The sequence below is a fragment of the Sphaerodactylus townsendi genome, linkage group LG10, assembly GCF_021028975.2.
Source record: "Sphaerodactylus townsendi isolate TG3544 linkage group LG10, MPM_Stown_v2.3, whole genome shotgun sequence".
NCBI classification, from domain to species: domain Eukaryota; kingdom Metazoa; phylum Chordata; class Lepidosauria; order Squamata; family Sphaerodactylidae; genus Sphaerodactylus; species Sphaerodactylus townsendi.
In genome coordinates, this window is record NC_059434.1 from 75,689,282 (window position 1) to 76,265,997 (window position 576,716).

Sequence of the window (576,716 nt, forward strand, 5' to 3'; positions counted from 1 at the left end):
CCAGTATTTAAAAACACCAGGATCAAAGGACAAGGGCATGCTAAGTTCATGGACAATTGACTCCACCCAGACACAAGATTTGCATTCACCAATACTGCTGCTGCTGCAGGCAATTCAATGCGACTACAAATGTAAATGGACTGATAACCCCACCCGCAATACAATGCACTCAACCACTCCTTTGCATAGCAAGTTCCACCCAAACACTTACTGATTGGATCCCCACCCTGGGACATGGACAACATATACCCCACTGAACACTCCCATTTCACTAGACACAGTGTGTAACAGACTTCTCTCTGTGAAACACCTCTGAAGATGCCAGCCACAGATGCAGGCAAAATGTTAGGAACAAGATCTACCAGACCACAGCCACACAGCCCGGAAAACCCACAACAACCAATCAGACAGCTCTTAACTTTCCCAGCTAAATTCAGGGTCCCGAGTCCAGGAAACCCCCAATAAGTGAGAGCTGAAAGAACTCAATTCTGAGCTCATCAAGTTGAAAAAAAACTAACCTTCTAAGATACATGATGTGGTAGCTCCATATATGCAACAGCATTTCCCACAGCAATTTTATGGAATGGAAGCTTCATGCATCTCATTGAGCTCTGCACACACAGCCAGCAAAGGGAGTTTCATTCACACATGGTCTTGATCATCGCTAAATTAAAGCTATATTTTGTTATTCTGAGAAAGGACCGTGCAAGCACAACATGTCAAACTGGGAACAGAATTCAGAGACTCAACTGTTGCTAAAATGAAAAGGCACATTTCACACACACGGTTATCAAAGTCATGTGGATATAAAAGTCAGGCTTCAGAACCAGGGAACATTTAATTTGGGAGGTGCTCAGTAGCAGAGAATCAATTTAGCATGCAGAAGATCCCAGGGGGAAACAGCTGATTATACTAGAATTCAAAGTCTATGGTATCAATTGTCTATGGTATTAAGAAGGATATTGACAAGCTGGAACGTGTCCAGAAGAGGGCAACCAAAATGGTAAAAGGTCTGGAATCCATGCCCCACAAAGAGAGGCTTAGGGAGCTGGGGATGTTTAGTCTGGAGAAACAAAGGTTAAGGGGTGACATGATAGCTATGTTTAAATATTTGAAGGGATGCCATGTTGAAGAGGGAGCAAGCTTGTTTTCTGCTGCCTCAGAGTCTAGGCCACGGAGCAATGGATTCAAGGGGCAGGAAAGGAGATTCCACCTAAACATTAGGAAGAACTTCCTGACCGTCAGGGCTGTTCAACAGTGGAATTCACTGCCTCGGAGAGTGGTGGAGTTTCCTTCTTTGGAGGTTTCTAAACAGAGGCTGGATGAACATATGTCGGAGTGCTTTGATTGTGTGTTCCTGCATGGCAGGGGTTGGACTTGATGGCCCTTGGGGTCTCTTCCAACTGTATGATTCTATGAACCCCGGGAATCTCCAGTTCAGGCTCAGGTCACAGGTGATATGAAAGATCTCGGCTTGAGGACCCGGAGAGCTGCTGCCCACCTGAATAGAAAATTCAGATTCTGAGCAACCGAAGGTCTGTGTCTGTACGCAGCAGTTACCTGCGTTCATTTGGCTGCGATTTCAAAAGACAGAAAGAGAAAGGAGAATGTTCTGGGATGGATTTTTGGTGTTAGGCACATCTCACCACTCATTTCTCATGGTTCAGATAAAAACCGCCTTTGGTTTGGTGCAGAGATCACACAGCACAAAAATCCCTAATTGTCCAGGAAGGCCACTAAAATGCCAGAAGAGTATGTTTCTCTTTCCTGCCTGACTTCTTGGGTCAAAGAGTAGGTCCGGATCCACTTAATGCATTTTGGTGGAATGCCACTTTGCAGTGGGAAAGTAGGTAAACAGGAATAGCTATGTAATTTGCCAATCATGTGAGTACTTCCCCTATTACCAATCTTGGGCAAAAATAACCTTCCATCCAGGTAGCTCACATAGATAATGTTTGCAGTTATGATTTCAATTTAGCGCAAGTTTTTGGCGGCAATCGGGTATATCAACTGCGGCAGAGCTCAAATTTCAAATCAATTCTCTTCCAACTTCCTTTGGAAAGGAGTTCAACTGGGGTATGACTGGAATTGCATTTCAGAAGTGGTCCGTAGCTCAAGCTGCACAACATGTGACTACTCCTTAAACAACCACGACAACCTACATTGGGGGAAACAGCAGATTATACTAGAATCCAAAGTCTATGGTATCAGCAGGTGCTAATAGTTCACATATTTTTAAAGGGTACATTCACCACAAAACAAAGCTCTAATCATGCTAACTTCTGTAACCGTTCTTTAAATGCCCAGAAAAATAAAGTTTAGCTACTTACGATGTTCCTTGCTGAGAAACAGACAAAGCTTTAGAAGGTGCATCATACTGTTCTGTAAGGAAGACAGAAGGAGTAATTGTTTCAGGCTTTACATTCAAATCTCCCGTCAAGACATTTTGTACTGCACTGATTCTCTCTATCTCTGGTAATTTTATGCATATAATTTTATGCATATAAAACACTGGATGAAAATCATGGTAACCAGCTAAGACACTGCTAAGAACAACAGTGGAGGCTAGAGAACGAACCACATCTTTCCTGCTTCTAAATCCTTACGGTCCCTCTAAATATCTTTTTCTATTTACAGAATATAATCTCCAGTTCAGGCAATTGTGTTTGTTTTCAAAATCTTATCATGAGTTTACCGAGTCAATTAAAAATCTGTACATGTGGGGAAAACTCATATTTTGATTTTATAAGATACTATAAGATATGCACATGCATCTCTGCAGACATTAAAAAGAAGTTCTCTTCCTCTTTTTCTCTGTTTCTCTCACATTTGGGATTTCCCATCTGTAGTGTTCAATAGGTACTTACATTAAAAACCATTAATTAAACATCAGCTAGCTGACTAAACTTGGAAGCCCAAAACATTATTCAGCTACATGTTGCAGGCTTCTGATTTAATACTGTGTTTCCCCGAATATAAGACAGTGTCTTATATTAATTTTTGCTCCCAAAGATGCGCTATGTCTTATTTTCAGGGATGTCTTATTTTTCTGTGTTCTGTTCGTCGGGCATGCTTCCAAACAAAAACTTTGCTACGTCTTACTTTCGGGGGAATGCCTTATATTTCGCACTTCAGCAAAACCTCTAGTATGTCTTATTTTTCGGGGATGTCTTATATGAGGGGAAAAAGGGTAGTTACTCCATTAGATTTCCAAGCGTTGGGCCCTGTGCAGATAGTCACACCTTCACAACAGGCAAACTGCAAAGAGAGAAATCCCCAGGAATGCAACAAAATGCATCTTATTCTCTTAAATCCCAAACTCTCCCACTCCCCAATTTTAAAAAAAGGGATTACTGCGGTCTGCAGTGTGTCTGGGTCGCGTATAAAGTTGTGAAGGCAACGGAAAACCACCTGATGTTTAACACAAGGCTTCGGGTACCATTTGGGGCTGGTCTTATCAACCTGGCTGGACACCTCCTGCCACGCTGTGGACTGCCGATGCTATCTGTCAAGGATCTGGTGTCAGCTGGAATGCTAAGGGTGCTGTACTCTGCAGCAGCACAAGAACAACTGCATACCTCAGCATCTGCCAAGTTGCCATAGCCAACCAAAATGGCATCCGAAGCCTCAGAAGGTCATTGTGCAAGACTTGGGAGTGATTTTAGGTTGCCACGGCAACCCAGTGGGGTACTGAGGCCTCCTCCCAGCTCAAGCTGATGAGAATAGTGAGGGAAAGAGGGGGAAGCAGGACAGAAACAGGAAGGGATGATGACCCCTTGTGATTTTTCATAGGGCAACTGCCTTTAAAGTACAATTTGCAACAGATATCACGTACCCCAGGCTCAAGCCCACCAGACAAGACCACTGTGAAGTCTTGCCCTTTTGAGTTTTTGGGATTTCTCCCCAATTCCCACTGGGAATAATCACAGTGCAGTAGAATACAGAAGATTTGATCCATTCACCCATTGTTTTTAAGTCATTTTACTTACTCTGGCTCTGTATTACTGATCCAGCATGCTGGGATTCCTAGAAAGAAGGAAAGTTTTTTAGCAGCGTATGAACCGAGGAGTTGTCTGTGCAAATCTTGGCTCTGACATGAACTTTCGACATTCCTGCCTGCAATATGGGGATAATTATCTTGCAGGGCTGATGTGAATCACATTGAGATAATGTACGGAAAAATACAGCGCACACTTCAAAGTGCAACAACTGTTCAGTCAATGTGTGTAGTTGTTAAAAAGCGGTGTACTCTAATCTGGAGAACCAGGTTTGATTCCCTACTCTTCCACATGAGTGGCGGATTCTGATCTGGTGAACTGGGTTTGTTTTTCCTGCACTTCCACAAGAGGCCAGCTGGGTGACCTTGAGATAGTCACAGCTTTCTTCTCAGTCTTCTCCATCCTACCTACCTCACAAGGTACCTGTTGAAGGGAGAGGAGGAGGAGGAGGAGGAGGAGGAGGAGGAGGAGGAGCAGAAGAGTAGTAGTAGTTTGGATTTATATCCCCCCTTTCTCTCATGTAGGAGACCCAAAGGGGCTTACAATCTCCTTGCCCTTCCCTCCTCACAACAAACACCCTGTGAGGTAGGTGGGGCTGAGAGAGCTCCGAGAAGCTGTGACTAGCCCAAGTTCACCCAGCTGGCGTGTGTGGGAGTGTACAGGCTAATCTGAATTCCCCAGATAAGCCTCCACATCTCAGGCGGCAGAGCTGGGAATCAAACCCGGTTCCTCCAGATTAGATACACGAGCTCTTAACCTCCTACCCCACTACTGAATGTGAATGTAAGCTGCTTTGAGACTCTTTACAGGAGAGAAAAGTGGGGTATAAAATCAACTCCTTCTCCTCTAAGTTATTATGATTTTCAGAAGATGTGCTCAAAGAAGAATTCCAGTTCTATGATCTGCCCAAACAACTGGGAAGTTTTCAAATAATTCCTCCACGATAAAATGCCAGTCGTTTTATGAAATCCATTGCTATATAGCCTAAAACTGCACAAGTTTATACCCAGGAAAGAACAAGAGGTGATCACAGACGCACGAGTTTGAAACTGGATGCTAAACCAGACAGGCGAGCAGGGCTCTTCTTACAAAACCCATGCAAGTCAAATTGAGGGGAAAGTAAACATTGGTTCAATTTTCATGCAAATGATGCACTTCAAAGCGTTCATGTAACCTTTACCACTTCAAAATTCTAGCCAAGTACTGGAAAGAAGCTGAAAAGCTGTACGAGCAAGATTTGAGTCCAGTTGTGGATATACACTTTCGCAGATATACACGATAGCAGCGTCAATGCTATCTGATGAAAGGAGGATTGATTCCCACAAGCTTATACTCTGGAAAATTTTGTTGATATTTAAAATACAGGTGGGTCTAAATCTTCTACTGCAGACCAAAAGGCTGTCCAGCTCAAAAGTGAAACATATATTTTAATCAGTCATAGGCAGGAGTGTGAATGAGTGTTTTTACCTTTGCAGGAAAAGGAAACTTAGAAGGCTCAGCTGTGCTAGGAGTATGGATAGCTGTCAAAGGAGGCGGCCATGAATGGGTCATTTCCTGGGGGAACGTTGAGAAATAAAATCAGACTTTAAGCACTAATTTATCTTCCTGTCCTACCCTCTACCTTCAGGGCCTTGGGAATCCCCAAGCACTGGAATACGGCAGGGACACAGTAGAGACAAGTCACAATCAGATTCTATTTCCTGGCTCTTCAGGTCCTCCTCTCTGTAAGTGAAAGGGACAGAGGAACCACCCACGCCCCGGGCCATATTAGGCAGGGCAGGGAGGCAGCTCTAAATCTTAACAGAGAGCTGCAGCTAATCATGGGATCACTGATGGGTTTATCTGGAGATATTTGCAGATGTGAACTTACAGGACTTCTGGGAGAAGATCAGCTATCTATATGTACCTCTCCAGATAATTCCCACTAAAGGCGGGCTGTTCTCAGCTCCTTTAATAGCCAACATTGATTTTTGTTTTGAAGAGTAGGCATGTTTACCAGATTAAGCATGGTACACAGTTAACTTCACCCATCACTGGGACAGTGAAGGCTCCTTTTCCCATAAAACATATACCTATTTTACGGAATTAATGACCACACGAAATAGTGAGGGCAACTTACTTAGCATTTGTTTGCAAAAAAAGAGATCAATTTGCAAAAGATCTGCAACAGCAGCTGCGCACCCTAACTAAACTGAGCCTCCATGTACAGCTGCAGTATACCCTTATGCATCAGATGATGATCGGAAGAATCCATCTGGCATCGGCTGGGACAGAATGCAAAGAGTTTATCCGTCTTGGCCTGACCCAGAATCAGTCCACAACCATTTTGTTTGGGGAGCGGAATTATGCTTCTTGCCTGTGGAGTTAGCAATTTACACACACCAAAAAAATCTAACACAAGGTTTTGCCTTAAATCTTGTAGCAAAGATTATGCAAAACTTTCAGGTTGCATCACCTGCGCTGTTTCATTGGAATGTATTACTGTTTCTCATCCTGCTTTGCCCAGAGAAACACTCTCTGGATTTGCACCTGGGTGGTGACAACAGGGGCAAATGCAGGAAACAATCCCTTCCTTTTTAGCAGGAACAGGTATGTCCCCAAGAATCTCTTTCCAAGTACATGTCGACCACCAGCGATGCACTCACCTTTAAAATTTCTTCAACACAATGAACTTCATTGGAGAAGGATTGCTGAAATACACCAAGAAAAAAAATACGTGTGGTTAATCTGTGGATGGGTAGCAGATTCAAGAGCAGAAATACAAACAAAAGAAAGCTGCTGAAATAGCTATTTCATGTGCCCTGTATGATTTTTTTCAAAAAAAAATCCCCATGAACACCTGGCCTTTTCCCCTTGTGTGCATTCGAAGGAGAAACCCTTCTCAGATAAACCACATCCCCTATCCACTGGAAGTCTGCAGTGGGTGAATCTACACGTATCCATCATCCAAAAATGAAGGATGCTGTTTGGCTAGATGAGGTCCTGAATGTTTGAATATTCACCCCACCCCTCCAACGCTTCCAGCATCGGGCAAGTGATCATTTTCAAGCCATGCAAGCAAGTATAGTCCTAGACCTGTGTCCTATAAGTCCAGCATTGTGCCTTTTCTGTAATAAGTTCTTTTTGCTGCCTGTAAGGAGGCACACGAAGTAACCGGCACCTCAGGAGGCCGCCCCTCCAAGGAATACCGGTGCCCGCCCGGGCACCTCCAAGGAATACCGGCTGGTGTGAACACAGCTAAAGTCTCTCTCCTGTTCTCTTTCAGATCTTGTTGCCACACCCACTTCTTTGTTACAGAAACACTCAGAAATGTACCTTTGTCCACCACACCCACGCACAAAGCTTAAACGCTTTCTTGCAGGCAGAGTTATTCTCACTCCCCGGTCGGGGAGGAGAAGGCAAGTCTCAGCTAGGATTTGGCATGTTCGCCCAACGTTTAGCAAGCATTTTAACACGCAGCGGTAACCTATTATGATTTGGAAGATCAGTGCTTGGGATGAAAAGGGATAAAGGAAGTGTCCCCCAATCAAACTTAAGAGAAGAAACAGCAAGTCACTGATGAGGCGCAAGTTGACCCTATTCAGAGAGCTCCATTTAACATCACCCAGAGATTCTGTGAATCAGCAAGCAAAATTGAGACATCTCCTCACAAGTTTAGCTTCTCTGGTTTTCTCTCAACACTTCCAAGCAATCATTACACAGTCCCTTCTCTGCACAAGTGAGGTTTCCTTGCTGTTTAGAAGAGTAGAAGAATTTGGATTAATACCCCACCTTCCTCTCCTGAAAGCAGACTCAAAGTGGCTTACAAACTCATTTCCCTTCCTCTCCCCACAACAGACACCTTGTGAGGTGGGTGGGGCTGAGAGAGTTCCAAAAAACTGTGACTAGCCCAAGGTCACCCAGCAGGAATGAAGGAGTGTGGAAACACATGTGGTTCACCAGATAAGCCTCTGCCTCTCAGGTGGAGGAGTGGGGAATCAAACCCGGTTCTCCAGATTAGAATCCACCTGCTCTTAACCACTATACCATGCTGGCTCATTCTGGGTCCTTCCCTCAACTTCTTTTTCCTTTTCTCCACGGGTCCTTTCCCCCCCAATCTGGTGTTCCTGTTCTTCCCCTTCCAACTTTCCTAAATTAAGTGAGCATCTAACTGCAATTCCTTCACATTTGGTATGTTGTCAAATACGTCTGCAAAATTTTAAACACAGGTTATTAAACGTTCGCACATTTGTCCCTTGCAACCTTCATTTTATCTTTATGAGATTTTAAGCTCCTTGAGGGCAGGGTCTGGAACAGAACATACATTCAGTGGTTTCACAGACATACGAACGGATGGTGCTATATATGTATTAAATAAACATTTAAATTAATTAAAGCTGTTCATGGCATTTGCAAGTCAATGAAAAGCAAATGAAAACAAGTCTCCCAAGATGTGAGCTGCTAAGACCAGCATTCCATACAAGCCTTAGAGCTCCTTTGCAACTTGGGGATATAACTTGCTGTTGCCAAATTTAGTCAACACATCCTACGAGCGTAACTTGGCTTTGTCCAAAAAAGACACTGGGAAAAGAATTTGCAGACAGCACACAAGAAAGACTTGAACTCTGTTGTTCATCCTTGAAGTACAGGCACCAGAAAACATTCAGGTAGCTTTTAGCATACATTCAGCAGAGATAAAGTCTAACCAAAGGCAAATATTGAAATGTATACTTTGAAACAGAGCCAAGCTACCCCATCACAGGTCAAACAGCACGGGCAGAGAGAAAGCAGGGGGTTTGCATGGCATAGCCTTGCGGCCCTCTTTTCAATTTTCAACCGTTGACAGATTTGCTTACATCACATTAAATTATTCATGCATTTTTAAGAGAACTGAGTCTAGAATGCTCAGTAAAGCAGGTAGAATTATGTTCATGGTTGTGGCGGAGATCCAAAAGTGTATCTTCTAGATTACTATTTAACATTCAAAAGTTAGTGTGAATTAAAATGGGTAAAGTGGAGAAGGATCAAACAAGGAAACCCAAAATTTATCTGAATTGATACAATACTTCCTCTAAGAGCTCAGAGCCCTGAGTTTGCCTGAGGCCACACACAGAGCTCTTGGCCACACTCTGGGTGCGATACATGGTTCCCTGGACCTCCATTCTCAACAAAAAGTACATAAACAAACGAGACAACTCTGTCCTAAAAACAACAGAACTTTCTCCACAGTGTGTCATTTACAACGCCTATAAACCAATAAACCCTCCTAGATTCAAAATACTTTACATTTTAAGGGGGAGGGGGAAAGCATCTGTTTTGAGCTAAGGCCTGCTTGAGACCATCTTCTCCAAAATTCCCAGTTAAAGCCAGTTCTGCCTCCCCTTTCCAAGACTCAATTTCTTCTCTTTTTATTAACTTTCACAATGAGTTAGTTTACATAATATTTGAATAGCGGGGGAAAGTGGCAACTCTTAGTAGATCACCTCAAGATCAGTGTAAGAGCATATAAGCTTTTACGTTTTGCAGAACTCTTCATCAGGCAAAACATAAAGCTAATAGGATTGCAAATATATAAGTGACAATATCTCAACTGGCTGTTGTGGGCTTTCCGGGCTGTGTGGCCGAGGTCTGGTAGCTCTTGTTCTTAATGTTTCACCTGCATCTTCAGAGGTGTCTCACAGAGGTGTATCACAAAGGCTGGCATCAGTGGTGGGATCCAAAAATTTTAGTAACAGGTTCCCATGGTGGTGGGATTCAAACTGTGGCGTAGTGCCAATGGGGCTGGGTGGGGCACGACGGGGGCGTGGCTGGGCATTCCGGGGGCGGGGCTGTGGCAAGGAAGCAGCCGCTGTGCCGGTCCTTGGGCAGGAAACGAATGCATGCAGGCACAGGCTGCCACGCATACCGGTCCACCTCCTGCTAGACTGCTTCAAGTTCTGCATGCCAATGCTGAGAGGAGGGGCGTAACTAAGGCAAAAATCACGTGGCTTAAAATCACCAAGTGGTAACCCCCGCTCGGCCAAAATGAGTAATTAACCTACTCTCGAGGAACCTGTTGAGGTACTGCTGGATCCCACCTAGCCCAGCATCTTCAGAGGTGTATCCGCGAAAGAAGGTCCCAACCACAGATACAGAAGCTGGCTGTGGGAACAAGATCTACCAGACTACTGACCCGCACTGACCAAGAAAAGCCCAAAACAACCATATGAAGGTATTTCAGAAGGTGACACAGATATCACCCCTCAGGGTTTTAGGAGCACAGCAGACAAAGGCTATTGTTTCTTACAGGAAATCTGGCTTGTGAAGGTCCACTTTATGTTAAAAGGCTGGTTGTGTTGTTTAATCCAATTTTGGTTCCAAGTACATGCGATCTTAAAATCACACTAGGGGACTTCTAAGAAAAATGGTTCTTGGGGAATGGCTAATTGCTATGACGATTAATCATTTACAGAGCAGTGTTATTGTCTGAACAGCTTTAAAGCTGTTGTCGTTTTAATTTGTCAGTCCTGTGCAGGTTACTGCATGTTCTTATTTTATAGACTGGGAATGGAACTGCAGAGATAGTAGCCACCCAGAGAGTGCATGGCTGAGTTGACAGTGCCCAGGGTCGAAGTCTAAGACTCTGTTCCAGTGGACCACACATGCAACTAAAATACTTTCCAGCCTGATGCAAATATTGGAACTGTACAGCATAACCGTTATCGCTACATGTGGGCCGAAGCACCTGACCAAGAGAGTGTAACTTTTGTCAATTATACTATAAAGCAGAGAAACCCACAGAATCAAGAGAGAACCATCCTCACCATTTCCCCTTCTTTTTATTTTCCTTCCTTGCTAGCTCCACTTTTCTACACACACAATCCTCACGCCTGCCCTATTTTCTCCCTGCACTGAACATCTTTCAATTTCTGAGTGGACCCAACAACCACCAACCTCTCTCCCTTGCTTACCTCATAAAAACCTGGCAGCCATTTTGGATTAACTAAATAATAATAAAAGCGGAACTAGTCAGTCTCAGTGCTCAGTTTGATCCTGGCCTCTGCAAGGCTTGGATCGAGCTTTAAACTGCAGACTGAACGTTCCAGAAGAGTGGGGAATTAAAAGAGTTGCAAGGGTAAATTGAGAATCCTGCTGTACGCCCCAAAGCAAATAAATATAGGAGTCTCTAATTCTTCCCCCCAGTGCCTCCTCACTACGCCACTGCATTTGCCAAATCCATATCAGGCCTCGCTATGTGGATTTTTTGACCCGCAAATTGTGGGCTAGATTTGGAATTTTGTTCAAGATGGAAAAAATGAGGTGTGTGTAAAGGAGGGTATTTTTTAAAGGATGGGGAGAAAGTAACATGCAGTGGGTTAGAGTAGTATCTATGCATCCTTATAAGCAACAGGGACATAGAACAGTGCCACGTTATAGCTAACGGTGTTGGATAAAGGTCTCAAATCCTGCTCAGCTCACTGGGTGATACTTGGGCAAGTCACTCTCCTAACTTAACCTGCTTCACAGGGCTTTGCAAAGATGAGACAACGACGAGACATAAGTATGCATGACACCCTCATTTTCTAACAGGAAATATGGGATAAAATGTGTGAGACAGAAAGCAGCTCCTTCAGGTGAGAGACGAATGGGTAAGAACACAGGATGGGTTTGGGGACAAGTTATGACCTGCCATTAAAACGGGGTGGGTGAGTGTTGAGTTGGTTTATAAAGCACTGAAGGCATCCCTAATAAACAAGATATGGAGAAACTGATGTGAAGGGGGGAGGCGGGCATTCCTTTGAACCACCGCACTTAGTAGCCATGAAACAAAATAGAAAACAAATTACCTTTAATGCTTATGCTGGCAGCAACAATCTACGAGTTTAATTTTATTTCTCCTTTCATCCAGCTTCCATTTCTCACTTTTTGCTGGAACGACTTACTCTCTCTGGATTATTATTTACTTGGACCAGGGAGAGAAACTGTGAGCCTGAAATTTGTCCCTGCAATGACAGCTGTCTTTTCTACCCAGGTGATCTAAACAGCTATGCTTGCTTAATTCGGGTCAGTTTTAAAGTCAGCAGCGGTCAAGACATCTGCATTTGGTTTTTTTTACTAAATTCCATTCTCGGTAGGATTAGGATTTTGTTTTTATTTTAAAAATGGGAATGATTTGCCACGTTGTCTTTTGTTTTTGGCTGGGCCTACTTGATTACTGCGAAAAGGAAAATGAAGTTCAGGGCTGCCAGCAGTGTCTTTATTTCACTCCTATGTGCCCAGCTGACGTTAGCAGAAGCCTTACAACAGCAGAGAATATTGAAATAGACAACAGAAGAGGCTTAATCCAAGGAGGAGGAGGAGGAGGAGGAGGAGGAGGAGTTTGGATTTATACCCCACCTTTCTCTCCTGTAAGGAGACTCAAGGTGGCTTACAATCTCCTTTCCCTTCCTCTCCCCACAACAGACACCTTGTGAGGTGGGTGGGGCTGAGAGAGTTCCGAAGGACTGTGACTAGCCCAAGGTCACCCAGCAGGAATGTAGGAATGCGGAAACACATCTGGTTCACCAGATAAGCCTCTCCAATCAAACCCAGTTCTCCAGATTAGAATCTACCTGCTCTTAACCACTATACCACGCTGGACTAGAACTTCACTTAGTCCAAAATCCCCTTTCTCCATATACATTTATTCACAAAAGAACTTGGCTCAGCTACATGAGAAGGAGCAAACAGCAGTCTGAACACATGGTGAATTGAGTTTTGATCACCACAACCAGCTCGTATCTGCAATTAGAATACAGGCTGTCCCAGATCGTTTAGAAATTAATCACGACAAGAAATGGATGATGATCTCCCCCCCCCCCCCCCCCGAAGAAGTGATAAACCAGGAGTTAGGAGAAGGGATAGTATAGTAGCTAAAGACATTCAGCTATGAAACATCAAGTCCCCAATTCTTGGGCAAGCCCCTCTTCTTAAACTGTAGGGCCCCACCTGAGGTACAGGAATAACAACAATGACCTACTTTTCCGGCTTTACATGAGGATTACAGCAAGATAATTAGCCCTTAACATTGTTTGGACATGAGGTACAATGGCTACGTCTTGGCCAGAACATTGGAGATGAACTTGCAGATGGACTTACAACTACCCCTGGCTGATTCTCACTGTTGAACTTACATGATGTGTGAGGCAGTGTGGGGCAGGATATGGTAAGATGGGGCAAGAAGATCAGAAGTGAACCGAGATAAGGTTTCTACATTGTGAACTGAGCTTTCTAATGGAAGGGCACACCATTGCTTCAAGAGAGCAGCATTCCATCTGTCCGATGAACGTGTTTAGCTCAGATTATCAGTACTAGAGACCAATGTGGGCAGCCAAAACTTTCTACAGAGAGTTTTCTTCAGATAATTTAAGATTCTGATCTTCCTTGTCCACAGCCCAAGAAAATAATTATCTTTTCAATCAGGCATCTTCTATGAGGTTCAGAGGGGGCTATTTAGTTACTTCCCTCAGACAGCAAAAGATTATTGATGCAGCCAGTGGTGGGATTCAAATAATTTAACTGGTTGTTTATAAGCACAATTTTAACAACTGGTTCTGCCGAAGTGGTGCAAACATGCTGAATCCCACCACTGGATGCTGCACTCTAAGGTAAAGTTTCATTTCAGGAAGATCTGCAAGGTGCAATTGACCCATAAGACTGTTGGCATCCAGAACACAGTAAAATGTGTGAAGATGCATGTTTTAAGTCTTGGCGCGACTCTTTCTGAGAATTTCATCTTTTTTAAAAAAAAAACCTTTCACAATTCTTAGGCTGATTCCGCATGGGCCAAAAACAGCGGTGTGAAAACGGTGTGAAAACAGTATAAACCCTTTTACACCCTTTTAAACCTTTTTACACCATTTTCACACCGTTTTCACACTGCTGTTTTTGGCCCATGCAGAATCAACCGATGTAAAAGGGTTTATACTGTTTTCACACCACTTTTTTTGGCCCATGCGGAATCAGCCTTAGAGATGGCTGAATAAATGAAGGTGGCTTCAATCTTGCCTCTCCCTGCAAACTATTACATAAATTTGTTCAACCATCTCTGCTTATGCAGGTCACAGAACTCTTCGTTCGGAACTGGGATCAGTGGACACGTAGGATTTTGAATTTTTACTTAGAATTGGGGAGCATTTTACATTTTTAATTAGGGCATTTTACATCAGCTGGCAAGACCCTCTGGGGGTGAGGGATCCTCTGTCCTTCTGCTCAAAGCGGCACAAGAAAACATACTTTAAGGACATAGCCATTGGTCTGACAGTATGCCATTCCTTCATGGAAAAACCAGGACGTGACATTAGTTGTCTCCAGGAATCCCCAAAGCTCTATGATTTCTTCTTAAGGGTTTTAAGGCGGTTTTACGGAACCTGTCAGGCTGAGGATGGTTTATGGCACAGGTGTCAAACTTGCGGCCCTCCAGATGTAATGGACTACAGTTCCCATCATCCCCCGCCAGCATCATGCTGGCAGGGGATGATGGGAACTGTAGTCCATAACATCTGGAGGCCCCCCCCCCCCCCACCCCCCCTCGACGCCCCCCCCCCCCCACTCCCCCCCCCCCCCCTACCCTCCCCCCCTCCCAAACCCCCCCCCCCCCCCCCCCCCCCCACCCTCCCCCCCCCCCACCCCCCCCCCCCCCCACCCCCCCCCCCCCCCACCCCCCCCCCCCCCCACCCCCCCCCCCCCCCACCCCCCCCCCCCCCCACCCCCCCCCCCCCCCACCCCCCCCCCCCCCCACCCCCCCCCCCCCCCACCCCCCCCCCCCCCCACCCCCCCCCCCCCCCACCCCCCCCCCCCCCCACCCCCCCCCCCCCCCACCCCCCCCCCCCCCCACCCCCCCCCCCCCCCACCCCCCCCCCCCCCCACCCCCCCCCCCCCCCACCCCCCCCCCCCCCCACCCCCCCCCCCCCCCACCCCCCCCCCCCCCCACCCCCCCCCCCCCCCACCCCCCCCCCCCCCCACCCCCCCCCCCCCCCACCCCCCCCCCCCCCCACCCCCCCCCCCCCCCACCCCCCCCCCCCCCCACCCCCCCCCCCCCCCACCCCCCCCCCCCCCCACCCCCCCCCCCCCCCACCCCCCCCCCCCCCCACCCCCCCCCCCCCCCACCCCCCCCCCCCCCCACCCCCCCCCCCCCCCACCCCCCCCCCCCCCCACCCCCCCCCCCCCCCACCCCCCCCCCCCCCCACCCCCCCCCCCCCCCACCCCCCCCCCCCCCCACCCCCCCCCCCCCCCACCCCCCCCCCCCCCCACCCCCCCCCCCCCCCACCCCCCCCCCCCCCCACCCCCCCCCCCCCCCACCCCCCCCCCCCCCCACCCCCCCCCCCCCCCACCCCCCCCCCCCCCCACCCCCCCCCCCCCCCACCCCCCCCCCCCCCCACCCCCCCCCCCCCCCACCCCCCCCCCCCCCCACCCCCCCCCCCCCCCACCCCCCCCCCCCCCCACCCCCCCCCCCCCCCACCCCCCCCCCCCCCCACCCCCCCCCCCCCCCACCCCCCCCCCCCCCCACCCCCCCCCCCCCCCACCCCCCCCCCCCCCCACCCCCCCCCCCCCCCACCCCCCCCCCCCCCCACCCCCCCCCCCCCCCACCCCCCCCCCCCCCCACCCCCCCCCCCCCCCACCCCCCCCCCCCCCCACCCCCCCCCCCCCCCACCCCCCCCCCCCCCCACCCCCCCCCCCCCCCACCCCCCCCCCCCCCCACCCCCCCCCCCCCCCACCCCCCCCCCCCCCCACCCCCCCCCCCCCCCACCCCCCCCCCCCCCCACCCCCCCCCCCCCCCACCCCCCCCCCCCCCCACCCCCCCCCCCCCCCACCCCCCCCCCCCCCCACCCCCCCCCCCCCCCACCCCCCCCCCCCCCCACCCCCCCCCCCCCCCACCCCCCCCCCCCCCCACCCCCCCCCCCCCCCACCCCCCCCCCCCCCCACCCCCCCCCCCCCCCACCCCCCCCCCCCCCCACCCCCCCCCCCCCCCACCCCCCCCCCCCCCCACCCCCCCCCCCCCCCACCCCCCCCCCCCCCCACCCCCCCCCCCCCCCACCCCCCCCCCCCCCCACCCCCCCCCCCCCCCACCCCCCCCCCCCCCCACCCCCCCCCCCCCCCACCCCCCCCCCCCCCCACCCCCCCCCCCCCCCACCCCCCCCCCCCCCCACCCCCCCCCCCCCCCACCCCCCCCCCCCCCCACCCCCCCCCCCCCCCACCCCCCCCCCCCCCCACCCCCCCCCCCCCCCACCCCCCCCCCCCCCCACCCCCCCCCCCCCCCACCCCCCCCCCCCCCCACCCCCCCCCCCCCCCACCCCCCCCCCCCCCCACCCCCCCCCCCCCCCACCCCCCCCCCCCCCCACCCCCCCCCCCCCCCACCCCCCCCCCCCCCCACCCCCCCCCCCCCCCACCCCCCCCCCCCCCCACCCCCCCCCCCCCCCACCCCCCCCCCCCCCCACCCCCCCCCCCCCCCACCCCCCCCCCCCCCCACCCCCCCCCCCCCCCACCCCCCCCCCCCCCCACCCCCCCCCCCCCCCACCCCCCCCCCCCCCCACCCCCCCCCCCCCCCACCCCCCCCCCCCCCCACCCCCCCCCCCCCCCACCCCCCCCCCCCCCCACCCCCCCCCCCCCCCACCCCCCCCCCCCCCCACCCCCCCCCCCCCCCACCCCCCCCCCCCCCCACCCCCCCCCCCCCCCACCCCCCCCCCCCCCCACCCCCCCCCCCCCCCACCCCCCCCCCCCCCCACCCCCCCCCCCCCCCACCCCCCCCCCCCCCCACCCCCCCCCCCCCCCACCCCCCCCCCCCCCCACCCCCCCCCCCCCCCACCCCCCCCCCCCCCCACCCCCCCCCCCCCCCACCCCCCCCCCCCCCCACCCCCCCCCCCCCCCACCCCCCCCCCCCCCCACCCCCCCCCCCCCCCACCCCCCCCCCCCCCCACCCCCCCCCCCCCCCACCCCCCCCCCCCCCCACCCCCCCCCCCCCCCACCCCCCCCCCCCCCCACCCCCCCCCCCCCCCACCCCCCCCCCCCCCCACCCCCCCCCCCCCCCACCCCCCCCCCCCCCCACCCCCCCCCCCCCCCACCCCCCCCCCCCCCCACCCCCCCCCCCCCCCACCCCCCCCCCCCCCCACCCCCCCCCCCCCCCACCCCCCCCCCCCCCCACCCCCCCCCCCCCCCACCCCCCCCCCCCCCCACCCCCCCCCCCCCCCACCCCCCCCCCCCCCCACCCCCCCCCCCCCCCACCCCCCCCCCCCCCCACCCCCCCCCCCCCCCACCCCCCCCCCCCCCCACCCCCCCCCCCCCCCACCCCCCCCCCCCCCCACCCCCCCCCCCCCCCACCCCCCCCCCCCCCCACCCCCCCCCCCCCCCACCCCCCCCCCCCCCCACCCCCCCCCCCCCCCACCCCCCCCCCCCCCCACCCCCCCCCCCCCCCACCCCCCCCCCCCCCCACCCCCCCCCCCCCCCACCCCCCCCCCCCCCCACCCCCCCCCCCCCCCACCCCCCCCCCCCCCCACCCCCCCCCCCCCCCACCCCCCCCCCCCCCCACCCCCCCCCCCCCCCACCCCCCCCCCCCCCCACCCCCCCCCCCCCCCACCCCCCCCCCCCCCCACCCCCCCCCCCCCCCACCCCCCCCCCCCCCCACCCCCCCCCCCCCCCACCCCCCCCCCCCCCCACCCCCCCCCCCCCCCACCCCCCCCCCCCCCCACCCCCCCCCCCCCCCACCCCCCCCCCCCCCCACCCCCCCCCCCCCCCACCCCCCCCCCCCCCCACCCCCCCCCCCCCCCACCCCCCCCCCCCCCCACCCCCCCCCCCCCCCACCCCCCCCCCCCCCCACCCCCCCCCCCCCCCACCCCCCCCCCCCCCCACCCCCCCCCCCCCCCACCCCCCCCCCCCCCCACCCCCCCCCCCCCCCACCCCCCCCCCCCCCCACCCCCCCCCCCCCCCACCCCCCCCCCCCCCCACCCCCCCCCCCCCCCACCCCCCCCCCCCCCCACCCCCCCCCCCCCCCACCCCCCCCCCCCCCCACCCCCCCCCCCCCCCACCCCCCCCCCCCCCCACCCCCCCCCCCCCCCACCCCCCCCCCCCCCCACCCCCCCCCCCCCCCACCCCCCCCCCCCCCCACCCCCCCCCCCCCCCACCCCCCCCCCCCCCCACCCCCCCCCCCCCCCACCCCCCCCCCCCCCCACCCCCCCCCCCCCCCACCCCCCCCCCCCCCCACCCCCCCCCCCCCCCACCCCCCCCCCCCCCCACCCCCCCCCCCCCCCACCCCCCCCCCCCCCCACCCCCCCCCCCCCCCACCCCCCCCCCCCCCCACCCCCCCCCCCCCCCACCCCCCCCCCCCCCCACCCCCCCCCCCCCCCACCCCCCCCCCCCCCCACCCCCCCCCCCCCCCACCCCCCCCCCCCCCCACCCCCCCCCCCCCCCACCCCCCCCCCCCCCCACCCCCCCCCCCCCCCACCCCCCCCCCCCCCCACCCCCCCCCCCCCCCACCCCCCCCCCCCCCCACCCCCCCCCCCCCCCACCCCCCCCCCCCCCCACCCCCCCCCCCCCCCACCCCCCCCCCCCCCCACCCCCCCCCCCCCCCACCCCCCCCCCCCCCCACCCCCCCCCCCCCCCACCCCCCCCCCCCCCCACCCCCCCCCCCCCCCACCCCCCCCCCCCCCCACCCCCCCCCCCCCCCACCCCCCCCCCCCCCCACCCCCCCCCCCCCCCACCCCCCCCCCCCCCCACCCCCCCCCCCCCCCACCCCCCCCCCCCCCCACCCCCCCCCCCCCCCACCCCCCCCCCCCCCCACCCCCCCCCCCCCCCACCCCCCCCCCCCCCCACCCCCCCCCCCCCCCACCCCCCCCCCCCCCCACCCCCCCCCCCCCCCACCCCCCCCCCCCCCCACCCCCCCCCCCCCCCACCCCCCCCCCCCCCCACCCCCCCCCCCCCCCACCCCCCCCCCCCCCCACCCCCCCCCCCCCCCACCCCCCCCCCCCCCCACCCCCCCCCCCCCCCACCCCCCCCCCCCCCCACCCCCCCCCCCCCCCACCCCCCCCCCCCCCCACCCCCCCCCCCCCCCACCCCCCCCCCCCCCCACCCCCCCCCCCCCCCACCCCCCCCCCCCCCCACCCCCCCCCCCCCCCACCCCCCCCCCCCCCCACCCCCCCCCCCCCCCACCCCCCCCCCCCCCCACCCCCCCCCCCCCCCACCCCCCCCCCCCCCCACCCCCCCCCCCCCCCACCCCCCCCCCCCCCCACCCCCCCCCCCCCCCACCCCCCCCCCCCCCCACCCCCCCCCCCCCCCACCCCCCCCCCCCCCCACCCCCCCCCCCCCCCACCCCCCCCCCCCCCCACCCCCCCCCCCCCCCACCCCCCCCCCCCCCCACCCCCCCCCCCCCCCACCCCCCCCCCCCCCCACCCCCCCCCCCCCCCACCCCCCCCCCCCCCCACCCCCCCCCCCCCCCACCCCCCCCCCCCCCCACCCCCCCCCCCCCCCACCCCCCCCCCCCCCCACCCCCCCCCCCCCCCACCCCCCCCCCCCCCCACCCCCCCCCCCCCCCACCCCCCCCCCCCCCCACCCCCCCCCCCCCCCACCCCCCCCCCCCCCCACCCCCCCCCCCCCCCACCCCCCCCCCCCCCCACCCCCCCCCCCCCCCACCCCCCCCCCCCCCCACCCCCCCCCCCCCCCACCCCCCCCCCCCCCCACCCCCCCCCCCCCCCACCCCCCCCCCCCCCCACCCCCCCCCCCCCCCACCCCCCCCCCCCCCCACCCCCCCCCCCCCCCACCCCCCCCCCCCCCCACCCCCCCCCCCCCCCACCCCCCCCCCCCCCCACCCCCCCCCCCCCCCACCCCCCCCCCCCCCCACCCCCCCCCCCCCCCACCCCCCCCCCCCCCCACCCCCCCCCCCCCCCACCCCCCCCCCCCCCCACCCCCCCCCCCCCCCACCCCCCCCCCCCCCCACCCCCCCCCCCCCCCACCCCCCCCCCCCCCCACCCCCCCCCCCCCCCACCCCCCCCCCCCCCCACCCCCCCCCCCCCCCACCCCCCCCCCCCCCCACCCCCCCCCCCCCCCACCCCCCCCCCCCCCCACCCCCCCCCCCCCCCACCCCCCCCCCCCCCCACCCCCCCCCCCCCCCACCCCCCCCCCCCCCCACCCCCCCCCCCCCCCACCCCCCCCCCCCCCCACCCCCCCCCCCCCCCACCCCCCCCCCCCCCCACCCCCCCCCCCCCCCACCCCCCCCCCCCCCCACCCCCCCCCCCCCCCACCCCCCCCCCCCCCCACCCCCCCCCCCCCCCACCCCCCCCCCCCCCCACCCCCCCCCCCCCCCACCCCCCCCCCCCCCCACCCCCCCCCCCCCCCACCCCCCCCCCCCCCCACCCCCCCCCCCCCCCACCCCCCCCCCCCCCCACCCCCCCCCCCCCCCACCCCCCCCCCCCCCCACCCCCCCCCCCCCCCACCCCCCCCCCCCCCCACCCCCCCCCCCCCCCACCCCCCCCCCCCCCCACCCCCCCCCCCCCCCACCCCCCCCCCCCCCCACCCCCCCCCCCCCCCACCCCCCCCCCCCCCCACCCCCCCCCCCCCCCACCCCCCCCCCCCCCCACCCCCCCCCCCCCCCACCCCCCCCCCCCCCCACCCCCCCCCCCCCCCACCCCCCCCCCCCCCCACCCCCCCCCCCCCCCACCCCCCCCCCCCCCCACCCCCCCCCCCCCCCACCCCCCCCCCCCCCCACCCCCCCCCCCCCCCACCCCCCCCCCCCCCCACCCCCCCCCCCCCCCACCCCCCCCCCCCCCCACCCCCCCCCCCCCCCACCCCCCCCCCCCCCCACCCCCCCCCCCCCCCACCCCCCCCCCCCCCCACCCCCCCCCCCCCCCACCCCCCCCCCCCCCCACCCCCCCCCCCCCCCACCCCCCCCCCCCCCCACCCCCCCCCCCCCCCACCCCCCCCCCCCCCCACCCCCCCCCCCCCCCACCCCCCCCCCCCCCCACCCCCCCCCCCCCCCACCCCCCCCCCCCCCCACCCCCCCCCCCCCCCACCCCCCCCCCCCCCCACCCCCCCCCCCCCCCACCCCCCCCCCCCCCCACCCCCCCCCCCCCCCACCCCCCCCCCCCCCCACCCCCCCCCCCCCCCACCCCCCCCCCCCCCCACCCCCCCCCCCCCCCACCCCCCCCCCCCCCCACCCCCCCCCCCCCCCACCCCCCCCCCCCCCCACCCCCCCCCCCCCCCACCCCCCCCCCCCCCCACCCCCCCCCCCCCCCACCCCCCCCCCCCCCCACCCCCCCCCCCCCCCACCCCCCCCCCCCCCCACCCCCCCCCCCCCCCACCCCCCCCCCCCCCCACCCCCCCCCCCCCCCACCCCCCCCCCCCCCCACCCCCCCCCCCCCCCACCCCCCCCCCCCCCCACCCCCCCCCCCCCCCACCCCCCCCCCCCCCCACCCCCCCCCCCCCCCACCCCCCCCCCCCCCCACCCCCCCCCCCCCCCACCCCCCCCCCCCCCCACCCCCCCCCCCCCCCACCCCCCCCCCCCCCCACCCCCCCCCCCCCCCACCCCCCCCCCCCCCCACCCCCCCCCCCCCCCACCCCCCCCCCCCCCCACCCCCCCCCCCCCCCACCCCCCCCCCCCCCCACCCCCCCCCCCCCCCACCCCCCCCCCCCCCCACCCCCCCCCCCCCCCACCCCCCCCCCCCCCCACCCCCCCCCCCCCCCACCCCCCCCCCCCCCCACCCCCCCCCCCCCCCACCCCCCCCCCCCCCCACCCCCCCCCCCCCCCACCCCCCCCCCCCCCCACCCCCCCCCCCCCCCACCCCCCCCCCCCCCCACCCCCCCCCCCCCCCACCCCCCCCCCCCCCCACCCCCCCCCCCCCCCACCCCCCCCCCCCCCCACCCCCCCCCCCCCCCACCCCCCCCCCCCCCCACCCCCCCCCCCCCCCACCCCCCCCCCCCCCCACCCCCCCCCCCCCCCACCCCCCCCCCCCCCCACCCCCCCCCCCCCCCACCCCCCCCCCCCCCCACCCCCCCCCCCCCCCACCCCCCCCCCCCCCCACCCCCCCCCCCCCCCACCCCCCCCCCCCCCCACCCCCCCCCCCCCCCACCCCCCCCCCCCCCCACCCCCCCCCCCCCCCACCCCCCCCCCCCCCCACCCCCCCCCCCCCCCACCCCCCCCCCCCCCCACCCCCCCCCCCCCCCACCCCCCCCCCCCCCCACCCCCCCCCCCCCCCACCCCCCCCCCCCCCCACCCCCCCCCCCCCCCACCCCCCCCCCCCCCCACCCCCCCCCCCCCCCACCCCCCCCCCCCCCCACCCCCCCCCCCCCCCACCCCCCCCCCCCCCCACCCCCCCCCCCCCCCACCCCCCCCCCCCCCCACCCCCCCCCCCCCCCACCCCCCCCCCCCCCCACCCCCCCCCCCCCCCACCCCCCCCCCCCCCCACCCCCCCCCCCCCCCACCCCCCCCCCCCCCCACCCCCCCCCCCCCCCACCCCCCCCCCCCCCCACCCCCCCCCCCCCCCACCCCCCCCCCCCCCCACCCCCCCCCCCCCCCACCCCCCCCCCCCCCCACCCCCCCCCCCCCCCACCCCCCCCCCCCCCCACCCCCCCCCCCCCCCACCCCCCCCCCCCCCCACCCCCCCCCCCCCCCACCCCCCCCCCCCCCCACCCCCCCCCCCCCCCACCCCCCCCCCCCCCCACCCCCCCCCCCCCCCACCCCCCCCCCCCCCCACCCCCCCCCCCCCCCACCCCCCCCCCCCCCCACCCCCCCCCCCCCCCACCCCCCCCCCCCCCCACCCCCCCCCCCCCCCACCCCCCCCCCCCCCCACCCCCCCCCCCCCCCACCCCCCCCCCCCCCCACCCCCCCCCCCCCCCACCCCCCCCCCCCCCCACCCCCCCCCCCCCCCACCCCCCCCCCCCCCCACCCCCCCCCCCCCCCACCCCCCCCCCCCCCCACCCCCCCCCCCCCCCACCCCCCCCCCCCCCCACCCCCCCCCCCCCCCACCCCCCCCCCCCCCCACCCCCCCCCCCCCCCACCCCCCCCCCCCCCCACCCCCCCCCCCCCCCACCCCCCCCCCCCCCCACCCCCCCCCCCCCCCACCCCCCCCCCCCCCCACCCCCCCCCCCCCCCACCCCCCCCCCCCCCCACCCCCCCCCCCCCCCACCCCCCCCCCCCCCCACCCCCCCCCCCCCCCACCCCCCCCCCCCCCCACCCCCCCCCCCCCCCACCCCCCCCCCCCCCCACCCCCCCCCCCCCCCACCCCCCCCCCCCCCCACCCCCCCCCCCCCCCACCCCCCCCCCCCCCCACCCCCCCCCCCCCCCACCCCCCCCCCCCCCCACCCCCCCCCCCCCCCACCCCCCCCCCCCCCCACCCCCCCCCCCCCCCACCCCCCCCCCCCCCCACCCCCCCCCCCCCCCACCCCCCCCCCCCCCCACCCCCCCCCCCCCCCACCCCCCCCCCCCCCCACCCCCCCCCCCCCCCACCCCCCCCCCCCCCCACCCCCCCCCCCCCCCACCCCCCCCCCCCCCCACCCCCCCCCCCCCCCACCCCCCCCCCCCCCCACCCCCCCCCCCCCCCACCCCCCCCCCCCCCCACCCCCCCCCCCCCCCACCCCCCCCCCCCCCCACCCCCCCCCCCCCCCACCCCCCCCCCCCCCCACCCCCCCCCCCCCCCACCCCCCCCCCCCCCCACCCCCCCCCCCCCCCACCCCCCCCCCCCCCCACCCCCCCCCCCCCCCACCCCCCCCCCCCCCCACCCCCCCCCCCCCCCACCCCCCCCCCCCCCCACCCCCCCCCCCCCCCACCCCCCCCCCCCCCCACCCCCCCCCCCCCCCACCCCCCCCCCCCCCCACCCCCCCCCCCCCCCACCCCCCCCCCCCCCCACCCCCCCCCCCCCCCACCCCCCCCCCCCCCCACCCCCCCCCCCCCCCACCCCCCCCCCCCCCCACCCCCCCCCCCCCCCACCCCCCCCCCCCCCCACCCCCCCCCCCCCCCACCCCCCCCCCCCCCCACCCCCCCCCCCCCCCACCCCCCCCCCCCCCCACCCCCCCCCCCCCCCACCCCCCCCCCCCCCCACCCCCCCCCCCCCCCACCCCCCCCCCCCCCCACCCCCCCCCCCCCCCACCCCCCCCCCCCCCCACCCCCCCCCCCCCCCACCCCCCCCCCCCCCCACCCCCCCCCCCCCCCACCCCCCCCCCCCCCCACCCCCCCCCCCCCCCACCCCCCCCCCCCCCCACCCCCCCCCCCCCCCACCCCCCCCCCCCCCCACCCCCCCCCCCCCCCACCCCCCCCCCCCCCCACCCCCCCCCCCCCCCACCCCCCCCCCCCCCCACCCCCCCCCCCCCCCACCCCCCCCCCCCCCCACCCCCCCCCCCCCCCACCCCCCCCCCCCCCCACCCCCCCCCCCCCCCACCCCCCCCCCCCCCCACCCCCCCCCCCCCCCACCCCCCCCCCCCCCCACCCCCCCCCCCCCCCACCCCCCCCCCCCCCCACCCCCCCCCCCCCCCACCCCCCCCCCCCCCCACCCCCCCCCCCCCCCACCCCCCCCCCCCCCCACCCCCCCCCCCCCCCACCCCCCCCCCCCCCCACCCCCCCCCCCCCCCACCCCCCCCCCCCCCCACCCCCCCCCCCCCCCACCCCCCCCCCCCCCCACCCCCCCCCCCCCCCACCCCCCCCCCCCCCCACCCCCCCCCCCCCCCACCCCCCCCCCCCCCCACCCCCCCCCCCCCCCACCCCCCCCCCCCCCCACCCCCCCCCCCCCCCACCCCCCCCCCCCCCCACCCCCCCCCCCCCCCACCCCCCCCCCCCCCCACCCCCCCCCCCCCCCACCCCCCCCCCCCCCCACCCCCCCCCCCCCCCACCCCCCCCCCCCCCCACCCCCCCCCCCCCCCACCCCCCCCCCCCCCCACCCCCCCCCCCCCCCACCCCCCCCCCCCCCCACCCCCCCCCCCCCCCACCCCCCCCCCCCCCCACCCCCCCCCCCCCCCACCCCCCCCCCCCCCCACCCCCCCCCCCCCCCACCCCCCCCCCCCCCCACCCCCCCCCCCCCCCACCCCCCCCCCCCCCCACCCCCCCCCCCCCCCACCCCCCCCCCCCCCCACCCCCCCCCCCCCCCACCCCCCCCCCCCCCCACCCCCCCCCCCCCCCACCCCCCCCCCCCCCCACCCCCCCCCCCCCCCACCCCCCCCCCCCCCCACCCCCCCCCCCCCCCACCCCCCCCCCCCCCCACCCCCCCCCCCCCCCACCCCCCCCCCCCCCCACCCCCCCCCCCCCCCACCCCCCCCCCCCCCCACCCCCCCCCCCCCCCACCCCCCCCCCCCCCCACCCCCCCCCCCCCCCACCCCCCCCCCCCCCCACCCCCCCCCCCCCCCACCCCCCCCCCCCCCCACCCCCCCCCCCCCCCACCCCCCCCCCCCCCCACCCCCCCCCCCCCCCACCCCCCCCCCCCCCCACCCCCCCCCCCCCCCACCCCCCCCCCCCCCCACCCCCCCCCCCCCCCACCCCCCCCCCCCCCCACCCCCCCCCCCCCCCACCCCCCCCCCCCCCCACCCCCCCCCCCCCCCACCCCCCCCCCCCCCCACCCCCCCCCCCCCCCACCCCCCCCCCCCCCCACCCCCCCCCCCCCCCACCCCCCCCCCCCCCCACCCCCCCCCCCCCCCACCCCCCCCCCCCCCCACCCCCCCCCCCCCCCACCCCCCCCCCCCCCCACCCCCCCCCCCCCCCACCCCCCCCCCCCCCCACCCCCCCCCCCCCCCACCCCCCCCCCCCCCCACCCCCCCCCCCCCCCACCCCCCCCCCCCCCCACCCCCCCCCCCCCCCACCCCCCCCCCCCCCCACCCCCCCCCCCCCCCACCCCCCCCCCCCCCCACCCCCCCCCCCCCCCACCCCCCCCCCCCCCCACCCCCCCCCCCCCCCACCCCCCCCCCCCCCCACCCCCCCCCCCCCCCACCCCCCCCCCCCCCCACCCCCCCCCCCCCCCACCCCCCCCCCCCCCCACCCCCCCCCCCCCCCACCCCCCCCCCCCCCCACCCCCCCCCCCCCCCACCCCCCCCCCCCCCCACCCCCCCCCCCCCCCACCCCCCCCCCCCCCCACCCCCCCCCCCCCCCACCCCCCCCCCCCCCCACCCCCCCCCCCCCCCACCCCCCCCCCCCCCCACCCCCCCCCCCCCCCACCCCCCCCCCCCCCCACCCCCCCCCCCCCCCACCCCCCCCCCCCCCCACCCCCCCCCCCCCCCACCCCCCCCCCCCCCCACCCCCCCCCCCCCCCACCCCCCCCCCCCCCCACCCCCCCCCCCCCCCACCCCCCCCCCCCCCCACCCCCCCCCCCCCCCACCCCCCCCCCCCCCCACCCCCCCCCCCCCCCACCCCCCCCCCCCCCCACCCCCCCCCCCCCCCACCCCCCCCCCCCCCCACCCCCCCCCCCCCCCACCCCCCCCCCCCCCCACCCCCCCCCCCCCCCACCCCCCCCCCCCCCCACCCCCCCCCCCCCCCACCCCCCCCCCCCCCCACCCCCCCCCCCCCCCACCCCCCCCCCCCCCCACCCCCCCCCCCCCCCACCCCCCCCCCCCCCCACCCCCCCCCCCCCCCACCCCCCCCCCCCCCCACCCCCCCCCCCCCCCACCCCCCCCCCCCCCCACCCCCCCCCCCCCCCACCCCCCCCCCCCCCCACCCCCCCCCCCCCCCACCCCCCCCCCCCCCCACCCCCCCCCCCCCCCACCCCCCCCCCCCCCCACCCCCCCCCCCCCCCACCCCCCCCCCCCCCCACCCCCCCCCCCCCCCACCCCCCCCCCCCCCCACCCCCCCCCCCCCCCACCCCCCCCCCCCCCCACCCCCCCCCCCCCCCACCCCCCCCCCCCCCCACCCCCCCCCCCCCCCACCCCCCCCCCCCCCCACCCCCCCCCCCCCCCACCCCCCCCCCCCCCCACCCCCCCCCCCCCCCACCCCCCCCCCCCCCCACCCCCCCCCCCCCCCACCCCCCCCCCCCCCCACCCCCCCCCCCCCCCACCCCCCCCCCCCCCCACCCCCCCCCCCCCCCACCCCCCCCCCCCCCCACCCCCCCCCCCCCCCACCCCCCCCCCCCCCCACCCCCCCCCCCCCCCACCCCCCCCCCCCCCCACCCCCCCCCCCCCCCACCCCCCCCCCCCCCCACCCCCCCCCCCCCCCACCCCCCCCCCCCCCCACCCCCCCCCCCCCCCACCCCCCCCCCCCCCCACCCCCCCCCCCCCCCACCCCCCCCCCCCCCCACCCCCCCCCCCCCCCACCCCCCCCCCCCCCCACCCCCCCCCCCCCCCACCCCCCCCCCCCCCCACCCCCCCCCCCCCCCACCCCCCCCCCCCCCCACCCCCCCCCCCCCCCACCCCCCCCCCCCCCCACCCCCCCCCCCCCCCACCCCCCCCCCCCCCCACCCCCCCCCCCCCCCACCCCCCCCCCCCCCCACCCCCCCCCCCCCCCACCCCCCCCCCCCCCCACCCCCCCCCCCCCCCACCCCCCCCCCCCCCCACCCCCCCCCCCCCCCACCCCCCCCCCCCCCCACCCCCCCCCCCCCCCACCCCCCCCCCCCCCCACCCCCCCCCCCCCCCACCCCCCCCCCCCCCCACCCCCCCCCCCCCCCACCCCCCCCCCCCCCCACCCCCCCCCCCCCCCACCCCCCCCCCCCCCCACCCCCCCCCCCCCCCACCCCCCCCCCCCCCCACCCCCCCCCCCCCCCACCCCCCCCCCCCCCCACCCCCCCCCCCCCCCACCCCCCCCCCCCCCCACCCCCCCCCCCCCCCACCCCCCCCCCCCCCCACCCCCCCCCCCCCCCACCCCCCCCCCCCCCCACCCCCCCCCCCCCCCACCCCCCCCCCCCCCCACCCCCCCCCCCCCCCACCCCCCCCCCCCCCCACCCCCCCCCCCCCCCACCCCCCCCCCCCCCCACCCCCCCCCCCCCCCACCCCCCCCCCCCCCCACCCCCCCCCCCCCCCACCCCCCCCCCCCCCCACCCCCCCCCCCCCCCACCCCCCCCCCCCCCCACCCCCCCCCCCCCCCACCCCCCCCCCCCCCCACCCCCCCCCCCCCCCACCCCCCCCCCCCCCCACCCCCCCCCCCCCCCACCCCCCCCCCCCCCCACCCCCCCCCCCCCCCACCCCCCCCCCCCCCCACCCCCCCCCCCCCCCACCCCCCCCCCCCCCCACCCCCCCCCCCCCCCACCCCCCCCCCCCCCCACCCCCCCCCCCCCCCACCCCCCCCCCCCCCCACCCCCCCCCCCCCCCACCCCCCCCCCCCCCCACCCCCCCCCCCCCCCACCCCCCCCCCCCCCCACCCCCCCCCCCCCCCACCCCCCCCCCCCCCCACCCCCCCCCCCCCCCACCCCCCCCCCCCCCCACCCCCCCCCCCCCCCACCCCCCCCCCCCCCCACCCCCCCCCCCCCCCACCCCCCCCCCCCCCCACCCCCCCCCCCCCCCACCCCCCCCCCCCCCCACCCCCCCCCCCCCCCACCCCCCCCCCCCCCCACCCCCCCCCCCCCCCACCCCCCCCCCCCCCCACCCCCCCCCCCCCCCACCCCCCCCCCCCCCCACCCCCCCCCCCCCCCACCCCCCCCCCCCCCCACCCCCCCCCCCCCCCACCCCCCCCCCCCCCCACCCCCCCCCCCCCCCACCCCCCCCCCCCCCCACCCCCCCCCCCCCCCACCCCCCCCCCCCCCCACCCCCCCCCCCCCCCACCCCCCCCCCCCCCCACCCCCCCCCCCCCCCACCCCCCCCCCCCCCCACCCCCCCCCCCCCCCACCCCCCCCCCCCCCCACCCCCCCCCCCCCCCACCCCCCCCCCCCCCCACCCCCCCCCCCCCCCACCCCCCCCCCCCCCCACCCCCCCCCCCCCCCACCCCCCCCCCCCCCCACCCCCCCCCCCCCCCACCCCCCCCCCCCCCCACCCCCCCCCCCCCCCACCCCCCCCCCCCCCCACCCCCCCCCCCCCCCACCCCCCCCCCCCCCCACCCCCCCCCCCCCCCACCCCCCCCCCCCCCCACCCCCCCCCCCCCCCACCCCCCCCCCCCCCCACCCCCCCCCCCCCCCACCCCCCCCCCCCCCCACCCCCCCCCCCCCCCACCCCCCCCCCCCCCCACCCCCCCCCCCCCCCACCCCCCCCCCCCCCCACCCCCCCCCCCCCCCACCCCCCCCCCCCCCCACCCCCCCCCCCCCCCACCCCCCCCCCCCCCCACCCCCCCCCCCCCCCACCCCCCCCCCCCCCCACCCCCCCCCCCCCCCACCCCCCCCCCCCCCCACCCCCCCCCCCCCCCACCCCCCCCCCCCCCCACCCCCCCCCCCCCCCACCCCCCCCCCCCCCCACCCCCCCCCCCCCCCACCCCCCCCCCCCCCCACCCCCCCCCCCCCCCACCCCCCCCCCCCCCCACCCCCCCCCCCCCCCACCCCCCCCCCCCCCCACCCCCCCCCCCCCCCACCCCCCCCCCCCCCCACCCCCCCCCCCCCCCACCCCCCCCCCCCCCCACCCCCCCCCCCCCCCACCCCCCCCCCCCCCCACCCCCCCCCCCCCCCACCCCCCCCCCCCCCCACCCCCCCCCCCCCCCACCCCCCCCCCCCCCCACCCCCCCCCCCCCCCACCCCCCCCCCCCCCCACCCCCCCCCCCCCCCACCCCCCCCCCCCCCCACCCCCCCCCCCCCCCACCCCCCCCCCCCCCCACCCCCCCCCCCCCCCACCCCCCCCCCCCCCCACCCCCCCCCCCCCCCACCCCCCCCCCCCCCCACCCCCCCCCCCCCCCACCCCCCCCCCCCCCCACCCCCCCCCCCCCCCACCCCCCCCCCCCCCCACCCCCCCCCCCCCCCACCCCCCCCCCCCCCCACCCCCCCCCCCCCCCACCCCCCCCCCCCCCCACCCCCCCCCCCCCCCACCCCCCCCCCCCCCCACCCCCCCCCCCCCCCACCCCCCCCCCCCCCCACCCCCCCCCCCCCCCACCCCCCCCCCCCCCCACCCCCCCCCCCCCCCACCCCCCCCCCCCCCCACCCCCCCCCCCCCCCACCCCCCCCCCCCCCCACCCCCCCCCCCCCCCACCCCCCCCCCCCCCCACCCCCCCCCCCCCCCACCCCCCCCCCCCCCCACCCCCCCCCCCCCCCACCCCCCCCCCCCCCCACCCCCCCCCCCCCCCACCCCCCCCCCCCCCCACCCCCCCCCCCCCCCACCCCCCCCCCCCCCCACCCCCCCCCCCCCCCACCCCCCCCCCCCCCCACCCCCCCCCCCCCCCACCCCCCCCCCCCCCCACCCCCCCCCCCCCCCACCCCCCCCCCCCCCCACCCCCCCCCCCCCCCACCCCCCCCCCCCCCCACCCCCCCCCCCCCCCACCCCCCCCCCCCCCCACCCCCCCCCCCCCCCACCCCCCCCCCCCCCCACCCCCCCCCCCCCCCACCCCCCCCCCCCCCCACCCCCCCCCCCCCCCACCCCCCCCCCCCCCCACCCCCCCCCCCCCCCACCCCCCCCCCCCCCCACCCCCCCCCCCCCCCACCCCCCCCCCCCCCCACCCCCCCCCCCCCCCACCCCCCCCCCCCCCCACCCCCCCCCCCCCCCACCCCCCCCCCCCCCCACCCCCCCCCCCCCCCACCCCCCCCCCCCCCCACCCCCCCCCCCCCCCACCCCCCCCCCCCCCCACCCCCCCCCCCCCCCACCCCCCCCCCCCCCCACCCCCCCCCCCCCCCACCCCCCCCCCCCCCCACCCCCCCCCCCCCCCACCCCCCCCCCCCCCCACCCCCCCCCCCCCCCACCCCCCCCCCCCCCCACCCCCCCCCCCCCCCACCCCCCCCCCCCCCCACCCCCCCCCCCCCCCACCCCCCCCCCCCCCCACCCCCCCCCCCCCCCACCCCCCCCCCCCCCCACCCCCCCCCCCCCCCACCCCCCCCCCCCCCCACCCCCCCCCCCCCCCACCCCCCCCCCCCCCCACCCCCCCCCCCCCCCACCCCCCCCCCCCCCCACCCCCCCCCCCCCCCACCCCCCCCCCCCCCCACCCCCCCCCCCCCCCACCCCCCCCCCCCCCCACCCCCCCCCCCCCCCACCCCCCCCCCCCCCCACCCCCCCCCCCCCCCACCCCCCCCCCCCCCCACCCCCCCCCCCCCCCACCCCCCCCCCCCCCCACCCCCCCCCCCCCCCACCCCCCCCCCCCCCCACCCCCCCCCCCCCCCACCCCCCCCCCCCCCCACCCCCCCCCCCCCCCACCCCCCCCCCCCCCCACCCCCCCCCCCCCCCACCCCCCCCCCCCCCCACCCCCCCCCCCCCCCACCCCCCCCCCCCCCCACCCCCCCCCCCCCCCACCCCCCCCCCCCCCCACCCCCCCCCCCCCCCACCCCCCCCCCCCCCCACCCCCCCCCCCCCCCACCCCCCCCCCCCCCCACCCCCCCCCCCCCCCACCCCCCCCCCCCCCCACCCCCCCCCCCCCCCACCCCCCCCCCCCCCCACCCCCCCCCCCCCCCACCCCCCCCCCCCCCCACCCCCCCCCCCCCCCACCCCCCCCCCCCCCCACCCCCCCCCCCCCCCACCCCCCCCCCCCCCCACCCCCCCCCCCCCCCACCCCCCCCCCCCCCCACCCCCCCCCCCCCCCACCCCCCCCCCCCCCCACCCCCCCCCCCCCCCACCCCCCCCCCCCCCCACCCCCCCCCCCCCCCACCCCCCCCCCCCCCCACCCCCCCCCCCCCCCACCCCCCCCCCCCCCCACCCCCCCCCCCCCCCACCCCCCCCCCCCCCCACCCCCCCCCCCCCCCACCCCCCCCCCCCCCCACCCCCCCCCCCCCCCACCCCCCCCCCCCCCCACCCCCCCCCCCCCCCACCCCCCCCCCCCCCCACCCCCCCCCCCCCCCACCCCCCCCCCCCCCCACCCCCCCCCCCCCCCACCCCCCCCCCCCCCCACCCCCCCCCCCCCCCACCCCCCCCCCCCCCCACCCCCCCCCCCCCCCACCCCCCCCCCCCCCCACCCCCCCCCCCCCCCACCCCCCCCCCCCCCCACCCCCCCCCCCCCCCACCCCCCCCCCCCCCCACCCCCCCCCCCCCCCACCCCCCCCCCCCCCCACCCCCCCCCCCCCCCACCCCCCCCCCCCCCCACCCCCCCCCCCCCCCACCCCCCCCCCCCCCCACCCCCCCCCCCCCCCACCCCCCCCCCCCCCCACCCCCCCCCCCCCCCACCCCCCCCCCCCCCCACCCCCCCCCCCCCCCACCCCCCCCCCCCCCCACCCCCCCCCCCCCCCACCCCCCCCCCCCCCCACCCCCCCCCCCCCCCACCCCCCCCCCCCCCCACCCCCCCCCCCCCCCACCCCCCCCCCCCCCCACCCCCCCCCCCCCCCACCCCCCCCCCCCCCCACCCCCCCCCCCCCCCACCCCCCCCCCCCCCCACCCCCCCCCCCCCCCACCCCCCCCCCCCCCCACCCCCCCCCCCCCCCACCCCCCCCCCCCCCCACCCCCCCCCCCCCCCACCCCCCCCCCCCCCCACCCCCCCCCCCCCCCACCCCCCCCCCCCCCCACCCCCCCCCCCCCCCACCCCCCCCCCCCCCCACCCCCCCCCCCCCCCACCCCCCCCCCCCCCCACCCCCCCCCCCCCCCACCCCCCCCCCCCCCCACCCCCCCCCCCCCCCACCCCCCCCCCCCCCCACCCCCCCCCCCCCCCACCCCCCCCCCCCCCCACCCCCCCCCCCCCCCACCCCCCCCCCCCCCCACCCCCCCCCCCCCCCACCCCCCCCCCCCCCCACCCCCCCCCCCCCCCACCCCCCCCCCCCCCCACCCCCCCCCCCCCCCACCCCCCCCCCCCCCCACCCCCCCCCCCCCCCACCCCCCCCCCCCCCCACCCCCCCCCCCCCCCACCCCCCCCCCCCCCCACCCCCCCCCCCCCCCACCCCCCCCCCCCCCCACCCCCCCCCCCCCCCACCCCCCCCCCCCCCCACCCCCCCCCCCCCCCACCCCCCCCCCCCCCCACCCCCCCCCCCCCCCACCCCCCCCCCCCCCCACCCCCCCCCCCCCCCACCCCCCCCCCCCCCCACCCCCCCCCCCCCCCACCCCCCCCCCCCCCCACCCCCCCCCCCCCCCACCCCCCCCCCCCCCCACCCCCCCCCCCCCCCACCCCCCCCCCCCCCCACCCCCCCCCCCCCCCACCCCCCCCCCCCCCCACCCCCCCCCCCCCCCACCCCCCCCCCCCCCCACCCCCCCCCCCCCCCACCCCCCCCCCCCCCCACCCCCCCCCCCCCCCACCCCCCCCCCCCCCCACCCCCCCCCCCCCCCACCCCCCCCCCCCCCCACCCCCCCCCCCCCCCACCCCCCCCCCCCCCCACCCCCCCCCCCCCCCACCCCCCCCCCCCCCCACCCCCCCCCCCCCCCACCCCCCCCCCCCCCCACCCCCCCCCCCCCCCACCCCCCCCCCCCCCCACCCCCCCCCCCCCCCACCCCCCCCCCCCCCCACCCCCCCCCCCCCCCACCCCCCCCCCCCCCCACCCCCCCCCCCCCCCACCCCCCCCCCCCCCCACCCCCCCCCCCCCCCACCCCCCCCCCCCCCCACCCCCCCCCCCCCCCACCCCCCCCCCCCCCCACCCCCCCCCCCCCCCACCCCCCCCCCCCCCCACCCCCCCCCCCCCCCACCCCCCCCCCCCCCCACCCCCCCCCCCCCCCACCCCCCCCCCCCCCCACCCCCCCCCCCCCCCACCCCCCCCCCCCCCCACCCCCCCCCCCCCCCACCCCCCCCCCCCCCCACCCCCCCCCCCCCCCACCCCCCCCCCCCCCCACCCCCCCCCCCCCCCACCCCCCCCCCCCCCCACCCCCCCCCCCCCCCACCCCCCCCCCCCCCCACCCCCCCCCCCCCCCACCCCCCCCCCCCCCCACCCCCCCCCCCCCCCACCCCCCCCCCCCCCCACCCCCCCCCCCCCCCACCCCCCCCCCCCCCCACCCCCCCCCCCCCCCACCCCCCCCCCCCCCCACCCCCCCCCCCCCCCACCCCCCCCCCCCCCCACCCCCCCCCCCCCCCACCCCCCCCCCCCCCCACCCCCCCCCCCCCCCACCCCCCCCCCCCCCCACCCCCCCCCCCCCCCACCCCCCCCCCCCCCCACCCCCCCCCCCCCCCACCCCCCCCCCCCCCCACCCCCCCCCCCCCCCACCCCCCCCCCCCCCCACCCCCCCCCCCCCCCACCCCCCCCCCCCCCCACCCCCCCCCCCCCCCACCCCCCCCCCCCCCCACCCCCCCCCCCCCCCACCCCCCCCCCCCCCCACCCCCCCCCCCCCCCACCCCCCCCCCCCCCCACCCCCCCCCCCCCCCACCCCCCCCCCCCCCCACCCCCCCCCCCCCCCACCCCCCCCCCCCCCCACCCCCCCCCCCCCCCACCCCCCCCCCCCCCCACCCCCCCCCCCCCCCACCCCCCCCCCCCCCCACCCCCCCCCCCCCCCACCCCCCCCCCCCCCCACCCCCCCCCCCCCCCACCCCCCCCCCCCCCCACCCCCCCCCCCCCCCACCCCCCCCCCCCCCCACCCCCCCCCCCCCCCACCCCCCCCCCCCCCCACCCCCCCCCCCCCCCACCCCCCCCCCCCCCCAACCCCCCCCCCCCCCAACCCTGCCAGCACATTGCTGGCAGGGGATGATGGGAGCTGTAGCCCATAACATCTGGGGGGCCGCGAGTTTGACACCTATGCCTTACATAGAGTCAATCAATTGGTCTAACCCAGGGGTAGGGAACCTTTAAAACTCAAAGAGCCATTTGGACCCGTTTTCCACGGGAAAAGAAAACACTTGGAGCTGCAAATAATTTTTAACATTTAAAATAAAGATAACACTATATATATTGGGTTTTTTTTACCTTTTACTCCGCTCATTCTGAGAAGCACATGGATGGGGCCGGCGGCTCGGCTCGTGGAGCCACAGTGCAAGGGCAGAAGAGCCGCATGCGGCTCTAGAGCTGCAGGTTACCCTACCCCTGGTCTAACCAGATAAATACTATCTACTCTGGGATATTGTGTGGTTTCCTGGCTGTATGGCTGTGTTCTAGTAGCGTTTTCTCCTGACATTATGCCTGCATCTGTGGCTGGCAACTTCAGAGGATCAGAGATTCTGTGATTGAACCACACAACACCCGTGATTCCGGCCGTGAAAGCCTTCGGCAATACATTGACCATCTACACTGCTGGCACCTGCTATCTGCAGGGTCTCAGACAAAGATCATTAAAATCACCTAATTCTAAAGATGTACATTGAACCCTTGCCCTTTCTTATGCAAAGCAAGAACACTACCGCTGAGTCCTTCCAAATAACGTTAAAGTCACCTGCATCTTTCAGATGAAACTTGTGTACAGGAAGTCAGGATTTCAAGTTGCCTCTTAAAACTGCATAACGGGGCATTAGCCCTACAGCGTACAATATATTCAAATAAAATCCATGTGGTGCCATAGATAAGAACATTTAGTACATCTGCATGGAAGGAAATGGTGAGAAGGAGCCATACTCCTACTAAGAGGACTTTTTCAACTCTGCTGACAATATTTTCAAATGCAATCAACAAGGGTGTTTTTAAAAAGCTAATTCTTTCACATCTCTAGTTCACTAGAACAGGGTTTTGAACCATTCCTTTACTCCACCAGATGGGCCTGTATAATTTTTTGCACATACGTTTGTTTGTTTGTTTTAACAACAAATGGATAAAAGAAATACCTCCTGCAGCTGGAGATAAGTTTACAAAAGGAAAAAAAAGAGAGAGAGAAAACAGAAAGAAAAAAAGCCTGCATGCATTATATTTAACTGCTAGTGGAAGACCAAGTACTTAAAGATAGGAAACAAGTGAATAATTTATCAAGCAGCATTTTATTTGCCTAGTAAATGACAGACATAAAAAAAAGGGAAAATGAAAAATTAAGCAGAGCTGAGCAACCCCCAGGGCGGAAATAAATTTCCCATACAAAGGCTGAATATTCTGCCTGTAATGTTATCCCCCAAAGGTCAAAAATACAATGGGCACTAAGGTTTAAGTAAACAGAGGATTAACTGTAACTAATTAGTGCATTAGCCAAGCAATTGCTCTTCAAAGATTTTTTTTTTTTGGGGGGGGGGGGGAATCTATTCACATCCAACTGGTCTTACTGCCCATGGAATCCCTGTTCTTTGCACAGGATTCTGAGCAAACATTTAATCCACATTCACAGGTACCTGCCAGACCTGTTGGATATCACCATTATTCTGTATAGTTTGAAAACCAACGCTGGAACTCACCTTATCTTCCCTCTGCAGCTGCAGGTGGCGAGCCAAGCTCAGTAGGAACAACTGTCAACCAGGGAAATTTGTCCACCATTATAAATCTTCTAATTGAGCAACATTTCGTAAGCTTCTGAGGAACCTCCAGCATGAGCCGCTAGGCTTCTCTAGTTGATAATTAATCCAGCCCAAGGAAAAAATGTAACCCTAACTTAATTTTTCTACAGCATCATACAGCATGGACAGGATTATAGATATGACGTGAAATAAAAGACAAAAAGATTCTGAAAATCAACCACAAAAGTGACTTTCTGGGGCAAACTTATTCACTGTCGAGAGGGCTGGTGTGAACAGCCGCAATGTCACGGAGGGTGCTGTTGTGAGACGTCTCTAACGCAAAATAATTCCCTTTTGGAGTGGTATTGGTACAGAGGTGGGTGCACTGTTCTAAGGCCCTGTTTGGCTGTTATTATTTCTTGAAATTTGGCAGGAATGGAGCGCAAGCAGTCTTCTCTTATCAAGCCTTGGATTGTAGCAACTGAGTGTGCAAAATCCCCCTGACAATTTCCTCTTGTGACTAAAGGGTGGGTGGGCATCATGCATCCACTTAGGGGTCTTAATGGATTGAGACTTCTCCCAGGAAGGTAAAAACTGAACAGGATGTAAGCAACATGCACAGAAAGGCCCCCTTAGCAAACAAAAATCAGTCCAATTTTGCAATGAAATCTTGCCTGTGGTGTCTGACTTTAGTTAATTACAGTAATGGACTAGAAAATTGCACATATAGTAGGGCATCGCCAACCTGTTTTAAAACATTTTCTAGGATTCCCATCAACTCCATCTCTGTCCTATCTGAGGGTGTCACCCCTTGTCTACCAAAGAACAAATCCGAAACAATGCAAAGGCATTCCCAACAACCTGAAATTAACACTGTCTCCCTCTTGCTTTATATCACAAGATAGACCCAATGCTTTCAGAAGAGAGGGCTACTTCAGGAGTCGTACATACCTGGAATGAAATTTAGCATAATCTTATCGCTTTTATGAGTTTGACCAATAGAAAAACATTGTTGCCTTTACTCCCTGACTAGCCGATTCTAAAGTACCTAGCAAAAAAAAAAAAAACTGATGCAAAATTTAAAATACAAACTGTGCCAATCCTTTTATTTCAAAGCTCTGTAAGTCAATCCAGCAAACGAGAAGTATGTAGAACTGCTAAAAAAACACAAAGTTTTCCATGGAGTTCTACAGAATTCTTTTTTCTTCTTTTCAGATGAATAGCTACCTTATCTCCGGCTCCAGGAAGGAGAGCCTTGGAGTCACTTTACCAGGTAGCAGTTCCCTTTTGCCAGAACTAGAGTTATGAGCTTGCAATTTTTTTTTCCTTCCTAGAGCATTTAGGAAATGTTGCTGCTAATAAAATCCAGGCTGACTGACGCCAAAGGAATATGTCACAGCTTGTCAATTATCCGTCAAGCTGCTTTGGCAGGGGAGGGAAGTGGGGGCACGGCTTTGCTTTGGCCGCTGAAGCCATCCTTGTTTACGAGCCACACATGCAGGGGAGTTCACTAGTACCTGTTTGCTTTAGCGAGACAGCCCTCTGAACAAGCAGTCCTTCCATTGGTTATTTATAGCCAGCACGGGAAAGGAGACATCTGGCCCCTCAACTCCCTTTCAATGACCCCCCAGCACCTGCAACCTGTCTTGCTTTCCCAGCCAGGCCCCTCCCCTCCAAGTAAATACCCTGAGCTGCGAAGGCCAAACTGGATTTGGTGTGCGTATGTGTGCGTATGCGCGGAAGCTGGAGGGGGGGACGGACGCCACTTACCTCCGTGAACATGTCTTAGCGCCTCCCTACATGGCAAAAGAGGTTTCCTGTTTTCATACATTCCCCTGTCAGCTGTCAACAAGGTTAGCGTCTTTTGCACTGAAGACTGCGGCGGCGGCCCCGACAGGAAAGAACTTTTTTAATCTCTTTCCTCGCACTGAGCCATGAGAAGCCAGCGAGCGCTCCCAGGCAGAACTCCCTTGGCTGAGCTCCTAAAAAACGCTCCCTCAAGTACATGGTTGCTTAGCAATGTCTGCTGTGCGTCTCCCCCCCACCTCCTTCTCGTACGTTTGGAATTGGCAACATCTGTCCCTTCGGCGATTTTTGACTTGTGCAAAGGACCGTGCAGAGAGTTTGTCGAAAACACAAGAAAACATGCCAGGGGAGATGTTTCATCCAGCCTCTTCTAGTGGCCGGCTTTGTTAATATTTTATTGCCAGTGTGAAAGGGTGGGGGGACCGGCAGCTGTACCCAGAGGAAGAGCAAAGAGAAAAAGCATGCCCAGAGTCCAGTGGGAGTCACCTAGAAAAGCACATACAGCAAAGTAGCTTTTTTTCTCTTCCTTCTGTTTACGTATTTAAAACCTGCACTTCTTTGCCTCTATATATTATTGCTGAGCTATTCTGACACCTCCCTTCCAACACCACATATACACTCTATTCTCAACTTTCATATTAACCTGCCACATAATTAGCTGTGTAAATAAAGGATCGATTATAAACAACAGAATAACGGGCTTTCATTTACAATGTTAAGTCCATAATGCTATTTAAATAGGAGATTCCCACAGGGACTGACAGCTGTTTCTCATAAAAGGTGTTGTGTCAGTGTCTGTTTGCATGCATATGTAAGCGCACACACAAAAAGAGGAACTTTAATTTTATGTGGAGCTCTCTAGGATTGTCGGACAGTGATACATAAAATGTGTTGTTTTCATACATGTGATGATGGAGCCATTTGAGAGATTTTTATAGCTTTGTCACAAAACATTTTTGTCTACAGTGTTTCCCACTAGCCTACACTAACATTAACGCTTTATATTTTTTCATAAAAATGCAGGTAGATCTAGGTGATTGTTCTGATATTTTAAAAGCATATATTTGACAACCATAATTCCTGATATCTTGAAGAAGAAGAAGAAGAAGAAGAAGAAGAAGAAGAAGAAGAAGAAGAAGAAGAAGAATGCACTTTCAATCCACTTTCAATGCACTTGGCAGCTGCACAGAATAGCAACATTCACTTGCAAATAACTGTGAAAGTGGATTGAAAGTGAATTATTCTGCATGTGTGGAAGGGGCCAAAGAGTGTGCACATGCTCTGGATTTCACTCACATTGATTGTATTGTGTGCAGAATTAAAAAAAACCCACTTCTTGATTTATTATTACTACTACTACTACTACTACTACTACTACTAATAATAATAATAATAATAATAATAATAATAATAATAATAATAATAATAATAATTCGATTTGATAGACCACCCTACCCCTGAAGGGCTCAGGGCGGTGTACAACAAAACAACAATATGCACAATGCAGCACGTTTGCTTAGTAACAAATTAAGTAATTCTAGAAATTAAGATGCCTGAAAAAAGGATGGCTGGACACTGTGGCTAAATCAAATGCAAAATAAAATATGAGTAAATCATTGATTTCAGTGGGCTTAAGTGGAATAGTGGAATGGGGCTATTGAACAGCTTTGTACTAAAAGCTTGTAAAAATTGGTCTCTCAGGATATGTTTAAAGTTGTTTAAATATACATTCAAGGCCCTTTTCGCACTAAATGTTCAAGAACAAGTATGCACACAACTGCCATTTAGAAACAGTCTTGTAACTCTTTCAAGACAGACACATTTTAGTATTTGAGACACAAGTAAGTTGCAAAAACTCTTGACTTGTTCACACATTCATCCCCCCATGTGAACTGCACAGAAAAATACAGTGAGAACTATGCATTTAAATCATTACAACATAAACCCCACTCCACCATCTCCCAAGGTATCTTCTGCATATAATCATGGGCACACAGTAGTGGCCTATTGACATTTTGTAAGAATTCAAGCAATAGAGCAGCTGAAATGTAGACTATCATGGCAGCCCACTCTATCAATTTGTGTCCAAGAAGTAGGGATGATTTAAAAAAGGATAAAGCTATTACACACCACCTCAATAGGAAAGATTAATCCAAGAAGAGGTGCTTTCAAGACATATCAGTGGCAATGGCTCTCTTTTATGGACTCATATGCAGCACAAAAGTAATCAAAACCACATTGCACACTGTTGCTGTAATGTCATCAGGCTGATTATGATGAGGAGGAAAGGGGAGGAGAAGTTTGGATTTACATCCTACCTTTCTCTCCTGTAAGGACGCTCAGTGGCCAAAAGCTCCTTTCCCTTCCCCTCCCCACAACAGACACCTTGTGAGGTAGGTGGGGCTGAGAGAGTTCCAAGGAACTGTGATTAGCCGCGGGTCACCCAGCATTTTGCTCTCTGGTACAAAACAAGTCAAGAATTGACATTAGATGTCCTTCAGATATCAAGAACCTTCAGCAGATCACGGAACTGCCTGGGTAATTAAGGTCAAGATGGGATTTGCACAGGGTAGACAGCTGCCAAACACAGTGAATAGATCCATATAAGCATGCATGGAAGGCAAATCAAAGTGATTCATACCTTTGCACTGGGAAAAGTTTGAAACGAATACTTTAATAATAATAAGAAGAGTTTGGATTTATATCCCCCCTTTCTCTCCTGCAGGAGACTCAAAGGGGCTTACAATCTCCTTGCCCTTCCCCCCTCACAACAAACACCCTGTGAGGTAGGTGGGGCTGAGAGAGTTCCAAGGAACTGTGATTAGCCGCGGGTCACCCAGCAGGAATGTAGGAGTGCGGCAACACCTCTAGTTCACCAGATAAGCCTCCGCCACTCAGGTGGAGGAGTGGGAAATCGAACCCAGTTCTCCAGATTAGAATCCACCTGCTCTTAACTCGCACACCACGCTGGCTCTCTACAACAACTTTTCTTTATACAAATAAAAGATCAAATATATAGGAAAACTGATGGAAAAAATCAACAGAGGCACCAATGTCATGGGGAATCACTGCCAGGCTTATTTGGGCATATACACCACAACCAGGAGACTGCCTGCATTATTTTTGTGCCATTCAGTTCAAGCCAATTACCAAGACGAATTACTTCCTAAAGTGTACTGCAATAAGGGAAATAAGCCTTTTTTTCATTTCTTTTACATCTGCCGTCAAGTCCAAGATGACTTTCAAGGCAAGAAACCAGAAGATGGTTTGCTATATTTCTGGGATTATTTGTCACTCACTAAGACTCATACCGGTCCGTCCTCCAACCTTCACGGTTGCTGACATCACTGCTTCATGAAGTGGTTTTCCTGTCATCTCTTCTAAGTGGTGCTCAAGTTCTTTCCTGCTGGTTCTTAAGTCTTTTTCCCCCTTCCTCCTTTCCAGTCAGTGCAAATTTCCTTTTACACATGAAGGATCAACAGCTTCTCACAAAGTATTCTAATCCGCTGCCATGTCAAACTGTGCCCAGTAACAAAAATCAAGGCCAAGTTTTTAAAAAGCTAGATTAAAAAAAAATCTTCCCTTGTTACCTGGGATTGCCAGATGGTCCTAAATTAAAGAAACACCTTTATTCAAGAAAATTACAATTCAGTGGAAAGGAATCCCATGTCTGAGAACAAACGACCACCGAAAGCACTACAAAACTATACTGTGGAACAAGTCTCTCTTTCTTTGCATTTCTATCTGATTCATACTCACAAGCTCAGTTTCCAAGAACAGAAGTATCTCAGCATGACAATCTTTGTAACCAGAAAACACTCTCTATTTCCACTTACCTATAGAGACTCTACTCTATTAACTTGAAATTACAGCCACCCCCCAGCATACATGGAGAGTTTAACCCTTCAACATATGTATGGTTTTACCAACTGAAACGGGCGCACACACACACCGTGCTAGAATCGTTATAATTGACCCTTTAAGAAAAGCAAACCAAAACAACAACTAGAAGGCAGCAAGTTCCAATGAGGGAAAAAAATGTGGGTCTAAACCCCCCCCCCCCCCCCCCGGCTCCAATCTGAAGTTTTAAAAAATCTGGTAGTTTTTAAAAAGATGCTTAGATGACTTCCCAATTCAGAACTCAGCTCAGTTTGATTTGACACTAAAAGTGCAGTCTAGTTTCTTGCCCCAAACTAGGATTTTGTGACCATACGCAGTGGCGTAGGAGGTTAAGAGCTCGTGTATCTAATCTGGGAGAACTGGGTTTGATTCTTATCTGGGGAATTCAGATTAGCCTGTACACTCCCACACACGCCAGCTGGGTGACCTTGGGCTAGTCACAGCTTCTCGGAGCTCTCTCAGCCCCACCTACCTCACAGGGTGTTTATTGTGAGGGGGGAAGGGCAAGGAGATTGTAAGCCCCTTTGAGTCTCCTACAGGAGAGAAAGAGGGTATATAAATCCAAACTCTTCCTCTTCTTCCTCTTCTTCTTCATCATCTTCATATTTTGTCATTTAGGTTATTCTTAGCAAAAGGTACTTCACAGCTTGTTTTGGATCTCGCTATAATCCAACATGCCTATTTACTTTCTATGACAACAGATGCATACAAAGTGGTTCAGCATTTCCACATGAACACATGAAGCTGCCATATACTGAGTTAAGACATTGGCCTAGCAAGGTGTACTATGTGCTCCGACTGGCTATCCACGGTCTCAGGCAGAGGCCTTTCACACCACCACAGACACGATTTTATTTGTTGACTGGAAATGCCATGTATTGAACCCTGGGGCAGCCACAAGCAACTCAGATTATCTCACTGAGCAATGGCCCTACCTCCAAAGAGGTGTGCATGCATGCATGAGCGCATACCCTCTGGACAACACAGGCAGCCGCCAGAAACATTCCGTGAAACCCAACAATAAAAGGCATACACTGTACTCTAGGAACACAGCAAATGTTTTCAAAAGGTCACAGCTGTTATTCTCTTACCAGAATTGGTAATTGAGGAGACCTGAGGTTTACAGTTCTATCAAGACAATAAATCTGAAAGTGCCACATTCTATAATTTGCAAATAAACCCTGCAAGCTCAATTCAAAAGCAAGTTTTTTTTTAAAAAAAAAACACACACACACATTAATTAAAAATGACTATATTTTGTTAAGTGATGTTAAGGGGAAAAAACCTAAAGGTACAACCTAATGGCACAAATCCCAGTTTTCACCTTAGCCCAATATAGAAAAATGTATAAAATACTGGAACAAGCAATAAGGTTGGTTTTTTAAAAGAAAAATACTAAGGCTGATTCCACATGGGCCATAAACAGCAGTGTGAAAACAGTGTGAAAATGGTGTAAAAGGGTTTTAAATGGTGTAAAAAGGTTTATACTGTTTTCACACCGTTTTCACACTGCTGTTTTTGGCCCATGCGGAATCAGCCTTTATATAGAAGAAACATTTAAAATTGTTTGTGTAACACAAAGTAGAGATGCAGCAGAACCACCCAAGAGTTTAACTTTAGCTGGATTCTGTTTTACTAATTGTTTCAGCAACCAATTATGAATGATGGAAGACTCAAAGTTCTGGCTTTGGAGTCCATCACAACAGGAAGTAAAACACAAAAGGTTCCCTGGAGACACACTGAACAAGTCGATAAGCGGCTAGCTAGGAGCCTCTGGTCCAGTAAGTGCTCTCTACACAACTGCCAAGAGCCACTTCCAAATTCAGGAAAAGGAATACATATGCTAAGCAACTCCATTGCGCTGAAGATTTTCAAAAGAAGAAAATGATTTTAAACTGCCACATGGACTCCAGTCACAAGCAGCATAACTCCTCTGCTGACTTCAAACTGGTCTTGCCAAAAGCGTCCCACAGCAAGCACACACACAGAAGCATGGATCTGGGAAATTTCATTCAGATCTGATATAACCACAGATCCCCTCCCCATGAATTTATAAAAGCATACTGTGTTTCTCCGAAAATAAGACAGTGTCTTATATTAATTTTTGCTCCCAAAGATGCGCTATGTCTTATTTTCAGGGGATGTCTTATTTTTCCGCTCCACAGCTGCATGCTCTGGTGTTCTGTTCGACGGTCATGCTTCCAAACAAAAACTTTGCTATGTCTTACTTTCGGGGGATGTTTTATGTTTAGCACTTCAGCAAAACCTCTACTAGGTCTTATTCTCAGGGATGTCTTATTTTAGGAGAAACAGGGTACGGTGGAACCTCGGTTTTCGTTGGTAATCCATCCGAAAGGAATCGATGATAACTGAAACCGATGAAAACCGAGGCAAACTTTTCCATAGGAATCAATGTAAATCCAATTAATCCGTTCTGGGCACCTTGTAAAACATACCAAAAACACATTTTTGGTGAATAAACATAGCGGTGCTTTAATGCTGAAAACAAAGTAAACAAACAATAACATCTAGGACCAGCTTCGGAGCCAGTGGACCAATGTCTCACCAGAAAGCTGTCCAAAGAGGTCTGTTTCTGATGCCTCTTTAAGATTTGTCTGAAATGGGGCAAGACATTGTCATTAAACAAGTTGCAGACACGGCCTGCAACAGCTTTGTCTGGGTGATTTTTCTCCACAAACCCCTGCACCTTACTGCAAATCGATGAAAACCGAGACAAAATTTTCACTGAAAAAATCAATGAAAACCGAAACCGATGAAAACCGAAGGCAATGACAATTGAGGTTCCACTGTATTTAGAAACCTCCATGCTTCTTACTGTGAAGCTGAGAAGAGGAAGAGGAAGAAGAAGAAGAGGAAAAGGAGTAGTTTAGGATTTATACCGCCTTTTTTTCCTCTAAGAAGACTCAAGGTGGCTTACAAGCTCCTTTCCCCACAACGGACATCTTGTGAGGCAGGTGAGGCTGAGAGAGTTCCAAATCCACTCGTGAGTAATATCATTAGTCTGTATCTGTGGCTCTCCAGATAGCGAGCGAACTGGTAATTCCTATCAGCCCCTGCCAGCATGACCAATTGGCCATGCTGGGAGAGGCTGATGGGAATTGTAGTTCATGAACATCTGGAGAGCCGCAGGTTGCAGACTCCTGACTAGCAGGAATGTAGGAGTGTAAAAACACATCTGGTTCACCAGATAAGCTCCAGCCACTCAGGTGGAGGAGTGGGGAATCAAACCTGGTTCTCCAGATTAGAATCCATCAGCTATTAACCACTACACCACATTGGAAAAGGAAGGGACATTTGTCCCAATACACAGAGGAAGTGAATGCACGAATGATAAATTCCATATCTGCAACGCTCGGTTAGGGTCAGGGCCTGTAGCCTTTCCCATACTCCTAGAAATGGCAGCAAACTGTCCTGATGCAAAGTTAAGGCTGTGCAAGATGTCAGCAGCCAAAAAAATAAATAGATCAGGACTCTCAACCCTGCCTTCTCTCATATTTGTACATTTGAAAATGCCAGATCTCTGTTGGCAAAGGCAAACTGGAACAATGCTGCCTGTATCCCAGCAAACCACTGGAGAGATATTGGATCTCTCACTCATTGTAAAAGTATTCCAGAATGACGCAAAACGTGTCTCTCATCCAAATTCAAACGTTGTCCAAAGAAGCAGCTTTGCAACAGGCCTCGTGAGCAACATCTAAATTTGACTAGGGGGTGAGGTGGGGCGTTTCACTCTATGCCAACTAAAACAGTAGAAGTTAAAGACAACAGGATTTGGAACAGTAGAAAGATTTGTACTGATTTACTGGTAGGTAGTCAAAGTGAGTCATTGCATAGTTATCCGCCCCAGATTAATTGGCTCTGGAGTAAAGCCGTTTTTCCGCCGTTCAAATGGAAAGGCTTAACTTGTCAAAGTTGCCATGAGCATAAGCCATCTGCAATTAATTCACAGCTGTAGGTGACACACAAGTATTGCACATTCAATTAGCCAGGAACCATTTGATAGAAGGGCTGATGTCAGGAGCGAGGGAGAGAAAGACTTTTGCTTGCAGCTGTCAAACACAGGGGAGAGAAACACTGCAATGTTTATATCAAGGCTTAACAAACCTCTCAAGCCTCTTGATACACCTCAGACTAACATATTGCCTTGCTAGGATGGGGCTGAGAGGTGGATAATGACTTGTACAAAACGATGGTACACAGAAGGTGCACAGATTTCTCCATGGTTATCTCTGCTCCAGAAATCCCTTCCAAACCTATGGAAAGATAATTTCTGGGAACAGAGCCTAGGTCACAGGTCTGCAACCTGCGGCTCTCCAGATGTTCATGGACTACAATTTCCATCAGCCCCTGCCAGCATGGCCAATTGGCTGATGGAAATTGTAGTCCATGAACATCTGGAGAGCCACAGGTTGCAGACCCCTGGCCTAGGTGGAAGAATGACTCAAAGGTCTGCAGTAAGGAAGGTAACTTTACCCCCTTTCTCGTTGTAGCCTGTTAAACGCCATGGGCTGTTCTCTCCTTATGGTTCCTGCAATTCCAGCTTTTTTTCTGAAGTTGAAAGGGACTGCAAGCAGAGGCGGAGTGCTCACGGGGACATGTGGGGTCACATCAAAGGAGTACAGGGGCAAAATGGTGCCTGCAGGCCGCCCCTCCCCCACTTACATTAGTTTAAAGCAGCCTGGTGGGAACTACACTTCCTGGTGTAGAAAAAGCAGAATGGTGGGAACTACACTTCCCAGGAGACCTTGGGGGCCCGAACTCCTGGGAGTGCGGACCAACAAGCGGAACCCTTTAACCCCCTTTAAGACCTAGGCTCAAAATTTGGATCTAAGACTACATCACGATTTTCAATGACGTCAATAGCCATGAGTGCCTGATTAAAATCTAGGCTGTTTTCCCTAGTTTCCCTGTAGAGGTATGACCTAGCTATGCTCATGCCCTAGTCCCGTGGTGGCGAACCTATGGCACTCCAGATGTTCACGAACTACAATCCCCATCAGCCCCTGACAGCATGGCCAATTGGCTATGCTGGAAAGGACTGATGGGAATTGTAGTCCATGAACATCTGGAGTGCCATAGATGCGCCATTACTGCCCTAGTTACATCTAGACTATTGCAATGCGCTCTGTGTGGGGCTTTCCTTTGTAGAGTCTCCAACAGCAGAAACTGCTGGAGAATGTGGCAGGCTCATTTCCGATACAGGCCAGAGGGATGAAGGATATTATGAAAATCCTTTCCCAACTGCACAAGTTGTCCATGTGAACCCCGATCCAATTAAAAGTCTCAATTCTGATCTCTAGATTCTGTGCCCAGGATGCTTGGAGTAAAGGAAGCTCAGCAGCCCGGCAGAAAGGAATCCAGAAGCAAAGTGCACAAACCCAAGCTGTGTGCTTCTCCCCACGAGGCAGAAAAGGACTGAAGAAAGGGGTATTCCCACGCCGACAGGAAGAGGAAATTTGAGGTCATTTCCTGCCTCCCCTAGTACAGCGTGGGAAACACCCACAAGGTGCTCTCCGGCTCAGGGGAGAAGCTTTCTCAATCATGGCTCAAATGGTTCTGGAGGTGCTCCTTTTTTAACTGTATTCTGTCCACCTTAACAACCTTCAACTGATTTGTTTTAACACTCCATTAAAACATCATCATCCACAACAACAAAAATCACTTCTTGTACAAAACTAGAATGACAAGAAGGGGAGATGTGACCAACCTCAACTGGTTCAGTAGGTATTTTCAGCGTGGGCAACTTGGCCTTGGAGTTTGCTTTGATATCTGCTATTTTCCCATACGATGGTTCATGGTACTCCTCAGGTAGTGGCTTCAGCTCTGGTGACTCATCTGGCGCCTGATCTTGACCATCCATCGGCCTGACGTAGGCAGTCGGTTTTTGCTGTATTGCACTCATTGCTGATGGTAAGGAGGAGGGAAATGTCTGGGGAGGACCCTGGGAAGTGACAGCCACTGGGCCACTCAAGCCGTCGTGGCTTTTGTTTTCATGTGTTCCAGCCGTTAGGTCCTGAGAAGGGGAGCTCTTTGTCCCGTGGCTTCTATAGTTGCTGCTGCTGTGAGACCTGGAACTGACATGCTGGCTGGAATGTAGTGGAGACAGGGGTGCTATCGGGGAAGACAACGTGGACAGCAACGGGGAAAGCTCCGATAGGGAAGCCTGCAGCTCTTTGGCAATTTCCTCGTCAATGCGTTTTTCACTTTTCTTCGGGCACATCCTACTTTGGATCTCTTGAATTTTACGACTCTGCTCAGGAGCTTGCTTCTGGCTGTTGGACAACTCACCACCTTGTGTTTGCAAATCGGAGGTCGCTTCTATCCTTGAGTGAAGTTTCTGGTGGTGAGCAGAGCAACCCACAGAAGGGGCACCTGAAGCAAAGGGTCCCAAGGGCTTGTGGTAGCGGATGCTGCTCTGGAATGAGGAGGGTAACATATCGTTGGTCTTTTCGGGGAAGAGTGGGCAATATGGTTGGCGCTGAGGGATCAGAGGCACGACACTCGTGGGGATCCCTATGAAATCCTGGTGCAATTTGGTGGTGATGAATTCTTTTATCTCTTCATAATTGCCCAACATGTTCTGAATTCGGCTGGACAGCTCATCCGCTTTGTTAATCTAAGAAAAGAGAGAGAAGAGACAGAGAAGCTGAAAAGAGACAGAGAAACTCAAACTGAGACTATCATTTATAAATGCTGACATTGGCTAACGGATCTCACTGATCTAGCAACAAAAATTCTTGACCCAAGTTCTTGAGGAAACAGGGGAACCACCAGATTGGCTGTGGCCTCCTGCACTCTGATTGTCCAAGTAACTGTATAATGCAGGGGGGGAGGGAGCTTAATTCCCTGTAAGAAGAATTTCAGAGGTTTTTTGATCTTGAACATTCCTGCTGTTAAGTTCCATCTGCCTTAAAAGAGTGTGAAAAACTAAACATCTCAGAGGGAATTAGTCAAAGTGTGGGACTTATCAGCCTGAGTGCTGGGTGAAAGCAAACATACACAGACAAAGTATACTGGTGGAAGGGTTTCCCGAGGGCCAAGCTATGGGGCCATAATAAACCAGGATAGGAACATCTTCTAGTGAGAGAGGGATTCCTGTATATTGGGGTATTGGGGTTTGCTTTGGTTTACTTCAGAGAGTTTGTTTTATTTTGAGAGTTTTTCTAACTGTGATGACTGTGTGAGGCAACTATGTACCCTCACCAAGCCACTGTTAGAACCCTGTATCTGAAGAAGCCAAAAGCCAGTGCCATCTGTAAAGTTAAAGGAACTGTACAATCGGTGAAACAACTAAGAAACTGTAACATCTAAGTTGAACTGAAATTTTAAAATCTTGTTAAGTGCTGGTGGAAAAGCAAACCTTTGAACCTTTGTGCCAACCTTTTGTGTAAAGTGTTTATAAATGTATCCTACCTCCTGCCTTACTTGCCTTGTCAAAATCCATCTCCATGTTATTACTCCTCCCTTTACCATCTCCTCTATCTGTTAATAAATCTTTAATCTGTTTAAATTTCAATCTGCATGCAGTATTTATTTTAGAGTAAGGGGTGTGCCTGGAAAGAAATAAAGTCAACAGCGCCTTCACCTTCTGGGTGTGTTACAGAGTTGAGGAGAAATACTTTCAAACAAATGCTACCATTTTCTGAAGCACCTCAGTTCCTGAAGGGGCAAAGGTGGGAAAAACTGAAAGGACAAGTCAGCGAGTGGGTTTCCCGCATGAAGAAGATAAGAAGGTATGCAGCGGCGGAGAGGGATGGTCGCAGTTGGCAACCTTACATCTTCACCTTCAACCTATCATGGGATGATTATGTTTTCAACTGATACCTTATAGGGCTCGCCAAAGAGGGGAACGTTGGCTGGGAGCGACTCTCTCTCCTGGTGAGCTTCTTGACTTCTCCTCTCTTTTTCTTGAATACGGCGCAGATTTCTTTCTTCATTATACAAGCTGTCCAGAGAAGAACGGAACCAAAACAAATTAGTGTGGAGCATTTTGCTCTCTGGTACAAAACAAGTCAAGAATTGACATTAGATGTCCTTCAGATATCAAGAACCTTCAGCAGATCACGGAACTGCCTGGGTAATTAAGGTCAAGATGGGATTTGCACAGGGTAGACAGCTGCCAAACACAGTGAATAGATCCATATAAGCATGCATGGAAGGCAAATCAAAGTGATTCATACCTTTGCACTGGGAAAAGTTTGAAACGAATACTTTAATAATAATAAGAAGAGTTTGGATTTTTATCCCCCCTTTCTCTCCTGCAGGAGACTCAAAGGGCTTACAATCTCCTTGCCCTTCCCCCTCACAACAAACACCCTGTGAGGTGGGTGGGGCTGAGAGAGCTCCGAGAAGCTGTGACTAGCCCAAGGTCACCCAGCTGGCGTGTGTGGGAGTGTACAGGCTAATCTGAATTCCCCAGATAAGCCTCCACAGCTCAGGCGGCAGAGCTGGGAATCAAACCCGGTTCCTCCAGATTACATACATGAGCTCTTAACTTCCTATGCCACTGCTGCTCCTTCTGAATGTAAGAGAAGTATTCTGCAGGCTCCCCATCCTGCTATCCAACATGGTCCAGTAAATATGTGCTTATAGGGTGGCTCATGCAGTCCTGTAACTATGTTCTTTTTTTCACACATGAATTGAACAGATGAGGCACATGCAACTCCCATCCTTGTGTTTCTCAACTTGCAAGAGAGAAAGCCAGAGTAGAGCCAATGTTTCTGGTGACTGAGCCCTTGCTTCATTTCAAAGACAATCTCTGTAAAAGTTAGTCGACAGAACAATAAATTTTGCAAAATCATTATGCAATGGAGGATACTGAAGCTCTTCAGCAAGACAAGTCAGCATCTGGATAGTAAACTTCTTGGGAACCTTGAGTTTCATTTTTAAAAGTTATCTGCCCTGTTAGATATGCCCAAAGCATTGGCCAAACTTTTCAAAGTCACTCTGTGTAGCCTTGAGGACTAGGACCTTGTATTTCTAAAAGCATATGAAGGTAGAGATTGTCAGGATGCTGAATTCTGTGCCTTTTTGATGTTTGTGCAAAATTTGCACTGTGACAACTCAAAAACACCTTGATCAAATGCTGATCCAATTCTTTCTTTGAACACCTCCAAGGAAGATGATTCTGTGATCAACTAAGCGGTTTGTTCCACTGGAGAAGCACACATGTCTAATGTTTAACCCAATCTTTCTCCCCTGCAGGGATCCAGATTTAAAATTTCAGCAGAATCCAAATGACCGTCTCTAGGGCAGGCTCGAGGTTAAATGGAAAAAAAACTGTTTAAGTGCTTCTGATAGTTTTTCCTTAGCTAACTGATAAGAACAATAGTAAGGGCTATCAATGTAGACTAAAACAGTTAATCACCTGGATTGTTTTCGGAGTAAAGGGGTTTGTGCCTTTAGCATGCAAACCCAGGACACATCCATTTAATTGGCAGGCAACAGTAATTGAGTAATGCTAATGAGCTCAACTAAAATACTGATGTATCCCATAATTAGCCAAAATGTTTCCATTCCTCCCCCTTCCTTCTTAAATCTAAGAATTTTTAGATAAATTCTTAGATAAATCCTTGTTTTTGCCAAATCACAGTTATGGCGAATCCTGGTGGGGTATGCAGGGCAAGAGACATTCAGAGGTGGTTTGCCATTGCCTGCCTCCATGTCACACTCCTGGTACTCCTTGAAGGCAGGGGCGGAGCTAGGGGAACTGTGCCCGGGGCACGCCCTGTGCCCCTGCCACGCCCCCTTCCACCTCCGTCCCAGAACACCCCCGGAACGCCCCCTTGGCGCTACGCTACTGCTTGAAGGTCTACCATCCAAATACCTGTCAGGATTGACCCTGCTTTGTTTCTAAGATCTGAAGAGATCAAATCTAGGTAGATCAACCCTACAACGTATCAATTATATTTTTATTCCATTCTTCTGAGAAAAATGCATAATTTCACCTTCCTCCCTACTTTTTCCACCAAGATCCTGCCATAAACACTGCATTAAATCAATTTTCCCAAGAAATGGGGGGGGGGGATTTCACGCCTCCATTGAATTTGTAATATTGCACAGAGTCACACATCAGTAATAATGGAGGGAAAGTCACTGCCCTATTTCTGTGAAAGCACGCTTCAGAAAAGAACCCAGAGAGTTGACTTGTTCCTAACAACGGATACATGTGAACCAGAGCCATTAAACCAACTGTTGTTATTCTTTTATCAACACGGAGACATGCAATGCCAAAGAACTGCAATGTTATATAAGAAATCTGGCACAGCTTCACGGAGCCTTCACCACTAGATGCGCACCCTTCTCTCGATTCATTTATACCAGCAGTTAAAACAATTAAGCAACATAATCCACGTGGAATTGTTCCTGCAACATCGGCAGCAGTTTCAGCAAAGGAAATGGAGAAACTCCTGGTACGCTGTGCACCAATTCTACTCTGTGATTCATCCATCAAGACATTTTATTACAATATTTCATACCCCACCTTTTGATTCTTAAGAGTGGTGTGGCATTAGTTGGACTAAGATGGGGAAGGCCCATCATGTTCAAATCCCCCAGAGTGCCTTGAAGCTCTACCAGGTGACCTTGGGCCTGCTTACTTTGGGCTAACTTACCTCACAGAATTGCCACAGAATAGTGGGTCGGGTTCCTCAAGGGTGGGATACAAATCTATAGTAGGAGTCTACAACATCTGGCAAAACAGAGGACCTACTGAAAGTCTAGTACTGAAGTACTGGAAGGTTTGACCCAGGAACTGGGATGTCTCCTGTTCTGGATAAGGTTGCCCACCCGAGCCTCTTGCCCTCCCCCTAAAGCAGGGGTAGGAAACCTGCGGCTCGAGAGCCGCATGCGGCTCTTTCTGCCCTTGCACTGTGGCTCCACGAGCTGAGCTGCCGGCCCCATCCTTGCCCGCCCTGCAGGCAGCAGGGCGGGCGGGCAAACCAATTGCCCGTGGCTGGCTGGGCCATGCTGCGGGCTTCCCCTCTCACCCGCCCTGTTGGAGAGGGGCGGGCGCTTTCCCGGCAGCCGGCGAGGCTGAGCCGCCGGCTTCAGTCAAATCGCACCCCACTTACCTGCAGGCAGCAGGGTGGGCGAGCCTGTGCCAGCGGCCGGCTGGAGCGCGCATGGGCTTCCCCTCTACGCCCGCCCGTTTGAGCCAGGCGGGCGCTTGAGTGGCCGGGCCAGAGGGCTTCGAGGCTGCTGGCCTCCATCCTTGCGCTAAGCCTCTGCAGACATGGCAGGGGCAGGGCGGACCAGCGATCCATGCGCTTTCTCCAGAATGAGCGGAGTAAAAGGTAAAAAAACCCAATATATACAGTGTTATCTTTATTTTAAATGTCAAAAATTATTTGCGGCTCCAAGTGTTTTCTTTTCCCGTGGAAAACGGGTCCAAATGGCTCTTTGAGTGTTAAAGGTTCCCTACCCCTGCCCTAAAGGAACATACCCAGTGCTACCACACCCAGGTTTCTTGCAGGATAAACAGGTAGCAGCGGTGGCCACAGGAGCCTTTTATCAGATTCGGCTGAGTTAGCTGTGGCCCTTCATGGGCAGCAAAGATGTCGCCACTGTTGTACATGCCCTGGTAACATCTACATTAGATCCCTGCATTGCGCTCTATGTTGGACTGCCCTCGAAGACTGTCAGGAAGTTATAGTTGGTACTGAAAGCTGTGGCTACAATGTCCACTGGAGGAGGTCGTTGGGACCACATAACTTCAGTCTTGTACCATCTATACTGGATCCTAATTTGTTTCCAGGTGTTCACTAAAGCCCTATGCAGCTTGGAGCCAATATACATGAAAGACTGCCCACTCCCATATGAACTTACCTGATCACTCCATTTGCCTTTGGAGTCCCTACTTTGGGTAACCCTGACATCTGAGGTTTGACTGTGGCAGCCCAAGAAAGGGTCTTCTCATATGTAGCACCAAACTTTAGGAACAGTCCAGGGAAATTCATCTGTCTCCCTCAACTGTTGTCTTCCACCAGCCAGCAAAGACTTCTCCATTTATTTGTTGTTACCTGAATTCTCATTCGCCCTCCTCCTGTTGTTACCTGAATTCTTATTCGCCCTCCTCCTGTTTGTTTGTATTTTGCTTAACTGTTTTAAATAGTTTATATATTTTTCCTATTTTAAACACTTTAAGTGTTTGAATTGTTTGCGACTTTGGGCAACCTGGGTTAGATGGAAAGGCACCACAGAAATGCTTTATATTTTTTTTAAGTCAGTAAAGAAAATTTCTTAATTTAAGAGACGTTTAATTAAACACTACTGAAGAGCCAGCAATGCAAAATCCTAGCCAATAAAACCAGCAGAAGCCAAGGAGGCAAAGAATAGCAAACTATTTGCAGAAAGACCATGAGGGAAAAACAAAAGATTCCTTCCCCTGCCCCAAAAGCCACCTTTACCCAAACGACTAGGAGTCATCATTGAAGAATTTCAAAGTTCTGATGTTCTCATTTTGTAGTCGCATGGTTCTATGTGATCATTCATCTCACCTCCAGTGGCAAAGGGAGCATAGAGCAGAGGCTCCAGTGAAGGGCTCAAAACACAAGCTGGTTCAGACAGGAGAAGGTACATGTGCACGGCACAGAACACATTCCATTCCCTCACCATTTGCAGTTCTGGGAAGAGAGTCTGCAACTACACACCCTTTGAATGTGCACCCCAGCATGATTCTCATAATTGAGAAACCACATACCAGTACTTGAAAAACCTACACACGACCACTTTTCTTGTGCAATGTGGTGCCGTCACCTGTGCAAAGAGGGCTACACCATATCAAACAGGCTCTCAAGATACATAGAAAAGCTCAAGGGAGAGACATGCCCTTGCAACAGGGGGGTCATTAATCTTTTCTGGGTTGCTCCAGTTTTATTGTATGTGGAGCCAAAGCAGATGGTTATTCCTACTTAAAGGCTGAAATCCAACTCCTCAAACCAACCGTGGTGTTGATGAAGTGAGATTCCGCTTGAGTTAAGAATGTCAGGAATTTTAAATTAATAACCAAATGAATGGAAATATGGCCTTAGGGAAAGTACATTGCTTGTTTTTGTTGGCGGATTCAGGACTGTAGCTTGCTTCATGGTAGAGACAGTAAAATCAAACAAAAATGTTATTATAGAATGGATAGTTTCTCTGGTGCATGGTGTGGGTTGGTTTAATCCATCAGCTTCTCTTATTGAGCACTCTGAATAGGGCTGTTCATTTTTTTCCATCACTGTGGGGGTTTCGTCTAATGCTAACAGAAAAATACCTAACCCCAGGATACCTTAATAATTAGAAATGTGTCTATTACATTTTTTTATCCTTCTTTCCTTCAAGGAGTACAATTTTACCATTCCCTGTAGGTTATCCTTACAATCTTGTGAGATGCTTTAGCTAAAAAAGAAACCACTAGTATAAGTCGAGATCACTCAGTGAACTGTATGGCTTACCACAGCATCGAACCCAGATCTCGTCAGTCTCAACCCACCACTGTAACCAAAACGGTAGGGTCCCAAACGTGCAAAGATCATATGTCTACTTATTTTAGAAAATGTACATGCTCTCTACAGAGACTTGCTCACGGTAAATAATACGATAACATTTTGAAATGTTCTCTTTTCAGTTTGAAATAAAATGGCATATATTTTCAACATGGCTTTAGGCCAGTGATTTTCAACCAGAATTCCGTGTTACCCTGGGGTACTGTGAACATGTTCCAGGGGTACCGTGGCAATGCTAACCCCACCCCCCTCACTTTTGTGGTGTCTCCTGCCGGCGCCAGCAAGGACATGGAGCTGGCTCAGGGCAGGGCCTGCCACAAGGTCAGCAGCCACCCCCCCCCTGCTACCCTTCACCCTGGGAGGGGAAGGTGGGGTGTGTGGCAAGCAGGGGCAATGGGAGGGGAAGGTGAAGGGTGGCGGCAGGGTTACCGTGAGATATGAAGAGTGAGGTCAAGGGTACCGTGACATCAAAAAGGTTGGTAAACACTGCTTTAGGCAAAAGGCTAAATGGTGCCTTGTTCCAGCATTTAACTAGGGTCTGGGACCCTTGTATCTGTGAGATCGTCTCACCCGATAAACCCCCTAAAAGAGCACTTCACACATCAAGAGACAATGTACTAATGGTCCCTGGCCCCAAAGTTATTCGGCGGTCCTCAATCAGAGTCAGAGCCTTTTTGGTGCTAGGCTTGGCCTGGTAAAAAATCTCTTTCTTCTGATGCAATTCCACAGAGCCTGTAAGACAGAGCTGTTCCTCAGGTCTATGGTTAAAGGCAATCTGTAGGATAAACATTGTTTGATCTTTCTATACTTAAATGTCCTCCACAAGGACTACCATGTGCTAATTCCATCTACTGCAATCTATACATAGGAACCAGAAGTTGTTTTTGAGTTTCCCTCACAAAAGAAAAGTGTCTTCTCATAGATAATATATGTAATGATCTATCAGCTGGTCTTTCTCCTGGTTTCTGGACTTTAAAAACTGGTTTTATGGGCTGCTTCGAACACAGGTTTCAAAGAATTATCACATCTCTGTCCTTGTATAAAACCTGTAATTTGTAACATTTCTGTCTTTTCCAGCCTAAACTCTGAGTTCTGAGTTATACCTGATTCTGTCGCTGTAGAACTGGCTCCTTCCTCCTGAGTTAAAGACTTAGGGCACTTTCGCACATGCAGAATAATGCACTTTAACAATTGTTTGAAAGTGGATTTTGCTATTTCGCACAGTGAAATCCAGCTGCAAAGTGCATTGAAAGTGGATTGAAAGTGCATTATTCTGCATGTGCGAACGTGCCTTCAGTCTTCATGATAACCGGCCTCTTGGCCTGTGTGCAAATGACTACTGGTATGAAGATTTTCGGTCAGGGTTCCATAAATCATCTCATCCCTTATAGCAAATAGGCATTAGGGCTTGAAAAACCTGAAAACAAAGTCCTTGCGCCCAACACAGAACATGATCGATGATGTCCAACCTTTCACAAGTTTGTTCCTCCTACTCACTGCAGACACATGGACTGATAGATGCCTTGAGTCAAGAGGAAAGGTATATAAAATATAAGCACAAGCATCCTAAAATTCTCCCATAAAAATGCTTTCTGTAGGTTCACATTCTGCTTCTCCAGTCACCATCTTAGCACAGCAATTTTGTGTTCGTGTCCAAAAGGTTTCTTCTCCAGGGACCTTCCACTCTTCTCCGTTCCCCCTTTCACCACCAGCCCTTTCCAATTATTCCGTTTTGAAGAAATATGGAAAGAGGAAGAAAAGCAAACTGATTTCCAAGTGATGACATCAATCCCTACAGCTCTGTAAAAAGGGAGAACACACACACAGGCTCTGGAATCAACTTGTTGGAGTGAGCATTCATGCACGTTGAGGGCCTCAAGCAAATTAGTCATGCATTAGTGTTCCATGCCACTCATTGCTGCCATGGCAACTGAAAGTCCAGACGATTGGCTAGACGCAGCTGACTGTCCATTTACCACCTGGAGAGGCCATTTGCTTTACAGTTTCTAAATGAAAATGCTTTGCTAATGAAGAACAGCTCCCCCCACCCGCCCCACCATTCTAACCCATGAACACTGTTTAATTTGAAAGCCAGCAAATCATTTTGGCAGACAAGGCTATTCTAAAGAGAGGCATCATTTGGTTAAGTGCTCTGCTGGCCTAGTAATTGCTGTATCTACTAGGCTTGAACAAAACCAAAAAAAAAAATTCAGTAAAATTTGGGTTCAGGGTTTTTTTTTGCTTTAAAATTATTGGTAAAGCTGAAAAACCCGAATAGTTATGTTGGGAAACCCAAATATATTTGGGTTCATTTTACTCTATGGGGAATTGGGGGGGGTCGGGTCTGTTTTCAAGACAGCGTTATCAAACTGGCAAGGTGGCTTCAGTAGACTCTCTTGAGAAGAGCACCCAAGGTTGGTGAAGTTTGGTTCAGGGGGTCCAATGCTATGGACCCCCAAAGGGAATGCCCCATTTCCCATTAGAAGATAAGTAAACATAGCAGCTTTCTTTCCCCTTCCGCCTCCTCTCTGCAAAGGTCCTAACAATGCAAGGAGCTCAGCTCCCTGCAAAAATTCATGACAGCCATTGGCTGACAGAATCTCCAGAGAACTCTTCCATTTGCCGGTGAGAATGCCTCCCTGTTGCCCTGGAAACCACATGGAGAAGAGGGCAGGAGACAATTCAGCTATGGCCTTCAGCAATGAAGGGGGGGGGGGGGATTTAAACAGTCAGTCCACCAGTTAGCCCACCAGAGACCCAGCCAAGGTAAGCTGAGAGGAAGAGATTGAAAGAGAGTCTCCATTTTTTTTTTACAATTTTGTTCTAGCTTTTTAACAGGGTTTGCCAGAGATTACACGTGGACACACCCTTTAAACTTTAAATAGCTAAAACCCGATAACCCGAATACCTATTCAGGTTGTTGGGTTTTTCACTATTTGACTTGGGAATTTTCCAGTGTTTTGGTGTTTGATTATTCAAGTTTACCAAATCACCAGGTCTAGTATCCACCACCAATGTGTCTGTGACTCTGCTTACTTTTAAATCTTTTTTTTAACTGAATTTTCAGCTGGTTCAAGCCTGGAATGTCAGCATATTAGAAAAAGCACTGTTTCTTTTTCCCACCCAGAAAAACTACAGCTCCCCCATTTTAAGTATGTTAATTGCATACATTTCTTTAAAATTTTAATTTGTATTTGTGTGTGTGTGTGTGTGTACACGTTCCTTGCATACATTTCTTTAAAAATCTAGTGTGTGTGTATAAAGTGCTGTCAAGTTGCAGCCAACCTAAGGCAACTTATAGAGTTTTAAGGAAAGAGATTGAGGTGGTTTGCCAATTCCTTCCTCTGCATGGTGATCCTGGTATTCGTTGGTGGTCTCCCATCCAAGTACTATCCAGGGATGACCCTGTTTAGCTTCTGAGATCTGACTAGATCAGACTAGCCTCGGCCAACAAGGTCAGCACTCACTGAGTGGAGATTTTTGTCAGATCTCAGAAGCTAAGCAGAGTAAGTCCAAGTTAGTATATGGATTGGAAATCACCAAGGAGTAAGCCATGACAAACTACCTCTGAACATCTCTAGCTTTGAAAACCCTACACCTTTAAAGACTGGTGGTGGTTGAAAGTGTCATCAAGTCACCACTGACCTATGGTAACCCTGTAGGGCCTAGGTCAGTGATGACTTGATGACACTTTCTACCACCACTGGTCTTTAAAGGTGCCACTGGTAAAAACCACAGAGCTTCTAGAAATGCCTGGAGCTACCCTTTGTCATTTCCATAACAACTTCGGAAAGAACAAGAGTCTGCATTTTTAAGAAGTTTTCTCCCATGACGCTCCACCTTCGCCACAACTCCTCCAACTGCCGGAGGGAGAAGAGGTGAATGGGTTACAACCCTCAGGGAGAAAATCTGGTTAGTAATAGAGCACCTGCTTTGCATACAAAAGATTCTACTTTCCATTCCTGGCATCTCTGGTTACAGCAAATCAAGCAGCAGGTAAAAGAAAAGATTTATCTCTGCCTGATCCTACGACACCTGTTGCTAATACATAGGGCATTTTCGCACATGCAGAATAATGCACTTTCAATCCACTTCCAATGTACTTTGCAGCTGTATTTCACTGTGCAAAATAGCAAAATTCACTTGCAAACAATTGTTAAAGTGCATTGAGAGTGGATTGAAAGTGGATTATTCTGCATGTGCAAAAGTATACGTAGACGGACTAATAAAATACTTAAAATTGATTGATGCTTTGATTTGGTTTATACTTCATACACTCACATAAACATATGAACGTTTTCATGACCAAAAAGACGTATGGTTATTTGAAATGCTGCAAAAAAAAGGAGCTACCAATAATTTTCCCACTAGAACCGAATACCCAGATTGAAATTTCTGTTCAGGTTTGCCCAGTCCATGGGCCACACAAAAGTTTTAAAATGAATTAACAAGTGGGGAACTTAATGCTCTCCAAACTAAGGGAAAGCTATCAATTTTTTTTGGTCTGGATCAGGACAGACCAGAGGGTGGAAAGAAGCTTGAACAAGAGAGAATAAAGTTTCCCCTCTGGAACATACGGCCCCTCCCTCCCTCCAAAAGATTAAGAGGAGACAATTTCCTTTTAATACAAGAGCAGGAAATCTCCAGCCTTAAGCAAGCTCTGCACACTTTTCCTGCTCCGAGAAGGGAGGGGATCAGGTTTCTGAAGTTCAAGCAAAGGTGGAGCTTTCTCGCTTTATGTCCTCCCCCCCCCTCCGCTTTTCTTTCATGAAAAGCCATTTTTTTAAATTACCATTTGCATTTATCATTTTAGTCATACAGAAGAACCCTGTTCAGCTTCTCATTGAAATCTTGGTGGGAATTTTTTTTTTTAACTAGAAGTCCGCATTCAAAGCTTTGCCTCGTAATCTGACATGAAATATTCTGTAGCGGGTCGGTGAGGAGCACACTCAGTGGTGGGATCCAGCAGGTTCTCACAGGTTCCCGAGAGTAGGTTACTAATTATTTGTGTGTGTCGGGAGGGGGTTACTAATTGGTGATTTTGCCACATGGTTTTTGCCTTAGTTGCGCCCCTCCTCTCAGTAGTAGCGCGCAGAACTTGAAGCAGTCTAGCAGGAGGGGCACCGGCGTGCGTGGCAGCCTGCGCCTGTGTGCATTCGTTTCCCGCCCAAGGACCGGCGCAGCGGCTGCGTCCTTGCCACAGCCCTGCCCAGGAATGCCCGGCTGCGCCCCCGTCGTGCCCCGCCCAGCCCCATTGGCGCTATGCCACAGTTTGAATCCCACCACCATGGGAACCTGTTACTAAAATTTTTGGATCTCACCACTGAGCACACTTCAGCCCTTTTGCACGCACCCACTAATTTGCACGCTTTGCACGCACCCACTAATTTGACCAACAACACACATCACTTCCTGCCCTTAATCCTGGTAGAAGGTGCTTCAATGGAAAGTCTGACAATTTTTACCACAGCAGTTGCATCGCTTCCAAGTACTATATAGCTGACTTTCCTGTTGTTGATTTGTTGTTGTGGTGGTGGTTGTTATTGTTGTTGTTAATTAGACTTTTATACCACTCACCCCCAAAGGGCTCTGGGCGGTGTACAACATAAACAACGTAACATAACTAAACAGAAGAGCACTTTCATAATTTAAATATAAATACAATATAAATATAGGCTCTAAGCATTAAAATAGTTAAGGCCATTTAAAACACAGCGTACAAAATATAGCGTCCAGAGATTCTAAGAAGCCCCTCTGGAGAGGGAGACGGAAAAGCCCAGAGATGGATAAGGGCCGAAGAAGTTAAAAAGCGGGGGAGAGAGGGAGGGCCGTCTCCAAAAGCCCGGTGGAACAGCTCGGATCTTACAGTGTTCATGAACTTTTTTTTTTTAATGATCACTGCAACATTTTGGTTTTACACATATACAAAAAAAAACACAAGCATCCCTTTAAAAAGAATGATACAGAAAGAATAAACAATACAATCACCATATTCCATTAAATAGTGGGAATAAATACTTATAATTAGTTAATACTTATCAAACCTACAAGCCGTCTTAAACCATGAAGGCCAATAAACCTTAAACCTTAAAGGCCAATAAGATTTCAAGGGCATAGATCAAAATTTCCTCCAACTTTGACTGTCAAAAGCTTATATTCGGGAAATCTTGTTGGTATTTAAGGTGCTGTTGGACTGGAATCAAGTGCTTCTACCACAGACCAGTGGACCTGCCCAACTGAAAATTGGTAACTTTCACACACACGGAACAACCAATCTGTAATCCACTGTGCTACTAGTTTTTACTGTGTGAAATGTTGAAATCCACTTCCAAATGAACACAGAAGCATACGGAAGGTAGACAGAAAGTGAGCTATTCAGCGTGTGCATGAAAGTCCCCCTCTATCTGCAAGCATAAAATCAATCTCTTAAAGCTTTCTTTTTCATTAAAGTTATCATTCATTTTTGGTTCCACACTCTGCCACATTCGGCTTTGGAGGCACAGTGGGCGAGCTCCGCTCTGAAGTCCTACGGAAACACCAACTCTTATCACCTTACAAGTTCTCCCTTTTAATTACAAACCGGTAATTGTGCTTAACTTGCAACTGCAGCCGCCTCCACCTTCTCCTCCTCTACAATCAGGAAGCCAAGGAAGATAAAACCTTAAATAATCCAGAGGCTAGCCATCTCTCCGTTTAGGCTTATGCTAATAAAAGTGCTAATGAGAAGCCGTGCAAGAAACAGGAGCATCATGCGCTCCCAGGGAGCTTTTGTTAAGAAGGAAAAGGAAGCTCAGCAGAGCCCATCTCTGTTTTTTAACTCCCTTCTGCGTGTGCTAAATGATTAACACTCAGACGGGCTTGATAAGGGAGTCCAGCAAGGGAGACACCTCAGGGCTCTGCAGCGTTGTTTGGTTACACAAACCACCATCTCCCCAAAACAGGCTTCCAGATATTCCCTTCTGCTGGATCAGTTTGTTGGTTGGAATGGAGAAGCCAAAACAAACACAAACACAAACACAAACACAAACACACACACACACACACACAAACCCACCAGCTCAGCAGGGCTGTTTTTTAAAAAAGAACAGAAAAAAATAAAACATGGAGCACAAAGGCTGGAATGTGCTTACATAGCAGCCAAAATAATTAGCACATCAAAGGTAAGAGACAACAAAGGGGAAAAATCTGCAGCAACACACAGTGAGCTTGATAAGGGAGTCCAGAGAGCAAATATTTACAAGGCTGCTAACTTCTTTTTAGGCCTAGATGGCCCAGGCTAGCCCAAACTTGTCAGATCTCGGAAGCTAAGTAGGGTCAGTTGTGGCCAGTACTTTCATACCACCAAGGAACGACCCATTGGATACTTACCGTGAAGGGGCCCTCTCCTGGGTGGTAGGAGTCCATCTTGGGGCGTTCCCCATGCTCAACAAGATGGACTCCTCCATCCAGAAGAACGACTCATTGGATACTTACTGTGAAGGGGTCTTCTCTTGGGTGGTAGGAGTCCATCTTGGGGTGTTCCCCATGCTCAACAAGATGGACTCCTCCATCCAGGAGAATAACCCATTGGATACTTAACGTGAAGGGGTCTTCTCCTGGGTGGTAGGAGTCCATCTTGTTGAGCGTGGGGAACACCCCAAGATGGACTCCTCCATCCAGGAGAATATGAGGGTTGCTGCACAGAGGAAGGCAACAGCAAAAACCACCTTGGAAAATCTCTTGCCTTGAAAACCCTACCGGGTCACGATAAATCTAGCTGCAACTTGGCGGCACATTTTACCACCACCTTCCTTGGCTGGGCTGCTGTGCTTTTAAGCAGCTGTACGGGCTGGCAAAAAATTCAGAAGAGAAAACTTCCTTCCCTTATCATGCCGGCACACTCTAGGTCAGTGGTTCTCAACCTGGGAGTCGGGACCCCTTCACAGGGGTTGCCTAAGACTCTCTGCATCAGTGTTCTCCATCTGTAAAATGGATAAATGTTAGGGTTGGGGGTCACCACCACACGAGGAACTGTATTAAAGGGTCGCGGCATTAGGAAGGTTGAGAACCACTGCTCTAGGTCACCTGCCAAGCTTGTCTTGCAGCTGTTAAAAGTTGTAGAAACCTGGCAAAGAAAACAGGTAGAACACACACACACACACACACACACACACACACACACACACACACCCTGTCAATCTGGAGTTGGTACTGACTGGACAACAGGCAATTCTCGGGGGGTGGGGGGCAGCCAGGATGCTTAGCCCACCTATGTCAATACAAAACCAGAAAAATAATTAATGCTGTCATAATTCCTCAGGACAGATTTGCAAGAATACCTTCAGTAATCTGTGAGAACTTGGGGGGTGGGATACACAGAAAGAATTCTCCTTCTTTGTCCTCTTCCATTGCGCATTTGTATTAGCTTGTGTGCATGCAGGGAGATGGATGGGTTCCATCTAAGTTTGAACAGCACGTATCTTTTTAAAAACACTATAGAAAAATCCTGTCAATATTGGTGTAGTAGTTACATCGCCAGACTATGATCTGCCACGGAAGCTCACGGGGTGACCCTGGGCCCGCTGCCCACTCGCCATGCTCTTGTGGTTTTAGCCGTGCCGTGAGCCAGGAAAATTTGGAACTGTTTCTATTACGTGAATAATGTTTCACCAACATAATATCTGCTGGTTCAGCAGCTAGGGCGAAAGTAAGAAAGGTAGAAATCAGTCGCAGAGGGCTGCACTGGTCCAAATGAAAAGTCAGGCAGTGGCTTCTATGGGGAACAATCAAAGTAACATAAAGCATGTCCTAGCTCAGTGATGGCGAACCTATGGCACGGGTGCCAGAGGTGGCACTCAGAGCCCTCTCTGTGGGCACGCACAAACAGAGTTCATCATGCGCGGGGGGGGGGAATCGCCCCCCCCCCCCACATCTAGGCATGCCTGGGCTGCTGGGCTCGATTCTTAGCATTAAACCTAAGACCTAGTTTTGGGGAAGCAGTGTAGGTAACCCTGTTAAGTGCTGTTAAACTCCACTGATTTTCATGCAAAGAACTAAAGTGCGATCCTTTACCTGGGAGTAAGCTTGGTTGCTGACAATGGGGCTTGCTTCTGAATAAACCCTCCTAGAGTCGTGATTCACCCATTCAAAGAGTTGCATGGTTGCTTCAAAGCAAAGCTGACAACTACCGCCAAGCTTACTCCCGAGTAACGCACGCCTCGGAGCCAACCATTTTTTCTAAACTAAAACCTCAGTATTCAGGTTAAATTGCCGTGTTGGCACTTTGCGATAAATAAGTGGGTTTTGGGTTGCAGTTTGGGCACCCGGTCTCAAAAAGGTTCGCCATCACTGTCCTAGCTTCTATTATTTTTGGTTAGTCCTAATCGAAGGTATTAAATGACTTTTGTAGTAGGAAAGATACTGCTAGATACAGACATACTTAATGCTGTGAACGGTCCATTGGTAGACTTACCCTGAAGGGGCCTTCTCCTGGACGGCGACGAGGGCATCCTGATTGGGTGATTCCCAACTCATTCTCAGGGAGGCAGGACCAACTTTGTTGTCACTTCCTGTAGAGGGGTTGGGCACCCATTTCGGATCCAGTATTTTGACTAGCATAGTAGTATAAGAGAGTAGCTCCAGACAGAAAGTATATGGAACAAAACATTAGGAAGTAACAACAGAATCTGAGACAAAGAACAGTAACTGGCAACGTGCCTAACAATATAACTAGGTGCGTTTAGGGGGAGAAGTAGCTAACTAAACCAGGTCCCCTAAGACTATAGCTGACTAGACTAGGTGAAGTGTCATTTGGAATTCGGTGATATCTCAGGGAGGGCCAGGATGCCCTCGTCGCCGTCCAGGAGAAGGCCCCTTCAGGGTAAGTCTACCAATGGACCGTTCTCCTGGAGGCGAGGCTCGGGCATCCTGATTGGGACCTCCCCGAGCAGTGTCCCTAACGGGTGGGGTTAATCACCGAAAATGTGTTCTAAGACTCGGCGGCCGAATGCAGTGTCGTTGTCGGCCATGGATTGGAGTCTGTAGTGTCTAATAAATGATGTACTGGAGGACCATGTGGCTGCTTTGCATATGTCCTCTATGGGTATTTGACGTCTGAAGGCTGCGTTGGTGGCAGCGCTTCTGGTGGAGTGTGCAGTGATTCCCGGTGGAATGGGAATGTTGGCTGACCTGTATGCCTCTGAAATGCATGACCTGATGTTGGAACTGATGGCTGCCCTTGACATTTGTGCTCCCAGGTTGGGGGCAGACACATTAATGAACAGGGACTCGGTTTTCCTAATGTCCTCGGTACGGATAATGTACGCCTTGAGAGTTCTCCTGACATCTAGGGTATGCCAAAGTATTTCTTTGGGATGTTTAGGAGAAGGGAAGAATGACGGCAGCACGATGTCTTGTTTTAGGTGAAAGGACGACCCTACCTTTGGTAGGAAGGTGGGGTCCAGTCTCATGACTACCTTGTTTTTGTGAAAAACGCAGAGTTGTGAGTTCACTGAGAGGGCGCGTAGTTCTGAGACTCTTCTGGCGGAAGTGATTGCCACTAAGAATAATAGTTTCATCCGGATCCATCTTAGTGGTGCCGATTGTACTGGTTCAAAAGGCGGTTTAGTAAGAGCGTTTAGCACGATGTTCAGTTTCCACGACGGGAAGCGGTGGATGACTGGGGGCTGAGATTGACGGACTCCTTTAAGGAACCTGAGTATGTCTGGGTGTCTTGAGGCGCGGACGCCCTGGAGTCGGTTCCAGACAGTGGATAGTGCTGCCATTTGTCTCTTCAGTGTTGCGCTCCTGAGGCCTCTGTCTGACCCCTCTTGCAGAAAGGCCAGGACCTGGGAAACCTTAGGGTTGACGGGGTCAACGTGGTGGTGGTTGGCCCACCTGGCGAAGGATCTCCACGAAGAGTCGTAGATGCGGGTGGTAGATGGACGTCGGGAGGCCATGATGGTATTTATCACCTTTTGAGAGTAACCCTTCTTCTCTAGCGACGCGCGTTCAAGTGCCATGCGGTTAGGCAGAGCCACTGGGGGTTGTGGTGTAGGATGGGTCCCTGGGACAGCATGTCTGGGGGAGTAGGAAGTCGAAGAGGAGGAGCGACGGACAGCTGAAGAATGGATGAAAACCACGGTCTTCTCGGCCACCATGGTGCCACCAGGATCACATCTGCTTCCTCCTTCCATATTTTCCTCAGGAGTTTCGGTATGACCGGAACCGGTGGAAAGGCGTATAGTAGGACCGCTGGCCAGGGGGATGTCAGCGCATCGGTGGCCGCCGCTCTGGGATGATGATATCTGGTGAAGAAGGTTGGTAGTTGATGGTTCTTCTCTGATGCGAAGAGGTCTATCTGGGCAGTCCCGAACTGGTGGCTGATCTGAAGGAAGATGGATGGATGAAGTTTCCATTCCGCTTCCAGGATGGTTTGTCTGCTCAACCAGTCGGCCTCTATGTTGAGGTTCCCTTTGATGTGTTCTGCTGACAGAGATTGCAGGTGTAGTTCTGCCCAGGACAGGATGTTGGCGGCCTCCTGGTGTAGCTGGAGGGATCTGGAACCCCCCTGATGGTTGAGATGTGCCTTGGCTGCAATGTTGTCCGTTCTCACCAGTACGTGGCGGTTGTGGATGTGTTCTTGGAATTGTTGGAGTGCTAGACGAATGGCCATCATCTCCAGAAGGTTGATGGGGAGCTGGGTCTGGGCGGGAGTCCAGATGCCTTGGGCGGTTTGGCCCTGGAGGGAGGCTCCCCAGCCCCGAAGACTGGCGTCTGTGAAAATCTGTACTCTTTCGTCGTGAAGGTAGACCTTGCCTGTGGACATGTTCTTGAGGTGCGACCACCATGTGAGGCTCTGTTTGACCGATGTCGGGATGATTACTGTCTTGTCTATTTTTTGCATTATGAGCCATTGGTAGGGTCTCAGAAACCTCTGGAGGATTCGCGCATGGAATCGTCCCCACTGGAGCATGTCTATTATGGAAATGAGGAGGCCCATCAACTTGGCTAACTGCAGAAGGGAAGTCTTCCTGGCTGTTATGAAGGAAGTCGAGAGTCTCTGAATTTTGAGGGCCTTCGCGTGAGGAATGAAGAGTGCGTTGCGCTGAGTGTCTATTATGGCTCCTAGGTGCTCCATGCGCGTGGTGGGTCGCAGTGAGCTTTTTGGCAAATTGATTAAGAAACCATGATAGAGCAGAGTTTTCATCACCGACCGTACATCTTCTCCCGCTTTTTCCTTGGAGGGCGACCTGACCAAAATGTCGTCGAGGTAAGGGTGTACGTGAGTGCCCTGTTCTCGGAGGGCCGTGATGGGTGCTAGGAGCACCTTTGTGAAAACTCTCGGGGCGGTGGCGAGGCCAAATGGAAGCGCCCGGTACTGATAGTGTTCTTTTCCTACTGCAAATCTCAGGAAGCATCGATGCCGTGGATTTATGGGTATGTGCAGATATGCCTCGGTGAGGTCTAGCGACGTGAGATGGTCCCCCGGACGAAGATTTTCCACGATGGATCGTAGGGTTTCCATTTTGAACCGTCGCAGGCGGATGGCTCTGTTCACATACCTTAAATTCAGGATGGCGCGCCACTCTCCGTTCTTTTTGGGTACAGTAAAGAAGTGGGAGTAGACTCCGCAGGAACGCTCCGAGTGCGGCACTGGTTCGATTGCCTTGATCTGGAGAAGATGATGAATGGCCTCCTGAGTTCTCAGTTTCTTTACTGGGTTGCGCAGTGTGGGGAAGGCTTGGAATCGCGGTTTTGGGATTCTGTAGAACTCTATGAGGTAGCCGGTGGTTACCACCTCTCGAGTCCATTGGTCGACGTGGCCGCCTGTCCAGCGCTGGTGGAACCTCTGCAGGCGCCCGCCGACCGGGATGTCGTGATGGTCAGGACCTGGCAGGTCGGTCGGGCTGGAAAGATTTGCCCCCCCTGCCCTGTCTGAAGTTGGAGGTACGAAAGGAAGAATTATTATTGGAGTTGCTGTTGTTGTTGGGGCGTCTGCGGAAGGAGGTAGTGTTGGACCAGCGTCTGCCGTCCCTGGGAGCACGTGTTAATGTGCGCTGTGACCTGAATGTGGTGTAGGGCCTGAAGGATGAGGTTTGGTCTGATCTAACATACCTGGGCATGGTTTTCTTGTTTCCTTTTGACTCCACCAGAACTGCATCTAACTCCTTTCCAAACAGGCGCGACCCATGGTAGTCGTAAGCTGCGACCACTTGCTTAGAATGGAAGTCGGCCTGCCAGGCCTTAAGCCATGCCTGTCTCCTAACCAGGACTCCCAGGCCCATAATGCGGGAGTTAAGGATGAGTGCGTCAAAGGTGGAGTCAGCCCAGAATGAGACGGCCGACAGCATTCTCTCCATTCCCTCTCTAATCCCTATGTGTTCTGGGGGGATGATGGATAAGATCCTTCTGGCCCAGACTATGGCAGCTCTGGCCATGGTGGCGGAAGATGCCAGTGTTCTGACTGAGAGGGCTAGGCGGTCGTGCATTCTTTTAAGAATGACCTCCCCCTTTCGGTCCGAGGGATCTTTTAGGGTGCCCTCTCCATCTTTGGTGACCAGTCCTCCTGACTGAACAGCCACGACCGGGGCGTCGACTAGAGGGGTTTGGATCATGGAGTGGATATGGTCTGGAAGCACGTAGAGCTTCTTAAGTAGCGAAGGGCAGCTTTTGCTAGCATCTAAATTGAGCCATTCTCTCCTAATTCTCCTCTCAAAGTACTCAGGTAGAGGGAAAACTCGAGGGGATTCCTCCGTTCGAGGAAAAATTTCTTTCTTCCCTTTGGGACAGCCTTTTTTAGGCTTTTTGGAGTCTGAGGGGGCCGATGGGTCTTCAGCGTCTGCCTCATCATGCAATTCTAACGCTGATATGGTTTTGAGTAACATGAGGGGCAGTTCCTCTTGCTTAAAGAAACGTTTGCATTGTTCAGCAGGTTCAATGGGGGTTTCCTCATTTTCTGAGAAATGCTCAACAGGTTCTACCATCTCCTCCTCGTTGTGTTCCTCGTCTGAGGAAATAGACTGAATTCTATAGGCGGAGGTGGATGGGGGGGGACTGCGGGACCCTGAGGGAGAACTGGAGCTGTACCTTCTCCTGCGTCTATCCCTACGTCTGGATCTGTTGCGCCCCCTGCTGTGGCTTTTCTGTTTCTGTCTATCATACAGAGAAATCTCCTCCCTCATTCTTTTGGTAAATAAATGCATTAGTTGTGCCGGGGAAGTATTGGCCCATGAGTCTGAGTCAGTTAGGAAGGCGCCTCCCCCCTGCGTTTGCCCGCGATCTTGCCTGGATCTTTGCGGTGCCTCTGTTTCCTCCGCCGCCGAGTTGCTCTGGCTGGAGGGACTGCAGCCTTCCTCGGCGTGGCCCGTGTCTTCCCCGCCCCCTCTCTCGGCAGAGGAACCGTAACGGTCTCTGCAATCCTCCGTCTGGGTGGTTGGGGGGTGCGGGGGCAGTTGCGGAGCTCCGCCAGCCACGTCCTGGGTAAGGACGCTGGTGCTCCGTTCGCCATCGGCGGGCTCCTCCTCCTGGGGTTTTCGGCGCTTGGCCGGGGCCGTTTTCGCGCCTTTTTTCTTGGGCGCGTTTTCCTTGACTGGTTTCGCTTTTGGAGCCGCCGCGGCCGCGGTCGTCGTTACCGCGCTAGAGCTGGGCTGCCCGGAGCGGGTGGCCGCTCTAGTGCTCTCTGCGGCCGATTTTCCAAAGGAGTCGGGCGGGGGAGGTGAAAAAGATCGCAGTGAGGCCATTAAGAGCCTTTGCGAGGGCCTCTAGTTTGGTGGGAAATAGTAGACACGCGGGGGGGGGGGAGACGAGACGAACTAACACTTACTGAAATTTGTAGAAGACAAAGAAGACACAGAGTGAAGAAGTGAAAAGTTTTAGGAATCTATCCAAAGAAGCTTGGAGCTCTGTCCAAGCCCTGCTCTCCCTTAGCTAGGCAGGAACAATACTGGATCCGAAATGGGTGCCCAACCCCTCTACAGGAAGTGACAACAAAGTTGGTCCTGCCTCCCTGAGAATGAGTTGGGAATCACCCAATCAGGATGCCCGAGCCTCGCCTCCAGGAGAAGTATCATACTCCAAATTTTATTTTATTTGCTTAAACACCATCGGTTCTCTTCAGTGGAGGAGAGGTGAACAGTATATCTTCACAACAAACCTGAGAGGTAGGTAAGGCTGAGTTTATGTGACTGGCCCAAGGTTCCAAGGCAAAAAGTCTGGATTCAAACCCGGGTCCCCCAGATCCTAGTCTAACACAGTAACCAGTACAACAAATGAGAACTACACAAAGAGACATTCAGCTGTGGTATTTCATTAACATTCCAGGTAAGTATTGTTGAAGGCTTTCACGGTTGGAATCACTGGGGTGTTGTGTGGTATCCGGTCTGTATGGCCGTGTTCCAGTAGCATTTTCTCCTGACGTTTCGCCAAGGAACTGTGTATTCTAGGGCGTCATCCTGTGCTCAGATGTTCATGGACTACAATTGGCCATATCAGCAGGGGCTGATGGGAAGTGTAGTCCATGAACATCTGAAGCACCAGAGTTGGACATTCCTGGTGTATTCGTTTTGCCAGCCTCAGATGGATGGAAGGCTGACTCAACCTTGAGCTAGTTACCTGAAACAGACTTCTGTCAGGATCATACGCGGGTCATGAGCAGAGCTTGGACTGCAGTAATTGCAGTTTACCCCTGTGTCATGGGCACGTTTAAAATCAAAGAGCATTCACAAATCAGTAAAATTGCAACTGGGACTCACTGTCTTAGGTTTTGCAGCCCCATTTTTGAGTTGGAACTCACATGTTGGGAAATGTTTCTTCAAGCAATTGAATTTAAAAAATTATAATTTATTTGCTAGAAGCTTGTGATGATTTTGTGTCCTCTGGTTGGCCTATTTGAACAGGGACAGAGTGGTGCTGCTTATACCCTTTACTAACCTGGGAGTTCTAGTCCTGCATCTTGGATTTTAATCCTCCTGAGCTGGAAGCAATCGGAATTATATAATGGCTAATTTGTGGGAACAAGTTGTGCATTCATCTTTAGTTTCTAAGTCGTTCACTGTTGGGAAGAGATAAAAACCAGTTTTCTTCAGCAAACGAACAATTGCAAAAGAGTCTTTAGAGTGGGGTTGACAGTACTTGTCTATTCACTATATGCTTCTGTAATTACACCCCTAACTGTCTTGCTTCCCTCTTTAAGCAGAAATTACCATTGGTCATCGGAGACTCTTTACCATTGTGACCCTGACCTGGATGGCCCAGGACAGCTCAGTCTTGTCAGGTCTTGGAAGCTTCTGCAGGGTTGATCCTGGTTAGTATTTGGATAAGAGGCCACAAAGGAAGTCTGGACAGGCAATGGCAAACCATCCCTAAATTTCTCTTGCCTTGAAAAGCCTACAGGGGTTACCCTAAGTCAGTGGTGGTGAACCTTTGGCACTCCAGATGTTATTGACTACAATTCCCACCAGCCCCTGCCAATTGGCCATGCTGGGGCTGATGGGAATTGTAGTCCATAACATCTGGAGTGCCAAAGGTTCGCCACCACGGCCCTAAGTCAACTATGACTTCCATCCCTGGCATAACATCTGCACCTCAGGGAGTCTTGCTGTTTGCTCGTTCCTCTGGTGGTGGCTGTTTCAGTGTGGAAACCAACTTCCAACCACAGGTCTAGGGGACAAGGGTCTTGCTCACTTTCCTGAACTATAGCGCTGGTTCCACCTTGATGAGTGGTACTCAGAAGAACCACATGTGACTCCTGAGTCCACTGAGTGAATATCACTGCTTTATACCTTGCTGATATTACCCATGGACTTGTGGTTACAGATCATGGGTCAATGCATCACTTTCAATGTACTTTTGGTTGTTGTGGTGGTGTCTACAGTCTGTGCTTGTGCACAATTTATTTTGAATTAATATTCAGGAATGGTGTGTATTTTGCTGGCACAATGAGAGGTCTGTCTGTATTGGGAACTAGATCTTGCAACTTTGCTAGTGTGCACTGAATTCTGACAATCCTGTTTTTGGGGAAGGAAGCCAAGTGTTCTGCAGTGACGGTGCTGTGCACATTTGTAGCCCCGCAGTGTTTCTTCTGGATTGGGGGGGAAGTCGCTTAAATGTGCAGTTTCTTTGGCAGAGCATACGAGTGGCTTGTTTCCGGTGCACTGTGAATCAGCTGTGTCCTAATGCAGCTTGACCCCATACAGATTTACTTGGAAGGAAGCCACATCTTATTCCACGAGATTTACATCCAAAAGCTGCTTTGAATGTATAGTGCTAGGGTTGCCAACTCTTGGTTGGGAAATTCCTGGAGATTTGGGAATGGAGCTGGGTGGTTTCCGAGAGGTACCACCGAGGGGAGGTACCACCGAGAGGTACAATGCCATGGAGTCCATCCTCCACACTACAACCATTTTACAGGTGAGAAGAATCGCGTTAGGTAGTGTGGCTTCAGAATTATATTCTGTGGGACCATCAGCTTTCACCAGCATGGCCAATTGGCCATGCTGACAGAGGCTGATGGGAATTGTAGTTCCTGAACATCTGAGAGCTTGCAGGTTCCTACCCCTGATTTAGGGCTGTTCAAAAATGCCAAGGAGGGCTTTGATCCTGGACTGGGTTTATGTTGTAGCTTGGCGCTATGTGCTTCGAGCCCCTCCCCAGTACACCTTTCAAGTACTGGTGAACAGCTACAGGGTGGCCTCTAATGCCAGGCCTGGACCCCAAGACCTCGTGTGAATGGAGAGCCTCACAGGAGATGCTACTTTTTCCTCAGCCTGTGTTGTGTTTGAAGTTTGGGGTAGTGGTTAAGCAGGAAAGTCAGGCTTTTCTTGGGGAAAGACAGGGCTTGGAAGCAAGCCCAAGGAGCAATTCTCATACTTGCCAGTCATTGATCTTCGTGAAAATGTCCCGCTTTACTTTAACGCTTTGGAAAGTAGGTGATACAGTTGGTATGGTAAGCCTTTCTGAAGAACGAAGCTGTGTTCACAGATTACGTGGTTGTGAAACAACTTGTTCGTCAACCAGACTTGAGCAACAAATCCTGGTTTGTTGCATAACCCCTGTGTGTTTGCTGCTTGCCGTCTCTGCACCTTGCTGCTGGAAGGGCATCTTCCTCGTGCCACTGGTACTCCACGGCTAAGCTACGTGGGCAGTATTCAGCAGGTTTGTGAGACCACGTGTCACAGTGAACCATGTGCAGATGGTGATTAACTAATCAGCTACAAACCTAGGTTTGGAATCCCAGTTTGCTGCCAATCAAGAAACCCCGCTTTGATGGCCTTAAAGAAATTAATACACTGGCTAAATCCAATTTGAGATTGACTGCCATTGCACAGTGGATCAAAATGGTCTGAAATCAGTTCCGGCTGGGCTTTAGACTTTTGAAGATCCAGGTTTGAATCCAGAACATAAGATCCTTACAGGATCAGATCCATGGTCTATCTAGATTGGCCACAGAAGGGGGCACAAAGGCTAAAGCTCCAGCCTTCCATCTCTACCTCCTTAACAGCTGGCATCCAGGTCAATTCAAAGCAGCTGTTCTCAGAGTCAGCGTGGTGTAGTGGTTAAGAGAAGGTGGATTCTAATCTGGAGAACTGGGTTTGAGTCCCCACTCCTCCACCTGAGTGGCAGAGGCTTATCTGGTGAAATCCATTGGAGTGTGTTTCCGTGCGACCTCTACTTTCCTATTGGGTGTGACTCTTTGGGCTATAGCTGTGCACAGTTCTCTCTCAACTCTCAGCCCACTCCATCTACCTGCTTAAGGTGTGGGAGAGAGGATGGGAAAGGAGCTTAATAGGTGGCCACCCTTTGAGTCTCCTTATAGGAAAGAAAGGTAGGAATATCAATCCAAACTCCTCTTCTTCATACAGAGTGGTTTTCATGCTTGGTTTGCCCTGAATTTATTTCACAGGGATGTAGAAAGAATAAAATGGAGATGAAGATGAATATTATATTGTGGTCAAGTCTGCATGCAGATGTTGCAGTAAATTAACTGTGGTTTGATTAAACTCTGGTTGAGGGTGATGCCTGGCCAAGCCCTAGAGGTAGGATGGAGCCAAGAGAGATAAATGCCCAGAGCTGTTTTCGGAAAACAAGAAATGCTGATCAGATAAGCGGTTGCCTTACCTAGCAACTTCTTCAAAGCTAAAACAAATATTTGAAGCAGGCTTGCTTGGAATCCAATTTAGATGTAGGCTTTAGGGCGGAGCAAAGATAAGAGGTCTGGGGAAGCTGTCAGGATGAGTGAATCTGATATTCAATCTATAATAATATTTTAGTTTGCTTCTATGACTTCTGTTTATCCTCATTTGCAAAATGCTTTCAGCTCCCCAGAGGTTTCCGTGTTTGGCAATTGAGAAGTAAAATGAAACTTGTATGGGAAACTGTAGGCATCCTTTGCTCAGTTGACATTTCTACAACTTATCAGGGACCCAAAGTCCACTTATTTTTTTTTTGGTAAGCGTGCAGATAACTCCAAAGCGAACGGGAGATGCAGAAGAATTTTTGTCCCCGCCAGTCATTTCTCTGAAGTTTGCTCAGGAGAACTTTCAGATCAGGAAATTTGTGTTCCCGAGCAAGAGGCATTCTGGAAAAAAAAGTGCATGTTGTGATTGGATGAAGATAAGATATTGTGTAGGTGTACCTTCAGGCATCCTGTGTGGATCGGAATTCTTCCTTTTTTAACTTGACTTGCAGAAGGAAAGGAAAAGGCTGGATCTTGCAGTAAATCCAAATTTAAATCCTTCAGGATGTTAAGCGTGATGATCAACTGGCTTAAGTGGTTTTGAAGCGGTATGGTAAAACCCTCCTTTAGGAGTCCGCTATTCCAAGTGGGGTCTGCATACTATACTTATGTTTTCTTGACGCATGTTGGTGTGATTTAATTGCTGCTGTTGCAGTTCTATCAAGATTTAACAAATCACTAGTATGTATGTGGGCAAAGTGCTGCCAGGTTGCAGTTGATTTATGGTGACCCCATAGGGCAGAGGTCTGCAACCTGAAGCTCTCCAGATGTTCATGGACTACAATTCCCATCAGCCCCTTACAGCATGACTGTGTCAACAAATCCTTAATAACTACTGCAACTCAATCACTAGCTCAGGGCATCTTCCTCAACAGTTCAAAGAGGTGATTATCCATTTGTTATTAACAAAAAATCCCTAAAAGAAAATGATGCAGAAAAGCAACTCCAGATCTTCTTGGGTAACTCATTTGCCCTAGGCCAGGGGTGGCCAACCTATGGCACCCCAGATGTTCATGGACTACAATTCCCATCAGTCCCTGCCAGCATGGCCAACTGGACAGCTATGGTAGCCTTAGCTGACAGCCACCATCTAAATGCAAGCAAAGATCGCTCTGCGTAGTTTGCCTTGAATCCCAGCAAGAAAGGTGGACTATAAATAATTTAAATAAATACATTCAGGGTATAAGTTTATGAGAGTCAATGCTTCATTTGCCAGGCAGGAGTAGAGTAGAAATGGATATCGGAGTCCTTTTATCCTAATCAGAAGGTGGAGGCTTTGTAAAGGACGTTTATAAAGGATGCTAAGGTACAATCCATATTGTAATTAGCTTCATTAGAGGTTTGTTGAAGATAATTAACACCTGGAATGAGTAATAAATCCCAAGTCTTTGCTGAAGGAGGGGTAGAATGTTATCTTGCCCAATTTTGTCTTCTGCATAAGGCAGGGTAGGGAACCTCTTGGCTCTCAGATGTTCAGAACTACATCCAGCCCCTTCCCAGCATGGCCAATTGGCCATGCTGACAGAAAAATGATAGGAGTGGACTCCTGGTATCTGGAAAACTCCAACATAGAATACTGAATTTCATGTTTCAGATGTTCAGGACCATATCATCAGCTTTCTTTACCAGCATGGCCAATTGGCCATGCTGACAGAGGCTGATGGGAATTGTAGTTCCTGAACATCTGGAGAGCCGCAGGTTCCCTACCCCTGGCATAGAAGAACTGCCCTTCCTCGAATGGTTTTCTGTGTAAGCACACATTGGGCCTTGCGCAAGCGCAGTCCCCAACGTGGAATTGCGAGAAAGCCAGGAAGAAGTAAAAATGGGGTAGAAAAACAACATACACTTTCTCTCCTTCTCTCTCCCTCTCCTACGTATACTGCAGATATAAAAGTTGCAGACTATCTCAACAACAGCTGAAACTGTCACACCCATGCTGAGGGAACTGATTACTCCTCCAGTTAGATCTTGCTTTGAACCGGCCTCTCTCCACAACACACCTCCCTTTGCTGTGCAGAGAAATCAGGCCTGATCTGGGGCGTAACGACAGAAAATGACGCCCGCAGCAAGCTCTCAAAGTGTACCCCCCGCCCAAACATCTGAGGGGAAGGGAAAACTAAACACAACTGAGCATGACTTGTAATTTGGCTTTTAGATGGATACCACCCTACTGGCCTTTTATCGGAGCAACCCTTTCATTTGGAACGGCTGCCCCATTTGTATATGGTAAGGGCTGCCCCATTTGTATAAGTAACTGTATCTTGCATCTATTGTTATACCTTTTGGCGAAGAGAATAAATTGAAACTGAGCTGGGGGGGAAAGCGGAGTTAGAAGCCAGTGAGAAATCTGGACTCTAGCCCAGACACAAGGGAAACTGTGTTCAGAGAATGCCCAGAACTGTTTTCCTTAAGCAATTTTATCCAAGGACAGATCGATAGCTGAATGTGCCAACCCTCTATTTGGCTTTTCCTGCAGTTTTATGCCTGAGGGGGTAAAAAAGCGAGAATCTCCTGGATTTTATCCTACTGATTCCCTTTTCATCTTCTCCCCAATCCTTTCAGAAGTAGCAAAATGCATTCCTTCAGGCAGTCACTCTGCTTCAGGAGATAAGAGAAATAAATCCTGTGTTTGGTTTTATTGGCTCTTCCAAGCAATTGGGGGGGGGGGGTTGGTGGGACCAAAACCCGCCTTCTTCCCAGCAACCGCAGCTTAATTATTGCATAACTCGGCGACGGAAGAGACAGACTGATCTGTGAACGCAGAAGGGCACACCTGAGAGGGAGCTTAAGAAATTGCATCCCACAAACCAAGCAACTTCTTTGAACAGAAGTATACACAACCACACAGTATGAACAATGTCTTCCCTCCCCCATTCTCTCCCCCCCCCAAATTGCACTACCATTTCTTTGCAGATAAGGAAGAGATAAAAACAGGTTTCTCCTGGATTGAAACCGTACCTGAAGGCCCTCTTCAGTGGACTGCTATTATCTAAGTATTAAGTACAGCTCCCTGGTTGCAGAAACCCTACAAGATTGCACAGTGAACACTCTGTATAAACTTCCTGTTTAAACATGGCCAACACAGGACACCTGGGGTAGTGAAAAACAGCAGCAACTAGGGTAGACTACTGAATTTCTGCAACAAGCTACGGGATCAATAATATTTAAACAAAGATTCCTTACATTAGTGCAGGGGTCTTCAAACTATGGCCCTCCAGATGTTCACAGACTACAATTCCCATGAGCTCTACCACTTGCCCATGCTGGCACGGGCTGATGGGAATTGTAGTTCATGAACATCTGGAGGGCCATAGTTTGAAGACCCCTGCATTAGTGGATCTCAGATTGCTGATTTGCTTCCTTGAAGACACAATTTGGAAAGGGCACATAAAAATTTAAAAAATAAAAAAACTTGAAATGGCTGCCTTATGTGGCTACCCGCATACCTTGTCATTTTTAATCCCGGCTTCCTCCACAGAGCTCAGTCCAGTGTATGCTTGGTTTTCCCTTCCTCATTTTATTATATCAACAACCATGTGAGCAGGGCACTAAGCCCTCAAGTCAGGGCTTGGAGCTACCCTGAACATTTTGCCCACTAGTGCTACAAGTGTGATGCTGTCACTTCCAGGGAAAATCTGAAAGTGATGGTGGGAGCTCCCAGAATTGCAGGAAACTCTATGGTTTTTACCATAGAGTTTCTACAGATCTCTTCAGCTACTGTTGCTACTTTCCCCAAAAGTGCTTGCCTTCTGCTCCCCTCCACTTCCTCACTGCCTAAAAATGTTGCCAGTTACCAGGCAAACTGTGAGGTAAGCTGGGCTGAGAGAGAGAGTGACTCGGTAAAGATTTTCCAGCAAACTTCATAACAAAACCTGAACCTGGTCTCTTTCCTCCTTATCCACTACTCCACAGGTGTCAAACTCAGGCCCTCCAGATGTTCATGGACTCCGATTTCAAGCAGCCCCTGCTAGAATGACCAATTAGCCCTGCTGGTATGGGCTGAGGGGAATCGTAGTCCATGAACACCTGGAGGGCCCATAATAATTCACTCTGGTTTACTTCCAGTGCAATCTTAAAACAGTTACATTCCTGTGAGTCCATTAAAGTCCATGCTGTAACCTTCTACCGCATTACAATGTTAGTGCCACTAACTTTCCAAAAGCTGCAGAATGGCCTAACTACGATTGAAGGAGCAAGAATTCAGGGTAATTAGCACAGCTACAATGCCAATCAGAAGGTGATATTGTTTTAGGAAGATATTGTATTATGGCATCTTCAGATGTGCTTACTAAGCTTGCAAAGGAATAATTTTAGAAGCATTTTGCACCAAAGGGGTATAGCCTGCTTTTGGATAAGCCTTGACACGAGGCCAAGAAAGAGATTTGAACACATACAGTTCCTTAATTCTTCCAGGAAAAGAACTGCAAACAAGATTCCAGGTACAAAGTACAGCTCCTCTGTGCAGTTTAAGCTAAATAATGATCCAGTAAATAATGATCCAGTAAAAACTTCAAATTAACTTCAAAGAAACTTTCTGCCAACTTTTTGTTTTGTTATTTTTAAAAAAAGATCGGGGGGGATAAAAGAAAGAGAAAACAGGACAAAAATATATGGTTCAGAATTACAAGGGACACTGCCTGGCAGATTAGGATCAAAAGACTGAAAACTAACTGCAGCAAATGATGCATTATGAGTTGCAACGATATGGGACACAATTCTACAAATTCACCACTCCTATTCCACAGCCCTATTCCCATGAAAATTATATTCAATAAAATTAATCCAGTTGAGAGAGATCGAAGCACACACGATTGACCTTATAATAACTGAAGGAGGTCACGTTTCAGCTGAAGATGCAGTTTGAATAACCACGTCTTTCCAACACATGGTAAAAACAATCAGCTTAGAAGCCAAAAAAGCATCACGCTTCTATTGAAGTTAGAAGCATACAAAGCAGGCCATCATAGCCAGCAAAAGAAACTCAGCTTGTCCCCAGTTTTCATGATTGTGCTTCAATTAAACCTTCTGAGAATCAGTTTCAGACTTAAATGAAGGCCGTCTTTCCCCTAGACCTTGCTTTCTGCAGCTCGGTCTAAGGTCACCAATCACAGCTCTAATATTACTTCAGTTAAATATGAGTTTAACTTAAAAAGAAACAAAGACCACCTCAGACTGTTCAGTAAAGAAGGGTGTGAGGAGATGCTTAAAGGTTTACAGATATTCAATGCTTCTCAACCAGGTCCAGCATTTACACACCTTGTGTGTATGTGCCATCAAGCTACACCTGACTTGTGGCAACCCCATAGGGTTTTCAAGGAAAGAGGCATTCAGAGGTAGTTTGCCATTACTTGTCTTTGTATGGGCTGAGAGAACTCTGAGAGAACAGAGAACCCTCAAAAATGGAGCGAGAGGAAATCGGGGTGTCTAGAGCCAGAATGGGAAAACTGTAAGAAATTACACCTCCCCATACATTAGCAGACCATTTAGTGTGGCTCCAACCCTTTTCTACTCAGCGTGGTGGCCAAAATGTTCTCTCTCGCCAATGTGGCAGCTACTTGAACAAAATTTGGGAGTGGAAAGGAGGGAGGAGAACCAAGCATTTTTCAGGACTTTTCACCTTATCTAATAGTTAACATCACAAAGGCCTGGTAACACTTGAAGGAGAGAAGGGAAAAGTACCCTTTGACTTTCAAGCCACAAGATCATGCAAATCACAAAAGGCACACCTTTTTCCACATCTAGGCACCTAAAAGATAACATGAAAGGCATTTGGCTACAACACCTTCAGAAGTAGTAGGTGTTTTTAATAGCCTACCTTAGCCTGGGCTAATCAGAGCTTGGGAGCTAAGCAGAGTTGGCCCAGTTATTACCTGGATGAGAGCCACCATGGAAGATTGGAATTGCTAAACAGAGGAAGGCAATAACAAACCCACCTCTGCTCATATTTTGCCCAGAACACCCTGGGGATGGGGTCGCCATGACTCAGTTGTGATTCAACAGACCACTCATTTTCATCTTAATTTTTTTTTCTCAGTGGGCCACAATAATGTAAAGGCCCCCACAATCTCAGCAATAGGCAAGCTGAACACAGACTACTAGAAGGTTATGTAGAACAGCCTACTAGGGCCTCATTACCACCAGCTTTCCGGGCCATTACCACCAGCTTTACCACCAGCTATCCGGGCCCTGCGGGATCTTGGAGAGTTCCGCAGGGCCTGTAAGACCGAATTGTTCCACCAGGCATTTGGAGACGCCTGCCGCTGATGTGCGCCCTCCTCTCCCCCCTCCCCCTTTTACACTCTGGACCCTTAATTTTTATGGGGCCCAACTCTCTGGGTTTGTTCTTTCCAGGGTGGGCCTGTGAAGTTTTATGAAGTTTTATGCTGGATGCTGATATAAATTTGTTTAATCCGCTGTTTTAAATGGGGTTTTAATGTGAATTGTTGAATTGTTGTTATTGTGTTGTCCACCGCCCAGAGCCCTTCGGGGGAGGGGCGGTATATAAAAATGATTATAAATTAATTAATTAATTAAAACTTCTACTTCTGCAGAACACACCAACAGTGGTGCTGAGTACCTTAGAAGACCACCTTCCACAACAATAGACTGTACTCAACAGGTATTAAGCAAGATAGGTCTGCCTGGACATAATACTCCCTAGAACCCTGATCTAGTACAAACGGTCAGACCTGCCCCTCTCAAGTAACAGATAGATGGATGAGGGATAGTAGAGATGTTCCTACCGGGTAATTTGCAGCATGCTTCTTTTAGGCTGAGAAGTCAGTCCTCAACTTGGATGGCTCAAGCTAGCCCAATCTTGTTAGACCTCAAAAGCTAAGTAGGGTTGGTTCTGGTTTCTATTTGGATGGAAGACCACCTAGGAAGTCCAGGGTTGCTACTCGGTTGCTACTGGTTTACAGGGAAAAGCAAACCACTTCTGAATGTCTCATGCCCTCAAATTCCTATAGAGTTGCCAAATGTTATCTGCAACTTGACGGTACATTCCACCACCAATCAGTCCAGTACAGCAGATCAGTTCAGTCACACTTTTTCTGGCTGTGACCGCTTTGGAACACTGTGACAAGCTAACAATACACCGAAACATCAAGTTCTGTTTCCTACTCAAAAGGCACCTGGGCCTTACACAGCCGTTTATACAAATGTGGTTTCCTGCATGAATAGCTTCTCAGAAAACAACGCATTACAAAACTGCACTTGTATTCAGTAACACGTTGAAATTTTAGCCAGGCAGAAAATGAGATCAGGGGGAAAGATCTATGCAGAATCTCCATAGATGCAGCTTTATACTCTCTAATGTTTGCACTCAGCTAAATGGCCATCATGCCTTGAATTACATACAGAGAAACCCAACATTCAGCACCAAAACAACAGATTGCCAGTCAGTTTGAAAAACCATAGTTCTGTAAAAATGACCACAGTAAAAGCAGAACAGAAACATAGGGCACATGGGTGAAGGGTTATGGCAGGGCCCCTCCGCACTGTAGGATTCGATCTTAGTTCGACGTAGGTCCGACCCGGTTACTCCACACAGCCGTAGCGTTGGACTCGTGTCTGTCTCGGCTCACCCCCCTCTCACCGTTAAATTTTTGAGCTCGACTGGGAGGTGCAACTTCCTGGTGAACTCGGGTTGCACTTAAGCCGAAGCCGGCGGAGTGCGGAATCTCCCTTGCCTCGACTCTGCCAGCCAGCCAATCACAGTGCAGTATTTTCGGCCATGCGCAGAACGGGAGACTCATGGCTGCAGCGAGAAGTGCACCTTTAAAAAATCCTCCTACGTAGCTCCTACGTCAGTAAACTAAAAAAAAAGGGACACGCACTCACGTTTCCCGCCATAGAACGGCAGCCAATCAGGAATGAGGAGGGGAAGGCGCGAGGAGGTTATCCCGCCCTCTGAACTCGGCTCCGGAGACACGAGTCAGCTGCTGTGCGGAGAAATGGAGGAGTCGAGCTCAGGTAACGATTTCCGCAGACACGAGTCAAACCTGAGTCACCTTGTGTTTGCGGAGAGGGCCGCAATAGTTCTCAAATGATGAGCTGGGACCCATGGCAGATTGCAACTCTTTTCCAGAACAGTTACCACAACAGGAACGAGGAGACGAAAGAATGGGAAAGGAAACTAGGAAGTACTATCAAAGGCCTTCATGGCCAGAATTAACTGGCTGTTGTGGGTTTTCCGGGCCAGTTTTTACTTTCTCCCAGTTCCAGATTAACAGTCAAATATCAGCTTCTGGCCCCTCCTTGGTTTAAAAAAAATTAAAGAAAAGGCTTCAAATACAAGGTCTTGCAGCAATAATCTGGCATTCTAATTCCATCCCCTTTTCATATTTTGTTGCTGTTGACTGCAAATCCCTGAAAGTGCTATATTTTCCTCACATCCTTATTGTTTGAGTCACTGGAATTAACAGTAACTGGAAACAAGGATGTCCTTTTCAGTATTATGTGTATTATGGAATAAAGATTTTTCCCACGTTTCAAAATTTCTCAGTGATTTCATCCATTCATCTTGGTCCTCCACCACCTCTTCATTCCAGACAGTTTGAAAGAAGGGAGAACCACACAGCTTTTATGCAGGCTTAGCCATGAAAACCTCAAGATTCTCTAGAGGGATATTCATAAGATTATGTCTGGATTAAAATTATAGTGTAATATATCGTGCTCCTTTTAGATCTGACAGGAGATGAAAGGGCGAGGAAGAACGTAGCCAAACTAAGACGACTTTGCAATTTTGCAGCTCAGAAGACAAAGTTAGTAGGGCACGTTTATTTAAAATGGTGAGGCAGTTGGTGTAGCAGTTAAGACTGTTCGGCGAGGAAACCCAGGTCCAAATGTCTTTTTATTCGATCCAACCGTAATGACACAAAATAGTGAGCAAAGCTTCAAAACTGCTAGAACATTTCATCAAGATGGATGATCAGTACAAATTTTTTTAAAAAAAAAAGATTTTAAAAAGAAGTTTCAGGACATTATAAAAGATGCCCCAGTCCACAGACTGAAGAGTCACATGCATAGACTATACCATGAAGAACAGCAAGCACAGAGAAATAACTCCCCACCCCCCAAGCACAATTTTATCATGGGAAAGCTTGGGGGGAGGCAGGAGCCTTTCTCCCTCCCTCTCCCCAATGGTGTTCCAAAGCGAAAGGGGCTCTTTAATTTTTAACAACTGTTGTGAGGCTTTGGGAAACCTGTACATTTATTCTGGTCTTCAGAATGGCGTGCTTCTACTAGGGATGGCATTGTTAACTGGATTAGGTGATGCTGTGTGGAAAACAGACTGCAAGATGTAACCGAGGCCCCTTCCGCACACGCAAAATAATGCGTTTTCAAACCACTTTCACAACTGTTTGCAAGTGGATTTTGCCATTCCGCACAGCTTCAAAGAGCATTGAAAGCAGCTTGAAAGTGCATTATTCTGCATGTGCGGAATCAGCCCAAGGCGACTAGAATAGATTTTAAAATAGTAGCCGTGTTGGTTAGTAGTACAACAGGTAGGTTCAAGCCCAGTAGCACCTTAGAAACAAAGAAGATTTTGGGGGTATAAGCTTTGGAGAGTAAAAAATCTGGCAAAAGGAGCTTTGATTCTCAAAAGCCGACACCCCAAAATCTTGTTGGTCTGCAAGGTCCTATTGGACTCAATTTTAGCTATTTAAAATAGTCACTCTCCCTTTCAGAACCTAACAAGCTGTTTCTAGATTTGACCAGCCATTCCAGCCAAGTCGTTTCTAACCATTCACTATCATTAATCGTCAACATAAAGTTTGAAACCTGTACTTTATTATAACCTCTGGGCAACTAGGTAGCAATGCAGGTCAATAACTAGCTCCTATTTATATATGTTTTAAAATAATTTTTGAAGCAATTACTTTCCCACTTTAAATGGGGTTTAAAAGGTATCTCTTCCAACACTCAAATCAAACCCACATCCAATTTGCTTTTCAAAAAGTCCGAGACATTCAGGTGTCTCGGTCTACAAGATGACCCTAGACATAAAATGCTAGCCCTAATCCACATACAGTTTTAGAACAAGCATCTGTTTCACTGCCACAATTTAACAAGAGGATGAACCATGGATTTTGTATTTAATGAATAAAGACAACTTTCCCTGCCCCCACCCATAATTTCTTAGGTTTAACACAGGAATTTGAAAACAGAAGAAAACTCTCAAGTTCTTCTGTAGATACTGATGCTGTATAAAATAAAAGCTTTCTTTAAAAAAGAAAGAAAAATCAAAACATATAGAAGCCTGAAGAGCTATCATGTTAAATACCCAACACTGGACACAAACCTGAAATTCAACTGCCATGGTAGAGACAGCCTACATCATGAACAAGTTCTAGAGTCTGATGTTTATCAGCATGGAAAAGAATTGCCAGAAACATTAACTGCTATTGCCTTGGGCAAAGCAGATACCTCACAAGCCGAAGAGTTCCCAGACTTCCAGTGTATGAAACCTTTCTAGACAACAACACAAAACTCCAGGAACCGCCACAGAAAATTTTTGAGTTTGCCACCAGCCAGCAATTATTGTCAGGCTGTCTTACAAATGAGTCCACAGAAGTTATTAGCCCAAATAATAATTTTTCCAGGATTCCTGGCTACATATAACTAGACAAGTAATATATGTATTGTCAGAGGCTTTCACGGTCCGATTCAACTGGTTGTGGTGGGTTTTCCGGGCTGTGTGGTCTCCAATGGACTCCACCCAAACACAGAATTTGCATTCACCAATACTGCTGCCGCTGCAGGGCATGAAAATGTGACTGGACTGATAAACCCCACCCACAATACAATACTATCAACCACATCTTTGCATAACAAGTTCCACCCAAACACTGATTTGTTCCCCACCCTGGAACACGGACAATATATACCCCACTAAACATTCCCTTCTCACAGGACACAGTGGCTCCTTCCACACATATAGAATAATGCACTTTCAATCCACTTTCAATGCACTGTGCAGAATAGCAAAATCCACTTGCAAACAATTGTGAAAGTGGATTGAAAGTGCATTATTCTGCATGTGTGGAAGGGGCCAGTGTGTAACAGACTTCTCTCTGTGATACACCTCTGAAGATGCCAGCCACAGATGCAGGAGAAACATTAGGAACAAGATCCACCACACCACGGCAACACAACCTGGGAAACCCACCACAACCAAGTAATATTTGGCCTAATGGAGGTAGGGCAGACCCACAATTTTATAAGAATACGAGTAATTGTATTTTTGTTAAGATAGACCCAGGATAAGGCAACAGTCTTGCTAAAACAAAGTAAGTACAGAAACTCTCAATGAGTGGATGAGAGATATCCCCTTAAGGTCTGTTGTAAAGGAATGAGGAAAAATAAAAGCAATAAATTAACTGGCCTGTCTGGTATCCTGGGGGGAGATTCTTAGTTACTATAGGTAACTAGACTAAGCAAGCCTGCTATTTATAAACCTGCCCCCAGAGCTAATCTAAAAATTGTTATCCATACCCTATCCGTTTCCACACATGTGCCCACACACAGTTAACAGCTAGTGATAGGGTGGAATTATGTGATTTATAATCATAGACTGAACGTTTCACTGCAGTTTTGGATGTTCCTGCCATGCAGGTACAGGCCTGCGGGGAGACCTCTTAACATGACAAGACAGAAGTTCATGGTAGCCGTAAAAAAACTTATGAGGAAGTACTCAAATAAAGAATGGAAGATTCCAGCGAGAAGGATGGAAGAAGTGCAATGTGAAAAGCATAAATAAGCTCTAGAAACAGCACAACATGTGAAAAATCTGCCAGTATATAGTTTGGATACTTGTGGCTTCCTTGACATGTCAACATTCCACCTATTAACTGAAGTTGTCAAGGTGATTTACAGCGTATTTAATACAAAACACAAGCAATCGACACTAAAAATGTCACAACAGCAGAGTCGGCAAGCTTTAATAATTAAAGAGCCTAGCTACGCCAGCCTCCAAAGCAAGAGCCAGTATAAGAAAATCTATTTGCATAACTTAAAACGTACATTATTCCCTGTCCCTCCAACATACCTTCACATGAAGGTTTCACATTTAAAAATCCATGGTTGGTTCTGTACTGAGCCACCTACGGCCCTGGAGCGATAGGCCGCAGACCCCTGCACCTGATAAAAACAGCAACATAAACTGAGCTTTCCATGCAAGTCAGTGTTTTCATCAATGTTTTCAACCTGGCGCCTAAGACTCGAAGCAGGCGTCAGATAATTGGACGTGCGGAGAAACAGCGCCCAACTTCTTCCCGTTTAGGACTAAGGAGCACTGAAAGCTGAAAGCCACAAGAAAGTTTCGGACTCAAAACAGTCAAATAAGCATTGCTTAGACATGTTCAAAAGGGGCTGAAGCTGTTTCCAAGCCAAGCGGTTATGCGCTTCTACAGACGTCAGATTATCTCTAACCCATGCCAGCTCCCAAACAATGACATTTTTACGTCACTACTGAGAGAGGAAAAACATGGTTAGTGTTATTCTTTCCGGTTCAGAAAACAACAAATACAGGTATCATATAAATAGATCAGCCATGCATATAACTACATCAAGAAGCGTTTGATCCCTGCAAACAGCTAAGTGGCAGACTGCGCTAGTTCACCGCCCCATAGTGTTTCATGAACCACTAGACAATGCTCACAGTTTGCTCCTTGTCACAGTACTAGGGCAAATGCAGTCTGGCTTAAAGCCCAAGGATTCCCTAGGCTGGAAAATTGCAAATTCCCCTTCCTATTACAGACTATATTGCTTCTGTACATGCAGAAGCAATATACCCACTTTTTGCCCAGCTTCACTTTTCACCCTTGTGTGAAAAGGGCCCCCGAATTCCACAGGCGAAACACATACAGCTGCCCTGCACTGATTGAGACAACCAATCCATCAAGATGTCAACTCAAATTGGCACCTGCTCTCCAGAACCTTGGATACTGACCATAAAGATTCCTTCTGCTTTAAGAAGGGCATCCAGATCTTGGTTGATTTCCATTGGCTGTTTGAGGAGGCAGGACTAAAAGTGTCATTTCCTGTCTCTCAGGTAGGAATCTCCTAAGCCCAGTGTAGAGACTCTCTTAACTAAGAAGGATGACAGGAAGGAATCTAAGAACATACTTACGATCCAATAAATTATAGAAAATGAAATAATTCAAAGGGGGGAAAATTCTGATGAGCAGTTCAGTGTGATTAGTTCACAATCTGGTGGCTAAGAACTGTACCTTTAGAGAGAAAATATAGATCCAATAAGAACATGGCAACAGCTCCCTACCCCCCTGAATGGCTCCACCCTCAAATGAGATGATTGGCCACTGCCAAGTATAAAGACTGTCATGGCAGCCTGCCGATCTTCATCCAAACTATAGGTTTTATCGACCAGTTTCAAAACGTCACTGACCTCTTGCCTCTACTGAAGCTTTGGGATGGGGCGAGTTCAGAATTCATCCTACAAATAGGTCCCAAGACCAATCCAAAAAAACCTCTCTTTTTCTTCTCCTTTCAAGATTCTTCAGATTTTAACCACCATGCCTCAAGAAGAAAGCAAGCTCCAGGAACATGTTGGCAGGTGCCAAGTTGGATATCATTGGTCTGTTATGTCTGAACTGGCTACTGTCTTGTCTAGAGGAACCTACGTTTCTTGCTAAAACGTCATTCTAATCTTTTGGCAAATGGTACGGCATTGGAACCTACTGTGGCGTGCTGCACTCTGAACGCAATAACTGCCCTGTGGTGTCTAACAAAACATTAATACTTAAATCAGCCCTCAATCTCAATCCCCAACAGCCTGGGATATTCATGTGCAGTGCATAAAGGATACAGAAACCTGTGCATCTGGTACACATTTGCTTCTAAATATGAGGGTTCTAATCTCAAACATTGTGCCTCCAATAAACAAGTTCACATAGGATAACTGTGAACAACAAAGAAAATACAGGAAGAGAGAATCAGGCCGAGGAAAGAATAATTTATGGTGTGGATGGGAGCTCTGCGTACAAGATGTTCTTTTGGAGCTGAGGTTGTATTACATGATCCCTTTAGGCCTTGCCCAATCTGGCAAGTGTATATGCCCATCCTATTTGAAAGCTTTTTTATTACAACTGAGAATTTCTCTTCGGCTGTATACAGAAAAACCAGACAGCACAGCCAGCCTAGAAATATTTACTGTTCCGAGCATGGACTGTACCCGTCATCTGTCAAGCTGAAAAAAAAAATCAACATTTTGTTTTTTTCAAAAGGGGAAAGAAAGCTGGTCTTAATTAATCCACGTTATATTAGTGCGTGAAAGCCACAGAAGGTCTCGTTATCATGTATTCATCAGCATCTACTGATCTCAGATATTTCTTTAACCGAACAATAGGGATCATCTTGTAAAATTTCATAACAAAAACCCTCTAATGAAGCACAAAGGATTAGCAGGACAAACCTCACTCAGTCCGTGACAGGATATCTGCAAGCATTATCTGAAGGCCCATTCCACACAAGGAAGTTCCATTAATTACCCTGAGTCAGAGCCTTGGTCTGTCGAGTCCAGGATTAAATACCGTGACTGGCAAAGGCTTTGCGTGATCTCAGTTAAAGGTCACTCGCATCACCTAATACTAGATCCTTGAAACTGGAAATGTTGCATACTAAGCCTAGGACCTTCTGCGTGTATTTAAACGGAGGAAATAATGATGTAACCGGCTTTGGGAACCTGCTGGGCAGAAATGAAGTAGATCAATACAAAACAGATGCTCTGCCACCAAGCCACAATCTCTCTGAAGTACATTCTAGGGCAGTGGTGGCGAACCTTTGGCACTCCAGATGTTATGGACTACAATTCCCATCAGCCCAATTGGCCATGCTGGCAGGGGCTGATGGGAATTGTAGTCCATAACATCTGGAGTGCCAAAGGTTCGCCACCACGGTTCTAGGAGCAGCAAACCAATAGTTAAAAGTACTCCTGCATCAGCCATTTTACTGGCTAAATCTTTGGCCAGGAGAGATCAGAAAAGACCGCCTCTACTCCCACCTCCCTGCCCTGGCCCCCCATCCCAGAAAAAGATTTGAAAATACATTTCAACAAGTTTTGGGAGGAGTGTTTTTGTAGACTATCATGAACATTATAATGAAAACTAAGAGTAGAATAATGAACTATATTTGTGAGTGCTCAAACTGCAAACTGAGAGACAGCACGGTGTAGTGGTTAAGAGAAGGTGGATTCTAATCTTGAGAACCAGGCTTGATTCCCCGCTCCTCCACCTGGGTGGCAGAGGCTTATCTGGTGAACCAGATATATTTCTGCACTCCTACATTCCTGCTGGGTGACCTTGGGCTAGTCACAGTTCTTCAGAACTCTCGCAGCCTCACCTACCTCACAAGGTGTTGTGGGGAGAGAAAGGGAAAGGAGCTTGAAAGCCACCTTGAGTCTCCTTACAGGAGAGAAAGACAGGGTATAAATCCAAACTCTTCTTCTCTTATCATTCAAGATTTTGAGAATTCAAATGGCTTTATAATTTTTATGTTAATACAACTCTGTGAGGAAAACCACAGCTGTTCTGCCACTTTAAAACTGTGAAGCAATATGGAGGCCTGAGGAGGCTAAGCTGGGAGTGGGTGGATTTCAGCCGTGCCCCCAAGTAATGATTTGCAAGTATGACTTCAGGGTCTACCTGGCTGGGTAGGCAAATCTGTAAACATAAAGGTTCTGCCTATAGGTTAGATATAAGTATGCAGGCCCCAGACTGTTAAAATGAATCAGATGTGCAAAGCTTTTGCAACACCTGGAGCTTAATTCTACACACAGGTAACACACCCACAACAGGCCCTTTGAATTTAACCTTCAAAGCCTTTCCCAATTTACACCTCCGCTTAGACGCTATCCCTGGCTGCCCTCTCAAATGCTCGTTTATCTTAGTTGTGTGAGAACGACCTGCATTTGTCACTAGTCTAAATGCGGAACTGGGCCTGCAATGTTTCATGTCATTGTTATTTGCAATCCAAAAGGATGTTTCACTGGGACAATTAACCCCTACCTGAATCAACAGAACCTGGATCCAAGGAAACGGCAGAAGTCAACCTAGTGCTAACTTTGGACAAGCTACTGCACTGTGTTTCTTCTTTTTTCTCAACCAACCCTGGGCCCGGATCTCTCCTCTTACTCCTGAAGGATACCGAATGGAAAACCAGAGGGTCGAAGGAAACAAACAAGGGGGTGACCTAACCATGGGTAGCATGCCAGACTAGAATCTCGGAGGCCTTGGCTCAAATGCCCACTGTGCCATGACAGATTTCTTAGTGACCCTGAGCAAGTCATACACTGGCAGCCTAACGTCTCTCCCAAGGTTATTGTGAGAATAAAATGGAAGTGAAGAGAACATCATAAGCAGTTTTGGGGTCCTCACTGAGAGAAAGGCAGAGTATAAAAGAATTGTGTTGGGGGGCATTATGGGGGGATGGCTGATTATGTATTTTTAGGAGGGTTGGGGTGGGGGGTCGGGATGGTTTCTAAAGTAGTTTTTATTATGGCTTTAAGGTGTTTAATGATTGTACCCCATCCAGGAACTTCACTGGACAGGAAACAAGTATGCAGATTGATAAATAAATAAAAATAACTTGAATTGTTTGTCTGTGAGCATGTGTGTGTTATGACAGAGAAAGTGAGAGATCAAACTCCCATCATTTCCATATTTGCAATCTCAAGTTTTAATTACAGTCACGTACTAAATTTTTTTTTTTTAAATCAACCTGTCTAAATCTTTATTATAAAGTTTGAGAGTCGATACATTAATAGAACCCCACCACTGCCAATGAGGTAGATTAGGGTGAGCGAGCGAGAATATGAATGAATGAATGAATGAATGAATGAATGAATGAATGAATGAATGAATGAATGAATGAATGAATGAATGAATGAATGGCAGATCCACAGTTACCTAACAAGCACATGAAGCTGCCTTATACTGAATCAGATCATTGGTCTATCAAAATCAGCCAGCTACTCTGATTGGAAGCAGCTCTGCAGTGTCTCTGACATCTTTCATACCACTTACCTTCCTGAACCTTTTACCTGGGGACCAAACCTGGGACTCTGTGAACACAAAGGGGATACTTTACCACTGACCCATGGCCTTTCCCCTACCCAAGGCTTCTAGGAACCATGGGTTTCAGCCTGGGTCTCCTAGATCCTAGTCCCGTGGTGGCGAACCTTTGGCACTCCAGATGTTATGGACTACAATTCCCATCAGCCCCTTCCAGCATGGCCAATTAGCCATGCTGGAAGGGGCTGATGGGAATTGTAGTCCATAACATCTGGAGTGCCAAAGGTTCGCCACCACTGTCCTAGTCCAACTCCCTAACCATAACCCATCACATTGGCTCTGCCATTTATTTCCATCACCCACCCCCACCCTGCACACACACAAGGTAAGTGAAGCAAAGAGACGGCAAGTGATATTTTATTTAATTACTTAATTGTATTATGATCACAGATCATGATTAAACTAGCCGGGCTCTCTCAGCCAGAAACCCTGGAAGTTTTATTTACAGCGCCACATACACACAGTTGTGGTTGACAAAAAAAAAAAAGACATGGGTTTCCCAGAAACAAACTCACTCAGAAATTATCTTAGCTCTTCCCTCCTCCATTCTAGTGGCAACATTAAGAAGCTGGAAGGCCAGGGAGTACTTAGCTGCCTGCTGACACTCTGGGAAATAAGGATTCTTCCTCTCCATACATCACGCAGGTACACAGCAAAGCCAGTTTAAAATAAACACTAACCTATAATACAATACATTTATGTCGCAGTAATCTATTGCAGGCCGTATCTTGGTAATAAGATGGCTCTTCCCTGTTCTCCATGTCTACTGTGATAAATGAACGGTGTGCATTAATGGCACTCTTGAGAACTGCTTCCTTTTAGAATATATTTTACAGGTAATAACGAGAGACTATAGCAGCGCTATTAGCTATCTGGATTCAATCAGGGGAAAAGTGCCATCTGCATTCATTAAGTTTCGCTTGCCTCTTCTTTACGTGGAGGCTTCTATTCACCCAGGCAGGTGTTCCTACCGCCCCCTTCCCCCTTTAGACGCTCTCAAAAATAGTCTCTGCACACAGACAATAAAGAGAAGGAAAATTCCAAATGCACAGAATTAAACGCACTCTGAAGAGAGCACTTGAAGCTTTTACTGGAAGGGGAGGGGTTATATTTTCCCAAATTTATATCTTTGTTCCACAACGCCCAAAGAGTGTAAGAAGAGTCACAAATGTATTCCCATTTTCCAGATGCAATGCTGGAGCTAGGTAGTTCCAACAGAAACCAAGCAAGCAGAGTTCCCAGTGTTTTCTGTGCACAGGAGAGAAAAATCCTTCTAGTGTGCCGAAGATAACCACAACGAGAGGATGAGGGAAGAAGCAGAGTTGAAATGTACTTCCATTCATATGCACCTGGCATGGAAGATGGCCTTCTAGTGTTAACTGGCTATGCGAACAGTAATCTTCTAGACAAAGCAAAACTCCTGTGATTATTTTGAACTTCTTCTCACTGCTTCAAATGCTGTCCACTTAAAAACAACACCATTCTCCACTCTTCCATGTTAGCCTTGAAACAACAATCCCATAAGATAAATTAGCTTTAGCAAGGGTGCCTGGGCTAAGATTACCCAGCGAGCTATTTCAACCTGGGTCTCACCTTTTCTAGTGCAACATCCTATCAACTAGACCAGAGCAGAATGAAGTTAAAAAGCTGGTATGGGCTAGCTTTCTCATAAACACATCTACCAAAGGGATATGATACACATTTTGCCTTCTCTATGATCACCTGGGAGAACCAACAACTGGATTTCAAATGAAACCATACCGCCAGCCAAATAATGCATGCAGCAGAATTACACAACACAGCTTTTCGTGGACTGCATCTCAGGTTTCAGAGTTTCTCCATGAAAACATCTCCCCTAATTTTTCTGTTTTTCCAATGGGAAAAAAGAGGAGAGCCAGTGTGGTGTCGTGGTTAAGAGCAAGTGGATTGTAATCTGGAGAACCAAGTTTGATTCATCATTCCTCCACATGAGCAGCAGACTCGAATCAGGTGAACTGGATTTGTTTCCCCACTCCTACACATGAAGCCTGCTGGGTGACCTTGGGCTAGAGTCTCCAAACTCTCCCTTGTACTTCCCAAGGTGTCTATGGTGGGGAGAGGAAGGGAAAGGAGTTCGTAAGCACCCTTGAGTCGCCTTACAGGACAGAAAGGCGGGGTATAAATCCAAACGCTGCTTCTTCTACTGGTCCAATCCAGTCCAAAATCTACCACTTTGGTGAGAGAATTAGGCTAGAGAGGATCCTTCCACAGATGAAGGGCAAGACTTTCTGCACTGTTTTATAGTCTGAAAATGCTTGATTTAAAGCGTGGGCTTCACTTTTATCATTTTTGTCCAGCTTCCTCCCACAACTGTATCTCTGACCAGGAAATAGAGGAAACACTATCTCTAGGAAGAAGAACTGCCAGTAATAATGTTACAATCTGTGATCTCACCTGACTTGTTTCTACAAGTCTTTTTGAATAAGGAACAATCGCTACAGATAATGGGCCGGTCCTAGAGTGGCTTGGCAGAAGTGTCTGGAAGGATAGTTCAGCACGCTCATCTTGCAAAACTGATTTACACATTCTGCAAGAGTCGATCAATAAACTCATTTCTAGATACAGTCATATTGCACTGCACGTGGGGACTGCATTTGTGAAAGCCTACAGTTGTCAACTTCAATTTGTGAAATTCCTGGAGATCGGTGGGTGGGGGGGGACCTAGGGAGGCTGAGGTTTGAGATGGAGAGGGACCTCAGTAGGATATAAGGCCACAGAGACCATCCTTCAAAGCAATAATTTTCCCCAAGGGCATGCCTTGCTGTCTGAAGTGAAACCCACTAGGCAACACAATACCCCCTAGGCAAAAACTCTGAATGTGTGTATTAGCCTTGTGCCTGTTTGGATGCTACCTCAGAAATCATAACAGACAAGATCAGTGCTTAAGGCCCCACAGAGCCACAGACAGAATCTCAATTTCCAGCCTCAGGCCCAGTTGACTAGATTAAGATGGCCCTCAAATTCCATTTCCATAGGAATCAACTCTTGCAGTCGTTAACCTTTTTCTGAGGTAAAGTCCTGGTCAATAATGTTTATAACTATGTTCCAGAGAACTCTTGAGTTCCTCAGGAGCTTGTGAGGAGATCCTCAACGAGAATTATCAGGAACAATCTGAAACACAACTTGACTGACATCATCAATTGTCTCCTAACACAAGTGTATGCCTGATTTGTTCTAGGTCAGTGGCCTTCAATCTTTCCAGACTTGGGATCCATCTTTAATACACACATGCAAACCCAGGTAGAGACATACAATTCACAGAGTTGCATGCACGTGACAGGACATCACAGTCATATGCCCGGAAGACTCAGAGCCAGATCTATGTCCTCACCATAACATGATCAGGACGACAGGCAGCAGACCAAGAAAGTTCGGAGACAGGCAACACAATCTGAACAGCGGTAAGTATAGCATAGTGAGGAGCCAGACAATGGTCAAAGCCATGGAGGAAGTCTCTCCACCACTGAACAGTTTCATTTTGCCATCAAACTGTTGCTCTCTGTGCATGTACAAAGACAGACATGAAGTGTGGCACCTTTGCTCTCTATGGATGCACAACTAGGTCTTCCCATAAAGCACCCAAAAATCCCACACTGGCTACATAAAAGTTCCAGAACTCCCTTCAGAAGTTCCAGAACTCCCTGATTCAAAGGTTGAAACTCCATATGTGTGCATTCTCTGTTGAAGTTCCCACCTTGTACAATGTCTTCTTGCAGATGAGAAAGGTCTCACACTCCTGTCATTTTGCAGAAATATAGAAAACAGAAATACTCAGGAGGATGAGAACTGTAATATATTGGAACAGTTCAGGAACTTGCCTTTACAAAAGAGTTGTAGTTTGTTGCACATGTCATCCTCTACTGAACTGTCTTCTACCTTTACAATCCACTTCCTTTGTGATGGGATGACATACCTGTCCATATTGTTCCATAATCCTAGTCCTACTGCACAATTCACTATATTTGAGTCAAAGAACAAGATCTTCAGTGTTTAAGCTTTTGAGAGTCAACACTCCCTTTGTCAGAGACCTGTATCCGGCTGGGAGAACTTCTGGGTGGAGCTGACATAACCCCACACACATCCAAACCAGGTCCCTGCAAACAAAGGTATCTGTCAAAGGGTGCTTGGACTCTTGAAAGCTTATGCCCCCAAAATCTTGCTGGTTTCTAAGGTGCAACTGGACTCAAATCTTCCACTATAGATCAACTCAGCTACCCCCTGAAACAATGCTTCACTGGATGTCTTATGCCAGTGGTGGTGAACCTATGGCACGGGTGCCAGAGGTGGCACTCAGAGCCTTCACTGTGGGCACGTGCAAACAGAGCCCCCCCCCCCCCATACACACATCTAGGCTGGCCTGGGCCACTGGGCTTGATTGTTAGCATTAAACCTAAGACCTAGTTTTGGGGAAGCAGTGTAGGTAACCCTGTTAAACACTGTTAAACCCCACTGATTTTCATGCGAAGAACTAAAGCACGATCCTTTACCTGGGAGTAAGCTCGGTTGCTAGAAATGGGGCTTGCTTTTGAGTAAACCCTCCTAGGGTTGTGATTCACCTGTTGGAAGAGCTGCACAGTTGCTTCAAAGCAAAGCCACCAACTACCACCAAGCTTACTCCCGAGTAACGCATGCCTCGGAGCCAACCGTTTTTTCTAAACTAAAACCTCAGTATTCAGGTTAAATTGCTGCATTGGCACTTTGCGATAAATAAGTGGGTTTTGAGTTGCAACTTGGGCACTCGGTCTCGAAAAGGTTCGCCATCTCTGTCTTATGCCATCTGATTGATTTTGCAATCTACCTCTTGTCTCAGCAAGAACGGCAGGTTGTGACAAAAGTAAATAAATAACAACCATTTATAAGATGGATTTAGAACAGGCCCAGTCAGCACCTCCAAGTAAACCATGTACATGTCTTAGACCACTTCCTAGAACCCTCTGCTAGGCAGTGGCTCAGTGGTGCAGAACTTGCCAGACACAAAGGCGGTTCAATATCTGGCATCTCCAGTAAGGGTATCAACTACTAGGAAAGGCCTTTCTCTGCCCGAGACTCTGAAGAGATGCTGCCAACTAGAATTAACAATGCTGAGCCTAGAAGGATCCATAATATGATTAAGGCAGCTTCGTATACACCTTGGCAGACTAATGCTTTTTCTCCTAAAAAGTTTTAAAAGTCACACATGCCTCCTCTGTTCCTAAGACCATGGAATCATTTCATAATCCAGCATTCATAAGTACACTGATTTCTCAATGTCAGGGGGCTGATGGGATAAAAGAACACAGGTGCAACCGAGTTGGACAATCTCTACCAGCCCAGTTCACACGATACAAACCGGTCGAGCAGCTCGGTTCATAGCAGGAGACAAGTCGCTTATTAAACGAAAGTGCTAACAGCGCTGGAAATGGAACGCAAATACACAACAAAAAGAAAACGAAGAGCACATGCCTGCATGCTTTTGCTGATATTACTAGAAACAACCACCTCTAATCCTGAAACTGTTTTGACTCGGCTAGGAAAGCAAAGAATGCTGAGTTCCCGAAGCGACTGCCCAACTTGTTCATGTCCTTTGTAGGATTGACTCTTTTAACGGAACATTTGCCAAAAGAAAGAAGAATTCAGAGATCTCAGTGCTTTCGCCTTTCTGCTCCCTGCAGTTTGAGTTATTATTTTAAGAACTGTGTCCATACGCTTTTGCCACCCGGGGAGAACAACCTTCACAAGCACCATTTAGTGGCAGTGGCCCCCACAAAGACACTGACCACAGGGCTAGGGAAAACCTAAAGTGGTTGGGAATGAAGCAATCCAAAGCAAATATCCCAACTGGATTTTTGCATCCTTGCTTGACTGGGGGAAAAAATTGCAAATTTAAGCATCGTGCTTAAAACCATCTCAAAATTCTGTGCACTAAAGTTACCCAAACTCTAAGAGAGTCCTGTGCATTTCACAAACAAGCCTCACAGGGGCAGAAACAGATAGGGGTGTAGAATCTTAAGAATCAAGGCCTTCCTTTCCGCCTCCGCCATCCACCCCCCACCCTGCAGTGGCCTAAGAGAGGCTGATGGGACCTACCATTGCTGCCAGAAGCCAATTGCTTGAGAGCCAGACAGAAAAGGCACAATCAACAGCTGCGAGTGGAACCAGCTCCTTGTTGAGGAGTTAGGATTGTGGTTGGTTGAGAGCCCCCACCAGTGTAGAGTCCCAGGCAGCTACCCGAGTTGTCCAATGGTTACCCCCAACCTGGCCACAACTCCTTTTCTTGACCCAAAATGAAAAGGTGGGGTGACAGTACAGAAGATGGGCCGAGCCTTGATTTGGAAAAACATAACAGAAGACAAGTGGTATTATGCTATAGCCGTGGTGGCGAACCTTTGGCACTCCAGATGTTATGGACTACAATTTCTGATGTTATTTATTTATTTTTATTTATTAATTTTTTAAACTTTTATACTGCCCCATCCTCTAGGGGCTCTACAGGCTGCTGGCAGGGACTGATGGGAATTGTAGTCCATAACATCTGGAGTGCCAAAGGTTTGCCACCACTGTGCTAAAGCTTTAAGCTTTGCTGATGGGGAGACATGGCTTGAATAAGCTCACTTCTTGATTAAACATGTTCCGAACCTACCACTGAAAAACAGGGTCATCTGCCAGGATTCAGATTAAGATTTACGGCAATTCAATTAGAAGATACGGCTTCAATTTTTACACTTTGTTTGCTGTCGAGTCACAGTTGCCTCGTGATGACCTCGTAGTTGTTTTCAAGGCAAGAGAGGTGGTTTGCCGTTGCCTTCCTCCGCTATGAAGCCCTAGCATTTCTTGGGGGTCTCCCACCAAATTGCTACCCTACTCTGCTTAGCTTCGGACTAGCCCAGAGGCTATGTAGGTCAAGGCACTGCTTTAACTAAACATTTGTTAATCAGGAAGAGCTACCCCACAAACTTACACTGGTTTATGAGCCAGAGCCTTCACCCAAAGAATCCTGGGAAGAGTAGCATGACAATTACTCATGCAACACAGCTCTTCCAGTGACCAGATGAGTTTGATTGGTGTGCAGGCAACACCTCCGGCTGTTGAATCAGTGCAGGGAGGTGAGCCATCTCACAAGCACGCTGGTTCAATTCAAAAGGTTTCTTTCACGGTATCTCCTCCCTTGTACTGAAACTGCAGCTATCTCCATTCCCCACTATACTGACTAAAGTCAACAGAAATGTCAAATTGGAACCCACATATCTTTTCAGCTTGTTCTGTTGACTTCATTTCTCCCAAACAGGCTCCCAAAGCAGTTTACATCCTCTGTTTCATCCTCACAACAGCCATGTGAGGTACATTAGGTAAGAGTGTGTGACTGGATACAAGGCCATCCAGCAAGCTTTCCTAGCAGAGCGGGGATTCAAACTTGGATTTCTGGTTTGATACTCTTAACTGGTTTGATACTCTAACATAGAAGTGTCCAACTCTGGCACTTCAGATGTTCATGGACTACAGCCTGCAGGGGCTGATGGGAATTGTAGTCCATGAACATCTGAAGCACCACAACATCTGAAGCACCACGGACACCTCTGCTTTAACCACTACACAATAGTAGAGGGACTTCCAGCATAAGACGCCAACCCACTGCTTCTACTGGAAGCATATTAGGAATAGCTACAACTGTGTTTTTTTGGGAGAAGGACTCGATTTTGTGGACTTGCAAACCAAAATACAACCTGAGAAGACAGCCACGAATCTACAGAGAGAAAAGAAGTGTTGCGTTTTGTGTTCAGATAACGCAAGAGTTCTAAGCACATTTACTGAGAAGTCAATCCTGCTAGAGTCAAGGTAACAAGCTCTCAGACTTAACCACCTTTCACAGTGCCTCTCTGCAGAAAAGGAAGAGGGCCTATTATACTCTGTGTGCCCTGTCCTCCCCCCACCCCCACAACAAGCCATTAGCGCTTCCAAAGCCGATTACATGTGTTGGGAGCTATGCACAGTGGAACCAAATCCTGCAAGCTGATTTGCACAAGGAAGGCTGCTTACAGAGATAGAAGCAAATTGCCCTTGCTGGTTAAAGCGGTGGTATTTTGAGATAGGAATCAATTAAGAAGCTAAACGCCTTATACTAGTTAAACATTGTTTATAAAAAGTTTCTCCTCTAGGTGAACAGGATCAGTCTGTTTCTTTTCCTTTCTGACCCTGCTTGTCCATTTCCCATCATCTAGAACAGGGGGCTGCAACCTGTGGCTCTCCAGATGTTCATGGACTACAATTCCCATCAGCCCCTTGGCTCTCCAGATGTTCATGGACTACAATTCCCATCAGCCCCTGAACTGTAGTCCATGAACATCTGGAGAGCCGCAGGTTGCAGACCCCTGATCTAGAACAGTGATTCTTAACATTTTTTCACTCATGTACCCTTTGGCAACCCGTTTCCCTAAAACTGTACCCCCATATTAGCAAAACCAATTACAAGCAGAAATAGGACAAGGTTCAAGGCTCCTGATTATGTTACCTACCAAATTACAGCAAGAAAGGTAGCCAAGGGGCTCCCCACCACCACCCCAAAACGCGCTGTCGAAACCCTTAGTTGTTCTAGTGTGCTTTTTGCCAGAAGGTGACGTTGCCATTTTCGAAAACAGCAGAAGACCTGAGAAAATAAACTGGGCATTACAGTTAACCCTTCGACATTGAGACTTTCCCCACCGCTGTTTTGCTATATCGTGGGTCGGTGGCAGAAATTAAATGGGAATGTGAGAGTTTTGCACAAGCCGTAGAAGACATGCGAAGGCCAGCGAATGACACAAAATGGTTCAAAAACTCACAAATGCAAAAAATATATGAATCGTGTTGTATACTATCAACACATTTTGTCTTTTAATACCATAAATACACACAATTTCTTTTCAAAAATTAAAATAAGCAAATTCAGACTTCTTTCCTGGTATGAAAGGGGGCCCACAATTTTTTACGTTGATTTCCAGATCATGGGGGTGCTGCACCCCTAATCCCAGTGATGTGGAAGGGATACCTAGATCAGAATCCCAAATATAAGAACTCAGAGACACGGGGGGGGGGGGGGAGGAAAAAAACAAAAAATATGACACCGACCACTTGTCAAAACCATGCCTCCCATCACAATCCAGAGAAGAACCAACATCGACTGATTCATTAACCTCAACCACTAGTTAGTCATTGTCATTCACTCATTTATACCCTTGGTTCCCAGCAGAAGAAATATAAGAATCAAAATGGCCAGTACCAGTGCAACATTCCATCTGGACACTGGCCAATAGGGGACAGGGGGACTGTTTAAGGGGAACTCTTAAAGGGTGGGAGGGTACATTTGGGACTTTTAAAATGCTGCCTGCACACTTTGAATATAAGGAATCATTTATTTACACCCCGGAAGAACAAAGAAGAAGCTCTGACAGCTGCCAGGGATAAAAAGCCCTCCCTCAAGGAAATAAGGCAACTTTATCAGACGCAAACCGTTTTTAAAATATATGCCTGGATTGCCCTCCCATCCCTCAATTTGACAGTAACTACAGATAATTGGGCTGTTTCATTCACTGGCTCTCCTTTGCACCCCCCGCCCCTGCCTGCTCAGTAGACTCCACTCAAGCACCAGCCAGCTACCATTTTAAAAGGTTAATACATAATCCCTTTGGGGGGAGAGAGAAAAATCTAACAGACACACGAAACAGACAGCATTGAAACATCCTTCTCTCTTCTTACCCCCCACCCCACCCCTGACAACACAAGCTGTTAAGAGAACAGCAGGGCTTGGAGTGGGGGGGGGGGGTCCATCTTCAGTTTTTGGCAAGCAGATCAAACCCCTTCGCAGTCGCAGTTTTGGCCAACAGTTCAAGGGACCTCTTCGGCTAATCCTTTTGAGGGTGGGGGGCGGTGCAGGGGTGCAGTGGAAGACTAACCAGCCCTTGCTTTTTAGCCATTCTAGGAAGTGCTTGCTCGTCTTCCCTTCTTTCCCAAACGCAAAATACAAAACTTTTTGGATGCAAATATATATGGGCATGAAAAAACCTGTCTTACCTTGACTGGGCAGCCATAGTGAAGCTTAGCAAGCCAGGTGCCTTCTGGCCATCAGTCCGCTGCGCCCTCGCCCCTCCGGCCCCCCCAAAACTTCTCTGCCATTTGCTTGGAGGCGCCCGGGCTCCCTCGATTTAAAAAAAAAAAAAAAAGGGAGGGGGGTTTGCAAAGTCAAAGCCGAGGCAGCCTAGCTTGCACCTCCCCGCCCCGCAGCGTCCCGGAGCCCGGGCTGTGCCTTCTCCTCAGCTGAGGCTCCGCACCAATTTTGCTAGACATCCGGGCACCAGGGGGCCTCCTCCAGTCCGCCGGGCCGCATTGCAAACTTGCAGGCGGGCGGAGCGGCTCCCGGGTCCTGCAACTCCACAGGTAAGCCCGGCCCGGCCCTCCTGACAGCTTCCCCCCCTCTCTCTCTTCCAACCGCCCCCCCCCCCCAAGCTGCAGTCGTGCAATTCGGGCAGCTTCCCCCCACCCCAGCGGTGCGGGACGATTGCAAGGGTTTTTGTTGCCTTTTAAAAATATCCTTTTCCTGGACTATAGTCTTTATTTGATGCAAAAAAAATAATAATTTCCTTCTCTCCTCCTCCCCCCCCCCCTAAAGTTTGCTTGGTACAACCCGTCTCCTTAAATGGACATGTTATGCTGTGGAGGCTAGAAAAGTGGAGGATTGGCTCAGAAAAAGGGGGGGGCAAGCTGGAGCGGCTGGCCTATCGCAGAGGAAAGACCCGGGAGGGTTCCCAGACCAGGCGCGGAGGGAGGAGGGCGGAGAGAAACTTGGCCTGTGCCAACAGCTTGAACAATGTACCAACACGCACCAGCCGGTACACGGAGTTCCCAGCCGCCTGGCACTTGGCATGTGCAATTATGTCTGTTGCATAGGAGAGAGATCTGAGGGGAGGAGGGGGTTGCACAGATAAAGAGGCGGTGGAAAGACGCTGCGAATTTGGCCAGAGGATGAAATCCCAGCCAGCTGTTCTGGAAAATTTATTGCAAGCCCGTGAAGGGCAGAAGGGAGGAGGAGGAGGAGGAGGAGTTTGGATTTATACCCCCTTTCTCTCTTGTAGGAGACTCAAAGGGGCTTACAATCTCCTTTCCCTTCCCCCCTCACCCTCGCCCACAACAAACACCCTGGGAAGTGGGTGAGGCTGAGAGAGCTCCAAAGAACTGTGACTAGCCCAAGGTCACCCAGCCGGCATGTGTTCGAGTGCACAAGCTAATCTGGTTCACCAGATAATCCTCCACAGCTCGAGTGGCAGACCAGGGAATCAAACCCGGTTCCCCAGATTAGAGTGCACCTGCTCTTAACCACGACACTATGCCAGGGGCGTAACGAGGCAGCCCTGGGCAAACTGTAGCCCTGGGCAAAACCTGAGTTGGATGCCCCCTCCCCATGGGCGGCCACTCCACCATGACCAATTTTTTTTTTTGCACCAGGACATTGGTGCCTGCAGGGGGTGCATTTTTAGACATATCAGCACCAACATTTCAGCATATCATCAGGAGACTGTCCTTATGCTACTCCCCAAGTTTGGTGAGGTTTGGTTCAAGGAGTCCAAAGTTATGGACTCCCAAAGGGGGTGCCCCATCCCCCATTGTTTCCAGTGGTAGCTAATAGGAGATGGGGGCTACAGTTTTGAGGGTCCATAACTTTGGCCCCCCTGAACCAAACTGCACCAAACTTGGGGGGTGCCATCATCTCCAGATGATACCCTGAAATTTTGGTGCTGATACATCCAAAAATGCACCCCTGCAGGAACATCCTAGAAATTTGCCCAAGAATCTTTGTTCTGCATTGAGTTTTCTGCATTGCTGTCAATGGGGGTTGCAGGCTGTGGGGGGCACATTTCTGAAGGCACAGTCTCAAAGCTTTCAGGGTCTCATCAGGAGACTGCCCTAATGATACCCCCCAAGTTTGGTGCAGTTTGGTTCAGGGGGCCCAAAGTTATGGACCCTCAAAACTGTAGCCCCCATCTCCTATTAGCTCCCATTGGAAACAATGGGGGATAGGGGCACCCCCTTTGGGAGTCCATAACTTTGGACTCCCTGAACCAAACCTCACCAAACTTGGGGGGTAGCATAAGGACAGTCTCCTGATGAAACGCTGAAATGTTGGTGCCGCTAGCCTAAAAACTGCGCCCCCTGCAGGTCAGAAATGGAAAACCACTAAAATACCCAAAAACAAACCCAGCATTTTGATGCCCCCCACAAGGTGATGCCCTGGGCAGCTGCCCACCTTGCCCAATGGGCATTACGCCAGTGCACTATGCTGTCCTTAACCACTACACATCGCTACCTCTTCTCATATGATCTGGTCTGCCTGTTAAAATACTCTGCCCAAGCCCTGTTCTCTGCGTCCACAACATTGGGTTGAAATGAATGGCAGAGAGGACTTTTGTTTTCCAGTGGTGACATCTCACCTTTACAAGGCATTCTCCATAGGGCTTGCCTGGCGCCTATCTTTTTAATTTGAAAATGTTTATACCCGCCCCTCCAGAGACCTTCTGGAGGCCTCCAAAGAAGTGGGGATCTCCCCAATTCTAGACTGATTCTTTAATCCCTTTACTGCCCTGGCTCCTACAATGCAACCTTGTTTTTGAGATTCTCCAAACTTGGCCCATGTGGGAGGCCATGGAAAACACAACTTTATTTATTTACATTATTTGTAGTCCATCTTTCCCACAGGAACTCCAGGTGGAGTCAGCTGAAGTCAATGCAGTTAACAAGATGGGATGTGCGACTTGTACCAAAAAACGCCCCCCTGGAATTAACAGGAATCAACCAGAGATTTGTTGATTTGACATAATGTTGATTTGACATTTCTAGCATTTCTTTTTGGTATTTAAGTAGATGGGCAAAGGAAAAAAACCTGGAAACTCAGGCCAATGCGGCATAGGCAACATGGGTTCATGGAACCCATTTCCATTCCCTGTGGAATCCCAGAGGCAGCAAGGTTAACACGGAAACACTGTGTTTCCATGTGACCGGCACAGCCGAGAATCCCCCCACCCGAAATGATAAAACACAGAAGTGTTTACTCACAAGGAGGATGAATATTTGAAACTTTAAAACAGACCAGGATTTCTGGAAAACACCAGAGACGTTGACCCTTTGATTGGCACACTTGGGTAGAAAAAGTGTCAAAGTATATGACCAGCACAGGTGAGTTTGAATCAGTTGGGCATATCCTGATTTTCTTTCCAATGGGGCACCAAGGCAGCTGGTAACATAATTCTACCCTCCCCCATTTTATCCTCACAACAACCCTGTGTAGTGCATTAGGCTGAGAGACAGTGACTAGGCCAAAGTCATAGAATCATAGAGTTGGAAGGTACCACAAGGGCCATCAAGCCCAACCCCCTGCCATGCCGGAACACACAATCAAAGCACTCCCGACGTATGTTCATCCAGCCTCTGTTTAAAAACCTCCAAAGAAGAAGACTCCACCACTCTCCAAGGCAGTGAATTCCACTGTCAAACAGCCCTGACAGTCAGAAAGTTCTTCCTAATGTTTAGGTGGAATCTCTTTTCCTGTACATTGAATCCAGTACTCCGTGTCCTAGTCTCTGAGGCAGCGGAAAGCAAGCTTGCTCCCTCTTTGGCATGACATGCCTTCAAATTGGTATAATAGCTATCATGTGCCCCCGTAACCTTCATTTCTCTAAACATTCCCAGCTCCCTAAGGTAGTTTCCCCGCTTAACTGCTGCTGCGCGCTATTCTCCCCAAGTAGCGCGGGGTCCCCCGGCACTCCCCACTACAGGGGTGGCGACAACGCAGCCGCCCCGATGCTGCCGCTGTCGCGCCCCCTCAGCGCACGTCATTCCTGGCGCTCCTCGAAACGGTGCCTTTTGATGACCCCGCGCAGAGCGTGGGGTCATGGGGAAGCCCGGGAGCATGCCAGAAATGAGGCGCACTGGGAGTAGCGCGCAGCAACCTTTGGTTGAGGTAAGTGGGGAAACGACCAGAGTCTCTCTTCATAGAACATGGATTCCAGACCTTTTACCATTTTGGTTGCCCTCCTCTGATACGTTCCAGTTTGTCAATATCCTTCTTAAATTACAGTGCCCAGAACTGAACACAGTACTCTAGGTGAGATCTGACCAATGCAGAACAGAGTGGTACAATTATTTTCCTTGAGAAGACACTATACTGTTATTGCATCCCAGAATTGCATTGGCTCACCTAGTAAACTTCCATGACAGAGTGAGGATTCACATCTGGGTCTCCAGATTGTCTTTAAAAACAGGTGCTTTACCTATATTTGAAAAAGTAAGGAGTATGTATCAGCTCCCAGAATGCTGTTGATGAGTCTATGCAACCTATTGCAGAAATTCATGCAGGGATATGTGCATGCCATAAGACTCCACTGCTTACAGATGCAAACATCTGAGGATTGCAGCCAGAATTTCTATAAACTTCTTGCCCTTTCTCTCAGAGTAAATCACAGTAAATTGTGCAGAACAATAAAGTCCAATAGCAGAAGTGAGCACAAGAAGATAAGTTTGCATAATTTATACTAATCGCAAAAAAATTTAGTAAATCATTTAGAAACCTTAAGTTTAGCAGAACATTATACTGACTTGCTTCTACGTTGCATTGTTTTGCTTCTGTGTTAAAAAATATTTCTTCACAATATTTCCAAGCTGCCTTTCTGTTACTAAAATGGTGTCCAAAGTTCTAACAGGATTAAAAATTAATAGAATTTAAACACACACACATAACAAAAACAGCAAATCTAAAACAACCAAGACTCTAGAGCTCTCTCCTCCATCTGTTGCAACCTTCTGCCTGTGGGTGAAGGCTTGTTTTGTTTGGATTCCCTTCAGTGATCACTTTTGCCTAACAATTTTTTTAATGCTTTAACTGTTTTTTAATTGTTTTAGTAATGTGTGTTTGGGAGGGCGGGCTAATTTAAATGGTTTTAAAATGTAATTTTAACATCCATGTTTTAAGTCATTAGCTGCCTCGTGTGCCTTTGTAAGGGAAGAAAGGTGGGATACAAGTTTTGTAAATAAATCAACTTGCAGTCTAAATCAGCAAGCAGCAGCAACCTAAAACAGATTTACATAGTGCTGAAAAATAACACTCTCAATTCAGATCTGATAAATAAAAGCCACCATCAATCATGAAAGAGAACAGACCAGAAATCGAGATTAAACTATCGTCACATCAGGACACAAGAAAACATTGGGACAGTGACGCAATAAAAATATCTCTCCAATTGCAAACATTCAATATTTACAAGGTTTTAAAGATCAGAGCGCAGCGGAGGGGGAACAATTCTGGCGTTTACCTATGGGATGTTGGAAATAGTCTGCAGTGCTTTTATTTCAAAGATAATTTGAAAGGAACCTCTGTCTTGTTAGTGGAGGCATTAGAGAGAGCCAGATAATTTTCAGTGAGAACTTGTCCCGCAACAGACATCTTACATGTCCTTTTGTCAGACAACTCAATGATAATTTCCATTCCAATATCAACTGTGCAGGAGTTTTTGAAAATGGCAAAGATCTGGAAGAAGCAGGAGGAGGGGAGAGTGGTACAGTCCATTGTACAAATTCCAAAAGTCCCTAATAATCCATCTCTTTCCAGGGGTGCTGTGTGGTTTCTGGGCTGCATGGCCATGTTCTAGTAGCATTTTCTCCTGATGTTTTGCCTGCAGGCGATCAGATGCAGGCGAAACACCAGGAGAAAATGCTACTAGAACACGGTCGTACACCCCAGAAATCACACAACACCACAGTGATTCTGGCCGTGAAAGCCTGCAACGATAGATTTCCTTCCACTTTCAAAGTTGCACTGGGTAGTGGAGAGAGCTTTCTCCCAGCTGTGCAAAATGGACTACAAATATTAAATCAAGCATTAAGAACAGGACTTTCTCCTCCTTCATCCTGGCATGCAAAAAGGGGCCAGAAAAAACTGCTGTCAAACTGAAGCAGATTATCCAAAGCCCTAAACAAAGTTGACTGTGTAAAGCGAGACTATAAACCACCTCACACAAACATACAAAACCACATACCATGGCAGGCAGTTTGCAAGGCACTGCTGCAATCCTGCAAACGGACTTCCGCTGTACACAAACTCTGAGATGAATGCGCAGAGCTGACAGCTGATAAAATGAACTCTGATGTGTAAAGTTTATGCTAGAATAAAAGCTAACAATAGGACCCCTCTGGAATTATTGCATGGAGCTGAGAAACCCCCCACGAACAACACATTGATCTCTACCACATGGTAGCAAACGCCCCTTTCATTGTCTTCCAAAAAGAGCTAGAAACCCTCGTACTCTTTTTGCAAGTAAGGTTTGCAGCTAAAGCTGTGTGTAAAAGGGGGGAAACACACACACACACACACACACACACACACGCACGATTATTTGGCATGCACACAGAGTCCCATTAAGCTTTCAGGCAAACAAAGTGGAGGGAAAGCCTATTAATTAACACAGCCCCCATTTACGTCCAGTGGAGATTCTTTAGCAGTGGGAGGTGAAGAAGGTCAGCCGCGTATTGTGATTCCAAGTACTTCAAGCGCGCAGGCAGGCCGCTTTTTCAATTGCAAACAGACCACTTGCCCCACTCCATGAATGTCCCATTGAGGCAGATTTCAATAGCTGGGCCCTCCACGCGGTCTCTACTGTACTGCACAGCCAAAATAAGCAGTTTCCCAACCGAGATTGCAGATGTGCCTTCGCTTCCACAGAGCCAACAAAAATGAACCAGAGAACTTGGGGGTGGGGAACTGGACGTGTGTTCTATAATCCACCAAGCTCTGTCCCCCTCCCCACCTCTGGAATCCACTCTTTTAAGGATCTTTGCTAGCATTCTAGATTCAAGTCTGGCAGCACTGTAGAGACCCCCAAGATTTTCCAGGTGTAAGCTCGGGGTGTGTGTGTATGTCAAATCTCTCTTGTCAGTTACCTGACGAAGGGAGTTTTGACTCTCCAAAGCTTATACCCTGAAGATCTTGAGGGTCTCTACAGTGCTGCCAGACTTGAATCTAGAATGCTAGCAAAGATCCCTGGCCGCGCTAGCACAGCATTTTGCGCTGGTGGACCTGGGTGACTGAGGGTGGTTCCAGGTCGGGCACCACAGTCACATGGTGTGCAGCCGCAAGGATAAATTGCCCCTCCACTGGCACACACATTTGCCCCTTTTTGCTGCCCGAATGGGCAGTGATGCCAGCACAGGGGTTTGTCGGCTCCAGAGGGGGATCCCCCCCCCCCAGGATTGAGCTGTTAGTCTGCAACAGTGTAAATGTGAGATATTCTTATCAACAGCTACAAAAGCTCAACAGTTGTCCTTTCCTAAGCAGAAGCCAGACTTACCCCAGCCAGACTAGCCCATTGACACTTTGGGAAGCCCAGTCCTTTTGTTTAAAGCAGGGTCCACATATATACGTGGCATAGTGGTTAAGTGCTTGCACTGCCACTCACATGGTCAGGAGTTCAAGCCCTCTGTGGGTCAGATATCCTGGCAGCTGGCTCATGGTCAACTCAGCCATCCATCCATTTCTTGGTCGGTAAATGAGTACCTAGCTCATAGCTAGGGGGTAAAGAATAGCCGGGGAAAGCAATGGCAAACTACCCCACAAAAACCGGCTTGCCTATAAAATCACTGCTCGCAGTGGTACCCCAGGGTCGGACACAACTGAAGGGGAAACGTTACTTTTTACAACATATATGTGTTCTGATGAGAGTAACACAGTGAGAAAAGCAGGCTTTTAAAGAGTGATAACATATCTTCATACACCAGTTGAAGAAAAACAATATCCATGGGCAGAACACAATTTACTCCTTGGACTTGCTAGGACTGTCAGATTCATTCTGATGTGATACCTGATCCAGGATAAGAACGAGATACAAGTCAAACTGCTCAAATTAATCTGGAGGATTTATTTAGCTTTTAAAATTTGAGTGTGTTTCTTTCTGCACTGATACAAAGCAATGCTAATTCATCTCAGATCATAAAGGCCTTGACAATATGTAAGTGAGTTGATCAAGTCCAGTTTGGGAGGGATTAAAAAATATCATACAGCAAACCTTTTCATGGATACATAAGGGGAAGGCGGCTTGTCAGTCCATGTAAATAATCTCCCTTTTGATGTATGAAACAGCAAAAATATCAGATGTTTAAATCCAGAAGACAGTAAGTAAACCAGAAAACAAACACTTCAGGAATTGCTGGAGGTCAGGAGGTACCGTTTTTCAGTCCTTTTGCTCTGAACACAACCTACAACATCCAGAAAGCTGCACTGTGTGATTCCTGCTTTTGTCCTTGGGGCTACCATATCTTGTATGCAACCAACAGGCAAGATAATGAGCAGTTTGGGAATATGGTGACCTTGATATATCTCTTGCAACCAGCTCCATTTTATTTTTGTATTGGACACTTCTGCATCAGAAGTTTATTCACTGAGTATCAAAATACCCCTGTGGGCTAACTGAGAATGAAGCTGAAAGTGAAACCTGATTGTCTCTTTTGACTTCCATATAAAATCCACGTAAAAAGGGGAAATTACTGTTTAAAAGTACTTTTAATCAGGAGAGGCAGCTCAGAAGTTTTCAGTTAATGCAGGTCTCCATAATATGGCATTTTGTTTCTTGATTTTGAGTCACAACAATGTTCCTCTGAATCACTGTGCAGGGCCTGGCCACAGGAATTGTCCACGGGCATCTAAGCTTTCTTCACAAATGGTCTATATCAGTGGTTCTCAACCTTCCTAATGCCGTGACCCTTTAATACAGTTCCTCATGTTGTGATGACCCCCAACCCTAACATTTATCCATTTTACAGATGGAGACCACTGATGCGGAGAATCTTAGGCGACCCCTGTGAAAGGGTCGTTCGACCCCCAAAGGGGTTGGCGACCCACAGGCTGAGAACAGCTGGTCTATATTCTCAGAAGCCATTTGGATTTGCAGACAGGGACCGTACAGCAAGAAAGGCATTTTTCTACACAAAATTACTCTCTTTGCAAGTGATCGGGTTTGTGAATAAATAAGGGCTTCCCATTACAGACAACATGCAAATTATATATGCAGATATAATGCTTACCTATTAAATGAGTGTAACTGAAACTCATGATACACAAAACCCCAAAAATAGATGGTAATAGTCAAATGAGAAATAACTCTGCGTCTCTTTTCTTTACAAGCAATATTGAGGGCAAGTTGACAATATTGGAATCAAATCTGACAGAGTTGCCAGGGACCAGATTCCGTGGTCTCTGACCTATCCTACCTGCCAAATGGCTACACCAGTGGTGGCGAACCTATGGCACGGGTGCCAGAGGTGGCACTCAGAGCCCTCTCTGTGGGCACGCACAAACAGAGTCGCCCCCCCACATCTAGGCTGGCCTGGGCCACTGGGCTCGATTATTAGCATTAAACCTAAGACCTAGTTTTGGGGAAGCAGTGTAGATAACCCTGTTAAGCGCTGCTAAACCCCACTGATTTTCATGCGAAGAACTAAAGCGCGATCCTTTACCTGGGAGTAAGCTCGGTTGCTGGCAATGGGGCTTGCTTCTGAGTAAACACTCCTAGGGTCGTGATTCACCCGTTGGAAGAGTTGCATGGTTGCTTTAAAGCAGAGCCACCGAATACCACCAAGCTTACTTCCAAGTAACGCACGCCTTGGAGCCAACCGCTCTTTCTAAACTAAAACCTCAGTATTCAGGTGAAATTGCCGTGTTGGCACTTTGCGATAAATAAGTGGGTTTTGGGTTGCAATCTGGGCTACACCATCAAAACTGACACCCTGAATCACTCTGCATTTGACAAACCCAAAGCTCCATTTCATTCACTAGATGTAAAAAGAAGAAGCTGTAAAGCAAATTTCCATGTACCACAGTGATATAATCCATACTCTATTTGCTTCTATGAGGTGTAAAACAGAATTTGTGAAGGCCATCAACAACCTTTCAAAAGCTGAAAGAGAGAGCGTTACTCCTTAACTTCAAAGATATACCTCCTTAACTTCAAAAAAAAGCACCATTGTGTCCTTAAAACTGTAAGTCAAGGGGGCTTATTTCAGCTGTAAAAGGGTTTACTCTTCTTTATTTAAGTTATAAGCAATATCTTGCCCTCATAATGATAATGAAGCAATGCAAGTCTTCCCTCACTCAAAGCCCCAGAAACTCTTTTGGAGAAAGAAATCAGAGAAGTCACTCTTAAGCTTAAAAGATAAACTTAAACATACATACACACAGAGTGAAAAAAAGTTCAAATTATATCCACTGTGTCATCACCCTGGATTAAAACCTTACTTGTTTATGTTATTTGAAGTTTTTATGGAGGCCATCTTGACAGTGGTGTGCAAATCAGCTCATCTGTAAAAGAAGAAATTATGAACAGCCATCAACTGAAGATAGGGTTGGAAGTAAATAGTCAGTTTATGCTCCTGAAAAATGACACGGTTTAATTTGTTCTTCCTCATAAAGTGGGCTGCTCGTTCCCATCCGAAACATTTTTATTTCTTTAATTTCTCAAGACAGATGACAAAGCGTAAAAGCAAGCAAACAATGCTGCCATACAGAATGAGACATCCAAATAATGCAGTACAACGCAGACTGCAGAATAAGAAAGACTGTACAAACACTGCAGATTACAGAATGAAAAACAAAAGAAAAACCAATGGAGTTATATATTATAAGATAACCAATGCAATAGTAATAGGACTAGAAAATTAGAAAGTAAAACAACTCACTGCCTTCCTATAAACAATGCAGTGCAGTTACAAACCTAAGAATGAAGTAATTTCAAGGCTACTGGGGACGCTTGGTCATTCCAGCTGCCCAGTACACACCATCCATAAGGGTCATCTCTGCATCTGTTCATTTTCTAGCATACAGGGGAGTTGGATTCTCTGATATCTCATCGACTCTCCCTAAATAGGATCTTTAGTCCTAATATATCATCCCCATTCCTGGCTGTAAATACACAGAACAAATTATTTGTCTTACAACGGAAACACACACTAACAACAATCATGAGCCCCCCGCCCCCAAAATGAATTAGCAACCAAATTGACTTGCTTTTCCCAAAATGAAAAAGATATGTCATGTCATGACATGGCTGGGGACAAAGGAGTGCCTCTTGATTTTACCAGCTCTTTCTGCCACTTTTTATCAATCGTGGAATGGTTACATTAATTAGAAAGTGCCAGGATACTGTATACGCATGTGTAACCCCCATGCCCAGAATGGGTTGAACCAGTAAGGGGGTGGAGACTCAGAGCAGCAGAAAGGCTGCAGAGCTCTTTGGAGAAGACAAGGCTACCAGACCTTGGTTGTATAAGCCCTTGACACCTTGTTAAGGTAAACTGCAATATTGTTGGGAACTACTGGAAGGTAGTTTATTTTTGCTATGTTGTAAATGTTGGAGTTTATTGTTTCAGGGTTTCTTTTTGTGGTTGTAATGGGTGAGAGTTCTCCTGGAAACCTTCATCATGTTGAATCCTGTTCATCAAGCCCTTGGAGTCTCCAGCAGCCAACCCACTTGCAAAGAAGAATTGGACTTGGCAGTATCAGTAGACTGTAAATATAAGGACTTGAAAATACAACCTGAACAGGACCTTGAAGTGTGATGTTAAATGTTGATGTTTGATGTTATGTGTTAAGAAAGTAAACCATTTTGTTTTTAAAAAATTGTTGTTGCAAACCCATTCCAGGTTCTGCCCCACAGAACCCACAAGCTGAGGTTACACATGTACACAAACATTTATGCATCTTCTGACTGTAGTAATCTGAAACTTTGGGGTCGGGTATCATCAGTATGCTGACAGCTCCCAGCTTCTATTTTTCTCTTATTTATTTTACTTCGCCTTTCTCCCCAATGGGGGACCCAAATCAACATACGTCATTCTTGTCCCCTCCATTTTATCCTTGCAACAGCCCTATGAGAATAATTTAAGCCGAATGTGTATGACTTGCTCAAGGACACCCACCACCTTCCATGGTGGAGGTGGAGTGCGGATTCAGTCGTGGGTCTCCCAGATCGTAATATGACCCCCCACACACACTGCATCACACTGCCTCCCAGTCTCCAGGTGCAGAAGTCTCTGTCCAAAAAGTGGTGATGATCACATGTGTATGGGTTGGAGGGTGAACACACAAAACCCGTCTGAACAGGATGCTCCAAGGTTGACATGGATGATGTTCAACAGGGAACTTTGTGTTTTGCATGAGCTGAAGTTATTACTGTCTGTTCTGATCGTCTTGGAGCACTCTTTGACCGTCTGTGATGACTTGAAAAACAGGTTCAAGTTGTACTTTCTTCCAATTATATCTCATTGAAAAAAAACACCTGTCTTCCTAGATACACCTAATGTGACCACTACCTAATGTGACCACTACTTCCAGGGGAGATTACTGCAACATAGTGCTGTGTGGACCTGCCCTTGAAGACAACTTGGAAGCTTCAACTGGTAACAAGCGATCATACATTTGGTGATTGGTCACCACAGCTAAAACAACTACATTGGCTGCCTGCAGTTTCTGGGTTCAACCAGCACACTGGTTGTTACCCTTAAAAACCTTTCATAATTAAGGGTCCACATACCTGATTACCTCCTTACCTCTGCCCAGTGCCCTGCTATCAACTCTCACCTGGCATCTATCAAGAGTTTAGCATTTTTCTACGTAGCCTAACCTATTTGCAATAGCCCAGAGGCGGAGCTCCAAGGGGATGGGGGTGCGCAACACACCTGGCACGCATCTCTGTAGGGGGTGTGGCGAGGGCATTCTGGGGCCGTGGTGGGGACGTTCCGGGGCAGACGTTGGCGTGGCAGGTGCAGAGGACGCACCATTGCACCGGGCGCTTTTCCCCCTCGCTCCGTTCCTGCAATAGCCAGCTAGAGTTTGTATGGCAGGCTGCAGCTTTGCACCCTTTAGAAGGGCTTGGAAAATAGCTCTCAATGGTCTTTTGCCAAACAGTGGAAGGTAATTCGTTTTAGATTTGTATTTTATTATACACAGTTACCCCCAAATGTACAATATTTGTTGTAGCTACACTGGTGGGATTTTCTAAAAAAATATATAGGAGTAATTTTATCAGGATTGTCTTTCCTACTATTGGCCATCTTTACCCACTTTGGGGTTTTTTAAAATAAAAACAAATCCATCATGATGGTTGTAAACAAGAGGGATTAACTGACTACATTGGTGGACTTAGTTGATCAAGGGGATCTGGGTTCAAATGTTCAGAGTGACCCTGTGTGAATCTTTACTTCTCAAATTAATTTATCTAATTTGTATAAAATCTGGGGAGGAAGATTATTACTGGGTCCCAAGTGAGGGATAAAATGAAATACCGACAAACACTTTTTGACATGTCTTACACTGTTTGATTACATGGATTTCTAACTTTGTAATCCAATGTTATTACAGTGCATTGCATGTCTACTGTGTGTGTTGTGTGTAAATTGCCAACAAATTACGACCGACTTATGGTAATCTCAGCAAGGAGCTTTCAAGGCAAATGAGAAGCAGCAGTGGTGGTTTGCCATAGTCTTCCTCTGCAGAACCTTCCGTGGAGGTCTCCCTTCCAGGAGTCGACCCTGCTAAGCTTCTGAGATCTGAAGACCTGGCTATACCACACTACTTTCCCTCCCTATTATATGTCTATTAATCAATCAATTAATCAATTAATTACATTTATACCCCGCCTTTTTCGGGAAGACTCCAGACGGCTTACATTAAAATCCATACAATACAATAATTAATAACATTTAAAACATCACAAAATATAATTAAAATCAATTAAAACCCATTTACAATAGTTAACAATAATTTAGGGATAGATACCATCACCACACAAGGAGTACAAAAAAAGATGAATGTACAGCCAAGCCTAGATGGGGATCAGAAACATCTTTTTAATTAGGGGGATACCTGGCAGGAAAGGCCCAGTGGGACACAGCTGTTTTATAGGCCCTGCAGAACTGATACAGGGCCGTGAATCCGGGATGTCAGCAGTAAGAGCGTTCCACCAGGTTGGTACCGTGTTGAAGCCAGCCGTGTTGAAGCCAGCCGGACATCCCTGGGGCCCGGGACCACCAATACATTCCCCTCCAGGGACCAGAGGGGCCTTTGGGGGCAATACGGGCAGAGCAGGTTGCGCAGATATTATACACACACCAACACACAGTGGCTGTTTTGGCTCTTGAAAACTGCTTAAGGGAGAGACAGGAACCACTTATGCCCTGTGCCAGCCTCCTGCCACAAGATCACACCCACACAGTGTTTGCAAAAGTAAAAAAACAACACCAAGATTTAAAATGATGCCAAATTTCTGTGGTAGGCTTGGGGATGAGGCATCATCCTATTGCATTGCTGAATATTGCAATGTGTCTGGAGTGTCAGAGAGGACGGCAGACTATACAGTAAATGGTTCCATCCTTCAGCAGCTTAAAAAAAATTCTTCCCTTCCCTGTCTGCCAGACATAGATGCTCCCCCCGCCTGAACACTTTCCATATTTAAAGTCTTCCAAGGCACCCAATGCTTCCTTTAAATAAAAGTGCAGGAAGTCTGTTCTCTTTGAAGCGGTTGGCTGAAAACAACACCAAGTTCCTTTGGCTCATGCTGCTTTTTATCTATAGTGTATACTGTTATCGGGAGGTAACTCCTTGCAGAGGCTAAATGGCGTGCTGTAGGAGGGAGAGAGAGGAAAGACTGTGCTGGAAACTCTTGAAAGTTCAAGGAGAAAGGTAAACAGCACAAGTCCTAATCACTAAAGAGGCATTTATGGTAGGCTGGGAACAAGAAGATTACAGGCTGCCAAGGGCTGGCCCAACCGCACTAGCGAGTTACCAGCTGTTTCTCAGAGCAGGCAAATGAAGCTGTGTTCAATCTGGGAGGGGCACTCCTGGGACCTATAACAAACCATTCAGAGCTTAAACCCCCCAGGCCACGGTTGGGAACAAACAGAAAAGCAGTAGGCACTGCACAATTTAAATCAGTTCAAAAACCAGCATCCAAGAGAACCAAGAAAGCGATTATGGCCTCTACAAGAATACCACTTTGTGACCTTTTGACTGTTGCCGGCATACCTGCTTCCCCTTGACCTTCCCCTCCACTACACACAATGCCAATTAAAAAGTGTCTGCGGCTGAAATGCATGCATGAACTGGAACTTTGCTCTCACCATTTGAAAATGGGCTACAAAAGTATAAGCAAAACCCCAAAAGAGGGAGGGGAGGATTCTTCACAAAGAGAATTGTAGTTGTCGAACGAAGGCTTTCACGGCTGGAATCACTAGGGTGTTGTGGGTTTTCCGGGTTGTGTGGCCATGTTCCAGTAGCATTTTCTCCTGTCGTTTCGCCTGCATCCATGGCTGGCATCTTCAGACGATCTCATTCCATCCAGTTCTCATTCAGGTCCTCTGAAGATGCCAGCCACAGATGCAGGCGAAATGACAGGAGAAAATGCTACTGGAACATGGTCACACAACCTAGAAAACCCACAACACCCTAGAAATATAGTTGCTGTTATGCTCACTATAGCAAAGCACTGGAAAAATGTCCAATCTTCAGTCCACCCCCTTCTCTACTGATATCGAAGGTTGCACAACCTTCATGGACTCTTATCTCAACCCAGCTGAGATCTTCCTGAACATTAATGCATTTTGGACATGAGAAAACTCCCTGGGAGAAAGGGTTACATATAACGTAGGTGGCACTTTTCAATTAAGAAGGCTTTTTACGATCTTTAATGGCCCACAGATGTTAACAACGGATAAGAATTACAGATTTCATTCTCTCTGGATTACACAGGCTCCATCATAGTGGCCCAAAATGCCTTCCTGCATTCTCATACATTGTGAGTTCCTCACCAGCCAGTTCTCATAAGGATAGCGATCTCCAGCTGTGACAAGGCGGAAGTATGGTGAGAAAGAACCACAGAAGGGCTTGGCTATTACATTAGGCTCCCTGCCCCCGCCCCCATCAAGTCACAGCTGATGTATGGCAATCAGCTGATGTAGGGCCGTGGTGGCGAACCTTTGGCACTCCAGATGTTATGGACTACAATTCCCATCAGCCCCTGCCAGGATGGCAATTGGCCATCCTGGCAGGGGCTGATGGGTATTGTAGTCCATAACATCTGGAGTGCCACTGCTGTAAGGTTTTCAAGGCCAGACGTGTAAGGAGGTGGTTTGCCATTGCCTCTTCCACGTCAAAAACCTGGTATTCATTTGAGGTCTCCTATCCAAATACTAGTCATGGTTAGGGCTGAGAGTGTGTGACTGGCCCGAGGTCACCCAAGTGAGGAGCTGAACTAGGATTTCCAGGGTTCTAGTTCGATACCTTAACCTCTACATCATGCTGGCTCTCGCATTAGGTATAGGCCATGGAAAGGGAACTCTGACTCTCAAAAGCTTCTTCACCAGAAACCTTGTTGCTCTTTAATGGACTACTAGGACTATAACTAGTCAACTGCAGACCAACATGGCTACCTTCTAAAACTATCACCACAGAAATTGATACAACCAAAAACAACAACACTTTAGAAGAAGAAAAACAGTTGGATTTATTTCCCCACTTTCTCTCCTGTAAGGAGACTCAAAGGGGCTTACAAACTCCTTTCTTCCCCCCTCACAACAAACACCCTGTGAGGTAGGTGGGACTGAGAGAGCTCCGAAGAACTTTGACTAGCCCAAGGTCACCCAGCTGGTGTGTTCTGGAGTGTACAGGCTAATCTGAATTCTCCAGATAAGCCTCCACAGCTCAGAAGGCAGAGCAGGGAATCAAACCTGGTTCCTCCAGATTAGAGTACACCTGCTCTTAACCACTACGCCACTGCTGCTTAGCATGAATTTTGATGACTTGCGGTAGAATATGGCCACCTTTCTGAGATCTGGCAGCTGCCCCAATTTGGAGGTCATCAATGTTCTTCTCCACTGTTGTGCACTAAGAGTCTAAATTGTGTGGGTTTCCATAGCTCCGGCAGGGCGCATGGGGACCCAACTCAGACTAGAACCATGGTGGGAGGAGGGAAGAGTTAGCCTTCTCAGTGCACCTGTTTGTTCCACTAAAGAAACTTACCCACATTAGTGAACAGAATACCTAGCATTTTTTACATTTTCATTTTCAGGCACCCTGGGATCAGTTCTGATCGGGACTGCAGTCTGAGTGGAGAATCGGGTTGAGCCTTCCCCACCCCTCCCCATGAACATGATTTGAAAGGGTCCCCCTACTTGGGCAACACAGAGATACCTGTTGGTGTTGCAGAATTTCCCTTTGAGAATCCATGCTGCCATTTCTTCCTTTCTTCACTATGGCCATTCATTCACTTGGGGGTTGCTTTGCATTGGGCATGCATTCCCTTCAGGTTGGATTATCTGTAACACACACATTGTCCCCTCTCCCAAACTCCCCACACCTCAGGTCAGAGAATCTCTAGAGTTTCCAAAACCTATGAAAGAGTGATTTTTCGTCTCACATCCAGAGGCGTAGCTGGGGCATACTGTACCCGGTGCACACTCTGTGTTTTCTCTCACTCTTCGCCAGCCCCTCAATTTCCCCTTACCTTTAGTTCAGACTGGAAAGTGGGAGTCTATTCACTTCAGGTTGAAATAGGTGGAACTACACTTCCCATGAGACCGTGGGGCTCGCAAGGTCTTCTGGGAAGTATAGTTCCCACCATGCCATTTTCAGCCTGAAGGGAACAGGCTGCTTCTCCAGCCTGCACCGTTTCACTAAAGTAACTGTGTGTGGGGGATCTTCCGCCCCCAGGTGTGAACCCAGTGCAACATGTCCCCCGGAAGCTCCGCCTCTGCTCACATCACGGGGAAAGTGAAGGGAGACAGGATGCATTTTGCTTGCATCGGTTTTCTCGCTTCTCCCCCATCCACCCACCAGCAGGTCCTCCCACTCTTCAAAGCAGCAATTCAGAGCGATCAGAAGAGCTTTTTAACAAATTTTAACACTGCCAGTCTATTGCTCAAGCAACAGATTAATGAAATCTACATGAAATTGACATGATCTAGCAAAATAACACTAGATCCAAGATGGCACACAAACACAAAGGCAGCAGAGAGCAACCTTCCCAGCTAGAGGTTGAACTGAGAGAATGGGTGGGTAAAATGGCAGATCGGCTTGGCTGGGGACACTTCCTGGCAGGGGAATCTTGTTCAAACATAAAAAGAACAGGAAAACTCACTGCAAAGCTGATGGCCACGGGGTAGACACTGCATGCATAAATGACCTTTGTGTAACAATTTTCTCTTTAACAACAACTTCTGCCACTTTACCTGGAACACAGATTAGCTGGTCTGTAAAGTGTACTTCAAGACTGTAAAGTATTTAGAGTCATAGAGTTGGAAGAGACCCCAAGGGCCATCTAGTCCAACCCCCTGCAATGCAGGAACACACAATCAAAGCACTCCTGACAGATGGTCATCCAGCCTCTCTTTGCAAAGCAATAAGCCAGGGGTCTTCAAACTATGGCCCTCCAGATGTTCATAGACTACAATTCCCATGAGCCCTACCACTTGGCCATGCTGGCAGGGGCTGATGGGAATTGTAGTCCATGAACATCTGGAGGGCCATAGTTTGAAGACCCCTGCAATAAGCCATCACAGCTTCAGAAAAACAGGCTCTTTCTCTCTTTCTATGTCATGTCATCCTACGCAAGCAGAAATTGGGCTTGTACATGTGATAGAGCAACAAGGGGGAATACACACACACACATATGTAGAGAGAGAGAAGAGAGAATATGTGTTTGAAGCAGAAAGAATCACCATCCATTTGCTTTCAAGGGCAACTTAAAAATTGGCAATGAAGCTCCAAAGCAAAATATCTCATCTTGTAAACTAGATGGATCTTGTTTTGCATATAAAATGCAAAATCCAGGAAGGGTGTGGCGGTGGAGTGCCTGCACTTGCCTAGTGCACATATCATAAGACTCTAGTCCTATACTACACTTTTTTCATAACATAAGATTGAGTGTCAGAAATAAAGCAAAGAGGACCACTTGATGATGAAAAAGAACTACCTAAACTTTTAAAAAGAGGAGTAGCTTAGGAATGAGCCCCTTCATATCCATGGCGATAGTCCCATAAACAACTGTACTGGGTATGTAAGTAATTTACATTCCTTACTGATACTATCTGGATGGGAGACAGCCAGGGAATATCAGGGTTGCTACGAAGAGCAAGCAATCGCAAACCACCTCTGAAAATCTCCTGCCTTGAAAACCCCTGCAGGGGTCATCACAATATGGCTGACACTTGAAGGCAATTCCCACCACTATCTGTCTCAGGGGCATTGAAGGAGAAGATGGGAGATACCGCTACAACCATTTTCTTATCAGGACTCCATAATACCCAGAACCAGTTGACTGTTGTCCTGTGTTGATTGCACACTTCATGTTTGTTTCACTATTATGACCATGTTTCACTATTATTTCACTATTATGACCATGATCATGATTGTTTCACTGTTATGACCATGGGATATTATGACCATGGAATATGCTGCCACAGGAGGTGGTGATGGCTACTAACCTGGATAGCTTCAAAAAGGGCTTGGACAGATTTATGGAGGAGAAGTCGATCTATGGCTACCAATCTTGATCCTCCTTGATCTGAGATTGCAAATGCCTTAGCACACAGGTGTCAAACTCATGGCCCTCCAGATGTTATGGACTACAGTTCCCATCATCCCTTGCCAGCATGATGCTGGCAGGGGATGATGGGAATTGTAGTACATAACATCTGGAGAGCCGCAAGTTTGACACCTATGTCTTAGCAGACCAAGTGCTTGGCGGCAGCAGAAGCAGCAGCAGCAGAAGGCCACTGCTTTCACATCCTGCACGTGAGCTCCCAAAGGCACCTGGTGGGCCACTGCGAGTAGCAGAGTGCTGAACTAGATAGACTCTGGTTTGATCCAGCAAGGCTCTTTCTTATATTCTTACTAATCTCTTGCTTGTCTTGTCCACACCATGCACAGGTTCATTCCTTAAAGATTAACAAGTTTCAATTCTAGCTTAAGTTTCTGTAGAATTATAGCCAGCTTCACCACATATGTTTCACACAAACAACTCGTCTTTATGTGCACAAAGTGCTATCAAATCACGGCTGATTTATAGCAACCCCAAAGGCAATAAAGGCAATATTCAGAGTTGATTTGGCATTGCTGGCCTCACAGCATCCCTGGACTTCCTTGGTGGTCTCCCATCCAACTACTAACCGGGACCAACTCTGCTTAGGCTTCTGAGATCTGGCATCTCCATCTGATAGAGTAGCTGATGTGAAAGACTGCTAAGACCCTGGAGAGCTACTACTCATAACTCTCGGTCATATTGTGGGATAAGTATTCATGCAGCGGCACCCATGTTCTCAGATGCATGATGTGATAACCACAGTAAAGAACATAGCCCGAGTAGAGGGAGAAGGAAGATCATGTTATCAGCTATCTGAGAGACTATTGTACAGATCAGAATTGAAAGGAAGATCCAATCAGAAGACTAGACGGCCTGATGAAAGTAGGTGTGGCACATTCCCAATTGGTGATGAATTGGCAAAGAGAGGAATCAGGTACACCCATTCTCTCATTGGGTTCTCTTTCAGTTTGCTGTCATTTTCACATGTACTGTATGTTATCTGGCCTCTTGGTCTCACTGCTAAAACTATTTCCCCCCATGATTGATTGATTGTGAAGACAGACAGACAGACAGCTACTGATCCACTTAAGGCCCCTTCCACACTTGCAAAATAATGCAATTTCAATCCATTTTCAGTGCACTTTGAAGCTGGATTTTACTGTGTGAAATAGCAAAATCCACTTGCAAACAATTGTGAAAGTTGATTGATAGTGCATTATTCTGCATGTGTGGGAGGGGCTTGAAGTTACTGCGTTGTGCATCTGACCCAGTGATCTTTGATCTGTGAAACATCACCTCACAAAACAATTCCCTGATCTTTAAGAAGACACAAGATTATTTTCCAGAGAATGAAGGTAAAGCTAAAGGCACAGTACCAGTTAGAATTAAAAACAAATCGGGTGGTAAGGGGACATTTTCCTTAAAAATTAATATTGCTTCCAAGTGCAAATGCATCTCCACCACGCAGGCCTCAAGTCCATATTATGAGGAATTATGCAAAGAGTTAAATCAATTAGCAGATTTATTTGAAGAGGAGGACAAAGTGTCTTCTGCTCCACGGAATCACAGGAGCCTTCCTCTCTTGGCAGTCCTGTGATGGCTTCACAATGAGCAATTATGTTTTTAGTGATCACAAAATTCTAGTTTCTGGGATTCAAACACCATAACATTTCCAACTGCGGAGTTAATCAGCTATGCAAGGCTGCCCATAAGAGTGACTGAGCGACCTCCAGTGGGCAGGATTCCACCCAGGTTCCTAAGGCTGAGGAGATCACAGAAGGAATCATTTATTAACATAACCCATAAATACACAACAATAGCAAACACAGCATTATCTGTCACACAATCTGTTTTATAATTCAGTGGATTATTTAAAGTCCATTGTGGCACAAGTATTCATTTTGCCACCACAGTAATAACATGGAGTGTATACAGCGCTTTCAGAATCCAAAGCACCTCACATGTTTTAATGCTCACAACAGCCCTGTAAGGTAGGTCATCATCCCCACATTGCAGATAACAGTGGGGAGAAAGAGACCGCTGAGAAGAAGTGGCATGATGGAAGTCACTTACTGAGTTTGTACCCTGTTTCCCCGAATATAAGACATCCCCAGAAAATAAGACGTAGTAGAGGTTTTGCTGAAGTGATAAATATAAGGCATCCTCCGAAAGTAAGACATAGCAAAGTTTTTGTTTGGAAGCATGCCCGACGAACAGAACACAGAAAAATAAGACATCCCCTGAAAATAAGACATCTTTGGGAGCAAAAATTAATATAAGACACTCTCTTATTTTCAGGGAAACACGGTAGCAACACATTTTAACATGGTAAAATGTGCTTACCACGATGGTTGTAGTGATGTTATTTATCATGTATGCTTTATCTTTTTGTGATTGAGTGTAATAGCCTTTGGCCATAAGCAACGAATGCTGTCCAACTGTAAATCTGTAGCAAAGGCAAAGTTTTCAACCAATCCCCTCAGCCACCATCTTCTCCTCCGTTACTTTAGAGCCACTTCAGACATCCTGGTTTTATTTGATTTATTTAGGAAATGCATATGTGGCCTCCTCAGACTGGCTTGTAATTTGAACACATGTGTAAAACATTTTACAAGATCCATTTCTAGAATACAAGAGGACTATAAATTCCTCGCTTCCCTTCCTAGCACCATCCAGAGAACAACCCCTACCAAGAACAACGTGAGAAAAAGCAACCCTCCCCCCCCCCCCCCCCACCCCCCCCCCCCCCCCCCCCCCCCCCCCCCGACCCCCCCCCCCCCCCCCCCCCCCCCCCCCCCACCCCCCCCCCCCCCCCCCCCCCCCCCCCCCCCCCCCCCCCCCCCCCCCCCCCCCCCCCCCCCCCCCCCCCCCCCCACCCCCCCCCACCCCCCCCCCCCCCCACCCCCCCCCCCCCCCACCCCCCCCCCCCCCCACCCCCCCCCCCCCCCACCCCCCCCCCCCCCCACCCCCCCCCCCCCCCACCCCCCCCCCCCCCCACCCCCCCCCCCCCCCACCCCCCCCCCCCCCCACCCCCCCCCCCCCCCACCCCCCCCCCCCCCCACCCCCCCCCCCCCCCACCCCCCCCCCCCCCCACCCCCCCCCCCCCCCACCCCCCCCCCCCCCCACCCCCCCCCCCCCCCACCCCCCCCCCCCCCCACCCCCCCCCCCCCCCACCCCCCCCCCCCCCCACCCCCCCCCCCCCCCACCCCCCCCCCCCCCCACCCCCCCCCCCCCCCACCCCCCCCCCCCCCCACCCCCCCCCCCCCCCACCCCCCCCCCCCCCCACCCCCCCCCCCCCCCACCCCCCCCCCCCCCCACCCCCCCCCCCCCCCACCCCCCCCCCCCCCCACCCCCCCCCCCCCCCACCCCCCCCCCCCCCCACCCCCCCCCCCCCCCACCCCCCCCCCCCCCCACCCCCCCCCCCCCCCACCCCCCCCCCCCCCCACCCCCCCCCCCCCCCACCCCCCCCCCCCCCCACCCCCCCCCCCCCCCACCCCCCCCCCCCCCCACCCCCCCCCCCCCCCACCCCCCCCCCCCCCCACCCCCCCCCCCCCCCACCCCCCCCCCCCCCCACCCCCCCCCCCCCCCACCCCCCCCCCCCCCCACCCCCCCCCCCCCCCACCCCCCCCCCCCCCCACCCCCCCCCCCCCCCACCCCCCCCCCCCCCCACCCCCCCCCCCCCCCACCCCCCCCCCCCCCCACCCCCCCCCCCCCCCACCCCCCCCCCCCCCCACCCCCCCCCCCCCCCACCCCCCCCCCCCCCCACCCCCCCCCCCCCCCACCCCCCCCCCCCCCCACCCCCCCCCCCCCCCACCCCCCCCCCCCCCCACCCCCCCCCCCCCCCACCCCCCCCCCCCCCCACCCCCCCCCCCCCCCACCCCCCCCCCCCCCCACCCCCCCCCCCCCCCACCCCCCCCCCCCCCCACCCCCCCCCCCCCCCACCCCCCCCCCCCCCCACCCCCCCCCCCCCCCACCCCCCCCCCCCCCCACCCCCCCCCCCCCCCACCCCCCCCCCCCCCCACCCCCCCCCCCCCCCACCCCCCCCCCCCCCCACCCCCCCCCCCCCCCACCCCCCCCCCCCCCCACCCCCCCCCCCCCCCACCCCCCCCCCCCCCCACCCCCCCCCCCCCCCACCCCCCCCCCCCCCCACCCCCCCCCCCCCCCACCCCCCCCCCCCCCCACCCCCCCCCCCCCCCACCCCCCCCCCCCCCCACCCCCCCCCCCCCCCACCCCCCCCCCCCCCCACCCCCCCCCCCCCCCACCCCCCCCCCCCCCCACCCCCCCCCCCCCCCACCCCCCCCCCCCCCCACCCCCCCCCCCCCCCACCCCCCCCCCCCCCCACCCCCCCCCCCCCCCACCCCCCCCCCCCCCCACCCCCCCCCCCCCCCACCCCCCCCCCCCCCCACCCCCCCCCCCCCCCACCCCCCCCCCCCCCCACCCCCCCCCCCCCCCACCCCCCCCCCCCCCCACCCCCCCCCCCCCCCACCCCCCCCCCCCCCCACCCCCCCCCCCCCCCACCCCCCCCCCCCCCCACCCCCCCCCCCCCCCACCCCCCCCCCCCCCCACCCCCCCCCCCCCCCACCCCCCCCCCCCCCCACCCCCCCCCCCCCCCACCCCCCCCCCCCCCCACCCCCCCCCCCCCCCACCCCCCCCCCCCCCCACCCCCCCCCCCCCCCACCCCCCCCCCCCCCCACCCCCCCCCCCCCCCACCCCCCCCCCCCCCCACCCCCCCCCCCCCCCACCCCCCCCCCCCCCCACCCCCCCCCCCCCCCACCCCCCCCCCCCCCCACCCCCCCCCCCCCCCACCCCCCCCCCCCCCCACCCCCCCCCCCCCCCACCCCCCCCCCCCCCCACCCCCCCCCCCCCCCACCCCCCCCCCCCCCCACCCCCCCCCCCCCCCACCCCCCCCCCCCCCCACCCCCCCCCCCCCCCACCCCCCCCCCCCCCCACCCCCCCCCCCCCCCACCCCCCCCCCCCCCCACCCCCCCCCCCCCCCACCCCCCCCCCCCCCCACCCCCCCCCCCCCCCACCCCCCCCCCCCCCCACCCCCCCCCCCCCCCACCCCCCCCCCCCCCCACCCCCCCCCCCCCCCACCCCCCCCCCCCCCCACCCCCCCCCCCCCCCACCCCCCCCCCCCCCCACCCCCCCCCCCCCCCACCCCCCCCCCCCCCCACCCCCCCCCCCCCCCACCCCCCCCCCCCCCCACCCCCCCCCCCCCCCACCCCCCCCCCCCCCCACCCCCCCCCCCCCCCACCCCCCCCCCCCCCCACCCCCCCCCCCCCCCACCCCCCCCCCCCCCCACCCCCCCCCCCCCCCACCCCCCCCCCCCCCCACCCCCCCCCCCCCCCACCCCCCCCCCCCCCCACCCCCCCCCCCCCCCACCCCCCCCCCCCCCCACCCCCCCCCCCCCCCACCCCCCCCCCCCCCCACCCCCCCCCCCCCCCACCCCCCCCCCCCCCCACCCCCCCCCCCCCCCACCCCCCCCCCCCCCCACCCCCCCCCCCCCCCACCCCCCCCCCCCCCCACCCCCCCCCCCCCCCACCCCCCCCCCCCCCCACCCCCCCCCCCCCCCACCCCCCCCCCCCCCCACCCCCCCCCCCCCCCACCCCCCCCCCCCCCCACCCCCCCCCCCCCCCACCCCCCCCCCCCCCCACCCCCCCCCCCCCCCACCCCCCCCCCCCCCCACCCCCCCCCCCCCCCACCCCCCCCCCCCCCCACCCCCCCCCCCCCCCACCCCCCCCCCCCCCCACCCCCCCCCCCCCCCACCCCCCCCCCCCCCCACCCCCCCCCCCCCCCACCCCCCCCCCCCCCCACCCCCCCCCCCCCCCACCCCCCCCCCCCCCCACCCCCCCCCCCCCCCACCCCCCCCCCCCCCCACCCCCCCCCCCCCCCACCCCCCCCCCCCCCCACCCCCCCCCCCCCCCACCCCCCCCCCCCCCCACCCCCCCCCCCCCCCACCCCCCCCCCCCCCCACCCCCCCCCCCCCCCACCCCCCCCCCCCCCCACCCCCCCCCCCCCCCACCCCCCCCCCCCCCCACCCCCCCCCCCCCCCACCCCCCCCCCCCCCCACCCCCCCCCCCCCCCACCCCCCCCCCCCCCCACCCCCCCCCCCCCCCACCCCCCCCCCCCCCCACCCCCCCCCCCCCCCACCCCCCCCCCCCCCCACCCCCCCCCCCCCCCACCCCCCCCCCCCCCCACCCCCCCCCCCCCCCACCCCCCCCCCCCCCCACCCCCCCCCCCCCCCACCCCCCCCCCCCCCCACCCCCCCCCCCCCCCACCCCCCCCCCCCCCCACCCCCCCCCCCCCCCACCCCCCCCCCCCCCCACCCCCCCCCCCCCCCACCCCCCCCCCCCCCCACCCCCCCCCCCCCCCACCCCCCCCCCCCCCCACCCCCCCCCCCCCCCACCCCCCCCCCCCCCCACCCCCCCCCCCCCCCACCCCCCCCCCCCCCCACCCCCCCCCCCCCCCACCCCCCCCCCCCCCCACCCCCCCCCCCCCCCACCCCCCCCCCCCCCCACCCCCCCCCCCCCCCACCCCCCCCCCCCCCCACCCCCCCCCCCCCCCACCCCCCCCCCCCCCCACCCCCCCCCCCCCCCACCCCCCCCCCCCCCCACCCCCCCCCCCCCCCACCCCCCCCCCCCCCCACCCCCCCCCCCCCCCACCCCCCCCCCCCCCCACCCCCCCCCCCCCCCACCCCCCCCCCCCCCCACCCCCCCCCCCCCCCACCCCCCCCCCCCCCCACCCCCCCCCCCCCCCACCCCCCCCCCCCCCCACCCCCCCCCCCCCCCACCCCCCCCCCCCCCCACCCCCCCCCCCCCCCACCCCCCCCCCCCCCCACCCCCCCCCCCCCCCACCCCCCCCCCCCCCCACCCCCCCCCCCCCCCACCCCCCCCCCCCCCCACCCCCCCCCCCCCCCACCCCCCCCCCCCCCCACCCCCCCCCCCCCCCACCCCCCCCCCCCCCCACCCCCCCCCCCCCCCACCCCCCCCCCCCCCCACCCCCCCCCCCCCCCACCCCCCCCCCCCCCCACCCCCCCCCCCCCCCACCCCCCCCCCCCCCCACCCCCCCCCCCCCCCACCCCCCCCCCCCCCCACCCCCCCCCCCCCCCACCCCCCCCCCCCCCCACCCCCCCCCCCCCCCACCCCCCCCCCCCCCCACCCCCCCCCCCCCCCACCCCCCCCCCCCCCCACCCCCCCCCCCCCCCACCCCCCCCCCCCCCCACCCCCCCCCCCCCCCACCCCCCCCCCCCCCCACCCCCCCCCCCCCCCACCCCCCCCCCCCCCCACCCCCCCCCCCCCCCACCCCCCCCCCCCCCCACCCCCCCCCCCCCCCACCCCCCCCCCCCCCCACCCCCCCCCCCCCCCACCCCCCCCCCCCCCCACCCCCCCCCCCCCCCACCCCCCCCCCCCCCCACCCCCCCCCCCCCCCACCCCCCCCCCCCCCCACCCCCCCCCCCCCCCACCCCCCCCCCCCCCCACCCCCCCCCCCCCCCACCCCCCCCCCCCCCCACCCCCCCCCCCCCCCACCCCCCCCCCCCCCCACCCCCCCCCCCCCCCACCCCCCCCCCCCCCCACCCCCCCCCCCCCCCACCCCCCCCCCCCCCCACCCCCCCCCCCCCCCACCCCCCCCCCCCCCCACCCCCCCCCCCCCCCACCCCCCCCCCCCCCCACCCCCCCCCCCCCCCACCCCCCCCCCCCCCCACCCCCCCCCCCCCCCACCCCCCCCCCCCCCCACCCCCCCCCCCCCCCACCCCCCCCCCCCCCCACCCCCCCCCCCCCCCACCCCCCCCCCCCCCCACCCCCCCCCCCCCCCACCCCCCCCCCCCCCCACCCCCCCCCCCCCCCACCCCCCCCCCCCCCCACCCCCCCCCCCCCCCACCCCCCCCCCCCCCCACCCCCCCCCCCCCCCACCCCCCCCCCCCCCCACCCCCCCCCCCCCCCACCCCCCCCCCCCCCCACCCCCCCCCCCCCCCACCCCCCCCCCCCCCCACCCCCCCCCCCCCCCACCCCCCCCCCCCCCCACCCCCCCCCCCCCCCACCCCCCCCCCCCCCCACCCCCCCCCCCCCCCACCCCCCCCCCCCCCCACCCCCCCCCCCCCCCACCCCCCCCCCCCCCCACCCCCCCCCCCCCCCACCCCCCCCCCCCCCCACCCCCCCCCCCCCCCACCCCCCCCCCCCCCCACCCCCCCCCCCCCCCACCCCCCCCCCCCCCCACCCCCCCCCCCCCCCACCCCCCCCCCCCCCCACCCCCCCCCCCCCCCACCCCCCCCCCCCCCCACCCCCCCCCCCCCCCACCCCCCCCCCCCCCCACCCCCCCCCCCCCCCACCCCCCCCCCCCCCCACCCCCCCCCCCCCCCACCCCCCCCCCCCCCCACCCCCCCCCCCCCCCACCCCCCCCCCCCCCCACCCCCCCCCCCCCCCACCCCCCCCCCCCCCCACCCCCCCCCCCCCCCACCCCCCCCCCCCCCCACCCCCCCCCCCCCCCACCCCCCCCCCCCCCCACCCCCCCCCCCCCCCACCCCCCCCCCCCCCCACCCCCCCCCCCCCCCACCCCCCCCCCCCCCCACCCCCCCCCCCCCCCACCCCCCCCCCCCCCCACCCCCCCCCCCCCCCACCCCCCCCCCCCCCCACCCCCCCCCCCCCCCACCCCCCCCCCCCCCCACCCCCCCCCCCCCCCACCCCCCCCCCCCCCCACCCCCCCCCCCCCCCACCCCCCCCCCCCCCCACCCCCCCCCCCCCCCACCCCCCCCCCCCCCCACCCCCCCCCCCCCCCACCCCCCCCCCCCCCCACCCCCCCCCCCCCCCACCCCCCCCCCCCCCCACCCCCCCCCCCCCCCACCCCCCCCCCCCCCCACCCCCCCCCCCCCCCACCCCCCCCCCCCCCCACCCCCCCCCCCCCCCACCCCCCCCCCCCCCCACCCCCCCCCCCCCCCACCCCCCCCCCCCCCCACCCCCCCCCCCCCCCACCCCCCCCCCCCCCCACCCCCCCCCCCCCCCACCCCCCCCCCCCCCCACCCCCCCCCCCCCCCACCCCCCCCCCCCCCCACCCCCCCCCCCCCCCACCCCCCCCCCCCCCCACCCCCCCCCCCCCCCACCCCCCCCCCCCCCCACCCCCCCCCCCCCCCACCCCCCCCCCCCCCCACCCCCCCCCCCCCCCACCCCCCCCCCCCCCCACCCCCCCCCCCCCCCACCCCCCCCCCCCCCCACCCCCCCCCCCCCCCACCCCCCCCCCCCCCCACCCCCCCCCCCCCCCACCCCCCCCCCCCCCCACCCCCCCCCCCCCCCACCCCCCCCCCCCCCCACCCCCCCCCCCCCCCACCCCCCCCCCCCCCCACCCCCCCCCCCCCCCACCCCCCCCCCCCCCCACCCCCCCCCCCCCCCACCCCCCCCCCCCCCCACCCCCCCCCCCCCCCACCCCCCCCCCCCCCCACCCCCCCCCCCCCCCACCCCCCCCCCCCCCCACCCCCCCCCCCCCCCACCCCCCCCCCCCCCCACCCCCCCCCCCCCCCACCCCCCCCCCCCCCCACCCCCCCCCCCCCCCACCCCCCCCCCCCCCCACCCCCCCCCCCCCCCACCCCCCCCCCCCCCCACCCCCCCCCCCCCCCACCCCCCCCCCCCCCCACCCCCCCCCCCCCCCACCCCCCCCCCCCCCCACCCCCCCCCCCCCCCACCCCCCCCCCCCCCCACCCCCCCCCCCCCCCACCCCCCCCCCCCCCCACCCCCCCCCCCCCCCACCCCCCCCCCCCCCCACCCCCCCCCCCCCCCACCCCCCCCCCCCCCCACCCCCCCCCCCCCCCACCCCCCCCCCCCCCCACCCCCCCCCCCCCCCACCCCCCCCCCCCCCCACCCCCCCCCCCCCCCACCCCCCCCCCCCCCCACCCCCCCCCCCCCCCACCCCCCCCCCCCCCCACCCCCCCCCCCCCCCACCCCCCCCCCCCCCCACCCCCCCCCCCCCCCACCCCCCCCCCCCCCCACCCCCCCCCCCCCCCACCCCCCCCCCCCCCCACCCCCCCCCCCCCCCACCCCCCCCCCCCCCCACCCCCCCCCCCCCCCACCCCCCCCCCCCCCCACCCCCCCCCCCCCCCACCCCCCCCCCCCCCCACCCCCCCCCCCCCCCACCCCCCCCCCCCCCCACCCCCCCCCCCCCCCACCCCCCCCCCCCCCCACCCCCCCCCCCCCCCACCCCCCCCCCCCCCCACCCCCCCCCCCCCCCACCCCCCCCCCCCCCCACCCCCCCCCCCCCCCACCCCCCCCCCCCCCCACCCCCCCCCCCCCCCACCCCCCCCCCCCCCCACCCCCCCCCCCCCCCACCCCCCCCCCCCCCCACCCCCCCCCCCCCCCACCCCCCCCCCCCCCCACCCCCCCCCCCCCCCACCCCCCCCCCCCCCCACCCCCCCCCCCCCCCACCCCCCCCCCCCCCCACCCCCCCCCCCCCCCACCCCCCCCCCCCCCCACCCCCCCCCCCCCCCACCCCCCCCCCCCCCCACCCCCCCCCCCCCCCACCCCCCCCCCCCCCCACCCCCCCCCCCCCCCACCCCCCCCCCCCCCCACCCCCCCCCCCCCCCACCCCCCCCCCCCCCCACCCCCCCCCCCCCCCACCCCCCCCCCCCCCCACCCCCCCCCCCCCCCACCCCCCCCCCCCCCCACCCCCCCCCCCCCCCACCCCCCCCCCCCCCCACCCCCCCCCCCCCCCACCCCCCCCCCCCCCCACCCCCCCCCCCCCCCACCCCCCCCCCCCCCCACCCCCCCCCCCCCCCACCCCCCCCCCCCCCCACCCCCCCCCCCCCCCACCCCCCCCCCCCCCCACCCCCCCCCCCCCCCACCCCCCCCCCCCCCCACCCCCCCCCCCCCCCACCCCCCCCCCCCCCCACCCCCCCCCCCCCCCACCCCCCCCCCCCCCCACCCCCCCCCCCCCCCACCCCCCCCCCCCCCCACCCCCCCCCCCCCCCACCCCCCCCCCCCCCCACCCCCCCCCCCCCCCACCCCCCCCCCCCCCCACCCCCCCCCCCCCCCACCCCCCCCCCCCCCCACCCCCCCCCCCCCCCACCCCCCCCCCCCCCCACCCCCCCCCCCCCCCACCCCCCCCCCCCCCCACCCCCCCCCCCCCCCACCCCCCCCCCCCCCCACCCCCCCCCCCCCCCACCCCCCCCCCCCCCCACCCCCCCCCCCCCCCACCCCCCCCCCCCCCCACCCCCCCCCCCCCCCACCCCCCCCCCCCCCCACCCCCCCCCCCCCCCACCCCCCCCCCCCCCCACCCCCCCCCCCCCCCACCCCCCCCCCCCCCCACCCCCCCCCCCCCCCACCCCCCCCCCCCCCCACCCCCCCCCCCCCCCACCCCCCCCCCCCCCCACCCCCCCCCCCCCCCACCCCCCCCCCCCCCCACCCCCCCCCCCCCCCACCCCCCCCCCCCCCCACCCCCCCCCCCCCCCACCCCCCCCCCCCCCCACCCCCCCCCCCCCCCACCCCCCCCCCCCCCCACCCCCCCCCCCCCCCACCCCCCCCCCCCCCCACCCCCCCCCCCCCCCACCCCCCCCCCCCCCCACCCCCCCCCCCCCCCACCCCCCCCCCCCCCCACCCCCCCCCCCCCCCACCCCCCCCCCCCCCCACCCCCCCCCCCCCCCACCCCCCCCCCCCCCCACCCCCCCCCCCCCCCACCCCCCCCCCCCCCCACCCCCCCCCCCCCCCACCCCCCCCCCCCCCCACCCCCCCCCCCCCCCACCCCCCCCCCCCCCCACCCCCCCCCCCCCCCACCCCCCCCCCCCCCCACCCCCCCCCCCCCCCACCCCCCCCCCCCCCCACCCCCCCCCCCCCCCACCCCCCCCCCCCCCCACCCCCCCCCCCCCCCACCCCCCCCCCCCCCCACCCCCCCCCCCCCCCACCCCCCCCCCCCCCCACCCCCCCCCCCCCCCACCCCCCCCCCCCCCCACCCCCCCCCCCCCCCACCCCCCCCCCCCCCCACCCCCCCCCCCCCCCACCCCCCCCCCCCCCCACCCCCCCCCCCCCCCACCCCCCCCCCCCCCCACCCCCCCCCCCCCCCACCCCCCCCCCCCCCCACCCCCCCCCCCCCCCACCCCCCCCCCCCCCCACCCCCCCCCCCCCCCACCCCCCCCCCCCCCCACCCCCCCCCCCCCCCACCCCCCCCCCCCCCCACCCCCCCCCCCCCCCACCCCCCCCCCCCCCCACCCCCCCCCCCCCCCACCCCCCCCCCCCCCCACCCCCCCCCCCCCCCACCCCCCCCCCCCCCCACCCCCCCCCCCCCCCACCCCCCCCCCCCCCCACCCCCCCCCCCCCCCACCCCCCCCCCCCCCCACCCCCCCCCCCCCCCACCCCCCCCCCCCCCCACCCCCCCCCCCCCCCACCCCCCCCCCCCCCCACCCCCCCCCCCCCCCACCCCCCCCCCCCCCCACCCCCCCCCCCCCCCACCCCCCCCCCCCCCCACCCCCCCCCCCCCCCACCCCCCCCCCCCCCCACCCCCCCCCCCCCCCACCCCCCCCCCCCCCCACCCCCCCCCCCCCCCACCCCCCCCCCCCCCCACCCCCCCCCCCCCCCACCCCCCCCCCCCCCCACCCCCCCCCCCCCCCACCCCCCCCCCCCCCCACCCCCCCCCCCCCCCACCCCCCCCCCCCCCCACCCCCCCCCCCCCCCACCCCCCCCCCCCCCCACCCCCCCCCCCCCCCACCCCCCCCCCCCCCCACCCCCCCCCCCCCCCACCCCCCCCCCCCCCCACCCCCCCCCCCCCCCACCCCCCCCCCCCCCCACCCCCCCCCCCCCCCACCCCCCCCCCCCCCCACCCCCCCCCCCCCCCACCCCCCCCCCCCCCCACCCCCCCCCCCCCCCACCCCCCCCCCCCCCCACCCCCCCCCCCCCCCACCCCCCCCCCCCCCCACCCCCCCCCCCCCCCACCCCCCCCCCCCCCCACCCCCCCCCCCCCCCACCCCCCCCCCCCCCCACCCCCCCCCCCCCCCACCCCCCCCCCCCCCCACCCCCCCCCCCCCCCACCCCCCCCCCCCCCCACCCCCCCCCCCCCCCACCCCCCCCCCCCCCCACCCCCCCCCCCCCCCACCCCCCCCCCCCCCCACCCCCCCCCCCCCCCACCCCCCCCCCCCCCCACCCCCCCCCCCCCCCACCCCCCCCCCCCCCCACCCCCCCCCCCCCCCACCCCCCCCCCCCCCCACCCCCCCCCCCCCCCACCCCCCCCCCCCCCCACCCCCCCCCCCCCCCACCCCCCCCCCCCCCCACCCCCCCCCCCCCCCACCCCCCCCCCCCCCCACCCCCCCCCCCCCCCACCCCCCCCCCCCCCCACCCCCCCCCCCCCCCACCCCCCCCCCCCCCCACCCCCCCCCCCCCCCACCCCCCCCCCCCCCCACCCCCCCCCCCCCCCACCCCCCCCCCCCCCCACCCCCCCCCCCCCCCACCCCCCCCCCCCCCCACCCCCCCCCCCCCCCACCCCCCCCCCCCCCCACCCCCCCCCCCCCCCACCCCCCCCCCCCCCCACCCCCCCCCCCCCCCACCCCCCCCCCCCCCCACCCCCCCCCCCCCCCACCCCCCCCCCCCCCCACCCCCCCCCCCCCCCACCCCCCCCCCCCCCCACCCCCCCCCCCCCCCACCCCCCCCCCCCCCCACCCCCCCCCCCCCCCACCCCCCCCCCCCCCCACCCCCCCCCCCCCCCACCCCCCCCCCCCCCCACCCCCCCCCCCCCCCACCCCCCCCCCCCCCCACCCCCCCCCCCCCCCACCCCCCCCCCCCCCCACCCCCCCCCCCCCCCACCCCCCCCCCCCCCCACCCCCCCCCCCCCCCACCCCCCCCCCCCCCCACCCCCCCCCCCCCCCACCCCCCCCCCCCCCCACCCCCCCCCCCCCCCACCCCCCCCCCCCCCCACCCCCCCCCCCCCCCACCCCCCCCCCCCCCCACCCCCCCCCCCCCCCACCCCCCCCCCCCCCCACCCCCCCCCCCCCCCACCCCCCCCCCCCCCCACCCCCCCCCCCCCCCACCCCCCCCCCCCCCCACCCCCCCCCCCCCCCACCCCCCCCCCCCCCCACCCCCCCCCCCCCCCACCCCCCCCCCCCCCCACCCCCCCCCCCCCCCACCCCCCCCCCCCCCCACCCCCCCCCCCCCCCACCCCCCCCCCCCCCCACCCCCCCCCCCCCCCACCCCCCCCCCCCCCCACCCCCCCCCCCCCCCACCCCCCCCCCCCCCCACCCCCCCCCCCCCCCACCCCCCCCCCCCCCCACCCCCCCCCCCCCCCACCCCCCCCCCCCCCCACCCCCCCCCCCCCCCACCCCCCCCCCCCCCCACCCCCCCCCCCCCCCACCCCCCCCCCCCCCCACCCCCCCCCCCCCCCACCCCCCCCCCCCCCCACCCCCCCCCCCCCCCACCCCCCCCCCCCCCCACCCCCCCCCCCCCCCACCCCCCCCCCCCCCCACCCCCCCCCCCCCCCACCCCCCCCCCCCCCCACCCCCCCCCCCCCCCACCCCCCCCCCCCCCCACCCCCCCCCCCCCCCACCCCCCCCCCCCCCCACCCCCCCCCCCCCCCACCCCCCCCCCCCCCCACCCCCCCCCCCCCCCACCCCCCCCCCCCCCCACCCCCCCCCCCCCCCACCCCCCCCCCCCCCCACCCCCCCCCCCCCCCACCCCCCCCCCCCCCCACCCCCCCCCCCCCCCACCCCCCCCCCCCCCCACCCCCCCCCCCCCCCACCCCCCCCCCCCCCCACCCCCCCCCCCCCCCACCCCCCCCCCCCCCCACCCCCCCCCCCCCCCACCCCCCCCCCCCCCCACCCCCCCCCCCCCCCACCCCCCCCCCCCCCCACCCCCCCCCCCCCCCACCCCCCCCCCCCCCCACCCCCCCCCCCCCCCACCCCCCCCCCCCCCCACCCCCCCCCCCCCCCACCCCCCCCCCCCCCCACCCCCCCCCCCCCCCACCCCCCCCCCCCCCCACCCCCCCCCCCCCCCACCCCCCCCCCCCCCCACCCCCCCCCCCCCCCACCCCCCCCCCCCCCCACCCCCCCCCCCCCCCACCCCCCCCCCCCCCCACCCCCCCCCCCCCCCACCCCCCCCCCCCCCCACCCCCCCCCCCCCCCACCCCCCCCCCCCCCCACCCCCCCCCCCCCCCACCCCCCCCCCCCCCCACCCCCCCCCCCCCCCACCCCCCCCCCCCCCCACCCCCCCCCCCCCCCACCCCCCCCCCCCCCCACCCCCCCCCCCCCCCACCCCCCCCCCCCCCCACCCCCCCCCCCCCCCACCCCCCCCCCCCCCCACCCCCCCCCCCCCCCACCCCCCCCCCCCCCCACCCCCCCCCCCCCCCACCCCCCCCCCCCCCCACCCCCCCCCCCCCCCACCCCCCCCCCCCCCCACCCCCCCCCCCCCCCACCCCCCCCCCCCCCCACCCCCCCCCCCCCCCACCCCCCCCCCCCCCCACCCCCCCCCCCCCCCACCCCCCCCCCCCCCCACCCCCCCCCCCCCCCACCCCCCCCCCCCCCCACCCCCCCCCCCCCCCACCCCCCCCCCCCCCCACCCCCCCCCCCCCCCACCCCCCCCCCCCCCCACCCCCCCCCCCCCCCACCCCCCCCCCCCCCCACCCCCCCCCCCCCCCACCCCCCCCCCCCCCCACCCCCCCCCCCCCCCACCCCCCCCCCCCCCCACCCCCCCCCCCCCCCACCCCCCCCCCCCCCCACCCCCCCCCCCCCCCACCCCCCCCCCCCCCCACCCCCCCCCCCCCCCACCCCCCCCCCCCCCCACCCCCCCCCCCCCCCACCCCCCCCCCCCCCCACCCCCCCCCCCCCCCACCCCCCCCCCCCCCCACCCCCCCCCCCCCCCACCCCCCCCCCCCCCCACCCCCCCCCCCCCCCACCCCCCCCCCCCCCCACCCCCCCCCCCCCCCACCCCCCCCCCCCCCCACCCCCCCCCCCCCCCACCCCCCCCCCCCCCCACCCCCCCCCCCCCCCACCCCCCCCCCCCCCCACCCCCCCCCCCCCCCACCCCCCCCCCCCCCCACCCCCCCCCCCCCCCACCCCCCCCCCCCCCCACCCCCCCCCCCCCCCACCCCCCCCCCCCCCCACCCCCCCCCCCCCCCACCCCCCCCCCCCCCCACCCCCCCCCCCCCCCACCCCCCCCCCCCCCCACCCCCCCCCCCCCCCACCCCCCCCCCCCCCCACCCCCCCCCCCCCCCACCCCCCCCCCCCCCCACCCCCCCCCCCCCCCACCCCCCCCCCCCCCCACCCCCCCCCCCCCCCACCCCCCCCCCCCCCCACCCCCCCCCCCCCCCACCCCCCCCCCCCCCCACCCCCCCCCCCCCCCACCCCCCCCCCCCCCCACCCCCCCCCCCCCCCACCCCCCCCCCCCCCCACCCCCCCCCCCCCCCACCCCCCCCCCCCCCCACCCCCCCCCCCCCCCACCCCCCCCCCCCCCCACCCCCCCCCCCCCCCACCCCCCCCCCCCCCCACCCCCCCCCCCCCCCACCCCCCCCCCCCCCCACCCCCCCCCCCCCCCACCCCCCCCCCCCCCCACCCCCCCCCCCCCCCACCCCCCCCCCCCCCCACCCCCCCCCCCCCCCACCCCCCCCCCCCCCCACCCCCCCCCCCCCCCACCCCCCCCCCCCCCCACCCCCCCCCCCCCCCACCCCCCCCCCCCCCCACCCCCCCCCCCCCCCACCCCCCCCCCCCCCCACCCCCCCCCCCCCCCACCCCCCCCCCCCCCCACCCCCCCCCCCCCCCACCCCCCCCCCCCCCCACCCCCCCCCCCCCCCACCCCCCCCCCCCCCCACCCCCCCCCCCCCCCACCCCCCCCCCCCCCCACCCCCCCCCCCCCCCACCCCCCCCCCCCCCCACCCCCCCCCCCCCCCACCCCCCCCCCCCCCCACCCCCCCCCCCCCCCACCCCCCCCCCCCCCCACCCCCCCCCCCCCCCACCCCCCCCCCCCCCCACCCCCCCCCCCCCCCACCCCCCCCCCCCCCCACCCCCCCCCCCCCCCACCCCCCCCCCCCCCCACCCCCCCCCCCCCCCACCCCCCCCCCCCCCCACCCCCCCCCCCCCCCACCCCCCCCCCCCCCCACCCCCCCCCCCCCCCACCCCCCCCCCCCCCCACCCCCCCCCCCCCCCACCCCCCCCCCCCCCCACCCCCCCCCCCCCCCACCCCCCCCCCCCCCCACCCCCCCCCCCCCCCACCCCCCCCCCCCCCCACCCCCCCCCCCCCCCACCCCCCCCCCCCCCCACCCCCCCCCCCCCCCACCCCCCCCCCCCCCCACCCCCCCCCCCCCCCACCCCCCCCCCCCCCCACCCCCCCCCCCCCCCACCCCCCCCCCCCCCCACCCCCCCCCCCCCCCACCCCCCCCCCCCCCCACCCCCCCCCCCCCCCACCCCCCCCCCCCCCCACCCCCCCCCCCCCCCACCCCCCCCCCCCCCCACCCCCCCCCCCCCCCACCCCCCCCCCCCCCCACCCCCCCCCCCCCCCACCCCCCCCCCCCCCCACCCCCCCCCCCCCCCACCCCCCCCCCCCCCCACCCCCCCCCCCCCCCACCCCCCCCCCCCCCCACCCCCCCCCCCCCCCACCCCCCCCCCCCCCCACCCCCCCCCCCCCCCACCCCCCCCCCCCCCCACCCCCCCCCCCCCCCACCCCCCCCCCCCCCCACCCCCCCCCCCCCCCACCCCCCCCCCCCCCCACCCCCCCCCCCCCCCACCCCCCCCCCCCCCCACCCCCCCCCCCCCCCACCCCCCCCCCCCCCCACCCCCCCCCCCCCCCACCCCCCCCCCCCCCCACCCCCCCCCCCCCCCACCCCCCCCCCCCCCCACCCCCCCCCCCCCCCACCCCCCCCCCCCCCCACCCCCCCCCCCCCCCACCCCCCCCCCCCCCCACCCCCCCCCCCCCCCACCCCCCCCCCCCCCCACCCCCCCCCCCCCCCACCCCCCCCCCCCCCCACCCCCCCCCCCCCCCACCCCCCCCCCCCCCCACCCCCCCCCCCCCCCACCCCCCCCCCCCCCCACCCCCCCCCCCCCCCACCCCCCCCCCCCCCCACCCCCCCCCCCCCCCACCCCCCCCCCCCCCCACCCCCCCCCCCCCCCACCCCCCCCCCCCCCCACCCCCCCCCCCCCCCACCCCCCCCCCCCCCCACCCCCCCCCCCCCCCACCCCCCCCCCCCCCCACCCCCCCCCCCCCCCACCCCCCCCCCCCCCCACCCCCCCCCCCCCCCACCCCCCCCCCCCCCCACCCCCCCCCCCCCCCACCCCCCCCCCCCCCCACCCCCCCCCCCCCCCACCCCCCCCCCCCCCCACCCCCCCCCCCCCCCACCCCCCCCCCCCCCCACCCCCCCCCCCCCCCACCCCCCCCCCCCCCCACCCCCCCCCCCCCCCACCCCCCCCCCCCCCCACCCCCCCCCCCCCCCACCCCCCCCCCCCCCCACCCCCCCCCCCCCCCACCCCCCCCCCCCCCCACCCCCCCCCCCCCCCACCCCCCCCCCCCCCCACCCCCCCCCCCCCCCACCCCCCCCCCCCCCCACCCCCCCCCCCCCCCACCCCCCCCCCCCCCCACCCCCCCCCCCCCCCACCCCCCCCCCCCCCCACCCCCCCCCCCCCCCACCCCCCCCCCCCCCCACCCCCCCCCCCCCCCACCCCCCCCCCCCCCCACCCCCCCCCCCCCCCACCCCCCCCCCCCCCCACCCCCCCCCCCCCCCACCCCCCCCCCCCCCCACCCCCCCCCCCCCCCACCCCCCCCCCCCCCCACCCCCCCCCCCCCCCACCCCCCCCCCCCCCCACCCCCCCCCCCCCCCACCCCCCCCCCCCCCCACCCCCCCCCCCCCCCACCCCCCCCCCCCCCCACCCCCCCCCCCCCCCACCCCCCCCCCCCCCCACCCCCCCCCCCCCCCACCCCCCCCCCCCCCCACCCCCCCCCCCCCCCACCCCCCCCCCCCCCCACCCCCCCCCCCCCCCACCCCCCCCCCCCCCCACCCCCCCCCCCCCCCACCCCCCCCCCCCCCCACCCCCCCCCCCCCCCACCCCCCCCCCCCCCCACCCCCCCCCCCCCCCACCCCCCCCCCCCCCCACCCCCCCCCCCCCCCACCCCCCCCCCCCCCCACCCCCCCCCCCCCCCACCCCCCCCCCCCCCCACCCCCCCCCCCCCCCACCCCCCCCCCCCCCCACCCCCCCCCCCCCCCACCCCCCCCCCCCCCCACCCCCCCCCCCCCCCACCCCCCCCCCCCCCCACCCCCCCCCCCCCCCACCCCCCCCCCCCCCCACCCCCCCCCCCCCCCACCCCCCCCCCCCCCCACCCCCCCCCCCCCCCACCCCCCCCCCCCCCCACCCCCCCCCCCCCCCACCCCCCCCCCCCCCCACCCCCCCCCCCCCCCACCCCCCCCCCCCCCCACCCCCCCCCCCCCCCACCCCCCCCCCCCCCCACCCCCCCCCCCCCCCACCCCCCCCCCCCCCCACCCCCCCCCCCCCCCACCCCCCCCCCCCCCCACCCCCCCCCCCCCCCACCCCCCCCCCCCCCCACCCCCCCCCCCCCCCACCCCCCCCCCCCCCCACCCCCCCCCCCCCCCACCCCCCCCCCCCCCCACCCCCCCCCCCCCCCACCCCCCCCCCCCCCCACCCCCCCCCCCCCCCACCCCCCCCCCCCCCCACCCCCCCCCCCCCCCACCCCCCCCCCCCCCCACCCCCCCCCCCCCCCACCCCCCCCCCCCCCCACCCCCCCCCCCCCCCACCCCCCCCCCCCCCCACCCCCCCCCCCCCCCACCCCCCCCCCCCCCCACCCCCCCCCCCCCCCACCCCCCCCCCCCCCCACCCCCCCCCCCCCCCACCCCCCCCCCCCCCCACCCCCCCCCCCCCCCACCCCCCCCCCCCCCCACCCCCCCCCCCCCCCACCCCCCCCCCCCCCCACCCCCCCCCCCCCCCACCCCCCCCCCCCCCCACCCCCCCCCCCCCCCACCCCCCCCCCCCCCCACCCCCCCCCCCCCCCACCCCCCCCCCCCCCCACCCCCCCCCCCCCCCACCCCCCCCCCCCCCCACCCCCCCCCCCCCCCACCCCCCCCCCCCCCCACCCCCCCCCCCCCCCACCCCCCCCCCCCCCCACCCCCCCCCCCCCCCACCCCCCCCCCCCCCCACCCCCCCCCCCCCCCACCCCCCCCCCCCCCCACCCCCCCCCCCCCCCACCCCCCCCCCCCCCCACCCCCCCCCCCCCCCACCCCCCCCCCCCCCCACCCCCCCCCCCCCCCACCCCCCCCCCCCCCCACCCCCCCCCCCCCCCACCCCCCCCCCCCCCCACCCCCCCCCCCCCCCACCCCCCCCCCCCCCCACCCCCCCCCCCCCCCACCCCCCCCCCCCCCCACCCCCCCCCCCCCCCACCCCCCCCCCCCCCCACCCCCCCCCCCCCCCACCCCCCCCCCCCCCCACCCCCCCCCCCCCCCACCCCCCCCCCCCCCCACCCCCCCCCCCCCCCACCCCCCCCCCCCCCCACCCCCCCCCCCCCCCACCCCCCCCCCCCCCCACCCCCCCCCCCCCCCACCCCCCCCCCCCCCCACCCCCCCCCCCCCCCACCCCCCCCCCCCCCCACCCCCCCCCCCCCCCACCCCCCCCCCCCCCCACCCCCCCCCCCCCCCACCCCCCCCCCCCCCCACCCCCCCCCCCCCCCACCCCCCCCCCCCCCCACCCCCCCCCCCCCCCACCCCCCCCCCCCCCCACCCCCCCCCCCCCCCACCCCCCCCCCCCCCCACCCCCCCCCCCCCCCACCCCCCCCCCCCCCCACCCCCCCCCCCCCCCACCCCCCCCCCCCCCCACCCCCCCCCCCCCCCACCCCCCCCCCCCCCCACCCCCCCCCCCCCCCACCCCCCCCCCCCCCCACCCCCCCCCCCCCCCACCCCCCCCCCCCCCCACCCCCCCCCCCCCCCACCCCCCCCCCCCCCCACCCCCCCCCCCCCCCACCCCCCCCCCCCCCCACCCCCCCCCCCCCCCACCCCCCCCCCCCCCCACCCCCCCCCCCCCCCACCCCCCCCCCCCCCCACCCCCCCCCCCCCCCACCCCCCCCCCCCCCCACCCCCCCCCCCCCCCACCCCCCCCCCCCCCCACCCCCCCCCCCCCCCACCCCCCCCCCCCCCCACCCCCCCCCCCCCCCACCCCCCCCCCCCCCCACCCCCCCCCCCCCCCACCCCCCCCCCCCCCCACCCCCCCCCCCCCCCACCCCCCCCCCCCCCCACCCCCCCCCCCCCCCACCCCCCCCCCCCCCCACCCCCCCCCCCCCCCACCCCCCCCCCCCCCCACCCCCCCCCCCCCCCACCCCCCCCCCCCCCCACCCCCCCCCCCCCCCACCCCCCCCCCCCCCCACCCCCCCCCCCCCCCACCCCCCCCCCCCCCCACCCCCCCCCCCCCCCACCCCCCCCCCCCCCCACCCCCCCCCCCCCCCACCCCCCCCCCCCCCCACCCCCCCCCCCCCCCACCCCCCCCCCCCCCCACCCCCCCCCCCCCCCACCCCCCCCCCCCCCCACCCCCCCCCCCCCCCACCCCCCCCCCCCCCCACCCCCCCCCCCCCCCACCCCCCCCCCCCCCCACCCCCCCCCCCCCCCACCCCCCCCCCCCCCCACCCCCCCCCCCCCCCACCCCCCCCCCCCCCCACCCCCCCCCCCCCCCACCCCCCCCCCCCCCCACCCCCCCCCCCCCCCACCCCCCCCCCCCCCCACCCCCCCCCCCCCCCACCCCCCCCCCCCCCCACCCCCCCCCCCCCCCACCCCCCCCCCCCCCCACCCCCCCCCCCCCCCACCCCCCCCCCCCCCCACCCCCCCCCCCCCCCACCCCCCCCCCCCCCCACCCCCCCCCCCCCCCACCCCCCCCCCCCCCCACCCCCCCCCCCCCCCACCCCCCCCCCCCCCCACCCCCCCCCCCCCCCACCCCCCCCCCCCCCCACCCCCCCCCCCCCCCACCCCCCCCCCCCCCCACCCCCCCCCCCCCCCACCCCCCCCCCCCCCCACCCCCCCCCCCCCCCACCCCCCCCCCCCCCCACCCCCCCCCCCCCCCACCCCCCCCCCCCCCCACCCCCCCCCCCCCCCACCCCCCCCCCCCCCCACCCCCCCCCCCCCCCACCCCCCCCCCCCCCCACCCCCCCCCCCCCCCACCCCCCCCCCCCCCCACCCCCCCCCCCCCCCACCCCCCCCCCCCCCCACCCCCCCCCCCCCCCACCCCCCCCCCCCCCCACCCCCCCCCCCCCCCACCCCCCCCCCCCCCCACCCCCCCCCCCCCCCACCCCCCCCCCCCCCCACCCCCCCCCCCCCCCACCCCCCCCCCCCCCCACCCCCCCCCCCCCCCACCCCCCCCCCCCCCCACCCCCCCCCCCCCCCACCCCCCCCCCCCCCCACCCCCCCCCCCCCCCACCCCCCCCCCCCCCCACCCCCCCCCCCCCCCACCCCCCCCCCCCCCCACCCCCCCCCCCCCCCACCCCCCCCCCCCCCCACCCCCCCCCCCCCCCACCCCCCCCCCCCCCCACCCCCCCCCCCCCCCACCCCCCCCTCCCCCCACCCCCCCCCCCCCCCACCCCCCCCCCCCCCCACCCCCCCCCCCCCCCACCCCCCCCCCCCCCCCCCCCCCCCCCCCCCCCCCCCCCCCCCCCCCACCCCCCCCCCCCAACCCCCCCCCCCCCCCAACCCCCCCCCCCCACCCCCCACCCCCCCCACCCCACCCCCCCCCGCCGCCCCCCCCCCCCCCCCCCCCCCCCCCCCCCAACTGAAGGAATATCATCACTCACTGTAGACAGCAGTGGACTAGGTAGGCCAAGCTTCCTATGTTTAAACAAAGCATGGCTTTAAAAAACAACAACTTTTTTTCCAAACACTGCTGCTGTTTGGAGAACAAGGCAGCCTCCTAACAATACAGAAGTTGGCCGGCTCTGTTCTGAATGGTTGAGCTTTTAGGAATATTCCAAATATCGTATTCTCCTTTTGTTTTCGACTTGACAGCACTAGAGTCTGAAAAGATTTTGGGCCGCCAAAGACTGGAGAAGGTGAACTTTCAACGCCAGCTCACACAGCAAATAGAGCTCGACCTGAAACGTGACTCGTTTTTGGCAAGGCGACCTCTGCCGCCATATGTCCCCTGGATGCCCCGCAAAGACTCATTGTGGTATTAATCTTTTATCTTCCAGCAACATAATTCTGGCCAGACCTGCCATTCACTACATCTGTGGGGAAATGGGGATTTCTCCAGCCATAGTATCACCATGTGTAACTGCCACGTCATTTTAATAATTAAATACAGAGTTGGAATGCACTGTGCCCCACACAGCCTTTGACCATCCCACATGGCAACGCCAGTTTTCAGTACAGCAGGGGGAACATTTGCCATATCTTTACAAAACAACGTTCCTCCTCAAAAAGCGCAATTTGTTGGAGGAAGTGCTGAACTGACGGCTGATCATCTTTTGCTGTCTCCACAAATTCTTTTCCATTCATATGCATATTTTTGAAATGGGAAACCTATAAGCATGGAAATGTGTCTAACTAAATTATGAAATGTGGAGACAATTCTTCCCCCTAACCCTCAGTCCAGCGATTCTCAACCAGGGTTCCTTCCAGATAAACAGTCTGTTGTTTCATCAGCATGTCCCAGGGGTACCGCAGCATTGTCAACTGGCCATGCTGATAGAGGCTGATGTGGAATCTGCAGTTCCTGCAACATCTGAGAGCTGGCCCAGGGGGCAGGTTCTACCGCCTGGTCTATACTCTGTTCAGGGCCCTGTGCTTCCGCATTACCTAGGAGGGCCAGGTCGCATTTTCAAACCACTTTCACAAGGTGCGGGGAGGATGTTTGCAAGTGAGATATTCCGCACAGCAGGTCAAAGGTAGCATGACATTGGAAAGCAGCTTGAGAACACTGCATTATTCTGCATGTGCGGAATGGGCCTCAGATAAAGATGTTAGTACAGTCAGTGGAGGTGCAGTGGTTGAGAAAACTGTATGCTTCCACATCAGAAGAAGAAGAAGAGTTTGGATTTATACCCCTGCTTTCCCTCCTGTAAGGAGACTCAAAGGGGCTTGCAATATCTTTTCCCTTCCCCCCCCCCCAACAAACACCCTGTAAGGTAGGTGGGGCTAAGAGAGCTCCGAAGAGCTGTGACTTGCCCAAGGTCACCCAGCTGGTGTGTGTTGGAGCGCACAGGCTAATCCAGTTCCCTAGATAAGCTCCAACAGCTCAAGTGGCAGAGTGGGGAATCACACCCAGTTCTCCAGATTAGAGCGCACCTGCTCTTAACCACTGCTGCTCTTAGAATACAGTCCCAAACAAATATGAGAATTATCATTCATTTTTTATGTGCTGCCTTTGTCGAAACCATTATTTTGTGCATTGTTGAACATGGTACTTTGATACAAGAGCGTTTATGGTTACTTTATTGACTATCATCAAACGTTCAAATGGATGGGGGAGCAGGGCTAGGTAGGCACTGGGACTGTGGTGGTGAACCTTTGGCACTCCAGATGTTATGGACTACAATTCCCATCAGCCCCTTCCAGCATGGCCAATTGGTCTTGCATGTTGTTCTGTGGTGGAGGAATATACAATCTGCTAACATCTTTTTGTCAGACATAGTATAGCTTATGCCATTGCACTCGCTGACCCCATTTACAAAATCATCAAACGGGCAACTGTTTCGGAGAGAATTAGGTGATGGGATTGATTTCCCTCCCTCGCTTCCAAGACAGCTGTTTGAGTCCACATGGACGAAAATGCTGAAAAGGCAAACAAGCTATAAAAATTATGAATGAGTAATAACAACACTGCAACTACATATCATGAGATATATGCTATTTGTAATAAATTAAATACAGCTTTACCATTCCCTTCCCCAGCAACATCTGCCCAGACATTTTACAGAGAAGTTTTATCTTGTTAAGGAAACACAGACTTTCCCATGGAGGAAGAACCTGGAAGTTGATCACAAAACATGGCCAAAAGTTATGAAATCAAAGAATACAATACAAATGGCTCTCCTTCATGCAATTTTTTAGTAGCAGATTGCACAAACAAATGCAGGACTGGATTCACAGGTAGAAAGCTTGTTCGGGGTGGCAAAATGCTAACGGGATGGAGAAAGAGGCAGAACTACTCAACGTCTTTGCCTTGATCTTCTCCTAAAGGGTAAACAGTGCTCAACCAGGGGGAAAGGAACAGAAGGTTTAGTAGGGGGAATTCAGCACAGAATAAATAAAGAGGTAGTACAGGAAAACCTGGTTACTTTAAATGAATTCAAATCTCCAGGACCTGATGAATTACATTCCAGGGTATTAAAAGGACTGTCAGAAGTAATCTCAGAACCACTTGCAGCAATCTTTGAGAATTCTTGGAGAACATGAAAAATCCCAACAGACTGGAGGAGGACTAATGTTTTCCCCATCTTCAAAAAGAGAAGAAAAGAAGACCCAAACAATTACCGCTCAGTCAGCCTGACATCAATACCAGGAAAGATTCTAGAGCAGATCATTAAACAGATAATCTATAAGCACTTAAAAGGGTATCCTGTGATAACTAAAAGTCAAATGGGTTTCTCAAGAACAAGTCACAAAAAGTGAAATGTGCAGCTATAAGATGGGTGACACCTGGCTTGACAACAATACATGGGAAAGGGATCTGGCAGTCGTAGTAGGCCACAAACTGTATATAGGTCAGAAGTGTGATGCAGCAACCGAGAAAGCCAATACAATTCTGTGCTGCTTCAATATGAGTATAATGTCTAGATTGAGTGACATAATAGTACCTCTCTATACTGCATTGGTCAGACCTCACTTGGAATATTGTGTTCAGTTCTGGGCACCACAATTCAAGAAGGATATTGACGAGCTGGAATGGGTCCAGAGGAGGGTGACCAAAATGGTAAAAGATCTGAATTCCATGCCCTATGAGGAGTAGCTTAGGGAGCTGGGTATGTTTAGCCTGGAGAAGAGATTAAGGGGTGGTATGATAGCCATGTTTAAATATTTGAAAAGATGCTATGTTGAAGATGGAGCAAGCTTGTTTTCTACTACTCCAGAGACTAGGGCCGTTTCCGCCACGCCATTAATCCACGGCCTGGGCGGTAAAACGCCGCCTCAGGTCGCTGTTCAAGACAGGCCGCTGCTGCAACGCTATACGGCAGCTTAATTCGAATGCGCTTCCTCCCCAGGGCGTTTCTAAACAACAACCCTTTAAAGGGTTGTTGTTGGGAGGGATCCATGGCGCTGTGCCAACCGGCCACTGGCTGTTCTCTTCCCTTCCACCACGGGCTCGTGCCGTTGCGGGCGTCGGGTGAGTCCGCCACACTGCTCTCCCACCTCCAGGGTCGGAGGGCAGCTTAGGGCAGGGCTGGCGACGCCGCAGGCTAATTTCCAGGAGGACACCGTGAAGTGGGAGGGAGGAGGGGAACAGGCGGCCCGCGGGAGGAGCCGCCTGCCGCCCGCCGGCTCTGCCCCGCTCGCATGCTTGCATGCTTAACGGCTTGCGCCCCACGCCTCGCACTCTTTGGCGGCGTTAAGCAAGGAGGCCGTGCGGAAACGGCCTAGGGCACAGAGTAATGGATTCAAGGAATAGAGATTCCACTTTAAACATTAGGAAGAACTTCTTGTCAGTAAGGGCTGTTCGACAGTGGAATACACTGCCTCCGAGTGCGGTGGACTCTCCTTCTTTAGAGGTTTTTAAACAGAGGCTGAATGACCATCTGTCAGGAGTGCTTTGATTGTGTATTCCTGCATGGCAGGGGGTTGGACTGGATGACCCTTGTGGTCTCTTCCAACTATATGATTCTATGAAACTATGCATTTATTGTGACATTGGAATACCGTGGGATCCCCACTTGGAGTTGTCCTCTCTTATGCTTCAGGGTTTGTACCATCATCTCATTAGCTGGGTTGTATTTCTAACAACTGCATAGATTTCCCCTTCTTGTGCTTTTTGTGATTACAAGGAACTGGGAAAAATACTGGGGGGAAACCTGAAAAATAAACTGGTATCAAACAAATTTGCTAAGCCCCTCCCACAGACTCACATCTTCCAATGATGATTCCCAAATCATGATTGCCTAATCCCTCTAGTAAAGATTGCTGAAGACACCCATAGCAACCGCCATTCCACTCCTTTCCATTATGCAAATCTGTGTTGTGTTAGTGATTAAGGATTTCCAGCATTGCTAACCTGATGGGATGGACTACTGTCATGTAGGACACTGTCAATTCCAGAGCAGATCTGAAGAGAAGCACAGAAGAGAAAGAGGATGGTGAACAACTCCAGCAGCTCCTTGGCCTCATCCAATGGAACAAGCGACTGGCAACTGAAAGAAAGCCCCATTTACCAACTGGTTGCGTCAGTTATGGTGATGCTTGTGATGGTTTTGGTGGTGTTCTCCTTGGGTTGCACCACTGAGGTGAAGAAGTTGTGGGACAATATCAAGAGACCTTGGGGGATCACTGTGGGGATGATTTCCCAATTTGGGCTATTGCCTCTGGTGGCCTATATCCTGGCCATTAGCCTTGTCCCAACGACAGTTCAGAAGGTGGCCATCCTTATTCTTGGCTGTTCTCCTGGAGGATCGCTGTCCAATCTTTTTACTTACTGGGTCGATGGAGACATGAATCTCAGGTAGGACAGCCATAGCACCTGCACTCTATGTCGTTGTCTTTATAAGCAGACATAAGATTGGATTCAGCCATCATTTTCAGGCAGTCTTAACTAGTTCCCCTTCTTGCAGGTGAAACGTCAGGAGAAAATGCTACTGGAACATGGCCATACTAGCAGGAAAACCCACAACATCCTAGTGATTTATACTATTGTTTTAAACGTTGTTTTTAATAGTTCCAGTGTTTTCATGTTCACTGCCTTGGGGAGCCTGATCAGGTAGAAATAATGGTTTAAACAAGCCCTTGCTGCTTCCATGACAGCTGTTCAGCTTTTAATCAAATTCTGTTGAGCACTTATTATTGAGAACCCAGATTAATTTGCAGTCAACTGCACTGCACTGCACTGCACTGCACTGCACTGCACTGCACTGCACTGCACTGCACTGTTTTCCTTATTGTCCTCCCTTCTATTTTCAGACCTGGTTTATGATTATATATATTTGGGTTGGAATAGCATCAACAGTCCTACACCATCCAGTGTGGATGGGCAAAACCCTCTTGATAAATTGGGTAGGAAGGTTGAACAGGGGCACTTTCACACATGCAGAATAATGCACTTTCGATCCACTTTCAATGCACTTTGCAGCTGGATTTTACTGTGCGAAATAGCAAAATACCCTTGCAAACAATTGTGAAAGTGGATTGGAAGTGCATTATTCTGCATGTGCAAAAGTGCCCCAGGTTACTAATGTGGTCGGTGACTATTTTTTAGGTTTGCGGAGGCAGACCAGAGGTGTTTGAGTATGAGATGGAAAAGGAGAGAAGAGATTTGGCATTGAGGAAGGCAGATCTGAGAGTTTCCGGCTGGAGACAGAGAAAACCAAGGATGAAGCCATGGGGAAGAATGCTTTCCAAGTTGCTCTGGCGGGGAATTTTCTGCCTTCTATAGATGCCTTTTTGTTCTGCTTGTACATTTCTAAAGCAAACATTACAAAGTGCTCTCCACCAAAGGAAACTAAACTGAGGCTCATTCCGCACATGCAGAATAATGCACTTTCAAACTGCTTTCAGTGCTCTTTGAAGCTGTGCGGAATGGCAAAACCCACTTGCAAACAGTTGTGAAAGTGGTTTGAAAACGCATTATTTTGCGTGTGCGGAAGAGGCCTGAGCTGTTCTTAGAATTCCTCTTCGTTCAGGGAAGTGGTGAGCTTGAACAATATGCCAGATTCCACAGTACATGGTTATGATACACAGTGTGTTGCAGACAGTTGTATGTTATTGCAGCATTGGAAGGATTTTTTTTAACTGATGGGCATAAATAGAGATTCCACATTGTGTCATGAAATACAGTTTGATACTTGGCACAGTACGTTAATCTCTGGGAAAAATGGGGAAATCTTGTATGCATTTCTTCACAACTGAATGCTGTTGTCTCAGATTCATCACCTAGTGGAAGTTTGATATGAATGGGACTTCCTGCAGCTGTGTAGGGTACCCCCTTGGAACTATGGGTACTGAGGTCAAAGAACAGGGGAGGACTGTAAACTTTGGTCTTTTAGCTACCTAGAGCAGTGGTGGCGAACCTTTGGTACTCCAGATGTTATGGACTACAATTCCCATCAGCCAATTGGCCATGCTGGAAGGGCTGATGGGAATTGTAGTACATAACATCTGGAGTGCCAAAGGTTCGCCACCACAGACCTAGAGGCATCAGGCAGGATACAGCTGGTGAGTCCATGCTGGAACTGAGAGACCCTTGAACTGATATTGCAATCCAGTTAAATGCAGCGAAGCAGACGTCATGCATTTGTCATCTGTGATGAACCATATGTGGAACTGGTGCATTTCTCACCTACATGGACGCTTATGTCTGTGGAGGAAATTTATCAGTCAGCCATGATACAAAAGGCAGGAAGAGAGAAAAGGTCAACCATTGCTCTTTAGGAAGTGATTGTGGGTGATTCCATTGTTGACTTGTATTAAAAAACCCTAATTCTCAGTCATCTCTAATGTCACTTATTTCCAGCATCACTATGACAGCATGTTCTACTGCAGCTGCACTGGGAATGATGCCACTTTGCCTCTACATCTATTCATATTCCTGGGAACTTGAAGATGGTGTTGAAATTCCATACCAGATCATAGGTATCCTTGCTCTAAAACCTGGCACATGTGGGAGGGGGATTTGAATCAGTGGACTGATAAGATGTTCCTTCAGGATATATTTAGGTACCACCTCCTCGCTTACTGCCACACTACAGGTAGCTGACAATTTCAAAATATTGTCTACATCAGGGATCTCCTCCTGTTGAACCTGTGAGCATTTTAGTTGAGAAAGGGCAGCTGGAAGCACCACAGAAAGGCTACCACAGAAGTTGGGACTATTCACAAAATGGCTGCCATGGAAGGCACAATTGCAAAATGTTCTAAGCCAAGTGTCCTCCTATAAGAGGGCAGTTGTTACTTAATGGAGTTCCCTGAAGATACAAAACTTATGCTTCTTGGAGTACCTCCTACTCAGTGCCAGATTTAGATGAAGAGAGGGCCTAAGCTATTCCAATTGTGTGGCCCCTCCCAATCCTCCACCTTCACGACTAGAGGAAGATAGAAGAGTGTTTTAAACAAAATTGGCTAAAGCCGAGGATGATGACGGGTGTTTAAAATTCTGCAATTCACAATTCCTCCTCTGAAGGACACCAGATGTTATTGTCAAGTGCCACAGTGATTGTAAAAAAAAATCATTAATAAAATGCATACACCTATAACAGTGCCAGAGGCCCCCTAGATTTTGAGACCCTAGGCTTCGGCCTGCCAAGCCTAAAGGTAAATCCAGCACTTCTCCTGTTCCAACGAGGAGAGGAAGGTCAAGGTTGGCTTTTTGCTTTAGGGAAAAGGCACTTTTGGCAAGAAGCAAATGGTTGCACCAGGAAACACATCAGAGGGCTCCACTGCACTCATGGGCCCCGACTTGGGGATCACCGATCTATGTTATACTACACATGACACAAAAGGAAAAGAGACCACTAAGGACAAAAAAAGCAAACAAAACGGGAGTGCCAGTAAATAACTTAGATACTAGTTATATAAGCTACCAGGTAGAGTGACCACAGGAGGAGACAGCCGTGTGCACTGAGTGCACGAGTGAGAATGATATCAAAAAGCTGCATTATCCAGTCTGATTTTGATGTGAATTGGATGAACCCCAGTTGACCGAGGTCTGACTCACATGTAATTTAAGCTTTGCCCCCTTCCCCTTTCTAGGAACAAGTCTTCTCATCTTAATCATACCTGTGGCCTGTGGGACTTTTGTAAATTATAGATGGCCCAAGCATTCCAAAATCATTGCCAAGGTAAATATCAAAGCTAATTCCTGTTATTTGAAATGGGGCAAAGGAAATGTTGATTAGCAAAACTACAACCACCCCTGCACAGATTTATTTACAGGCTTTATTTATGTACTGCTTTTCTGCCCATGGATTCAGGGTGGTTTAAGCATTAAAGCGGGGGTGTCCAACGCTGGCCCTCCAGATGTTCATGGACGATTCCCATCAGCCCATGGGAATTGTACTCTATGAACATCTGAAGGGCCAGCGTTGGACACCCCTGCTTTAAAACATGAGCTTACAGTCTAATATTTTCTTTGTTTAACAAATTGCTAGGTGCCAGTTGAGACAATGACAGTAAATGTTTTGGTAAGGGGAGAAATTACTAAAGTTTGGTAGGTGTGAGAGCCCCTTTTATACCTCCTCCAAACTACTTGCTACCAGTAAGAGAAAGGAGAGCACCATTTACACCACAGAAAAGGTTTTGCTGCAAATCATAGAAGCCATGAGTACAAACTATGCAGGACAGCAGCTGTACTGAACAGGGAAAGAAAAGACCGAACAGAAAAGTTGGGAGAGTACAATGTAACTTTTTTTTGTGTGATCTGCAATCAATTCTTTTTCTTTAGCTTCTAATATAATCCCTTGCCAAGAGATATGAAAATAAATGTGAGGCCGGTGAAAACATAGGGTACCCTAGCATCATGTTAAAATGGGTAAACAAATATCAGTGGCTAAGCCCCTTGGGGATAGGGCGGGATATACATTTGACAAAATAAGAATAATTTAAAAATAATAATGAGTTTGGCAGTTTGTCTGTTTATCTTGACATACTCCACCAGGTTACAAATCTGAACCCAATGTAAACCTGCACTTAGAGAGCTAATAAATCCACTGAAGTAGGCAGTTCTTTTTTTTAAATTTTACTTGACTTTGTTGTATGTATTATAAATGGTGTTATTCCTTTTTTTGGGTATAATATGTTTATTCCATAGATTTCCATAATAATTACAATAATTAGTTTAACAAGTGAAATTTCAAAGATAGTGAGTAATTTTATTATCATCATCATTATCATTATCATCATCATCATCATCATCATCATCATCATCATCATCATCATCATCATCATCATCATCATCATCATCATCATCATCATCTCTCCTCAGAGTGCCCCCCCCCCCCCACACATCTAGGCTGGCCTGGGCCCCTGGGCTTGATTATTAGCATTAAACCTAAGACCTAGTTTTGGGAAAGCAAATAATAATAATAATAATAATAATAATAATAATAATAATAATAATAATAAACAATAATTCAATTTATTAGACCGCCCTACCACCGAAGGGCTCAGGGCGGTTTACAAGCAACCAGACACAGTACATTGCAACTAAAACAATAGAATAATCCTGAATTATTATTATCATCATCATCATCATCATCATCATCATCATCATCATCATCATCATCATCATCATCATCATCATCATCATCATCATCATCAATTAAATTTAGAATACCGCCCTATCCCCGAAGGGCTCAAACATAAATACAATAAAAACAGGAGCAGCATTAACCTTCCATAATTGATAAATAAATTAGGTGGATGATTTTCAGATAAGCCGATGACACATAGGGCAACAGGGAGGGGTGGACTCAGTGGCCAGCTTCCCCAAAAGTCTGGTGGAACAGCTTGGTAAGAGATACAGTATTAAGAAGAGAGTATATTAAGGTGTGTAAGGCAGAAAAGGCAGAAAAGTGCTGTTGAAAGTCTTTGGGGACTTCCCCCCATCTATCTAATACATTCATTATTCTAAGCCAGTGGTGGTGAACCTATGGCACGGGTGCCAGAGGTGGCACTCAGAGCCCTCTCCCACACAGAGGTGGCACTCAGAGCCCTCTCTCCTCAGAGTGCCCCCTCCCCCACATCTAGGCTGGCCTGGGCCGCTGGGCTTGATTATTAGCATTAAACCTAAGACCTAGTTTTGGGAAAGCAGTGTAGGTAACCCTGTTAAGCGCTGTTAAACCCCACTGATTTTCATGCAAAGAATGAAAGCGCAATCCTTTACCTGGGAGTAAGCTTGGTTGCTGGCAATGCGGTTTGCTTCTGAGTAAACCCTCCTAGGGTCGTGATTCACCCATTCGAAGCATTGCACAATTGCTTCACCAAGCTTACTCCCGAGTAACATGCGCCTTGGAGCCATGTTGGCACTTTGCAATTTATAAGTGGGTTTTGGGTTGCAATTTGGGCACTCGGTCTCGAAAAGGTTCGCCATCACTGTTCTAAGCAATATAAAGCAGGTAGTTCTTGAAGGTTTGTACAGGAGCTCCAAGGGTCGGTGGTCTTATGCATTTACCTGGAATTGCTTTCGTTGTAGAGTTAGACTGACCAAATTGTTTTAAAATTGAATAAAATATGTCAGTAGAGGGCATGGCCCACCTAGCTGCTGCTGCATCTTCTCTTTCTTCTTTGCATTAGGGTGGAAGCATTTTGGGAATGACTATCCTTGCGGTTATAACAGTAATTGACATATCGTTCCAAGGTTCTTGGGATTTGGACCACTCTACCGTGACGGCTGCTGCAGTTTTATCATTCACTGGGTGTGCAGGCGGCTTTCTGTTGGCTGTTTTCACCTGCCAGACTTGGCCAAGGTATCTGGGAAATGTGTGGTACTCATTAATGCCAAGAAGGATGTGGTGCAAAAAGAAAATGAAAAGGATAACACGTGTTGAGACTAAATGGTTAGGAGTAACATGAAAATGAGGGCTCTCTGTCTTGCTAATTCACAGACTGAGTTCTACTTTATTGTTTTCCTGACTATCCTCTGAAGATGCCAGCCACAGATGCAGGCGAAACGTCAGGAGAGAATGCCGCTAGAACACGGCCATGCAGCCCGGAAACCACACAGCACCCAAATATATTACTATCACTTGCAAAGGTTATATGCTGTGATATATGTATCTCCGGTTCATTTGCAAATAATCATAAATAATAGTTTTTGACATCCAATAATAATTCATAAGTATGACTTGTAATACTATACCAATAACCAAAATCAATAATAGGCAACAGAGGTAATTTACGGCAAAACATACAATAAATGGCAGCAGAGTGAATTTCTGGATAACTTCCGTGTTTCAAAACAGTCCTTTCATCAGTGATGCTTGGACGGATACACACTTTTTTCCTTTAGTTGTCGCCCTTTCAAATTGCCAAAAGGCAAAAAGAAGAAGGTGGTGGCATCTGGTGGAAGATGGAAAGTGGCAGAACCTGGCAGAACCAAGGAAAACAGTATCTCCCCTTGTCTTCTGTGACAAGCATAAGAAAACAAGATGTGTGTGCATGAGATCTAGCAGCCACTGAGAGCAGATGAGAACCTGCCGTTGCTTCCCAAAATTCAATTTGAGAATTTTAGGCAGTCGGTCTTTTTTTTTTTTTTACACCTGAACAGAGTGCCAGTTGAAATAAACCTTTAATCAGAGGTGGGATCCAGCAGGTTCTCACAGGTTCCCGAGAGTAGGTTACTAATTATTTGTGTGTGCTGAGAGGGGGTTACTAATTGGTGATTTTGCCACGTGATTTTTGCCTTAGTTACGCCCCTCCTCTGCTCCTCAGCAGTAGCGCGCAGACCTTGAAGCAGTCAAGCAGGAGGTGCCCCAGCGTGCGTGGCAGCCTGCGCCTGTGTGCATTCGATTCCTGCCCAAGGACCGGCACAGCGACTGCGTCCTTGCCACAGCCCGGCCCAGGAATGCCCCGCCCCGGAATGCCCGGCCACGCCCCCGTCATGCCCCGCCCAGCCCCACTGGCGCTACGCCACAGTTTGAATCCCACCACCATGGGAACCTGTTACTAAACTTTTTGGATCCCACCACTGCCTTTAATGCATCATAAAATGTTGTTTCCAGGTGTCGAACAATTGCTTTGGAGACGGGGACACAGAACTTAGCGTTGTTCGGTGGCATGCTCCGTTTATCTTTGAGCTCTCAACATTTTGCTCAGGTAGTCACTCTTCCGACGTTCTACGCTGCCTTTCAGATGCTGAGTGGATTACTCATAATTGCCAGTAGGTCATTCCATTCAAACATATGTTTTCAGGAGGTGGGAAAACTAGACCAGGAACAAAGGTAGCCATGGGTGATCAGAAAGGATAATTTGCAGCATACTGCCTAATGAGAAACTGTTACTCATCTGCTGGAGTCCACACATTTTTTCTTCTTCTGAGGCCCCTTCTGCACACGCAAAATAATGCGTTTTCAAACCACTTTCACAACTGTTTGCAATTCTGCACAGCTTCAAAGAGCGCTGAAAGCAGTTTGAAAGTGCATTATTCTGCATGTGCGAAATGAGCCTAAGTTTTATGTTAAAAGCTCTCTTAGGATTGATTTAAATGTGATGTTGGCAAGGTAAGGGGACTGTCCCCTGGGGTGGGCATCTCCTTTACACCGGGCTGCTTTGCGTAGTAGAAAAGAGATGTTCTACAAGTGAGAACCCCCACAGAGGAGGGCTACTGCCCCAGCTATTTGGTTGCCAACCTCCTGGTGATGGGTGGAGGGATTCCAATTGACCTCTGGGATTCCAATTGACCTCTAGGCGGCCGTTCCCTTGGGGGAAATGGCTGCCCTGGAAGGTGGACTTTATGGCATTAGAGGCCGCTGAAATCTCTCCCCTACCCAAACTCCCTCCTCATCAAGCTCCACACAGCAAATCTCCAAATATTTTCCAACCTTACCCAGCCAGCATTATGGTTCGATTAGGCCTTTCTTTATCTGGGACTCGTCATTAAACTAAGAAGAAGAGTTTGGATTTATATCCCCCCTTTCTCTCCTGCAGGGGCTTACAAGGGGCTTACAATCTCCTTGCCCTTCCACCCTCACAACAAACACCCTGTGAGGTAGGTGGGGCTGAGAGAGCTCCGAGAAGCTGTGACTAGCCCAAGGTCACCCAGCTGGTGTGTGTTGGGAGTGTACAGGCTAATCTGAATTCTCCAGATAAGCCTCCACAGCTCAGGCGGCAGAGCTGGGAATCAAACCCGGTTCCTCCAGATTAGATACATGAGCTCTTAACCTCCTACACCACTGCTGCTCTCTAAGAGCTTCTTCGGGTATCACATATTAAAGTGCACATTTTTAAAATGAGAATGTAACAACTTGTATATAAGAAATCATGGAGAATCAGAACCGACTGCAGCTCTTTCTGCATTTAGACTGTTTGAGTGTTTTGTTTTTGCCAATTCCCCTTCCCCTACTGAAGATCTCCAAGACGTTCTTCGCTATTCAGGGATAATTTGGTGCAGCAGTTGGGAAGGGAGTGTGAGGAAGTGTGTTCCCCTGACAGGAATTCCTTCAATCAGTGGAGATTTACCAGGGGGTCCAAGACTGAGTCCCCTTCCTCTCTCCCCTCACGATTCCAAATCTGGATTAAACCCCAGTTTAGAATTCTGATTTGTTGGCAGGGAAGGGTGTGTGTGTGGGGGATAGAACTTGGGCACTTGCATTTGTATATTGTACTTAACTATTTCTATTTATTACAAAAAAAATTTAAGCCCATTTTCTACCATGCTAACTGGGTTTAGGAGAGTGTGCAAGTGTGGCAGTAAACTAGAACTATCTACACGTCTTTTCAAAGTGATGTCTCAATGCTCCCTTAGTAACAACACCAGCTTGGAAGCTAAACAGGGTTGGCCAAGGCCAGAACTTGGGAGACCAAGGAAGACCTGGGGTGCTACCGTGTTTCCCCAAATATAAGACAGTGTCTTATATTAATTTTTGCTCCCAAAGATGTGCTATGTCTTATTTTCAGGGGATGTCTTATTTTTCTGTGTTCTGTTCATCGGGCATGCTTCCAAACAAAAACTTTGCTACGTCTTACTTTCAGGGGATGCCTTATATTTCGCACTTCAGCAAAACCTCTACTATGTCTTATTTTTCAGGGATGTCTTATATTAGGGGAAACAGGGTAGGCAGAGGGAGGCAAATCACCTCTGATCATCTCTTGCCTTGAGAATCCCGTGATCATGGGGTCTTCCGTCAGTTGGTTGCGATTTGATGGTGTGCGCACAAATACACCAGGGAGGCACAACTTGTGATCCAGAATATTGTCTGCTGGCCAGGCAAAGCAGACCACTGGGAGATAAATTAGCCACCTGCTTCCTCTCCTGCACTGAGACTGAGGGAATTCCAAGCCACTGGCAAGTCTCATGCGGAAGCCTTTGGATTGGGCTCGTCTTGGTGGGTCCCAAATCTGCTTTAGATGTTAGACGGCTTGCCCAGAGCTATTCAACAGCTTGCAGCATAAGAAAATGACCCTGAGGGACCCTCATGACCTGCTATGTGCTTGTATTGCATACAGCGTACCAGATTTACAAGAAATATCTGGCGAAAAGAGAAGAAGAGAAAGCCCCGGAACCCCACATTCAAACACTGGACGTTTTTGGCAGCAAGCTCAATGCGGGTTTTGAAAAGGAAGAGGATGGCCCTGTACGTTCCAGGATGGAAAACAGTTCCAAAACTGGCCAGTTTCAACAAACAGAGGTGCATGAAATGACTTCCTTTGAATGAATTCTATGAACTCATCCCCAAGGCACAAAAGATGTAATAAACATGAGTAGTCCCTGTTAAGGTCTAGCCTTCTGTGGACAGTTAACCTGATGTCGTGATGGTATTTGCTGCCTCACCACAGAGACAGTTGTGTATTGTTAGGCAGCATAGTATAGGGCACTCATCAAATCTCAGAAAATAAACAGAATTGGTACTTGGAAGGGAGGCTCAGCAGCAGAAGGCCATGGCAAAACACCTCTGCTTCTCACTTGCCTTAAAAGCCCCTTGCTGGGATCACCATAAATTGGTCATAACTTGATGGCACTTTACACACACACACACACACACACACGGACCTGTTCCAAGTCACAGAGAGTAGGATGAGCCCGAACAAAGGTGTATGTCTGAGCCCTTTCATCATAAAATGTTGTAAGGCAAGAAAATAAAATATTTCCTCCAGGAGTTTCGCATGGTTTCCCCCCCAAATGTTTTGGAAACATTTTATTTCTGCCTCAAACCTTTTCATTTCGATTCAGCAAACTAGCTATTTTTATTCCCAAAACGCTTCCAAAATGTTTTCTGCTTGTGCTGACCACTATTTGCTGAAGTTTCCTACTGACAATTTCTCACCTGGTATTGCGGCTGCTTGCCACTTCTGTCATTGCTGTCCATGGATAAATTCATTTTTGCTTCCTGATTATGTGAACATGCCATTTTTCCTTTTAATTTTTTTTAAATGTGACATAGATTTGATGCTACATAAATAAGATGTCTCAATCGGCAAGGATGCACAGATTTCCAGTCTCTGTAGCTTCGAAGATATGTCTGGTGGTTTTTTTTAAAGAACTGTTTTTAACAGAAATGCTTTATTTTTCTGGACTACGTGGACAAAACCTACAAAAAAACATTCTTTTAAAAAAGTTTCCAAAACTTTTTAAATGCTTTGTGTGGAAATGGTCTGAGTCATGTATCAAGTCACTTCCTAAAAACGACGCGTTTCTGAACTGATTTCACAATGCCAATTAGTGCTACTTAAATACAGCCATTTTCATTTCATTCTGACAACCCTTTTCTTTTCTTCAGTCTGCTTCTGTATTTGACTACCTGGATGTCCTTTGTTTTGCCATTAATTCACATCCAATTTGAATCCACAACCTAACTTACGAAGAAGAAAAATGACACAGGCCCTTTCTGCACACACAAAATAATGCGTTTTCAAACCATTTTCACAACTGTTTGCAAGTGGATTTTGCTATTCCGCACAGCTTCAAAGAGCACTGAAAGCAGTTTGAAAGTGCATTATTCTGCATGTGCGGAATGAGCCACAGATTCTACAGAGGAAACAATGTGATTGCATCCCTTTCTGACCATTTCTGAATCATGAAAGATTCACAGCAGGGACAGGAAATTATTTTTACAGTTATGATCATGTGCAAAAATGGAATTGTCTGATTCAACCACATCATCTGAGTTGCTACAGAATTCAGATATTGCTGAGCAGAAGGCAAATAAAAAGGGTCCTTAGATCAGGAAGAAAACAGAATATATGAAACAGACAGAAAAACAAGATTGCCACTCTTCATATTTTAAAAGTGTACTTTTATTTACATTGTGGTGGTGTCTTAGTAGTTATACACTCAGACACCTGATAAGTCACCTTTTTTTTGTAAAAGTATATAAATATATACACAAGTCTCTATAAAGTAAACAATATAACATGGGATACTTACAGTTCAATGGTTGCTACTTTTCCCTATACTAATATGATGTAAAGCTTAAATACTGATTTCAAGTATTTTTCTATAAAAAGCTCTACGGTAGTTTAAAAAATGCTGGAAAAAGACAGCTTTTCTATTAACAAAAATTTAAAAATAGGCTAATACAAATGTCCCTGTAAGAAAGTCCACCGCGATAAAATACTGTTTGTATTTCTCCCCCCCCTCGCCCCCCCCACACCCGGCATGAGAATATACTATAAAATAGCTAGGGAGGAAAAATAAAATTGTAGGAGACATTAATACTTCTTGTAAAAATAGAAAGCTGTTTAACAAGGTCAGTCATTTATCATGGTAGCTGATCTCCATTGGGGGGCCAAACGAGCCGCGGTGAAAATCCAGTATTGTAAAACGGTGTAAAAGCCGCTTAGTAATTGTTTTCACAATCAAGCTTTCATACTAATTCCACCGTTTTTCACCCATGCGGAAACAGCCATGGTGTCAAAACAACTGCAGTGCTTTTCAAGGGGGTGCAAGGCTCTGGACCATAGGTGTCAAACTCGCGGCCCTCCAGATGTTATGGACTACAGTTCCCATCATCCCCTGCCAGCATCATGCAGGGGAAGGAGTAAAAGGGTACTTGGTGCACAACAGCAACTGGGACTATATTGGCAAGAATGCACTCAAGGCACATCTGCATCACAAATGCGTGTTAGCTTTATACCAGTTTAGCTGTCATGGCTTCGCCCAAGGATTTGTGCAAACTTGTGGTTTGCTGAGAATCCCTGGTTAAAAATCCGTCATGGGAGACAGAACAAACGGGAAATCAGTTTTACTGTGTAGTGTAGACGTGCCTGAATTATTCAGGAACCTCCTTTCTCTGTCCAACCTGCCTGCCTCTTTTAAAAAAAGCATACTTGGTTTCCCAATTCAGTTGTTTCTCTGCTGTTCTTCTACTTGAAGACGTGTCAGGACATAGAGAATAACTTGATAGCAGAAAATATATTGGTCCTGGGAACAAAGGAAATTATATGTAAGTTTGCAGGAAAAAAAAAATCCAAACAAAGGAACATAATGGCTGGGATTTGGAAAATTCCATTCAACTGGCACTGCCGTACACATACCTCAGTTTGAAAATTCATCTGCGTCTCTGTATGCATGAGCGCTTACTGGCGTCCGTATGTCAAACTACGAAAAAAGCACAGAGAGAATATCAGTGACAGAGGCATCCGCTGAAACATTATGGAAAAAAGGCATGGTACCAATGCGAAGAGCATCAAATAGTTGGAACTACATGGCAGCAGTCCTAGGTCTTTTCCAAACACTGTAGTGAGGTGAGAGGACCATCTGCACCTGAGAAGGGCACGGGGGTGGGGAGGAGGAGGCTCAGCCCTTTCTCATCCAGCACATTTTCTGTATAAACATGCCTTTATTTTTGCCGAGGCATTGCAATCATGCAGGACAAATAGCTGAGGGGAGACGACAGTAGAGAAAGGCAGCACACTGGGGAAGGATCAAGCGTTCCTCTGCTGCACACGTCTTCACATCCACCCCTTCATCCTGTCACTTTTATGCTGTTCTGTGGAGATCTGAGGATCTGGTCCTGGGTTGGCTGCCTGATGTGCTGTTCTGGGCTCAAACAGATTGGCTGATTACCCACAACAGCTGCTCCCCGTCCCAGTCTGGTGTGAAAAGTTGCAGAAAGTGAAAAGTACGGCCAATAGGCAAGACTTACTTGCCGCCTGCCAGAGGCTGTTCGATAACAGAAAAGGCCAGATCCATATTGGGGTGCTGTCTACTCGGCTGAAAGCGGTCGTGAAACTCTAGCAGCATTCTCTGACGCTTTCGCCTGGTATCTGTGGTGGTAGGCATCTTCAGAGGATCTGATAGATGCCAGCCAGATGGTATGAAATACCTGGGAGAGAATGCTGTTAGAACACGGCCATACAGCCCAGAAACTAGACAGCACCCCAGTGATTCCAGCCGTGAAAGCCTTCGACAATACAGATCCATATTTATCATTTGATAACAAATTCTGAATTAAACAGCAAACTGAATAAACGTGGAGCCACGCACTGAAAAGCCAGCTCAAATGCCCATAACTAGAGCCACCCCAGAAATTTCTCTCACCTCTAGATCTTGGCTGATGAGTCCCAAGACCACGTCAATGCAAATGAGGGTCCCTGATCGTCCAATGCCTGCACTGCAGTGAGTGATGATTGGTCCTGATTTGTGAACGTGCCTCATGTAGGATATAAAAGTGAGCAAATCGTCTGGCATTGAGGCGTGTCGAAGTAGTCGGCCAGGCAGTAAAGTTCAAATGGGTCACATGCCGGAGTTCACCTGTCTAAGGTTTTAAACAGACACAGAAAGAGTCAGCATCAGATCTGCTGAAAAGAGCAGCAGCTAAGCAGATGGTGGTAAAATCCCCAGGGTAATGCATCAGGGGACATATGGGATCAAACTTTATCCCAGGCTACGCGGCACTTAGTCACATATACGCCACCACACCTCCTCCTTTCCCCGGGGCTACATGCACTGATCCCCAACCCCAGTGCAAAATAATGCTGTTTTGGTTGTGGTGGGGAGGGTATGCCGCCCATAACGGGACGGGACCTCAGGGATTTACTGCACCAGGCTACATTTTTTCCCTAAAAGTGTACTGGGGAGGGAGGACAGATTTTTGGCCTGAAAAGGAAGCTGGTTGTATATAAGTCAGAGATTTGAAAAGTGGCTTGATTTTATAAGTCACTGTACACAATTGGAGTTATGGATGGTACACGACCTCCAACCAATGTTGTCCCCCTTCCCAGACTGTTGCCACTGCAAGATGTTATCGTGCCCTATCAACATAAGCTTAGAAAAACTCAAATGGCCTATATGGGGCAGTTACGTCTTATTATGGATTGTTCAGGCTATGCCCCACCTCTTCTCATGTCAGTGGTCATCTCATTTCCCTGCCCCCTTTCTGCTCAAAGGGAACACCCCCCTGCTCTCTCCAAGCCGCTCAAGTGCAAATGTGGAATTAGAATCCGTGACTTCGCTGTGGCACACTGTACAAAATGACCATAGTTTAACCAGGGTTTCACACAAACCTGGGTTCAGGAATCCCGGCTGTCTTGGAAACCAGAATAGCAACACAGTTCCCCTTCTGTTCCCACTGCCCACAAAACCATTATGTGCCTCAGGAAGCCACGCTCACTTACGTGAATATCTTCTAGCTCCATGACTCTTATTACAAAGCCTTTGAGCTGTTGCATCCTCACAAGGGCAAGCCGGAGTCTGTCGTTGACCATTGTGGTCTCTTGCCCTGCTCGTCGGGCCAATAACGCTGGCATTTGCATCCCTCGGTAGCCGACTTCGAACACTCGGGTCATCATGGCCACGACTGTGCAGTTCTGTTCCCAGGCCATTTGCCAGAAGTCCGCCACAGTTGTAGGGAGCGGTCCTTGGCACGCGATGTAAACATATTCTTTACTCCCCACTTGCATCTGGATGAAGCTAGCATTGATGTAGCCCCCTTCGGTCCCCAGAGGCACTCTTGTGGTATCGTCTGCAATCCCAAACACACAACCGGGTTCTCAGAATTGCCAGCCTACCCACTCCTTTTCCAATGCCTTTACAAAATGGTTCCAAACCACTGTTCGAGATTGGTAAATAGTTTGTAAAGCTAAGCAAGATGCTGCATTTACGCATCCTTCGTGTCAAAGGTATAGGCATCTCCCTGACACTGAAATGCAAAGACAGGGTGGGGCTGGGCTAAATAACGTTGCTCACTTCTTCTCAAGCAGTTATACCAAAAGCTCTGCCTTTTCCACATCTCTGCAACATTTGAGGTCCTTAAACTTTCCAGATACAAGTTTATTTTTCAAGGGAGCGAGGTTCAGGGTTCGTTGCAACCTGTGGCTCATTAGATAGTTCATGGACTACAATTCCCATTGGCCATGCTGGCAGGGGCTGATGGGATTTGTAGTCCATGAACATTTGGAGAGCCGCAGGTTGCAGACCCCTGAGCTAACCCAATGCTCTGACTCCAGTAGAGGTCAGCCACGTGCCCCTGGAAACCTCACAAGCAACCATTCTCAGTTGCTTGCCTCCAGCATTTTATTTATTTGTTTAATTTATACCCCACTCTACCTGCCACAGAATTACTGCACTACTCAGTCTCAAAATGCAGTCTTCTGGGAACTGTAGCTGGGAACGGAATTGCAGCTGCAGGATGCGTTCTCAGGATGCGTTAGAAAGAATGCACCAGCCTGCTCTTTACATTTTTTTTTTGTTGTATGCTACTAGCTTCTGCACCAATTTCTTTGTTCTAATAAATAATACAATTTCCTACCAAGCGTCGGTGAAGAACTGAAAGAATGTTGAATAATTTGAAAAAATACACAGAGTTTAAAAAAGCGAAGACAGATGGTTGTTCTACTAATAGACCATAGAAAAACACACTGAACCCAGTGAGCCATAATACTCATTGGACATGCAAATTTTAATATATAGCAAACAAATCAAGGCACCCTCACACTGTGGGTGTTACAGAACAATCCACTTATATGCAGCCACAAACAAATGGTGCCTGCACCATTTCTCAACACCTAGAGATGAGGCTTCAGGTGTAGGAGTGGGGAAACAAATTCAGCTCACCAGATAAGAGTCCGCCGATCACGTGGAAGAGTGGGGAATCAAATCTTATCTGGTTCTCCAGATTAGAATCCACCACCCTTCGTCACTACACCAGGTGCTAAAGACTTTAAAAAAATGAAAGCTGGGAATTCAGAGAACCTGCTTAACCTATCACTGCAACACTATGACCCTCTATTGATATTTTAAGACTGTTTTTTTTAAAAAAAGCATGGAGGGCAGGGCGGTGCTGCAACACGACTGATAACAACACCAATGATGACTCTCTCTCTCTCTCTCTCTCTCTCTCTCTCTCTCTCTCTCTTTCTTTAATATTTCTATCCTGCCCTATCACTGAAGAGCTCTTGAAAATCCACATGCAGAAGAATATAAACCAGTGGTGGCGAACCTATGGCACGGGTGCCAAAGGTGGCACTCAGAGCCCTCCCTGTGGGCACGTGCAAACAGAGGTCCCCCCGCCCCCCAATCTTGGCTAGCCTGGGCTGCTGGAGAAACCGATTATTAGCATTGCGCGTAAGACCTGGTTTGGGAAGCAGTGTAGGTAACCTGATGGCTGTTAAACCCCACTGACTTTCATGTGGCGAAGAACTAAAGCGTGATCCTTTACCTGGGAGTAAGCTCGGTTGCTGGCAATGGGGCTTGCTTCTGAGTAAACTTTCCTAGGGTCGTGATTCACCCATTGGAAGAGTTGCTTCAAAACAGATCCACCAACTACCACGAAGCTTACTCCCGAGTAACGCACGCCTCAGAACCAACTGTTTTTTTCTAAACTAAAACCTCAGTATTCAGGTTAAATTGCCGTGTTGGCACTTTGCGATAAACAAGTGGGTTTTGGGTTGCAATTTGGGCACTCGGTCTCGAAAAGGTCGCCATCACTGATATAAACTGACTCCACAGTTGTAAAAATTCACATGGAGGGAGACAGGCGAAAGACCCCAGCCCAACCCAATTCTTGTGGAATGACTCCCAAGAAAATCAAAAGTAACTCCAGTGTACACAAAAGGTCATTATGAGCATTTTTCCTCCTGAGAAAACACAGGGGTGGTGGTGGAGAGACGTGTCTGGCTGGAGCAAAGGTTAGTACAGGTTTAATGAGCAGCTCACTTTCATGCTAAAACTCCTGGAAGGAGACGACAAATCAGGACAGTGCAATAAACTGCTCACGGATCATTTGGGAAGACAGGTCAGAGTGACCAGTCCTGTGCTTGACACGGGGTGTTTTTATGTTAAGAATCTTGTGGGAACTTTATGTTTCTGCTCTTAGGAAATGTGCAACGCCCGGCTGAGAAGGGGCTCAAGTCACTTTGCGGTCCAACTGGCACTTCTGGAATTCACTTGAATGCAACGGCCATCCAAGACTCATCCAGTCATCCAGGCAAATCATGATTTTTACCAGAGGTCTAGACTGCGTGCTATCTGCACGGCTGCTCCAGTTACTTCCAGTTTGACCCTCTAGAACAGTGGTGGCGAACCTATGGCACGCGGCCAGAGGTGGCACTCAGAGCCTCTGTTCAGGGCAATCTCACGCGACAGATTTCATCATGTGGAGGGCGAGCAGAAATCACCCCCCCCACACACACACATATAGGCTGTGGCCAATGGGCCATGCTGGGCACGCACCATTCAACGACTAGCTGGTTGTTTACCAAGCCTTACCTGAGTAACAGCTACTCGAGCCAAACCGTTTTTTTCTAAACTAAAACCTCAGTATTCAGGTTAAATTGCCATGTTGGCTCTTTGCGATAAATAAGTGGATTTTGGGTTGCAATTTGGGCACTCGGTCTTGAAAAGATTCGCCATCACTGCTCTAGAAACACACAAGGTTAGAACAGCTCAAGTTCCTCTCAAGTTCCACTTTTCAAATGTGATATCACACTTTTGCCCTGACTTACAAGGAAGTAACTGTACTCAGCCTTGATCCTGGATGGGCCAGTCGAGTTCAGTCTCGTCAGATCTTGGAAGCTAAGGAGGGCCAAGCCCTGGTTGGCATTCGGATGGGAGACCACCAAGGAAGTGAAGGGTGTGATGCAGAGGCAGGCAATGGCAAACCACCTTTGAACATCGCTGGGAAACCCTACAGGGTTGCCATATATTGGCTGCAACTTGGAGGCGCTTTCCACCATTACTTTACTTTCAGGGGCCAATGCTACAGAGTAGGAGATCCATTTAATGCTTCTCCAGTCTTAGACCATATCAGCTGCTTAATGCAAACTATTGAAACTCTGCCAAGTGCAGACTGAACCGTGAACAAACTTGCTAAGGGAGCAGCAGTGGTGTAGTGGCTAAGAGTGGCTAAGAGCAGGTGCACTCTGATCTGGAGGAACCGGATTTGATTCCCAGCTCTGCGGCACTTGAGGTTGTGGAGAGCTTACTTGGGGAATTCTAGATTAGCCTGTACACTCCCACAATACAATGCCACTGGGTGACTAGGTGGCTGGAGCTGAAGTCACAGCTTCTCAGAGCTCTCTCAACCTCTACACTCCACCTCACACAGGGTGTTTGTTGTGAGGGCAAGAACTAGAGAGATTGTAAGCCCCTTTGGGTCTCCTACAGGAGAGAAAGGGAGGATATAAATCCAAACTCTTCTTCTAAGCTATCGTATACTCCTGACCCAAGAACGGCACACTTCTTCTATCTGGGATGTTTGTCTTCTTCACTGAGCAAGCCGCTTCGGGAGGGAAGCACATGGAGCGGTGAGGGAGTTGGGGGACACCCGCCTAGCCAATCAAATCAGCCAAAACAACCCTGGCGATCAGACGTCAGAGCCAGATTGCCTTCACGTCCTATTGCTAAGCTTGTTCCAACACTCTAGCAATGATTCTTTTAGCACCACTTCCAAAAAGAAACTGAAACTGCTCATCTTCAAGGTCGGCAGCAGAAGTGGTGATGGTTTGACCACCAGAGTCCTGTCAGGAAAAGTGGGCTGGAAGTGAATGGGGATGGGCAGGGTGAAAAAACAGAGAAGAAATATATTGTCGAAGGCTTTCACGGCCGGAATCACTTGGGTGCTGTGTGGTTTCCGGGCTGTATGGCCGTGTTCTAGCAGCATTCTCTCCTGACGTTTTGCCTGCATCTGTGGCTGGTCCTCTGAAGATGCCAGCCACAGATGCCGAAGCTGTTGTGAGAATGTTCAGGCTAGAATCTACGGGCTCTGTTTCCATACTCGAGCTGAAACCACAACAGTAAGAGCAGAAATATTTTGCACAAGGAAAATGGGGACACGAAATCAGCTTCCAGAAAAAGAATGAGGTGAAAGTGGTTTAAAAAAACAAAATCAGAAAAAGAAGAAGTGTAAACTCAAGGCAAATCAGAAAAAGAAGAAGTGTAAACTCAAGGCCCACAAATGCATGCAAAAATCAAGGGCTAAAATGACGAAAAAACCCTGTGTGGGAAAAGGTCAGGGTGTACTTAGTGTGGTGGGGTCACAATTATACAGCCTGCTATTGGTTCAAGGCTCCCAGGCCATAAAAAGATATCTTCCGCCCTTCTTCAACACAGCCTGTCTCCTCCTGCACCCTTCCAAACTGCATCAACACAGCTATCTCCAGCACAAAGAATTCATGAGTGGCAGTCAATCTTAATTAAACGATCGTTAACAATTAACAAAATCTTCTGGACATTGGGACTTACAGGGCAGGATGTTCTTGTATCTGTTCTTCTTCCTGTTTTCTTTTGTTTGGCCCACCAAACACTGATCCAAGGGCTTCAGGTCTTGAAGATTCTGTAAACAGGCAAATGGATGACGTAAGGCTTGCTGGAAGGGATAACTGTCTAACCAGCAAGATCCAAGATCAAATCCCCAAGCTGACGTTACGCTCACTGGATGACCTTTTTCTGGTCACCACCTGTCAGTGTAATACCTTCAGAGGAAACTTTAGTTAATTGTTTCCTCCAAGAACAACAAAGGCGAATAAAGATGGTGGTGGAGTGAGTGGGAGGAGGTACAATTGTAGCATGAGCTGTGGACCAGGCCTGGGGAGTCCTGGGTTCAGGGAGAAGCAGTGGCGTAGGAGGTTAAGAGCTCGTGTATCTAATCTGGAGGAACCGGGTTTGATTCCCAGCTCTGCCGCCTGAGCTGTGGAGGTTTATCTGGGGAATTCAGATTAGCCTGTACACTCCCACACACGCCAGCTGGGTGACCTTGGACTAGTCACAGCTTCGCGGAGCTCTCTCAGCTCCACCTACCTCACAGGGTGTTTGTTGTGAGGGGGGAAGGGCAAGGAGATTGTAAGCCCCTTTGAGTCTCCTGCAGGAGAGAAAGGAGGGATATAAATCCAAACTCTCCTTCTTCTTCTTCATACCCGTCACTCAGCCATGAAGCCTGCTGGCCAAGTCTCCATCTCTGTCTTGCAGCAAGATTTAAGTATGATTCATGCTGATATGAGAGATATGAGAGTCCATCCCCTTGTGGTGAGGAAGTGAACCGAACCCTCCCTAACCAGCTTTCCGGGAGGAAGTAGAGTGCTTGCTGACCTCAACCTCCTTAGAAGGGACTCCCTGTTCCAACAAGTCTCGCAGCATTTGCACTGTTGACTTCAGCTTCGACCCCGTATAGTTGCCGGAAGGAAGCACTTGGACTACAGGAAGTGCCACAAGCTCTTCGTTCGTTACCAACGGGCGATCTGGCACGGGAAGAAAACAGGTTTATTGGCACCTATAAAAATCCAGGAACAGGGCAGGCTCTCCTGTTGTGCAGGTCTGTGAAGCACGACCAAGTTTTCTTGTACGGCAGCACACCCAGTTTTCGGGTTGTCTACAAGCTAATTAAAACACACAAGAGTTATCGCTTTCCTGAAGGGCTCTTCATCAACAATCTCGAGGGCAAACCGTCCCCCCCTCCCCCCCCTTGCCACATCTCCATCACTTCACATCTGCTCCCTGGAGTGTTTGCATCTCTCTCTCTCCCCCTCTTGCAAATGTCAGTTAATAATCTAATAAATAACTTCATGCATCATTAATTTTGCCGCTAGCTTCTTATGCAAAGGGGAGGAAGTGAGTCATGTTGAACTGGAAAAGGTAGACTGGATGGGGAGAGCGTAAGGCCTGGGATTGTGCTTGCCTGAAAAAGCTGGGTCGGAGAAAACTAGTCGTGTTTAAATCCCAGGGAAATCAAACACAAAAGCTGAGATGCTAACTGCTGAATCAAAGCACCTATAACTGTTTAGGGGAAGTGTTTCTTTGAAGTGCCCTAATACAGTGTCCATGTTAACCTAATATTCTATACCAGGGGTCTGCAACTTGCGGCTCTCCAGTTGTTCATGGACTACAATTCCCATCAGCCCCTGCCAGCATGGCCGTGCCCTAATACAGTGTCCATGTTAACCTAATATTCTATACCAGGGGTCTGCAACTTGCGGCTCTCCAGTTGTTCATGGACTACAATTCCCATCAGCCCCTGCCAGCATGGCCGTGCCCTAATACAGTGTCCATGTTAACCTAATATTCTATACCAGGGGTCTGCAACTTGCAGCTCTCCAGTTGTTCATGGACTACATTTCCCATCACCCCCTGCCAGCATGGCCGTGCCCTAATACAGTGTCCATGTTAACCTAATATTCTATACCAGGGGTTCTGCAACTTGGCGGCTCGAAGTTGTTCATGGACTACAATTCCCATCAGCCCTGCCAGCATGGCTGCAAGCCCTAATACAGTGTCCAGCGTTAACCTAATATTCTATAACACCAGGGGTCTGCAACTCATGCTCTCCAGTTGTTCATGGACTACAATTCCCATCAGCCCCCCGCTGCATGGCCATGCCCTAAATACAGTGTCCATGTTAACCTTAATATTCGAGATTGTTCAACTTAGTGTTTCTAATGGCTGAATGGACTTACTGCTCAGCATGTCACTGGCCATGCTGGCAGGGGCTGATGGGATTTGTAGTCCATGAACAACTGGAGAGCCGCAAGTTGCAGACCCCTGTTCTATACCTGCACTTCTAGTCCGATCTCCCCTCCACCCAACTATGGAGGAATCCTGCTTTTCTATTAACTTTCCTACTTCTTTTACAGTAGCCCAGAGTACAAGATGGGAAGCCCTTGAGTCCATTTGAATGAATAAAGATGGCATACAAATCATATTATTTAATCACAGAATAATGTCCCAGTTCAAACATCTCTTTAGTCATAAACCCGCTAGGTGGTCTTAGGCAAACTGATCTTTCGTCTGCAAGCTCTTCCCCGGCAATATGTGGACAGTGTCTTCAATTACAAGGTTATCGTAAGGAATGCAGGATAATTTATGTGAAGTGCTTTGAATGCTGTCAAACATTGGTCTCCAATCTTTCCAGACCCGGGACTCACATGAACACACACGAAGCTGCCTTACACTGGATTAGACCATTGGTCCAGCAGGGTCAGTACTGTCTGCTCTGATTGGCAGCATCTCTCCAGGGCCTCAGGCAGTGGTCTTTCCCATCAGTGGTTCCTTTTAACTGGAGATGCTGGGGCCTGAACTTGGGACCTTGGGCCTGGCAAGCAGATGCTCTACCATGGAGCCACACTGACCTGCCAGCCCTTGAGATCAGAGTCATGTGTCAGGAAGGGGAAGGGCCAGTTATGACCTCACCGATGTCAAGGCTACAACTGAGAGAGCTGAACGCCAGGAGGTGTAACAGTAGTGAGGAATAAGCCAAGGATTCTGGGACACAGAGGAATCCCCCTGCACTGAAGAGCAGCCTCATCTTGTCAAAAGCTTTCATGGCCAGAATAAACTGATAGTTGTGGGTTTTCCAGGCTGTGAAGCCCTTCTCCTAATGATTAACCCACATCTATGGCTAGCATCTTCAGAGGCAGGTTGGATAAAAAATTGGCAGAGAGGCTAAGGAGGCCTTTCAGCAGCGACAGCTGTAAATACACATCCTGAGTCTGGAGAGGGAAGGGGGCAAACCAACAGTTCATGGCCCAACCACCCGGGGGGGGGGGTAGGGTAGGGCAGCGAAGAGGGTGTTGTTTTTTCTCCTTGGCACAGAGAAAGACGTCTTACCATGTCACACCTCTAAAAATGCCAGCCGCAGAGGAAGGTAAAACACTAGGTGCTAAAACTACCAGATCCCAACCACACAGCCTGGACAACCCACAACTGCCAGCCTCATGATCCTGTTTTGTTGTTCTCTCTTTCTCACAATACTAGAGCCAGGGGGCATGCATTGAAAATGCTGGGGGGAAGAATTAGGACTAATAACAGGAAACACTTCTTCACGCAACATGTGATTGGTGTTTGGAACATGCTGCCACAGGAGGTGGTGATGGCCACTAACCTGGATAGCGTTAAAAAGGGGTTGGACAGATTTATGGAGGAGAAGTCGCTCTATGGCTACCAATCTTGATCCTCCTTGATCTGAGGTTGCAAATGCCTTAGCAGACCAGGTGCTCGGGAGCAGCAGCAGCAGCAGCAGAAGGCCATTGCTTTCACCTCCATGGGAGCTCCCAAAGGCACCTGGTGGGCCACTGCGAGTAGCAGAGTGCTGGACTAGATGGACTCTGGTCTGATCCAGCAGGCTCTTTCTTATGTTTCTTATGTTTCCTCTCAATGCTTATGCAAAGAGAAACAGGAGCTAGGAGCGGAATACATAATGGGCCCTGGTTATGCCACAAAGAATGCCGGGAACCAGGATAGGCAGGTCCAACTTGCTGCTTACCTTCAACAAGTTGCTTCTGGTTGATTGATTCAATTGGGAGCTCCTCACTTCCCCAAGTAATCTCATCCTCATCTTGGTCTGCTGAAGGTTGCCGAGGTAATCTTAAGAGACACAAATAGTTCCTTAGGCAAACAAAAACCTTTAAAAAGACAAGCAGTCCAAACAAGGGAGTCGTTAAAAAGCAAACAGGACCCAGCTTCATAATGAGGATCTTATTTTTAATAAGGCTCCTGTGCAGCAGTAATACAATTTATCGCACATGGCCAAAGGCTGCTACAATTGTTAAGTTAAAATACATAAAATGCAAGGGTTCACAAGAGAACGACATAAACCGATTAGATACACATTAATAAGGAGCAAAATAATAGGCTGGTCCCAAAACACTCATCAGCCTGCAACAAATTCGGCTCCGACTGCAACTTTTTGCATAGATTTTCATAGCAGATAATGCCCACGAAGAAGCCAGAGGGTAGAAGAAAAATAATGTTCTCCACTACTGGACCCAGGTCAAGGCTGGCTAAGACTGACTCAAGAAACTTAGATCTAATAGTGAGGCAGGTCCCCCACTTCTGGGGCACCAGAGGGACACAGGCATTGAGCAACAGGGGTTGGGGGGTAATAAGCTGTTAACATGGCTGTTGGCAATGACAGGGGTGTACTACCCAGGGGGACATATAGGGTCAAATGTCCCCGGGTTGTCGCCATTTAGTCATGTGGGTGGTAGAAAACCGCCCCCACATCCCTCCCCCCCCCCCCCGGGTCCATACACTGACTTCAAGACCTGGTGCAAAAAAAGTTGTTTGGTCATGGCGCGGGAGGGCAGCCGCCCATACCGGGGTGGGGGTGGGGGCTCGGATTTTGCACCTGGCTACATTTTTCTTAGATAAGCCTCTGAGCAATGGCTATGAAAGCTATTCTGTGTTCATGAAAAAAATGATAATAGAAAGGTAACAGGCTTCTGGCTGTTGTGGAATTTCCAGGCTGTGTGGCCGTGGTCTGGTAGCTTTTGCTCCTAACGTTTCCCCTGCATCTATGCAGAAGGCTCATAGTTCAGTCCCAAGCACCTCTAGTGAAGATCTCAGGCAGTAGATTTGGAGAAAGAACTTTCTCTTCCCGAGGCTCTAGAAAGTGACTGCCGGTTGGTAGAAATGATACTCGGCTAGGTGGGCCAAAGGTCTAAGTATATGGCACATGTTTGAATGATCCAAATATCTTGCTTAGAATTTGACTCCATCATTCCATTTTATGATGTCATTGAAAAACTGATCTTGACTTGGGGGAAATCCACAACTGTTTCCACCCTTATGAAAGCAACAGGCTCCCCAATGACACGCTTTCCTTACATATGAGTAAAAGGAACATATTTTTAACATACCATATATACTCGTGTATAAGCCGAGTTTTTCAGCCCTGTTTTAAGGCTGAAAAATGCCCCCTCGGCTTATACACGAGTCACCTCTTAACAGCTGGCTCTTCAGGCCTCTGCCGAGGCTGGTGGCGTGGCCGGGACGACCTCCCTGCGGCTGCACAAGCTGCTTGTTGCTGCCCTCCTTGGAGGGTGAAGGGGAAACCTCAAACCCCGGGAGGCAGAAGGAGCTCCTTATTTGGGCAGTGACATCAGGGGGAGTCACTGCCCAAATAAGGAGCTCCCTCTGCCTCCGGCTGGCTGGGCTCCCCCTGATGTCACTGCCCAAATAAGGAGCTCCTTCTGCCTCCCGGCTTCCCACCCTCGGCTTATACGCGAGTCAATAAATTTTCCCAGGTTTGGTCAGTAAAATTAGGTGCCTCGGCTTATACATGGGTTGGCTTATACACGAGTATATACGGTATACATGCCTTATGTACAGGTTGTCTACACTTTATTTTCATTTATTTGTGGAGCTAGAAACACATTACTGGTGGCAGAGCACATTTCTGTGAAAAGGTCTCACCTTTCAGAAACCCCTTTGTCATTACAGTGCTCTTCACAGCCATTTATTTGTGGTGGGGGCTAAAGAAGAAAAAAACAAGTTAACATAATTTCTGTGAGTTATAAAAGAAAAGGGGGAAAAACTTTAACATAAAATAAATGGTTCCCAATTTTCTGCAGTAGATTAGTTTAAAGAAAATGAGTTTGGACTTATACCCCGCTGTTCTCAGCTGTAAGGAGTCTCAAAGTGGATTACAAACTCCTTCCCTTCCCACAAAAGACCTTGTGAGATAGATGGGGCTGAGAGAGTTCTGAGAGAACTGTGACTAGCCTGAGGTCATCCAGCGTGCTTCGTGTGGAGGAGTGAGGAAACAAACCTGGTTCACCAGATTAGAGTCCACCGCTTAAGTGGAGGGGAATCAAACCCAGTTCTCCAGATTAGAATCTGTCTGCTCGTAACCCAGTACAACATGCTGAGAGGGGCATCTCTCAACTGCAGCTATGGAAGACTGGGAACTCCCAACACGATTAGCCTGCTTCGTGGTCTGCAAAATGCTTATTTTTAATAACAATGTCCCCCCAACCCATCCCTCCTAGCCTCTGCCCAACACAACAATCCTGAAGGGGAATTTTCTATCAGCAGGCAGCATCAGAGTTTGTGGGTAAGAGCAGAAGTGCAGACACTGTTTCTTTTCAAAATAAAATTAGACAGAAAGAAGGAGAGTTTGGATTTATATCCCCCTTTCTCTCCTGTAGGAGACTCAAAGGGGCTTACAATCTCCTTGCCCTTCCCCCCTCACAACAAACACCCTGTGGGGTGGGTGGGGCTGAGAGAGCTCCGAAAAGCTGTGACTAGCCCAAGGTCACCCAGCTGGCGTGTGTGGGAGTGTACAGGCTAATCTGGATTCCCCAGATAATCCTCCACAGCTCAGGCGGCAGAGTGGAGAATCAAACCTGGTTCCTCCAGATCAGAGTGCACCTGCTCTTAGCCATTGCTCTGGGCAGTTGTGTGCCACAGCAAATGGGAAGAACTGGAACATTTCTGAAATTTTGTGCTAAAATGGTTGACATTTGAAAAAATGGCTACTATCAACGTCGCATTTAATTTACCTCTGGAAAATCCTCAGGCAAAGACGATCCATCACAATCTGTGTCTTCTGATTTTTCTTCTGTAAGTTTCCCGTTTGCCTCTACAGGGAGAGAGATACAATAGAAGAAAAGGGGAGAAAATCACAGATTTACCAGGCCCAGCTCTCCAGACAGCGACACAAACGATGGCTTGTGTGGAACAAGGACAGCGCCGACATATGGAAAGGGCTCAAGGTCACACTCAGCTATCAGTAGTTGGACATCCCCTCCTGGCATCCCACCAATGCTGGCTTGGACACGGCTGGTTGTGGAAGTGATGGGTGTGGTTTGCTTGGGGTGACAAATACCTTGAGCTGTCCCTGCCAATCATCACCTCGCAGGGTCTTTAATTTACTCACTCACACAATGCAAGCTTCTGGCACTGTTCTACAGAATGCCACCCATGGAGTAGACTGTGAATATCCTATCGCCCTCACTGAAATAAATGTTAAGTCTTGAAGATGTCACAGGACTTATTTTGGTATGACAGATGGACACAGTTAGTCTAACTAGCCCTCTGCAGTCAAAAATGTAAATGTTACAGAGGAAATTTTTGAACAGAAGACGGGGAGTGTTCTGCCCAGAGTACATCTAGCGGTTCTGTGATGGCAGGAAGGCAGAAGAAAAGGAAACGAAGGACTGCCACCTGTCCTAAAAGAGAAAAAAACCCACCTTGCCCTCTTCTCAAGTTTCAGAGGGGCAGCCAGAGTGGTGGGATCCAAAAATTTTAGTAACAGGTTCCCATGGTGGTGGGATTCAAACTGTGGTCTCTCCAATGGGGCTGCAGTGGGGCAGGTACTGAGGAAAAGGGGCTGGGCATTCGAGGTCCTTGCCCTGCATTCCTCAAAGGGGCTTACAATCTCCTTGCCCTTCCACCCTCATCATGACAAGCGAGAGCCAAGGTGCACACAGGTGGGCCGAGGAGGCTGCCAGAGCTCCGGGTAAATTCCTCCTGCTAGACTGCTTCAAGGTCACCCAGCTGGCTACTGCTGAGAGGAGGGCATAACTAAGGCAAAAATCACGTGGCAAAATCACCAATTAGTAACCCCCTCTTGGCACACACAAATAATTAGTAACCTACTCTTGGGGACCTGTGAGAACCTGCTGGATCCCACCTCTGGGCAGCCATATTAGTACACTGTAACCACATAAGAATATAGTATTAGGGCAATTCCAGATTTATAATGGCAGAAGCTTCAGTGAATCACTCTACCAGATACATGGAGTGTTACGTTCAACTGGAAGAGAGATTTAAAGCCAAAAGGCATGTGGCACTTTGAAGGCACACTGCAGCTATGACGAATGGCATTTTAAAGGTCTGCAGGGGCCGATTACTGCAGCAAGGGAGAAGAAGGACCTTTTGCTGACACCGGCCTCCCACCCCAATCCTAAGCCTAATCAGGCCCCTGGGGACCTCTCAAATGCCAAATCTTACAGCTAGTTTATGGCTGTGGGGAAAATGAGTTGAGTCCCAATTAGTTACAAAAGGCAGAGTTTTAAACAGAAGACGTTGGGGGGTAGGTTTCAGAAATAGGGTATTTTAGAGCCTATGACAATAGAGCCTATTATGACAATAGAGCCAATTTTTCAAGATGTTTTGCATTACAGAGTATGACTGAAAACAAGATCTGGTCAAATTCTGCCATTTTGTCCTATTTTCCATATGTTTTAAACACTTCAGTGGAAAAAATGTTTTAAATAGTTTGTACAAACATTTATTGTACTCTTTAAACATTTCTTGTATTTGAAAAACCTTTTACATTAAGGTGACCAGATGGTCACCGGGTGCTGTGTGGTTTCCCGCCCTGTATGGCGAGTTAGAACACGGCAAGCCATACAGCCCGGAAGAGCAGTCACAGCAGCCTCCCCAAAAGTGGGACAATTGAAATAACCTGCGGGACACGGGACAAATTGTTTGAAGGCGGGACTGTCCCGCCAAAAGCGGGACGTCTGGTCAGCCTGTTTTACATCATACTATCTCCATGGCAAAGAAATCTTTTCCGGTTGAATAGCTGCCTGCACAGAACCAATAAAAGAATACATGCGCTATCAGAAAAAAGGAGGCATCCCTCACTTTGTCTGTGGGACATAAAGCCTGTGGAAAATGTATGGCCTCACATGCTTTCACTGACCAGATGGTTTAAGGTTCAACAGAGAAAGTGGCAGCTGCCAGCAATTAAAATTCAAAACGCTGAGGGGAAAAAAGTTCCTTCAGTAAATTATACACTTGGTGGCAAAACGTACACACTGGATTTCTTCATACCTACGCCTTCTAGCACGATCCCATAAAAATGTCAAGGCCAGCCTGTGTATCTTACCAGTTGAGAAGGTGAATCTGATTCCCACCTAGCCCTCTGTTAAAATGGATGCTCTTAAATGACTCCTCTTTCTTTCTTTGAATTTCTGTTCTACGTGCAAGATTTTTCTGAATTTCTAGTTTGTGGTTTTATAATACAATACTCCGTCAACTGTCGTTATTTTTTCCGTTTACAGTGTGGGCTTTGGCATTTTTGTTTTGTGTAATGGAGAAAATAGAGTGTCCCCAGGTTCGGAGCAGAGTGGGGCCTATCCTTTCCCCCTTCTCTCTGACTACAGTCCTAACCCAAATTTTGCCTGCGTGCATAGGACTGTCAGCTCCAGGTTGGGAAATTCCTGTAGATTTGGGTCTGGAGGCTGGGAAGGGTGGGGTTTGGGAAGGGGAGGGATCTCAACAGTGTATAATGTCATCGAGTCCACCCTCCAAAGCTGCCATTTTCTCTCCAGACAAACCATCTTGGTGATCTGGAGATCTCCAGGGGCCACCTGAAGGTTGGCTACCTCACATATGCACCTGCTGTTCAATGTGGGAGAAACCATGTGAGCAGCTCTGTTCATGGAATTTTCAGTGTCACATTTGATTCTGTCCAATCCCGCCCCCAAATTCAAGACATTTCTGGCAGGGTTTTATTGGAACACAAACTCGGCCATGTTGGCTGCCAGCCTGGAACCATAGAACTATTGCTTGCAAGAAACTCGGTTAGGTTTTAAGAAAAGGAAAAAGAACCCCCAAATCAAATATCTCTGTATCTGCTACAAACAGTTCAAACCATATAGCACAGTGGTTCTCAACCTGTGGGTCACAGGGGTCGCCTAAGACTCTCTGCATCAGTGTTCTCCATCTGTAAAATGGATAAATGTTAGGGTTGGGGGTCACCACAACATGAGGAACTGTATTAAAGGGTTGTGGCATTAGGAAGGTTGAGAACCACTGATATAGCATGTCAGAGTCCATTTTCCAAGATATTATTAAGCCTCCAGTTCTGAATCAGTCAGATGAAATAATGGCAGGCAAAGTTCTGCTACTGATATGGGTCGAGGAATTTCTTTTATTGTACCTGCAAATTAAGTGTGCAAATTGAGGAGACACTAAAATGGCTGATCGGTCATAGAGTAATAAGGAGATTTGGATCAGGGCTCTCTCTCCTACTCCTTCCCTTTTTCCTCTGTTAGCCTCAATCAAGAGAAAAAGATGTATTTTTCTAACAGGGTTAACAGCATCAGGGACAGATTTCTTTTTTTTGGAAATAAGGAGGGGAAAGTTAACCTCTCTCAATCCCAGTTTTCCAGCTCCAATGCAAATCTTTTATCAGGATGGAAAGGAAAATCTCTGGATACCCAGTCATGAATCTCCGATGTCTCCCCGATTCATGCTCCAAGTGACTATGTAACTACCAGCATTGTTCCTAAGTGGGTTTGCCTTGCAGGGTTTTTTTTTTTTTGCATCTTGGCTTTTTAACTGCACTGGTTTTCTGTGTGTAAGCAGGGCGAAGAAGGGAGGACACGAGGCAGTTAAAAGCTGAGCGGAAGCAATGACCCAGTGCAAAACCGCCCCATGTCAGCAATTTCAGAGGCAAAAGTTAATGAAAACATAGGCCAAATCAGCATTTAGAAGCTCTTTGACAGCCCAATTCCAGGCGGACAGCCCACACGAAACCATTCAGGCAGCTGCCACACTGGCGTAACTCCAAGATATGCTGGCATAGCACACTGTTGTTGGGGCGCTGCGGGCTACTGCAGTCCTCATTTTAAAAAATATCTGCCAAACGGCATCAATTCGGGTACAACTTCTAGTAGCTTTTTATGGGGTTTCCCTCGGGTACCTGGCAGGTGATTCCCAGATACGGCATTGCTCCGGTTTAACAAATTCTGGGCTTCTTCATCTACAACGTCCAAAAGGTACTGAATGACTTCATTGTGATCATCTTCATCATAAGAATCGTCGTCCTGCACTTCTCCTATAAAATAATTACGAAGTCCCATTACTGCTTTGGAAAAAGACAATACAAACAATAGAGCTCACAGAACAGTTGCATTCCAAAGACCCCTTTCCCACCTTTCCCTTATTTATTTCCCACCTTTCCCACTACACATTATGTTCTTGCATAAGGCATCACATGCATTGTTGGTGCCTACAGCTTGAAACAGGATGCATGATCACAATAATAATGGCAACAGCCTCGTTCAATTTAACTGGTGGGTGGAGTTGTTCCAAGGCACTCAGTAAAAGCTTTCAAGAGAAAAGTATGTAAATCATTGTCCTTACCAGAGTTGTTATTGTAGCTGGAAAAATCTGAAGTCAGACTAGCAGCATCACTTGGAGATGCCTCTTTAGATACCGTGATATTCCCCAGCCCTTTTTTCTTATGACAATTGTTTAAATCACCATTAACCTAAGGAAACCAAGACATCTGCATTATTTAAGTATAGTTTGCAATGTGAATTTGGCTGTATCAGTGCTGGTCTATGAAATACAGACAGCCACGTCGAACAGGTAGGTCAGATAAGGGTGATAAGGGTCATTTCCACACGGCAAAATTATACCTGTGTACCACCGAATTTTTTTAACCTGTGTCTATTTTAACTGGTTTCTCCCTCCACATGGCTGCACATTTCTTTCCAGGAGCCGAGCCAAGGTCTTCTGTATTTACACCAATGGTGGGATTCAGCAGGTTCGCACCACTTCGGCAGAACCGATTGTTTAAATGGTGCTTGTAAACAACCAGTTAAATTATTTGAATCTCGGAACTGGTTGTTAAATTATTTGAATCCCACCACTGATTTACACCGTAAGTGAATCCCTCTTGATTGGTCGACCCAGAGAGGTGAGGTGGGAAAAATAAACTGGTTCTGCTCCTGTGGTGTTTTTATGGCAGTGGGGTCACCCCGGGATATTTGAAAAGAATCGCAAATTTGGCGATTTTTAAAAATCCTGGGCTAAGGGAAATATTGCGGGGCAACACCGGTGCAGGCCGGCTTTAGCACCAGGAACCGTGCGGAAAACTTGCATGAACCAGGATATTTCACTTGCCCATCCCAGGATATTTGGACCATGCAGAAACGGCCAAGGAGTCTTTTCCAAACTTGTCAGAACCTAACCTACTACCAACAGACTCTCAAACACTATCACCTTTCACACGCTGTTACCTTCTGCTTAGAGGTGACAATATTTATCAGTCAATCCAACAAGTCCAGCTTTGCAAATAAGTACATAAGACTTGGAAGTGGGGGATGCTTTTTATCAGCCATCCTCCCACACCAAGTTATTACTTGTTTATTTAAAACATTTATTAGCTGCCTTTCTTCCTTGCTGAACTCAGGGGGGCTGACAAACATAGATTAAAAACACAGCATGAAAACTAAAACCAGAATTTAAAACCTCTACTCAGGGCTCGACTAATCTTAACCAAATGCAGTCCTAAATAAAACTGTCTTCAACTGCTTCCTAAAGAGTAAAGGCACCTTCCAGACACAGAAAGTCTTTGTCTCCTTAAGGTTACATACAGACATATAAAGCTGTCAGGCTACTAGTCATGACAGATATTTACTAGTCATGACAGATATTTACTAGTCTAGTCATGACAGATATTTACTAGTCTAGTCATGACAGATATTTACTAGTCATGACAGATATTTACTAGTCATGACAGATATTTACTTCCTCCAGTACCAAGGCACTTACCTTGGGCACATGAGCATTAAGTCCTGTTTCTGCTCTGCCATGGGGCTCACTGACGAAATGACCTTAAAGAAAGATGGAGGGAAAGTGAAAGGTGGTTGCTTGCCAATTAATTAATATCAAAGAACCCTTACTAACATTGTGTCTTCCAAGATAAAAAACAGCTGCCATGCACACTACAGCTTGGTAGGGGTAAGGTAAAACATCCCATGTGGAAGGTTGTGGCAAGCAAAATCCACTTGCAACCCAATGCTTGTTTATGTAAAAAGTGCCTACTAAAAGGCTTACTAAACACTATTGCTAGAGACTAATTCCTGTTGAACGTAGGCCCCTTCCGCACGTGCAGAATAATGCACTTTCAATCCACTTTCAGTGCACGTTGCAGCTGGATATTACTGGGCGGAATAGCAAAATTCACTTTCAAACAATTGTAAAAGTGGATTGAAAGTGCATTACTCTGCATGTGCGGAAGGGGCCCTGGTCAGAAATACTTTTGAGAAAATGCAAGTAGTATTTGGATGTTTTTATTTCCTGTTCCTCGTGCTTCTACATCAATAAATTCCTCTCAAGTGGAATAATAAATAATAATATTAATAACAATTAATATTTGTTAATAATGTTAATAAATAATAATATCAATAATAAAATTATTTTTCTTACCATTAGGTTTGACTGACTTTGGACTTGAGTTCGTTGTGCTTTTATTCTTCGGAAACACTGGATGAGCATCTCTGAAACGAGGAGAAATTCTGCATTCAGCTCATTCAAAACTGGACGCAAACTGGATATAGATATAGTACAACATGTCTAGTGAGAGTGATTGCTAAGGCTGGTGGCGCAGGAAGAAGAGATGGAAGAAGACACATGATTTGAACGTTTTTGGCACCTTCCTACCTGAACTTTTCTACAATTCAGTAAGCTCTCAGGGGCTACAGTCAATTCCTATACCTTCTTCTGGATTCTCCCCTGCCTCATGTCTCTCAAGTGCTCCCAACATTCTCTTGTCTCCAAAAGTTTAGTCAAATTAGGCTGTTTTCGGATTTCTAATGCCAAAGGAAAGCCTGCATGGCACAGTGGTTAAGAATGGTGGGCTTTGCTATGGAGAACCAGGTTCTATTTCTTACTCTTCCACATGAAGCCTGCTGGGTGACCTTGGGCCAGTCACAGTTCTCTCAGAACTCTCTCAGTACATGCTGAATTCCAGAGGAATGACAAAGCAGCCCTGAACCTCTCTTGCCTTGATAATCCTTGAGAGTTGCCATGTCAGCTATAACTTGATAACACACACATACATAAGGGAAACTCAGGGAGCAATTCTGAGCAGGTCTATTCAGAAATAACTCCCATTTTAGCCAATGGGTTGGCAGCATAAAAGCATCCTTAGGGTTGCATCCTTAGATATGACTAAACAAAGAACAATACAGCAAGATTCATCTAAAATATTTCTGTGCCATGCTTTCTAATTAAAAAAAAATGGTCTAGGGAGTTTGCAGCTTTGCATAATACAAAAAATATTCAAAAGCACAAAACCAATCAAATTTTAAAAACTCAAAATTTAAAAATTATCGCAGAAAGAATGTATTACTTCAGAAAACAGGAAAGGGAGTCTACTTTTGAGCGTTCCCTTAAATAACAGGAAAGTAGCATTTTTTTTAAAAAAGAGCCTTTCTTTATGTGGAAAGCCAACATGTCAGAAAGTTATGCTTGAAACCAGTTCCCTGAGGCACTACTTTTCTACATGCAGAGCATTTTTCTTTAAAATGAGGAAAGGTGAATACTTGCAAACCCTCCCACCCATCACACATACCTCCATTCTGAAGTTGTACAGTCCCATAAGATTACATTCCGGCTGATCTGTGAACATGTGGCTTAGCTCTCCGAGACCCACATTTTACAAGCCAGTAATTTGTTACCTTGTCTGTGCCTTGCAGGTGCGTAAAACTGAAGGCCAGTTATCACATTTGGCCACACCCAAGACATACCTTGTTGCTTTCAGTACCACCGCAGGAAGTGACGTCTCCAGCGTCCTCTTTGCTTCTTTCAAAGACATTCCCTGAGTGCTGATCCCATTAATGTAATGGATGATGTCCAACATGCGGAGAGTTCCTTCCACAGCTGCGGCAGACTTTGGACTGATATCACTAATGTAGACCGCTTGATAAAGGCTATCATGACCACCTGCGAGAGAGATACCTGGTGCAAAAGAGAAGGGGGAAAAAGATCTGTATACAATTTCACCATCCTGTTCCTTTATGTACCAACTAATGATTCTGCAACCATTGCTGTGTTGAAAATGGGATTTGCATCGAGGATATTTGATTATTTGCTGGCTCAGTTTATTTTGTTCACAGAAGGCAAATATTTAACAGACAGTGTACTGTCGAAGGCTTTCACGGCCGGATTCAACTGGTTGTGGTGGGTTTTCCGGGCTGTGTGGCTGTGGTCTGGTGGATCTTGTTTCTGACATTTTGCCTGAATCTGTGGCTGGCATCTTCAGAGGTGTATCACAGGAACACCTGTGAAACACCTCTGAAGATGCCAGCCACAGATGCAGGTGAAATGTCAGGAACATTTAATCCACAGGCTAACACGTATCCCACATAACCGTGGAAAACCCACCACAACCATTTAACAGACACTTCATCTGCCTCTGAACAACTGAAGTCAACCAGTGCAGAGAAAAGACAATGGTGTACACGCAATTCCATGCTGCTTTCTCACAGCTTCCACTTTCTTACCAATGGTGGAAAGTTTCACATTTTGAGTTCTACTCCTACAATATCTCTATGTGTGCCCTGTTATGGAAGCATTGTTCATTTTCCATTAATAACTACAGAGGCATCCAGACTCACATCAATTTGTACAAGTTCATGGTCTCATTACCTCCTGGGAGTTGTAGTATGTTTTCATTTCCTGCCCCTCAGATGTTAAAAAAGTGGACTTTAAACAATTCCCATCAGCCCCTGCTAGCATGGCCAATTGGCCATGCTGGTAGGGGCTGATGGGAAGCTTGTTGCAACTCAAGTGTTCCTGGCACATGGAGCCTGCACTGACAACTAAAAGGAAAGGAAGCTAAACTTCCCCACAAAAGGATTAATTCATGCAAAGAGGGGGCAAACTGGGAGAGACTCAGTACTTGAAAAGTGGTGGTCACTTTGCAGCCTACTTATGACAACCCCCTAATACAGTTGACCCTTTATGACCCTTTAATACAGTTCCTCATGTTGTGGTGACCCCTAACCCTAACATTTGTCCATTTTACAGATGGAGAACACTGATGCAGAAAGTCTTAGGCAACCCCTGTGAAAGGGTCGCTCGACCCCTAAAGGGGTCGTGACCCACAGGTTGAGAATCACTGCCCTAGGGGTTTTCAAGGCAAGAGATGTTCAGAGGTGGTTTGCCACCGTCTGCATAGCCACCCTGGACTTCTATGGAGGTCTCTCATCCAACTATTAACCCGGGCTGATGCTGCTTAGCTTCTGAAATCGAATGAGATCATTAGATAGCTGAGACCATCCAGGCTCTTGAAAAGCAGGTTATTTTAATAACTCGACTGTGACTCTGGAAGATGTGCTTTTCCAGCAGCGACCGAGAAGACAAAGTTCATTGACTGTTCAAGTGCAGAAGCGGCTGTGAAATGCAAACCCACTGTAAATGGAAGCTATCTTTAAAGGCATGAAAATTCATGACTTTGTAGCATAGGTGGTTATTGTGCAGGCACAAAGGTGCTCGGAATCGGGGGTTTGATTCAGTGGTGAAACCACCAGGGGGCGGGGGGGTGCGCAACGCACCGGGTGCACCGATTCTGGTCACGTGGGGGTGATTCTGGCCCCCGCCCCCAGCGGCCTCCCCGCTGTCCTCCCCACGGCGCCCCCCGCCCTCCTTCCGCAGAGCACTCCCCCACGGCGCACCCCCCACTTACTTTTAGGAATGGAACATCCCAGAGAAGAAGCCTGCCTGCATTGGGGATCCTGGGAAATGTAGTTCCCACCAGGCGCAGGCAGGCTTCTTTGGCCTGCTCCTTTCCTAAAAGTAAGTGGGGTGGGGTTCCACGGGAAGGTGCCGTGGGGGGGGGCAGGGGTGCCGTGGGGGGCTGGGGGGCCGTGGGGGGGGGGAAAGCCAGCGTGTGCACCAGGCGCACTCTGGCCTAGCTACACCTCTGGCTTGATTTGCTTGCAAGAAAGTTTGAGCAAAGTCTAACGTTGGCTGTTAAATGCATCCATGCTCTGAGCAGCCCCGGTTTGCAGGCCAGAGAGTACTTACCCAGTTCTTCTTTATGGCAAGACAGGCTGATGTCGGGCAGCATGTGCGGCAACACGGGTATCTTGGGTAACTCGAGAACACGTCCAAGCACCAGCCTGACCGTCTTTGGAGCCGATCGAAGGAAACTGACTGCATCGGTGTGGCTCATGTTTGTCACGTCTGTGTTGTTAACCTGTTGGAGTTAAACAGGCTGTGAGAAAGGGCTCTTTGGTGCAGTGATGATTCGGACAAGCGAATACATGTTTCCAGGTAGTAAAATATTTGTTGATTCGCAAAATGACTAACACTGGGACCAAAGGGAGGGGAGTGGTGGTCAGACTTATCGGGCCCTGCATCCTTTGCTCCTGAGAATTAGATGATCCCAAACAACCAATCAGCTCATACTGCTGGGGACAAAGCTGATGGATCAGCTGTACCCACTCTACCTGGCCATGAAAATTCACCTACTTATACCTCTACACTGTCTGATTATCTGATCTGACTACCTTCCACCTCCCTGATGGCCTCGGTACTTGCCAGCAGGACTGGATGAGGGCCCAGACTGCAGGGGCCCCAGATGTCCAAACACACACATAAGAACATAAGAACATAAGAACAAGCCAGCTGGATCAGACCAAAGTCCATCTAGTCCAGCTCTCTGCTACTCGCAGTGGCCCACCAGGTGCCTTTGGGAGCTAACATGTAGGATGTGAACGCAATGGCCTTCTGCGGCTGTTGCTCCCGATCACCTGGTTTGTTAAGGCATTTGCAATCTCAGATCAAAGAGGATCAAGATTGGTAGCCATAAATCGACTTCTCCTCCATAAATCTGTCCAAGCCCCTTTTAAAGCTAGTCCTAATTCTTCCCCCCAGCATTTTCAATGAATGCCCCCTGGTTCTAGGTTGTAAAGTATGTAAAGTGACTTCATGTTGCACCCTTGTCTGTGCACATATTTGCCATTTTCATGCTTGAAAGGGTGGGGCTGTTGCATGAGTGAGCGAAGCTGAATCCTCCCCTCTGCCCGACCTCTCTGTGCTCCATGGCTACACTCCCTTTTCTCGCAGCATGGCTCACTTCCAGGGGTAGGGCTGTCAAACTCCAGGTGGTACCCAAAGATCTCCCACTATTGCAGCTGATCTCCAGATGACCAAGAACAGTTTCCCTGAAGAAAATAGCTACTCTGGAAGGTGGACAGTATATTCCCGAGGATCCTCCCCTCCACAGGCCCTGTGCTCCCCAGGCTCCACCCCCAAAATCTCTGGCAACCTATCAAAAAGCAGAATTCAGACGATGGACTACAAAGAAGTAAGGGTGAGCTCTGTACCGCTCGCATGCCCTTCCCCTTTAAATCTGACACCCACTTTATTCATGAATGAGGAGAATGTGGGATCACTTTGGCCCATATTTGAATTCAGTTGCACCTTGATGAGGCGATCTCCGGGTCGTAGCCTCCCATCGCTTTTGGCGGGGTCCTGAAGGACATCGTGGATATAGCAGCCAACGCTGTCATGGCCTTTGGTCACCGTGAAACCGAGGCTACCCTTTTCTGATTTTGTCAGGGTCACGTTGAGTTCCACCTCCTGGGAGAAGAAATGAGCACTTCAGTATGAAACAGTTTAGGAACTGGCAAAGCACAGTCCGTTACACACAAAAGGAGATGCTTCCTGCCCCAACTGATTTTTATGTCATTTTCATGTGGATATCATACAAATAGCTTCTTTCTTTCTTTCTTTCTTTCTTTCTTTCTTTCTTTCTTTCTTTCTTTCTTTCTTTCTTTCTTTCTTTCTTTCTTTCTTTCTTTCTTTCTTTCTTTCTTTCTTTCTTTTCTTTCATTCATTCATTCATTCATTCACGTCACTTATAACTTACCTAACAGGCTTGAATCTGGGTATCCCCAACCTAAATTAGACACATTAATTACTTATACTACATACCATGTTTCCCCGAAAATAAGACAGTGTCTTATATTAATTTTTGTGCTATGTCTTATTTTCAGGGGATGTCTTAATTTTTCTGTGTTCTGTTTGTCGGGCATGCTTCCAAACAAAAACTTTGCTACGTCTTACTTTCGGGGGATGCCTTATATTGCGCACTTCAGCAAAACCTCTACTACGTCTTATTTTCAGGGGATGTCTTATATTCGGGGAAAAAGGGTAGTCTCCAAAAGCCACCTGGGAACATGGCTGACACCATCACTTTGCACAGCCAAAGAAAAAGCAAATGCAACGCCGTGATTAAGAAGAAACCGAAGCAATTACCGGTTCATATTCCTCTGCGTTTTTTTCAAGCTGGTTGAACAGCGCTGCCAGGCCTCCTTGAGGCGCTGTGAGCTCAGTGAGAGAAGGGTGGTTTTCATCTTTTGAGCCAGGTGTGACGGTTCTGCAGCTTGGCACCGCCGGCAAATCCAACAGCAGAGAAGATGGAGGGCTACTACACGGGACAACGGGAAGCAAAATGAGGTGGTGTCCTGAGACAACAGAACTCCTAGCAGACATCTGGCCCGAGTCTGAACTATTTTAAAGACATTTGAAGATGTATTGCCAAAGGTTTTCATGGCCGGAATCAACTGGCTGTTGTGGATTTTCCAGGCTGCGTGGCCGTGGTCTGGTAGTTTTAGCTCCAGTGAGCAGCAGTGGGATGTTGAGGTTAAGAGTTTCATAGGGGTTTTAATCTGAGGGACTGGAGCTTGATTCCGCTTGCTTGAACTGTGGAGGAGCGACCTGGGGAATTCAGATTCGCCTGTACACTCCCACACACGCCAGCTGGGTGACCTTGGGCTAGTCACAGTTCTTCTCAGCTCTCTCAGCCCCCACCTACCACACAGGGTGTTTGTTGTGAGGGGGGAAGGGCAAGGAGATTGTAAGCCCCTTTGAGTCTCCTGCAGGAGAGAAAGGGGGGATATAAATCCAAACTCTTCTTCTTCTTCCTATCATTTAATCCCATGTATGGGTGGCATCTTCAGAGGGATGTCACAGTAAGATGTGTTTCTCTCCATGGCACAGTGTGGAGTGTTTTGTGCAGCTGAAGATATTTATGTGATTGCTGGACAGTTCTTTAATCTATGGCTGTTACTGATCGCCTTACTATCTGTTTGTTTATTTTTTTCAAATTTATTTCCCGCCCTATCCCCGCAGGGCTCAGAGTGGGTTACAACACCGACACTAAGACGATCAATAAACCTTGAAAACAACATATCATCAATAATTAAAACCAACAGAAAGCAATATTGTGCCCCAGCATTAATAAATTAAATCTCAATGGCAAAGAATAGACCTTTCCACCTCCCCACCCTCAGAGGCCGAAGAGATGGTTGATGACATTCAATCCGGCTGGCTAGTTGGACAAGGCCTGGTGGAACAGAAACATCTTACAGGCCCTGTGGAATGGTCACAACTCCCGCAGGGCCCTGACATCACTTGGCAACTTGTTCCACCAGGCCGGAGAAGGCCTGGCTCTCAACAAAGCCAGATGGATATCTCTCAGGCCAGGAATCACGAAGAGGTTCCCCTCTGCCGAACAGAGGGGTAGGGCAATATGGGGAGATGTGGTCCTTTAATACAGCTTTTCTGAACTGTTGGTTTTAATTATTTTGTAAGCCCACTGAGTCCTGTTTTAGGATAAAGACAGAGTAGATGAAGAGTTGGATTTATATCCCCTCTTTCTCTCCTATAGGAGACTCAAAGGGGCTTACAAACTCCTTTCCCTTCCCCACTCACAACAAACACCCCGTGAGGTAGGTGGGGCTGAGAGAGCTCAGAAGAACTGTGACTAGCCCAAGGTTACCCAGCTGGCGTGTGTTGGGAGTGTACAGGCTAATCTGAATTCCCCAGATAAGCCTCCACAGCTAAGTCGGCAGAGCAGAGAATCAAACCAGGTTCCTCCAGATTAGAGTACACCTGCTCTTAACCACTACGCCACTGCTGAAGGTGGCTCACTTCCATTTAAAATACTGTTCCTCAGAACACCCTGGGCACAGCGAGGACAGACATATTCACTTATCTACTCTGTTCACATATAAAGTGTGGGTGAGTCTAATGTTTACTTCCAAAGTGGGAGGTGTGTAAAGTAATCTGAACCCTTCCCCCCACAACTTACTTCCTTTTGCTGTGAGGTTCTTCAAACATGGCTACACTATTACGTTGGCCCCAAGTCTCACAATATGTTTGCTAAGTGGATTAATGAGATTAAATGAATCAAAACAATCAACTGAAAAGAGCTAATCAAAAGCCAACCCGCTGACAGCCCTCGAGGCATCCATGTGCCGTTATCAATGTTCTAAAAATCCCAGTGAATCAATAAAAAGGTCTCTGGAAATCAAACAATACTTATAGCCTTCCAAAACGTTCCTGGGTATATGGGCCTTGGGAGATATACCATTCTGCAAAGATTAGGCTCTAAATTTTGCTCTCCTGTACACTCTGGGCCCATAACAAGTATGGGGCCCTTCGCTCGCCTTCCTCTTTTTCTGGGAGGGTCTCTATGAGTTTTAAGTCGGACACCAATACTTTTGTGCACTTATGCGTAATTTTGATTGTTTGAATGAGGCACTGTTTAATGAGGTTTCAATGGGGTTTTAATGTCATGATTAAGTGGAGCCTATCTTCTTGTAACTTGTATTTATTTATTTGCTCCAACACTGGTCTGTTTTATTTATCTTGTCGTTCACCGCCCAGAGCCCTTCGGGGGCTGGGCAGTATATAAGAATGAAAAATAAATAAATAAAATAGAAACACTTGACCATTCTCTGTTTGTATGCCCTAAATACAATAAGATACGCATGAAATACATTAATTCCATTTTCTTGCAATGTTCTCAGTGGCAAGAGTATTATAAGATACCCAATCTCCTGAACAGCTCTGATGTGCTCTTTTGTGAAACTGTTGCAAATTTTATACTGGAAATTAGTAATTTTAACTGTATTTCTTAAACTTGTTTTGCTTTAAAATATTGTCCTGTTTTGTATGCCAATAAAGGCTTGTGTGTGTGTCATAAATAAAATAAATTCTTATACGAGGGGCAATAAACAAAAAAAAAAGTGTGCCAACCCAGGTGATGCTGTTATCCACGCCCGCACAGGAAACTTACCCTTCCTCATGTTCCAGTTTCCTAGACACCTCATGAGGTGAGTAATATAATGTGCGTATAGCCTCCTCCTGACTGCAGGGAGTCTCGTAAGAACTGTGCACTCGAGCTGTCAATTTGTTTGGCGCCTGGTACAGAGCAGAGCTCCACCTTGCATTCGCGATCTGGGCTGTGTTTGCCACAGGCTCTTCCCCGCCACTCCCGCTGCTATCGCTGTAGCTGTTCCTCCTGGCTGTGGACTTGATCTGCTTCTTGTCCTGGGCGGTAGCTTCGTTTTCATCTGAGCTGTCTCCTTGTTCTCCATTCAAGGGCTGGGAGTTACCTTTACAGCTGTCTGGGAAAATCTGTGATGGGGAATGGATTGGCGTCTGTAACAGAGAGACATATTATATCAGTGGTGACTTTAGGAAGCAAAGAATTAATAGCTACCAACCGTAATCGGTTCACATCTATGGTAATGTGGGAGATGGTAATGGTATAGCCCTGAACCCTGTCAGAACTCAGAAGTTAAAAGCATTAGTCCAGTACTGGGATGGATGACTACCAAGGACGGCTCCGCAGAGGAAGGCAATGGCAAACCACCTCTGTTTCTCGCTTGTCTTGAAAGGCCCTTTGCTAGGAGTTGCTGTTGGTCAATTGCAACTTCATAGAACTCACATACCAACATTCCCATTGTTGTGCAGGGGTCTGCAACCTGCGGCTCTCCAGATGTTCATGGACTACAATTCCCATCAGCCCCTGCCACCATGGCCAATTGGCCATGGGCTATTCAATTGGCCATGGTGGCAGGGGCTGATGGGAATTGTAGTCCATGAACATCTGGAGAGCCGCAGGTTGCAGACCCCTGTAGGGGCTCGGAGGAATTAAACCAGTTCTCCTCTCCTCCATTCAGTGGTGGGATTCAGCAGGTTCCCACCACTTCGGCAGAACCGGTTGTTAAAATGGTGCTTGTAAACAACCAGTTGTTAAATTATTTGAATCCCACCACCAGAACCGGTTGTTAAATTATTTGAATCCCACCACTGCTTCCATTGTACCTCCAAAACAAAGATAAGCAGATTAGGCTCAGAGATCGTGACTGATCCAACCTCACCAAGTTTCATAGCTCAACAAGGCTACGGACTTGGGTCTCTCAATTCTAGTTCAATACTCCAGCCACTATACCATGCTGCCTCACTTTTGAGCCGCGCACTAAAGCTGGGAGAATGTACTGATTGTGCTCAACTCGCAGCCAGCTCATATCGTGAAGTGTGCAAAGGTTTCCATAATCATTCCCGTAGGAAACAAAAGGTACCTGCTCTCAACCAGTTCAAGGTCTGTGCAGGGATGCTCTGGTAATTCAGCTCACATCACGCTCACCAGTCAGAAATGGAAAGATGTTCTAATTTTCTGAGTATCGTTTGAGCGCCATCCCATTTATGGCTGCCCAGCAAGAAGTTTCAATTTGTTCCTTCCTAACCAGGCATTACACCACAATTACACCACAGCGAGTGCATTCCTACACATTTTAACCGAATTCTGCTGCTTCCTGTCTTTGCCAAGCAACTGCTCCACACAAGAGGCAATTCTTTAAAGAAACAATTACATCAGTCACAAATCATATAAACCAGTCAACAATAAATACCGTGTTAACAAAATCTTTCCCTTTGATGTTCATCTAAGTAGCCCTTAGTGACGCTAATGGCTGCCAATTGGATTGAGTTGTTCCCCTTTGCACATGAGCAGTTTTGCAAAAACCTGATGCAAACGTGCCCAGAAGGCATTTGTGGCCGTTTGGCACAAACTAGATCAGCTGAGATGACTGGCTCACATCTGAATGACACCTTTGAACATGGTAAATTCAACTGCTGAACATGCCTGGAGCATAATTTGCAGCATCTCCAGATCTGTGTAATTAGTTAAAAATTTGATTTTAACTGACTGCCATTCAACAGGAGTTTGGATTTATACGCTGCTTTTCTCGACTGCAAGAAGTCTCAAAGCAGCTAACAAATTCCTTCCCTTCCTCTCCCCACAACAGATATCTTGTGAGAGAGGAGGGATAGAGAGAGTTCTGAGATAACTGTGACTGCCCAACAGGCTTCATGAGAAGGAGCGGGGAAACAAACCCTGTTGACCAGATTACAGTCACCCCGCTGGCTCTCCCAATAAATGCACGTCTTACCAAAATCTAAATACAGACTGCTTTTTGAAAATAATGAAGAAAAACTTTCAATTTTAATCATTTTTCCCCACGTCATCCATTTGAGAATCGGAAACACTGCTAAGCATGGCCACGCACCAGAATCAAAACAGCTTTTTTAAAAGATCAAAAAAGTTCACAATCCTCAATATTTCAGAAAATCATGATTTAAAAGGCACACTGGTCTTGATTTCCACTGAGCATTGCTAGATTTTAGCTGCCTGAATTCCTTACTGCTAAGGAAAACCACAGGAAACAATTTACTGGGCTTGAATTTTGATTAGACAGGAGAAGAATACTTAACTGGAAGACTTCAAAATCTCAAAGAGAAAAAAATCCTTTCAGTAAAACCTCTACGTTAACAGTTCGGAAATGAAAAACTTTCCCAAGTCTTCCCAAACGTGCAGCGATTCATAAAAAGCCTTACCAATAAAGAAGGATCAATTTCTGGAAGTATTCCAGGGAGAGGTCTACAGAGGAGAAGGGTGACTTCAGGAGATGTTCCCCTGAGAGCTGAGATGACTTCCTGCAGGCACGAGGGAGAAGATATTATTTGCTTGGATTCAACTGGGCAACATACTGCTAAAATAAATGAAGCCAGGCAGGAAGGAGTGATGCAATAGAGCCGTGGTGGCGAACCTTTGGCATTCCAGATGTTATGGGCTACAATTCCCATTAGCCCCTGCCACCATGGCCAATTGGCCATGGGCTATTCAATTGGCCATGCTGGCAGGGGCTGATGGGAACTGTAGCCCATAACATCTGGAATGCCAAAGGTTCGCCACCACTGCAATAGAAGATCTTATCCCAAGTCACTGCCCTCCACAGCCCTCTGGCCCCCTCCCCCACTTCTTACCATCTTCCCCATCCAGGAGACAAAGCATCTAATGTTTCATTCCTCCTGTTCCCCCACATATGTCTCAATACAGCAGGCCAAGCTGTGAATGCCTCCCAGGACTTTCCAAACTTTTGCATCTTGAAAGAGCTCTAAAAGCTCAATTGAGAATATGCAGTTCACAGTGGTATATTTAAACATACATGTGGAAGAAACAAGGATGGAACACTAGCTGCTCTGGTTGCTAGGTAGGGTGGGTGGGTTGGTGGGTGGGAGGGGATGACTGTTGCCCCCTTCTTTAAATTACCTCCTGAGGCCACCTCTCCACTGCAGAGTTGGCCACACAGAGGAGGACTAACCTGTTGGGACAGTCCTTTCAATGGAGCACTGTTCACTTTCAAGATGACGTCCCCGACATCAATCTGCCCACTTTCTGCTGCAGGTTGTCCAGGGAAGAGTTTTTTAACCCTGACGATGCTGGAACCTGGTTGTTCTGGAGAAACAATGTCTTCGCGGCAAAAACTGAAGCCCAGGCCTGAGCTGTTTTTCAGTAGCTTCACCTCAAATGTGTTGTCTGCAAAAGAAATACTGGAGAATTATCAACCATGGGATTAAAAATTTAAAGCTAAGGTATCAACATGTATCAACTTTGGTTGATACTTTAACCACTGCATCACACTTGTTCTCATAGGCCGTTTCCGCACGGCCAAAATATCCCGGGGTGAACAAGAAAAATATCCCTGTGCAGCCAAGAATTCCACACAGCTCCAGGTGCTAATGCGGGCCTGCCCTGGTGTTGCCCTGTGATATTTACCTTAGCCCGGGATTTTTAAAAATTACCAGTTTGTAGGGTCTTTTTAAAAATCCCAGTGTGACCCGTTACTGTGCAAAAACCAATCAGGAGCAGGACCGGTTTATTTTTCCCATCCAGCTGCCTGATCTCCATGCCTGACGTTCATTCAAGCTGCCACTTGAAAACAACAGCCAATCAGGACACAGGATACCGGGCACGTTCAGAGGCACTTGCAGCTGCCACTCAAATACAACAGTCAATCAGAACACGGGACACTGGGCATACTCAGAGAAGCTTCTGAAGTAAATACAGAAGTTCAGTGCTTGCACAGAGCACTGGACACAGTATGTCCCTCTGTGATACAGCTCTGAAGATGCCAGCCATGGATGCAGGCGAAACTTTAGGACCAAGATCCACCAGCCTGGAAAACCCACCACAACCAAACAGAACAAAGGCCCCTTTCGCACATGCAAAATAATGTGTTTTCAAGCCACTTTCACAACGGTTTGCAAGTGGATTTTGCTATTCCGCACAGCTTCAAAGAGCACTGAAAGCAGTTTGAAAGTGCATTATTCTGCATGTGCGGAATGAGCCAAAGTTTGGCCAGAAAGCTATGCATTAAGAGACGCAGAGAAGGACAGACAGAATGATGCAGTGGTTAAAGCATTGGACTAAGATAAAGGACTCCAAAGTGACAGAAGGCCAGCTGCTCTCTCTTCGCTTTAGCTACCTGACAGGATGGTTGAAAGGCTAAGACCAGGGGTAGGGAACCTGCGGCTCTCCAGATGTTCAGGAACTACAATTCCCATCAGCCTCTACCAGCATGGCCAATTGGCTGATGGGAATTGTAGTTCCTAATTTTATCCTAGGCTGATTCAACTACTAAAGAAGAAAAGAACAATGTGTGGAATCCTGATTTCCTTAGAAGAAGGGTTTGTTGGAAATATGACAGGTAGACCGACAGAAGATTTCTCTTCTATTGAAGTGGTTGAATGTTAAATTTTAGCACCCCAAAAGCAACTGGCATTCCAGAAATAAAACACGAGCAATTCCTTGAAATATCTGGCGGGGTTCAAGCCCACTTTGCTATTCGACAAAACACTCACCATCAGTGACAAAGTTATAATCTCTGGCATTTAAAATCTTCTTTTTGGGTCTCTCTGGAGTGACACCTTGACCAGACTGGACTGGGGGTGTGCACTGGGGAGTCACAGGGGCGTGGACTTTGGTGGCTGGAAGCTGCCCCTTTTCCAGCACAAGGTGAACCTCCTGCAGAAACAAACACCAATTAGTTAAGAGTTGAAATGGTGGGGCAACTGCAACCACCTTGCTGCAAAAAATATCAGAGTTTAATGCATGGGACTGGGGTTCAATGGTACAGCATCTGCTTATGATGCAGGGTACCCCAGATTCAATCTCCATCATGGCATCTCCAGATAAAAAGACCAAGTTGCAGGTGATTGTGAAAGACCTCTACCTAAGGCCCTGACCTTGATGGACCGAGGGATCTAAGGCCCCTTCCACATGTGCAGAGTGATGCATTTTCAATCCACTTTTAATGCACTTTGCAGCGGAATAGCAAAATCCACTTGCAAACAATTGTGAAAATGGATTGAAAGTGCATTATTCTGCATGTGCGGAATGGGCCTGAGTATAAAGCAGCTTCACGGGTGTTTCAAACAAAACTCTCTTAATGAATGTACCTGTGCTCACCTCTGCCTATTCTGGAAAGCCATGTAAGGAGGCAACCTCCAATCCTATAAATAGCTGCTCAAAGCCACCCTGGGGCAGTAGTTAAGAGCGGTGGACTCTAATCTAGAAAACCGGGATTGATTCCCCATTACTTCACATGAGTGGCAGACTAATATCTGGGGAACTGGATTTGTTTCCCCACCTCTATACCTGAAGCCTGCTGGGTGACCTTGGGCTAGTCACAATTCTCTCAGAACTCTCTCACCCTACCTCTGTTGTGGGGAGAGGAAGGGAAGGAGTTTGTGAGCAGCTTTGAGACTGCTTCCAGTTGAGAAAAGCAGAGTATAAACCCAAACTCTTCTCTTCTTTTTCAAAAGGAGTTTACATGAATGTCTTGCCAGACAATTTTGGAGGAAAAGAAGTCACACATTTCCCTGTCCTCATCTCTGGCAACAGCAGCAACAGCTATTCTCTATGTAGAAGACAGGATGTCGTGAGCAGACACAAAGGGAGGCAGGATTCCCCTGGGACCAAGAGCATAGGTTTTCCCTTCACCTATAAGCGTTCCTCCCAATGTGTGCAAAGTGCCTACAAGCATCCGAACTGTTCTGTTCATACTGGATCTACACGAAGATGTGCAATTTGTACGCACAAAAAGTACTGTGTGCCTGTGGCAAGAATATGATGTATGGAAGGTGGGACCAGAGTGTTTGATCATGGGGGGTGGGGGGGCAGAGGAGTGCACTTGCACCTGTTCCTGCTCTACAGAGCCCTTCGGGGATAAGGCGGTATAAAAGCCTCAGAAATAAATAAATAAAGATGTCAGCACATGTCACACATATGTTATGAATGCAGACAGGGAGAGTGTCTTGCTCACTCTGGCAGTGATTGTTTCTGCCTAACAGGGGAGAGCAGCCGCTACCAGAGTAAACAAGGCTGTTCTGCCACTGGTGAGGTTGGTGAATGATGGGATTGGGAGTTTCACTGAGAAAAATGACAGTCAAACTGGCTGAAACGAGAGAAGTAACAGCTGTCACCTCCTACCTGGCCAGTATTCCTCAGGATTTCTACAGCTTGTTTATGGGTAGCGCCTTCTAAAGAAACACCGTTGACAGACAGAACTCGGTCACCTAGAAACCAACAATGGATGGTTAGGAAGGAAAGGGAAGCGTCTATTACGTGGAATAGCTACTAACTGATGATAGCTTGATCCACTGGAAATTTCTCCTATGCAAGCTCCACTAAGCAGCCATCCATTTCAGCACCACGAGTGCAGAAGAAACGTTCAAGTGGAATGACGGAGCAGACACACCAATTACACTGAATCTGATCAAGGGCACCAACAGTAATCAGTCAAATGCTCCCGGAAAGCTCACAAGCTGTGCAGGATGGTTATAGCCAGCCCGATTGTTTGCTGCCTGTACCTGATACAAAGATATACGGCTTTTGAAGATGGAGGTTCTCCACAATTATCAGGATTAACAGGTGTCAACAGACCAATCCTTTGTAAATTTGCCTAACAATATTTATTTAATGCACCTTTTATTAGTAGGTTTATATTTTCAATAGCCTGAATAGCCCTGACTAGCCATTTCTCTTCAGAGCTTGGAAGCGAAGTAGGGTCTGGCCCAGTTATAGCTTACATGGAAGACACCAACGAAAACCATGGTTTTTATACAGAGCAAAACAATGGCAAACCACCTCTTGCCCTGAAAACCCCACGGCCCTGGGGTTGCTCCAAGTCAATTGCAACTTGATTGCGTTTTATTATTTGAAATCACAGTTGGCAGATCTTCAGCCAGAGTTTTCCTTCATACGCAGCGAGTTATTTCCAAGAACCTAGGATATTTAATGTATCAGTGTAGTCCAAGCAATGTGTAATAACGCACTTTCAATCCACTTTCAATGCACTTTGCAGCTGGATTTTACTGTGCGGAATAGCAAAATCCACTTGCAAACAATTGTGAAAGTGGATTGAAAGCGCATTATTCTTCCTGTGCGGAAGGGGCCCAAGCTTAGAGCCTAGTATTGTGAAAAAAAACAGTATTGCACGAAATCCCATGGAACTCTCATGCGAAAAGTAGGAGATGACATGCCTTTCTGAATCCGGCCATCTGCTTCTGCTGCTCCCTTGGGAATAACAGCCTTCACATATAAGCCTCCATGTCTCACGTTGGTATTTATACCTCCCTGTGGATTAAAGGAATTTAAAACGCAGATGTAAGAATAGAAGCCAGACATCTAAATCCAGAATACTAACCCATCTTTATGGAACCTCCCCCCAAAATGTTTAAAGCAGGCCATCAGCAAGTGAAAGCAGAAGCCGCACGCAAAACCACCCCAAACGGTGGTGGTTGAAAGCTGTACCCCAGAGCCCCCGTGCAAACAGCAGCCATTGCAGAGATGAGAGTGGAGACTTCTAGGAAGGGGTGCAAACTGGCCAAGTTCCAGTTGTGAGGACAACACTATGAAAAATATGTGTGAGTGCTACAGCCACCAGTTTGGGGGCCATTGTGCGTTTTTAGCCATGGAGAAAAGAGACACAAGGGGAAAGCCTCCTTTCTTCTTGGCCAGATGGTGGTTTCTTTTAACATCTGAAGCCCCAGAGAAACTGTCATTTTATTTTCCTGGCAAGGTTCTGCTCTCTGTGAACAGCTGTGCAAAAAGCAAAAATTAAACAAGCCATTTCCCCCCCTCTAATTCAACGACAGGAGAATCTTGATTGTTGGATTTCTTCCTGCACTGCAGATCTTAAAGGCAAAGGACCGTTGCCAGGAATTATCTGGCCAGTCTCATTCTGAAGTGGGTAGTGGGTGGGAGCTTCATGCCAGAGCAACTGGGCAGTAAGCAGAAGTTTGTGTGCACTCAAAACCAGCAGCCCAGTCCCACCTTAAAGATACCACCTCCCATCTTCTTGAACTGTGGAAATTGCAGATTTTGTTGTCTATTGTTTTGATGACTATTGTGACTTTATTCATTCATTTTTGCTTGCAGCTTCAAATCAGAAACAATATGCAAAGTATACGTAACATCCTAAAATTATAGTGTGTGTCACCTATGAAATAGCCAACGAGTTTTCTAAATCGGCAGGTTCACGTCTCATTTTAAGAAGAGCGGATCTCTAACTTATGTGGGGAAGAAACAGTACAGCCCCTGGCAAACCATATTTTCTTAATCCCAGTATCTCATCAGATCTTGGAAGCTAAGCCGCACCGGCTACTAAGCTGGGGGAGATTGTACTTTTTCTCATTTCCTTGCACTAAAGTCATTCCTGAGAATTTTCACTATCATAGCTCAACCCAAATGCCTTAATGAGATCCCCCAAGTTTTCGACTCCCTGACAATTGGTCGTAAAAGGGGGGGGGGTGTGCCTATTAAAACAACTAAGTCCTAAAGAAGAAGGAGGAAGAGGAGGAGGAAGAAGAGGATGAGTTTGGATTTATACCCCACCTTTCTCTTCTGTAAGGAGACTCAAGGTGGCTTACAAGCTCCTTTCCCTTCCTCTCCCCACAACAGACACCTTGTGAGGCAGGTGAGGCTGAGAGAGTTCCAAAGAACTGTGACTAGCTCAAGGTCACCCAGCAGGAATGTAAGAGTGTGGAAACACATCTGGTTCACCAGAGAAGCTCCACTCAGGTGGAGGAATGGAAATTAGAATCCATCTGCTCTTAACCACTATACTACGCTGGCTCTTTATTAAAAAAAAATCACTATACACTGCTAAGGAGAACCTTACCATCTAAAGCAGGGGTGTCCAACTCTGACCCTCCAGATGGTCGTGAACTATGATTCCCATCAGCCCCTGCCCAGGGGCAATTGTAGTCCATGGATATCTGGAGGGCCAGAGTTGGACACCTCTGATCTAAGAGTCTCAACTGGAGAAGGGGGTAGAGTTCTCATAGGCCTTGGTTAGTACTTGGATGGGAGGTCACCAGGATAGTCCAAGGTTGCATAGAGATAGGTAACAGCAACCCACCTTTGCTCACGTTATGCCACTGTCATTTACACTCCTCAATGGAATGGATCTCCAACAGTTATGAAATGCAGTAAAATCTTTGGATTGTGAACCAAAGATTGCCCTTTGAACGCCCCCACAAAGAGCAATAAACAGAAAGTGTCAGATCTCCAGGTTGGAATTTGTCTTTAAAGTGACATTGCCAAGCAGCTACAGACCAGAAATACAAGGGATCTTATAAAGCCAGATGGAATTTTCCTACAGTTTAAAACACAGGCCAAAAAAAGAAGGTCTCAGAGTTGCTGGGCTGCGATCTAGAAATGTCACATTTCACTTTAAACGAACTGAGGACCTGGGAGCCAAAGCAGACGTGGCTTTCTTCCCCCATTTGCTCCTCGGGCTCCTCTGCCTGCCCCGTTGCCTAGCTGGCTGCAGAGTGAAACCTGAACATTGCTTGCAATCCAAGGCAGGCTCCATGCAGGAGAGTAAGTGATGGAATCAGAGAAGAAGAGACACAGCTATGCTGTCTCCTATCTCTGGGCACGTATGAAAAGCACATCTGAAAAGCACACTGAATTGACATCTGGTGATCTTGAATGTTTGATGTTTTACCATCTTGGGGGGGGGGGGAGGTAGCACAAAATGTTTTAAATGAATAAAACTAAACTGAAGCACATGCAAACGCCCTGATCTGGATTATCCAGGGCTGCCCTAATCTTGTCAGACCTCGGAAGGTAAGCAGGGTCAGCCCTGGTTAGAGTTTAGATGGGAGACCACCACGGAAGTTAAGTTTGCTATGCAGAGCGAGGCAATAGCAAACTATTTCTGAACGTCTCTTGCCTTGAAAACTCTACACTCACCGTAAGTTGGTTGTAACTAGACAGCAATAGCAAAAAAAAGTACAAATAGTGTTTGGTGGCATTCTGCCTTGCAGCCAGCAGAGGGAGCTCACAAGATTAGAGACCAGAAGAGTTTGGATTTATACTCTCCCTTCCTATCCTATAAGGAGTCTCAAAGCAGTTTACAAAACTCCTTCCCTTCCTCTCCTCCACCTTGTGAAGTAGATGGGGTTGAGAGAGTTCTGAGAGAACTGTGACTAGCCCAAAGTCACCCAGCAGGCTTCATGGTTAGGGGTGGGGTTTATAAATCGAATAATTGAATTAAAAATTAAAACAAATACCCAGCTTGCTGGAGGTAAAATGTAGACAAATGGGGAAGGCAATGGCACACCACCCAGTAAATATAGTCTGCCTAGCAAATGTGATGTGATATCACCTCGTGGGTCAGTGATGACCCAGTACTGCTGCTGGGAGTGGCTGCTGCAAAACCTAAAGGGGAAGGAGGGATGGCAAAAGATGAACCAGGGGGGGGGGGAGGGGGAGGGGAGAGATGCAGAACTAAGTATGTCCTAGGACCCAAGCAAAGTATTCTGTGACAAAGAAAGTCCAGCATGTGGAAGATGAATATAAAACTGTACTTTAATCTTTCAGTGGAAAAGAGTAGTAGGCACCCACCAAACTGGGATCTAAAGGTGGTTTATAGGCTTGGAGATTCGGATGCAACAAACAGAATTGGTAAATACCGTAAAAAATCCGTAAAATTCGGATTCGGATTTATTTGGCCATAAAATTATCTGTATGCCCGAATAAGACAAATAACATATTCAGATAAACCCGAATATTCGGGTATATCTGAAAAATTCGGGTCTGAATTTTCTTGTATTTTTGGGGTGTTTTTATGCCCAAATAAATCTGAATCCAAATGTTACCGATTTTTTAGGGTATTAACCAACCCTTGTGGTTTATCAACTTCAGTCTTAACCATGATTTTGCATGATGTATGATGGTGAATTGCCTGGTTTGTTTGAAGGTGCTTCACTTGTGGGTGCCCCAGCTACAGACATGCCTGGCCATAGTGATGGTGATGAAAATTAGTTGAGGCCAGCCAGAATGTTAAGTGACTATTTGCAAGCTGAATTATGTTTTCACAAACTAATTGCCATTAGAATAAAACAAAGTTTCACATTAGGTCTGAACCACACCAGTGCTGACCTCAGCTCATTGATTTCGGAGAGTTTGCTGCAGGGGAAAGCTGCCCAGCTGGGGAAAAGAGTATTTTAACAGTTCTAATGCAATAATCATTGTGGGCTGTGATCCTATGCTAATTTATGTGTGAACCAGGGGGGCTTTCATTCAGATTGAGAAGAAAAATATTTGTGTTTCCAGTATGGGTATCAAATTGGCATCTGACAACCCGATTAATATTACCAGATGCAGGCGCATAGGTGTTTAAAGCCAATAAAAACAGGCATGTAGGACTGCAGGAAACACTCAACACAGATATTTTCTCACAGCAATTGCAGTGGAAGAGCTGCCCCATGGTATACATAGATCGGTTGAGGGCTGCTTATTACAAGGACTAAGAGATTAACTGCAGAGGTTACTTGGCAATGCCTCTTTAAGGTCCACTGCTATCCTGTAAGCCAGAATTTTTAACAGGTCATCTGGAGTGGAGAAGAAGAGATAACAGCTAAAAACCTTGTCAAACAGTACCGTGACACTTATGCCCAAGCCGTTCTCATTTTTGACTAGTTCGACCTCAAAGATATCTCCTGGTTTAAGAGACGCTGCAGAAAACTTTTTAGAATTCACTGAGCTGGTTGAATTCATGGAAGGAGGCTCCTTTATACGAAAAACAAAAAGGACAAGACAAAAACAAAGGAAGGAAGAAAAAAGAACACCCTGTTAGAGATGGAACCGGTGATTAGGATTACATTGCATCTTTCAAGGAACAGACAGAGGTTTGAGAAAAGATAAAGGAAATTATACATGCGCACGTTTTTAAAAGCGGGAGGCAGAAACTTGTTTCGAAACATAAGCAGATGTATCCCACTGCCATTAGCATTTAGTACGGTGCTTTAAAATAAATCCCGCTCTCTCATGGGTCACTGGATGTGCATTAACTGCTTTCCAGAATGAAGGAATCAATATGCTAATAATTCCATGGGACAAAACGTTTGCTGAAATAGCTCAGTGAGATGCAGCCGCCATGCAGACAGCTGACCTACAGGAACCTCCCGTGACCCAGGCAAAAGTCATCATGTGGTTTTGTCTATTTCTGGGCGCCGCCATTCAAGAAGGATATTGACGAGCTGGAACGGGTCCAGAGAAGGGTGACCAAAATGGCAAAAGGTCTGGATTCCATGCCCTAGGAGGAGTGGCCTAGGGAACTGGGTACCGCCAGTGTGGTGCAGTGGTTAAGAGCAGGTGCACTCTAATCTGGAGAACCGGGTTTGATTCCCCGGTCTGCCACTTGAGCTGTGGAGGTTTATCTGATGAACCAGATTAGCTTGTGCACTCCAACACATGCCAGCTGGGTGACCTTGGGCTAGCCACAGTTCTTTGGAGCTCTCACAGAGTGCTTGTTTTTGTGGGGGAGGGGGGGAAGAAGGGAAAGGAGATTGTAAGCCCCTTTGAGTTTCCTTACAGGAGAGAAAGGGGGGATATAAATCCAAACTCTTCTTCTTCGGCTAGAGATGGAAAGGTTTGAATGGGGCTGCCCTTCACTTCCACGTAGAGAAAGAATGTCATGAAATGGCTTCTTCAGGCAGTTAGGAAAATCTCAGACAGATAAGTCATGAAAAGCACGCTTAAATGACTTCTCAGAGGAAAAACCTGACCAGTTCCTCTCTTAGTCATATGCTGAGACATTAATAGAGAATTTCACCCGAGGAAAACCCGTACCCAAAATGTTAGTATAAAATTGCACGAGCAGTTACAGCAACAGAAGCACTGATGGTCTGACCCCATTCTATCCATTACCCTCTAATGTCTTAATTTCTAAGCAAACAGACAGTAATTAATCAATGACAAATTTCAGACCACAAAATGATAGAAATGGACTGTGCCTTTTTAGCTGGCATTTGCTCCAGGCTGCTGGAATAAGTGGCTTCATCCATGTCAGAATCTCCTCGGTCAGAATACTCTGCATTCTCCACCACCCCGACCTTTCTAGTTTTTGCCTGGTTAGTCTCAGAGGAGGTCCTGTTCTTCTCGTGGCAGCCGGAAAAGACGAGCTGGGATTCGTGGCAGTGCTGCAGTTCCGGCTGTATCCTGTCGTGGACGTGGCTGCCAAAGATGCTGTTGGACTGACTTTGGTAAAGGGTGGCACTCTCTGTCCGGGAATCTTGAGAGCTCAAGCTGCCATCCCGTTTGCCTGAGCGAAGGCCGGGCGGACTCCCAGAAGAGGGCCTCTGGTGGCAGGGAGGCCTGCTGCGCTCTGAAGAGGACTCCGCCTCGTTGTCTTGTGTCCATGATGGCCCCTTTGAATATTCTTTCACGCCACTGAGGAGATTCAATAATTCTAAGGACAAAGGAAAACGTTTAAGTGCTGCTTCTTGTTTTCATCTTTCAGAGCTTGAAAAGCTAGTTATGAAAAGACCCAACTGCTGAGGGGATTTATAGGCCCAAGTTGTATGACGTCTGCACCCCCCACATGAATTCTGAACACACCTGTTCAGGCATTAACCTGATGAGAACCTAATTCCCAGACATATGGGGGAGAGTACTTTCCTGATGTAAAATGGCTCCATGGCAGCTGCTGTTATACCCAGCAGGGAAACTCACATGTATGATACCTACATGTAATTTGGATCCACAAGGATATTTTAGATCAGGAAAATGAAGTGAGTCATTTTCCTCATGCATGATGGTCCTAACCTGAATTGGGCCCAAACACATTTAAGAATTGTTTCCAGCATGACGCTCCAGGCACACATCTGACCCAAAGTGCTCATGGCAACCTTGTGTCCACCATACGATGTGTGAAATGGCCCCAGAACTAGACTTACCGGGCTTCCTGCTTTGATAGGAAGTGACAAATGGTAGCTCTAGGAATAAATGGAAACTCACTCCCCATTTCCCCGGGGCTCAGCTCTTCTGTCAGTTGCCTGGCAACCCTACTCAGATCACAGCCTCTGCCCAAGAAGGGTGGGTGAGAGGATTTTGAAGTTAGCATCTGATTTACTGTACTATATCTGTCTCTCCACACACAATCAGCCAAGACTGTTACCCTACCCGTGGTGGCGAACCTATGGCACTCCAGATGTTCATGGACTACAATTCCCATCAGCCCCTGCCAGCATGGCCAATTGGCCATGCTGGCAGGGGCTGATGGGTGTTGTAGTCCATGAACATCTGGAATGCCATAGGTTCGCCAATAAATTCCTGATTTTATTTAAATTGATATCAATTCCTTGATTGATAAAACAATGCTAGCAGAATATGAACTCAGTTTGTGAGCCTTTTGAATCTCCAAATGCTTAGCCTAGTCCTGCTAAAACCTATTCTCTACGAGGGCCTTATAAGGGTGTTTAAACTACTTTTATAAAACAGTGCATCGAAGGGGGGGGGAGACACTTTTTCTACATTACAGATCATTGGCTTAGAAAAAGTTATAGAATACATCTGTAATGTAATGTATTCTACCCAAAAGACTGGCCTTTTCCACACAACCAAAATAAAACGTTTTGAGGCAGGAAATAAAATGATTCCTCCGAGGAGTTCCACAATGTTTCTAGCATCCTGAATTTTAGCGATTCTTTTGTTGAAATGTTTTCAAAACATTTTGGCTTGCTGTGCATATCTCTTTAAAACATTTCCCACATCTCTTTGCAATCCCCAAACTTGATCCTCAACGGCATTTTTAAGCTCACTCCATCTTGCCTGTTTATTTTGTCAGTTTTTAAAATTTTTTGGGTGATTACATCTTCAAAGCTTCGAGTGCACGACCAAGAGTTGCAGCACGAAGAGTTGCAGCACAAAGCTCTCAAGCGTCAAAGCATCGGCTCCGTGGAGAAATTAAAAAAAAAAGAAAGCACAAAATGGCAGGCAGGAATCGTTTTGTGGGGGTGAGTGCAAATAAACGGGGGATTGAAAATGAACTGCAAATATTTTCATTGACTTGTGTGGGAAAAGTCACTGTCGGGCAATAATAGGGGAGCACCTTTGGCAGGCCTCTCTTTAGGCTGGGAAATGACAAGCGTTACATCGCTGGGTGCTCTCTCGAGAACTTCGAGCGCAGTGTGGTGGCTGACTCCTTCCAGGCTCACGCTGTTCACCGATATCAGGCGATCTCCTATGGAGAGATTGATACAAGAAGAAGAAGAGTAGAAGAGTTTGGATTTATATCCCCCCTTTCTCTCCTGCAGGAGACTCAAAGGGGCTGACAATCTCCTTGCCCTTCCCCCCTCACAACAAATACCCTGTGAGGTGGGTGGGGCTGAGAGAGCTCCGAGAAGCTGTGACTAGCCCAAGGTCACCCAGCTGGCGTGTGTGGGAGTGTACAGGCTAATCTGAATTCCCCAGATAAGCCTCCACAGCTCAGGCGGCAGAGCTGGGAATCAAACCCGGTTCCTCCAGATTAGATACACGAGCTCTTAACCTCCTACGCCACAAGGATCAACAATGTAATATTTATAATGAAGAAGAAGAGTATTAGTATTAGTAGTAGTTTGGATTTATACCCCACCTTTCTCTCCTGTAAGGAGACTCAAGGTGGCTTACAAGCTCCTTTGCCTTCCTCTCCCCACAACCTTGTGCCTCCACATAGTGACACTGAGCCTTCCTTGCAATTCACTCAGCCATGTACTAACCAGGACCAACCTTGTTTAGATTACGAGATCTGCTGAGATCAGGCCAGACTGGGCCATTCATGTCAAGGCTGGGATCTACTGTACTGGTTTCATTGTGTATCTCTGTATCTTATGAACCCTCTGCATCTTCCTATCACTTCTCATCAGGCTGCTGATGGTCTGACCCTCCTCCTGTGTGAGAACCAATTGTGAGTTGCAACTCACTGGCTGAAAACCAGAGCTGTGGGGGCAATTATTATGCCTTCTGTGAAACTGCCTTGACCACGGTCAAAATGGCTAATGGCCAACCCCCAACCATCAGCTACCCAAGTTCAAAAGAACACTGACAACTTGAGATCCAATCGGATGTTCAACATAAAGGCTGCAATCAGTAGCTCAATTCCATGGATGTGTATTTCTCTACAATGAATGTGACCGTTGTTAGGGACAAGGGCAGGCTAGTGAGAACAAGGAAGACTCCTGTTCAGAAGGGACCCTATTTATTCTTGCACTGAAGGAAGCAGCAGAGCCCAGCAGCCCCCTTGGGAACGCTGCTTTGCATTTCCTGTAACATTATGCCCATGACAAAGGCACTGGAGCTTTAGTTTTTTCAAGATGAACTGCTGAGCTTTTAAAAATAAAAGAACTTTTTTAAAAAGGCAGTCACCAATTTTAGATTACAACAATACCACTTCCTTACATTAAACTATTTGCTTGTGTTGTGAATGACAGGTATGTTTATAGTGTTTTGTTTCCTAAGTACACAACCCTACTGTTTCTCAGAGAAATCACTACCAACAAAATTTTTGTCAGCCTCAATGGACAGGGAGGCATTGAATTATTAACTTGAAAACAAAATTCAGAATTTCTTTTTCCTGTTACAACATAGTGCGAATAGTGGGGTGCTAGTACCTGGTTTCGAATTGGGTATGACCGTGTTCTAGCAGATCAGCATGCTCCTCCCTGACGTTTAGCTAGCTGCCTCTGTAAGCTGGCTTATCTTCAGAGGATCCTCTGAAGATGCCAACCAGATACGAAGCAGCTATCAGGAAAGAAGAATGCTAAATTTGCATAACCGCTACTCCCGAAGCTACAACACCAATGATCCCGACAATACATAAGACGCTGAATCTTTCTGGTTTCTATGGCGTTACCAGGAATCATTTGTTCCCAGGTGTTATTGAACAAATAAAAATTCCAAGATCTAATTTTCCAGTCTTCTCTCCACCGGTGATCTGGAAACCTATCGAAAACAGCTGTTTAGTAACTTTAAAGAGTCGTGGAAATGTTCTTTAAGCTGATTTTCAAAGGTGAAGTTTTCACTGTACCATGCCAAAATTTAAAGATCGCTTTTTGAAATTTTGGCTAAGACCAAGTGATTTTCAAAGGCTGACAGCATGGCAAACTGTGGCTTATAAATCATGGCTTGATCAAGTCTCAGTTAATGATGAATCTCAGTGCTGACAGTCCAACAAACCCAAGTTGGGTACCAAGCTAAGATTTTAAGAGTTGTAGCTAATTCATCAACCACAGTCATAACTGTGTTTTGCTGTGGCATCTGAATTCACAAACCACAATTAGTGGATGATTACCATAACTAACGTCCAACAGGCCACAAACACATGGGAAGTATGTCCCCCCTGATAGGAGGAAGGAGAGGAAGTAAGAAGAGGATAAACTGGATTTATGCACAAACCAGGATTTATCAGTTATGGTGCTTTCCACACAGGGACAGGTATGTGTAGTTTCCCCATTGTTGCTAAGGCTTCTAATATAGTGCTGTTTATTCTACAGAACAAAGGCATGTTCTTGGTAGACTCCACTCATCAGACTGAGTGCAGAGGCGTGGCTGGGCCAAACTGGCCCGGTGCGCATTTTATATTTTCCACCACCACCACCCCGCGGTGCCCCCCTTCCCACACTTACCTTAGTTCCTTTCCTTTTTGAGAACTTTTTCAGGTTGCAAAAGGCCTGTTCTCAGTAAAAACGGCCTGATGGGAACTATACTTCCCAGGAGGCCTTGTGAGCCCCAAGGTCTCCTGGGAACTGTAGCTCCTCAGGGCATTTTTATTGCAAACAGGCCTTTTGCAGCCTGAAAAAGTTCTCAAAAAGGAAAGGAACTAAGGTAAGTGTGGGAAGGGGGGACGCTGCGGGAGGGGGGGCACCACGGAGGGGGGAGGGGGAAAGGGGAAAGGGCCTGGAGGTGATTTTTTGTGCCCCAGACTTGTGCCTGGTGCACAGTGCACCCCCCTTCCCCTTGTAGCTTCGCCACTGACTGTTTCATCTCTGTTTTGTTTGTATTTATTTAGGACTTCTAAAAATAACACAAACTTACCTAAACCGTACTGTTCACTCTTTTTCAACTTTACCAAGTTGATCTCCCTCTCAGGCAATGAAATCACATTCTGTTTCGTTTGTACATCTGCTGAGGAGAAAAAAATTGACTCAGATGGGGAGAATTTCTTTTGCACATGCTACAACACGACTCAGAGGCTTTCAAGTCAACTTTTGTTTAGATTCACGATGTAATTAAAAAGAACATTTTCTGTGACTCAAAAGGGCATTAGCGGCAGGCCTAATCACTATTTAGACGTTCTAGCCATTTACTGAGATTGAACACTCTTCTTTTTCCTATGTAAGATAACCACTGCTAGATGCACAACCAGAGAAGGGTTTAAAGCCAATCTGAGAAAAGCACAGGGGGTACTGAATCACATCTATTCTGAAACCGTGCATTGATTTATCAGCCTGAAGTCTAAACAGCGATGCGATTCTTGAAAAAAACGGGTTGTGGGGGAAAATGCAGAGTGGACTTATTTTAGGAGTGGGATCCGTGTGAAGTTCCTCCCTCCCCAACCTGGGTTTTATCCCGCCCTTAGCCCATGTTTATTGGCCTGTGCAGAAAAGGGCTGCGTGAATGCATGATTGTTTACGGGCCCACCCCTTTTCAGACATTTCATGAAGACTATAAGAATGCATGTAGGAAAGGAAGGAAGTGGAGCTGGGGTGGCAAACTTAAAATAAATCCACAGTGAAGCGAGATCTGAACAGAGTACTCACCAACTTACAGTTCATGCCTTTAACTTCTATACTGCAGGAACTGTTGTGGCAGTTATCTAACAGCCTAGGACAGTGGTGGCGAACCTATGGCACGGGTGCCAGAGGTGGCACTCAGAGCCCTCTCTGTGGGCACGTGTGCACAGAGTTCATCATGAGGGAGGGATGGAAAATCACCCCCCCACACACACACATCTAGGCTGGCCTGGGCTGCAGGGCACGACATGCAGGTAACCCTGTTAAACTACACTGTGCTGTTAAACCCCACTGATTTTCATGGGAAGAACTAAAGCGCAATCCTTTACCTGGGAGTAAGCTCGGCTGCTGGCAATGGGGCTTGCTTCTAAACTCTCCTAGGGTCGTGTTTCACCCATTCGAAGCATTGCACAGTTGCTTCAAAGCAAAGCCACCGACTACCACCAAGCTTACTCCCAAGTAATGCGCGCCTTGGAGTCAACCGTTTTTTTCTAAACTTAAACCTCAGTATTCGGGTTAAATTGCCATGTTGGCACTTTGCGATAAATAAGTGGGTTTCGGGTTGCAGTTTGGGCACTCGGCCTCGAAAAGGTTCGCCATGACTGGCCTAGGAGCAGGCTCAAATTCTTTTTACGAAGGCACCCCAAAAGTGCATGTTGTAAAAGCTAATCGCTAATGGTCAGTTGAAAATTCAGGTAGTATTTAGTTTAACTAGGATTTTTTTTTTTAAAAAAAGAAACTGAATCAAACAATGCTGACCTATACCATAGGCTTGGCATGTATCTTCAGCGGAGGATGAGTCAGATTCATTTTTCTTTCTTTCTAGGCTGGCATTTAAACCTGGATGAGACTGTAAACTAAAGAGTGATTGGAGGAAGGATGGAGGGAAAAAAGTGGAGCAGAGAGAGAAAACAGAAGGGGACAAAAGAAAAAAAAAGGATAAACAATGATACAAATGAATACGATGCGTGAATGAAAGCTGGTATGAAAAGGTATGCTGCGCTACACTAGAAATACACCAGTGGAAATGCACGTAATGTGGAGAGGTTCATTCTGTCCACACACAAGCAGAGCACAGGGGAATAAAATGTGAAATAGCTGGTCATAAAGAGATTTTAGTAGGATGGGATGAAAATGAATACTGCAGTTCTACAGAATTACAGCACTTGCTTATACAGAATGGCCCCAGGGGAAATGACTACTGGAACAGTTAGGAGCGTGTGCGCATAAAACGCTCCAGAACCTCTTGCTCTTTGCTAACAAAAAAACCTCGAATGGAATTCTGCTTGCTTTTGGATCAACGATGCCAGCAGTTTCACACTGTCTAACTGCCCGATATCTACTGCAGCACATCAAAAAGCATTTGGAACGTAGAACATGCACACAAAGCTTGAATTGAACTAGGAAACTTACACTTTCAGTGTAATGCTACTCTAAAATGGTATATGCATACATATATATGCCATAACCTTAGTCTGCTATTAATACAAAGATAGGTGCTCGCTATAGCTCCCAGTCTGCCTGCCTGCTGGGATTCCTGTGCTTTTGACCTGGGGCTGTTCGCCCACGCCTGCCTAGCTGACACCTGCCTGCAGCATACACTGGGCATTTCCCCACTCACCATGATCCCCCCTATGCCGCGCGCTGCTCTCAGTGCGCGGCATCCCTGGCACACGCCCGGGCGTCCCCACGACCCCATGCTCTGCGCGGGGTCATCAAAAGGCGCCCTTTGCAAGAGCGCCAGGGATGCCGCGTGCTGAGGGGGAAGTGCCGGGGACCCCGCGCTACTCTCCTCAAGTAGCGCGGGGCTTAAGGTAAGTGGGGAAAGGCCCACTCATTCTCCACAGGGATGTGCTTTTGCGTGGTGTACTCAGGGGCATTGCAACATGGGAACGAGGCTCTAGTCAGGCCATAAGAAAGATTCTTACTTATTCAGCTTTGCTGCTCCAGACACTGATTCGGCATCAGATTTTGGCACTGGTTGGAAGATTTTCCCCATTAATTCTTCCATCCTTCGTGAAGAAGAGTCTACGGCACCGATGACATTTTTCCGAAAAGGGCTGACGGAGATCTGACTCTGGCTCAGGTCGTGAAAGGATTTGCTCATGATCTTGGGCCTTTCTTCCCATGACGGCTTCTCGTTCTTGTCTCTTGAGGAACCCGGATGCGGCTGGAAGAGGGACAGCTCGGAGCAGGACAGTCTTTTCAGGATCTCCGCTTGGACTGACAACGGCCGGACTGCCAGGCGGTTCAGGGTGCTGCTGGCTAGGCTGCCTGTGCTGATGGCCCGGCCCATGTTAAATCCTTTCACAGACTCCGTGTGCAGGTTGAGGCTCCTAAATGATGCTCTTTCTGCAAGCGAAAAAAAAAGGTTTATTTAAATTATAAAGCGAAGTAGTGAAGAGTTTGGATTTATACCTCGCTTTTCTCAACTGTAAGGAGTCTCAGATCTTTGGAATTCTAATACAGAACTGAAGGAGAGGAGTTTGGATTAATGCTTTATATGCTCTTAACACCTTGTTTAAGGTAACTGCCAAGTTGTTGGGAACTAGTGGGAAGGGAGTTGTTTATTTTTGCTATGTTGTAAATGTTAGAATTTATTGTTTCAGGGCTTGCTATGTATGTAGTTGATGGGAGTTCTTTTGGGGACCTTCATCATCTTGGATCCCATTCACCAAGCCTCTGAAGTCTTCATAAGCCAACCACCAGCAGGAAGAATTGGACTTGGCATTATCAGTCGATTGTAAATATAAGAACTTGAAATGCAACCTAAAAGGACTGTAAATTGTTAATGTTAAATGTTAATATTAAAAGTGTTATTTGTTAAGGAAGTAAACCATTTTGTTTTAAATTTAGTTCTTTGCAACTCCTTCCAAGTTCTGCCCCACAGAACCCACAGTTAGAGGTTACAATAGCACCCATGCAATGTGGAGCCATGCAGTTCCCAGCACCAGTGTAAGTTGCCCCCATGGCAGCATAGGTGCCGCCCGGCAGCATGAATTGGCAATGAGGCCAGCATCATGCCAGCGGAGTTTGGATTAATAAACTGCTTTTCTAAACTGTAATGAGTCTCAAAGTGGCTTGCAAATGCCTTCCTCTCCCCTTCCCTCCCCTCCCCACAACAGACACCTTGTGATTCCCCATTCTGATGCATGAAGCCTGCTGGGTTACCTGGGGCCAGTCACAGTCCTCTCAGAACTCTTTTGACCCCACCTACTTGAGAATTCCAAAGATGCCCACAAGCCCAGAAAGTGTGGGCGTCCCTGCCATAGGGCAACAAAGGATGCAGAAGCTGTGACTGTCCACCAGTACTTACCAATCTCCTGAGTGTCCTGGTTACTTTGCCTGGCTCTCATCTGCAGCTGGAATTTATGCTGCGAAGAGCACAGCTGCAGCAAGTATTGACAAGTCTTGCTTGTGTCTGTTTGGAATGCATGTTTTATACCATCGGATGTGTTCTGCAGAGTGACTTTCCTCTTCTGTAATGTGAAATGCACATAAAGAATTTTAGCAAAAAAGAACAGACCTGCTTTCCTGCTTTGAAAACACTCTAATCAATATTCTTAATACGGGGAAACCAAAACAAAACAATGGGTTAGATGGACTTTTTAGCTGTATAGATTGCATTGATGCTCCTAAAATTAAGGCTCAGAAAATGAAACCAGAGCTTGTCAAGTGGCGAGTTATTTTAAACCAAAAGATGACCATTTCCATTCAGCACACAAATTCAGCAAGAGTTTAACACCAATGGATGGTGGAACGTGCCCTCAAGTTATGGTGACTCCTATAGGGTCTTCAAGACAAGAGACAGAAGTGGTTTACCATTGCCTGCCTCTGCATAGCAACCATGAACTTCTTTGGTGGTCCCCCACCAGTACACTAACCAGGGGTGACCCTGCTGACTTTCTGAGATCTAAGAAGACTGGGCTAGCCTGGGCCATGCAGGTCAGGGCTTAGTAAAAATAGCTCGATTCAAAGGTTTGTGTCCCTCTATTCTGCTGCATTCCTCATTCTGCTTTTATAATATTCACAACAGCTTTCCGAGGGCATGCACCCAGGGCATTTATAGATCCACAAATGACAAATGTGGAAATGCATCTGAAAATTAGCACCACAAGAAGACCTGAGGCATAATTTTGCACGGCAAATAGATACAGGATGTGGAATGGAAGGAGACGAGAAGAAAATTATCCAAAGTTATACACTTTCTTAGTCTCGTTGACGGCAGTTAAAGATTTAAGCACATGATTAAATGGTTATTACTGAGACAGCCAATGTACAGCATGACGTTGCTGTGCCATTTTGACATACAAGTTGGGGGCTTTTTCTATAGTCTTACAATATAGAAAAAACTCTTACAAAGTCTTACAATGTAGAAAAGTAGTAAGTCAGGGAGAAGGCCAGGACAGATCCCTGACATGCTAGTCTTCCCTAGGCAAGGAGATTGTGACATGGCCAGTGGATTGGTGTGAATCAGTCATGCAAACCCCCACCTGCCTTTTGAGGTGCAGTGGACCTAACAGAATTGGCCCAGATCTCTTTTCTGGAGGTACAGATCTCTTTATGGTAGATGAAAATTCCCCCCACATTCAGAAACGAAGTTTCTGCTGGCAATTTTGTGATTTCCTCTCTTGGGGGGACATAGATGAAAATTCCCCCCACATTCAGAAACGAAGTTTCTGCTGGCAATTTTGTGATTTCCTCTCTTGGGGGGACATTCCCAGATGTGTCCCCGTGCAGGCCCTTCACTCTGGCTTAAGAGACCTTTGTGAGCTCCAGTGGCCCCAGAAAGGGTGGGAGTAGTGAAAAGTTACTCAGTTCTCAAACCCTGCTTGGCAGGTTCTCTGTACCAGAGAACCTCCCCCCCCCCACCCACCCCGCAACCTATTTCCTCCTTGACCTTGGCTCTGGTCCTTATTTAAAGGGAAGTTGTCCCACCCTCTTTACTCCTTTACCAATGGACCTACTCCTCCTATAATCCTCTCTCCAAAGGCACAACTTCCATCCCACTCATCCAGTCCCTTGCCCTGCCCTACCTGGTTGTCTGCCCTCAATCCCAGGATTCCTGGCTTCTATCTTCCTTTCCAGAACATTCCCCTGATGCTCCATGGAGTTCCTCACGAGGTGCACCTGCCTCCTTGATGGTTTTTACTGCAGGCTACTGGCAGTGTTCTGGCACTTCCTTTCTGTCAGCCTTGGATGAAATGCCTCACCCTTTCCACTGCTGCTGCAAAAGACAGTACCCCAGGGTGTGGGGCTGCCAAGGATTTGCCTGCCAAAGGGTCACGCACCACCTGCCAGGGTGTTGAGGAGCAGATGCTCAGGAGCAGCAGCAGCCGAAGGCCATTGCTTTCACCTCCTGCATGTGAGCTCCCAAAGGCACCTGGTGGGCCACTGCGAGTAGCAGAGTGCTGGACTAGATGGACTCTGGTCTGATCCAGCAGGCTAGTTCTTATGTTCTTATGTTCTTATGTACACTGGGTTGGTGTTGTTTGGGGCATGATGAAGGCACCCTAAGGGGAACAAGGACTCTTGAGTGCCACTCCCAGAGAACTTCAGGAGGCCTGTGCTTTGGGCTTCCCTGGACAACCTCGCTGTCCACTTCTAGTTCTCTTGTATTGCCTAACTACCGTGTTTCTCTGAAAATAAGACAGTGTCTTGTATTAATTTTTGCTCCCAAAGATGCGCTATGTCTTATTTTCAGGGGATGTCTTATTTTTCCGCTCCACGGCTGCATGCTCTGGTGTTCTGTTCGACGGGCATGCTTCCAAACAAAAACTTTGCTACGTCTTACTTTCGGGGGATGTTTTATATTTAGCAATTCAGCAAAACCTCTACTACGTCTTATTCTCAGGGAATGTCTTATTTTCGGAGAAACTGGACTTTCTTTACTAAAGAATTTGCTACATGCACTGGACCACCTCTCCTGTCCTGTCCTTTGCTTCTGCAACAGCACAATTCAAAGCACACAAGTTCCTCAATTTAGAGGACGTGGATGCCAAGTGTGGAAAACACCTGTGCAACCTTTGTCTCTATGGGAAACGTTACCAACATACACTAAACGATATCTTCTTTGTTTCTCTCCATGGGAAACGAAGGACAGGGGTACGGACGCCGTTGTGAACTTCAAAAATAAGAACTCCTTTCGGGCAAACGCCCAGCAGAATTCCAGTCCGAGATTTCTTCTCTGGCAATACGCGGTGAAAGTGAACACCATATTCCGGTAGCCTCTGGCAAATCTAGAGAGAGCGAGAGAGAGAGAGAGAGAGAGATGCATTTGTGAGAAATAGTAAAAACCCAATAAGCACAAAATCTTAAATGACCATGTAAGCATTTATAAAAAGACAAATAATGGACTAAATTTGGATTTATCCCCTATTCACAGACTACCTTTGAGCAGTCTACACCCCCTCCTCCCCACTTCTTTTGAAGGGGGGGGGGATGTAGCAACCTTTGTTCCCTATTCATAGTGGCCTTTGTTCCCTATTTGAGCCATTTAACCTCATACAGTCATGATAATTTTGTTGCTCCAACCCTGCTTCACAAGAGAGCATGCTACCAGTGGCGTAGTGCCCAGGGGATGGGATGGGGGTGTGTGTCTTGCATTGGGCGTATGCCAGTGTGGGGGCGTGACATAGTGGGGGCGGGTGGGGGCATGGTAGGGGCACAGTGCACACACATGCCCCGGGCACAGTTCCCCCTCGCTATGGCTCTGCATGCTACCCTTTATACATTCAGTCCCTATCTTGTATGAACAGGGCAATTAACAAGTTTTTCAGCTTCCACATATGCAAGCACACATGCTTTAAAAAAGTCTGTCTTCCCAATGGTGTGTACCCAAAGCTGGAAAATAAATAACATGCTTATCAAAATAGAGGCCATGCATATCAAGAGGCCTGATCATAGCACAGTCTCCTTTGTGATCTGCTTCAATCACTAAATAAACAAGTGAACAGATCTATTGCAAGGTGTGTGTACCTTCTATTTCTTTATTGCTGTTCTAGTCAATTAACAATGCAATCCTAAATAAATCCCATTGACTCACTTCCTAGCAAGTGTGCTTAGAATTCTATGTGCTCCAGTCTAAGCATAGCCAAGAAGGACAACGTTATGTGGAGTTGCAACCAGCTCACGGCAACCCCATCCACAGGGTATTCCAGGCAAAAGTCAAGCAGAGGGGCTTTGTCATCTACCTTCCTCTGCATAGCAATCCCAGCCTGCCTTGGTGGTTTCCTATCCAAGTACTGACCATGGCCAATCCTGCCTGCTTACCTCTCTGATGCTCTTGGGCCACTGGGACTGCTAGATATAGCCAAAGGCATGTGACTAAATAGTGGGCAGTGATACTTCACTAGAAATAAACTAGGAAACTAAAGGTGAATGTGTTTATTAAGAGTCACTTCAGACAGGTGATTAACCCTCTCCCCCTTTCTCTTAGCATACTGTATATCTTCTACAGCATAGGTGTCAAACTCGCAGCCCTCCAGATGTTATAGACTACAGTTCCCATCACCCCGCCACCATGATGCCAGATGTCCATAACATCTGGAGGGCCGCAAGTTTGACACTTGTGTTCTACAGTGTCTGAAAGGGAGAACTGCATCTGCTTGAAGATTCAACCAATCATGGCCTCTGGCAATCATGGCCTCTGGCATATAGGAAGCGTGTTTCCTATATGTTGCCATGCACATGTCCTCACTGTTAAAAAGTTGTGGTCAGTGTGAAGTCAAAGTGGGGGAATCCAGGTTTCCACAACGAACTCTTTCCAGTTGACCTGGGATTCTTTGCAGGCACTCACTTAGATGGGATGTGATTGGGGAAGATGCACGAATACCGTACAAAACCCTCCATACCGACCTTCAGAAACTCCAACTCGGCTTCTTTTTCAGAACCTCCAGTGTAAGTGCTGTGCAGCTTTGGCAGTTCTTCTTTGATGTGAGAAAGGTCCAGGTTTTCCATCACTCTAGGTGGTAAATAATGCTCCAATCTGAAATAAGACAGGCCGTGCACCTGCAAGGAGAAGCATCAAGCTGAAATAAACGATGTGGACACGATCTATCTCAGTGCAAAGGCAATGCTCATGCGCAAAGAGACTGGTGTGTTGCCCTGCCCAAGTCTATGACTGCACCACTGTGCCTGGACCAAAGAAATGAAGTCAATCAAACGATTAAAGATTCCTGTGAGCCCAAAAGAAACATCCACAAATGAGGCTGCCTGTTGCATCTCTGAACGCTTGAATGTTCGGGTTGTGTTTCTTCACAATTTGTTGGGCATGGGAAATCTGGACACATCTCCAGGCTGCACTAGAAGGGATCAGATTATTCAGTTTCAAAAGAAATGCTGTAGAATCATTTGTCTTCAAAGGAGGATGCCCCTGTGTGTCTGCATGAGTCACTGCTTTGGGGCGAACTCTTTTATTGTCAGATCTTAACACAAATTGTGACTCCAACCAACTCCACAGGAAGTCATACTGGTGTTCTGTCTGCTCTGCTTTAAAACAGCAGACCTGCAGAGCACCCAGAAAGAGTGACTTCGAAAAACAGAACCGGATATCACCCACAGATGAAGAGACACCCTCACCTCAGCTTGGTAATCTCCATATTCTGCCTGGAGAGCCAAGGATGCTAGCAATAAGGCTGTTTCATCGTCACAGTGCATCTTCTCTTCTAAGAGATCTTTCCTTAACTGCAGGTAATACTGATGACATGTCAGAGTATGCCTGCAAAAAGAACAAAGCGCAATACTGAATATTCGGCAAGGAGATAGCAATTATACACGGATTTAGCAAGACGATGGTTCTCTTTTCGCTAAAACTAGCTTCTTGGGCCGATTAATAATACTTGGAACTTACACAGCACTTGTGGCGTTATATGCAGCGCTATGGGAGTTCCACCAAGACGTTACCTCTTTTGTGCCATCTGCGAAACCTCGCACGACAATTTCACTAATCTTGGCAGCTTAGTGAAAAGTTGTGCAATACGGACTTTCTAAAAGAGCACACGGCAAGCATGGACTCTGCGCATTGGCTGCAACGTCACCAATGACATTATGCCCCCATCTCTTCCAGTGTGGACAAGACGGAACCGATTCAAGTAAGTAGGAAACAACATTTCAAAGGGAGGCGTGCGGACAAAAATCATGGAAAACGATTGGATTGGCAATGCCTAAAATATGAGGTAAGTGATGCATGTGGAAAGGGCCAGAGACCTAATATGAGTGGTCAGGCTGTACCCACTGCTAGACAGCAGAAAGCTACCAAGGAAGGGAGAATGCTTCAGAGTCCATTTTTCTTGCTTGCAGTGCTGGTTTTCTGATTTCAGGGAGATTTTTGACAAGAGTGGAGCGCCCCAAAACGTACTCCTTGACTAAGGTCTGAAATAGTGCAGCCCATTTTAACACTCCGTTCCCACCACATTCCCTTGAATGTAGCAAATGAGGCTTAATAATGTATATAATGCTAACAAACGTTCACAGTGTATCCAATATGTTCAGGGCTGTTCAACAGTGGAATTCACTGCCTCGGAGAGTGGTGGAGTCTCCTTCTTTGGAGGATTTTAAACAGAGGCTGGACCAGAGGTGTATCTGCCAGAGGGATATGGGGGGGGGCGCAACTGACCCCAGGCACCACCCATTAGATCATGTGGGGGGCACTTGGCGGGCCGCAGCTGGATGAACATATGTTGGGAGTGCTTTGGTTGTGTGTTCCAGGATGGAAGGGGGTTGGACTTGATAGCCCTTGTGGTCTCTTCCAACTGTATGCCTGTTTTTGCATGGGCGGAATACAGCGACCCAGGGACACTAAAAACAGCGTCCCTGGGGAGCGGTTCATACAGCCGCCACTGCTGCATCGCAGCAGCTGCGGCCTCCCGATATCCAACCCCGAGTCAGGCGTGAAGCTAAAGCTGTTTTCCCAAACCATAAATCGCCCCTGAGCGAGTTTTATTTCGAAACAGCAGCTTCCAACTCCACTGCCGTATGAGATGGCGGTGAGTGGCTGGAAGGCTTATTCCCCTTTCACAAACGCCTTACCATCCCTCCGTTATTCTCCGTTGCGTTGTAGGTTAGGGGGACCGGCTTCCTGTCCCACTCCAGAGCTGCTGCGCAGGGCAGGGCGGGCGAATCTGAAAGCCCTAAACCGTGGCCGATCCGGAAGGTCGGAGGGACGGTAAGGCATTTGGGCTACAGCACAGCCTCTGAGAAGGCTGCGCCGTCTTCGCTGCCCCTACTGGGACCGTTCATGCGAACGGTCCCGGGTGTGTGTGTGTCAGCATCATATACACCAACGCACCCCCCGAGCGTGGCCGTGCAGAAACGGCCTATGATTCTATTAAATAAATCCTTAACCCTTTATGGTAAAGGGGAATTGAGCTGGCACTCCATGACATTCTCGTAGACATGAAGCTACGGCAACTTCCACTACCATTTCCCTTCTAGACAGGGAGATACCACAGAGTATGAGTGGCTTGTGAGGAAAAATATGCACTTAAAGGCTGTATCTGTATAGCTGTTTTGCCCTGCTATAGCTTCCGAACAGGAGTGGTCTTTCCCCCCTGCATCCACACAGCATCCTTGTACGTGTGGGTAACCTTGCAGCTTCCTCCACCCAGGTTCACTGCATTTTTTCCTGCTTTCAGATTTTTTGTCAAAGTCTACAGCTGAAGTGTTTTTGCACCAAGGTGAACTGGAAAATGCAGATTTTTTTTCAGTTCATACCCACAACTAGACATAAGAACAGTTTTTTCCCGAATGCCATCACTCTGTTAAACAAATAGATTTCTCTCAGATGAAATTGTCAACCATTTATTATATATTTATTATACACTGACTGCACTACTTTTCGCCTTCATCATCATTCCCTTATTACCCATCTCCTCCTCCCAATGGCGACTGTGGCGACTATAACCTGCAATGCTGACATTTCATTTATTTTATGATTTTACATTTTATATGTTTTATTACTATTGATTTGTTTCCCTGATTGGCCATTGTGACCTATATGACAATCATTAAGTTGTATATTTTATGATTCTTGCAGGGGCGCATCGAAGCAGAACTGAAGCTCGGGACAAAACTCTGAAGGTTTGAGCTACTCTCCCGCTCGCATGTGGGCTGCCAACACCAACAATCACCCCCCCCCACCCACATGACTAAACAATGATTTTTTTTGTACCGAAGCTCAAAACACCTCCTCCCTCCTTCACAAGTATTGCCACGGCTCTCCCACCAACTCTTTTTCCTATAATTTCCTGACCCACGAAAGCAACCCTATGAAATTTGCAGGTTGTTAACCTGAGAAACAACTCCAAGCCAGTTGCAGAGTGGGTATTAAGCATGTGTAAATCTCTCACAAATCACCCCAGCAAAAAAACATTTACCAACGACAAATGCTCAGTACCAAATCTCTCACAAAGAAATACACTCCAGTTGAATCATTCCACAAACAGCATCACTTTCAATGGTGAATTTAAGAACAGAAGCTAGGGGCTCAGATTCTTCTTTTCAACTCCACCTTAAAGGGAGAATCAAAGGGGTCCCCGGTTAAGAGCTCACAGTTGAAGAAGTGATGCTCGTTTGGGGTTGATTCTCACCTCCTGAAACAGCATCACTTTTGGAGAGTTGGAGATTCCAGATGAAACAAATAGCAGATCTAGCTTGAATCTGGGCAAATTTAGGCACTTTCGGACAAAAAATTGTCCGATTATGTCCTGCCTTCCAAATATGAACAAATGCTAATGCAAGGATTATTTGGAGTTTTGGGGGGTATTTTGAATTAGTTTTTGGCCTGCACCGGGAGACACATTTTGAAGCTAACAGCACCATGATTTCAGGGCATCATCCAGAGACTGCTCTGATGATTACCACCTAGAGTTTAAGCGAAGCTTGTTTCCAGGGGCAGCAAAGTTATGGACACCAAATGGAATGCCCCCCATCCGCATTGTTTCTGTAATGGGCCAACTCCAGGATAGGGGCTACCCATTTGAGGGACTATAACTTTGGTCCCCCTGAACATGACTTCACCAAACTTGGGTAGCATAAGACTTGTTAATAGAATGCTGGACATAAATTTACCTCATGCCCAAGTGCTTCCACCAGCCACCTTCCAGGCACTTGAAACTGCCTCCAAGATTCTTTGAAGTTGCAGTTACTGCTCCACGTAGCTAATGAGCAATTGAGCAATGGGCTGCACATTTTTAAATATAGGAAGTTTCAGACTTTCAAAGTGGCTCCAGGGAGGGTTCCTGGTAATAGCACATCCAAGCTTTTTGAGGAGCTTTGCTTTCCGGAGGGGGGGGGCGGAGCTAGAGATAGTTCTGGGAAGGGAGAACTCCAGAAGGCCTACAGGCTTTCTCACGCAGGAGCCGGGAAACAAAGGGTCATTTCCTTTAGGGGCCCATAAAATTGAACCCCCCAGAAGCTACAAAGGTCTCCCAAACCTGGATGCTATTACCAGGGAGGTCTCCTGGAGCCATCCCTGAAAGTCTGGTGCCCTCTATCTTCCAAAATGTAGCAGCCTGCCCTACACACATCAGAAATTCCCCATTGGCTACAATGGAGCAGAAGTCACTGGCAAAACAAAGAATCTTTAAGCACATTCTTTGGGGTGCCCTGGAAGGAAGTGTATTTTAAAGGCTAAAGTGTTGAGATTACAGGCCTTCAGGGTATCATCCTGTTAACTATTCCATGAGTGCCACCCAAGCTTGGTGAAGTTATGTTCAGGGGCATCTCAATGTTATGAGGCCCCCCAAATTGGGTAGCCCCCCATCTCAGGAGGTTAGCTCTCATTGAAAACAGCTTGTTGGGGTCACCCCCTTTGGGGGGGTCCATATAACTTTTGTTGCCCCTAAACCAAAACATCACGTCAAATTCGGATGAGCTAATCATCAGGACAGTTCCCCTGGGATGGTACCCCTGAAATTTTGGTGTTATGCTAGTTCTAAATGCGCCTCTGCCAAGGCCAGGAACGTTGAAAACACTTCTTTAAAACTTAAAAAAAAAAGGCCCACAAATTCATTCTTTCTGAAATGCTGGCGCCTCTTATGTGACCAAGAGAAGTAAAATGAGGCGCTCGAGGGGACAGAGGGGGTACCCCCCCTGTCCTCATGAGGCAGGAGACTGCCACTGGATTCTTGACAAATGTATTTTCTTTTATGTACACTGAGAGCATATGCACCGGAGACAAATTCCTTGTGTGTCCAATCACACTTGGCCAATAAAGATTCTATTCTATTCTATTCTATTCTATTCTATTCTATTCTATTCTATTCTATTCTATTCTATTCTATATTGGTGCCATTTATCTTGCCCCAGTCTCCTGTGACCCCCATTCCAACACCCCACCTGCCATCAGAGGGTCTTGTTTCTATAGCACTACAGTGATGCAGCAATTACACATTAAAAAAAATGAAAAAGCTCTCTGGTGGCAAGAGATGACAACAGCCAGAGGGAGCTGATGTAAAGAAAGTCTATGGAAAACTGCCTCATCAAAGCTATATTACCAATGTAAATGCCTCTGCATTTGCTGCTGCAGTTAACTCAAGGAGAGTTATACAGAAAACTACCACTCTGTGCAAGCATCCAAGAAGTAAATTTAAGTTCCAACAGACAGTCCTGGATCAAGGAAAGAGGAGGAAAATAAACACGTCAAGCACTCACTGTATTAAACTGCCATCATCCACAAAGAACTTAATGCGGAAGAACAAGGTGAAGTTGATGGTATTTTTGCTCTTTTTCTTTGGTTCTTCTTTCCATCCTTCGGGAGCTATTTTAGTTAGTTTCAATTCTGGATCGATGAAGAAAAATTCATTGTCTACAATTAAGAGAGGGGAAAAAACCCAATAGTTAATAAAGCACCCATCCATCAGATGATTTATTTCACTGAGCTATAGTTGGATTTACTCAACGTTTTTCTCCAACCAGCAACCATTCCCTGTAGTGGACCTTAATTATTCTTACTAAATCAGGGAGACTCACAAAGCAAAAAGCCCTGCAAACCTGAGCAAATGAGTGAAAAAACTACAGAGGGCAGTAACATCAATGGGCTCCCATCGTTCTATTTGGCATCATCGGTTGGAAGAAATAAAAGACTTCTGATGGCTTAATGAACCAATACAGCACAGTGCACTTGTGATAACACAAACTCGTTTTGTTTTACTGCAACTGACTAATATGTCTACCCTTTCAAAATCTGTGTCAGCACAGAACCTTATAGGATACAACAGCTATGTCAAAAACCAACAGCTACATAACAAGCTAGTTTCTCAGACTGGCTTATGTCGCATGAGTCGCTTGGGAGCCTTCCGAAGGGAGCCAGAGGAATCCAACCCGTCTTGAGTTTCAATACAGCCCACCATATTGCTCGACAAAGGTCTCTGACTCCTGGAGGGTTTTCTCCTGCCACTATTTTCAAGCTGACGTTAAACAACAGCTATGGCAAAAACCAAGCAGTTTATAGCCTCTTGAATTTACATGCAAAAGGGTTTATCCCTTGAAAATGAATGACTCTCGAAATGCCTTGGGAATAAGAACATAAGAGCAGCCCTGTTGGATCAGATCAGTGGTTCCTTTGGTCTAGCATCATGTTCCGCAGAGCAGCCAACTAATTGCGCTTGAGGGGTAACAAACAATGAAGGATGTTTTATACAGACATATAATTTGATGGATTTTTATTTGGCCTCTGTATACTAGTAGGATAAAGCTTTATGCACTCATCTCAAAAGTTATTAAGTCAGGCACTCATCTAAAAATGGGCTCAAATTACAAGAAAATTATCCTATTATTTTCTGATTATGTTTTATGTAATAGACGTGGCGGCCTCTCATATGACAATTATTCATATTGTTGTACGGGTTCTGTTTTTCTGTTGTAACTGTGTTCATTTTGCCCTTTTGCATTTCTCAAAATAATAAAAAAATAATGCTGAAAATATCACAAGGGCTGGTTCAGACATGTACACACACCATTTGTCTACCTAATTCTCTGCATTGGAAGCAAGGTAGATGTTCTCTCTGTCATGACTGATTTGAAGCGGTCTCATTCACACCAATTTCTACTGCCACCATTCATTGGTGACTGTTCATAGGTCAATCAAACAGAATTCTTACCTTTCAAGGTAGCCAAGCCAAACAAGTGGTGCTCCACTAAACCAATATGAGCCACCACCATGTCAAACACATCTTTGCATATTGTCCTGGTGTCGCAGGTCACCTCCAGCCTCTGACCACTTAGAAGAATGATGTTTACTTTCCGGCGGCTCTCTTCATTCTTCCCTTTCTTGTCCTGTGTTTCATGAGATGGAACACTGTCTGTTATCACATGAACCTTCCTTATACCGAGCAAAACCACTGGCCTATCAAGTGAACAGCCTCTCTCTTGACTCTCAGAACCCTTCCGCACATGCAGAATAATGCACTTTCAATCCACTTTCAATCCACTTTGCACCTGGATTTCACTGTGCGGAATAGCAAAATCCACTTGCAAACAATTATGAAAGTGCATTGAAAGTGCATTATTCTGCACATGCAGAATAATGCACTTTCAATCCACTTTCAGTGCACTTTTGGAGCTGGATTTTACTGTGCAGAATAGCAAAATCCACTTGCAAACAATTATGAAAGTGCATTTAAAGTGCATTATTCTGCACGTGCGGAAGGGGCCTCAGAGAAGAATCTTTCACATCACCTATTATCTGACACTCTTTAACATACAGTGACAGAACTTGAGATCGTCTGCCTCCAAAGCACGTGACCTACCACTGAGCTACAGTTCATTCCCAAAGCAGCATACTAAAGACTACATACAGCAAGCAGCAAATACTGTCTTGTCCATCTTTTTATCTTTTTTTAATATTTAAGGAGGCTGACTGTCTCTACAAAAAAATGTAGAGACAACTTGACTGTCTACAAAAATGTGAGACAACTTACATGGAATCAAAGCGACTTTTTAAAAAGCTACACAGTAATGTTACAGTCCGTGATCTGAATGGATCAGGCTAGCCTGATCTTGGAATCTAAGCAGGGTCGGCTCAGGTTAGTACCTGGATGGGAGGTCACCAAGGAAGTCCAGGATTGCTACAGAGACGCAGGCAATAACAAGCCACCTTTGAATCTATTGCCCCGAAAACCCTACAGGCTCCAGCATGGCTTGGCAGTTCACAGCAGCAGACTCTGGCTGATTCCACATGGGCCAAAAACAGCAGTGTGAAAACGGTGTGAAAACGGTGTAAACGGGTTTAAAACAGTGTAAAAGGGTTTATACTGTTTTCACACCATTTTCACACTGCTGTTTTTGGCCCATGCGGAATCAGCCTCTGATTTGGAGAGCTGAGTTTGATTTCCCGCTCTGCTCCATGAGCAGCAAACTCTAATCTGAACTACCAGGTTTGATTCCCCACTCTTCCACATGAAGCCACATGGGTGACCTTGGACTAATCACAGTTCTCTCAAGAACTCTCTCAGGCCCGCCCACCTCCCAAAGTGCTTGTTGTAGGGGACGAAAGTCAATTGTAAGCTGCTTTGAGACCCATTATGGTAGAGAAAATCAAGGTATAAAAAACAACTCCTCTTCGTAAGTCAGCTGTCACTTGATGGCCCTTCCCACCACCCAATGTTACAATAAAAATCACTGATAAGATTTTAAAAACCCAAAGAAAACACATAGGATGAGATAGCAGCAGTGGTGGGATTCAGCCAGTTCGCACCACTCTGGCAGAACCAGTTGTTCAAATGGGGCTTGTAAACAACCAGTTGTCAAATTATTTGAATCCCGCAGCAGGTAGATATTATCGTTGGCTGCAAGAGGCATTTTACAACCAGAAGGCCCCACATTCACTTTTTTTGCATTCTGATTAAAAGGATCTTGGGTAGTAGTAATTCAAACCAACTTTTCCCCATTTAAGGGAGCATCTACCTATCAGAGTAGAGCTGGATGGTTCAGTGGCTTGACTCTTGCAGCAGAATAAACCACATGAAGAACTGGAGCCCCCAACCCCACCTACAGGACATGGGTTGACGGGGCTCCCAGTGAAGGAGCCTGAAATGGCACAACTGATTTGTACCAACAAGGTGTCATTCATGAATCTATATCTAAGCATAAGGTTTCATTTAATAAAGGTTGTTCATGGAGGTTATAATTCAAGTCCGGGGACAAAAAACCCTCCAGGCGCCCTCCCCCACCAAATGCGGAGCCCCGCTTTCTCGCAAGTTGGGCTCCAGCCCCTCTTTGCTGCCTAGAAGCCGGGCGAGAGGGAAACTCGCACTCAGCTTGTAGGCAGGGAAGAGGGGCTGCCCGTTTGATCACACGGAAGGACCATCCGGCGCCCTCCATATGACCAAAAGGCATGTGCCCGGGGACATGGGGTACCCCACGTCCCTAGGGCCGTATGCCACTGCTCACAAGACTCTCTGTGCTATTAAAGAAACTAAATCAAAGAGGAACCATCCCTGTTAAATCGCACTGTGACATCACAGCAAGTCAGCCAATGGCATTAAGAGACGTGAGGGATGTAGAGAGGACAGAGGTAGAGAAGGAGACGGCAAGAGAAAACAAAACAGAGGAATTGCACATATAGCCCATCACACATGCTTGGACTAACTGCACATGAGGTAAATCAGTATCTTACCAAAATTGATTTTGGCAGGTCCAGGGAAGTGAATGGCTCTATGGTTGTTTTCACAAATTCAGGACCGAAGAAATTCTGCAAACCACAAATGCTCACATTAGTGTTTAGTGTTCAAGCACACAAGACCAGGACAAATGACGATGATGTTCTCTGGACTGTATCACTGGCTAGAAAAGCTAAGAGGTCCTTTGAAACCACACATATAAAAACTTCAATTATAATGACAAAAATACAAACTGATTCCAACTCTTCCCTCTCCACCACACACCTTTCTTTATTTTACCCTGTAATGTAACTTAATCCAATTATTTGCACCTATGAACAAATGTAATTAATAAGTAGACATCTTCATGTATGTATTTATGTTTTTGATCAGTTTCCAAATACATGGTTAAAAGCCACACCCTTTTCATCAAATTCCTGTTTCAACCTCTCCCAACTGAGCTTGTATTAGTTGCATTAATTTATCGCATACATACACCAATTAATTGATTATATTAATCCAGATGAGAACACTAAACCAGATTAGAACACTAAACAGTGCATCCCTTAAACTTCTGAAACAAAATGAAACCTCCGTGGAAGTCACAGGCCCCTTCCGCACATGCAGAATAATGAACTTTCAATCCACTTTCATTATACTTTGCAGCTGGATTTTACTGTGCAGAATAGCAAAATCTACTTGCAAACAATTGTGCAAGTGGATAGAAAGTGCATTATTCTGCATGTTCGGAAGGGGCCACAGTTTTGCAATTGTTTTGTAAGAAACAACAGTCTTGTAAGAAAAATATTACCAGTTTTCTAGTTACATGCAAAGGATTCTGGGGCATATTCTAGAATGTAGCATCAGTAAACAGTACACAGGCCTCCTCACCTCATCTTTACCCCCCCCCCCATCTTGGAACACACTCAACGCTCACCCTGTGGCAGAAGGTGTCTGGTGAAAATCAGCAGGTAATCTGCCTTTCAGGGAAGCTTGTCTGTCATTACTGTTCACCTTCACTTAAATCCCCTGATTTCCAGGAACAGAGTTTTGAAAACCACAGACACCAGCAATTGTACCTAGTATGCACTGGGAAGCCATTTAAACAGATTTCCCAGCAGCCCTGCAGCGGAGAGAATTCCAAGCAGCAACAGGCAATAAGCTTGAAGGTACTTCACGAAAGAATTAGCTCAGCGGCTCCCCATTTTTCAACATGCTGGACTGCACTACAGAGTGTTTAAATCTAACGTTATCTCCTTCAAGCAGTGTGTGAGAATACTCGAAACTGCCCATCATTGACAGACTAATTGCTGTGATCCCTAAAGTCACACTGAGGTCCAAAAGAGAAAGCCCACTGTCCAAAGGGTGGATAAATTTTCAAGCAGTGGTTGTTATGTATAAAGACCCAAACAGTGTATCTGAAGGACCACCTTCTCCTATAAAATTTGGCCCAGTTTCCAAGGTCTTTTTCCTAGGCTCTGATCTCTGAATGTTTCCGTCTTTAATAACATTCTGCCTCCTTGGTTCTGCCCAACATTTCCGACAGCTTTAGCTTAGGAGGGGCAAGAATCAGTAAGCACTGTGGTGTAGTGGTTAAGAGCAGGTGGATTCTAATCTGGAGAACCGGGTTTGATTCCCCACTCCTCCATCCGAGTGGCAGAAGCTTATCTAGTGAACCAGATGTGTTTTCGCACTCCTGAATTCCTGCTGGGTGACCTTGGGCTACTCACGGTTCTTCGGAACTCTCTCAGCCCCACCTACCTCACAAGGTGTCTGTTGTGGGGAGAGGAAGGGAAAGGAGCTTGTAAGCCACCTTGAGTCTCCTTACAGGAGAGAAAGGGCGGGTATAAACCCAAAGTCGTTGTCTTCTCATCAGCCCCGCACTTGCACAGCCAGGAGCTTCCTTGTAACTCTCTCCTTAGCCCTTTCAAAGAAAATATGGCGTGCCACAAATCCACCCTTGCTACTCCCAACCTTTTGTTTCCCCTCTCATTTTGTTTACCCTCTCATTCATTGAGAATGCTGCGAGGAAGAATTAGGACTAATAAAAGGAAACACTTCTTCACGCAATGTGTGATTGGTGTTTGGAATGTGAGCTCCCAAAGGCACCAGGTGGGCCACTGCGAGTTGCAGAGTGCTGGACTAGATGGACTCTGGTCTGATCTAGCAGGCTAGTTCTTATGTTCTTATGTTCTCTCATGGAAGGTTGACAGCTGTTCCTGCCACCACCACAACTCCACCCCACACCAGCTTCCTGCTGAAGGGCACCAGCGTGCCACCGATCAGCCATTGGGGCTCCAGAAGCTCCCTAAAGGTTCTAAACTGCCTTGTGAACACCATGGGAAAGGTCCCACAATCTTACAAAGAAGAAAGGAAAACAACACCTGTTTGTTCAATGCATCACATTGACAACAAGCATTTCTCACAGGTATAAGTTGCCAAGCGCACTTAAGGGAAGTCTGCCATCTGCTACTGAAATGGCTACAGCTGGCTTGCCTCAAATCAGGCAGCCCCAACCTGTTTGCCTAATTGTTTCTGTTACTGTCGGGGCACGCAGGCCTCCTCCTAAAAGTACAAGACAAGTTGACAGACGTGACATTTGACAGAGACGAGCCCTAGAGCTGCCGATAAGGAAGCTGACCGTTCAGCAGAGCACTTTGAAAACAAGGCACGGGACTCTCCGACATACAGAGCGTCGGTGGGCACACATTGTATTCAGCGCAGAAATTTGTAGACAAGTTAGACACAGCCATAAGTGGGGATGGTCATCAGTCTTCATCAAGAATAAGCAGATGCTCATTCCAACATGTGCAAATTACTACCTTGTTGCCGGACACCTGAAGACAAATGGTTTTTAAACAGGTGTGCTTTAGTGAGCTGGAACGGAGGGGAAGAGATTCTCGTTAATGACAGATTATTGTTCCTGGCAGTAGAGCTGCCTAAATATGTCTGAACGTTACCCTTAATTTCCTCTGAGTCATGGCTGTTTCCAATGCAATTTCTCTTAGTGGGTCTCTGGACATATCCAGAATGGGAGTCTTCACAATGTCTCCGGGATAGAGGCTGAGCCGAGACTGCCGGAGGGCTATTTTGGCCTGCAGCTTCATCATCTCCTCTTCTTGCCGCTTGAGCATCACATCTTGGCTTACGAGGCTGCCGTCAAGCGATGCTTCATAATGCCTGTTGTTGAGAAGGTAAAAGTAGTAATAGTAGTAGTAGTTTCTATCAAGAAATGTGAACTCAGTACTGAGGGTCAACAGGTATATTGGTATATAATCCTGTTTGCAGAGTAATGAGAAGAATGTAGCTTTGTGAGCACCTTTATGATAAGATCAGCTGGTAGTAGTAGTAGTAAAGCCTTTATTGGCATTGTAAATTACAGATGAGAAGATCAGCTATCTTGCTAAAGACCAGCCTTTTTACCTCAGAAATCATAAACAAAAGAGAGCTTTTCTTAAACTGAGAGAGAAATGGACTTTATACATAAACAAAGTATCACTTATAAACATTGATACATTCACAGTTCATCATTTGGTTACAATTTCAAGCGTAGTCTACAATATTCAACATTTAGTCAGAGGCTTTTGGTTAACAGAACACAAAACAACATCTTTCCTCAGCAAGAGTCAGGGAGCAACTGTAACCAACTGTCAGGGGCGTAATGCCCATTGGGCAAAGTGGGCAGTTGCAGGGTTCGTTTGTGGATTTTTTTGGTATGTTAGTGGGTTTTCTGTTTTTGGTCTGCAGGGGGCACAGTTTTTAGGCTAGCAGCACCAAAATTTCAGGGATGTTTCAGGAGACTCTCCTGATGCCATCACCCAGGTTTGCTGAGGTTTGGTTCAGGGAGTCCAAAGTTATGGACTACCAAAGGGGGGGCTCTATCCCCCATTGTTTCCAATGGGAGCTAATAGGAGATGGGGCTACACCTTTGAGGGTCGATAACTTTGGACCCCAGAAACGAAACTTCACCAAACCTGGGAGGTATCATCACGAGAGCCTCTTACTGATACCACCCAGGTTTTGTGAAGTTTGGTCCAAGGGGTCCAAAGCTATGGACTCCCAAAGGGGTTGCCCCAACCCCCATTGTTTCCAATGGGAGCTAATAGAAGATGAGGGCTACACTTTTGAGGGTCCATAACTTTGGACCCCCTGAGCCAAACTTCACCAAACCAGGGTGGTATCATTAGGAGAGTCTCCTAAAGATACCCTGAAAGTTTGGTGCTGCTAGCTTAACAATTGCACCCCTGACAGAAGGCACCCCCCAAATTTCCCCAGATTTTCCTTTTAAACCCCCCCACCCTTTGGAATGGATTTAAAGGGAGAATTTGAGGTCCCCAGTTTAAACATTGGAAGTGATGCTGTTTCAGGATGGGGGAGAATCAACCCCAAAATAGCATCACTATCAATGATGTTTAAACTGGGAACCCCAGTGGATTTAGAAGGAGAATCTGGGTTCCCTAGTTTAAACACCATTGAAAATGATGCTGTTTGGGGGTGGATTCCAGCATCATTTGTTTAAACTAGGGAGCCCAGATTCTTCTTTTAAATCCACTTTAAAGGGAGAATCTGGGGTTCCCAGTTTAAATAACATTGAAAATGATGCTGTTTCCCCCAATTGGGGGACTGGATATAACACCATAAAATGTTTTCATAGCAGTAATAAAACATTTTGAAAGCATTTTGAAAATGTTTTCAAAAAAATGTATTTCTGCTGTGTGGCATGGCCCATTGCTGTGTTCAGATTTTTGAGTTGGGGTACTTTCTATAATGTGATGGTGACTTTGAAACGACCTGGTGTAAAAAAAATCATTGATTGGTCACGGTGGGGGAGGGCCAAACTCCAGTTTGCCTAGATGCGCCACTGGGCATAACTACAAGGGGGCTGGGGGGTGCGCGTTGTATCAGGCATGCGCCTGGGGGGGCATCAAACTCAGGTTTTGCCCAGGGCTCCAGTTTGCCTAGTTACGCCACTGCCAACTGTCACTTTTAGAATGTTCACTGAGATCTCCCAGAATTCCCTGGTACATCTCTACAGTTCTGTCTAATTACCCAGGCAGAACAAACCACTTTTACATTTCCATGCTTCTCTCTGATAGTTTCAATGAAACTACCTTTGAGTTAGTAAGATGGCTCGTGCTATGGCCCGTTCAATCAGGCAGAGTATTGTGGTTCAGTTTTAATCTCAGCATTTTATTTTGTCTTTTAAACATTGTATATTACCTATTTTGAGCATAATACGATCATTGTAGACTATATGAATCACCGCTGTGTTTGTTCTCTGATCTTGGATAGTAACAAAGATTGAGTTGAGTTGAAAAGGCTTAGGTGAGCTGCCACAAACCAAAAGTAATTAGGCACATTATGTGGCAAACACAATACATTCTAGATTGCTTCCATTTGGCAATGATTCCCCACTGAGTACTTGTTGAACCTGCCAATACATAAGTATTTGCAATGGCAACAATGTATATACATGTGGATAGGCTCTGTGCTGTCCCTCAATTTCACCTTTGTTAGGTCTCGGACCTTGAATCAATAAACGAACTCTGTACTGTTGATCAGCAGAGTTTATTGGTAGGCAATGAAGCACCCAGCTTCGTAAAGCCAGTTCTGGAGAACCTGGCTTTTGCTATTCCCTTTATCAGGAAGTAATCCCCCCTCCCATTTCCCCAAAGAATGTGAGAAAGAGTAATTTTGGAGCCAAGGCACCCCAAGGTTAGCGACAGATAGAGACAAAGCCATCTGGCCTCCTGCCCCACAAGACGGAAACATCCCATTTCCCATGACACCAGAAGTTTCAGTGGTAAGCCTAGTTATCTACTAAGTGTGTGAAGCCATAAAGAAAGATCAAGGAAAGAATGTCCCATTACGGCAGTGGTAACATATAGCAGGCTGGTTACATATATCTTGTAGCGATTACACTGAGGTAGGAATGCATTTCAATAAACTAGATATAATCGTTGGCAATGTATTTTGTAACACTACAGGAATGCATCTCAATCAACCAGGTGCAATCCTGGACAACCTTCCACCTGCCATTTCCTCCATCCCTATGCTGCCAGAGAGCCTTTCCTGCTGGCATTATGCTCTGACCTGGCTGGCCCAATCTATTCAGAGATCAGAAGCTAAACAGGATCAGCCTTAGCTAGAACTTGGATGGAGAGTACTAGAGAAGACCAGGGTTGCTTTGCAGAGGCAAGCAATGGCAAACCATCTCTCTCTGTCTCCTGCCTTGAAGAAAACCCAGCGGGGTTACCCTAAGCTGGCTGCAGCTTGACGGGACTTTACTCAATGACACAAAAGCAATGTAGCCATGTGCAATTTAAATACAAAAGCCATTAAAAACCCCAATGGGATGAAAGGCGAAAGGCTGCTGGTGTGGGTGGGGAAGTTTAAAAATCCACACGATCGGCATCCAGATGATGGGCAAACCTGCTTGGAATCTATCCAGAAAGGTTGTACCAAATCAGATCACGGTAGAAGAAACCATGGCAGTGAGGGCTGGGGGAGGGGGGGACACCTTTGTTTCTGGATGCTCTAATAAAGAGGTGCAATCTGAGACTGTAACTGGGGCGCAACATCTGTGAAAAAGTAGCCACAGCAGAGGAAAATGCAAAACCCAAGATCTGGGCACTTTCTGCACTTGGAGAATAATGCACTTTCAATCCACTTTCACAATTGTTTGCAAGCGGCTTTTGCTATTCCGCACAGTAAAATCCAGCTGCAAAGTGCATTGAAAGTAGATTAAAAGTGCATTATTCTGCATGTGCGGAAGGGGCCCTGGTGTCTCTTCAATGACCAAGAGCGGCTTGGGCAGTCTAAAGAAGGAAGGAAAGGAGGTTCAAGTAGGTCAGGGGTGGCGAACCTATGGCATGGGTGCCAGAGGTGGCACTCAGATCCCTCTCTGTGGGCACGCGTGCAGAGTTCGTCAAATGAAAATAGTGTAATTATTTCAGGGAGATTATTAGCATTAAACCTAAGACCTAGTTTTGGGGAAGCAGTGTAGGTAACCCTGTTAAGCGCAGTTAAGCCCCACTGATTTTCATGGGAAGAACGAAAGTGTGATCCTTTACCTGGGAGTAAGCTCGGTTGCTTGGCAATAGGGTCGTCTTGCTTCACTGAGTAAATCTTCCTAGGTTTGTGGATTCACCCGTTTGAAGCTGTTGCACAGTTGCCGTTTCCAAAGCAAAGAGAAACCACTGACTACCACCAAGCTTCCTCCCGAGTAATGCGCGCCTTGGAGCCAACCGTTTTTTTTAATACTAAAACCTCAGTATTCAGGTTAAATTGCCATGTTGGCATTTTGCGATAAATAAGTGGGTTTTGGGTTGCAATTTGGGCACTTGGTCTCGAAAAGGTTCACCATCACTGAAGTAGGTTTTGTTTTCTGTTCCCCTCACTGCCCTCCATTTTGCAGCTGAGCATCTTCCCTTGCCGGAAGATGTGCATGTTCTGCCCATTGGCGAAATGTATTTCCCAACCAAGGGAGGAGTGGCAGTGACACACGGGCTCAGTTTTGAATGGTCTAAAATCAAGCACATGAAGAAATGTCTCAGCATGCTGTGTGAGGCTGGCTTCTGCAAAAACACAACACACTCGTTTTTACGGCATGGTACAAGAAGTATACACGTCCAAGGAAACTGAAACCAATTATGGCTTTCCACCACATGTGCACACATCAAAAAGTAGCAAATGGACCAACCTCAGAGTATATAATCACCATTTGCAATGACTTACGACTGAGTTGCACACGGATAATTACTCACAAACCCCTCCGACCGAGGAATTTTAAAATATATATAAACCTTCTGCCTAAATATACAGTCTTAACTGCAAGGCATATCCATATATTGCCTTTTAGCACGGTCTAAAATCCTGAAGGTCACCTCTAGCCTTGAGCTTCTTGGCTTCCGTTCTTGAGTCAGGCCATAGGAATTACTTATTAACTTAATGCTGCTACAACAACCAGTCAGCTGGAAAATGGACTGGGGCGAAAGCAAGAGCCACGGCAAAGCTTTGTTTGCTAAACTTACCCGAGGGATGCTGCGATCCCAGCGTGGGGAGAAAGAGCCAGGTTAAAGGAACAGGTTTAGAGAATGTAGAATAAGGAGTGAAGCAGACGGTTCAGGAGCAGAAATGATGGGGAAAGGACCACGTACAGTGTATTTTAACCTCTGGAACCAGCAGAGAGGAGTAGCAGCAGAAGAGACTTGGCCAGGAAGAGCAGAGTGACCTGCTGGTGTTCATTTTGGAGGGCTTTTCTCAAAGCCACAGCTTTTAAAACAGTGTATTTTAACCCAGGGATTTATCTCTTTTTTCTCCCTTGTAAGGCTGCCTTACTGGAATCTGGAAGGTGGGAAACTTAACAGGGTTAACAGCTCAGAAGTTCCATCTCTTGTTGTCCCTCTTTGTGCGTGAGAGGAGTGGGGCTTTTGTCCCTGGAGGAGGAATTTGGGGCTTTGAAGTTCAGTCTCTGGAACCAAGCAGAGGAGGCAGTAGCAGCAGAAGAGGACTTAGGCCAGGAAGAGGCAGAGGTGGACTCTGCTGGTGTTCATTTTGAGGGCTTCTTCTCAAAAGCCACAGCTTTTAAAACAGTGTATTTTAATATCAGGGGTTATCTCTTTTTCTCTCCTCTTGTTAAGGCTGCTGAATCTGGAAGGCTGTGGGCTTAACAGGGAGTTAACAGAGTTCATCTCTTTGTTCCTCTTTGTCGCGTGAGAGGTGGGCTTTTGTCCTGAGATGTGGGGCTTTAGTTCAGTCCTCTGGAACTGGTACGCAAGACGCCTTAACGCCGCAGCGCAATTTTAATTCTAATTTTTTTTATTTTTTTAAATTAATAAGGACATATTTCGACAGATAGTATCGTGCCAGGATAGCTCCAGGGGGGCAGTGACGTAAAAGCTTAATATTTAAATATCTAAACAAATCAGATGAATGAAGGCAGAAAAGCCAGCAGGGGATGGGGGCCTTCCAGAAGTGGTTTTGCACTGAGTGTCATACATGTATGACCATCTGCCACTAGGACAGAAGTCGCGGGTGTGCCCTAAAATGCTGCAATGAGCTCCTGGCAACTCAAGGAACATGTTAAATAAATAAATAACTAAAGAATATGCTTGAAGCCAAGGTGGCAGACCTGGAGTGAAGCCCGAGAAAGAGTGCAGAGGGTGACAGACGAGGGCTTTCAGGGACCCTGTAATGACATTTTTCCGGTCCCATCTCCCAAGGTGAGATCTCTCTTCAGATGTCAAGTGGAGAATGAAGGCCTTGGGGATGGAGGGTGCCAGTCCTGAGGTGGGGGAAGATGCTCCCTTTAGATGGGATCCCTTCCTTAACTGCGATGATCAGCTATCCTCTCCAAGCGACTGAGTGATACCCCTCGGGGAGGTGGGGGGCCTCGTGAGTGGGTGATTTGATCATTAGAAATGTAGAGAGTTGGGTTTGTGAGAGTGCTTGATGACCGCGATGGTGACTTGCCCTGGCTGGTGCGAAGATTGGCGGATGTCACGCCACTAGATAGGAGCTTTTAGACAGTGCTGGGAGTGGAGTCAGCAGTTGTGGTCCACATTGGCACCAACGACATTGGGAAATGTAGCCTGGAGGTTCTGGAAGCTAAATTTAGGCTGCTAGGAAACAGGTTGAAGTCCAGGACCTCCAAAGGTGGCATTCTCAGAAATGCTACCAAATTCGTTCCACGCAGGGGCGAAAGCTAGGCAAAGCCGGAGATACAGGTGGTCTCGCAATGTGTGGATGAGAAGGTGGTGTAAAGGCAGAGGGTTTCAGATTTGTCACGTGAACTGGGGAACCTTTTGGGACAAAAGGTGAACGGCCTGTCACAAACGGGACGGGTTTCATCTTAACCAAAGAGGAACCAGAGCTGCTGGCGCGCTCTAACATTAAAAAAGGTGGCAGAACAGCTTTTAAACTGATCCCACTGGGGAAAGCCGACAGGAGCTACAGAGGTGACTTCAGTTCGAATACAATATCTATGGGGATGCAGACAGAGAGGGAGGTTTTTCTAAAATCAACCACATACAATGAGGTAGGAACATAGCAATGTGCATGTGACAAGGGATACAGTGTCTACAAAGACTTGAGGGTAAAGAGCACATAAATCCCAGGTTAAGGACAGAGACAGAGGTATACAGGTGTAAGTTCTCTATGCTAATAGTAGAAGCATTACACCTAAAATCGAGGGAGCTTAGAGTACAGAGGTGTGAAGGAGGAGTTTGAGATAGTGGGCAGTGGAGAGACATGGTGGAATGAGGAGAACCAGTGGGATGCTGTTATACCAGGCTACAGGCTCTATAGGAAGGACAGGACAGGGCACATTGGGGGTGGAGTTGCCCTTTACATCAAAGAGAGCATAGTATCACATAAAATAGACAATGCAAGGGGAGCCGGTTCCCCTACAGAATCACTGTGGATATCAATACCAGGTGTGAAGGACAGTTTAATATTAGGAATATATTATACGTCCCCCCTGACCAAAGAAGTGCACAAGAGGATTCTGAGATGGAAAAAGAAATTGAGAGGCCAACAAAAAGAAACAAAAAATGTAGTGGTAATGAGTAGATTTTAACTATCCCCATATAAACTGGAAAAAATGCGTAATGTTCGAGGTCATAGTAAGGAGCAAGCCTTCCTGGATATGCTAACTGCCTGTGGCTTAGAGCAGATTGTTGTGGAACCAACCAGGGGAGAGGTGTGATCCTAGATCTAATTCTAATGTGGGACCCAGGACCTGGTGCAGGAAGTCAAGTGTTGTTGAGCCGGTGGGGAACAGCCACCACAATGCGGTCAGATTCAGTATCCCAGCATGCCAACAGGTGGCACCTACTAATGTAGTTACATTCGCTTTCTCCAGAGAAAGGAGAAATTTCCTCAAAGATGAGGGGATAGTGCGCAGGAAGCTAGAGAAAGGGAAGAAATCAAGAGAGTCAAAACTGTCCAGGATGCTTGGAGGTTATTTAAAACACAGTAATAAAAGCTCACCATGGTTAACAAGAGAGGTTAGAGGAAATTATCAGAAAAAAGAAAATGTCTTTTAGAAAATGGAAGTCCAGTTTGACTGATGAAGAATATGAGAGGGAACACAAAAGGTGGCAAAAGAGAAGCAAGTTAGCTGTAAGGGAGGCAAAAAAGGATTATGAGGAACGCGATGGCTGCTAACATCAAGACCAGCAACAAACAGTTCTTCAAAGTACATCAAAAGCAGGAAGCCAGCAAGCCAAGGGAAGCCGCAGGGCCCGTTAAGACAATGACAAAGGAACAAAGGGTGTGCTAAAAGATGGCAGGGGAAGATTGCAGAGAAGCTGAATGAATTCTTTGCATCTGTCTTCACCCAAGAGGAGGTGAGAGGGAACATTCCACAAGCACCTGAACCAAGCTTCTTAGGAGGCTTAATCTGAGAAACTAGCCGAAGATAGTGGTAGACAAAGGAAGAAGTTCTGGCAGCCATTGATAAACTAAATGTTACCAAATCCCCTGGCCCAGATTGCATTCAATCACCCCAAGAGTTCTTAAAGAGCTCAAGCATGGAAATTGCTGATCTTCTCACTTAACTTTATCCCTGGGAATCAGGCTCCATCCCTGAAGACTGGAAGATGGCCAATGTCACACCAATCTTTAAGAAAGGATCTAGGGGGACCCGGGAAATTACAGGCCAGTCAGTTTGACATCTGTTCCTGAAGTAATTATTAGTAGAATCTATCATTAAAGATAAAATTATAAAAGCATGTAGAAAAGCACAGACCTGCTGAGAAAGAGTCAAAGCATGGCTTTTGCAGAGGCAAATCCTGTCTTACAAGAGAAGCTTACTAGAGTTCTTTGAGGGTGTAAACAGGGCATGCGTGGACAGGGTGAACCGGGTGGACATTGTCTACTTGGATTTCCAAAAGGCTTTTGACAAAGTTCCTTCACCAGAGACTGTTGAGAAAAACTCAGCCAATGAAGGAATAAATAAGAGGGGAAGTCCCTCCTATGGATTAAAAAACTGGTTGGAGAAACAGGAAACAAAGGGAGTGGAATTATGTAAATGGGAAGGATTCTCACAATGGAGAGATGTCGGGAGTGGTGTCCCCCAAGGATCTGTTTTGGGACCAGTGCTCTTTAACTCTATTCATAAATGACCTGGAAGTAGGTGGGTGAGTGTGGTAGCCAAGTTTAGCATGATGATAAATTAAATTATGTAGGGTAGGTGAGAACCACAAAGGGATTTCATTCATTGAAAGAGCTCCAAGCCGGTGACCTTTGATGGGAATTCAGGGTGAGTGGGCTCCAGAAAATGGCAAAATGCAAGTTCAATGTAGCAAAAAATGTAAAGTGATGCAGTGCATGAGGGCAAAAAAACCAAACTTCAACATACTTAGATCACAGAGGTCAGTGCTTTATCAGTCACAGACCAGGAAAAGGGATTTAGGGCGCCTTTAGTTGCTGATAGTTCCATGGGGAATGTCAACTCAATGCATGGCAGCTGCCAGAAAAGGAGCCAGAACTCTCTATGCTACAAGAGGGATCATTAGAAAAGGAATTGATCATAAAACTGCAAAGATTGTCATGCCCCTATATAAAGCATCGCGGGTGCTAACGCAGACTTGGAGTAATTATTGTGTCCAGCTCTGGTCAGCCGCATCTCAAAAAAGAATATTGGAGTGGATGGGTAGGAAAAGTGTAGAGAAGGGCAACAAGGATGATTGAGGGACTGGAGCACCTTCCTATGAGGAGAGGTCGCAGCGCTTGGGACTCTTTAGTTTGAGAGGAGGCGGCTGAGGGGGGATAATGATTGAAGTCTGGCAAATTATGCATTACGGGGTAGAAAATATTGACAGAGAGAAATTTTCCTCTCTTCTCCTACAATAATTAGAAACCAGGGGCATTCATTGAAAACGCTGGGGAAGAGTTAATGACCTAATAAAAGGAAACACTTCTTTACTGCTAACGCAGGATTGGTGTTTGGAATATGCTGCCACAGGAGGTGGTGATGGCCACTAACCTGGATAGCTTTAAAAGGGGCTTGGACAGATTTATGGAGGAGAAGTCGATTTATAGCTACCAATCTTGATCCTCTTTGATCTGAGATTGCAAATGCCTTAACAGACCAGGGTGGACGGGCCGCTACGCAGCAGCAGAATCGCCATCATAAGGCGTAAGCATCCTACATGTGGAGTCTCCAAAGGCACCTGGGTGGGCCACTTGGCAGTGAGCAGAGAGAGCTGGACTAGATGGACTTTGGTCTGATCCAGCTGGCTTGTTCTTATGTTCTTATGTTCTTACTGTGAAGGGAAGATGTGCACATTTAACCTATTAGATGTTACAGAACTGGGGTGACTCTTCTGCAAAACGGGGATTAAAGTGCTGCCTTTATTGAAGAAGCTGATTCTCCCACCATGCTGCTGCAATCAGGGGTAACGGACCACCATTGAATCTGTGCCTCCTACAGAACTCTCTCTTTTAGAGATCCTGACTTCTGTTACCTAAATTTACTGTTGATCTTGTGGATTTCTTTCCTGAAGGCCACATGACAAACTAACCACACACAGCTCGCTTGCTTATTTGGTATTTGTAAACTTTCATAGCAATAGCGGTGGTGCGTTTTTCAGACTGTGTGGCCAGGGCCTGGAAGTTTTTGCTCCTGAAATCTGTCCATCTATGGTAGCATCTTCAGAGGCCATAGATGCAGGTGAAGTATTAGGAGCAAAAACTACCAGACCATGACTACGCATTCCAGAAAACCCACAACAGCCAGTTGATTCCGGCCATGAAAGCATTTTCCTAGCAATGTCTACAAAACTCTCTGAACTAATTACTGTAAACCAATTCTGGGGATTGATATTAGACATTACTTATCCATCCCTCTCCAGGATCAGGTTTGTCCACACTGTAGAGTCCACACTCTTGCTTACATTATACTCGACTGTCCAAGATATGTGGGCATTAGGAATTTCTCTCCCAGGCTGGCCCTAGACCAGTGATGGCGAACCTTTTTGAGACCGAGTGCCCAAATTACAACCCCAAACCCACTTATTTATCGCAAAGTGCCAACACGGCAATTTAACCTGAATACTGGGGGTTTCGTTTAGAAACACGTCACTCAGGAGTAAGCTTGGTGAAGCAACCGTGCAAAACTTCAAATGGGTGAATCACGACCCTGGGAGGGTTTACTCAGAAGCAAGCCCCATTGACAGCAACCGAGCTTACTCCCAGATAAACTATCGTGCCCAGGCTAGCCTAGATATGTGTGTGTGTGTGTGTGGGGGTGTGTGTGTGTGATTTTCCGCCCCTCCACATGATGGATCTTGTGCATCGCCAAGTAAGTCTACGTAGAAAGGGTTTCTGAGTGCCACCCTCTGGCAACCCGTAAGCCATAGGTGGTTCACCACCACTGCCTCTGTAGACAAATCTGAAAGAGACTCTGACAGCTCTGTTGTGGAGCTTCTGTCAAATAATACAGATGGTCAAGTGCTCTTGGAAAAGTAGCAAAATCTCCCTTTTGTACAAGTGACAGAACTTTCTAAGCAGCAATGCATATAAGCTGCTATATATACAGTCTTTCTGTCTGCGTTTTGAATGTACTCTTGATTTATACTTCATACCCTGTTTCCCCTAATATAAGACATCCCCGAAAAATAAGACATAGTAGAAGTTTTGCTGAAGTGCGAAATATAAGGCATCCCCCGAAAGTAAGACATAGCAAAGTTTTTGTTTGGAAGCATGCCCGACGAACAGAACACAGGAAAAATAAGACATTCCCTGAAAATAAGACATAGCGCATCTTTGGGAGCAAAAATTAATATAAGACACTGTCTTATATTCGGGGAAACACGGTAAATGTCTGGTAATGCTCTAGAGCCTATTTTACATGCCTAATAAAGGTTGTTGTTGTTGTAACTAATTACTGGTGGAGATATAATTAAGCAGGATGGGTCCTGGGGACCGCCACCAAGAACAGCAAGCTTTCCAAAGCACAGGAGTATTGTGCTGGCATTTTGGGGTTACTGATCTTACCTCAGAGATATATCAACTGGAAAAGGAAAAATACATTCTCAAGATTATTCAGCATTGAGCCGGATCAAGCCGCTACCAGCCAAGAAGCTGGGCTCCTGAAGTCAGCGGGGTGAAGAAATGATTAAGAATTGGAGGAAAGGCTGTAGACAGCCGGATAAATTCTTGTGGGAGGATAAAAAGGGAGGGGCTGATTTCAAGCAGAATAAGGCGCAGCCTCTTGAAAAAATTACAGCCCTGCAGTCTATTTTGCTCACAGCTATTTGTGTTGGCAACAAATGTTTAGCAGCTAGAAACTTACTACACTGGTAATTCTGTTATTTGTAAAAAAAGAAAAGTCTGGTTCTTCTTGGGAAAGGAATCGCAGTATTGGAAAATTACAAGGCACGTTCTTACAGACAAGCTTAAGGATAGGTTCACACAAGTGGACATGAAACTGTGTGTTGCGAGTGTTAATAGTGTCTGCTTCCAGGCTGGAGTGTGAAAAAGTGTGTGAAAGCAGGTGGAAAAGGGTGTCCGCTGTCACGCCGCTGCCACTCCCACCCAGCCCCTCCCTCTTTTCTTATCACATCTCTGGAAACTTCCCCCCTCCCCACACCCAGTATGGGAATGGGGCAGGGGGCGGAACTATCCGTTCAAGATACATTGCAGGCTTCGGTACTGATAACTAAGAAACTAGCTGACGACTGGACCCAGCTTAATTACATGCAACTCATCCCTCTAATTTTTAGACACTTATCCCTTTCTCCCCCTGTATATGATACGATCAAGTGTTTGTGCGTTTTAAAACAACACTTCAAATAAAAGAGTCGCATTTTGGTTTAGGCACACCCACGTGTATCTTAAGGAATGAGTCAGAAATACTTCTGCCTCCTATTTCAACCTCAAACTGATGAAACCCAAAGATGTTCAAGTTTGAGCAGAGCAGATTTAGGTGGGATATCAGGAAATTGCAACAGAAACCTTTGCAAGGTTGGGCAACACAACACATTCCTCAACAAGACAGTGGCATCCCCCTATTCTTTTAAAAAACACAACCACACCTACCTCAGTGGAATTATATGGTTATTCTGTAGACACACTGCACTTATATTTTCACTTTTTAAATTCAAGCACTGAATTTATTATTGGTTGGTTTTGTATGTTTAGTGCCATAAGTGTGGTAGGTTCTTTCATTTATTTTCTGCTTGCTGTTCTGCTATGCTTCCCTTTTTGGTTTGTTCTCTGTCTCCTCTATTTCCCCACATAAGATGTATGTATCTTCCCTTCCACAAAGAAATCCACAAACTGTCCCTCTCACTGGGAAATTTGTACAGGAAAAGATTTAAGCATTCTATCACAGACTGTATGGGCAAATTTGCACAGGAAATGCAAGGTATTTGTGTTTCCTATTCCTCTCAACATTCTGCATTTTTCATGATATATATATAAATTACAAGACATTTTGCTACGATACACAGATACATTTTGCCCACAGAGGGGCAAAAAGCAAATTTCAGAGACCGAAAATTAGGATTTATAAGAGAATAGTTGCTCAATTTTTACCTTGATCTTTGTCCCTGGATTTGATTCGATGGAGAAGCATCGTCTGAACTTGGACCACTGGAGTCATCTCTCTTTAAACCTTCTATTCTCTTCCCTGGAACATAAAAAAATAAGATAAAATGGAGTTTTATCCCTGGAACATAAACAAAAATATTGCCAAAGCACCACAGATTTCACTCAACACAGAGAGCTAGCTTTAAAAGAATCAGGACTACAGGATATGATGTTGAGAGGCAAAGACAGGAGTCAAATTCCTTGATGTATTGATACTTCAGATTTAAACTTGCTTAATATTCATTCTCTTTTCCTACAAGATCCTAAAAAAGGCTAATTCTGAACCTTCAAACAGTCTTCAAACCACCACAAAAATGCAACAAATGCTATGATCAGCCAAGGACAAGGAGATCCCCTTACTGCTGCAGGAGTCTATTGAATATCATGCAATGATGGACATAGGAACAGCATAGGAACAGCAATACGTGGCATTCTGACGAGAATAAAAGAACACAAAAGGCACTGCAAACTAAAGCAAGCTGAGAAATCAGCAGCAGCTGAACATAATCTAACCCAAGTCAGACATAAGACCTTATTTGATGACACAGAAATTCTTGACACCTCTGCACATGCAGGATAATGCACATTCAATCCACTTTATTGTTTGAAAGTGGATTTTGCTATTTTGCACAGTAAAATCCGGTTTCAAAGTGGATTGAAAGTGCATTATTCTGCATGTGCGGAAGGGGCCTGAAAGTACTAGATCAGTTTGCACAGGGAAGCCACTGAAATCCACAAACACCGAGACAGTTTCAACAAAAAAGAGCGTCTGAAAATCAACACTTGGTTACTAAAAAAAAACACCAAAAACCAAAACCAGGGGACTTTTCAAACATCATTAAACAATCCACCAAATACTACAAACTGTTTCCCTCTCCTCTTCCCATCACCTCACCTCACCTCACCTCAGGAGCAGCAGTGGCGTAGTGGTTAAGAGCAGGTATACTCTAATGTGGAGGAACCGGGTTTGATTTCCCGCTCTGCCCCCTGAGCTGTGGAGGCTTATCTGGGGAATTCAGATTAGCCTGTACATTCCAACACTTGCCAGCTGGGTGACCTTGGGCTAGTCACAGTTCTTCTGAGCTCTCTCACACCCACCTACCTCACAGGGTGTTTGTTGTGAGGGGGGAAGGGTAAGGAGTTTGTAAGCCCCTTTGAGTCTCCTATAGGAGAGAAAGGGGGGGATATAAATCCAACTCTTCTTCTCCTTCTTGTTTCTGAAACAAGTCACATAAGTTCAAACCACCAGGAGACAAACAAATGACACTGCGAATGAACTTTACCCAGACACTTGCAAATATTCCTCACCCACTAGGACACATATCAAATGCAAATGAGTTCTACCTGGACACTTGCAAGTGCATCTCAGTCCACCCACCTAAGAGGAGGACAAAACAGATACCCATCACACAAATCACTCCACGCTGTGCCATGGAGAGAAACGCATCTTACTGTGACGTGCCTCTGAAGATGCCAGCCACGGATACGGATGAAACGACAAGGAACTAAAACCACAAGACCACACTCCAAAAAACCTACAACAGCCAGTTGATTCCAGCCGTGAAAGCCTTCAACAATACACACATTTTGTATGTTTGAAATTAAAAAAAGCAGTTTATACCTTGTCTAAAATCGACATCAGAAGAAATGAAGGACGGGGCTTCACTGTCCGTATTGTATAGGTCACTGTAGTAAGATCTGTACCTTGGTCCGTGTTCTGCAATTGGTTTAAAGAAAAGAAAAAAGGGAAGGGTTAACCCAAACATCATCAAGAGCAATTAAAGTACCACCTCATTTGCACCATTTTGAGACACAGCAAAAAAACAACTAGTCCCTGCTTGGATCTTTCTGCAAAGTGAGGAACACCATTCATGGAAACCATCCTTTCATACACAGAACACGCTAAGGCACCCAGTTCTGTATTTCTTAATCTAAATTGGCTGGTGACACAGCAGACCCTCTGAATTAAAGTCTGAAGGATGCAGTTAAGTTGCTAAGGACAAAGCAGCTGAAACTGATGGGGTCTAGAGGATTTTTGCTGATTTGGTTAAGAGCCTAGGGATACTTGATCCAGATTTATTGCAGAAGTAGCAAGTTGAGCTGCTAGGAGATTAACCAGCAAGTTGAGCTGCTAGGAGATTAACCAGCTCTCATTCACTGTAACTAGGTTTAGATAGAACTCAAGGAAGTTCTCCACACCGCTCTGGGGTAGCCTTTCACAGCTCTTGTTCACTGTAATGGGGTTTAGAGAGGAGAACTTATTTGCAGGGGTCTTGCAACCAGTGGTAATAATAATCGAACATAGCATTCAAAGCGCTTCATGTACACTGTCTTGTAGATTATGCATCATCACTATGTTTGTTGGTGGACCTTGGATCGTAAAGATCAGTGAACAGTCTTGGAATCCTTACAATAGGCTGACCAGACGTCCCGCTTTTGGTGGGACAGTCCCGCCTTGAAACAACTTGTCCCGCGTCCCGCGGGTTTTGGAAGGCTGCCGCACTGCCTTCTGGGGCGCAAAGCAGTGCGGCAGCCTCCCGCGCGGCCGCAGGAGCGCATGGCCTTCTGGGGCGCTGCCGTTTCCCGCCCTGTGACAGGGTGGGAAACAGGAGTGCCCCAGAAGGCAGTGCGCTCCTGCGGCTGCGCGCACATGTGTGCGTGCGCCCGCCTGTCCCGGTTCGCAAAGGTGACCATCTGGTCACCTTACCTTACAACAGTCCTGTAAGGTAGATATTATCACCATGTTGCACATGGGGGCTGAGAGAAGGTAGATTGCTTAATGTTTACTGAGTTTGTGGCAAACTGAGATTGGAACTCATGTCTCCCTACTTTGCATCTCAGTTTCTTAGCCACTGCACAACAGTATCTTTAAATAATTTTTTTAATTGAAGCTAGTAATGTGTTCAACTGGTCACAAAAAAGGTTTAGATAACCTTTAAAAACATAGACAAATAAAGAATGGAACAGTGAGAGGTTCTCCCTAGAAACCAATTTGCACATAGTGATCTGGGCTGTCGAGTCTATTCACTCAACAAAACAAAGTTCTCACCGTCGCCGCAACACCACACAAACCACATTAAAACCTTATCTGGAGACCAGTGGATTTATACATCCGTACATTTGAAACACAGAGATTATGTCAGGAAACAAAAGCATTGTGTGTGCTCTTGCAAGAAAACCACACATAAGCATATAAAAACCTGAAGCTCCCCTTTTAAAATGACATAGAAAAGCAGCATATTACTAATGGGAAGAAAACAGCTGTGTTTAGGCACAAGGTAAGCAAGCTACAGTTTAACACTTTAGATCAGGAGGGGACTCTAAATACAAAGTTTTTTTTACAAAGGAACAGTAAAATACTATTTGTTTGGTAACGCTACGAGATTTCTTAAACTTGACATTGCTTAAGGCCTTTGTGAGTCTTAATCCCGCCCTGAAAGGAAAGAGAGTTATTGTGGGGAAATGGTAGATTCAGGAGATTGGGCCTGGGGGGGACTTTTATTATTATTATTATTATTATTATTATTATTATTATTATTATTATTATTATTATTATTATTATTATTATTATTATTATTATTATTATTATTATTATTATTATTATTATTAATTGGGTTTATAGACCGCCCTCCCCCGGAGGGCTCAGGGCGGTGAACAACATGTAAATAGAGCACAAATCAAGTTAAATTCCAGTAAATATAAATTCAGTAACGGCTCTAATAAAAATAAACCCTACCCCATTGCAAAATACAGTACATTATTGGGTAAATTGACATTAACACAAGATGGCCATATCAACCCCCCCCCCCAAAACTCCAATGGGGGCGGTAGGATCCGTTAACTTGATGCTGTTGTAAGAGAAAAGTGAGAGGGAGGGGGCTCCCTATCAACGCAAGGCTAGGAGCTCACCAACAAAGCGTCCGGTGGAACAGCTCGCGTCTATGCAGGCCCTGTGGAACTCAGCAAGATCCCTAGAGGCCCGGACGTCGATGGTGGTGAGAGTCTGCCTGATTCTGGCACCAGGCGGGGGCCAGAGCTGTAAAGGCTCTGGCCCGGGTGGAGGCCAGCCGTATCATTGAGGGGCCAGGGATCACCAGTAAGTTGGCCTCTGCTTTGTGCATTGTTGGCTTGAGGTAATTTCCAGAGCAAACCCAGAAGTGATGTCATGCCTTCAATGCAATAGTGAATTTTAAAAAATTCATCTTTCACCCTCCCTACCGAACCCTGGTTTGCATGTTCAGCCTCTGTCATCTACAGCTAAAAGGATCTCTGTAGTCGGAGCTCACGGAAGACCTGTCTGTGTCTGAGACTTCGTAAAGCTACTGCAAGTAAGAGCAAAACGTACTGGAATTAGGCAGATCGAAGTTCTAACTTAGCACAACACAGATTCATACTCTTACTAAAATGAAGTTATAGAAATTGGCTCGGTCGCGGGCCACTTTTGTATGAACGAAGGTGCATACAATAAACAAAGCTCGGTTTTTTTCTCTATGCAGAGGAGCCAAAACCTATCCAAGTTCAAACCAAATCAATGCCCTTCATGGGACCCAGTCTAACATGATTCACTGGGCACCCTTGACTCTCACAACACACTAGAATGCACAAGATATCGTGATACAAAGTCTGCTATAGAAACTGGGATGACACTGGTAGAGTTCCCAGCTCTAGGTGGGGAAATACCTGGAGATTTGGGGGGTGGAGCCTGAAAAGGGCAGGGCTTGGGAAGGAGGCTGACCTACCAGGGTACAATGCCATAGCGTCCACCCTCCAAAGCAGCCATTTTCTCCATGAGAACTGATCTCTGTTGGCTAGACATCAGTTGGAATTCCAGGAGATCTCCAGCCACCACATGGAGGCTACCAACCTTAGAAGACAGCCAAGCGTTGACAGGAGTATCTGATTGTCTAACTCTTCAACCACAGAGAAGCATCCAGCCCAGTGGCGGGGCTACCGGGGAGTGGGGGGCGCCACACACCGGGTGCACGGCTTTGGGTCACGTGGTGGGTAGAAAATTCCCCCTTAGTCAGCTGGCTGCTCAGCTTACACCCCCCCCCCCACACACACACTTACTTTAACAAACACACTTACTTTAACTTTAACAAATGGAGCGGGCTGGAGAAGAGGCCTGCCTGTGTTCCCTTCCAGGCTGCAAATGGTAAGTGTGTGTGTGGGGGCACCATGGGGGGGGGGCGCGTGCGAAAAAGCCAGAGTGTGCACCGGTCGCACTCTGGCTCAGCTACGCCTCTGATCCAGCCAAACACATCCGTGAAAAAGATGCTTCTTGTTTCTGCTACTAGATGTACCCAGACATCACAGCAAGTTCTAAACAAACAAAGGCTCGCGGGCATTGCCACAGTGTTTGCTGTGCTCACAAGGTCCCTTCCCTACCCCTCCTGCCTGCAGAGCTTCACTGGACAGGTCTTAGTTCGATCAAGCTCCAGTTGGCCCTGATATTCAAATGCAGATGTCATAGGACCATCAAGCAGGTCATAGGAACAGACCACATTCTTCAGATGCGCCATTTTTTTTTGCTGTCAAGTCACAGCTGACTTATGGAGACCCCATAGTTTTCAAGGCAGGAGATATTTAGAGGTGGTTTGCCACTGCCTGCCTCCATGTCACACCCCTGATATGTCTCATAAGGTCTCCCATTCAAATACGTTGAGAGTGTGTGACAGGCCCAAGGTCACTCCGTAAGTTTTCACGGCAGTGCGGGGATTCAAACCTGGGTTTTCCAGATCATAAGAACATAAGAACATAAGAACAAGCCAGCTGGATCAGACCAGAGTCCATCTAGTCCAGCTCTCTGCTACTCGCAGTGGCCCACCAGATCCTAGTCCAACGCCTTAAACGCTACACTGCGCCATCTCTCTAGATATGCCAAAAGGCATATGATAGTACTAAATATCATCCCACGTCTTATCCAGTCTGGAAATGGGCACTTAGTCTCCCCCTCTAGTGACTACTCTGGGACAAGGAGGAGATTGGGTAGCCCCCATGATCAAGGAGTCTTCCAAGACGTTACTTCCTCGTCAACTGAGGAGTGGTTAAGGAGAGGGGCTGGGAGACACTGCAGCAGGAATTGCAGGGAGTGAGACTCTGACTTTTTGGCATGGCTTGTTGGGCTGTCTTTAAAAGGGGCAGCATATCAGTGGTTGAGGGAAGTCCACACTGTTCACTCCAAACACAACAGAATTGGGGTCGCCAAAAAAAGGGTGCGGTTGCAGCCATAACGTCACTTACTTCGACAACCACAGAAAGAAGAGCTGGAGGGGTGGGGGTGAAAATCCAAATGGGGGGGCACAGATCCACCCCCTATAAATCTTCAATATATTCCAAGATTAACTTCCAACACATTTTTATCTTTGGGCCATCACCATCTGCCCAAAAATGCATACTAAGGAAGAGAAGGAGGCTTTTGTTCGTATTTCCTCATGGAAAATTGCTTCATTTTAAGAAGCATTGCCTGAAACTAGTCCTTAGTACTAGGATTTTCCGCACTTCCCTCAAAGCAGGGGAAAGTATTTCTAGAGTTATCAAAATTAAAACCATAACAGTGTCTTTTTCCTGTGCCCATCAAGCTTTTCCCTCTCTTTGTAATGCAAGGAGAGGGTACAATCCCTCACAGAGTGACTAATTAAAGAGATTTTCTTTTTTAAAAGGCAGAATGTCAGTTAAATATCTCAGGAACCAGAGTTACAGCTTTAATTGCGGACAATGCAGAATAAATCACATGCTCGCAACAAATTTGTCAATGAGCAGCTCTGGACCGGAAGAGCCAGCAGATCTAGGGATGCTTTCCCTCTGTAGTTCCGGGCACTTGAAAAACAAAAACCAGGAAGGATTTGGGGGCAAATCCTGGCCCCTCTATGATGCGGCTGGCCTCCACGCGGGCCAGGACTTTTACAGCACTGGCCCCGGCCTGGTGGAACACCCTTCCTCCAACTGTCCGGGCCCTGCGGGACCTGGGTGAGTTCCGCAGGGCCTGTAAGACTGTGTTGTTCCACCGGGCCTTTGGAGTGTCTGGCCGCTGATATGGTGCCCCCTACTGCTCCTTATTGCCCTCTGGTTTTCAGGGCTGTTACATCAGGGTCCCCTCATATTGAGGGGCCTACCGTCCCCCCCCCCTTTTTTCTGGGGGTAGGTTTTAAATTTGAGGTTGGACGCCTGCTTTTATGCTTTTATGTATTAATTTGTTTCCGCTGGTTTTAGGTTATTTTAGTGCTGACATGAGATGGAGCTTATGTCTTTATATTGTATATGTGTTTTGCTCCTGTTGTCTCTGAATCCTTGCTGTTCACCGCCCGGAGCCCTTCGGGGATCGGGCGGTATAAAAGCCGAATAAATAAATAAATAAAATAAAATAAATAAATAAAATAAATAAAAGCTGTGACCATGTGTTTTTGGATTTCCAAAACTTGTGTGAATGGGAACAAACAAATTGTTGCTCATCAGCAAGCTGGGCCAAGCCTTTTTGAGTACAGTCACAAGCACAAATCAAACATTTTAAGAATAAAATTATTCTCCTGCCTCGCCCTAAATACCGGGAGTGGTTTTCTACCTGGTTGCACAAATTGCACGTGCACAGAAATACAGGGAAAGTTTAACTTTACAGCCAAGGGTTGGGAAACCTGTGGTAATGCGGCTGCCCTGTGGTACACCTTCCCGGTGCTCTACTGCCGCAATAAAATAGAGAGAGGGAAGCAAAGCGGAAAGTAACCACTGGCCTGGGTCACACTGATTCATGCTCACCTGCCCCAGCTCTCTTGCATTAATGGCTTGGACAGATTTATGGAGGAGAAGTCGATCTCTGGCTACCAATCTTGATCCTCCTTGATCTGAGATTGCAAATGCCTTAGCAGACCAGGTGCTCGGGAGCAGCAGCAGCAGAAGGCCATTGCTTTCACCTCCTGCATGTGAGCTCCCAAAGGCACCTGGTGGGTCACTGCGAGTAGCAGAGTGCTGGACTTAGATGGACTCTGGTCTGATCCAGTAGGCTCTTTCTTATGTTCTTAATGGCAACAGCTTCTGCTCCCAACAGTTATAATTTCTCATTGGAGCAGGCAAGTGAACAGTGGCAAGCAGGAACCCACTACTGCGTGTTTTCTGGCACGGAAGAAAGAAGAAGAAGAGTTTGGATTTATACTCCACCTTCCTCTTCTGTAAGGAGACTCAAGGTGGCTTACAAGCTCCTTTCCCTTCCTATCCCCACAACAGACACCTTGTGAGGTAGGTGGGGCTGAGAGAGTTCTGAGAGAATTGGGACTAGCCCAAGGTCACCCAGCAGGAATGCAGGAGTGTGGCAACACATCCAGTTCACCAGATAAGCCTCTGCCACTCAGGTGGAGGAGGGGGGAATCAAGCCCAGTTCTCCAGATTAGAATCCACCTGCTCTTAACCACTACACCACAATGGAGGGAAGGAATAACAGGAGCCCACGCCTTCTAGCTGTAGTTGCAGATGAATGCTGAAGGAAGTCAAAGGGGTAGGTGGACCCCACCTTTCCAAGGTGGCAATCCTTCTGGAAGGACACGATGCCACTAATCCAGAGAGAGGGTACAATCCTCGCTGTTGCTGTACGGTGGCAGAGCTTCCAAAGGCTGCTTAACAGTGCCAAGGTGGCCCGTTTTACATTTAATTCACAGAATCATTTCGTTTTTAAATTTAACCTACGTAGGTCAATACTCAGTTCCGGAAGGGTTAGTCTACTGTAGCAAAACCAAACAAAAGTCCAGTGGCACTTTAAAGACTAACAGCACTTATTTCTAGCATGAACTTTTGGTAAGTCAGAGCTCGCTTCCTCAGATGCAGTGGAATATAGAAAAACATTTTCTCAATTTTGATGCAGAAAATTACAGAAGAGGAAGAAGGAAAGTGAGGAGCTGAGCAAAGACAAGCCTGGTATCATAAGTTAGAGACTTGAGCAACACTCAGCCTTTTTATAGCACTTTTGCGTATCCAAGATTGCTGTTCCTTCAGTAATCTTTACAACATCCCTGTAAATTCAGTCAATATTGTCTCCTTCATAATGAAGACGGAAAAATACCTACTTGCATTAAATTACCTAGTGAGTTCATACAAAAGGCATGATTTGAACTGAGGACTCCTGACATACACTCCCAGGGTACTTTCAGATATTAGTCTTCGGCCCCTTCTGCATGGGCCAATAAACCCAGGCTGGGGACAGGGAACAGGCTGTTTTTTGGGGGGGATTTTGCACGGCTCCCGCCCCTAAAGCAAGGCTGCCCCGCGTTTCCCCCCTGCAACGGGTTATTTGAGAATCGCGCTATTTGCAATCCTTTCATTTTAATGCATTTTGCAGCCACTCAGGAGCGAACGGCTGCCCCAAGAAGCGCTTTATTTGACTACGCTTCCTGGTTTTTAAACGTCTCCGCCTAGTAGCTTTGTAGCCACGCGGGGTTGCAGGAATGTCTCATGACAGCGCGAGAGGTCAGCATGGCTGTGGGGGCCATGCCTACCCTCCCTCGTGTCAACGCAGTATGGGAGATGAGTTTGTTTTTAAAAAGCCACGCCTCCGTTCAAAGGCACGACACCAGCCCGCATTGCTTTACATGCTTCAGTCGCTGCCTGCATGGAGGCGTGCCAACAGGGCAAGAGGGAGAGCGGCAGAGGTGGGATCCAGCAGGTTCTCACAGGTTCCCGAGAGTAGGTTACTAATTATTTGTGTGTGCCGAGAGGGGGTTACTAATTGGTGATTTTGCCACGTGATTTTTGCCTTCGTTATGCCCCTCCTCTCAGCAGTAGCACGCAGAACTTGAAGCAGTCTAGCAGGAGGTGCACCGGTGTGCATGGCAGACTGCGCCTGCGCGCATTCGTTTCCCGCTCAAGGACCAGCGCAGAGGCTGCGTCCTTGCCACAGCCACGCCCAGGAATGCCCCACCCCCAGAATGCCCGGCCACGCCCACGTCGTGCCCCGCCCAGCCCCATTGACGCTACACCACAATTTGAATCCCACTACCATGGGAACCTGTTACTAAAAATTTTGGATCCCACCACTGGAGAGCGGGTTCCTTTATCCAGCCTGCAACCTACTCCCCAGAGCTATGCGGAAGGGGCCTTACAGGGGTAGGGGTAAATAGCTTTGTAAAGCGAATGTAAAGGCTAAAACGGCCAGACCAAACAAACAGCTAACAATATAGGTATGGCTGCATTTCAAGCTACACACAAAACAACAGCCAGAACGATACTGTGGTTAAAGCACTGGACCAAGGCTGCAGGAACCCTGGAGTTTAACTGGATGACTTTTGGTTCTTTAATTATTTGCCCATTTAATTACCAGGCATTGATGATTTTGGGACTATTTATTATTTATTTATTTATTATTTCATTTTTATACCGCCCTCCCCCGGAGGGCTCAGGGCGGTGCACAACATTAACAGACAAATAAAACAAGAAGTTTAAAAAAATTTTAAAACGCAGCATACAATTTCCAAATCCAAGTAGGTTTAAATATTTAAAATAGATGGCATCCAGCCAGCTATTGAACTCTGTAATTCCGGATTTTTTTTGAAAACACTGTTGTATGCTGTTTTGAAATTTTGAGAACAGGCTAAGGAATTTAAGTGAATGAATGAAATAAATATAACGTATCATCCTATCTTTAGGACTGAACACAGTGTGTAAGAAAACCCACTGACCTTCCGCATCCATGGCTTGCCTCAGTTGATGAAGCTTTTTCTGCCTCTCTCGGATCCTGTCGAAGGCACTTGAAATGGCTGCCGATGTTGAAAATTCTGGCACATGGTGCACCTGATCTAGTTTTTGAGGGCCAAATATATCACGGGCTATGCTCCCATCAGAGTATCTTCCCTCCTTGCTTCGAGCCGCTGCTGAAGTCCGTCCTGCAACCGTCGCTGCGTGATTGTGGTGTTTGTGACAATCCCCAACATGTTCTCTCTCAGTCACTGAGTCAGTTGTGGATAGTAAGTCTGAGGAGGAAGCCCAAACTTTCCGTTTCGGACGGGCGTCGGCTCCGGCGTTACCATTCCTTTCCAAGTCGGCCGCTCTACACCGGTACGGGCAGCAGGTATTTGTGGCATCTTCATGACCAGAGTGACCATGAAAGGGGGAAAGGCCTTGGCAACACTCTTCTTCACCTCGGATAGACAAAACCCCCATCGACTTGCTAAGCCCTTTGTTAAACGAGGCTAGCTGACAGAGCTGCGTTTTGCGAATTTCTGGAGCATCCACCATGGAGCTTCTTCCTGGAATGAGGAAAATTTATCTTGTAGATTTACACATGGCAGATACATCTATTTTATTAGCAGTGTAAAGTGTACAACTTAAAAATGAGCTTTGATTTGGGGAGGGGGGGGCAGGTATTTGCAGACAAATACATTTCTCAGCAGTTGCCCAGCTATGAAAAAACTTGCACCAGGACTCAATTTATCAGTACAAGAAAATTAAAATTCAGTCTGAATGATCAAAATGATAATGTTTGTGTCAGTCTGCTGCAAAATGCTGGGCTTCAGCTTGAGATTTCGTCTTGTGTAAACATCTAATCATCTGGAAGATGTCATAAACGGCAGTCCTAATCCAATTGTGAGGCATGCATAGCCCTCTGAATTTATGCCAGCCCTCTATATGGAAATGATTTTTTATTCAAGTACAAGTACAAGTACAAAGACCTTTATTAGGCATAGTATGCTACAGAAAATTACAACAAGAAAAGGTATAACGTTTGCTATTAATTCCCTCTTAGTGACATGACCTGCAACAAGTAATAAGCTGTTTTCCGTAAAATCAGAGGATCATTGCTATTAAATAGTTTTACCATGCAAACTTTGGAAGAGGCTTTACCCATGATTGATGATAATAAATGATAATTCCCTCTGTGAATTATATTTTGGACAGTAACATAAAATATGCTCCAGTGTTTCCACTGCAGTAGGACAATGTGGGCATACTCTGTTCGATAGGGGGAGCTTCTCAATCCGACCTTGTAAAAGGGCAGGGGAGAAGACATTACATCTGGCTCTAGTCAGAACCCAGCGTTGTTTGGGATCTGAAATTTGTGATAGATAATTGGCCATCTTGTCCATGTCGGGATTGATACCTAGGTGTAATGGGGAGCATGATGTTGTTGCATGGCTGATTAATTGGGAAATGATTCCAGGGGGTACAGATGCCCCGAGAAATGTCAAAGAGAAGGAAAAGTTTTGCCAGAACTGTAACAACATCTTCAGTAAACAGTTTTGTTTATCTCTGTTGTTCAATGTATAGCAAAGGTTGCATTTGGAGGCATGGGTGATCCCAATCATTAAAAACCACACCTGCTTCTATCCAAATTGCCTCACCTCTCCATCTGCTTGCTACATCACCCCGGGTTCTGTTTCTTGGTCATGATGCCGGGAGCAGAGGGATTCCAAAGAAGGTTAGGGAATACTTTCGATTGGATGAGAACCATTTTCCAATCTTCCACCCAGCATAACCAAGAAATAAAACCCAGGAAGGTGTTCAGCAGACAGAATCTGGATTGACACATCATTGAATCGGTGATATCTTCAATCATTCTCATCTCCTGGATCTCGCTTCGGCATTTCACACACACAGAAGAAGTTAATTATGACAGGGTCAGAAATCCTGGCAGCTCTTCAGATGTTCATGGGCTACTATTCCCATCCACCCCTGCCAGGGAATTGTAGCCCATGAACATCTGGAGAGCCGCAGGTTGCAGACCCCTGTGATAGCATCATATCCAGTGGCAGTGGGATTCTCCCAGGATCAGACTTGATTTTTCAGTCCTTGGGGTTATAGAAGTACAACCTATAGCTTCAGGGGAGGAATTCTTATAATTAGGACTGTTAGGATTCTACTTATCAGTTTCTTCCAGCATGGCCAATTGGCCATGCTGGTAGGGGCTGATGGGAATTGTAGTCCATAACATCTGGAGTGCCAAAGGTTCGCCATCACTGACCTATGCCCAGTAAGTCAGAGGCTAGAGTGACCAGCTGTAAAGTGCCCATTCTCCCCCTGCGCCACTTTCCAAAGCCAATATGGCCCCAGGAATTCTCTTTCCCATTTTAGAACTAGATGAACTCTCTGCTGGGGCAGTTGGGCTTTGGAAAATGGCATAGTATGGGGGAGACAAGAGCTCCTCTTTCCCCTACACTGCAGTTCCAAGCAATACCTTCGGGACCGCATCTCCCTGTATTATCCCTTTAGGCCCCTCCGCTCATCGGAGCGGGATCTTTTGGTAATCCCTGACCTGAAAGATGTCCGGCTGGCTTCTACGAGGGCCAGGGCTTTCACTGTCCTGGCCCCAACCTGGTGGAAAAACCTCCCTAATGAGATTAGGGCCCTGCGGGATTTAAATCAATTCCACAGGGTCTGCAAGACTAAGCTATTCCGCCAGGCATTTCCATCGAGCCAGCCAGGCTAGCCTTCATCATAGTTGGCCTCTCTTGCGCATGGGTTTTTGGGTGTTGTTGTTTTACTATACTGTATTTTATCGTATTTATTAGATTTAACTATTTATCTATTCTTGTTTTAAACTATTCTTGTTTTAAAGATATTCTGTTTTTAAGTTTTGTACGCTGCCCTGAGCCCTGTAGGGAATTGGGTGGGATAAGAATGCGAGAATAAATAAATAAAATAAATATTGGGCTCTTGCAAATTTTTAAAACAAACATTAACTGCAGGGATTGTTGGGTCCAGGGAACTATGTATGTCTTGTGGTTTGGTCCTAAGTTCCTTCAGGAGTTTCCTCAGAGAATGGGAATTAGAACCTGGGTCTATTCAGTACCAATCTAAAAACAAAAGTCTTGTCATGACTTCCATTAAGTCCAATCAAAACAACACACAGTGTGCAAAATTTTTTCAAGCTCTTCAGAACTGTTCATCAGGCTGAACACTTAATAGGAAAGCAGGGTTGGGGATGAAAAAAAATCTTGCAGGCCACAGTCTTAAGCCCTCTTTGTCACCATCCTGGGCAACGCAGAATGTTTTTGCTGACTTGAATGGACACAGAACATGACTGTCCGGTATCAGGATGCACCCTTGGGATGCTGGGAACAAGAAGCCAAAAAGGAATCTTCCAGTTGAAAAATAAAACCACCAACATATTATCAAGTGTCTCTCTGAAGCCAAAAGGGATGCAAAAAATCCTTTCCTAAAATGCTCAGATCAACAGAAAAATGTAGGGAAAGTGTGTTGGCCCTTTCCGCACATGCAGCAAAATGCACGTTCAATCCACTTTCAATGCATTTTGAAGTTGGATTTTACTTTGCGGAATGGCAAAATCCACTTTCAAACAATTGTGGAAGTGGACTGAATGTGCATTATTCTCTGTGTGCGGAAGGGGCCAAAGAAAAAATCATCACTACTGAATACGCACTTATCACTATATATCAGTTCTGTAAGAAAGGTACGGATTTCTGAGTACCACACAAATGGGCCATCGAGAGGTACTATATTACTTTCTGTTATCAGAAGCTGATAAACAGCACCTTCTTTTAACTTATATATTTTTTCTGAGAAACCTGTGTTTGCTTTTGAGAAATCAAAACATCCAGTTCAAATTGCTTCTGAAAAGCACATCAACACACAATTGACTCCAAACTGCAACCCACGGGCTGCATCTGTTGTCTCATCTTTAACTCTCTGGAGTTCCTCTCACAGGATTAAAAAACTGCAACATCTCCATAAAATCCCGCCAACGCCCCTCACAAAATGACCTAACAGATTCATCTGTATTAATTCAGCCAAGTAATACTAAAGAGTCTTCAAACATTCCTTGAACTTCGTTCTGATGCAGCGTTCCAATTACGGCTTGCTGAGATGGAAACTTTGAGGGAAGATAATATGCATGAGCATAAAAATGTGATTAGTTTCTATATGGAAAAACAGAGACGAGGGTCAAAGGGGCATTAAAGGGACGGAACTCAATTCTGTCAGGGAGATAAATATAGCTTTTATCCCCAAACTGTCACAGATAAAACACACTGATGGGATGCAGTTACATAACAGCTGATCAATTGCCTTTTGCTGACAAGCAGATACAGCCTCTACAATCAAACCAGTTCCTTCAGAGTAGTTAAAGTGATGTCACTTTAGCAACTCATACTCTCCTCATTTCTGATGCTTCTGTTTTTAAAATATTCTTACCCTTAATTTTCAGATCTTCCGGTTCATTTGTTTCATGACTATGTTTTGAGGGAATTTATTTACGGCACGCCTCACATGATTTTCATAACTGTATATCTGAGCAATTAAATTAAGTGGCATTTACATTATTTGTAGGAATTTTAACAATTGCACTATTTTAGCAATGCTACTCTGTGTACAGCTCCATAATTCAGACATGCAAGTCCTGCTGCAGTGAGCGGGCTATAAATATTCAGCTAAATTGTTTAACATGGCTTGACTTGGGAAGAAAAGAAAAAGAGATAAAATATTCCTAATATTGACTATTCGTCTAAGAAATCTGTCACGAGCCTATAATTGCTTATTATAAGTCTCAACATTTTGAGCATTACACTGTAGTAACAGTTCAACATATCCTGCTTTACTGAATGTTTCATCTTCATGTGGGGTTGTACCCTCAAATATTTGGTTCCAACCAGAACTGGGCCTCAAGCACAGTTTAAATTCATTACCCATCTGGAAGCTCACTTTTAAAAATCCCCAGGACAAACCTGGGAACACCTGTCACTTCTAGATGGGCCCTTGGTACCAACCAGTATAGTAGCTTCACACCTGAGACTAACACCTGTTGGTTATTCCCTCCACTAGTGAAGTTAGGACATTCAAAACTAGATGCAGTGGCTACTCCTGTTTTAGTGGCTACTCCTCCGTGGCTACTCCTGTTTTAGAAAACAGATTTCCTGAAGCTGTTAGGAAGATTTCTATTTTCTTGAAATTTCGTAAATTGTTCAAGACAGATTTATTCGGGAGGACCTTTGGGACTGCCGTTTTGACTTTTAATGACGTAACAATTCGTTAGTTTTTATGCACCGTTGAATCTGATTTCGAAGAAAGGTGGGTTTTAATGCCCTAAATATATACATAATACATTGGAGGCATCGGGTAAAGAAGTAGAATAATCAGCCTTCTGAGGCAAAAACCTGTCAGTCTAGTCAGAAAGTCAGGAGGAGCTCTTACCTCCTTTGCCATATTTATCTGGAAGGCAGAAGATTAAAAAGCAGACGAAATTTCACAAACACGAATACTCCCTTCATTGCCAAACATTTACCTGTGGGAAGACCTTTTCCTCGCAGCCTCTCCCGGATGGCCTGGCTCCTATCAGTCTGCACCTTTCTGTCCCCAACACAGGAAAGCTGATCCACCTGTAGAAAGGGCAGATAAAGCACATCTAGGAGTAAGCCCATCAAATAGGCTTGAGTAGGATCACAAGTAGACCACTTTATGACTGTTCTTCTATTCAAGCCACTACATACGATATTTGGCCAACAGAACTTGTATCATGTTGTTTGGAAGCCAAGGTGAGCCTTAATATTGTGGAGCCAATGACAGAGCTTCGTAGTACGATGACTCATGGCTACGTTAACATGAGCACGACACGCATCTTTGTGCAGATGTCTGCCTGCTTGATAGCCTGGGCCGTAACTGTACTTAGGAGTCTATATTCCCTAATTTAAACAAACAGAACAGTAAGTAGTGCAATTATTTGATCTTATCAGTAGCATGTCTCCACCATGTAATTTCCAAGGCAAGACACTGCAGGCAAAAATTCATTCCAGTTTCTCTTCAGTGAATTGTTGTCAATGTAAGTTTAAGATAGTGATATAGAGTGAGAACAGAACTCTGATGATATCAATTGAAGTATCTGAGTACACTTATTAGATAGAATTCATATAGAAAAAGGATGCGGGTCAAAGTATTGCTCATTATTAATTAATTTGGAAGAACTGTTTCCTACAATTACTGCAGTTGTGAGGTTAAGGCACCGACTTGGTTTGAGGCTGAAGCAACAAAGAAAAAGAAAAGAAGAGGAAAAGGACCTCCTTTAAGGTGAATGTTACAATCCCAGCTTCAATTAATCAAAATAAGCCGCTAACATTATAAGCAGGCACACTTGAAGCCACCTAGAAAGTGGACAAGGGCAATAGAAGGGATAAGAAAACAGTGGACTGTTTAGACAGAAAAATATTTTTGTTAGCTTCCAGTCAGGATTGTCTGAAAGGAAAAGCAAGGGTAGCCCTTGAAAAGCCCAGTTCTACAATACTGGTGGACTAGAAAGAATGAAAACCAGTAATATTGATAGGACTGTAAGTCCAGATGGCAAGCAGAAGATGGAAAAGGCATCAGCCAATGACAACCTAGACCCCATCATTGTGAAAGAGAGGGTCGAATGCATACTGCACGTTGGTCTAACAGAACTTGTCAGTCTGTTCAAAGTAAGTGATGTTTGCCATGATGTTTTGGAGGACTTTAGAGAATCACTGATACAGAAGGGGAAATTCTATGTGTAGAAAGTCCTGGCCTAGCATCAGATAATTAGCAGGTGCTTGAAAAGACATTCCCGAGTCCCTGGAGACCTAAACATTAGGAAAAACTTTCTGTCAGTAAGGGCTGTTCTGTTCAGCAGGAATTCACTACCCCAGAGTGTGGTGGAGTCTCCTTCTTTGGAGGTTTTAAAACAGAGGCCGGATGGCCATCTGTCAAGAGTGCTTTGATTATGTGTCCCTGCATTGCAGGGGGTTGGATTTGATGGCCCTTGTGGTATCTTCCAACTCTATGATTCTACTGCTGTGCCCAACAATCTTGGTACTGAATCTTCTTTTTACTAATTCTCTCTCAGGCAGGATTTCCAAACACAAGATGTGACTTGCATAATTTAAGGAGATGCTACTTGTTGGACTAGGACTGGACAAACTCTGTATACCACCAGATAATTTGAGAACATAGGGACAGTCTTGCTGGATCAGAACAAAAGTTCACCCATCCCAGAAGTTCACAGGCAGCGATGGTCAGCCAGATGCTTCCAGACACCTTCAAGTAAGACGTGAAGACAATACTTCCGCCTCTGGCCTGTTGTCTAGCCTCAACATCTGGTATTTACAGTGTTATATTGCCTCTAAACATGGATTTCTATTCAGTTATCAGGTCTGATAGCCATCAAAGGACCTATCCATCATCAAACTGTCTAATCCAGTTGAGCTAGTGGCCGTCACTATAATCTGTGGCAGGAAATTGCATAAAGTGTTTGCAGAATGTGAGAACCTGTGCCAGCAAGCCTATTGTTGTGCTCAGGTAAACCGGCGACTACAGAATGAAGCAACATTTTTCTCAGTGTTTTGTGCAAAGTGCCGCAGCCCATTTATACACAAAACAAATTTGCTGGTGGGAAGGCAGCAAGACTCAAGTGAGCTATGCAGCAGGATCAAAATTTTAGCACAGTCACTATACAGAAAAGCAGAATTCAGGAACCTGTACGTATAGTGCACATGTGCACAATTTCTTTTATTTTGCTTAATTAAGTCTGCCAGGTTTACTATTTGCATAATTTATTTCAGCTTGGATGGTTATGAGGAGTAAGCAGAAAATAAATAAAAGCAACACACCCTACCACTTCCAGACATTGGCCACCCACATTCTAGAGTATCTTATTTTTTAAAAAAACTTAACTAATTTTATCCATGTAAAAACATACTTAAAAGTGCAGAAAATTATAAAAAATTAAATCACACAGTATAACAAACAAAATAACAATAAAATGGATCTCAATGGTCATATAGATGTAATACAAATTCAAGAATCTTCCATCTTACTTATTTCACCTAACTTTCTGCTATTTATCTATTTATCTATTTATCTATTCATTCATTCATTCATTCATTCATTCAAATTTAATATACCGCCCCATCCCTGAAAGGCTCTTTCAAATAATACCCATTGGTATATATCAAACAATTACTTTCAGCCTTAACTACTTACATATTAGTAGCATATTAACATATTTAGTTCCTCTGAATCTAATTTTAATTGCTATTATTGTTATTTTAATTCTGTTTGATATCACAGCTGCCAGTTCTTTAGCTGGTTTTTGGTTTTTCATTACAGCTCAAATGTCAGGGATGCACCTAGTTGATTGACATGCATTCCTAGCCCGATGTAGTTGTTACAAAATATATTACCAGGGATTATATCTAGTTGATTGAGATACATTCTCTAGTAATATATTTTGTAACAACTATGTCGGGCTAGGAACGCATCTCAATCAACTAGGAGCATCTTTGACACCCAGAGGCCTAGGACATTGTAATGTACTGACTTAGTATTGTGCGGATCCCAGCAGGGCTGCCTTTTTAATATTACAGATGTTGACTGTGTTTTTGGAATGGTGCCAAGAGTGCCAATTACCACTGGGATGACCTCAGCGGGTTTGTGCCAGTTTCTGAATCTCAATTTTCAAATCATGATATTTAGTGACCTTTTCATGTTCTTTTTCATTGACCCTGCTGTCTCCAGGTATTGCTCTGTCAAGGATGGTCACTTTCTTATCCTCAATCACTGTGACGTCCAGTGTGTTAATCGCCAACACTTTGTCCATTTGGATTCGAAAGTCCCACAAAATCGTAACCTTCTTGGGTTCTGTGACTTTCTCTGGGCAATGTTCTCACCAGTCCAGATGTAATCCTTGCATTAATTCCAATGGATCATCTTGGTCACTGAGTTGTGACTCTGTACTCATTCTGGACGATCTTCCTGCAGCAGCTGAGAATGCGGCCTACAGTTACGTCAATCACATGCTCAGCTGCTGCAAAAAGATTATTATTTTTACTAAAGTAATTGATTCAGCAACATAAAAAAATACAATTCCCACTTCTCATCAAACTCATGTTCTGATTGTCAATCTAGAGCCCTGCCAGAAGGATGGGAACTGTAATCCATAACATCTGGAGGGCTGCGAGTTTGACATCTATGATCTAGAGCAGCCATTCTCAACCAGGATTCCCTGGTACCCTGGGATGCCGTGAGCATGTCCCAGGGGTACCGCGGCAACACTACCGCCCCCCCCCCCTCATTTTTGTGATGTCTCCCACCGGCGCCAGCAAGGACATGGAGCTTGCCCATGGGGCAGGGCCAGCCACAAGGTCAGCAGCCCCCCCCCCAGTGCTACCCTTCACCCTGGGAGGGGAAGGTGGGGGTGTGTGGCAAGCAGGGGCGGTGGGAGGGGAAGGTGGAGGGTGGCGGCAGGGGTACCGTGAGATATAACGAGTGAAGTCAAGGGTACCCTGACTTCGAAAAGGTTGGGAAACACTGATCTAGAGTATCATCACTGTCATGTGGGTTACCTTCAAGGTAAGTAATCAAGGTTCGTTCTCGCTCTGACAGGGAGAACATCTTCAAATGGGACACCCAAAAGCTGCGTCTTTCTGAGTGGGTTGGGAGTTCTTATGCATCTACAGCATTCTGTAACACCCCCACCCCCCCCAAATCCAAATGCTGTGTCTGCTGAGGAAATATCTTGTAATGTCTTATGGACATGGAGACTGAAGACCATGTGGCGGAATGGCAAACATCTTCAAATGGGACACCCAAAAGCTGCGTCTTTCTGAGTGGGTTGGGAGTTCTTATGCATCTACAGCATTCTGTAACATCCCCCCCCCCCCATCCAAATGCTGTGTCTGCTGAGGAAATATCTTGTAATGTCTGATGGACATGGAGACTGAAGACCTGAAGATGTGGCGGAATGGCAAATTTCTCCCACTGATGCTTGTCTGTGTACAGCGGCATTGGCAGCGGCACTTCTTACTCAATTTATCATCAAGCCCGTTGGTGCCTGTAAATTGCTGGATCCATATGCTTGCATGATGCACTGTTCTATCGCATCGCCAATGGATGCTCTGGACCTTTTTTCCCTTGGGGTGCACTGGCTTAGGGCAAAAAAGGGAAGGTGGAGTTCCTGTTCCTTGTGAAGTTTGGAGTTGGCCTTGGGAATGGAGGTTGACCTTAGAATGGCCTTAGGGCTATTTTATCTTTGTGAAAAACACACAGCTCCTGTCTGATGGAAAGAACTCCCAGCTCTGATACCTGGCTGAAGTGACCACTATCAGGAAGAGCCCCTTCATCCTTAACCACTTCAAGGGTATTTGTCTTAAGGGCTCAAACAGGGCTTCAGTTAGTGCCAACAGAACCATGTGCAGTCACCAGGATGGAAATCTATGAACTGTGGAAGGAGTGACCTGTGCCCTACCTTTTAGAAAGGCTCAGACATGAGGATATGTTGGTGTGGGCGAGTCAGCTATCTGTGGTAATACTGTGGCAATTGCTGCCACCTGTCTGTACAAGGTGGAGGACCTGAGATTTTGCCTGACTCCTTCCTGAAGGAATCCTAGAACCTGGCTCAGCCCTGGATTGAGTGGATCGATCTTTTTACGAGCACACCACCTGGTGAATGCCTTCCAGGAAGTATGATATATGCAGAGTGGATGGTCTCCAGCAGGCCATGATGCTGTCTATGATCTCCTTGTCACAGCCTAGTTCTATAAGTCTTTGCCTCTCCTTTGCCATGTGGCCAAACAGAACCATTCTAGTCATGGGTCTTACTACATGGCTGGGCCCTAGTAGAGAAGGTAGGAGACTAGAGGTGGTCTCTACAGTTTCTTCACAGTGCCACATTGAGAAACAGTGCTCAGAAGAGCCACCGGGTATGTCAAAGAGGCACATTTGGCTCCTGAGCTGCTGGGGCCCCTTCCACGCATGCAGAATAATGCACTTTCAATCCACTTTCAATGGACTTTGCAGCTGGATTTTACTGTGCGGAATAGAAAAATGCACTTGCAAACCATTGTGAAAGTGGACTGAAAGTGCATTATTCTGCATGTGCAGCAGTGGCTTGAGTTTCACTGGTCTAATCAATCACATATTCTGGCTGATAGTTTCAGAGGGTAGCCATGTTGGTTTGCAGTGGGAGAATAGCACCTTAGAAACCAAGTTCAGTATCACCTTAGAAACCAAAAAGATTTTGGGATATCAGCTTTCACGGATTAAGGAAACTTTAACTCTCAAAAGCTGATACCCCTAAAATCTTGTTGGTCTCTAAAGTACTACTGGACTTGAATCTGGATATTCTGGCTGCGAGTCTGTTCTGTGAGACAGGAACTAGGAAATTCAAATACGTAACCAATCTTCTCTGGAATAACGAATCGGCGGGGAATGCTAAACACAATGGGTTGCTTCTGTAAACAGAACGAGAGAGCTTTCAGGGTCATCATTTGATGCAGTGCGAGAGGCTATAGCCAGAAGGGGGGAAATCAGCAGAAGCCTCACTCCCTCGTGCTCTTATTGTGATTGTGACAGTAAGTGCCACAGTCAGAGTAAAAGCTTACACAAGGAAAAATGTATGTCTCTGATGCCTGTTCCCATCACCTCCCATGATGACCCTCCAGACTTGCTTTTTGGGGGAATACAGAGCTGTAATAGGATGGAGTAAAAAGCCTCTCTGCACATTCAATCCCCAATCTAGAACATAAATTTTAAACTTTTATATGTTTATGTTTATATATGTTTTATATTGTTCACCGCCCTGAGCCCTTTGGGGATAGGGCGGTATATTAAATCAAATAATAAATAAATAAATAAATTTGACATGCTCCTTCTTCAATTTGTGCAAAATGCCCACAATAACAATAACTATGCGGATGATAAAAGGCCACAGTCAAAGAGACCAGGAAAATCTTTCACATACACTCCAAGAGAAACAACCTTCCAGGTGGCAGAAACAACATTTCCTTCGTAGATGTTTCTTTAAGGATGGCTGAGAAGACAGCACAAATTCGTCCGATTCTTCTCAACTGCTTGCCCAATGTGAATTATTGCTCAACTTGTTTTTATACACTTACCCCAGATAAACTTCCCAGAACCAGTTTCACCAAGTGCTTCACATATGAGAAGGAAGGTGCACAGTTACTATTCCGCACATGGGCACTGCAAGCGTCCAGAACAGTTCGGACAGACAAGCGGGCGTAAACGACATCTTCGCACATCCCAAGCAGTATGCTGTTTAAATGGTCTCCAAGTTTGATAGGCTGGTTTTTTCAGAAAAGAAAAGTGCAGAAACATCCAGTTAATATAACAACGTGAGCAGGCATCTTCTTGTACTCCCAATAAAATGTACGAATGGTTGAAAATATGGCAGGAGGCTGACTTCAGGAGTCTAAATGCAGCTCCAGACAGAATAATCAAGAGTATTAACAATTTTTTTTGTTATTGGTTCTAAAACCATCATCCTTTTCCGACATAGTTACAGCATTTGTTTATTTGTTTATTATTATAGTTATAGCATTATTGTTTATATACAAGCAATAAATAATGTTGCTCAAGAGCATAGGTGTCAAACTCGTGTCCCTCCAGATGTTGTGGACTACAGTTCCCATCATCCCCTGCCAGCATCACGCTGGCAGGGGATGATGGGAATTGTAGTCCATAACATCTGGAGGGGCGCGAGTTTGACACCTATGCTCAAGAGGACACACACACAAACACACACAAAATAAGAACAGAAAAACACTCTGAAACTATAAAATCCACAAGAGAATCAACCATAGTAACAGATCAGCAACCACTTGACAGCAAGTATCATCAAGATGCAGTTGAATTACAATGACCTTGTGGGGTTTTCAAAGCAAGTGGTAGTTTGCTGTTACCTGCCTCTGCATACTGGCCCTGGACTTCCTTGGTGGTTTCCCCTCCTTAGCTTCTGAGATCTGACGAGATCGGCCTCGCCTGAGCCAACCAAGTCAGGGTACCTGGTTACATTTAAGTCTTGTTTCGAGTTACCTAAAAATATGTGGGATAAAATAATGTTTCCCCCATTCCCCATTCCTGAGTTTGCAGTACTAAATAGACATAAAGGTCAGGAGCCTGTACTAGAAAAGGGGGAAAGTTCCACTTTGCCAAGAATACAGCTGATCACAGAAATCCAGACAGGGTCTCTGATAAGTAGGTAAACGGAGGCTTTTTTCAATAATACGTTCTTAAGTAGAACCCTCAAGGCCTATTTGCACTTGCATATTAACCACCTGATAACTTTCTGACGAATGCACAAACGTCCGTACTGAAACGAGAGCCAAACTAGATGTGACAGAACCCTCAGGTCCAACACAAGGACTCTGCCGCCATATGAAAGCCTAAAAAGGGCCATTTCCAGCAGGACAAAGCACGCTTGTTTTCCCCGTGCCTGTTGAAGTGCTCCCCCACGGCCATTCTGGCCCGTGAAAAGCTATGTGTGGGGGAACAACAGTGCCTTGTTCGGCCACGCTGCCCCTCGTGGAATTTTTAATTGGCCCATTTCAAGCTTTAAAATGGCAACAGTGCCCCTGTGTTGACATGAGGACACTGTCACATCGAGTTTATCCCAAAGAGAAAAGGGTGGTACAGAAGTCATACCTCTGGCAACTAAACTGTGATGCACACGCACGTCATCACGATAGTTAAAAGGTAATGGATACGTCCATGAGAACAAATCCCATCCACATGAGGTTCTCCGCAACACTACTAGCAAAGAATCAGAACTGAGGTAACAAACTGACCAGATGGCTAGAGCCAGCCTTGTCTTGTAAATATCTGGCAACACCCGTATGGCTGGGAACTTTGCTTTTTTTCCTGTATTACTAGTCAATCATGTTGTATATTCTTCTTGAAAAACACGCACACACTCCAGGGTGTTCACCCTCTGTGGCACTGTTACTTCCCAGTTCCCACAGGCATTTGGATTTCAGCTTGTGTAGTTTATCGTCAACTTTCGTAGTGGGTGGTTATCTTCTGATGACATGTCCTGTCGTGCACTGCTCGCATCTTTTAGCAGTTAAAATATTTTTAAAAACTTTTACTCTGTTTGTTCAACAGCAGCGGCGTAAAAAAAAAGTCAGAAGAAAAGACAACCCAGTCTTTCCAGTGCTGTTGGTTTTTATCCTGTTACCCTACTGATATATTCTCACTTGGCACCGAGTAATATTATACATTATATTAAAAGGTACTGTACGTGGTTCAGATCACTATGTCTCAAAAAGGATATTGTAGTATGGCAAAAGCTGAGGAACAAAGGCAACCAAAGGATCAAGATGCTGAAAGAAATACCTACAAGAAATGGCTAAAGACTTTTGGGGGGGGAGAAGTTTAGAAAAAATAAAACTGAAGCCTAACGGCTCCTTAACTGTGCGATTCAAAAAAGGGGGTGGCGAAACCGCATTGAAAGTAGCGCGACCCCTGTGCTGGCGCCATTGCCGCCATTGCCGTGCAAAGTGGCATGGATGCTGGTACAGAGACACTTACTTCCAGACGTTTGCCTCCATGCCTTCACTTCTGCATTGTAGGGGCCTGCACTGGTGTGGAGGGTGTGTGTGTGTTTTGGGGGTGTTCCTGGGGGCAGAGCCAACTTTAGTTGCCTTCCAGTGGAGTTTCAGCCTGGAAACGCCACCTTTTGTGGCACAGACTTACAACATCAAAAAGTGTGGCATTAAGTAATTCCTGAGGCTGGACTTCCCCAGGAAAGATGAGAATTTTCTCCTTCTCCCCCCAGACCCATGATACCAATTGCCTCTTTGGAGGTGGAACTTCAGCACTGCCTCCAGCTGCTGCTATACTCCCACCCCCCTGTGCATTAGGCTGCTTATAGTAACAAAACTGTCCCAGCATAAGCTTTTCAAGAGTCCATCAGATGCATACAATTATTCTATATGACAAGCAGGTGTGGGGAGATGTTACAATTCAAAACAACAGCCAATCAGAGAGAAACCATCCATACTGAGTTGATTCCTTGTAGAAGATGCGTAGAATAAGATAAACATAATTAACTTTAATCAAGGAAGGTGCAGTTTAACATATGATAAGCAGAACTAATTAACATATATAAAAGGTGGGTCACGCTGAATTCTAATTCAGCACTTTTGCACTGGATTCTCTGAAGTCTTTTTGGTAGAACAACTAAGCTGTAGATGTTGGAAGATTACAATGGTTTGCAGTTTATAGTATCAGATTTCCAGGTAGACATGATAGAGAGTTGTACAATTATGCAGGAAGTAGGTAGAAACACTTTTTATCCTTCCCACATTATACTAGGTCTCATAAACACCCATTGAAGCTGATTGGCAACAGATTCAGAATAGATAGAAAGAAATACTTAAGAAGCAATCCTAAATAGGCCTACATAGAAACCTACACAAAATGTTCTTGGGATGGCCCTATTATTAACTTAACAAGTAATCCCCTTCGGGGATAGGCGGCCTATAAGTTTAATAAAATAAATAATAAATAAATAAATCACTGCCGGAGGATGTAGTAACTGTCTTTAGGTTAACTGCCTTTATTAATTTTTTGACAGAGATATAATTGTTTTATTACAGCTAACAGAATATTTGCAAAATATTCAGCATTAAAAAAAAGCAGAGAAGACATCTTTAACAGAATGTACAAAAACGGTCAACAAAATTACGAAACGTCCATCTGGCAGACAATCTTGAAATTATGTTGATTAAACAATGAACAGATAAAAGGTTTAAACCATTCATCGCCATCCAGCTCAAAAAAGGGCACCGTATAGAATCTACTTTCTTGACATATTTGTCAAGTGATAAGTCTAACCAAACAAATTCCTTTTCAGTATCTTTAAGGGGGAAATAGATAAATTCATGGCAGTCCATCAATAGCTATTAATCACAATGACCTTCTGAATACCAGAGAGACAAGAGAAGGTTTTGACCTTTCTACCTGGCTTGCAAGGTGTTCTGAATTAATCTGCGTGAAACAAGGTGGACCATTGGTCTGATCCATCCTGACTCCACTTACATTATGAAGGTATCTCTCAGCATGTACAGAACACTACTTTCTCATCCGATGTGCACAGTGTCTATCTTCACACTCGTAGAATTTAGACTCGGGGCTTTCTTCCCGGGCAGATATTATATCAGGGCTTGTATGCAAGCCCGAGATCCAGAAACGTTGTTTTTAGAAACTCATTTATTTATTATTTAAGATGAAGAGTTTGGATTTATATCCAACCTTTCTCTCCTGTAAGGAGACTCAAGGTGGCTCACAAGCTCCTTTCCCCTCTTCTCACCACAACAGACACCTTGTGAGGCAGGTGGGGCTGAGAGAGTTTGGAGAGAACTGTGACTAGCCCAAGGTCACCCAGCAGAAATGTAGGAGTGCAGAAGCATAAGCATTTATTGTCATTGTGCACGCACAACGAAAATTTACAGCAGCATTCCTCGATGCACACAATTTCAGACTCATATCCCATCCTCACTGTCCCCTTCCTCCACCCATCCCTATACAGCCCCAAACACATCAACACGAAGCCACGGAGTTCAGCATCGCCACAGCTCTAGAGTAGAAGCTGTCTCTAAGCTTCTTTGTCCTAGTTTTGATAGACCTGTATCGTCTGCCAGATGGTAACAGTTCAAAAAGAGAGTGTGCTGGATGAGATGGATCTCTCAGAATATTTTGGGCTTTCTTTAGGCTTCGGGAATTATAGAGTTCTTCCAAGGAGGGGAGAGGGCAGCCGATAATCCTCTGCGCAGCAGTGATCACCCTTTGGAGCGCCTTCCTATCTGCCACTGTGCAACTGGAGAACCATACACAGTTGCAGTAGGTTAAGACACTCTCTATAGCACAGCGGTAAAAGGACACCAGGAGTTTTCCATTCAGTTGTTGTTTCCTTAACAGTCTCAGATAGTACAGTCTTTGTGGGCCTTCTTAACCACCACGGCAGTCTGTACACCCCAGGTCAAGTCCTCTTTAATCATAACGCCCAGAAACACAATTGGTTCACCAAATAAGCCTCTGCCACTCAGGTGGAGGAGTGGGGAATCAAATCCGGTTCTCCAGATTAGAATCCACCTGCTCTTAACCACTACACCATGCTGGCACTACACTACGCTGGTAAAAATACTGACATCCCAGCTAGCCATAGTCTGCCCAAGGAGGCTTTCAATGGTATCATTACAGGAATTTTATTAAAAGTTTAGTTAAAACCCTTTTATTAAGAGCTTCCCTAAACATCAACAGAGATTAAGCTTTATGTGCATCCTTCGGCAGAGTATCAACCGTTACCTCAAAAAAGTCCCTGTTTCCCTAGACCATAGGTGTCAAACTCACAGCCCCCTGATAGTTATGGACTACAGTTCCCATCATCCCCTGCCACCATCATGCTGGTCCATAACATCTGGAGTTTGACACCTGTGCCCTAGACAATGTTCTGCATCTAAAAGCTTTTTGAACATTTTGAAGTTCATAACATTTGAGATCATTTGTGGACTCATGCTAAACTTTATGCAGGTGTGCTACACCTGACCATGCCCAGGTACTTTCAACATGGTTCCTTGATCTGATCCAAAAGAATCTAATACTTCATGAAGACGGAGGGATTATGGTTTTCCAGGGTCTCAGGCAGAAGTTTTTCACATCATTTACAGTGGATGCTTTCAACGGGAGATGCTGGGGACTGAAGCCGGACCTTGTGTGTGCAAAGTAAATAATCTGCCACGGAGTAGTGACCCCTCCCATATTACAGGTAGGAGGCGGGGTACTCAACCTCCTTATTCTGTGACTTGCAACTGCCATTCCATGAACGGCTGTCTTCCCTATCCAACGCCCCTTCTGCACATGCAGAACAATGCACATTCAATCCACTTTCACAATTGTTTGAAAGTGGATTTTGCTATTCCGCCCAGTAAAATCCAGCTTCAAAATGAACTGAAAGTGGATTGAAAATGCATTATTCTGCATGTGCGGAAGGGGCCTAACTCTCGCTGTGCATTTGCTTTTTTTGTTTTGGTGCGCGTGTGCTTTGCATACCTGAAATCTGAGCTACGAGGGAAGTGTTTTGGGAAGGAAGTTGCTCTCACCACCACGTCTCCTCTACAGTCTGCCTAATGCCCAATACCAAATTGTAAGCAGAGAAGCTGTAACCAATGCAAAGGAATGGTAACATATCGCTCTGGTCCCATCACAGTAATGTAAGCTGGTAACAATCTTTTACTACTTACTTGGCTTTGTGGAACTTCATAGTCGGCTCCCCAATAAAGTGTCATCCCGAGAGAATAAACATGAATCTGCAATGCAACAAGAGACATTTGTGGAGCTGATGGAGTAACAAATCATTTGGAAAGATGTTTATGGCGGCAGGGGGAGTGATACACGATGGAACCCTGCTGGACCCACAGGAATGATCCCAATAAGACTTATGGTCTCCCGAAGACCTTGTTATGGAAAACAGCTGTTGCAGAAAGTGATTTCTTATGTAAACATTTAAGTGAATTGGCAAGTGAATCTCTTCTGAATGAACGCACAGGACTGATCGCTTGGCTCTTAGCTGCTTATTACACTGTTTACGGCTCCTTTCAAAAAATGAGGTGATTTCGCAACTCACAGTTTGTTAAATGAGCCAAAATTGTATTTCGGGCAACATCAAAGTTGATACAGTGACTTTAAAAAGGGAAGTCTGAATTCAGCAAGTAAACAACCAGGCATTGTTTTTATGTGTCCTACTGCGTGACCGGGAATTTATCACTGAATACATCACTTCTTAGGGTTAGGAATGAAGTCATAACCCAGAGTCTCAATGTAACCTGGTCATTGTTCTTTAGGAGGTCATCAAAAAATGAGAATTTGTTTCCATCTCAGGACTTGGCCAGGACACACTTAGCTTTCAGGAGCAGGATCTGAATATGAAAGCAAATTCTCATTCAAAAGACCTCTTGGCGCCTTATGATTAAATAAAAAATACTGACAACCAGAAGAAATTAGCAGGAACACAGCGTACTTGACTGCGAAGTATTAAGCGATGGACTTGCTTTGTAATTACAATACTAATCCTGGCATTGTGTAGTGCATTTATCTTAAATTTGGCAGCTCTTGTAATTTAGAAATGGCTCTTTTCTTTTTTTAAATCTATTTGTCAGCTCTGAACTCCCCATTTGGTCTGAAATCTTTACTCTCAGGAAAAGTTAAGAGGCAACTAAAATATAAGTGATTAGGAAAGCCCTTGAATATGAAAGGGCTCTTTTCTATTCCAGTTCTTCTCTTTTTCTTCAATCAACGGTTGTGTGAACACAAAGCAGGCAGGCAAAACTGAACAGAGTTCTGTTGCCATTCTAAAGTACTCCACACCCTAACAGGATTGATAGAATGGAGATAATAGGAGTGGGCCTGACACAGCTCAGATTGCTCCCTTATGGCCTTTCCGTGGACAGCCAGTGGCTGGGGTGCCTGTCTTCACATGAAGGCGCCTCTTTTTTCTTCCTTGCCTGCCTTTTTCAGTCAGGTAGGACCAACACCCCCCACCCCCGGCCATGATACGGCCCATTTTCCCTGCATGGCTCCGCAGATGGGAGCGGGGGAAGGGTTTTTCGAGAATTGCAATTTTCACGATTCTCTTGTTTTAACGCATCTCACAGCCATGGCCGTTTGCTCAGCCACGGCTGCAAGGCACATTAACACAAAAGAATCACATATAATGCAATTCTTCAAAAGCCCAGATTTGGGAGGGGAACATGGAGCGAATCTGCGTTAGGATCAGGATCCGTGCAAAGTTTCCCCCAAACCCGGGTTTTTTATCGGTGTTATCCCAGTTTAATTGGTCCATGCTGAAAGGGCCAGAGTGAAAACATACAAAATCACATATTTCCATTCCGTATTTCTTAATTAATACAGAACACTTGTCACTCCATGGCTCCATATCAATTCATAGTTGAAGGATGGGGTGGGAGGGAACCCTCAATATCAGCTACTCTGTAGCCATGAAGGAAGGATTGCCAGTAATGGCTAACTGATCCAGGGGTTACCACGCACTAGGTTGGATCCTGTGGAGGGTTTCTGCAAATGGAATGGGAAGGCAATTGTTGCCAATAACCTCTGCCACTGGAGACCCCAGATTTTCCCCTCACGTTGTGAGCTACCCAGTCGCCTAGGAGCAGTATTCAATGTGTGTTGGAGATTCCATGTCTGTTGGGTTAGGGCAATGTACTGTAGTGGTTTTGGACTGGGATCTTGAAAACCCAGTATCAAATCCCACTAGGCCAAGAATATTTGCTGGGGTAACCTTGGGCCAGTTTAATCTACATGACAAAATTGCTGTGGAGATAAAATGGAGAAGAGCTGGGTGTATGATACCTTGGGTTCCCACTGGGAAGGTAAATAGGAAATAAATAAATATGTAAGTAAGTAAGAGACAGGTGTTTAGAGCTGAATGCCCACTGCCCATTTAATGGAGAAACTTCAGAGCAGCTACACAAGAAACTATGGGTAGTTCTAGCTAAATTCAGAGCCCTTCAGAGCCCTTCGGGGACAGGGCAGTATAGAAGCCTAAAGTATAAATAAATAAATAAATAAATAAATAAATAAATAAATGAATGAATGAATGAATGAATGAACGAATGAACGAATGAACGAATGAATGAATTCCAAAGTTTAACAACAGAAGTATTACAGTAATTTTTAGCAGGGGCAAAAGTACATACACACACACACTTCATTTATATCCTTCCTTTCTCCCCAGTAGGGACTCAAAGAAGCTTACATTGTTTGCTTGTCTTCCATTTTAGCCTCACAACAACCCTGTGAGATATGTTCAGCTGAGACTGTATGACTGGGCCAAGGTCACCCAGCAAGGTTCCATGGCAGAGTGGGGATTCGAACCTGTGTTTTCCTGGTCCTAGTCTGCCATTCTAATCACTGTACCACACTGACTCTTCACTGATAGTCCTGTCACAGCAGAAATAAAACAGGGATTTTTCTTGAGTTGGATATATGAGAAGGGATGCAGGATAACACACACATCTTCAGTTTTGCATAAAACTGAAAACACACACAATTATATATTTAAGGAGTATTTCCCTAAGAAAGTGCCGAAGAGGAGAAATTATTATACCTTTTCAACATCAGAGAGAGAGGATAGTGGCTGATTTTGGAGCACTTCTGGCGCTGTGAATGCTCGCAGGTCTTGGTTAGGAACATTTTCATCTGTAAACGATACACTTCCAGATGGAAGCAGCAGTAAAGACCAGGGAGAAATGATGAAGCCCAGCGCAGCGGGGTCAGCTGTAGTTGAGAGGAGGAAAACAGATAAAATAGCAAATCAAAAATTCATGGAATATACTCATTCAACAAAGAAAATAAAATCCGAAAGAGTGAAAAGGACAGTCTCCAATAGAAAGAACATTCACATTTAAAACTCCTTAAATGACTCTCATTTTAATTATCGACAAAAATGAAATGAAAGAGTGGTCAATTGCACAAATGAAAAACTGTAGATTTCTGTCCCTCACTCTTAACAGGAACTTTGGATTTTTAGGTTCCAATATCTGGTGAAAGTACTATGTCCAAATCTGGACTCAGACCACCAGACTCTAGTTCAGCGATTCCCAACCAGGGTTCTGTGGTAACCTGGGATGCTGTGAGCATGTCCCGGGGTTACCGCGGCAATGCTACCGGCCCCCCTCACTTTTGCAGTGTCTCCCACCGGCACCAGCAAGGACATAGAGCTGGCCCAGGGAGCAGGGCCTGCCACAAAGTCAGCAGTCACTCCCCCACCCCCAGGTGCTTCCCTTCACCCTGGGAGGGGAAGGGGAGGGTGGCAAGCAGGGGCACTGGGAGGGGAAGGTGGGGGGATGGCAGGGGTACCCCGGAGCCCCTCGAGGATAGGGCAGTATAAAAATCGAAATAAATAAATAAATAAATAAATAAATAAATAAATAAATAAAGAAATAAAGAAAGAAATAAATAAATAAATAAATAAATAAATAAATAAATATGAAGAGTGAGGCCAAGGGTACCGTGATGTCGAAAAGGTTGGGAAACACTGCTCTAGTTTAAGAAGTCAGTGGCAAAATGACACAGTTCTTAGGCAAGTCTGGAAGAAAAACTGAGATGTGGCTAGAGTAGAAAAAGAAATAGTTTGAGTAGAATATCAGAATACAATTACGGTATACAGTCAGAATAATATCAAATACCCATATAGTACTCAAAATTAGAATGCTCAAATAAAATGCACAATACTCCAACGTTCACACACCCACTTGTGCAGCCTAAGAGAAATGGTCTGCAGCAGGGAAAGCTTAGGATATATTACATGTGTTGGATTGGGAATGGGGGAATATCTGGAGAGGTGCCAAAGCTCTAGACCAGGGGTGACAAACTCATTTGTTTTCAGGGCCAGATGTGATGTAACTGTAAGGTGACCAGATGGTCACCTTTGTGAACCGGGACGGGCGGGTAGGCGCGCGCAGCCGCAGGAGTGCACAGCCTTCTGGGGCGCTCCTGTGACAGGGCGGGAAACGGGAGCACCCCAGAAGGCCGTGCGCTCCTGCGGCTACGCGCGCGGGAGGCTGTCGCATTGTCTTGCGCCCCAGAAAGCAGTGTGGCAGCCTTTCAAAAACCGGGACACTTGAAAAAACCCGTGGGACGTGGGACAAATTGTTTTAAGGCGGGACTGTCCTGCCAAAAGCGAGACGTCTGGTCAGCCTACATAACTGTGACTTAGTGGACCCAGGACCCAAGTAAATGGTGGCTGCCTCGGCTGGCCCCAGAACAGCACTGGGGGGAGGTGTGTGTGTGTGCCTGGACTGGTGAGCCCACAATCGGGTGGGTTGGCTGCCTTGAGAGGGCTTATTAGGCCCATGAGACAGCTGAGGCAACTGAACCCACCAGGTCAGATCAGGAGCAGGGGAAGGTTGCCTCAGCTGGCTCACGGGCCTGATAAACCCCTTCAAGGGGCCGGCCCTCTGGTCACATGTTTGATTCTCCTGCTTTAGACTGTGGTCGTTTCCCCACTTACCTCGATCAAAGGTTGCTGTTGGTTTCCAGCTGCCAGAAACATTTCTGGTGGCCCTAGGGAGCCCTTCCTATGACCAAGCTTCCACGCTGGGTCACCAAAAGGCACCATTTTGAGGAGCCAGGAATGACACTGGCAAGGCTGGGAGGGGCTTAACATGGCAGCCGCCATGGCTGTAATTGTCGCACCCCTGTAGTGGTGAGAGTGTCAGGGGACCCCGCTGCCACTTGGGAGAGAAGCAGAGCAGCAGGTGGGGTGGGGGAAACGACCTGTGGTAAGGCTGCTGTTTCTAGCATTTCATCTACCAACTCAATTCCTATTATTTTAAAAATAGCCCCAAACTAGATTGGCAGGGCTTGTAGTGTGGCATATTTCCACCCACCCTCAATTCCCAACAGCTAAGAAGGCAGTCAGTATACCATGTACATTTTGAACAGATATAATGCCATTTTTCAACGAAGAATTAATGATTTTTTCTGTCATCTTGGTGCAATTACTCCAAACATCAATGGCAAAATATAGCTCTGCAAATTGGAAGGCCTTCCCTTGTTTGGATTCTCTCTTTCTCTTGGGAAAAAAAAGCTATGTTGCTCCTCTGCAAAACCAATTAAGGCAGTCTTATTATCAACAGGAATTCTTACAGAAAACTCGAAAGTTAATTGGTATAGCAGTGGAAATATGTGGCGAGGAAACCATTTGCGTTCTCTATAAGAACCCCCTTTCATGGTCTGTGAATAATATTGCCGCAAAGAAAAGCAAACATTGAGATGATTCAGCCTACATGTGACATTTTAAAACAGGAAATCTCCTACCCATAGAAGACACAAGAAACTTTCTGGAAGTACTATAACAAAACCATCAGTCATACCACAATGAAGTGTTTCACAATGCTGGAATTATCCACCTCTTCTGGGCACAAGATATTGCCCATTGTTGGGGCATGCAATGGACTCTTGATATCTGCTCATCAACTAAACATATATTGTCTACAGATATGTGCAGCAATTGCTCAAACAACCACCATATGTCTACTTTTCTCAGAAAGAGGAGGCGGAGAAGGAGGAGAATTTGAATTTATACCCCACATTTCTCTCCTGTAAGAAGTCACAAAGTGGCTTACAAAGTCCTTCCCTTCCCCAAGATCACCTTCCCTTCCTTTCCCCAAGCTCTTAACCGCTATACCACGCTGGCTTTCTTTTGTGACATTTTGCATTGTGACATTCTGCATTTTCCTGCCACCATCATCACCTTCAGTAGTCAGGTAAAAATGGAACATTAACATATTATCACGAGACAAGGTAAATTCTACACTAATGGGGAGAGGATGGAGGCAAGTCAGATTTGACTTGGCTGTTTTCTGTTGCAATGATATAATTATTGTAACATCTAATTTGACCCTTTACTATGCTTTGAATTTTATCCTGGTTTTTATTAACTGTTTGCCTTATATTTGTCTGATGCAAGGTAGGAATGGTGATTTCGGACAATATTTACATCCATTTTGTAAATGGCTATACATCACCATTTCCCTTTTTAGACTACAGCAGTGTGAATGTGAGCCTTAGACATTTCTTTCCTCACTCCATATTGCTAAAAGGTCAAGGGTTTTCCCCTCAGCCCATTCAGCCTGAAGACCTCGTTTCCATCTCAGGAGACAGACTGCAAGTTCCCCACTGTGACTGGAATTTAGCTGCTGATTAGCCCATTTGTCATTGTGTAGAAAGTTCAGAAGGAGGATAAGACAGGAAAAAGCATGGCAGACTTTTCAGTTGACAGTTTACCACAACAAAGTACCTCAACAGAAAACCACCACCACCACCACCACCACCAAGTTAAACAGGTTTTGTAAATAACAAGGCTTCATTAGCTGGAATAAGGCTTCATGATCTGCAAGAGCACAGTAACTTAGGCCCCTTCCGCACACGCAAAATAATGCGTTTTCAAACCACTTTCACAACTGTTTGCAAGTGGATTTTGCCATTCCGCACAGCTTCAAAGAGCACTGAAAGCAGTTTGAAAGTGCATTATTCTGCATGTGTGGAATGAGCCTTACTGTTATAAAATTTTACCATTACAAAAAACTAGATTTAAATCCAGTAGCAAGATACCTCAGAGGTGCTATTGCCCTTAGATCCAGCTGTTCTACTGCAGACCGACACAGCTACCCTTTGAAACTAACTTTAGGGCAGCCCAATCCAAAAGGGGAAGGAAGTAGAGCAGTGTCCAACTGCAACGCCACCATTTTGCCTCAGAAAAAGCAATCAGTGGTGTGGGCCCCAGGGGACTCGCTTTTTTAATACAACATGAATTCACCTTTAAAATGGCACTGCCATCTGTGGATCTGACCACAATGTCTAGTTTGGCCCAGCTGCTCCTATACTACAATGTCTAGTTTGGTCCAGCTGCTCCTGTACTACAAACAGAAATGCTACAAATTCCGACTGATTGTGCCACGTTGGCTCCTGCCATCTTAAAATATGATCTCTATATTCAAGACAAGGCACTTAAGGCAGTGGTGGGATCCAAAAATTTTAGTAACAGGTTCCCATGGTGGTGGGATTCAAACCGTGTATGAAGCGTACCGGGCTGGGCGGCAATGCATGGGGGCTTGGCCGGGCATCCTGGGTGGGGGCATTCCTGGCGAAGGTGGGTGGGTGACGAGCCGGGCCATGCTCGGGTCCCTGGGTAAAACGCAATGCACGCAGGCGCAGGCTGCCACGCACGCCGGTGCACCTCCTGCTAGACTGCTTCAAGTTCTGCTTGCTACTGCTGAGAGGAGGAGCGTAACTAAGGCAAAAATCACGTGGCAAAATCACCAATTAGTAACCCCCTCTCGGCACACACAAATAATTAGTAACCTACTCTCGGGAACCTGTGAGAACCTGCTGGATCCCACCTCTGACTTAAGGCCACTCCACACAAAATACATTGGAATCTGCCATTTTGAAAATTGAATGAGAACCAAGAAGAATGCCAGGATAGTTTATTTAAATTTCAAAGAGGGGGAGTAGAGAAGCATGTTTGGGGGGCCAGATAAGTCTTAAAAGTGGTACTGTAAATGCTTTTCAGTACTGCAAATTGAAAACAAGTACACAGGCACAATTGTATGCCAAAAGTCTTGAGAAATAAGCAGAGAGAGGGTCGTAACAACAACAGCGTAGGAGGGGGAGTAAAGAAACAACTCTGAAAATCTCTTCTCTTTCATTCACTCACAGATTTTGAAGGGGGGAGGGTATGAATGACTAAAGCTAATCACGAAAGCTAATCACAAACAGCCCATTCCAACATATAGAATATATACTCTATCACTTCTGTGTGTGGTACAGTTCTCCCTGCATACCGGGTTGGGCTCTCTAAAATGGATCTAACATGTTTTGGGGGTGGGTTCTATACGAACCTCTGCCCCCAAAACGGGTTTTTGCCTCCTTATCCCATTTTAGATTGGCTGTGTGGAATCTTCCCTTATGTCTAGATGTACCAGTGCAGACATATGTTGCCATGTTCAGATGCTCCTTTAAAAAAAAAAAAAAAACCACCCTAATTTTAGCAATTTAATATGTGGGGAAAAAACTAGGCTACAGTTTTTCTGATACACTACTTTTCTACATGGAGGGATTTATTCTGTAAGGAGGAATATTCATTCGTGTCTGAAATGGTACAGCCTGGACACAGGTTTGCGCCCTCGAGAAATACATCTGCCCCTGTGTTTGTCAAAGCTATCCCCTGCTGCTCCTTGTTAAGGATGTGGACAGATTGTACTCTGTAACGCAGCTGGACACAACTATATAACACACCCAAAGACACCTCTGCTTTTCCTTCCATGCTTTGCATCCTTAAAAGTAACAGAGGAAAAATAAAATGGGTTTAACATTTAGAACCTCCCACTCAAAGCAGCCTTTCGATGCCCAGACTCAGAGTAACAATATATGTGGATGCTCAGTGGATGCTCCTTGGGAATAATAATCACTTCTGTCTGAGCTCTCATACATTTGCTTTTGAACACCCCACCTCTGTATTTCTCTCCTCCACAATAAATCTTGCCCTTGCTAAACAGGAAAGGCAAAGATCTCCCTCAGCTCTACTCAAAATTTGGCACTGGGGGGGAGGGAGGAGTATTTCCACAAAAAGAGAAGTTTAATCTACTTTCCAGGACTACTCGGATTTTTGGGATGGTCATTTTCAGCAGTTCGCCATCAGATTGGTGAGCTAATTGCAAAACTATGCAGCCTGGTTAAAGCAACCTTGCGATTTCCAACAGCACTGCCAGAAAACGGCCAAGGACTGTGGTTTGTTTTGCTCCTACACAACTTGTTCTTGTGAGGGCAGCACAGCCCCATTGTTCTGGCAAATAGTCTGTATTAAAAAGGAGAGACTTGGTAGTGTGTTAAACAGTTCTGCCATGACGGTAACACTGAAGTATCCAAGACAACCTGTAAGTTCTGTGAACATCTTAAAGCACAGACATTACTGTGGATTACTGCTAGAACATGACCATACAGCCCAGAAACCACACAGCACCCCATTACTGTGGATGCTGCTAAACTTCATTATTGCAACTATCCCATTGATAGCCTTTAGAGAGCTAACGAAGTGTAGTGGTTAAGAGCAAGTGCACTCTAATCTGGAGAACCGGGTTTGATTCCCCGCTCTGCCACTTGAGTTGTGGAGGTTTATCTGGTGAATCAGATTAGCTTGTGCACTCCAACACATGCCAGCTGGGTGACCTTGGGCTAGTCACAGTTCTTCAGAGCTCTCTCAGCCCCACCCACCTCACAGGGTGTTTGTTGTGGGGGGGAGGGAAAGGAGATTGTAAGCCCCTTTGAGTCTCCTTACCGGAGTGAAAGGGTGGATATAAATCCAACTCTTCTTCTTTTCTCTTTAATCTTGAAGTCTCTTTCCTTTCCTGACACAGGAGAATTTTACACCAACCAACTGTCCCTCCCTTTGTGGTAGTTCTGTCATCCTTTCTACAAATTCTGGGAGTTTTCCTCAACCCAGTGCTTTTACCAAACCACATTTTCTTCAGAGAAAATACTACATGCTGATGTCTGGAAGCAAGACATGCTGCTTGCACAATCTGTATGGTGCCACAATTGATTGACTCTGCACTATGGAATGGAGAAGATTTGCAAATTTTATTTATAATTTCAAAATTTCATTCCAAATCAGGAGGCAGTTAACAATCAATTCCTTAAAACTATCATCCTAATACAACTGCACCAGCTGTGAACAAAACTTCGGTCCACTTCCATCAATCCCAAAATTGCTTAACAAAATTGCAACTCGGAAGTTCTTTATGATAATGCTCTCCACCCCCCCACCCCCCAAAAGGGGCGGGGGATGCCGGTTTCCCAAACATTTTCAAGGACAACACTTTCTGACTCATGACTTAAGTTTAATGACAATTCAGTTCAGTATGAAAGAGCCTGCAGAAGTATTTGATGTAGATAGTATTTGATATGGCATTTTAACTTGTTTATAGTGAATGTAATTTATTTACATTTTAATTTAAAGACAAACTTATTATATCAGTTTTAGTGTTTTAATTGTATGCAATATTTACCTTTTAGATTATTTATTTATTCTTTTTTGATGTTATAGCCAATGGCTCAAACAATAAAGACTACTTGGGTGCTGTGTGGTTTCCGGGCTGTATGGCCGTGTTCTAGCAGCATTCTCTCCTGACGTTTCGCCTGCATCTGTGGCTGGCATCTTCAGAGGATCAGATGATCACCACACAGCACCCAAGTGATTCCGGCCGTGAAAGCCTTCGACAATACAATAAAGACTACTACTACTCTCTGAATCAGGCTAGATCCAGAAAAAATTTTTTCCCGTGGCAGAATGGATCTGCCACTCATTGATGTCCATGAAATGTTGTTCCAGGGGATATGAGACTCCAGGAATGACATGAGGGGGTCTGGAACAGGAAGGAGGAATTGTAAAAATTGCCAATTTATTCTGGATCCAACTCTCCTCTGAAGCCCACTCTGTAACAGAGAATGCTCCCAGTAAAAGGAGTGAAGGGCAAAGATAGGAGAAGATTTTCCACAGCCTTAATCAAGCATGCAGGTTTAACCAAGAGAGAAGGTTCTTCAAATATGGCCCTTGGTTCTGAAGAACTTACAACCAAGCCCTGGCGCCTTGAATTGAGACCAAAAACCAATGGGAAAGCAAATGGTTTAAAACTAGCCAAAGGGTTTTCACAGGTGCAAAGATTTCTGCTCACAGGGCATCATTTTCCCACTCCCCCACCCCACCACAATACCCTAAAATACCTTGAAATCTTGTACCTGGGGGGGGGGGTTCCCCTTCTACCAATAACAGAGGATTGTGGGGACATTTTGGGCTGCCACAAGATGGGGAGACAGGAAAGATGTGGAAGAAGGCGAAATCCTTGAATCAATGGAAATGTCTAGTCTGGATGTGTCTATGTGTCTATGCGTCTATGATCACCTATACCTATTAACAAGCAGGCTATAGTGATTTGTACTAAATGAAGTTGCCATGTTGTCTCCAAGGGTAGTCCCACTACACACTGCATGCTACAGTACTCCAACCCTGTACACATGTTTACATTTTGAGTTCTGGAGGCCTACCACTTCATGCAGTGGAAACATGCCCTTGTATTTGTTAGTTTATTTCAATGCAATACCCAGGTCACCTCATTATGCACAAATTGGCTCAGGGTCCATTATTCAAAACTCCAAGTTCTTTACTGGGAAATGGGGGGAGAATGCTGCCTTCCAAGACAAAATATATTTGTCAGTCGGTATTCTGTGATTACTAAATCTCATCTATTGACTTGCACATACGCACGCACAGATGTCCACATACAGCAGCAGAAGCTACTTTGGAATTAGTACAAAAATGAAATAGACAACCCAAGGCAGAGTTAAACCTTTCTAAGTACACTGAAATGAACTTTACTTAGGATAACGCTGTAGAGCTTATATGACCTGAAGGGCAAAGCTTACTTTGCAAAGGATGAACCAATTGTCTTGCATTTCTTTATTATTGCATTCCACAACTAAGATTATTGTTTGTATAAACCCCTCTGGTCCATCAAATGAGAATTGGATTTCCCTAGAAAAATAAGTATCATACCTCTCACGCAACTGTCAAAGTAGGATTGATGCACAATTGCATCTTACCAAAAAATGCTCTTAAAACATTTTAGGTGTAGAGTTGTGAAGGACTGGTTGCACATAAACATACAATATGACTGGCTCTATAACTGCAGCTATTACACACATTGAGCTAATGAGTAAGAGAAGCTTCACCATCTATAAAAAGGGTTATTACCTGTGCATTTTTCAAACAGGGTAACTTCTATCTCATTTTCCCATGTCAAAGGTACTTTAATAGGATTAGACAAATATATGTTTCATCTCCTCTATTACCTGCCTTGGTTTCAAGATACTGGTACGTTTGCTTTCTGCTTTTCTTTTTATGAACTTTAGTGACACACTGCATTGTACTTATCAGAACCCACATATATCATGAAGGCAAGTTGCATGACATACAGAGATGTCTTCTATTTTTAGCTTCCATCGTCTCTGAAAGCTACCCAATTGAAATAGGCAACGCCAGATTTTTTTTTTTTTCTGGAGAATGAAAAGCAAAGATTTACTGTTCTACATGCATGTATGCCCGCACATCACTGGAAAGATTTGTTGCTTCTGACCTCATACAATACAATAATACAAGATACAGCATGCATGAACAGCTGATACACCCTGGGATTGACAAGTGCTAGCGTGAGTAATTAAAGCAGGTGGAATAATAGGACTGGCCTGGGATTGGCACTTCACAATGTACCAAAATTCATCTTTGGTGACATGAAGATTAAACTTCAACACACATAACTCCCTCCCTTTAGGTGCTGGAACCTTTAGGGCTCAGTTCAACCACCAACCTTTTCCTGCCTGTACTAACACAGGGCAATCTTATATTCCAATAGCGAAGTTGGCCTACTCTTTGGATACTTAAATCCAGCGACTGGAGCTGTGAACAGGCAAGACAGGTCTTTCTACAAGCCTGAAAAGGGCCCCATGTTTGCCAAAAAAAGTGAAATCTAAAAAAAAAACACCCCAAAATGATAAAATGAGCGCCTGTAGCTTTAACAAGTGGATTCTCTCAGTGGCTGCTGCTAGGCAACCACAACATTCTAAAAAGGCAGAGAAAGGGGGCATTGATCTTTTCCTGGCCTATTGTTGGCCTTTGAGGGAGGACTCATTGGGGCCAAGCCTGACCAAGGTTGCCAACTCTATGTTGGGAAATTCCTGGAGTTTTTGAGTAGGGCAGGGTTGGGGAGGGAAGAGCCGTCAGCCCAATATAATGCCAGAGTTCATCCCCCCAAAGCCATTTTTTCCAGGGAGAGGAGAACGATATAAGCTGCTTTGATCCGCATTGTGGAGGAAGGTGGGGTATAAATGAAGTAAAGAAAAAATAAATATAGCCGAACAAGGGAGGGAGATAGAAGGTAATGGTTGGTGAATGGATGAGAAGGAGACAATGAGGCAGCAGAAGGGAAGAGGATACGGGGGTAGCCAGGGGGCAGGAAAGAGGAAATAGTGTGGGGAGTGGGATACAGGGGAAAGTGAGGTGCCAACCCACAAGTCATTGAGGTTCCCTATCATCCAAGTGGTCCAGTAGCTGGCCCAGCACAACAGGGCCACGGTTTTCCTAGGTAGAGGTTGCTTGAGATGGGGAAGAGAAAGGGAAGGCAGAGGGGCGGATAAAGGTAGGGTGGCTGTTAGGTGGGAAGAAGATAGGGTCCCCGCTCCAGTTTATGAAACTCCAAGAGATTGGAGGGGGGTAAAGCCTGGAAGGGGCTAAGACAGGGCAGGGTGGGGTTTGAGGAAGGGAGAGACCTCTCAAGGGTATAATGCCAGACTCCACCCTCCAAAGCAACTCTTTCTCCTAGGGAAACCAGTTCACCTTGAGGAAAGTGGCAACTTTGGAATTATAGTATTATAGCATTATATCCAGTGGTGGGATTCAGCAGGTTCGCACCACTTCGGCAGAACCGAAGTGCTTGTAAACAACCAGTTGTTAAATTATTTGAATCCCACCACTGGAACCGGTTGTTAAATTATTTGAATCCCACCACTGATTATATCCCATTGAAGTCCTTCCCCTCCCAAACCCCACCTTCATCAGGTGCCACCCCAAAATCTCCAGGTAATACCCAACCTGGAGTTGGCAACCCTACATTATACCCTGCTGAGGTTGCTTCCCACTCCAAACCTCACCTTCCCTATATTCAGCCTGAAGCTGGTGACTCTAATGCAGAGAAGGAAGCACGAAAAGGGGAGAGACTGCAGGAGCTTCCGGGAAAGGGAAAGAGGCAATAGTGGGAGAGGAGAAAATGAGATGTCTCACACATGTCCTCGCAGGTTCCCACTAGTATCGACTAATACACTTGTAAATTAGAAATGAAAAACCTATCGCCTAGGAGCTGCAGGAATAGGATATTTAATGCCAGAAAAAATGAGGTAATTTTTTTTCCTGAAAAAATCAGAAAAATTAATACAAAATCAATATTGGAATGAAAGCCATGCAGTAACTGCGAACATCGGATACATGTCATGCTATTGTTCAGAGGTGGTGCCTGGGAACGCTGGCAGGCGCAATAAGTGCCTTTGTTCTTATCTCCTAGATCCCAGAATCGAGAATTAAGCAAGTACTTGACTAGCTTGAGGGCACTCTCACATAAAGTTCTAAAGAATTAGCATGATCCTCTCCTTTGTATTGTTCTACTTGCCACTTGAAACTTGCTAGAGAGCTTAAACAGAGATACCCAAAACGTTTTTTTAAATTATACAACAGATTTTAAATTTTCTTTAAAACTGTCTGCTATAGTAAGTTTCTTTTCTAAATTATCTGGATTGAAAATGGAGTTCAAACATCAGAGAAATGGAACTCATTTATGATAGGACAAAATATTTTTCTTTCAAAGAAAGGTGTGGGAAAACTGACAAAAGCCATCATGTAGCATAATAATGTGTGTTGGTGCTTGAATCAGGGACTGGCAAGTTACCACAGGTATTGCCTATTGGTCTATCTGGATCACCTTCTACTTCTGATCAGCCCGTCCTTCTGGTTGACGTGGTCTGTTTTTGTGGAGAAGGTAGCTTATATGTCAAAGTAAATGTCGAAGTAGCTATACTTCATATAATTGAAGAAAGTGCAGACTGAAGAAGAAAGGAATGCTGGGAAGGAGATTCCACAAACACCTACCAAGACTGTAGGTCAGTGGTGGTGAACCTATGGCACGGGTGCCAAAGGTGGCACTCAGAGCCCTCTCTGTGGGCACGCGCAAACAGAGTGCCCCCCCCCACATCTAGGCTGGCCTGGAACCGCTGGGCTCGATTATTAGCATTAAATCTAAGACCTAGTTTTGGGGAAGCAGTGTAGGTAACCCTGTTAAACACTGTTAAACCTCACTGATTTTCATGTGAAGAACTAAAACGCGATCCTTTACCTGGGAGTAAGCTCGGTTGCTGGCAATGGGGCTTGCTTCTGAGTAACCCCTCCTAGGGTCATGATTCACCCATTGGAAGAGCTGCTGCACATTGCTTCCAAAGCAAAGCTACACCAACTAACCACCAAACTTACCTCCTGTGCAACGCACTCAGAGTTTCCAACCATTTTTTCTGAACTAAAACCTCAGTATTCAGGTTAAATTGCTGTATTGGCACTTTGCGATAAATAAGTGGGTTTTGGGTTGCAATTTGGGCACTCGGTCTCGAAAAGGTTCGCCATCACTGCTGTAGGTGGTAAAAACGACCCTATTGGGACATAGGCCTAAACCTACCTAAAAATAAACAGCAGTCTTGTATATTATTTTGTGAAATAGTAAAATATTATGTTAAAATAATTAAGAAATTGAGGGTCAAATCAGACAAAACATTGGGAGTTCTGTGTAAGAAGTTCCCATGTCCCCCTTTTAAATAGCTAGTCCACAAGATGTTGATTTGAAATGTGGCCCTAGCACAGGGGTCAGATAGATCAATATTTCCCTCGCCTATATTTTTCTATGGAGGAGGGAAATTAGCAAAAATATATATAAATGTTTTCAAACAAATGTTGGAAGTGCGAGCACCATGGGGACATTTTATCATCTATGGTGGATTTGTGATAAGGCTAGAGAATTCTGGAGAATAACACATTGAAAAATCCAAAAGGTATTAAAGGTGAATGTACAAATGAGACCAGAAGCTTATTTGTTGGGACTTATGGCTGGAACTTTGGAAAGGAAACATGGATCTGTGTTTTTATATATGACAACAACAGCGAAACTGGAAGAGTCATCACTGTGTCAATACAACAGTCTAGGATTCAACTCTATGGTTTAATCCCTGAAGTTCCTGCTAGCTGGCAACCCTATGACCCAATCCAGCCCCTAGGAGTTGCTTATCAGCTCCTCAGCATAGCCTCTGATTCCAGGGAAACCCTGTATTATCCACTTTCACCAACATGAGCTGAGATCCAGGCAAAGGGCCCTTTAAGCCACTCTTGCTTCATCACTGTGACCAAAGGGAGTGGTACAGCTTGGCCATAAAAGCAGAGGTGGGATCCATGGTTCTCGTTGCGTCCCCAGAGTAGGCTACTAACCATTTCTGTACGAGAGGTGGTTAACAATTTGTAATTTTTCCATGTGATTTTTGCCTTAGTTACGCCCCTCCTTTCAGCAGTAGCGCGCAGACCTTGAAGCAGTCTAGCAGGAGGTGCACCGGCGCGCAAGTGGCAGGTGCCTGCTCCCCAAGGCATCTCGCTTCCCCCCCCAAGGACTGGCACAGCGGCTGCATCCTTGCCACAGCCCCACCCAGGAATGCCCCACCCCGGAATGCCCGGCCACGCCCCCGTCGTGCCCAGCCCAGCCCCATTGGTGCTATGCCACAGTTTGAATCCCACCACCATGGGAACCTGTTACTAAAAATTTTGGATCCCACCACTGCATAAAAGTGAAGCAAAGGAAGAATTATATGCCTATTCTCACAGATGTAGGGGGAGTTTAAGAGCTCTTTGTGTGTGTCTTGAATTGAGTGGTTCTACAAAAGTCTCTTTTACTGTTCATACTGAAGGAGGAGTAGATGACGCTTTGCTCAGTTCAAAATACGGCCCCCACTAAAAATTAGTGGCTGACATCGAGTCCAAGCAAGCAGACCTCTGCGCAGTTTCAGAAACATTTCTGAACCTGGATAACACTCACAGCCGGACAGGCCCCCTAAAGACAACAAAGTTTTATCCCAGGTCCAGCTTTTGGATGCCCTGAACTGGGTAGCCCAAGCTAACCCGATCTTGGCTGCTCAGGCCGCCCCCTCAGCGCCTCGCCTGTCGCTTGCCTCGCGCCCAGCGCGCAGCGCAGAGCAAGGCTCTTCCCTGCCTTCCAGGCAGGAGTTGGCAGTCCCAGGCCCCCCAGGACTGCAAGAAGACATACCCAACGACTGGAGTCGTTTCTCCCCGCACCAGCTTGTTACGCTTATGCGCTCTTCCATCAGGGAGGAGGTTTCCCATCAAATCCCCCCTCCCTTCCAGGCTAGAGAGAGCCATAGGCGTAGAGTTAGGTCCCGATCCAGGTCCCCCAGGCCCAGTCGGCCAGATAGGGATTGGCCAGCCCTCTCTTACGGATCTGACTACAGCGACATTAGTGAGGGGGAGTTGGGCTCCGATTCAGATCACTTCTCTGACAATGACACTCCTGTCCCCGATCTCAACGACCACAGCAATCGGCTCTTTAAGATAGAGCAGCTCCCAGTCCTCCTCGCCAAAACCATCTCCTCATTAGGTTTGCATGATTCCGAAGAGGCAGAGGACCCCAACTCCACACAGCCGTCCAAGCCCATCAAGGGCTGTCCCAAGGGGTTTTCCACCATCTTCCCTGCAGAAGAGGAGGTCTCTCATTTTTTTCCCCTTGCCAGAGTTTTTTGAACGCAAGTTCAAGAAGGAGTGGGTTAATCCCGCCACCAACAAAGGTTTTCCCTCCCTGTTTAAAAAGCTCTATCTTGCCCCAGACCATCTCCACAGTCTCATCAAGACACCGCTGGTGGATGGACCTGTCTCGGCCCTCCATTCAGGGGGCCTGGTCCACAGGGATGGTGAGGGAAACATCAAAGATCCCATAGATAGGAAGGCAGAGTCCAGCTTACGTAGAGTCCACGAGGGTTCTGCCATGGCTGCTAGGATTTTAGCCCCCTCGGCCACGGTGGCCAGGGCCACTCTGGTCTGGCTCCAACGCCTCCTCACCATCATCCCACCACAGGATCAGGGAGTTAGGGAAGGTGTCGAAAGGGTCCTCATGGCTGTTTCCTTCCTAGCTGACTCTACCCTCGACGCATTCCTCACCTCGTCCCGCATTATGGCAGCGGCAGCCGTGACCCGGCGCCTCATCTGGCTCAAACCCTGGCAGGCCGATACCCTGTCCAAGACAGTGGTCGCCAGCTATGACTACCAGGCGGGCATTCTCTTCGGTTCTGAGCTGGAGAAGATCCTGATTGAGACTAAAGACCACAAGAAGGCTATGCCCCGGTCTGTAAGGCCGGAGAAACCCAGATTTTCCCACAGGCCTCCCTTCAAATCCTTTCGCTCCTCCTTCCGCCCCCAGCGGGAGAACAGGCGGCCTTCCTGGCAGGGTCAGAACTCCTTTCAGAATTCCTTTCGGAAGAGACAGGATTTCAGAGGATCGGCTAGAGGGGGAAAATCCTTTCGCACTGACCCTTCCCAGGGCAACAAGGCCTGACTGCTTTGACGTGCCGATCGGGGGCCGGCTTTTACACTTTCAACATCAGTGGCTACCACCCTTTGCCGACCAATGGATCCTAGAGATCGTTTCTTCAGGATACTCCTTAGAGTTCCGCTGCTCGCCACGGGACCGCTTTCTCCCCTCCCCCGTCAGCTCGAACCCGGAAAAGGTAGCAAGGCTGAGGATGGCGATCGAGCACCTGCTGGACATCAGGGCTATAGAGCCGGTGCCAAGGGAACAAGTGGGACTGGGGGTTTACTCCCATTTCTTTACGGTTCCCAAAAAGAACGGAGACACCAGAGCCATCCTCAACCTTCGCCACATGAACAGGTTCCTGCGCAAATTCCGCTTCAGAATGGAAACCCTCCGGTCGACGGTTGCAGCCATCCAACAGGGCGACTTTCTCACATCCCTCGACCTCAAGGATACTTACCTGCACGTCCCCATCAACCCCGCCCACTACCGCTTCCTGCGTTTTGCCCTGGGAAACCTCCACTTCCAGTATGTAGCCCTCCCCTTCGGTTTGGCTACAGCCCCTCGTGTCTTCACGAAGGTTCTTGTGGCCCCCATTGCTTTCATCCGCAGCCAAGGGATTCACGTCCATCCCTACTTGGACGACCTCCTCATCAGGTCGAGGTCCAGGGAGCAGGCGTCCAAGGATATCCGGTCGGTACAGACGATCCTATCGGCACACGGCTTCGTCATCAACCTGGACAAGAGTTCCATCTGTCCTGCACAGAGGATGGAGCACCTAGGTGCCCTGATAGACACCTCCTCGTGCACCCTTTTCGTTCCCCCGACGAAGGTCAGGAAGATCATAGAGGTCTGCCACAAGATTCTTCGGGCACGTTCCACCTCCCTGCTCCAACTGGCGAGTCTGCTGGGCCTTCTCCTGTCTACCATCGACCTCATTCAGTGGGGCAGGGCCCATGCGTGCCCCCTTCAAGCACTTCTGCGCCCCCATGCGAACTCCATCATCCATCGCAGAGACCTACCCTTGCCTCTTTCTCCATCGGTACGGTGCAGCCTTCGATGGTGGACTTCCACCAACAATCTGGGCGGGGGGAAAGTCTTTGCACCTCGGTGCCAGATCCATATTTTTTCGGATGCCAGTCTCAGAGGGTGGGGGGCCAAGCTGGACAAGCACTTTGCCCAGGGTCTCTGGACAACCTCCCAGGCAGCATTACCGATCAACGTACTCGAAGTCAGGGCCATCCTTCTAGCCCTCAAGGCCTTCAGAAACCGGATTCTGCAGCAACATGTCGTGGTTCACACCGACAACGTCTCGGCCAAGTGTTACCTGAACCACCAGGGGGGATCTCGGTCCTCCCAGCTACACAGGGAAGCCTTCCGAGTCCTCTCCTGGGCAGAAGCCAACCTGACATCCCTGAGGGCCAAACATGTGAAAGGTTGCCTGAACACCGAGGCGGATTGGCTCAGCCGCACCAGCCTTTCAAACGCGGAATGGAAACTGAACCCTCAAGTCTTCCACCTGATCACGCTCAGACTAGGGGAACCGGTGATGGATTTGTTCACCTCTCATCTCAACGCTCAGACGGACAGGTTCATGTCCTGTTTTTTCCATCCCCAGGCGACGAACGTAGATGCCCTGTCAGCTCGGTGGCCGTCGGGCCTTCTTTATGCTTTCCCCCCCCTGCCTCTTCTTCACAGGTTTCTCCGCAGAATTCAGGAAGAGAAGAGACAGGTCATCCTGGTGGCCCCGGACTGGCCCAGGCGATCATGGTACTCCGTACTCCAGCAGCTCTCCATCGTGAGCCCGTTCCGTCTACCAGTCTCTCCGGACCTGCTGTCTCAGGGCCCCTTGCTCCACCCGGACCCAGGTTGGCTCAGGCTGACCGCATGGCTCTTGAGCGGAGAGGCCTGATTCGTAAGGGGTACTCGGAGGCGGTGGTAGACACCATGGTGGCGGCCAGGCGCAAGTCGACCATCGGAATATACAACTCCTCCTGGAAGGCCTTCGCCAGGTGGTGTAGGAGAAAGCACATCGATCCAAAAACTCCATCCACTTCATCCATTCTGGCTTTCCTACAGGACGGTTTTGCCTCAGGATTGCGCTGCTCCACTCTACGCCGGCAACTAGCAGCCCTAGCCACTGTTCTCACCCCGGCTGGAAAGGTCCCTATCACCAGGCACCCTGATGTCCTACAGTTCCTGAAAGGGGTGCAACAGTCTCAACCGCCCGTCTCCCACCGTTTCCCGTCCTGGCGGTTGCACGCAGTCTTGGACGCTCTCACCAAGTCCCCTTTTGAGCCAGTCCAGTCGATACACCTACGCTGGCTGCGCATGAAGCTTTTATTTTTGGTGGCAATCACCTCCGCCAGGCGGGTGTCTGAGCTCAGAGCCCTTTCAGTGAACCCCAACCTCTGCCAATTCTTCCCAGACAGGGTAGTGCTGAAGCTTGACCCGTCCTTCCGACCTAAGGTGGCTTCAGGGTTCCACCTGAGACAGGAGGTAGTTTTACCAAACTTCTGTCCCAAGCCTTCTCACCCTAGGGAGAGACTCTGGCACTGCCTCGACGTGCGGCGATTGCTCAAAGCGTTCCTCATATGTACGGAGCAGCTCCGAAAGTCTGAATCTCTCTTCGTCAATGTAGTTCCCCCCCGGCTGGGGGAGGCCATGTCCTCTGCGGCCATAAGTTCCAACATTAGAGCTTGCATAACTGAGGCGCACAAGGCAAATAAATTGCCTGTCCCCACTGGCATCACGGCCCACTCTACCAGAAGTGCAGCGGCCAATGCTGCCTTGGTTAGACAGGTTCCACTAGAACAAATCTGTAGGGCTGCCACGTGGGCTTCCCCTTCCTCTTTTGTTAGACATTACAGACTTACTTCCATAGATGCTGTTCAGGCTTCCTTCGGCAGAAGGGTCCTGGAGCATATTATTGGAGACTAACGGAACCCACCCTGATTGGGGGTACTGCTTGGGGAGTCCCGACAAGATGGCCGAAACCACCCTAGAGAACGACCCATTGGGTACTCACCGTGAAGGGGTCTTCTCTTGGGTGGTGAAGGCCATCTTGGCCCTCCCTGTTCTCGTTCTCCTCCGAAAATATGCTTTCACCCTTCTGCCAGAGACTTTTGGTTTTATAGGTCAGCTTTTTGGTCTTTTCTCGTTACCTGTTGGATTTACAGTTTTTGCCCTTGTTTTGGCATCGTTCTACGAAAGTTTTACTGCAGCGCGTTCAGCTGTCTACACTTCTTTGACTGTTCCTGCTTCGGTAGCTCGGCTTGTCAAGATACTGGGGCGTTTTGGCGCCAACAGGATGTGACCAAAGAGCTCTTCCTGCCTCACTAGCGAGTGGTAAAGAACAACCCGACAAGATGGCCTTCACCACCCAAGAGAAGACCCCTTCACGGTGAGTACCCAATGGGTCAATCTCATCCGATCTTGGCAGCGGAGAATGTTAAGCCTTGTTTAGTACTTGGATAGGAGACCACCAGGGAAATTCAGGGTTCCTACATAAAGGCAGGCAAAGGCAAATCAACTCTGTTAATCTTTTGCCTTGAAAACCCAATGGAGTCATCATACCTCGACTGTGATTTGATGGCAAAAGACTGCATCTGAAGACATGAGTTCTAACCCCACCCCCACCCCCCAGATGATGCTGGAATTAAATTTCTTTCCTTTATCCAGGGAGAAGTGATCTAAAGTCGGGAATGGTTAAGGAGAAGATGAGAAATAATATCCCACTCACAAGTATTACAGTCATTATAACCACTGCTTTTACCATTTGCCATGCATGCCTTGAATTGTACCGCCTGTGGGCCATACATGAAAATAATGGATAAATCAATAAGGTGCAGGTGCACCTGAAACCAGCTTGTTTGTTGATGTGACAGGCTACAGCTAATCATATAAAAGAGCTATCAAGTGCAAACTGGCCTACTTAAATGCATCCAACATGTGGATTCACCCACGCCTAGCGTTACAAAATGTCTGGTCCTTATACTTATGAATATATTTCAAGACGAAGATTAAAGCACCAAGATCATATAAAACAAAATCCATCACACGGTCGAAGGGAAGGGAAGTGGATGGATAGCAATATTTCCTGATCCCATGTTGCTAATACAGATAAACAGCCGTAGGTGTGTGTTTGATGTGGTTTAAAACTCTCCCGAGTGAATAATCAATGCCAACAACGTTTCACAAGATCTGTAATTCTTTTCCAGTACCGCACATGCAGCCCTCCCGCTACATATTACACGTTAAGTTAACTTGATTTGATTTGATTATTTAATAATGAAAACCATATTTATGGGAGAAAGCACAGCACTCTTTCCATATCATAAATGCAGCTATCAAACAACTCCAGAGACATTGCTGAAATCTGAAAACTGGTCTTTATAAGTGGACGTCTGAACTGGCGAGGGGCTTGAGAAGTGAAAAAAATCAAGCTGGTTTGGAGGTAATCATAGACTTCTGGTATGACAAAGCACGCAATTCCCATGTACCTCATACAGTTTCTGAACAGGCATCAATCCTATGCACATTCAGTTGGAACCACTGAGCAAACAGGGACTTACTTTGGAGTATGCAGGTGTAGGGAACAAATTTCCTTTACAGGTTGGTTCAGCGGTAACTTGAAAACGCGATCTGATTAAACTGTGTGTGTAAAGGGTCCCTAAGTTGCAGTCAACTTATGGTGATACCAGCAAGGGGCTTTCAGGGCATGGGAGAAGCAGAAGGGGTTAGCCACTGCCTCTGTAGAGTCTTCCTTGATGGTCTCTGTAGTCTGGAGATCAATTTATGGTGACTCTAAAGGGTTTTCAAGGCAGGAGACATTCAGAGGTGGTTTTCTATTGCCTGCCTCTGCATAACAACCATGGACATCCTTGGTGGTTTCCCAACCAAACACTAACCAAGGCCAACCCTGCTTAGCTTCCAAGATCTGAAGAGATCAATCTAGCCTGATCCACCACGTTCAAGATACAGATCTGCTTACTTAGCTTGAATTGGGCAGGCTATTTTAAGAACCTTGGGCCCTTTCCACACGGGCCAAATACAGCGCCCTGGGGATGGCAAAAACGCCGTCCCCAGGGAGCTATTCGCATGGGGGGTGCAGCTGCTTTGCAGCTGCGCCGCCCTCGCTCCTCCCCAGCGGCGCGAAGCCACTGTTTCCCAACCTCGCTTCCCGAGTGAAGTTTTGGGGAAACAGCGGCTTCCAAATGCTGCCGTGCGAATGGCAGCGGCTGGAAGGCACCATCCCTCCTCCCTTTCCCAATCGACTTACCTTCCCTGCGACCGTCCGGCGCGTTGCCGAGGCCTGGGGACACGCCCCCCAGCCCTGCGACTCTAGAGTGGTCACGCAGGGCAGGGGGGCGTGTCCCCTGGCCTCGGCGACGCGCCGGACGGTCACAGGGCAGGTAAGTCGATCGGGTGACGGCGCAGCGCAGTGCCGTCTTCCCAGTAGTTTCCGGGACCGTTCGTGCAAACGGTCCTGGGGGGGTTGGGTCAGCGTCATGTACACCGACCCAACTTACAGCGTGGCTGTGCGGAAATGGCCTAAGATTTCATTTACTTCCCTGCAATGTTTACATCCTGCTTTTAAAAAAATGTTCAACACTGTCTAGTTCATAAAATTATATTTTAAAAATAGAAGTCATATGTATACAAGCTGTTAAAATTCAGACCAGACCAGAGAGGCAGTGATACAGCAGAGTCAAATAACCATATCTATACATAGATAAGAGAAAACGAGTGCCACAAATTGCACCTAATTTCCATCTTTCAAATGCTTCAAGAGTGATTCACTGTAAACTTTCTAAAATAAATATGGCCCAGATTTTCCCTTCTCCCAAACCTGATGCTAACTGTTGACAGTTAACATAAGGTTTCACCTTTTTGCAGAAAGGGAACCACGAGAATCAATGGCTTTCTGCACAAGTCATTGAAAATGTTTTCCAAACATCTGCAAAACATTTCCAATCCCCTCCCCCTTTTGTTTGCACTCACCTCCTCAAAACAATACCTGCCTGCCATCTTGTGATAATTCTGTTTTTTTTTTAAAGAGCTGTGGATCGGATGCTATGAAGCTTCAAAGCCTTGTGCTGCGATTCTCTAGGGATCATGTCACTGAAGCTACAGAGACATGACCCCCACAAAATCTGTATTTTAAAAAATGACTAAAATACAGTGTGAGATGACTGGTGTTAGCTCAGAAAATGGCACCAATGAGGAAGTCCAGGAGGTGAGGGAAACATTTTAAAGACCTATGCACAGCAAGTGAAAACATTTTCAAAGCGCTTTCAGAAAAAGAATTGCTAGGAAATGGGATGCAAATAAATTGTTTTGAGGCTGGAATTAGAACATTTTGGGCTAAAAGCTACGTAGGACTCTTCAGAGGAAACGCTTCATTTCCTGCCACAAGACATTTTATTGTGCGGAAAGCACCAATCTGTGACCGGCCATTCCAGACTTCTGGAGTAGCATCTGAGAAGGCCCTGTTTCTTGTAGAGGTCAATGGCCTGTAAGTAAGTTGACTGAAGCTAGGACTACCCTGTTTCCCCGAATATAAGACATCCCCGGAAAATAAGACGTAGTAGAGGTTTTGTTGAAGTGCGAAATATAGGGCATCCCCCAATAGTTAAGACGTAGCAAAGTTTTTGTTTGGAAGCATGCCTGACAAACAGAACACAGAAAAATAAGACATCCCCTGAAAATAAGACATAGCACATCTTTGGGAGCAAAAATTAATATAAGACACTGTCTTATTTTCGGGGAAACACGGTAGGACCCTCCTGCTAATGGGGTCCTTATGGAATCAAGACCTGCCTTGCTGGATTAAATCTAAGTTTTGCTTACAGGTCTTTGTGTGGGCTGCCTTCTGCCCAGCGGGGAGCCTCTGCCATCCCTTATCTTAGATTAGAGACTGATTCAATCCAATTAGCTGCTTTGCTGTGGCTGCTGTTTACAGGAGAAGACTCCCAGAGCTAGCAAAAGGAGACAGTTTCTTTTTTTTTTTAATTGGCGATGCTTTCTAATTCCCTGGCAGAGTACAACAGGGTAGTGTGCAAAATACTTTTTCCCTGTCCAAAGGATGGGTGGAGATACAAGAAAAGAAACCTTCAGATGTCTTGCCAGTAAACTATGGTTCAGACCTGGGGCATTGTTCCACCACATTCAATGCAATCCTATGTAGAGTTATTTCACTCTAAGCACATAGAAGTTATGCATAGTGATTTACAATGCAGTCCTCAATAAAGTTTGACCCTTCTAGGTCCACTGAAGTCAGGGAGCTTGGAAGAGCATAACATTGTTTAGGACTGTTTTGTAAGACACCAAGTTATCAAATAGCAGATCCTGGGTTCAGGTCTTGTGTGTGTCATGACCTTGGTTCATACCCCTATATCAGTGGTGAGATCCAAACATTTTAGTAACAGGTTTCCATGGTGGTGGGATTCAAACTGTGGCGTAGCACCAATGGGGCTGAGTGGGGCACGAAGGGGGCGTGGCCGGGCATTCCTGGGCGGGGCATTCCTGGGCGGGGCTGTGACAAGGACGCAGCCGCTGCGCCGGTCCTTGGGCAGGAAACGAATGCACAAGGCGCAGGCTGCCATGCACGCTGGTGCACCTCCTGCTAGACTGCTTCAAGTTCTGTGCGCTACTGCTGAGTGGAGGGGCGTAACTAAGGCAAAAATCACGTGGCAAAATCACCAATTAGTAACCCCCTCTCGGCACACACAAATAATTAGTAACCTACTCTCGGGAACCTGTGAGAACCTGCTGGATCCCACCTCTGCCCTATATACATTATAGAGCATTATCTGACATAATTATACTAGTTCTCTCAGTGCCCAGAACTGCAACTAAGAAAATATTTGGATTTTTTTTTACTATTGCTATTTTTATTATTGTTACTGTCTTTCTACTTCTTTTTTGTTGCTGGGAAATTTAAAAAAAATTATTTTAGAAAGGTTCTATACACCATACTACTATTTCATGGTACCACAGGCACAGACAGCTTTAAAATGGGATTAGACAGATTCGTGGAGGATAAGTCTATAAGTGGCTTCTAGCCAGGGTGACTACAGTGACTTCACGTTCAAAGCAGCCGACCTCTGAAAACCAGGGCCGGGAGGAAACAGCAGGGAAAAGCCTCACCCTTCGTGCCCTGTTGTTGAATTTCCAGAGGAACAAGTTGGTCACCTGGACCAGATGGACCACTAGTCTGATCCAGAAGAGCTCTTCTTATGTTCTTATGTTATGATAATTATTGAGATAATCCTTGTGAAACTTTTTAAATGGAAGTGAACAGAATCCATCAGTCCCACCGGGCTACCCTGTTTCCCCGAATATAAGACATCCTCTGAAAATAAGCTGTAGTAGAGGTTTTGCTGAAGTGTGAAATATAAGGCATCCCCCGAAAGTAAGACGTAGCAAAGTTTTTGTTTGGAAGCATGCCTGACGAACAGAACACATTAAAATAAGACATCCCCTGAAAATAAGACATAGCCCATCTTTGGGAGCAAAAATTAATATAAGACACTGTCTTATTTTCGGGGAAACACGGTATTATTCCATGGATTCTTCTGGGGGTTGGGTTCCTTTCTGGTTTTTAGTGAGCAAGAAAAAAGAAAATTTCAGAAAGCTGATAACTTGTTGATTTTACTGCATATTATAAAATTTATTGTCTTTTATATTATAGTGAGCTGCTCTGAGCCCATATCAGCAAGGGAGAGAGGAGTAAAAATCACACAAACAGATTTCACACAAGACAGAAAGTTTATTCCTATATCCATCTCTTGTCAGTTTTCCTGACAGAAAAAAAATGATTTTGTAGACTTTCTACGGAAGAAGAGTAATGTTTTTTGGTAACCAAAAGGAATATAAAAAGGGACTTCAAACAAAGTCCATGTGGGCTAAATAAACCCCCATTTGTGCTCGTTAGACACATAAAATCAACAGTTAATTAATGGTTTAACTTTAGAATGACTGCTGTGGCAGTCATCTTTTAAAATGATTTTTGCTAGATACACGTGCTTTCCGAAAATATAACTTTGGAAGACCTACAGATTCCACCATCCTGATTTGTCAAAGAAGAATTCCCGAATCTGGGGAAAGTTTCAGCTTGCGATTTTGTAAGCATAACTACTTTTGAATACTCAGCAGTGTAATGTAGAATCATAGAATCATAGAGTTGGAAGAGACCACAAGGGCAATTAAGTCCAACTGCCTGCCATGCAGGAACACACAATCAAAGCACTCCCGACATATGTTCATCCAGCTTGTGTTTAAAAACCTCCAAAGGAGACTCCACCACTCTCTGAGGCAGTGAATTCCACTGTCGAACAGCCCTGACAGTCAGAAAGTTCCTCCTAATATAAAAGCTAAGTAATATTACTAGAGCAGTGAAGAATGATAAACAGTAATATCATGTTGTTGTGGTGGGTTTTCTGGGCTGTGTGGCCGTGGTCTGGTGGATCTTGTTCCTAACGTTTTGCCTGCATCTCTGAGGCAGTGAATTCCACTGTCGAACAGCCCTGACAGTCAGAAAGTTCTTCCTAATATAAAAGCTAAGTAATATTACTAGAGCAGTGAAGAATGATAAACAGTAATATCATGTGGTTGTGGTGCAGGGGTAGGGAACCTGCGGCTCGAGAGCCGCATGCGGCTCTTCTGCCCTTGCACTGTGGCTCCATGAGCCGAGCCGCCGGCCCCATCCTTGCCTCCCCTGCAGGCAGCAGGGCGGGCGCACCAACTGCCCACGGTCGGCCGCGCCACGCCGCGGGCTTCCCCTGTCGCCCGCCCCGTTGGAGCTGGGCGAGTGCTTTCCCGGCGTCCGGCAAGGCCGAGCCGCCGGCTTCATCCTTGCCCGCCCTGCAGGCAGCAGGGCGGGCACATCCATGCGCTTCTCAGAATGAGCGGAGTAAAAGGTTAAAAAAAACCCTATATATATAGTGTTATCTTTATTTTAAATGTCAAAAATTATTTGCGGCTCCAAGTGTTTTCTTTTCCCGTGGAAAACGGGTCCAAATGGCTCTTTGAGTGTTAAAGGTTCCCTACCCCTGTTGTGGTGGGTTTTCTGGGCTGTGTGGCCGTGGTCTGGTGGATCTTGTTCCTAACGTTTTGCTGGCATCTTCAGAGGTGCATCACAGAGGGAAGTCTGTTACACACTTTAGGAATGTTAGGAACAAGATCCACCAGACCATGGCCACACAGCCCGGAAAACCCACCAGAACCAGTTGAATCCATCCGTGAAAGCCTCCGACAATACAGTAATATCATGCATCCTTCCATCTATACAGCCCTTTGCATAGCATATAAAAGCAATCCTAAAGCAGGTGAAAACCCCTCACAGTGTTTTCCTGCCTCTAAGAATGCCATACTGAGTCAGACTACATTAAATTGATTTCAGTGAGAAGGAAAATGTCAGAAGGAAATGAAGAAAGAAAGGAAATAAGAGGAAACAGTAGATATCTTTGTTTCTTAAAGCAAAATGGAAAACCATATATGCACAATTGTGTTTATTCAGATAAATTGCTGTGTCCCCCTCCCTGGTACCTCTGTGTCTGTGCACTCAGGCAGAGAATGGTTTTTGGAACTGCAAAACTGTTTGCTCTTTGAGACTGCTTTTTGTTTTAAGAAGCTTGGAGTGGGAGGAGAAAATGCCCGAGGCCCTACTCCCTAATTCTACACCAAATATGTCATCACAAAGCCAGAGTTCCAAAGGCATTGGATGAGAACTTCCAGTATGACCATTTATTCAGTTCACTTTTTATAATGTTGATAAATCAGACTTATTGATGCAAATGTCAACTTTTATTAACATCATACACTCTTGTAGCTGGAATGGAGGAGGCTGTGGAAACCCGACCCTGTACAGTTATTTCAGATCCTTATATGCTTAGCTTTCCTCACCCCCCACCCCGCTCCCCTGCTTGTGAAGAGATAAAGGAGAAGATGTGCAGGCAGTACTGCTGGTCTCATCATTCTCTGCTAGCCTATTTCATAGGATTGTTGTGAAGATAAAATGTAGGAGAATAGGGCTGTCAAGCCTACTGTTTGGGTGGGGGATCCCCTGTACCGAGCTGCTCACTTGCATCATGAGCGTGATGAGCCATTTCTGAAGAAAACCTAAAAGGGATGGTGGTAGTCCTAGGAATAACTGGAAACTCTACAATAAAACCATAGAGTTCGTGGGAATTCCTAGAATTAGAATCAAAGCTTCTGAAACTGATGTCATCATGCTCACAATGCAACCCGCTGTTAGGTCTCGGACCTTGATGCAATAAACGGACTCTGTATTGTTGATCAGTAGTGTTTATTGATAGGTACTGAAGCACCCAGGTGGCCAAAACCAGTTCAGGAGAACCTAGATTTTGCTATCAATTTTATTCTGATGTTAATCCGCCCTCCCATTTTCCCAAGGAATGTGAGAAAGAGTTAGTTTGGAGCTAAGGTGCCCCAAGGTTGGCGAAAGATAGAGATAAAGGCATCCTGCCCCCACAGGGCAACGGAAAAAATCCCGTTTCCCATGAGACAAAAGTGTCAGGGGAAAGCCTAGTTATCTACTGGCGTGTAAAGGCATAAAGCAAAGATCAAGGAAAGAATGTCCCAGAGCGGCAGTAATAACATATAGCAGGCTGGTTACATATATCTTGTAACAAATACACTGAGCTAGAAATGTATCTTAATTAACTAGATACAATCCCCTGATGCCCTCCTTCCATTTCCTGTCCTCAACCCTGAGCCACTGGGTGAAAGGGTGGGATAAAAATGCAACAGTACTCTACCTAGCAGCCCACCAAGAAATAGTCATCTAGCCAAGAAGAACTGAAATTATCTAAAAACAACAGGCTGTTATTTTTCAACTGCACTGAAATGAAATCTTAATTTTAACAGCTAAGATGCAAAGACTTCCTTCCACCATTGGGTCCTATGATTTCCTTCTGCAATACAGAGAAGTCCTCCTTAAAAGACGACTTAGCATAAAGGGAGTCGATGAATCCCAACCCACAGAAATTACTTAATATTGAATAACTTTCAACATAACAAGACAGTTCTATTAAGACGTTTGTTGTTTTGTATAAACCTATAATAGTACTCTTCCCCCCTCCACAGGTAAACCCTGAGGCTCAACTCACCCTGCATTTCTGGCTACCACCCAACTATTCTGCCAAACCCTTACCTTTACGGAACAACTCTTGAAGGCTTTCGGCACTTTGATTCAATACAGCCCATATTTCTTCTTCGTGAAGTGGTCCTCCCCGAACCTCCAGGGCTTCAGCTAGTGATACATGCATGTTACCTAAGGAAACAAGAAATAGCTTGTTTTAAGAATGTACATGCATACTTTCTTCAGGTTCTTTATTAAGAGCAGTATTTCCACAAAATTCAGGTGAAATTTTGTTCTCCAGGCAAACAAATGCTTGATTGGACTCAGTTTCAACCCACCTTTGAAAAGTAATCCTTCACAGTCCTAAAAACATCACAGTCATACATAAGCATAAGCATAAGCATTTTATTGTCATTGTGCATGCACAACGAAATTTACATCATACAGAGTTGATGGGAAGTTACTACAAGTCAGAACTGACAAAATACAAAGAGAGGGACCAAAGATCTGGTTCAATAGGTATTTTTATTTTTCTATCAAGTCGCTAGCAAATTATGGCAGCCCTGCAGGATTTTCAAGGCAAGATAATTCAGAGGTGGTTTACCATTGCCTGCCCGTCCCTAGCGACCCTGATATTTCTTGGTGATCTCCCATTCAAGAACTAACCAGGGCCAACCCTGCTTGGCTTCTGAGATCTGACAAGACTGAGACATCTTGGGCTACCCACACCAGGGCACCTCAATACAAGATACTGATATTCAATGCTAACTCCATATTACACATAGTAAATAAAATTACATAGCATTTTCAAAGGCCTGTAGTTGTTACTTCACCTCTAGAATATATTGTTTTGTCCTTATATGAATCCCAAAAGCATTTCCTTCAGTTAGGCAAGACATCCAGACCGTACAGTAGCAAGAGGCACTGAAGATGCCAGCCACAGATGCAGGCGAAACATTAGGAACAGGATCCACCAGACCACGGCCACATAGCCCAGAAAACCCACCACAACCAGTTGAATCCGGCCGTGAAAGCCTTCGACAATACAAGGAAGGAATGGTTTGCCATCACTGGCTTCTGTGTAGTGACACTGGACTTTCATGGTGGTCTCCCATCCACATACTAGCAAGGGCTGATCCAGATGAACTTCTGAGATCTGAAGACAGTGGGCTAGCCTGGACCATCCAGGGCATGGCTAAACCTTATTACAAAATACAGTTACATTACTGCAAGAAATTTCATGGACAAGATTTTCTTAAACATTATTCACTGAAGTGTTAATAACTTAAACCTGGATGTTTCAACAGCTGCTTCGCATTATAGCCAGAGTTATGGGCACTCTATAAAAGATCAACATCGTAACAGCGTAAATACTGCAACAACGAAAATTTAAGCCCAGAATAAATTGGGCAAATGAAGCATATTTGCATGGTGAAATTCTATTGAATATATTTTAGTTATGTCACTAAAAAGAGCCATGAAAGGCACCAAAAATTCGCTGCCCCTGACATGTGGAGATGTAATTTAACCACTGCTCTGGCTACAGAGATTTCACCATGCTTCACCACCCACAAAAAAAAACAATAACTCCCCTCCTTGCTCTGCCAACAGTGGAAAATATTATTTCCCCAGTATTACAACGCACCCTCCCCCCCCAACACACACTCTTCTGTATGTGAAAGTAAAGTTCAGATGTGGAAAAAAAACATTCCCAAATGAATATTATTCCTACGGAAAAGATTGGTGGGTGGATGATGTAAAAATGTACTACAGGTGGAAGGAATCTATCCGTGGGTGTCACAAAGAGTTCAAGCAAGTTGCAAGGTGATTGTAAATCCACATTCCTGCAGGACCAGCAATTATTTAAAAATCTGGAATTAAAAACGATTCCTGTTTGGCAATAGTGGGAGAGGGAATATAGCCTGTAGCCAGGAGATTTTAGTCCAAGTCTGGGTTTTCACCTCCTGTCCTGGTATTGCCTGGCAAAAAAGTTTGAACCACTGTTAATAAAGAATTGCAAATGCTCAAGCTTAATGGCCAGAGTTCACTCAAATGCCTGGAGTGGCTTCATAGTTGCTTGTAATCCCATCAGTTTGTGCTGCCAAGAACTGTGTGCAGCAGATGTGTTCTTGGAGAAAGAACTGTGTAGTTGAATAGATGTGATGGAAGACGTGAAAATCAGCAATTTGACAACGAAAGGCCCTCATTCCAGCCACAAAATGACTCTGATAATATTTTTTTCCTTAGGTGGAAGAAAATGTATTTAAAAAATGAGGAGTGAGAAAATGGATTTTTTAAAAAATCAGTGCTGCATATGTTTTAAATCTGTTCTAAATTACCCACATTTTGTTTTGAAGTTGCCTTTATAAAACTGGAAAGCAACACAACTGCCCCCCCCTCGCTCCCCGATTGGCCATTGGTCTGATTCAGTATAAAGTAGATTTATATGTTCATTTGTAGGTGTTTCTCAGACAAGTGAGTCAGTCCATTAATACAGAATCAAATAGACGACAGAAAATGACAATCCTTTCTTAATAATACACCTAAAGTTTTCACCTCTGGAGTCATCCAGGAACCACATAAACCTGTTTCTTTGACATGTCATGTAAATCCAAATGGCACACTTCAATCACAACTTCACACTGCTCTTAAAATGGTCATTTGAATGTTCTTTTTAAATGTGACTGTCTCAAATAAGCCAAAAAGATCACCATAATCATAAAAAAAAATCCAAAACTATTCAGCCATGGTCACAGTTACAACTACAGAGTAAACTTAATCCTGGTCAATTTAAATCGTCCTTCAAAATGTTGACATAATTCTGATATTCACTCCCAATGAAGAACTTGAGGTAAACCCCACCATTAGAATGGTCATCTTTGAGACAGCCTTATTTGAAATGTTGTGTCTTACTAAATGTGTGCTAACCTTCTCACAACTTTCATTTGCCTGAGCAAAGAACTGCCACTGAGGCTTATCCAGTAAAAGAAAGTGACTAACAGCATTTCAGAGAGCTGGTTAGCTCTGGTAACCCAATTTAAATAGGCAGGTGAGCCTATTAGGTCTACTAATTTACTTTCATTAATAAACGAACTGCTAATTTGCTGGCCATATGTGACACCACAAAAAACGAATAAGTATTTTTTTTTAAAAAAGTTGTCAATTATTGTTAATTTATTAAATGTTTTTCCTCAGCAACACGGCATACAATCCTTTTTTTCTTTTTTGGTTGCTCATTCCCAGAATAGCTCTGTGACGTAGGACATTTACAAGAGCTTCAAACAACTGCCCAACTATAAACTCTGGACTGAAACTGAGGTGAAACAGAAATCATAGTTTGTCTGAACTGGGGATAAATGAATAGGGCAACATACTTATTTTCCACCCTTTGTGCACAATCAGATATGCAGAGCCGTTGTGAGTACACATTTGGGTGTGCTGAAGCTAGAGCAGCCATTCTCAACCAGGGTTCCCTGGTACCCTGGGGTGCCGTGAGCATGTCCCAGGGGTACCATGGCAACACTACCGCCCCCCCCCCCTCATTTTTGTGATGTCTCCCACCGATGCCAGCAAGGACATGGAGCTGGCCCATATGGGGCAGGGCCTGCCACAAGGTCAGCAGCCACCCCCCCCCCCCGCGCTACCCTTCACCCTGGGAGGGGAAGGTGGGGTGTGTGGCAAGCAGGGGCAATGGGAGGGGAAGGTGGAGGGTGGCGGCAGGGATACCGTGAGATATGAAGAGTGAGGACGGGGTACCCTGACCTCGAAAAGGTTGGTAAACACTGAGCTAGAGGATTTAGGCTGTAGTATTCACATAAAATAGCAAGTATGAATATTGAGAGATTATGGGTAGCATGCTCTCCTGATATATGAGGTGGGATTGCCAAAGGCTTAATGACTGAAAAGTGCTTCAGACTTTTTATTTATTTATATAACATACACGCTGTTTGTCTCCCTGCAAAAATATGCTGAAGGAAGCTTGCAATTTTCCAAGAAGAAAAAGAATTTAATAATAAAGCTACACACAGAAGAATGGACAATTAGCAGTAGACGAAATTATCAGTAAAATGCTGAAAGCAGAAAAGACTTCCTTAATTACTCTTAAAACATTATGCCAAAGCATAAAAACACTTTTTTCCCTGTATTAATATTAGTTGTGATCATCTTAATTTGCTAGTTGTGATCATCTTAAATAGTTAACTAATTGTACTAGCACTTCTTCTCAATTGTATATATCATTGATGTAATCATAATTATATACATTTGTACACACACATGCACACATGCATATAATTAACTTTCTTTCTGACCCACGACATTTGAAATTCAAAGCCTCGGTGCAGCTGAACAGAAATCAACTTGTGTCTAAAAAGCCGAGTAGGACTCACAACACAAACACACAACCCTCTACAGTTGCTGCATAATATGTTTAATTAAATTTATCAAGTGCTGAAGGGTTTTAATGGGTTTTAAAATCTGATAATGGCAGGAAATACCAGGAAAAGCAAAAGAGCAAGGACTGAATCCAAGGTTTCTGATGAGGTCTCCACAAAATGTTGGATGTGACAGGGTTTGGGGTTTTTTTCTTTTTCCCTTTTTTTTGCCACCAAGATGGTGCTGGATCTGCGAAATTCTTCAACCCTACAAGAATTTTCTACAAGAAAAAGAGAAGAAAGTTTTGGATTTATATCCCCCTCTTTCTCCTGCAAAGAGAAGAAGAGTTTTGATTTATATCCCCTCTCCCGGGCAGGAGACCTGGGCACGGCTTCACAACTTCTTACAATCTCCTGCCCTTCCCCACAACAAACACCCCTGTGAGGTAAAATGGCAGAGCCCGAGAAGCCGCATCCTCGGCATGTGACTAGCCCTGCCAAGGTCACCCAGCTGGCGTGTGTGGGAGTGTACAGGCTAATCTGAATTCCCCAGATAAGCCTCCACAGCTCAGGCGGCAGAGCTGGGAATCAAACCCAGTTCCTCCAGATTAGATACACGAGCTCTTAACCTCCTGCGCCACTGAACAGAGATGATTTGCCTGTCTCTGTGTAGCAACCCTGGACTTCCTTGGTGGCTTCTCAGCCAAGTGCTGACCAGGGCTGACCTTGCTTAGCTTCCAAGACTTCACAAGCTCTTGAGAACTTTCCTCCCTCAAGTCTTCCCAGTGTACATAAAGGACCTTCAGCCCCTTGCTTTGGGCCCAGGTGGGAAATGCTTAGAAACAGCTTAAATCCCGGTTGATACTTCTGAATGCTTCCATAGCATAAGACAAGGTGAATGAATGGCTTTAGACTTTTTGATGTATTCTGGTAGAGGACTTGGGGAGGGCCTGAGTCATTCTTCCCCTTCGCTCTGAATTATGGGAGCTGTCAGAAGTAGCAACAATATCTTCTAATCCTCCATTTTGTTTGTATATTTCGACAGGAAGCAACCTCATGGCAGGCATTAGGTGATAGCCTGAAACAACTTGTCACTGCACCTGACCTCTTTCACAGACCAGAACAAAGTGACAGCATAATTCCTCCAATTCAAGATGTGCTAAAGACTCCAGCAACAAGATGGGACTTAACAGAAATACACATTTCTTATGCAAGTGAAAGAGAAGAAAGAGATTATTTCTGTCTATTTTCCCTCAAGCTGCACTCCACTATAGTGCTTTCCTGCTCTGTTTTCACAGATCCCGTTATCCAAGGAGCAGCTTTGGGAAGATAGAATGGGTGCTGCTACTTCTATTCATAGGATCCAGTACAATGAAACACAGAGAGGGAACTTTAAGTCTTTGGGGCTTTCCCCACTGACAGAGTTGTATTGGTTTCTACCTAGGTTTGCCTCAGTGAATCCCCACTTCCACCGAGCTCAACCTTGTTTTGTCTCAGTTCCCCCCTCCCCCTCAGAACTGCGACATCCCTGTTGCAGTTATGAACTACACTTTTCTGCCGGAACAAGGTTGATACCGCTTCGAAGCTTCGAAGTGGGAAAGCATCGAAACAACACCTCATCCGTTCAACCAATCACAAGCCGCTTTTGTGGCATGCGTAGAACGGGAGAGCATGCGCAGAATGGGCAGAAAGCACGCCTTTTAAAAAATATCTTCCTCAGACGTTTCGAAGCTACAGTCACATGACTGCTACCACCATGACTTTCTCGTTCAGCCAATCACGAGCTGAGTTTGAGGCATGCGTAGAACGGGAGATTCGCGGCGGGACCAATCGCGCCTTTTCTTTTTTTGTTTCCTGCTACTTACTAATCGTGTCAAACATGCACTGAGTGTTGAAAGTTGACACTCAGTGGCTTCTAACTCTGATCACTAAAGGGAACCTTCACATTCAGAGGCAATCAACCTCTGAAGACCAGGGCATGAGGAAACATCATGGAGACTTCAGCTTCTATGCCCTGTTGTTGGACCTTCAGAGGAATTAGTTTGCCACTGTGTGAGATAGGATGCCAGACAAGATGGACCATTGGTCTGATCCAGCAGGGTTTTTCTTATGTTCTCATGAACATGATTGGTAGAAAGTATACTAATTGTCATGATCAAATCTATCACAACAATTGGATCATGTTAAGGGAAGATGAGACTTATAACTGATTCAAGGGATTTCCCACCTTCTCCTTGAATGTAGGACTTGCTAGACATTTCCAACAGAATTTGATTTAAATCGAATACAAAGATATATGCCTGCCCTTTAATCAACTGATCTTTATTTTATTACATACAATCCTTGAAGGAACTATTTGGCAAATCCTATAAGCATTTTTTTTGCTATAATTTTCCATTGTTAAGATGTTTCCACATCTCTACTAAAAGAAGCCACTGATATCCTTTTGGATTAGCCTCAGCATGTGTGAAGGCATTTTCATCCAAACCCAAGATGATATCACACATAGGAAACCCACAGCTGCAATCTTGACACTCTTATTTTTTATGATTATAGTGTGTAATAAAATTTAGCCACTGTATAGATACACAAGAATCCAAGATGGTAGTGGCTGTGAGATAAGCATCTTATTGACCAAGACACGGGAAGAGGAAGAACAATACCACAAGATTTCTCAAGTAGAAAGGGATAAATAAAATCCCTTAGAACAGTGATGGTGAACCTTTTCGAGATCGAGTGCCCAAATTGCAACCCAAAACCCACTTATTTATCGCAAAGTGCCAACATGGCAGTTTAACCTGAATACTGAGTATACCTTTAGTTTGTGCCGCCCCATGTTACTTGGGAGTAAGTTTTTGACTGCAGTAAATCCTTCCAACAGGTGAATGGACGAATTCTAGAGGGTTTACTCAGAAGCAAGCAACCATTGCCAGCAACCGAGCTTACTCTTGTGTAAAGATCAACGTGGTTTTAGTTCTTTTGCATGAAAATCTCAGTGGGGTTCACAGTGCTTAACAGGGTTACTCTTACACTGCTTCCAAACTAGGTCTTAGGTTTAATGCTAATAATCGAGCCCAGTGGCCCAGGCCAGCCTAGATGTGTGTGGGTGGGTTGGGGCGACTCTGTTTGCGTGTGCCCACAGAGAGGGCTCTGAGTGCCACCTCTGGCACCCGTGCCACAGGTTCGTCACCACTGCTTTAGAAACTACAAGCTTTGTTACATTTTCATATACAACACTGTTCCCAGAAAAGCGAATACATATCTATTTCAAATAATCAACCTCTATTCTGTTGGCCTACTTGTGTTTCCTCCATCCCCAACCTTGACCTCGTGCGTGCATTTTCCTATTGAAACCATATTGATTCCCTTGTATCACCGAACAACTGCACCACTGGAAACTGCTTCCACACATGTTGGATAATACACTTTCAACACATTTTAGCAACTGTTTGCAATCAGATTTTCCTGTGTGTATCACCCTTTGAACTCCAGCATGGTCATGCAAAGAACAAAATGCCTAGCCCTGGTTGCCAGAAAGCAAGTTAGACACTTTACAAGGGAAATTCTTGTTTTCTTGAAAAGTCTGAGTTTCTCCTGTAAGTGACCTGTGATAAATCAATAGGCTTGTCAGAACCCTGTATATGCCCCCAAGGAAGATTAACTACATAGGCAAGCACCAACTGGATTGTTCTTGCTCATGCAACGAAAACAGGTACTGCAGACAAGATGCTGATTCTTACGAATCACCTCATAAACTCATTCTTCTTCATCTTTCTTAAAGCAAACTACAGTCCTAATGGGTCTAAGACCTCTCGCTCTACGTTTTTTTTCCCATCTGGTAAGAAAGCCTTTTCTTTCTTCAACTGAATAAGGATAGAGATTTCCTGAAGGACAGGTAGAATTTTAATCTGCCAGGATTGTGCAACTATTTTAGGGCCTGTCAAAGGAAAGGTTTCCACTGCAGGTAAAGGGGATCCTAGAAATCTTATTAAGGGTTTGGAACAAAGACGGATTTACAGCAGGAAACTGCACCTTTTAAAGTGACTTGGAGGTAACACCGTATGGAATAAGGAAGAATGACCCTTCCACTTGCCTGCTTTCTACATTGTGAGTACAATATTCTTTTCCAGACAACATAGTTTTGCAAGTCAGAACCAAGTTATCAGTCACTTCCGCAAAATTCATCATAATGAAAGATCTTCTTGGAAATTAGGGTAGGGGTGAAACAGTGGCAGGACTCACTGATGTCTGACCTAGAAGACTAATTGATCTTGGAGTTTATCGTGCTGGAAACAAGAGGAGAAACCACAATATACAGGCTTCTAGAAGACAAACATTTAAAAGACAAAAAGTTACAAGAGAAAAACTTAAATAGTAGTCTAGGGTCGATTCCGCACTTGCGTTATCGACCTAAGTTAGAGCTGCCTTCGACCTAAGTGCACCGCACAACCACTGGGATCGACGTGGTTTTGTACCAGCTTCGCCCCGTGTAACGGTCAAATTTCCGACTCCATTTGGGAACTACTACTTTTTCAGGGAACCAGCTCGATTCCAGTAAAGTGCGGAATCTCTGGTGCCAGGAGTCCCCTATTCAGCCAATCACAGCTGACTGTTTCGGGCATGCGTACAGCTGGAGAACCGCCACGGTGAAAATTGCGCCTAATTTCCCCCCCCCCCTTCTTTCTTGCGTTCGAAGCGATGGCTGGTCACACAAATGGTGCACAGTTTCCGCGTACCAATGTAAGCGGCCAATCAAAAAACGCCACCTTCGTTCCTCCATTCCTATGGCAGTTTTTTTATAACTGCCATTCCTATGGCAGTTTTTTTATAACAGAACATGGCTGCAAAACAGTAGCCAATCGGAACGGGGTGGCGAAGAGGCACAGGATGATTCCACCCTCCGAGCTGGGATCAAGCTGGTTGCAGTGGGGAACAACAATGGCTTCGACCTAGGTCAGTACCCTTCTCAGGGAACTGGGTCGAACCTATTTTACTTGTGTGCGAAATTGCCCTAGGGGTCCTCAACCTGGTGCCCACAGACACCGTGGGTCTCGTTGACACTTTTTGTGGCTCTCACTAAATGTTTTGAGAAAGTGGGACCGATGGGGCTTTTGTGCTTGCATTTGAAAATATGAAGTGCTGTTCCTGAAGAAGCAAATGGAGAGGGGCCAGTTTAAACTATCAGCTGCACAACAATTCAAGCTGCACAACAATTCAAGGATACAACTGGAATCCTTCAACATGCTTCGCCCATGTTATAATATATTTATTGCATTTTTATTCAACCTGTCTTCCAAGAAGTTTGGGGTAGCCCACATGGTTCACCACTCCTCCGTATTGACTTCTGCCAATTCTATGAGGTAAATTAGGGTAAGAGAGACGGCCTATCCCAAGATCACCCAGTAAGGATGCATCCCTACATCGTTGGACATTGTGCTACACTGAACACTCACAACTGGAGTTATTTTGCCAGACCATGAAAATTGCATGTAGATTTCACCCGTCTATTGCTCCAGCAATAGAAAGGCAGTGTTTTTTTGTAAACCCTTTCCAATCACTCTGAATTGCTGCCCCAAAGTATGGGAGGGATTGCTGTTGGGTGGACAGGGGAAGGTGGGAGAAGCAAGAAAACTCAGTGCAAGCCAAATGTCTTCCTTCGCTTTCCCTGTGAAGCAAGAGAAAAAGTCACACTTTCAGAGGTTTCAGAAATTGAAGAGATTCTCTGATCTGAGGCATGGTGAGTTTGGGGTGGTGGTGGGGGTAGTGTGCGTTATAAGAATCCAACTCAGAGGGGATATATGCTCAATGTGAAGCAGACCACAAGTGCAAACAGGGCCTGTGTCTCCTTAAAAAACATATTGCACAGTTGGGTTCTTTACCAGTTCTGAGAAGAAACTTTTCCTCATAGCAGCAAGGGAAGTCCCTACATATTCTGGAAGAAAAGGCCTGCTCCAGAAAATAGCATCCAATCTGACAACAGCACTTCTTACTACTTCACAGGTGATCATCTCTGGAACTCCTTTTTTACAATAATCCTCACCCCCGCTCAGGGAAAAAAATACCTCAGCTCTTCTTTTCTCTCTTGGAGTTTACACCTCTTTTGTTTTCCTGCTTCCAGGCAACCCCTCACCTAGCCTACACAGAAATCCCCTCCCACAAGAGAGCAATGTTTCCAGACCAGGACCTACTGTGCAGGAAAAACAGATCTCAAACATTCAAATAATCAAGCCATTAAAAGCTTACATACAGATACTACAACACAATTCTATTAATCTCACACTCACTGTGGGCAACTAAAGGGCAAAGATGAGTGAGGATGCTCTACTGTATGTGCACATGATCAGCAGCTTTCTGCAACAAAATCCCAGAATTACTGGCCCTGACCTAGTGGGATCCCAGAATTACTGGATCTGACCTAGATGGCCCAGGCTAACCCAATCTTGCCAGATCTCAGAATATAGTCAGCCTGGGTTAGTACTTGGATAGAAAACACTGAGGAAGTGCAGGCAATGACAAACCTGCCTTGAAAACCCTACACCAGGGATTCCCAACCAGGGTTCCGTGGTACCCTGGGGAGCATGTCCCAGGGGTACCGCGGCAATGCTACTGGCCCCCCTCACTTTTGCGCTGTCTCCTGCCGGCACCAGCAAGGATATGGAGCTGGCCCAGGGGGCAGGGCCTGCCACAAGGTCAGCAGCCCCTTCCCACCCACCCCCACCCACCCGTGCTTCCCTTGACCCTGGGAGGGGAAGGTGAGGGGTTGCAAGCAGGGGAACTGGGAGGGGAAGGTGGGGGGAAGGATGGCAGGGGTACCGTGAGACATTAAGAGTGAGGTCAAGGGTACTGTGATGTCAAAAAGGCTGGAAAACACTGCCCTACACAGTAGCTGTAACTCATTTGTGACTTGAGGGTACTGACCACCAACAGAATTACTGAACCAAAGCATAAGTGGTAAGATTAAGGCGCATCGAAAGACACATTTATACCAACACTAGAGGAACAATAAAACAGCATTGCACAGAGACATATGTGCTGGGCTGCTGGGGTGTAAGTTCATATCTGGCTTCAGTAACATCTCCTAAAGACACAACTGCCTTTATTAGAAGCTTATGTTGTCTAGCTTAAATCTTGCAATTAGGAGGGTTTAACTTCAGATTAGTTGAGAAAGCTACTCGGGAACTCTGCATGACTATGGTAAGGAAGCTGCAGACAACATAAGTAATTTTTTAAAAAGGTTTTGGTTATATTAAATGGAAAGGTTTTGTTTATATTAACTGTACCTTTTAACAAACTGCTTTAAAAATTAAGCAGAATTCATGACCTCTCAGATAACACACTGAATTAAAGTCTGTTTTTCTACCCTGAGTTTTAAGGTTAAGCATTATAAATATAAATGAGCCACCTGCAAAGTCTTGCAGGGGGGCATCTCTTTTTCTTCCTAATGTTTAGGTTGAATCTCCTTACCTGTACCTTTTTTAAAGGTGCAGGTGCTTTTTTAAAGGTGCAGATCCTGTCTTTTGGGAGGAGGTTAATGCCTAGTATTTTTATTTTCAGATTTTATTGCAAACTAGGGCTTTTTCAGATTAACAGAAAGATCTGCCTTGTCTGTTCGTGGATCTAGTTTCCCGAATTACGTACCCACACATCTGGCCATATTGAGAATTAGCTATACAGGTCAATTTATTTAGTGTTGTTTAAATTAGAATATTTAAGACTACCTTCCAAGCATCACAGATGGTCCACTTGCACATCCTATCCTGTTCTATATGTAACTGTAAAGTGGATGGGGCTCTTGTACCAAAAAAAAAATGTTCTCAATTCTTATGTGAAGGGAGCCAAACAGAAATCCATTAACGCTACAATTGCCTGCCTTTTCACTAAAGTGCTGTAGGCACATGTGCTGCATTAGCATAGATTGTGAATTTTGTTCCAAGATACTTATCAAGGCTATATTATGGTGCTTCCCAATATATTTTAATCAATATAGTAATCAATTAACATACAAACTGGTCCAGTCAAAACATGATTTACAAAACAGGAAATCTCATTTAAATCAGTAATTTACCGTATACCAGTCTTTTTTTCTTGATGATTTAGATTGCTTTTAATTTACTTCAAGAAAAGCTTCAATAGAGGCATGATTCCGAATTATGTACCCACATGGGAGTAGCAATGGCGTAGTGGCTAAGAGCAGGTGCACTCTTATCTGGAGGAACCGGTTTTGATTCCCAGCTCTGCCGCCTGAGCTGTGGAGGCTTATCTGGGGAATTCAGATTAGCCTGTACACTCCCACACACGCCAGCTGGGTGACCTTGGGCTTGGGGTCACATACAGCTCTCGGAGCTCCTCTCAGCTCCTGCACCCAATTCTCACAGGGTGTTTGTTGTGAGGGGGGATGGGCAAGGAGATTGTAAGCCCCTTTGAGTCTCCTATAGGAGAGAAAGGGGGGATATAAATCCAAACTCCTCCTCCTCCTCCTCCTCCTCCTCCTCCTCTTCTTCTTCTTCTTCTTCTTCTTCTTCTTCTTCTTCTTCTTCTTCTTCTTCTTCTTCTTCTTCTTCTTCTTCTTCTTCTGTCACATGACTTCCTACAGTTTTTGCAGCTCAATATATCCCCTTGTCTGGAAAGGTTGAAGGCCACAACTATAGATATTATTTATCCACAAGTTCTTATGACCTTCTTGGTTTCCAGGAAAACTGATTTACCAAACTAAGGCTCATTCCACACATGCAGAATAATGTACTTTCAAACTGCTTTCAGTGCTCTTTGAAGCTGTGCGGAATAGCGAAATCCACTTGCAAACAGTTGTGAAAGTGGTTTGAAAATGCATTATTTTGCGTGTGCGGAAGGGGCCTTATATTTCATTTTCCCCCAATGGGTTCAGGCAAGGTTATCCCACTGTATTCTTACAATGACCCACTAATTGAAGATCAAAGCATCACCGCATACCCACTCTTAATTCAGATGAATGACTCATTCACACATTTATCTAAGCACCTGGACATGACAGCAAACTACAAGAGTTGGCCTGTGTCAAAAAACTACAATGTCTGCATTGACACCGAATGAGGAATTAGGTTGTTTCAATGATCAAACGGCTAAATCAAATAACTGAGAAAACAGAAGTGTCCTTTCCAACTACTTGCATGGATTCAGGATATTTTGATACTTCAAAAGCCCAGAATAACAGAATGCCCTTCAAACACTGCATGTCTGGCAAAAAAGAAAGCGTATTGCCAGAGAGTGAGAGGAAAAATAAGACACCAGCGGCTCCTCTCATGATGGAAAGCCAAGTGTTCTGCAGCCAGGAACCAGGGTTCATGGAACTTACACAATGTGCAGACGATAAACTCTTTCATATTATTAGAATTACTGGACAAAGGGACACATTATACCCTTGGCTGAACAGCGGAGACATAAAATAGCACGCTCTTGTTTTAAATGAACTTCCAAACCCTTCGAGAGAGAAATGAACAACTGATCATCTTCTTCCTCTTTCATAAACTTCTCTAGCCAATTATCTGAGAGTTGGGAAGTGGGTATTTAAGTGGAAGAGAAACTGCTGTGGTATAGCCAAATATGCAACAGCCGTGGTCATGGAAAAGCAGAGTCTGTGGCAAGTTTGCTAGCCAGAGGTATTGTGGGCACAGCAGAAGAACTGAAAAGGACCAGTAAATAAGCCAGAGAATGCCGCAAAATATTCTTTCTCAAGAAGAAGTTCCAATCATTTTTAGATATTTGAGTTCTGACGACAACGCAGATGCTGAAGAGCACACAAAACACACCAGTCAAATTTTTTTTTGCAGGTGGCTGCAGTTTACTTATGCAGGAATCTGAATAAACTTTCCTCCTCCAACATTTCTCGACAATGTAAATCTTTCCAAACAATCCTAGGTGAGAATGTCAGATTTCCATCAACTTAGATCAGTGATGGCAAACCTTTTTGAGACCGAGGGCCCAAATTGCAACCCAAACCCCACTTATTTATCGCAAAGTGCCAACCCGGCAATTTAACCTGAATGCTGAGGTTTTAGTTTAGAAAAAAAACGGTTGGCTCCCTCTTCCTCCAATCCCCAAATCGGGCTTGAATAGCCAGCCTGCAGTACCCTCTCCAGGCAAGTCCCATCGCACCCTGGCACTTCCAAACCTCTCTCTAGCATCTCTGCCTCCTCTGTGCCCCCCCCCTGCCCCCCGGTCGGGCAGCAGCTACCCGGAGCACAGGCACCAGGCCCGCCAGCCGAGTCCTCCCTGCTCACTGCAGTGCGCACACAGAGGCCCAGGTTAGCCTAGGGGTGTGTGTGTGTGTGTGGGGGGGTGATTTTCCGCCCCCACATGATGAACTCTGTGTGTGCATGCCCACAGAGAGGGCTCCAAGTGCCACCTCTGGCACCCGTGCCATAGGTTCGCCATCACTGACTTAGATCATTTCAATCCTGCCCTTTCACCAAGGAGCTCAGAGGAGATGTGCAGTTTCCTCCTTCCTGCTTTTATCTTCTGCAGAAGTAGATTAAACTAAGAAGGAAAGACTGGCCCTCAGACATTCAAATAGTTTCATGATAGAGTTGAAAGCTCAACAACCATACAAACTCTCTTTGGTGCTCTTTCTCAGTTCCTTGTATTCCTAGGGCAACTTCTTGTGCCTCTCCACCACTATTCACTTGTTGATCTAAAATACACACACAAGTTTCTTATTTTGATCACAACAGATAAACTCCATGGTAGACCCAATACGTCTCGGACATCTGAGGCTCTCGCTTCCTCAGATAAAGGAGATAATCTTTAAATTCATAATAAAAGATTTTAGTGGCTGTGCAACCCAGCGAGAGAAACCTGAACATCTCTTGCCTTGAAAACCATATGGGTTCGCCATAAGTTAGCTGTGACTTGTTAGTATCAAAAATGTGCATGAAGAGTTTTGAAGAGTTCAATGGTTTCAGTGTTTCAAAATTGATACCGAAACATGCTGCTAGCCCTTTTATGAAGATATGAGACTACTTTTGTTCAAATCATACACTTTCTTACTACAAAATTTTTACCTCAAAAGTGGTATTTCTTTCTCTCCCTCTGAGATGACAAAGACGAAAATGGATGAAATGGCTCTTTCTAATACTGAGCACATTTATAAGGCACTCATACTTCTGAATTTCAAGAATATGCCAAGTAGTAAATAAGTTGGAAATGAGGCATTTAATGTTGTTGAAGTGGTAAAGCAAGTTTAGGGTTGATAAGAAAACAAGTATTGTATGTATTTTTCCCTCCAGTTTTTTCTTTTTCTGGAAAAGGAGGAAAAGACTGTTTTTCCCCCAGGGCTTCAACATTTCTGGAAATTTAAATTTCAACACAAGCACAACTACAGCTATAATAGTTTGAAAAAGTATTCTAGAGGTTTTAAAGGACGCCAAACCACTATATCTCAGCCCTGGCCCCTCCTCCTCCCCAGCAATATCAGAGGTAATAATTATGACACATCTTACAAGGTTCTTTTGACTGTTATAGCAAGAAACCATATAATGCTGGCAGTTAATGTGGTGTAATCGTTAAGAGTGCTGGACTAGAAGGTTCAATTCCCCACTCAACCGTGGAACCTTGCTTGAGCCAGTTATACGCTCTAAGCGTGACCTACCTCACAGGGTAGTCACAAGAATTAAATGGAGAAGAGGAAAAGGAAATGCTGTGAGAGACTTTAGATCCCCAGTGGGGAGAAAGGCAGGGTACCAATGAAGTACGTATGTTCAACAAAAGTGGGTTAAATGAGTACTGAAACACATCACCATGTTACATTTTTATTCAATTATTAAACAAAATCTGACAATGCAATAATCATACCAGCACTTAATGATTATCTACGGAAGAAACATATGGTAGTGAGGATACTCCATAACAAATGGTTAGCTGGAACCTCATCTTGCTAAATTCACTTCTGAAAGTAAGGCTCGTTCTGCACACGCAGAATAATGCACTTTCAAACTGCTTTCAGTGCTCTTTGAAGCTGTGCGGAATAGCAAAATCCACTTGCAAACAGTTGTGAAAGTGGTTTGAAAACACATTATTTGGCGTGTGCGGAAGGGGCCTAACATACAACAGGACCCAGCCAACAAGTAAATATGAACCCCCTTCTTCACAGTTTCTAGACACCATGTCTGAATTACAAGTAGTTTATCATAAGTACAGTATGAATCAGGTTGGCAGCTCCTCTTGTTTCTCCTTCAAACAAAAAGCCTTAACCAAATAACATAAACATGTCACAAATGTACTGTGCTGCAAACAGCAAACCTAATTCCTTGGATCCCTGGTTTGCATTTACTATTCATCACATAACTCTCCACCTGTAACAAGGTGCTGGGAAACACAATAAATTTATCGCTTAATCTTTCTATGCATCAATCACTGCTGTCAATGCTAGCTTGAATAAACTCCAGGGTCTGGGGCAGGCCTCCGTCTATCCTTCTGCCCAGGCAAGAAATTCCCTAATTACATTAAAAAGTGGGGGAGAGAAAACCTCAGAATTTAATGACTGGAACAGGTTCTACCACAAAAAACAAGCAATTGCAAATTAGAATATCTCACAATCTAGACAATAATGAGATAACTTGCGTTCTGCCTGCTCAAGGTAAAACAGTCTCATATTTAAATTCTTTTTCTCAGGCAACATTAAGAGAGTTACCCAATCCTAAACATTAACAGTGTATACCAGGAACTGGCAGCCAGCAGCTTGGGTAATCAGCTGTCCTCCAGGTAATACTAACTGGGTCAATTTGGAATACATCAAAGTCCCCAACTCAAAGGCGGATTCCACATGGGCCAAAAAACAGCAGTGTGAAAATCGTAGAGGAAGATCGTGCAGCCTCGGTTTAAAACCGCTTTCACACCGGGCTTGTTTTGGCCCATGTGGAATCTGGCACGCAAAGTTTTCTACCTACCCATCACTTTATGGCCTCTTTTCGCTGCGTATAATGTTACTGATGCCTGGGGATCAAGTAAACGCCGGGCCCCAGGGAGCCACCGGTACAGGCACAGATGCTTTGAAGTTGCCATTTTTCTCCTCGACTGCCTGTTTAGGGTTTTCAGAAACGGGCGGTTTGGAGCTGCTGCCATGCTGTAATCCGGTAGCGGGGTTCCAAGGCCCTCTCCCCCCCTGCACTTACCTTTGTCTCCGGTCACCAAGCGCGTCACGAGGCCTGGGAACATTCACCCCTGCCCCCCAAGCGACACTGGAGCAAGTCAGCAAGAGGGCTGGGGGGGGGGGTGTCTCCAGGCCTTGGTGACGTGCCAGACGGCCAGAGACATTGTCGGCTCGGGTAATTTATGCGCTCCTGCCTGGCGCTGTCGTCCTGTAGCTGTTTCTTGGGACCGTTTCAAGATCGGGATGCGCCTCGAATCTAACCCCCCCACATGCCACAAGGCGGAAACGGCCAGAGTATCTTAATTACTATCTTCCACATGAGCTGATATATAACGTTCTTTAGCCAACTTTCCCAGGGTAAAGAAGTCTGGACAGAGCAGTCCTCATACTATCCATCTTACATCACCATCCTTTTCTGTGTGTGCATATGTTAAGATCTTTTATTAGTATTTAAAAGCTTGACAACACAGAATAGAATAAAGTCACAAAAAATACATTTAACGAAAGGCTGTTGATTTCATTCGTACCTTGCTCTTTAGTAAAGTAAGATTAGACCTTAATAGGTATCACTAATAAACTTCACATTTTTCTCTATTAAGTCTTATATTTTTATAATCTTCTAACTTTCAAATCCACAAGTCATCAGTTCATTTTTTTCTGCTCTGCCCAAATAGTCTGGCAAGGGATTCCACATCCAAAAATTTACACAAATTCTTTCCTTTTAGTAACAAAGCTTAATTATCTCTGCTAACTCTAACAACTTCCTACCCAACTCATTCCCTCCTCTACTATATAGCAAGTATAGCTTGAAGTTTCTTTTCTGTATTTCCTTGTAATGTATAATGGCCATTCCTTGCTTCTCATGGGCTTGTTAAGTATATATAAAAACAAAATTCCATGTTTTCTTTCCAGAAATCTGTCAATAAATTGCACAAGGAAAACTTCTCATTTCATTTGTATATTAATCTTTAAAATCTTTTGAACTGTTGACTATATTAACCTCCAAAATTCGTTAGGATTTTTACAAGTCCACCATAAATGTCAAAAAGACCCTTTGTGATGACTACATTTCCAACACTTATTCGAACCGTTTTTATGCATCTTTGCCAGTGTCTCCAGCAAGAGAAATTGCCATCTTAGATGGATTGTAAATTAATGGGCTTAGAAATGGATAACTATCCTTAGGACTGCAATGATAGCTGCTTACTCCAAGAAACACCCAAGGGGTGTCATGCACATATTCCTATACTCAAGCTCAGATAAGAGCAAGGGAGAACGAAGAACTAACGATGCATACAGGGACACTATGCCAGAGCCTCTGGTCTTGATAAAATTAGATGAGAGCCAATTAAAAAGGTTATTACCTGGTTTGGGGAGTAAGCAGCTGAAGTCATGGTGGCGCCGAATTTCAGAGTTAAACTCCCTCAGGTCTGGAACTGTGGAGTTATACGCTCTAAATTATGCCGTGGATGACAATGAGTCTATAGCATCATCCCTTCATTACTGGCAAAGGAGAAGGGAAGACACTGGCCAAAGCTAATGTCTTCTGCTAAACTTCTAGATCTCCTGTCAGCAATAGATGTTCTGAGTACACTCAAAGGCACTTCACTGTAGTCAGAAGAAGAAGAAGAAGAGGAGGAGTTTGGATTTATAACCCCCTTTCTCTCCTGTAGGAGACTCTAAGGGGCTTACAATCTCCTTTCCCTTCCCTCCCCCCCACTACAAACACCCTGTGAAGTGGGTGGGACTGAGAGAGCTCTGAAGAACTGTGACTAGCCCAAGGTCACCCAGCTGACATGTGTTGGAGTGCACAAGCTAATCTAGTTCACTAGATAAACCTCCACAGCTCAAGTGGAAGCGGGGAATCAAATCCGATTCTCCAGATTAGAGTGCACCATCTCTTAACCACTATACCATGTCTGGAACTCAGGATAGCTCTGCAAGGCAGAAGTCCTAGCTTTGCAGTCTGGGATTTTTGGTAGCAGGACTCAAGTCGTCGACTATGAAAAGTGATGGTCAGAACAGCCAAAATTCAGCAAGATAGAATAACGGTCTGGCTCAGTAAATGGCAGCTTCCTATGTTCATTCGGCTTCTGGGGGGACACACACACACTACCCAGTAACCAAAAAATCTATGCAATTCTTTTGTGAATTTTATATGGACTAAACGCACCAGCACTCTCACTGATTATATCATGGATTTCTATGCCAAAAGGCAGTTATTGCATTTTTGGTGGTATGAAGGATAGTTTACTGGCAAGGGTTCAATGGTTTCAGGTGGCTTTATACAAGAAAGGAAGAAGCCTACTTTATGCCTCAAAAAAAGAATAACATTTAATTATCAGAAGAAGATCATTCAAAATGTCTTGCTAGCAGCCATAATATATGTTATTCATTAGGTTTCCAGATTTTTGATTTGTGGCTGACTTTTCAATGATGTCATTCAGTTCTTCCTCTGTAATTTTTTCACTCATGCTTTCTTGAAAGTGGCTATTGGATTTTCTTTTTCTTGATGTATACATTACACACACACACACACACACACATTCAAAATAGAAGTTTCATACATTAAAAGATTCTTCAATGTAACTGTGTATGTCCGTGGTGGGATCCAAAAATTTTAGTAACAGGTTCCCATGGTGGTGGGATTCAAACTGTGGCGTAGCGCCAATGGGGCTGTATGGGCAACGACGGGGAAGCGTGAGCGAAGGCATTCCGGGGGTGGGGCATTTCCTGGAGCAGGGCTGTGCCAGTATGATGCAGCCACTCGCCATACCTGTCCTTGGAGTGGGGAAATGAATGCACGCACTCCGGTGCACCTCCTGCTAGACTGCTTCAAGTTCTGCCCGCTACTGCTGAAAGGAGGGGCGTAACTAAGGCAAAAATCACATGGCAAAATCACCTACTAGTAACCTACTCTCGGGAACCTGTGAGAACCTGCTGGATCCCACCTCTGGTGTATGTGTATACTTTTATCCATTTTGCACTGTTAGTTGGTAGTTGCTTTTTTCCCTTTTGTGTGGATGTCCTTTTTTGTAGGTTGTTTTGAGGGATTAGCTTTTATTTTATCCAAGTTCTTAGCCTTCATAAGGTTTCTCTACCAAGTTTCCCTTCCACTTATACTGGATATACTGGATAATGCACTTTTAATCCATTTGGGATTTTATTGTGTGAAACAGCAAAATCCACTCGCAGTGGCAGACTCAATCTGGTGAACCAGTTTTGTTTCCTCACTCCTAAACATTCCTGCTGGGTGACCTTGGGCTAGTCACAGTTCCCTCTGAACTCTCTCAGCACCACCTTGTGTGTTGCGGGGACAGGAGTTTGTAGGCTGCCCCAACGAAGTGGGCAGATCCAGGTAGGGGTTTTGCCCAATAAGGATTCTGACTGGCTGTGCGGATTTTTGAAAGGTTCTTTGCTTTGGTCGCAGTTGCCCCCACAGCACAAGAATCTGTACTGCACTACTGAAGCTAAGCTGTAGCAATCATTTTGTGATTGCCTCTGTCTTCTCCATCAACCTCTTTGCGGCAGCCATTTTGTTGCTCACCATACTGTGTCAGGATTCCAAATGTGCCCCAACCCTATACCATATGCTACAAGAGAAACTTATAAAAGCCTATTCCGTACTCTTCACAGAAGTTCCTACTTACTGAAAGTTACAACTATTTACTTCTCCCTTTACCGTTAAACTTTACATGGGCTTATTTTTTTATATATATATTTAAGAGTGTTCTTCTTAGGAATACAGAAGCCATTTCAGCTTAAAGAAGCGTGGTCATCTTTTTTAGGCAATCTTTTGATCAGCAGAAAACCGAGATGTATTATTGGAGATGCGGGGAGGGAGGGACAGAAAAAGAAAATGTGTGTTTCATATAAACACCAGACCTTTTGGTGGTTGATAAAAAGTGCACAAATGCACCTCATTCTACATTGCACCCATCCCACCTTTTAACAGACCTGGGAAAGAGAATTAACAAGGAGAAAACAGGTGTGTATTCTATTAAAACTGTATTCTATTAAAACTGTGGCATCCCATTTTCAGTTTATAGTATATCATCAGTTCACCCATAATTGTACATAAGCAGCCTAGCTACCCAGAATGTCTTTCAATGCTGGCCATTTATATACAAACACCAAACATGTTTGGACATGCCTTTGTCTCATTCTGTCTCTCCCAGAAGCAGGTACGATGTGCCCACAAGTGAGTCAATTTTCAAAGACCAGGTTAGCAATGACTCAATGCCCCGTTCAAGTTACTGCTACAGAGTCATTGTTCTGATTAATATTAAATTTTTCCCAGTTCCCCAGAAGAAATACTTTGGGGGAGGCGGGCTTTGTCTTTCTTTTGCTTACTGGAAAGTAGCACTTTGCAATTTTTAAGAGGAAGATACCATTTTGATCAGAGATGGTTTCTAATTGGACAAGTTTGGTTTTTGCCTTTTACAAGACAGGGATTATTTAAATTTCACTTCACCCTGGGATTCTCTTGAGGAAGAATAGACAGCTCCAGGATTCTGGCAACACAAGTCAAGATGCCGTAATTCCTTCACCACAATGGAAGAATGTGGAAGCAAATGGTTGGCTTGACCTCTGCCAGATGGTTAAATGGTGGTGCTGCAGCTTCCAGCTCAACATGGATTGAGCAACACAAGAAGATCTCATTTGACCCTATAAAAATGTGGGCATTGGCCTGGCCTCTTAGTTGGAACGACTCATTGTTCAAGGAGGACATGTGAAGTTCCATGTCGGGCCATGCAGAACATAAGAATCTAGCCCCTGCTTCTTTTTTCTTCTTCTTCTGGGATCAGAGACCAGAGTCCATCTTAGTCCAGCATTCTTGCTACACTTTGCAGTGGGTCTCCCACCTAGGTGCCTTTGGGAGCTCAAGCATGGAGGTGGTGAAAAGCTAATGGTCTCTTGCCGCTGCTGTTCTCTGAGCACCTGGTCTGCTAAGGCATTTGCAATCTGAGATCAAGGAGGATCAAGATTGGTAGCCATAGATTGACTTCTCCTCCATAAATCTGTCCAAGCCCCTTTTAAAGCTTGCTATCCTAGGTTAGTGTGGGCTATCACTCACCTCCTGTGGTAGCATATTATCTAAACCACTCAATCACATCGCTATGCGAAGAAGTGTTTCCTGTTATTACTCCTAATTCTTCCCCCCCAGCATTTTCAATGAATGCCCCCTTGGTTCTAGTATTGACAGGAGAAAGAGAGAAAAATTCTCTCTCTGTCAACATTTTCTACCCCATGTATAACTTTTATAGGACTTAAATCATATCCCCTCAGACGTCTCCTCTCCAAACTAAAGAGTCCCAAACGCTGCAGCCTCTCCTCATAAGGAAGGTGCTCCAATCCTTCAATCATCCTCGTTGCCCTTCTCTGCCCTTTTTCTATCTCTTCGATATCCTTTTTGAGATGTGGCGACCAGAACTGAACACAGTACTCCAAAAGGCCACTTTGTGTATCTGCTTGATGACTGGCAGGACAGTCCACTGAGGGATGAAGGGATCCCCTCTCCTCATAAGAACATAAAACAAGCCAGCTGGATCAGACCAGAGTCCATCTTAGTCCAGCTCCTCTGCTACTCACAGTGGTCCCCACCAGGGTGGCTTGACTCTGGGAGACTGGGCACATTTGGATGGGAAAGCAAATGGCCTTCTGCAGTTGTTGCTTGCTCCCCGGAGGCACCTGGACTGTTAGTCTTCTAATTCTCTAATTGGAAAACAGGAGAACATCTTGTGAGTGGATGATTCTTACCCCTTCACTCAGGGAGGCAAGAACATTTTCCCTTCCGCTTCCCATCTCTTCTGGTGGGAGTCACCTTCTCCAGTTCAAATGATATCCAGTAGCAGTTCTACTAACTAACTAGAACAATAACTTCAGCTTTCAACTTGTACAGAATTTAGTGAGCTTGGAACTGTGCAGAACAGGAATCAGACAGACGAATAGATGGCCAAGGAAAAAAGCAACAAGATGGTGACTCCAGGAGGGCAAAGATGTCCTATTCACAAGAATGCCAACCTTGCCAGTGGGATCAAGCCAAAGCCAGTTCATAGGCACGACATCAATAGTGGACACCAGAGCTCTTTGAACTGGCATGTATTCACCATCATTCTCACCATATCATGCTACCTCCTTTGTTTTTTTGCTGCTGTTGCTGTTGGGAGCACAGTTGTCCCCTTCCCAAACAGGCAGATTGTGTGGGGATCAATGGATTAAACAAATTGAAAATGAAAGGGTATATGAGACGAATTTCTGCTTCTTTTTTAAAAAAGTAATTTTATTGCTTTTATCTTTAATACAGCATTAAACATTAAACAAATGGTGTCGTGACTGAGTAATTAACCTTATGTAATTATAATCAACAAACAGTAACATAACAGACATTGTATACTGGTGGATAGTTGATTCCTGAAACATCACAACATACAGAAACAGTTAAACCTATCCACTAACCCTCACCCTAACATTAACAGTAGTATCATCTATCAACAGTAATTTCTGCTTCTGTGCTTATTGCTCCCTGACTTGGATGGCCCAGATGAGCCTGATCTCAGGAGCGAAGCAGAGCCAGCCTTAGTTAGTACTTAGGTGGGAAACCATTAAGGAAAATCAGGGGTGCTCTTAAGAAAAGAGCAATGGCAAACCACCCTGGTTTGTCTCTTGCCTTGAAAACCGTATGGGGTTGCCACAAGTTGGCTGTGACTTGAGCGAACTCTACACGCACATGCTAATTAAATAATTCTGCATCCAAACTCCACCCTGATCCTCAAAGCTGTCTCTTGCTGGAAATAGGAAAGAAGAAGTATGGGCCCCCATGCTTCCCCATGAAGGACTACATCTTCCTCTTTTTGTGGGTGGGAGAGTGATTGCAGCAGAAACCAATGCAGAGATTCTTGAACATGCAATAAAATGACACTCAGTGGGAAGTCCAGATCAGAGAATCTCGGGAAAACAGGGAGGCAGGTTTTCAAAAAGAGAACATGGCCATGGTGACAAATTAGCAGACTGAACAGGTGCCACACAAGCGCATTCACAATGTAGTGATTTAATACATAATTGCTAGATTGCATGCGCAAAACAGCCCTCCAAAAGGGTGAGGGTGGAGTATCCAGCATGATCATCTACAATGTCATGAACGACACGATGCCCCCACCTGTTACAGTGAGGACAAGATAAAACTGATTAAAGCAAACAGAAAGCAACAGTGCAAAGAGAGGTGTGTGGACAAAAATCATGGAAAATGATTGGATCAGCCACGCCGCATCGGGTAAGTGCTACATGAGGAAAAGGCCAGCAATGGAGAAACCACACAAACGCTCCCCATGTCGAAAGCACCCTGGTATCAAAGTAAAATCTGAACAGGTCTGTCAGAAGTAGGATAGTTTTTATGGAGAGATACCCAACCTGCTTTTCACAGATGTGAAAACACGTGACAAGACCTGCCCCGGCACAGCCTCAACTTGGGTGGAATACTATTTACAATGCTAACAATGCTTTGGGGGCCTAAAAGCATCAAACACATGTGAACTTGCATCTCCATCAATGTGACAAGAGAGAAACAACCTTATTAAAAATCACACTCTGTTGCCTTTGAACTATGGAACAACAAACACATCTGAAAAGTTTTAACTTTTTTTTTCCACGGGATGGCTATGTTAATTATTAGTTCTCTCTCTCTCTCTCTCTCTCTCTCTCTCTCTCTCTCTCTCTCTCTCTCTCTCACACACACACACACACACACACACACACACACACACACACACACACACACACACGTTAAATTAGCAAGACCAAACAGATGAGGAAAAACAAACTGCCTGATTGTTTTCATTCTTTTGTTTTCTTTAATTCCACATTTCTATTTCTTTGACTGTTTAGAGTCACCACTCCAGTCCCTTGTCTTCTCCCAATCTGGCAGACGTGGAAAGTGATTATGCCTTGTGTGACAAACCTAAGGAGAAGGCAGAGGCAGAAAAGCCTGAATTTAAAGTGTTAATCCCTCACGCAGCCTAAGGGTGTGAGTGACAGGCAGCGGGTAGGTGGAGTTAAGAAGTCAGAGCTTTTGACAGGATTAGAAGGAGTTCATATCTGAGTTCCTGAGAGAACAGACATGTTTAGTGTCTGTGAAAGAACTGTGGGGTTGGCAGGAAGAGAATACTGTGGAAAGAGAGACCCTACTCTAGCCAGGAAGGGAATTTACTTTCAGGTTCTTAGAAATTCCCAGGTTCTTAGAACAGAGCTAGTTCATCTTCTGGACAGGGTAAGTAAGAAAGTCCAGGGTTGCTACACAGAATGGCAAAGAACGGCAAACTACCCCTGTTCATCTCTTGCCCTGAAAACCCTACAGGGTCGCCATAAGTCAGCTGCAACTTGACAGCAGTCACTACCACTTGGGTTGCCAAACTGGAGCAAATGTTTCATGTGGAAGCAACCTTGGAGAAAACAGATCATACAAAATAGCTATGAAATCTAAGAGGACAATGTTGAACTCCTCTGCAACACAGTGCAGAAATTAGTAGAAGATTTAATTGAGAATGCCAACTTTTAAAAAAAGACACCAAGTTTCTAACCCTCTAGACCAGGGGTAGGGAACCTTTAACACTCAAAGAGCCATTTGGACCCGTTTTGCATGGGAAAAGAAAACACTTGGAGCCACAAATAATTTTTGACATTTTTCAGGGCCAAAGATAACACTATTCTTGCAGGTATGGCAAGGATGCAGCCGGGCGGCTCAGCCCTTCGGCTGGCCACTGTAGCACCCTCACCACCCACAGGGGCTGGGTGAGAGGGGAAGCCTCATGTACAGGCCCAGCCGACTGTGGGAAGTTGCGTGCACTGCAGGGCGGCGCGGGCATGGGTCATGGCGCTCGGCCTCGCGGAGCCACAAATGGCAGCGTTGCAGAAGAGGCTTACATGCGGCTCTCTCGGAAGTCAAGAGGGTTCCCTACCCCTGCTCTAGACTATAGGCTTGAACAGTGTCCGATGAATTGTCAGATTGTTGTATGTGGTGAGAGGGGAGAGAATGAAACAGGATTGTCAGGGGTTGGTTAGAGTGCTAAGCTACATTGCCCCTCATAAGTGGATAGTTCTCCTCTCCTCATGACCAGCAGTAGCAAAAGTTACGCAATATTAATTATATGCAAATTGACTTAATGTAAAGTGGGAACATAAATATGAGAGCTGGGGATGGGTGAGTTCAAGTTACAGCTGTTTTTCCTGTAGAACCACAAAACTGGCCCAAAGCTTGTATATGTCAACAGAGATGAGAAGTTTGCGATCAAAGCTGATTCTGGTTTGATGATTTAAATGGTGTGATTGTGTGCTGTTTTGACTGCCTTGTTTTTGAATATTTTTTGTTCTCAATTTTTTTTGGTTCATTTTATGCTATTCATTATTGCTCTGTCTAAGATGTCAGCACAGGTAGGATGGGTTTTTAAAACTCATATACCTTTCTTTTTATAGTGGCTTTATACTGCTATACTGTTTATAACTTGATATTGTTAAACTCAGCGAGACTCTTAGGGGTGACAGGCAAGGTCAAAGTCTATCAAATAAATGAACAGAAAATCAACAAACAGAAAAATGTTGCTTTTTCTGTTTGTTGATTTTAACAGAAAAAATTCAGCTCAGAAAACATAGTGACCATGAAAAAATAATAATAATAATGGGTTCATCTGTCAGAAGTGAGAAGTGAAAGTGAAGTGGGGATATTCGAACCTGTATTGCAAACATGTAAAATCAGGTTGATTTGCAATACAGGTAAAGTAGGCCTTCCTTCAACAACAAGTGACGTACAGAGTGTCAAGGAGTATAGAAAGTATCTCATAAGAACATGACATAAGTTGTAGTACGTCCATCTAGTCCAACATTCCATTTCACCCTTGCGTCTCAGCAAGGACTATAAAGTAAATTAAAAATAATAAATGAATGAGCAAGGGCCATATGCCTCCAGAAGGCCTGCAAGTAAGACACGGAGGCCGAAGCTTCCTATTGTGCTTCTGGATACCCTCCCTGTAGCAAATTTTGAGCATTTTAGTTAGTTAGTGCTGTCGTTAATAGCTGTTCGATGAGTCTGTTGTCTATAAATGTGTCTAATTAGCTATTAGGAATTAGTCAACTAATTCCTGCAGCAGTGAATTCCACAAGTTAATCACTCTTTCCAGATGCTGCTAAATCCCAGGCCAGAGATTCCACCTAAACATTAGGAAGAACTTCCTGAACATCAGGGCTGTTTGGCAGTGGAATTCACTGCCTCGGAGAGTTGTGGAGTCTCCTTCTTTGGAGGTTTTTAAACAGAGGCTGGATGAACACAGGTCAGGAGTACTTTGATTGTGTGTTCCTGCATTGCAGGGGGTTAGACTTGATGACCCTTGGGGTCTCTTCCAACTCTATCATCCTAGGAATTACTTATTTTTGTCTGTCTTGAACCTACTGCTTACCTATATCGCAGGGTGCCCACAAAAGACCTGTTATGGAAGGAGAAAAGTTCAATTACGTGGTTGGTGTCAGACTAGGATTCGAAAGAGCCAGATTTGAACCCCACTCTGCCACAGAAGCTTGCTAAATGACCCTGGGCTAATCATACACTCTTCAGTCTAACCTACTTCACAAGCTTGCTAAGAGGATAAAATGGAGGAGGAGAGGACGTTCTAAGCTGCTTTGGGGCCCCCATCAGGGAGAAAAGTGGGGTATAAATGAAGTAAACTAATAAATAAATTGGAATTTTGTTGGTTCTGGGGACTGCCCTAACCCAGCCTAGCTGAGGGATCTCTCATCTTCTACGGATTTCTAGCCCTCTTTAACTCTGGCTCCTTTCTCCCCAAACTTGGCTTCAGCTAGCAACAAATGCTACAGTCCCTTGAGTATTCTACCCTTTTCTGAACCTCTTCCAGCACTATTATATCCTTAAAGACCCTGTATGAATGAACACAATTTAAAACCAACATAGCAAATAATTAATACAGGCAGAATGAAAAAAGGTTGAACCCAAAGAATGAAAAAACCACAGAAACGCCTTTAAGAACATAAGAACATAAGAACAAGCCGCAGCCTGGATCGACTAAAGTCCATCTAGTCCAGCTCTCTCATTACCAAGAGGGCTCCACCAGGTGCCTTTGGGAGCTCGTTTCATGTAGGATGTGAACGAATGGTCTCTCAAGTGCTGCTGTCTCCATCACCTGGTTCCAGTTACATTTGGTAATCTCAGATCAAAGAGGATCAAGATTGCAGCCATAGATCTACTCTCCTCCATAAATCTGTCCAAGCCCCTTTTAAAGCTATCCAGGTTAGTGGCCATCAACACCTCCTGGCATATCTAAACACCAATCACACGCTATGCGGAAGAAGCGTTTCCTTTTATTAGTCCTAATTCTCCTTCCAGCATTTCAATGGAATGTCCCCTGGTTCTAGTATTGTGAGAAAGAGAGAAAAATGTCTCTCTCTGTCAACATTTCTACCCCATGCATAATTTTGTAGACTTCCCCAATCATATCCCTCCAGTCAGCCTCCTCAAATCCGTCCCAAACGCTGCAGCCCTCCTCATAGGAAGGTGTTCCAGAACCTCTCAATCATCCTTGTTGCCCTTCTCTGCACTTCTTTTTTTTCTATCTCCCTCAATATCCTTTTGAGATGCGCTTACCAGAACTGGACACAGTACTCCAAGTGCTAAGTCGCATTCACCGTTTTATATGGGCACGACAATCTTGCAGTTTCCATTATCAATTCCTTCTAATGATCCCCAGCATAGAGTTTGCCTTTTACAGCTGCCATGCATTTGTTGACATTCCCATGGAACTATCAACTAAGACTTAAATCCCTTCCTGGTCTGTGACTGATAGCACTGACCCCGTAGCGTATGTGAAGTTTGGATTTTTTGCCCCTATGTGGCATCACTTTACATTTTGCCACATTGAACTGCATTTGCCATTCTGGAGCCCATCATCTAATTTATCAAGGTCCGCTTTGAGCTCTTCAATCCTTTGTGGTTCTCACCACCCTACATAATTTGGTATCATCTGCAACTTGGCCACCACGCCAACCTACCCCTACTCCAGGTCATTTATGAATAGGTTAAAGAGCACTGGTCCCAAAACGGATCCTTGGGGACACCACCACTCCCGACATCTCCATTGTGAGAACTTCCCATTTACACCCAATTTCCTTGTTTCCTATTTCTCAACCAGTTTTTAATCCATAGGAGGACTTACTTAAGAACATAAGAACATAAGAACAAGCCAGCTGACTGTGACCAAAAGTCCTCATCTTAGTCCAGCTTCCCTGGTTACTGTAGTGGCCCACCAGGTGCCTTTGGGAGCTCACATAGGATGTGAACGCAATGGCCTTCATGGCTGTTGCTCCCATCACCTGGTCTGTTAAGTACTTTGGCAATCCTGGTGATCAAAGAGGATCAAGATTGGTAGCCATAGATCGACTTCTCCTCCATAAATCTGTCCAAGCCCCTCTTTAAAGTTATCCAGGTTAGTGGCCATCACCAATTCTGTGGCAGCATATTCCAAACACCAATCACACGTTGCGTTGAAGAAGTGTTTCTATTAGTCCTAATTCTTCCAGCATTTTCAATGAATGCCCCCTGGTTCTAGTATTGTGAGGAAGAGAGAAAAAAAGTCTCTCTGTCAACATTTTCTACCCCATGTATAATTTTTTTTGTAGACTTAATCATATCCTCCTCGTACGCCTTCCAAACTTCAGTCCCAAACGCTGCAGCCTCTCCTCATAGGGAAGGTACCCAGTCCCTCAATCATCCTTTTTTGTTGTCTCTGCACTTCTTTTCTATCTCCTCAATATCCTTTTTGAGATGCGGCTACCTGGAACTGGACACAGTACTCCAGCGGGTCGCATTCATCAGTTTTATATAAGGCACATCTTGCAGTTTTATTATCAATTCCTTCTACGATCCCCAGCATAGAGTTTGCCTTTTTACAGCTGCCATGCATTGAGCTGGGACATTCCCATGGGAATCCGCCCAACAAGACGCTCCAAATCCTCCTGGTCTTGTGACTGATAGCACTACCCCCTGTAGCGTGAAGTTTGGATTTTTTTGCCCTATGCGCATCACTCTTACATTTTACACATTGAACTGCATTTGCCATTTCTGAGCCCACTCATCTATTCTATCAAGGTCCGCTGGAGCTCTGTCCTTTGTGGTTCTCTACCACCCCACATACTTGGTATCATCTGCAAATCCACACCACGCTACCCACCCCCCCACTTCCATAATATTATGAATATTAAAGAGCACTGGTCCCAAACGATCCTTGGGGACACCACTCCCCACATCTTCTCCATTGTGAGAACTTCCCATTTACACCCACCTCTTTTGTTTCCTATTTCTCAACTATTTTAATCCATAGGAGGACTTCTCCTCTAAGTAGGGAGAAGAAGATTGTGGGTCCAAAGCTTCATTATGCGTGAATTTTGGTCAGAGATTTTCTGATGTAAGTGTGTAGCACTTTCAAATTACTAGGTCAATCAGCAAATCATCAGTTCAACAAATTCTACTACCATTTGTTAACCAGGAAATAAAATTCCTCTGTCCACCTTAGGGCAGGAAATTTGATCTTGTAATGTCAAAGAACACTATTTGCTTGGAAAAAAGGCTTAGTTTTCAAAGCAGATATCGGATAACTGGATTGGATTACACACAATGGGATTTCCTCTGGAAATACCCGTGTAAGGGCAGGCTGACCTAGGACGGTCCCCGCTTTTGGCATGGACAGTCCTGCTTTCAAACACTTATCCCAAGGCCATCCCGCAGGTTATTTAAATTGTCTCCGGATTTTTGGGAGGCCGTCAAGACTGACTTCTGGGGCGCATGGCAGCGGTAGGCCTCCCTCGCTACAAGCCAAGACGGCCAGTAGCACGGCCTTCTGGGGCTCTTGCTGTTTCCCGCCTCCCTGCGGACAGGGCGGGGAAACCCGCAGCAACTTCCAGGGAAGGGGCAGTGTGCTCCTGCGGCTGCACGCGCATGGCCGCCTACCCCCTGTCCCGGTTCACAAAGGTGACCATCTGGTCACCTTACTGTAAGGTTATATCTGAAATAATAAATGTGTTATATCTACAACCATAAATGTGGACACCAAGTAAGGATAAATTTGCATTTGCAATGGCACAATGATAACGAAGCCACGTTTGAACCATTTGTCACTTTCAGTGGCAAACCCTGGTTTGCTTCCATACAATGCATGAAAACAGGAAAAGAAGACATGCGAGTGAGAACTGATTTCTGCATGTTTCACAACAAGCAAATGCCATCCCTTAACTTTTTACTCAAGGCCTTATCTTAAAATACATCTTATTTGTAAAAGCTGCAGACTGCTGTCTGGAAGGTGGGGAGGAAATTCCTCATGGAATGCAATTCACTCTAGATAAATTGATGCATTTGCTCGGATGAAAGATAAGTCGGATTGCTCAACGGCATACAAGCAACTGCTAAATGAGTTTTTAATATTTCCTTATCACTTTTTCTTAACTAAGGATGACTGGTTTTGAATACACAGCAAGAGTCAAAAAGCAAAAAGGGGAGGCCGGTTCCCATGTAACTTTTGCTCCATGCAGGAGTTTCTGGATACATTCCCAAGGTGATATATGGATGAAAAGCACCATCGGTACATTTTCCATGAGCCATTTGATTAGGAACTGGGAGACCTGAATTCAAATCCCACAATGGCGCACCTGCCAAAAATGGTGCCTGGGGCAAGCATTGAAATTGCACCCTCCCCACACACACAATTGCACTCCGGGGTTGGGGTGGGGGTTGGGTGGAGGGAAAGGGTGCCCTCAACTCGGCGGGAGAAAAGAATACTGGACAGACAGAAAAAGGAAAATGGAACAAGTTAAAGAGCTGCCCAAACTGTTAACCTGATCTGAAAAGCATCCCCCAGCTGCTATTTAGAAGTGACATATATGCTGGAAAGTAAATCCCAGATATTCTGCATTTCTATTCAGTTCTGTTCAAAAATTTATATCCTCCTTTCTGACCTTACAAGGGTCACCAAGGTAGCTAACAATTTAAAACATACATGATAAAATCATACTTTAAAACTATTAAAATCAATCCCCTCCCAAACACACATTATTAAAACAATTAAAACAGGAAAATTACACACAAAACATAAAAACAGTAATCAAAACATTGTTTAGGAAGACGGAATAATTGAAGGAATGACAACAAAACTGTTTCTTCCAATTAGACTTTTAATGATATATTTTTTTTCTGATTGCCATATTGATCATTATGAAAAATTCTGCTTTGGGCCAAAACAAACTGAGAAAGATCGAGCAAGAAAAAAAATGCAGCTTGTATCTTGGGGCTCAACAAATCCTAGGTGCCACAATTCCTAGAAATGTCACTGTGGTACCTAGTATTTTCATCAGTCATTTATTGTAAGTGCCTCTCGGTGATTCTCAATAGTAGTACAAAGCTTATTTAGGCAAGAGATTATTTCCTTTTCCACACATTTAAAATGTTTCTGGGACTTTAATAAATAGCTTCCTCCATGGCATTCTGCACTTCATTTGTCCCAGAAACATTTCATTCTTTCCACAGAAGGGCTGCCCATTTCAGTCAGTCCTCTCTTCCCATTAAAGCCCTCCGATTTGCTCTTATACTATTCCTGAGAGACCCCGACCCCTCCCAAACAACATGTCAGTGGGCTGTAGAAGATACTAGATACTAGATACAATACTAGAACCAGGGGGCATTCATTGAAAATCCTGGGGGGAAGAATTAGAACTAATAAAAGGAAACACTTCTTCACGCAACTTGTGATTGGTGTTTGGAATATGCTGCCACAGGAGGTGGTGATGGCCACTAACCTGGATAGCTTTAAAAGGGGCTTGGACAGATTGGATGGGAGTGAGAAGCTTCGATCTTATGGCTACCAATCTTGGATCCCTCCTTTGATCCTCACAGATTGCAAAATGCTCTTTAGCAGACCAGGTGCTCGGGAGCAGCAGCAGCATCAGAAGGCCATTGCTTTCACCTCCTGCATGTGAGCTCCCAAAGGCACCTGGTGGGCCACTGCGAGTAGCAGAGTGCTGGACTAGATGGACTCTGGTCTGATCCAGCAGGCTAGTTCTTATGTCCTTAAGGAAGAGTAGGAATGTTCCAGTCCACTTTGGGATCTTATTGGAAACATGCCAACTTGATTCCCCAACATTGTTTCTCTGAGTCCAGAACAGAGGATAACATGAACGCAAGCATGCATAATGTCTCTTCACATGTTCCATTTGCTTGGTTAATGGACGAGATAATCACCATTACTGTGATTTCTTTGTGGAGGTGGAGGGTGGTCTCCTGTTGTCTCTGAAACCACTGAAATTTATAAGCTAAACTGCCTCTTTTTTTGTCTTGTTTTGGATGAAAAACCGCATCATGAAAAGAAACCACCAGTTTGGCAATATGTAAACAGCGTGTTTGTGGTTGAGTAACAGTTGGTTTCGAACAACACGGGATTAAGCCGCAAGTCAAAGAACAGCATGCGAAAGGGGCCAAAGTCAAGGAAGACATTTCTAGATCTTTAAAGGTAGTACTTGCTACCAGCTAGTTCATTTTTCAATTCTTACACCAGGGTCTTGAATGTTGGAAGCTTTTGTTCTTTTCTCATCCAAAGCTTTGCAATGGATAGGAAGACAAGTGAAATCCCATCCATCAACACTATGCAGGCAGAAAATGACCACTAAAATACATGACTGAAATCTTTACATTTTTTTTGTCCATGTGCCAATTCTATAGCAAGGGGCCAAAGACAGATTGGACAGGTAACACAAGGCAGAGCTAGTTACTGGCTCAGTTCAGGGATTCATATGAAACCCATGGTTTATTTTAATTGTGGTTTTGTTAGTGCCGCAACCAGATACGGCTGGATTTTGGGTTATCGCTGCACTACTCTGGCTGTTCACCACTGGACTGCCTTGTCCACATAGGAGTTGTGAACAATAGCTACAGAGCAGCAGTACTACAAAATCCAAAAATGTGGGTTTGCAGGTCGGGGCCAATTCATAGACAGTCACTCAAACCCAAGAGTGCTTCCTGTTTCGTTGCTTTTGTCCTACCCAGGTATCTCATACAGGTGCATATATGGAGGATGCTGGGGAACAAGCTTGGGAGCAACAGCCGCAGAAGGCCATTGCTTTCATCTCCTGCATGTGAGCTCCCAAAGGCACCTGGTGGGCCACTGCGAGTAGCAGAGAGCTGGACTAGATGGACTCTGGTCTGATCCAGCTGGCTTGTTCTTATGTTCTTATGTTCTTAAGCAAGAAGGAAGCCAGGTTTGTCTTTTCAGTAGACAAGGCTCTAGTTAAGATTCAAGACATTTTCAGAGATGGTTTGCCATTGCCTGCCTCTGGGTAGCGACCCTTGAACTCCTTGGTGGTCTCCTATCCAAATACTAACCAGGGCAACCCTGCATAGCTTCCAAGATCTGACCAGGTCCACCTAGTCTGGACAATCCATGGCACAGCACCCAGTATTCAGATAATAATATGAACTATGTTAAAATAAACTGTTTCTGAACTGAGCGAGTATCATAGCTAATGCTTGGCCAACATATGGAATTTGTCAAAGCCGTGGGAGGAGGAGGAGGAGGAGGAGGAGGAGGAGGAGGAGGAGGAGGAGGAGGAGGAGGAGAGGAGTTTGGATTTATACCCCACCTTTCTCTCTTGTAAGGAGACTCAAGGTGGCTTACAAGCTCCTTTCCCTTCCTCTCCCCACAACAGACACCTTGTAAGGTAGGTGGGGCTGAGAGAGTTCTGAGAGGGCTGTGACTAGCCCAAGGTCACCCAGCAGGAATGTAGGAGTGCGGAAACACATCTGGTTCACCAGATAAGCCTCTGCCACTTGGGTGGAGGAGTGGAGAATCAAACTGGGTTCTCCAGATTAGAATCCACCTGCTCTTAACCGCTACCCAACGCTGGGGTGATTAGAGAGGAATACTTCATCCTTTCTAAGATCAGTAATTGTGTCCTGTTAGTAACTCCTACTGGGGCTCCCCCTGCCCCCATTGGGCTTGCTTACTCCATTCCTACAATAACATTAGAAAGGAAGCTTAAGAATCTCTTGTCTCTCACATCTGAAGAAATGAACTGTGACTCATGAAAGCTCATGCCCTGTCTGAAGTGTTGTGTGTCTTTAAGGTGCTACTGGACTCTTGCTCTTTTCTACTGATACAGACAGACTAACATGGCTGCTCATCTTAGATCTACCTCACATTCAGTGTTCAGTTTGACCCACGATTCACTTCTCTTCTGCTAAACGTTTCTGCAACATTAGCTCCTTTCTCAGGAAAAGGACATGCGTTTCACACTGTCTGCAGTTCTTTTGATGTGGGAATTAATCGGCAGCAGTTGCAGCCAGCTAGAGACAAAGTGCTTCTTCACTCAGTGGTGACCTGTTATTGCCACACGAAACACAAGTGCCACGGACAGCCACTAATCACTGCTTGGGACACGACTCTTAGTGAACAACCGAACTCAAGCATCCCCTCCCTTACACACAAACGCACACACAGCCTTCGTTTCAACAGTTTCATATAAATATTTGGAAAGTACAAACTTCTCTTCAGTACAAGTATGCAAATTCAGCAAGATTCCTTGTTGTGAGGACAGGAAATTACCACTGGATGAACTTTTTGTTTTCATTTCGTTTTTGTTTTTAATATCTCAGAGACTGCATTCTCCCCTGTGGCTCAATCCCTGCATGACAACATGCGTTCGGCCATTTGTTTAATGGATAAACAATCCTGTCTCTAGTCACAGTGCGATTGCTCCCTGTCTTGTATATACAAAATCTCCACACACCCCATAAAAAGTTGCTTGCAGAAGTATCATGCTACAGCTATAATGTACTTTCAGTGATTTCAAGAGGCCTAGCTTTAGACAGTGTAAGTCCAAACTAAGGGCCAATTCTCACATAGGTCCATGTGGCCACCACTGAAGGCCGCACATAAGTTTCCATAATGAAGCAAGTCGTGGGTCCCTAGAGTAATCTCAGATCAGAAAAATGGTGTGTGTAGGTGGGGGGGGGGGGAGGTAAGATTTAGTTACTTCTCCCCACAGCCCCAATCTGAATTAGGTCCTTAGGAGCAGCAGTGACGTAGGAGGTTAAGAGCTCGTGGATCTAATCTGGAGGAACCGGGTTTGATTCCCAGCTCTGCCGGCTGAGCTGTGGAGGCTTGCCTGGGGAATTCAAATTAGCCTGTGCACTCCCACACACGCCAGCTGGGTGATCTTGGGCTAGTCACAGCTTCTCGAAGCTCTCTCAGCCCCACCTACCTCACAGGGTGTTTGTTGTGAGGGGGGAAGGGCAAGGAGATTGTAAGCCCCTTTGAGTCTCCTGCAGGAGAGAAAGGGGGGATATAAATCCAAACTCTTCTTCTTCTTATGCGCTTGGGAATGAAGTTCTCAAGAGGAACTCTCCCTACATATCTCATCAAATGCACCCAGGAGCCATAAGGCCTTTATAAGGTGTGAATGGGCCTGATTTGTTTACAAAGGGAAATGCAAGGTTTCCGACCCTGTGTTTCTGCTCAAAATACAGGAGTGAGGTGTCTATGAGGATAATTAGTGAGTGCTTACTTTGCCCACCAGGTAATTTTGTTTTGCATAAATCCTCCATTCCGGAGCCAGCATGGTTTAGTGGTTAAGAGCTGCGGACTCTAATTTAGAGAACCGGATTTGATTCCCTGCTACTCCACATGAAGCTTTTGGGGCAACCTTGGGCCAGTCACAGTTCTCGCAGAACTCTCTCAGCCCCAATTACCTCATAAGGTGCCTGTTGTGGAAAGAGGAAGGGAAGGAGTTTGTAAACCGCTTTGAGGCTCCTTAACGGTAGAGAAAAGCGGGGTATAAAAAGTGACTCTTCTTTTCCAGCTTTTTTAGATTCCTTCCTTCAGTTAGCTCCAAAAACTAAAGAAATGGTTTGGACAGATTGATGGAGGAGAAGTCGATCTATGGCTACCAATCTTGATCCTCCTTGATCTGAGATTGCAAATGCCTTAGCAGACCAGGTGCTTGGGAGCAGCAGCAGCAGCAGAAGGCCATTGCTTTCACATCCTGCATGTGAGCTCCCAAAGGCACCTGGTGGGCCACTGCGAGTAACAGAATGCTGGACTAGATGGACTCTGGTCTGATCCAGCTGACTTGTTCTTATGTTCTTAAATGACCATGGCTCAAAAGTAACAGCCAGGAACCAGGAAAGAACTGAAGAATATGCGAAAAGGAATCTGCAGACAAAATACTTCTCCTGCCCGCCAACCCTCCCTACAAATCCCTCAAATTCCCGTTCCCTTCAGAATGAAGAGTAGGACCCCCCGCCCCTGTATGAAAATATGTTGATGTTCCACAGAAGTAGTGACTAATGTCGACTTTTCCCCACCACAGCATGCTTTTGAGGAAGTGGGAGTGTGCTCAGGGACTAACTCCACACATGAAGTTGTGTTATCCACAATCAGAATACTGGTCCGTTTAGTACTGTCTACTCTTTGACTGCTGACAGGATGAAAACTGACAGGGTGAAAGTAGATTCCTTTGAAATGTGGCGTTGGAAGAGAGTGTTATGATTATCGTGGACCACCAACACCCCCCCCCCCCCAATAAGTGGGTTTTAGATCAAATCAAGCCTGAACTGTCCCCGGTAGCTAAAATGACTAAAGCGAGGCTGTTGTACTCTGGTCACATAATGAGAAGACAAGAGTCACTAGAAAAGACAATAATGCTAGGAAAGGTTGAAGTCAGAATGAAAGAGGAAGACCCAACATGAGATGGATTGTCTCAATTAAGGAAGCCATGGTCCTCACTTTGCAAGACGCGAGAAGGTAAGGCTGCTAATGATAGGATGTTTTGGAGCACATCGATTCATAGGGTCACCGTGAGTTGGAAACAACTTGAAGGCCTTTAACATACACAAACACATACACACTTTTACTGGCAGTGGCTAGCTAGCATTTCAAGCAGAGAAAGGTTTTCTCCAACAATGCTTGCCAAGGATTATACCTGGCTCCTTCTGAATGTAAGACACCTGTTCCACCACTGACCTATCTCTCCTTGACGCACCTAAACACAGCCTGGACAGTTTTCTTTTTTAAAACTTTGGGAGGAGCAGATCTGCAGCAAAGAAACAGCAACTGGGGGAAAATCCTTCCTCACAGCTTCCCTACTCCAAACCTGAAACTGCTGTTCCAAAGCTCAAAACCTCTGTCTAGCAAAGAAAAACACAGACTTTGAACTCTGAAAGGGGAAGATGAGGGCAAAGAAGGACTTTGGAGAAGAAGGTTGAGGCCAAGAGCCGTCAGGTGGGGAATAAATTAAGCACTTCCTGTCCTCATTTTGCTTCTTTACTTCGAGTTTCTCTCTCTAGAAGACACTCGACTTTTCTTTTGAAAGGTGTCAAGGCTGTTGTGTCCTATGTTAGATTCACACACACACACACAGGATAGACCAGGGGTAGGGAACCTTTAACACTCAAAGAGCCATTTGGACCCGTTTTCCACGGGAAAAGAAACACTTGGAGCTGCAAATTATTTTTGACATTTAAAATAAAGATAACTGTATATATTGGGTTTTTTTACCTTTTACTTCGCTCATTCTGAGAAGTGCATGGATGCGTCATGCCCTTAATACACTGCAGGGCAGGCAAGGGATGAAGTCGGGCGGTTTGGTCTCCTCGCTGGTCAGCTGGAAGCACCTCAGCCTCGAAGCTCCAATGGGCGGGCGAGAGGGGAAGCCCGCGGCGCAGCCCAGCCGGCCATGGGCAGCTGGTGCGCCTGCCCTGCTGCCTGCAAGGCGGGCAAGGATGGGGCCGGCGGCTCGGCTTGTGGAGCCGCAGTGCAAGGGCAGAAGAGCCGCATGCGGCTCTCGAGCCGCAGGTTCCCTACCCCTGGGATAGACTGTAAAGCCAGGGGGTGACAGGCAAAGACAGGCTATGAAAGATGAAGGGAACCCTCGTATCAATAACAGAGGATACGTGAGGAATTCAGTGGCCGTGCATGCCAAAGTTTGTTCTGAAAGCTCAGCTCGGCAACAGCTGAAGAAACAACGAATAGGATAATCTTGCTGAGCGTGGGCAAAATGCTTCTGCCACACAATTGATTACCAATGGCCATGAGAGATATCTGGGGACAGGGCTTCGGCCATTGGATTCCAAGAAGTCCAAATTCCTGGCTCATTTGCCCCACGCATCTGGTAGGTACATAAGACAGTTCTGCAGTTACAGAACAACCTCTCCACATACGCCTGGTCCACTCACTTTCCATCTTTAGTTGCCAGCTAAAGACAGTTTTATTCATGAAGGCATTTCATTAGTACTTCTGTCTACTAGTGCTTTAAATCACTGATTTTAACTAATGTATTTTACTGTATTTTAATATTAATAAGCTGCCTTGAATTCCTCATGGTGACTAATAAATGTTCTAAATAAATAAATGTTTCTTTTAAGGCAGTAAATACCTAGAGCTGAAGAAGAAGAAGAAGGAGGAGGAGGAGGAGGAGGAGGAGGCGTTTGAATTTATATCCTGCTTTTCTCAAAGAGGCTTACAAAGTCCTTCCCTTCCTCTCCCCACAACAGGCCCGCTGTGAGGTAGGTGGGGCTGAGAGAGTTCTGAGAGAACTGTGACTGGTCCAAGGCAGAGGTGGGATCCAGCAGGTTCTCACCAGTTCCCGAGAGTGGGTTACTAATTATTTGTGTGTGCCGAGAGGGGGTTACTAATTGGGTCTGCTTTTCTGTTAGAAATTCCATTAGGTCCAAAAATCATAAAGTCCTGTTGTTTGTGGCTGGTTAGCGAAGGTAGAAAACGGGATAATTCTCCCTGTTGGGCTGTTTTAAAAACATGTTTTAGTAATATGGTAAAGTTCCTTGTTTAAGGAAAGTATCCTTCTTTTGATTTCTAGAAACAAAATCAAGTATTTGAAAGTATTAAGTATTTGACAGGCAGTCAATTGGAGGAGAAGTAGTTGTTTCTGTTGGCAGTAGACAATAGGACTTGCTATAATGAGTTTAAATTATGGACAGAAAGATACCAGCTGGAAATTAGGAACTTTTTTTTACAGTAAGAGTTTTTTACAGCAACAGAGAAATTATTAATGCCCTCACTGAAATGCCCGGCCACGCCACAGTCGTTCTCCACTCCAGTTCCCATTACACTACGCCACTGTTTGAATCCCACCACCATGGGAACCTGTTACTAAAATTTTTGGATCCCACCACTGGTCCAAGGTCACCCAGCAATCTTCTTGTGTAGAAGTGGGGAAACAAACCCAGTTCTCCAGATTAGAATCCACCGTTCTTAACCACTACACCACACTGGCTCTCAAAGACATCTGGCCCTGTCCACACCTCTCCCAATGTAGGGGAACACAGCAGTTCTTATGGATCCAAAAAATTCTGAGTTAAATGGCAGAAAGTTATCTCATCCTGATCTGGATGACAATGGCGTGAAAGTGTAGTACGGTGGTTAGAGTGTTGGATTCGGATGTGGATGACTTGAATTCAGATCCCAACATTGTCAAGAAACTCCCTGGGCGATCTCAAGCCAGCCAGACTCTCAGCCTATCCTGCCTCACACAAGGTTGTTGAATGGACAAAACAGGGAAGAACAAAAGATGTACAATGCCCAGAGATGTTTAGAGAAAGGGACAAACCCAAACATGCTTTACTGATTGATCTGAAGACTGCCTCGCTGCCAGAAACGAAAAATACATCCAACTCCCTTGTCAATGAAGTCTGCAAACCCTAAAGAGGGACTGGGGTTTTTCTTCTTTATTTGAAAATATGTCTCAAATTTCTCCAGATGCAAACAGTCAAAACAACAGCAGAGAGTCTGGCACCAATCCGGTGTCTCTCATTAATCCAGTCACGCTGTAGCCACAACCCATAACCATGCCAGGTTCCGACTTCAAGAACTGGGGAAACATTTCCGCTCCAGAAAGATGCTCTGCATCGGCAGCCGCCAACCAGGTCTGGCCCCACAGCTTTGGCTGTCCTACATTTAATTCCAGATCCACCCATCGAAGAAAACCGGTTGCCCCGTATTAAATTCCCAACAAACCAGAGTCGTACAGAGCAGCTCCTGGCGGTTCGCTATGAAGTCACTGCCTTTGTTGTTTCAAACGTGCAATTTAGGGAGGATGACACACTTGCCAGTATGAGAGAGATTACGCTGTGGTTATGTGGAGGTGTTGATCACAGGCAGATAAATATCAAAACGAAACAGGTATAATTTCTCATCACTCGCCAGTAGATTTCTCCTTCGATTTCCCCCCCTTTCTCCCACAATTGTCCCTTTTCTCTTAGCTCTTCACTGACTTCAGTAGAAGAATTAGATTATTTATTTTACAATTGTAATACTATGCAAAGTTACTCCAATCTAACTGGGGTGAGTCCACATAGGATGGCACTGTTCAAACTTCAGATGAAAGTTAGAATGCTGATAACTTCAGAAAAAGGCATGGGAGAAAGTGTTGGGAATTCTAATAATAAGTCTGGGAGTCTTAACTTTCAGATTTAATTATTATTCAAGCAAATCTCGACATTTACTGCTTTGTCAGCCTCAAAACTTCAATTATGAGGTTCTTGGACAGGAAATAGCGGGATACCATAATCGCAACGTCAGTAAAATAGCTTGCATCAAATTGCGCAGTTTTTTTATATATTTCTTCCCTTGCATTCTTCTGCTAAGACACCAGATTTTCCACAATCATTTAAAAAAGAATACACACACACATGCAGGTCTGCTGTCTGAAAGAAACGGAGATACAAAATGGAGCACTGAAAAAAAACCCCAAAGATGAGTCCGATTTTCCCCACTCTCTCCCTCCAGCAGGCACATCTGCACCAAAGTACCTTTACAGTCTGCAAACTTCTCATTTGCAACTTCATCAAAACTCTCAACTCTTTAAGAAAAGACACACACGCCTCTATCACAAAACCCTCGCAAACCAAAGGGGTGTAATTAACATGCAGCATTCCCCTATAGGGCACGTCGATGTGGAAACTGATTTTGCAGAAGTCCAAAATAACTGCCTGGGACACATCTACCTTTTTGACACCTTCCAGATATGGCACTTGTCGCAGTTTGCCCCACCTATCCCTTCTCTTAGTCCTACTTCACCCCAACTGATGCTCCCATGACTCCCTCTCAATTCCTGCTTTGGGGGATTTGCTCCCCATCTCCCCCAGCTGAGTTCTTCATTTCCCCCTCCTTCAGACCTCTACAGAACCAAACACAACCCCCCCCCCCCAAGTTTCCATGAACTGCATCCGTCAGCAATACCAGCGTTGCCACCAAGTATCCTCCTAGCCAGAGGTGGCCACAAACATCCCGGGGGGCAGGAGTCAGCACGGGAGGGGGAGAGACGTCTCCCACTCTCCGGATCCCCAAATTATAATGGTTGGCTACAGAGAAAGGTGCGCGCAAACTCAACCCCTCCCGCGCCCAGGAAGAATTCACTTACCAGCCGCTTCAGTCAGACTCGATCCTGCCTTGCTGGAAAAAGAGGGGCGCTCTCTTTCTCCTCCCTTGCTCCCAACACAGGGTTAACAGGGATCTGCAGAGGAGGTGGGGTCCAGCATCTCCTCCCTGCGGCTAGTTTGCAAGTCCTGGATCTCCCATCGCCCGCCCGCCTGCCTTCCGACGCCGTCTTCTTTTTGTTTGGCCAGGAGGGAGAGGAGGAGGAGGGGGAGAGGCAAGCTCCAAACTCGCTCCAAAGTCGCGCTCTTCTCCTCCTGCGTTGGAAAAGCTGCGCTGCAGTCGATGCGAGCAGGGGGAGGGTCGACGCAAGCAGGGGGCTCGGCGGGGTCCGCGCTCCCTTCCCCGGCGCGCGCTCGCCCTGCCTGCCTCTGCCCAGGCCGGTCCCGGGAGTGCGCGCGCGTCCCTAGCGCTGCCTGTGCGGGGCTGTAACCATTGCAACCAGCGGCGCAGCCTCCCTCGCCTGCCACTCACGCCCCTCTGGCAGCAGGGAAGCTGCTGACACAGGCGGGTTGGGATGCCGGCTCTTCTCTCTCTCTCCCTGTTTCTGTCCCGCCCCGTTGTGGGGCCCTGGCAGGTCTCTGGTTACTAAGCCAACCCTCAGGCCTGCTTGCCGAGCAGCCCTCTCCAGAAACCGTATTGCAAGAGCGCCTGCTGTGGTGGCGCGCTTTGCACGGACGGATCCTGCGTGCTTGGCTGTCGAAACGTGCAGGGCGAAACTCTTCTTTGCACGCAGAAGGAAGGCCCCTCTGAATGTAATAGTGGGGACATCCCTCGGGTTTGTTTGTTTGTTTTTTAAAAGTAAATAAAGGGCTAGGGACAGCCTCCAACTTTACGCGTTTTGTTTTTATTCTGGAAGTAACCTTTTCTGGACTGTCCGGAGCCCACTTCATCAGGTGCAGGCAGTGGGTATTCACTGAACACATTTTAAAAATATGGAGCTCCAGAATTACTCCCAGTCTCCCAGATGAGTATGTATAGCTAGGTTGTGTAGCCCTGATGCTTAACATTGCTCTAAGTCATAGGCGTCAAACTCACGGCCCTCCAGATGTTATAGACTACAGTTCCCATCAGCCCCTGCCAGCATCATGCTGGCAGGGGATGATGGGAGCTATAGTCCATAACATCTGGAGGGCCGCAAGTTTGACACCTGTGCTCTAAGTCCATCGTTTTCATTATTGGTACAGTAGGCCCGTAAGTATGAGTGGGAGTAGGGAAAAGAAACGGGGGGGGGGGGGGGCCTCTATCTTCTGCTTTCATACCCTGAGGGAGACAGGACCCCTGAGAAATGTCAGTTTCTTTCACCCCTGCCTGTCGGGTACCCTAGCATTTGTTATTGTTTTTTAGAAAGTGAATGTATTATTTATTATTATTATTATGTGTTATTATTTATTATTTAGCATCATTATTTCAACAGCTGCGGGGAAAGAAGTATTTGCTTTCCATTGCCACCCTCTACCCTTGAGGTGCAGCTGTGCAGAGACAGAGGATACAGTGGGATACGCAGAAGGACCAGGTTGTGGTGGGGCCATGCATGAGGAACACGGAACGATCAACCATGGGGCTGGCTGAGGGAGCTGAATCCACACATCACTGGATGTGGCAGAATCGTTATGCTTGAACAATTTTTCCTACGTGGACAAGAGAATCCAGGAAGTGAATTATTGCTATCAGATAACAGTAGTGTAGTATTCAGTGTTGTGTGGATTCAGCCTAAGATTGTCAAATTCCTGGGCCGGGTCCACCCTGGGAGCCTACCTTCGGGCACAACAGTAGCAAAGTTGCTTTACACAAGTATCTTATTTGTGTTCTTCTGAATGAGAGTGAAGGAAGTCCAGAGGCAGTCTTTGTCTAGGCTAGGGGCCCTTAGTGGTTGTCAGTACCCTGTTGAATATGGGGTGGTATTAAGGACCCAAGATGAAGATGGGTGATATTAGGGACCCAAGCTCCTGGTGTAGGGCTATAGCAGTGGTGGTGAACCTATGGCATGGGTGCCAGAGGTGGCACTCAGAGCCCTCTCTGTGGGCACGCATGCACAGAGTTCGTCGGGGGGGGGGGGTTTGGAAAATCGCCCCACCACATCTAGGCTGACCTGGGCTGCTGGGCACGACGTGTAGGTAACCCTGTTAAGTGTTATTAAACCCCACTGATTTCATGGGAAGAAATAAAGCGCAATCCTTTATCTGGGAGTAAGCTCGGTTGCTGGCAATGGGGCTTGTTTCTAAACCCTCCTAGGGTCGTGATTCACCCATTCGAAGCGTTGCACGGTTGCTTCAAAGCAAAGCCACCGACTATCACCAAGCTTACTCCAGAGTAATGCGCACCTTGGAGCCAACCGTTTTTTCTAAACGAAAACCTCCAGTATTTAGGGTTTAAATTGCTATCATTAAAGCGCACTTTGCAATAAATAAATGGGTTTTGGGTTGCAGTTCGGGCACTCGGTCTCGAAAAGGTTCACCATCACTAGGCTATAGGAATTGTGGTAAGACGCTTGGGGAAAATGCCTTCAAAGTATAGAGGCGACTGGATGGAAGGCATATGGGATATTACAGGGGACAAAATAATAGAATATTTTCGAAGGCTTTCATGGCTGGACTCAACTGGTTGTGGAGGGTTTTCCGGGCTGTGTGGCCGTGGTCTGGTTGATCTTGTCCCTAACGTTTCGCCTGTATATGTGGCTGTACACACTTAATACCACTTCTGTACACACTTAATACCACTTAGTACACACTTCTCTCTGTGATACACCTCTGAAGATGCCAGCCACAAATGCAGGCAAAACGTTGGGAACAAGATCAACCAGACCATGACCACACAGCCCTGAAAGCCCACAACAATAGCCTTTAGAAAGAGAAAGTGGAATCTTATACTTTTTTTTTTTTTTTTGGCTTTCCAGACCTCTCTGAGTCAACCTTGAGCTGGCTACCTGAAACTGATTTCTGTCAGGCTCAAATTCAGGTTCTGAGGAGAGCTTGGATTATAGTACTACAGCTTACCACTTTGCGCCACCCATTCATACCCTGCAGTATGGTGGTGTGGTTTTGAAAATGCTCATCTCTTCCTGTAGAAAGGTCTTCATTTGTCGTTATTTGCAATTCTTTGGTTACACCTTACATTTTAATTCAGGAAGCAAATGTCTCACTTTGAATTGTCATTGTGTCACAACTTCAATGTTATGTATGACTTTTTTTAAAACAAGGAGGATGCTTGTGTAAGCCATTTTACTGTAAACATAATGCAGGATCTTACAGTGTTTTATAACAACATGGTTACATTAAGAGAACAAATTATTGTGGCCTTCGTTCCCTTCACCTGGAAAATTGCTTTGCTTGTGGCAGAATCTTCCCTGTGGAAAACCTACAACTTGAGTTACCATCTCACAAACTTTTCCTCACGCACCCTAATGAAAAATGTACTGCCAGAATCCTCTCAAAGGCGCGTTTTCAAACATTTGTTGTGTCCTGGAATGAGTCCAACATGTATAAAAAAGTACCATGTGTGAAGCATAAAATTTCAATGTTGGCAAACCTAACTGCATAGGATAACCCAAAGGTGGTTGTATGCAGCTTTTAAACAGTTGTCAACGCAGCTGTTTGGTAGGTAGAGATACTGAATCTGTACCCCTTCCCTGACAGGTAATTGGTGCTGTCAAAATGGCACGTGAGGATCTTTGGATAGAGACCATACTCTGCAGGCCAAGAATATTCAACAGAATAGTCACAGTAGATGAGATTACATCTCTGGAGTCCCTGGAATTTTAAAAACATGGATGAAAGCTGTCTAAATGTGGAAGAATCAGGAACGAAACATCTTGAAATGAGGGAATCAGATGGAAACATCAAATTTTATTTAAGGAACAGGAAGCAAACTATATCTTGCGGATATCTTTGGGGTTCAGAGTGTGAGGGGGACCATCTTTGGAAAGATGGGGAATTTCGACATGTTTTTCCACAAAGCTATAGAGCTAGGAACCTATGATACAAGAGCGTTCTAAAATGTGGTATGTTGACTCACAATTGTTTGGATTTTCATATGCCAGACAGAACTGATTTTGTTTACAAGATACCTATTTGGCAGTAGTTCAGACTTTTTTTGGAACAGTTGGAAGAAAGAAAACATAGTTCAGTAATTAGGAACTTTGGGATGTTTATGAGGGATAGTGTAAAACACCCTGGCATTCTGTCATACACTTGCATTATATTTAAAAATGGAGCCAAGTATAAGGATATACACTAGGGTGCCTCATGCCAAGTCCATCTAGCTAAAGGTCATGATAGACATTCCAACTGGAGATCCATGAATGGGTTCTCTTGCTGATTGTTAAAAAACTATTTAAATAGCAGCCCAATTTGGGAGCAGGGGCAGAATCACATGACTGGGTGAGAAGTAACCATCCCCCCCCCCTTTTGCAAAACTCAGTTCCTCTTCTATTACTGTTTATGGGAGGAGGGGTATGGCATACAGACTCCATAAAGATACATGACCAAGATCTAAAAAAAACTGTAAAGGGGAAAGGTAAGACCAGAGGCGTAGCTAGGGAAAATGGAGCCCGGTGCCCCACCCCCATGTTCGTTTGTGTTTTTTGTATTTTTAGTGCTTTTTGCATTTTCAGCCTGCAGGAGGTGCAGTTTTTAGGCTAGCAGTACCAAATTTCAGGGTACCTTTAGGAGACTCTCCTGATGATACCACCCAGGTTTGGTAAAGTTTGGTTCAGGGGGTCCAAAGTTATGGACTCTCAAATGTGTAACCCCCATCTCCTATTAGCTCCCATTGGAAACAATGGGTGATGGGGCACCCCCTTTGAGAGTCCATAAATTTGGACCCCCTGAACCAAACCTCACCTAACTTGGGTGGTATCATCAGGAGATTCTCCCGAAAAATCCCTGAAATTTTGGTGCTGCTAGCCTAAAAACTGCACCCCCTGCAGGCCAAAAACACTTTAAAATACACAAAACAAACCTGACATTTTTGTGTCCCCCAACACGCCCCCCCAGCCCCCTTGTAGCGCCACCTCTGGGTAAGACCCCTTTCCCTATGTCACAGCACCAACCCAAACCAATGGCTAAACTTTAAAACAAGGGAGGGAAATCAGTTCTTGTAAGCTTAGACAGCACATTTCGTGGCGTTCATATGCACATATTGCCAGTTCTCATATTGTGTCATCGTAGCTTCGAAAACACCTCCCTCAAAACAAAACAGGAAAAGGCAAAATGACATGGGCATTGGATCGCCATTCGGCAGTCCAAACTAACTGGGTTACGAACTGTGGAATTGAAAGTGAAAAGTTACAGAGAGGAGGGGACCATCTTCCTCAGTAGATATTTGAAAGAAACAGGGTCATGAGGCTGAGGAGACATAAGAGCAGCTCTAGTATAAGCCCTGCTGCAGAATAGGCTCTTGTGCCAACAATGCATTGATTGTGCACAAGACAAAATAAGGGTCTAGACAAATACAAAAGGGTGCATAGATAGGACATTTGGACAGCGCTGGAATGCCTCTAGAATCCCATTAGTGAAGAATCTGAAGTTGTACTCCGTTTTGAAAGGGAGGCAGCAGCCCAGTGTTAGCCTTCTAGTTCACAAATTTCAGTGCTCAAAAGGGGAACAATTCTATGCTCTAGTCCAGTATGAGATGGATTTTCTGCCACCAGCGTAATTCCACAGTCTCCTGCTGGTTCCAGTTAAAAACATTGAATCCTGCATGTGTCGCCTAACACCTATTTATGCTCCCATCATGCTTCTGCCTCTTTGTCCTGTGTTAGTCATTTGGCCCTTAGCGTAACTGGGTGTTGCATCTTTTGAACATACTTTCTCATTTTCAGATTTTCCCAGAGTTCTGTGCGCATCTTTTGCATCTTTTGCATCACACTTCTGCCTCTTTGTCCTGTGTTAGTCATTTGGTCCTTAGAGTAGCTGGGTGTTGCATCTTTTGAACATACCTTCTCATTTTTAGATTTTCCCAGAGTTCTGTTTTCTGTGCATTGGGCAAAAGCATGATTGCCACTGAAAGTATAGCTAATGAAGAGCTACACCTGATTGCATATCTGCCCAAAGGTGAATATCTCCTGATGCCAAATGACAGCGAGGACGCCCCCAGAATACCTGGAGGAGAACATTTGAGCAAGACCTGAAGGCACTGAATATTGCATGGGAAGAGGCTGAAACACTCGCCCAAGACCGGAACTACTGAAGAGCACTTGTTGCCCAATATGCTACTCAGCATGGGAGGATCTAACTAATTTGCCTAAAAATGTAATGAGTGAAGTAAGCCCAAATTCTGTATTTCACTGCCTGTCTTTCACATCTGTTCTCTTGGCTTATACAGCCAATATCTAATTCTGAGTCTGTCCTGCATGTGGATGGAAAAACCCAAAGAATGGGGTCAGGTTCAGATAGCATTCTGCAGACCCGGGGAACTCACGGGGAGAGTAATTAGAGCTAATTCTGTGCAGTGATTTTGAAATCATACAAATATGTTGACTGATTTTCCCTCCATTTCACAGCTGTGGCTGTTCTGCTTGACTCAATGTCTCGGGGACAAGAACATTTGCGTGCATCTGTGTAAAACGTTCTGCGCATCACAGACACGATGCTTCTTTAAAAGGAAAATAAATCTCCAGTTCTTAACATTAACGCGACTCACTCATCCTCCAAATTGCTGCTGATAGGTTTGAAAAGCTATAATTGCACAGAAGAATGTTGTGAGCACAATGAACTGATTTGGTTGGCAAATCCTACTGCTGTCAACTCTGAGATTGGAGGCCAAGTCACATATCTCAGTCAGCATGGGGCTGCCTCCAGAAAACATCCTGCGCTGAACCCCATCCACACACACTGAGCGTGACATGCGACTGCCGGCAGCATTCCCTGGTTTCTGGCAGGCCTTGGTTTTCTGCGTATCACCCCTCCACCCAGTTACATCTGCTTGTGCTGTGCTGAAAACTAATTCACCAACAACTGGTGCATATTTGCTTACCCTCAGAGGTGTAGCCTGTGCTATTTCTGCTGCTCAGGTGGTTTCTGTGTTGCGTGACTTGGCTGTACTTTCATTTAGATAAGACAGGGAGTGGATGGGAGAGATGTTATTTTAATTTTTTGAACAGACTACAGCACTGACTACAGCAGTAGTCATTGTCAAAATTGTGATTGGTGGTGACATAAATATGTAAAGCGTCTTCCTGACATCTCCAAATAAAGAATGTTGGTTAGAAGTGCTGGAAAGGGGGAATTCAGATTAGCTTGTACACTCCAACACATGCCGGCTGGGTGACCTTGGGCTAGTCACAGTTCTTTGGAGCTCTCTCAGCCTCACCTATCTAACAGGGTGTCTGTTGTGGGGAAAGGAGTTTGTAAGCCCCTTTGAGTCTCCTTATAGGAGAGAAAGGTGGGGTATGAATCCAAACTCCTCCTCCTGTTCTTCTCCTAGAAGTGCTGGAAGAAAGTTCTGCAGCCAGTCTGAATAGGCAGTACTGGTGTAGATTTGCCAATTCATTATTTATCTGTATGGTAAGTAAGGAGAGGAAGGAATCTGAATGCAAAGAGGTGTGGTGTACCGGAAAGCTAAAACAATATTCCTTGCTGTCAGGCGCCAAATGTTGTGTAACCCATTATCTTCCTTCAACATCTCACTGGCCTGCAGAGCTTGGGATGTTGAAGATTTTCTGTTCCTTGGCTCCATTATCAACCAAAAGGGAGATTGCGGTCAATAAATTAGGAAGAGACTGAGACTGGGAAAGACAGCCATAAAGGAGCTAGAAAAGATTCTTATGTGTAAGGATGTGTCACTAGTGATCAAGATCATTCATTCATTCATTCATTCATTCATTCATTCATTCATACTTTAGTGTTCCTTGCTACTAATGTATGGGTGTGAAAGTTGGACAATGAAGAAAACTGACCAGAAGAAAGTTGATTAATTTGAAATGTGTTGGGGAAATTTAATGGATATTATGGATCTCCAAAAAAGCAAATTAGTGGGTTTTGGATCAACTCTTTGATTAGAAGCAAAAATGTCTAAACTGAGGCTATTGTACTTTGGTTACATTAGAACGTGAGTCTCTGGAAAAGTCAATAGTGCTTGGAAGAGTTGGAGGCAGTAGGAAAAGAGGACCTACTGTGAGATGGATTGACTCTGTAAAGAAAGGCTTAAACAAGTCTATTAACAATAGGACATTTGGGAGGACATTAATTCATAGAGTTAACCACAAGTCAGAGGCAACTTGGCAGCATTTAACACACTCAACACACTGTGAAAGAGCACCTTGAAAAGGTAAGCTACCATCTTGGATCTTCCCATTTCTCTGAGCCGGTTGACGCCAGCAGGACCTACATAGCAGTGACTCTCTCTCCCTTTCACTGTGCTGATGTACAGTTATACTCTATCCCACTAAAAGATCTCAGGAGATTTGTGAATTAATCTGCCATTTTCTGGACTATTTTTGTTCTAGAATGCTCTGCTAGGGTCACAGTGCTTACTTAGTTCTGTCCCCAAGGCACTAGGACCCAAGGACCCATTCTAGAACAAAGATGGTCGAGGAAATGGCAGATTAATGCACAAATCTGAAATCTTTTGGTGGGACAGATTGCAGTGGTACTAGGGAGGAAAAATACACGGTACTTCCTAATACAAATGACAGATGCAGGAGAGTTATCCAATAGGACTGTTATCCTTTTAAAGGCGTCTGAGGGGGGATATGATTGAAGTCTATAAAATTATACATGGGATAGAAAATGTTGACAGAGAGAAATGTTTCTCTCTTTCTCACAATACTAGAACCAGGGGGCATTCATTGAAAATGCTGGGGGGAAGTATTAGGACTAATAAAAGGAAACACTTCTTCACACAACGTGTGATTGGTGTTTGGAATATGCTTCCACAGGAGGTGGCGATGGCCACTAACCTGGATAGCTTTAAAAGGGGCTTGGACAGATTTATGGAGGAGAAGTCGATCTATGGCTACCAATCTTGATCCTCCTTGATCTCAGATTGCAAATGCCTTAGCAGACCAGGTGCTCAGGAGCAGCAGCAGCAGAAGGCCATTGCTTTCACCTCCTGCATGTGAGCTCCCAAAGGCACCTGGTGGGCCACTGTGAGTAGCAGAGTGCTGGACTAGATGGACTCTGGTCTGATCCAGCAGGCTAGTTCTTATGTTCTTATGTTAGCTGGGCCATGGGGGAAGACAGAATGATTGTTGTTGGCCTCATGACTGCTTGTTATTTCAGAACCCGATTATCTATTTCATTATTAAAAGATGGGCTTCCAGTTTCAATCCAGAAAGAAACCGTACCTACGGTAGCAAATGTTTGTGAAATATTATTCTAACATCTCAGGGCCAAATTGATGAGATTGGGGATCTGTGTCTTTATATCTGTTTACATCTAAAGTGTCTTTTTAAAAAAGTCGATAATGCCAGTCAGGGGGACTAAATCATGTAACCTTCTCCTCCTTACTCCAATGTATTCTAATACCAGAAATCAAGCAGGGTAGGTAGGATTGGCAGGAACATCTTAACAACTGTTTGCCATCTTCACTTTCTCTTCCTGTTTCACGTACCCTATAAAGCTTTGGTGCGGCCAGAGGAATGCATGGCTTAGAGCCTGTGTCTTCAACCAAGCCAGCCAGTAACTGCAGCAATTAAATCTAAGTGAAGTCCTTTTTGTTTGCATGTTTATTTTTATGATGCTCATTCTATTGTAAGTCACTTTGGGGCCCTTCAGAAAGATAAGCATGGTATAAATATTTAAATGAACAAATATAAATAAAGTGGACAGGATTAAAAGTCCCTGAAGCAACAGAGCATTGCAGGGTTTATCCGGAGAAGTGTACAATTGAGCTCCCATCTCAATTGTGGAAATGCATGGCCATCATTAAAATCTCCTCCTAGAATGGCTAGATATTGGTTCAAAAAGTAGCTTAAAAGATTGGGTTAAAAAGCTAGGGACTCATAATCTGGTCAATTGGTATCTGCTAGAATCAGGATGGCTTCATTTCACAAACAAGATGAGGTATATTTTATCTAAAGATAATTGCCGGCAACCGAGCTTACTCCCAGGTAAAGGATCGCACTTCAGTTCTTTGCATGAAAATCAGTGGGGTTTAACAGCACTTAACAGGGTTACCTATACTGCTTCCCCAAAACTAGGTCTTAGGTTTAATGCTAATAATCAAGCCCAGCGGCCCAGGCCAGCCTAGATGTGGGGGGGGGGGGATTCCCCCCCACATGATGAACTCTGTTTGTGCGTGCCCACAGAGAGAGCTCTGAGTGCCACCTCTGGCACCCATGTCATAGGTTCGTCATCACTGCCCTAATGTATAGCACTGGGTATTCAGCCCTTCGGGAAGCTGGTTACCTTTAGCACCAGCCCAAGTTATAATGGCAGGTTTTACCACACCCTCAGTCCCTTAGACTTCTCATTTGATATGGATGCATGGCAGAATTATCATTACAATATGTAGGTGAACTCTCCCAGTGTCTCAGAACTCAAGTGGTAAAAATAATCAGGTGGTAAATGATTACTGTGAGGCACACGATCGATTCAGTGTTCAGAATCACATGTGGCAGGATCTTGTGGATTAATAATACCACAACGGCATCGCTTCTTTCCTACCCAGCCTTTTTCAAGCCTCTGGACTTCTTCCTGGCAGATTCAGAGTGACTGACCGTTATCAATTAGGACAAGACTGTGAACAATGATAAAAGGAGCATGTAGGCGGGAAACTGTAAAAACTGCCTAGCATACGCAAGTTGCTGGTTTTATGGTTTTTATATGTTTATATAAATATTGGCACCTGGTTCTGGTTAACATAATAATAGGCTGGTTTTAATACACTGCATCTGGCTATAGTATAAACATTCTCGATAAGTTTGACACAATCTGGCTCCCAGTTTAGAAGCCTGTATAGACTAGTAGTAAAAACTACATGAGATAAATATTGGTTGTTATGTCAATTTCACTCCCCATAGTTATCTTTGTTTCTTCATTTTTTTCCTTCATTGTTTATAATTAATGGAAGTGATATACAGAAGGGCAAGTCAGTGTTTACAATTCTGGATTCCTGCCATCTCCCTGCCAGGAATCCAGGAAGATTTTTCTTGTTGACTTACCTAATACTGTAATCCTAAATGACAATCCAGTAAAAGATAGTTTCTGAATCTGGAAAGGTTATGAGCCATTGCTGTCTACTTTCATCTCTTTCCACCCTCTAAGACTTTATGTGACCTCAGAATGATGCTCTATAACAGCAAAGCATTCAGGCCCCTTCTGCACATGCAAAATAATGCACTTTCAATGCATTTTGCAGCTGTGGGAATAACAAAATCCACTTGCAAACAATTGTGAAAGTGGATTGAAAGTACATTATTCTGTGTGTGTGGAAGGGGCCTAAGTGTTACATAGTGGTTATTGTGTGAAGGAAGAAGAAGAGTTTGGATTTATACCCCCCTTTCTCTCCTGTAAGGAGACTCAAAGGGGTTTACAATCTCCTCCTCCACTACAACAAACCTGTGAGATGGGTGGGGCTGAGAGAGCGCCGTAGAGCTGTGACTAGCCCAAGCTGGCGTATGTTGGAGTGCACAGGCTAATCTCGTTCCCCCGATAAGCCTCCACAGCTCAAGTGGCAGAGTGGGGAATCAAACCTGGTTCTCCAGATTAGAGTACACCCGCTCTTAATCACTACACCACTGAAGGAAAGCTGAGCACTTTAGTCCCAAGCGTGGTGCCTGCAAGTGACATGGTGCCTGCCCAAAGCTTTCTTGGTGCCCACCAAATGTTTTTGTAATCCCCATGCTCAGAATGGGTTGACCCAGTAAGGGGTGGAGACTCAAAGCAGCAAGAGGCTGCAGACCTCATGTAGTTTGGAGGAGACAAGGCTACCAGACTCGGACCTTGGTTTCAATAAGCCCTTAACACTTTGTTTAAGGGTTTCTTTTTGTGGTTGTAATGGGTGAGAGTTCTCCTGGAAACCTTCATCATGTTGAATCCTGTTCATCAAGCCCTTGGAGTCTTCAGGAGCCAACCCACTTGCAAAGAAGAATTGGACTTGGCAGTATCAGCAGACTGTAAATATAAGGACTTGAAAATGCAACCTGAACAGGACCTTGAAGTGTGATGTTAAATGTTGATGTTTGATGTTATATGTTAAGAAAGTAAACCATTTTGTTTTAAAAATTTGTTGTTGCAAACTCATTCCAAGTTCTGCCCCACAGAACCCACAGATAGAGGTTACATTTTCAGAAAGCAAGTGGGGCCAAGTGAGATTTTTGCCCAGCAAGGCTTCTGACTGGCTATGCAGATTTTTAAAATGTTGCTTTGACAACAGCAGCCACCACACCACAAGGAGCTTCATTATTACACTGAAGATAAGCTGCTTGCAGCCATTTTGTCTCTGGTGGCAGCCATTTTGTGGCAAGCCATTTTGTGGCTGTGCCCACCTGCGATGTCCTACAATACGATCGGCTGCACCTGCATAGCTGCATACATGCAACACACAAAATAAAATAAAAAGGGACCTCTCTGCAACAGCAGGGCAATAATGAAAGTATTGCTGTGAATCGGTCACACTTGCTGCCCCGGGGAGAAAAGCTGCTTGGGGGACTTTGTACCCTGCGGGACCCTCAGAGAATCTGCCCACAACCTGCTGGGCGACCCGCAGAGAATGGCAGGCAGGTGGATTCTCCATGGCTGTGGATGGTACAGCAGAAAGCAGGGAAATAAAGCACCTCCCTGTTGGAATAAGCGACTTCTGCATGCCTGGACACTGGGGGGTGTTGTGTATCTCACTCTAACTGTGATGTTGCCTCTCTTGTTTGCCCTCCTTGTCTAGGCCAGGAGACCGCCCACCAACTTCTTTTCTTCCCCATGATGGTTTCACTTCTGTTCTAGCCTTTGACCTGCGCGCATGGTCGATGGCAGCCTGCCACAGTGGGGCTTTCCCACTGTAGCATTCTCCTTACCTGCACACACGTGATGGCGCGTTAGTTGTGCCCACTTGTCGTAGGGAAAGTAATCTCTTTAGACTAGGGTTTCTTTCTATCTACCTTTTTCCTGGAACAAAGCTGTGAACTAGAGATGCTTGAATAAATGTAAGTTATACCTTTTACATCTATCTCTTGGGAAGTTTCTATAAACTGCACTCACACTACTGGGCACTCACACTACTGGGCAGATGCATGACTCTAAACTAAATCTAACACTCCCGCCTGGCTGTTTGCACAGGAGTGGCTCCAACAAGAGATTTTGCAAAATAACTTCTGGTTTAGCACTTTTTGAAAATCCCGGGTTGAGGGAAATGGAGCAAACTCATTTTGGGGGCGGGACCTGTGCAAAGTCCCTCCCACCCGGATGGTTTGTATTGCGCTCTACACCCATTATATTTGCCCTGTGAGAATCCACCTAACACTTTGCACAGAAATGGAAGATTGAAGACTGGCCTGAAATTTTCCAGCATAGTAGGGCTCAGGGCTGGTTTTTTCTAAGCGAGTTTAATTGCCACCATGAGCTGCACAGCTCCTGCTCTCAAGGAAGAATTTCCCACTCCCCTTACCCACTGAGCCAGCCCCCCTCTGGCAGATGAAACTCATCTACTGATTACAAATCAGGAGGATTTAGAAGTGTTTAACTTGGGCTGAGTAATGCTCCCCCCTTTTCCCATGAAGATAAACAAAACATGTTTGAAGTACAACTTCTCTGTGGTTGATATTTGTTATTAAGAAATGGTTTACCACGTAAAATACAGAGAAAGTTTTATTAGAGAGACAAAGGCTCCATATTTCCCCGGCAGTAAGCTCTTCTTTTAAACCAGAGCCAGGGCCATTTGTTAAACTCTTTGGTCATCAGAGGAAGCAATATAGACTCAACAACTTCCTTTGCAGCAGTTAAATGCAATTATTGTCTCTTTGCCTTCGTAGGCAGAGAAGGCAGGAAAACAAATCCTGCTTAAGCCACAGAAACATTCAGTTTGTTTCATCATTCAGACAATCTTTCTCATTTAGAGGTAGGAAATATTGCTTACCCAAGCAACGTGTTCGTTATTCTTTCATTACTTTCCTTCAATATTCTTTTTGCCATTCTAGTACGTTGTGAATGCTGGTATTTATTATGTTAGAGTATCATGATTTCATTTTGAATATTTTCAAGTGTTTTTTTAAACTGGATTAGAAAGACTCCTATCTTTGTTTTCAAAGGCCTGTTTCAAAGGCAACTCTCTCCACATCCGGGGAAGATTAACACGTTTCCTGTATGAATTATGATGGTGAAATCTCCTCATTTGTGTTTTCCCCACTTGCTGAATGGATCTAGGTTCAACCTGGGTTCAACCTTGGTACTCCCCACAGACCGTCCCAGCTTCGCCCCCTCTAACTATCAAATTTCCGACTCCACCAGGGAGGTACAACTTTTTCATTGAACCTAGGTCGAACTCAGGTTGAAGCTGGTAAAGTGGGGAAACATCCTTGCCGCGACTTTCCCGTTCAGTCAATCACAGTTCAGTGTTTTGGGCATGCGCAGAACAGGAAACTCGTGGCGGGGAAAAGCGCGCCTTTTAAAAAACATTTTCATTCTTGTATACGAAGTGACGGCCATGCATATAAACAGCGCACGTTTACATGCTGCTTTTAGCTATGTAGAGCACTGCTTTGTGACTACGTTGCCGTTAGGTAAAAAAACAAAAACAAAAAAAGGGACGCACATTCACGTTTCCCCACTGTAGAACAGCAGCCAATCAGGAACAAGCAGCGAAGAGGCGGAGAGGTGATCCCGCCCTCTGAACTCAGCTCCGGTGGAACGACCTCGGCTGCTGTGGGGAGTAACAATGGAGTCGACCTAGGTCAGCACTTTTCAGGGACCCAGGTTGAACCTAGGTCGATTCTCAAGTGTGGAATCGACCATTGTGCCTTTTCTAGATTCTCAAGTAAGGTGCATGTGTTCAGCAGTTATGTCCCATATTACGGCCGGTGTGGTGCGGTACTTAAAAGAGTATTGGTTTAGGATTTAGGAGAACCAGATTTGAATTCCCACTCTTGCTGGTTGACCTTAGCTTTGAAACTCTTTCCTTCTTTCACCCTCCTCTGCATCACAGGATATTGTTGCAAGGATAACATGGAAGAGCAGAGTCCAACTTATGTCACCTCAAGCTCTTGTTAGGAAGGGCAGGGCAAAAATAAACGGAATAAACAAAATTTCTATCAGTCTGCATTCCGAGGGATGAGAAGATGGTGGATACATTGGCAAGGCAACTATTAGGGGCTGGAAGTTCCTGTTAATGGCAAGAAGAAGAGGATTTTCTTGGATTTATACACCTACTTCCCTCAACCATAAGGAGTCTAAAAGCAGCTTACAAACTCCTTCCCTTCCTCTCCCAACATTAAGCACCTTGTGAGGTGGGTGGGGCTGACAGTGTTCTGAGAGAACTGTGGCTGGCCCAAGATCATCCAGCCGGCGTCAGGTTGTTTCAGATCCCCTACAAATGGATGTAACTACTGTCCCAGTTTTATTATGCCCTAGTAGATCTGCAGAAGTTTAATGCTGTCTTCTTATTGTTGTTTTTGGTCTGATATATTTTATTCTTGGGTGGCATCTTAGATGTCATTTAAGAATGACGAAATAAAATTTGAGAAAACAAAAAAAGAATTATTCAAATAGATGCAGCTATAAACATATACATACAATTTACATAGTCTGTACTTATCCTACACACAATCACAATGTGCCCTGACCTGGATAGTCCAGGCTAGTCCAATCTTGTCAGATCTAGTGCTAAGCAGAGTTGGCCCTGGTTAGTTTTTGTATGGGCAACCTTGAGGAAATACCAGGGTCATTATGTGGAAGCAGGCAATGGCAAACTACCTCTGTTTATCTCCTTCCTAGAAAACCCTATAAGGCAGCTGTGACTTGACAGCAAAAAGAGAAAACAGTGTATTCAGTGGTGGGATCCAAAAATTTTAGTAACAGGTTCCCATGGTGGTGGGATTCAAACAGTGGTGTAGCGCCAATGGGGCTGGGCTGGGCACGACTGGCGCGTGGCCGGGCATTTCGGGGACGGGGCATTAATAATTTCTCTGTTACTGTAAAAAACTCTTACTGTAAAAAAAAAGTTCCTAATTTTCAGCTGGTATCTTTCTGTCCATAATTTAAACTCATTATAGCAAGTCCTATCGTCTACTGCCAACAGAAACAACTATTTCTCCTCTAATTGACTGCCTGTCAAATACTTAATACTTTCAAATACTTAATTTTGTTTCTAGAAATCAAAAGAAGGATACTTTCCTTTAATATTACTAAAACATGTTTTTAAAACAGCCCAACAGGGAGAATGATCTGCTGTGTTCCCCTACATTGGGAGAGGTGTAGACATGGCCAGATGTCTTTGAGAGCCAGTGTGGTGTAGTGGCTAAGAACGGTGGATTCTAATCTGGAGAACTGGGTTTGTTTCCCCACTTCTACACAAGAAGATTGCTGGGTGACCTTGGACCAGTGGTGGGATCCAAAAATTTTAGTAACAGGTTCCCATAGTGGTGGGATTCAAACAGTGGCAATGGGGCTAGGCGGGGCACGACAGGGGCGTGGCCGGGCATTCCGGGGGCAGGGCATTAATAATTTCTCTGGTACTGTAAAAAACTCTTACTGTTAAAAAAAGTTCCTAATTTCCAGCTGGTATCTTTCTGTCCATAATTTAAACTCATTATAGCAAGTCCTATCGTCTACTGCCAACAGAAACAACTACTCCTCTAAATGTCAAATAATACTTTCAAATACTTAATTTTGTTTCTAGAAATCAAAAGAAGGATACTTTCCTTAAACAAAGAACTTTACCATATTTCTAAAACATGTTTTTAAAACAGCCCAACAGGGAGAATTATCCCGTTTTCTACCTTCACTAACCAGCCACATAGGAAACAACAGGACTTTATGATTTTTGGACCTAATGGAATTTCCAACGGAAGAGCAGACCCAATTAGTAACCCGCTCTCGGCACACAAATAATTACTAACCCACTCTCGGGAACTGGTGAGAACCTGCTGGATCCCACCTCTGAATGTATTTAATATAAAATGTTCATCATGTTCGATCTTGCTCCAAAGTAAGATACAAGGCAGCAAATTCTGAAAAATCTTGAGGAGGTGTCCTTGAGTCTGCTCCAGAAGCTCCCACTGGTGCAAAGTGTAGCTGCTCAAGTCTTCTCTGGGACCCCGAGGGAGGCCAACTTTCACAATGGTTTGCAAGTGGATTTTGCTAGTCCGCACAATTGCAAAATGCATTGAAAGTAGATTGAAAGTGCATTATTTCTACATGTGCGGAAGGGGCCTTAAGACAGGGCCTGTAAGACAGAGTTGATCCATCAGGCTTATGGTTGAAAACAGCAGATGTGTCCAACAAAATGCCCTCCCTTTCCCCTTCCCTTTGAGTGTATGATATGACTATGTCTGATTTTACAGGAAATTACTATTCAAATCTTTGACGGTGTTTTATTCCCCCCTCGGCTGATGTTAATGACACTGGGATATGGATGAGCACATTTTGCTTACTATTATTTTATCTAATTCATTGTCGCAAGCCGCCCTCAGCCTGTATGTGGAAGGACAGCCTGTAAGCTGAATAAATAAATAATAATTAAGTACATTTCAAGAACAGCATTTTCTTTCCCAGAGATGCTTACGTATCGTAAGCTTACTTAAAAGCACAATAGGTCTACTGAAGCACAATATGTCTTCACAAAATGTCTACTGAAGGCATTTGGGAGGCCAGAGTTTTTGTTGCTGTTTGCCAGTTATAATTTAACTTCTCTGACCGAATGCCTTAAGAGATACCTGTATTTCTTTTTTCACATTACCTTACATGGACTGTAAAAAGACCAGTATTGGTCAATATGATACTTTATCCCCCAACATATGACTCCTTCCTTTTGGCTGAACACGTATAGTGTTGCAACAGGCATGAGCGCACTGGTCCAACTTTGTGCAGTTGTGCAGCCTGGCACATACAGCATGTCTTCTCCACTGGCCTTGTAGAAGAAGAAGAAGAGTTTGGATTTATACCTCGCCTTTTCTGTCCTGTAAGGGGATTCAAGATGGCTCACAAGCGCCTTTCCCTTCCTCTCCCCACAACAGACAGCTTGTCCGGTAGGTGGGACTGAGAGGGTTCTGAAGAACTATAACTAGCCCAAGATCATCCAGCAGGAATGTAGGAGTGAGGGAACACATCTGGATAAACCTCTGCCACTCAGGTTGAGGAGTGGGGAATCAAACCTGGTTCTCCAGATTAGAATCCACCTGCTGTTAACCACTAAACCACGCTGGCTCTCTGGAGGGGCCTATTTCTCCTCTTCTTATAGTAAAGAAGCTGACATGGCATAGCCTGATCTCATCAGAAGCTAAGCAGGGCTGGTACTTGGATAAAACCCCATCAAAGAAAGCTCTGCAGAGGAAGGTAATGGCAAACCACTCCTGTTTCTCCCTTGCCTCGAAAGCCCCTTGCGGTTGTTGCCATAAGTTGGTTGTGACTTAACAGCACAAATATATATATACATACTACAAAAAGAGATGGGTTTAAAATAAAACCTGCAAAGGAGAATGTGATGAACTTTCAATCTAGAAAGGGACAGATTTGATGAAGTTTCCTGTTCTTTATTTGGAATTAGTCAGCATCGTACAATAATTTTAATGAATTAACTCACTTCTTTGATAATCCTTTATGTGAATTGCTTTCGAACACCCGCAGCAAGTAATTGTCAGGTTATCTGATAATTCACACCGGGCTTTTTGAGCCATGGCAGCTGAATGATATACCACTGTCACTATTTTAATTGGATTATTCGTATTAATTTCAGATGGTTAGCTATGTTAATTTGAGGCAGCAAAATAAAGCAGAAGTCTAGTGGCTTTTGTAAGTCAGGGTTCATTTCCTCAGTGTGCATCCTATAGGTCAAGGCGTTTATATTGTCAATTCCACCTTTCTGTTGGGAATATCAAAGCACTGACGTAATGGGCGTCCACTCCTATGCATTCGACGAAGTGAGCACTGACTCCCAACAGCTGATGCTGGAATAAATTTTGTTAGCTATTCAGTTGCCACAGGACGCCTGCTTTATTATCTGGTGTATTAGTCATGCCAAAGTCCTAACTAAATCCTCCTGCCAGAAGTGAATCTAGTTAGCTGGCAGAATGATCACTGCAATGCTTAGTCCTTAAATTTGAAACCTGTTTTTCTATGTAAAAAAAATACGAAGATTCATTTTGTTCTAATAATCATTTACATCTGGAATTTCCTGTAAACAGCCAGGAAAACCCACCAGAACCAGTTCCTGTAAATAGTTTGCACTGTGTATTGTTGAAGGCTTTCACAGCCAGATTCAACTGGTTGTGGTGGGTTTTCCGGGCTGCGTGGCCGTGGTCCAGTAGATCTTGTTCCTAACATTTCACCTGCATCTATGCCTGGCATCTTCGGAGGTGTATCACAGAAAGAAGTCTGATTTATAGGGTTACATTTTGCTTGTTCAAACAGTATGGTGTAGTACAGTCAGAGGCATTGGCCGGAGTCCTAGTCCTAGCCACAAGCTATGTGCCACTTGGCAGACAGTCAGCCAGTGATTATCAATAAACATTGTCTTTTCAAAAGTCTTACCATGTACTTTTGTTTTAAGTCCTATTGTATTATTTCACACATGCCTATTTTTGCACAACCCCACGGAAGCTGTAATTTCCCCCAGCATAATTTAATTACCTGACCTGAACCTCCATGAGTGTGGCGAACGCTCCATTTCACATACGGAGCAGAAGCAGAAGCAGTTGCAAGGTGTGTCAGAAGGAAATGAGACTCCACTAATGATTGTCACTCCTGGACAGCCACAAAATTGTTGGGCAGCGAGGAAAGGGGATCTGGTGCTCAGATGTAATGAGTGATTGTGACCATCGAAAATGGTTATGTTCACTGACAGACATGTTTGTTGTGAATTTCCTGGCACCATTAGTACTGATATAACCAGTTTGAACAGTATGACCAAAGATTGCTTGACCTCCCATCTGACCAAAATGACCAAAGATTGCTTGACCTCTCATCTAGAAGAACCATCCTTGACTTCTTTGAGTCTGGTAAAATAGCTAATGGGTTGGTCCAATAGGCTGGGACAGACCATCCATTAGGAACACCTAGGCAATAGTCTGGAACCCAGAAGTGAAGGGGTACCCAAACTAACTCTGTTGCCACCCCAACCACCCACAGTATCGGGATCTGCCAGGTCACGCATTAACCCCGGGTAATGCCACCAGCCCCAGCTAGCCTGCTCCTTCCCCCTCCCTCCACTGAGGAAGAGAGGGGCTAGCCTTCTTCCTCCTCCTCTTGCCTCTCTGTCAGGGAGCAGGGTTGTGGGAAGACCAGTGGTATATGACCTTTTTCCAGGGCTTTCTCTGCCCCAGTCAGCGAATTTGCAAAATCTTCTCATTGAAGTATGGTTGGATCTAGTAGTATTGCCCTTGTTTGTTTCACTTGAGTGTTACAGATTTCTTTCTGCATCATGGTATTTGTAGTCTTTGCATTACCTCTTGTTCTTATGTGTGTGTTCTGTGTGTTCTGTGCAGAGGTGGGATCCAGCAGGTTCTCACCAGTTCCCGAGAGTGGGTTACTAATTATTTGTGTGTGCCGAGAGGGGGTTACTAATTGGATCTGCTTTTCCATTAGAAATTCCATTAGGTCCAAAAATCATAAAGTCCTGTTGTTTCCTATGTGGCTGGTTAGCGAAGGTAGAAAACGGGATAATTCTCCCTGTTGGGCTGTTTTAAAAACATGTTTTAGAAATATGGTAAAGTTCCTTGTTTAAGGAAAGTATCCTTCTTTTGATTTCTAGAAACAAAATTAAGTATTTGAAAGTATGAAGTATTTGACAGGCAATCAGAGGAGAAGTAGTTATTTCTGTTGGCAGTAGATGATAGGACTTGCTATAATGAGTTTAAATTATGGACAGAAAGATACCAGCTGGAAATTAGGAACTTTTTTTTAACAGTAAGAGTTTTTTACAGTATCAGAGAAATTATTAATGCCCCGCCCCCGGAATGCCCGGCCATGCCCCCGCCGTGCCCCGCCCAGCCCCATTGGCGCTACGCCATTGTTTGAATCCTACCACAATGGGAACCTGTTACTAAAATTTTCGGATCCCACCACTGATTCTGTGAAGATGGTTTGCTTTAAAAATAATAAAATATCTAAGACATGGTTTGTCACAAATAATGTGTATGTTACAAGAACATATATCACTTGATGTAGAAATAGTGACACATGAGACCGCATAATGTTGGTTTATATCAACCTGGCTTGTAAAGTGGACTCAAAATCACTCAAAAGAATTGTGGATTTCAGAATAGGTGCAGGAACATTCAGATGGGCATGGGTGTTGCAGCCATAATACTCCGAATTCTAGGAGCAGCAGTGGCGTAGGAGGTTAAGAGCTCGTGTATCTAATCTGGAGGAACCGGGTTTGATTCCCAGCTCTGCCGCCTGAGCTGTGGAGGCTTATCTGGGGAATTCAGATTAGCCTGTGCACTCCCACACATGCCAGCTGGGTGACTTTGGGCTAGTCACAGCTTCTCGGAGCTCTCTCAGCCCCACCCACCTCACAGGGTGTTTGTTGTGAGGGGGGAAGGGCAAGGAGATTGTCAGCCCCTTTGAGTCTCCTGCAGGAGAGAAAGGGGGGATATAAATCCAAACTCTTCTTCTTCTTCTTCTTTTCTTCCCCAAATTTCAGTGGCAAGTCTAGGGAACGTACTCTTCATCTGTTCTGGCTCTGGCAAAGCAGGGTAATCGTTTCTGTGCAGGAGAACACACGTACATTTCCACTATCGTAAACCTGCCATTGCCACAATTCGTTGCGATAAGGTGAGACTTCCACAACTTTCCCTCTGAAATACCTCAGCACTTTAAAAAATTGTATACAGAAATGCAAGCTGTTCTTGTCACTTTGGATTGGAAACATATATACATGACGTTTCCAGGTCTGTGGTATTTCTTCTTTCCTTCTAATATGTATATAAATGCTACCAAGGGTGATAAATGACATATGGCAACCCCAGCAAGGTACCTTATAAGGCAAGTAAGAAGCAGAGATGGTTAGCCATTGCTTTCCTCTGCAGTCTTCCTCAGGGGTCTCTTATCCAACCCCTAATCCTGTTTGGCTTCCAAGGTCTGACAAGATCAGGCCTTCTCTCCTTCCTTCTAACAGTAGATGATACATATCTAGTTTTGGACCTAATACATCTGCGTTGTCAGATACTTTCTGACTCTTTCGATTGCTGTAATTCTGAGGTGGAGTCAATTTCGTCTCCCAAGAAACAGAGGGAGACTGCCGTTTCCTCACTTCATGTTTTCTTGCGGATTTGTAGTCCAGTCTTTAAACTGTTCCAATTTTTTTATCACAATCTTATGTGGATATAACCCCACCCCCTCCTGTAAAACATTTGGTACAACCCCACCCTCTCAGTCTTCTTGTCTGATCTTTGTTCCTCTCTGCTCAACTGAGACTGACTTTTATCTGCTGTGACCCACCCAATTCTGCTTGAACTCTTGCCTACCCCACCCCTCATAACTTGAAGAAACCTTTCTAGGCCTGTTTGCTTTAGCACACAGTTTCACTTCTCTCCCTCCCATGTATAGCACATTCTGCAAAAAGGATGGGAGACCTGCATGGACATAAGCAGTAGTAGAAGAAGAAGAGTTTGGATTTATATCCCCCTTTCTCTCCTGTAGGAGACTCAAAGGGGCTTACAATCTCCTTGCCCTGTGAGGTGGGTGGGGCTGAGAGAGCTCCGAGAAACTGTGACATAAGAAGAGCCCTGCTGGGTCAGACCAGTGGCCCATCTAGTCCAGCATCCTGTCTCACACAGTGGCAAACAAGTTCCTCTGGAGGGCCAGCAACAGAGCACAGAGGTGGAAGCCTTAATAAAAACGTAAGAAGAATCCAGCTGTATTAGTGGTTCATCTAGTCCAGCATCCCATCTCACACAGCAGCCAACCAATTCCTTTAGATGTCCAACAATAAGACAGAGAGGTTGAGGCCTTCTCCTCACAAGAATCTAAGAAGAGCCCTCTAGTCTACCAACTTAGATAAGAATCTAAGAAGAGCCCTCTAGTCTACCAACTTGTCTCACACAGTAGAAGACGAAGAAGAGTTTGGATTTATATCCCACCTTTCTCTCCTGCAAGGAGACTCAAGGTGGCTTACAAACTCCTTTCCCTTCCTCTCCATACAACAGACACCTAATGAGGTTGGCTGAGAGGGTTCTGAATGAACTGTGACTAGCCCACAGTCACCCAGCAGGAATGTAGGAGTGCGGATACACATCTGGTTCACCAGATAAGCTTCCGCCACTCAGGTGGGGAATCAAACCCGGTACTCCAGAGGAGAATCCTCTGCTCTTAACCACCACACCATGCTGGATTAGTGGTTCATCTAGTCCAGCATCCCATCTCACGCAGTGGCCAATCAGTTCCTTTAGATGTCCAACAATAAGACGTAGAGGTTGAGGCCTTCTCCTCATAAGAATCTAAGAACCACCCTGCTGGATCAAAACTGGTGGTCAATCTAGTCTACCAGCCTGTCTCACACAGTGACCGACCCATTACTCTAGACAACCAACCACAGGACCTAGAGGCATCTTCAGAGGATCTGATAGTAGGAATGGAAAGCAAGTGGAGTATATATACTGTGAGGTCAAAAGGTGAGGCCATCTGAATAGAGTAGCCTGGCATGTGAGTCACAAAGAAGTCTGTAGCATGTGAGTAACAATGAAGATAGCAAGGTCAATAGGTGAATGCATCTGAATAGAAGTATCCTGGTCTTTGTTCCCTTTGATTGCTATTGTCTATAGTTATCCTGTGTTTGTGTGGAGCTGATTAGTCACTGTCTTGATTCTAGAGTTTTTCAACACTGGCAGCCAAAGTTTGTTTATTTTTATGGTTTGTTTCTTCCTATTGAAATTGTCCGCATTCTTGTGAATTTCAATGGCTTCTCTCTGTGTAGTCTGGCGTAGTGGTTTGTCAGAGTGGTCCAGAATTTCACCTGTGTTTTCAAATAATATTTTCTAGCGTCCAGGTTGGTTTATCATGTGTGCTATCCTTGCTTTGATATTTCTGGCTGAAATAGTCTGCAGTGCCTTTCATGTTCTTTGATTCGTGTCTGAGCGCTGCGTTTGGTGGTTCCTATGTAGACTTGTCCACAGCTACATGGTATACGGTAGACTCCTGCAGTAGTTAGAGGATCCCTCTTATCCTTTGCTGAACGTAGCATTTGTTGAATTTTCTTGGTGGGTCTGTAGGTTATGTTTCTTCATCAGTTGTACTATGCGGACAGCGGTTCCCTTGATGTATGGTAAGAACACTTTCCCTCTAGACGGCTTTTTATCTTTGTTCATGTGGCTTGTTCTTGATCTTGCAGCTCTTCTGATGTCTGTAGTTAGAGTAACCATTAGCCTGTAGAGCCCAGTTTAGGTGATTCAAGTCATCTTGAAGGAGGTGGGGTTCACAGATTCTGTGAGTAAAATAGATTAGACGGGATGCAATAGGTTAGACCGGATGCATTTCTACCTGAAAGGTCCTCTTCAGAGGCCAAATAGACACAGAGACATTATTTATCAAACAGTACCAAATAGTACAAATGTCATGAAGAATCTGGTAGAAAGATTGATTATGAGTCTCCAGTCAAGTGTAGATCATATAATTTATTTAGGAACTCAAATTATGGATGCTAATGAAACTAACCGGATATAAATGTATGCCACTATATTTGTCTAATTCCCTGTATTTGTCTAAGTTCCTTTTAAAACCATCTATGCCTGTGGTCATCATCAAATCCTCTGGCAGTGAATTCCACAGTGTAATCACTCTTTCAGTAAAGCGCTTCCTTTAGTTCATCCTACTACCCTTCAACTTCATCAGGCGTTCCCAAGTTCTAGTTTCTATTACAGCACAGCCTGCTTTCTTTTTGTGATAGTATATTTCCATTAAAATACACATTTTTGCAGTTCTCCGTATTGATTTTCTGTGTGCTTCTGCCATTGGTGGAGAAATGGATAGTCAAGCTGGTGTTTCTGAACGATCCTAAAATTCAAAACAGAGCTGCATGGTGTAATGGTTATAGTGTCACGACTGAACTGTGATGACCTGGATTCAAGTCACCACCTTATTATGAAGCTTTCTGGGTGACCTTGGCCTAGGTGCTTGCTCTGTCTCACCTAATTTACCTCACAGGATAGAAGAGGAAGAGGAACTGTGTGTGCTGCCCTGAAGGAAGGGCAGGATAAAAAATGGATGGATGGACTGATATCTGGGCAGATGCCTAGACAGATAGGTACAGTCTGCGCTGTGGCATGTATCTGAGTCATCCTTGGCTGAAATACCTGCTGCAGGCTTTCCTTGGGATGTAGCCTTAGTTATCCATACTTTGATCTTTTCAAGGATAGAATACTGCAATGTGCTGCCTCCAAGGACTCCTTGAAAGTTTCCGCTTGTATTGAGTCAGTATGCGCAGGACTTTACCTATACTTTTTAGTCATATATTTCAATTATTTTTATCATTTATTCTCACCGAGCTGGGTCTCAAGACAGAAGCAATAAGAACAGAGAATAAGTACGAGAACATAAAAATAAAACTTGAAACCAGTCCATTTAAAAGTATGAAAAATTAGTAAATGAAAAGTAGAAAGATTTTAAAAAGCATATTGTATGTAAGCAGCATTCTAGAAATGTTTTTAAACTAAAAAAAAAAAAACCAGTCCCAATGAGGCTTGCCAAGTCAAGGATCTAGTACATTCCACAAAAGTCCTGGGTAAACGAAAATGTCTTAATTTGGCCCCCAAAACGCAAAGGCTCAGCAACAGTGGAATAAATATGTGGAGGGTGTTCCACAGTGAAGGCACCACCCCGGAGAAGCCCTCTCTTTTGTGGCCACCTACCTTAACCCAAATAGTTACATAAGAAGAAGAAGAAGAGAAGAAGAAGAGTTTGGATTTATATCCCCCCTTTCTCTCCTGCAGGAGACTCAAAGGGGCTGAAAATCTCCTTGCCCTTCCCCCCTCACAACAAACACCCTGTGAGGTAGGTGGGGCTGAGAGAGCTCCGAGAAGCTGTGACTAGCCCAAGGTCACCCAGCTGGCATGTGTGGGAGTGCACAGGCTAATCTGAATTCCCCAGATAAGCCTCCACAGCTCAGGCGGCAGAGCTGGGAATCAAACCCGGTTTCTCCAGATTAGATACACCAGTTCTTAACCTCCTACGCCACTGCTGCTCCTAAGATTGCCAGGCCAAGTGTAGGAACTGGTGTGATGGTTGAGGGCAGAGACATGAAAGAGTGCAATGTCGGCAGTCAACAATAGAGTTCCTACAATTCCTAGAACTACCTTATGTAACTTCCGGGTTTTCTTCAGAAGTGACGATGCAGCCAAGGTCACCTGTTTTAATTATTTTTTTGGAGCTGTGGTGAGCAACTAGCAACCCCATTCAAAGTTTGTGTGTGGGGTGAATCCACTGCAGGAGGAGGCGAGGGGCCACACCAGTGGATTTGCCGTCCCCGGGGAAGTGGCCCTGGCGGAGGGGCAGATTTGTCAGTGAGCATCCACTGTGGCCCTCCACAGTGGTTGAACGTAGTTCAGAGTGTAACCTCTATCTGTGGGTTCTGTGGGGCAGAACTTGGAAGGAGTTGCAAAGAACTAAATTTAAAACAAAATGGTTTACTTCCTTAACAAATAACACTTTTAACATTAACATTTAACATTAACAATTCACAGTCCTTTCAGGTTGCATTTCAAGTCCTTATATTTACAGTCTACTGATAATGCCAAGTCCAATTCTTCCTGCTGGTGGTTGGCTTATGAAGACTTCAGAGGCTTGGTGAACGGGATCCAAGATGATGAAGGTCCCCCCAAAAACTCCCATCAAATACATACATAGCAAGCCCTTAAACAAGGTGTTAAGAGCTTATAAAGAATTAAATCAAGGTCCCAGCCTGGTAGCCTGGCTTCCTCCAACTTCACCAGTTTTTGCAGCCTTCTGCTGCTTTGAGTCTCCACCCCTTTCTGGGTCAACCCATTCTGAACATAGGGGTTACAAGAGCACAGCACCAACTTTCCTGCCCCCCTGGCACCAGTCTTCCAATGGGGGCTTTCTGGCAATAGGTAGGCTTTTGCGGTTGTGTGTGTGTGTGTGTGTGTTTGCCTCTCCACACTGCAGAAAGTCCTCTTGGGAATGGTCGGGTGGAGTAGCTGCGGCACTGCACCCACGCCCCAGGCCCTTTGAATGAGGCTGCTCAGCTGCCAGAAAGAAGCCTCCTGCCATAACAAGAGGCCCATCAGCCTTATAGTTGTGGCACACAGAGTGGTCTTTCTGAAGATGATCTTAATATTGGGATACAGGAACAGACAGTAGTCCCCAGAGGCTGAAATGAAGTCACAACGAAGGCAGGTTTTCTGATCTTGGCTGCCCACCCCTTCTGGGCTACATTTTTATGGAAATTCTCATTTTCTCTGCTTGGTGCTATTTTTGCCAAACAGGATCGTGTGTTATGAATTTTCAAGTTCTGTTTTCCCTAAAATTATGAGGAATGGCTGTTCTTTTTAAAGAAAAAAAACACGGCAATTATTCATTTTCCTAATTGGAAAAGTTTCATTTCCTAGCAGGGTTACAGCATAGGGATGTGACTCACACTTTGAATGAATACAGATGAGTAAAAGCTGGCGCACATCATCGGCCTATTTGAAAAAGCTTCTTTGTTGCTCATGTGCAAAACTGCATCTTCGACTTATATTTGCTGTGAAAAGGCGACTATCACACCAAACCCTCCCCCCTGATAAATGGTCGTTGTGTTGAGCAACATGAACTAGTGCAATGGCTGTAATAATCATGCAGGCCAACTCAAAGGGTTGCTAACTTCTAGGTGATTGGTTTGGAATATGCTGCCGCAGGAGGGGGTGATGGCCACCAACCTGGATAGCTTTAAAAGGGGCTTGGCAGATTTATGGAGGAAAAGTTGATCTATGGCTCCCAATCTTGATCCTCCTTGATCTGAGATTGCAAATGCCTTAGCAGACCAGGTGCTCAGGAGCAGCAGCAGCAGCAGAAGGCCATTGCTTTCACATCCTGCATGTGAGCTCCCAAAGGCATCTGGTGGGCCACTGCGAGTGGCAGAGTGTTGGAATAGATGGACTCTTGTCTGATCCAGCAGGCTCATTCTTATGTTCTCATGTTCTAGGTGGGGCATGAAGATCTCCTGGAATTACAGTGGGTTTCTAGACTATAGATATCAGCTCCCCTGAAGAAAATGGTGGCTTTGGATGGTGGTTTTATGGCATCATACCCCACTGAAGTTCTTATCCTCCTCCCATTCCACACTCCCCAATATCTCCAGAAATTTCACAACCCATAGTTGGCAACCCTACAACCTGTCCATGCTTAGAAGTTCCTCCAATTTCAGTGACACTTGCTCCCATGTTTAGGACTGCATTGTTAGATAGATTACACATCCTTGTTAGGGGCATTTGTTCTATACCTTGAATAGCTGCATGATAAACACAAATCTAACAGCAGAGAGATGAAAGGAGTAGAAGAAGCTATAACGGGCAGGAACTGAGCCTCCATCCATTAAAGAGGTGGTGACCCTAAATTTGGAGGACTTAATATTGTCTAATAACTTGGAATTTCTGTACATTTTATTTCGGCACAAAGACGATTCCACCACCATTCTGAGGCGTTAGGCAATATAGTAGATTAGTGCCATTCTGAATTGGTGGGAATTCTAACCCAGGGTACTGGGTGCAATGACACGGGATTGGGAGGTTGAGTAACATACACACACACACACACACACACACACACACACACACACACACACACACACAGAGAGAGAGAGAGAGAGAGAGAGAGAGAGAGAGAGAGAGGAGGCCAAGTGGAAAAGACAAGAGAAGTAACTTTTGAAAGTACGCTGGGGGAGATTCCGCACACCAGTAAAATAGGTTCGACCCAGTTCCCTGAGAAGGGTACTAACCTAGGTCGAAGCCATTGTTGTTCCCCACTGCAACCAGCTTGATCCCAGCTCGGAGGGCGGAATCATCCTGTGCCTCTTTGCTGCTCCATTCCGATTGGCTACTGTTCTACGGCCATGTTCCGTCTATCCCCACACACGTTATAAAAAAACTGTCACAGGAATGGAGGGACGAAGGTGGTGTTTTTTGATTGGCCAGCTGTACGCATGCCCGAAACACTCAGCTGTGATTGGCTGAATGGGGGACTCCTGGCACCAAAGATTCCGCACTTTACTGGAACTGAGCTGAGTTCGAGCGTGGTTCCCTGAAAAAGTAGTAGTTCCCAACTGGAGTTGGAAATTTGACCATTACATGGGGCGAAGCTGGTACAAAACCACGTCGATCCCAGTGGTTGTGCGGAGCACTTAGGTCGAACGCAGCTCGAACTTAGGTCAATAATGCAAGTGCGGAATTGACCTGGGAAACAGGAGTGAGAGAACAGAACCAACACATTTATGGCAGCTGCTGTCACAGCTGTGTTATTTTAATCTGCATAGCCAATCATATCTCCTGTGGCCTTAAAAAGCACCTGGCCCTGCCCACTTTCTGGAAACTCTTGGCAGCTGCCATTGTGCCCACAGCCACCACGTGGGGGACCCCTGGACTATTTTGACTCTAAGACTGTGATGCAGTGAAAAACTTTTGATTGAAAATAATGGGACACATATATATTAATTAGAAATATAAATTTATTTAATATATATTTATTCACTCATTACATATATATAATGATTTTATTAGCGTTACATCATACATATGTTTAAAGACACACTTTAAATATATGATTCATCCATTCATTCAGCTTGCGAGGGCGTAAGGCAGAGCCAGCATTTGTTCAAGGGCCTCCAGTCACCTGATCCTGCTACAAGGGAACCTGCAGTACACTTTCCAGACTTCTGCTGTGGTGGCGCTGCGGAGCCCTTCTGCTTGCAAGCTGCTGTGAATGCACGGGTTATTATAAGGCGTTTTTGGGCAATGCTTCAGGCAATGACTGTTTGTGCTTCCTAGACCTTTACACGGCTAATAATGCAACTTAAATATGGGAATATTTGATTCCCTGTGCCAAAGTCAGGTAATATATGTCTTGGAAGGCCTATCAAATGCAGCAGCACTTTCATCCCAAACATGTGGCCCACAGATGTGGTCTGTAGTCCATATGCACTATTCCTTTGCCATAATCTAAAATTAAGTATAGTGTGCAGGCTTGCTGGCCTGTGGCTGGGATCCAGAGAATAGCAATACGTTCACAGAAGAATGCTGGTGTTGCTTCTTGAAGTCCTTATATTTGTGAGGAGGGGATGATCCCAGGACATTGCAGAGGACATTTTCGTGTCCTGAGAGTATGGTGAGGAGCTGTGCATGTGGTTTGAGGGGATAAAAATGGTGTGTGGGGGAGTGGGCTGAAGTTGAAGTTGCTTTTCCCCGTGGGTCATAGTCTCAAGCAGGAAAAGGCCAAAGTGTATTTGGGAGTCACAAAATTCCCATTGCATGTGTGATATCAAATCCTTCTGTCACCCTGCAACAAGCACGAGCACTTTTGTCAAGTGTAGATTGGCTCTCAGTTTTTCCACAACAGTTCCCACTGTGGAAAAGATAAGCTGACCATCCGTCCCGCTTTTGGCGGGACATTCACACCTTGAAAGAACTTGTCCCACGTCCCGCGGGTTTTCCCCAATGTCCCGGGTTTTGGAAGGCTGCCGCACTGCCTTCTGGGAAACATGAGCAGTCTGCGGCAACCTCCTGCTTGTGACGCAGGAGACACACTACCTTCTGGGGAGCTGCCATTTCCCATCCTGTCACAGGGGTGGGAAGCGACAGCGCTTAGGCTATGCGCGCGTAATGTAAATCGCGAGTATTATTATTATTTCTTGGTGTGTCTTGCGCGCGAGTGTGTGTGGCTCGGTGTGTGCGTGCGAGGGTGTCGCTCCGTGTGTGCTTGTAGCGAGTGTCAGTGTAGCTCCGTGTGTGTGGTATGCTTGAGGTGTCGCGTTCCGTTATTGTTATTGTCGCGAGTGTGTGTGGCGCCGCACGAGAGTGTGTGTCTTGGCCTTGTCGCGCGCACGGGGGGCCGCCCGCCCGTCCCGGTTCTTGAAGGTGACCATCTGGTCACCTTAGGAAAAGACAAACTGCTATTCAGGTTTTTTTTAAAGTCCTTTTTCGTCAATCGTGGGGCCTTTTGTGGTGAAAAAAGCCAACGCAGTTACATAAGTATATGTCCCTTCTTTGTAATCTGGCCAATAGTTTATTCTGAGATTGACTGATCTAACCACTGTATTAAAGAAGGGCCAAGAGGAAATTTTATTCTTTCATAAAGTGATGGCTGAGGGGAGACAATGTTTACGGCCAGGGCTGATGAATTCCAGCTCCTCCCTCCCATTCTCCCATGTTGCTGAGGCACCACGAACCTCTGCTTGAGACAGATGTAGCTAGGATTGCCGACTCAAAAGTTGCAAAACTTCTGGAAATTTGGGGACGTAGGAATGCCAGCCTCCAGGTGGGCCTGGGGATCCTCCAGAAATAACCTCATCTCCATAATGTAGAGCTCAATTCCCCTGGAGAAAATGGATGCTTTGGAGCGTGGCCTTGCTGGCCTTGCTGGCATTGTACTTCTCTGAGGCGCTATCTCCAAATCTACTGGAGTTTTCCAGTGTGGATCCAGCAACGCTATCCCCTCTTCCATCCCTGGTAGCTGCCCAGAGGGACGTGGAAAACCTATGGGGAAGGCACAGTGAGGAAGGAGATATGGTGCTATTGTAACCTAGGTCCTATGGAGGGGGCGGGGGGCTAAAGAGCTCAGATTTTCCATATAAGGAAGAAAGAGCTCCAATTCCCTCAGGTCTGTTAGAGGCCTGTGACTGGAGCCAGCCTACTTCACAGAGTTCTGTTATTATGAACTATATTTGCATATTTCAGAGCTACCCTTGAAGGTTTGATAACCAAGAGAGAGAGCTCAGCAAAGAACAGCAAAGCTGCAAGTCCACCAACAGTGCCAAAGGACACAGCTAGAGAAAATTGCAAAGGACTGAGACCCTGCTAGTCTGTTTTGCACAACAGGCCAGAACTATTACATGTTGATTATTGTTCTGCATTGGTTTACCACGTTTCATTGTTGTATTGCACATTAGTGTTATAATGAACAGAGCACAGATTTAAAGTCTTCTTTTGTTGCAAGTCTGGTGAATGGTATGGGTCACAAGGTGGGATCACACTGTCAGAGACTTGAACTCCCTTTCCATCAATGATAATAGCCCTCTTAAACCCTAAGTTGGGTTACACTATGGAATCAACCTTCCCAAGCTGCTATTTCTTCCAGGGAAACTCTGTCATCTGGAGGTTAGCTGTAATTCCAGAAGAATTGCAGGCCCCATTTGGGGGTTGGTAATCCTAGATGTAGCTTAGCCGTAGAGCATCTGGTTTGCATGCAGCAAGGCGCAGGTTCAGTCCGTCACATTTCCAGTTAATAGGATCAGGTAGCAGATGATGTGCTTAAGACCCACTGCCCGTCAGAGTAGACAATACTTAGGCCAATAGTCTGACTCAGCATCAAAGCAGCCTCATCAGAGTAAGTTCCAACCTGAGGTAAAAAGGACTGAAACTTCTTGTACAGGAGGAAATTTTTAGTATAGCGTCATGGCTTCTGGATGTGATTTACTGTCAGCCACCTTGAGTCCCAATTAGTGGGGGAAAGGTGACGTTAAAAGCATTTACAAACATTTATCTGTTTTCTATTAAATAGTGGCCTGGCAAAATAGCCAGTCTTTCAGCCTCTGTTGTAATGTGACCTTTCTAGTAATAGTTTCCAAAAGTTTAACTCTGAGAATAACAACTAAAAAACAGATGAGATGAAGATCACTTTTTACCCAGTTCTGCTAGCGGTTTAACAGCCAAATACAAGGTTTGTAGAGGATATATTCCTTTACCTCCCGCCCACACATGCACACACACACACAACGTGCAGGGGAGTCCGTTTCAGTTACTTCAACGGAGTGGTGGCTAAGGATTAAGCCTCCTCTTTCTCCTCTACATGGCCTCAAGGCAAATTGAGGCTGCGCAAACCTGCAGTTAGTATTTTCAAGATAGATTTCATCCGAGCCCATTTTTCTTCTCTGTTTTGAAGGGATTGCTCTCTGGATGGTGGTAGCAGTGGCACATTTTGCAACTTGAGCTACAAAAGAAAGCCAAATGTGAAATCCAGGATGCTTTTTCCAATGCAATCTTGTCTGTACCACGAGTCCGAGCTGCGTTCATTACACATGATGGATTGTCTTCAAACACACATCTGTTCTGCTCTGAAAAATAAACAAAGGAAACCCCTTTTTCACCCCTGGCTCCCTTCCTTTCAATGCTAAACCAAAGAAGAATGAACAAAGTCCTGCAGCTGAAAAATAAAACGGCACACGTACAAAGTATTTTCTCATCCTTTTTGGCACTTCTCTAGGTTTTTGCCAGCTGTATAGCTAGCAGACTGTGCCAGAGATATTGGAGATGAGTTTCTCCGGTTTATGTATGCTTGTGCACTGATAGAAGTGGGTCTAGGTCCGTGGTGGCGAACCTTTGGCACTCCAGATGTTATGGACTACAATTCCCATCAGCCCCTTCCAGCCCCCCCCCCCCCCCCCCCCCCCCCCCCCCCCCCCCCCCCCCCCCCCCCGCCCCCCCCCACCCCCCCCCCCCCCCTCCCCCCCCCCCCCCCACCCCCCCCCCCCCCCACCCCCCCCCCCCCCCACCCCCCCCCCCCCCCACCCCCCCCCCCCCCCACCCCCCCCCCCCCCCACCCCCCCCCCCCCCCACCCCCCCCCCCCCCCACCCCCCCCCCCCCCCACCCCCCCCCCCCCCCACCCCCCCCCCCCCCCACCCCCCCCCCCCCCCACCCCCCCCCCCCCCCACCCCCCCCCCCCCCCACCCCCCCCCCCCCCCACCCCCCCCCCCCCCCACCCCCCCCCCCCCCCACCCCCCCCCCCCCCCACCCCCCCCCCCCCCCACCCCCCCCCCCCCCCACCCCCCCCCCCCCCCACCCCCCCCCCCCCCCACCCCCCCCCCCCCCCACCCCCCCCCCCCCCCACCCCCCCCCCCCCCCACCCCCCCCCCCCCCCACCCCCCCCCCCCCCCACCCCCCCCCCCCCCCACCCCCCCCCCCCCCCACCCCCCCCCCCCCCCACCCCCCCCCCCCCCCACCCCCCCCCCCCCCCACCCCCCCCCCCCCCCACCCCCCCCCCCCCCCACCCCCCCCCCCCCCCACCCCCCCCCCCCCCCACCCCCCCCCCCCCCCACCCCCCCCCCCCCCCACCCCCCCCCCCCCCCACCCCCCCCCCCCCCCACCCCCCCCCCCCCCCACCCCCCCCCCCCCCCACCCCCCCCCCCCCCCACCCCCCCCCCCCCCCACCCCCCCCCCCCCCCACCCCCCCCCCCCCCCACCCCCCCCCCCCCCCACCCCCCCCCCCCCCCACCCCCCCCCCCCCCCACCCCCCCCCCCCCCCACCCCCCCCCCCCCCCACCCCCCCCCCCCCCCACCCCCCCCCCCCCCCACCCCCCCCCCCCCCCACCCCCCCCCCCCCCCACCCCCCCCCCCCCCCACCCCCCCCCCCCCCCACCCCCCCCCCCCCCCACCCCCCCCCCCCCCCACCCCCCCCCCCCCCCACCCCCCCCCCCCCCCACCCCCCCCCCCCCCCACCCCCCCCCCCCCCCACCCCCCCCCCCCCCCACCCCCCCCCCCCCCCACCCCCCCCCCCCCCCACCCCCCCCCCCCCCCACCCCCCCCCCCCCCCACCCCCCCCCCCCCCCACCCCCCCCCCCCCCCACCCCCCCCCCCCCCCACCCCCCCCCCCCCCCACCCCCCCCCCCCCCCACCCCCCCCCCCCCCCACCCCCCCCCCCCCCCACCCCCCCCCCCCCCCACCCCCCCCCCCCCCCACCCCCCCCCCCCCCCACCCCCCCCCCCCCCCACCCCCCCCCCCCCCCACCCCCCCCCCCCCCCACCCCCCCCCCCCCCCACCCCCCCCCCCCCCCACCCCCCCCCCCCCCCACCCCCCCCCCCCCCCACCCCCCCCCCCCCCCACCCCCCCCCCCCCCCACCCCCCCCCCCCCCCACCCCCCCCCCCCCCCACCCCCCCCCCCCCCCACCCCCCCCCCCCCCCACCCCCCCCCCCCCCCACCCCCCCCCCCCCCCACCCCCCCCCCCCCCCACCCCCCCCCCCCCCCACCCCCCCCCCCCCCCACCCCCCCCCCCCCCCACCCCCCCCCCCCCCCACCCCCCCCCCCCCCCACCCCCCCCCCCCCCCACCCCCCCCCCCCCCCACCCCCCCCCCCCCCCACCCCCCCCCCCCCCCACCCCCCCCCCCCCCCACCCCCCCCCCCCCCCACCCCCCCCCCCCCCCACCCCCCCCCCCCCCCACCCCCCCCCCCCCCCACCCCCCCCCCCCCCCACCCCCCCCCCCCCCCACCCCCCCCCCCCCCCACCCCCCCCCCCCCCCACCCCCCCCCCCCCCCACCCCCCCCCCCCCCCACCCCCCCCCCCCCCCACCCCCCCCCCCCCCCACCCCCCCCCCCCCCCACCCCCCCCCCCCCCCACCCCCCCCCCCCCCCACCCCCCCCCCCCCCCACCCCCCCCCCCCCCCACCCCCCCCCCCCCCCACCCCCCCCCCCCCCCACCCCCCCCCCCCCCCACCCCCCCCCCCCCCCACCCCCCCCCCCCCCCACCCCCCCCCCCCCCCACCCCCCCCCCCCCCCACCCCCCCCCCCCCCCACCCCCCCCCCCCCCCACCCCCCCCCCCCCCCACCCCCCCCCCCCCCCACCCCCCCCCCCCCCCACCCCCCCCCCCCCCCACCCCCCCCCCCCCCCACCCCCCCCCCCCCCCACCCCCCCCCCCCCCCACCCCCCCCCCCCCCCACCCCCCCCCCCCCCCACCCCCCCCCCCCCCCACCCCCCCCCCCCCCCACCCCCCCCCCCCCCCACCCCCCCCCCCCCCCACCCCCCCCCCCCCCCACCCCCCCCCCCCCCCACCCCCCCCCCCCCCCACCCCCCCCCCCCCCCACCCCCCCCCCCCCCCACCCCCCCCCCCCCCCACCCCCCCCCCCCCCCACCCCCCCCCCCCCCCACCCCCCCCCCCCCCCACCCCCCCCCCCCCCCACCCCCCCCCCCCCCCACCCCCCCCCCCCCCCACCCCCCCCCCCCCCCACCCCCCCCCCCCCCCACCCCCCCCCCCCCCCACCCCCCCCCCCCCCCACCCCCCCCCCCCCCCACCCCCCCCCCCCCCCACCCCCCCCCCCCCCCACCCCCCCCCCCCCCCACCCCCCCCCCCCCCCACCCCCCCCCCCCCCCACCCCCCCCCCCCCCCACCCCCCCCCCCCCCCACCCCCCCCCCCCCCCACCCCCCCCCCCCCCCACCCCCCCCCCCCCCCACCCCCCCCCCCCCCCACCCCCCCCCCCCCCCACCCCCCCCCCCCCCCACCCCCCCCCCCCCCCACCCCCCCCCCCCCCCACCCCCCCCCCCCCCCACCCCCCCCCCCCCCCACCCCCCCCCCCCCCCACCCCCCCCCCCCCCCACCCCCCCCCCCCCCCACCCCCCCCCCCCCCCACCCCCCCCCCCCCCCACCCCCCCCCCCCCCCACCCCCCCCCCCCCCCACCCCCCCCCCCCCCCACCCCCCCCCCCCCCCACCCCCCCCCCCCCCCACCCCCCCCCCCCCCCACCCCCCCCCCCCCCCACCCCCCCCCCCCCCCACCCCCCCCCCCCCCCACCCCCCCCCCCCCCCACCCCCCCCCCCCCCCACCCCCCCCCCCCCCCACCCCCCCCCCCCCCCACCCCCCCCCCCCCCCACCCCCCCCCCCCCCCACCCCCCCCCCCCCCCACCCCCCCCCCCCCCCACCCCCCCCCCCCCCCACCCCCCCCCCCCCCCACCCCCCCCCCCCCCCACCCCCCCCCCCCCCCACCCCCCCCCCCCCCCACCCCCCCCCCCCCCCACCCCCCCCCCCCCCCACCCCCCCCCCCCCCCACCCCCCCCCCCCCCCACCCCCCCCCCCCCCCACCCCCCCCCCCCCCCACCCCCCCCCCCCCCCACCCCCCCCCCCCCCCACCCCCCCCCCCCCCCACCCCCCCCCCCCCCCACCCCCCCCCCCCCCCACCCCCCCCCCCCCCCACCCCCCCCCCCCCCCACCCCCCCCCCCCCCCACCCCCCCCCCCCCCCACCCCCCCCCCCCCCCACCCCCCCCCCCCCCCACCCCCCCCCCCCCCCACCCCCCCCCCCCCCCACCCCCCCCCCCCCCCACCCCCCCCCCCCCCCACCCCCCCCCCCCCCCACCCCCCCCCCCCCCCACCCCCCCCCCCCCCCACCCCCCCCCCCCCCCACCCCCCCCCCCCCCCACCCCCCCCCCCCCCCACCCCCCCCCCCCCCCACCCCCCCCCCCCCCCACCCCCCCCCCCCCCCACCCCCCCCCCCCCCCACCCCCCCCCCCCCCCACCCCCCCCCCCCCCCACCCCCCCCCCCCCCCACCCCCCCCCCCCCCCACCCCCCCCCCCCCCCACCCCCCCCCCCCCCCACCCCCCCCCCCCCCCACCCCCCCCCCCCCCCACCCCCCCCCCCCCCCACCCCCCCCCCCCCCCACCCCCCCCCCCCCCCACCCCCCCCCCCCCCCACCCCCCCCCCCCCCCACCCCCCCCCCCCCCCACCCCCCCCCCCCCCCACCCCCCCCCCCCCCCACCCCCCCCCCCCCCCACCCCCCCCCCCCCCCACCCCCCCCCCCCCCCACCCCCCCCCCCCCCCACCCCCCCCCCCCCCCACCCCCCCCCCCCCCCACCCCCCCCCCCCCCCACCCCCCCCCCCCCCCACCCCCCCCCCCCCCCACCCCCCCCCCCCCCCACCCCCCCCCCCCCCCACCCCCCCCCCCCCCCACCCCCCCCCCCCCCCACCCCCCCCCCCCCCCACCCCCCCCCCCCCCCACCCCCCCCCCCCCCCACCCCCCCCCCCCCCCACCCCCCCCCCCCCCCACCCCCCCCCCCCCCCACCCCCCCCCCCCCCCACCCCCCCCCCCCCCCACCCCCCCCCCCCCCCACCCCCCCCCCCCCCCACCCCCCCCCCCCCCCACCCCCCCCCCCCCCCACCCCCCCCCCCCCCCACCCCCCCCCCCCCCCACCCCCCCCCCCCCCCACCCCCCCCCCCCCCCACCCCCCCCCCCCCCCACCCCCCCCCCCCCCCACCCCCCCCCCCCCCCACCCCCCCCCCCCCCCACCCCCCCCCCCCCCCACCCCCCCCCCCCCCCACCCCCCCCCCCCCCCACCCCCCCCCCCCCCCACCCCCCCCCCCCCCCACCCCCCCCCCCCCCCACCCCCCCCCCCCCCCACCCCCCCCCCCCCCCACCCCCCCCCCCCCCCACCCCCCCCCCCCCCCACCCCCCCCCCCCCCCACCCCCCCCCCCCCCCACCCCCCCCCCCCCCCACCCCCCCCCCCCCCCACCCCCCCCCCCCCCCACCCCCCCCCCCCCCCACCCCCCCCCCCCCCCACCCCCCCCCCCCCCCACCCCCCCCCCCCCCCACCCCCCCCCCCCCCCACCCCCCCCCCCCCCCACCCCCCCCCCCCCCCACCCCCCCCCCCCCCCACCCCCCCCCCCCCCCACCCCCCCCCCCCCCCACCCCCCCCCCCCCCCACCCCCCCCCCCCCCCACCCCCCCCCCCCCCCACCCCCCCCCCCCCCCACCCCCCCCCCCCCCCACCCCCCCCCCCCCCCACCCCCCCCCCCCCCCACCCCCCCCCCCCCCCACCCCCCCCCCCCCCCACCCCCCCCCCCCCCCACCCCCCCCCCCCCCCACCCCCCCCCCCCCCCACCCCCCCCCCCCCCCACCCCCCCCCCCCCCCACCCCCCCCCCCCCCCACCCCCCCCCCCCCCCACCCCCCCCCCCCCCCACCCCCCCCCCCCCCCACCCCCCCCCCCCCCCACCCCCCCCCCCCCCCACCCCCCCCCCCCCCCACCCCCCCCCCCCCCCACCCCCCCCCCCCCCCACCCCCCCCCCCCCCCACCCCCCCCCCCCCCCACCCCCCCCCCCCCCCACCCCCCCCCCCCCCCACCCCCCCCCCCCCCCACCCCCCCCCCCCCCCACCCCCCCCCCCCCCCACCCCCCCCCCCCCCCACCCCCCCCCCCCCCCACCCCCCCCCCCCCCCACCCCCCCCCCCCCCCACCCCCCCCCCCCCCCACCCCCCCCCCCCCCCACCCCCCCCCCCCCCCACCCCCCCCCCCCCCCACCCCCCCCCCCCCCCACCCCCCCCCCCCCCCACCCCCCCCCCCCCCCACCCCCCCCCCCCCCCACCCCCCCCCCCCCCCACCCCCCCCCCCCCCCACCCCCCCCCCCCCCCACCCCCCCCCCCCCCCACCCCCCCCCCCCCCCACCCCCCCCCCCCCCCACCCCCCCCCCCCCCCACCCCCCCCCCCCCCCACCCCCCCCCCCCCCCACCCCCCCCCCCCCCCACCCCCCCCCCCCCCCACCCCCCCCCCCCCCCACCCCCCCCCCCCCCCACCCCCCCCCCCCCCCACCCCCCCCCCCCCCCACCCCCCCCCCCCCCCACCCCCCCCCCCCCCCACCCCCCCCCCCCCCCACCCCCCCCCCCCCCCACCCCCCCCCCCCCCCACCCCCCCCCCCCCCCACCCCCCCCCCCCCCCACCCCCCCCCCCCCCCACCCCCCCCCCCCCCCACCCCCCCCCCCCCCCACCCCCCCCCCCCCCCACCCCCCCCCCCCCCCACCCCCCCCCCCCCCCACCCCCCCCCCCCCCCACCCCCCCCCCCCCCCACCCCCCCCCCCCCCCACCCCCCCCCCCCCCCACCCCCCCCCCCCCCCACCCCCCCCCCCCCCCACCCCCCCCCCCCCCCACCCCCCCCCCCCCCCACCCCCCCCCCCCCCCACCCCCCCCCCCCCCCACCCCCCCCCCCCCCCACCCCCCCCCCCCCCCACCCCCCCCCCCCCCCACCCCCCCCCCCCCCCACCCCCCCCCCCCCCCACCCCCCCCCCCCCCCACCCCCCCCCCCCCCCACCCCCCCCCCCCCCCACCCCCCCCCCCCCCCACCCCCCCCCCCCCCCACCCCCCCCCCCCCCCACCCCCCCCCCCCCCCACCCCCCCCCCCCCCCACCCCCCCCCCCCCCCACCCCCCCCCCCCCCCACCCCCCCCCCCCCCCACCCCCCCCCCCCCCCACCCCCCCCCCCCCCCACCCCCCCCCCCCCCCACCCCCCCCCCCCCCCACCCCCCCCCCCCCCCACCCCCCCCCCCCCCCACCCCCCCCCCCCCCCACCCCCCCCCCCCCCCACCCCCCCCCCCCCCCACCCCCCCCCCCCCCCACCCCCCCCCCCCCCCACCCCCCCCCCCCCCCACCCCCCCCCCCCCCCACCCCCCCCCCCCCCCACCCCCCCCCCCCCCCACCCCCCCCCCCCCCCACCCCCCCCCCCCCCCACCCCCCCCCCCCCCCACCCCCCCCCCCCCCCACCCCCCCCCCCCCCCACCCCCCCCCCCCCCCACCCCCCCCCCCCCCCACCCCCCCCCCCCCCCACCCCCCCCCCCCCCCACCCCCCCCCCCCCCCACCCCCCCCCCCCCCCACCCCCCCCCCCCCCCACCCCCCCCCCCCCCCACCCCCCCCCCCCCCCACCCCCCCCCCCCCCCACCCCCCCCCCCCCCCACCCCCCCCCCCCCCCACCCCCCCCCCCCCCCACCCCCCCCCCCCCCCACCCCCCCCCCCCCCCACCCCCCCCCCCCCCCACCCCCCCCCCCCCCCACCCCCCCCCCCCCCCACCCCCCCCCCCCCCCACCCCCCCCCCCCCCCACCCCCCCCCCCCCCCACCCCCCCCCCCCCCCACCCCCCCCCCCCCCCACCCCCCCCCCCCCCCACCCCCCCCCCCCCCCACCCCCCCCCCCCCCCACCCCCCCCCCCCCCCACCCCCCCCCCCCCCCACCCCCCCCCCCCCCCACCCCCCCCCCCCCCCACCCCCCCCCCCCCCCACCCCCCCCCCCCCCCACCCCCCCCCCCCCCCACCCCCCCCCCCCCCCACCCCCCCCCCCCCCCACCCCCCCCCCCCCCCACCCCCCCCCCCCCCCACCCCCCCCCCCCCCCACCCCCCCCCCCCCCCACCCCCCCCCCCCCCCACCCCCCCCCCCCCCCACCCCCCCCCCCCCCCACCCCCCCCCCCCCCCACCCCCCCCCCCCCCCACCCCCCCCCCCCCCCACCCCCCCCCCCCCCCACCCCCCCCCCCCCCCACCCCCCCCCCCCCCCACCCCCCCCCCCCCCCACCCCCCCCCCCCCCCACCCCCCCCCCCCCCCACCCCCCCCCCCCCCCACCCCCCCCCCCCCCCACCCCCCCCCCCCCCCACCCCCCCCCCCCCCCACCCCCCCCCCCCCCCACCCCCCCCCCCCCCCACCCCCCCCCCCCCCCACCCCCCCCCCCCCCCACCCCCCCCCCCCCCCACCCCCCCCCCCCCCCACCCCCCCCCCCCCCCACCCCCCCCCCCCCCCACCCCCCCCCCCCCCCACCCCCCCCCCCCCCCACCCCCCCCCCCCCCCACCCCCCCCCCCCCCCACCCCCCCCCCCCCCCACCCCCCCCCCCCCCCACCCCCCCCCCCCCCCACCCCCCCCCCCCCCCACCCCCCCCCCCCCCCACCCCCCCCCCCCCCCACCCCCCCCCCCCCCCACCCCCCCCCCCCCCCACCCCCCCCCCCCCCCACCCCCCCCCCCCCCCACCCCCCCCCCCCCCCACCCCCCCCCCCCCCCACCCCCCCCCCCCCCCACCCCCCCCCCCCCCCACCCCCCCCCCCCCCCACCCCCCCCCCCCCCCACCCCCCCCCCCCCCCACCCCCCCCCCCCCCCACCCCCCCCCCCCCCCACCCCCCCCCCCCCCCACCCCCCCCCCCCCCCACCCCCCCCCCCCCCCACCCCCCCCCCCCCCCACCCCCCCCCCCCCCCACCCCCCCCCCCCCCCACCCCCCCCCCCCCCCACCCCCCCCCCCCCCCACCCCCCCCCCCCCCCACCCCCCCCCCCCCCCACCCCCCCCCCCCCCCACCCCCCCCCCCCCCCACCCCCCCCCCCCCCCACCCCCCCCCCCCCCCACCCCCCCCCCCCCCCACCCCCCCCCCCCCCCACCCCCCCCCCCCCCCACCCCCCCCCCCCCCCACCCCCCCCCCCCCCCACCCCCCCCCCCCCCCACCCCCCCCCCCCCCCACCCCCCCCCCCCCCCACCCCCCCCCCCCCCCACCCCCCCCCCCCCCCACCCCCCCCCCCCCCCACCCCCCCCCCCCCCCACCCCCCCCCCCCCCCACCCCCCCCCCCCCCCACCCCCCCCCCCCCCCACCCCCCCCCCCCCCCACCCCCCCCCCCCCCCACCCCCCCCCCCCCCCACCCCCCCCCCCCCCCACCCCCCCCCCCCCCCACCCCCCCCCCCCCCCACCCCCCCCCCCCCCCACCCCCCCCCCCCCCCACCCCCCCCCCCCCCCACCCCCCCCCCCCCCCACCCCCCCCCCCCCCCACCCCCCCCCCCCCCCACCCCCCCCCCCCCCCACCCCCCCCCCCCCCCACCCCCCCCCCCCCCCACCCCCCCCCCCCCCCACCCCCCCCCCCCCCCACCCCCCCCCCCCCCCACCCCCCCCCCCCCCCACCCCCCCCCCCCCCCACCCCCCCCCCCCCCCACCCCCCCCCCCCCCCACCCCCCCCCCCCCCCACCCCCCCCCCCCCCCACCCCCCCCCCCCCCCACCCCCCCCCCCCCCCACCCCCCCCCCCCCCCACCCCCCCCCCCCCCCACCCCCCCCCCCCCCCACCCCCCCCCCCCCCCACCCCCCCCCCCCCCCACCCCCCCCCCCCCCCACCCCCCCCCCCCCCCACCCCCCCCCCCCCCCACCCCCCCCCCCCCCCACCCCCCCCCCCCCCCACCCCCCCCCCCCCCCACCCCCCCCCCCCCCCACCCCCCCCCCCCCCCACCCCCCCCCCCCCCCACCCCCCCCCCCCCCCACCCCCCCCCCCCCCCACCCCCCCCCCCCCCCACCCCCCCCCCCCCCCACCCCCCCCCCCCCCCACCCCCCCCCCCCCCCACCCCCCCCCCCCCCCACCCCCCCCCCCCCCCACCCCCCCCCCCCCCCACCCCCCCCCCCCCCCACCCCCCCCCCCCCCCACCCCCCCCCCCCCCCACCCCCCCCCCCCCCCACCCCCCCCCCCCCCCACCCCCCCCCCCCCCCACCCCCCCCCCCCCCCACCCCCCCCCCCCCCCACCCCCCCCCCCCCCCACCCCCCCCCCCCCCCACCCCCCCCCCCCCCCACCCCCCCCCCCCCCCACCCCCCCCCCCCCCCACCCCCCCCCCCCCCCACCCCCCCCCCCCCCCACCCCCCCCCCCCCCCACCCCCCCCCCCCCCCACCCCCCCCCCCCCCCACCCCCCCCCCCCCCCACCCCCCCCCCCCCCCACCCCCCCCCCCCCCCACCCCCCCCCCCCCCCACCCCCCCCCCCCCCCACCCCCCCCCCCCCCCACCCCCCCCCCCCCCCACCCCCCCCCCCCCCCACCCCCCCCCCCCCCCACCCCCCCCCCCCCCCACCCCCCCCCCCCCCCACCCCCCCCCCCCCCCACCCCCCCCCCCCCCCACCCCCCCCCCCCCCCACCCCCCCCCCCCCCCACCCCCCCCCCCCCCCACCCCCCCCCCCCCCCACCCCCCCCCCCCCCCACCCCCCCCCCCCCCCACCCCCCCCCCCCCCCACCCCCCCCCCCCCCCACCCCCCCCCCCCCCCACCCCCCCCCCCCCCCACCCCCCCCCCCCCCCACCCCCCCCCCCCCCCACCCCCCCCCCCCCCCACCCCCCCCCCCCCCCACCCCCCCCCCCCCCCACCCCCCCCCCCCCCCACCCCCCCCCCCCCCCACCCCCCCCCCCCCCCACCCCCCCCCCCCCCCACCCCCCCCCCCCCCCACCCCCCCCCCCCCCCACCCCCCCCCCCCCCCACCCCCCCCCCCCCCCACCCCCCCCCCCCCCCACCCCCCCCCCCCCCCACCCCCCCCCCCCCCCACCCCCCCCCCCCCCCACCCCCCCCCCCCCCCACCCCCCCCCCCCCCCACCCCCCCCCCCCCCCACCCCCCCCCCCCCCCACCCCCCCCCCCCCCCACCCCCCCCCCCCCCCACCCCCCCCCCCCCCCACCCCCCCCCCCCCCCACCCCCCCCCCCCCCCACCCCCCCCCCCCCCCACCCCCCCCCCCCCCCACCCCCCCCCCCCCCCACCCCCCCCCCCCCCCACCCCCCCCCCCCCCCACCCCCCCCCCCCCCCACCCCCCCCCCCCCCCACCCCCCCCCCCCCCCACCCCCCCCCCCCCCCACCCCCCCCCCCCCCCACCCCCCCCCCCCCCCACCCCCCCCCCCCCCCACCCCCCCCCCCCCCCACCCCCCCCCCCCCCCACCCCCCCCCCCCCCCACCCCCCCCCCCCCCCACCCCCCCCCCCCCCCACCCCCCCCCCCCCCCACCCCCCCCCCCCCCCACCCCCCCCCCCCCCCACCCCCCCCCCCCCCCACCCCCCCCCCCCCCCACCCCCCCCCCCCCCCACCCCCCCCCCCCCCCACCCCCCCCCCCCCCCACCCCCCCCCCCCCCCACCCCCCCCCCCCCCCACCCCCCCCCCCCCCCACCCCCCCCCCCCCCCACCCCCCCCCCCCCCCACCCCCCCCCCCCCCCACCCCCCCCCCCCCCCACCCCCCCCCCCCCCCACCCCCCCCCCCCCCCACCCCCCCCCCCCCCCACCCCCCCCCCCCCCCACCCCCCCCCCCCCCCACCCCCCCCCCCCCCCACCCCCCCCCCCCCCCACCCCCCCCCCCCCCCACCCCCCCCCCCCCCCACCCCCCCCCCCCCCCACCCCCCCCCCCCCCCACCCCCCCCCCCCCCCACCCCCCCCCCCCCCCACCCCCCCCCCCCCCCACCCCCCCCCCCCCCCACCCCCCCCCCCCCCCACCCCCCCCCCCCCCCACCCCCCCCCCCCCCCACCCCCCCCCCCCCCCACCCCCCCCCCCCCCCACCCCCCCCCCCCCCCACCCCCCCCCCCCCCCACCCCCCCCCCCCCCCACCCCCCCCCCCCCCCACCCCCCCCCCCCCCCACCCCCCCCCCCCCCCACCCCCCCCCCCCCCCACCCCCCCCCCCCCCCACCCCCCCCCCCCCCCACCCCCCCCCCCCCCCACCCCCCCCCCCCCCCACCCCCCCCCCCCCCCACCCCCCCCCCCCCCCACCCCCCCCCCCCCCCACCCCCCCCCCCCCCCACCCCCCCCCCCCCCCACCCCCCCCCCCCCCCACCCCCCCCCCCCCCCACCCCCCCCCCCCCCCACCCCCCCCCCCCCCCACCCCCCCCCCCCCCCACCCCCCCCCCCCCCCACCCCCCCCCCCCCCCACCCCCCCCCCCCCCCACCCCCCCCCCCCCCCACCCCCCCCCCCCCCCACCCCCCCCCCCCCCCACCCCCCCCCCCCCCCACCCCCCCCCCCCCCCACCCCCCCCCCCCCCCACCCCCCCCCCCCCCCACCCCCCCCCCCCCCCACCCCCCCCCCCCCCCACCCCCCCCCCCCCCCACCCCCCCCCCCCCCCACCCCCCCCCCCCCCCACCCCCCCCCCCCCCCACCCCCCCCCCCCCCCACCCCCCCCCCCCCCCACCCCCCCCCCCCCCCACCCCCCCCCCCCCCCACCCCCCCCCCCCCCCACCCCCCCCCCCCCCCACCCCCCCCCCCCCCCACCCCCCCCCCCCCCCACCCCCCCCCCCCCCCACCCCCCCCCCCCCCCACCCCCCCCCCCCCCCACCCCCCCCCCCCCCCACCCCCCCCCCCCCCCACCCCCCCCCCCCCCCACCCCCCCCCCCCCCCACCCCCCCCCCCCCCCACCCCCCCCCCCCCCCACCCCCCCCCCCCCCCACCCCCCCCCCCCCCCACCCCCCCCCCCCCCCACCCCCCCCCCCCCCCACCCCCCCCCCCCCCCACCCCCCCCCCCCCCCACCCCCCCCCCCCCCCACCCCCCCCCCCCCCCACCCCCCCCCCCCCCCACCCCCCCCCCCCCCCACCCCCCCCCCCCCCCACCCCCCCCCCCCCCCACCCCCCCCCCCCCCCACCCCCCCCCCCCCCCACCCCCCCCCCCCCCCACCCCCCCCCCCCCCCACCCCCCCCCCCCCCCACCCCCCCCCCCCCCCACCCCCCCCCCCCCCCACCCCCCCCCCCCCCCACCCCCCCCCCCCCCCACCCCCCCCCCCCCCCACCCCCCCCCCCCCCCACCCCCCCCCCCCCCCACCCCCCCCCCCCCCCACCCCCCCCCCCCCCCACCCCCCCCCCCCCCCACCCCCCCCCCCCCCCACCCCCCCCCCCCCCCACCCCCCCCCCCCCCCACCCCCCCCCCCCCCCACCCCCCCCCCCCCCCACCCCCCCCCCCCCCCACCCCCCCCCCCCCCCACCCCCCCCCCCCCCCACCCCCCCCCCCCCCCACCCCCCCCCCCCCCCACCCCCCCCCCCCCCCACCCCCCCCCCCCCCCACCCCCCCCCCCCCCCACCCCCCCCCCCCCCCACCCCCCCCCCCCCCCACCCCCCCCCCCCCCCACCCCCCCCCCCCCCCACCCCCCCCCCCCCCCACCCCCCCCCCCCCCCACCCCCCCCCCCCCCCACCCCCCCCCCCCCCCACCCCCCCCCCCCCCCACCCCCCCCCCCCCCCACCCCCCCCCCCCCCCACCCCCCCCCCCCCCCACCCCCCCCCCCCCCCACCCCCCCCCCCCCCCACCCCCCCCCCCCCCCACCCCCCCCCCCCCCCACCCCCCCCCCCCCCCACCCCCCCCCCCCCCCACCCCCCCCCCCCCCCACCCCCCCCCCCCCCCACCCCCCCCCCCCCCCACCCCCCCCCCCCCCCACCCCCCCCCCCCCCCACCCCCCCCCCCCCCCACCCCCCCCCCCCCCCACCCCCCCCCCCCCCCACCCCCCCCCCCCCCCACCCCCCCCCCCCCCCACCCCCCCCCCCCCCCACCCCCCCCCCCCCCCACCCCCCCCCCCCCCCACCCCCCCCCCCCCCCACCCCCCCCCCCCCCCACCCCCCCCCCCCCCCACCCCCCCCCCCCCCCACCCCCCCCCCCCCCCACCCCCCCCCCCCCCCACCCCCCCCCCCCCCCACCCCCCCCCCCCCCCACCCCCCCCCCCCCCCACCCCCCCCCCCCCCCACCCCCCCCCCCCCCCACCCCCCCCCCCCCCCACCCCCCCCCCCCCCCACCCCCCCCCCCCCCCACCCCCCCCCCCCCCCACCCCCCCCCCCCCCCACCCCCCCCCCCCCCCACCCCCCCCCCCCCCCACCCCCCCCCCCCCCCACCCCCCCCCCCCCCCACCCCCCCCCCCCCCCACCCCCCCCCCCCCCCACCCCCCCCCCCCCCCACCCCCCCCCCCCCCCACCCCCCCCCCCCCCCACCCCCCCCCCCCCCCACCCCCCCCCCCCCCCACCCCCCCCCCCCCCCACCCCCCCCCCCCCCCACCCCCCCCCCCCCCCACCCCCCCCCCCCCCCACCCCCCCCCCCCCCCACCCCCCCCCCCCCCCACCCCCCCCCCCCCCCACCCCCCCCCCCCCCCACCCCCCCCCCCCCCCACCCCCCCCCCCCCCCACCCCCCCCCCCCCCCACCCCCCCCCCCCCCCACCCCCCCCCCCCCCCACCCCCCCCCCCCCCCACCCCCCCCCCCCCCCACCCCCCCCCCCCCCCACCCCCCCCCCCCCCCACCCCCCCCCCCCCCCACCCCCCCCCCCCCCCACCCCCCCCCCCCCCCACCCCCCCCCCCCCCCACCCCCCCCCCCCCCCACCCCCCCCCCCCCCCACCCCCCCCCCCCCCCACCCCCCCCCCCCCCCACCCCCCCCCCCCCCCACCCCCCCCCCCCCCCACCCCCCCCCCCCCCCACCCCCCCCCCCCCCCACCCCCCCCCCCCCCCACCCCCCCCCCCCCCCACCCCCCCCCCCCCCCACCCCCCCCCCCCCCCACCCCCCCCCCCCCCCACCCCCCCCCCCCCCCACCCCCCCCCCCCCCCACCCCCCCCCCCCCCCACCCCCCCCCCCCCCCACCCCCCCCCCCCCCCACCCCCCCCCCCCCCCACCCCCCCCCCCCCCCACCCCCCCCCCCCCCCACCCCCCCCCCCCCCCACCCCCCCCCCCCCCCACCCCCCCCCCCCCCCACCCCCCCCCCCCCCCACCCCCCCCCCCCCCCACCCCCCCCCCCCCCCACCCCCCCCCCCCCCCACCCCCCCCCCCCCCCACCCCCCCCCCCCCCCACCCCCCCCCCCCCCCACCCCCCCCCCCCCCCACCCCCCCCCCCCCCCACCCCCCCCCCCCCCCACCCCCCCCCCCCCCCACCCCCCCCCCCCCCCACCCCCCCCCCCCCCCACCCCCCCCCCCCCCCACCCCCCCCCCCCCCCACCCCCCCCCCCCCCCACCCCCCCCCCCCCCCACCCCCCCCCCCCCCCACCCCCCCCCCCCCCCACCCCCCCCCCCCCCCACCCCCCCCCCCCCCCACCCCCCCCCCCCCCCACCCCCCCCCCCCCCCACCCCCCCCCCCCCCCACCCCCCCCCCCCCCCACCCCCCCCCCCCCCCACCCCCCCCCCCCCCCACCCCCCCCCCCCCCCACCCCCCCCCCCCCCCACCCCCCCCCCCCCCCACCCCCCCCCCCCCCCACCCCCCCCCCCCCCCACCCCCCCCCCCCCCCACCCCCCCCCCCCCCCACCCCCCCCCCCCCCCACCCCCCCCCCCCCCCACCCCCCCCCCCCCCCACCCCCCCCCCCCCCCACCCCCCCCCCCCCCCACCCCCCCCCCCCCCCACCCCCCCCCCCCCCCACCCCCCCCCCCCCCCACCCCCCCCCCCCCCCACCCCCCCCCCCCCCCACCCCCCCCCCCCCCCACCCCCCCCCCCCCCCACCCCCCCCCCCCCCCACCCCCCCCCCCCCCCACCCCCCCCCCCCCCCACCCCCCCCCCCCCCCACCCCCCCCCCCCCCCACCCCCCCCCCCCCCCACCCCCCCCCCCCCCCACCCCCCCCCCCCCCCACCCCCCCCCCCCCCCACCCCCCCCCCCCCCCACCCCCCCCCCCCCCCACCCCCCCCCCCCCCCACCCCCCCCCCCCCCCACCCCCCCCCCCCCCCACCCCCCCCCCCCCCCACCCCCCCCCCCCCCCACCCCCCCCCCCCCCCACCCCCCCCCCCCCCCACCCCCCCCCCCCCCCACCCCCCCCCCCCCCCACCCCCCCCCCCCCCCACCCCCCCCCCCCCCCACCCCCCCCCCCCCCCACCCCCCCCCCCCCCCACCCCCCCCCCCCCCCACCCCCCCCCCCCCCCACCCCCCCCCCCCCCCACCCCCCCCCCCCCCCACCCCCCCCCCCCCCCACCCCCCCCCCCCCCCACCCCCCCCCCCCCCCACCCCCCCCCCCCCCCACCCCCCCCCCCCCCCACCCCCCCCCCCCCCCACCCCCCCCCCCCCCCACCCCCCCCCCCCCCCACCCCCCCCCCCCCCCACCCCCCCCCCCCCCCACCCCCCCCCCCCCCCACCCCCCCCCCCCCCCACCCCCCCCCCCCCCCACCCCCCCCCCCCCCCACCCCCCCCCCCCCCCACCCCCCCCCCCCCCCACCCCCCCCCCCCCCCACCCCCCCCCCCCCCCACCCCCCCCCCCCCCCACCCCCCCCCCCCCCCACCCCCCCCCCCCCCCACCCCCCCCCCCCCCCACCCCCCCCCCCCCCCACCCCCCCCCCCCCCCACCCCCCCCCCCCCCCACCCCCCCCCCCCCCCACCCCCCCCCCCCCCCACCCCCCCCCCCCCCCACCCCCCCCCCCCCCCACCCCCCCCCCCCCCCACCCCCCCCCCCCCCCACCCCCCCCCCCCCCCACCCCCCCCCCCCCCCACCCCCCCCCCCCCCCACCCCCCCCCCCCCCCACCCCCCCCCCCCCCCACCCCCCCCCCCCCCCACCCCCCCCCCCCCCCACCCCCCCCCCCCCCCACCCCCCCCCCCCCCCACCCCCCCCCCCCCCCACCCCCCCCCCCCCCCACCCCCCCCCCCCCCCACCCCCCCCCCCCCCCACCCCCCCCCCCCCCCACCCCCCCCCCCCCCCACCCCCCCCCCCCCCCACCCCCCCCCCCCCCCACCCCCCCCCCCCCCCACCCCCCCCCCCCCCCACCCCCCCCCCCCCCCACCCCCCCCCCCCCCCACCCCCCCCCCCCCCCACCCCCCCCCCCCCCCACCCCCCCCCCCCCCCACCCCCCCCCCCCCCCACCCCCCCCCCCCCCCACCCCCCCCCCCCCCCACCCCCCCCCCCCCCCACCCCCCCCCCCCCCCACCCCCCCCCCCCCCCACCCCCCCCCCCCCCCACCCCCCCCCCCCCCCACCCCCCCCCCCCCCCACCCCCCCCCCCCCCCACCCCCCCCCCCCCCCACCCCCCCCCCCCCCCACCCCCCCCCCCCCCCACCCCCCCCCCCCCCCACCCCCCCCCCCCCCCACCCCCCCCCCCCCCCACCCCCCCCCCCCCCCACCCCCCCCCCCCCCCACCCCCCCCCCCCCCCACCCCCCCCCCCCCCCACCCCCCCCCCCCCCCACCCCCCCCCCCCCCCACCCCCCCCCCCCCCCACCCCCCCCCCCCCCCACCCCCCCCCCCCCCCACCCCCCCCCCCCCCCACCCCCCCCCCCCCCCACCCCCCCCCCCCCCCACCCCCCCCCCCCCCCACCCCCCCCCCCCCCCACCCCCCCCCCCCCCCACCCCCCCCCCCCCCCACCCCCCCCCCCCCCCACCCCCCCCCCCCCCCACCCCCCCCCCCCCCCACCCCCCCCCCCCCCCACCCCCCCCCCCCCCCACCCCCCCCCCCCCCCACCCCCCCCCCCCCCCACCCCCCCCCCCCCCCACCCCCCCCCCCCCCCACCCCCCCCCCCCCCCACCCCCCCCCCCCCCCACCCCCCCCCCCCCCCACCCCCCCCCCCCCCCACCCCCCCCCCCCCCCACCCCCCCCCCCCCCCACCCCCCCCCCCCCCCACCCCCCCCCCCCCCCACCCCCCCCCCCCCCCACCCCCCCCCCCCCCCACCCCCCCCCCCCCCCACCCCCCCCCCCCCCCACCCCCCCCCCCCCCCACCCCCCCCCCCCCCCACCCCCCCCCCCCCCCACCCCCCCCCCCCCCCACCCCCCCCCCCCCCCACCCCCCCCCCCCCCCACCCCCCCCCCCCCCCACCCCCCCCCCCCCCCACCCCCCCCCCCCCCCACCCCCCCCCCCCCCCACCCCCCCCCCCCCCCACCCCCCCCCCCCCCCACCCCCCCCCCCCCCCACCCCCCCCCCCCCCCACCCCCCCCCCCCCCCACCCCCCCCCCCCCCCACCCCCCCCCCCCCCCACCCCCCCCCCCCCCCACCCCCCCCCCCCCCCACCCCCCCCCCCCCCCACCCCCCCCCCCCCCCACCCCCCCCCCCCCCCACCCCCCCCCCCCCCCACCCCCCCCCCCCCCCACCCCCCCCCCCCCCCACCCCCCCCCCCCCCCACCCCCCCCCCCCCCCACCCCCCCCCCCCCCCACCCCCCCCCCCCCCCACCCCCCCCCCCCCCCACCCCCCCCCCCCCCCACCCCCCCCCCCCCCCACCCCCCCCCCCCCCCACCCCCCCCCCCCCCCACCCCCCCCCCCCCCCACCCCCCCCCCCCCCCACCCCCCCCCCCCCCCACCCCCCCCCCCCCCCACCCCCCCCCCCCCCCACCCCCCCCCCCCCCCACCCCCCCCCCCCCCCACCCCCCCCCCCCCCCACCCCCCCCCCCCCCCACCCCCCCCCCCCCCCACCCCCCCCCCCCCCCACCCCCCCCCCCCCCCACCCCCCCCCCCCCCCACCCCCCCCCCCCCCCACCCCCCCCCCCCCCCACCCCCCCCCCCCCCCACCCCCCCCCCCCCCCACCCCCCCCCCCCCCCACCCCCCCCCCCCCCCACCCCCCCCCCCCCCCACCCCCCCCCCCCCCCACCCCCCCCCCCCCCCACCCCCCCCCCCCCCCACCCCCCCCCCCCCCCACCCCCCCCCCCCCCCACCCCCCCCCCCCCCCACCCCCCCCCCCCCCCACCCCCCCCCCCCCCCACCCCCCCCCCCCCCCACCCCCCCCCCCCCCCACCCCCCCCCCCCCCCACCCCCCCCCCCCCCCACCCCCCCCCCCCCCCACCCCCCCCCCCCCCCACCCCCCCCCCCCCCCACCCCCCCCCCCCCCCACCCCCCCCCCCCCCCACCCCCCCCCCCCCCCACCCCCCCCCCCCCCCACCCCCCCCCCCCCCCACCCCCCCCCCCCCCCACCCCCCCCCCCCCCCACCCCCCCCCCCCCCCACCCCCCCCCCCCCCCACCCCCCCCCCCCCCCACCCCCCCCCCCCCCCACCCCCCCCCCCCCCCACCCCCCCCCCCCCCCACCCCCCCCCCCCCCCACCCCCCCCCCCCCCCACCCCCCCCCCCCCCCACCCCCCCCCCCCCCCACCCCCCCCCCCCCCCACCCCCCCCCCCCCCCACCCCCCCCCCCCCCCACCCCCCCCCCCCCCCACCCCCCCCCCCCCCCACCCCCCCCCCCCCCCACCCCCCCCCCCCCCCACCCCCCCCCCCCCCCACCCCCCCCCCCCCCCACCCCCCCCCCCCCCCACCCCCCCCCCCCCCCACCCCCCCCCCCCCCCACCCCCCCCCCCCCCCACCCCCCCCCCCCCCCACCCCCCCCCCCCCCCACCCCCCCCCCCCCCCACCCCCCCCCCCCCCCACCCCCCCCCCCCCCCACCCCCCCCCCCCCCCACCCCCCCCCCCCCCCACCCCCCCCCCCCCCCACCCCCCCCCCCCCCCACCCCCCCCCCCCCCCACCCCCCCCCCCCCCCACCCCCCCCCCCCCCCACCCCCCCCCCCCCCCACCCCCCCCCCCCCCCACCCCCCCCCCCCCCCACCCCCCCCCCCCCCCACCCCCCCCCCCCCCCACCCCCCCCCCCCCCCACCCCCCCCCCCCCCCACCCCCCCCCCCCCCCACCCCCCCCCCCCCCCACCCCCCCCCCCCCCCACCCCCCCCCCCCCCCACCCCCCCCCCCCCCCACCCCCCCCCCCCCCCACCCCCCCCCCCCCCCACCCCCCCCCCCCCCCACCCCCCCCCCCCCCCACCCCCCCCCCCCCCCACCCCCCCCCCCCCCCACCCCCCCCCCCCCCCACCCCCCCCCCCCCCCACCCCCCCCCCCCCCCACCCCCCCCCCCCCCCACCCCCCCCCCCCCCCACCCCCCCCCCCCCCCACCCCCCCCCCCCCCCACCCCCCCCCCCCCCCACCCCCCCCCCCCCCCACCCCCCCCCCCCCCCACCCCCCCCCCCCCCCACCCCCCCCCCCCCCCACCCCCCCCCCCCCCCACCCCCCCCCCCCCCCACCCCCCCCCCCCCCCACCCCCCCCCCCCCCCCCCCCCCCCCCCCCCCACCCCCCCCCCCCCCCACCCCCCCCCCCCCCCCCCCCCCAACCCCCCCACCCCCCCCCCCCACCACCCCCCCCCCCCCACACCCCCCCCCCCCCCCACCCCCCCCCCCCCCCCCCCCCCCCACCCCCCCCCCGCCCCCCCCCCCCCCCCCCCCCCCCCCCCCCCCCACCCCCCCCCCCCCCCCCCACCCCCACCATCAGCCCCTGCCAGCATGGCCAATTGGTCATGCTGGCAGGGGCTGATGGGAATTGTAGTCCATAACATCTGGAGTGCCAAAGGTTCACCACCATGGCCCTATATGTTCTCCTGGATCACTGAAACTGATCACTCAACTTGGAATGATGGCATAACTTAGACAACCTTTTGCATCGCAGAGCATTTATGCTCGCCAGATTTCACGCCCTTCCTTCTAAAGATCTAGTAAGAAGATATCAAGGAATTCCAGCAGCAGTGCGATACTGCCCATGTTCCAACGAGTCACGTGACACAACCCAACATATTTTACTGGAATGCCATTTTCACACTAAGGCGCGTAGATTACATCTCTCTCCCCCTCTTAGATCAAGGAACTTACTGTCTAATGAAAACACTATACGACTCCTTCTAAGCAATCTTTCACCTGTATAAACTGCCCCAGTTACCTCCTTTTTAGCTGAAGTTGTTTAGATCAAATTTTAACTATTTGAATGTTTTATAAGATTTAACTATTTATACGATTACATTTTATATTGAACAGTTTCAGAGCTATTGTGTAAATGTCTATTTGATCATTGTAAGTGTAATTGTATGCCTAATAAAGGTGCATGTGTGTGATTATTCAGGCTGTGGAGTGAAAGTTGCAGGTAGTGCAGCGGGGTCCTTGTTTCAGACAAAAGGAAGGGAGAGCAGCTGTTGTATAAAAATGATAATCTCTTCCACCTAGAAAACATGATCAACAGGTACTTGCTTCATATCTTGCATGGCCGATGCATGGCAGCCCTGGTTTATGCAGTTTTCCTGCTGAGAATTGTTGTTACAGGGTGAGGTGAGTAGATTTTTCTTAATTTTCTCCAGATGGCCTTTTGTAATGAGAAAGGAACAGTGTATTTTTTAAAATGTCAGGGTGCCATTGTGTCTCTAATACAGGACCCTTTCCATGCAAACCAAATAAATGTTTTGAGGCAGGATAGAAAACATTTCCTCTATGGAGTTCCGTTCCATATGGTTTTTAGCCCAAAATGTTCTATTTCCTGCCTGAAAACATTTTATTTACATGCTGTTCCCAAGAGATTCTTTTTTGAAAATGGTTTTCTGGAAGCAATTATTTTGTGGAAGCGTTTTCACTTGCTGTGCGGGTCTCTTTAAAACATTTCCCACCCTGCTCTGTAGTCCCTAGGCTTCCTTGTTGGCGCCATTTTTTGAGCTCGCGCCAGCCATCTCGTGCTGTATTTACATAAGATTTTTTTTTTATTTCGGGGAGTCGTGTCTATGTAGCTATGCACACACAGCTCCTACAGAATTGCAGCGTGAGGTTTTGCAGCCTTGTAACAGATCTAAGGAGAAGTAAACAACAAATGGAATGACCACAAAATGAAATGACCAGGAAGCAAAATTAGTGAAGATTGCTGTTAATAGAGACCTTGGAAACTTTTCCAAGTGACAATTGTATGGAATATGCAAAAATAATACTCTGTCTATTGTAATAGCAGTGATGGCCGTCTAGCTGAGCAGTTGTTCTTTATTGGGCATGGAATTTTAAAAGACTCAGGCCAGGAATGTTGGGTTGAATTTGTTCTTTCCCTGGCGTGGTTTTTTGCAGGCTGAACGGCACGGCACAGATTTATTGACCTCATTACAATGGCATCCCTAAGCAGGATTTATAAAGAACTCACCCCTTTATATGTAAGGAGCGTCATTAAATCGCCAAGCTGTCCATTTTGGAGGCTGATGTGCAGACCCTCTTTATAACGGTCTTCCATTTGTATTGCTCCCCTTGGAACTGTATAACGCAAATGACCAGGATTTCCAATGTCAGATCCTACATAATAATAACTCTCAGAGTTCTATCACATGTATAATGGGATGGCACCATAATTAGCACAGATTTATGACAAGGTGAAGTATTTGTTTACTTTCTCATTATCCTTGAGATTGAGCACTAATTTGCAAGTGGCAGAAGACAGTCAGGGGCTGTCGGTTTCTTCCCTAGGATATTCAAGCCCTTCAAGACTTTCAGCCTGGTGTATTATTATTATTTTTGTTCTTCTAAAGGTGGCATGAATAGTGCAGTCTAAAATGGATGCCATATCCTGGGCCTGGACTTTGGCGCCAATAGGAAGGATTCTGTCTGGACAAGTCTTTAGGTTCTCTTATCTGTATGTATACCAGCCAGCTACAACTTTCCTGCAGCTTCGAGTATTGCTATTTGAGTGACAAGAGCAGTGGGGTGGCTAGATGGTGCTGCCTTGCTGGGCCAGTTTGTTTTTGGGGTGTGGTGGGAGAAACTCAGAGGCTGTCGGTGGGCCCAGTGGACCAGAGGCCCACAAGGCAGTGCTTGCCCTAGAGGTCCAGCTTGGTTTTTAAGCGCTGCCAGGCTAGCATGGTTTTCGAGCACAATGACAAATTTCCAACCAATGGGCGCTCAGGACCGTTTCTTGCGCACCCATTGGTTGATGGTTCATTGTCTCAATGCTGTCATGCCCTCCCCATTGCTGCTGACAGTTTGTCAGATGAAAACTTGGTCAAGTCTCACAGAGCCACAGCAGCTGCGTCTTCACAGCAGGAAGACTTACGGGCTCCCGGCTTGGAGCTTATCAGGAGTACAGGGCAAGGTGCCAGCAGTTCTGATTCTCCAGATGTGACACAGCATTGCAGGCAAAAGCTGAAATTGGAATTAAAGGAGAACAGATGCTCCGCGTGGTTGCAGAGACAGTGCTGTCCTGAGTCTTTGCAGCAGCCTTCCCAAGCAAGCAGCTCAGATGAATATAATGAACTGTAGTGAAAACTGAGGGTGTAGTTTCCCTGGCTCTGCCTGCTTGCTACTGCTCTGTTTCCAGACTCTACTTTGAGGTTGGACCAGCTTGTAACAACCTTGATTTTCTGCTACTCCCTCCTGGTGTGTATGATTCTTGGCATTTGACTTTCTGCCTTGCTTGACCCTTTTTCCTGGACTCTCCCACTGGCCTGTCCCATCTGTGTTTGGACTTTGCTGACTGTTTACCAGCTTGGACTGCCATAGGGGCGACTCCCAGCCTCTGAGTCTCCTCAGTGCTGGTTTTGCCGTGGCAGCATGCTGGTCCCACCCAGGTAGGTAAAGATATTTCAGACAAGCCCTATTTATGGTTAGATTCGAACTGGTTGCATGGTGGGTAAAGCAAGAGTCTGTATTCTGTACTGGAATGTTTTGGCTGCATCCACTCGTTCACCTGTCCCTTCTAGAGGCTGCACTCTGGACTCTTCTTTTTTTCAGCGACTATGTCCACCAACTTCCGCCCCTTTGACTTCCCATTGTTAGCATTGCCTTGGGAGAAGAGGCTTGTAAAGATCACTTCACAACACCTACAGCCACCGGCCATTTGTCAGCAGTCAAGACAACCACACCAGTGTAACATGGTCCATGACCTACCTCATTAGAGGAGCCAGGAGTGAAGTCTGCTAGCCCAGGATTGCAATGATTATAATTATTATCATACTAAGTTCATATATATTTTTTCCAAGTGCTCAGAGCACATCAGCTATTATCTCAGTAATCTTTCCAGTACCTTCTAAGGTAGCCCAGTGTTATAATCCTCTTATTACAGATAAGGGGCTGGATCCAATGATGCGTGAGCAGGAAGGGAAGTGTACTTAGCAGAGTTCAGTTTGCCCAAGGCATAGTTTCAATTCAATTTCAATTTCAAGTACCTTTAATGGCATATAAATAGTTTAACATTAGCATTGCAAGATAACAACAGCCTCTACAACTTCTGACGAGTCAAAATAACGCCATTTAAAAATTTAGCCACCGCTTCCAACAGCTCGTAGTTGTGGCTGTTTAAAAGATATATAACCTTCTGTTTATCTGTAATGCCTTCACTTCCATGCAGGAAGGGGATTATGTGCTTCTTCCCATCTATCTCATAAAAAGGACAATTCAACAGCATATGAGATACTGTTTCCACAGAACCCATGCCACACGGGCATTTCCTTTCTTTATGTGGAATTTCAAGGTGGCGTCCAAGGCTAAAGGAAGAAGGCAGGGCATTACACCTAGCTAAGGTGATTGCTCTACGCCACTGGGCCTCAACCAGGAGATAAAGGTACTGGGCTACAATTAATCCATCCACGGGTATTCCCAGAGAGATCGGGGAACAGGTTTTACCAAGGCATAGTGCAAAGGTTAGGGCAATTCGTAAGCTTGGATCTGGCCATATACAAATGGAAACATAAATAGACTTAGTGGGGCAGTGGCGTAGGAGGTTAAGAGCTCGTGTATCTAATCTGGAGGAACCGGGTTTGATTCCCAACTCTGCCGCCTGAGCTGTGGAGGCTTATCTGGGGAATTCAGATTAGCCTGCACACTCCCACACACGCCAGCTGGGTGACCTTGGGCTAGTCACAGCTTTTTGGAGCTCTCTCAGCCCCACCCACCTCCCAGGGTGTTTGTTGTGAGGGGGGAAGGGCAAGGAGATTGTCTTCTTCTTCTTCTTCTTCTTCTTCTTCTTCTTCTTCTTCTTCTTCTTCTTCTTCTTCTTCTTCTTCTTCTTCTTCTTCTTCTTCTTCTTCTTCTTCTTCTTCTTCTTCTTCTTCTTCCGCAAGATCTTGTGCCACGCAAGTGCTTTCCTCCCTTGTATGTTGAACTGAGTAGATCTGGTGGTCAGCTCATGATTGGGGTCCAGCTATGTATATTCAGAAATACAGACATAGCACAGATATGCTTGTGCAAGAACTTGCGCAACACCTAGTGCTTTCCACTCTACATTTTACAGTGCCCAGAAATTGGTTGCACAAGATTTTGCCCAAGTGGGAAACAATAAAACTGGCTTGGTGTGAGCTGTTACCGTCATCTGTTTCTTGCATCTCTGCTTGTGCAATAACAGTTCTGTAAGCAGAAATTTTGTGCAGGATCCAACCTGCTGTGCTCCCATCTCAGTACGAACCTTGCTTAGTTTCCAAGATCTGATGAGATTGGGTTCCACACCTTCCCTCTCTGAACTCAGGTATTCATTGGTAAATACAAAATATGCATGTATGGCATAAAGACCATATGTCCAAATGCAGAGGAGTATCTAGGGCAGGGGTAGGGAACCTGCGGCTCTCCAGATGTTCAGGAACTACAATTCCCATCAGCCCCTACCAGCATGGCCAATTGGCCACGCTGACAGAGGCTGATGGGAATTGTAGTTCCTGAACATCTGGAGAGCCGCAGGTTCCCTACCCCTGATCTAGGGGAAATGTAGCCTGGTGCAAAATTTGAGTTTTCCGCCCACCCCCCACCTGGGGGGAAGGAGGGCTAAATGGCCGCAGCCCGGGGACAATTGACCCCATATGTCCCCCTGAGCGGTACGCCCCTGTTCAAATGCAGTTTTTCTAAAATTCACAAGGGAATACGTTCCGTTCTTTCTGACTTGCTCCTTCTGTATATTTCAAAGGGGAATGCCACATTTTGAAATAGCCATGTCTTAACATGTGCACAAGTATCTGTACTAAAGAGCAAAACATTTCAGGAGAAGCCACCTTAGACCATAACACATGAGCCAGACTGATGAGATCACCCTCCATAAACTGAGAAAAGAAAGTACTTCATCATACAACACATCATTAATTGATGGAATCTATGCTTCAAGATGTGGTCACGTCTACTAGCTTATGATAGTTTAAAAGGGAATTAAGACAAATTCAGAGAAGGTATGTCTATCAGTAGCTATTAGCAATGGCGACTCAATGGAGCCAACATGCGGAGGCAGTATGCTGCTGAACACCGGATGCCCGGGTGGGGCTCAACTGTACTGAAGGACTGTTTCTTTCCTACTTTGTTTAGAGATGTCTAGGAGCATCTCCCATAAAGATAGAGGGTAGTCATGTTGTTCTGAGAAGAACAGCTCGATTCAAGTCCAGTAGCACTGTCAACAGCTGGAAACAAGGATTTGAGGGTACTTGGAACTTTTAGGAATTCGTCAAAGCCAGAGGTGCAGCTCCAAGGGTGAGGGGGGGGGGCGATGCACCGGGCACACGCCCCTGTGGGGGTGTGGTGAGGGCGTTCTGGGGGTGTGGCGTGGCGGGGGCATTTAGGTCAGAACGGGGGCATTCCGAGGTGGGACAGGGGCGGAGGACGCACCAGTGCACCGGCACTTCCCCCCCTTGCTACGCCTCTGGTCAAATCTGCCTTTGTATTTGAGGAAGAGAGCTTTGAAAGCTCATACCCTGAAACTGGTTGGTCTCTCAGGTGTTACTGGACATGAATTTAGTGGAAGCTTAATCTCTTTAGCCACTGTGGGAAAGAATTGGTTTGCAGTTCAAAGGAAACCTTTTGAGCTCGTTAGTCGACATAGCATGGTTTAATGTGATTTGATGTAAAATGCACCTGAATTATCGAATAAACACTGTTTATGTATTAAAGATTTTCTGTACACCTGTTGTGTTGTCTTGTTTTCACATTTGCTGTTGCAGCAGCCCACCTGTGCCGTTCTTCAATAAATTGGCCGTTGTGAAAAAACAGGGTTGATGGAACTTTGACCTGATTCAGTAGGACTGCTCTCAGACCAATTCATGAATGTAACTATTTAAGTTGTTGAGTATAGTTCACTATGTGAGAGAGAAGGCCTGTCAAGAATTATATTTACCATGGGGACTCATATTCCATGGTGGATTTCCTGTCAGTTTATATATCATCTGTTAAAGGTTAAGAGGGAAGGGGCATAGCTCAGAGCATACTCATCCTTTGTATTCAGAAGGTCCCTTTCCCCCCCCTTGTAAGGACTCAAAAGTGACTTACAGTATCCTTCTCCCATCTCCCATTTTATCCTTTACAATAACCTCCTGGTGAGATTTGGCTGAAAGACAGTAAGGGCGTTTCCCCACTTACCATTGACCACCCTTGCTGCACGCTACTCTCAGTGTGTGTCATTTCTGGCGCGCTCCTGGGCTTCCCCACGTTCCCGTGCTCTGTGCGGGGTCATCAAAAGGTGCCGTTTTGAGGAGTGCCAGGAATGACGTGCTTGCTTTCGAGGCCTTAGGCGCTGAGCAGCTAGCGATCAGAGGCTGGAAAACCTGGGCGCTTTGTCACCGCCCCTGTAGTGGGGAGTGCCGCGGGACCCCGCACTACTTGGCGAGAGTAGCGAGCAGCAGATGGTAAGTGGGGAATCGACCAACGTGACTGACCCAGAGTCAACCAGCAAGCTCCATCGCAGAGAATTGATTCCTTCCAGATTCTAGTTTAACCACTATTCCACACTAGTTATCAGTCAATCCCGGGCATCTCCAGATAAATGGATTATGTACACAGAGCCTGAAAATACTTTAACTAAGATTTCTGAGTTACACAGCCAGTTGAAGTATGGATCTATTCTAGCCAGACCAATGGACTGAATCTGTATAGGACAGATTGATTCATTTTAGAACCTAGGGAAAACTCATGATGAAAATTGGGCTTGCTGTGATTTTCCTTCAGTTATAAGGTACGTCAATGGTGGTCACTATGGCCGATTAACCACTGGTGCTGGGGAGCGCGGTGGGACCAGAAGCACGTCGGGGCAAGAAATCTAGTCCTGACTTGCTTCCTCTTTGCGACACACCAAGGGAGGAGGCGCATCGGGGCAGGGGCATACCGCTCAGGGGGACATATGGGGTCAGCAGTGGCGTAGGAGAAGCAGTGGCGTAGGAGGTTAAGAGCTCATGTATCTAATCTGGAGGAACCGGGTTTGATTCCCAGCTCTGCCGCCTGAGCTGTGGAGGCTTATCTGGGGAATTCAGATTAGCCTGTACACTCCCACACACGCCAGCTGGGTGATCTTGGGCTAGTCACAGCTTCTCAGAGCTCTCTCAGCCCCACCTACCTCACAGGGTGTTTGTTGCGAGGGGGGAAGGGCAAGGAGATTGTAAGCCCCTTTGAGTCTCCTGCAGGAGAGAAAGGAGGAATATAAATCCAAACTCCTCCTCCTCCTCCTCCTCCTCCTCCTCCTCCTCTTCTTATTCTTCTTCTTCTTCTTCTTCAAATGTCCCCAGGCTGCAGCCATTTAGTGATGTGGGGGGAGGAAAATCCTCCCCACACCTCTCCTCCTTCCCCCCGGTCCATACACTGACTTCAAGACAAGTAATTTTGAGATGACCTGGTGCAAAAAAACCCCATTGTTTGGTTGTGGTGGGGGAGGGAGTCCGCCCATATTGTGGCGGAGTGGAAAACTCAGATTTTCCACCAGGCTGCATTTCCCCTAGATACGCCTCTGCATTGGGGCAAGATTTCTTGTCCCAATTCGCTTCCTCTTGCCCTGTGTGTGCTTCTTGCTTTCATGGGGGAAAGCGAGAATACTTCTGGCGCTACTTTTTGTGCCAGAGTGGGGCGAGGATGGAGGAACTTCCAGCTGCACAGTGGAGTAATCGACCAACAGTAAATTAGGCTGCAGTTCAAAAGGGTGAATTCTGGTGGATAATATGGGTGAGAGGAAGAAATTACCCATGGCAAAATGGATAGATCCTGAAGAATACAGCTGAGGGGATAAAGACGATTTAGATCTGTGGGTGTGGTGATCACTCATCTGAAAGCTCTCACATTCTGCTGATGCATGTTGAAGTAACAATTCACCCCTTAACGTTTTTTTTATCTGAGGTTATGTTTGTGTCACCAAGATATGTACTGTAACATTGACACATATTAGTGATGTGCCAGAGAGTTCAGAGGAGTCAACATCATGCAAAACCACTGCCAAATAAAAACGTCACTGTGTTTAGTTTCACCCCATTGACTATCAACAGGATATGTTGCAAAGCAGAGAGAGAGAGAGAGAGAGAGAGAGAGAGAGAGAGAGAGAGAGAGATGGGAACAAAGTATTGTGCCTGTACATCATATGGGATTCTTCCTACCCTCTCCTCTCCTCTGGCTCTTTCTCTCTTTCAAGTGGTGTATTGCTCTAGTATGTGTGCGGGAGAATTTATCTTCAGAAAGTGAACTGCCATGCCTTAACGCGCACACCTTATCATCGCTCTAACGACTATAAACCCATTGGGGGTACGATTGCTTCTCCGAGGCTTTCTGCAAGGGAATGGGAAGGTGAAGGTGTTGTGTTTATTTGTTAGCCTCGATCGATCATTCGGAGCACTCAAACCCTCACTTTTAATTAAGGATTTATTTATCCTAAGCACACTCGGGGCCAAGATGATAACCGACATAACCAGTTGGGAACAAACAGAGGAAGGAAGAGAGAGACTCTCTCCCACCTCGAATCGGTCATGGAAAGGATATAAATTGCACCTCTGAAGTTTTGAGCAAAATTTACTTTCCTCATCCTCCTCAGGAGGGAAGAATAACCGATATAGCACATCTTACAAAATCATCTCCATGAAACTTACAGAGATAAGGGTATTAGCAAAACAGTAAAGCAAGTATGAACGTCAGCTGTAATTAACCGCCAAGTCCAATATCTCCAACTGACAGTAAGGGCTTACAAAATGAGTCCTTAATGTTTCTTACTTTTGGGAAGGGAGTGGTTATGATCCACTGCATTCATTAGAATTTGTTTACAGATCTTCCAGTGTTATAAATAGGTAAAGTTTCTCCTTCAGTCGTGTTCAACCCTGGGGTACCGCTGCAAGCAGTGATTTCATAGGCAAGCCGTTTTTGTGGGGTAGTTTGCCATTGCTTTCCCCGGCTATTCTTTACCCCCTAACTGTGTGCTAGGTACTCATTTACCGACCAAGGAATGGATGGATGGCTGAGTTGACCATGAGCCAGCTGCCAGGATATCTGACCCACAGGGGGCTCGAACTCCTGATCGTGTGAGTGGCACTGCAAGCACTTAACCGCTACGCCACGTGGCTCCTTCCAACATTATATATGACATCAAATGTTAGCAATGGCCTTCCACTCTCCATATCGGAGAAGTAGATTCATCCCTACGCAAAAGAATAAATGGGCATAAATCCAACATTAAAAACCACAACGCTCAAAACCCAGTGGGAGAACATTTTAATCTCCCAAGTTGTTCGATTGCTGACCTAAGAGTGGCAGTTCTCAGAGAAGCTTTAAGGGGAGATTACAATGTGAGATTGCTAAACTTGAGTCCATTCACAGATTCAGATCAATGGATACCAGAGGCGTAGGGTGGGGAAATGGCGCCCGGGGCACCACCTGCTCCAGTCGCCACCCACCGCCCCCACACTATTTCTGAGGCACCGCTGGCTGAAGAAGAAGAAGAAGAAGAAGAAGAAGAAGAAGAAGAAGAAGAAGAAGAAGAAGAAGAAGAAGAAGAAGAAGAAGAAGAAGAAGAGGAGGAGAAGGAGGAGTTTGGATTTATATCCCCCCTTTCTCTCCTGTAGGAGACTCAAGGGGGCTTACAATCTCCTTGCCCTTCCCCCCTCACAACAAACACCCTGTGAGGTGGGTGGGGCTGAGAGAGCTCCGAGAAGCTGTGACTAGCCCAAGGTCACCCAGCTGGCATGTGTGGGAGTGTACAGGCTAATCTGAATTCCCCAGATAAGCCTCCACAGCTCAGGCGGCAGAGCTGGGAATCAAACCCGGTTCCTCCAGATTAGATACACGAGCTCTTAACCTCCTATGCCACTGCTGCTCCTGGTGGGGCGGTGATGAGGGGAGGGGTGTGTGGAGCAATTCTCCGCCCCACAAAGTGACCAGCTGGTGTGTGCCCAGGGACTTGTGACCTCACATGTTCCGGTGAGCACTCCACCTCTGATGGATACCCTCCTCCTCTCCCCAGGACTGTACAGCAACATAGGATTCTTATCTCACTATTGATGCTAATTTTCTGTCCCTAAGCATTTATCCTTTGCTCTAGTCTAGCTGATGACAGTGTGCATTGTACCTCCGCATCTTGAATCCCTACTTTGCAACATCCCTCCCGCCTTCTGTCTGGTATATAATGACTCAGAGATTCCATTCCAACTTGTATCTGATGAAGGGGAGCTCTGACTCTTGCAAGCTTGTACCTTGAAAATCTTGTTGGTCTCTAAAAGGTTCTCATGGACTTGAATCTAGCTTTTGTTTTATCTAGATCTTTATTTTCCATGCGTGCTTAAGGAGGAGTCTCAAACTGCATGAAAAAATTTTTTAAACTCCAACTGGCCTTTAAGCCACTGGCGTTCCTGCCTAGGGACATGGGGTACCCCTTGTCCCCGGGCGCATCGATTGAGGTCACGTGGGGGGCGCCAAAACATCCTCCTACACAGGGAGGGATTGAGCAAGCCCTAGAAAGCAGGCACTGAAGCAGCGGACTGCTCCCAGTGCCTGTCGTAGCCCCGCCCACTCTATACAGTGGCCTGGAGTGTCCAGGGGGCGGGGGAGAAGTCCCACTGGGCTCCCAGGAGCAGGACTGGGGAGCTCCGCCTCCCCTCCCTCTAACCCAGCATGCCTTATTCACCTTAAATTAAGTGTGGCATTACTCAGAAGCCTTCTCCCCGGCAGCCGGGCGCCGGCAGGCACAGGAAAAGGCAAGCTGAGCAGGGAGCCCAGAAGCAGCAGCAGAACTGAGGATGATGCTGACGTTTGCTTGGTAAACCTTCAGATGGGGGGTGACTTGTGAGAGATTTACATGCTTAAAAGTTAATTCCCACTTGCAGTGGCTTGGAGCTGTTTCTCAGGCTAGCAGCCTACCTCACAGGGTTGGTGTGAGGACACAATTAGGAAAGTGGTGGGGAGGGAGCCATGTATGTTTTGCTGGGAGTAGGATGTGATTTATGAGAGATGATGCTGATGTTTGCTTGGTAAACCTTCAGATGGGGGGTGACTTGTGAGAGATTTACATGCTTAAAAGTTAATTCCCACTTGCACTGGCTTGGAGCTCTTTCTGAGGCTAACAACCTACCTCATAGGGTTGGTGTGAGGACACAATTAGGAAAGAGAGTTGGTGGGGAGAAAACCATGTATGTTTTGCTGGTGGTGGGAGGTGTTTTGTGAGCTGGTGCAAAAAATCATTGTTTGGTCGTTGTGGGGGAGGGTGGTCGTCCATACCTGGGGTGGGGGTGGGGGGGGCACCAAACTCAGATTTTGTCCCCAGGCTCCAGTTTGCCTAGATTCGCCCCTGCTTTAAGCACATTTTAAAAGATGTTTTAGGTACTTGCTGACCTCCGAAAGGAAAACATCTTTCTTAATATTGTCAATTTGGGTGGGGTTTTTTTGTATATAATGCAGAATGTGATAAATAAAAAGGTTAGGTTCATGGCTTGAATCAGGAGTTGCCCCAGAGATGCTATTTCAAGCTTCAGTGGCTTGAGGTGGTAGAAGTTGCAGCAAATCTCAAAGTCTTTAAATATGGTGAAGGTTGAATTGCAAATCCCCCAATGTATTTTACGAAGATGTCTCATAAAAGTCAGAGATAAAACACCCTGAGGAATAAATGGTGTGTGGTCTGAAACACAGAGAACTACAATTGCCGCTTATCTGAAGGCAACCTTTGGATCACCCAGTGGAACTGACCAGTAATAGTTCCAGGACAAAGGAAAGGAATTACACATTTATTCACAGTAATATTACTTAGCCGTATTAAGCAGGAAATGGTAAAAGGTCTGGGATCCATACCCTATGAAGAGAGCCTTAGGGAGCTGGGGATGTTTAGTCTGGAGAAGCAAAGGTTCAAGGGGGGACATAATCGTTATGTTTAAATATTTGAAGGGATGTCATGTTGAAGAGGGAGCAAGCTTGTTTTCTGCTGCCTCAGATACTAGGACACGGAGTATTGGATTCAAGGTGCAGGAAAAGAGATTCCACCTAAACTTTAGGAATAACTTTCTGACCATCAGGGGCTGTTCGACAGTGGAATTCACTGCCTCGGAGAGTGGTGGAGTCTCCTTCTTTGGAGGTTTTTAACAGAGGCTGGATGAACATATGTCGGGAGTGCTTTGATTGTGTGTTCCTGCATGGTAGGGGGTTGGACTTGATGGCCCTTGAGGTCTCTTCCAACTGTGTGATTCTATGATGCCTCACTAGTCTCTGACATAAAATATAAGACCCAGGTGTTTGCAAATGACTCTTGGGCTCATTCTGCACATGCAGAATAATGCACTTTCAAACTGCTTTCAATACTCTTTGAAGCTGTGCGGAATGGCAAAATCCACTTGCAAACAGTTGTGAAAGTGGTTTGAAAACACATTATTTTGCGTGTGCGGAAGGGGCCATGGTGACTCCAAGATCATGGGGCATTCCAGGCAAAAAAGTTGCAATGATTCCTGGTGATCCCAAGACCATAGGGTGTTCCAGGCAAAAAATGAGCACGGATGGGTTGATATTACCTTCATCTGAATAGCCACTCTTATCTACCTTGGGGGTCTTCCATCCAACTCTTATCTAACTGTGGCCAACCTTATTTAGCTTCCAAGCTCTGAGGAGATAAAGCTGGTCAAGTCTATTCAGGCTGCTGTAAATTAATCAAAAGGAAATTTTACATTAATCGAAAGGGGGGGGGGAAAACCCCCAAGAACATGAAGACTGGAAATGCTCAGCTCTCAGTTACCGGGCAGCATGGGTGGGTGGCAATAGTTAACTGGTTGAGCCCCAATCAGAGCAGTAGCAAAGGGGAACTGTGCCCGGGGCACGTGTGCCCCCTGTGCCCCCGCCACGCTCTCGCCCACCACGCCCCGGAACGCCCCCGCCATGCCTCCCACCACACTGGGCTGCCCGGTGCGTCACGTACCTCCTCCCCCTTGGCGCTTCACCACTGGCCCCAGTTGAGCCATCAGGCTTAGATTTGGGTTTGAAATCTAAGGTTGCATCTTGTGCTCTGAAGAGCAACTATAATTTTATATTTGAAGTATTTATTGCCATCTAAATGGACTCCTGCATAAGAAGAAGAAGAGTTTGGATTTATATCCCTCCTTTCTCTCCTGCAGGAGACTCAAAGGGGCTGACAATCTCCTTGCCCTTCCCCCCTCACAACAAACACCCTGTGAGGTAGGTGGGGCTGAGAGAGCTCCGAGAAGCGGTGACTAGCCCAAGGTCACCCAGCTGGCGTGTGTGGGAGTGCACAGGCTGATCTGAATTCCCCAGATAAGCCTCCACAGCTCAGGCGGCAGAGCGGGGAATCAAACCCGGTTCCTCCAGATGAGATACACGAGCTCTTAACCTCCTACGCCACTGCTGCTCCATAACAACGTTATATTCAGAGTCTGAAATTACCTGAAATTACTGGCTCCGAGAATTTAGGGGATCTTGAAGAGGCAGATTTTGTAGGGAAGGCCCCTCTCCCGCTGCCAGTTCCTCAGTTTGCACCTCCAATTAAGAAGGGGTACCAACCTCCACGTGGGGCCGGGAAATCTCCCGACATTACAGCTGCTCTCCAAACAAACGAAGATGGATTCTATGGGAAAAATCTGGGGGGAAATGGAAGTCCTTGAGTCCCCTGCTGAGCTCCCTCCCCACGTACCACACTCAAATCTCCAGTAATTTTCCAAAGGAGAGCTGGCTACTGAAGAGAGACCGGAGACAAAAACCAGAGGGCAGAGACAGAATGTTCAAACAATGCCCAGAGAGCAGCACCCTTCCAGATTAGCATGCGCCAATGTTCCTGCTCAGAGACTTTCACATTACTGCTTAAGATTGAAAATATCCTCAGTTCCAATATTTGCTGACTTTAAAAGATGTACTAACTACTATGTGGAATACAAACGGGATGAAGCTCGGTGTTTTCCTATAAGATTAGGGGAGGTAATTTTTGTCAGTCAACATTTTTAGGGTTCAAGACTTTTTGAGCATAACGTTTAGATTTCTGGAAATAAAAAGTAATTGTCCTCCCACCCTGTACAAATCTCTGCCCTGGGCTTCTCAGAAAGCAGGCAGTCTCACTGGTCTGTTCCACACAGGACAAGGAGGAAGAGGAAGAGGAAGAATAAGAACGAGGAGGAGGAGGAGGAGGAATGGGGAATCAAACCGGGTTCTCCAGATGAGAACCCACCTGCTCTCAACCACTACACCATGCTAGGGATACTAAAAAAGATTCCTGGGAAGGCACTCTGCACAGCTTTATTCCCAGGACGTCCTCAGGATACCTTATTTTAGCTCAAGGCACTTCAAATGTTTAGCTCAAAGCACCTCAAAGTGCACCTTTCCTCCCAAAGCCATCTGTATGACATTTCTGCCCTGGCTGTACGGAATGCAGAGCTCAGGAGCCACCTTATTTTTTCCTGCCTGACCATTTTGCTCTCTGGTCAGTTTCACACTCAGCTCATGCCCGACATTTGTGTGCAACTGAAGGGATTCTCTCCACCGCCATTTGCTGAAGGTTGCTCCCGGATGTTTGCTCTGCAGGCTCCGATCCTGGGAACATTTTCAGCCCCAAAAGGTACATAGTTGTACTCAGCAGATCTAGCTGATTCTGGCAATCTGTAGTGTTTCTTTTTTAAATATTCAAATAGCTATCTCTGTAGATAGCTACACTTACACAAATACGAGGTTGACCAGCCCTCTAAGTCAGTCCACAGAGGGCAGGTCAAACCAGAGCTTCTCAGTGGGAGGTAGATGGGTTTTCTGAGTGGTTAAGATGCCTGTATTTGGGTCTGCATAGGTATGGAAATAGCTCCTCATTTTTTTTTTTTAAAAAAAATAGGAAAGCGATATATTGCTAGAATTGGCAGGACCAGTTGAGCACAACTATATACTTTCGGAGCTGAAAATGAGCCCAGGATCAGAGCCTGCAGAGCAAACATCCTGGGGCAATCTTCAGCTAATGGCAGTGCAGAGAATCCCTTCAGTTGCACACAAAATGTCGGGCATAAGCTGAGGGTGAAACAGAACAGAGAGCAAAATGGTTGGGTGAGAAACAGCCTCTTTCCCCCTCGATGCCTTTGCCATCTGGAATGCCCACCAGAAGTTGCCTCTTTTAAAGTCATTCCCCTGATGTCTTGTTTTGGGTGCGTAGAATGAAAAGTGGAAGTCGCCTCTTTTTAAGACATCCCAGACATCTTTTTTTTGTGTGCTTTGCGGAACGGACCATTGTTTAATGCAGAATAAAAGTCATTTTTCTTTACCACCAGAAGGTGGCAATATTTTGGAGTATTGCAACCATATTCTATGTCATGAGTCTTTAATGTTGAAGGCATTTTTTTCTCCAGTGCATATATTGAAATGTTGTTTTTTAAAAAGCACCTCTCTACATCTTGTTCATCAGTAAATATATTTTCCAATTTTCCGTACAAAATAAAGCATGCATGCCTGTAATTGTCAGGAATCTATAATATATGTATATATCCTTCAGATTTTAATTCATTTTTATTTGTTTATAACACAATTTATCTCCTCTTCCTTTTCCCAGAGGGAAATTCATAACGGCTAACAGTACATATAATAATGTTAAGGAATACTGTATATGACAATAATATAACACAACTTCTTATAGATTCAAAGGCAATTATATAAAATACCTGTTAAAGCATAAATATTCCAGATATTAATGCATAAAAAGGCTTCCATGACAAAAAATATTTAATTTGCCTTCATAAAGCAGATAGCATGGGAGTTTTTTCAATCCTTTGTAGCACACACATTCTACAGTTGGGGTGTCACAAGTGAAAAAAGACATATTAATTGCCTGAGTTCAGGAAGATGGTACACCAAACAGAGTTTCCCCTATCTGTATGTCTTATAGCCATGTTTGCCCCTCCCCTGAGTTGATCAAAAACTTCACACAATGGGGCCACCCAGAACTATGCTGAGTTTTCTGCACACCTTCAGGATTGGGGATATCCATCCATCCATCCATCCATCCATCCATCCATCCATCCATCCATCCATCCATCCATCCATCCATCCATCCATCCATCCATCCATCCATCCATCCATCCATCCATCCATCCATCCATCCATCCATCCATCCATCCATCCATGTGATCCATCCATCCATATCCATCATCCCACCTGTCCGGATCCAGGTCAGATCAGATCCAGATCAGTCTCGGCTCAGTCCGTCCTTCTCTCAGTCCTTCTCTCCACCTCTCTCTCTCTCTCTCTCTCTCTCTCTCTCTCTCTCTCTCTCTCTCTCTCTCTATCTAGTGCAAAGAATGGCCCAGATTACCCAGTGTAATGTAGTGGTTAAACGCTGGTGGACTCTAATTTGGAGAACTGGTTTTGATTCCCCACTCCAACACATGCGGCCTGTTGGATGACCTGGGGCCAGTCTTATTTCTCTCAGAACTCCAGTGGGAGAGATGTAATAATTTTTCCAAAACATCTTGTTATTGTGCTATAAAATTATTTTGGTTACTTATAAGTAAATTGCTATTCTAGTGGGAGACACAAATTTTGAAGGATTTATTGTAACCTGGTTGGTACAAGTGTTCTTCTTTTCACTTAACGGTTCACCCGCATCTATAGATGGCATCTTCAGAGGTTAACAGCAAAGCACTTGGCATTTTAATTGTGCTCAGACATGAATGGGCTGCTAGAAGCAATTAACAGAATACATGAGCTATATGCTATTCGTAATCCAACATCCCCTGCATCTGGATTATGGGTGTCACATCAGCTGCAGCCTGCAGATAGTCTTTAAAGGCAGCCCAATGCAGAACACATGGCAATCATCAGTCTTGGGGCTAATATAGCATGAATGATAATTGACAATTCTTTATTCTTCAGGAAGTGTCCCAGCTGGCAAATCAGATGTGACTGTTAAAAATATGTATATTTTTGTATGTGTATGTACCTGATCTTCCTGTGATCCCGGTCAAAACAATTATATTCACTTCCTGCAGTGCATAATGAAAATGGCCTTCAGATACTGTTTGATGGAAAAACACATAAATGGTTCCTGGGGTCTAGAGGTGTAGCTCCAAGGGGACGAGGGGTGCGCGCCCCCGTTGGTGAGCGCCCCCGTTGAGCTGTGGCGAGGGTGTTCAGGGGGCATTCCAGGGTGGGATGGGGATGTTCCAGGATGGGATTGTGGCAGAGGACACACTGGTGCAAAGGACGCTTCCCCCCCTTGCTATGCCTCTGCTGGGGTCATGGGTAAACAAAAGAGGACTATAGTGGTAGAGGGCATGCAGAAGAGGCTAGGTTCAGTTCCTGGTATGGTTAATGAAAAGGATATCAAGAAGATGTGTGTTCACACGTGCTATCGAGTCACAGCCTACTTATGGTGACCCCAGCAAGGGGCTTTCAAGATAAGTGAGAAGCAGAGGTAGTTTGCCGTGGTCTTCCTCCGCAGAGTCTTCCTTGGAGGTCTTCCATCGAAATACTCACTGGCCATTTCTACACAGCACCATTACACTGGGGTAGACCTGAGATTGTATATACTGGGGCTATTTTATTCCTGATTCTGCCTCTGCACGGAGCCGAGGCAGGACCGGGAAAGTAATACTCCACTTTGTTCCGCACAACCCGTGTCTTTTGTATTTACTCCATTGACAAAAGGCAGAGGGAAACAGCTTTGCCCTCTGCTTTCCCCTGCATGATCCATGCATCACCGGCTCCAAAGGCAAGACGGAACGGGAAAAATATACCGGGTCTGCTCCTGTGGTGTTTGCATGGCAGAGGGCTCACCCCGATCTTTTAAAAGAACTGCCAAACTGGTGATTTTTGAAAGTCATGGGGCAAAAAAAAAAAGCGGGGCAACACCGGAGCAGAAATCGTGAAGCTTCGGGAACTGTGCGGAATTCTCGGTTGCACAGGGATATTTTGTGTGCTCACCCCAGGATATTTTGACCATGCAAAAATGGCCACTGTGCTTTGCTTCCAAGATATGACAAGATCAGGCAATACTATGCCAGCTTCTTATGTTCACTTAGATTCCTCTAAGATAGAGTTGGATGTGTATAGGATCTCTCCAGACTGCACATTCTTAGAAAAAACATGGTGCAGTGGTTAAGAGCGGTGGACTCTAATCTGGATAACTGGGTTTGATTGCTCACTCCGCCACATGAAGTCTTTTGAATGACCTTGGGCCAGTCACAGTTCTTTCTGAACTTTCTCAGACCGACCGACCGACCGACCGACCGACCGACCGACCGACCGACCGACCTACCTACCTACCTACCTACCTACCTACCTACCTACCTACCTCACAAGGTGCTTGTTTGCATTTGTAAACTGCTTTGGCAGAGAAAAACAGTATAAAACCCAACTCTTCTCATTTTTCTAATTATGATTCCAATTATCAAACTTATTTCAGCAAGTTAAATCTTATTCATTTTGGTGGGGTTTGAAGCATTTTGAGGCTCGATGCTGAAGATGGAGTACAGGCAATAAAAAGTTAGCACATCCTAATCATTTTACTCATTTCAGCTTCACGTGAAGCACAGGGGGATTTAAAAAAAATCAATGCCTGAAAAATGAAAAAAGAGCAAATTCCAATAATGTGTATGTAGGGAGAAAAGAAATTCAATTAACTAAAAGGGAAAAAAATGCAGAAAGAGGCAGAAAAAGTACAGCAAAATAAGTAATGAAAACGTAGGGTTTTCTCTGTTAATCCCGTCTATAAATTGCTTCCCTGATCAAGTTATTATAATTCAGTCTGCACTGAGAGGCAATAGTATATCAGGTTCAGAACGGGGAGATCTGTATGTGGATTCCTACTCAGCCATGTTGCTCACTTGGTCAGTCACTGTTTCTCAGTATCACTGGTATCTACATGTATCGTTTCACAATGGTTGGTTACCCACTGCCGGCTGTAACCCACCCTCACCCCATTCTGGCGTGAAAAGTCACTCCAGAAGTGCTCTAGCTTTCCCCAAGGAAAGCAGGAATCACGTGCAGGACAAGATGAAGCATGTCAGGACAAGAAATCTTGCCCCAATGCGCCTCCTCGCTTGGCATGGCACAAAGAGGAAGCACATTGGGACAAGATTTCTTGCCCTGATGCACTTCTAGTGTGTGCCCCAGTGCCAGTGGGTAATAGGCCAATGGGAAAAATAGTAGGCTTAAGAACATAAGAAAGAGCCTGCTGGATCAGACCAGTGTCCATCTAGTCCAGCACTCTGCTACTCGCAGTGCCCCACCAGGTGCCTTTGGGAGCTCACATGCAGGATGTGAAAGCAATGGCCTTCTGCTGCTGCTGCTGCTCCCAAGCACCTGGTCTGCTCAGGCATTTGCAATCTCAGATCAAGGAGGATCAAGATTGGTAGCCATAGAGCGACTTCTCCTCCTCCATAAATCTTATTGTAGGAGGACAGTGATTGTTTTTGTCACACAATTCTGTTGTGACAGAAGCACTGGCATCACGTCGGAGTAATGCTCCAGCACTTGCCCCAAAAGCACTGGAAGTGACAACATTGTACAACAACGATCACTGCCCCATTAAGTTGGCCTGCTTCTGTCTGCTGACTAGTATCAGTGGGCAGTGGCTGAAATTGATGGGAGTTTGCCTGTCACAAGAGGGCTCCTGGCAGGCCTAGCAAATATCAGTCGCCAGGGGCCATTTTTGTTGGGCAAAACGGCACAATGAAGGGAAGGCTTGAAAGCCCCTTCCCCTTTCACCATGATGTGAATTAGACCCCCGCACAGTAACACAATTTTTTTTAGAATGTTGGATGTTCTATTTGAATTTTTTAGAATGTTGGATGTTGAATGAAGGTCATGATATATTGCGCAGTTAGGCCTTTGGCCTAACTTACCTCACAAAGTTGTCATGGGGGAAATGACAACCATTTAAGAACAATGGTTGAGTGGGAATAAAATTTTAAAAGAAACACAAACTCTTTGTAGCTAACTGGTATCAGACTGTGTTCCCGACATGCTGAAAGGAAGAAACAAGTAATAAAAAAGGATGCATTGATTGGATTGAAAACAGAAAAATGACCAATAGATCAAATGTTCAGCTTGGCAGATCATGGGCTACCCTTTCTGCCAACTGCAATAAGCCTAGATTTTTCAGTGCGGGATCACAGTCGTAAATTCCAGAAGTTTCTTCTCGGCTGGTTATAACATGGTTGGTGCCTCTGTTCCGAGAAAGGTACCTTTAGTCTGAAACCACCTCCGGCCTAGCTGAATCCACTGCCCTCAGCTGGAAGTGTGGTGCCGTCTGTTCCGTCCATTAAGATGTCTGCCACACAGGAAATTAAGGTAGTTTCTCTCATTTCCTTGCACCATGTGTAAAGCATGAAGCCTAGAAGACAAAAATATCTAGCACTAAGGATTTCAGCAGGACTGAATCAGATACCAGTATTTCCTGTCTCCCGAGAATGCTAAAACCTGTGAGAGGAAAACAGCAGACTGGCAGACGGTTGCCAGTCTGTGAAAAATGTGTTTCAGCTTTGAACGGGATGCTCTGAAAATAGATTCAGTCCACTGATAACTGACATTGCTGATTACCGTGCTTGTTTATGTAAATTTTCAGAGGAAATGAATTCTTAGACAGTGGATTCTATGTGAATACTGGGTTAAATATTCCAGATTCTTCAAGGAGGTACTTATCTGTTCCATATAAATGCAAATCCACTCTGTTTCCTGTTGGCTTATAAGTTTGCTGAACGAGCTGGCGAAATCCTTGTCGTGAACCAAATGCACATTTCCCTTCTTCGCTTCTGAGAACAAAATAAGGCAAAATAAAAATAAAGCAGAATTGAGCATATGCAAGACCATTCCCAACCAAAAAGATATCTCGGTTCAAACCGTTTAAAAACTAAGACACATTTGAGGATTGGCAGAATATCCCACGAAGCCACTGAAATATAGTATCACTTGATTAGGAGACAAATTTTGCTGACCTCAGACATAACACCCTGAACATGCCTGATCGTGGAAATTGTTGAATCTAGCTACTACTTGAGTGGAACAAACAAACAAACAACACAAACAATAATGAAAATGCTTCCACTGCAGCTGACTCAAGGGGACCTCTCATGCAGTTTTCAAGGCAAGAGATGTGTAGAGATAGTTTGCCATTGCCTTCCTCCATATAGCAAGCCTGGTCTTCCTTGATGGTCTTCCTTAATGGTTTTCCACCCCAGTATAATGGATGATTCTGCTTAGTCATTGACATCTGACAAACTTAGGCTAGACTGGACTAAAGGTGATGGCCAAACATGTACACAGATTCCTTTCAGTGTGGTGTAATGGTTAAGAGCAGGTGGTTTCTAATCTGGAGAATTGGGTTTGATTCCCCACTCCTCCACCTGAGTGGCAGAGCCTTATCTGGTGAACCAGATATGTTTCCGCACTCCTACATTCCTGCTGGGTGACTGTGGGCTAGTCACAGTTCTTCAGAACTCTCTCAGTCCCACCTACCTGACAAGCTGTCTGTTGTGGGGAGATGAAGGGAAAGGAGCTTGTAAGCCACCTTGAGTCTCCTTACAGGAGAGAACGGTGAGGTATAAATCCAAACTCTTTCTTCTTCTTCTTCTTCTTCTTCTTCTTCTTCTTCTTCTTCTTCTTCTTCTTCTTCTTCTTCTTCTTCTTCTTCTTCTTCTTCTTCTTCTTCTTCTTCTTCTTCTTCTTCTTCTTCTTCTTCTTCTCTTCTTTTTCTTCCTTTCTTCTTCTTCTTCTTTTCTTTTCTTTTTCTTTTTCTTTTTTTCTTTTCTTTTCTCTTCTTCTTCTTCTTCTTCTTCTTCTTCTTCTTCTTCTTCTTCTTCTTCTTCTTCTTCTTCTTCTTCTTCTTCTTCTTCTTCTTCTTCTTCTTCTTCTTCTTCTTCTTTTTTTCCAGGTCTACTTCTTCTTCTTCTTCTTTTTTTCCAGGTCTAATTGCGCATTACAGTTACTCATAGGTAGCAACCCTGTCTGGAAGGAAGTGTGCATCCCAAACAGTTATCAAAAGATGCATACCAAAATTTCAGTGGGCTTTGAATGAAGGTCATGACGCAGAAGTTCATTCAAGTATCAGCACTGGCTGGGTATATGGAGGCCCACTTCTGCGCATAGACCTGATTGGAGAAGCACAATATTTTTCTCGGCCTCCTGTCTCTTCTCTTGCAATTTACATCTTCCTTTCAATTGCCTCCTTTCAACTAGCTCTTGGCTGCTGCTAAGGAATTCCTGTATCAGGGTCAGATTCACTAGCTACCAGATGGTGAACCAGCCACGCTACCAAGACTAGAAACAAAGAAGAATAAGAAAAATTCTGGCACAACATGGTGAGCGCAGCCTCAAAATAGCTGCTGCAACTTCCCTTTAGCCACACAGCGAAGATCCTTGTGCATAGATGGCAGCTGCTGCCAAAGCAGTGTTTTAAGTAATCTTTACCATGAATCATATCTCCTCCAATGGTCAATCAGGAGCTTTGCTGAGCAAAAGACCCACCTGGCCATGCTAACCCTTTCCAAAAACAGCAAGATCGGAGACAAGGTGATATCAAAGAAAGCTGTAACTTCCCATTTAGTATTATCTTGTACTTTAAATAGGGTTTTAAATACTATCTATTTGACTACTGGGAATAACTCTAAAGTGGGAACCTTGTGATTGTTGATTTTACATTTTTCTGTGATTTTTATTGTGTTCCATAGACTTATCTATCTTATTGGTTTTTTTCTTTTTATATCTTACTTTGTGACAGCCTATGGCACTACAATAAAATCTTTGACTGATTGATTGATTGATTGATTGACTTGGGGCGTGCCAGGAAACGTATCAGAGACACTCTGTTGGAACTTCTAATCGAAATCTTTTGGATGTTTCCAAGGCTATTCAAAGCTACCAAGATTTGTGCACTCCCAACACACACACCCTTTTACAGGATAATATGGAAAAAATGATTATTTAGTTCTGTGCCCTGAACCATTATAGTGGGGTAGAATTGCCTTTTTGACCATAGGCAATGAATTTACCATTCACAGTGTTGGGTGAGAACCAGTTCTGTGTGGTTATGTCCCATACCACTTTAGAAACATTTGTACACAGGAACCATATGGTTTCAGTGAATGGTGTGGTTACTCTTCTTCAGAGCATCATCCCACAAGGGGAAGCCATAGGAAGTCACCATATATCATCCACCAATCTCTTGGGGTTTCTATTTATGGATGTTCCTTGTGGAACACGAGATCAAGATAGGCCACTAGGAGCCAGTGTAGTTTGTGGATAGAATGCCAGATTAGGACTGGGCCACTTGTTCAGCATGGCAAGAGGCATGATCATCAACAAAAAGAGCCACATGATTACTGTGTGCCCTGTGTGCCATGCCGCATGGATACAATTAGTATACAAGTATTATATTAAGTATTAATATAAGTATTTATATCAAATGTATTTTGGCAATCTTTTTGATCAACAGAGTAACACTGAACATGTCGGTTTGCTCCTCCCTACCACCACTGAACTATGTATCCAAAGTTGCCCACATAATGACATCATTTCCAGAGAATATCCAGAAGCAGTAGCTCTAGGAATCAGCAGAAACTCTCTGGTCTTGCAATGCTATATATGTAGCTTCTTGGAGGAAGAACATGATAATAATCCAATACAGATTAATATACTGTTACTTCCCTAACTGGGAAGTTCCTGGGGCAACATTCATCTGGGTTGGTTTGCTTTGGAGACTTATGACATTTCTTCACACAGGTAGTTGTCTGCCTCTTCCTTATAGTTTTCCACATTTCCTCCAAACATTGATGGATGTTCCAACAGAGATTCAGAGGACCATCAGCTAGTAGTTGGAGTCTGCTGAGAAGACACCCACAACCTTTATGAAACATCACTGTTCCTTTGACACAAGCTCTGGCTCCCGCACCCCGGGGGTCCTATTTCAGGCTAAATGCTTTCATTCACAGTAACCAGACTTCACACCCACACCCATATGATCCAGCCCTTATTGTGTTGAGAATGCTGTTAGACAATAACAACTCCATATTAAAAATAGTCTCTCTCTTTTTAGCTGAAGTCACTCGTGGCGACCCCACTGGTTTTCAAGGCAAGAGACATTCAGAGGCATTTGAACATAAGAACATAAGAAGTAGCCTGCTGGATCAGACCAGAGTCCATCTAGTCCAGCTCTCTGCTACTCGCAGTGGCCCACCAGGTGCCTTTGGGAGCTCACGTGCAGGATGTGAAAGCAATGGCCTTCTGCTGCTGCTGCAAGCTGCTGCCATCCCTGAGCGCACCCACCTGGTCTGCTAAGCAGCATTTTGCAATCCTCAGACTGCAAAGGACTGGATCAAGATTGGTAGCCAAGTAGATCGAGCTTCTCCCTCCATACAAATCTGTCCAAGCCCTTTTTAAAGCTATCCAGGTTAGTGGCCATCACCACCTCCTGTGGCAGCATATTCCAAACACCAATCACACATTGCGTGAAGAAGTGTTTCCTTTTATTAGTCCTAATTCTTCCCCCCAGCATTTTCAATGAATGCCCCCTGGTTCTAGTATTGTGAGAAAGAGAGAAAAATTTCTCTCTGTCCAAAATTTTCTACCCCATGCATAAATTTTATAGGACTCTCCAATCATATCCCCTCTCCTTAGACGATATGCTCCTCTCCAGACTTAAGAGTCCCAAATGCTGCAGCCTCTCCTCATAAGGAAGGTGCTCCAATCCTTCAATCATCCTCGTTGCCCTTCTCTTACAGTCTACCGTCAAGGCCATTACAGCAAACCTTTATTTCAACATAAACATTCATACAACCCACTTCCTCAGATGCATGTTGTGATTGTTCGCTAGCAGACATTTATATATGAGGTTATGAAAAATTAATGAACAGGTGCCTATTGAATACACATATCTGACCAACTGGACTCTAGTCTACCAAAGTGGAAATAAAATTGTGCTAGTCTTTAACATGCCACGAGACTCTTAACACCCGTGGAATTGTTCTATATTAAGTTATCTTGAACCCGCACTCTTATTTCCATAAAAAATTGATGGCTTTGTAAGCATATTAACTGGGTGAGGAAGTGGTTTTTCAAAGAAAGCTACAACCTTGTGAAGTTGTAATTGTGCCGGGAAATGTTAAGAACTCGTCATTTCTGTCAACTGAGGTAATAATAGACTGACCAAAGTGCTTTGATTTAGTATTTAAAACTAAATCCCTGCTGTTTTAGGACATATCCCCACATTTTTATTCCAATCCTCCTCTTGCTTAGCTTGAAACTACATTAGTTGTCCTTGAATTTGTGATGCTCTCTTTCGAAAATGACGCCCCCTCCACACACACACACACACACACACACACACACACACACACACACACACACACACACACACACACACACACACACACACACACACACACACACACACACACACACACACACACACACACACACACACACACACACACACACACACACACACTTGTCTTAGAAGCAAGCTGCTTCCCTTCCTTTCTTTCTTAACCAAGCACCGGCTGCCTGGTGTTTTGCCTTGGAATAATCCATATTTTCCTGCAAAACAGTCTACTGTCAAGGCTGTTTAGTGCCGGCCTGAGGAGAATTCAAGTGCTCCCACAGAGACATCTTTCCACCAAACAACATCTCTGCCCCAGAGACTCAGGGGAACTGGGGCCGGCAAATTGGAATGACTACAATGACATGTGAGGTATTGACAACCTGACAGCTCATTTCTCTCACCCTGCCACTACTTCTTTTTCCACGTTTAAAGAGAAGCCCTGAAACTATAAACCAGTGGCTCTTCCTTTCAGGCCTGGTGATTCCAGTTCTGGCTGTCTTCTCTAATTGGTCGATATGCCCACTTCAGTAACTGTCAGCCCAGGAGTCTGAACACAACAAAGATAGGGAGGGTGTGCTCTTTCCTTTACCGTTTTCCCTTTACTGCATTTATATCCTGCCTTTCGGTGTCAATTTCCCAATGCACTTCATCGTGACAGTAATCGCAACCATAAGAATTTTCTTTCGACTGTGTAAAACAGAAAAGAACTGTCACAAACTCACGGAAACAATTATCATTATAACAATGATTGATCATAGAGACAACAAAAACAAAGACAGGAGACAGAAGAAGAAGAATGCATTGAAAGCCCCTAGCTACATGCTAGGTACTCATTAAGAAGAAGAAGAAGAAGAAGAAGAAGAAGAAGAAGAAGAAGAAGAAGAAGAAGAAGAAGAAGAAGAAGAAGAAGAAGAAGAAGAACATGATGATGATGACATGATGATGATGATGATGATGATGATGATGATGATGATGATGATGATGATGATGATGCTGCTGCTGCTGCTGCATAGGGTCACACTCACTGTTCTAGTCTAGTATCAGTTCTAACCAAACAGCAATACTAAAAGATTGGCCAAAGTTAATTAAGTAATAGCAGGGGGTGGATCTCTGCATGCTATTAGGTTTGCTGCTCAAGGTATACGCTCTTAAGAAGAAGAAGAAGAGTTTGGATTTATATCCCCCTTTCTCTCCTGTAGGAGACTCAAAGGGGCTTACAATCTCCTTGCCCTTCCCCCCTCACAACAAACACCCTGTGAGGTGAGTGGGGCTGAGAGAGCTCCGAGAAGCTGTGACTAGCCCAAGGTCACTCAGCTGGCGTCTGTGGGAGTGCACAGGCTAATCTGAATTCCCCAGATAACCCTCCACAGCTCAAGCGGCAGAGCGGGGAATCAAACCTGTTTCCTCCAGATTTAGAGTTCACCTGCTCTTAACCACTACGCCACTGCTGCTCCCTTCACCCCATTTAGTCAAGGCTGCTAGCAATCGATCCGGCAGTGGACGCTTATCTGGTGAATGGATTTGTTTTCCTGCTCCTCCAAATAAAGCCTGCTGGGTGACCTTGGGCGAGTCATAATTCTTCCAAACTCTCTCAGCCCCACCTACCTCACAAGGTGTCTGCTGTGAGGAGAGAAAAGGAAAGCAGTTTGTAAGCTGCCATAACAGGAGAGAAAAGCTGGGGATAAATCCACACTCCACTTCTGCTTCTTAAGGAATATAGAGTAAGTGGCAGGAGGACCTCCATAGAGAGGGTTTCAGGAGGTTAGCCATTTTGCTTTGCAGTAGAAGGGTTAGATTCAAGTCCAGCAGAACTTTAGAGACTGACAAGATTTTCAGGAATATAAGGGCTCAGGGATATCGATTCCTGCTTGTATCTGATGAAAGGAGCTTGGACTCTAACTGATATCCTGAAAATCTTGTTGGTCTCTAAGGTGTTACTGAGAGCCAGCATATTGTTTAGATGTTGGACTAGGATCTGGGAAACCATGGTTCAAATATTGCCGAGTTAGTAACCTTGGACCAGTTGATAGGCACAGGGCAAGGCCCTGTCCACAGAGCAAAAGCTCTGACCGGTTACAAAAATAACCATCCAAAAGCTTCTTCAGTGTTCAGAGATTTATTGTTTTCATTCAATTCTGCGCAGAAGAGGGAACTCTGTTAGCAACAGGGAGGAGGTTCAAAGGGGCTGTTGCTCGCGTAACATAATTTATACCCTCTGACAAACATCCCTCCTTGTCTTCTGACCATTGGTTTGAGTCAAGAAGACGTACAGACCTCGTCATCTCATCCCACCTTTTACCACACCTTGCCCATTCCCATATTTGGTGAAACTTAAGTCGAAAACACCTTGCGTAAAAGGTTTCTATAACAACTACTGGTTTCTATTTTACCTTTATCTGTATTTGTGAGCTTCTGCTAATTCCTTATCTCCTTGGTGGGGCCCTGTTTTCCCAAACCACCTGAAAAACTCAGTGTCAGGCTGCCCCATGAGTTTCGTTTCTTCCAACTAAAGTAAGCTTCTGAAGTGCTTGAAGCCCAGTGAATTACTCTCATATAACTTGTATGATTAAATACAATGGCTTAAAACATCATAAACTATATATCCATATCAATGTCACGCACTCTCAGCTCTAACTTTGGCTAGTATTTGGATGGGAGACCTTCAAGGAATACCAGAGGTGTGGCATTGGCAAACAACTTCTGAATGTCTCTTGCCTTGAAAACCCTTCAGAGCAGCCATAGGTCAAGTGCTACTGAATTCTAATATAAATCTCCGTAGAGAAAGTGTTTCCAAAGTCTTACCTGAGCTGCCAGAGGGGTTGTGGCTCACTAGAAGCAAGCAATACAAGGAGAACCCGCTACAAGCCCACTGCACACTGAACAGTCCTGAGGTAAGTGTTCTGTGCGTAATCGGCCTTCCATACATAGTAATGCGGAAAACCATTGGCCATATACCATATATAAAAATATGCCTATTATAAAGCTTAAAACAGAATACTTTCCCACAATTTCACTTATCATTTGGTGCCAGCTGGCTCGATGTAACCCACAGGTGTGGTTTTATAAATGATCCGTTCTGCATAGTTATTAAATTGACAAGCCTGCTAATACCCCTTATTGAAGGAGTCAGCAAATAATTCTAGCTAGAATCATCACGTTTATGTTTTTAAAAAAAGGTCTCCTAAAATTGTTTTGTAGGCTGGGAAGCAGTTGTAGTAAGTAATGGGGCCTACTACATCCCTTTTGCTCCACTACAGCCTTTTAAATAAATACCACGTATTGGGCCTGTGAAGCCTAGTAGGATGTATTTAAAAAGGAGTGGGAACCCACCAGTGGGGACCTTCTGGTTGGTCCTGAGAGTAGAAGAAAAATGGATAGGGAGAGAAGGAGAACCAGACTGCAATATTAACCCCTTCCCTTCTCACGTTTGGGAAATATGGGGCACCAAGGCAGAATGAGATGGTAAGATGAGCCTGACTATCTCCGCCCACCCTCCATCAACCAGCACAGGCTGTCAAGAGATATTACTGCTGAGAAGATCAAAGAAGAACAAGGTGGAGTTCAAATGGTGCCTGGATAAGTTTAAGTGTTCAGTTCTGGTCGCCACATCTCAAAAAGGATATCGAAAAGATAGAAAAAGGGCAGAGAAGGGCAACGAGGATGATTGAAGGATTGGAGCACCTTCCTTATGAGGAGAGGCTGCAGCGTTTGGGACTCTTTAGTTTGGAGAGGAGACGTCTGAGGGGGGATATGATTGAAGTCTATACAATTATGCAAGGGGTAGAAAATGTTGACAGAGAGAAATTTTTCTCTCTTTCTCACAATACTAGAACCAGGGGGCATTCATTGAAAATGCTGGGGGGAAGAATTAGGACTAATAAAAGGAAACACTTCTTCACACAACATGTGATTGGTGTTTAGAATATGCTGCCACAGGAGGTGGTGATGGCCACTAACCTGGACAGCTTTAAAAAGGGCTTGGACAGATTTATGGAGGAGAAGACGATCTATGGCTACCAATCTTGATCCTCCTTGATCTCAGATTGCAAATGCCTTAGCAGACCAGGTGCTCGGGAGCAACAGCCGCAGCAGGCCATTGCTTTCACGTCCTGCATGTGAGCTCCCAAAGGCACCTGGTGGGCCACTGCGAGTAGCAGAGTGCTGGACTAGAGGGACTCTGGCCTGATCCAGCAGGCTTGTTCTTATGTTCTTATGTTCTTAAGCCCCATAAATCTATTCCACCCCCCAAGCCAAAATCTGTTCAGTGATGAAAATGCAGTCACCTTGCCACTAAGGTTGCCAACTCCGGGTTTGGAAATTCCTGAAGGTTTGAGGATGGAGCCTGAAAGTAGAGTTTAGGGAAGGTAGGGACCTTGGTAGGGTATAATGCCATACAGTGCATCTTCTAAAGCATTCGTTTTCTCTGTAAGTGGAATAAATGTTTTAAGTAAATTATAAAGGTGATTTATGTAGTCTGGTGAATAGTTATTCTGGAAGATCTCCAGCCCCCACCTGAAGGTTAGCAAACCCTCCTTGCCACTTCAGATGATGCTTTAGGTGGTGGACTTCAGGACTTTTACCCCTTTCCCACCCCAAGGTCAGATGTGAGATTGCTAGCTCCGGATTGGGAAATACCTGGAAATGATTCTGGGCCACCATTTTGTCCTGTTTTCCTTTAAACCTCTATAGATCCTATACTTCAAGGTTTCAATGCTTCCTGTTGCAATTCTCTAGAGCAGGGGTAGGGAACCTGCGGCTCTCCAGATGTTCAGGAACTACAATTCCCATCAGCCTCTGTCAGCATGGCCAATTGGCCATGCTGGTGGGGCTGATGGGAATTGTAGTTCCTGAACATCTGGAGAGCCGCAGGTTCCCTACCCCTGCTCTAGAGGTTATGTCTTCATAGCTTCCAAGTAAAAAAATAAAATAATAATAATTTTTAAAATTAAAAATTGAAAAACTGGGGAAAAAACTGACAGAAATACAGCATGAGGGTCGGCACCAGCTTAGAAAATGGGAACGATGAGGAAGTCTAGGAGGCGTGGGAAACATCTTAAAGAGATCGCACAGCAAGTGAAAACGATTTGAAAACGTTTTCAGAAAAAGAATTGCTAGGGAGCTGCATGCAAATAATGCATTTTGAGACTGGGAAAAAAATGTTGTGGGCTAATGTTGTGTGCCTCAAAATGTTTTATTTGGGTTGTGCGGAATGGACCTCTGTGGGGTATGGGAAGGAAACTCTGTATGTGCTCAAGAGGCCAGAACCCAATTCCTAAAGAAAGTGCTAAGGCTGAAAAATATAAAGCTGCTAGAAAATAATGCCATCTCTTCAGCAAACCTTCTGCTTAAATTAAGCTAATGTACAGGTCTATAGCCAGTTGCTGTAGAAAGGGGGGAGGGACATATTCCCTCTAAATATGCTTATAGCATCCAGAGGGACTTTATTATTAATGATACATATTGAAGTCAGATTGCTCCAGGAGTGAAACCTGCCACAAATTAAGCCCATATATTAACATACTTTGCACTAATGGTGTATGTGGGGGAGAAGGGGTGGAGTGGATTTCCATCTTCAATTTCAAAGCCTTTTTCTTCTAAATAGATGTAAATTGGGGAAGGGAGGAGACAATTTCCATAGCTGAAAGGGAAAGCGTTGCCATTTTACCACCGAAGATAAACAAAGAAAGCAAATATTTTCCTTTTGAATCCTGCTTAATCCCAGAACAGTCGCCTGTGATTTTAAACTTCTGTCATTTAGAGGATTCATTGTGTTGACTTTTTGTGTGCTACGAAGATGTTTTAGCACCTTGAATTACTGTAAAGCAAAAATAAAAATAACCCACTAGCATCTTTTATGTAGTCCTGGAGCAGGTGAGTTCTTCAAACGATTTTTCAAAGGTCTGAAGAGTATTAGGGATTAGAGTATTAGGGATTTCTTTATTATTTATGTATTTGCTAGTAGGAGAGCAGGCTAGTAGGAATTTTGTTAGGCCAGTAACTCGAGTCAATGTATTTGAAAGGCTGCATGAACTTTCTTTTCTTAGTGGCAATCATTTGTGCTTGAGTGCAAATGTCAAGGCTTTTGAGGGAATTGGGATTCATAAGAACATAAGAACAAGCCAGCTGGATCAGACCAGATTCCTGCTTCAACAGCCCGCTGTTACCTCTGGAGGAATTATGAAGACAAAACTGATGTTATGTTAATGCCCCAGTATCACTTCTGGTCATGTAACTGGAAATAAAGTCATACATCCTGGCCACGCTCTGACAACTCTCAAAATGTAAACATCGCTAAACTAGGCTGACCAGACGTCCCGCTTTTGGCGGGACCGTCACGCCTTTAAACAATTTGTCCTGCGTCCCGCGGGTTCTGCAAATTGTCCCGATTTTTGGGAGGCTGCTGCACTGCCTTCTGGGGCGCAAGGCAGTGCGGCAGCCTCCCGTGTGCCCGGCCGCAGGAGCGCATGGCCTTCTGGGGCTTGCAGTTTGCCGCTCCTGCGGCCGCGTGCACTGCCTTCTGGGGCTTGATGTTTGCCTCCCTGTCACAGGGAGGGAAACGGCAAGCCCCAGAAGGCCGTGTGCTTCTGCAGCTGCGCGCGCGCGCGGCCGCTTCCCCCGTCCCAGATCACAAAGGTGATCAGGGGCTGTACTTGGACGGGACACCGCCGAGGAAGATGTTGCGGAGGAAGGCAATGGCTTCCCATTCGCCTTGAAAGCCCTTTGCTGGGGTGTCGTAAGTCAGTTGTGACTTAGCAGCAATTATGTATACGTTTGCCAATGACATCTGAAGTCCCACATGCTCTGTAGGGTAAGGCCTCTTTGCTGGGGTTGCCATACCTGGAGATTTCGAGGGTGAAGCCTGCAGAAGAGAGAGTTTGAGGAGGGGAAGGTCTTCAGTTTGATATAATGCCTCCAAAGCAGCCATTTTCTCTAGGTGAACTTATCTCTGTCACCTGAAGATCAGTTGCAATATGGGAAATCTCCAGGCACCATCTGGAAGTTGGCATCCCTATTCTGTGCAGATAAGGTACGCACTTCCTTAAGGTCCACTGAGTGAGGTGGGAATCATATTCCATATTCTTTGTTCTGAGACTTTTTGACTTCTGGAAAGCATGGCTGAGAATTACCTTGGCCGCTGTTGCAGCCTGGGAGCGGGCAGGGAGAGGGGCGGGCCATGTGATGTAGGTGCAGGAGGAGGGGCCGCAGCCTTATAAGGGCAGGCTGGGCCTTCCTGTGCCTCTCTTCCACTCGGGCTACCACGGCTTCTGTTGTCAGTCCATCATTAATTTTACCTGTCCTCCAATAAGCTCTGTAGGGTTGCCAGCTCCAGGTTGGGAAATCCCTGGAGATTTTGGGAGTGGAACCTGAAAAGGAGAGGTTTAGAGAGGGAAGGGACTTCCCTGGGGTATAATGTATTTGAGGGCACCTTTCAAAGTGACCTTTTTTTTCATTGGAATTAATCTCTGTCACCTGGAGATCAGCTGTATTTCCAGGAAATCTTTGGTTACCACTTGGAGGTTAGCAACCCTAATCTGAGGGCATACCTGATTTCCCCTCCTTTGTCTTTATCTTCACATCATTCCTGTTAGGTAGGCTCAGCTGAAAGAGACTGACTAGCATAGGGTCACACTCACTGTTCTAGTCTAGTATCAGTTCTAACCAAACAGCAATACTAAAAGATTGGCCAAAGTTAATTAAGTAATAGCAGCGGGTGGGTCTCTGCATGTTATTAGGTTTGCTGCTCAAGGTATACGCTCTTAAGAAGAAGAAGGAGAAGAAAGAGAAGAAAGAAGAAAGTGAAGAGAAGAAGAAGAAGAAGAAGAAGAAGAAGAAGAAGAAGAAGAAGAAGAAGAAGAAGAAGAAGAAGAAGAAGAAGAAGAAGAAGAAGAAGAAGAAGAGTTTGGATTTATATCCCCCCTTTCTCTCCTGCAGGAGACTCAAAGGGGCTTACAATCTCCTTGCCCTTCCCCCCTCACAACAAACACCCTGTGAGGTGAGTGGGGCTGAGAGAGCTCCGAGAAGCTGTGACTAGGCCAAGGTCACCCAGCTGGTGTGTGTGGGAGTGTACAGGCTAATCTGAATTCCCCAGATAAGCCCCCACAGCTCAGGCGGCAGAGCTGGAAATCTCTGGGGCAAAATTTTTAAAGAAGTGTGCAATCTTTTTAACATTCATGTTGGAAAAACAACAGCTTTTTTTTGGCTTGGAAACAGATGTCTGAATCAATTTTATTGAAGCTAAATTAAAACAAAGCAAATTACAACTCTTATGCCACTATGCAAATATGAAAGAAAGAAGTACTTAATTTACGATCAAATAAAACTGGGATTTTATTGCATGCTTTTCCAGTCCATTACCTTTAGTTATGCAAAATTATGCACAATGTTTTATAATAAGATGGAAATTCCATGTAAATTATTGTCTAACATATATGTATTTTATCCATGAAAGGAAAGCATCTCCCATTAAGTGCTAGAAAGTGCAGTTAACATGAAATGCAAGCCCAAATGCTCTAAAGAGGTACGTTTAACATGCTACAATATAAATACATTGCTCTCTTCAAAATGCATACCTAAGCTAGTTCCCTGTTTATAAAAACTTAGAAGAAAAGAAGAGTTTGGATTTATATCCCCCTTTCTCTCCTGTAAGGAGACTCAAGGTGGCTTACAAGCTCCTTTCCCTTCCTCTCCCGACAACAGACACCTTGTCAGTAGGTGCAGCTGAGAGAGTTCCAAAGAACACTCCCAGTAATCAATGTCCTCCTGCATCTGTGATACAAGTATGGTTGCCAAATTTGGGTTGGAAATTCCTGGAGATTTGGGGAGTGGACCTTGAGGACAGCAGGGTTTTGGGGGGGGGGACCACAGAGATACATTCCCTGGGTGGTACCTTTGGAGGGCAAATTCTATGCCATAACATCTCCCCTCTGAAGAAGACGATTCTGGATTTATACCCCACTTTTCTCAACCATAAGAGTTTCAAAGTGGCTAAAAGGCTCCTTTCTATTCCTCTCCCCACAACAGACACCTTGTTCAGAGGGAACTGCAAATACCCAAGGCCTCATGTGTAGGATCAGGGAAACAAATCCAGTTCACCGGATTGGAATCTGCCTCTCATGTGGAGGAGTGGGCAATCAAACCTGGTTCTCTAGATCAGAGTCCGCCACTCTTAGGCTCATTCCGCACATGCAGAATAATGCACTTTCAAACTGCTTTCAGTGCTCTTTGAAGCTGTGCGGAATAGCAAAATCCACTTGCAAACAGTTGTGAAAGTGGTTTGAAAATGCATTATTTTGTGTGGGCGGAAGGGGCCTTAACCATGCTGGGTGACGACCTCCCCTCCCAGTACTCTGTCCTCCAGACGCTCTCCCTGCAAATCTCCAGGGATTTCCCAACCCAGAGTTGGCAACCCTTTGCACATCACATCCTGTATAACATTCAGAACAGGAAGGGTATGACTGAGTGGAGAAAAATCCCTTCTTGTGTGTGTATCACAGCACTGCGAGTTGAGGAGGAGGAATATATGATATCTTCACCACTTCACCGCTGAAGAGCTTCCTGGATAGAACAACTGGCACCCTGCGCAATAAATGAGCAACAACTGCATTTTTATTGCACTTTATCTTGATAGCCTTGGTTGACTCTGTTTTCCATTAGGCATATGTTTTGCTGTGTAACTGCGAAGCTGGAAAGAGCTATTTGGAACTGGCAGCGATTCTTATGCGCGGTTGCCGCTGGCGGTTGTGGCAAATCCTTTCGAGTTGCTTTCATTTTTCAGACTTTGCCAGCGTAAGCCCCCTGAGCTTTACATCTCATTTCCAATACCTTCCCTGAAGCAGGCATTGCTAATGAGTGACGCTGCCTGGAAGATAATACAGCAGTGGAGAATAGGGCCACGGCACGGAGATTTTGCTCTCCCCGTGCTTCCAAAATAGAGATCGACCAAATACATTTTCTTGAGTGCACTTTTAAAAAATTATTGCTGGCTCATGAGAGCCACGGTTAAAATTGGAATGGGGAGAATTTCCAGTTTATCCTTTAATCCGAACATTAGTATTGTCATTCCCTGTAATGGTGGAGGGTGTCCTAACGCTTTGCAGAACAAATGTGGGTGCAAAGTGCCCTGGGTCATGTAGTGCCCAGGCTACCTGACATCCATTCTTAAAAGATAACTGATCCGGAGAACTACATTTCCCAGGGTCCTTGATGCCTGGGATTTGGCTATTGCAGTGTTGAAGGTGCCAATGAGAGAGGGAAGAATGGAGGCCTTGCAAGGAGATGTCCCACAAGGTCTTCCTCCTGCTATCATCACCAGAGAAGTTGTTGTAAGGTGTTACTACAATGATGGGGACCTGTGATAGAACCAGCGAGTTGACCATGAGATTGGCCCAAGCTAAGCACAAGGTCCTTTGTTGGACTTTGTGCTTAGCTTAGAAGAAGAAGAAGAGTTTGGATTTATATCCCCCCTTTCTCTCCTGCAGGAGACTCAAAGGGGCTTACAATCTCCTTGCCCTTCCCCCCTCACAACAAACACCCTGTGAGGTAGGTGGGGCTGAGAGAGCTCCGAAAAGCTGTGACTAGTCCAAGGTCACCCAGCTGGCATGTATGAGAGTGCACAGGCTAATCTGAATTCCCCAGATAAGCCTCCACAGCTCAGGTGGCAGAGCTGGGAATCAAACCCGGTTCCTCCAGATTAGATACACGAGCTCTTAACCTCCTACGCCACTGCTTAGCTTGTATGGAGAGGGAGACAAGGGCCAATTTTGATGCAATCACTAAATAAAACCCTAGACAGCACGGAACATGGACAGCAAGAATGGGACGCACAGGTGTGAGCTATGGGTATGCTGGATAGCTAGGATTCCCAACCTCCAGGTATTGGCTGGTGATCTGGAATTACAACTGGTCTCCAGCCAATAGGATCAGTTCCCCTGAAGAAAATGGCTACTGTAGAATTATGCTCCACAGTGTACATGACCAATTCCAATTTTCCCCAAACTTTGCTATATAGTGTGGGGAGGCTTCCCATACCCATACCAGCATACCGTACCAGAGGTTTTGGGAACTGCCATCCAAAACCAAATCTGTGTTTTATGGCACTAAACATATATGCATTTGGATTTCCTCCTTCCCACACATATTTCTTTAAGGTGCTCCAGTTTTATTATAAAATTAAAAGTATAACAATGCCCCTTGAGATACATATTTGCTTTCCCGTGCATTCATTGAAATTTTGGTGTGGGTATGTGCAGAGGTTCAGAGGGACAGTAGAGGCTTGGGGCAAAGGCAGCAGGCACAATCCCAAGATCAATTAATTCGTTCTCCATGGAATATGGTTGGGGGAGTAGAAGAAGAAGAAGAGTTTGGATTTATATCCCACTTTTCTCTCCTGTAAGGAGACTCAAGGTGGCTTACAAGCTCCTTTCCCTTCCTCTCCCCACAACAGACACCTTGTGAGGTAGGTGGGGCTGAGAGAGTTCCGAAGAACTGTGACTGGCTCAAGGTCACCCAGCAGGAATGTAAAAGTGCAGAAACACATCCGGTTCACCAGATAAGCCTCTGCCACTCAGGTGGAGGAGTGGGGAATCGAACCCGGTTCTCCAGATTAGAATCCACCTGCTCTTAACCACTATACCGCACTGGCCACAATCTTACGCATTCATTATTCACAGAGCTTGTTGGGTAAACTTGGGAAATAGGTTCTAGGAACGCTGGACATTTGAGCCAGAACTCACATGAATGCTTGCACGCTGCTGAACCCAATTTCCATTTCGTCGAAGTGTACTTGTGACTGAGCAAAACGTTAAGCAGAGCCAATGATCACACACTTATTAAGACACTTGTACAATCAAAAAAAGCAGCTTTGCATGATCAAAGTCGAACGCGCTGCTTCGTCAGGCATCATCAGCTTGAGACACAAAGTACAAAAGATCTCATTGACAGGAGCACACAAATAACTCGAAATCGAAGAGTTTACTCTAGGAATTGCCTTGATTGCTTCAAAATATTTGTAGTCCAACACCAAACGCTTTGTCTCTGTGGGTCCAGGTTTGAACTAGAAATCTCTGATCTTTGGGTCAGTGAGCTTAATTTAACGGGTTATAATCGTTTTGGAAGGCGATGGGATAGCCTTGGGCATGTTAATATCATCTAGGAAATGAAATCTAGATATGTTAATATCATCTAGGACCTTGGTGGCAAACCTTTGGCACTCCAGATGTTATGGACTACAATTCCCATCAGCCCCTTCCAGCATGGCCAATTGGCCATGCTGGCAGGGGCTGTTGTGAATTGTAGTCCATAACATCTGGAGTACCAAAGGTTTGCTACCACGGATCTAGGACTACTAGAGCTCTTCTCTTAACCCCTTGGCTCTTCTCTTAACCCCTTGGCTCTTCTCTTAACCCCTTGCTTTTCAAAATCCAACAGATACAGCTCTATGGTTAATCAATTATATATTCTTTATGCCCCTAAGATAAAATTTCTGCGTATTCAAGCTGTTTGTTTCTGAAATGCTCTTAAAAATAGGGATCCTTCAATGTCTCTTTGCATTCTCTGCAGATCATGGTATCTCCAAGTTACGGGAAAATACCAGATAATGCTCATTCATGCTTCTGTGTGTGTTTGGTTTGGCACTTTAAATCAGCTAGAACCAGATTCCAGTTGTGCAGAGTGTGAATCCGTAGGGAACTGTGTGATGAAGCCATTTAATTTTCTGCTTTGGAGAACTAATTTCATTCAAACCTGGATGCCGTAGTGTGGTGGGATTTATGCATCTCTCCGGTTCCAGTAATTTCTGCATAGAGTCATCACCTGCCGATTAGTTCATGCCAGAACCAATACAAACATATGGTCCTGCGCTAATCTGACATGAAGCTGGAAAATGTCACCATTTCCAACATGCTTGTAATTCCTACCGACACTAGTAAACAGGTGTGATGCAGAATTAATGGGCTTGAGAGTTTCCTTTTGTAGATCTGCTGAGTGCAATGGTTGGGTGTTGCGACAAATTCACCGTCTTTCTGGGCAGAATCATGTGATGCCAATGCAATTAAAAAACTTAAGCCCACAAAAGGAGGAAATATTGTGGATGAAGACAAGAGGTTCTAATTTAACCACATGAACTGAATCATTAGTCTCTGTTCAGTCAACAGACTGAGCTTAGTTGGATCCCTCTCAAGACCTTTTCGATGATTGCCTTCTAGTTGTGCACCTATTTCTATGAGTCCTCAAGGCATTTTTGAACAGGAACAAAGGAGAAACCAAAATATTTAAAAGCAGCTGAAACCTGCGTATGTAAATTTAATCCTGCTGGAACAGATGCAGATCCATTTAGTGTAGCAGCTGGCTTCCGAGAGTGGCCGGCCATTGAGTTGGATCCAACCTGCTGGTTAAACTCCCATAAGGGATATACAGGATTATGGGACCAGCATGGACAAAAACCATCTGGGCTGTAATAAGGAGGGGCAATTGGCTGAGACTGAGCAAAAAAGATGGCTGGAGTTATCCTGTAGCCTCCAGGAAGCTGGATCTACAGCCCTCCTCTGATGTTTCACCTGCAACATGGGTTATTCATAAGTAAAAAATGACCAAAGTGCACAAGAGGATTCTGAGATGGAAAAAGAAATTAGAGAGGCCAACAAAAGCAAAAATGTCGTGGTAATGGGCGATTTTAACTATCCCCACATAAACTGGAAAAATGCATGTTCAGGTCATAGTAAGGAGAGAACATTCCTGGATATGCTAAATGACTGTGGCTTAGAGCAGATGGTTGTAGAACCAACCAGGGGAGATGTGATCCTAGATCTAATTCTATGTGGGACCCAGGACCTGGTGCGGAAGTCAGTGTTGTTGAGACGATAGGGAACAGCGACCACAATGCTGTCAGATTCAGTATCTCTGCATGCGAACAAGTGACAACTACTAATGTAGTTACATTCGCCTTCAGAAAGGGAAATTTCTCAAAGATGAGGGGGATAGTGCGCAGGAAGCTGAAAGGGAAAATCAAGAGACGCAAAAAGGGCCAAGGTGCTTGCAGGCGATTTAAAAACACCGTCTTAAAAGCTCAGCTGGAATGTCTCCCGCACGTTAGGAAAGGCAGTGCCCAGTCCAAAAGAAAGCCACCATGGTTAACAAGGGAGGTTGAGGAAATTATTAGGAAAAAAGATGTTTTTAGAAAATGGAAGTCCAACTTAACTGATGAAGAATACCAGAGAGAACACAAATGGTGGCAAAAGAGAAGCAAGTTAGCTGTAAGGGAGGCAAAAAGGATTATGAGGAACGCATGGCTGCGAACATCAAGACTAGCAACAAACAGTTCTTCAAGTACATCAAAAGCAGGAAGCCAGCTAGGGAAGCGGTAGGCCCGTTAGATGATGAAGGAACAAAAGGTGTGCTAAAAGATGACAGGGAGATTGCAGAGAAGCTGAATGAATTCTTTGCATCTGTCTTCACCCAAGAGGAGGTGAGGAAAATTCCTGCACCTGAACCAAGCTTCTTAGGAGGTGAATCCGAGGAACTAGCGAAGATAGTGGTAGACAAGGGAGAAGTTCTGGCAGCCATTGATAAACTAAATACTACCAAATCCCCTGGCCCAGATTGCATTCATCCAAGAGTTCTTAAAGAGCTCAAGCATGAAATTGCTGATGTTCTCACATTAATATGCAACTTATCCCTGAAATCAGGCTCCATCCCTGAAGACTGGAAGATGGCCAATGTCACACCAATCTTTAAGAAAGGGTCTAGGGGGGACCCAGGAAATTACAGGCCAGTCAGTTTGACATCTGTTCCTGGTAAATTAGTAGAATCTGTCATTAAAGATAAAATTATTAAACATGTAGAAAAGCAAGACCTGCTGAGGAAGAGTCAGCATGGCTTTTGTAGAGGCAAGTCCTGTCTTACAAACTTACTAGAGTTCTTTGAGGGTGTAAACAGACATGTGGATAAGGGGGAACCAGTGGACATTGTCTACTTAGATTTCTAAAAGGCTTTTGACAAAGTTCCTCACCAGAGACTGTTGAGAAAACTCAGCAATGAAGAAATAAGAGGGGAAGTCCTCCTATGGATTAAAAACTGGTTGAGGAACAGGAAACAAAGGGTGGGTATAAATGGGAAGTTCTCACAATGGAGAGATGTCGGGAGTGGTGTCCCCCAAGGATCCGTTTTGGGACCAGTGCTCTTTAACCTATTCATAAATGACCTGGAAGTAGGGGTGGGTAGCGTGGTGGCCAAGTTTGCAGATGATACCAAATTATGTAGGGTGGTGAGAACCACAAAGGATTGCGAAGAGCTCCAAGCGGACCTTGATCAATTAGGTGAGTGGGCTAAGAAATGGCAAATGCAGTTCAATGTAGCTAAATGTAAAGTGATGCACATAGGGGCAAAAAATCCAAACTTCACATACACGCTACAGGGGTCAGTGCTATCAGTCACAGACCAGGAAAGGGATTTGGGTGTCTTAGTTGATAGTTCCATGGGAATGTCAACTCAATGCATGGCAGCTGTGAAAAAGGCAAACTCTATGCTGGGGATCATTAGGAAAGGAGTTGATAATAAAACTGCAAGGATTGTCATGCCCTTATATAAAGCAGTGGTGCTGCATCGCACTTGAGTACTGTGTTCAGTTCTGGTCGCCACATCTCAAAAAAGGATATCGAAGAGATAGAAAAAAAGTGCAGAGAAGGGCAACGAGGATGATTGAAGGATTGGAGCACCTTCCTTATGAGGAGAGGCTGCAGCGTTTGGGACTCTTTAGTTTGGAGAGGAGACGTCTGAGGGGGGATATGATTGAAGTCTATAAAATTATGCATGGGGTAGAAAATGTTGACAGAGAGAAATTTTTCTCTCTTTCTCACAATACTAGAACCAGGGGGCATTCATTGAAAATGCTGGGGGAAGAATTAGGACTAATAAAAGGAAACACTTCTTCACACAACGTGTGATTGGTGTTTGGAATATGCTGCCACAGGAGGTGGTGATGGCCACTAACCTGGATAGCTTTAAAAAGGGCTTGGACAGATTTATGGAGGAGAAGTCGATCTATGGCTACCAATCTTGATCCTCCTTGATCTCAGATTGCAAATGCCTTAGCAGACCAGGTGCTCAGGAGCAGCAGCAGCAGCAGAAGGCCATTGCTTTCACATCCTGCATGTGAGCTCCAAAGGCACCTGGTGGGCCACTGCGAGTAGCAGAATGCTGGACTAGATGGACTCTGGTCTGATCCAGCAGGCTAGTTCTTATGTTCTAAAGTTTCCCCTTCAGCCGTGTCCGACCCTGAGGTACGACCGCAAGCAGTGATTTTATAGGCAAGCCGCTTTTGTGGGGTAGTTTGCCATTGCTTTCCCCAGCTATTCTTTACCCCCTAGCCAGTGGTGGGATCCAAATTTTTTTGCAACAGGTTCCCATGTTGGTGGGATTCAAACTGTGGCATAGCGCCAATGGGGCTGGGAGGGGCACGACGGGGGTGTGGCAAGGATGCAGCTGATGCGCTGGTCCTTGGGCAGGAAATTAATGCACGCAGGCGCAGGCTGCCGGTGCACGCCGGTGCACCTCCTGCTAGACTGCTTCAAGTTCTGCACGCTGCTGCTGAGAGGAGGGGCGTAACTAAGGCAAAAATCACATGGCAAAATCACCAATTAGTAACCCCCTCTCGGCACACACAAATAATTAGTAACCTACTCTCGGGAACCTGTGAGAACCTGCTGGATCCCACCTCTGCCCCTAGCTATGAGCTAGGTACTCATTTACCAGCCAAGGAATGGATGGATGGCTGAGTTGACCATGAGCCAGCTGCCAGGATATCTGACCCACAGGGGGCTCAAACTCCTGACCGTGTGAGTGGCAGTGCCAGCACTTAACCACTACGCCACGCAGCTCCTGGGTTATTCATACTGCCTCCTAAATTAGATTTTCCATTAAGCTAGTAGCCATTGATAGACCACCCTCCCTTAATTTGTCCAATCTATCAAAAGCCACTTCAGTGAGGGGCTGTGACTAGATCTTGTTGCAGCAAATTCGATAAACAAATTGTTCATGGAGTAACAAGTGCTTTCTTTTGACAATACGGACCCAGATTGTTTACTTTCTCTTTCCAACAATCCCTAACCTGGATTTTTTTTCCTAACGTCACAAACTGAATTAATGTTTTCGCTGCCAAATCCACTGTAATCTCTGTCCCAGCAATTCAGCGTGGATTCCATTTAGGAGCAGCAGTGGCGTAGGGGGTTAAGAGCTCGCGTATCTAATCTGGAGGAACCGGGTTTGATTCCCAGCTCTGCCGCCTGAGCTGTGGAAGCTTATCTGGGGAATTCAGATTAGCCTGTGCACTCCCACACACGCCAGCTGGGTGACCTTGGGCTAGTCACAGCTTCTCGGAGCTCTCTCATCCCCACCCACCTCACAGGGTGTTTGTTGTGAGGGGGGAAGGGCAAGGAGATTGTCAGCCCCTTTGAGTCTCCTACAGGAGAGAAAGGGGGGATATAAATCCAAACTCCTCCTCCTCCTCCTCCTCCTCCTCCTCTTCTTCTTCTTCTTCTTCTTCTGTTGTCTGCTCTGGGTTGGAAACAGGGGCGTACCTGCCAGAGGGATATGCGGGGCCACATGTCCCAAGGCGCCACCCATTTGATTACATGGGGAGTGCAAAATTGCATGCTCAAGCTGTGGTCAAGGGCTGGGGTGACCCAGCAGCAGCCAGCGCTGGGCTGGGAGCCTACCATGGGCCTGCTGAGCGCCCACTCGACTCGAGGCAGGCGCGACCTCCAATAGAGGTGGGGGATGGCTTCTGGGAGGCCGTAAATGGGGCCAGGCAGGGTGGTGTGGGGTGCAAAAATAAGGTCTTGCCCTGGGTACCATTTTCTGCTGGTACACCTCTGGTTGGAAACGCCTGGAGATTTTGGTGGCGGAGCCTGGAGAGGATGGGCTTTGGGAGGTGATGGGTCTCTGCATGGTAGGAAGAAGAGGAGGAGTTTGGATTTATATCCTGCCTTTCTCTCCTGTAAGGAGTCTCAAAGCAGTTTACAAACTCCTTTCCTTTCCTCTCCCCACAACAGACATCTTGTGAGGTAGGTGGGGCTGGGAGAGTTCTGAAGAACTGTGACTAGCCCAAGGTCACTCAGCAGGCAACATGTGGAGGAGTGGGAAAAGAAATCCTGTTCAGCAGATTAGAGTCCACTGCTCATGTGGAGGAGAGGGGATCAAGCCCGGTTCTCCAGATTAGAGTCCATCTGCTCTTAACCACTACACCACGCTGGCTCTACAATGCCATTCTACTTTGGAGAATGAACTCTACAACGCCATAGAGCTCGTTCTCCAAAGCAGCCATCAGATCTAATTCTGGGAGATCACTAACTCCTAGAGCTGCTAACCCCCAGGTAACCTCTGGAGATCTCCCACTATTATAGTTGATCTCCAGATGACCAAGATCAGTTCTCTTGGAGATAACAATGGTTGCATTGGAGGGTGGACTCTATGGTATTATACCCTGCTGAGATCCTCCAAACTCCAAAACATGCCATCCCTAGGCTTCACCCCCCCCCCCATCTCCAAGTTTTAGAGTACTGTGGGTTTTCTCGAAGTTAGGAGTCGTTTGTTCCAGTAGTATGCGCCTTGATCGCTATTGTATTTTGTGGCTGGCATCTTCAGAGGATCCTCTGAAGATGCCAGCCACAGATGCAGGCGAAATGTCAGGAGAAAATGCTACTGGAACATGGCCATACAACCTGGAAAACCCACAACAGCCTAATGGTTCCGGCCATGAAAGCCTTCGACAATACATCTCCAAGTATTTCCTAACCCAGAGCTGGGGTCCTCCTCACTCATTCCCTAATTTCCTGATTCCATTACATTTAGCCTGGCTTATTTTAGGGAAATCCACAGTTTATAATAAAATAGGTCTGCATTGTGGAACACAAACAATCCACCCTCCGCCTGGGTACATAGTTAAGTGTTCACTGTACACAGAAGAGCTGCTCCAGGAATGCAAACGCCAAATGCAAATACAAACTAGATGCTGCTGGAATTTAGTTTTCTATTTTGTGTAAACTAAGCCAGGTCCTGCAAAGGTAAACTTGGACTGACACTATACAGGGAATACAGGGAAACCAGGAGATAGATTATCATCCACCTCTATGGTCAGTTAAGGACCTGCTCTAAAATCTAGAAGGAGATGCATATTTGCATGTAAATTGAGCAGCTTGTAGTCCTTTGATGCAGTTACAGTGCCTTTCTACAGACAGGCATCGCGTGGTAAAAACCTTCTAAAAGTTGATTCAGGTGTGTGAAGATCCCTGAACCTCTCATCCATTGAATGCCCAGTGCCAGAGATAAGAGGAACCAGTGCAGGCATTTTACAAACAGTACAGAGAACCAGAGGTGGGATCCAACCAGTTCTCACCACTTCTCTAGAAGTGGTTACTAATTTTTCCTGAGTGTCGAGAAGGGGTTACTAAAGCAACCTCCCTGCCCAATAGGGACTGGAGGTGCGTGTGTGCAGCGGCGCCACTGTTTGAATCCCACCACCAACATCGGAACCTGTTATTAACATTTTTGGATCCCACCACTGCAGAGAACTAGTGTAGATCGCAAGGAAGTTTCGATCATGTCCTAGAAATGCTTGCTAATCAGAACATGGGATTCTAGCACAGGTGCCAATTGGCTCAGATGGTATCTTCTCCATCTTCAGTGGCTCTCGGTCAAATATATGAAATGTTGCCATAAAATGTATTCTCTAAGTTCACATTGAGCGCATAAGCTGGGGAATGCCGGAGATAACAAGAAAGCAATGTCAGAAATGCTTGGGGGCGGGGGGGGGGGGGAATCCTCCTCTTTAATCCTCAGGTATCATCCATTTAGGTTGACAAGACTCATGGATCACATCAAAAATGCAGGGATTAATCAGGCAATATGCAGAGGAGTCAAACCAAATCTAGGTTCAAATGAGGCTCTTTTCTTGCCCTCAGTTCTCCATGGTGTTTCTCAAATTAATTTGTTGTACTCCGAACGTAAGCCAAGAAGTGGCTTGTACTAATTCTCCCGCCATCCTTATGGGCTGGAAGGGCATCAAAAGCAATTAGAAATGCTCATATCTCGCTAAGAGCGGATGGTGGAAGGCCGGCCTGCCGGAGGCTTCGCAGAAACCTCAGGCAACGGAAGATGACAGGGAGTGTTAATGTTAGTAACATTCAAGTTCTGGACAACATGGAAGGGGAAAGGTTCATATGCCAGTGCTTTGTGAATATGGAATACTTTTGTATATCTCAAGTTCTGCTCTCATCCACAATACCCAATAACTTCCCATTTCCTTATTTTAAAAAATCCAGACCTGTTTTGATTTTCTCTACAGATCTCATTGTAGAGCCTGCTAAAGAGATCCCAGAGGGGGGTGAGGTAGAGGAGGGGGAGCAGGGTGGGATCCAGCAGGTTCTCACAGGTTCCCGAGAGTAGGTTACTAATTATTTGTGTGTGCCGAGAGGGGGGTTGCTACTTAATTGAGATTTTGCCATGTGATTTTTTGCCTTAATTACGCCTCTCCTCTCAGCAGTAGCCAAGCAGGAACTTGGAAGCAGTCTTAGCAGGAGGTGCACTGGCGCATGGCAGCTCAAGTGCCTGGCGCGGCATTCGTTTCCCACCCAAGGACTGGCACACAAACAGCTGCGCCCTTGCCACAGCCCCGCCCAGGGAATGCCCTGCCCCCAGAATGCCCAGCCACGCCCCTGTCGTGCCCCACCCAGCCCCATTGGCGCTATGCCACAGTTTGAATCCCACCACCATGGGAACTTGTTTCTGAAATGTTTGGATCCCACCACTGAGGAGGAGGGTACTGGTGAAGGCACATTACCCAGGGGACATGCTGGGGGGGGGGGCACATGGGCCAGGGCCTTGGTAGCATGGTGATGGCCGCAAGTTCAGTGGCAAGGTGTCAGCCCCCTCAGAGCCCTCATAGCAAAGGGCTTGGGGCAAGAATGGCCACCTGGCCCTGGCTGATAATGCCCCCCCCCCGGTGGTGCCCGACAGGCTCTGGCCCCAGGCTGGCATCCTTGTGATCCTGTGCAATCTGTCTTGCAAGGCCCTCCAGTGTGCCCACCCTGGGTAGGACCTGCCGCCAGCTAAGGGACCAGCAGGGCTATATCGTGCACCCATGGCAAACCAGGAGTTCCAGGACAGGTGCCTGGCACTCTGTAAATGTGAGGGCTGGTGGGTGGCTGGCAAAGGGCACAAAAGGCAGCTATGACTCTCCTGTCCTTCTTGCAGTGACCACCCTCCGCCACCCCCTCCAGCACCCAAAGCAGAGGACCAAGGGCCAGGGCACCGCAACCAGGAACTGGAGGACTGCCAGCACACTCCCCAGAGCAATCCTGGGCCGTCATGAGAGCATCCTTGAAGTTCTGTGGGTGGGTTTGGTTTGGAGGAGGGAGTCTCTGGGGGTGTCTGATTTCTATGGTGACTGTACTTGCTCCTCGTCAATCTGGGTGGCATCAGAATCCAGCTCCTGCGACTCTGGAGGTTCTGGGGGCATAAAACACATACAGTTTGGAGGGTGCCTTTAGGGATGTTGTCATGACCCTCTACTGTGTTGTTGCTGGAGTCCGGCCATATTCCTGTCTATGAAGAATGTACTGTTCCAGCAGCCTTGAGGCCACCTGTGTGATGCTCCCCCCAAAACGGTTTGTATGCCACCTGACACCCGTGTCTTTTAGCCCGTGCAGAATCAACCACAGTGATTCAATAGTTCTGGTGTGGCAACATCATCACTGAACGTTAGAATTGAGAGGATCTGTGCCTGCCCTATGAATATTGGATGTGACTCAAACATAAATTAAGTGTATTGGAGGCTCCATTTACATCTATTTCCCTTATGTCAGAATTCCCCATAATGGTCCAGTTTCACGATGTGATTGTTGTGGAATTTAACTTGAACAGCTTGAGCATTTTTTTTTTGTGCTAAAAATGTTGGGCAGGCCACACATTTAATAGGCTACACAGCAGCAGGTGGGTCACATTTGCCCCATGGGTCACATGTTGAAAACTATGTTTTAGAAGGCACAGATTAAACAGTTAAGATCCATTTTCTATCTTAGCCCTTGCATAATATGAAAATCTTTCATCTGGCAACTGGCTGGAACAGTGCTAGGTGACAACTCTAACTTCATGTGCAGATTAGATATATATTGCAAGGAACTCCTATTTAGATATGTTAGACTATAAAGGGTTGGGTGTAGACTAGCCATATTGCCCACTTCACTGGGTAACCTCCTGCCATCGATCTTCTTCCTCCATTTGCCACATGATAGTATCAGCGGAGTTTAAAGCAGAGTCTGATAAGGTGAGAAGACTTTCGTCTTCTTGCAATCCCTGCAACCTTCTATCACACTTGGAAAAGAATACTCTTCACTCAAGATGTTCTTTCCATAGGAAGGCTTTTACTTTAGCAGTTGCAAGGTTACACAAGTCTATCTATACAAGACTATTAGACTATACAGAACTCTTCAGCTATAACAAAGTTCAACACATATAACTCAACTCAGTCTCAATTCTATCTCAGCTCAGCATATACAAATGCATACATCAGGGATACTTTTCCCCACCCACGCAACAGCCTCTCATTGGTCTAGAATTGCTGTTGAATTCACCAATCATGTTGAAGGTTAATTTTTGCTACTTTTGCCCCTAGACTGACTGTCTCTGTCCTTGGGTTGGCAAACTTTCTGCTAACTTAGAAAATGACCTTTCGGTGAACTTTTCACTCTTTTTTATATATCATGACAGATAGGGTGGCACGGGAAAAATGGGACAGACAAAATGACATCCTGTGATACTCTGATATCACTTCGGATGTGTAACTGGAAATGGCATTACTGCATCCTGTGACGTAGTGACATCACTTCTGTTCACAGAGATAGAAGTGGTGTTGCAGGATGTCTTTCTCACAATCCTCTTTCTCACAACACTAAAACCAGGGGGCATCCATTGAAAATGCTGGGGGGAAGAATTAGGACTAATAAAAGGAAACATTTCTTCACACACTGCGTGATTGGTGTTTGGAATATGCAGGAGGAGGTGATGGCCACTCACCTGGATAGCTTTAAAAGGGGCTTGGACAGATTTATGGAGGATAAGTCGATGTATGGCCACCAATGTTGATCCTCCTTGATCTGAGATTGCAAATGCCTGAGCAGATCAGGTGCTCGGGAGCAGCAGCAGCAGCAGGCCATTGCTTTCACATCCTGCATGTGAGCTCCCAAAGGCACCTGGTGGGCCACTGCGAGTAGCAGAGTGCTGGACTAGATGGACTCTGGTCTGATCCAGCAGGCTCTTTCTTATGTTGATTGGGTTAAGTCCAGCCCACCCTTTCAGGGCTTGCTGGTGACCTCAGGCCAGTCACTTACCCCAGCCGTGATAATAAAATGGATAAGAGAATAATGTAAGCTGATTTGGGTCTGCATTAGGGAGAAAGGATGAGTGTGAATTAAGTAGAAGCCCGCCTTCTTTCTTTTCTTGCATATTCCTTGGTAATTAATTGCAGAACTGACTTTGTTGCATCTGAAAATGGAGCCCTGGTTAATTTCTTTGTACAAACCATGGTTCATTTGTCAGGGTTATCATTCTCTTGGCGTTTGAAAGACGGCTCCCAAAGACCAAGCAAAGATTTGCTAGGGATAAGAGCCAGGAAAAATATAGTATGTAACGAATAAATATGAATAGTTGAAGTTTTTTTTAAAAAAATGTTTTCGCCTTTTGTTGTTGAGGAGATGGAGATGACCCTGAGGTAACCGTGTACTGATGGTTTCTCTGCTATGTTTTTAATATGCTTATGAAATAGCCATATGTCTCTTGGTTGCCCTGCTTCTGGAACTAAAGCTATGCATGCCTTTGGCCAGATTTAAGCGGGATCTGGCTTTATGCTTGAGTGACATCAAGGGAAGGCCTTTTACAACAAATTGTCCTTTCAGACGTAGGTTGAAATTCTGTTGCCAGTCACTTTGGGCCTAGTTAGTTTTCTGAATTTTACAGGGATAACAATGGATATCTAAATCTGACCTGCATCCTATTCCTTTGCAGTTTTATTTGGATTTATTCGACGAGGCTTGTTCTATATCTATATATCTATATATCTATGTAGCTATATATGTATATATATGTATATGTATGTATGTATGTATGTATGTATGTATGTATGTATGTATGTATGTATGTATGTATGTATCTATCTATGTATCTATGTATCTATGTATCTATGTATCTATGTATCTATCTATCTATGTATCTATCTATCTATCTATCTATCTATCTATCTATCTATCTATCTATCTATCTATCTATCTATCTATCTATCTATCTATCTATCTATCTATCTATCTATCTATCTATATCTATATCTATATCTATATCTATATCTATATATAAAGCAAACCGTGTATTTGTTAGTGGTGGTATAACTCAGTAACTGCTGGGCCAATTCCTCTGAAAATTCCCAGCCACTATAGTCAGCCAGGCAAGAGTGTTTTTAGATGTTCACATACCTGAAATAAGATGTTCACATACCTGAAATGGCCCAGGTAAAACACCTTTTTCCTAGCGCTCCATGGTGAAGGACATGCAGCTGCCTGTGTGTAAATGTCACCCTTAGAATGTTCGTGCAGCTTAGAATGTTCACTCAGATGGCCAGATATGAGCAGTGAAAACAGTACATAAGCAATAACTCAAGTGGAAGTGAAACACATACACATACATACACACAAGGGAGAGGGAAGGGAGGGAGGGGAAGGGGTGGCATGCAAGGGAAGAGAAGTGAGGGAGGGAAGAGAGTGAGGGGTGGCATGCAAGGGAGGGGAGGGGCCCCAGCATCTGGATATGACCCACCCACCCTAGCGGAGGGAGGGGGAAGGGTCAGCATCTGTTCCTTTCCCATTTCACCACAATCACCCACAGCAACACGTGGCTGCGTACCGCTAGTCCTATATATATCCATGTATATAGGATTGCAGCTGGCTAGTGGAATTACATGAGATCAGGACTGGCATCTAATTTCCTGAATCTTCTGTCTCATTCAGCATGTGGTTATTCGTCTAGATACATCTTCTGTCTACTTCATTACCTTTTAATTACATGTATGAACAAACTCTGAACTGAAGAAATGAATGATGGGGAATAAGCACTTCAGAGCCAAGCTGGGAAATATTCAGACTCTCGGTTACTATAGTCTTTACTATGCGTAGTATAGCATAGAGTAAAATGATTCTTGGCCTCCTGTTTTGAGTTCGAATAGCTGTTTTCCTTTGGCCACACCCAAAGGAAAGATCTACTCCCAAAGTGTAGATCTTAGATTTTGCAGTTGCAGTTGTAAGATAACTAAAACTTAGTTCAGATGCCATAGCCATGGGAAGTGAACACAAGGGTATGGCGTGTCTGTCCATGTGGGGAGGTCTACATTGTATCAGCATCTTCCTGGAGTCTATTCAAGTACAAGAGTAAGATTCAAGTATAGTCGCTCTTAAAGACCAACAAGATTTCAAGGCTGTAAACTTTCACAAGTCAAAGCCAGTGGCGTAACGTGGGAGGGAGATCACAGGGGGCTGATGTCCCAGGCACTGCTTGTGGGCGTCCCATAAGGGGCACATTCAGATGCCCTTTCTCCCCATTGCTCTCCACTGCCACTCACCTGCTGCTACCCATCTGCACCTGGTCTGCCCCAGGGGTGCCCATGCGGCCCTCCAGAGCCTCCCTCCCTTTCCCCCAAGTCAGGGGGAAGAGAGTGTCACCAGCCATGGTGAGACTCCTGCCCCACTTCCCTTGCTTCCTCTGACAACACCCCTGCAAGGGAGCGAGTGCCTGGCCACAACCGTTGACTCCAGAAGCTCACCTGTGCTCTCCAGATGATTTCCCATGTCAGCAAGTTGATCCGTTTGCCCACCTGTTGCTGCTTGCTCGCACGCTCCTTCCTGCTCACTTGCCACTTCTGCCATCCGCCGCTGCTTCTGCCTGCTCACCTGCTCATCCATCACATCAAAGCTGCGTCGAGAAGGTTTTGCTTAGGTTTATGAATAAGGATGTCTATAAGACAAGCAGCAAGGTTGCTACTACCAGCCTTTATCAAGGGCATATTGACATAGGATGTGAAATGGAATAGGAGAGAGACAGAGAGAGAAGAGTTTGGATTTATACCCCATTTCTCTGTCCTGTAAGGAGACTACAGGTGGCTTACAAGCTCCTTTCCCTTCCTCTCCCCATAACAGACACCTTGGGAGATAGGTGGGGCTGAGATAGTTCTGAAGAACTGCAGATTAGCCCAGGGAACTCCAGTAAGCTCAGATGTTCAGGACCATACCCCATCAGCCTCTGTCAGCATGGCCAATTGGCCATGCTGGTAGGGGCTGATGGGAATTGTAGTTCCTGAACATCTGGAGAGCCGCAGGTTCCCTACCCCTGGACTAGCCCAAGGTCACCCAGCAGGAATGTAGGAGTGTGGAAACACATCTGGTTCACCAGATAAGCCTCTGCCACTCAGGTGGAGGAGTGGGGAATCAAACCTCCAGTTCTCCAGATGAGAATCCACCTGCTCTAAACCACTACACCACGCTGTCTCTCATAGCATCCCTAGGAGCTACTGTGTGGAGCAGGGGCACTCAGAGCCTTCAATTATAATTGTTGCTATCTTCACCAAATTATACTGTGCCCACATTACCCTAAGTAAACTGCCTCAAGTTTGGTTGGGGATATTTAGCTGAAGAGAAGGAGTGGCAAGGAAGGTGCTAACAAATATCTGTAGCCTGTGTATACCAGGAAATTCCTGGATGAAAACTCTCAGATGAGCAGTCAGTTGTATAATTGAAATAGAATTATATATAATCTATATAAATATAAAATAATTAAAAGGTTAAAAAAATACCCGCACAATGCATATAAGAGCTAACTGGGAGAAAAGGGAGGAAGTTGGATAGGGTTTCAAGGAGGGATGACAGTTATCTTTCTTAAAGGGACGTCCAGGAAAAGTAACGCTGAAGCAGAAAACCAGAATTTTCAGGAGCGAGAGAGAGAGAGAGAGAGAGAGGCCGCACCCAAGTGTGAGTACATGGACCAATCCAGAATGCCACACACTGTGAATGGCAACAGGAACAATATTTATACCACAAAATGGGTCTTGAGGCAGTATGAGGTAAGCTGGCAAGAAAACCAGGGACAAATAATTCAACAAAAAGGTAGGAAAGGCTTGATGAGGCTTTAGAACTCAAGAGAATGTCTGGGCTATTCACCTGAAAGCTGACGAGTAGTTTGATGGGTGCAGGTAGAGTAAGTAATGGTCTGCTTGAGGTGCTGGGAGATTATTATTTCCCTTGCTGTGTAAATGTACTCCAGGATCCTTTTCCATAGGTAAAATGGCCGGGAAGCTTAAAAGCCCCTTCTCTGTATACCATGGCTCAAAATACAAACAGAACTTACATGGAGTATGGGGAGAAGAATAGTGTATAATACCATAGAGTCAACCTTCCAAAGTGGCCATTTTTTTCCAAGTGAACCTAGAGATCAGTTGTGATTCCAAGAGATCTTCAGCCACCAGTTGGAGATTGATAATCCTACTAAAGCCAGCGTGGCGTAGTGGTTAAGAGCAGGTGCACTCTAATCTGGAGAACTGGGTTTGATCCCCCACTCTGCCACTTGAGCTATGGAAGCTTATCTGGTGAACCAGATTAGCTTGTGCACAGGCCAGCTGGGTGACTTTGGCCTAGTCACAGTTCTTCGGCGCTCTCTCAGCCCCACCTACCTCACAGGGTATTTGTTGGGGTGGGGAGGGAAAGGAGATTGTAAGCCCCTTTCAGTCTCCTTACAGAAGAGAAAGGAGGGATATAAATGCAAACTGTTCTTCTAAATAGGGTTTGTTGAAATCAAAAGAATGTATTAACAAACTAGCAGATACGTATTTTTTTAGAAAAAGGAAAACAACCCATACACAATAGCAGATAATTATAAGCACAAGGAAGCCAGTAGCTCGGTTACTCAGCTAAGTAGGTGACAGCAAAGAATCCCTCCCTGGAACCAGTCAATAGACAAACTCCTCAGTGATTTCGCTGAGGTGCTTTCAGGCTTGTGTGCCAGTGGAGATCTTACACCTGTGTTCTTAACCAATCATTGCTGATCTCAGATCCATCCTGTATTGGCTGACTAGCTCTGGTGATTGCCCCTGCTTATCTATTAAAGGAGTATGCTCTCGAATTGAAAAGAAGGAAAAACAAACTAACAGTTGTTCTTATCATTTGGGTTGGAAAGGTGAATTAGGAATGGTGGACAATTGTGGCACTCCTCGACGCAGTCTTCTGCATTTGCCCTGCACTAATACTGAACACAATGAAACGTTTGTGTTTTTGCACACCCCTGCTGTCTGGGTCTTGCTGACGAAAGATGGCACAACAACAAGTGTGTTAGTCTTTAAGCCTCCTTCTTGGCCACGGTTTCATCTCAGGAAAGCATTACAAGAAGCAAAGTGTAACCAACTGTTAGATGCCCGTGTAGTGTAAAGCTGATAAGGCTGTGACGGTCTGGCGGAAGCACAATTCCTTTATCGCTAAAGACAGCCACTGGGAAGATGCGATTTTCTATTAGCCTGGTTGTTCAGAAGACAAATACTGTAATTACTTTTGGGAGCCTTTGCTACCCCCGAAAGAATTTAGGCTCTGTCTCCCAGCTATTTTTTGCAGATTATAAGTGGGCTGGTAAATGTAATCCATTTTCCTGTATAACTGCGCAGGCAGTTAACCCTTTTGGCTAAATAGTCGGCTATTTTCCTCTGTCGGTTCAAGGGTTGTCAATATGAGAATGTTTGCGCGCTAACAACAACAGGAAAAAAACAACAGGGAAGGTATGGTATACTTTGCAGATAGAGTTGGGAATGTCCAAATCAGCTTAATAATGCCCAGCCGGGTCATCTGATCCTGCAGGTAAATATAAAGCACAGTTATCAGCTGAAAGATGAAAATAGGGTCAACTCAGAATGTTCTTGTGGTTCACCACCTGTTCTAAGATTAATGGGAGGAAGGAGGGAGACTGTTGGGTTTTGTATTCTTGTTAAAATTGGTACTGTGCATTTTCCTCTGACCTGGATGGCCTAGGCTAGCTTGGTCTCATCAGATCTCAGAAGCTAAGCAAGGCTGGCTCTGGTTATTACTTGGATGGGAGACCACCAAGGACTACCAGGGTCATTATGCAGAAGCAGGCAATGGCAAACCACCTCTGAACGTCTCTTGCCTTGAAAACTCCACCAGAGGTCACCCTAAGTTGGCAGCAACTTGAGGGTCAAATATATCTGGGCTCTCATGGGTAAGTGTGATGGAATAGTGCTGTAAAGCTAGCAGCATCACACCTACATGTTAAAATGGTCTTTGATCACCGGATGGGGAAACCAGAAGGCCATGGAAATGTACCCAGGACAGGAAGATGCCCAAATAAGGCACTTCAAAGGCTTTGGAGACCGCATGGCAAGGATGGAAGTTTTCTTGGAAAGTGAGGGACAAAGACCAGGGTGACTCTATCATTGGCTAAGCTAAGAGAAGCACCTCTTGGCTGGAGGTCCCAACAGAACCATAAGAATGTACTCAACTGAGAAATCCCTGCAACTGCATTTATGTTTCATTTCGTTGATTCCTTTTTTTCAATAAATCTTTGAGAACTCAGCTGGTTGGAGTTATTGGAGGAAAGGTCCCAGATTTTACTGAAACAAGCGTGCTTCTCACAGGTTTGGTTTCATGATAGTAAGCAAATCTGCAAGAGGGGCACAGAGTGTTGAAGTTAATTTCTCCCCTTCAAGTTGGTCTCCCTTAAAAACGATGTGTGTTTGCAGGCATTGTGGATGGGGGAAAGAACTTAAGAAAAGAGGGGAATGACAGCGGGGCCACAAATAGCGGAGGGGGAAATAGATACCATGTGGGCTACAAAGGCCTAAAGACAACTGGTGGGGGGAAAGTGGGTGAGAAGGAGGCGGGGAGAGGAGCCTGGATGGATAGTTGGATGAAGGGAGAAGAAAATAAAGGTATGTTTTTCCAACTACAAACATATTCAGGAAGACATGAAGCTCCCTTATACTGAGTCAGGTCCTTGGTCTATTAAGGTCAGTATTGGCTACTTTGACCAGCAGTGGTTCTCCAGGGTCTCAGATGGAGACTTTTTACCTACAGGTGGTGGAAAGGGCTGTCAAGTCAAAGCGGACTTATGGTGACTCTGTAGGGTTTTCAAGGCAGAAGAAGAACAGAGGTTCTTCTGCCCACCTAGATTCCCTTGGTGATCTCCCTCCTACCTAATGCTTTTAACCAGAGGTGCCCAGAATTGAACCTAGGACCTTCTACATGCCATGCAGATGATCTGCCATTGAGCCATCCCCAATCCCAGGAAGAGACAGCACTCCAAAGGCATGGCAATGACCCACATGTGGCCATTCAAGTAGAAGAAGAGTTGGATTTATATCCCCCCTTTCTCTCCTATAAGGAGACTCAAGGGGGCTTATAAACTCATTTCCCTTCCCGCCTTACAACAAACACCCTGTGAGGTAGGTGGGGCTGAGAGAGCTCAGAAGAGCTGTGACTAGCCCAAGATCACCCAGCTGGCGTGTGTGGGAGTGCACAGGCTAATCTGAATTCCCCAGATAAGCCTCCACAGCTCAAGTGGCAGAGCAAGGAATCAAACCTGGTTCCTCCAGATTTAGAGCGCACCTGCTCTTAACCACTATGCCACTGCTGCTCCCTTCATCCCATTTAGTCAAGGCTGCTAGCAATCGATCCCGCTGCGTCTGCGACTCATCCTCCCAGCAATCTTGGAAAGTGGAAACAAAACAATTCTACGTCTGATCAACAAGCTGGAAACTTTACTTCTCGCTGCTTATTTACACAGGCCTGGTAGCCAATAATAGTCACTCTGTTTATCCCATCAATTTCAAACAATTTGGAGATGGAAAGGAGGAGGCGAAACGCAACGCTGGACGTTAAGCTGCTATTCCATCCATTTGTTAGCGAGAAGGCTGGCTTGTCTCCTACCATTTTCTGGCTAACTTATCAACTCGCTGAGCGCTGCTTTCCTTACCGCAGCTTGAGATGGATGGAATGAAAAAGGGGGAAGGAAGTGTTGGCCCTTAACTGCAACTTGCAGACTGCATTTATTTCCAGAAGCTTTGCTAAAAGAGTTTGTAAGGGTTTGTAATGCTTAGAGCTTGGGGCTTGTTCAAGGTATTTTCCACACTGCTCTCCAAATGAGCAACACTGTAAATGTTCAAATGAGATTCACACGGCTGTGGCAGAGTTCAGGTCAACAGGCATTTGCCCTCCTCCCGTATATCCTCAGGGAGTGGAGACCCAAGACTGTGTTTATACGGCTGCCTCATTGTCAAACTCCAAGCGGTCGCTTGTGGACTCAAACGAGCCTTGCTAGGAAACGGAATGCCATAAGCTACTTTGGCCTAGCCAGCCTCACTAAATCAGGAATAATCTATTTCACTGCCCTCCAGGTAACCATGGAAACTCGAATGCTAGAGCACCTGACTGCGCCTAAATGTGATATGACTGAATGTGCAGATAATGTCCTCCACCAAACCTGTGGAGGAATGACTTGGGTAAATGTGTGAACAAGAGTTTCTCCATCAATGGTAGAACTGTTGCTGGTCTTCAGCCGGAATGTAGGGGAAAGACGGGCATCACGCTGTGCCCTGTGGTTTAGTTTGGCAAGGGGGGGAAGAAAAAAGTCTCATTAAAAAGAAGAGATGAGGTGTTGGGGGGTTTCCGGGCTGTATGGCCGTGCTCCTGTAGCATTTTCTCCTCACCATTTTTCCTTTCCGCCACCATTTTTGTTCACCATTTTTCGCACTTGGGTGCTGTGTGGTTTCCGGGCTGTATGGCCGTGTTCTAGCAGCATTCTCTCCTGACGTCTCGCCTGCATCTGTGGCTGGCATCTTCAGAGGATCTGATGTTGGGAAAGCAAGTGGAGTATATATATCTGTTGGAGTGTCCAGGGTGGGTGAAGAAACATTGTCTGTAAGTAACAAAGAAGGCAACCAGGTCAATAGTTGAGGGCATCTGAATAGAAGTATGAGTAACAATGAAGTCTATAGCATGGGAGTAACAATGGAGATAGCAAGGTCACTGGTGGGAGCATCTGAATAGAAGTATCCTGGCCTTTGTTTCCTTTGTCTATAGTCATCCTGTGTTTGTGTGGAGCTGGTTAGACACTGTCTTGACTCTAGTATTTTTCAACACTGGCAGCCAAGTTCTGTTCATTTTCATTTTTCGCATTGCTCTTTGATTCCATGAGAATTCAATGTGAACATGCTTTGAATCCCAACGTTAGGTTGCAAGGGCTGGATGCGATTCTTCAGGACTTAGCAGACCTCAGTCTTATTGTCCAAGAAGTGCCTGAAGTGCCTTTCATTCTAAGGCTTCTTGCTGACTGTGTGACTCAGGGCATATTTTAGGATTCCAGGAGGTCAAGGTGGACACATGTGGTCTCAGATGATGGTATCTCAAGTCAGAAGTGTCTGGTCTTCAGGCCAGTCCAGAGCACCAACACTCTTAATTGGTACAAACAAACTCCATGGTGTAGGATTAGACCCTTGAGACCTGGGCCGTTTGCAGATGGATTGCTACTTCCTGTAGTAGTGGTGGTGATGTGCCATCAAGCCACAAGGCAAAGGACATTCAGAGGTGGTTTGCCATTGCCTGCCTTTGTAAACGTTTCTTTCCCCCAGCTCCAAAAATGGTTCACGGTGACATACTTGAAACATTTAATACTTCATCCAGAAAACAGAATCTAAAGCAGAACAACCCAACATCCCAAAGGCCACCAGATAAGAAAAAGCCCAAAACTTTGCCAGCCCATCCTAAAAATTATCAGAGCGCACTTGAGAACTTTAGCAGCAGCCTATTCAATTATGCCTGAATGACCAAAGAAAAGCTCCTGGGATGGATTACTGCAGAGACCCCATCCCTGTACAAGGAATGGTAAGGAACTGCTAGAAAGGACCTAACCGATGGGCAGGCATAGATAGGAAAGGTGGTTCTAATCCAGGAATGTTGGAAACATTATAGAATAACCTGAAGTATGTTTTTGGGTAAAGAAATCCCACTGTGTTCAATAGGTCATCCTCCCCACAAGTGTGCAGGCTTAAAAATAGATATGAATGCTTGCATATTTATTCCAAGGGGCAAAAACAAACAAACAAACAAAAACACAGCTTTGTAGGGCTGTGTTTGACATAACTCTTCCCTTCTCTTCTGAATGCTGCAGAACTGAGGTCTTCAAACTCTAGTTATGTCTGGCCTGTCCCTGAGACAGATCAGCTGTCTAAGACTCCCTAGAAAATGTGACCAGAATGGGACCTGACTTGGGGCCTTTCCGCACGGGTTATCTAAAACAGAATTACAACAGGATACAACCTGTTGTGGGCGGGAACTTTGCACAGTTCCTGTCCCTGCCCCAGGTCTGCCCTGGTTTATTTGCCCCAACCCATGCTATCAGCGATTCTTTTCAGACATGCCAGGTTGGAGGTGGCGCCAAGCGAACGGCCCCATGCGGGAGGCACATTTCTTGGCTGTGCCTTTTTTCTTTTGTCCTTCCTGCCTCTCTCCTGTGTGGCCCACAGGAGAGCATGGATGCCCAGGGACATCGGAATGGCTGCAGGGGTTAACTGTGGCCGGCTGCGCTGCTACGCAGCTACGTTGGCTCCAGGGCTGCCTGGCTGGAGCCGCGCACTGGGCCTGGGGCTGACCTGGGCTCATGTACCCCAGCTGCATCCCGGTTTAATTCGACCGTGCAGAGAGGGCCATCATGATCTCCAGTTCTCAGCTAGTTTCCTTAACCACTATCCTACAGAGGCTTATAAAATTATGGAAGCTGTGAAGAGAATTAACAGAGAAAAGCAGCAGTGGCGTAGGAGGTTAAGAGCTCGTGTATCTAATCTGGAGGAACCAGGTTTGATTCCCCGCTCTGCCGCCTGAGCTGTGGAGGCTTATCTGGGGAATTCAGATTAGCCTGTGCACTCCCACACACGCCAGCTGGGTGACCTTGGGCTAGTCACAGCTTCTCGGAGCTCTCTCAGCCCCACCTACCTCACAGGGTGTTTGTTGTGAGAGGGGAAGGGCAAGGAGATTGTCAGCCCCTTTGAGTTTCCTGCAGGAGAGAAAGGGGGGATATAAATCCAAAACTCTCTTCTTCTCTCATCCTACAGAGGCTTATAAAATTATGGAAGCTGTGAAGAGAATTCACTTATAGCAGCAGGAGGTTATCCAGTAAAACTGATGAGTGAGACAAAAGGAAGTGTTCCTTTGTGCAGTTTTCTTATAGAACTTGTTACCAAAGGTCAGTGTAATGATGGCAAGAATATGGTTTGAGTAAGAATAGGAAACGTTTATGAAGGTAAGTCTATCAGTGGTTGACAAAACTATAGAAGTGACTCAGAGGCTGGAATTCCTCCCCAAGAAAGAGGTGCTAAAAGTGTGCAGATCTTAAGTTTAGGAATAGTGGCCAGGATCTGATATATGATGGGTGAATATTGACAACTTTTATGTACTTGTGCATTTACCTATGGCATTTATTTATAACACGAGGCATAAAAACTGTACACAAATATTGACATGGTGCTAGAACAGTGGTTCTCAACCTTCCTAATGCCGGGACCCTTTAATACAGTTCCTCATGTTGTGGTGACCCCCAACTATAACATTATTTGTGTCTCGGTTCCTGAGACCATCGGAAATATATGTTTTCCGATGGTGTTAGGTGACCCCTGTGAAAGGGTCGTTTGACCCCCAAAGGGGTCACGACCCACAGGTTGAGAACCGCTGTGCTAGAACATCTATTCCTTTGTTACTTTAGTTCCCTATTTTTGTTGGGTATAGTTAGAATCACAGAATCATAAAGCTGGAAGAGACCACAAGGGCCATGAAGTCCAACCTCCTGCCATGCAGGAAGACACAATCAAAGCACCCTTGACAGATGGCCATCCACCCTCTGTTTAAAAACCTCCAAAGAAGGAGACTCCACCACACTCCAAGGCAGTGTATTCCATTGTCAAACAGCCCTGACTGTCAAGAAGTTCTTCCTAATGTTTAGGTGGAATCTCCTTGAATCCATTACTCCTTATCCTAGTCTCTGGAGCAGCAGAAAACAAGCTTGCTCCCTGACGGCCCTTCAAATATAATGGTACCTCTTAATCTTCTCTTCTCCAGACTAAACATACCCAGCCCCCTAAGATGCTTCTCATAGGACCCAGAATCCACACCTTTTACCATTTTGGTCGCCCTCCTCTGGACCTGTCCCAGCTTGTCAATATCCTTCTTGAACTGGACACAGTATTCCAGGTGAGGTCTGACCAATGCAGAAGAGAAAGATACTATTATGTCTCTCCATCTAGTTGTAACCAGAATTCTTCTTCCATTCTTCTACTTGGGGTATGCTTAGATAAACACGAATTATCGCTCTGAAGGACACATTGTGTTTCAAAAGGACCTCTATACAGAGCTCAGTTTAAGGTATCGGCTATCTTAAACGAAGGGTTTGTAATGTCTGGTGACGAACCCTCAACCAATGGGTGTGCAGGACTTTTCTTCATGCCCACTGGTTCGCCTTCCGTTGTTGGACAGCTCCCCCTAGTTAATCCTATTGAAGATAGCTGAGATAGCTGAGAGATGTTCCAAATATTCAGGGAGGTATTCAAGGAGAGAGAGAAAGGAATGTGAGAATTAGCTCTGTGTGCATCTCTGATCCCTTCTACTAAAATTGGTATGAATTCCTTTACAAGATATAAAGAGAGTTGTTTAGAAATAATGTGACGCACACAAGTGAAGCGCTGTCTTTCAGGACCTCGGCCTGTGTTGCCAATAGGCCAGGGTTGTTCCATGAGGAATAGTTAAAGGAAATGTAGGCAAATATTGTACCCATAAGCATGGGGAGGCAGGGTTGGGGGGGGGGGAGGTGAATTGTGAATAACCTGTTTATCCTATATATGTGTATAAAGTGCAATCAAGTCACAGCTGATTTATAGTGACCCGTAGGCAGTGGTGGGATCCAAACATTTTAGTAACAGGTTCCCATGGTGGTGGGATTCAAACTGTGGCGTAGCGCCAATAGGGCTGGGCGGGGCACGATGGGGGCGTGGCCGGGCATTCCGGGGGCAGGGCATTCCTGGGCGGGGCTATGGCAAGGACGCAGCCGCTGCACCGGTCCTTGGGTGGGAAACGAATGCATGCAGGCACAGGCTGCCACGCACGCCGGTGCACCTCCTGCTAGACTGCTTCAAGTTCTGCGCGCTACTGCTGCAGAGCGGAGGAGGGGCGTAACTAAGGCAAAAATCACCTGGCAAAATCACCAATTAGTAACCCCCTCTTGGCACACACAAATAATTAGTAACCTACTCTCGGGAACCTGTGAGAACCTGCTGGATCCCACCTCTGGCCGTAGGGTTTCCAAAGGAAGTGATTAAGTAGAGGTGCGTGACTATTGCCTTCCTCTGCAAAGTCTTCCTTGGTGGTCAACCATCCAAGTACAGACCCTGCTTGGGTGCTGTGAGCTGACATGATCAGGCTCTAGTGTGGATATACAAGTGGGATATACCATCCCGCTTATCTGATATACAAGTGAACAATTTAAGGTTTAGGATTGCATCTCCACCACCCCTCCCCCCCAGCATCTCCTGCATAGTGTAGCGGTGAGGTGTCAGACTACGATCAGGGAGCCGCAAGTTCAAATCCTTATTTTGCCATTGGAGCTGGTGAGGTGGCCTTAGGCCAGTCAAATGCTCTTATGCAAACCTACCTGTCAGGACTGTTGTGAGGATAAAACAGGGGTCGTCAGAACGATGTTAGCCGAGTGATGGGTGAAAGGCAGCGTACAAATGAAGTAGATAAATCCCATGGGGAGGTGCTATTTACAGAGCGGAAAAGCTCCCGGAGTCGATTTACGAAACTAGTAGCCCATTTATTAAGGTGTAAAGGCAGGATGGACACAAGGACAGGTTAACTTCAGAGTCCACCAGGTGGTGAGCTGAAATGTCAAAGTCTGCATTCCTTGGAGGGGGCCTGATTTGAGGGGACGGGGTCCCCCCCCCCCAATTCCCAGCATTCACTCAGCACCACCCAGCCCCAGCTGCATGTCCCACCTGCCAGTGCCAACCATGCACGCCTTCAAATGCCTCGCTGGGCAGAGGCAGAGCCTTGGGGACGGGCGGCGGCTCTGGGGGGCGTGAAGACCCTGGCGGTGGGGCTCCTTCGCGCCTGGCTGGAGCTGCGGCGTCCCCAGGGGCGCGTCCCAGCGTGGCTCGAAGCAGCAGCCCAAGCCCTGCCAGAGGTCGCCGCTGCATACAGCTGGCCGCCCCCCCCCCCCCTTGCCTGGTCCAGCCACGCTCAGGCCAGCTCCTGCGCGCTGCTCCCGGGCAGCTTTTCCGCCACCAACTCGCACAGCAGGCCGGACTGCAGCTTAGGCTCGTCCTTCCTCTCTCCCCCTCCCCTCTTTCCCTTTCTCCTCCTCCTCCCCCCACCCCTCCCTGGGCTTTGACGTCACGTGCGCTCCTTCCCGTTGCCATGGCAGCCCCGGTCCCCAAGCCCTCCCCGCCTGCCTCCTCTGGTCGGCTCCATCCACAATGGCCCAGGCAGCAGCAGCAGCAGCAGCAGCAGCATCACGGTGCGCCCTGGTCTCCAGGCAGTGATTCAGCAAGCCGCGGCCCCCCCCCCCCCCCCACCCGCCCGCCCGCCCGCCCGCCCGCCTTGGATTCCCACCCCCGGAGCCCCCGCCCCGCCCCGCGCCTCGCTTCCCTCCCCCCTTTCGCTTTGGCTGCCTGAGCCCTGAGAGTATTATTGTTATTGTTGTTATTGGTCTCCCCCTCCCCTTGCAACCTGGTGGCTCCAGGGCCACCTGCCCGCCCTGCTCTGCCTCCTCCCCGCCCCGCCGAACCCTCTCCTGCCCCCCCCCGCGCCCCGCTGCCCCCCCCCCCCCAGCGCCCATCTTTGCCTCCCCCGCAATTGCGGGATGCGGGTGCCCAAGAGCGCGTAAAGGCGGCCGGCCCCGGGAGAGACGGGCGCGGAATGGTAGGTGAGGGGAGCCGGGGAGGAGAGGGGGGGGGGGCGTGAATGGCGGCGGAAGCATAATAAAGGGGAGGGGGGAGGAGGAGGAGGAGGGGGAGGGTTTGGGGGGGGGAGCGGAGAGGCAGGCAGGTTCATGAGGGGAAGCGCCGACAGAGGCAGGCAGCTCGCCGTTGGAAACTGCAGGCGCAGCCTTGCTCCTTCCCTGGTCCGGGTTCGTATTGGCCATTCATTTCTCTTGGCCCGCGTGGGGGGGGGGGGGGGTTGTTTAGCAGGTGTGAGAAACAGGGCGTGCTTTCACAGGGGGTGGGGGTGGGGGGCAAACAGCGCTGCTTGGGTCAACCCCCCCTTCCTCCACACCGTGCAAAAGCTGCGCCTTCATTTCTCCAAACCCCCCCCCCCTTATGAAGTCACATCCATATGGCAGCAAACGTCCTATTTGCACGGGGGGAGGGCTTGGAAAAGGGCCCCCTCCGAGGCTCTTGGCTTCCAATGCTTGGGACTCCAACGCTGTTGGCTTCCAATGCTCCTGCCCCCCCACCCCCTCCCAAACGATAAATCTGAAAAGTGCCTGACTGGGCAACTCTGTTGGTGGGATGTCTAGGAGGCAAAGAAGAAAACCTGAAGCTTTTGTGCATCATTATTTTTTTTTTTTTGGTGCCTGTGGAAGGGGATCCCCCCCTCCCCCCCCAGAAGTTATTGCTTAAGATAAGCGCAGCAGGCTTGCATAACTCTTGCATGGTCGTGTCGTGAGCCCAGGATGCTTTTTATGGGAATACCAAACGCTGTGAGGTGAGGGCGAATGTGTCAGTAGGGGTGGGGGGTGGGGGCATCCCACAAAATCTGATCAAGACTGCAGTGAAATCAATGTGGATTTACAGGAATGGTCTCTCTCGCAACCTGGCTGTTATGAAATGCTCGAGTGGCATTTCTGTAGTGGTGGGGACGGGGTTGCTGTCAAAATGGACACACAGTTTGGGTGACTCTTGGAGGTCAGACCTGTCTTTTGGGCTCGCTTTGTGATCCGCTCCGTAGTCTTGTTTACATGGGTGCCTTTTTTTGCTGCAGAGCCTCAACCGGTCTTTCAATGCAGTTTCTTCCATCCTTCCCTCTCTCGCTCTCCTCTGGGTGACTTCCCGCCCCCACCTCCAAACAAGAGCCTGGCGAATGGCAAATCCTTGCCTATAGTATAGCAACCGTCCCTCTCTTTGTTTTCCGACAGAGAACGTGAAGACGGACAGACAGAAAGGGTGATGTTGGCGTAGATGATACTGGTTGACATTTTTCACTTTTTAAAAAAGGCTTCCTGGGCGGCTTGGAAGATGCTGATCTTCTCCTGCAAGGCCAATCGACATGGGGGTGTGAGAGAGATGAGCTGATGGAGAAAAGACAGGCAGCGATTTTGTGTTGGGGTCCACCACATGCAAACAGGCTGGAGCCAAACAACCCAAGAATGAGGGAGCCGAACAGCCGAATATGTCTTTGGGGCGCTCAAAATCTTGTAACCCATTCCTGTCAGTTTAGTTGGGGTGGTGGTGGAAAATAATGGGTGTTTGGCAGCTCTTCCTCCACAGTGTTTACTAATTAATTTCCCTTATGCTATTTTAATATCTGTTCCAGGAGGTAGCGTTTGTAGGGCTGCTAGATTAAAAAAAAATCAAAACAAAGGGATGCTACCAAGAGTGGATGATTTGAAATAGGGCTCTCCCTAAGGGTAAAATCTGACAGCCCTAAATTATACCTGCTCGTTTACTGATTCAGAACGAAACGATTGTCGCTCCCCCCACCCTCCAATTCCATTGTTATTGAATGACCGGAGTGGTGTGGTCTGAACTATCAAATCAGGAGCCTCGCTTTATCCTTTTCAGGTGGACCCCTGCTCTTTTCCGCTGTTGTGGGGGCATGTAGTCTCTTGCACGCATCCTGTTTTGTGACTGTGGCATATGGCAGAGAGGCTTCACGGGGCCAGGATGATTTGGGAAAGGTGGGAGGGGAATCATTTAGCACAGAAGTCCTAGCTGCCTTTGACTATCTCTGCTTGCATGCTGACTACTGAAAAACAAGACTCGTCGCCCGCTCTCTTGTTGTTTGAGGTTGTGCATGTAGCTAGTTCTTTGCTGGGAGAGGCTGTTTATGACCGGCTCCCAGAAGAGAGGTGTGTGTGTGTGTTTTGCTGGCTTATCTGTAGCCATTTTTTAATGGTTTCCTAGCACAGGGTCGATAATGGAAAGACGAAAGTATTGTTAAAGGCACTGCAAACTTACGCTCCGGCTTTGTTTGCAAATAGCGTAGGGAAATGTTGAGCACCGTGCAAAAGGCCTAGCTGTGTTTGGCAACCTTACTGAGAATTTCTAATACCCTTCAGAGAATTATGGAGTTGATCAGGAGCTCAGAGAACATCGGTTCCGTTTCTGTTTGAAAAAAGCCAGGGAAAAGGAACATGACAGTAGCATAAATCAATGAATGTGTGAGACTGTACTACACAGTGGGCAGAGTGCTCGACGTACACCAAGGAGACCTGGGATCAGATACCTGTAGGGCCGTAAAGCTGGCTGCCTGACCTTGGCCTAGTCAATAGCTCATCCTAATCTATCCCATGAGGCAGGGGGGATAAAATGAGAGGACCTGTATGCCCTGAGCATCTTAAAGCAAGGGTGAAGCATAAAAATATGATTTAAAACCGTTGGTTGGTGCGCACGCGCGCACACTCGCACAAAAGGGTCATCTTTATGAGCTCAGCACAAAATCCAAACAGAGGTTTTGGCAGCCCAGTTTGTGCTGATTGTTCTGAAAAAATCAATTTCTACATCCACTTTTAATTCCTCAAGGTTCAGACCGTCATGGGGTAACTTTTACGCATCATCCTTTAAGCTGATGTTAACCGTTTTGAAGCTGCGTGGGAGGGAGGGAGGGAATCGGGATAGAAACTGAAATGAAAGGAATATTCTGGGAATGAACTTGTGGTGGTTGTTTTTTTTGGGTTTTTTTGGCTTTATGGAAGGCCTTGTTGACGTGACTCCAATACGAATGAATGTTTTCATACCATTTGTGCTGCTTTCTTGAGCCATTGGGGGTAATGGGCAGGAAGAAAAGAGCTACTCCACTGAACCAGAATAACAAGTAATTGCAAATGGGTTTCTAGCCAGTCTCCCTTGCAGGTACTGACTGGGCTGAGGCCTGTGAGGCTTGAACAATACAGGGCCAGCAGCACAGGCCTCGAGATCATTCCCTTGACACCGTCGGAAGCCATGATTGCCAATTGAGATCTCTCTTTCTTCTGTATTCAGCATCCTTACACGCATGTTTGCTTAAAAAGCCTGGCGAAGAGGCCGGGTTTTATACTAATCAAAATGAGGCTATGTTTGCTGCAAGCCTTCATTTTTTCTGCTTACTATAGCACCATCTACAGAGATGGAGGCTTCTGGGAAAAATAGTCTTTTTAGAGGTGTATAAACTCTGCTGTAATGTAGGAACAGTGCTTAACACTAGTAAAAAAAAAGTGCATGACTTTTCAGTGTCTTAGAATATCTTGCAGCTTTTTCAAAGCTACTGGGGACAAATGTAAAGGAATAATGGAGAGGAAGAGCTGTAAGACAGAGCTATTCCACCGGGCTTTTGGAGGGGCTGGCCGCGGTTCTATTGCCCCCCACTGAAACTGGAACTAAGCTGCCTTTTCCATCCTGGTAGGGCCCTGATTCCATCCTGGGCCTTGCCTCTCCTCCCTTCTCCTTTGGCCTTTAGACTGGGCGCCTGTGTGTGTGTGTTTTTACACAACCTTGTTGTTTAATCTGTATTTATTGTTTTAATTGCTGCTGAATTTTAATGAGTTAGATTTTATGTTATATTGATTTACTGTTCTGGAAACAGTTATGTTGTGAACCGCCTCGAGCCCTTTGGGGATGAGGCGGCCTATAAATTTAATAAATAAATAAATAAATAAATTTTAGGGAATGCTGAATCCTCTGTTTTGCTTTGCTTTTTGTAAGTGTTGCTAGGCCTTCAGACCAAACTCACCAGTTTCATCAGTGCAGAACCTTGAAACAGTTACTACTTTCATTTTGCATTTTGTCTAGTGGTTCAGGGTTTTGAAAGACTCTCACACGTGTTGCACCAGTAGACATAGCAAAGTTGGATGTTATTGTTATCCCCATTTTGCAGATGCAAGGCAGGGGATGACTGAGGTTTGGAGATGGCTAGTGTGGAATCGAAACTGGTGATTTCTTAGCTGATTGTGAGCTATGTTTTAATACAGCTCAGCGTGTGCTGCTCTCTCTTCCTTCCTTTGAACTAAAGTTGCATTTGGACATTTTCAGCCTGGATTCTCTAACAGCTGAGCAAGACATCTTAAAGTCCCTTTGCTACCACAGTTGCATGCAGTTCATCTGCACTGCAGCAGAGAGCATAGCTCATTTATACAGCAAATCTGAAAAGTGGTGAAACGGGAGGACTGGCTTACGTTCCTCATTGTAATGCTGGAAGGGCCATGAGTAAACCCTGACATGGAGGACAGGGCTGAAGTATTTTTAGATTTCAGGGTGGAGAGCTCATAGTTTAGTCATATTACCCTCCCGTGTATCACAGGTGTCTCTGATTAAAGGACTCCAGGCAGCAGACCTGGGAAATACCCTTGACCAAGGAGGGCCACCACCAGTCAGAGCAGAAAAATACTGGGCTAGGCAAACCAGTTATTTTATAAGCCACCTTCTTAAGGTCACTGATGTTGAACTGTGTACAGAGAACTTCACCTCCTTATTTTCCCTCCTCCAAACCCTATTCTCCTTAGAAGGCTTGGGCCAAACCTGTTGGTCCTGATCCCCTACTACAGGGGTCTTCAAACTATGGCCCTCCAGATGTTCATGGACTGCAATTCCCATCAGCCCCTGCCAGCATGGCCAAGTGGTAGGGCTCATGGGAATTGTAGTCTATGAACATCTGGAGGGCCATAGTTTGAAGACCCCTGTCCTACTAAAATGAAGGCAGAATGCATGGGGGACATTTGATTCCTGTTTTTTTCCCCAACTTCCCACTTTCCCAAAATGCTTAATCTTAAATTGTAATTTTTTTTGAGAGCAAATCTCTGTGTCTTTCTCTTTCTCTCTGTTTTTATTCTGATAGTGTCATGCACTTTGATTATCCCCAGTGAACACTACTACTAATAAAACACACTAGATAAAAGAACTCAATCCAAAGAGAGCAATGATATTTATTAATAAATATTTGCCTCTGCTTTTCATTCGATGGATACCTAAAATGGATAACACAGTAGTGGGTAACTCATAATAAAAAAGTTTCACTTTGTGGTGCATTCTGTTAAGAAGAGCTGTCAAGATAAGGGAAATGCCTGTGATAGCTTAGCTCCCTCCAATAATAATAATTTTAAAAAGATGTCTATTTTAACAGCATGGTCCTAAACAAAGTTACAGCCTTTTATGTCAGTTGATGCAAATGGGTTTCGAAGGATGCAAAACCTTTTTAAGGACTGAACTTTAAGTCACTCCATTTTAAGGGTCTTTAACATACTTCTATAGTTGTTGTTTTTTAGAATTGTCTAAACTATGGCAGGATTACAATAATGACGGGTATCTTCTTAATCTAGATTCTCTTATTCAGTTAGCTTTATAAATTATAAGTTTTTTTAAAAAATGGTTAGGTGAATATACATTGATTCTAATAAAGTTGCAGCATTTTCTTCGTGATTGAGGGTAGTCTGCCTTTAAGAATTTGATCATCACCCGGCAGGTAACGGTCCCTGAATACAGCCACAAAAGAGATTCCTTTGAACTCTTTCCCACCAGATGAAGGAATATCACAAGCTGTGAAGAGTTCTGGAGAAGCTTCTGCTAACCCCTAGGTGGATTCTTTTGTCACCATCCTTTTCAAAGGCGCCTCTTTACCCTAATGTGACCACTTGTGTTATTTTCAGCGTATATTTTAGGATGTCACTTGTGATTTCATTGTAAAACTGAAATGGCCAGGGGGTTACAGCATCTGCTGTTTGAGAAAAAGGTTAAAGAGGTTAGGGTGTTCTATTTTAGAAATGGACAATTAAGACTGGATTCTGATGGAAGTAGTAAAAAAAAACATGAAAAGAGAGATTGAAGTCCCTGGTATATGTCTCATAATGCTGGAATGGGGAGGGGGTGCGATACAGTGATATGGAGTCTGCTTTTCATGCAAATGGCCCCACGGCATCTCCTGTTGAATGCATTGGGAGAGATTCTTCTGTACCTCAGGCCAATGTGGAGAATTGCTGCCTATATAGTCTATTGTCAGAAGGAAAGAGAGGAGCAGAGGAAATTGATTGGCAGTAAGTCCAAGGCTGATTAAAAGAAAACCCCATTGCACACAATGTATATGTAATAATGATATTTGTTCCTACAATCACCCTTTTCAGGCATCACATTTTTCTACATGTAGAAGAAGAAGAAGAGTTTGGATTTATATCCCCCTTTCTTTCCTGTAGGAGACTCAAAGGGGCTTACAATCTCCTTGCCCTTCCCCCCTCACAACAAACACCCTGTGAGGTGGTTGGACTGAGAGAGCTCCAAGAAGCTGTGACTAGCCCAAGGTCACCCAGCTGGCGTGTGTGGGAGTACACAGGCTAATCTGAATTCCCCAGATAAGCCTCCACAACCCAAATGGCATAGCTGGGAATCAAACCCGGTTCTCCAGATTACATACACGAGCTCTTAACCTCCTACGCCACTGCTGCTCCATGGGGAGAATACACTCCATGGAGTCCTCCAGATCACATGATTGCCGTCTTGTGTGAATGAGGTTGCTCTTTCGACAAAATGGTGGTCACGTATATTAACAGGATCCCCAAATATGTGGTAAAACAAGACTGTAAAAGGCCAGTGGCTTCTAGCCGCTTAGGAGACTTTAACAAAAGGTTGCACACGTTAATAGAAGGCAGATTACTATTTCTGAATATAGAAGTTTACTTTTGATTATTGGGTCCTAACAGAGGCGAAGCAAGGGGGAAAAGCACCCGGTGTACCGGAGCGTCCTCCACCCCCGTCCTGGAACTCCCCCATCCTGTCCCACCATGCCTCCGCCACACCCCCATAGTGGCACATACCTGGTGCGTCGCCCCCCTTCTCCCTTAAAGCTATGCCTCTGGGTGCTAAAGGAAAGCAATGGGGACTAGATGCCTCCATGCTGTTTTGCTTGTGAGTTTTGTGCTTGGTTGCACTGGAGGCAGAGTGTGTGTGAGACAATCTGGACTCTTGGTCTAACCTAGCATGCGTTGCTCATATTTGAGTTTGAAATATTTATCCAAAAGGAGGCAAGGTAGAAGTGAAGGTATTGCTGCGATGCTGAGATATTGATCAGAATTTGTTGTGGTAGATACCTCTGGTGAGATTGTTGCTGCTCCTCTGTGGTCTGGAGAGAGCATGTCTTTCCACTTCAAGTGACCACTTGAGTTTCTCTGGCCAACAGTCCGCGAGATGGACGTCGCAACTCGAGTGCTTGAGCGGAATCTTGTTGAATATCTTGCCTTTTTCCTTTGTCTCGTGCTTCGTTGTTTACTCTTGTTTTCAGAAGGTGCATTTTACAAGGTGTATGTTTCTCGTTTCCATGGCAACGTGACCCCAGTCATTTGCTAAATGAATGGTGAGAAGCTTCTGTTATGGGGGCAAAAACATAAGAAGGACAAAGGAGGCTAACTGGAAGGCAGGAGGGACTTGGCTCATTCTTATGACATTTTTTGAAAGGCAAAAAGATAAATAACTATGGGTAAGAGAGAGGAGTTGGATCCAATTCAGCTTTCCCACAGGTGCAAAGACTTCTACTGGTGCAGCACAACATTTGTAGCTCCCCTACTTAGGCAGTGCAGTATGCCTCCCCGCTTTCCATCCTGGTCCTGGTTAAGTGGAATAGAAACAGGATATCGGAAGCATTTTGAACTGCTGCGGAAGAGCAGAGTTGCCATGAAAGTCATGCTCTGTGGACAGAGATCCTTGTGCCCATGGAAATGCCACACTGGATCCAACCCAGAAACTTGAAGCATAATGGAAAACACACCCATGCCTTTCTAAAAACTTTGAGATTGCCACATAACAATGAAGCATATGATCTAATTTAAAATATATGAGGAATGAACTATTCTGTGTATCTGGTTCATGCTAGTCTACAGTTGAGCCTGGGTTTAAATCATCATCATTTTCTGTGGCATAAATGGAGAAAACTGAACTGCAAAGTCATTGTCTCAGATCTGAGTAGTCATAGGCAAGCTGTTATCTTTCAGCTTCTACCCTACTACCTACAGCATGGGGCATATTGATCCTGATCTGCCATACTAGGCTGTTGTATGGGAATAATGCAAGAAAATGTATGGGAAATACTTCAAACTCTCTTAAGGTGAAGAAAAAGAGATTCCACCTAAACATTAGGAAGAACTTCCTGACCGTCAGGGTTGTTCAACAGTGGAATTCACTACCTCAGAGAGTGGTGGAGTCTCCTTCTTTGGAGGTTTTTAAATAGAGGCTGGATGAGCATATGTCGGGAGTGCTTTGATTGTATGTCCCTGCATTGCAGGGGGTTGGACTTTATGGCCCTTGGGGTCTCTTCCAACTCTCTGGTCCTTTCCGCATGGCAACGGTGCGGGGGTGCATCGGCATAAACAATGCCGACTCACCCCCCCAGACCATTCGCACGGACGGTCCCGGGAGGGCGGCAGGCGGCGGCGGCGCTTCACAGAGACTGTACCGTCGCTGAATGCCTACCTCGTCTCCTGGCTTCCGGTGGGTCACAGAGGCCAGGGGACACCCCCCTATAGGCTGGAGCAATGGCTCTGGAGTCGCAGGCCAGGGGGGAGGGGCATGTCCCCTGGCCTCTGCGACGAGCCAGAAGCCAGGAGACGAGGTAGACGTTCAGGGACAGTGCAGGGGAAATGGCGCCTTCCAACTGCTGCCGTTCGCACAGTTGGAAGATGCTGCTTCCGAAAAACCTCACTCAGGTTGTGAGGCAGGTTGCGATGCAGCAGTGCCGGCTGTGCTAACTCTCCCCCAGGGACGCTGTTTTTAGTGCACCTGGGGCGCTCTTTTCCACATGTGCGGAAAGGGCCTCTGATTCTATGATTCTTATCTACAAGGCTATATACATTTTAATGGAGAATTTATTTTGGACGCACCAAGAGAAATGCACGTTCTACTTGCCTTGGGTGACTTACATCCATATTTGTTTTTTTTAAAAAACACATTGTCTAAAAATACAGGGGTGAAACACAAGGGTTGTATCTCTTGGCAGCGTTTCAGTCTGTTTTGAAGGTACCTTCAAAACAGGCTGCAAGGTTGCAAGAGATCAAGTAAGAGGCCCTGCTTATTTGACAGCTATGGCACGCAGTAGCATCCTATGAATCTGCAAGTCAAACAGTTGTGGAGATAGCTGGGGGAACTCATTATATGAATAGCTGGGGACGATTCTGAACAATTCTGTATATAGATATATATAGATCAATTGATCATCTGGACACATGTATTCTATCTATTTCAGAAAATACATCTGTATCTCATTTGGAGACAAGTGTGCATGATTGTAAAATATTGTCTGTGCACATATATCATGACTATTCCAGAAGACTAAACACTGAAGATGACTCAGAATGTCTGCATGGACCTTGATGGCCTCTGATGCCATTAGTACAAAAACGCAGCTATGACCCAGATGCCTCTGGCAGATTGACTGCTCTGAGCCCATTTCTGAGGCTTCTGGCAGAGATTCAGGGTTTATAATGAAACTCGAAGCTTGTTTGCAATTCGTCAGGGCGTCACACATAGCTGTAGAGGTTGCACTGTCCTGATAAGGTAGAGTATGCAGAAGATCTATATAGTTCTATCTATATAGTTCAGTCCCCAGGACCACCAGTTTACAGGTCAGGAAGCAAGTAATATGGGGAAGGCAGTGGCAAACCACCCCATAAACAAAGAGTGCCTAATAAATGTAATGTGACATCACCCCATGAGTCAATAATGACCCGGTGTTTGCACCTTTACCCTAATAAGTCAGTGAGGTGTAGTGGTTATGGATTCTAATCTGGAGAACTAGATTTGATTCCCCACTCCTCCACATGAGCAGTGGACTCTTATCTGGTGAACTGGATGTGTTTCCCAGCTCCTACTTACGAAGCCTGCTGGGTGATCTTGGGCCAGTCACAGTTCTCTCAGAAGTCTCTCAGCCCCACCTACCTCACAAGGTGTCTGTTGTGGGGAGGGGAAAGGAAGAAGTTGTAAGCCGCCTCGAGTCTCCTAACAGGGGAGAAAGGCGGGGTTTAAATAAAAAGAATCTTCTTCTAAGCCAGTGATGATGAACCTATGGCACACGTGACAGAGGTGGCACTCAGAGCCCTCTTTGTGGGCATGTGCGCTGTCGTCCCAGTTTGGGCACTCGGCAGTGGCGTAGCACCAAGAGGATGAGGGGGGTGCAACGCACTGGGCATACACCCCCCAAAAGGGCATGGTCAGAGCATTCTAAGGGCATGGCGAGGGTGTGTCAGGGCGTTCCGGGGCATTCCAGTTCAGGGCAGGGGCGCACGGGGGCATGGCATGCGCCTGGTGCCCCAATCGCAGTTTCCCCTTGCTCTGCCCCTTGCATTCGGTCTCTAAAAGATTCTCCATCACTGTTCTAAGCAATATGGAAGACCTTTGCCTGAAATCCTGGAGAGCCTCTGCCATTCTGAGTAGCCAATACTGAACTGCTCCACTTTGGGGTTGTAGTAAATTTAAAAAAAAATCTAATTTTCTGTAGAAAACAGCACTGACCTTGATCAACCAGTGCCTAGTCAGGTTTAGCATGAGGCAGTTTCATGTATTCTTAACCATCCCCTCCTGTTGGGAAATACAGGATGGAAAACAGATAGAGCAAAGCCAGCAATTTCCTAGAAAAAATGGCTACAGCCCTGGTAAGTACTATTTGCATTTCTTTAGAAAATAATTGAAATAATGTATCCAGATAGTTGCTTTCAGAAGCCTTAAGGCAAACATTGGGCTTGTTAGTTTAAACAAATATGTGCTTTTCAATCAGCTTTACTCCAGAAGTTGCAATATTGGTGTATGTCTATATCGGTGTTTGTTCTTTTTTCTTTTCTGCATTTCCTCTCCCTTTTCTTTTCTCTGGCATTTCATTCTACCCTACATTCCTTGGTAATCATAGCATTTTTCATGTGTGCCTACCAACCACATGTGTTGGGACCACACATGATAGCAATGTTCCTTCTACGGTTGTGAACTCCCATGTTGGGAAATTCCTGGAACGGGGAACAGCCTGTGGAGGGTGCGGTATATTGCCGTAGCGCAAAGCAGAGGCCCCTTCCGCACTCGCAAAATAATGCATTTTCAAACCACTTTCACAACTGTTTGCAAGTGGATTTTGCTATTCCGCACAGCTTCAAAGAGCACTGAAAGCTGTTTGAAAGTGCATTATTCTGCATGTGCGGATTGAAACAAACATTTTCTTCAGGAGAACTGATCTCTGATCTCTGTAGTTGTAATTCTGGAAGATCTCCAGGCCCCACTTGGAGGTTGGCAACCCTGGATCCTTCTAGTATAGTTAACATGGTGTGTGAACAGGGGCAACCCACACGTTTACAATCCCAATATGGACGAATGTGAGCCCTGAAATATCTAATACTTTGTACACACCAAAGCAGTTTATGCACGGAAAATATGCATATTACAAATGACCACATAGTTCTGTAGCTAGGCATGACTGTAGTGTCTGAAAAGGGCAAATCTTTAGCAGTCTTCTTTTTGTCATGTGCTCCTCAGTTGCTTTAGCTCATAGGTGTCAAACTCAGGCCTTCCAGTTGTTCATGGACTACAATTCCCAGCAGCCCCTCCTAGCATGGCCAATTGGCCCTGCTGGAATGGGCTGATGGGAATCATAGTTCATGAACACATGGAAGGTCTGTTCTGGCCTTCCTCTTTGCCTAAGTCTCTTTTTCCCATTTTCTTTCTTTAACTCTTTCTACGTCTGACCAGCGCAGCTAATGGCATCTGGCAGTATTTTGTACAAGTTTAAGTTATCAAGTGAATTCAATCCACTGATCCTGTATAACAAGTGCTTAGTGATCCTGCTTCAGACTGAAAAATCAGGGTCAGCTGAATGAGACACAACAGTGCAAAAACAGGAGGTCTGTCAAGTCTCAGGAAGGCCACTGAGCGATTGTGTTTGTTCTGGTGTTCCTAAGGTGTGTAGGATCAGAGCAGCTAAGCCAGTGGTGGTTAAAGATCATTCTCTTTGGCCCCTTCCACACATGCAGAATAATGCACTTTCAATCCACTTTGCAGCTGGATTTTACTGTGAGGAATAGCAAAATCCACTTTCAAATAACTGTGAAAGTGAAATGAATGTGCATTATTCTGCATGTGCAGAAGGGGCCTTTGTCTTACATCCCCATATAGCTTAGCCAAGAGCTGCTAAAATCTTCAGCATCCCCACAAAATCCCTTAGTGTACAATAGGTGTCAAACTTGCGGCTCTCCAGATGTTATGGACTACAGTTCCCATCATTCCCTACCAGCATCATGCTGGCAGGGGATGATGGGAACTGTAGTCCATAGCATCTGGAGGGCTGCAAGTTTGACAGTACATCAATGTAAATGCATATGATAGAATCTTCTAAAGAGGAGGTATATTAATCTGTTACGATGACAAGACTTTTGAGCCAGTGTGATGTCATGGTTAGAGTGTTGGGCAAAGACCTGGGTGACCCAGGTTCGAATCTCTGCTCAGCTGCGGGAGTTTGCTGGGTGACCTGGAGCCAGTCAGTCGCTTTCTCGCAGCTGAACCTACTTCACAAGTGTTTTGCTGCAAGGATAAAACAGAAGCCAGGCAAACAATGCTGTAAGATGCTTTGGATCTGAGCTGCAGAGAGAAAAGCGAGATTAAAATTATTGCTGTAGATAAATAAAACTTTAAAGATCAACAGGATTGTTGAGGGCATAAGCTTCGGTGGTGTAGACTGTGCTTCTTCAGATGTGCTGGAGTTGCCAGCCTGAAGGTAGGCCTATAGATGGCCCAGAGTTGCAGCCATTTCCAGACTACAGTGATCAGTTCCCTTGAAGAAAATGGATATTTTGGAGGGTGGGCTCTGTGGCCCACTGAGGTCCCTGTTCTCCGTGGGTTCCATCCACAAATCTCCAAGAGTTTCCAAATCTGGCTCTGACAACCGTACACCCCTCCCCCATCCTCTGGTGGGGACCAGTTAGGATTTGGGCTGACTTAGGTAGAAGAAGAAGAAGAAGAGTTTGGATTTATATCCCCCCTTTCTCTCCTGCAGGAGACTCAAAGGGGCTTACAATCTCCTTGCCCTTCCCCCCTCACAACAAACACCCTGTGAGGTGGGCGGAGCTGAGAGAGCTCTGAAGAACTGTGACTAGCCCAAGGTCACCCAGCTGGCGTGTGTGGGAGTGCACAGGCTAATCTGAATTCCCCAGATAAGCCTCCACAGCTCAGGCGGCAGAGCTGGGAATCAAACCCGGTTCCTCCAGATTAGATATACGAGCTCTTAACCTCCTACGCCACTGCCATTGTTAGTTGGTCGAGGGACGCAGGAAAAGAATATAGCAAAGCATGGAAGTGGAATGCTGTGAAATGCAAGAGTGTAAATGCAAGAGTGTACTTGGCACAGCTCAGACACATACAACATGGGTTCGGTGACCTTTCGCAGTAGCCGTAACTGACGATAATACAGTCTGCCTAGGTTTGTGATGTTAAATTAACACCTGTGCTAGGGAGAAGTTCCTGGTCTTGATAAGGCCATGCTTTTTCCTCTGCTACTACAAGTGTTAAATTAACTGGGCAATGCTAGAAAGATTGGATTACCAGCAATTACTGTTGTTGTGATTGGTCACCGTACTGATACACTTGAGCGAGGCGGAAAAATGTCACAAGCTGCCTTTGTGGTCCCACAGCTGGAATGTTATCTTTTTTTTACCCATATGTGTGTGCAATCTACAAGCTCAGGATCACACTTCTGGCTTTGGTTTCTGCCACATTACTTTCTAAGGTGCCACAACTGAATGTTATATGCATACACTTTATTTTGATGTCTCTGATGCCCTCTTGGCCAAGTTTCTGTGGCACGATGTTGCAGGGGTGTTTGTCTAATGTGTGACCATTGGGGATGTGGGCCATCATTTCTGAGGTATGAACCCTTGTCTGTTTTTAGACAAAACATCATGACAGTTTGCTTAGCCCAAGAAGTAACTTTCAGTTAGTGAGTTCACAACTCAAATTGAAGCAGCCCCACCCCTGGAGGAAACCTGTTGTTTTCCGTTCATTGTCAGGACTTGGCTCTGGAGCTTGTGGAGTAAGAATAATTCTGCCAAAATGTTTCAAAGCTGATTAAATAACCAGGATCAACCACAGTTCGTTCTTGAACAGGAGACCACCAAGGAAGGAAATCAGTGGCCAACCATCTCTGCTTGTCTCTTGCCTGGAACATTCTGTGCATGGAATTGGCATGAGTCAGTTGAGATTTGATGGCATATTCTTATTTCTACATCTCTCAGTCTTGGATATGGAAATTACTTTCATTGCTGTTGGAAGAGAAGGACTTTACACTGTTTCCTGCCTCAACCACAGAGGGGGTTTTACTAGTAAGCCAGATGCTAGATAGAGACCTAGTGATTGACACCTTTTTCATGCTGGCAGTATCCCTTTGATGTTAGACTGATACTCTCAGGGACTTCCTTCCTTCCGGCTCACAATCTCCCACTCTCTTTCTTGCTCTCCAACCTTCTACAGCACCATGTGCGTAGAAAGGATGGATGCTGAGTGCATCCATCCCCATCCAGCTAGATTAGATTAGTAAACCTATCTATCTACCTTTCTATCCAGAATGGAGTTCACTAATAAATACTCTTTTTATTAGATTAGAAAGTACAAACGACTCCGACTTTTATTTGTGCCAAAGCTCACACGCATGTTTGGGAAATGCTTCCGCTGTGCTCCAGCCTCCGTGCACTCTGCTTGTTATGCAAAGGTGTCATCTCTACGAGGAGATTGTCCAACAACTGCAAGGTTCTACTGTAGGTGAAGTAATAACAGACACCAATTCCTGTGAACATGTGCAGGGAGTGACCCCCCCCCCCCGACTGCCAGAAAGAGATTCTTAAAAGTGCACAAGTCCCTTTTCATTGACGATATGAAGTTCATATGATGAACCAGTTTTTTCAGGAACTCTCAGTAGGTTGAGGTCTTGTACAAATAATGCAGACAAATCATTATTTTCATTCTTCTTTTAATTCATACTTTGATCAATTTCTGAGGGTTGTCCATTGTTATATGGATACCTTTGAAGGGGGCTCCCAGGCTTTAACCCGGAATCCCATCAACTGTGGTTGGGATTATGTAAAATTGGGGATCCTCAGATCTAGGGGCTTTCAGATAGATAGATATTTATTATGGCCTTTTGGCCAGTCAAGGGGCTTTCAGGTATGTATGGGAACAAGGACATGCAAAATTGACCCATGCAGTTGACAGGTAGTTTGAATTCTGGATTGGCCAGGACTGATTAAAAACATACGGTAAGCATTTTAATTGTTTTTTTAAAAAGACATTCCTTGCATTTTTTTTCCTGACAGAGATCTTGAACTCTTATTTGCTGTTAATTTTTTTTCAGCGTGTTGTCTGAAATGGATTCCTCCTCTGCTAGAGATGTCTGTTTTCCTATCACATTTGTACTTAATATTATATCTGAACTCCTTAGCAGGACATGTAAATAATTCATTTGCTAATCCTTCGTTTTGCTCTTCAGGCTGGCATTTATCACTGCAAATCGGGGAATTATCTGCATATATAAAAGCCTGCTTAGGTTTCCCAAATGTCCATTTGCATGCCAAATGCTGATTTCTACCCCTCCCCCTTTTTTGTTTGTGGGAACTCTAGAGTCGGTGTGAAATCAGAAATTGAGAATAATGGATCTGACTGTGACACCAACAATACTAAAACAGAACAAAACTAATAAAAATGTAAATTGCTGAGACAACCTCCTTCCCCAATAAAACCTTGTGGTCATATGTGCCAATTAAACAACTAATTTCCATCCTGCCCAAGGCCAATAAAAATAGATTTCTAAGAAACACTCTCCTCTCATATCAGAGAATATGGCCAAATCCATGCCAATTAGGCGAGGTTTGTAATGTTTGTATGTTCAATCCCATGTTAACCTATTTTTTAATAACTTATAATGGATTAATGTGACCTTTAAAAGTCTTGTTCGTTGCTAAAAAATCTTTCTTGCCAATTACTCTTTAGATTTCATGTACAATCTCCTTATGAACAGCAGCAAATGCAGGCAGGAACAGGGAGGTGAAATACTTGCCAATTAAACAGCTTCTTAGAATCTGCTTGATTAGAGTCTGCCGCTCATGTGGAGGAGCGTGGAATCAAACCCGGTTCTCCAGATTAGAGTCCACCACTATACCACGCTGGTGTGACACAGAGCCAGGCAACGGCAAACCATCTCTGAGTGTCTCTTGGCTTGAAAATCCTACTGAGTTGCTTTGGATGGCAAAAAAACTCAAATATCGCTATACATACCAAAGGCTATATGTTGAGGGTTGACATCTACTTTCAGGAAGTTATTTATTATTATTATTATTATTTATTCTGGCTATACAGTTCATGGTGATTCTTAGATCTATCTTTTGTCTCTTCCAGGTAGCTCTAGCATTTGCCAAAAAGTCTATGGTCAGAACTTCCTAAAGCAGTAGGAAAGACCTTGGCACTCCAGATGGCAAAGAGGGACTACACTTTCATCAGCCCCTGCCAGCATGGCCAATTGGCTGTGCTGGCAGGGGCTGATGGGAATTGTAGTCCATAAAATCTGGAGTGCCAAAGGTTTGCCACCACGGTCCTAAAGGCTTTGTCCTTTTTAATTTTTCTCTCCAAGGCAATTGTACACCATTATTTGACCCCCCCATTTCCACTTGCCAACCAGGTTGGCATCAGCGGGCAAGAGCTGAAATTACCTGCAAGTTTCCTGCCATAAGTGAGGAAATAACCCTAAGTATAAGCCGTTTATATTAATTATTTACTGCAAAACTGGGCTAGCAAACCCTTCATGCTCCTGGAGTGATCACATTGCTAGATGCATGGCCTAAGCCTAGAATGTTTACTTGTAGTCAGGCATTATTTGCTTTGGTATATGATAACAAGAGATTCTGGGAGCTGAGATAGATTTCCCCATGTAACTACGGTTCTGTGATTGCATTTCTAGAAGCAGGCCACTGGGGTATACTATCACAGAAGAATTGCATCCTTAAAATGTTACATCATGCTGAGCTACACAAATTCTCCCTGCACCAGTGTTTATCTAAGGAGGCTGCTGATGCCCACATGGAAAAAAAAAACACATAACGCATAATTTTAGATGCTGTCATTATGACATTTCGCTTCTTTGTATTGTGCATAAACAGCTCTCCCATCTTGCAGAAAGGAATTACTTTTTGATGGTTGTCCTGGAATGTGCTTTCACTCAAGAGACAGTTGCCACACGAAGACCAGGGGTGCCTTAATTCTTCCTACAGTGATCTTTATTTAGAAAATCCACATGCCATCTCTCCAGAGATGTGAAGTAAAACAATAAAAAAGCCACAAAAAAGCCACTGAAAACAAAGTTGGGCTTAAAAACAGCATAAAACAGAGATTGGGCAGCCTAAAACAGTATTGTTGAAACAATTCTCAGCCTAGAACAGTGAGGGCGAACCTTTTTGAGACCGAGTGCCCAAATTGCAACCCAAACCCCGCTTATTTATTGCAAAGTGCCAACCCGGCAATTTAACCCGAATGCTGAGGTTTTAATTCAGAAAAAACCAGCTGGCTCCCTCTTCCTCCGCCCCACCCGCTCGAGCGGGGGCCAGCCTGCTCTAGCCTCCAGCAAGTCCTGCTCGCACTGCTCTGTGCCTCTCTAGCATCTCTGCCTCCTCTGTGCCCCTCCCCCTCAGGCAGCAGCCACCCAGAGCACAGACACCAGCCGAGTCCTCCCTGCTCACCACAGTGCGCGCACGTCGTGCTCAGTGGCCCAGGCCAGCCTAGATGTGTGTGTGTGGGTTGTGTGATTTTCCGCCCGCACACACAGAGTTCATCATGTGTGGCACGGGTGCCAGAGGTTCGCCATCACTGGCCTAGAATCATAGAATTGGAAGAGACCTCAAGGACCATCAAGTCCAACCCCCTGCAATGCAGGAACACATAATCAAAGCACCCCTGAAAGATGGCTATTCAGCCTCTCTTTAAAAACCTCCAAAGAAGGAGACTCCACCACACTCTGAGATAGTGTATCCCACTGTTGAACAGCCCTTACCATCTCTTTTCCTTCACCTTGAATCCATTACTCCTGGTCCTAGTCTCTGGAGCTGCAGAAAACCAGCTTGCTCCCTCCCCAACATGACATCCCTTCAAATATCTGAACATGGCTATCATGTCACCTCTTCACCTTCTCTTCACCGAACTAAACATACCCATCTCCCTAAGTCTCTCCTCGTAGGGCATGGATTCCAGACCTTTGACCATTTTGGTAGAAGCATGACATAAAACAGTTTCGAAAAGAGAAAAAGATGGAACCTTTCAGTTGAAATCCTGGGTTATAACAAATATTTTGGCCTGTGGCCTAAAAGAAAGTAAGGTAGGTACCGGGCAAACTTTAAGATGCTGGGCATTCCAAAACAGAGACACCGACTCTGAGGCCCTTTCCGCATGGGCCAAAAACAGCATCCTAGGGACGGCAAAAATGCCGTCCCTAGGGAGCTGTTCGCATAGGAGGCGCTGCTGCATCGCAGCAGCGCCGTCCTCGCTCTCCCCCAGCGGTGCAAATCTGCCATTTTCCCACCTCGCTCCATGAGCGAGGTTGTTGAGAAGGGACAGCTTCCCATTGGCGCGGTGCAAACTGCACCACAGGGAAGCCGCCCCTTTCCTCAGGCCGCTTCACTTGCCAGCCGCCGCTCTGAGGATCTCGCCGGGCCCCCCATGCTGATTCCGGAGGGCAGTGGCCCCTTGCAGCCCTCCAGAACGGCGCTGGAGAGGCAGGTGAGTGTGGGAGGGTGACCGAGAGGTGGCTCCGTGCGGAGCCGCCTCTCTGGCTAGGGAAGGAGCCGGGACTGCTCGTGCGAGCAGTCCCCACACCTCCGCCGGTGGAGAAGCCCTGCCGCCGCCGTGCGGAAAGGGCCTGAGAAAGCCTTATGTCTGGATGCCACCTGCTTCTCCTGTAACCAGTGATACAGAGAAGGCTTGGAAGGAGCAGCAATACTGGTGGACTGAGGAATATGGTAGTTTGCCACTTTGGCTACTCTGCACCATCAACCACTACCTGTGAAGTTGAAAAATAAATAATATGCATAATATGTGAGCACTTCTCTTGAAAAATTGCCCTGTGGGACACAGCTGGGCAGATTAATAAAACATATTTGTGGGTACCTACTTGTAAATTTTTGTTTTGCAGCTTATTCTTGGAAGGGACAACAGAATGGGCAGGACTGTAATGCTGATATCATGTTTTAGCTCCTCTGTAGGAATCCTGACCTTCTCTTTCTCCTTGAGAAGGTTTCTTATCAGGGGCTGTAAGACAAATTTCCTAAAGGAGCAAGCTTTAAAAACAAAGGAATTGTGCTGATTCATGCTTTTGGTGAAGAGAGATATAATATATAAACCGGATTTATTCAGCATGACCTAACTTCACAGTTCATATGGGAGATAGACGTATTAGTTATTGTCTATCAGGCGTTTCTATTGTATTATCAGCCATCATGCATGTCCCTCCTCAAATAATTAAGGTTGGCTGTCATTTTTTTTAAAGAACCTTAAGATTAATTCAGTTGGGCGTTAATAATTTTTTGTTTTCCTTCCGCCTAAGAAAAAAGTTGCAAAATGGAGCTACAGTGGTGGATGTCATACCCTGTTCCCCCGAATATAAGACATCCCCCAAAAAATAAGACATAGTAGAAGTTTTGCTGAAGTGCAAAATATAAGGGATCCCCCGAAAGTAAGACATAGCAAAGTTTTTGTTTGGAAGTATGCTCGACGAACAGAACACAGAAAAATGAGACATCCCCTGAAAATAAGACATAGCGCATCTTTGGGAGCAAAAATTAATATAAGACACTGTCTTATATTCGGGGAAACATGGTAGTTAGTAGCCAATCGGGTATCTCAGAGTTCACAGTGGGGCAGTATTAAGTGAATTATGATGAAGCAGCTTCCAAAGCAGCCTCTCTGTTCTATATGGCTGATTGGTCTTCACCCTCTGTTAATCTCCCATCCTTCGTACTGAAGAATGAAAATGACAGTGAATTTTAGAAAAGGACCACGATCCAGTAGAATTAGAAACCCTTACGTCCACTGAAATCTCTTCATCTAAGACAAGTGTGGTAGGCCGAATTCCCACTGAAAATTTAATCTGGACACAGCCAAGTTTCAAAAAAAAAAAAAAATCGGCACCTTTTCATCCAGGTTCCAACATCCTCACTGCATCATGTTTCTAGTGAAGACATCTAGGCCTGCCCCTTGGGGGGAGGATGCCGGCTGTCAGGGGTGCAATTGTTAAGCTAGCAGCACCAACATTTCAGAGTATCTTTAGGAGACCTGATGATGCCACCCAGGTTTGGTGAATTTTGGCTCATGGGGCCAAAGTTATGGACCCTCAAATGTTTAGCCCCCATCTCCTATTAGCTCCCATTGAAAACAATGGGAGATGAAGCACCCCTTTGGGGAATCCATAGCTTTGGACCCTCTGGACCAAACTTCACAAAACCTGGGTGGTATCAGTAGGAGATTCTTCTGACGATACCACTTAGGTTTGGTGAAGTTTGGTTCATGGGGGCTAAAGTTATGGACCCTCAAATGTGCAGTTCCCATCTATTAGCTCCCACTGGAGTGTTTTTTCAAAAAGATGCATATACAAACAGGTCCAGGAAAATCCCGTGGTAAGGGGGTGGTGGTGCCAGAAATGGGGCTGATCTGTGTTCTGTGGTTCGGCTGTGAGGAGATCTCGAGGGAACCTGGATATTTTGGGTGACTATCCCAGGATTAATCGCCAGTGAGGATATCACCATAAAGCTTGGGGAAATCCAGTATTAAATCCCACACTTACTGTGCAATTCAGTGGTTAGTCTTGGGCCAGTTACTTTCTTACAGAGAGAACCACGTTCTGAGTTCCTTGGAAGGAGGGTGGACTATAAATGTGGCAATTAACTAAAGTGCATTTGTGTTGGATTACAACCAAGCAGAGCCACTTCAGACAAGCCTGAAGGAATCAAAATAGTGTTTTCTAGGGTGAGAGAATTCTCCTCCTAATCCAAAGATCATCATGTCAGTGTTCAGTGAAATAGAATGCTGTCTCATACGCATAAAGCTGTAGTATCTGTTAACAGTGTCAAAGTTAAAAAATGATGGCCTTCGTATATAATTGGCAGCCTTGGAAATCAACAAGGGATGACAAAAATCTTCATCTGTTCTCAGAAGGATTAAACCTTGCAGCTCTGGGAGCGAATTCCTTTGGCTTGCCAGCACATGTTCTATTCACGATCTACAATGGAGATATTAGGTCGCTGAGTATGTGCCATGGAATCAATGGAAATATATTTACTCCCCCAAACATGAGAGGCTAAAGCAGCTAGAAAGAAAAAGGGAGAAATTACATTCTCATTAAGATGTGCCGCCGCTCTTAAGAACTGGTAAATAAATTCTTTTCCGAGCTGTTTCTGAAATAGATCAGCATGGCTTAATTGCAAATTATAATGCTGTTTAAATGTCTGCATTAATTTTGGGGTTAGATTTTTTAGTCATCCGTGTGCGCACAGATATTTTATGGCATTATAAATGCCTGATTTACAGTTGTCTTTAAAATTAATTTGATTATGCTTTTATCAAGTCGCATTAAGAAAAAAAAGCGTTGAGATATCATTCGTGCCGTAAGAACATGGCAAAGAGCCTGTGCAGCTGCATCAGACAAGGGACAATAACGCATAAATCCACAGAAGACGCTCATTAGAATAACAATTTACATGCAATGAATTGTGCCTAATTTAGCAAACCTGGACTGTGTTGCACAGATTTTCTTGTACTCGCCAGGCAAGAAAATATTCAATACACATTGGAGTACTCAAACTGCCTTTGCTGGCACAAATGGTTGTCTTCACTGCCACATGCAGAGCCATGCATCCTACCCCCATTAAGGGCAGTCCATGAGCAGAATCTGGCATTTACATGCAACTCTGCTTCTGTATCAGGACCCATTCTCCATGCAAAGATCTTTAGAATGGAAGCATTGAATACTCAGGAAGAGAGGAGAGTACTCCTCTGAAGCTCATCAAGTTACAGTCATAGAATCATAGGGCTGGAAGAGACCCCATGAGCCATCAAGTCCAACCCCCTGCAATGCAGGAACACACAGTCAAAGCACTCCCGACCTATGTTCATCCAGCCTCTGTTGAAAAACCTCTAAAGAAGAAGACTCCACAACTCTCTGAGGCAGTGAATTGTCAGAGGTCTTCCTTGTGAAAGGATACGCATGGATATAATCACACTGACTGAGATTGATGGTGGTTCAAAGAAAGCTTTCTCAGGTTTATTTACAACATTATAATGTGAAGCAAGATGTTTTTCCCACATTTCTGGCAACAGCTTATGCCTTGCTTGGGGATACATTGGGTCAACTTTTAGGTTACACATGAACAATATACAAGTGAGTTTGTAGGACCTGGCCAATCACCGTAAAGAATACTAATTTAATTTAGAAATAGCACATAGGAAATAGTTCCCAAAGGCATCTGGTGGGCCACTGTGAGTAGCAGAGTGCTGGACTAGATGGACTCTGGCCTGATCCAGCAGTCTAGTTCTTATGTTCTTGTATTCTTGAGAGGAAGCCCGATCAATTACTTTGTCAAATTAACTTGAGTATAAAAGTGGAAGTAATCTCAACTCTTTAACTGAAAGAATAGTTTTAGGGAAGTGATATTCACCTTTTCCCACAAACACAGCTTTGAATTCATTGCATGACACCAAGAGAACTTCTTCGTTTCTTCACAACAAGGTCTTCTGCTAGATTAATGACAGCTAGGGTCCCCAGCCTGGACAATAGGATTTTGTTTGCCTGAAAAAGGCTCAGCCTTAGCATCCTGTGACCATTTGCTCATGGTAAGGCTTGTGTTAATCTTTGTCCTACAGAGGCCATTGAATCCGAGCAATCACAAGCCTTTCATAGCCAGTATAGTATGACTAGATGGCAAAGGACTATAAGCCTAGATCCAAACTCCACATCCTTGGGCTTTGCCAGACAGATCTGGAACTTTCATTAATGACTTTTTGTGTGTGTGAAACAGCATAGGGTAAACTTTGAGCACTGAATACCTCTGAAATCTGTACTTCAGCTTCAAAAGTTCATCCACAACTGTTGCATTGCTTAAATCCCACCAAGCCCTTCCTTGATTTCAATACAACCAAACATTCCAGGTTTGACCATACTGTCACCCTGCACAAATGATGAGCCTACTTATCTTTCAGTATCTTCCTGCAACTGTAAAACGCAGGGAAAGACTGGGGACAAATTGCAGCCAACTCATGGTGACCCCATGAAGTTCCATTGCAGGAAGATACTGAAAGATCATGAGTCAGTCTCATCATGAAGGCTCATGAAAGTCAGTCTCATCATGAAAGGCTCATCATGAAGTTTTCAGGGCAAGAGATGAGCGGAGGTAATTTGCCACTGCCTTCCTTTGCATAGCAGCCCCAGTCTTCTTTGGTGGTCTTCCATCTGAGTACCACCCTTGCTTAGTCTTCCAAGCTAGTGTGGGCTACTGGGCCCATAAAGCTGAAGGATATTTTCCTGTAGCAGCAGATTATAGCTTGCCAGAATGCCACCATTCAGGATGAGGATTTTCAGCTCATAGGTTGAATTCCGGCAACAATTTCTGGTGATGGAAGGGGGCTGGTTTTTGCCCATTTCCCCCCTCTGAGTCTCCTTCCAGATTGTCCCTGGGGCATCTGGTGTCCCCCAGGGCAGTGTGGAGAGATCAACAGGCTGCAATGGGAGGGGGAAGGCTTGGAAATTCTGCCCCACTAGCCCGGGGGTCCTGAAAACTGTTGAATCTTTAGATATTTTTGGAATTGTGTGTCAAGGTATTGGGTGCCACCACCACATGGCTGCCAGAAGGGCCATGGCAAAGAGCTGGGAAGTTTCAAGCCAAGAATCTTTTTATGATGAGGCAGCTGTTTCCAAAAGCACACCCCCGAAGTAATTCCTCTGAATTACTTCCTGTTCCAATGACATGGTGCAAGGCCAGGAGGACTGACTTATTTTCTTGGAGGAGAGTTGCTTTCTTTTAAAAAGCAAGCAGGATCAGGAAAATATTTTTGGACACCATGGTGCCCTTGGGTGATACCTTGGGAATTACTTCCATTAGTGAAAATTAGCGGATGTCTCTTCTGTTAGCTGAAAGTATGGTCGAGCTCCTCCAACCCAGTAGCATGCTTGCTTCAGTGACATTGCTATATTCTGTGGTTGTTAATGATAGTGATCTATTCAATTAAAAAGAAAAAGAGAGATGCACATAAGCCATTGAGGTCCCCTGTTTTCCTCAGCCATGTCTTCATCAGAAAATCTTCATCCAAGATGTGCTCTCTCTGCAGGTCGCTCAAAGGCCTCATGTTGCTGAAATTGAGGTCAGTAGCCACGCTCAGCAGAATCCTTAATGGGCATCTGACTGGCTACAGATAACTAACAAGACATAGTAAAATGAGACCGTAAAGGGAAGGCTTTTTTAAAAAAAGGCTGGAATATGATGAATATTCAGTGTTTACAAGTTCATGCTAGTAATCCCAGATGAAACCTTGTAAATTCCTCAAATCAGGAAACTGGTGCCCCAAATTTTGGATATCTGCAGGTTATCTATGTATATTATAAATTCCACATAAAAAAATGGTTAATGTATTGTCGAAGGCTTTCATGGCCATCGATTTGAGTGCTGTGTGGTTTCGAAGCTGTATGGCGAAGTAATAGTTAAAGAAGATTCTCTCCCTGGCGTTTACGCCTGCATCTGTGGCTGGCATCTTCAGAGGATCCTCCAAAGATGCCAGCCACAGATGCAGGCGAAACGTCAGGAGAGAATGCTGCTAGAACACGGCCATACAGCCCGGAAACCACACAGCACCCCCCAAAAATGGTTAATTTGCAGTCTTTTCATAGCGGTCCAAATTCCAGAATTCGTTCTAGTTTTTTTTTACCAGCACTGTCCTGCCAAATGGTACCATGCCTCTTTTGAAACGTGCTTGTGAAAGTCAGATCACAATCATGTTAATGACTTTGTGATTTAGAAGATCATTTCTCTGTTATCTCAAATAGGAACAGCTGAATTCAGCAATAGGATCTGCAGCTTGTATAGTTCTGCATATCATAATAAACTCAACAGTGCTACTTCATAATTAGGGATTCTGTAAGACAGGATTTGGGAGTCTCTTAGCAGTACTCCCCATAAAATAGCCTATTACCACAAACACCATATGTTTCCATGCTTTTCATGGGAGCTACAGAAAAGCTCAGCACTTTGCAATGCTACATTTTTGTGCCAGATAGTAGATTCTGTACTTAAGTAATGAACATACAAACAATCTGCAAAGGAGAGAATAGTGGTGTTTGGTGCACCCCAATTCCCTGAATGGTAGGATGTTCCAGGTTAGCTTTACAGAGTCATCCTTGGTATAAGGGTAGAGTATTAGATGCTTGGTTTTTTAAAAATAGTATTTATTTACAAATGTGCAGGTGCTAAGTAGCTAAGAAGCAAATTGGCACAAAAACCATCAATATTATTACTAAATCAGCAACAGTCCTCTGAAGCCACAATAACCCTCCTTCATATTGTTTTTCGACAGCTAGCTCCAAAAAATTAAATTGTGTTTTCTTCTGTCCAATTCAAAACTGCCCAAATCATTCTTTCAAACTGCGTGTTATGTTTATTTTTCAACATTCTTTTAAGAATGTTAATTAAGGGTTAGCTGCTTAAATCTTGAAATTGCAAGCATTTGGAGATCACCCATTATCTTATTTAAAATTTGGGGTACCCCTTTGATATGGTTTCAGCAAGGCCATTCTCTGGAGTTAAGATGGAGTGCTGGTGTAAGAATGTCTAAATGCCAGAGAAGAGCTAAAATAGCTTCCTCAACCTACTCAGGGGCTTTATCATCTCCATCTTGGTTCCTACCCAAGCAGACACTCTATATTTTCATGTTTACTTTTGTGCCTACATAGTCCCTTATTAATCTGAAGCTGATTTTCTTAGGTGCAGCTATGACTTTAGGAGGGTCGCTGACAGTCTATTGTCCTTCTCCTGGCTGGAGTCATCTACAGTTCTGTAGCACTAAATGGCTCTGTGCTTCATCTTCATTCCTCCTCCTCTTTTTCCTCCTGCCAGTCAGCCAAAAATATTTTATAAATGTGAAGCCTGTACAGAGTACAGACCCATTTATCACCATTTTGGACTTGAGCTTTGGAACTAATCCTGGCATGTAAGACATTTCACATACAATTGAAGAGGGTGGGGTTATGGGCAGTGGTGGGATTAAAATAATTTAACAACCGGTTCCAATGGTGGGATTTAAATAATTTAATTATCTTCAGATCCTCTGAAGATGCCAGCCACCGATGTAGGTGAAACGTCAGGAGAGAATGCTGCGAGAACCCCCCATACAGCTCAGAAACCCCACAGCACCCCAATTTAACTACTGTTTGTTTACAAGCACCATTTTAACAACCGGTTCTGCCGAAGTGGTACAAACCTGCTGAATCCCACCAGTGGTTATGGGCAACAAAAATCCAGAAGCAGTAACTCCAAGGTTACCATGCTGTGAATGCAATGGTCTATATGAAGTGGAAACATCCAATTACAATTTACAGTCAATATTATAAAATACAAAAGTCCAGTCACCATGTGACAATAGAACAATATCCAACAGTACAAAAAGTGCCTATTTTGGGGCGCTTAAGGCTGTAGTACAATATCATACTAAACTGTAAGGCATTTCACCATAAGGAAATTCATGGCCTTTAAGGAAATGCCTCTCGTTCTCCAAGTAGTAGAGTATGGATGATCATGGAGAGAGAGGGATACTGTTTTGCTCTGCATAGCAGAACAGAATGGTTCATAACAGATGTCAAAACAACTCCCAGTTGACCATGGTACACAATTTCAGATCATTGTGGTTTACATTTGGTATGCAGCAGCCAAAGGAAGGCCGTTTCTGCACGGCCCAAATACGACGTGCCTGGCGGTAAACGCCGCCCCAGGTCAGCCAAGGTTTATTAGGCGCCGCTGCAACGCAGCAGCCGGCGACCTGAATGCGCTTTCCTTCTCGCAGGGCGGCCTCAGGTCGCCTAAAACAACAACCCTTTAAAGGGTTGTTGTTAGAGGAAGGCGTCTTCTGCTGCGCTTAACCAAGGCCAAGAAGACGCTATCTTCCTTTTCATTCGTCAGTAGCGCTGTTTTATGCGTCAGAATCTCACCACACTGTCCTCCGACCTCCAGGGTCGGAGGGCAGCGTGGGCGGGCTGCTACGCTTCCGCAGGCTTAATTATTAGGACTACACGTAAGTGAGGAGGAGGAACAGGCGACTCGTCGGAGCCAGCTTGCCTTCTACCGACCTCCCCTCGCCTCGCACGCTTCCGTGCGGGCGAAGAGCCTCCATACGCCGCTGAAACTCTCGCCCGGCGCAGGGCTGACCGGAGGCCGTGCATAAACGGCCGAAGTGATTCCAAATCACAGTTTCCATAGACCCTGAACATGAGTTTCTGCATTCTGGCTGTCTCTTGTTGTCCTGCTTCATTTCATGCTCTAATATTGCATTCCTGTAGCAAGCTTTGCCTCTGAATGCTTTGCCTTCTAAATAAAGGATGTTCTGATAGATTATGCATTGTAACTTTCTTGCCAGATATGAGGTTGAACTTCTGAATTAATCATTTTGTTCTCAAGCATTATAAATACATCCACTGAGTTACCTAGTGTTGCTAAAGATCAGTGGTCTGTCAATTTTAGATGAATTTAGGAAAATATCAGTAGAAATAATACACTCTGAAATATACCTAATGGAGGTGAGTGAACAACCCATTTGATCTGGTTATCATTTAGACCAGACCTGGGCATCATATGACGCTCAAGGGCCACATCCGCCCGGGCCGATGACTCCTGACTCGCCCCCTGCCTTGTTGAGCGGAGGTTTTGAAAGTTCTGCAGAAGCCGGCAACCAAGGCAACCGGCTTCTGCGGGGCTTTCAAAAGCACCAGTCGATGAAAAAAGTAGGTCAAGGGACTTAAGTCTCCCCACTTGCTTGATTGTCACAGTGGACAACTATGCAGGTAGGTTAAGCCTGTGATTCTTTGTGCCAAATAGTGTTGTATGCAGAACTGTTGCCACTGATTCCAAGTTGATCTGTGCACCTGCCTGTCACTTATCAGCCCCTATTATGCAGAATTGAGTTCAGCCTTTTGGCCTGGCCCTCCACAATATTTTCTGTTTCTTATGCGGCCCCATGGAAAAAATAATTGCCCACCCCTGATTTAGACAATGCTATAAGCTCCATCGCGAGCCAGCATGATGATTAAGAGCGGTGGACTTTAATCTGGAGAACCAGGTTTTATTCTCCATTCCTCCAAATGGGTAGTGGACTCTTGTATGGTGAACCAGATTTATTCCCCCTCTCCTACACATGAAGCCTGCTGGATGACCTTGGGCAAGTCGCAGTTCTCTGTGAACTCTCTCACCCCCACCTAACCTCACAAGGTGTCTGTTGTAGGGAGAGGAAGGGAAGGATTTTTTCCCCAGTACAAGCCTTTCATTCATAGTTCATAGAAAGGGAAGGAATTTTTAAGCTGTTTTGAAACTCTTTACAGGAGAGAAAGGCAGAGTGTAAATCCAAACTCCTCCTCCTCCTCTTCTTCTTGTTCCTCAATCCCACCATTATTCTCACCTTCAGCCACTGAACACTCTTTCACACTGGCTTCACAAAACCCTTCTGTTTGTGGACAGCTAATCCAAACTTCTGTTCATGAACCCAGGTTTCTTCTTCAGACTATGGTCCCAGTTTATATCCTTCCTATGACAGTGATGCTCTTTGCAGGGTGAAAGAGAAGGTTTATCTTCTGCTTTTTGACATTGAGAAGAAGAAGAAGAGTTTGGATGTTTACTCCACTTTTCTCTCCTGTAAGGAGTTTCAAAATGGCTTACAAACTCCTTCCCTTCCTCTCCCTACAACAGGCACCTTGTGAGGTAGGTGGGGCTAAGAGAGTTCTGAGACAACTGTGACTAGCCTAAGGTCACCCAGCAGGCTTCATGTGGAACTCAGTTCTCCAGGTTAGTCAGCAACTCTTAACCACTATACCAGTCAGGTTGTAGATAGTGGATCCTTGCTTGATTGCGTTGGATGTTCAGTTTCATGTAGTCCTTGTTAGAGAATCAGGTCTATAATCTGGAGTTGGACTCTTCAGCAATGATGGTCATCCACATTTTACACACTTGGGTATCTTACTGTTCAGGTATTGTTAGGGGTAGAATGCTGAGGGGAAGGACCATGTCTCTGTGGAAGAGCCTCTGCTTTGTTTGGAGAAGGTGCCAGGTTCAGTCCCCGTCATCTCCAGTTAATAGGACCAGGTAGAAGATATATGAAAGACCTCTGCATAAAATTATGGAGAACTGTTGCCAGTCTGAGTCAACACAACCAACCTTGATGAATCGAGGGTCTGATTCCGTATAATGCCATCTTATGTGTGCGCTCAGCTCAGAGCACGTTTGTTCAGATTTGGTGGAGCAAATTTTGATGTTCTTAGAAAGAAGCACTAGGCCAGCACAGGCTATGGAAGGTGTGAGTCTGGTTCTCTTAGGCTCATTCCGCACATGCAGAATAATGCACTTTCAAACGGCTTTCAGTGCTCTTGGAAGCTGTGCGGAATAGCAAAATCCACTAGCAAACAGTTGTGAAAGTGGTTTGAAAACACATTATTTTGCCTGTGCGGAAGGGGCCTTACAGTGTTTTCCCTGATGATGTCCCAGGTGAGAGGTCAAGACTTTTCCCACACTGTTGATTTTATGCTGCAGTGATCCAACCACAACTGCAGAAATCAGTTATTCAGACGGGCATTCTGTCTCTCTCTTCCTCGTCATTGGCACAACGCTTTCAGAAAATGTGAACGAAATGAGATGAAACCTAAGCATATCCGATGGAGGGAGTTTTGGCTTGCTCGTTGGCTTTTAAGATGCTACTGGACTTGAATCTAGCAGTTCTACTGCAAACCAGCAAATCTACCCTCTGAAACGATGTATACAAAGTTAACATGTGAAAGCAGAGAGGGGAAAACACACAAGTTATGGCAAATGAAAGCATCCCTACATCTGAGATCGTGCCCTGAGCAGGATCTGGTTCTTCAGTCAGTGGAAATTAATGGGACATGCAAGTGTTCATTACAAGGTAATGGAGTGGGTGCCTCCATTGGTGGTGAGGCATTTTTGGTCATTTCTCCCTTTCACTTTTCTCTCATGCCTTCTATGTTTCCAGGCACATAATCTAGGATGGGGGGCTTAATGGGAGAAAGAAAAAAACCCTCTTACTGAGAGTCTTGCCATATTTGAATACAACCCATGTATTCAACCCATGTAGTAGCTACTACAACCCATGTAGTAGCTATTTCCATCTGTGTGGGTCATATGCTGGGACGGAGGGAGAGGGAACTGTGCCTGGGGCACGACCTGCCTGCATGCCCCACCCCCTGCCCGCCCCGCTCATGCCCACGCCCTGCCCCACCCATGCCCCATTTTGCCTGATACGCCCACGCCCTGCCCCTGGGGAGGGGGTATGGGGGTGATTTTCCACCCCCCCCACGATTCCAATGATGTGCACCCGGAGTGCGGCACCCCACCCCGGTCATATGCATTTTTCATGCCCCATAGTTCGTTTAACATTAATGATCCCTCTCAGAGCACTGTCAATGGTTTTGCCTTGAGAATATTCTTATATTTGCTTGTTAATGAATAGGAACCTTGACCTAAAAGGGCTATTTATCACAGGGTTGCACCTGAGAGGTTGATTGAAAGGGTGCTTATGTTAGAAGAGGCAAAAGCCACTGCTAATAGCAGAAGTTCTTGGCATTAAGGTTATTTAGCAGAGAAGCGTGGGACCTTGGAAAACAAAATCTACCTTGTGAGCAAGACAGAATTATTTGTCAGCATTTAATATCCATGTGGTTTAATCAATAAAGCCTAGAGAATGAAAAATCTGAAAAAGAGTAAACAAGCAAACAAAGCGCAGGGACCTCATTCTAAATCAGTGGAGTACACATTTGCTATTGGCATCCAAGGGCAACGGGAAAGAATTCCCTTAATAGGACTCTGATAATAAAGCAATGAATAAAGCAAACTCTACATCACTATGAATACAATCATAGTGGGATATTGCATGCATGGCAAGAGAGAGGATTTCTACAAAAATAACTGAACTCTTCCTGAATCCCCCAAAGTTTCAGCCTGAGAGCACACTGTCTTGGGCCCCTTCCGCACACGCAAAATAATGCGTTTTCAAACCACTTTCACAACTGTTTGCAAGTGGATTTTGCCATTCCGCACAGCGGAATGTGCATTATGAAAGTGCATTATTCTGCATGTGTGGAATGAGCCTTGAGAGCCACTTTGGTGTAGTGGTTGAGACCACTGGGGTTGTTTCCCCACTCCAGCCTGCTGTGGGCGAGTCACAGTTCTCTCAGAACTCTCTCAGCCCCACCTACCTCACAAGATGTCTTTTGTGGGGAGAGTTAGGAACTGTGATTATAAGCCACTTTGAGACTCCTTAAGGTAGCAAAGATTGGAGTATAAAAATGAGCTCTTCTTAATGAGCTGGTTTTTTAATTTGCAAATGTCCTTAAATAGACTCGGCCTACTACGTAAACTGTAAAGTTGGGACGTCTTTGTTTGTAGATAGTACATACACTTTTTGAAGTAGAGCAGTTGTACAGTTAAAGTAATTTTAGTCCCTTAATTATATGGATTTTCTAGTACCAGCCTGTAGAGAAATAGATTCGAGCCCAGTGGAACCATAGAGACCAACAAGATTTCCAGAGTATAAACTTTTAAGAGCCAGTGGCATAGTGATGAAGAGCAAGTGCATTCTAATCTGGAGGAACCGGGTTTGATTTCCCGCTCTGCTGCTTCAGCTGTGGAGGCTTATCTGGGGAATTCAGATTAGCCTGTGCTCTCCCACACACGCCAGCTGGGTGACCTTGGGCTAGTCACATATCTTCGGAGCTCTCTCAGCCCCAACCACCTCACAGGGTGTTTGTTGTGAGGGGGGAAGGGCAAGGAGATTGTAAGCCCCTTTGAGTCTCCTAAAGGAGAGAAAGGGGGGGATATAAATCCAAACTCTTCTTCTTCTCTTCTTGAGTGCTTCCTCGCTCCTCTGATCGCTGAGTGCTTTCTGCGTTGTACTTCTGCATCCTGACTCCTTTCTTAGCAACCCCCCCCCTCACCTTCTGACTGGGATCCAAGGACTGAGGGATCTCCAGTCCTATTAGTATCTGGCAAAGGGCGCTTTGACTCCTGCAAGCTGATACTTCAAAAATCTTGTTGGTCTCTAAGGTACTGATGGACTCGAATCGAGCTCTTCTGCGGCAGATGAATGTGGCTACATTCTAAAACTATCCTATACCGTACAGAGATACTCTGGTTCAGTGGGTGTAAATGGGCGTAATTCAGCATAGGATTGCACTGTTAATAAATCAACGGAGTCTACAAAAGTTTGAACAGGAATTAAAAAAAGCTCAGAGAAAAAGGGCTTAGATAAAGTTACAGTTTGAAATCACAGTTGTTGTTTTTCTTCAAACTCAGATTAATTTGCACTATGTCACAGACCCTGTGTGTATTTTTTTGGGGGTAACTAATGTGTCACAAAGTCCTTGTGTCCCTCATGTTTCTGCTGCCACAGGCCCGGTTGACCAGATTTGCTAAGTGAGTAGCTAAGGGTCACATGTCCTTAGACTGAGATGACAGCATGTGGTGAGATGCACTTAAATTCTCTCTTGCGCCTTTCCCCCTCAACGTGGAATGGCTTCTGGGGGCAGGGGGCGGAGGCTACATGACTCAGCGGTGCAACTTGCATGGGCTATCATGTTACTGATGGGCTACTCATAAGTTTTTTCAGTGGGGTAAGTAACAGTTGCCCCCAAGCAGCAGGAATTGTTGCAGAATTTCAGCTGGTTTCCAGACTATGAAGATCAGTCCCCCTCACGGAAAAGGCAGCTTTGGAGGGCACATTCTATAGCATCATATTCCTTCTGAACTCCCCCCTTCCCTCGATTCCACCCTCCACAGGCACCTCCTGCCCCCAAATGTCCAGGAATTATCCAAGTTGGGAGTTGACTCACAGTTAAATGTACACAGTATTGTATTGTCGAAGGCTTTCACGGCCGGAATCACTGTGGTTTCCGGGCTGTATGGCTGTGTTCTAGCAGCATTCTCTCCTGACGTTTCGCCTGCATCTGTGGCTGGCATCTTCAGAGGATCTGAAGATGCTTTGATCCTCTGAAGATGCCAGCCACAGATGCAGGCGAAACGTCAGGAGAGAATGCTGCTAGAACACGGCCATACAGCCCGGAAACCACACAGCACCCCGTACATAGTATCAGTTGCTAAATACTATGCTGTGTTTTTGGATTATGCTCAGACTCCAGAGTGGGGAGCACTATTCCTGCTAAGTCCACCTCAGAGACCACACCAATGGTTTGATCCACAGAAAGACTCAAGACAGGGATTTGGCTTGGCTGGTAGAACTGAATCTGGGCCAAAGGGATATTACTTAGTCGAACGTCCATTAAAATACAGAGAGAAAGGAATTCTATTTACAGATCCAGATGTTTATTCTGGGCTCCGACCGTGGAACATCCGTTTATGCATCTGTCATTTTTGTGTGTGCCATGGGAGAAGACCATTGGATGGGGGCCTTTGGTTTGTTCTCTTCCTCAGCTGCCAAAACGTTTCCTTTAGTATGACTTGCTCTGCCATACTGAGTCAGCGTTAATTCCTCAGGGTGAAGGCGAATTTGTAGGAGTGGGAGCCACAATCCACTGCACAGTACACTTCCTGTTACGCACACTGTTATTTTTTTATTTTTCAAAGAACACTGCTTCAGTCCCAGATATTTATCCTATTTTAGAAGGATTTATAAGCAGACCTCGTTTAAGCAGATTTTATGGTGATTTACCCTTTGAGGGAAGCTTTGGAGGGATAAATAGGCTAAAATGAGGGAATATTTTATTGTCTGAAGATGAGTCAGATGTTTTGTATGTATTTTGTGTGTGTGTGTGTTTATAAGTAGCAGAACTTATGTTTGGTAAGCTTATTTGCAATAGATTTAGGAAAACATCGGCACTGGAGGAGATATGTCTTTTGGCACATGTGTTACCCACGAGCTACTTAATTTTTCTGTGTGTGCTTAATTCTAAGAAATAAATAAATACTTTTGCCATTCTTAATCCTCCCTTCGCAAAGCATTCTGTTGTTTTGTCTCGGAAAGAAAAGATTTCTCACTCCTTTTTAAAATTTGACTGAGATTTTTTTAAAACACAATAAAAGCTGTGCTAATATTTTAATTTGTGCAGGTTCTAGAATTGAATATATGAGCTAAGATTCGGATTAGGTTCAATGTACTTTGGAAACAATTTGTTCCATGTACTTCTATTCAGATCTCCAAATCCTGCAGAGGGTATCCTCTTAGTAATGCCATCTGTGTCTGCCAGGCTCAGTCAGAAAAGGATGCTATTTAGGAATTCCCTTCTGTTCCAATTTACTCATGCCTAAGTTTCTTTTGGAAACTTAGGTCCCTTCCGCACATGCAGAATAATGCACTTTCAATTCACTTTCACAACTGTTTGCAAGTGGATTTTGCTATTCTGCACAGCTGCAAAGTTCATTAAAAGTGGATTGAAAGTGCATTATTCTGCATGTGCGGAAGGGGCCTTTAGCAAGCTCTACTAGTTTGGGCCGGCATTTGTAGCTCAGGCTTAAATAGTCTGAAATAACCTGAACCTGGATAGCCTGATCTCAGAAGCTAAGCAGGGCCAACCCTGACAAGTATTTGGATGGGAGACCTCCCAGGAATACCAGGGTCGTGACAGGGAGGCAGACAAAGATAAACCACCTCCGAACATCTCTTCCTTGAAAACCCTATAGGATTGCCATAAATCAGATAACTGCTTCTTCTTTTTCTAATCTGGAGGAACCAGGTTTGATTCCCCGCTCTGCCCTTGAGCTGCGGAGGCTTATCTGGGGTTAGCCTGTGCACTCCAACACATGCCAGCTGGGTGACCTTGGGCTGGTCACAGTTCTTCTGAGCTCTCTCAGCCCCACCTACCTCACAGGGTGTTTGTTGTGAGGGGGGAAGGGAGTTTGTAAGCCCCTTTGAGTCTCCTTACAGGAGAGAAAAGGGGGATATAAATCAACTCTTCTTCTTCTTCTTCTTCTTCTTCTTCTTCTTCTTCTTCTTCTTCTTCTTCTTCTTCTTCTTCTTCTTCTTCTTCTTCTTCTTCTTCTTCTTCTTCTTCTTCTTCTTCTTCTTCTTCTTCTTCATGTATAGCCTTCATTTTTCACTCCAACTCAAGGCAGGTAACAAAATATGGAAAAAATGCCATCAAACAGCAGAGATCTCTAATAAACAAAACAATGCAGTCAGGTTGGGATTTGAACTTGAAACAATACGAATTTGAAATAATAATACAGAATTTGAAATAATGCGAGTTTAAAATTGCACAAGGAAACAAGACTATCTAAGGCTTGGCTGATGTACCATAATGTAAGAAAGGCTATGAAATGTTGACGTTGCAGTAAAAAGAGATGATGCATATGAGAAATATTGCAATAGGCTACAATACAATCCTTGTGCTATTGTTCTAATGCCTGTATAAGAATAACCTCTTGAACATTTCTGTTTTGCACATTCTGCCAAATAACAGAAGCAAAAGGGCCTTTCTTGCAGCCTCAGGCAGGCTGTTCCATGATATGGGAGCCCGCCTGAACAGAGAAAGTGCGCGGTCCCCTATCTCGGGCAGTCTGGGCAGTCGAGGACAAAGTCCAGCGCTTTCTTGGCAGGCTGTTCCATGATATGGGAGCCCGCCTGAACAGAGAACGTGCGCGGTCCCCTATCTCGGGCAGTCTGGGCAGTCGAGGACAAAGTCCAGTGCTTTCTTGGCAGGGATTCCAGTTGTCTCTCTTTTGGGAAATTTTTCCGGCTGTTGCTCTTTGTACTTTTAGAAAAACGGGCAAACTTTATAAAAGGCCGGCCATTGCATGGGTTCCCTTTTTATTTAACAGTAAAGTATCGGTCTTGTTGGGTTAAGTTGTTAACTTTTTAAAAATATGGTTTTATGAGATTATTGCCTTTTGTGATTTATGTGAACCTGTTTTCAGAAACTGGTGTTATAACCAAGCAGCACTATAAACAAACTGACAAGACTGGACTCACCAAGAAGCACAAGTCAGTAAGATGAAAAGGGGGAAATTATTTTTATGTCTCCAGTCCTGGGTGAACTCCAGAACAGTAGGGAATATGTATTGATCCCTCCTCCCTATAGTACCAGACTTGGAAAGTGCCCTGAGTTGACGCTAGTCAGATCCTGGCATCACATTTGCAGTGTGGGATCTGCTATTGCCTCATCAGTTCCTGTCTGACATAATAAAGGAATGATATAGTCACTTCTCATACTACCACCATCTTGCCAGCACCACGAGAAGTGCCTATCATGCCACCCACCAATGTGGTGCCTCTTTACAAATGGAGCATGTGGGACTGGAGAACGCCTCAGCTGTTCCATCTCAGCAAAGGTAGCAGTTGAATCATCCTTGCTTTTTCAAGTCAGAAGGTACTTGGCTGGTTTCCAGAGGTTTTGAAAGTCGAGCAACAGACGGAACTGGGGGTTGAGGTTCAGGATACACGAAGAAGTCAAGCAAAGAGCATGTGTTTCAAGATCCTACGCTGCCTCTGCAGGATAAATGGTTCACAAAAGATGCTTCATCTCCCAGGCATCGTGTTAACAGTTGGATGCTAAGGTACAGTCCATGTGGCTCCCCAAGGCATTGTGTACCTTCCGTCCAGATGCTCTTTTTATCTGCTACATGGCATACATTCCTTCACTTACCACTTTGCACAAAAAAAGACCCCAAATTACAACATGCTATTACAGTTATTCCGAAGATAAATATACTTCTCCAGCCATCTGTTCCGGTTGACGCAGAATTTAAATGTATGAGGGGTTCCCAATTGCCATTTGGACATTATACTGTGATTTGGACATTATACTGTCCATCCATCCATCCTCATTTTGTTCCACACTTCTTCTATGGGGCTCAAGGATGCTTTTGTAGTTCTCTTTTCATCTATTCTGATTTTGACAGCAAAAATAAATGCCTTTTATTTATTTATTATTAAATTTATATACCGCCCCTCCCCCAAAGGGTTCTGGGCGGTGCACAACAGCTAAACAACAAACAATAAAATACATAACAGCTAAACAACAAACAACAAACAATAAAATACACAAAATACAGAATAAATAGAATATTAACTATAAAATAAAACCCTTTAAAACACAGCGTACAGTACAACATTTTTGGCGTCTATTAAAATCCACATTAAAACCCTCCCACATTAAACCCCTCCCAAGATGTTAGGGACTCAAGATGTAAACAAAATAAAAGCAGAAAGAGGGAGGGGGCACCAATCAGTCTTATGGGCCCTGCAGAATTCACCAAGATCCCGCAGGACCCCGACAGATGGAGGAAGAGTGTTCCACCAGGCAGGGGCCAGGGCCGTAAAGGCCCTGGACCGTGTGGAGGCCAGCCACATCATTGAGGGGCCAGGGACCACCACAGTACTACCTGCTATGGAAGGAAGCCTTTTACTGGCAGCCTGCTTTGCCTACCACCACTCTAAGTGGTATTGGCAGGATAATAATTGTGAGGCCCTTTTTAACAACTATCTATGGAGTTTTCCCTCTGTCCACCTGCGCCCTGAGGAGACTTTCTGTCCAAAATTCCAACTGTCAGTCAATGCTGTGGCTGAGCAGCCCTCTTTGTGTCTACTGTGATTAAAGTACTTTTTGATACTGTGATATAGAGGATCCTCTGAAGATGCCAGCAGCCACAGATGCAGGCGAAATGTCAGGAGAAAATGCTACTAGAACATGGCCATAGAGCCCAGGAACCACACAACACCCCAGTGATTCTGGCCGTGAAAGCCTTTGACAAGCCGCTTATTGTTTGCCATACACATCAAAACTTTAAGGACCATTTAAGTTCTTTTTGGGTAAAGTGATAGGCCCTCTTTGTGAGGTGACAGCCAACAGCACTGTGTATAAAGAAAGTTGGACCCTGAACTCCTTGATTTTAGTTTTTGTCCTTGAATGTTCTTGAAAGGGTCAGAAGAGGAAACCAGACAGAACCTTTAAAGCCTAAACTGAAGTGGTACACCTTCCTTCCTTCCTTCCTTCCTTCCTTCCTTCCTTCCTTCCTTCCTTCCTTCCTTCCTTCCTTCCTTCCTTCCTTCCTTCCTTCCTTCCTTCCTTCCTTCCCCTTCCTCCCTCCCTCCCTTCCTCCTCCTCCTCCTTCCTTCCTTCCTCCTCTCTCCATTCCCTCCACTCTACTCACTTCTTTCTTTTTCTTTCTTTCTTTCTTTCTTTCTTTCTTTCTTTCTTTCTTTCTTTCTTTCTTTCTTTCTTTCTTTCTTTCTTTCTTTCTTTCTTTCTTTCTTTCTTTCTTTCTTTCTTTCTTTCTGCCCTTGACCCTCCCCCTCCCCCAACTCCTCTTGTTGTCTTGCGTCAAAGGATGCATCATCAACCGACCACCTTAAGAAGTATGGCCGAGCTTGTACTGCAGCATGAGGTGCAGAATAAATAATTAAATCTGTCTCTCTGAAAAACAATCCACAGCAGGGAAGGAATAAAGAATCTTCCTTGAAGAGAAAATCCATTAAGTCACACAGTGAGAAATTAGAATGGGTGGTGGGAAACGGAAAACAAAGCTATCATAAATAGGAACTTGGGAAAATGAAAGCCGCCTTGGAAATTAGGACTGGACGTCTGGAGGTGAGAGGGAGAGCACATTCAAGAAGGCATCTGTGCGTGTCTGCAGGTTGCTGCCATTTCCAAACTTAAGTCCTCCCTTGGTACCGCTTGCTGATATTTTTTTTACAAATGCCACTGCACTGATAATGGAGCAGGCATGAGAGTCACTAATGCAAAAGGCCATATGCCACATGCATTGACCAGCAACTTTCATGCTTTATCAAGCCCCCGTATATTATGGCGCTGTGGGTAAACGACTTCTCCCAACGCTCTGTCACATGGGGCTGTGATGGTGAAAGGCAAGAGTAGTGACTAGAAACAGGACAATCCTGCATTTTCCTTGCTCAGAAAGGGTCACCGAGAGCTCAGTCTTATTGCCCCCCCCCCTCCTCCATGAGGCCTCCACATTGTGGCCAGGACATTTGCTTCAAGAGAGGCCATTTTACACAATTTGCATTCGGTAACCCCGTTTCCCTAGGACTGCCAATTCTCAATTGAGAAATTCCTAGAGATTTGGGGTGGATCCTGGGGGGGGGGGGGGGGGGGAGGGAGGGACCTTAGCAAGGTATAATGTCATAGTGTCCATCTTTGAAGCAGCCATTTTCTCCAGGGGATTGGATCTCTGTAGTCTGGAGATGGGTGTAGTTCTGGGTGATTGCCAGGCACCATCAGATGAACATAAGAACATAAGAAATAGCCTGCTGGATCAGACCGGAGTCCATCTAGTCCAGCACTCTGCTACTCGCAATGGCCCACCAGGTGCCATTGGGAGCTCACATGCAGGATGTGAAAGCAATGGCCTTCTGCTGCTGCTGCTCCTGAGCACCTGGTCTGCTAAGGCATTTGCAATCTGAGATCAAGGAGGATCAAGATTGGTAGCCATAGATTGACTTCTCCTCCATAAATCTGTCCAAGCCCTTTTTAAAGCTATCCAGGTTAGTGGCCATCACTACCTCCTGTGGCAGCATATTCCAAACACCAATCACACGTTGCGTGAAGAAGTGTTTCCTTTTATTAGTCCTAATTCTTCCCCCCAGCATTTTCAATGAATGCCCCCTGGTTCTAGTATTGTGAGATGCAACCAACAAAACAAAGAAGGGGACTCACGGCCTCCAGAGGTTATGGACTACAGTTCCCATCATCCCCTGCCAGCATCATGCTGGCAGGGGATGATGGGAACTGTAGTCCATAACCTCTGAAGGGCCACGAGTTTTACACCTGTGATGAAAAGTAACCAGTGGAACTGGAGAGTGTGCCCGGCCGCCTCTATGTACAAAAGACTGTGCTATCAGGCTTTGATATGAGGCTGATGGGGATTTGTTTAATACTTGTCTCCAGAAGCTAGTTTTGCCTTCTTATGGAGCAAAAGAGAGAAAATGCCCCATTAGCCTCTTGCAGCCAATATGCGTATGAGAAACCACATTCTAGAGTTGCTAGAGCTTTTCTGTTTCCCAGCTTAGATGCTCCATTGGGTCGAGCTATGCAGCCTCCTTCCACTGTTGTACAGCTGCTTCCCTTCCTGCTCTGCGTCAGTCCCTGCTCTTTCATCCATCTTGCATCACCACCTCCCACCTTTCTACCCTCTTCCCTGTCTTAAATGCCCAATTTCCATGTATGGCTGACACAGAGATGAGAATTGTTCCATTATTTGTACAATGAACAGAAAACTGAAATTTTCAGTGCACCGGTATGTACATACGTGCTGTCAAGTCATAGTTGACTCAAGGAGACTCCAGTAGGGGGTGTTCTAGGTGAGTAAGAGGCAGAGGTTTAAGAGGGACTTGGACAGATTTATGGAGGAGAAGTCGCTCTATGGCTACCAATCTTGATCCTCTTTGATCTGAGGTTGCAAATGCCTTAGCAGACCAGGTGCTCGGGAGCAGCAGCAGAAGGCCATTGCTTTCACATCCTGCATGTGAGCTCCCAAAGGCACCTGATGGGCCACGGCGAGTAGCAGAGTGCTGGACTAGATGGACTCTGGTCTGACCCAGCTGGCTTGTTCTTATGTTCTTAGAGGGGATTTGCCATAGTTTTTATTGCCTTCTGCAGTCTTCCTTCCTGCATGGTCTCCCATTCAAGGACTGACTGATCTTCCAAGATCTGATGAGATTAGGCTATACCAGTGTTTCCCAACCTTATCGATATCACGGTACCCTTGACCTCACTCTTCATATCTCACGGTATCCCTGCCATCCCCCCACCTTCCCCTCCCAGGGTGAAGGGAAGCACTGGGTGGGAGATGCAGAAATTGGCTGCTGACTTTGCGGTAGGCCCTGCCTCTTGGACCAGCTCCATGTCCTTGCTGGCGCCAGTGGGAGACACCACAAAAGTGAGGGGGGCGGCGGTAGTGTTACCGCGGTACCCCTGGGACATGCTCATGGCACCCCAGAGTACCACGGAACCCTGGTTGTGAATCGCTGGGCTGTACCATGGGAAAAGACTAACACCACATCTCTTTGTATGTGCTTGAAATTTTCCTGCTTCTTGCATGCATTACACAACCCTTAGACTGAAGGGGTTTCTTTCCATTTGCAGCCAGGAAGGCACTGAGACTCCTGAAATCCTGCCCTACCTGGGCTCCACCCCAGATCTCCAGGTATTTCCCAACCTAGAGTTGGCAAACCTAATCGACCCTTTCACAAGGCGTATTATCTTCATTGGTGTACTATATTTTTATATCATAATGCCATGAAAAAGGGATGCTAAAAGAGGCAAATTGAAGCCAGACACCCTCATGTGTCTGTAGAAATGTTACCAAAATGAAGGCAAATTCTCTGCTTTTTGTGTTGAATCACCGGCCAGTTTATCTCTCCTGCACCCCAAAAGCACTTAGGGCAGAAATGACTTTTCTGATTATCTGTGGGAAAACACTTAATTCACATTTCCCCTCGATCTAATAAAACTAGCTTGTTGAATGACATTAGAAATGTCAAGCAAGAAGAGTTGAAATACTACACACAAATCTCTTCGTTTTACTAGACACTAAAAATGCAACCTATATACAGTTTAGTGGTGTCTCAAACCTGGTTTTTTTTATCGCAGTAAAACCTGATGTGTTAAATGGTTCATTATCTGTTTCATTTAGAGCTCTGCCAATAAAATATAGCTGGGGAAAAAAAAGGATTCTTTGTTTCTTGTTTATGTTTAATGAGGTATTCATTTGTGTTCTATGGCATGCATGTAGGTACAGCCTTCGAGGTCTGATGAGTAAGGTAAGCGATAAAAACCAAGGTGTTTCACTGCAGTGCCGTATCTCTGCAGCTGTGTTTCGTGGGGAGAGGGTGAAGTCTCTAAGAATGGTTCCAGTAAAACCGTGGCTGGTAGTTGTGTGCTGCTGGTCACGTATGACAATAACTGGTCCCAGAATTATTTATTTAGTCAGTTTTTATCCAACACTCCTTCCAAGGAGCTCGGGGTATCAGACATCAGGAGCAGCAGTGGCGTAGGAGGTTAAGAGCTCATGTATCTAATCTGGAGGAACCGGGTTTGATTCTCCGCTCTGCCGCCTGAGCTGTGGAGGCTTCTCTGGGGAATTCAGATTAGCCTGTACACTCCCACACACGCCAGCTGGGTGACCTTGGGCTAGTGACAGCTTCTCGGAGCTCTCTCAGCCCCACCTACCTCACAAGGAGATTATAAGCCCCTTTGAGTCTCCTGCAGGAGAGAAAGGGGGATATAAATCCAAACTCCTCCTCCTCCTCCTCCTCCTCCTCCTCCTCCTCCTCTTCTTCTTCTTCTTCTTCTTCTTCTTCTTCTTCTTCTTCTTCTTCTTCTTCTTCTTCTTCTTCTTCTTCTTCTTCTTCTTCTTCTTCTTCTTCTTCTTCTTCTTCTTCTTCCTTTCCTCCATTTTACCCGTCCCAAGATCACCAAGCACATGTTGCATCAAAGTAGGCGTCTGAATCTGGGACTCCAGATCCTAGTCCAATATGGCTCAGATATGAATCACCATCCCCAGCTGCATTAGATGAGCATAACAATATAAAGGTACACTTGGATCTGAATCAGCTGTATGTGGAGAAATTAAAAAACAACAACAGTAGTTTAGGACCAATAATTAATCTACCTGGTAGGTAGATTCCTTCACTGTGGAATTCAAGGTGGCATGTATGCTCTGACCCATAAAAACTTTGTCAGGATTTGTAACATGGCTGACAGACAAACAAGATGGCTGAGATATGTTCAGCTTCCTAGATTAGGAGAAAGCATCATAAAGTTAAAAGTTATGTGAAGTTCAGATGACAGTTAGGCTTCAGAAGAAAAGTAACAAGCGAAGACCTTTGAAGGGATTGGTGGAAAGTTATGGACCAATCGGGGGGCTTGGATAATGTATCCAATGTATGAGATGGAGCCTAAACTGGAGTTGGGAACCTTTATATGTTACCTCCTACTCTGCATATTTGTTCTTCTGTAATGAGCTGTCTGTAAAGTAAGCTGTGTGCTTAAAGAAAGCTGTGTGCTGCATATAGATTAGAAGTGTTCTGTATAGTTAGATTAGTTTATATTAGTAGTCTTGTATGTTCTTGCAACTTATTAAGTAAAGGCCTTCCTATGGGAAGAAGAACATGTTTGAAGAGTGTTTATTTCCATGAGTGAAGAAGGTTCCTGTTGTGTGCAAGAAGACTACACCACTCTCTCCTTGCCACGAGTTCTACCGTTGCGTTAAATTACCTCTGCCGACAAACTTTAGATCTGATTTTTGAAGGTCTCCTGTTACGGCACTGGCTGCACAAAACCTGCTTAACCTCTGCAAGATGGCTGTACCAAATGATTTCAGGCCATTTCTGCGGACCATCTGTCCATGTTTCTGGGTAGCTTTATGCAAATCATTATTTGCTTACCATTTACCAATGTGTTGCCAGGCCACAGCTGTCAAACCGTCGGAGAAACTGGGGGCAGATATCTGTGGACTCTCTCTGGCACTTACAAAAAACACTGTAATTTAACCATATTTCTTTGTAAAATGCTCTCTCTGCGTGTATGTGTAAAGTGCCATGCAGTCGCAGCAGACTTTTAGCAACCCCCATACATATTTCAGGGCAAGAGACTAACAGAGGTGCTTTCCTTCTGCACAGCAACCCAGGAATTCCTTGGCGGTCTCCAGTCCAAATAAGGATCAGGGGATGAACCTATTTAGCTTGTGAGATCTGATGAGATCAGGCTAGCTTGGGCCATCTCAGTCAGGGCTGTAAAATGCTAGAGCAGGGGACTGCAACCTACGGCTCTCCAGATGCTCATGGACTACAATTTCCATCAGCCCAATTGGCCATGGTGGCAGGGGCTGATGGGAATTGTAGTCCATGAACATCTGGAGAGCCGCAGGTTGCAGACACCTGTGGTATGTCAACTGACTGCCGTGGGTTTTCCGGGCTATGTGTGTGGCCTTGCTCCTAACCTTTTTGCCTGCATCTACGGCTGGCATCTTCAGAGTGCCTCTTTCGTCCACATCTATGACTGGCATCTTCAACTGTAAGTGCCGGTGAAATGTCAGGAGCAAAAACTACCAGACCATGCATGGCCACACAGGCCGGAAAATCCAGAACAGTCAATTGATGCAGGCCATGAAAGCCTTTGACCATATCTCTGTAAGTCATTTCCAGTTTTTACCGGAAGTGATGTAAACATGCCAGCTCAGCACTAGCACACTATTCATTGTCCCCCCGTTTCCTACTGCTGGCACCTAAGATGCTGGCAGGCAAAGAATCTGAATGCCTTGTCGAAGGCTTTCACGTGCGGAATCACTGGGGTGCTGTGTGGTTTCCAGGCTGTATGGCCGTGTTCTAGCACAGTGGTGGCGAACCTTTGGCATTCCAGATGTTATGGACAACAATTCCCATCAGCCAGTGCTGATCAGCCAATTGGCCATGCTGTCAGGGGCTGATGGGAATTGTAGTCCATAACATCTGGAGTGCCAAAGGTTCGCCACCACGGTTCTAGCAGCATTCTCTCTTGACGTTTCGTCTGCATCTGTGGCTGGCATCTTCATGTTTCTGTAATAGAGAAACATGAAATAATAGAGATGCCAGCCACAGATGCAGGCGAAACGTCAGGAGAGAATGCTGCTAGAACACGGCCATACAGCCTGGAAACCACACAGCACCCCAATCTGAATGCCTTCTGCTATAGCCTGGTATTCCAGTTTGCCACTCCAGGGCATTGTAAGGCTAAAATGAGATGCTCCCTCCCATATATGGGGCTCTGTGCACTGTGAGGATCAACTGCAAATGTGAGAAGTAGATGGGTGCCCTTTTGGGCGGATGCAGCGGAGCCAAGCGTTGAATCCGAGAGCTGCGTATTGTTTGCGCTCAATTCTCACTTTGAGATGGTGATAGGAAAAAGGCGTTTGAACTCTGGCAGGAACTGGCTGAGACTCGGAAGCAAATGGCTGTGATTAATATCTTACATTTTTTACACAAGAGCTTTTCAGGGCTAATGAGCCTGAAGTGTTTTACAAACTCTAGAAGGAGTGCTTAATTTACCAATAAAACGTGGCCGGCTCTTCTGCAAATGAAGTTCAGCGCTCTGCTTTTGCCTGGTGTGGCACATTAATTTAGGAATCTAGGAATAGCAAATTGTCAGGCCTTTCTGATGTTGCAAGGGGAACATCCACTCAAGCTGAAAAGAGGCTGTAACTGAAATCTCCCCGATGCGTTAATCTGATTTTAATGGGGTTCTTACTTGTATGGTGTATGCAGAGGAAAAGGCTTGTCAGAGGGGGCTGATTTGTACATAACTGTAGTACTACCGAGGCATTTTTCTCTGCTTTCTCCCCATATTGTTTTGGTAGTGTATGGATGAAGGAGCTATGTCTGTGGCCAGTGATCTGCACACAAGTGTCCCAGTCTTTTCCTTTTCTGCTCATGGGAGCAGCTATAATGACCTTATGCAGGTGTTCTTGGTATATAAAGCAGACCTGTACACCATGGTAACATATAACTTACTATATGTTATACCAGTGTTTCCCAACCTTTTCGAGGTCAGGGTACCCTTGACCTCACTCTTCATATCTCACGGTACCCCTGCCACCACCCTCCACCTTCCCTTCACATTGCCCCTGCTTGCCACACCCCCCACCTTCCCCTCACAGGGTGAAGGGAAGCACTGAGGGGGGGCTGCTGATCTTGTGGCAGGCCCTGCCCCATGGGCCAGCTCCATGTCCTTGCTGGTGCCGGTGGGAGACACCACAAAAATGTGTGGGGGGGGGTGCGGTAGTGTTGCCACGGTACCCCTGGGACATGCTCACGGCACCCCAGGGTACCACAGAACCCTGGTTGAGAATGGCTGTGTTATACTATATGTTATACTACTATAAGTTATATGTCCAGAGACCAGGACCAGGAGTCATGGGTTCAAGGTGAAGGAAAAGAGATTCCACCTAAACATCAGGAAAAACTTCCTGACAGCAAGGGCTGTTCAACAGTGGAATGCACTACCTCAGAGTGTGGTGGGGTCTCCTTCTTTGGAAGTTTTTAAAGAGAGGCTGGATGGCTGTCAGGAGGGCTTTGATTATGCGTTGGACTTGATGGCCCTTGGGGTTTCTTCCAGCTCTATGATTCTATGATTCTACTATTTTCCCGATCTTTAGGTAAAGGTAATCACATCTGCAAGCACCGGGTGATTACTGACTCATGGCTCAATATCAGATCACAATGTTTACAGGATGGTTTGCCATTGCCTTCCTCAGTTGTCTACACTTTACCCCCAGCAAGCTGGATACTCATTATACTGACATCAGAAGGATGGAAGGCTAAGTCAACCGTGAGCCAGCTATTTGAAGCTGAATCCTCTTCCTCTGTTCGCATCTGGAATGGCATGGTAGAGCTTGATCTCGGAAGCTATGCAGGGGTGGCACTTGTATTGGGGAACACCAAGGAAGACTGTGTAGAGAAAGGCAGTGGTAAACTACCTCTGCTTCTTACTTGCCATAGGTTGGTTGTGACTTGGAGACACATACATGTATACTTGAATCGGGTAATGCTTCCTTCTGCTCTTCTTCATCTTTCTTTTTTTTTTTAACATACATATAACCTTTAATGGCATTAAGAGGTCCAAAGTAGACTTTGTAATAATGGTAATTACAAGCTTTTGGAGCAAATTGTAATAATATAACAAAGAAACTTGGCCATCGTTTCCAAAATATGCATATCTTCATGGTTCAATTCTTCTTTTCTTAAATCATTACAGAAGGGAAAAATGATAGTTGAGTCCCACCTTAGGAGCGCATTGTGCTTCACCCACTTGTGGTTCTGTACTCTCCAGCTGACAACCAGTGGGTTAGAATAACGCACGATCTCTTTAAGCATTGTCTGATTCACCCACACAAAGATAGACTGACACACGCCTGTGGCATGAGCGTCGATGGATCAAAGGTTTCGCATTTGCTTCCTGTCCCGCTTTGAGATCTCCAAAAAGACAAAAGCTTTCCTTCAAAACCACCGAAGTGCAGAAAAAAAGGACCAGAACCTTTTTCACGGTTCACCATTCCCCTTCTACAGCTACGAGAAAGGATGCCTTGTCTGATTTCTTGGAGCCAGCTGACATCGCTGGTGAACTCGAGGCAGGGCTGCCAAACGTCTGTCTTTTGCATTTCCTGATCCGAGCAAGCTGGCGTTTGCTTTTCTGGAATATTAATTACTGCGCTGCAAAACCTCCAATTCAATGGCGTTGAAACCTAGGTGATAAATCATATAGGAAGAACAAGGATGGGGGGGGTTGGTAGTGCTTTTAAAAAAACATTAAAATTAATTGGTTTATGCGCTAGGCGACTATCCTCAGTAATGCCATCAGCAAGGCTGCTTTGCTATCATCGAGTAGGTGGGCTTAATCGTAAAAATGCGGGGACTGTATCCCTGGGTGATGATGGCTGCCTAATTCAAATTTAATTTGCAGCCCAAATTTTAAGGCTTGGCCTGCGTGTTGAATGCCACTACAAGGAGCATTCCTGTCTTCAGCCATCTCAGTGGCTGATTCCGCATGGGCCAAAAACAGCAGTGTGAAAACGGTGTGAAAACAGTATAAACCCTTTTACACCGTTTTAAACCCTTTTACACCATTTTCACACCGGTTTCACACTGCTTTTTTTGGCCCGTGCGGAATCAGCCAGTATAAATTGAAACTGTCTTTTTCGTGTGAACCAGGGTGACTTTCTTCCCCTAACAGCTGCTGCCAGTGAGACAAGGAAGGGAGGCAGGATGGTTTGCTACAACTCTTTTAGGAAGTACGCCATTGCAGGCGAGGGAGATTGCTGGCCACCCTCTCTAGTGCCTTTTCAGGAATAGAGTTTTGAGTTTTGGATGTATAGCCCACCTTTCTCTCCTGTAAGGAGGCTCAAGGTGGCTTAAAAGCCCCTTTCCCTTCCTCTCCCCACAACAGACACCTTCTGAGGTAGGTTGGGCTGAGAGAGTTCTGAAGAACTGTGACTGGCCCAAGGTCACCCAGTAGGATTCAGGAGTACGAAAACACATCTGGTTCACCAGATAAGCCTTTGCCACTCAGATGGAGGAATGGGGAGTCAAACCCAGTTCTCCAGATTAGAATCCACCTGCTCTTAACCATTACACCATGCCGGCTCCCTGTTTGGTGGAAAGGGCACCCAGACATTTTGGAAATGTCCTTGCATGGCTGTTGTTTAGTGAGCTGCATGATGCAGAGTTACTCAGGTGGGCATTCCTACAAAATCTGTTCTTGCAGAGGTATTGGTTGTACCAGCAATCGGTGTTTTCTGCTGTCCTGGAATTATTTATTTATTTTATAGTATGCCTTTCTTGCTGAGACTCAAGGCCAATTACAGAATGGAAAACAAACTGAATGCTGGATAAAGAGAGATGTTGTGGGAAAATATTGGTGTCATGGTGCTACACAGAGAGATTAAAAGTGTCCAAGTAGGATCTGGAAGACCCAAGTTTGAATCCCGACTCTTGCCATGGAAGCTCTCTGGGTGACTTTGGGCCAGTCACTTTTACAGCCTAAGCTATCACACAGGGTTGTGATAAGAATAAAATGGTGGAGAGGTGTGGTATCCATGAATGAATAAACAATAAATAATAAACCAGGTGGTGAGGGTTTGTTGCTCTTATTATTGCATTTTGTGACATTTTTATGGGATTTTTTAAAGCTGATAGCTGTAACCTGCTTTGAACTTCGGTGGGGGAAGATTAGAACTGACATAGGGGCTTTCCGCACTACAGAAGGGAGCTAAGGTTGACTCGGTTCCCTTCAGTGGGGGGCGATTCCAGGCTATCCGCACAGAAACTTACTTGGCCCCCTGGAACCGAGCTCAGTGGGCAGGATCATCTTGGTGCCTGTTTCGCTCCTCGATCATGATTGGCGCTTGTGTTACCATGGGAAATGGGAGCGTTCTGTTTTTACAGTTTACAGTTACATGCCCGCCACGACTCTTCCGTTCTGCGCATTCTGCAAAAGCGGCTCCTGATTGGTTGAACGGATGAGGTGTCGTTTCGATGCGTCCGCACTTCGAAGCTTCGAAGCGGTATCGACCTTGTTCCAGCAGAAAGGTGCAGTTCATAACTGCAACAGGGATATCGCAGTTCTGAGGGGGGGGGGGGAACTGAGACAAAACAACGTTGAGCTCAGTTGCAGTGCGGATACACTGAGGTGAACCTAGATAGAAACCAGTACAACTCTGTCAGTGCGGAAAGCCCCTGAATCAGTCATTTAGATTGTGCCCCCCTCTGTCCAGGCGTGCTACATTGCCTGTGCCACGGGTTGGCTTACTTGACTCTACAACCGCCTTTGGCCAAGAAGCAGATGCTGAAAGTATTTCTCCTCTTCATACATTGAACGAAATGAGCTCAGACTTACAAAAGCTTCTGCTAGGATAAAGTGCCTCTCTACTCCATGTTTTATTTTGCTGATGCAGACTGCCCATCTGGGAACTGTCTCCTTCGGATAGTGCTGTCATTTCTAAGCAGCTAACCTGGATTTCAGTTTATCAATAAATATTCATCTGTTAATTGATCAGAGCTTGGACCCAGCAAGGTGTTCCTGAGTGGTTTAGAATGCTGCACTCATCAGAAAATTTTAGCATCATTTACGCAAGAATATTTGATCTGCCAAAATTTGTTTGTAGAACTCATACGGTGCTTCCTACACACAAATTTCACAAATCTTCATCTTAGATTTATTTCCCCTTAGTTGAATTGCCCAGCCTTTCCTTTAAAAAAAACTTATTTGTATTTCTGGATCACAGCAAATACAAAGCATAATTAGGATCAGTATTTCCCCCAGGAATTACCCAAGAGATTCCAAATCATATCAGTGATATCTTAATAATGTGTGCTCGCCAATTGTCAGAAAGTGTGCTTGCAGTTCTCTCCACTAGATGTCGCCATGCTTTGTTAAAATTCCAGAGCTGGGATTTTTTGTAACCTTGACGTAAAGAACACCCCCGGTATCGAGGAGGCCATTTTGAACTGGCCAAAGTATATACACATCACTTGGTTTGTTCATCATGTAATGACATAGGGCAGAATGTTAAAATAATCTTCTTTGGAAAGTACAGCCTTTACTATACTGTTGAAGGCTTTCACAGCTGGACTCAACTGGCTGTTGTGGGCTTTTTGGGCTGTGTGGTCCAAACCACCAGACCACGGCCAAACAGCCAGAAAACACACAACAGCCAGTACTGCCTTTGGAGTGATAGCAAATTTGAACATAAAAAACCTTCCTCATGCTGAATCTGACCGTTGGCAACTGGTATGTGTAGTACAGAGCTGCCCTTTGAGTCCTCACAGCCGATAGCCCTTAGGGGAAGGGGCGGTATATAAATTTGAAGATAAATAAAAATAAAATAAAAATAATCGTATCTAGGATCTAAAAGTCTTGTAACTTGGATGTTTCTGGGCCTCCCCAGAATCTGAGGACAATTGCAAACCGTTGTGCAGACTGTGAAATCATGGGAGGGACGACAAAAAAACTGCAGGTATTCTGAACAAACAAGATTCCCAAAGCTTTGAGTGGTAAGAACTAGAGGCCTGGTATATTTGATTCGGAGTTACAATGTGCCAAGGAGACTGCTGGCTTTTTGTTCGACCAAAGCTCCCCACCTCTTTAGTGTGTTGTGAAGTGGTCTATAAAGAGGCATGGCATAATCAGGTGAATGAAGAAGAAGAATTTGTAACCTGCTTTTCTCAGCCGTAAGGTGTCCGAAACTTCTTCCCTTCCTCTCTTCACGACTGAAGAAGAAGAAGAAGAGTTTGGATTTATATCCCCCCTTTCTCTCCTGCAGGAGACTCAAAGGGGCTTACAATCTCCTTGCCCTTCCCCCCTCACAACAAGCACCCTGTGAGGTAGGTGGGGCTGAGAGAGCTCAGAAGAACTGTGACTAGCCCAAGGTCACCCAGCTGGCGTGTGTGGGAGTGTACAGGCTAATCTGAATTCCCCAGATAAGCCTCCACAGCTCAGGCGGCAGAGCTGGGAATCAAACCCGGTTCCTCCAGATTAGATACATGAGCTCTTAACCTCCTACACCACTGCTGCTCTGAGAGGGTTTGGAGAAAGCTGTGACTCACCCAGCAGACTTTATGCGGAAGAGTGGGGAAATAAACTTGGCTCACCAGATTAGAGTCTGCTGCTCATGGTGGAGGAGTTTGGAGTCGAATCAGGTTATCCAGATTAGAGTCCACCTGCTCTTAACCACGACAGGGTCCATCTAGAGTCGTGGTGGCGAACCTTTGGCACTCCAGATGTTATGGACTACAATTCCCATCAGCCCCTGCCAGCATGGCCAATTGGTCCCATCAGCCCCTGCCAGCATGGCCACTGATCTAGAGAGAACCGATTCCTATACTTGTCCAATATTGTCCTACTGGGCTCATACTTATTCATTACCCTCCACCAGCCTCCGAGTCTGAGCGGTCATTATTTGCTAATGCATTTTCACTCTGTGTCAATAAAGTTGTTCATTTTTTTTGTATACCAACTGGCTCGGCAACAGCTGCCTCTCCTTACGCATGTTTTATGCTTCATCAGCAGTGACAGTTCCTCGCCGATAATTCTTTTTTTTTTAAAAAAAAACCCTAGCGCTGATGTGAAACGCATTAATTTGTCGTTAATGGAAAATAATGGCCTAATCAAAACACTGAAGAACTAGTTAAATGCGCCATTGATTTTTGTTGTTAATTTTTGTGCTTTTGTGGAGAGCATTTTCCTGATTTGGGGCAGTGTCTTCAGACAGATTTTAGATTTCCAGTGCTGAGTGTACATACTTGAGTGGAACATTATGCTGTTGTCTTGGATCTCATCAGGGGGCCATGACTCCAGTCCCAGCTTTTGGTCCTCCAGCTGCTCCCATGGCTGCCCCCATGGCAAGAGGGCAGCACTGCCAGCCCAGACAATATATACAGCATGGGGTGGGCTCTTTCAGGAGCTGCCTGCAGCAGCTGAAACTAGGTCAGTTGGCCAGGCTGTCAGGCAAATGAAGAACAGGTGTGGTATATCAGGGAAGGCCCTTGGGCATATGGACGGTTCATGTGGACCATTCAGAGCTGGCTCATGTTACAGGCCAAATGGGAAGCCAGGAAGGAGACTGCGTCTTCTCCAAGCCAATCTGCCAGCTCTCTGTGGAAAAATATCTGTAGACTTTGCAGGTGAAGTCTGGGGCAGGGAGGGTGCAAAGCTGTAGACTCCAACCTCTAAAACAACCATTTTATCCAAGGGAACTGAACACTGTTGTCTGGAGATAGTCTTGCCAACTCTGCATTGGAAAATACCTGGAGGTTTAGGGTGGAGCCTGGGGAGGGACCTCATGGGTGTACAGTGTGATAGAAACCACCCTCCAAAACAGCTGTTTTCTTCAGAGGAATGGACTTCTGTTGCCTGGTTATCTGTTGCAATTCTGGGAGATCTCCAGCCCCTCTTGGTAGCTTCTTTGCAGACTGGCAAGCTTATCTAGCCACTCCTTGGAGGTTAGCAACTGTATCTCCAGGCTGTGGAGGAGAGACTTGGGGGGAAGAGTGGGGTTGGGGACAGCAGAGGAACCAGGTGTCTTTAAATTTCTGCATCTGAGGCATTTGCTCCCAGGGGCAGAGGCGTAGCTCCAAGGGGATAGGGGGGGTGCGCGCGATGCACCAGCACGCCCCCCTGTGGGGGCGTGGTGAGAGCATGGCGAGGGAATTCCAGGGCAGACAGGGGTGTGGCAGTGGCAGAGGACGCACCAGTGCACCGAGCGCTTTCCCCCCCTCGCTCCATCCCTGCCCAGGGGGTCTCAGAGATAAAGAGGACCGAGTGGTTGCTGACCTTGGATCGCCACAACCACAATCACTTGTCAGTGCAGGGGGTGAAGGTGGGGGAGGATGGGAGCAATGGCAAGATCTGAGTATTTTTATGAAAAAGCAGCATCAGTTCGTGGTGTAGCTACAGTGAATTGTTAACAGCTTTTCTTCCACCCTGTCATGGGAACATCTACTCCGTTGTATTTCTAAATATGAAATAAGCCAAACCACCAAACAAACGAAACTTCTAGGATGCTTTGCATGGATAGCAACACAGTTTGAAGGGGACTATGGGAAACATAAAGTCCTGCAGGTCCTGAGGGTGACTAATTTTGCTCAGGTCCTAATTTTGCTCTGGCAGCATCGCATTTAAATCAAGTCCTTGGGTAGCAGCCGAAGGAATAATCACTAGCAAACAGTGCATGTAAATGCAGCCTTTAGTTTGTGAACTGGTGTTGGGGAAATGCCTGAGCAATTAATTAAAAAGATTCCATTGCATGGCATTATGTTTAAAAACCTGGGGAACAGAGATACTCCCAGTGCTAATGCATTAAAAAAACTACCAATGTTCCAGCTTCTCTTTTGACATATATTATTCCAATAGTGTCATTTCCCTCCTTTTTTTAGGTTTTCAAACTTTTTCTAGAAATAAAGAGCAGCACTTAGGCTAATGTGCCGTTAACCAAGGCAACAATGCATGAATATTTTTTTATCAGTTCCTATCAGCATCACTATTCTTGGCAATAGCTGGCGACTCCTAAAATTCAGCTGCAATGTAAATAATATCATATTTCATGTGGGGTTTTTTTCTAATTTTTTTTAAAAAACCTAGCCAGCATGTTTTCCAACTAAAGTGTTTTGCAATTGAGTCTGTAATTCCATTAAAACTACATCACCATTGAGAAAACATTTTTGCTGCACTCTTCTTTCAGGGAATTCAAAATTAAATGCTTTTCTGTTACCCGGAAAGCTCTAACATTTTTTCAAAAGGTAGGATTTCTACAGCACTGCCTTGGGACAATGAGCGGCCTTCAGCTGCCCAAATCGTGGAGCGTGTGCAGTACAAATCCACCATGTGGCTTCTGACCTATTTGCTCAGGGTAAGATGAAGTGATTTTAGGCCTGTTGGTATTTGGCAAATACTGAGCCTCGCTGCCTGTGGGAGCTGACCATAGAGGTCTTTTTTTTTTTTTTAGAAAAAAACATTTACTTAGCATTCTTCAATATAGGTCAACAAAATAATTTAATTATCTACTCGTCAAGCAATTAAATTGTGGAATTTGCTGTCAGTTTATGTAGGGATGGCCCTGATCACAGATGGCTTTGATAGGGGTTTGTAAGAAGAAGAAGAAGAGTTTGGATTTATACCTCACCTTTCTCTCCTGAGAGGAGACTCAAGGTGAGAGGAGAGGAGACTCAAGGTGGCTTACAAGCTCCTTTCCCTTCCTCTCCCCACAATAGACACCTTGTGAGGTAGGTAGGGCTGAGAGAGTTCCGAAGAACTGTGACTGGCCCAAGGTCACCCAGCAGGAATGTTGGAGTGCAGAAACACATCTGGTTCACCAGATAAGACTCAGCCACTCAGGTGGAGGAGTGGGGAATCGAATCTAGTTCTCCAGATTAGAATCCACCTGCTCTTAACCACTACACCATGCTGGCACTTAGACAGATTCATGGAGGAGAGGTCCCTGAGGGCTACTCGCCATAGTGAATAAAGAGAGCCTCTGCATTCACAGGGAGGGAAGTCATCATGGTATAGTCCAATCTTGGAATCTAAGCAGGGTTGCTGTTTTGATGGGAGGCCACTTAGGGAGACTTTGCAGAGGAAGGCAATGGCAAACTGTCTCTACTGATCACTAGCCTTGAAAGCCCCGTGCTGGATCAAAATAAGTCAGTTGTGTCACAGGTAGTAAACCACTGAATACCAGTGTCAGGAAGCTATAATGATTGTTGTGATTCAGGCCCCTCCTGCGCAGTAAATGTATAACAGGTTGCAGTCACCTGTTTTCCTGGTTTTGCGTTCACATGCATCCGTGCAGGCAGCAATTGGAGCCCATGGAAACAATCCGGGTTGCTCTATGTGTCTATGTTTTTAATTTACTTCCCACTGATACATAGCTACGCAAGCATGCACAAATGAACCCTTACAGCCATGCTGATGTCTCACTATACGACCATCTGCACCTGTGTAGCTACGCAGATGTAAGCCGCAAAATTAAAAAAAGGACAACGCAGTCAAATGCTCTGCCACTGAGCTATACCCCCTAAAAAAAGGACAACGGAGGCAGTTAGAGCGCCTCCTGCTCGGCTGCAACCTGGGATTTTTGAAAAGGCTTGCTAATAGCGTGATTCTAAAAAAAAAATGGTTTGGGGGAAATAGACTCATTTTAGGGGCAGGATCTGTGTTTATTGGCCAATGTGAAACATTAGGGGAAATGTTCTGTTAGCCTTCAGGTCAACTGGTTGGCCGAGGTATCAGACAATCCTGGGCGAGATGGACCAGAGGTCTGAACCAGCAGGGCACTTCTTGTATTCTTATATTCCTCAGTCACAATATGAGTTGTTAGCGAGAAGCAGAGTTCCATCAGGTCAATACAAACGTAGCAAGGACGAGCTATCATAAAACGATTGATGTCAAAATGGCTGTTCCGTTCTGGTATCATACACAGTTGGCGCAATGATTGCTGGGAAATATATTAATCAATTAGGCCACATTGTAGAACTACAGCCTGCTAGTTTTTATGATGAAGAATTCCACGGGGGGTGGGGGCGCGGGAGCATTTAAATTCGCCAGCCTAGCCTTTGAGAGAACTCTTGCAACACAGAGATTCTCCATTTGCTTTTAAAACTGTCAGAAACAGGAGCAGCGGTAGTAAAAAAAAAGGCAGGAAGCTAAGCAGGGTCACTCCTTGTCGTCATTTAGACGGGAGTCCACCAAGGACTACCCAGAATCACCACACAGTTGCAGACAACAGCAAACCACCTTTGGACTCTTATTGTCTTGAAAACCCTGTGGGGTTACCATAATTTGTCTGTGAGTGGATATCCCCCCCCACCCGCCCTAGGTGAGGGTTCTGGGGTTGGCTTTGAACACATAACAAAATGAGGTGATCAAATCCAAGATGGTAGAATCACTTGTGTCATTTCAAGCTGCAGGTGGAAGGATACCATTTTGTCGGGGAAATGACAGGCTTAGAAATATTTTATATAAACACTGCATTAAAATCTCCCTGTGTGTAATTAAGAAAATCTACCACAGCAGGGATCAGGGTTTTAACATCGCCGCTTCCATGCGTATTAATTTTAGATATGCAAAGAACCTATTCTTTTAAAAATAAGAGCATTAAAATGTGATTGCATATAAATACCAGGCCCAACAAAAGATGTCTCTAATATCCTTAGAATATTATAATAGGAGTTCTTTTTATAAATCCATAAGCCATAAGAGTTAAATTAGTATCAAAGTGGGTTCAACTTGGTTTAGGAGTACGCTAGTTACTAAAGGAAACCTTTACATTCAGAGGGGTAGTAGAAGAAGAGTTGGAGTTATATCCCCCCCCTTTCTCTCCTATAGGAGACTCAAAGGGGCTTACAAACTCCTTTCCCTTCCCCCCTCACAACAAACACCCTGTGAGGTGGGTGGGGGCTGAGAGAGCTCAGAAGAACTGTGACTAGCCCAAGGTCACCCAGCTGGCGTATATTGGAGTGCACAAGCTAATCTGAATTCCCCAGATAAGCCTCCACAGCTCAGGTGACAGAGCGGGGAATCAAACCTGGTTCCTCCAGATTACAGAACATCTGCTGTTAACCACTACACCACTGTTGAACCTCTGAAGACCAACCAGGCATAGACCTAGGCCTCTGTGTCCTGTACTTGGCCTTCCTGATAAACTGGAGATTGGCTACTACGTGAGGCAGGATGTTAGACTAGAATGGACCACTACTGTAGTCCAAAAAGGCTCTTCATATGTTCATACAGTGTGTGCATATGTCCACAGGAGACGTCAAGGAGAGGAACACCTCTAAACCACAGGGTTAACAGGGAGTTTTTTGTATTGTTTCATGGCTGGAATCAAGCTTTCATGGCTGGAATCAACTAGCTGTGGTTGGTTTTCTGGGCTGTGTGGCTGTAGACTGGTAGTTTTTGCTCCTAACGTTTTGCCTGCATCTATGGCTTGCGTCTTCGGAGGCATGTCACAGTAAGACAGTATTTCTCCATGGCATGGTATGGAGAGAAACACATGTTACCGTGATATGCCTCTGGAGATGCCAGCCGTAGATGCAGGCAAAACGTTAGAAGCAAAAACTACCAGACCACAGTCACTCAGCCCAGAAAAACCCATCAGACAGTTTGTTTAAATCCTTCTTTTCCAAAAATGCTTGACCAGGAAAATTATCTTCTTCCTCCACCTCCCTCCATGCAAATTTACACTTTAATTTGCAAAGCCAGATGGACTACTGTTGTGACTGCTGTTAATTGGCCCAGGCCAGAGAAATTTCTCTGGTTATTGGTGTATTGCCATACTTATCAACAAAATTGTGGCAGTAGCTCTAGTATGAAATCTAGGTTTGAAGCTCCTTGCAGAGATCTGTCTTTCTTCTCTCTTGGTGTATCAAGAATTTGGAAGGAAAAGACATTGAGGAGCATTGTCTGCTTTACTATTTCTCTTTTATGATGCAGCAATCCTAAGTCTATAGTGTTGGCAAATTCCTGGCGGCAGTGTCTGAGGAGGGGGTTGTTTAGGGAGGGGGGGAAAGCTCAACAGGAATATAATTTCATAGAATCTATCCTTTGAAGCTGCCATTTTCTCCAGGGGAACTGATATCTGCAATTTGGCCACAGAGGCGTAACTCCAAGGGGACGGGGGGGTGCTTGATGCACCAGGCGCGCCCCCCTGTGGGGGTGTGGTGAGGGTGTTCCGGGGTGGGACAAGGAGTGTTCCGGGAAAGGGGCGTTCTGGGACAGGGGCAGAGGATGCACCAGTGCACTGGGCGCTCCCCCCTTTGCTATGCCTCTGTTTGGCGATCAGTTGTACTTTGAGGAGTGCCCAATTTCCCTCATCACCCTTTTATCTTCACAATAACCCAAGGGGTAGGCTAAGCTGAGAAAACATAGCCCAGACCATTTGTTTATTTAGAAAAGTCCTATTCTGCCCCTCCAGCAGCCTACAAAGAAAGACTTTTAAACTTACATTTTAATTTAATGGGGTTTTGTTTATATACTGTATGTGGAATCCATGTTGTACACCGCCCAGAGCCCTTTGGGGATTGGGCGGTATAGAAATCCCATAAATAAAAATAAATAAATAAATAAAATGATAAAATCTTAATGCTCGCATAAAAATTGGTACATGATAGCATATCAGTCATCAAAAATAATACTAAAAACAGTGGGGTGCTGTGTGGTTTCCGGGCTGTATGGCCGTGTTCTAGCAGCATTCTCTCCTGACGTTTCGCCTGCATCTGTGCCTGGCATCTTCAGAGGATCTGAATCTTCAGAGGATCAGATCCTCTGAAGATGCCAGCCACAGATGCAGGCGAAACGTCAGAAGAGAATGCTGCTAGAACACGGCCATACAGCCCGGAAACCACACAGCACCCCAATGATTCCGGCCGTGAAAGCCTTCGACAATACAATACTAAAAACAGCTTATATCACGGAAAGCAGAAAAATTGAAAGTGGGCATAAAAACCCAGAGTATAAAACATCTAGAATGGGGTGGCCAACCTATGATGCTCCAGATATTCATGGATTACAATTCCCATCAGCCCCTGCCAGCATGTTAGCCATGGCAGGGGCTGATGGGAATTGTAGTTCATGAACATCTGGAGCACCATAGGTTGGCCACCCCTGATCCAGAAGGTCGAATGGTCCCTGTCATGGTTGCTTCATGGCTGAGCAGATACTGGAGCTGAGCCTCAGTCTGACTGACTTCTGTTGTTTCATATTTGAAACTGAGTTGTTTCTGTCCGTCCATCTGTCTGAAAGTCTTCCTAACCTGCCTGCCTTTTGAACTTTTTTTAACAAGGAAGATCTCGATAAAATAGCATTGCACAATTTTTACTTTTGTATTTGCCTGTTCAAATTTAACGGAGCTATCCGAGGTGCTGTAGGTGGGTTAAGGAGAGCTAGGAGGGAAACAATAGCACAATATCAGCACAGTGGTACTGAAATTCAGCCAGCGAGTTCATTCCTTGCTGTGCTGAAGCTTTACAATTCTCAGAGAAGAGAGCTCTACAGTAGTTGAAGCTGTTCATCAGGGTTGCCAACTTCAGGATGTGAAATTCCTGGAGATTTGGTGGTAGAGTCTAGACAGGGCAGAATTTAAGAAGGTATTGCGCAGAGTAGGAAGTCATTAGTCTGCACATCAGTTGTAATTACAGATCTGCAGACCCAACTTGCTGATCGGCAACCTTACACCTCATGCATTTCCCTTGATCTATTTCCCATTGGGAGTGTGCACCGAATTTTTTGGGGGGTGTTTTTCAGTTACAATAGATCCAACATTTTTCCATATTCGGAAAAAGCTGAATGGGCAAACCAATACTTTTCTAAGTACTGTCGAAGGCTTTCATGGCCGGAATCACTAGGGTGTTGTGGGTTTTCCGGGTTGTATGGCCGTGTTCCAGTAGCATTTTCTCCTGACGTTTTGCCTGCATCTGTGGCTGGCATCTTCAGAGGGTCTGATGGTAGTAAAGCAAGTGGAGAATATATACCTGTGGAATGTCCAGGGTGGGAGAAAGAAATACTTTTCTAACTTTTGGGGAATATCTGAAATGTTGTGGATCTGTTATACTCGGGAGGAATGTTTTTGGAGCTATGGAGCGGTGCGATTTTTAAAGGCAGAGGGTCTTTAAATTGAAAAGAGCTGCTGAGCCCGATGCCCAGCACAGATGGAGGTTGGATGGGTTTGGCAGCTTTTTAAAATGTAAAGAGCTTTGAGAAATCCTTTGACAAGACCCAAAAAGCCAGACAAATCTGAAATGTTTCGGATTTTTTTTTTTGGATAATGGGGTTGGTTCGCTCCAGTCAAATGGTGCCTTTTTTGGTTTAGCATATCTGAATGTGAACCCCTAATTTCTGAGCCCCCTTCTACAAAAGTTGCTGGATTCTTTGCAGAGGATATGCAGATGGACAGTGTCATGCCCCCCACATAGGCTTTTGTTATTTCCCCATTAAGCTTCAGTTTCCCCATAGTTAGCATGGTTTTAGTTCATTGTTAAGTCTTCTAAGGGAGGGTATGTTAGTTAGCCCCTGTCCCTTTAAGACATTTCCCAATAGGCAGTTTCTTTTCTTTACCCAGCAATCTCTTGTTTTTGTTCTAGCTAGTCAATCAGAGTGAGGTGCTAAGGGTAGTTGGAGACTGGAATATTCGTGATGTACAGATTTGTATATGGTGGTCCATAGAATACAAGTTAAGTTTAACAGCAGTTAGACAAAGACTGAAAGAACCAAAAGGAAGCAAGACACAGTGGACTTTCTTGAAAGCAGCCAAGAGAAGACACAGTCTATAGCTTCAAACCTGCTCAAGACAAGCAAGTACTCTGATTTAGATAGACCAAAGGGAGGAGTTAGGGTCTTGATTTTCTCAAGTAATAAACCTATTGTAAGAACTGTTGAACCTGGCTTGTGTCTCCCCCACTCTCTCCTAGCCAAATACAGGGCACCAAAAATAGATTCACTTGGGCGGGCAGAACAGGCAGAAATGGGGACAGATGATGGGGCTGCAAAGCAAACATGCAGAAGAAGCTGCAGCACTTGTGTGGCAGCAGTGGACTTTTAAACTGCACATGCATTCTCCAGGTGGCAGCCAGGTACCCCAAACACCCTCTATTACAGCAGCTTTATGACACAACAATTCTATTGGCCTCTGTTAAATTCGATTTACTGCAGCTTGTGGTGTGAAGCGTGGAAATGAAGGCTCCGAGATAGCAGCTCACACATTTGGTTGTTCTTTGTGTACAATTTGTTTGTTTTTTACCTTTCCCATTTTTTGTTTTGAATGAGCAATAACAGCATATAAATTGGGTGCCGTTGTAAGAAATGACCGCGGGTGGCATAACAGAACCGAAAACAAACCTTATCTTGAGTGCATTGTTGTTATACTTTTATTACCCACTTATTGTGTTATTGAATCTATTTCCAGATTTGCACGCTCCCTCCCTCCCTCCCTCCCTCCCCCCCTCCCCGCCCTTCCAGTGTGTTTCTATGTGATATTTAGGCAAGTATTTTATGTACTCCTGCTAGGATAAAGCAAGGAGGGGAAGAGACTGTTTCTTTGTTTGCTCCTACAAATCCAATTTCTTGTCATTAATTATGTCCACAACATTAAAGGAGTCTCTAAAGAAATAATGAATGGATTTCTACTGCCTCAAAAAAGCTCAAGGGGTTTGTTTTCATTCAAGTATCGAAAAATCTCTGGGCAGAGTTCCTTAATGGTGTATCTACAGGGTGATTTGACCTTCAGTTGGTGTCAAGAGGGCAGTGAATGGATTGATCACATTACTGTACCTGAAAACCTCAGACTAACTACAGCAAGATCATAACATGTAGGAGATCTGGGAATCAAACTCAGACCCTTATGGACTGTGGGTGGGTGCTTGCCCTAGCTCTGTATGCTAGTGTCGTTTTCAAGTTTGGGAGAGCCTATACAAGATGTCTTTCAGTGCCTGTCCTCCTCACTACTTTTTTCTCAAAGATGACAGTGAGATATGGTACTTCCATGATCGTTCACATCATGTTTAAGCTGGTAGTGCTCAAATATATGCCCCCCAAAATCTGCATTCTGCTGTTTCTGGTGCCCACCCAGAGAACCCGTGGCATTATACTCTGTTATAGTCTGCCCTCCCCAGATTGTGCCCCCAAATCCGGTGTTGACAAACCTAGTGATATTCCAGGATTTTAGGTGAAATCCCTCCCCAAATGGGCTTTTCCACAGAACTTGCCTCCATGCCTTTAGGAATTCCCCAGGGCAGAGTTGGCAACCTGGTGATCAAGTGAGCAGGCAACAACAAAGATCATCATTACTGCCTGGGATGGCTGTCACTTCTGAGAAAGCCAGCGTGGTGTAGTGGTTAAGAGCAGGAGCACTCTAATCTGGAGAACTGGGTTTGATCCCCCACTCTGCCACTTGAGCTGTGGAGGCTAATCTGGTGAACTAGATTAGCTTGTGCACTCCAACACATGCCAGCTGGGTGACCTTGGGCTTGTCACAGTTCTTCAGAACCCTCTCAGCCCCACCCACCTCACAGGTTGTTGGGGGTGTGTGTGAGGGAGATTTTAAGACCTTTTGAGTCTCCTCACAGGAGAGAAAGGGGGGATATAAATCCAAACTACTCCACCTCCTCCTCCTCCTCCTCCTCCTCCTCTTCTTCTTCTTCTTCTTCTTCTTCTTCTTCTTCTTCTTCTTCTTCTTCTTCTTCTTCTTCTTCTTCTTCTTCTTCTTCTTCTTCTTCTTCTTCTTCTTCTTCTTCTTCTTCTTCTTCTTCTTCTTCTTCTTCTTCTTCTTCTTCTTCTTCTTCTTCTTCTTCTTCTGTTCTGTGTCATTTTCTGCTCACCCATCAGCCTCTTCACACATTACCTAATACATAGCCCATTCCATAGTGTAGAGGTGTCCAGACATTTCAGAGCGAGGACCACATTGTATATTTTACAAAACAGATGGCCTAGCGCTGAACTGTGGGCTTGGCCTGGCTGGGTCCAGCCTTATATTCTCCTTAGGTTCTTAAGCTGCGGGTGGGCCTCTTATTCAGCCTGGCAGAGTCACACATTCCATCCATTTGGGGGTGGTGATGGAGGAAGTCATGGGAATTCTCCGCCAACAAATTCCACAAAGAATTGATAACAGATATTATGAGGGACTGTGGCCCAGTGGTAACGCATCTTGCATAATGTTCCTGGAAGCCAGCGTGGTGTGGTAGATAAGAGCAGCAGAATCTGATCTGTAGGGCTGGGTTTAATTCCCCGCTTCTCCACATGGAGCCTGCTGGGTGACCTTGGGCTAGTCACAGCTCTCTCAGAACTCTCTCAGCCTACCTACCTCACAAGTTATCTGTTGTGGGGAGGATAAGGGAAGGCGCTTTGTCCTCTGCTTTCAGACTTCTTAAAGCATGGGTCTTCAAACTATGGCCCTCCAGATGTTCATAGACTACAATTCCCATGAGCCCCACCACTTGGCCATGCTGGCAGGGGCTGATGGGAATTGTAGTCCATGAACATCTGGAGGGCCATAGTTTGAAGACCCCTGCCTTAAAGGTTGAGAAAAGCGGGGTATAAAAACCAACACTTCTTCTACTTTAATCCTCAGCAGCTCCAGGTAAAAAGGATCAAACTAGTAGGTAATATGAAAGATCTCCCAGAAAGCCCCAAGAGCTGCTGTCAGTCTAAGCAGACAATATTGACTTTGACAAACTGCCTGGCTCAGTTTGAGACAGCTTCATGCTCAAAAAGTGCTCAAAAGGCTGATGGTTGCTGAGTTCTCCGTTCGTGGGAGGCTTGGTTTTTGTCCCCAGCTCAAGAAAGATAAATTCTTGTCTCGCCCTACCCTATTCCAAGTGCCAGTTCCTCCAAGTTTCTCAGCCTCAAGGGTTTCATCACACTTCCCCTTCTCTGTGCCTTTGTGCTGTGTCCTCAAAGTCCCTTTGTCTGAAGGAATCTCCCTCCAGGCAGCGAAGACTAGACGTGGCTTGCTTTGGGACTTGTCAGCGTCTGCCCTTGAATCAGATGGAGGGACCGCTGTGGGGAGACAGGAGCGTGCGGCTTGTCGGGAAAGCGAGAGTGGGGATTTGAATTAAGCTTCCCCCGGCGCGGCAGCAGATGTGCTGTGGGCTGGTATGTCTTACAGTGTGACGCCAGGCAACCTGGGTTGCCAAGGGATTGCCCACATCGCTTTTACCTTCAGATGTTCTGAAGCACTGAAAGGGGACACCGTTTGGCACGCATAAAGCTCGTTCTTCTGTTTCCCTGCTCTTGACTGCTATCGGGCAACATTGGAGTCCTGGCGGAGTACAGGGCATGTGTCTTATCCATCTATCTTTTATCCTGTCTTTTTGTGAGGAGATCAAGGCAGCGTACATGGTGTCCCCCTTTGTCCTTGTGAGGTAGCTGAGGAAAAAAGTGTGACTGGGCTGGGTACTTCGAGTGGAATGGCATTTCACTTTAGTTGAGTCTCTGAGTTCTCCCAGATTACACATTGCTGGTAGGGAGGGAAAATGGCACCTGCTCCGGCCATCCCCCACTTACCTTAGCTGGCGGGAGCCGCCCCTTGAGCAGCCTGGTGCAGCAGGGCCGAGGGACGCCCAATGGTGGTCCAGCCAGGCTGCTCCTTTGGCCAGTGGAAGCTCCGTCAGCTGAAGGAGCAGCCTGGCAGGGCCGGGCCGAGGGGAGGGGTGTGGAGGAAGGCAATGACAAACCACTTCTGCTTGTCTCTTGCCTGGAATGCCCCATAGATGGGGAATGCCATACTTAATTGTTACTAGGAGGCATTTTCTTCTTGTTACCTGATATGCTATTCTCCGCTCCCCCACCCCACATGACCAGCTGGCATGTGCCCAGGCCCTGTGAGCCCTCCGTCTCTGCTGATAGAGGTCGATTCCGCACTTGCATTATCGACCTAAGTTCGAGCTGCATTCGACCTAAGTGCTCCGCACAACCACTGGGATCGATGTGGTTTTGTACCAGCTTCGCCCCGTGTAACGGTCAAATTTCCAACTCTAGTTGGGAACTACTACTTTTTCAGGGAACCACGCTGGAACTCAGCTCAATTCCAGTAAAGTGCGGAATCTCTGGTGCCAGGAGTCCCCATTCAGCCAATCACAGCTGAGTGTTTCGGGCATGCGTACAGCTGGCCAATCAAAAACCGTTACCTTCGTCCCTCCATTCCTGTGGCAGTTTTTTTAATAACAGGTGTGGGGATAGACGGAACATGACCGTAGAACAGTAGCCAATCGGAACGGAGCGGCGAAGAGGCACAGGATGATTCCGCCCTCCAAGCTGGGATCAAGCTGGTTGCAGTGGGGAACAACAATGACTTTGACCTAGGTCAGTACCCTTCTCAGGGAACTGGGTCGAACCTATTTTACTCGTGTGCAGAATCGCCCAGAGGCTATTTTGCTGGTTGTAGAACAAGTTTTTCTTAGCTCTTGCCTCCCCAGATATTGGAAACCTTAAATCTGACAAGTGAACTGTAAGGCTTTAGACCCACGAGTTCTGAAAAAAAATCCAGAATCAGCAGTGTGAGTGAGCCGTTGGACTCTTAAAAAAAACCTCCCTCTCCATTTGTTTTTCCACAGTTTAGTCTTTCTCATTCTTTCTTTTATTATTACTACTGTTATATCTGATCAAGTTTACTTATTTTTTTTAGAAAAAATATTTTCCTTTAATTCTTTGTTGATAAAATAAAAAACTAATTTTTCTTTAAAAAAAGAGTGACTGGGCCAGCGTTGCTCATCGAGCTTCTTGGCTGAGCGGGGAACTGAAGCTGGGCAGGGTTGGCTGCCAGTTCTAAGCGTACTTGGCATCTGCCTTTGGGCCAACTGACACGTGAATTATGGGCCCCAACCAAAGATGCTGCTACCATTTTAAAGAGATTTAAATATGCGGTACAGCAGCCTGACAGGGTCTCGTTCTTTCCCTCCCTACATGTGTTTTCTAGTTCTGAAATGGTTGCCCCCGCACCACAGCTATTTGGGCACTTGGAAGGTACCGGGGGGGGGGAGGGGAACAAGTGCTCCTCAGTCTCCTGTGATATGGGCCCCATCAGGCTGTTGCAGCATTTTTAAAATCCCTTTAAAATGGCAGTGGCGTCCGTGGGTCTGACCCGTGGCTGCTGTCATGTACCAGTTTTGCCCTCATAGTTTCAGTTTGTACTCACTCTGAGCACCTGGAATTTCCATATGAAACTACCTTTCCAAGTGATTGGTTGCTGATAATGAGATTTGAGGAAAAAGCATTCATGCCTGGTTGGGAAAAGTGGAGGGCATCCTCAATATTTGTTTTCCTTCCTTCGCAAAATGTCTGCACAGGCCTACTGTTGGATAAGACCAGTGGTGGGATCCAAAAATTTTAGTTACAGGTTCCCATGGTGGTGGGATTCAAACAGTGGCGTAGCGCCAATGGGGCTGGGCGGGGCGCGACGGGGCGTGGCCTCGCATTCCGGGGGGACATTCCTGGGCGGGGCTGTGGCAAGGACGCAGCTGCTGCGCCGGTCCTTGGGCGGGAAACGAATGCATGCAGGCGCAGGCTGCCATGCACGCCGGTGCACCTCCTGCTAGACTGCTTCAAGTTCTACATGCCACTGCTGAGAGGAGGGGCGTAACTAAGGCAAAAATCACGTGGCAAAATCACCAATTAGTAACCCCCTCTCAGCACACACAAATAATTAGTAACCTACTCCCGGGAACCTGTGAGAACCTGTTGGATCCCACCTCTGGATAAGACCTCATTTGGATACGGTGACTAGTCTTTTGCTGGTCTGTGATGGGAATGAACGCAGCTTGTTGTTTTGCTTGGGTTCTCCAAAACTAGAAAAACTGCACATGAAGAAAAAGGTCATGCCCTGAGCATGAAGGAAAGAGGAAAGGGGGAGACAGGAAGGAGCATACAGTCTTTATAACAAAATGTGTTGATGCCTATCACAAACAAAGTCCCTTTATGCACGCACTACTTACCCCAAGTGGGACTCCCCACATTTCTTTGTGTACATATGAGGAAGTGCCCCATTGATTCTTCCAACCCTAGCAACCATTTTGCCTGCCTCCCTGCTTCCGGGTCAGGAGAAAATTGTTTGTTGTCTTTTTTGTGGGGGAAATTATACTCTCTATTATATTCTGTTGTTCCTGTGATAGACCCAAAGTGTTAATTTTTTTTAAAAAAGAAGCCCCATTGATCCTCCTGGAAATACAAGCGGAGGAGTGGGTGGAACTGCTCTTACATAGGCAGGGGAAGGTGAGAGAAGGTGGGGGGGGGGAAGAAGGTGGAAAACTTGTAGGAAGCTAAACACACACTGGCCTGCTTCACTTTTCCTGCACAGACAGGGAAAAAGTTGTACTTTGCCTGTTTCACAAACCACGGGGATTATCTGATGTGTGGCATGGTGAATTTGGGAAGGGGGGAAAAACTGGGCACCTGGAAATCTGACCCAGTGGGAATGTACAATCACTGTGGGGCAGACCACGATTGCCTAAATGGCCAAAGACCTTGAAAACCATTGGAACTGGGCTGATTTGGAATTGTACCCAAAGCTGCATAAGCAGTTTTACTCATACAAAAAGCAGCTCTGTCAACATTTAGTTTGTAGGTTTGTTGATCAGTTTTGGGAGATCAATGCTAAATGCGGCTCTCAGCTCCTCTATGGAGCACCAATTTGGATCGGAGCTATAAATAAAAATATAAACACAGCCCAGTCCCGTTTCTTCCATAAAATTATGGGCTTACCAAATTGTGCTTCATATGCAGCCCTATGTTTAGAACTCGGGCAAATATCATATGCCACGATGGCCTGGCTGAGAACTGTCAGATACTGGCTACGTATCCACTATTTGCAGGATCACTCCAGTTTGCTACACCTCATGCTTTCCGACTATGCAAATTCTAGGTGGCTGAAACTAGTTGAGGGAAAAATCAACACTCTTGGCTTTTCATTAGAGTCGTTAGTCCCTCTTTCCCTATCAGAAGCATATAGCTGCTTGAAAACTAAGCTATTAGAACAAGAGTATCGGGATATGATAACGGCTGCGAGGAAAACGTGTTCCCCCCTGACCCTGCTTATTCCAATTGAACAAGGACACATGGCCAATTATTTACATTGGATCACCAACCCTAAATTAAGAAGAGCTTTAACACTGGCCAGATTCAATCTAATGCCCTCTATGCTGCTCTATGGCAGATATCAACAAATTGATAAACAGAGGAGGCTATGTCCATGCAATATGGGTCAGGTGGAGACACTCGATCATACCCTCTTTCATTGTGTAAGGTTTGCAAAAATCAGAATGTCGCAATCTGCACTTATCCCATTTCTGTATAACAATCTAACCGATGCTCTTAAGATACCTATGCTTTTGAACAACATGGATCCCACAGTGTGCGAGAATGTAGCAAAATTTCTGCTAACGATAATAGACGTAAGTCTAGATGAATACCAATCAACGTCTATGTATTATGACCACATATAGCCAGCAGTAATTTTTCTAGCTTCTGTCAGCATCCGAGGATGTTTAAGTGAGTGATGTATATATTTTAGTATTTAGTATTTTAGTACCAGTGTCTATAATTGTGAGCAATAATGGGCAAATTTTGTATGCTTATTTTGTATGTTTATTTTATGCCAATAAAGGCTTGTTACTATTAAAGTTTTGGGAGATTTTGCTATATAAAGTGCTTCATACCACATTTTGTTACTGTTGCTATGATGATGATGATGATGAACATCTTTCTTGGGGACAGGGGCTGGGATGGGGGGCGTTACTTTTTTTTCATGGACATTTGGAGGGGCTTAAATCAACCTCTCTTGGTTTCTCAACTGTTTGGCAGGTGTGAAACTGGGGATCCAGATCCTCCCTGTACTGTCTTTTCTCTGAGCTCCAGATGAAGCGGAGACTCTGCAGACAAGAGCACCTAAGGAGGGAGAGCAGCAGGAGGAGCTGGCGCTCAGCTACAGAGCTTCAAGTCTTCCCATCCATAGGTGGCCAGACACCAGCGTTTTAAAAGGTCTCTGTTTCCTTTTTCCTGCCTTTAGACTTCAAGGTATGCATATGTTGCCTCAGGGACAAGACCAGCATTTGCCTGTCTTGCCTGCAATGGCACTGATACTTTTTTTTCATTTTGTGTTGTGTTTTCAATAATGCTCATGTGAATCCTTTGGTGGCTTCTTCTCTGTTCTGGTTTTTTGCTGTTTCCCCAGTTCTGACATTGTGGGCTGTCCACAAATGTTTTCTTATTGGGCTCAATGACAGAGCAGTTGATTTGCATGCAGAAGGTGCCAAGTTCAAGCCTGCTGGTTACAAAACAGGCAGGCTGAGTCTGGAGTCTCCTCACCTTGGTTAACACTCAGCTGGGAGGTGTGAGCTCTCTTTCCTTATTGGGAGCAGAGTGCCCAATGTGGAATGCAAGCACAGTGTCTGTGGGGAGGGAGCTCCAGCCTTCTTCTTACCGTGTTTCCCCGAAAATAAGACAGTGTCTTAGGCTCATTCCGCACATGCAGAATAATGCACTTTCAAACTGCTTTCGGTGCTCTTTGAAGCTGTGCGGAATGGCAAAATCCACTTTCAAACAGTTGTGAAAGTGGTTTGAAAATGCATTATTTTGCGTGTGCGGAAGGGGCCTTATATTAATTTTTGCTCCCAAAGATGCACTATGTCTTATTTTCAGGGGATGTCTCATTTTTTCTGTGTTCTGTTCGTCGGGCATGCTTCCAAACAAAAACTTTGCTACGTCTTACTTTCGGGGATGCCTTATATTTCGCACTTCAGCAAAATCTCTACTATGTCTTATTTTCAGGGGGTGTCTTATATTCAGGGAAACAGGGTAGGATTGTCAGCACTCAGTGGCAGTTTAAAAAAAAGTAAAATAAAATAATGGCTGCTGATGACATGATGTCACTTACAGGAAAATCCAGTGGTGACCATAGCGTTTCCAGTGATTGCTAGAGAGGACGGGTGTCACTTCCAGGTTTTCCAGATTTCTTCAAAAGTGACGTTATACTATACAAAATTTTCCGGAGCAATAAACTGAGGAAAGGTATGAGGGGAATAATGAGGATTAGTGCTCCTCCTTTTACTGTTAAAACATGACAGCTTACCCCCATCACTATCTTATATTTATGAAGAAGCAGACAAATAAAAGACAATCCTGTGCCATCTAACATGGCCGAAATTTGCTTATGGGCTTGGAGTGCCGTTGACCTCAGATGAAAACCCTAACTGTAGGTATCTTAGCACAAAAGCAGTCATACTTTTTCTCGGGATATAAAACCAAGTGGTTGTCTCCTTTTTCTGGTTGTCCTCCGTTTCTTTCTCTCCTCAGATGGCTCCTTAAAAGGAGAGAGAGATGGTGTCATCCTCGGAAACATGGGAGTGCATGGGGTGATGCTAGAAGTGGGCGTGAGGGTTTTGCCACAAATAGAAGCTATAATTCTGCAATTTACTACTCAGGCTGTTTTGGAAGAAATTAGGCAGAGAAATAGTAGCTGACATTTCCCCCCCTGCCATATTACACAACCAGTCATTTGGGCAGCGTCTTGAGGCAGCTTAGAGGGTGCCATTGCCAGTGATGCCACTACTGAACGAGGACTTGTGCCATGCGCCACCATGAACTCCACTGTAGACTCCTCCATTGGACTGTGACTCAGCTAGTTCATCATTTTTAATCCATAGAAAGGGGCTCCAGCCACTGAGGACCTCATCTGTTGTCTCAGGCATCCCCACAGATATCTTTCCTGAACCCACCAAGTGTTTATAGAAAGTGGGTGTGGCCAAGTGGGGCTTCTGATTGGCCACTGGAAATGTGATTGACTGTGCAAATTTTTAAAAACGCTGCTTTGGCACAGCATAAAAGTCTTCTCTGTGTGACTGAAAGTAAGTGATGGCAACAATTTTATGGGTGGCTCTGCCTCCTGTGGCAGCCATTTTTGGTAGCCATTTTGTTGCTGTGCCCACTATATTGTGTCAGAATTCCAAAGGTGTCTACAGGCTCAAAAAGATTCGGGGAGCCCTGTATTATTAACTGTACTATCGTCTTTGCGGTTGTGGCAATGTTCACAGCCTACACAGTGACTTGCTACGGAAAAGGAGCTCTGAGTGCAGTTTTGCAGGTCTGAACCACAGCTCAGAATCAATGAGGACAAATAGTTGGATATAAAACTGTTGTGGACTTGGTTTCCAAGCACTGTGCTAAAGGATTAGATTTAAAGGTAGAAACACATCACACTTTGATGAGAAGAAACAAGAGGCTGCTTAACAGTTCAGTAGAGAAAAGCAAAAACAAAGAAATTTCGTGAGGTGCAGGGAAATCCAAACATGGGTACAAAATCATGCAATATGAAGCTTTTGTTTGCTTGGTCTGAAGAACCCTCCAAAATCTGTATAATACATTTAATAAGCAAAACCAAAGAGAGGTACAAATTGCAAACTCAGGAAAAATGCACAAACATACACCAAACATGTAATACAAAAAACCATATACAAACCACATTAAATATACGTTTGTTACAATTTGTCTTATAAATATACAGATTCAAGGATCTAATAAGATGGCAAAGCTCTCAATGAGATTATCCGGGTTATCTCAGCAATGTTTTGTGACTCGTGCACGTATCACTTTAAGATATTTTTCACACTTTAAAATATCGCCTGGAGGTCCTTTATTCATTTTTCCTGAGTTTGCATACATTTAATAAGGACAAACCAAAATCATATTGAAAAGTATGCAAGCAAGAGTTGTCCAGAAATCTCCATCAGTCGGGATGTTAAAATGAACTCAGAGATTTACTTCCTTTTTAAACACCCAGACTGCTTAAGTGTTACAGCAAACCCAAAAGCTTGTTCACTGTTTAGTTACATGGCCTTCGACAATACATGGCTTTTGTTTGTCTCTTTGATTAAATATATATTGCTACCTGTGGGTGGCCAGTGTTTTATTTAAAAGGTTAAACTGGCTTGATAGCGCCCTTTGGGATTTACTTTGAAGGCCAGTTCATGGTATGCAGAGAAGCCATTCAGAACAAAGTCTTTTGAAGATCATGTTTCCTGGAGGGCTACGCAGTCAAAATTTTGCAAATATTTTAATAGGTCGAAGTCAACCTCTTTATTGGCCCATCCAGCGATATTCCATGATATCAACTGAAGTTGGCATTTAATGTTGTCAGTGGCAAGTCATCCAAGTATTTCTAGCCTGTCCAGCAGACCAAGGTTATCTTTAAACACAAAAGTGAGGCCCACTTGGTTCTGTCCCAGGAGGCACATTTAGGAAGGAGAGGCTATGGAAGGAGGGAGAGGAGAGGGGGGGGTGGTGGATGAGATTCGGGGTGGAGGGGGGAAAGAAGGACTGAAGGCAGGATGGGTGGGGCTGGTGGTGGACATGTTTGAGAGCCAGGAAGATGGAGCAGATCCAGAAAGAGGAAAAGAAGGGACATGAGGGGGAGGGGTGCCGACGAAAGAGCTGAGAGAGATGGGAAGAGGGTGTGTGTGTGGGGGTCAAATAACATTTCTATTTTTTTTAAATCACAAAACATATAGGAGGAAAAGTAGCCATGGCTTTGTATGCCACTATACCAAGTTTAAGGTTAATCAGCAGAATGCTCAACCGCTAAGTTATTAATTCTGGATAAATTTACAGAAGATCAGGCTGAAAGTGCAATTGTTCTGTCAGTTCTGAAAAATGTACATAACATGGTGCTTCCAACTCCCTCAAGCATAAAAACATGAATGAATTGCGTGTTGTTATAACTACTTAGATGCTGGAGGAAAAACAGCAGCTAAATGTCTAGCTTGGCCCTCCTTCCTTTGTTTATTAGTTGTTTCCTGATGTTAGTTATTTTGCTTGAAGTCCTTCATGACAGGGCTGGAGCAAGGGGGAACTGTGCCCAAGACATGCATGCGCCCTGTGCCCTGCCACACCCCCACCCGCTGTTGCCATGCCATGCCACGCCCCCGCCATGCCCCTGCACAGTGGTGGGATTCAAATAATTTAACAACCGTTTCTGGTGGTGGGATTCAAATAATTTAACAACTGGTTGTTTTCAAGCACCATTTTTAACAGCCGGTTCTGCTGAAGTGGTGTGAACCTGCTGAATCCCACCACTGCCCCTGCACCAATGCGTGCCTGGTGCGTCACCCTCCCCCCCATCCCCTTGGTGCTACACCACTGCTTCATGATCTGGGACCTTCATATCTGAAGGAGCAGCTCTCCATGTGCCTCTTGAAATTTTCTTGGCAAATTACTTGAGGAACTATTGTTCTGCTAGGCTTGCTCCTCATTGGTAGGATCCAGAACCCTTCTGGAGTAATTATAGAAAGCCCCTTCATTGGCCAGATTTGGAGGACTGTGTAAGGTGGTGGCGTTTCAAAAAACATTTCCAGATTAAAGAACCATTCAATGTAGAGGTTTGTTGCTATTGGTTAGAGTATAACTTTCAGTGAATGAATTGTACTTAGGGATTCTAAATATGAGAGAAGCAGACGTAATAATTTTGGGCATTTTTAAGCAAAGCAAGCTGCAAGTAGCAGGCTACTGGCTTTTATCCAGTTATTAACAGGATATTGTCTTTTGTGCAGTTATTAAAAAGATGGGTACCAGATGCTTGTCTGGGGTGGGGCGCAAAATCGGTTCCTGCCCCAGGTTCCATTTTCTGTAGTCCATGAACATCTGGAGAGCCACAGGTTGCAGACCCCTGGACTATATGGACCACTAGTCTGATCCAGCAGGACTCTTCCTATGTTTCTGATGGTCCATCTAGTCCAGCAGCCAATTTCTCACAGCAGCCAAATTGGCCATGCTGGGAGAGGCTGATGGGAATTGTAGTCCATGAACATCTGGAGAGCCACAGGTTGCAGACCCCTGATCTAGTCCGTCATCCTATAATACAAAGTGGCTGACCAGAGACCTCCAGAGGTCCAACAGGACATAGAGTCTGAGGCCTTCCCCTAATGTTGCCTCCTGGAACTGGTATTCAGAGTTTGGCTCCCTGTGAACGTGGAGGTACCCTTTTGTCACTGTGACTAACAGCCGCCAGTAGACCATGAATCTGTCGGATCCCCTTTTCAAGCCATCTATGCCTGTGGCCATCACTGCATCCTCTGGCAACAAATTCCACATTTTAATCACTCCTTTTGTCAGTCCTGAATCTACTCCATTTGTGTGAGCCAGCGTGGCTGCTCTTAACATTGTTTCCCCTGTACAGGATTAAGATGGCACATCAGATTTGGAGAGGTTTTATTAGCAGCCATGAAGTCCCGTACGCTTTAGCAAAAGTCACTGCAGAAATCATCTGCAGTCAGATACATGCTGACTAGAATGTAACGGCAGGCCGTGGTCTGCTAAAAATAGTTTTCCGGGGGTGTTGTGTGTATGTGTGTGTTGCTGAGCTGTGACAAGCTGCAGGCAAGGTAAAGAATGCTTGCCTGCGATCCGTTGGTGAAGTGGGAACAGCTCGTTTTTCGTATGGCTGCATGTAATTTGAAGTGCCTGCGTACTTCTGCAACAACAGAAGCTAGTCCCATAAAAGAGATCACTTTTCCTATAGTCGACATACTGGGCTCAAAAAATAGCCAGTGGCTGGGATTCAAAGGGCTGTCAACAAAAGAGAAATAACAGCTTGCGCAGTTCGGTGCTTGTGTGCCAAGCATTAGTGCACGAAATTGAACCATATGTGAGGCAGTGGAACAATAACCAATGGGCACTCAAGGACTACTGCGTGTGGAAGATCTTCTATGTGTAAGCCAGAATCTCTGAATAAGGTTTTTATTTTTCCTGTCACAAGGTTGTACCACAGGGAACAAATCTCTCTCATGTCTGGTAGCCAAGAAGCGGAATCAGCGTTTGGATCTCAAACAAGTTAGCCGAGTAGCTCTACCTAGCCTCGATGCTCACTCTTCTTCTGTAGATACTTTTTTTTGGCAGAGAGGATGTATCGAAGAACTCGATAGCTGCCAAAGGAGGGTTCAAAAAGAGGATTTGGCTGGAATTTTGTTCTCCATTTTAATATCAGCCCTGGCTACGGTAAGGTATGAAAGCCAATCGAGAACTGAGCCCAAAATTATTTAAATCCCTTTTGTTGAAACTTGAGCTGAAGTAGATTAAATGCGTATTTGTCAAATAAGGCTCTCAGAACTGCCTGTATAGTAATAATCCCTTTTATCCCCACAACACCCTTATGAGGCAGGTTAGGTTAACTTTGGAAGCACGTTTACCATGCTCTTTTAGACATGCAGTTATTTACTTACTTACTTACTTACTTACTTACTTACTTACTTACTTACTTACTTACTTACTTACTTACTTACTTATTTATTTATAGACCGCCCTCCCCAGTAGGCTCAGGGCGGTGTACATCATAATTAAAACATACAATAAAATATAAAACAGTAGTTCCATCTGTAATTTAAAACAATCAATTGGCGACAGTTCCCGCCCCCCAACCCCATCCATGGGGGGCCTGGATGACATGAGGGTCTGATGGCTATCCCGGCTGGCCAAAAGCCTGGCGGAACAGGTCCGTTTTACAGGCCCTGCGGAAACTTTGAAGGTCCCGCAGGGCCCTGGTCTCCTTAGGGAGCCTGTTCCATCAGGTAGGCTGTGAAAGCCCTGGCCCTTGTAGAGGCCAGCCGGATCTGTTTTGGGCCGGGGATTTCCTGTCTTCCCGTTCACTGGACTCATGGGCTATCATGAGGTCATTTCCCCCTCATCACTCTGGAACAGTTTTCCAATGGGGGGAAAATGGATTTTGTGTGTGTGTTCTCTCCCTAGCCCCCAAAATTAAATGAGGAATGGATGATCTGCTGGGTGTTCTGCTATGTCATCAACTAGTGGTAGATGCTGTTATTTATGTTTTGTTGTGTGGAGCCTATTGCAGTAATCTCGGCTGCAGTCCTATGCACATGGAGTTGGGAGTCTGTGGGTCAAAGACCATAATAAACAGGCATAAGATCAAGCAGTAAATAAGGCTTTGAGAAGTTTGCAAAATATATTGAAAGGTCCTGTTTTGCTGCATCACAAAAGTGCTTAATAAAAATTTTCTGCAGTTTTCTGTTAATCCATTTGTCAGGGCTGTGGACCGGTGAATCCGAGAAATAAACAGTGGGCCATTAGCTTTTGCTAACTTCTCTGTTGTGCCCAAGTGCACAAACTGTGGTTTATGGTGAGATTCTGATTACTGACCAAGTTTTGTGCTTTTGAAGAAAATAGAACAGAGCGGGGTTCTTTCCTTGTTTAATGGAAGCAGCCAGAATTAATCAAAAAGATCTGATTTCGGTTCTATATTTTGCACTTCACAGGTTTGTATTCATGTCCTTGGGGCTGTGCATCTGCTCTTGTTACGCTCCCTCCCCACAAGCTTTTTGACCTACACTATTTTAAAACAGGAATTGTTACACCACGGCTCTAGAGCCATATGAGGCTGCCAAACAACTGAGACAAAATTTCTGTGTCTTACTGAAAAATATTCTTTGGATATATTTACATATTATTTCCGGAGCATCCAATTCAGTTAGGTGAGCCATACAGTATCTTGACTGAGCCCAGGAAGGCTGCCTGTGATGTCACCTGGCTCCATCCTATGATGTCAGCTAGATTTACAAGCAAGGGATTTACAAGCAAGCACCTAGAACATAGTGGAGACTATTTACGCTGCATTTGGGGTATGTGTGTGTTGAATTTGCAGGTGCCTGAGAAGCAACAGAGAAATGTTTCTATTGCACCCTGAGGGCTTATATTTGCAAGTGCCTGGGATATCAACACACACACGCACACACGCGCACACGCGCACACACACACACACACATCAGAAAATATATGCTGATGGCGGCATGAATTTCAAAAATCAGAACAAAATTGGGGAGAGCAGATGAGGCTCTGTGCCACAGGACATATCTCCTATGGCCTGCAGGCTATATCTTGTACATGACTAGGGTTGCCAGTGGGAGTCCAAGAGGCGAGGTCATGGTGTGAAGTCACTTTTGGGGAATACCAAGAAGTGGTACCACCCCTGTCTAGGAATTGCCAGAAACTCTATAGTATAACAATGTGATCTAATATCCTAGGCCACCCTCTAAAGCAACCATGATCTTGATATTGGTTGCCAGGAATTCAACTGTAATAGTGGGAGATCTCCAGGTGTCACCTGGAGTTTGGCAACTCTACCTATAGTGCAGTCAGTGCTAAATTGAACTATAGCCAGGGATTCAGGAACCAGTGTATTTATAACCAAAGTGGTGTGGAAGTAGGACAGATCTTTGTCTAGCCACAAAGGACTGGATCAAACTATACATTGCATCCAAGTCGTCCCATCAAATATTTAATAATATTGCCACCCTAAGGAAATTCAGAAAATCGTACTTTTAAAAAGGTGGATTAATCAATTAAGAAAAAATATCCCAAGCTATGTTCTCACATTAAAAAATGGAGAATCTCTACTACATACGTAATGATGATACCATCACAAGAATCAGTTACATAATTTGCATTTTTAAATTTACAGTCACATAGTGGAAAAGGCAAGGTAAAAGGATGACTTCCTCCCTACTTTTATTAACTGTTTACATAAGAAACCTAAACATTGTTGTTACGGGCGTTTAAATCTTCATTAAAGTGGAATTTCTTTTTTACAATCCCCAATAATTCTTCCTCCCCAGGTGCTCTTTTTGGAGGGTGAGACTTATCAATGATTTGTTTACGTCTGTTGAACCACCTTGCCTATATGTTACAAAAATGACAGTGCAAACCTAAGCAGAGTTACTCCCTCCTAATCCCATTGACTACAGTGGACTTAGAAGGATGTAACTGTTTAGGATGACACTGTGAGTCTGTTAAAGGGATAAATAACCCACGCTAATTGATCTTCTGTGCCAAACTGCTGCTATTAAAACACTACTTCATGTTGTTTATAGCCCTAATCCCCAGGAATTCTAGTGGCCATTTGTGTATATACCATAACACTACTGTACTTTATGTCCGTTTTATACTCTTAATAAGACTGGCTCCAGTTTACAGCCCCTGTCTGCCAACCAATTCAATTGACATATAATATCTGAACGAAAGGATGATGAAGATTTAGAAACAATGTTCAGAAATGTGCCCTGGGGCTGAAAAGAGTTAGTCTACCTGTGCCCGGTGAAGCTCAGCCCCAAAAGGTTAATGAATGATGGCTCTTTCAGATAGTTTAATGGGTGCTTGGCCTATTTCAGCTGCCATCTTTAAAGGTTACATTTGTTAGTGAGGCCTTTAGGCCTGTTCTCACTTGAACCAAAGACTTTCTGATGGCCAGTAGAATTCTTTTAGAAACATCCATCTTGCAGAAAGCTTTCCGTCCATTTGGAGATCGCGAATGTATCACAAAAAAAAATTGTGATGCTGACAGCCCATTTTGTCACAGCCTTTTATAACTCCTGCTTCCTCCTCATGTAACTCATAACAGAAGCTGTGGTTTTAAAGAGGATGGACATGATCATGCATGGGTTTTGAACAATATTGTAAGACAGAGTACTGCTTACCCTCAAATTATGTTGGATCAGAGGTGTAGCTCCAAGGGGATGGGGGTGGGGTGCGCGACACACCGGGCGCGCCCCTGTGGGGGTGTGGCAGGGGCAGGATGGGGGCATTCTGTGTTGAATTCTTACAACTCACATTTAGGCTTGCCACTTGCATATCTGTAATGACCAAATCTCTTCCTTTACCTCAGTCCCTCCATCTTCAGGTTGAGGAGTGAGATAAATCGGGGTGGGGGGGTGGGATAGTGTCGATGCTCTAGGAATTTCCCCAACCTTGTAGAGATACTTAGAGCATTACCTGGAAGCGATGGCACATTTCCAGCTCTCCATCTGGAAGTGACATCATTTATAGGAAGCACTCTTGGAATACCTATGATCTCTATGGTTTTTTATCATGAGCATCCTCCGAAGGTGATGTTACTTCTGAAAGAAAGGATGGAAAATGCGACATCAGTTTCAGGTGGTGGTCTAGGAATTCCTTCAAACTCGGTGGTCTTTAATGTTTGGGGAAATTCCAAGAGCATCGCAGATGATGTGTCGACACAGCCCTGAAACTCCAACCTCTTTGCATTTGCTGGTGAAGAGCTGGCACTATGATCACATCGATAGCAGAATCAACATGGGAGAAAGAACTGTTGCTGGATGAAAACATTCTTGATAAGTTTCAGCTTGGTAGATATTTGTTTTTGTTATTCAGCATTTAAATACACGTTCAAAAAAGGCTCGATTTGGAACCAAGAAGGAAATGTCACCCCAGAAAAAAGTTAAAGTTAAAAAAAACTTAGTGGGTTAAGGGGACAAAGATCCCGATGGGGTTACAAAAGGCTGGAGGATGAAGAAGGATATGCAAGTTTGTTTTTTTGAAGAGGTTCACAGGCTGTGAACATGTCAGTACATATTAAGGAATTTCATGTAAAATAAAAGGAATGTACAGAGGAGAATGAATTCTAAATTAACTTGTGCTCTCAGCGCTGAAAGTCTTAGTGGTTCCTGCTGAGCGACTTTGGGCTAGTCAGAGTTTTCTCCAAACTCTCTCAGCCGTTTTGAGATGCCTCACAGTTGAGAAAAGCGGGGGTATAAATCCAAACTGCTCTGTGCTGATCCAAAGGTTCTAGGAGGATCAGGACAGGATTATTTCAAAAAGCCGTGGTGGGACTTTTGTACTAGAGACATTCTCTGTGCCCACTTTTACCCTTTTCTGTCTGAGTTTGTAGCAATTGTGATAGGGGAGGTTGCAGCTGAAAACACCCAGTTTTATTCAGAAGTCCAGTTATCAATTAATAGACTCAGATCCAAAATGGGGGCTGCCTGTGGTTTCATTGAGGCAAAAGAAATTCAAGAACCTTGACTGAGTTGCTTGGGCGACAGCAAATGTGTGACAGCTGAAACAGAGGTGCAGAAGCACAAATGGACAGAAAATCAAACGGCAATGTGCAAAGGTAGCACACAAGAATGCATATAGAAGCATTAAATACAAGGCGAATTTAGTGTTTCAGTACAGCAGGTTTATATCAGCATTCATAGTATCCCTGTTACGTTTAACTTGAGTTTAACTGGAAACAGGGTGAACAGCCTTACTTAGCATTTTAAAATGGCAACGCTGTGCGTTCCCTCATGCAACACTAATGAACACATCACTGTGGCCAAGACATCCAATTTGAGCCTCTCCTTGCTGCATGTTATAGCTTGATATTGGCATATGTAGAATACTTCATACACATGCTGTCGAGAATGAAGAAGAGGAGAAAGAGAAGAGTTTGAACTTATACATGCTTTTCTGTACCTTTAAGGAGACTCAAAGGGGTTTACAAACACTTTCCCTTCCTCTCCCTGCAACAGACACATTCTGAGGTAGGTGGGGCTGAGAGAGTTCTGAGAGAACTGTGACTAGGCCAAGGTTACTCAGCAGGCTTCAAGTGGAGGAGTGGGGAAACAAATCCGGTTCCAGGTGTTTGTGTGTGTTTGAAAATACAGTTTCTCATCAAGAAGTGTGAGGTTCTCCAGACAAACATTAGTGGTAGAAGGTATCGTCAAGCTGCAGATGACTTATGGCAACCCCATAGGGTTTTCAAGGAAGGAGATGTTCATAGGTGGTTTGCCACTGTCTGCTTCTGTATAGAGACCCTGGACTTCCTTGGTAGTCTCCCATTCAAATACTAGACAGGCCCGACCCTTCTTATCTTCTGAGTTCTGATGAGATTGGACAAGCCTGGACCATCTAAATCAGGGCAGTCAAACATCATCATAAGAACATAAGAACATAAGAACTAGCCTGCTGGATCAGACCAGAGTCCATCTAGTCCAGCATTCTGCTACTCGCAGTGGCCCACCAGGTGCCTTTGGGAGCTCACATGAAGGATGTGAAAGCAATGGCCTTCTGCTGCTGCTGCTGCTCCTGAGCACCTGGTCTGCTAAGGCATTTGCAATCTGAGATCAAGGAGGATCAAGATTGGTAGCCATAGATTGACTTCTCCTCCATAAATCTGTCCAAGCCCTTTTTAAAGCTATCCAGGTTAGTGGCCACCACCACCTCCTGTGGCAGCATATTCCAAACACCAATCACACGTTGCGTGAAGAAGTGTTTCCTTTTATTAGTCCTAATTCTTCCCCCCAGCATTTTCAATGAATGCCCCCTGGTTCTAGTATTGTGAAAAAGGGAGAAAGAAATCATCAGCTAATTTTATTTTTTTTTCAGCCTGCCTTTCTTTCTGAGGCTCAAGACAGTTTACAAAATATGTTACATGTATTAAAGTCAAATGGCATAAGACCTGCAATGCCAAAGGACCTGGATTATAAAATTAGATTACAATGTCAAATGAACAACAACAGTATTAAGACAGGACTTACTGTAAGCAAGGCATAAAATGGATCACAAAAGTACAACACGAGGCAGAAAAATCTAGGTAATGCCTATAATAAATAGTACAACAGCCTACAATCCTACAATTCTTGTGTGATAGTGGGCAACGTGCATGCTCTGTCATCCTGCCTTACCACCCAGGCTTGTTGTGTAGGGAAAATGAGGAACACTTCGTATCTCTGTTCCCTTAAATCTGCGGCTAAGACAAATGAATGCAGATGCAATTGATCTGATTGTCAGCAAGACACCATCAATGAATAGGGAGCCGGCCTATCTGCATCCCCACCACCAAAGTACATCAACCACTGTTACTATGGCAACAGCTACCTTTTCCTCATGTCCTTGGCTTTCGCACAAAAGAGGACCCCCTCACTGCCTAAGAGGATTGCGTTCTCTGGCTTAGATTTTTTTTTTGTTCTAGAGGTCCCAGTCCTTTTAAATCCATGGGAGAAAGAATGCCAAATCTCTTGGCAGCCCTACAGAAAGATGACTCTTATCTTTGAGGAAAACAATGCATTGTGAAAGCTGTCATGTTAATGTTGTCCTGATGGAACAGCTCGCTAGAATTATTGAGGCAGGGTTTTTTTAAAAAAATAACGTACTGTTTATACATATGCATTCAATTATTTTTTAAAAGTTTAAGTCTTACAAGGATACACACCCAGTGCTGGATTGCAGGACTATTTTGGTTCAAGACAAGTGTAACAGTAGAACTACAGCTCAATCGACAAAGCGCCTAGCAGACTCAATACATTTCTTGTAGCACCTAGAAGACTCAACATGTTTATGGAAGCTTACACTAGATCCCACTTTGTCAAAAACTCATCTTAATCTGAGTGTACACAGAAGAACAAATAGAGAGACAGAGAATTGTAAATTGAACAGACTACATAAATTAAGCAATTTAACATCTGCGGTGGCTGAGAAACACATCAACTCTGTTTAACCCCTTGATTAATAGAGTTAAGCACATTAATATGTTTACACGTATTTAAACAGTTGGCGATATTTGATTGATTAATGCAATTAGACTTGTCTTTCAACAGCTAAAAAAGATGATTTAGGAGCTCCCTGATTCAGATCTTACCTCTGTCAACACCTCTTTAAGCTATCTCCAAACATTCCCCTTATCCATTCCCTTCTTATGATTGGGAACTCTTGAAAAGTAGCCTTCCAAATTGAATAGTAGGCTCTGTGACAGCATAAACTTGAGTAGGCATGAACAAGGCTAGCCAGTGCCTTCCTGCTCTGTTCAGTGCCTGCCTGAACATGCTACTGTCGTGTGTACATTGTGTAGTGGTTAAAAGCAGGTGGATTCTAATCTGGAGAACTGGGTTTGATTCCCCACTCCTCCACCTGAGTGGCAGAGGCTTATCTGGTGAACTAGATGTGTTTTCCCACTCCTACATTCCTGCTGGGCTAGTCACCTTGGGCTAGTCACAGTTCTTTGGAACTCTCTCAGCCCCACCTACCTCCCAAGGTGTGTGTTGTGGGGAGAGGAAGGGAAAGGACCTTGTTGGCCACCTTGAGTCTCCTTACAGAAGAGGAAGGTGGGATATAAATCCAAACTCTTCTTTTTCTTTGCCTGGGGGAAACTCACGCATCGATTCAATCTGTATTTCCAGTGCAGTGTGTCTCTTCCGTGACTGCACTTTGTCAGAACTTGGCAGTGTGCCCAATTCAGCTTTGCCTGTGCCTGAAGGCAGGGTTGAAAATATGTGTGAAATACCGAGAAAAGTCTCCAAAGTCATACTGGGAGGAGAAGGTTCCAGTGGACAAACCTTAAGTGCCAGCAGCAGGCCTTTGCTCTTAGTTGCTGCAGGATTATTTTTATCTGGTTCTTGCTCCAAGGATTGCAGGGCAGGATCTATGGCAAAGAGTGCCTCCATTCACAACGACCCTGAGAGAGAACTATTGACTCTAGGTCACTTAGTAAGCTTTGCGGCTTAGCAGAGATTTGAGGCTCCTTGGTCTAATGTGTTCATAAACTGCTCAAAAGAAAAAAGATGCGTTCAGACCAGAGATGGGATCTAGCAGGTTCTCACCAGTTCCCGAGAGTGGGTTGCTAATTATTTGTGTGTGCCGAGAGGGGGTTACTAATTGGGTCTGCTTTTTCGTTAGAAATTCCATTAGGTCCAAAAATCATAAAGTCCTGTTGTTTCCTATGTGGCTGGTTAGCGAAGGTAGAAAACGGGATAATTCTCCCTGTCGGGCTGTTTTAAAAACATGTTTTGGAAATATGGTAAAGTTCCTTGTTTAAGGAAAGTATCCTTCTTTTGATTTCTACAAACAAAATTAAGTATTTGAAAGTATTAAGTATTTGACAGGCAGTCAATTAGAGGAGAAGTAGTTGTTTCTGTTGGCAGTAGACAATAGGACTTGCTACAATGATTTTAAATTATGGACAGAAAGATACCAGCTAGAAATTAGGAACTTTTTTTTTACAGTAAGAGTTTTTTACAGTAACAGAAATTATTAATGCCACGCCCCCGGAATGCCCAGCCATGCCCCCGTCGTGCCCCGCCTAGCCCCATTGGCGCTACGCCACTGTTTGAATCCCACCACCATGGGAACCTGTTACTAAAATTTTTGGATCCCACCACTGGTTCAGACAGGCAAGATGTGCGAAACCATCTTGCGAATTTTAAAAGGCCTTCACGCTTTCTACAGCTTGCCTCTCAAATGCTTGCTCAACACTTTTGAAACACGTTCAAGCTAGAGCTCTAGAGAACTCCCAGCAGGAAGCAAGTTGCAAAGACAGAAAAGAGCGGCCAAGAGCCACTCCCTCATCCCCTGTTGCCAACAAACTTTTAAAAGTTGTCCTGCGAATAGAGTCTCTGCCTCCCAAAGCCTCTCTCTGCACTGCTGCACTGGGGGCGAGCCTCGATCGAAGACCTGCCCAGGGTGTCGCCGCCTTCCCAGTCATTGTGAGATATAAATAGATTGAGTGCATTTGACAGGTTCGTTCTAACTCTGGAGAGAAATGGAGCAAAGGGAGCTCAAGCAAAAATGAGCCCTGGATGAGCGATCTGACTTGGATGAAGGAGGCCGGCGTGATGAGGTGAAGTGGCGTTGCAGATCGCTGTGGCCTTCTGAAGATTGATGTCATGATCCTGCCATGCCCTTGCTGTAGAATAGCTGAGTTCCACTCATTGCCTTTTTGTTCTAACTTCTCAGGCAGGGGAGGCCTCTCTTCCTCCAACAACAAAGTTGGAAAGCCAGTTGACCGGCTGTGGTGAGTAAGGGATGGAACGTTGACGTGGGCCCCTTCCGCACGTGCCGAATAATGCACTTTCAATCCGCTTTTGCAACTGCTTGCAAGTGGATTTTGCTATTCCGCACAGCTTCAAAGTGCATTGAAAGTGGATTGAAAGTGCATTATTCTGCAGGTGCGGAAGGGGCCTTGCTTGTTCGAATTCAGGAACTGTTCATTTATCGTGTACATAAAGTTGTCATGATGAGCCCCTTTTGGACCCTGCCATCTTGCATCTCCTGGGCAGCACCTGGGAACCTGGTTCTGTTCAGACCCCCTTCCTTCCTCTGCTTCAGTTGAACTGCTTTCTTTTCCTCAGACCCGTTATCAGCTTGTCAGCCACTTGCTATTGCAGCTCTCTCAGTAGTGTGGAATGTAGGTTGTTTTGACCCTGGTAGGGAAATGCGGTTCCTCCTTCCAGCAGACCGTGGGACTGGAGAAGTGCCACCCCCCCTTGGGAACTGGTCAGCGGGGTAGGGTGACAGGACATGAGGGTGTATAATTGTGATCGCAGTATTGGCTATGCTTAATTCTGGCAATAGAAGTCAGGAATTCTCTTTTCCGGATCCCGATTTATAATAAAGAAATCAATTGAAACCAGAGTCTTGTTATCGAATGGTTCCGGGTGTGACAAAAGAGTTGACAAGTCACAGTCAACTTATGGCAACCTGGTAGTGTTTTCAAGGCAAGAGACAAAATTAGTTTGTCATCGCTGCCTTCTGCATAGAGGCCCTGGTATTCCTTAGTGGTCTCCTATCTAAGTACTACCCAGGACTGACCCTGCTTAGCTTTTGAGATCCGACAAGATCAGGCTAGCCTGGGATTATCCAGATCCGGCAATTAATCTATTACAAATATAAACCAGAGAAGATCAGAAGGAAAATACTCCAATTTCTTTCGCACGAGCCTGGAACTTCTGTATTTACATTGCAAGCATATCTGAGCATGCCCAGTGTCCTGAGTTCTGGTTGGCTGTAGTTTCTGAGTAGCAGTTTGAATGGACATCAGGCTAGTAGATCAGTGGGGTGGGCGGAGGGGCGGGGAGATCAGGCGGCTGGGTGGGAAAAATGAACTGGTTCTGCTGCCATGGTGTTTGCACGGTAGCAGGCTCACCCAGGATTTTTGAAAAGAATCACCAAATTGGCAATTTTTGAAAATCAGAGAAATTTTGCAGGGTAAACTCATAAGAACATAAGAACATAAGAACTAGCCTGCTGGATCAGACCAGAGTCCATCTAGTCCAGCACTCTGTTACTCGCAGTGGCCCACCAGGTCCTTTGGGAGCTCACGTGCAGGATGTGAAAGCAACTCACTTTAGGACCGGGAACCATGTGAACTTCTGGGCTACACACTGCTATTTCTATTGCTCAACCCAGGATATTTGGGCCATAAACAGCCCTGGAGAAGATGGCAGCTTTTGAGGGAGGAGTCTGTTCAATTTTCTTCTCCTGTTTCCTCCCCCAAATCTCCAGGAATTTGCCAATTCAGAGATGGCAACGTTAGCTGTGACTCAGTACAAGGCGGCTTTCTGTTTTCATTCACAATGAACCAGCAGTGCATATACAGAATTTAAAACCCGCCCAATGGAATTGGTAGAAAGTTCTGCAAGACAAAAATGTCTTTTTTAATTACATAGTTGAAAATTAAGAATAGAATTAAATCAAAATAAAGGAAGAAAGATTTAGGTAGTAAATGTTTTACAACAAATACGTTATTAGACATGAAGATATATTGAAAAGATAGAGTAATGCAGCTTTAAAAAATGAACTATTAAAATGTAAATTTAAATAGTAATCTCCATATAAATTGTGTGAATATGAATGTTTATGTATTATGTTTGTATTTTTGTTTGTGCACTGAAATAAAACTTTCAAAACGTAAAAAAAACCAATTCTTACATTGCATTTTGCTGCACCCGGCAGTAATAAAAGGAATAGAGTTTGCCAGAGTCTCTGTTTTTTCAGTAGCACAACAGAATATAAAACTGGCACTAAAGGAGAAAGAGCTTCATGCTGTCAGTCAGGCAATTTTTCAAGTGTGGCCTAGTAGTGAAAGCACAGTGTGTGTTCAGATAGTTTGGAAGACATCTTGAAAATGTTGGATCCCATGTTCAATTAAGTGTGAATTTCTTCTCCACTCCAGTGCAGCTGTACGGAATGTGTGGGCTGGAGACAGTGGTGGGATCCAAAAATTTTAGTAACAGGTTCCCATGGTGGTGGGATTCAAACTGTGGCGTAGCGCCAATGGGGCTGGACGGGGCATGATGGGGGCGTGGCCGGGCATTCCGGGGGCGGGGCATTCCTGGGTGGGGCTGTGGCAAGGACACAGCTGCTGCGCCGGTCCTCGGGCAGGAAACGAATGCACACAGGCGCAAGCTGCCACTCACGCCGGTGCACCTCCTGCTAGACTGCTTCAAATTCTGCGCACTACTGCTGAGAGGAGGGGCGTAACTAAGGCAAAAATCACGTGGCAAAATCACCAATTAGTAACCCTCTCTTGGCACACACAAATAATTAGTAACCTACTCTTGGGAACCTGTGAGAACCTGCTGGATCCCACCTCTGGGTGGAGAGATATGAGAAGTGTTGTGGGGAAGCAAATAACTGTCACAAGGTTTGTGGATACTCTGGGAAATTTGTCAGTCATGTTGGCTGAAATGGTAGGGTCTGTTCCCCTTTTGGATGAGGAATTAAGTGAGGAACGGACCACAAGAGGGGGTAACTGGGTCATTCTACCAGTGTATACTAGGGTCTTTCGCCATTAGGAATCCACAGGAGACCATGAAGAAAAAGTTTAACAAGTTTTATTGAGAAGGTAAAATAATGTTGTACATGGAATTGGGGTAAATATATGCCACACAAAAATATTTGGAGAATCCTAAGATTAAGAGGAGGAAGGATAGGGTTTTGGAATACAGTGAGGCAGAGCCATAGCGAGGGGGGAACTGTGCCCAGAGGCTATATGTGTGCCCTGTGCCCCTGTACCCCCACCCTATACACCCAGCTCTGCTCCAGAACCTGCCCTGCAATGGTGCACACCTGGGGCAAGATGCCCCCTGTCCCTTGGGTGCTTTCATACTGGAGTGAAGTTGCTGAGGGATGATAGTTACCTGTCCAGGAGAAAAATAGTGAGAAGTAGAGTTCAGTGCCTTTGTTGAGCTCCCAAAGGAGGAGAGACAATGCAGCATGCTGGAGCCCAGCATATCTGAACCAGAGTTTAGTCCAAGGGAACACTGGGCACTGACTGCAAGGTGGGAAGTCCTAATATAGGAAAATTTGGCCCTCTAGCTGGGGAGGCTAATCTTCCCAGACAAATACAAATTTTGTCCTTCAAAGGGAGAACAATAGAAAGGAGGGACACTTGGCTTGATGTCTCTCAAGTCTGGGGAGATCCAGCAGTTCATTAGGTTTTAGGTGGGGTTGATGAAATCACAGCCCCAGGGCTTTCAATTCAAAGTGAATTGGTCTTTCCCAGGATAAGCAGGAATGAAATAATAGGATTAGTGTGGTGAAGAATAGCTGGCAGAAACCTTGATTGCACTAGATGCGGCAGCTTTGTGGGAGGTATACTGAATCGAGATAGGGACTTGTTTCAGACTTGGATGTTGTTTTCCAAATATCTTCAGGAAAGGTGTAGCTAGCAGCTACACATTCCATTGACTGACCAGGGACTTTGTGAGGCCTTCCTATTTGGTACCACTTACAAAAAGAACCCTAGTAGGTGTAGCCATGAGGCCTGAGTACTTGAATTAGATTGCAGCCAACTGAAGACAAACCAAAGACACAGTTAAAAGTGATTTATTAAAATTGTGAAAGACTATTATTAAGAATAGTGGGTCATGAGTTAAAATAACCAAGCCCTAAATCAAAGGGCTAACTGCATGGTAATAGATGTTACCCTTTCCTGCTGAAATCCTCAGTATTCAAAGACTATAACAAGGCCCCTTCCGCACATTCAGAATAATCCACTTTTAAAAAAATAATATTGATTGAATTTCAGATAATCACAAAAAAACAAAACAAACAATCACATACATACATGCAACAACAAAAGTTATATAATTATCGTTAATTAAAACATTTCAGGTTTGGCTACAACATTTTTGAAAAGGTAATAGACTGAGGATGTGGTTCCTATCGATTTTCCTATCATCTCTACATTACTTCTGTCTTTTCTGTTATTATTAAACTATTGTTCCATATTTATTTTTATTAATCAAAAGGTCCCCAATCTATCAAGAAAGAAAAATGTTCTGGTTGTTGCAGACCATTTGTACTGTTTTGAGCTAGTCCTGAATAACCCACTTTCAATGCACTTTGCAGCTATGCAGAATAGCAAAATTCAGTTGCAAACAATTGTGAAAGTGGAGCAAAAGTGCATTATTCTGCATATGCGGAAAAGACCTAAGAGTCAGCATGGGCAGACGGCCGGTTTGACCTGTAAAGCAGGTACAAAATCAAAAGTTGTATTGAGCTCATTTGACCAATCAGATCCATGGCTGGTGATGTCAGTTAATTGCATAACCCTGTTACTAGCCATGTGACCCAGGATGGGAGAGTGAGAGGTTGTGTGTGTTGGGGGGGGGGGGCTTACCAGCAGCTAAGCCTGTCCACAGGTGTTTCATCTTTACTGATTGGATGGGATGTGTCTCTGTTCTCGGCTTTGGAGACTAGAGGGGAATTAGGATAGAAACTGCCTCTTTCCAGTACCTGGACTCTTATCTCAGTTGCAAAAAGTCACAGGCTCATTTCACGCATGCAGAATAATGCACTTTCAAACTGCTTTCAGTGCTCTTTGAAGCTGTGCGGAATAGCAAAATCCACTTGCAAACAATTGTGAAAGTGGTTTGAAAACGCATTATTTTGCGTGTGCGGAAGGGGCCACAGTGTGCTGAATCTCAAACAGCAGCATGGTTATTTTCTTACTTTTATTGGAACTGCACTCAGTTTCTTGGCAGTGGTCATCTTTGTATTCACTGGCGATGAATTCCAAATTATTCATTGACTAAAAAAACATTCTCTTGTGTCCATCCCGAATCTGTTATGCATAACCCTGAATTCTAGTATTATGGGAAAGAGGATGCACCACTCTTTGTTATAGGCAGAGTTGTCTGATGGAAGAAATGTTGGAAAATAACTTAATTGTGAAAAGTGACTTTCCTTTCCAGAACCAGACCCCTGATTATACTGTAACTATGGAAGATTAATCCCCAGCTTTTGTGGGACATTTTACAGTATTCAAAGCCCATCAAGTTAAAAGTTCTGGAATCCATGCTCTACAAGGAGAGAGTTAGGGAGTTTGGTATGTTTAGTTTGGTGAAGAGACTGTGAAGAGGTGACATGATGGCCATGTTTAGATATTTGAAGGGATGTCATGTTGGGGAGGGAGCAAGCTTGTTTTCTGCTGCTCCAGAGACTAGGACCAGGAGTAGTGGGTTCAAGGTGAAGGAAAAGAGATTCCACCTAAACATCAGGAGAAACTTTCTGACTGTCAGGGCTGTTGGACAGTGGAATGCACTACCTCGGAGTGTGGTGGACTCTCCTTCTTTGGAGGTGTTTAAAGAGAGGCTGTATGGCCATCTGTCAGGAGTGCTTTGATGGTGTGTTCCTGCATTGCAGGGGGTTGGACTTGATGGCCCTTGATAGTCTATTCCAACTCTAGGATTCTGTGATTCTAAGTTCATTAACCTGGTATAACAAATCCCAGAAAGCCAGCATTATTATCCCAATATTGCCCTTGTGGGGTGCTGCATTGTGGTTTGTCTAAGGCAGGGGTAGGGAACCTGCGGCTCTCCAGATGTTCAGGAACTACAATTCCCATCAGCCTCTGTCAGCATGGCCAATTGGCCATGCTAGTGAAACTGATAGAATGTGGACCTAAACATCTGGAGAAACCTGAATGGAAACTTCTGGTAAATGAGGCAGAGATTAACTTCCTAGTTCACTGCTTAGAGTCTGTTCTGTAGTTATGCCATGCTAGTTCCACAAACTGCACGAAAAAGCATGTCCTGCTTTTTGACAGCCTGAGCATTAGATCTGGCTCCTCTCCACTTCTTGCTGAATCCCGGCTTTTATTGATTTATAAACACGCCCTTTGGAATTGTAAAGGATCTCATAAACGTTTTGCACAAACCCTTTAATCTTAATAGGTATTTTATAACCTGCACCATAAGTTGCTTTATTGTTCCTCGCGGTTGCGTAGATTGTTTCACACCGGTCTGTTTAGTGTAATTTTATTGCAAAATTCGGAGGATGTTATGAAGTGGCTGTAGGGTGTTAGTACGCATTTGAGCTGAAATCCTTAGTCTCGTAAGAAAAATACAAGCAGGGTAATATGTTTTATTGGGCCCTTGATTAGTGGGATACAATGAACTTTTGTAGAATTATGAAGTGAGTTTTGCCCTGTAGTATAATTTTAAATGTTCTCAGACTGAGGAAGGGGATGCAGCCAATAAATGAATGGGCTGCTGTGTCTTCGGCTACTACTTTAAACTTATAGGGCAAAGGAAGAGCTCTTTTGTTGCAGAACTAATCCTTTTCCAGGATGCGTTTTAAGTGGCGCAGCTCTACTCCTCTGACCAATATTGGTTCAGTGTCTCCCTCCCAACTGGTCAGAATTGCCCCTGCCCAGTTGATATTGGGCCTTTCCCCACTCTCGTCGTTCCCCTCTATGCCGCGTGCTGCTCAGCAGCATCGAAGCCGGCCGTCCCATGCATCAAAGCCTTTAAGAAGCCTGGGATGCTGCTGGCTGAGGGAGTCGACAGCAGCAGCACTGGTGACTGCGCTGTCGCTGCCCCTCTCAGTGGGGAGTGCCGAGGGACCCCGCGCTACTCCTCGAGTAGCGGGGGGCTTAAGGTAAGTAGGGAAAGGCCCATTATTACAAGAAAATGCCTGATCTCTCCCTCAGGGGAAGGGTTGTGGCTCAGCCTTAGCAGCAGAGTTGGGATTTATACCCCGTTTTTCTCATACAAATACAAAAGTCCAAAGGTCGTCCTTATCCATTCGTAGATCTCCGGCTGAGAGTGGGACTCTCAGCCACCCTTCTAGACCAGCCAGAACAGGTGAAACAATGCCATCCTGCCTCTGCATCACCTGGCAGGCCATATCGTTGGTAAACAGAATGCAAATTCAATTCATTCCCGGCTTGACAATGTTCATGTTTAATTGGCTTTGTGCTTACAAAGGCAGGTAGTATAAGAGAGAGGTTTGATGTAGAAGACATTTGTGTACAAACTGAGCTGAAATTTTGCATACAAAGGTTTTTTTCGCATTGCAGGTCACCCAGGAACAGGGCTTCCCCCACCAAGACCGCCCTGCTTATATTTGAGGCTGTGTTAATAGCCTTTTCTGCAGCTTTATCAAATTTCAGCTTTCTGCTCCTCAGCAACAACAGCTGCTTTATGCTCTGCTGATGCTGCGCCGCGCGACTTTGAAGAGCAGGGCACGGCATCGGAAACTGTGCCGTTGTGAACAACGGGGTAGTGACCCTATCTGTTGAACTGGAGTAGTGTGGGGAAGTCATTTTATTTTTTATCTCCATTGAAGAGCAGCCAAGGCTAGCCATGAAACCACCGGGTGTGGAAATGTGTCTCTGTGGCTGGTTTTAATGCAAAGGTCTGATTGAGAACTGGAGGAGTCAGGCCGGCCTTGATCGTCCCGTTCATTACTTCTAATGACGGGAACTTCATTTATATGACATCTGCTTCAGCTTATGGAAGTAATAGCTCTGCCCTTCTAATGTTCCAGCAGAGACCCATTTTTCCCTCCACAACCTTTCGAGATGGATCACAAACTAATGACTTACATTCTGCTGCTATATTAATAGTGAGACTTGCAGTGACACTGCTGAAGTAAATCTTGGGTAGCATAGATCAACTCCATCTTCCTCTAATTCATGTCCGTTGCAAGGAGAGGAGAAGATTTTGGGTGGCAGAGAGACCCCCAGTACCTAGAACAGTGGTGGCGAACCTTTGGCACTCCAGATGTTATGGACTACAATTCCCATCAGCCCCTGCCAGCATGGTCAATTGGCCATGCTGGCAGGGCAATGTAACAATCCATCTGGAATGCCGAGTTCCTGAGACCTAGAACAATGTAGAGAGTGGGGCCAAGGTGTGCACGAACCGTTCATTCTTCCCCATTATCTTGCATGGCTTACCTCAGCATGTTTATATTTCCATTCATCTGGGATTAACAGGTCAGACATATGTCTCTCAACCTTCTTCATGAGGACTACCAATGACAGATGGATAGTGCCATCATGCCTGTTACTCATCCAGTTGTCCCAAGTTGGCAATTTGAAAGACGTAGCTATGTTAATCTGTTGTAGAAAAATAAAACAGAAATACGTTGGCACCTTGAGGGCCACTGGGGTGGCAAGTGCCATCAAGTCACAACTGACTTATATATTTATTGAGATGCTATGTGGTTTCCGGGCTGTATAGCCGTATTCTAGCAGCATTCTCTCCTGACGTTTCGCCTGCATCTGTGGCTGGCATCTTCAGAGGATCTGATAGTAGGAAAGGAAAGCAAGTGGAGTATATGTACCTGTGAGTAACAATTAAGATAGCAAGGTCAATAGGTGAGGGCATATGAATAGAAGTAGCCTGGCGAGTAACAATGAAGTATGTAGCATGTGAGTAACAATGAAGATAGCAAGGTCAATAGGTGAGGGCATATGAATAGAAATAGCCTGGCCTTTGTTCCCTTTGATTGTATATTGTCTATAGCAGTGGTTCTCAACCTTCCTAATGCCGTGACCCTTTAATACAGTTCCTCATGTTGTGGTGACCCCCAACTCTAACATTTATCCATTTTACAGATGGAGAACACTGATGCAGAGAGTCTTAGGCGACCCCTGTGAAAGGGTCGTTCGACCCCCAAAGGGGTCCCGACCCCCAGGTTGAGAACCACTGGTCTATAGTCATCCTGTGTCTGTGTGGAGCTGATTAGTCACTGTCTTGATTCTAGTGTTTTTCAACACTGGCAGCCAAGTTCTGTTCATTTTCATGGTTTCTTCCTTTCTGTTGAAATTGTACATGTGCTTGTGGATTTACTGTATATACTGGTGTATAAGACTACTTTTGAACCCTGGGAAATCATCTGTAAAGTGTGGGGTCGTCTTATACGCTGGGTACTCTTATATGGCGAGTATATCCCAAACTCTATATTTTAACTGGAAAAGTGGGGGGGGGGGGGTCGTCTTATACGCCCAGTCGTCTTATACGCCGGTATATACGGTACATTACATTTATATCCCGCCTTTTTTAGGAAGACTTAAGGTGACCCCTTAGGGTTTTCAAGGCTACATCTATTCAAAAGTGGCTTGCCTTTGACAGTGTAATGACCTTGGACTTTCTTGGTGGACTCCCATCCACATACTAACCGGAGAGTAATACAATTAGAATTGGGGCAGAGTGCCTTAAAGGGTATCAATATTTGTTTTCAATTTGAGTTTTTATAAATTACATCTCATTAGCTGAATAAGTGAGCTCTCACAAAACTCATGATGAAATAAATGTTGATAGTCTTCCAGGTCCCACCGGACTTTTGTTTTGTTTTCGTCTTTGTACGAGATAATGATGAAAGTTGCTAATGCAGAACTTCAGCTTGCTATAGGAGATATTTTCCCATGATTTAGTCCAGCATTTGTGCTTGCAATAGTTCATGTGTTGTAGTGCGCTAAACATTTTGTCTGACTTCCTGTTCTCATTACAACTTTGGTTGCTGCTTTGAAACATAGAAGTTGCTAACTACTGTACTCTTAGGGGTTATGCTACCCCCTTTAAAAGTGTATTTTAGGTGCTGGGACTGAATTTTGGTGCAGAAAAATGATTCTTCACGAATGGTCAGCCTCCATCATAATATTGCCAACTTCTTGGACGTTCCCAGATCATTGTACAATAAACTTGATGAGAGATGTACTGTTATGTTTCAACTTGAAAACATGTTTTCCTTGACACTTTGCCTGACCTTGTAGGGGTTGGTGAGTGGGCGGTGAAGGCAACTTTGCTATGTGATCCTCTAACACAGGGGTCTTCAAACTATGGCCCTCCAGATGTTCATGGACTACAATTCCCATCAGCCCCTGTCAGCATGGCCAAGTGGTAGGGTTCATGGGAATTGTAGTCTATGAACATCTGAAGGGCCATAGTTTGAAGACCCCTGCTCTAATGCGTAGGTGTCAAACTCACAGCCTTCCAGATGATGAGAACTGAAGTCCATAATATCTGGAGGGCCGCGAGTTTGACAGCAGATACCTCCTGTTGACCAACCTGCTTTAGGGCATGAGGAAGTTCTCTAAACATAAGGTCTTGCAGACAAGAATGATGCATTCCCATATTTAGGATGATCATGAACACAGAGAAAGAGCTCCAATGGCAGACTTAAGCCCTAAAGCCCTTTACCAAACGTGGGGACTGACAACCATTTCTTTAAAGTAGAAAAGCTCCTTTTTCTGGCACCGGGAACCCAGAAATTTAACAAGTGACTCTTTTCCAGAGCTAGGTCAGAATTTCAGAAGCGAACTGCTACCAGCATGTATTTTTTCTGCTCCATAACACTAGACCTTCTGCCAAACTTGTGCTCAGAAATATGTGCCGTGACCTTTCAGAATGCTCGTTTTCAAGCAGGAAGGTCAGCGCTGTCCTCTTGAATTCTCCTCCTGACTCAGACTGCGTATAAGACTTTCTTGTCTGCCTCCCTTCTCTTCCCCTGCCTTTCGGTGCTGACGCTGCTAGGCCAGCCTGATTGGTTTAATAGTCTCTTCTTTTTGCCTTTCTCTCCCCACCCCCTCTACCTTTGCATCAAGGTGCATCTTGGGAAATGTAGTCCATGGAACACCTGAAGTTAAAATGCCATTGGCCACGAGGCTGCATTTCCCAGGATGCACATAATTTTGGCAACTCTGATGCTGCCAAAACAGCAGTTAAGGTGCTGGCAAAGAAGGAGGAGAGGGTAATAAACATTCTCCCTATTCCCCTACCCTAGTGGTGGCGAACCTTTGGCACTCCAGATGTTATGGACTACAATTCCCATCAGCCCCTGCCAGCATGGCCAATTGGCCATGCTGGAAGGAAAGCTGATAAGTAATCCACTGTATCTAGTCTCAAGTCACTCTCTATATGACTGAGCAACAGCAGAAGCAATAATAAACAGGGTAAGGGTGTTTGGTCGGAGTGAGAGTCATTGGGGGTCTATCTAAGCAGCTGTAGAACTTAGCTCCCCTGCCACCGCCCCCAAGTTCTTTGACTTTGCTTATAAGGAGCTGATTTGAGTCTGTGGGGTTTACCCGTCTGTGTACACAGCCATTTAAAATATGAATATATTTAAATGATTTTTCCTTCTTTGAGCAAGCTCCCTCAATAAGGAATTCCTATTTCTAGGTTTATTTTATTACATCAGCTGTAGCTGGTTGCAATGTAGATATCGAACGCTTCTGAAAACATTACGGTTCATATAAAATAGATATATATATGTGATGAATCTACATCCTCTCGTAAAATTCAAAATATAGAGTGAAGAGATTGATATTTTCATGAGTCAGTGTTCTGCGAAAGGGCCAGCCTTTTCAGTCAGGTCTTGTCTCTTGGTTGCTGCAAAAGCAAAATAGCTCGTTGTCGCCTTTGGTACCTAATCACAGCAAATAGATTAAGCTGAACAGGAAGTGGAACCTCTGAACTTTTATCTAGAATTGATGCCAACATCAAGTTATGTGGTTCTGAATGCAGCGGACTGGCCTGTGCAACTTATGACCCTCCAAACAAAAACACAGAGTAAGATGGTATGTGTCTAAAGTACCATCAAGTGGCAACTGACTTATGGTTACCCCATCAAGGGACTTTCAAGGCAAGTAAAAAAGCAGAGGTGGCTTGCTGTTGCCTTTGCAGAAACTTTTTTTTTTGAGAGCCAACCCGGTGTAGTGGTTAAGAGCAGGTGCACTAATCGGGAGAATCAGGTTTAATTCCCTGCTCTGCCACTTGAGCTGTGGAGGCTTATCTGGTGAACCAGATTAACTTGTGCGCTCCAGCACATGCCAGCTGGGTGACCTGGGGCTAGTCCCAGTTCTTTGGAGCTCTCTCAGCCCCACCCACCTCACAGGGTGTTTGTTGTGGGGGAGGGGGAAGGGCAAGAAGTTTGTAAGCCCCTTTGAGTCTCCTTGTAGGAGAGAAACGGGGGTATAAATCCAAACTCTTCTTCTTCTCTTCTTGAACCTAGTTGCCCACATCTGACAGCATGTTCCCCCAATCCCCTCTTATTAAACATTGTCCACCCTGCCACCTGTGTAATTTCTGCTGGCTTATAAAAATCAATATTTGGTATGCCACTATAGCATCAGAACCCAATAACAATGTACATACCGGTACTACTGATTTTTTAAAAAGCTAGAAAATGATACCCCATGGGCGAGGGGAGAATGACAGGCATAATGGGATTCAAGCATTCCCCCTTGATGAGGGGTAGGGAACCTGCGGCTCGAGAGCCGCATGCGGCTCTTCTGCCCTTGCACTGTGGCTCCATGAGCCGAACCGCAGGTCCCATCCTTGCCCGCCCTGCAGGCAGCAGGGCGGGCGCACCAACTGCCTGCAGTCGGCTGGGCCGCACCTCGGGCTTCCCCTCTCGCCCGCCCCGTTGGAATGGGGCGGGTGCTTTCCCAGCGGCCGGCGAGGCTGAACTGCCGGCTTCATCCTTACCCGCCCTGAAGGCAGCAGGGCGGGCGCATCCTTGCGCATCTCAGAATGAGCGGAGTAAAAGGTAAAAAAACCCCAATACATATAGTGTTATCTTTATTTTAAATGTCAAAAATTATTTGCAGCTCCAAGTGTTTTCTTTTCCCTTGGAAAACTGGTCCAAATGGCTCTTTGAGTGTTAAAGGTTCCTTACCCCTGCCCTTGATGATGATGATTAAGAAGAAGAGGAAGAAGAGGAGTAGGAGTAGGAGGAGTTTGGATTTATACCCTGCCTTTCTCTCCTGTAAGGAGTCTCAGAGTGGCTTACAAACTCCTTCCTTTCCTCTCCCAAAGAGAGTGGATGCTCCATCGCCATTCATTGTAGCCATGAGAGGATAATGAGAAATCATCCCTTTGGGAAAGTGGTCCCCTACCCAGCCCGGTGGTTTGTATTATTGTGTATTGGCAGAATATGTTGTGGGCAACAGAATTATGCTGATGGAGAACCTCTTGGAGAGTTTGCATGCAGCTCTCCCATCCTAGGTACCTCTCCAAACATTTGTCATCGTGGCGACACGCAACAAGCATGCTTCATGTACATTGATAACGATTCATTTTCTTGCTTGGATTTTGATGTTACTGAACTGTCGTAGGGTAGAAAAACTGCACTGCTCTCATTGGCCTGTCACTGCAAACATCTACCAAAATGTGGTCTCATATGAATGAGAATAATACATCACTGTCAGAACAGTAATAGGTTATCTGTAAAAATGTTTTTAAAACACTTTTTCAATATTTTTCTTTGTGGCATCAACAAGGAAGGATCAGCATTTCTTTGTGGATTGGTTGAAGTGGGGAAGCTAAAATAAATCATGCTAAGGCAAGAACAAAGTTTTTAAAAGTTCCTAAATAAATGCACCATTGCAAGAAAGCTTGCACTAATGCTGTTCCCACACAGGATAGCACAGGAGTTGTGAGAAGGAGGCTATTGCCTTAACAGTAGCAATCTGGATAGAAACAAGGAATGACCCTCACAAGAAGGTCTTACCCTCACTATCCTATCTAACTGCCCACTTGCTGCTCCCCTGCATTCAGAGGCGTAGCTCCAAGGGGACAGGGGGACGCAATGCACCGGGCGTGCACCCCTATGGGGGTGTGGTGGGGGCGTGGCGGGGCATTCAAGGGCGGAGGACACACCGGTGCACTGGGCGCTTTCCCCCCTTTCTACGCCTCTGCCTGCAGGGTCTTTTTTCTCTTCTTTGTACACCAGACCTTGCCTATTCTAACAACTGGAACGATCAACAAGACTCATTCCTGGTTCAATTTTACCATTTGCATGTATTCAGAGGATCAGGGGTTTGCTTCCAAGCACAGAGTGGTAAATTGGAGGGGCCACATGAGTGTTGCAGAATGGGAGTCTTAACACTAAATTTAATCCTGCTTCCTAATTCAGCAAGCGACTTCTAAGAGTATGGTATTTAAATGGCAGGTGCAGAGCTATTTTGTACAAATCCGCTAAATATTATCAGTAAAAATTCCATTCCGCAGCCACTCTGGCTTAGTATATTCCTTTCACTGCAGTATTTCTGAATCTCTTGTGATGAAAAGCTCAGAGCTCAATTAGAAGCAGGGCTTTTCTATTCCTCTTTGGTGTGCCTATTACAATTTTAATAAGCACTCGCCTCAAAGGTCACTTTCTCAGCACTGTTAACCTGCCCATCATATCAGGGCAAATAAAAATCGCTCTTCCTAACAGGAATTTAGTCCAAACTGGAGAACTTTATTATCCCTGATAAAACACAGGCTTATAAAAGTGCTGACCAGCTATTTATAAAAGCTGTTTGTCCTAGGGAGATTATGACTTTCATGGGCTCTTTTAGGTGAACTAAAACCAACTAATCTTGGAGTTGTTTAGATGATTCAGTGACGGTTGTGTGTGGTTTTTATGCAGACTATTTATTTCAGTAAATAAATGCACCATTGCAAGAAAGCTTGCGGTAATGCTCTAAGAGTCATGGGCCCATAGATACAGCCTCAGTGTAGGGCTGCCAGTGTCCATGTGGTAACTGGAGATCTTCTGGGATTGCAACTGGAAAAAATTGGAAGGTGGACTCTATGGTATTAGACCCCATTGAAGTCCCTCTCCAAACCCTACCCTCCTCAGGCCCCGCCCCCAAAATCTCCAAGTATTTCTCAACCCAGAGCTGGGCATGCAGAGGTGGGATCCAGCAGGTTCTCACCAGTTCCCGAGAGTGGGTTACTAATTATTTGTGTGTGCCAAGAGGGGGTTACTAATTGGGTCTGCTTTTCTACCTCCACGCCCTCGCCTTACCGAGATGCATACTGCCTTTGAACGTGAAGGTTCCATATAGCAATTGCGACTAATAATGTAACTCCCTGAACTGGGTTAATCCCTTTCAGGTACTGCAATTCATGGATTCTCAGCCTTTCGTACCTTTTATCTCACCAGTCTCTATCAAAGAACCTGTGTGTTTCACCATTGCTGTGTTCAGATTTGTGAGTTGGGGCATTTTCTATAATGGGATGATGATTTAGAAAGGACCTGATGCAAAAAATTTTTTTGGGGTCATGGTGGGGTGGCTGCCCATGGGGGGGGCATCCAACGCAGGTTTTGCCCAGGGTTCAGGTTTGCCTAGATACGCCTCTGCCCCCTTTGCTGAGGGGGGCTGGCAAGGGAACCTGTTACTAAAATTTTTGGATCCCACCACTGTGGCCATGGCTATGGAACATTTACAATTTCCTATTTTCTTTATTCAGTTGATGTAGTTTAGGATGAAAGATTTTCCACAGCTACCCAGTGAGCAGTATTGCTAGTTGGAGATAAGCAATGCCACCCTTAGGCCCTTTCCGCACATGCAGAATAATGCACATTCAATCCACTTTCACAATAGTTTGCCAGCTGCCCGGAGTCAAAAATAATGTCTTGTCCCTGAGAGCCAGTGTGGTATAGTGTTTAAGAGCAGGTGTGCTCTAATCTGGAGAACTGGTTTCATTCCCCGCTCTGCCACTTGAACTGTGGAGGCTTGTCTGGTGAACCAGATTACTGGTAGTTTGTGCACTCCAACACATGCCAGCTGGGTGACCTTGGGCTAGTCACAGTTCTTCGGCGCTCTCTCAGCCCTGCCCATCTCACAGGGTGTTTGTTGTGGTAGGGGCGGAGAGAAAGGAGATTGTAAGCCCCTTTGAGTCTCTTAGAAGAAGAAGAAGAGTTTGGATTAATATCCCCTCTTTCTCTCCTGCAGGAGGCTCAAAGGGGCTTACAATCTCCTTGCCCTTCCCCCCTCACAACAAACACCCTGTGAGGTAGGTGGGCCTGAGAGAGCTCCGAGAAGCTGTGACTAGCCCAAGATCACCCAGCTGGCATGTGTGGGAGTGTACAGGCTAATCTGTATTCCCCAGATAAGCCTCCACAGCTCAGGCGGCAGAGTTGGGAATCAAACCCAATTCCTCCAGATTAGATACACGAGCTCTTAACCTCCTACACCACAGGAAAGAAAGGGGGGATATAAATCCAAACTTTTCTTCTTCTTATGAAATGTTCTTTACCAGGTGATGTTATCCCTGGAAAAACTTCATCTGCCCTCTCATACACATTAAACCTCCCGTTAAAGGGAAAGATATTTTTCTCCAACCTGTTGGCAACCCTACTCCTTGCGGGGGTTAGTAATATTTTAGCAGTGAAATGAAGCTAAGTTTGTGTAACAAGATCTCAGTTTCCTAATTTTAAAAATATCATGGCAAAAATAAGTAGCTAGGGGCAGATAAAACTTGCGACTACTTATTTCATCTACGATTTAAAGAGCTGTACGTCTTCCTATAAGCATCTGCCTGGCTTTATGTGTATTATCTACAGCAGTCGGAATGTTCTGTGGGATACTTTTGTGAGTATGCAAATATGCAGTGAGAGGGTTATAAAATAATGCATATTCATAGCTATAGGCATGATAGTCTTGATAGTATCAGAAGCTGGAATGTTCTAGATAGGAATAAGTCCTGCTCAGAGACCCAACAGAGCTTCTGCTCATGCAAATATATGGAAGATGGCAATTTTAATGCTATCTCCTGGGTTGTAAAAATCTACACATTACGTATTAATGTATACAAATGTTTGGGTATTAATAAATAATGTGTGTTTTATGTGTTTACACAATTTATGTCAATAGGACTGCATGTTTTCATGGCGAACAATCGCTAATTATACGGTAAGAAAAAGTTTTCGTTTCACAGTATATTGCCTAAATGGAACATTTCCCCCCATTAAATGTGAAGTATTTATTCATGTTGTGAAACAGCCTTGTGGCATTGGGGGAGATTTTTAAAAATAAAAATAAACGATTACCATTTTATAATACTGCAATATATAGCAGTGGTTGTGATTAGAATTTCTGTTATAATTGGGATAAAAAGTATTCACATACTGATTAAACATGTATTTATTCATCAAATAGTTAAGGTTTTGGTGGAATTATAATACCAAGGAGGAATAGTGAGTATTTGAAGATTTAATGCCGGTGTTTTTGGAAAACTAAATACTAGCAAAAATATTATCATTATGAGGAGCTGCATATGTGTGTAGCATGGACTTATATACCATTAGTTCCCAATCTGAGGCACTACTCAGAGATATATTTTAACATTCTCAGTATCCCCTGTCAGGGCTGAGTTGTGTACTGTCAGGAACGAAAGGCTAGGCTTGCTCTTTCTAGAACTGTGCCTTCAGCTGCAGTGCTGGGAGTGAACTGCAACAATTTCTTTTCACTGTGGGCCAAAAATGCATGTTACATATGACACATAGTGGGCTATAGATGCCAGTATGTGTTGTGAATGGCTGAGCACACAGGAGTCTCTGGTTACAGCTGTTTCCTGAGAACAGGCCGAGAGTATAGAAAGCTTACTCTCACTTATGAGGAAAGCAGTCCAGAGCAAGGGGTATCCGTTGAGCAAAAACAGATCAATCAGTCCGGTCCGGGTCCACAAAGCCAAATCTTCAGTCCAAGAGCAGGCGCTACAGAAACGAACAGGCTGTTTCACAGCTTTGCTTCTGCAATGCTTTCTGTTCCCAGCTGCCTCTTATATGCCTGAATTCTTGCTCAGTCCTGCACTGACTTACAGCCGTCTCTTCTGCATCTCTGGACCTCCAACTGGGCGCTGCGTCTTTTAGCATGCAGTGCTTGACAGCCCTGCTGTCTGAGCTGTCTCACAGAACCAGGTGAGCCGGGGGAATTATCTGTCCTGTCCTCTTGCTCTTAGCTTGGGCCAGCACTGTCCTCCGCCTGCATGTCTATTGTCTGCTCACAGGACTCAACCAACTGTAGCTCTGGAGATTCAGCCATCTGAGACTGAGAAAATCCCCCCCCCCTCCTTTGACCTTTCTTGCTGGTGGGCTTCTGTTGCGGGTGAGTTGGGGGCCCATTTGGGAACTCTGCGCTGTCTTTATTGATTTCAGCTTCTTCTTTTTTCCAGTCTATGCTAGGAAGCTCAGTATCCACCAAGGAGCTGAGGGCCTTGCTTAGAGAAAATTAAATCTTCCCATAATGAGATCAGGGACAGGTTTTGACCTCTTTTTGCCTGCAAACCCACAAATAAACTGAAGAGGCCAAAGGCTGCAGGAATCAGTACATGTGCTGATCTCTGTACAGAATCTGAACATTAAAAAAAATGGAATAATGGAGGATTCCCAGCGGTTCACCTGGCTGCTTGGAAACAAGACCATGCAATTTGCAATTTCAAGATCTAGGCAGAGATTTAGATGGGAATGATAGAAGTCTCCGTGCACGGATTAACTATTCTACAAAAAATGCTCTGCAGCATTACAAGCAGGCATGTCAACGTGAAAATTTTTCATCGAAGGCTAAAATAGTGTGTTCTGGAGAGTATATTGACAGAAACATTGCTTTAACGATGGACTTCGAATGTAATTCCTTCAATCATATAGGCAAAACCAAATTTAATGGCTAAGTTGTAAGATGTTTCTGGCACTTCTGTAGTATGTTTTCTATGTTTTTAACATTTTATATACATAGTATTTTTTATAATTCAACAACCTTGTGAGGTAGGCAGATATTATCTCTTTATGGCAGACTGGGGAGGCAGACTGGCTTGCCTGAGGCTACTTCCAGTGAATTCTTAAACAGAGTTGCACCCCTCCAAAAACGACTGCAGTCGATGGACCTAGAAGGGTGTAATTCTGGCTGAAATTGTACTTGGGTGCTGTGTGGTTTCCAGGCTGTATGGCCGTGTTCTAGCAGCATTCTCTCCTGACGTTTCGCCTGCATCTGTGGCTGGCATCTTCAGAGGATCAAAAGAATCAGAAGATCCTCTGAAGATGCCAGCCACAAATGCAGGTGAAACGTCAGCAGAGAATGCTGCTAGAGCACGGCCATACAGCCCAGAAACCACACAGCACCCCAGTGATTCCGCCCGTGAAAGCCTTTGACAATACATTGAAATTGTACTGTTGGTGATTTCAGAGCAGAGGCAAGACTTGAACTGGGGAGCATCTTTGACAGGGGCTCATTGAGTTGGAGCCAACCAGCTTTTTCCCTGATGAGAAAGGGAACGCGGATCCTCTTTCATAATCAAAAAGGGTGTGCTGGAGATCACAGAATCTGCACGGACCAAAGCCGTGTAGGATGGCTGTTGTAGAAACTGAACAAGGCTGTGTGAAAAAGCTGACTGAATCCACACATTATTTTACCCACTATGTTACTCCCATCCTCAATAATCTTAATCTATCCATTTATGCATTTTTATCCTCCTTCCTCCAGTGAGCTTGAGTCAGTATATCATAGAATCATAGAGTTGGGAGAGACCCCAAGGGTCATCAAGTTCAACCCCCTGCCATGCAGGAACACATAATCAAAGCACTCCTGACAGATGGCCATCAATCCTCTCTTTAAAAACCTCCCAAGAAGGAGACTCCACCACTCTCTGAGGTAGTACATTCCACTGTCGAGGAGCCCTTTCTGCCAGGAAATTTTTTCCTGATGTTTAGGTGGAATCTCTTTTCCTTCACCTTGAACAACGTATATGTGGGTCTTAATATTTTACAACAATATTGTGAGGTAGATCAGGCTGAGAGAGGGTGATCGGCTCACGATCGCCTAGTGAGTTTCATGGTATAGTGAGGATTTGACTCCAGGTTCTAGTCCCACCTCTGGCTACTCTTGACCATTACACCACACTGCTGTTCATTATACAAAGTGCTTGACCTTGAAAGAAGAAATATTTGACCACTTACTGCGCAAGGGACCCATCGCACTCCTTCATTAAGCCATACTTAAGTTCTGTCCATAGTCCATTGAAGCCGATGTGCCAAAACTATCATTGATTTTAATAGTACTGGATTCAACCCTTGATCTGTTTTGTTCTGCAGCATTATATAGCCAATGTACCAGAAACCCCCGAACAGCAGAGCTGTGAAGCTGCCTGTCATTATCGTAACGATCATTCTTAAGATCTCTGTGTCATTCATGCACAAAACATTCCAGCATACCTGGCGGACTCAATGAGGCTTTGAAACCTTAAGAGACATTTCATTCCATCTGCAGCCTGAATGGCATTTCAAGGCCAAAGAGAGTTGAAAGGAGTTGTTATCTTTAAGAAGACGCCCAGCAGAAAGAGGTCCCAAAGGTTTAGCTGCTTTTTTTTTTGCGTTGCAAACTGATTAACTCCGCTGGCTTCATGCAAATTCAGGTAGAAAAAGAATGGTAAAGCACCTTGTATAGTTGAAAGTGATATACCAGTGATGGCTAAGGGTGTTTTCTTCTTTTTAACTTGGCTGTGAATTTAGACTGGTAGAGACTCAGGCCTGCAAACTGAAGGCTAGAGCCGCTTTTCTAGCTTTTGGCCTTATTTGTGCAGGTTAAAATGTGGCTAAGAATCCAAATCTATGGGAAGGAAACAAACTCCCATTTGCCCAGATTCCTGCTTTCAAACACCATTGCAAAGTGGAATTTGATTAAAGTCCTGCAAACTCAGGAAGTCTTCCATCACGCCATCTATGAGGAGGGAGCTAACAAACCATGTTCACACCTCTCACGGACAGACAGTTTGCTGGCCTTTGTAGTGGCTCTCCCATGTCACCAGCAGAGGAGGGTCTTTCTCAGCACCTACTAGCGGAGAGCTTTTCACTGGAGATGCCAGCTAGAGAATGAGGCAGGAGTTTTCTGCAGGCAGCAGAGATGTTCCACCCCTGAGCCAAAGTCCAGTCCCATTGCACGCACAGAAACGGCGGTAGAGATCCAAACCGCTTGCAATAGTAGAAGAAGAAGAGGAAGAGTTTGGATTCATACCCCGCCTTTCTCTCCTGTAAGGAGACTCAAGGTGGCTTACAAGCTCCTTTCCCTTCCTCTCCACCCAACAGACACCTTGTAAGGTAGGTGGGACTGAGAGAGTTCTGAAGAACTGTGACTAGCCCAAGGTCACCTAGCAGGAATGCAGGAGTGTGGAAACACATGTGGCTGGGTTACCAGATAACCCTCTGCCACCCTGGTGGTGGAGTGGGGAATCAAACCTGGTTCTCCAGATTAGAGTCCACTTGCTCTTAACCACTACACCACGCTGGCTCTCAATCGGTGAACATACATTGGATTCCAAAATGCTGCTAAGAAGAAGAAGAAGAAGAGGAGGAGGAGGAGGAGGAGGAGGAGTTTGGATTTATATCCCCCCTTTCTCTCCTGCAGGAGACTCAAAGGGGCTTACAATCTCCTTGCCCTTCCCCCCTCACAACAAAGGCATTAGGCAGTACTGCTGAGGCACGGCAGCTGGAGCCACCCACAGATTTTTCCTGGGTGAAATACAGCATGCCCAGACTTTTAAAAATCTCACACAATCTCACACTCTTTCTGACTCATGGAAACCTCAGGGGTTTCCCCTTTAAGCTGGAGCGAAGCAAAAGCTCCTTTGGTCTGACATAAAGGGCAAACAGACAGAACCTCTCTGTGAAAACTCTGCCCATAATCAATCTGGGCAAAGGGATGGAGCTGTGCTTCACTAGCAGCAAGACTAGCAGCAAGCAGCAAAAGGGTAGGGTGTGTAAATGCCATCCCTGCCTGCCTTGATGCCTCTGACTGACTGCCTGCTGATTCCAGAGCGTGGGCATTGTTTGGCGCTCCTTTCTGGAAATTGCCAGTATTCTAGATTTTGGAGCGAGGCAGGCAGGCAGCAATTTCAACTCTTGTGCCCTATTTTTAATTTTTTGGGGGGATAAATGACATACATTCCGTACTGAATAAATCTGCATTCTGCATAAGCACCTTTTGCAAATCAAGCACATTTGCATAGTTGCTTATTTTGCACATTTATCTGATGTTGCGAGTCACATGATGCGGCGAAACTCTCTGCTGAGCATTTGGGATTTTCCCCACACGTGTCCTACATGCTTTCGAGCTAATTTCTCCAACCCTTAAGCGCTAGAAACATTCTCTTTAAAAATAAATGAAAACTGGGACTCTCCAGATGATGAATTCTCTGCCTAGTACCTGGAACAGTGAGAGAATGCATACAGCCTTATTGCTTGGACCTGTCTGGGAATCAAGCTCCGCAAGGCCCTGCGGATGCCTGAAAAAAAGAAGACGCATTGGTGCATTCTTCCCTGGAGCACTTTTCCGGTGCTTAGTTCTTTAGATTTATACTCCAGCCTGTCCCTGAGGATCAGTGTAACAACATTTCTTTATCTCATTTGTCTTCATAATCAATTGGGTTGATCTATTTGTTCAGCAAAAACACACAGTTAAGAGTTCTGGGACTCTCCCATTTTAGAGTGCAGCAAAAGGGACAGCATTTTGAATGTATCCCCTACCAAAAACACACACACAAAATACTTGTCTGCATCCAAGCAGTTAGCAGGTTAGGTAGATAAACCAGCAGGGCAATCTGAAGCAGAGTTCTAACCCTTCAAAGGCATTGTAGTGGATGGATTTAGAAAGGCAGAACTCTGTTTAGGATTCCAGGGCTAGCTGTTGTGTATTTTTATAATCTTGTCTTTCCCATGTGGGCTCTTTTTGTTATGGCTAATATGCAGAGAGATTTTTTTCACAGTTTGCTGGCCCGCAACACCAAATGTGAGCGGAACATTAGGAACAAAAGCTACCAGACCATGGCCATACGCCCCAGAAAACCCACAATGGCCAGTTGATTCTGGCTGTGAAAGCCTTCAACAGTACACGTTTCATTTTTGCATTGGGGGGGGGGGGGGACATTCCTAAAATGCAATCCTTCACTTGCCGTTTAAGATGGTCATTAATTCCAGGCATGTCATTTTTCCAATTGAGCATCACTTAAAATAATTAAAGAGGTAGCTGCGGAAGGGACCCAGCAAAAAGTGATTGAAATAATCTGCTTTTCTAACGTTAACTTGAAGATGAAGATTTTCTACTGGTAATAAGGATGAAGGGGACATTTTGACCCCCAGAAAGGTGGTGATAAGGATCATAGATCTGCATGGATAAAAGCCATTTGGGTGGGGGGCTGTAGTAAACGAGGAATTTGGGAAAGGTCGGGTGAAAAATATTATTTATTTATTTATTAATCAAATTTATAGGCCGCCTCAGCCCCAAAGGGCTCGAGGCGGCTCACAACATAGCTGTTCTCCAAGACAGCAACCAACACAACATAAAACTTAGATCCATTAAAACTTAAGCAGCAGTTATTAACATTAAGTAAGTTAAAACAACAAAAGTTGTTTAAAAGTTGTTTAAAAACAGGCGCCCGATCTAAAGGCCAAAAAAGGGGGGAGGGAGTGGGCAGGGCCCAGGATGGAGTCAGGGCCCAGCCAAGATGGAAAATGGCAGCCTCAATGTCAATGTCAGGGGGGGGGGCGATAGGACTGTGGCCCGGTGGAATAGCTCTGTCTTACAGGCCCTGCGGAACTCACCAAGGTCCCGCAGGGCCCGGACAGCTGGAGGTAGAGCATTCCACCAGACAGGGGCCAGAGCCGTAAACTGGATACAAGCCGCACTTTACAATATGGGAAACCTGTTCCATGGATGGCCTGATTTTATAGTTTTACATTGTATCTACATTTCTGCAATTTAATTTAATCATTTGCTCCTTGTTTTACACCCACAGGATTAGGTGGGCAATCCTGCTTCCTTCTGACATTCTTTAATATATATTTCCCTTAGGCACAACACGTGCCATAGGTTTGTTCTTTCTGCTGTTTGAATAATCTTTGGAACTTTCCTTTCCCGCTTTCCAGTATTCAGCCATCTTCTTAAATACTCTGATAACTGGTTTTTCCATCATATTGTTTGTATAGTAACTTGAGGTAATCTCGTTTTGGCAGAAAGAATGTAGCTCCAAAGTGGGTGAATAGAACCTCGGAACACTAGAGCGTTCTCTCTAAATGATATTCAGGGAAGTGAAAATGGGGAGGATTGGATCTCAGTCCCTGTAATATTGGCATTATTCATCTGTAATACTCTCAAATTCCAGCCCGCAAGAAATTCAGCTGTACTTTGCACCTCTACCTTTTTGTGTGTGTTATCTAACTCACCTGGCACCTGCGTGTAAAACACTCCCTTCAGCAAATTTATGCTGCTTTCAAAATTTCCTTGGTGTCTTTCTTTTTCACATTATAGTTATGGTTTGAAATTTACTTCCTGACCATGCTGTAATCATTCACTTGGAATTATATCTGACCCATGCATGTTCATAAGCAGATAGATTTCTCAGTTGCTTAGTGACTCAAAACTGAAGTTGTGACTAGTTTCTCTTAAGAGGCTGGGAAGTGATATGAAATCCTTTAGATTATTTGATCTGTGCAGGCTGTTTCACACATGCAAATCTTCTTTTTGTTGTTGCAGAGGGTAATGGACAGGCATGTTGGAAATCTGTGCAGTGCTGCTTGAGTACCAACATGCATTGATGACAGTACCAGTAATTTACACAGGAGCAATCAGTTGAAACTAACTCAGTTTCACTAGCACACTAAGGGAAGTGAAATCTTTTAGAATCATAGAATCAAGGCCCATCAAGTTCAACCCCCTGCAATGCAGGAACACACAATCAAAGCACTCCTGACAGAAGGTCATCCAGCCTCTCTTTCAAAACCTCCAAAGAAGGAGACTCCACCACACTCTGAGGTAGTGCATTCCAGTGTCGAACAGCCCTTACTGTCAGGAAGTTTTTCCTGATGGTTAGGTGGAATCTCTTTTCCTGCACCTTGAACCTATGACTCCTAGTCCTAGTCTCTGGAGCAGCAGAAAACAAGCTTGCTCCCTCGCCAACATGACATCCCTTCATATATCAAAACATGGCTATCATGCCACCTCTTAACCTTCCCTTCACCAACCTAAACATACCCAGCTCTCTAAGTCTCTCCTGGTAGATCATGGATTCCAGACCTTTTACCATTTTGGTTGCCTTCCTCCGGACACATTCTAGCTTGTCAATATCATTCTTGAATTGCGGCGCCCAGAACTTTACACAATATTCCAGTTTTATTTTCATGTTCTTAATATTTTCATTAGGATCATAAATCACCTTACCTTCTTTCACAAAGAAGCAGTCCTTTAGATTGTGATTTGCAATTCCTAAACCATTTTGTAATATCTCCCATAAGCTATTTAATCTGCTTGAGAGCCAAAGAAATGAAAGGGGGACATAACTCAGTGGTAGAGTTTATTTATTTTATCCTACTTATAGGCTGCCTTCTGACTTTTTATACATAAGGTTTTAGTTTAAACCAGTGGTGGGATCCAAAATTTTTAGTAACAGGTTCCCATAGTGGTGGGATTCAAACAGTGGCGTAGCGCCAATGGGGCTGGGCGGGGCACGATGGGGGCATGGCCGGGCATTCTGGGGGCGAGGCATTAATAATTTCTCTGTTACTGTAAAAAACTCTTACTGTAAAAAAAAAGTTCCTAATTTCCAGCTGGTATCTTTCTGTCCATAATTTAAACTCATTATAGCAAGTCCTATCGTCTACTGCCAACAGAAACAGCTACTTCTCCTCTAATTGACTGTCTGTCAAATACTTAATACTTTCAAATACATAATTTTGTTTCTAGAAATCAAAAGAAGGATACTTTCCTTAAACAAGGAACTTTACCATATTTCTAAAACATGTTTTTAAAACAGCCCAACAGGGAGAATTATCCTGTTTTCTACCTTCGCTAACCAGCCACATAGGAAACAACAGGACTTTATGATTTTTGGACCTAATGGAATTTCTAACGAAAAAGCAGACCCAATTAGTAACCCCCTCTCGACACACACAAATAATTAGCAACCCACTCTCGGGAACTGGTGAGAACCTGCTGGATCCCACCTCTGGTTTAAACCCTTAGCATCTCCAGTTTGAAAATGAACCTCAGGAAGCCGGGCTGAGAAATATCTCTGCCCTGGAACTGTCATGACCCTCTCTGATCAGCTCAGTGACTCCGAGTTCTCAAGTGACAACATTGACTAGGCAGACTGTGTTTATGGGATGGTTTGCCAGTTGTCTACACTTTACCCCCAGCAAGATGGATACTCAATTTGCCAACTTCAGAAGGATGGAAGGCTGAGCCAACCCTGAGCCAGCAACCTGAAACCAACCTCTGTTGGGATCAAACTCAGTTAATGAGCAGAATTTTTTACTACTTCAGCTTATCACTCTATGCCAGTGGTGGCGAACCTTTGGCACTCCAGATGTTATGGACCACAATTCCCATCAGCCCCTTCCCAATTGGCCATGCTGGAAGGGGCTGATGGGAATTGTGGTCCATAACATCTAGAGTGCCAAAGTTTCACCACCATGGCTCTATGCTATGGGGCACCTTCAAAAACCTTGGACTACCTTAATCAGTATTATATTAACCATCTTACTAAAACCATTACTATTTGATAGACTGCTCATGGTGCAATTCAGTCTGGATTACATAGGAATGGCTGATGGATGCCTAATTTTATTTTGCAGTCTGACTTTAGACGAGACATCTTCCTCCCTCCCCAAAACTATGAAACACATTTTTCTCAAACAGCTGAAAAAGTGTGTGTGTGTGTGTATATGGATGTGTCCATATGGACCACACCGGCCTTTCCATGAGCTGATGTAATAAAACAACTGTCTCTGAGGCCTCAGATTTCTCTGCCTCTGGCTGAAACTCTTATAGTGGTCTTTGAAAAATAATGGGCTCAAAATAAATCGATGCTAGCTCATCGCTTCTCTCCACAATCCCCCTGCTATGCTTGTGTCTTTGTAATGATATTTGGAGCTCTACTGTGCCTTACCCCAAGATGTCTGCGAGGAGGAGTATTTTCCAGAGGAATTTCAGTTGTTGATCCTTTGTTGAGTAAAGGAGGAATTCTGTTCTAGGCATAGTTGGCAAGTAGACAGCAGGATTGTAGCTGGGCATCAACAGAGCAGGAAATACAGTGGACATACATTTCAGGACCAAGGCCAGCGACAAGGCAGCCCCAGGGTCTACGCAGATTTGAATGAGGATCGTTCCTATTCCCTGTTAAAGGGAAACTACAGCTTTGTGCCCCCTAGAACCGCATAGAAAAATGAAAATGTAATCCTCCCTTTCAGCACCTCAAGGCTCAGTTGAGCTGTGGAGGCTTATTTGGTGAACTAGATTAGCTTGTGCACTCCAACACATGCCAGCTGGGTGACCCTGGGCCAGTCACAGTTCTTTGGAGCTCTCTCAGCCCCACCCATCTAACAGGGTGTTTATTGTGAGGGGGGAAGGGAAAGCAGCTTGTAAGCCCCTTTGAGTCTCATTATAGGTGAGAAAGGGGGGATATAA

The 576,716-nt window shown here is 49.9% G+C and overlaps 3 protein-coding genes and 1 pseudogene across 4 annotated transcripts; 2 read left to right on the forward strand and 2 right to left on the reverse strand.

The window, feature by feature from the left end:
• Positions 1 to 2,304: 2,304 nt before the first annotated feature.
• Positions 2,305 to 121,052, reverse strand: LOC125439822 (AF4/FMR2 family member 1-like). 2 transcript variants are annotated; one of them, XM_048509087.1, is made up of 9 exons: positions 121,041 to 121,052; positions 118,206 to 118,208; positions 112,021 to 112,083; positions 49,735 to 49,855; positions 47,618 to 48,526; positions 6,644 to 6,688; positions 5,466 to 5,552; positions 3,990 to 4,026; positions 2,305 to 2,382 (listed from the first exon to the last, which is right to left on the reverse strand). In XM_048509087.1, exons 3-9 carry the CDS (start codon positions 112,053 to 112,055, stop codon positions 2,327 to 2,329), a joined length of 1,290 nt encoding a protein of 429 aa, XP_048365044.1. In that variant the 5' UTR covers positions 112,056 to 112,083; positions 118,206 to 118,208; positions 121,041 to 121,052; the 3' UTR covers positions 2,305 to 2,326. The 2 variants fall into 2 exon arrangements, with proteins under 2 accessions (XP_048365044.1, XP_048365045.1); XM_048509088.1 differs by lacking the exons at positions 112,021 to 112,083; positions 118,206 to 118,208; positions 121,041 to 121,052 and adding an exon at positions 101,766 to 102,137.
• Positions 121,053 to 148,557: 27,505 nt separating this feature from the next.
• On the forward strand, positions 148,558 to 159,906 carry SLC10A6 (solute carrier family 10 member 6). The gene is made up of 7 exons (XM_048508757.1): positions 148,558 to 148,922; positions 150,927 to 151,045; positions 152,162 to 152,250; positions 154,703 to 154,875; positions 156,130 to 156,287; positions 158,573 to 158,700; positions 159,844 to 159,906. Exons 1-7 carry the CDS (start codon positions 148,558 to 148,560, stop codon positions 159,904 to 159,906), a joined length of 1,095 nt encoding a protein of 364 aa, XP_048364714.1.
• A 432-nt stretch (positions 159,907 to 160,338) lies between these two features.
• PTPN13 (protein tyrosine phosphatase non-receptor type 13) lies at positions 160,339 to 347,492 on the reverse strand. The gene is given in 50 exon segments (XM_048509456.1): positions 160,339 to 161,486; positions 162,522 to 162,761; positions 162,763 to 162,822; positions 163,682 to 163,777; positions 163,780 to 163,827; positions 163,829 to 164,028; positions 168,747 to 168,837; positions 169,590 to 169,738; positions 172,756 to 172,856; positions 174,687 to 174,745; positions 175,775 to 175,854; positions 179,932 to 180,066; positions 180,375 to 180,501; positions 181,791 to 181,852; positions 182,448 to 182,518; positions 183,770 to 183,980; positions 186,051 to 186,222; positions 187,452 to 187,610; positions 188,289 to 188,460; positions 191,116 to 191,480; positions 193,722 to 193,820; positions 194,489 to 194,703; positions 196,029 to 196,191; positions 197,659 to 197,744; positions 198,711 to 198,804; positions 203,107 to 203,250; positions 204,477 to 204,931; positions 206,573 to 206,704; positions 207,175 to 207,193; positions 208,355 to 208,443; positions 209,536 to 209,625; positions 210,993 to 211,090; positions 212,162 to 212,585; positions 213,550 to 213,712; positions 216,290 to 216,472; positions 218,091 to 218,243; positions 218,814 to 218,952; positions 223,887 to 224,040; positions 225,335 to 225,509; positions 227,851 to 227,925; positions 230,794 to 231,013; positions 244,379 to 244,472; positions 246,054 to 246,149; positions 255,091 to 255,657; positions 260,646 to 260,739; positions 267,262 to 267,447; positions 273,406 to 273,471; positions 276,288 to 276,457; positions 304,091 to 304,210; positions 346,985 to 347,492. Coding segments are annotated over 49 exon segments (7,437 nt in total). The 5' UTR covers positions 304,206 to 304,210; positions 346,985 to 347,492; the 3' UTR covers positions 160,339 to 161,405.
• Positions 347,493 to 464,831: 117,339 nt separating this feature from the next.
• Positions 464,832 to 576,716, forward strand: part of LOC125440223 — a 162,097-nt pseudogene continuing 50,212 nt past the window's right edge.

Bases quoted from the DNA above. Each gene is read 5' to 3' on its own strand.
- LOC125439822 (XM_048509087.1), bottom strand. From the start codon at position 112,055: ATGGCCTCCATAAAAACTTCAAATAACATAAACAA. The intron at 49,856-112,020 runs GTAAGGTTTTAA...TTCTCTGGACAG, and splicing joins ACTTCAAATAACATAAACAA to CTTGTATAATGAAGAAAGAA. The intron at 48,527-49,734 runs GTATCAGTTGAA...CTCTTTTCTTAG, and splicing joins TCTTTGGCGAGCCCTATAAG to ATTAACAAAGCGGATGAGCT.
- SLC10A6 (XM_048508757.1), top strand. From the start codon at position 148,558: ATGGTGAACAACTCCAGCAGCTCCTTGGCCTCATCCAATGGAACAAGC. The intron at 151,046-152,161 runs GTATCCTTGCTC...TCCCCTTTCTAG, and splicing joins AATTCCATACCAGATCATAG to GAACAAGTCTTCTCATCTTA. The intron at 152,251-154,702 runs GTAAATATCAAA...TCTTTGCATTAG, and splicing joins ATTCCAAAATCATTGCCAAG to GGTGGAAGCATTTTGGGAAT.